Source organism: Pseudophryne corroboree, chromosome 7 (genome assembly GCF_028390025.1).
Source record: "Pseudophryne corroboree isolate aPseCor3 chromosome 7, aPseCor3.hap2, whole genome shotgun sequence".
Lineage (NCBI taxonomy): Eukaryota > Metazoa > Chordata > Amphibia > Anura > Myobatrachidae > Pseudophryne > Pseudophryne corroboree.
Window position 1 is genome coordinate 412,342,138 of NC_086450.1, and position 576,716 is coordinate 412,918,853.

The 576,716-nt window shown below is 45.4% G+C and overlaps 3 protein-coding genes and 1 pseudogene across 12 annotated transcripts; 3 read left to right on the forward strand and 1 right to left on the reverse strand.

The window, feature by feature from the left end:
• Window positions 1-42,184: 42,184 nt before the first annotated feature.
• ZDHHC4 (zinc finger DHHC-type palmitoyltransferase 4) lies at window positions 42,185-150,670 on the reverse strand. 2 transcript variants are annotated; one of them, XM_063934729.1, is made up of 7 exons: window positions 150,245-150,670; window positions 58,174-58,297; window positions 56,355-56,416; window positions 53,494-53,672; window positions 44,597-44,722; window positions 43,493-43,737; window positions 42,185-42,676 (listed from the first exon to the last, which is right to left on the reverse strand). In XM_063934729.1, the coding sequence occupies exons 2-7, from the start codon at window positions 58,294-58,296 to the stop codon at window positions 42,422-42,424; spliced, it is 990 nt and encodes a 329-aa protein (XP_063790799.1). In that variant the 5' UTR covers window position 58,297; window positions 150,245-150,670; the 3' UTR covers window positions 42,185-42,421. The 2 variants fall into 2 exon arrangements, with proteins under 2 accessions (XP_063790799.1, XP_063790798.1); XM_063934728.1 differs by lacking the exon at window positions 150,245-150,670 and adding an exon at window positions 58,624-58,773.
• GRID2IP (Grid2 interacting protein) lies at window positions 55,114-371,939 on the forward strand. 9 transcript variants are annotated; one of them, XM_063934719.1, is made up of 23 exons: window positions 55,114-55,252; window positions 145,504-146,087; window positions 192,804-192,958; window positions 272,623-272,874; window positions 282,296-282,381; window positions 284,765-284,834; window positions 285,328-285,422; window positions 299,361-299,541; window positions 300,806-300,954; window positions 301,850-301,954; window positions 309,023-309,123; window positions 311,250-311,355; window positions 311,442-311,731; window positions 319,013-319,432; window positions 319,748-319,835; window positions 320,587-320,664; window positions 320,874-321,070; window positions 321,621-321,776; window positions 360,165-360,251; window positions 361,843-361,972; window positions 363,507-363,625; window positions 370,327-370,491; window positions 371,250-371,939. In XM_063934719.1, exons 2-23 carry the CDS (start codon window positions 145,512-145,514, stop codon window positions 371,319-371,321), a joined length of 3,678 nt encoding a protein of 1,225 aa, XP_063790789.1. In that variant the 5' UTR covers window positions 55,114-55,252; window positions 145,504-145,511; the 3' UTR covers window positions 371,322-371,939. The 9 variants fall into 9 exon arrangements, with proteins under 9 accessions (XP_063790789.1, XP_063790792.1, XP_063790791.1 ...); XM_063934722.1 differs by having other exon boundaries at window positions 309,026-309,123; XM_063934721.1 differs by having other exon boundaries at window positions 55,114-55,216.
• On the forward strand, window positions 62,815-62,932 carry LOC134947169 (5S ribosomal RNA; annotated as a pseudogene).
• Window positions 371,940-389,016: 17,077 nt separating the features above from the next.
• SLC5A11 (solute carrier family 5 member 11) lies at window positions 389,017-450,634 on the forward strand. The gene is made up of 15 exons (XM_063932426.1): window positions 389,017-389,191; window positions 391,368-391,439; window positions 392,770-392,874; window positions 397,477-397,536; window positions 397,639-397,743; window positions 399,988-400,093; window positions 402,593-402,673; window positions 417,012-417,217; window positions 417,960-418,095; window positions 420,117-420,224; window positions 421,417-421,567; window positions 421,646-421,814; window positions 422,303-422,518; window positions 448,539-448,680; window positions 449,999-450,634. The coding sequence occupies exons 1-15, from the start codon at window positions 389,060-389,062 to the stop codon at window positions 450,208-450,210; spliced, it is 2,001 nt and encodes a 666-aa protein (XP_063788496.1). The 5' UTR covers window positions 389,017-389,059; the 3' UTR covers window positions 450,211-450,634.
• The last annotated feature ends 126,082 nt before the right edge of the window (window positions 450,635-576,716 follow it).

Consider the following 576,716-nt stretch of genomic DNA (forward strand, 5'->3'; position numbering starts at 1 on the left):
AATGCATGTCTACCATAAGTGGTTGACCTATTGACTGTAGACCTTTTTAGTGTAGATCTATGAACCGGATACAGAGCTGGAAAAGACTCCATTCACATCAATCCACAGTCATGCTGAATATATAGCATAAAGAGTAACTGATCAATTCTGGAACATGCTGTGAAGGCCTCCAAACGTGTGCAGAGCAGAGTCCACATAAGCCACTATTCCAGCTGCAGCTTATGCTAGTAGTGACTGACTGAGCACCTGTAACAGAACAGGCTATTAGATGTTTACTAGCCACTGAAGAGGTCTGTTGTGTGTCCACCTCTGGTCCTAAGGTTATATTTTCAAGATCTATTTTATTATACACAAGTCATTTAGTACTTAATCGATTGAACTGGATCAATTCAGAGGGAAATGCTAAAATCACCACCAGTTTGGAGTACCATGTTAAGCTTTTCGGTTAACTCGCTCTGTATAATATGCAGTGTAACTATGCCTTTTTCTTGAACCAAGGACCATAGAGCCAATTTATACAGATTATATTCTTGTCCAGTGTGGCAGCAGGCCAGTTTTCTGCTCTGTGCTAGCCCCGCCAGCTGAGTATGTGACATCAGTCACCTTGAGGGGTAGGGCCACTGGTCCAGGAAGGCTCTACTTTGGCGGTCCAGGCAGCAAGGGTGTCACCAGAACATCCTAAGAGTACTCCAGGCAGCAGTACTACAGGTTGCTGTGCCAGGCATTACAAGTGCCACAGGGCAGTAGTGTTACTTCCCAGCGAGCCATGCACACACCCCTAGACCCTGCTCTTGTTTGCAACAGAACACAAACTGCAATAACCAGGATCCAGGGAATGGAAACTGCATTCTACACAGCTGAAGGTGAGGAAGCAACAATACATGGCTATCAAAGAACGGATATATGTTTATTAGCGTCTGGGTGGAGATAATGATTAAAAACAGATCCTTACCGATATGTTTTACAATATGAATACACCCGAAATTATGCAAAAAATACAATTTTAATTACCTACTGGTAAATCCTTTTCTCTTAGTCTGTAGAGGATACTGGGGTTCCATTTAGTACCATGGGGTATAGACAGGTCCACTAGGAGCCATGGACACTTGTAAGAATTTGATAGTGTGGGCTGGCTTCTCCCTCTATACCCCTCCTACCAGACTCAGTCAAGGAAACTGTGCCCGAGGAGACGGACATACTTTGAGAGAAGGAAAGCTATGCTAACCCAACTTTCAACAGGAACAGCAACCGCTGAACCAACAATACTTAACCAAGTAACAGTGCAGGAAGAACGAAGCACCGGGCGGGCGCCCAGTATCCTCTACGGACTACGAGAAAAGGATTTACCAGTAGGTAATTAAAATCCTATTTCCTCTTACGTCCTAGAGGATACTGGGGTTCCATTTAGTACCATGGGGATGTACCAAAGCTCCCAAACCGGGTGGGAGAATGCTGAGGTTCCTACAGAACTGATTGGCCTCTGAGGACCTTCAGTTTGGTCAAAGTATCGAACTTGTAGAACTTAGCAAACGTGTTCGAACCAGACCAGGTAGCCGCGCGGCAGAGCTGTAAAGTTGAGACACCCCGGGCAGCCACCCAGGAAGAACTCACCGACCTAGTAGAGTGGGCCTACTTACTTGCCTCTTGTGAAGCTGGTAAGCCTGATTTGAAGAATCTGTGAGGTGGGAGCTCTTGGAAATCCAGTCTGTAATAAGATCTATTACCCAGGGATCCCAACACGAACTTGACCAGATGTGACTGAAGAATTGTAGTCGGGTTCCCACCTGACAGATCTCCAGGCCTCGCGGTCCACCGTCATGCTGAAGTCTTTGAGGAAACAGAGCCTGAGCTCTGTTCCTGAACCCCTGCAGTTGCTGGTTTACCTCTTGCGCCTCTGGAGGCTGTAAAGCACCTCAGGATTTTCCATTAAACTTGGCTGTCCAAAAGGACTGTAAATTTGAAGGTGAATAAGCTTTCCTGGCTGGGGGAGCTGCGTACGGAAGATACGTAGACTTACCCGCAGTAGCTTTGGAGATCCATTTGTCTAGTTCGTCTCCAAACAAGGCCTCTCCTGTGAATGGTAGGCCTTCAACGCCTTTCCCGGAGTCCACATCAGCAATCCACTGGCGTAGGCACAAGCCCCTGCGTGCTGACACTGCCATAGCAGTGGTGCGTGCATTAAGCAAACCAATCTCTTTTATGGCTTCCACCATAAAGTTCGCAGAGTCCTGTATATGCTGCAGGAGTAAAACAACATTCCCTTTAGACCAGGAATCTAACCCCTCAATTAGGTTACCTGATCATTTAGCAACGGCTTTTGTGATCCACGCACATGCAATAGTGGGTCTTTAGGCCACCCCAGCAGCTGTGTACAATGATTCGAGTGTAGTCTCAATTTTACGATCAGCCGTGTCTTTTAGGGAGGCTGCACCAGGGACAGGCAATACAATTTTCCGTGACCGCCTAGAGACTGATGCGACCACTATCGGTGGATTTTCCCATTTTTTCCTATCTTCCAGAGGAAAAGGAAATGATGAGAGCAACCTTTTAGGGATTTGAAATTTCTTATCAGGATTAACCAACGGTTCTTCAAACAGGGTATTCAATTCCTTTGATGCAGGAAAAGTGACTGAAGACTTATTTTTTACATTAAAATAAGATTCCTCACACTCCTCTGACACCTCATCAGGAATTTGCAGAACATCACTGATAGCCTCTATAAGAACCTCTATTCCCTGTGACAGAGTAGCATCCCCCCCTCCTTCATGTCTGACCTGTCAAGAGTCAGACTGCAGGATACGGGCCAGAGATCGTTTTTGCGGACAAATGGGAGGGGATTGAGACGCTGGTTGGGGGACTGAGTCTCTATTCATCAACTCATCCACAGTCTGTATTAAGTATTGCGTCTCTTTCTCATTGCGGGATCGCTTTGTAGAAATATTTGAGATCATTCCCTTAATGGAATTAACCCATTCCGGTTCAGCACCGCTTTTCTGGGAAGGTGCACTGCCCTGAGTACCCAGTAGTGAGCCCCCTGGTGAAGAGGAACACTCCGCTGTACAAGAAACACACTCTTTGCCTGACATAATGTAAGTGTGACAGCACACACACACAAACACAGGAAAAGGTTAAGCACAATTAACCCACAAAGAGCCTTTCAGGGAGACACAGAGTAATTTGGAGTCAGCCCCCACTGCGCCCTTATCGCTAATGCCAAGCTTAGCCGGGTCGCAGACTAAGTTCCCTGATAGGGGACTTAGTACACTAATAGTCACTCTCCCCCCTGCTATGACCCCCTGGTCCCGCTGAGGTAATCTGGAGCCACACTGGAGGAGCTGCGCGTCCCTGTCAGTCAGCATCTGTGTCCACTGCAGAGAGAAAAATAGGATTTTAATTACCTACCGGTAAATCCTTTTTCTCGTAGTTCGTAGAGGATACTGGAGTCCACATCAGTACCATGGGGTATAGACGGGTCCACTAGGAGCCATGGGGACTTTAAGAAATTAATAGTGTGAGCTGGCTCCTCCCTCTATGCCCCTCCTACCAGGCTCAGTCTAGAAAGTGTTCCTGAGGAGACGGACATACTTCGAGAGAAGGATTTAACTGAACAGTGGTGAAATTCGAACCAGCACACACAAACGAGGAAAGCCAAGCTAACCCAGCTTGAATCGGAACAGCAACGGCAAAACCAATAACAATACTTAACCAAGTAACAGTGCAGAAACTAAGCACCGGGCGGGCGCCCAGTATCCTCTACGGACTACGAGAAAAGGATTTACCGGTAGGTAATTAAAATCCTATTTTCTCTTACGTCCTAGAGGATACTGGGGTCCACATTAGTACCATGGGGATGTACGAAAGCTCCCAAACCGGGTGGGAGAGTGCTGAGGTTTCTGCAGAACTGATTACCAAACTGAAGGTCCTCAGAGGCCAAAGTATCGAACTTGTAAAACTTAGCAAACGTGTTCGAACCTGACCAAGTAGCTGCTTACCAGAGCTGTAAAGCAGACACACCCCGGGCAGCCGCCCAGGAAGAACCCACCGACCTAGTAGAGTGGGCCTGAACTTCAGGAACTGGCAATCCTGCCGATGAATAAGCCTGCGGGATAGTAAGCCTGATCCAGCGAGCAGTAGACTGCTTTGAAGCAGGACACACAATTTTCTTAGGATCATAGAGAACAAACAGCGAGTCAGTGACGAGCCGTCCTCTTCATGTAGATCCTCAAAGCCCTCACCACATCCAGGGATTTATAGGTAGCAGAGGGGTCCATAAACACCGGAACCACAGTAGGTTGGTTGATATGAAACGCAGACACCACCTTAGGAAGAAATTGCTAACAAGTTCTGAGTTCTGCTCTATCTTCATGAAAAATCAAATAGGGGCTTTTGTGAGACAACGCCCCCAGTTCTGACACACGCCTTGCGGAAGCCAAGGCCAACAGTGTAACAGTCTTCCACGTAAGAAACTTAACGTCAACCTCCTGTAAAAGGTTCAAACCATTCTGATTACAGAAAATGCAACATCACATTAAGATCCCAAGGTGCCGTGGGAGGCACAAAGGGTGGTTGGATGTGTAGAACACCCTTCAAGAACTTCTGAACCTCAGGAAGGGAAGCCAATTGTTTCTGGAGGAAAATGGACAAGGCTGAAATCTGGACTTTCAAGGAGCCCAAACGTAGGCCCACATCCACACCTGACTAGAAAAAGGAGAAAACGTCCCAGTTGAAATTCCAGAGCAGGAAAGTTTTCACACCACGAGACATATTTTTTACAAATACGGTGGTAATGTTTAGATGTTACCCCTTTCCTAGCATGGATCAGGGTCGGAATAACCTTGTTCGGAATGCCCTTCCTGGCTAAAATCTGACGCTCAACTTCCATGCCGTCAAACGTAGCCGCAGTAAGTCTTGATAGACTAACAGCCCCTGTTGCAGAAGATCCTCTCGCAGAGGTAGAGGCCATGGGTCCTCCAGGAGCAACCCCAGTAGATCCACGTACCAGGTCCTTCTCGGACAATCTGGAGCAATGAGAATTGCATGAACCTTTTCCCTTTTTATTCTTTTGAGAATTCTTGGGTTCAGTGGCAGAGGTGGGAACACGTAAACCATCTGGAAGAGCCATGGAGTCACCAGAGCATCCACTGCCACAGCTTGTGGGTCCCTCTACCTGGAACAATAGCGATTTAGCTTCTTGTTGAGACAAGAGGCCATCAGGTCTATCTGCGGAATTCCCCACCGACGTGTTAAGGACTCGAACACCTGTGGGTGAAGGCCCCACTCTCCTGGGTGGAGGTCGTGCCCTCTGAGGAAGTCCGCTTCCCAGTTGTATACTCCCGGAATGAAGATTGCCAACAACGCCACCGCGTGTCTTTCTACCCAGAGGAGAATTTTTGTTACCTCTGACATCGCAGCTCTGCTCTTCGTTCCTCCCTGTCGGTTTATGTACGTTACAGCCATCACGTTGTCCGACTGAACCTAAATGGCTTGATCTTGAAGAAGATGTGACGCCTGAAGAAGGGCGTTGTATATGGCCCTTAGCTCCAGAATGTTGATCGGAAGAATGGCCTCCTGACTTGACCATTTTCCTTGGAACTGTTCCCCCTGGGTGACTGCTCTCCAACCTCTGAGGCTTGCGTCGGTAGTTAGTAGAATCCAATTTTGAATCCCGAACCTCCGGACTTCGGTCAGGTGAGATGTCTGAAGCCACCACAGAAGTGAGAATCTGGCTTTTGGCGACAGATGTATCCGGACCACTTGTCCAATAGATCCAGCTGGAAGGGCCTTGCGTAAAACCTTCCTTACTGTAATGCCTCGTAAGAGGCCACCATCTTTCCTAGGAGGCGAATGCAAAGATGTACAGATATCTGGGACGGTTTTAGGACGTCCCGCACCATGGACTGGGTCACCAATGCCTTTTCCATCGGAAGGAATACCTTCTGTGCCTCCGTATCCAGAATCATCCCCAAAAACGGAAGCCTCCGAGTTGGTTCCAGGTGAGATTTCGGCAGGTTCAGAATCCACCCGTGATCCTGGAGTAAACGAGTCAACAGGGCAATGCTGTGTAACAGCTTCTCTCTGGACGGCACCTTGATCAGCATGCCGTCCAGGTACGGTATTATGTTCACTCCCTGCATGCGGAGGAGAAACATCATTTCTGCCATTACCTTGGTGAAAACTCTCGGTGACAGCACTGTAACGCAAACCGTAGATAAGCCCGGTGAGGTGGCCAGATTGGAACATGAAGGTACGCATCCTTGACGTCCAGAGACATCAGGAACTCCTCTTCCTCCAGACCTGAGATCACCTCTCAGAGACTCCATCTTGAATTTGAAAACCCGTAAGTACGGGTTCAGTGAGTTGAGATTTAAAATGGGCCATACCGAACCGTACGGTTTCGGTACTACAAATAGGGTAGAATAATAACCCTTGTTGTGTAGGTGAAGAGGAACTGGAACAATGACTTGAGTCTGTACCAGTTTTTGAATTGCTGCCTGTAAGGTCAAACTTGCTTCTGGAGAAGCTGGTAATTCTGATTTGGGAGGTGGGAGTTCCTGAAATTCCAGTCAGTATCCTGTGCGATAAGATCTTTTACCCGCGGATCTTGGCAGGAAGCTGCCCATATGTGACTGAAATAAATCAACCGGGCTCCCACCTGCCCGTCTTCCAGGCAGTGTGCGCCACCGTCATGCTAAGGGTTTGGAGGAAGCAGCCTGATCCTGAGAACCTGCAGTGGTGGGTTTTCTGGATTTACCTCTATTCCCTTTGAAGGTGGTAGCAGACCCCTTGGATTTGCCTTTAAACTTCGCTGTACGAAAGGACTGTAGTGTTGGGGTCGAGTAAGTTTTCCTAGCTGGTGCTGCTGCGGAAGGAAGAAACGTAGACTTACCCGCCGTAACTTTGGATATCCACGTATCCAGTTCATCACCAAACAGAGCCTCACCCGTGAACGGCAGGCCTTCCACGCTCCGTCTGGAATCTGCATCCGAAGTCCACTGGCGCAGCCACAGGCCCCTGCGTGCAGATACTGCCATGGCAGTGGTGCGTGCATTGAGTAGACCAATGTCCTTAATGGCTTCAACCATAAAGTTAGCAGAATCCTGGATATGCTGTAGTAGTAAAACAACATCATCCCTTGGTAAGGAATCTAAATCATCAATCAGAATACCTGACCACTTGGCAATAGCCTTAGTGATCCATGTGCAAGCAATAGTGGGTCTCTGAGGCACTCCAGCCGAAGTGTACAAAGATTTGAGAGTGGTCTCAATCTTGCGGTCAGCCGAGTCTTTCAAAGACGCCGCCCCAGGAACCGGTAAGACTACCATACGTGATAAACTGAATACAGACGCATCCACTATCAGCAGGTTTTCCCACTCCTTCCTATCCTTTGCTGGAAAAGGAAAGGAAGATATCAATCTCTTAGTGATTTGAAACTTCTTATCAGGGTTTACTCATGTTTTTTCAAAGAGTACATTTAATTCTTTTGAAGCGGGGGACGTATTAGAGGATTTTTTCTTTGTATTAAAGTAAGATTCCCCCTCAGCCTTGTCAGGGATGTGTAACACGGTTCTGACAGCCTCAATGAGGGCCTGAATTCCCTGTGACAGGGCGGCATCACCCCCACTCGCATCTCTCTCATCCTCCTCATGATCGGACGTATCAGGATCAGTGTCGCCCTGCATGATTTGGGCAAGGGTACGTTTTAGTGGGCAAATGGCAGGAGTTTGGGGTGCAGGTACGGGAGCTGAATCTCTATGCATCAGGTCATCCATGGATTGCCTCAAGAATTGTGTTTCCTTTTCATTATTTGACAGCTTTGTGGAAATATTTTAAATCATCCTTTTAATAGAAGCTAACCACGGGGGTTCAGCCCCACTGGACTGGGAGTGCACACTATCCTGAGTACAGGGTAGTGAGTTCCCAGGAGATGATAGACATTCAGCTGTGGTAGAAACGCAGTCCCTGGACATGGTAAGGGACACCCACACACACCACAATGGGGAACACAGTATATGTAGGCAAAGTCTCAGAGAGATACACAGCGTCCCTATCAGCAGTAGCAAAACTAAGCTGGGGCGCGATATATATATTATATAGTGTAGTGTAAAAATACCCAAACTGCCCCCCTCCCCCCTTCACTAAGACCCCCTGGTACCACAGTGGAGTGTAGGGTCTTGTCAGAGAAGCTGTGCACCTTCAGCAGTGCTGTGTCACCCAGAGCTGCAGAGGAAATAGCGCCGGAGAACCGCTGGAACCGCTCAGTGGGAATCCCCGCCCCCTAAAATAGCATGCGGCTTCCCGCACTTCAGAGATTATACTGACCCTGAGGAATCGTTTTACAGCGCTGACTAGATGCCTGGACACCGTAAGCACTGTGTGTGAGCCAGTGTGGGTAACATAGGAGATTCCGATCGCCCCTCACAGCAGGACCGCGCCGCAGCATGTGTCCATCTGAATCACCCCGGAGCGCAGCTTGCTGAGAGCTGTGCTCCTACCCTAGTGCCACCATTCCTTACTTACCACTCTTACTTACTTCAGGCTCTGTTAGGTGGTGGCGGCGTTGCTGCGGGAGGGTACGCTGCACCATGGTGTGGCTTGCAAATGACTCCCTCAGGAGCTCAGAGTCCTGCCAGCATGAGAAACAGGACCATTAACTGGAAGGGTCGTTGGGCCGTTCTCCCCCCTAAGTCCCACGAAGCAGTCAGGCTGGTGTCTAAACAGCCCTGACTGAAAATAACAAAAAAGAAAATTAATGTAGAACCCTCTTCAGGAGCTCTCCAAAGCATGACCGACTCCTCCGGGCACATTTTCTAAACGGAGTCTAGTAGGACGGGCATAGAGGGAGGAGCCAGCCCACACTATTAATTTCTTAAAGTGCCCATGGCTCCTAGTGGACCCGTCTATATCCCATGGTACTAATATGAACCCCAGTATTCTCTGGGACGTAAGAGAAATGGCGCTGGTGAGCTACTGGATCCTCTCATAGTGAAGCTCCGCCCCTTCAATGGCGCATGGTCTTCCCGCTTTTTTATACTGGCTGAGGTAATTTGTTGCTTATAATGGAGAGAAAACCGTTTTAGCCAGTGTGGGTACTGTGTACAGTGTACTGAGACGCAGCTGTGTACTGTGTCTGGAGACGCAATTCGCTCCGGTTAGAAGCAGTGCGTCTCCGTACCCTCATGCCGCCATAATGGCCAGCGACCCGCTAGTCAGGACTCCGGCTTAGTACTCACCACTCTGTAGTCTTCTGGCTCTGTTAGGGGTGGCGGCGTGCTGTGGGAATGTGCGCTCACCGTGGTGGGGCTTGCGAATATTCCCTCAGGAGCTCAGTGTCCAGTCCGCGTGGAACGGGACCATTAACCCTTCAAGAGGTTGCCCCCTCCCCCCCCTCAAGCACGCCGTACAACATGGCATTCAATATAACGCAAGTCAACGGCATGAACAACGTCGGCAACAGGCTGACTAAAAACGTAACAGTACATGTGATGAAACGTAACAAAAAACTGCAGATACAGTACGCACTAGGACGGGCGCCCAGCATCCTCTACGGACTAAGAGAAAAGGATTTACCGGTAGGTATTAAAATCCTATTTTCTCATACGTCCTAGAGGATGCTGGGGTCACATCAAGAACCATGGGGTTATACCAAAGCTCTAGAAAGGGCGGGAGAGTGCGGATGACTCTGCAGCACCGATTGACCAAACATGAGGTCCTCATCAGCCAGGGTATCAAACTTGTAGAACTTCGCAAAGGTGTTTGAACCCGACCAAGTAGCCGCTCGGCAAAGTTGTAATGCCAAGACCCCCCGGGTAGCTGCCTAGGACGAGCCCACCTTTCTGGTAGAATGGGCCTTCACCGATTTCGGTAACGGCAATCCAGCCGTAGAATGAGCATGCTGAATCGTATGACAGATCCAGCGCGCAATAGTCTGCTTGGAAGCAGGAGTCCCAATCTTGTTGTGAGCATACAGGACAAACAGAGCCTCCGTTTTCCTAAACTGAGCCGTTCTGGCGACATAAATTTTCAAAGCTCTGACTACATCGAGAAACGTCGATTCCAGCAAGGCATCAGTGGCCACTGGCACCACAATAGGTTGCATACAAAAAGGATGTGAATTGCGCTCCCCAATTAAGGTATATATCACCCAGAATAATGTCCGTGAAATTCTGCAAGGAGCAATCCTGCGATCACTTTTCCAGTGTCTGGTATCTTCTCTTATGTCCGTTTTTGATACCTCAAATACAATTAGAAAAAAACGCCTTTCATAGCGTAAAACAATTTTTACATTTATTCTAAAACTTTAAAATTCATAAAACAACAATCAATGAATTATCCACCACCATACGGAATGACTGCGTACCAGAATGGGCCTATGCAAGGCATATGTTTCGCATGAAAGGGTTAGTCCCGGGTATAACTCCTCCACGGTTCAGATGTTCAGCCCTTTAAGGTTCCACGCTGTACCAGTCTCCGCCTGTATCCACCAACGCGTTTCAACAATAAGTCTTTTTCAAGGTGTCTTGGACACCTTGAAAACGCGTTGGTGGATACAGGCTGAACATCTGAACCGTGGAGGAGTTATACCCGGGACTAACCCTTTCATGCGAAACATATGCCTTGCATAGGCCCATTCTGGTACGCAGTCATTCCGTATGGTGGTGGATAATTCATTGATTGTTGTTTTATGAATTTTAAAGTTTTAGAATAAATGTAAAAATTGTTTTACGCTATGAAAGGCGTTTTTTTCTAATTGTATTTGAGGTATCAAAAACGGACATAAGAGAAGATACCAGACACTGGAAAAGTGATCGCAGGATTGCTCCTTGCAGAATTTCACGGACATTATTCTGGGTGATATATACCTTAATTGGGGAGCGCAATTCACATCCTTTTTGTATGCACGTGTATTTAGGTCTGTGGTGACCTGGTGATTAGCTGCACCCCTTCAATCTTTGCGCAGAGAATATACATTTTTTGTTTGACATTACCACAATAGGTTGGTTCAAGTGGAACGACGAAATCACTTTCGGCAGAAATTGCTGACGAGTCCTCAACTCTGCTCTATCTTCATGGAAGATCAAATAAGGGCTCTTGTGAGACAAGGCCACTAATTCAGACACCCGCCTTGCGGATGCCAAGGCCAACAGCATGACCACTTTCCAAGTGAGGAATTTCAACTCTACCTTCTGTAAAGGTTCAAACCAATGAGATTGAAGGAATTGCAACACCACATTAAGATCCCACGGTGCCACTGGGGGCACAAAGGGAGGTTGGATGTGTAACACGCCTTTCACAAAAGTCTGAACTTCTGGAAGGGAGGCCAATTGTTTTTGGAAGAAAACCGATAAGGCTGAAATTGGTACTTTAATTGAGCCCAACTTTAGGCCCGCATCCACACCAGCTTGTAGAAAATGGAGAAAACGTCCTAACTGAAATTCTTCCGTAGGAGCCTTCCTGGATTCACTCCAAGATACGTATTTCCTCCAAATACGGAGGTAATGTTTAGACGTTACTCCTTTCCTGGCATGAATAAGAGTGGGGATGACTTCCTTGGGAATACCCTTTCGGGCTAGGATTCGGCGTTCAACCGCCAAACGAAGTCGCGGTAAGTCTTGGAACACGCACGGCCCCTGCTGTAACATCCTCCCTCAGAGGAAGAGGCCAGGGATCTCCTATAAGTAATTCCTGAAGATCTGGATACCAAGCCCTCCTTGGCCAGTCTGGAATAATGAGGATGAACCTTTGTTCTCCTTATGATCTTTATTACTTTTGGAACGAGTGGAAGCGGAGGAAACACATACACCGACTGAAACACCCACGGTGTCACTAGGGCGTCCACTGCTATTGCTTGAGGGTCTCTCGACCTGGAACAATATCTCTGAAGTTTCTTGTTGAGGCGAGACGCCATCCTGTCTATTTGAGGAATTCCCCAAAGACCTCTTGATGAAGACCCCACTCTCCTGGATGGAGATCGTGTCTGCTGAGGAAGCCTGCTTCCCAGTTGTCCACTCCTGGAATGAAGAACCTTTGTGGCCTCTGCCATTGCTGCTCTGCTCTTTGTTCCGCCCTGGCGGTTTATGTACGCTACTGCTGTTATGTTGTCCGACTGAATCAAGACGGGCCGATTGCGAAGATGTTCCGCTTGCAGAAGGCCGTTGTAAATGGCCCTTAGCTCCAGAACGTTTATGTGTAGACAAATTTCCTGGCTTGACCATCTTCTATGGAAGTTTTCCCCCTGTGTGACTGCTCCCCAGCCTCGGAGACTCGCATCCGTGGTCACTAAGATCCAGTCCTGGATCCCGAACCTGCGTCCCTCTAGGAGGTGAGAGCTGTGCAGCCACCACAGGAGATTCTAGTCTTGGAAGACAGGATTATCCTTCGGTGCATGTGCAGATGGGACCCGGACCACTTGTCCAACAGGTCCCACTGAAACACTCTGGCATGGAATCTGCCAAACTGAATGGCCTCGTAGGCCGCCACCATCTTCCCCAGCAACCGAGTGCATTGATGGATCGATACTTTTGCTGGTTTCAGAATTTGTTTGACCAGGTTCTGAATTTCCAGAGCCTTTTCCACTGGAAGAAAAACTCTCTGTAATTCTGTGTCCAGAATCATTCCCAAAAACGACAGCCGTATCGTCGGAATCAACTGTGATTTTGGCAAGTTTAGGAGCCAACCATGTTGCTGCAGAATTGTCAGGGAGAGCGTAATGTTCTGCAGTAATTGGTTCTTGGATCTCGCCTTTATCAGGAGATCGTCCAAGTACGGGATAATTGTGACTCCTTGCTTGCGCAGGAGAACCATCATTTCGGCCATTACTTTGGTGAAAATCCTCGGAGCCGTGGACAGACCAAACGGCAATGTCTGAAATTGGTAATGACAATCCTGAACTGCAAAACTCAGGTAAGCCTGATGTGGAGGATAAATGGGAACATGTAAGTAGGCATCCTTTATGTCTACAGACACCAAAAAATGCCCCTCCTCCAGACTGGAGATCACTGCCCGGAGAGATTCCATCTTGAATTTGAATTTACTTAGGTAGAAATTTAGGGATTTGAGGTTCAGTATTGGTCTGACTGAGCCGTCTGGCTTCGGGACCACGAACAGGCTCAAATAAAAGCCTTCTCCCTGTTACGACGAGGGAACCCTGACAATGACTTGATTGTGACAATTTTTGTATTGCTGCGCATCCCTGTCCGGAAGAGAAGCTGGTAAGGCCGATTTGAAAAATCAGTGAGGGGGAACGTCTTGAAACTCCAGTTTGTACCCCTGGGACACTATTTCTAAAACCCATGGGTCCAGGGCCGAACGAGCCCAGAACTGACTGAAGAGCTTGAGACGTGCCCCCACCGGTGCGGACTCCCGCAGAGGAGCCCCAGCGTCATGCGGTGGATTTGGCAGAAGCTGGGGAGGACTTCTGCTCCTGGGAACCGGCCACGGGCGGTGATCGTTTACCTTTTCCCTTTCCTCTAGTAGCAAGAAAGGAAGACCCTCTGCCTTTTCTGTATTTATTGGGCCGAAAGGACTGCATCTGATAGTGGTGTGCTTTCTTTTGTGGTGCAGGCACATAAGGTAAAAATGATGACTTACCCGCGGTAGCCGTAGATACCAAATTAGCGAGGCCGTCACCAAACAACACAACACCTTTATACGGTAGAGACTCCATAGCTTTCTTAGAGTCAGCATCAGCATTCCATTGCTGAATCCACAATGCTCTCCTAGCTGAGACTGCCATGGCATTGGCCCTTGATCCCAAGAGGCCAATATCCCTCGCAGCTTCTTTTAGGTAGACTGCAGCGTCCCTGATATAACCTAGTGTCAAAAGAATGCTATCCCTATCCAGGGTATCTATTTCAGATGACAAGTTATCTGCCCATTTTTCGATAGCGCTACTCACCCACGCAGATGCAGTGGCTGGTCTGAGTAGCGTACCCGTGGTGACATAAATGGATTTTAATGTATTTTCCTGCCTACGATCAGCAGGATCCTTTAGGGCTGCCGTGTCAGGGAACGGAAGAGCCACCGTTTTGGACAGCCGTGATAGAGCTTTGTCCACAATGGGGGGTGACTCCCATTTTCCCCTATCCCCAAAGAGAAACGGTTACGCCACTGGAATCCTTTTGGGAATCTGAAACTTTTTGTCAGGATTTTCCCCAAACCTTTTCACAAAGCGTGTTCAGTTCATGAGAGGGAGGAAACGTTACCTCAGGTTTCTTTCCTTTATACATACAGACCCTAGTATCAGGAACAGCAGGGTCCTCAGTGATATGTAATATGTCTTTTATTGCCACAATCACGTACTGAATGCTCTTTGCCCGTTTTGGATCTAATCTGGCATCACTATAGTCGACACTTGAGTCAGTGTCCGTGTCGGTATCCGTGTCTGCCAGCTGGGCAAATTAACGGTTTTGTGACCCCGAGGGAGTCTGGACTTGTAACAACACATCCTCTACGGATTTCTTCCATGCCTGGTTTTGTGGTTTTGAGACTCAGATTTATCCAATCTCTTATTTATCAGAGCCACATTAGCATTCAAAGCACCCAAAACATTCACCCAATCAGGTATCGGCAGTGCCGACAAGGTCACTCCCACAGCCGTTTGTGTCCCTAACATAGTCTCCTCCTGGGAAGAGCACTCTGCCTCAGACATGCCAACACACGTGCACCCAACACACACAGACACACTGGGCCTATAGGGGACAGACCCAAAGCCTGTCAGAGGGACACAGAGGGAGTTATTGCCAGCTCACACCCCAGCGCTCAATCCCGGTCTGAAACACCACTGAAAATGCACCAGACCTGCAGCGCTTTATAATTAACATATAATTCACCAAAATAACTGTGCCCCCCCCCCCCCCCCGTTTTTCACCCCGATACTTATGCAGCAGAGTGATGAAGGACCAGCGTCTCTGCAGCCTTGTGTAGAGAAAATGGCGCCGGGCTGTGTGCTGTGAGGGCTAAGCTCCGCCCCCGTAATGGCGCGCTTCAGACCCGCTCTTTTCAAATACATTTTTATACTGGCGGGGGTCTGGACAGTGCCCTGGCACTATGTCCGCTCTTGCCAGTTACTTATAGAGGTCATATATGCTGCCCAGGGCATGCCCCCCCCCCCCCCCCCCCCCGTAGTGCCGCTGTGTGTGGGAGCATGGCGCGCAGCGTGCGAGCACTGCGGTACCTCAGAAGCCGTCACTGAAGTATTCTTTTCTACTTCTACTCACCTGTCTTCTGACTTCTGGCTCAGCAAGGGGGGTGACTGCGGGCTCTGGGAACGAGCATCTAGGCGTACCTAGCGATCAGACCCTCAGGAGCTAATGGTGTCCTGTAGCCAAAGAAGCAGAGCCTTTAAACTCACAGAAGTAGGTCTGACTTCTCTACCCGAAGTCCCACAAGCAGGGAGACTGTTGCCAGCAGTACTCCCTGAAAATAAAAAACCTAACATACTTTAAGTCTTTTTCAGAGAAACTCAGTAGAGCTCCTCAGAGTGCATCCAGTCTCACTGAGCACAGATTCTAAACTGGAGTCTGGAGGAGAGGCATAGAGGGAGGAGCCAGTTCACACCCTTTAAAAAAGTCTTAAAGTGCCCATGTCTCCTGCGGATCCAGTCTATACCCCATGGTTCTTGATGTGACCCCAGCATCCTCTAGGACGTATGAGAAAATTAGATTTTAAACCTATAGGTAAATCTTTTTCTCCTAGTCCGTAGAGGATGCTGGGGACTCCGTAAGGACCATGGGGTATAGACAGCTCCGCAGGAGACATGGGCACTGTAAAGACTTTAGAATGGGTGTGCACTGGCTCCTCCCTCTATGCCCCTCCTCCAGACCTCAGTTAGGACTGTGCCCAATGGAGACTGACAGTACGAGGAAAGGATTTTTGTTAATCTAAGGGCAAGATACATACCAGCCCACACCATACACACCGTACAACATGGAATGAACCAAACCAGTTAACAGTATGAACAAAACAGTATCAGCCAACGACTGATCTCAACTGTAACATAACCCTTATGTCAGCAACAACTATATACAAGCCTTGCAGAATTTGTCCACACCGGGACAGGCGCCCAGCATCCTCTACGGACTATGAGAAAAAGATTTACCGGTAGGTTTAAAATCTTATTTTCTCATACGTCCTAGAGGATGCTGGGGACTCCGTAAGGACCATGGGGATTATACCAAAGCTCCAGACCGGGCGGGAGAGTGCGAATGACTCTGCAACACCGATTGAGCAACCATGAGGTCCTCATCAGCCAGGGTATCAAACTTGTAGAATTTTGCACAGGTGTTTGAACCCGACAAAGTAGCTGCTCGGCTGTAATGCCGAGACACCTCGGGCTGCTGCCCAAGAAGAGCCCACCTTCCTAGTGGAATGCGCCTTTATCGAATTTGGTAACGGCAATCCAGCCGTAGCACGAGCCTGCTGAATCGTATTACAGATCCAGCGAGCAATAGTCTGCCTTGAAGCAGGAGCGCCAACCTCGTTGGCTGCATATAGGACAAACAGAGCCTCTGTTTTCCTAACTCTAGCCGTCCTGGCTACATAAATTTTTTAAGGCCCTGACTACCTCAAGGGACTTGGAATCCTCCAAGTCACCCGTAGCCACAGGCACCACAATAGGTTGGTTCATATGAAACGACGAAACCACCTAAGGTAGAAACTGAGGGCGAGTTCTTAACTCCGCCCGATCCACATGGAAAATCAGATAGGGGCTCTTGTGAGACAAAGCCGCCAATTCGGACACCTGCCTTGCAGATGCCAAGGCCAACAACATAACTACTTTCCAAGTGAGAAATTTTAAGTCAACTGTTTGAAGAGGTTCAAACCAGTGTGATTTAAGGAACTGTAACACCACGTTAAGGTCCCACGGTGCCACTGGGGGCACAAAAGGTGGCTGCATGTGCAGCACTCCCTTTACAGAAGTCTGGACTTCTGGGAGAGAAGCCAATTCCTTCTGAAAGAAAATAGATAAGGCCGAAATCTGCACCTTGATGGAGCCTAACTTGAGGCCCATATCCACTCCTGTCTGCAGGAAGTGGAGAAAACGACCCAGCTGAAAATCCTCGGTAGGAGCATTCTTGGCTTCACACCAATATACATATTTTCCCAGATACGGTGATGCTTCGCCGTTACTTCCTTCCTAGCCTTGATCAGAGTAGGGATGACTTCCCCCGGAATACCTTTCCTAGCTAGGATTTGGTGTTCAACCGCCATGCCGTCAAATACAACTGCGGTAAGTCTTGGAACACACAGGGCCCCTGTTGCAACAGGTTCTCCCTGGGAGGAAGAGGCCACGGATCTTCTGAGCATTTCCTGAAGATCTGAATACCAGGCCCTTCGAGGCCAATCTGGGACAATGAGAATTGTCTGCATTCTTGTTTTTCTCATGATTCTCAATACTTTTGAGATGAGTGGAAGTGGGGGAAACACATAGACCGACTGAAACACCCACGGTGTCACTAGGGCGTCCACCGCCACTGCCTGAGGGTCTCTCGACCTGGAACAATACGTCCGAAGCTTCTTCTTGAGGCGTGACGCCATCATGTCTATTTGAGGAAGTCCCCAACGACTTGTTACCTCTGCAAAGACCTCTTGATGAAGCCCTTACTCTCCTGGATGGAGATCGTGTCTGCTGAGGAAGTCTGCTTCCCAGTTGTCTACTGCCGGAAAGAAGACTGCTGACAGAGCACTTACATGATTTTCCGCCCAGCGAAGAATCCTGGTGGCTTCTGCCATTGCTCATCTGCACCTTATCCCGCCCTGGCGGTTTGCATGCGCCACGGCTGTGACGTTGTCTGACTGAATCAGAACGGGTCAGTTGCGAAGAAAATTCCCCGCTAGTAGTAGGCCGTTGACAATGCCTATTCTATACCTTGTATAAAACACTCTAAAAGGTTAAAGAACACAGTACGCAATTGGCGTATGGAATACCGTAAGAGTACGCACGTAGCGTAGCGAACGCTTAGCCGTGGATGAGACGCACGAGCGGCACGTTCGCTCACGGCTTAGAGCGTAAAGGCAAGCACGCTATAGGCTGCCGACTAACGTAATGATACGCTATCAGCGTAGCGGATGCTCGAGACCACGAGGAGATCACAAGCGGCGCTGACGCTCACAGAGTTAAACCTTTATAACTATACCATAAACAATGTACTTATACTGTAAACCCTTGTGGAGTGATAAGGTGTAAATGCAACACAGTGTAACCTTGTTAGTTTAAAAGCTGTATGAGCGTATGTGACGCTCAGAGAACCCCTTAGCAATATAATAAACACTCAAATACCGGTCTAAGGGTCTAACGCCTTTTAAGGAAATGAATGAACGTTCAATTGCAAAAGAATAATACAAGTTATACACTACCAAGATAACATAAAATACCTAACCGAATCACTACACATAAAATACAATAAAGATACAATTACATTTAAGGGGGAAGGAGAGAGAGAATGGTTTATAACATTAAAATAAGAGACAATATGGTTGCAGAGAACTTACACACCAGGGGAAACAATCGCAAGCGCCTTTCTGGATATCCAGCTCCCGATTATCAGCAATGAGAACCGTTGGAGAGTAGAGAGCTGGCCCAGATCGGCTTGTCCTTTTATACACTACACACAATACAGTACAATGGTCCCTACATTCTTATTGTTCATTGGACACAGGAATTCGTCTTCGCATTATAACAAAAGGTCATAGGTTGGTTCATACAGGTGGGCTGTGACTATTCCTAACTGCTCAGGTGGGTGGGAAACTGGGTTTCCCGCCGCATGGGTAATAAAGTGCAAATATAGTAAATGTCCATAAACTTCTTATGTCCATAACTATACGCACGAGCGATTAATCCGCTTCAAACCAACTCCGGAATATTGCTAATTATATTCTCTTCCGATGGATACTAAACATCACTGTGTAACCCCTGTCTGACCCTTCGTATCATACAAAGAGGGATCTCTTTGTCTCTGAACATACTACATTAACTAAACTTTCAGATTCTATCAAAGGGACCATAATCTACAAAATACATTATATGAATAAAATATGTTACGATTGAGTCACCCGCTAGACGAACACAAACTCTACCGTAAATGCGCATACCGCGCGTCCGCGAGTGCACGCGACCGCGAGTATACGCACGTGCAGCGGGCACACGCATGAGGTGCATATATGGCAGTGTGCAGCGTGATATTTTTCTGACTTTGACAGTCCACCCTTTGGCAGTCACCAATAACTGCCACTTCCTAAAACAGTTCAAAAAGAGAAAAATATATGTCATGTATAATACATTTCTATGATTGGGTAGGGAAGGAGAGGAGAAGGTAGGAAAAAGGGTATGACCTAGTGAGATAGCAGAAGCATGTGTGTATGAATCCATGTTTGGGGGGTCATGTATCATCGTGCCGTACGTGTTTTAAATCAAGCTTCGAGGTATTGCGAAGTATACATTTGAATTCCTTCTTATCCCATGGTACGGGTCTGTGGATGGGCTGTCAAACTTTACCGAGCTCTTTTCGGCTTTTGGTTGCGACAAAATGGGGGAGCACATTTTAGTTGATGATACATGAATGGGGGAATATGTGAGTGCTGATATCTGTGCCTATATTCCCTATCGACTATGTGTGTTATTACCTGAAGGTTGTAGAGATGAAGATAAAGAACAATTATGGTAAATGCAGTGATAAACTATGTGAGTTTACTATACATTTGCCGATTGAGGTCTTGTCTTGTCTTGTCTCGATGTACATGTTGACTGTAGTCTCCTTGGGCTTTTGCCAAAGTGCGAGCAAAAGCTTTCTCAATGTCCATAGACTTACAAAAAGTGTTGGGCTAGCGTAAAATTAAAGGTACTAGGGATATGGGGGGTCTATGGCATAGTCCATCAGTTGTCTGTGTAAAAGGTTGTCAAATTCTTCCCAGCGGCTTTGTACCTTGGAGGAAAACAAAGGAGAAACGGGTGAAAGAAACGGACCGTGGAATCACATTTTCATCACAACATTGTCTCCATCATTGGGTCATAAACCAAATCAGTCGTTGTTATTACAGTATCTTCACTTCTTAAACTCATCACTCGGGCGCTACGTTTACACTTTGTTAAAACCCGAACGCATCTAAATATCAGACCGACCAATATGATGACACCCAGAGTACACAAAAGAAATTTCCCTACATCCATGATAATTCCTTGAGTCCATTCTCCTAAACCAGAGAACCAATTTCGTGGGTTCAACCATGACACCCAACTGGTCAGCTCATTACCCACAGCGGCAAGGGTGAGATTGTGTTTCCTTCGGAACTCCCATTTTAATTGCAAAATGTCATCCATCTTTTGGTCTATGACCTCGGCCGGGTCCTCGGTGCTGTTTGTAATATATGTGCAGCACTTTATTCCATACTGAGTCGCTAGGGTAACACAATACCCGCCTGTCACAGCTGTGAGATAATTGAGAATCATCCTATGCTGAACCAGTTCTGTTTTATAAGCTTGGAGCTCCCTTCCGGTATACCCGAATGTGTCATCATACATTTCAGTGATATTGTCTAATAAATTTGCAAGCGCAGATATATATTTATAATTTATCACTCCTCTGGCGGTACGAGTGATATCTAACGCGATTAGGAATTGAATCCCGGTGGATTCATTGATCAGGTCAGAGGCCGGATGCTCTGTTCTTTCTATTAGGTGCCGTTTAACGATGTGTTCGTAATGAGTGTGAGTATAAGGAGCTTGGGCACTGCGGTGAATATCCTTCATTTTAGTGTGGGATACGGTCATTACCTCAGGCAGTACTTTTCCAATATAACATAACCCTTCTGAGTTTGGGGCAAGCCACTTATACGCCTTCCTCCCGCATATGAAATATGCATCATCGGGGAGAACATATGGGACGGAGTAGGATATTACCATATTACACATTTTCCATATGAAATCTCCTAACCCTAATTCTCCCATCTGTTTAGTACACGTATCAGTTTGTACGATATGTGCACAGTATCCTGGTGATACTTCTCCAACTCTCATGATCCTACTTCCTAGGGTATACCTATATCGGAAATATTTCCCACTACCGGCTATGTGGCGTATAAGTTCTGTATCTGTAGGCATTCTATCGGCTCTGTATGAAAAGGTCATGGTTTGGTTATTCCATGACACTTCCCAATTTCCCGGCTTTCGGGGATTGGAAATGTTAAAACATACTAGGGATCTATCCACATGATATTGGTGGAGCTTCAAACTAGGAGGACTGGAGATATTAAACCTCCTGTCCACCGGCCTCCCACCACTTAGCTCAAGTACCTCCCCTATAGTTAAAGGGAAGGGCACTAATCCTGATTTGCTATGGCCTTGAGGTACTTGAGAGCATACCCAACAATCTGTCTGATTTAACACTTTACCCACTAAGGAGTGATAGTCACTCAATGGATGCCGGTCCATGTGGATATTAAAACTGGATTGGCATTTCTTTTTTTTTTATCTGAAGAAATTTTATTAAAGAAGATTTTCAATACAGGGCATACACAACGATTTGAATACAAATAAAGCCAATAACACAGTGGTAGCCCGTCTGCAAACCATAATACATGGTAGTAAAGTAATAATACTAAAAAATGTGAAGATCAGAAACAAAAAGAGAATAGAGGAAAGGAGGAAAATAGGAGATAGAGAGAGAGAGAGAAACACAAAATAGGGGAGATGCTGACCGTCAGTATTTCAGGTAAAATGTAGAGACCTGCGCATAAATATGTACATTCTGAACTAAATAGTAGGCAGATATTGAGGGAAAACATTAAAGGCTCATGTGCATGGTCTATCCTTCGACAGTTAGCCCTACTCGGGCTATGTCAGGAGGGCTCGATCTCAGTATTTCATCCGTTCCTGACGACAGATAAGTTAAATAGTCACACATTACGAGACAAGGCAGTTCGGAGGGCAACACAGGAGGAATAATAATCAAACCAAGGCAACCATTTCAGTAAGGGGGATTGAGGAGCTAGGGAGTATTTAACGTTCATAGTTTCCATTTCAAAATTGCGCTGTATTGACGCTATAATTTTGGACAAGCGCGGTGGATCTGTTCTTTTCCAATATTGTGCAATGGCGGCCCTAGTAGCTATGAGAATATGACCTATAACATAAGAGTGTTCAGAGGGTACATAGGGAGGGAAATAATGCAAGAGCACAATCTCAGGACGGTGAGGGAGGATTACCTTTGTGACCTTTTCAATTAGTCCAAAAACCTCCGTCCAAAGCGGCCTAATAACCGGACATGACCAGAATATGTGTATTAAAGTACCCTCTATCCCACAATTTCTCCAACAGAATTTAGAGGAATCAGGCCAAATCCTATGAAGTTTGTCTGGTGTGTGATAAAGGCCATGGATTAGTTTGAACATCATTTCAGTGTGGTTGATGCACCGAGACATTTTAAAAATATTCATGAAAATATTTTCCCATTCCTGATCTGTCAGAGTGATACTAAATTCTGTCTCCCATCGCTCTTGAATATGTAATTTCATATCGTTGTATGGAGAGAGGAGTGTAACATACCACTGAGATATACCGCCTTTGTGATGTATAGAGGAGAGGTTACTCAAGATATGCGGAGGGGGGGTAGGGGAGGAGAGAGGATCAGGTATATTCGCCATTATCCAATGTCGGATCCGTAGATACTTATAGAAGTCCTTTGACGGTATCAAATATTGGGATTGTAACTGCAGGAAAGTTTTAAGCCCTGTATTATCGTATAAATCCCTGACCAGCTGAACGCCAAGCTCCCGCCAGTTCCGCAAAGAGAGGTCTGGGAGCAGTTTAGCAATCGCTAAAATGGATAGGTGTGAGGAGGGCAGCGGGCAGTCACCCAGATTAGTAACTAGTCTGTCCCACACTTTAAGAGAACTAACTACACTTCTCATAAGTTTAGTAGAAGGTGGTCTATGAGAAGGTTTGACCCAGATTAGGTCTGGAAGAGGAAAATCAGAGCACATATGTTTTTCAATTTCTACCCAGGGTTTTACGGACCCTGTCCGGAGCCAGTCCCCCAACTGATCAAGGAGACACGCATGCTGGTAAAGTTCAAGGTTAGGGAAAGCAAGACCTCCGCTACTTTTAGATCTAAACAAGCGAGTTCTAGCTATCCTAGGTTTTTTACCCTTCCAAATAAAAGTAGACATGACAGTATAGAATTTATTAAGGAGAGCAAGCGAGACTAAGTAAGGTATGGCTCTAAACAGGTAAAGAATTTTAGGGAGGAGCATCATTTTAATTGATGAAAGTCGTCCCAACCAAGAAATTTCGTAATTCGTCCACTGTTTAGTGAGGACTTTGAAATGGTCTAGGAGAGGAAGGTAGTTACAGTCCACCGCGGAATGGGATCTGGAGGGGATCCTGATCCCAAGGTATTGAAGGGAGGAGTCTTGCCAGGCATAGGGATATGTAGATTGTAGGGATTGGAGTGGGATCGGTTCGATGTCAAAAGCTAATGCCTCTGTTTTAGCCTTATTCATTTTATAGTAGGAGACGTTGGAGTAAGCCTGAAGTATATCTTGGATAGCTGGGAGAGAGGATTCAGGTTTAGTTACAAATAACAGAACGTCATCTGCAAACAGGCAGATCTTGTGTTGCGTGGGACCTATATAAACTCCGCTAACATGGGTAGACGACCTAATTTTCTCTGCCAGAGGTTCTATAGCTAGAATGAAAATTAAGGGTGAGAGTGGGCATCCCTGGCGAGTGCCGTTGGTGATGGGGAAAGGATCGGATAAAAACCCATTGCTAAAAACGCGCGCTGAGGGATGTGTGTATAGGCGTAGGACATTTTGTAAAAACTGTCCCACAAACCCAAATCTGGCAAGAACTTCGGACATGTATGACCAATGAATCCTATCGAAAGCTTTCTCCGCATCAAGAGAGAGCAGTAATAGGGGCTCCCGAAGTGTGGCGTGTGCTTCTAGAAGGGAGAAGACTCTCCTGGTGTTATCAGGAGCTTGGCGACCGATAGTGAAACCCACTTGATCTTGATGTATCAAAGTGGGGATCAATGGATTCAATCTATTTGCAAGCAGTTTGGCATACAACTTAATATCTGTATTCAAAAGTGCTATGGGTCTATAGTTTGCGCAGAGAGATGGGTTCTTGCCAGGTTTGAGAATCGTTATCACCTGTGCCTCCAACATTTCTCCAGGGAAAGGGTTAGAGGAGGCGTCATTGTACAAATTAAGAAGAAGTGGGGAGAGTGTATCTTGAAAGGTAATGTAAAAGAGATTAATAAACCCATCTGGGCCGGGTGCCTTGTCCTTTTTGAGGGCTTTTAGAGCGGTCTGGATTTCTCTCTCAGTCCAGGGTGTGCAGAGTGTGGAAGCATCATCGGGGGAAATGGAAGGCAGATTAATGGAATCTAGGAAGGACCGTATAAGCTGCAAGGAAGGTTGTGGGGTGCGGTAGTCATGTTTAAGGTTGTATAGTTTCCTATAGTAAGAAGCAAATTGGTTTGCAATATCTTTGGGGTTCAGGGACTGCGAGCCATCTGGGTTAGTCAAATATTTAATTCTGTTGATGAGATTTTTCCCTCTAAGTTTCCGCGCCAATAGTTTACCAGCCCTATTGCCTAACATATAATATTTTTGGTTTAGGTTGGAGAGTGCTCTTTGTACGTGTAGAAGGTACAGATTGTTCAATTTCCTCTTCGCTTCAGTCAAAGACGCGAGAGTGAGATCGTCGGTAGGGGACTGTTTATGTTTAGTTTCTAACGTCGTCACCTCTAGCTCATAGGCTAACTGAACTTCCTGGTCACGGCGCGCTATATGAGCTGAAGCATGGATAGCTGCACCTCTCAGGACTGCCTTAAGGGCACACCAGTGATTAGAAATAGAGGTATCAGCGGGGTTATTAGTGGCCAGATAAGAAGACAAGGCCTCACGTAATATAGAGACTCCGTCCTCATCTTTCAAAATGTAATCCCGCAACCTCCAAGAGCGTGGAGGGGGGGTAGGCGGGTTGCATGACCAAGACCAAATTAAAGGTGCATGATCTGACCATGAAATCGGCAAAATTTTAACGGTAGGGATCGATTGTAATGTCCATTTATCCGTCAGGAGCAAATCGATCCTAGAATAGGATCTGTGCACTGCCGAATAAAATGTGTAGTCTCTGGCGCCAATATTCCTAACCCTCCAAGCGTCATATAGATCGAATTCGGTTAGTAAGTGTGAGAAGGAGGAGGCCAGGGATTTAGCCGCGTTGGCAGATTGTTTATCAAGTTTCGAGGATTTGTCTAAATTAGGGTCCGGAGCCAAATTAAAGTCACCCATAAGAAAAGTCGCACCTTTCCTAACCCTATACAACTTTTGAAGAAAGGATTTCAGAAACCGGGGTTGATTGGAATTAGGGGCGTAGAGGGAAACCAGAGTAACATATCTATTCCGCAATTTCCCCACTAGGATCAGATATCTGCCATTGCCATCTACCCACTTACCCTCCAATTGGAAAGAGCACGATTTATGGAAGAGTATAGCGACACCATTTCTTTTAAACGGCCCACAAGAGACATAATGAACTGGGTAATTGGTATTGGAAAACTGTGGGGGAGAGTGGAGTGGGAAGTGAGATTCCTGTATAGCTACTACGTCTGCTCTGTTATCAGCAAAGTATTTCAGAGCCAAACGCCTCTTATGGGGTGAATTGAGCCCTTTGACATTAAGACTTAAAAAGGTGGCCATGTGGGGAGGTACGACAGAGTGATACATAAAACAGCAAAAAGCATCAGTAACAATCGCGTCAAAATGCAATACACAACGGCATAGCCCTCTAAGAGGAAAGAAGCAAAGTCAGCATCAGTAAAGAAAAGAACATGGAAAGAGAAAATAAAACAAAAAATAAAACAGGGGAGAAAAACAGAAATAGCATCCATAAAGGAGCTAGAGGTCCCGTCACATGGGTATCGTGACGAGCAAAGACGGGTGGGTGGCGTGTCAGCCAAAAATACCCACCGTCGCTTCCAAACCAGAGCATACTTAGCAGGTAATTATCATTCGCAAAAATAAAGTAAGGTAAGCAAGGTCATCCTAAAATAAGAAGAAACGGACATTTGCTATATAATTAAATCAAGAACAGTTCTATCTCAACCTAAGAGTAACGGAAACAATGGAACATCAGGCAAATAGCATAGCCTATAGTGTAATAAACACATAAACACAGATAAACCTGTAAGAAAGAAGGTTAAATAATAGTTATCTTATTGTTAGTCCAAGTCAGGCTTCAGCCCGGAGCTAATGTCCAGTCTTGGGCAATTCGTTTCGGTGACGTAGCGGAGGGAGGAGGTTGTATATCGAGTAGGATGTCCCAATTTTTCAGAATTTTAGGCCCATCCTCAGGGTTGTTGATAACAGTGGTAGTACCATTACGTAGCACTATTAGCTTCGTGGGGAATCCCCACTTATATTGGATTGTAGCTTTCCGTAAGGCTGACGTAATCGCGGAGAATGATCGCCTTTTAGCCATAGTCGCTGGGGATAGATCCTGAAAAAGTTGTAGAGAGTCCAGACAGGTCGCCGTAGGTGAAGAAGGCATTGCAGCACGCAAGATCTTTTCCTTAATGTGGAAAAAGTGGACCCTGAGAAGTGTGTCTCGAGAGGCTTGGGCAGGAGCCTGCCTAGACTTTGGGAGTCTATGTATTCTGTCGATCAGAAGATCAGGTAGTAAAGCATCCGGTAACAATTTATGGAAAAGAGCAGTGGCGTAGTCATATAGGTCAGCATTAGAAACATCCTCAGGGATGCCTCTTATTTTGATGTTATTCCTACGCGAGCGGTCCTCTAAATCCGTAGTTTTGTCTCGAATGTGGGAGACTTCCTCTAAGAGAGAGTCGTGTGCGGTGATCAAATCATTGTGTGATGCGACCAGTTCCTCCATCTTATGCTCAATGTGGTCCGTCCTGTCACCAATTTCAGAGATATCAGAACGAAGAGCTTGTATGTTAGATCTAAGCTCGGCCGAAATGTCAGACTTGAAAGAGGCTAACAAGGAATGAATAGAACGTAGCGTGACCGGACCATCTAGAGAATCCATATCAGCTTGTGCAGCGTTAGCCGGGTTGTTTAACTTTGATGAAGTTGTTTGAGATGGTTGAGCCAGAGTCGGTGAGGGAAGGGATGTGCGGGCCTTGTTACCGGAGGAGGAGGACCCAAAGAAATTCACTTGCGGAGCAGATTTAGATCCCTTCGACTTCTTTGGCGGCATGTCGGGATGTCCCGAGGGGGATTAGTAGATCATAGAGATAAAGAGAGGATGACCGTAGCGAATGGTTATTCAGGCAGGAAGCGACGGTGTGGTAGACATGGTGTTAGAAAGACATGTCCTCCCAGTGGAGACGCACCATGTATATTGTAGTTGTTGGCAATAGGTGCAAGACTGCGGGATCCAGAAAGCACGGATTACACGTACGGGAGGACAAAGCGGGGGTACCGGTCATATGCTCTCTCTCCAGCTCCGTATCACAAAGCTCCCAGTTTGGCCCAGCTCGGGTCGACAGGGTGGTGTAGGGGCTTGCAAATAACAAGGGAGACACCGTGGTGTGAATCGGCTGGATTATATTTGGTGTACAGCAGCATTAGCAGCAGCTAGCTCCCCTCTGCCACCTCCAATATGGCCGCCGCTGTTGATCCGTGGGATATGGTGCTAGCACAGGGGTCCCCACCTCTGGAAGCCACTGCTGATCCCCCCAGCTAGACCCCAGTCCCCCCCGCGAGGCGTGCAGGCAAAGAGGTCGTCCGCGGGAGCGCTTTATCCGCGCGCCGGTCCGTGCCTCCACCAAGATGGCCGCCGCCACCGGACGATCGCGGGTGCTTCCGCGGCCCTTCACAGCTCCCGGCGCCCGGCCACAGGGACACGGGCGCTGCTGCTCGGCTCCCGGCTTAGGTGGGTAGAGGGTGAAAGCAGTGGTGGCGGGGGCCGATCACGATTACCCGGCTCCCGGAGGCTTCGGATGTCCGGCCGGGAGGAAACCAAATCTAGGCCCCGGCTTCAGTACAAGAGGTAGGCCGCAACCTGCAAGAGCAGGATATACCTGCTCCCCGGCTCCGCAGCTGTCCCTCTGCAATCAATAAGGCTCAGGGTAATATTATAGAGCCTCTGAGTGTGTAAATACTCCGGGTGGGCTGCCAATAAGGGTTTTATTGTGAGTTATCTGCACGAGCTCCCCTGGGACTCAACCAGTCAGTCAGGCAGCAGGCCACACCCCGATTGGCATTTCTTGATACACCCATCCTCAACTACACTGTCACAGAGTCTACAGATACAGTTCTCTTCAGCTAACAATCCTTCACAATTTCTTCTATTGTCAATGCTACCAGATCGTTTTCTGATACTCGCCTTTACTCGGTGATTATGTTGTTCTTGGAAATCTACGCCTCCATCTCTGTCATCAGAACCCATTCCAGAACCTCTCTCGACCTCCATGGTACTCTCGCCGGAACAGACTGCTCTGGTCAACATCATGGTCAACAGGAAAATCCGGATCACAGTCTCTTGGGGCAAGGCCATCTTATAGGAGGAAATGGAGAAGAATGAGAAGGGGGAAAGAAACAATTGAGGGAGATGGGATGGGGAGTGGAGAAAAACAATAAAAAGGGAACAGGGAATCGACAACTGCCTCCGATCTTATTATTCTCAATGCTCAGGTGCCACCTCAGTCCTCCTGAAACAGACACTCCAGTGATACAACTTCCTCTACCGTCTGTTCCTTATCACGGGACCTCTCTGGATCAGCAACCTTCTTACAATGGGACGAATGAACCCAAGTCTCTCTCTCTGCAACCTTCAATGCTGTCGTGCTAATCAATAAGACTTGGTATGGTCCTTCCCATCTGTCAATAAGGCAACCTGAGCGTAGAAAATTCCGTATAATTACATAATCCCCAGGCTCAATGTCATGACAATTACTATCTGGCAGATCAGGAATCACTAACTTCAAATTATCATTCTGATTCTTTAGCTGTTTACTCATCTTAACCAAATAATTTACAGTCACTTCATTGTTACACTTCAAATCATCCTGAGGGTTAATCATGACATGCGTTGTCGACCAAACAGAATTTCAAAAGGGGACTGATTAAGAGGGGACCTGGGAGTGGTTCTGATGCTGTATAATACAAGGGGCAAAGCTTCTGGCCATGTCAATCCTGTTTCCGCCATAACTTTGCTCAATTTATTTTTAATAGTGCCGTTCACTCTTTCTACCTTCGCACTCGCCTGGGGGCGGTACGGAGTGTGCAGCTTACTATCAATTCCCATCAACTTACACATTCCTTGAAAGACATCACCTGTAAAATGGGTACCCCTATCACTTTCAATTATTCTAGGGATACCGTATCTACACACAAATTCCTGTACAATTTTCTTAGCAGTAAACATTGCGGTATTTGTGGCCGCAGGAAATGCTTCGACCCAATTTGAAAACACATCTATACAAACTAGTACATACTTCAAATTTCGACAAGGGGGTAATTGTATGAAATCAATCTGTATTACCTGAAAAGGACCGCCTGTAGGTGGGATATGAGATGGTTCTGTTGGTATTGCCTTTCCGATATTCTTCCTCAAGCAGGTGAGGCATGACATTGCTCTCTTTCCCGCATGGGAAGAAAATCCTGGGGCGCACCAATATGCTCTTACCAACTTGCACATCCCTTCCTTGCCTAGATGAGTCAGCCCATGTGCTGCTTCAGCCAAACTTGGAAGGTATGCTCTGGGTGCCACTGGTTTACCCTGTCCATCTGTCCAGAGTCCTGAGGACTCCTGGCCATATCCCTTTGCCCTCCAAACTGCCTTTTCCTGTGTGGAACACAAATTTTGCATTTCACACAATTTCTGTGTGTTGACGGTATTAAATACCATCAGTTGTGTGGTGTCTGTCTGTCTGGGGGTACCAGCTGCTAACTTAGCAGCTTCGTCTGCTCGGCTGTTACCAAGTGATACTGGGTCTTGGCTATATGTATGTGCTTTACACTTGATAACAGCCACTCTGTCGGGTTCCTGTATCGCTGTTAGAAGCCTTTTGATGTGAGCTGCATGCGCTACCGGTGTACCAGCTGCAGTCATGAAATTTCTGAGGCGCCATAGGGCTCCGAAATCATGGACTACCCCGAAGGCGTATCTAGAGTCGGTATAGATATTGGCTGTTTTGCCCTTAGCCAATTCACATGCTCTGGTTAGGGCAACCAGTTCAGCAACCTGGGCTGAGTGAGGTGGGCCTAGCGGTTCTGCTTCTATGGTGCCTTGGTCATCTACGACTGCGTATCCATTACACAAGTCTCCCGAGTCCGTCTGTCTGTGACAACTACCATCAGTGTAGAAAGTAAGATCTACATCTTCCAGTGGGTTGTCACTGATGTCAGGCCTTGCCGTGAAATTTTGGGTCAAATACTCCATACAATCATGCATGTCATCTCCTGTATTAAATCCTCCTTCACCATCACTCTCATCCTCCACCCTTTGTGCCTGTCCAGGCACACCTGGGAGATACGTTGCAGGATTTAATGCACTGCATCTCTTTATGGTGATGTTTACGGGGGCCATTAATGCCAATTCCCATCTTGTAAACCGCGCTGAGACGTGCCTGGTTTGGGCAGAATTCAGCAAGGCTGACACTGCATGCGGTGTATGGATTGTGAGGTTGTGTCCTAGCACTACATCTTCGCTTTTTGTAACTAGCAATGCTATCGCTGCAACACTTCGCAAGCATGTGGGGAGGGATCGCGCTACCGTATCTAGCTGAGCGCTGTAGTATGCTACCGGCCTGCTGGCATCACCGTGCTTTTGGGTTAGGATGCCTGCCGCGCAACCAGCACTTTCTGTTCCGTACAGCTCAAAGGGTTTCCCATAGTCTGGCATACCTAATGCTGGTGCCTGCGTTAGGCACTGTTTAAGTCTCTCAAATGCCATCTCGGATTCGTCTGTATGCGAAATCCGATCAGGTTTGTTTGATGAGACCATCTCCTGCAAAGGTAATGCTAGAATGGAAAAACCTGGGATCCAGTTACGGCAATACCCACACATTCCTAGAAATGTTCTGATCTGTTGCTGGGTTTGTGGCAGAGTCATGTCTCGAATTGCTTGAATTCTATCAGCGGTCAGGTGTCTCAGTCCTTGTGTCAGACAGTGTCCCAGATATTTTACTTTAGTCTGGCATAATTGCAACTTGTCTTTGGAAACCTTGTGTCCTGTGTCTGAAAGATGAAACAGGAGCTGTTTCGTATCTTTCAGGGACGCTTCCAGTGAATCTGAACATAGTAGTAAATCATCCACATATTGGATCAATACTGATCCACTCTCTGGTTGGAAAGACTGTAAACAATCATGCAAAGCCTCTGAAAATATACTTGGGCTGTCTATGAAACCTTGTGGTAATCGAGTCCATGTGTATTGGACTCCTCTGTATGTGAATGCAAACAAATATTGGCTGTCAGGGTGCAGAGGTACCGAGAAGAAGGCGGAGCAGAGGTCAATAACAGTGAAAAATTTCGCAGTGGGAGGGATTTGCATTAGGATGACAACTGGATTTGGCACTATGGGGAACTGACTCTCAACTATTTTATTAATCCCCCTTAGATCCTGCACTAGCCTGTAACCCCTCCCCCCACTCTTTTTCACAGGGAAGATGGGACTATTGGCAGTGCTGGATGTTCTTACCAGAATGCCCTGTTGTAGCAAGCGCTCTATTACGGGGTATACTCCTAACTCCACCTCTGGCTTCAGAGGGTATTGTGGGATTTTTGGAGCTATCCTACCATCTTTTACTTGCACAACTACTGGAGCTACGTTTGCCATTAATCCAGTGTCTTGTCCATCTTTAGTCCAAAGTGACTCTGGTATTTGGGATGTCATTTCTTCTACCTGGGATGAACTCCTATTTATCATAACGGTCTGTGACATTAATTTTGATGGGGAGTCTAGCATGTCTCGTACTTCCTGAGCGTGATTCTCAGGTATGTCTAAGAATACACCTTCAGGAGTACAATAAATGACACACCCCATTTTACACAATAAATCTCTTCCCAGGAGATTAGTCGGTGCTGATGCAGCCAGCAAAAAGGAATGCTTGGTATGCAAAGGCCCTATTGTAATCTCTGCTGGTTTGCTAACAGGGTAGTGCTGTACTAAATACAATTATATAGACACCGGAATGCACCGGACCCACTTTATTTGTGGACCCGCCTGCGTCCGTGTGTAAATACAAATTCAGGCGCAGTTATATATTCACATGCAGTATTAAAAAATAGCTATTCACCACCACTTAAAATCTGAGTGCAGCTCCCACTAAGTATCCTGAAGTGTATACCAATATCAAAACTAGAAAAGAATTCACTTATGTGAGAGAGCGCAAAAAGATTTTAAACAATTTTATTTTATATTAAAAAATCATTATAAAATTATTATAACATCATTATATGCATATGTTACTAAATGCCTTTGAAACATATAATTACTAGTTCTACACAATAAAACTACCATAGATCAAAAACATATATCTGTCAATAGTGGATTATTTAACACCAGCTGCCACTGATTTACAGAGTTAACCACCCCATTCCTTTTAACCACTTAGTGGCTAGAATACAGTCCAATGTCCCGCATCAACAGATTCTAGAATTTTTCCTCCACAAATGTGTTATATGGATATTGGTAGAACTTCATAAATTGTGTCTGATATTCATGAATTTATTGTGGCAGAAAGTTCCAAAGTTATATTCAGATGGTATTAATTAGGTTATATTTGTAGATGGACAGACTTAAATTCGCATACCGGGATTGTACCTCTTATCCCTTGACACCTAGATGATATTGTGTCTGGTAGTACAGGGATATTTAACAAATTTTAGAGGGTATGTCTCACCTCACCATTCACAGATGTTGCTGTTATCGCTCTGTGGATAGCCGTGACCGGTCACCATGGAGTTTTCCTTGTTGCTATTATCCACATGCAACTTGTTGTAAGCATCCGTGCAGTCACCAGCCGCAGCGGTAAATCACGGAGATGTTCCCTGTTGAAGCCGCCCGGTTTTCCCCTTTGTTGGAGCCTGTGGATCTTACTGCGGGGGTATACTTAGGTCATGCGGCACTCAGCTCACGGCAGCATGCCGCTGGATTTTCCCTTTCTGCTGGCGCCGTCTGACTTCTCCTTACCCAAGCAGTTGAGGCTTTGTAGTATAAAGTGGGTCCTCCAGACGCACGGCCGGGATGTCTGTCTCACAATTCAATTGACGATTGTTCCAAAGGCACCTAGCAGAGTGCCCTTAACGCGTTTCTCCGTTATAATATTGTAACGGTTTCATCAGAAGGTGATGAAACCGTTACAATATTATAACGGAGAAACGCGTTAAGGGCACTCTGCTAGGTGCCTTTGGAACAATCGTCAATTGAATTGTGAGACAGACATCCCGGCCGTGCGTCTGGAGGACCCACTTTATACTACAAAGCCTCAACTGCTTGGGTAAGGAGAAGTCAGACGGCGCCAGCAGAAAGGGAAAATCCAGCGGCATGCTGCCGTGAGCTGAGTGCCGCATGACCTAAGTATACCCCGCAGTAAGATCCACAGGCTCCAACAAAGGGGAAAACCGGGCGGCTTCAACAGGGAACATCTCCGTGATTTACCGCTGCGGCTGGTGACTGCACGGATGCTTACAACAAGTTGCATGTGGATAATAGCAACAAGGAAAACTCCATGGTGACCGGTCACGGCTATCCACAGAGCGATAACAGCAACATCTGTGAATGGTGAGGTGAGACATACCCTCTAAAATTTGTTAAATATCCCTGTACTACCAGACACAATATCATCTAGGTGTCAAGGGATAAGAGGTACAATCCCGGTATGCGAATTTAAGTCTGTCCATCTACAAATATAACCTAATTAATACCATCTGAATATAACTTTGGAACTTTCTGCCACAATAAATTCATGAATATCAGACACAATTTATGAAGTTCTACCAATATCCATATAACACATTTGTGGAGGAAAAATTCTAGAATCTGTTGATGCGGGACATTGGACTGTATTCTAGCCACTAAGTGGTTAAAAGGAATGGGGTGGTTAACTCTGTAAATCAGTGGCAGCTGGTGTTAAATAATCCACTATTGACAGATATATGTTTTTGATCTATGGTAGTTTTATTGTGTAGAACTAGTAATTATATGTTTCAAAGGCATTTAGTAACATATGCATATAATGATGTTATAATAATTTTATAATGATTTTTTAATATAAAATAAAATTGTTTAAAATCTTTTTGCGCTCTCTCACATAAGTGAATTCTTTTCTAGTGCTGTACTACTCCCGTTACTCCCATGGCTGGAATTGTTTTACCAGTGGTTCTCATGCCCACTGTCAAATTTATCACTGATTTGGCCGCCCCCGTATCTACAAGGAAATTTAATGATTTACCAGCTACATCAATTGTGATCTCGGGTTCACTTCCAAGACTTGCAATCAATTTCACTGGCTGCAGATTACAGGTGTGGCCACACCCCTATTGGGTATGGTGACCTCCCTGAATCGCGCTGGCAGCAATTACTTGTGGTGGGGGTAGATGGGAACTATCAGAGATTTGCCAGTCTCTTCTTGGGGGATACCTTTTTGTTTCCCCTGCATGTGGCTCATAGCTCCGCCCTTTCGGTCCTTGATCCCAATGTCTCGTGTCAGGTCGTTGTCTAGGGGATTGATATGAATTTTGCCTTTGTTTTGTTTTACAATCACGTGCTATGTGTCCCTCTCTGTGGCAATAATAACATTTTATACCTGTTGACTTACCCACAGGGGTCACAGTTCTGGGCTGAGGTGGCCGGGTAGTGAGGGCCTGTATGCTTACAGCCATTAATTTATCACTCTGTGACTCCCTGTGTCTGATGATATTCTGATCATGCCCAGCAGCCGCCTCTCCCAATGCATCCACCGACATACCTCTCCAATCAGGCCTAGTGGTTTGTATTCTATTCCTTAAAACCTCTTTTAGACCGTCCATTAATACTGAAACAGCTACTTCCCTGTGGTGTACATTTGTTTTAATGTCATCTATACCAGTGTACCTAGCCATATCCTGCAGAGCCCGGTGAAAATACTCTGGTGTGGATTCACCTTCTTTTTGTTTTATTGTAAAGATTTTATTCCACTTTACTACTGCAGGAAAATATACCCCTAACTGTAAGTTGATTCTCTTTACATTATCCTGATTATACTCGTCTGTTAGTGGTACTTCCTCATCTAACTTGCAATCAGCGATAAACTTTAACGGATCAACACTGGGGGGTAAACATGCCCTTAAAACTGTCCTCCAATCTTTGTTATTTGGCTCTGCAGAATTTCCTAGCTCCCTAATATACTTTTGACATGCAATTAAGTCTTTCCTAGGATCAGGGAATTCAGACATCATTGATCTTAATTCTGCTCGGGAAAAGGGACAGTGCATGGCGATGTTCCTGACAGGAGTTGCCCCTGAAGTGTCAGTTTTCCCATTTGGCACTGCTATTACCCTAACAGGATTAAGTCCAACAACATCATTCTGAGTAGATTCTACAACATGTGGTGAAATGGTTTCAGCATAGTGTATGGTGCCGTACTTACCAGTCGATACGACCTCACCTGTCCCTCCGCTAGGGGCCTTTGCTACTAATCTTACGGGTTGAGTCGTGCCTACTGCTGTTTCTGATATGGTGGCTGCTAGGGAGAGTGCTGATATTGTTGTGGGCTCATCCTCTTGGTCACAATCCTGGGGAAAGTTCAAAACAGGGTACAACTTGCACGGATTAGTGTTAGCATTAATTACTTTGGTTACATTATCCTTAGCTTCTACACATTTAACATGACCCTGAGTGCCATTCTCTGCAACCAATTTCTCTCCAGGTATGTATGGTGGTGGGGGAGCAGTGGCTATCAGTTTCCTGATAGGGTTAGATCCAGTGGCTTGCGCCAACCCCCTTTGTATTTCACCTTCCTGTTGCCACAATGTTAAATAATCATAATGTTTAATACGCCTTTTTGAAGATTTAATCAGGCACACTCTTCTCCTTAAATTCTGTAACACTTCTGGGTTAAAACTACCTACCCGGGGAAACTTTTCCCCGTCATGCACAGTCATCCTTTCCCATTCATTGCACAACATTTCTGTGTGATGACCATATTTCTCACATGATATACCTTGCCGACCCGATTGGTCGGTTTACCAAATCAACCTGAACCTGGGTTGATCGCCCCTTACCTGAACAAGTGGCCCCCATCTCTGCAGGCGTTGCTTTCACTACCTCTGACTTCCAATCAGTGTCTCCGGCAACCCTCACAGAAAACCAAAATGTCCGGGGTAAGGCTGCGGTGGGGGTTTTGCCTCGAGGTCCACCCACTTAACTCCGCCCAGGCTGGCCAATACGGCGACCAAAGTTCCCAGAGGTTCCGTACCCAACCTAGGGCACCTAAGTACGTCTACTTGCTCGGGCGTGTGGGAGTGTCTTACCCTCCCCAGCAAGTGTCAGTCGCTGGAATGTCCCTTAGTGATCAGGCTACTTCCCTTAAAATAAAAAAATTACACAAATCACGTTAACAATGTGCAAGTAGCGTTCTTCTGAATTCAAGACACGCCAATGCACACAATCACATGCGGTACAATCGTATCTGCACACAAGCAACTAATCTTATGTGCGGAACGATCAGTGGAATTGAAAATTTCTGCTGCAAATTCCTTCAGCGATGAGCTTCTTTGGCCTATATGGGTCTCGCACCAACCCTCTTCGGTTGTGCTCTCTACTTCTAGTCTGCTGTACCTGAACCTCTTGTTCCGTGACCTCCTGGTCCGTGACCTCCTGGTCTGTTATGTACAGCAGACTCTACTGCTCATTAATGTGTCGAGTCTAACAAGGGACGCCTCCCAAGCCACCCCACGATATCACTCTCGCTGGTGTATCTCTTTCTACTGGCCTATGGTTCCCACTTCCGTAATAAAAGAGAAATCTTATATATACACACACACTCTTACCACATGTACACTTTAATTTTTATTTCTGCGCAGAAATCCTTTCATTCGGTATTAGCCTAACCCAGAAGAATTGCAACAGAGAAAGTCTTTTTCTTTTAACTTTTAAACTTTTGGATTTGAGATAGATTTGTGTTATTTTCGCGTTATTTCCTTATCGCTTACTAAACAATACTATCGTGCGGTTTGTATCATGTGGGCGTATCCGTACGCTCCGTTGCGTAATACACGCTCCGTGCGTCGACCCTTGCTGCGTACGCCCTGCCCTTGTAAGGCCACGTGTACACAGACCAAGTACGTCCACAGTTACACACTACACGTTTATCAATGTGAATGATTTTTAACAGTAATCCTTCACTGACCACCACTCAAATCTCCCTTGTATTCTAGGCGAGATTGTGTGCGTGCCTTTTACAATTATTCCCTTAAATATTACTTTTAACTATTAATAACAACAAATGTCTCAACACGTTTATCACTAGTATGTGGCAATCAGGAGAATGAGGCACGAAAACAATACTAAACAAGAAATACAGATGTGTATGCTTATTGCTTACGTTCGCAAAACAGAAACTAAACAGGTTTTAAAAGACAATAACGTACTGTTCCTACCTTTTGGTTCCGGATTCCTTCAGCACTCCTTACTAAGCGAAGCAGACGCTTATCTGGTCAGCACTACGAGGAATATTACCTCCCGCCTTTTGCTGACCGATAATGTCTGCTGGAATTACCTAGTGCAGATATGTGAAGAGCGGGCGAGTACCCAATTGACAATGCCTATTCTATACCTTGTATAAAACACTCTAAAAGGTTAAAGAACACAGTACGCAATTGGCGTATGGAATACCGTAAGAGTACGCACGTAGCGTAGCGAACGCTTAGCCGTGGATGAGACGCACGAGCGGCACGTTCGCTCACGGCTTAGAGCGTAAAGGCAAGCACGCTATAGGCTGCCGACTAACGTAATGATACGCTATCAGCGTAGCGGACGCTCGAGACCACGAGGAGATCACAAGCGGCGCTGACGCTCACAGAGTTAAACCTTTATAACTATACCATAAACAATGTACTTATACTGTAAACCCTTGTGGAGTGATAAGGTGTAAATGCAACACAGTGTAACCTTGTTAGTTTAAAAGCTGTATGAGCGTATGTGATGCTCAGAGAACCCCTTAGCAATATAATAAACACTCAAATACCGGTCTAAGGGTCTAACGCCTTTTAAGGAAATGAATGAACGTTCAATTGCAAAAGAATAATACAATACAAGTTATACACTACCAAGATAACATAAAATACCTAACCGAATCACTACACATAAAATACAATAAAGATACAATTACATTTAAGGGGGAAGGAGAGAGAGAATGGTTTATAACATTAAAATAAGAGACAATATGGTTGCAGAGAACTTACACACCAGGGGAAACAATCGCAAGCGCCTTTCTGGATATCCAGCTCCCGATTATCAGCAATGAGAACCGTTGAAGAGAGTAGAGAGCTGGCCCAGATCGGCTTGTCCTTTTATACACTACACACAATACAGTACAATGGTCCCTACATTCTTATTGTTCATTGGACACAGGAATTCGTCTTCGCATTATAACAAAAGGTCATAGGTTGGTTCATACAGGTGGGCTGTGACTATTCCTAACTGCTCAGGTGGGTGGGAAACTGGGTTTCCCGCCGCATGGGTAATAAAGTGCAAATATAGTAAATGTCCATAAACTTCTAATGTCCATAACTATACGCACGAGCGATTAATCCGCTTCAAACCAACACCGGAATATTGCTAATTATATTCTCTTCCGATGGATACTAAACACCACTGTGTAACCCCTGTCTGACCCTTCGTATCATACAAAGAGGGATCTCTTTGTCTCTGAACATACTACATTAACTAAACTTTCAGATTCTATCAAAGGGACCATAATCTACAAAATACATTATATGAATAAAATATGTTACGATTGAGTCGCCCGCTAGACGAACACAAACTCTACCGTAAATGCGCATACCGCGCGTCCGCGAGTGCACGCGACCGCGAGTATACGCACGCACGGGAGGGCTCATGCACGTGCAGCGGGCACACGCATGAGGTGCATATATGGCAGTGTGCAGCGTGATATTTTTCTGACTTTGACACCGTATATGGCCCTCAACTCCAGCACATTTATCTGGAGCCACCACAAGAGAGATACCCTGGCCCTGGGGGACAGGCTTATACTCTGATGCATTTGTAGATGGGACCCTGACCACTTGTCCAAAAGGTCCCACTGAAAAGTTCTCGCATGGAACCTGCGGAACGGAACGGCCTCGTAGGCCGCCACCATCTTTCCCAATACTCGAGTGCATTGATGATACTCTTTTTGGTTTTAACAGGTCCTTGACCATGTTCTGGAGTTCCTGGGCTTTTTCCACTGGGAGAAAAACACTCTTTTTTTTTCGTGTCCAGAACCATGCCCAAAAATGACAGCCGAGTTGTCGGAACCAACTGCGACTTTGGTAGATTTAGAATCCAGCCGTGTTGTTGTAGTACTCTCAGGGAGAGAGCCACGCTTTTTAGCAACTGATCTCTTGATCTTGCCTTTATCAGGAGATCGCCCAAGTATGGGATAATTGTGAATCCTTGCTTGCGCAGGAGCACCATCATTTCTGCCATTACCTTGGTGAAAATTCTCGGGGCCGTGGAAAGCCCAAACGGCAACGTCTGAAACGGGTAATGACAATCCTGTACAGCGAATCTCAGGTACGCCTGATGAGGCGGATATATGGGGACATGAAGGTATGCATCCTTTATGTCTAGTGACACCATAAAATCCCCTCCTTCCAGGCTGGAGATCATTGCCCGGAGAGATTCCATCTTGAAGTTGAACCTTTTCCAATATAGGTTCAGGGATTTTAGATCCAGAATTGGTCTGACCGAACCATCCGGCTTCGGGACCACAAATAGGGTTGAATAAAACCCTTTCCCCTGTTGCACTAGGTGAACCTTGATAATCACCTGCTGTTGACACAGCTTTTGTATGGCAGCTGAAACTATTTCCCTCTCTGGGGGGGAAGCTGGCCAGGCCGATTTGAAAAATCGGCGTGGAGGCACATCTTCGAACTCCGACTGAACCCAGACTTGGCTGAAGAGCCGAAGACGTGCCCCCACCGGTGCGGACTCCTGCAGCGGAGCCCCAGCGTCATGCGGTGGATTTTGTAGAGGCCGGGGAGGACTTTTGTTCCTGGGAACTAGCCGTAGCTGGAGTTCTTTTCCCTCTACCTCTGGCGAGGAGGGAAGAGCCCCGACCCTTTTTGAACTTATGCGCCCGAAAGGACTGCATCTGGTATTGAGGTGTTTTCTTTTGCAGTGGGGGAACTTAAGGCAAAAAAGAAGACTTACCCGCGGTAGCCGTGGAAACCAGATCCGCAAGGCCGTCCCCAAATAACACTTCACCTTTGTAAGGCAAAGCCTCCATATGTCTCTTTGAATCCGCATCACCTGTCCATTGACGGGTCCACAGGGACCTTCTAGCAGAAACTGCCATGGCATTGGCTCTTGAACCCCACAGCCCAATATCTCTCGCAGCCTCTCTCATATATAAGGCTGTGTCCTTAATGTGACCCAAGGTCAACAAAATACTATCTTTATCTAGGGTGTCTATGTCAGATGACAAGTTATCTGCCCCCGCTGCAATAGCGGTACCCACCCATGCTGACGCCACTGCTGGTCTGAGCAGGGCACCCGTAGTCGCATGAATTGATTTTAAGGTAGTTTTCTGTCTGCAATCCGCAGGATCCTTGAGGGCTGCCGCGTCCGGGGACGGTAGTGCAACCTTCTTGGACAAGCGCGTCAAGGCCTTGTCCACCATGGGCGAGGATTTCCACCGTAACCGGTCCTTCGCGGGAAAAGGATACGCTATAATAATTCTCTTGGGAACCTGCATGTCAGGAGTTTCCCAAGCCTTTTCAAATAAAGCGTTCAGCTCATGAGATGGGGGAAACGTTACCTCAGGTTTCTTTTCCTTAAACATGCAGACCCTCGTGTCTGGGACAGAGGGGTCCTCCGTGATATGCAAAACATCTTTTATTGCAATAATCATACATTGAATACTCTTGGCCACTCTTGGGTGCAACCATGCATCATCATAGTCGACACTGGAGTCGGAATCTGTGTCGGTAACCGTGTCTGCTATCGGGGAAAGGGGACGTTTATGTGACCATGATGGGTCTTGTGACACAGTCAAAGCCATGGATTGACTCCCTGCTCTGTCTCTGGACACTGCTTCGTCCAATCTCTTATGTAATAAATTCACATTAGCATTTAAACATTCCACATGTCCATCCAATCCGGTGTCGGCTGTGCCGACGGAGACACGATCACCATCTGCTCTGCATCCTCCCTAAACAAGCCTTCCGCTTCAGACATGTCGACACACACGTACTGTGTCCGGGAGCAGGTTCTCTGCAGCATGCTGTGGAGAAAATGGCGCTGGTTAGTGCTGGAGGATCAAGCCCCGCCCCCTCGACGGCGGGCTTCGGTCCCGCTCATATCTTTATACTGGCGGGGGTTTTATAACATACTGCCCCTGCAGTATCTAAACTTGCTGCCAGATGAAATTGAGGTGTTTATTGCTGCCCAGGGCGCCCCCCCTGCGCCCATGCTGTGCCTGTGTGTGTTTGTGGGAGCAATGGCGCGCAGCGTTACCTCAGTGAAGATCTGAAGTCTTCTGCCGCCTTTGAAGTCTTCTTTCTTCTTATACTCACCCAGGTTCTATCTTCCGGCTCTGCGAGGAGGACGGCGGCGTGGCTCCGAGATGAACGGCGAGGGTGAGACCTGCGTTCCGACCCTCTGGAGCTAATGGTGTCCAGTAGCCTAAGAAGCAGAGCCTATCAGTTAAGTAGGTCTGCTTCTCTCCCCTCAGTCCCACAAAGCAGGGAGCCTGTTGCCAGCAGTGCTCCCTGAAAATAAAAAACCTAACAAAAGTCTTTTCAGAGAAACTCAGGAGAGCTCCCCTGTAGTGCACCCAGTCTCCTCTGGGCACAGGATCTAACTGAGGTCTGGAGGAGGGGCATAGAGGGAGGAGCCAGTGCACACCCATTCTAAAGTCTTTACAGTGCCCATGTCTCCTGCGGAGCCGTCTATACCCCATGGTCCTTACGGAGTCCCCAGCATCCTCTAAGACGTAAGAGAAAGTATTTTTACACTTTTTATTAAAATATAGCAATAATACTGTACAACAGCTTATATACACAAAACAAATCTTGTCTGGGTGATTACAGGTTCCTTGTGTCCGATTGTAAAAGCCGTTTGTGTCTGTATATCCGCGTTGTACCATATCCCTGTGTAACGCCTGATATGGAGAAGTGATGTAATAATCTGCGCCATAGTTCCGTGGTTTGCTTCCTTGTACAAAAGCTGCACAGTTACCGCTCATCTCTGCTTCTTATAGCAGGTGAGAGGCTGGAATATCTCTTGCATGTTAGTCAGGACACCTCTGGAATAACCTTTAGGAGACCCCAATGCCGACATAGAGCTCTGCCACCTCCTTGACTTGTACCACTCATTGGTGGTCTGGTTGGTGATGCAAAGGTACCAGAGGAAGCAGGTGTATCCGCCCAACAGGAGAATTAAGATGAACAGAAAGCCTAGTGTGAAGACGATCCTCGGGAAAGTCAGGAAGAGGTGCTGGGGAAACAATGACATGAATAAGGGAGATGTAAGTCTCACAGAAGACCACTGCTTAGAGTGCCACGTCACTGTACCCGGCACCAGCCTGAGCTGAGCGTGGCAGCGCTTTATGGAGGAGCTGCTGACCAATTTCTGTTCTGCATTATACATACATTTCCTGTTACTCCCCCTACTTACAGTAACTAAGCAACTGCGCAATTAGGTACACACACTGGTGTGGCAGGCTAGTCTGTGACTAAGAGATACGCCTGCAGTCTAACCAAGCCACTGTAACCAACAGGCCACGGCAGGGAGATTGTGGCAGTGCTGGTGAGTGGTAATAGTCTACAACTATATTAAACATCTGGTTGCCAGACAAAACTGCATTTTCATTTTTGGTGGATTTATCCTTACATACATCTGTGAATTATATCAAATATATTTTCAGATTGGATCAACTTTTATTTCCCCATCTGCCATAGTCGCTCACAGTCGATGGATTATGTTCCACTGCCAGCGAGGCAATCTTTCTTTATCGCCAGTGCCCTCGTTTCCTGGAGGTCACTGTATTTACATTGCCATCTGGCCCCTCTTATAGTTCTTATGGGAGGAATCTGCTGTCTCATATCTGCTCATGTCTTTGTGGCTCTTTCCTAGGGCATAGGACATTTTACTCTAGGGACCTGCCTCCTAGAGAGGTGGAATGTAACCTACTGCCGTGTCCTCTAACCCTAATGGATAAAGGATTTAAAGGTAAGTTAAATAAGCCCACAGCTCAAGCTTCTAAGTATTATTACTGTCAATGAAACATATGTAATATCTTATGCAACCTACCTGAATAATAAAGACTATACCAGCCATCTCTTCATGTCCCTCACTGTCCACATACGATGCAGTCATCATGTGTGAGAGCAGCACCACCTGCAGGAGAAATCCTGTAATCACCACGGCCAAGGAGATGGCAGTGAAAGTCAAACTCAGAAGGTAGAGCAAGAAGTATCTGATATTCAGGGCTCCAATGCAGTTATTGACCCATACACAGTGATGGTCCAAACGCTGTATACAGCTCCCACATACACCTACAAGTAAAGGGGTAAGATTAGTTCATAGCCAGGACTTCCTAGATATTACTAATTTGTAGTAGAACGAAAATTAGTTTCAGATATTTATGCCATCCAACAGTGTTTCCCAAATTCACAAAACACTCCAGGTTTTAAGGATTTCCATGCATAAGCAGAGGTGACTTAAGTAGTACCTCACTCAGTTTGAGTTCAGCATCTGTGCTCAAACACGGAAATCCTTAAAACCTGGACTGTTAGGGTTCCCCAAAGGACTGAGGGGGTAATTCAGATCTGATCGCTGGGCTGCGTTTTTTGCTAACCTACGATCAGATAGTCGCTGCCTACAGTGGGAGGGTATAAGGTCTGTGCAGGTGTGCGTTCGCCTTTGTAGCAGAGCTGCACAAACATCAGTTTGTGCATTCTCTGCGCAGCCCAGGACTTACTCAGCCGCTGCGATTGTTTCCTGCTGATCGGGGCCGGAGCTGACGCCAGACACCCTCCCGGAAAACGCCTGATCCTGCCTGTGTTTTTCCGGACACTCCTGTAAAACGGTCAGTTGCCACCCACAAACGGCCTCTTCCTGTCAATCACCTTGCGAACACCCCCATGCGTTCCGATTTTTCACCCCATCCCGTCTCTAGGCGCCAAAGCCTGTCACTGTTGTGCAACGTGCCGGCGCATTACGGCTCACACGCATGCACAGTTCAGATCTGATCGCACGCTGTGTGAAAACGCACAGCAGTGATCAGAGCTGAATTACCCCGAGTTTGGGAAACACCACCACACATTATAACCAGCCTAGCAGCTTCTAGAGGGGAGGCTGCCGAGACTGTGCTCATCTCTGCCTGCCCACTATAAATACATGAGACTTTCTCACCACAATGCTTAGATCGCGCTGGTTTCAGCAGTTGACAGGTGGGACACTTCTTGCCATGGAGGAATAGAACCTCATCATACTCATATACCTGAGTACAAAGTGCTTCATTCTGTTTGGTCACCGTTCCTGGAACACAGATGGAATAGATCACTTCATATGCTCCTCTCATCTTCAGTGTCGGAATCTACTTATCATCATCATGTCAGCCATGTGTGTCATATAGGTTTAGGGTCATTTAAATTCTAAATCTTTCTCCCCTGCTAGTAGTTCATCCGCAGTGTAGATGAAAGGGAGAAAGCAGGGCCTGTATTCATTACAAGGATTTAAAACTAATGTTGGGGCCTGCAATGAGAGGAGAAGTCTAAAATGGTAACAATTTCTAGTCTATACTGTACATCTAAAGGAGGAACCCATAATTAAATGTTTCTAGTTCTCTGTTGGATGGTATTCGGATGGTAGGTCGACAGTCAAAAGGTTGACCACTATTGGTCGATGGGAAAAAGGTTGACACAGTGAAAGATCAACATGAGTTTTTTTACAATTTTTTTTCTGATTTTTTACTTTTTCATACTTAACCATCCACGTGGACTACGATTGGGAATAGTAATCCGTACAAGCCATGTAAGGGGATGCGGTGCACTAATTGGGGTTCCTGGTTATGTTACAGAGGAAACACCAAAAACCATTTTAAAAAACGCATGTCTACCTGTCCTGTGTTGATTTTTTTCCACTGTTTTGACCTTTTCTCCATGTCGACCAATAGTGGTCGACCCATTAATCCAGAACCCTTTTGGGAGGTATCCGGTCAAATATATGCCGCTCTCCAAGCAGCAAGCCAAAAAGAGTGCTACCCTTGTTTCCTAATGGTCTAAAAGTTAAGGACCATAGAAATGTGGCAAGTAATTACACCTGTATTGCTTGCAGGGAGACAAATGCGTGTATTTGCCCATAGGCGGAGGTGTATTATTCTTTATTACCAGTTATTTATATAGCGCACACATATTCTGCAGCGCTTTACAGAGAATATTTGGCCATTCGCATCAGTCCCTGCCCCAGTGGAGCTTACAATCTATGGGGCAGACGTATTAACCTGGAGAAGGCATAAGGAAGTGATAAACCAGTGATATGTGCAAGGTGATAAAGGCAGCAGCCAATCAGATCCTGTTAATTTACATATTGGAGCTGATTGGCTTGCACATATCACTGGTTTATCACTTCCTTATGCCTTCTCCAGGTTAATACATCTGCCCCTATATTCCCTACCACATGTGCACGCACACACATTCACATTAGGGTTAATTTTGTTGGGAGCCAATTAACCTACCTGTATATTTTTGGATTGTGGGAGGAAACCCACGCAAGTACGGGGAGAAGATACACTGCTCAAAAAAATAAAGGGAACACTAAAATAACACATCCTAGATCTGAATGAATGAAATATTCTTATTAAATACTTTGTTCTTTACATAGTTGAATGTGCTGACAACAAAATCACACAAAAAATAAGAATTTACTTACCGATAATTCTATTTCTCATAGTCTGTAGTGGATGCTGGGGACTCCGAAAGGACCATGGGGAATAGCGGCTCCGCAGGAGACTGGGCACAAAAGTAAAAAGCTTTAGGACTACCTGGTGTGCACTGGCTCCTCCCCCTATGACCCTCCTCCAAGCCTCAGTTAGGATACTGTGCCCGGACGAGCGTACACAATAAGGAAGGATTTTGAATCCCGGGTAAGACTCATACCAGCCACACCAATCACACCGTACAACTTGTGATTTGAACCCAGTTAACAGCATGATAACAGAGGAGCCTCTGAAAAGATGGCTCACAACAATAATAACCCGATTTTTGTAACAATAACTATGTACAAGTATTGCAGACTATCCGCACTTGGGATGGGCGCCCAGCATCCACTACGGACTATGAGAAATAGAATTATCGGTAAGTAAATTCTTATTTTCTCTAACGTCCTAGTGGATGCTGGGGACTCCGAAAGGACCATGGGGATTATACCAAAGCTCCCAAACGGGCGGGAGAGTGCGGATGACTCTGCAGCACCGAATGAGAGAACTCCAGGTCCTCCTCAGCCAGGGTATCAAATTTGTAGAATTTTGCAAACGTATTTGCCCCTGACCAAGTAGCTGCTCGGCAAAGTTGTAAAGCCGAGACCCCTCGGGCAGCCGCCCAAGATGAGCCCACTTTCCGTGTGGAATGGGCTTTTACAGATTTTGGCTGTGGCAGGCCTGCCACAGAATGTGCAAGCTGATTTGTACTACAAATCCAACGAGCAATCGTCTGCTTAGAAGCAGGGGCACCCAGCTTGTTGGGTGCATACAGGATAAACAGCGAGTCAGATTTTCTGACTCCAGCCGTCCTGGAAACATATATTTTCAGGGCCCTGACTACGTCCAGCAACTTGGAATCCTCCAAGTCCCTAGTAGCCGCAGGCACCACAATAGGCTGGTTTAAGTGAAATGCTGAAACCTTAGGGAGAAATTGAGGACGAGTCCTCAATTCTGCCCTGTCCGTATGAAAAATCAGGTAAGGGCTTTTATAGGATAAAGCCGCCAATTCTGAGACACGCCTGGCTGAAGCCAGGGCTAACAGCATTACCACTTTCCATGTGAGATATTTTAAGTCCACAGTGGTGAGTGGTTCAAACCAATGTGATTTTAGGAATCCCAAAACTACATTGAGATCCCAAGGTGCCACTGGAGGCACAAAAGGAGGCTGTATATGCAGTACCCCCTTGACAAACGTCTGAACTTCAGGAACTGAAGCTAGTTCTTTTTGGAAGAATATTGACAGGGCCGAAATTTGAACCTTAATGGACCCTAATTTGAGGCCCATAGACAGTCCTGTTTGCAGGAAATGCAGGAATCGACCCAGTTGAAATTCCTCTGTAGGGGCCTTCCTGGCCTCACACCACGCAACATATTTACGCCAAATACGGTGATAATGTTGCACAGTTACATCCTTCCTGGCTTTGATCAGTGTAGGGATAACTTCATCCGGAATGCCTTTTTCCTTCAGGATCCGGCGTTCAACCGCCATGCCGTCAAACGCAGCCGCGGTAAGTCTTGGAACAGACATGGTCCCTGCTGGAGCAGGACCTTTCTTAGAGGTAGAGGCCACGGGTCTTCCGTGAGCATCTCTTGAATTTCCGGGTACCAAGTCCTTCTTGGCCAATCCGGAGCCACGAGTATAGTCTTTACACCTCTCCTTCTTATGATTCTCAGTACCTTGGGTATGAGAGGCAGAGGAGGGAACACATATACTGACTGGTACACCCACGGTGTTACCAGAGCGTCCACAGCTATTGCCTGAGGGTCCCTTGACCTGGCGCAATATCTGTCCAGTTTTTTGTTGAGGCGGGACGCCATCATGTCCACCTTTGGTTTTTCCCAACGGTTCACAATCATGTGGAAGACTTCTGGGTGAAGTCCCCACTCCCCCAGGTGAAGATCGTGTCTGCTGAGGAAGTCTGCTTCCCAGTTGTCCATTCCCGGAATGAACACTGCTGACAGTGCTATCACATGATTTTCCGCCCAGCGAAGAATCCTTGCAACTTCCGTCATTGCCCTCCTGCTTCTTGTGCCGCCCTGTCTGTTTACGTGGGCGACTGCCGTGATGTTGTCCGACTGGATCAACACCAGCTGACCCTGAAGCAGAGGCCTTGCCTGACTTAGGGCATTGTAAATGGCCCTAAGTTCCAGGATATTTATGTGAAGTGACGTTTCCATGCTTGACCACAAGCCCTGGAAATTTTTTCCCTGTGTGACTGCTCCCCAGCCTCTCAGGCTGGCATCCGTGGTCACCAGGACCCAATCCTGAATGCCGAATCTGCGGCCCACCACAGGAGAGACACCCTTGTCCTTGGAGATAGGGTTATCCGCTGATGCATCTGAAGATGCGATCCGGACCACTTGTCCAGCAGATCCCACTGAAAAGTTCTTGCGTGGAATCTTCCGAATGGAATCGCTTCGTAAGAAGCCACCATCTTTCCCAGGACCCTTGTGCATTGATGCACTGACACTTGTCCTGGTTTTAGGAGGTTCCTGACTAGCTCGGATAACTCCCTGGCCTTCTCCTCCGGGAGAAACACCTTTTTCTGGACTGTGTCCAGAATTATCCCTAGGAACAGTAGACGTGTTGTTGGAATCAGCTGCGATTTTGGAATATTTAGAATCCACCCGTGCTGACGTAGCACTACCTGAGATAGTGCTACTCCAACCTCTAACTGTTCCCTGGACCTTGCCCTTATCAGGAGATCGTCCAAGTAAGGGATAATTAAGACGCCTTTTCTTCGAAGAAGAATCATCATTTCGGCCATTACCTTGGTAAAGACCCGGGGTGCCGTGGACAATGCAAACGGCAGCGTCTGAAACTGATAATGACAGTTTTGTACCACAAACCTGAGGTACCCTTGTGAGAAGGGTAGATTGGGACATGGAGATAAGCATCTTTGATGTCCAGAGATACCATATAGTCCCCTTCTTCCAGGTTCGCTATCACTGCTCTGAGTGACTCCATCTTGAATTTGAACCTTTTTATGTAAGTGTTCAAGGATTTTAGATTTAAAATTGGTCTCACCGAGCCGTCCGGCTTCGGTACCACAAACAGCGTGGAATAATACCCCTTTCCCTGTTGTAGGAGGGGTACCTTGATTATCACCTGCTGGGAATACAGCTTGTGAATAGCTTCCAATACTGCCTCCCTATCGGAGGGAGACGTTGGTAGAGCAGACTTCAGGAACCGGCGAGGGGGAGACGTCTCGAATTCCAATTTGTACCCCTGTGATACTACCTGCAGGATCCAGGGGTCCACTTGCGAGTGAGCCCACTGCGCGTTGAAATTTTTGAGACGGGCCCCCACCGTGCCTGAGTCCGCTTGTAAAGCCCCAGCGTCATGCTGAAGACTTGGCAGAAGCGGGGGAGGGCTTCTGCTCCTGGGAAGAGCCTGGTGCAGTCTTTTTCCCCTTCCTCTGCCCCGGGGCAGAAATGAGTGGCCTTTTGCCCGCTTGCCCTTATGGGGACGAAAGGACTGAGTTTGAAAAGACGGTGTCTTTTTCTGCTGAGAGGTGACCTGGGGTAAAAAGGTGGATTTTCCAGCCGTTGCCACCAGGTCCGATAGACCGACCCCAAATAACTCCTCCCCTTTATACGGCAATACTTCCATATGTCGTTTGGAATCCGCATCACCTGACCACTGTCGCGTCCATAACCCTCTTCTGGCAGAAATGGACATCGCACTTACTCTTGATGCCAGGGTGCAAATATCCCTCTGTGCATCTCGCATATATAGTAATGCATCCTTTAAATGCTCTATAGTTAATAATATACTGTCCCTATCCAGGGTATCAATATTTTCAGTCAGGGAATCCGACCAAGCCACTCCAGCGCTGCACATCCAGGCTGAGGCGATTGCTGGTCACAGTATAACACCAGTATGTGTGTATATACCTTTTAGGATATTTTCCTGCCTTCTATCAGCTGGTTCCTTGAGGGCGGCCGTATCAGGAGACGGTAACGCCACTTGTTTTGATAAGCGTGTGAGCGCCTTATCTACCCTAGGGGGTGTTTCCCAACGCGCCCTAACCTCTGGCGGGAAAGGGTATAGTGCCAATAATTTATTAGAAATCAGCAGTTTTTTATCGGGGGAAACCCACGCTTTATCACACACCTCATTCAATTCATCGGATTCAGGAAAAACTACGGGTAGTTTTTTCACACCCCACATAATACCCTTTTTTGTGGTACATGTAGTGTCAGAAATGTTCAACGCCTCCTTCATTGCCGTGATCATGTAACGTGTGGCCCTACTGGACATTACGTTTGTCTCCTCACCGTCGACACTGGAGTCAGTATCCTTGTCTGGGTCTGTGTCGACCACCTGAGGTAACAGGCGCTTTAGAGCCCCTGACGGTGTTTGAGACGCCTGGACAGGCACTAACTGATTCGCCGGCTGTCTCATGTCGTCAACAGTTTTTTGCAAAGTGCTGACATTGTCACGTAATTACTTAAATACGACCATCCAGTCAGGTGTCGACTCCCTAGGGGGTGACATCACTAAAACAGGCAATTGCTCCACTTCCACATAATTTTCCTCCTCATACATGTCGACACAATCGTACCGACACCCAGCACACACACAGGGAATGCTCTGATAGAGGACAGGACCCCACGAGCCCTTTGGGGAGACAGAGGGAGAGTTTGCCAGCACACACCAGAGCGCTATATCTGTATAGGGATAACCTTATATAAGTGTTTCTCCCTTTTATAGCTGCTGTATTTATATTAACTGCCAAATAGTGCCCCCCTCTCTTGTTTTACCCTGTTTCTGTAGTGCAGGACTGCAGGGGAGAGTCAGGGAGCCGTCCTTCCAGCGGAGCTGTGAGGGAAAATGGCGCTTGTGTGCTGAGGAGATAGGCTCCGCCCCCTTCACGGCGGCCTTTTCTCCCGCTTTTTTTAGGAAAACTGGCAGGGGTTAAATGCATCCATATAGCCCAGGAGCTATATGTGATGCATTTCTTTAGCCATATAAGGTTTAAACCGTGTTTTATTGCGTCTCAGGGCGCTCCCCCCCAGCGCCCTGCACCCTCAGTGACCGGAGTGTGAAGTGTGCTGAGAGCAATGGCGCACAGCTGCGGTGCTGTGCGCTACCTTATTTGAAGACAGGAACGTCTTCTGCCGCCAATTTTTCCGGACCTCTTCGCTCTTCTGGCTCTGTAAGGGGGGCGGCGGCGCGGCTCCGGGACCCATCCAGGCTGAACCTGTGATCGTCCCTCTGGAGCTAATGTCCAGTAGCCAAGAAGCCCAATCCACTCTGCACGCAGGTGAGTTCGCTTCTTCTCCCCTTAGTCCCACGATGCAGTGAGCCTGTTGCCAGCAGTACTCACTGAAAATAAAAAAACCTATTTAAACTTTTACTCTAAGCAGCTCAGGAGAGCCACCTAGCATGCACCCTTCTCGTTCGGGCACAAAAATCTAACTGAGGCTTGGAGGAGGGTCATAGGGGGAGGAGCCAGTGCACACCAGGTAGTCCTAAAGCTTTTTACTTTTGTGCCCAGTCTCCTGCGGAGCCGCTATTCCCCATGGTCCTTTCGGAGTCCCCAGCATCCACTAGGACGTTAGAGAAATTATCAATGGAAATCAAATTTATTAACCCATGGAGGTCTGGATTTGGAGTCACACTCAAAATTAAAGTGGAAAAACACACTACAGGCTGATCCAACTTTGATGTAATGTCCTTAAAACAAGTCAAAATGAGGCTCAGTAGTGTGTGTGGCCTCCACGTGCCTGTATGACCTCCCTACAATGCCTGGGCATGCTCCTGATGAGGTGGCGGATGGTCTCCTGAGGGATCTCCTCCCAGACCTGGACTAAAGCATCCGCCAACTCCTGGACATTCTGTGGTGCAACTTGGTGTTGGTGGATGGAGCGAGACATGATGTCCCAGATGTGCTCAATTGGATTCAGGTCTGGGGAACGGACGGGCCAGTCCATAGTATCAATGCCTTCGTCTTGCAGGAACTGCTGACACACTCCAGCCACATGAGGTCTAGCATTGTCTTGCATTAGGAGGAACCCAGGGCCAACCGCACCAGCATATGGTCTCACAAGGGGTATGAGGATCTCATCTCGGTACCTAATGGCAGTCAGGCTACCTCTGGCGAGCACATGGAGGGCTGTGCGGCCCCCCCCAAAGAAATGCCACCCCACACCATTACTGACCCACTGCCAAACCGGTCATGCTGGAGGATGTTGCAGGCAGCAGAACGTTCTCCTTGGCGCCTCCAGACTCTGTCACGTCTGTCACATGTGCTCAGTGAGAACCTGCTTTCATCTGTGAAGCGCACAGGGTGCCAGTGGCGAATTTGCCAATCTTGGTGTTCTCTGGCAAATGCCGAACGTCCTGCACGGTGTTGGGCTGTAAGCACAACCCCCACCTGTGGACGTCGGGCCCTCATACCACCCTCATGGAGTCTGTTTCTGATCGTTTGAGTAGACACATGCACATTTGTGGCTTGCTGGAGGTCATTTTGCAGGGCTCTGGCAGTGCTCCTCCTGTTCCTCCCTGCACAAAGGCGGAGGTAGCGGTCCTGCTGCTGGGTTGTTGCCCTCCTACGGCCTACTTCCCGTCTCCTGATGTACTGGCCTGTCTCTTGGTAGCGCCTCCATGCTCCGGACACTACGCTGACAGACACAGCAAACCTTCTTGCCACAGCTCGCATTGATGTGCCATCCTGGATGAGCTGCACTACCTGAGCCACTTGTGTGGGTTGTAGGGAGGTCATACAGGCACGTGGAGGCCACACACACTACTGAGCCTCATTTTGACTTGTTTTAAAGGACATTACATCAAAGTTGGATCAGCCTGTAGTGTGTTTTTCCACTTTAATTTTGAGGGTGACTCCAAATCCAGACCTCCATGGGTTAATAAATTTGATTTCCATTGATATTTTTTGTGTGATTATGTTGTCAGCACATTCAACTATGTAAAGAACAAAGTATTTAATAAGAATATTTCATTCATTCAGATCTAGGATGTGTTATTTTAGTGTTCCCTTTATTTTTTTGAGCAGTGTACAAACTCCACATAGTTAGGGCCATGGTGGGAAATTAATCCATGACCTCAGTGCTGTGAGGCAGTAATGCTTAACTATTACACTGTCCTTACTGCATGTGTATGCATTGCTGTGGTCGGATTGCTCCATCCATATGGTTACGCTTGCTGCAGCCCTTTTGTACTATTGTGGTTCTAGTGTGAACCAGTGGCCATATTTAAAGGGAAGAACTTGTTAGCTTTTGATTACTAAATACAGTAGGTAGTGTTACTAAGAACCCAAACGCCAGAAAATGTCGGCTACAAGCCAGTAAATTAGATTCTTATTACCTGGATCTACTGTGCAGCATTTGTAGAAGAGGTAAAGATTCACGGATATTAAAACATATGGCAGAAAAACCAGCATCCAGTTCATCTCCAGCTCTAAACTATAGTCGAGCACCTCCCACGTGTATTCCGCAAACACCAGCGCATCCAGTATCAAGTGCAGGACTACAAAAGCCACGCTCCTACAAGTAAATGCATTATTATAATACAATCTGATCAAATGTCTGGGAAAATAAAATCCAAAAATAAGTTTTGTTGAGCAGGTCCTTTTTAACCCCCTAAATATAAAGTGACATTTCCGTGCACCAATCTCCCGACTGTGAGTTCCTAGACACAGGGCCCGATGTAATGACTCCCGAGTTCTGCCGCTGTGCGAGATGCCAGCCGAACTCGAGACGTATTTTAAGGGGCAATAGCTTAAAAGGAACGGTTTTGCCTTGTAAGTGATTGGTCCTTTAAAAAAACGTCCGAGTCGTGTTGCAGCATGCCACATCGCAGTAAGATGAGCATGGTTACATCTGCATGTCTTGAATTTTTTTCTTCCTTTAGAGCACAGGTTCTCAAACTCGGTCCTCAGGACCCCACACGGTGCATGTTTTGCAGGTCTCCTCACAGAATCACAAGTGACATAATTAGCTCCACCTGTGGACCTTTTAAAATGTGTCCGTGACTAATTAATACACCTGTCAGGGGCAAACGCAGGATTTGTAAAGGGGGGTTTCCACTCCAGATAGAGTATGTGAGATATATATATATATATACACACACACACACACACACACACACACACACACACACACACGTATGTATATATATATATATATATACAGTCATACACACACACATGCGTATGTATGTATGTATGTATGTATGTATGTATGTATGTGTGTGTGTGTGTGTGTGTGTGTGTGTGTGTGTATATATATATATATGTATATATGTAATATAGGTATGTGTTTTGGGATGGTACTGGGATGACGGCAGTCATGATCCCGACACCTGCGAGTTAAGTATCCTGACCCCCTAACCCTCCTTTGATGCATCCTGACCCTAACCCACAATCCCCCAAACCCCGCAGCATAACCCTAACCCTCCCCAGTGGCGCCCAACCCTAACCCCCCTCCTTGCAGCCTACTACTATATATACATATATATATATATCCAATTGAGTCCACACTCACTGCTACAGTCCACAACATAGGCGGTGCTCCATAAAGGGCTCCAGAGAAGTCCGAAATATATCCAGAAAAAGTACAGGCACTCACCACTTCCTTGAGAATAGAAAATTTATTGCCACTCACAGGTATGTCTCACATGGAGACGGTCAGCATGTCAGCATATCGTGTCGACGTTTCGGCTCCAATCGACCACACACAAATCCGGCATCGCGGCAATTTGCCGCGATTAGCCGCTGATAGAGTTATTTCTTCACTATTTTTCGTTTACTTATGGCAAATTCATTTGCATCGATATGATCATTGGCTGTTCAGTTCCAGAGGCTATTTTTTTAGTACATTTGATCAGTATGGCCATTTCTTGTTTGCTAATTGAGGGGCGGGATTTGTGTGTGGTCTTTGCTACATAAGCAATCCAGGGTGCAGTGTGTGGTATGGGCTGCTGGGTATACACCTGTTGTTATTTTCTCTGTCTTGACAAAGGCTCGATTGGAGCCGAAACGTCGACACGATATGCTGACATGCTGACCGTCTCCATGTGAGACATACCTGTGAGTGGCAATACATTTTCTATTCTCAAGGAAGTGGTGAGTGCCTGTACTTTTTCTGGACATATATATACATACATACATACACACACACACATGTGTGTATATATATATATATATATATATATATATATATATATATATATATATATATATATATATATATATATATATACATACACACACATATATATATATATATATATATATATATATATATATATATACACATACACACATTACTGGCAGCCCTCCCAGGACTTTTCAGTCAGTACTTGTTGATACACTTTAGCGACAGCTTACTTACTCACTCTCTCTCTCTCTCTATATATATATATATATATATATATATATATATATATATATATATATATATATATATATATATATATATATATATATATATATATATATATATATATATATATATATATATATATATATATATATATATATATATATATATATAATATGAGACATACTCACTGCGCTTCCACCGCTGCCAGTGCCTGCCTTCTCCACCACCTTCCCCCCACGTTCCCCACCGCCTGCTGCTGCTGCTGCTGAGGACCCGCAACTCCCGCTGCTCCTGGTGCCTGCCTCCCATGTCGCTGCCTTCACTGCTGCGGTTGGTCCTGCTGCTGGCGCCTGCTTTCCCCCGCCAATGTCGGGACTGACGAAATCCTGCTGCCGCTGCTAAATATCCGTCTCTCCTGCAAGCAAAGTGCCTGCAGCTTCCAAGTGCCCGCCGCTGGTGAGTGCCTCCAGCTCCTCTCACCAGAGAAGCAGCCCACGGCAGTGTGTGAAGAGCTCTGCTGCCCACTAAAAAAAAAAACTTGGTCCGTCAGGGGGGGTTTCTGGGTACTCGGAAACCCCCCCTGCGTGCGCCACTGCCTGTGCACCTGCTGGGTTACCTGCAAAACATGCACTGTGTGGGGTCCTGAGGACCAAGTTTGAGAACCACTGCTTTAGAGAATATACATGGGAACAATGAGATATTATTAAGAAGTAATTTTGGCAAAACCATGAAAATGGTCCTGGTTCTAGAGCTGTAAGTGGCCACTAATCTTGAAATGGTTATTGAATAACGTGACGTCCCAGCCCAGTAAATATACAGTAACACGGTGAAGTCCTGACACACCTGGTCTGGAAGCAGCTGCTCAGGTATCCCTGCAGACATGTCGGGAGTACAAAGGAAAGTACCTGCAATATAAACAGATTCACATAGAAAGAATAACTAATGACCCTGCTCTACTGCAACTATCTAATTGAAAATTGTATATCTCTTCTCCTCTGAAAGGAAAACTACAATGAGGGAGATGGATCATAGCTTGGAGAGCTAAAGTACCAACCAATCAGCTTCCGTCAGTTTACAGGCTGTGGGGGAGATGTATGAAGCAGTGAAAAGAGTAGAGAAGTTACCCATGGCAACAAGTCCGCCGTTACCTATAATTTTATAGAATGCACTTGATAAATGTTACCTCAAAGCTTATTGGTTGGTACTTTATTTCTCTCCACGATTTAATACATCTCACCCTAAAAGTGAAACGGTTAACATAAATTTATACGGATAACTGTACGACACATGGGAGGGACATTTACATACATTGAAGTATGATGGCCGTGATGCACAGGACTCTCTCATGCAGAGTTATATTAATTCCAGAAGGAACGGTTTACTGTAGGGCAGGCATTCCCAACCGCGGTCCTCAAGGCACACCAGCAGTGCAGGTTTTAGTGATATCCAGGCTGCAGCACAGATGGTTAAATCAAAATAACTGAGCTACTAATTAAGTCACCTGTGTTCAAGCCTGGATATCACTAAAACCAGGACTGTTAGTGTGCCTTGAGGACCGTGGTTGGGAAACACTGCTGTAGGGAATCGTTTTTCTGCTGTATATTTTCTACCTACTTCTACCCAAGTACTTGTAAGACTTGGACACCAGAAAACAAAAAATATTTGTGGTATAGAAACAGCTCACGTACTTGAATGAATGTAAATGTCCCGTGTGCCACAAAGAGAACCAGCCCTATGAGCAATTTAAGGAGGCCCTTGCTGTCAATATTAACACCAAGGCAATATTAATTCCTTTTATTGGTGAATCAATATAGTATTGGCGTCGGAGTGTTTCCAGAAGATGTGGGAGGAGTGTTAGTTGCATATGCAAATGAAAATGCCCTGTGGCGGGAACTAAAATTGGCTTATCGTATTATAGAAGAGTTTGATAGCCAAGATTGCTAGAATATTTTAAGAACAAAATAGAAAATGTAAGGAAAATTAATTGTCAACACGTTTTTGCCAATACGCACCTGAATGTGTTTGGGAATTATTTTGAATTTAGAAACTATTTTTCATACTTGCCTTTAGCAATTTAGCATGGTACAAAGTATAATAAAAATACATAGAAAAAAAAATAACACAATTAATAATACATGATAAATCTTGAATATAAGGCATCCATGCGGATATCTAGAGATCTATCTTAGGAATTACAGATATTTTACTCTTTATTCTACTGTAAATGACAGGCAAACAGTATTATATATTTATTTTTTATTTATTTATTTATTTTAAATTATTTTATTTTTTATTCATGTATGTAGGTCAATGTTTTCTTACACGCCTGTTTTGTATGTTGAACTTTTATTTAGAATGTCTTTGCTTCCTTGACTGTTATGTACTATTCTACATGATGTAATGTATGCATTGTTTAATAAACTATGTTTAAAAAAAAAAAAAAACCATGTATGGAGGGAACAGAGGGAAGATGTTATCTCGTTATCACTCCCGCTGAGCCTGTACATATGGAAGTGAATTATGCATTAGGCTGTTATGGTAACATGGGTATTCCAACATCACAGACGGTGTAGCTGCTGAGAAATCCTGCCAATTAGTCTTCTGCAAGTTTTGTATTAATTTAAACTAAACTTTATGATTACTGGAAGAAGATATATCTCACCTTTTCTGCTCTATGAAATATGGCATCCAAGCCGCTACTGGATCTTCCTCGCAGGAAGCAGAAAACAGAGACACAAAGGATCAGGAAACCCACATAGAAGAGGAAAAGCCACAGAAAGTCCATTCTGGGAATAGAATAAAACACAATAACACATTAGAGTCTGATGCAGTGCACTGTATACAACACCTCATGGCAGTGGCTGATACTCTCCAGCTCTAGAGCAGCAGTTACTAAAGCATGCTGAGAGTTGTAGTTCCACAACAGCTAATGAGCCACAGGATGTCTAATCCAGTCCATCAGCAAAGTTCCCCTACTTATTATACTCTAAGGTTGCCTCTTAAGAAAATATCTGTTTGCACTCTGCAGATATTATAGATCTATTGCTTAAACCTACAACAAATCCCATAAGTAATCTTTAACCCCTATCGAACAATGTGACTAACCACTTACATGATTTAACTGTAAATCGACTTAATGTGATTGAACCACCAGTTAATATGCGATTTGAGAGCACCACAGCTGAGTACTGGCCGCAGCCATCTTGGTAAACCCGGAAGACGGCTCGTTCCTTTCATTTGATGGTGAGTATACCAAGACATTCAGCTCACATAGTAGAGAGCCGAGTTTTTCAGACTTACTCATCGAGCGCCGAATTCATAACAGAAGAAGACTGCCAGTCAGGCATAGGCAGACTGAGCGTTGATGGGTTAATGGAGGACATATAATAATGTCACTGAGAAACTGGTTTGTAACACTTCAGTATAAGTTATACAGTATACAGGTACCAAAGGTTTGTTTATAGTGTATAAGGGGCAGTAACCATAAGTGAGCTTATATAGTATGTTTGTGGCACTTTATTGCTGTTATTAGTGTACCTATGGATCATCATTTCTGGTAGTAATGTGGTTCTCACATGTTAGTTGCTGTCATCTTCTTTTCTTTTTTATGTTCCTCCTTTTTTCATGCCAGTGGCACTTTATGTAAATGAGAGGGAGGGGCCAGAGCAGTAGCGCTGAATGTGTAAATCAAGAAATGTCCCAGCAGCCAAATAATGTTTTCAGTTTCTAAGGAAATAGCGGGGCTACATTAAGTGCAGAAACCAGTTTTGTGCAGAAACCAGTTATTCAGTCTCAGGCTGACCCAGAGTCAGATAACAACCCCGTGGGGCACTGGGCAGGATGCTGGTTAGGGCCCTCTCACTTCTCCATCCATTTGTCAATAAAGTCTCACGTCACATTCCAATGTAACCTGGGCCCCCAGGAACAGACTCCAGCATGGCCCTGTAGTCTGGCACAAGGGGGTGTATTTAGCAAGAGTTGCGATATTGCTCAATATATTGCCTGCCAATAGCAATGCGACTATTCTCATTTTTTCAGGAAAAATCCTGTCGGGGAAAACACGCCGTTCCTGCAAAGTCCCCATAGAGGGAGGAGGGCCCTGCTAGCAAGCTTACAATCTATGGTATAATATACTGTATATGCACTCTCATCATCTCATCACATTACTTGCTGGGGTGCTCCTCGGAGATCCACTGGGGGTCTCCCGCACATTACTTATTGTAGAAAGAGGGTACTCTCCAGATTCTTTTTCTATTTTATTTTTTATTGTCATAACATCATGCCGTCCTGCTGACGTTTCATTCTGTGTGAATCTTTAGCAAGGCTTTATTACAGGCAACGTCATAGGTACAGTATACTGAAAGCCCAACAGCTTTATCCTGGCATGGCACCATTGGTCAGAGTGCCCGGTAAGTGTGTCCGAGCTTTCTGCCACTTCGTCTTTTTTTCTGCCACCTGACTCAAGAATTACCATGGACATGGCACTGTCAGGACCTCCATTTATTCGCTGAGATAACTCCTGCTCTGCCGCTGTATTGGGCTCATACGCTACTGATGTCCTTCTGCTGTTGTCTGACTTTGACACTGCAACAACTAGCAATTCATACTGAAGCCCCTGACACTTTCTGTTTGAGTGTACACCTTTCTGTAAGGGAGAGGGACAGACAATTTGGGTGATTCAGACCTGATCGCTGGGCTGCTAGCTTTGCTGTCATACGATCAGATAGTCGCTGCCCCCAGGGGGGAGTGTTAATTCGCTGTGCAAGTGTGCGATCACATGTGTACGCCAATCTGCTAAAATTCAGTGTGTGCAGTCTCTGCGCAGCCCAGGACTTACTCCTCCAGTGCGATCAGAAGAGGCTAATCGGGGCCAGAGCAGACGTCAGACACCCTCCCTGAAAAGGCTTGGGCACGCCTGCGTTTTCCCTGACACTCCCAGTAAATGGCCAGTTACCGCCCACAAACGGTCTCTTCTTGTCAATCACTTTGCGAACGCCCGTGCGATCGGAATTTTCGCACCATCCTGTCGTTGACCGGTGATCCCTGTTGTTGTTGTCCCACGCGTGTGCGCATTGCGGTGCGTTCGCATGCGCAGTTATGACCTGATCGCCCGCTGGGCGAAAATGCATATCAGCGACCAGGTCTGAATCACCCCCTATGTTTCCACATTATTGCAAGGTAGCTCTGTACATGGAGTCAGTATGGGATCCCCCCCCCCTCCCTGTACATTGCTGACTGGATTGGTCCCAAACCCAACTTTAGCATCCGTGCAGATCAGAATCAGGGCCCTCATTCCGAGTTGTTCGCTCGCTAGCTGCTTTTAGCAGCATTGCACACGCTAAGCCGCCGCCCTCTGGGAGTGTATCTTAGCTTAGCAGAATTGCGAACGAAAGATTAGCAGAATTGCGAATAGAAAATTCTTAGCAGTTTCTGAGTAGCTCCAGACTTACTCTGCCACTGCGATCAGTTCAGTCAGTTTCGTTCCTGGTTTGACGTCACAAACACTCCCAGCATTCGCCCAGACACTCCCCCGTTTCTTCAGACACTCCCGCGTTTTTCCCAGAAACGCCAGCGTTTTTTCGCACACGCCCAGAAAACGGCCAGTTTCAATCACACTCCGATCACCAGAATGATGAAAAATCCTCGTTATGCCGTGAGTAAAATACCTAACTTTTGTGTAAAATAACTAAGCGCATGCGCTCTGCGAACCTTGCGCATGCGCAGTAAGCGACTAATCGCAATATAGCGAAAATCGTCAACGAGCGAACAACTCGGAATGACCACCCATGAGTGCTCACCCTCTGCACGCCCTCTGTCTTCTCTATGCATAATTTATACAATTTTTAGTCAGAGGGAGAGAAAGAAAAATGAGGGAGAAAGAGGAGGAGAGAGAGACACTTGCATGCTTGCGGCCTGACAGATGATCGGTCCAAAATACTAGTAGGAAATAAGGCCAGCCTCATTTTCCAGGTATCCGGACTCCAGGTCGACAACAAAAAGGTCGACACACCTTAGGTCGACGCCAATTGGTCGACACACCTTAGGTCGACATGGACAAAAGGTCGACATGGACAAAAGGTCGACATGAGTTTTTCACAATTTTTTTCTTTTTTGGAACCTTTTCATACTTAATGATCCACGTGGACTATGATTGGAACGGTAATCTGTGCCGAGCGGAGCAAAGGCACCATGCCCGAAGCATGGCGAGCGAAGCGGTGCACTAATTGGGGTTCCCGGTCACTCTACGAAGAAAACGACACCAAAAAAACATAAAAAACTCACGTCGACCTTTTTCCATGTCGACCTTGTTCCTGTTGACATTTTGTCCATGTCGACCTAAGGTGTGTTGACCAATTGGCGGCGACCTAAGGTGTGTCGACCTTTTTGTTGTCGACCTGGAGTCCCAGACCCCATTTTCCACCCCTGTACCTGCTGCTTTGTAAAAGGAAGACACAGACATACGTTTACACTTAAACTCATTGCCCTGTATACCTTCTGCTATATACCCATAGGCAAATTCCGAGAGCCAATGGTAACCAGAAATCCGGAGATCCCGGAAGTGAACAAGCCCAACGGGCGAAACGCGTTTTCCACGGATCCCAGCAGAAGATTCTTCCATGGAGGATTTCTGGTTACCATTGGCTCTCGGAATTTGACACTATGACACCATGAGTATCATTTTCAATATTTCAATCTTTACGGTGACATGTGTATATTGCATAAGATATACCAGTGATTTTAACTTGTGGATTTTTCCATCTATATCACAATTTATCAATCCTTATGTACACAGGTTATTTGACCTGTTGCACATTCCGTCACCTGAATAGTGTATTGCACTGTTCTCATATCAATAGTGAATCTCTACCACTGCACTCATAGGTGCCCATGCACTAAACATATCTGTTATCTTCATTGTGATTCACAATTTTACCTGACGTTTTTTCTTATGTTATTCATTTTTTGCTATATATAGATATTTGTTCCCTCTCTTTGGGATAATCATCTCATGCTTATCAACATAAACTGATTGTCATATATTTATATATTTTTTTCAACACTTTACACACCTTTTCTTTCCCTTCCTTTTTCTCTTTCTTTTCCTTCCCATCTTCACTGGCCTACCCCCTTTTTTCAGTGGACTCTCATCCATGATCCAGGGTGTGTCACGTCACCATGTGGTGACTGATTCACCTTGCCTAACGTGGAAAGCAGATCCACACATTAACCAGACCGCATCCCTTTCTATCATCTTCTTCTCTCACCTTTCCTACATAGGTGCACTCTCATTGGTAGATAGCCTCTCTACTATCATACCACGCCGTTAATGCCCGATCTCGTCCGATCTTGGAAGCCAAACAGCGGTGGGCCAGGTCAGTACCTGAGAGGAGACTCCCTGGGAATACCTGGTGTTGTAGAGAAGGATACTATTCCCCTTCACTTGAAGGGTGGACACCAACAGCAGTATCACCATCATTCACTCCTTCCCTTCCCCTTTCTTTATACCCTCAGGGTTTTTCTCTGTCCCATTGCCTTTCTTCTTTTCTCTTTTTTTCCCTCCCTATTTCACGTCTACCATCAAACGTTCATGAATGTGTAAGATATGTTGACAAATTGTGCCATATGTACAACAGGTGACCAGTAATCTGTCCAGTATTGACCCCTTCAGTGGTCTTTCAAAGACATAAAATTGGATCTCCCTGCTTGGTCTTATTAACACAGAATTTCTGTGCTGGTCAGGAGAAACGGCTGTCAAACTATCAGGTGTCTGCAACCTTTCTTATCCGTCTTGTGTGACTATTTAGACCAGAACATTACCTATTTTTCGTATATTTTCCCTTATTTGATATAACTAAAAAAATATAAAATCCTGTTTCTTTGGATCTCAGTGGGATACTATTAACTTTTTAATCAATTGATAAATAAACATATGTTTTAAAATATCTTTTCGACCTATATTCGTAGAATTTTCTTTACTTTCTTTTTCAAGAGTGCGCCCACACAAGAGCTTTCTTTCTCTCCAGTTTTCTAGTACATGTACTTTCTAGCTCTGGGCGCACCACCAATAGGGACTGTTAATTGAAAGGTTTTCCTCTCCAACAATTGTCCACATTTGGTTTCTCTCACTTTATTACAATTTATACCAGTGCCAGGTCATCTTTCTCTTCCGTAAAGCACCCTTGATTAACCCAGGCATCCGGTCAGTAATGCAGTCCTGACAGGGTGCAGCGCAGAGGGGACAGTAATCAGCCTGCTCGGCGATCGCTGCATCAGGCATGTGAGATGGGAGTGCCAGACATTAGGGGTTGCCTGTGCGCACCAGGCACCCCCCCTGCGCACACCTATGGATATACCTAATACTATAATATAGTTTTGTATTAGGCCTTGGGCATAGTGCATTACTGGTCACTGCGATTAAATTGCCTCTTAATGAATAGCAACACTTGGTACCCGCTCTGTAAGTGTCAGTTACTTATCTCAGAGTGACATCTTCAGCCTCTCACGTTACCTATGGCTGCAGGAGTACTCCTGGTTATAGACACAGGAAAACAATATGTCTCCCCTGTCACTTAGTTTCCAGTGTAACAAAACATTTCAACAAACATCACCAGTCAAGCGCTGTTATGTAGGGCTTTGCAATTACTGCGTCCAGACTGTGCCTTGCACAGAATGCGGATGACTTACAACCAGTGACAAAGCAACACTGCTAATTTGTGCTTGCTGTATTAACCCCTGCAAATATGGGCTGATGCCAACAATATATTTTAAGATTACCTTTAAAGGCTAAATAATATAATTGTATTTTCTATCACATATCCTGCAGAATTATACATGTGACACAAAACAATGACATTATAAATGAATGTATCTTCAGACACAATGAAATTATCATATTCTCAAGAACTTCACATGAGAATGGTGCTGATTAGTTGCAAAATGAAACATATAAACTGCTTAGATTAGCATAATTGTATATAATGGTTTTATTGTTAGACACCTGCACAGTGTTTTGCCAAGTTGTTTAATGCCTAATTACATACATTCATTTAGCAAATATAACAGGTTTAAATATCAGCCATGGGGTACAGTGCAGTGCATGCTGGGAAATGTATATTGTAAATACAGATAGTGCATGCATGGTAATCTGCCAGGTTAGTAACAGAAATGTATTATAATATAACGTGTTTAATGTATAATTAAAGTGCACAGTCTGGATCCTGATCCCTAGAGCAGGGGGTGGGCTCTCAGGCAGGTTTCCCCTGTACCCTTGTGGGCTAGTGTGACCCTTGACCTATCTACTTTTAAAAGTGCATATACCTTGGGTCTAGGCATCCTATTGTATTTAATTGTTATTTACTGCTTTCCTGGTCATGCTTGCAGTGGTCAGGAATAGAATAACCTGCAGAGATAGATATTTAGAATGGTCACAGCAGCAGGAAGCACGTATGAGTGGCAGAGACCTGTGTGATTTTGGTCAAGGCTGTAATTAAGGGGGCCTCCAGCTGAAGAGGCCCATTCTCCCTGCCAGAGCCCTATGTGTACATGTGAGCTATTCAGCATTGGGACATGGGGCTAATACAAATGTGTTATTACACCTCTGATTATTTTAGCCCTGTAAGCATTAAAGGAGATGGGGGGGGGGGGGGCACACCTGAGCAGGAGGGCTGATATTATGCAAGATAGGCGGGGTGGGGCTGCTGCACTTGTAAGGTGAGAGAGTAAGCGGGGCGTAACTATTCATAGGTTCGGGGGGAAAGAGGGGGGGATGGGGGTGCAGCCATCTTCCCGATTAATGTTCCAAGCTTTCACCTCATTTAAGCTTGATTATAAGTTACTTTCAAGATCAAGAGGGTAATTAAGACCTGGCTGCTAATGCGGCCCACAGCGCAGTTTTCCGTTGGCGGCAAACTGCACATGTGCAGCGTGGACACACACATCGCGGTATGATTGACAGCAGTGGGCGTTCTCGGGCGGCGACGCGGCATTGGTGGGTGGGGCAGGGCAAATGGGAACAGGCCGGGGCCGTTTTCGAGGCGGCTACGTGACATCACATGTAGCCACTCCAATAAAAAAAGTCAGCTGACCGCCTGACGGTCCAATGCACTGGCAGCTAGATTGCAGACGCATCGGGAGGCGGCCTCACACATGCTGGGCGGCCTTGCCCTGTGCTGGGCGGCCCTCAGCATGTACAGAGATGAACGCAGATCTGGCCCATCTACATTCATCTTTGAATAACCCCTCAAATCAATATTAATTTGATCTGTTGTCGCGGGCCCCTAAAAGGTGTGGGGCCCATAGGCCGGTGCCTACTCTACCAGTATTCCGACTCTGGGGGAACGTGTCCTGAACGCCGGATTTGAGGGAACACGTCTGTAACAGCAGCTTTCTCCCTGTAGTAAATCTCTGTCTCTCTCTGGAGACACCTGTTTGGGCTGCTCCCTCCCCCTGCCCTCTCTTCACCCTGCAGTCACATCCTGCAGTCTCTGTCTCTCTCCCGCTGCTGCCTCCGGGGTCTCTTACCGGAATACCCACACCGGGATCCCGACCGGCACAATCCCAACATATTCTCTCTCTGTGGGTGTCCACGACACCCATAGAGGGAGAATAAATGAGTGTGCCGAGCGTAGTGAGGTGAGCCCGCAAGGGGCAGTGTTGCACTCGCCCCCCTGTCGGGATTGTGCCAGTCGGATCCCGGTGTCAGTATTCCGACCGCCGGGATTCCGTCCGGTGGTATCGCGTACTGATCCCGTTGGGAGGGCCTCCATGGACTGTCTCTGAGGAAAGGGCCTCCTTCTCTGTCTATGTAATGGGCTATAGGGCGATGTCTCACTGGCTATACATAGAGCTCTTCTGTGCTAGCTAGCTCCTTTGCTAATGCACTCTGGTAGTTGTACTAGGAGTTTATAGTCTGTGTGTGAGAGATTTGCATCTATCGCACAGCTCACCTGCGGAGCCTCTCTTTTCAGGACCTGGGACAGCTGCCTGTTAGAGCCTTCCCTTCTCAGTCTGTTTAAGCTGGGGGCTTAGCTGTGCCCACTGCTGGCTGTCGGCCTCTAGTCTGCTCTCCGCACAGAAAGTCCTGGCTCTCACTTCTTATATACTGGCCATATGGCTTCCTCTGTGCTGTATCCAGGTTGGCTGTCCGATGGCTGTAGTAGGGAGCCAGTAACGCTCTGCTTCCAGTGTTCTCTTCACAGGGGGCTTGGCGGGGGAGGTTTCGGTGGCTGGATCCAACGTGTGGGTGACTGGTTCATGGGTTTAGCCAAGTGGATTCCAAATTTGTCCCTCAAGGACATCCAACAGTTCAAGTTTTTCAGGTCTCCTCACAGAATCATAAGTGAAATAATTATCTCCACCTTTTGGATTTTTTTTAAATGTGTCAGTGAGTAACGACACCTGTGCACCTCTGGGTGACCTGGAAAATGTGAACTGTTTTGGAGTCCTTGTGGAGTGAGTTTGGGAACCACGGGTTTAGCCAGTCACACTTGATAATGAAACGGGCAGGATGGATAGTGTAATGCCAGGAGGTCTGCATGTGACAGGAGAAGTGACGTTATGTGATGATGGGAAGCAGAGGCGGATTTTGCCTATGCAGCCCCCCAGGTAAAATCCACCACCTCAGCACAGAGTCTGTGAAGCCAGATGCAGTCCGTGAGATTGCACTGGCTTCACTATGACTGGCAGTGACTTCTTATTGGAAGTCCTACCTATTTGCCAGTCAGAGACACTACAGGCAGTCCCATTAGGAGGTGTTTCCTCCCTCCAGGACTGCCAGACCGGGCTGCAATTAGCAGAGAGCTTGCTTCCTGTAGGAAGCCACTCTCTGCCTTTCGTGTACCCCTAACTGGCTTCTACGGGCTACAGCTGATGCAGCCCATAGAAGCCGAGGGTTTGCGCATGCGCAGTACCGTCACCACAACTGCACATGCGCAGATCCCGGCATCTGTGAAGAATATTGTACAGATGCCGGGACCCAGCCGGTGGCATGGACAAGGGACCCGGACAAGGGAGGAGGTACCCAGCAGCATGTCCAGTGGCAGCCCCCCTCCTCCACCGAGGTAGGAGCCTCTGCTGATGGGAAGTTATATGATGGAAGCAGCAGGATCTTTAGTATCAAAAAGTATATTAGGAGATGAGTGCTGTGTTAGTTAGAACAGGGCTGGTGTGACAGGGGCAATATGATGAGTGTCAACTAGCCAATGGCAGCTTGACATGATGTGAGGAGGGGAATGTTGGCAGCAGGAAGCCACAGACAGAGAGTTACAGTATATAATGGATGGAGTAGGATCACCCAGCAGCACAGAGTATATCAGCAGATGAGTAATGTGACAGTGGCAGTGACATGATGTGAGATGGGGAATGATGGCAGCAGGAAGCTACAGAGAGTTATATAGTGAAAGGAGAGCAGCCCCCCAGCAGCACAGAGTATATAAGCAGATGAGTGATGTGACAGTGGCAGTGACATGATGTGAGATGGGGAATCACGGCAGCAGGAAGCTACAGAGAGTTATATAGTGAAAGGAGAGCAGGGCCCCCAGCAGCACAGAGTATATCAGCAGATGAGTGATGTGGCAGTGACATGATGTGAGATGGGGAATGATGGCAGCAGGAAGCTACAGAGTTATATAGTGAAAGGAGAGCAGCCCCCCAGCAGCACAGAGTATATCAGCAGATGAGTGATGTGACAGTGGCAGTGGCATGATGTGAGATGGGGAATGATGGCAGCAGGAAGCTACAGAGAGTTATATAGTGAAAGGAGAGCAGCCCCCCAGCAGCACAGAGTATATCAGCAGATTAGTGGTGTGTTAGTGAGGATCATGCTGTATGTGACACAGGCAGTGACAGGATATAAAGAGAGCAATGCAGGCAGCAGGAAGCCACAGTCTGAGAATAAGATGTTGGAAAGTACAGCGCAGCCTGTGTATGAAGCATACAGTATATAGAGTTCACGTTGTGCTAAGAATTATTGTACACCCAACATGCTCCTGTGCATTTGCTCAGCTCTCCTATATTATGTTGCTGTTACTGTAAGGTTTGGTTTTTAAGAAGCCATTTAAATGAAAAAAAGTTAAAATGAACATAAAACTACGTCTATGCTGAGCCATAAGCAGGACTGGCTTAGCCTAAATGTACACCCAGTCCTGTTCTAGCCCCCCTCTGGCAATGCAACACATCCTGTCAGCAAGATATCACTCATGCTGCCTTCTTAATGAATGGCTGATTAGGTTTCAAGGCAACCAGACCGCCTGTTATAGAAACACCCTTCTCTCTGCCTGCCGCTGGGGAGTAATTGATACAAAGCCTGGCAGATCTTGTAAGGCCTGGCACTGAGCGTCTGCTTTCCCCCTGGTCCTGGAGCACTGCAGGTAAGACATGGATCACATACGGGGAGAGATCATTGTAGTGCTGCTAAGGTCTTACATGGATGCTACCTGCTTGGTTACTGAGCAATAGTCTGCTGGCTGCTGGAGAAGGACCAGAACTCTCTGTACAAGTTCAGACGTTCTCCACTCACTGTGCATTTGGTAGTATCGAGTCTCCAAATGTAGGCTACACATGGCATGTCAATTACTGCTGAGCTGTTATAGCAGGTAGCTAATGGAAAACTGCAGCCACAAACATTCAGCGGGGCAGTTTATTCAGCTAGTAGGCATCAGCTTTCGCTGTGCAATGCTCTGACTGTTCCTGTATACAAGTGATCATTTACAGTTGTCTACGGCAGTGGTTCTCAAACTGTGTGCCGTGGCACCCTGGGGGCCTCATGACACTTTCAGGGGTGCCCTGTATTGGTGGTCCAGGACCAATTAAAATTATTTAAGGTCAATGTGATAGGCAATACCAGTGCTGGTGGCTGCCAGTCATAAAATATGTGGACAAATAGAAGCAAATCTTGTCCCTCACCACACAATAGAATCTAAGGATGACATATAAACACAACTTACGTAATTTAATATTTCTTTCTAAATTTCTTAATAAGAAATATTTGGCCTTGGGGCACCGTGAAAAAAATTCAGATACTTTAGTGCGCCGTGATTCAAAAAACGTTTGGGAACCACTGGTCTACGGTCTTGACGGACATTCTGGGGCCAAATGTAATAGAGTGAGAGTTTCAGAAAGTGAGAGATTTGGTAAGGGTTTTCATTTTTTTAAAGTGGCAATCATTTACACTGCAAAACCAGACTGATCTGGCTGTGTAAATGATTGCCACTTTAAATAAACTGCAAAACCTTACCAAATCTCTCACTTTTTGAAACTCTCACTCTATTACATTTCGCCCTCTGGATTTTTCAGATATGCGCCTGGAATGTTTTTGATTATGTTCGTGTTTTACTATTGTACCATTTTATATACTGCTCTGTGAGTAGAATATACTGTAGGTTCATTCTTCTGTACAGTGGGTGTAAATGTCAGTGCCTGTACTTAAGGGTGTATTTTCTTAAGGTCGATTTTGATCCATTTACATGGATGTATAGTAAATCGATGTTGTGTTTCGGTGGCTAAAATACACATTAAAAATCAATATAAAACATTGGAACTAATTCAGACCTGACCGTAGATGTGCTAATTTTAGCATATTTACGATCAGTCACACTGACATGCGGGGGTACGCCCAGCACAGGGCTAGTCCGCCCCGCATGTCAGGCCCGACCCCCCTCCCCGCAAAAGTTTGAAAGCATCGCACAGCGGCGATGCTTTTGTACTTGAATACTAACTCCCTACCAGCGCAGCTCCTGTGCGCTAGCAGGAGCTGCTCATCGCTGTGAGGGTCGTAGCGGCTGCGTGTGATGTCACAGCCGCCTTGGCGCGCCTCCCCCCAACAGTCCGGGCACGCCTGTGTTGCCCGCATTGCGCCCCCTAAACAGTGGCCAAATGCCACCGGCCCGCCCCCTCCCGCCCAGCGACCGCCTCTGCCTGTCAATCAGGCAGAGGCGATCGCAGGGCTGAGACAGCCGTCGGCTGTCTAGCATGCGCCGGCGCACTGCGGCGCATGCGCAGTTCAGACCTGGTCTGAATTAGGCCCTCTGTGTGTTAGTAAATGTGTCTCTTAGCCCCAGAAACACAACATCGATTTAGATAGATTCAAATCTACTTGTTATTCTGTACAATGGGTATAATTATCACTATTTATTCCGTACAGAGGTTGTGTTTCTCAGTATCTGTACTTAGGGCTTGATTCTTGTTTGTACCCAAACCCAATGGTTTGAATACAAATATGTTGTTATGTGGTCTGCTTGTAATTCTCAGTGTCTGCACCTATTCTATACAGTGAATGTAATTGTAAATTAAATTCATTCTTAGTATCTGTACAATGGGCCTAATTCAAGGTGGATTGCAAAACATTTGCTCCCTGACGTTGACAGATTTTCTTTCCAATCAGCCAGATTGGACAGATAATCTTTAAGTGTGTAGGGCCCTTTAGATTTGGGTGGGGTGTGTTCAAACTGAAATCTAAATTGCAGTGTAAAAATAAAGCAGCCAGTATTTACCCTGCACAGAAACAAAATAACCCACCCAAATCTTAAGGGGGGTACACACAGCGAGATGCTTAAAAATTAAGCACTGATCTCTCCGTGTGTATGCCCCATAGCGATGCGATGAGTGTAATTCTCAGTATCTGTACTTATTCTGTACAATGAGTGTAATTCTCAGTATCTGTGCTTATTCTGCACTATGAATGTAATTATCAGTATCTGTACTTATTCTGTACAATGAGTGTAATTCTCAGTATCTGTACTTATTCTGCACTATGAATGTAATTATCAGTATCTGTACTTATTCTGTACAATGAGTGTAATTCTCAGTATCTGTACTTATTCTGTACAATGAGTGTAATTCTAAGTATCTGCACTTATTCTGTACAATGAGTGTAATTCTCAGTATCTGTACTTATTCTGCACTATGAATGTAATTATCAGTATCTGTACTTATTCTGTACAATGAGTGTAATTATCAGTATCTGTAATTATTCTGTACAATGAGTGTAATTATCAGTATCTGTACTTATTCTGTACAATGAGTGTAATTCTCAGTATCTGTACTTATTCTGTACAATGAGTGTAATTCTCAGTATCTGTACTTATTCTGTACAATGAGTGTAATTCTCAGTATCTGTACTTATTCTGTACAATGAGTGTCATTCTCAGTATCTGTAATTATACTGTACTATGAATGTAATTATCAGTATCTGTACTTATTCTGTACTATGAGTGTAATTCTCAGTATCTGTACTTATTCTGTATAATGAGTGTAATTATTAGTGATGAGCACCGGAAATTTTTCGGGTTTTGTGTTTTGGTTTTGGGTTCGGTTCCGCGGCCGTGTTTTGGGTTCGAACGCGTTTTGGCAAAACCTCACCGAATTTTTTTTGTCGGATTCGGGTGTGTTTTGGATTCGGGTGTTTTTTTCAAAAAACCCTAAAAAACAGCTTAAATCATAGAATTTGGGGGTCATTTTGATCCCAAAGTATTATTAACCTCAATAACCATAATTTCCACTCATTTTCAGTCTATTCTGAACACCTCACAATATTATTTTTAGTCCTTAAATTTGCACCGAGGTCGCTGGATGACTAAGCTCAACGACCCAAGTGGCCGACACAAACACCTGGCCCATCTAGGAGTGGCACTGCAGTGTCACGCAGGATGGCCCTTCAAAAAACTACTCCCCAAACAGCACATGACGCAAAGAAGAAAAAAAAGAGGCGCAATGAGGTAGCTGTGTGAGTAAGCTAAGCGACCCTAGTGGCCGACACAAACACCTGGCCCATCTAGGAGTGGCACTGCAGTGTCACGCAGGATGGCCCTTCCAAAAAACACCCCCCAAACAGCACATGACGCAAAGAAAAAAAGAGGCGCAATGAGGTAGCTGTGTGACTAAGCTAAGCGACCCTAGTGGCCGATACAAACACCTGGCCCATCTAGGAGTGGCACTGCAGTGTCACGCAGGATGGCCCTTCAAAAAACTACTCCCCAAACAGCACATGACGCAAAGAAGAAAAAAAAGATGCGCAATGAGGTAGCTGTGTGACTAAGATAAGCGACCCTAGTGGCCGACACAAACACCTGGCCCATCTAGGAGTGGCACTGCAGTGTCACGCAGGATGGCCCTTCCAAAAAACACCCCCCAAACAGCACATGACGCAAAGAAAAAAAGAGGCGCAATGAGGTAGCTGTGTGACTAAGATAAGCGACCCAAGTGGCCGACACAAACACCTGGCCCATCTAGGAGTGGCACTGCAGTGTCACGCAGGATGGCCCTTCCAAAAAACACCCCCCAAACAGCACATGACGCAAAGAAAAAAAGAGGCGCAATGAGGTAGCTGTGTGACTAAGATAAGCGACCCAAGTGGCCGACACAAACACCTGGCCCATCTAGGAGTGGCACTGCAGTGTCACGCAGGATGGCCCTTCCAAAAAACACCCCCCAAACAGCACAGGACGCAAAGAAAAAAAGAGGCGCAATGAGGTAGTTGTGTGACTAAGATAAGCGACCCAAGTGGCCGACACAAACACCTGGCCCATCTAGGAGTGGCACTGCAGTGTCACGCAGGATGGCCCTTCCAAAGACTACTCCCCAAACAGCACATGACGCAAAGAAAAATGAAAGAAAAAAGAGGTGCAAGATGGAATTGTCCTTGGGCCCTCCCACCCACCCTTATGTTGTATAAACAGGACATGCACACTTTAACCAACCCATCATTTCAGTGACAGGGTCTGCCACACGACTGTGACTGAAATGACGGGTTGGTTTGGACCCCCACCAAAAAAGAAGCAATTAATCTCTCCTTGCACAAACTGGCTCTACAGAGGCAAGATGTCCACCTCATCATCATCCTCCGATATATCACCGTGTACATCCCCCTCCTCACAGATTATCAATTCGTCCCTACTGGAATCCACCATCTCAGCTCCCTGTGTACTTTGTGGAGGCAATTGCTGCTGGTGAATGTCTCCACGGAGGAATTGATTATAATTCATTTTAATGAACATCATCTTCTCCACATTTTCTGGATGTAACCTCGTACGCCGATTGCTGACAAGGTGAGCGGCGGCACTAAACACTCTTTCGGAGTACACACTTGTGGGAGGGCAACTTAGGTAGAATAAAGCCAGTTTGTGCAAGGGCCTCCAAATTGCCTCTTTTTCCTGCCAGTATAAGTACGGACTGTCTGACGTGCCTACTTGGATGCGGTCACTCATATAATCCTCCACCATTCTTTCAATGGGGAGAGAATCATATGCAGTGACAGTAGACGACATGTCCGTAATCGTTGTCAGGTCCTTCAGTCCGGACCAGATGTCAGCATCAGCAGTCGCTCCAGACTGCCCTGCATCACCGCCAGCGGGTGGACTCGGAATTCTGAGCCTTTTCCTCGCACCCCCAGTTGCGGGAGAATGTGAAGGAGGAGATGTTGACAGGTCGCGTTCCGCTTGACTTGACAATTTTCTCACCAGCAGTTCTTAGAACCCCTGCAGACTTGTGTCTGCCGGAAAGAGAGATCCAAGGTAGGTTTTAAATCTAGGATCGAGCACGGTGGCCAAAATGTAGCGCTCTGATTTCAACAGATTGACCACCCGTGAATCCTTGTTAAGCGAATTAAGGGCTCCATCCACAAGTCCCACATGCCTAGCGGAATCGCTCTGTGTTAGCTCCTCCTTCAATGTCTCCAGCTTCTTCTGCAAAAGCCTGATGAGGGGAATGACCTGACTCAGGCTGGCAGTGTCTGAACTGACTTCACGTGTGGCAAGTTCAAAAGGTTGCAGAACCTTGCACAACGTTGAAATCATTCTCCACTGCGCTTGAGACAGGTGCATTCCACCTCCTATATCGTGCTCAGTTGTATAGGCTTGAATGGCCTTTTGCTGCTCCTCCAACCTCTGAAGCATATAGAGGGTTGAATTCCACCTCGTTACCACTTCTTGCTTCAGATGATGGCAGGGCAGGTTCAGGCGTTTTTGGTGGTGCTCCAGTCTTCTGTACGTGGTGCCTGTACGCCGAAAGTGTCCCGCAATTCTTCTGGCCACCGACAGCATCTCTTGCACGCCCCTGTCGTTTTTTAAATAATTCTGCACCACCAAATTCAAGGTATGTGCAAAACATGGGACGTGCTGGAATTTGCCCAGATTTAATGCACACACAATATTGCTGGCGTTGTCCGATGCCACAAATCCACAGGAGAGTCCAATTGGGGTAAGCCATTCCGCGATGATCTTCCTCAGTTGCCGTAAGAGGTTTTCAGCTGTGTGCGTATTCTGGAAAGCGGTGATACAAAGAGTAGCCTGCCTAGGAAAGAGTTGGCGTTTGCGAGATGCTGCTACTGGTGCCGCCGCTGCTGTTCTTGCGGCGGGAGTCCCAGTGGGCTGTCACAGTCATATAGTCCTGAGCCTGCCCTGCTCCACTTGTCCACATGTCCGTGGTTAAGTGGACATTGGGTACAACTGCATTTTTTAGGACACTGGTGAGTCTTTTTCTGAGGTCTGTGTACATTTTCGGTATCGCCTGCCTAGAGAAATGGAACCTAGATGGTATTTGGTACCGGGGACACAGTACCTCCAACAAGTCTCTAGTTGGCTCTGCAGTAATGATGGATACCGGAACCATGTTTCTCACCGCCCAGGATGCCAAGGCCTCAGTTATCCGCTTTGCAGCAGGATGACTGCTGTGATATTTCATCTTCCTCGCAAAGGACTGTTGGACAGTCAATTGCTTGGTGGAAGTAGTAAAAGTGGTCTTACGACTTCCCCTCTGGGATGACCATCGACTCCCAGCAGCAACAACAGCAGCGCCAGCAGCAGTAGGCGTTACACGCAAGGATGCATCGGAGGAATCCCAGGCAGGAGAGGACTCGTCAGAATTGCCAGTGACATGGCCTGCAGGACTATTGGCATTCCTGGGGAAGGAGGAAATTGACACTGAGGGAGTTGGTGGGGTGGTTTGCGTGAGCTTGGTTACAAGAGGAAGGGATTTACTGGTCAGTGGACTGCTTCCGCTGTCGCCCAAAGTTTTTGAACTTGTCACTGACTTATGATGAATGCGCTGCAGGTGACGTATAAGGGAGGATGTTCCGAGGTGGTTAACGTCCTTACCCCTACTTATTACAGCTTGACAAAGGCAACACACGGCTTGACAAATGTTGTCCGCATTTCTGTTGAAATACTTCCACACCGAAGAGCTGATTTTTTTGGTATTTTCACCAGGCATGTCAATGGCCATATTCCTCCCACGGACAACAGGTGTCTCCCCGGGTGCCTGACTTAAACAAACCACCTCACCATCAGAATCCTCCTGGTCAATTTCCTCCCCAGCGCCAGCAACACCCATATCCTCCTCATCCTGGTGTACTTCAACACTGACATCTTCAATCTGACTATCAGGAACTGGACTGCGGGTGCTCCTTCCAGCACTTGCAGGGGGCGTGCAAATGGTGGAAGGCGCATGCTCTTCACGTCCAGTGTTGGGAAGGTCAGGCATCGCAAACGACACAATTGGACTCTCCTTGTGGATTTGTGATTTCGAAGAACGCACAGTTCTTTGCTGTGCTTTTGCCAGCTTGAGTCTTTTCATTTTTCTAGCGAGAGGCTGAGTGCTTCCATCCTCATGTGAAGCTGAACCACTAGCCATGAACATAGGCCAGGGCCTCAGCCGTTCCTTGCTACTCCGTGTGGTAAATTGCATATTGGCAAGTTTACGCTTCTCCTCCGACAATTTTATTTTAGATTTTTGAGTCCTTTTTTTACTGATATTTGGTGTTTTGGATTTTACATGCTCTGTACTATGACATTGGGCATCGGCCTTGGCAGACGACGTTGATGGCATTTCATCGTCTCAGCCATGACTAGTGGCACCAGCTTCAGCACGAGGTGGAAGTCGATCTTGATCTTTCCCTATTTTTGGAACCTCAACATTTTTGTTCTCCATATTTTAATAGGCACAACTAAAAGGCACCTCAGGTAAACAATGGAGATGGATGGATACTAGTATACTTATGGATGACGAGCGACTGCCGACACAGAGGTAGCTACAGCCGTGGACTACCGTACTGCGTCTGCTGCTAGTATAGACTGGATGATAATGATATAAAAAATATATATATATATATATATATATCACTACTGCAGGACAGGTATATATTATATAATGACGGACCTGCTGGACACTGTCAGCACTGCAGACTCCTAAAGTAAACTACTAGTATGAAGAAGATAGAAAAAAAAAAAACACCACAGGTAGGTATACAATTATGGATGGACGAGCGACTGCCGACACAGAGGTAGCTACAGCCGTGGACTACCGTACTGCGTCTGCTTCTAGTATAGACTGGATGATAATGATATAAAAAAAATATATATATCACTACTGCAGGACAGGTATATATTATATAATGACGGACCTGCTGGACACTGTCAGCACTGCAGACTCCTAAAGTAAATTACTAGTATGAAGAAGATAGAAAAAAAAAAAACACCACAGGTACGTATACAATTATGGATGGACGAGCGACTGCCGACACAGAGGTAGCTACAGCCGTGGACTACCGTACTGCGTCTGCTGCTAGTATAGACTGGATGATAATGATATAAAAAATATATATATATCACTACTGCAGGACAGGTATATATTATATAATGACGGACCTGCTGGACACTGTCAGCACTGCAGACTCCTAAAGTAAACTACTAGTATGAAGAAGATAGAAAACAAAAAAAAAAACACCACAGGTAGGTATACAATTATGGATGGACGAGCGACTGCCGACACAGAGGTAGCTACAGCCGTGGACTACCGTACTGCGTCTGCTGCTAGTATAGACTGGATGATAATGATATAAAAAATATATATATATCACTACTGCAGGACAGGTATATATTATATAATGACGGACCTGCTGGACACTGTCAGCACTGCAGACTCCTAAAGTAAACTACTAGTATGAAGAAGATAGAAAAAAAAAAAAAACACCACAGGTAGGTATACAATTATGTATGGACGAGCGACTGCCGACACAGAGGTAGCTACAGCCGTGGACTACCGTACTGCGTCTGCTGCTAGTATAGACTGGATGATAATGATATAAAAAATATATATATCACTACTGCAGGACAGGTATATATTATATAATGACGGACCTGCTGGACACTGTCAGCACTGCAGACTCCTAAAGTAAACTACTAGTATGAAGAAGATAGAAAAAAAAAAAACACCACAGGTAGGTATACAATTATGGATGGACGAGCGACTGCCGACACGGAGGTAGCTACAGCCGTGGACTACCGTACTGCGTCTGCTGCTAGTATAGACTGGATGATAATGATATAAAAAATATATATATATCACTACTGCAGGACAGGTATATATTATATAATGACGGACCTGCTGGACACTGTCAGCAGAATGCGTTTATAGAATAAAAACACCACACGACGAGTGTTTAACTTTTTCAGGCAGACAATCACAATATACTGGTGGTCAGTAGTCACTGGTCAGTCACACTGGCAGTGGCACTCTGGCAGCAAAAGTGTGCACTGTTAAATATGTACTCCTGCTATAACTGCTCCCCAGTCTCCCCCACAATTAAGCTGTGTGAGCAGTGAGCACTCAGCACAGTCAGATATACATAGATGATGCAGCACACTGAGGCTGAGCACAGATATGGTATGTGACTGTGTATCATTTTTTTTCAGGCAGAGAACGGATTATATTAAATAATAAAAATAAATAAAACTGCACTGGTGGTCAGTCACTAGTATAACTATCAGCAAAACTCTGCACTCTCTGAGTACTCCTCCTAATGCTCCAGTAAATCAAGTGTCTCACTGTCTATCCATTCTAAACGGAGAGGACGCCAGCCACGTCCTCTCCCTATCAATCTCAATGCACGTGTGAAAATGGCGGCGACGCGCGGCTCCTTATATAGAATCCGAGTCTTGCGATAGAATCCGAGCCTCGCGAGAATCCGACAGCGGGATGATGACGTTCGGGCGCGCTCGGGTTAACCGAGCAAGGCGGGAGGATCCGAGTCGCTCGGACCCGTGTAAAAAAAGGTGAAGTTCGGGCGGGTTCGGATTCCGAGGAACCGAACCCGCTCATCACTACTAATTATCAGTATCTGTACTTATTCTATATGAGTGTAATTCTCAGTATCTGTACTTATTCTGTATAATGAGTGTAATTATCAGTATCTGTACTTATTCTGTACAATGAGTGTAATTCTCAGTATCTGTACTTATTCTGTACTATGAATGTAATTATCAGTATCTGTACTTATTCTGTACTATGAATGTGATTCTCAGTATCTGTACTTATTCTGTACAATGAGTGTAATTCTCAGTATCTGTACTTATTCTGTACAATGAGTGGAATTATCAGTATCTGTACTTATTCTGTATAATGAGTGTAATTCTCAGTATCTGTACTTATTCTGTACTATGAATGTAATTATCAGTATCTGTACTTATTCTGTACAATGAGTGTAATTCTCAGTATCTGTACTTATTTTGTACAATGAGTGTAATTCTCAGTATCTGTACTTATTCTGTACTATGAATGTAATTCTCAGTATCTGTACTTATTCTGTACAATGAGTGTAATTCTAAGTATCTGTACTTATTCTGTACAATGAGTGTAATTCTCAGTATCTGTACTTATTCTGTACAACGAGTGTAATTCTCAGTATCTGTACTTATTCTGTACAATGAGTGTAATTCTCAGTATCTGTGCTTATTCTGCACTATGAATGTAATTATCAGTATCTGTACTTATTCTGTACAATGAGTGTAATTCTCAGTATCTGTACTTATTCTGCACTATGAATGTAATTATCAGTATCTGTACTTATTCTGTACAATGAGTGTAATTCTCAGTATCTGTACTTATTCTGTACAATGAGTGTAATTCTCAGTATCTGCACTTATTCTGTACAATGAGTGTAATTCTCAGTATCTGTACTTATTCTGCACTATGAATGTAATTATCAGTATCTGTACTTATTCTGTACAATGAGTGTAATTCTCAGTATCTGTACTTATTCTGTACAATGAGTGTAATTCTCAGTATCTGTAATTATTCTGTACAATGAGTGTAATTCTCAGTATCTGTACTTATTCTGTACAATGAGTGTAATTCTCAGTATCTGTACTTATTCTGCACTATGAATGTAATGATCAGTATCTGTACTTATTTTGCACAATGAGTGTAATTCTCAGTATCTGTACTTATTCTGTACAATGAGTGTAATTCTCAGTATCTGTACTTATTCTGTACAATGAGTGTAATTCTCAGTATCTGTACTTATTTTGTACAATGAGTGTAATTCTCAGTATCTGTACTTATTCTGTACAATGAGTGTAATTCTCAGTATCTGTACTTATTCTGCACTATGAATGTAATTATCAGTATCTGTAATTATTCTGTACAATGAGTGTAATTCTCAGTATCTGTACTTATTTTGTACAATGAGTGTAATTCTCAGTATCTGTACTTATTCTGTACAATGAGTGTAATTCTCAGTATCTGTACTTATTTTGTACAATGAGTGTAATTCTCAGTATCTGTACTTATTCTGTACAATGAGTGTAATTCTCAGTATCTGTACTTATTCTGTACAATGAGTGTAATTCTCAGTATCTGTACTTATTCTGTACAATGAGTGTAATTCTCAGTATCTGTACTTATTTTGCACAATGAGTGTAATTCTCAGTATCTGTACTTATTCTGTACAATGAGTGTAATTCTCAGTATCTGTACTTATTCTGTACAATGAGTGTAATTCTCAGTATCTGTACTTATTCTGTACAATGAGTGTAATTCTCAGTATCTGTACTTATTTTGTACAATGAGTGTAATTCTCAGTATCTGTACTTATTCTGTACAATGAGTGTAATTATCAGTATCTGTACTTATTCTGTACAATGAGTGTAATTATCAGTATCTGTACTTATTCTGTACAATGAGTGTAATTATCAGTATCTGTACTTATTCTGTACTATGAATGTAATTCTCAGTATCTGTACTTATTCTGCACTATGAATGTAATTCTCAGGATCTGTAATTATTCTGTACAATGAGTGTAATTCTCAGGATCTGTAATTATTCTGTACAATGAGTGTAATTCTCAGTATCTGTACTTATTCTGTACAATGAGTGTAATTCTCAGTATCTGTACTTATTCTGTACAATGAGTGTAATTCTCAGTATCTGTACTTATTCTGTACAATGAGTGTAATTCTCAGTATCTGTAATTATTCTGTACAATGAGTGGAATTATCAGTATCTGTACTTATTCTGTACAATGAGTGGAATTATCAGTATCTGTACTTATTCTTTACAATGAGTGTAATTCTCAGTATCTACTTATTCTGTACAATGAGTGTAATTCTCAGTATCTGTAATTATTCTGTACAATGGGGGTCATTCCGAGTTGTTCGCTCGGTATTTTTTTCCGCATCGCAGCTTAGTGCGCTTGCGCAATGTCCGCAGTGCGACTGCGCCAAGTAAATTTGCTATGCAGTTAGGAATTTTACTCACGGCTTTTTCATCGTTCTGGTGATCGTAGTGTGATTGACAGGAAGTGGGTGTTACTGGGCGGAAACTTACCGTTTTATGGGTGTGAGCGGAAAAACGCTACCGTTTCTGGGAAAAACGCGGGAGTGGCTGGAGAAACGGAGGAGTGTCTGGGCGAACGCTGGGTGTGTTTGTGACGTCAAACCAGGAACGACAAGCACTGAACTGATCGCAGATGCCGAGTAAGTCTGGAGCTACTCAGAAACTGCTAAGAGAGGTGTAATCGCAATATTGCGAATACGTCGTTCGCAATTTTAAGAAGCTAAGATTCACTCCCAGTAGGCGGCGGATTAGCGTGAGTAAATCTGCTAAAAGCAGCTTGCGAGCGAACAACTCGGAATGAGGGCCAATGAGTGTAATTCTCAGTATCTGTACTTATTCTGTACAATGAGTGTAATTCTCAGTATCTGTACTTATTCTGTACAATGAGTGTAATTCTCAGTAGCTGTACTTATTCTGCACTATGAATGTAATTATCAGTATCTGTAATTATTCTGTACAATGAGTGTAATTCTCAGTATCTGTACTTATTCTGCACTATGAATGTAATTATCAGTATCTGTAATTATTCTGTACAATGAGTGTAATTCTCAGTATCTGTACTTATTCTGCACTATGAATGTAATTCTCAGTATCTGTAATTATTCTGTACAATGAGTGTAATTCTCAGTATCTGTAATTATTCTGTACAATGAGTGTAATTTTCAGTACCTGTACTTATTCTGTACAATGAGTGTAATTATCAGTATCTGTACTTATTCTGCACTATGAATGTACTTATCAGTATCTGTAATTATTCTGTACAATGAGTGTAATTCTCAGTATCTGTACTTATTTTGTACAATGAGTGTCATTCTCAGTATCTGTACTTATTCTGTACAATGAGTGTAATTCTCAGTATCTGTACTTATTTTGTACAATGAGAGTAATTCTCAGTATCTGTACTTATTCTGTACAATGAGTGTAATTCTCAGTAGCTGTACTTATTCTGCACTATGAATGTAATTATCAGTATCTGCAATTATTCTGTACAATGAGTGTAATTCTCAGTATCTGTACTTATTCTGCACTATGAATGTAATTCTCAGTATCTGTAATTATTCTGTACAATGAGTGTAATTCTCAGTATCTGTACTTATTCTGTACAATGAGTGTAATTCTCAGTATCTGTACTTATTCTGCACTATGAATGTAATTCTCAGTATCTGTAATTATTCTGTACTATGAATGTAATTCTCAGTATCTTTACTTATTCTGTACAATGAGTGTAATTCTCAGTATCTGTACTTATTCTGTACAATGAGTGTAATTATCAGTATCTGTAATTATTCTGTACTATGAATGTAATTCTCAGTATCTGTACTTATTCTGCACTATGAATGTAATTCTCAGTATCTGTACTTATTCTGTACTATGAATGTAATTCTCAGTATCTTTACTTATTCTGTACAATGAGTGTAATTCTCAGTATCTGTACTTATTCTGTACAATGAGTGTAATTATCAGTATCTGTAATTATTCTGTACTATGAATGTAATTCTCAGTATCTGTACTTATTCTGCACTATGAATGTAATTCTCAGTATCTGTAATTATTCTGTACAATGAGTGTAATTCTCAGTATCTGTAATTATTCTGTACAATGAGTGTAATTCTCAGTATCTGTACTTATTCTGTACAATGAGTGTAATTCTCAGTATCTGTACTTATTCTGTACAATGAGTGTAATTCTCAGTATCTGTACTTATTCTGTACAATGAGTGTGATTCTCAGTATCTGTACTTATTCTGCACTATGAATGTAATTATCAGTATCTGTACTTATTCTGTACAATGAGTGTAATTCTCAGTATCTGTAATTATTCTGTACAATGAATGTAATTCTCAGTATCTGTAATTATTCTGTACTATGAATGTAATTCTCAGTATCTGTACTTATTCTGTGCAATGAGTGTAATTCTCAGTATCTGTACTTATTCTGTACTATGAATGTAATTATCAGTATCTGTACTTATTCTGTACAGTGAGTGTAATTCTCAGTATCTGTACTTATTCTGTACAATGAGTGTAATTCTCAGTATCTGTACTTATTCTGTACAATGAGTGTAATTCTCAGTATCTGTAATTTCTCTGACGTCCTAGTGGATGCTGGGTACTCCGTAAGGACCATGGGGTGTAGACGGGCTCCGCAGGAGACTGGGCACTCTTAAAATAAAGATTAGGTACTATATCTGGTGTGCACTGGCTCCTCCCTCTATGCCCCTCCTCCAGACCTCAGTTAGTATCTGTGCCCGGCCAGAGCTGGGTGCTCCTAGTGGGCTCTCCTGAGCTTCCTAGAAAAGAAAGTATTTGTTAGGTTTTTTATTTTCAGTGAGATCTGCTGGCAACAGACTCACTGCTACGTGGGACTGAGGGGAGAGAAGCGAACCTACCTGCTTGCAGCTAGCTTGGGCTTCTAAGGCTACTGGACACCATTAGCTCCAGAGGGATCGAACACAGGCTCAGTCCCCGGTCGTCCGGTCCGGGAGCCGCGCCGCCGTCCCCCTTGCAGAGCCAGAAGGACGAAGAGAAGTTGAAAATCGGCGGCTGAAGACTCCGGTCTTCATTAAGGTAGCGCACAGCACTGCAGCTGTGCGCCATTGCTCCCTTAGCACACCACACACTCCGGTCACTGATGGGTGCAGGGCGCTGGGGGGGGCGCGCCCTGGGCAGAAATTAGATTACCTTACTTGGCGAAAAGCACATAATACAGTCTGATAAACTGTATATGTGCATTAACCCCTGCCATTAAAGTACATAAAAGGACAGAAGCCCGCCGCTGAGGGGGCCGGGCCTTCTTCCTCAGCACACCGGCGCCATTTTCTCTTCACAGCTCAGCTGGAAGGAAGCTCCCCAGGCTCTCCCCTGCAGTATCCTGGTACACAAAGGGTAAAAAAGAGAGTGGGGGCACATAAATTTAGGCGAAAAACTGTGTATATAAGCTGCTATAGGGGAAAAATCACTCAGTATAGTGTACATCCCTGTATTATATAGCGCTGTGGTGTGTGCTGGCATACTCTCTCTCTGTCTCTCCAAAGGGCCTGGTGGGGGAACTGTCTTCAAATAGAGCATCCCCTGTGTGTGTGGTGTGTCGGTACGCGTGTGTCGACATGTCTGAGGTAAAAGGCTCCTCTAAGGAGGTGATAGAGCGGATAAGTGTGTGGGAGGGTGTCTCCGTCAACAACGCCGACACCTGTTTGGATATGTGTAAGTGCTGAGGTAAAATTATTGCACAAAAGGTTAGGGAACAGAAAGGAAATCTACCCTGGTCTGTCCAGAGCCGGCCCTAATCAATATGATGCCCTAGGCAAGATTTTGGCTGGTGCCCCTTAGCACCACCGCTGGTTCCGCCTCTGACCTTGCACCTCTTTCCCAGCACCATCACCCTTCACCCATAGCAGTCCTTATTTTGGTGTTTGTACCCCCTATAGTTTAAATAGGAACAGTTCGCACATTTGGCGCACAGCCCAAAAAGGGGTGTGTTTTTGCTGGCAAGGGGCATGACCATACAATAGTAACCCCAATTACGCCACACAGTACTGCAACTTCATTCACATTTGATCATGCAATAGTGTCCATAATTCATATTACATCCCACAGTAGTATCACTTTACCTTATAAACGTTACTCCTCACAGTAGAGCCCCTTATTCACATTACATCACACTGAATTGCTCCTTATTCACATTACACCACACCCTATTGCTCTTTATTCACATTAGACGACACAGTAGTGCCCTTTCTACATGCAATGCCACATAGTAGAGCACCATATACACATAATGCCACACATTAGTAATGAATTTATACACAATTCCACACAGTAATGCCCCTTACACATGAGACACATTAATGTCCTTATAAACATAATGCGCCTTACACATTATGACAACCTTTATTAATGCCCTTTTACACATAATGTCCCTTACACATAAGCCGCACATTATTAATACCCTTATACACATAATGACACACAAAGTGCCCCCCTACACATTTGCTGCACATTATTAGTGCCCCTATACACATAATGACACACATACAGTAGTACCCTGTTACACATATGCCACACATTATTAATGCCCTTATACACATGACACGCATAGTGCCCCTTACACATGTTGCACATTATTAATGCATTTTACATGACACACATAATGCTCCTTACACATATTCCGAACACTACTGCACAACCAACCCACTCACATGCACACAGCACTCACACTGCCACTAACACTGTGACCTCTGCCTCTGCTTGGATACAGATGTGTCCTCACAAATCTTGCATCAATGCTAACGTCGGGCACCTTTTTTAAAATGAAAATGCATCTTATTTGCATTGCTATGTGGCTAGGATGCACAAGCAGCTTCTGCTGATTAAACTGATATGCAGCATGCCTATATACTGTGTGAGACTGTGGCTGTATCTGCATATGAAATGCTACATACAGAATATAGGCATGCCGCATATCATTTTAATCAGCAGAAGCTGCTGATGCCCCTAGGCATATCAAATGCCCTAGGCAATTGCCTAGTTTTCCTATGCCTATGGCTGGCTCTGGGTCTGTCCCTATGTCACAGAGTCCTTCAGAGTCTCTCTATGTTCACTATCCAAAATAACAAAGTATCGACACGGAGTTTAACTCCACTGTCGACTACGATAATGCAAAGTTACAGCCAAGAGGGCTAAAAGATATTCAATATATGATTATTGGAATAAAAGATGATTTGCATATCACTGATGACTCATCTGTCCCTGACACGAGAGTACACATGTTAAGGGGAAGAATGCTGAGGTAAATTTCCCTCCTCTCATGAGGAAAAAGAGTGTGAATCTCCAGACAAGAGACGACCGCTTCCCACAAGAGAATTCTCAGGCTGTATCCTTTCCCCACTAGGGCCAGGATGTGTTGAGAATCTTCCCCTTGGGTGTCCTGTTTGCACTAGCTATTCTCAGGGATCCTGCAGATAGCGTGCACATTCTAGTATATTACCCAGACCGGCGATTGTGTCGGCATGGGTTTATAGCGCTGTGGCAGCGTGGACAGGTACCTTATCAGCAGAGATTGAGACCCTAGTATGCATATAAATATTTTAAGATGCTGTCTTAAGTGATAGATATATAATTATAAAGCATGCCCAAAGGGACATGAGTATACTGGGTCCTAGAGACAAAAGCTATGTCGATTTCTGCTTGACGTGTCCTGTAGAATATACATTGGACAGATGATGCCGACTTAAGAGGCATATGGAAGGCTGAGGATTGTGTGGAGAAAGGTTCTCGGGCCTGGTCTCCACAGTTATAGCTGGTAATTCTGATATTTTGCCTTATATTCCTGCACAGCCTAGGAAAGCACGACATTATTAAATGCAGCTTTTCGAATAAAGAAACAAGAAAGTCTGAGGTGCGTCCTTTCTTGTCAGAGACGGGGGCAGAGGAAAGAAGCTGTACAACACAGCTAGTCCCCAGGAACAGAAGTCCTCCCCGGCCTCTACAAAAATCCACCGCATGTCGCTGGGACTCCACAGGCGGAGCTAGGCCCGGTGGGGACACGCCTTCGTAAGTTCAGCCACAAGTGGGTTCACTCCCTGTTAGATCCCTGGGCAATAGAAATTGTATCGCAGGGATACAGGCTGGACTGTGAGAAGATGCCCCCTCACCGAGGACCCGGCGGGCTTCCCCCCAAGAGAGGGAGCCAGTGTTAACTGCAATTCGTAAATTGTATCTTCAACAGGTGGTGGTCAAGGGTCCCCTCCTTCAACAAGAGGGTGTTATTATTCGACCATGTTATAATCCCGAAACCAGACGGTTCGGTTAGACCCATATTGAATTAAAATCCCTGAACATATACCTGAAAAGGTTCAGGTTCAAGATGGAATCGCTAAGAGCGGTCATTGCATGCCTGAAATGAATCGGGACATAAGGGATGCATACCTTCATGTCCACATTTATCCACCTCATCAAGCGTACCTCAGAATTGCGGTACGGGATTGTCATTACCAATTTCACCAAGGTAATGGCGGATATGATGGTGCTCCTGCGGAAGCAAGGTGTCACTATTATCACATACTTGGATGATCTCCTCATAAAAGCGAGATCAAGAGAGCAGTTGCTGGACAGCATATCACCTTCTCTGGAAGTGAAACGGCAACACGACTGGATTCTATATATTCCAAAGTCGCAGTTGGTTCCTACAGCTCATCTGCCTCGCCTATGCATGATCCTAGACACAGACCAGAAGAGGGTTTATCTCCCGATAGAGAGAGCTCAGGAGCTCATGACACTGGTCAGGAATCCATTGAAAACCAAAACAGGTGTCAGTGCATCACTGCACTCGAGTGCTGGGAAGGATGATGGCATCATACGAGGCCATCCCCTTCGGCTGGTTCCATGCAAGGACAATGGAACTTACTGGACAAGTGGTCCGGATCACATCTTCAGATGCATCGGTTAATCACCCTATCCCCCAGGGCCAGGGTGTCTCTCCTGTGGTGGCTGCGGAGTGCTCACCTTCTCGAGGGCCGCAGATTCGGCATTCAGGACTGGGTCCTGGTGACCACGGATGCAAGCCTCCGAGGGTGGGTGGCAGTTACACAGGGAAGAAAATTCCAAGGTTTGTGGTCAAGCCAACAGACTTGCCTTCACATCAATATCCTGGAACTAAGGGCCATATACAACGCCCTAAGTCAAGCGGAGTTCCTGCTTTGCGACCAACCGGTTCTGATCCAGTCAGACCGCAGGGGCTCATGTAAACCGCTAGGGCGGCACAAGGAGCAGGGTGGCGAGGGTAGAAGCCACAAGAATTCTTCGCTGGGCGGAGAATCAAGTAAGTGCACTGTCAGCAGTGTTTATTCCGGGAGTGGACACGACCTCCACCCGGGAAAGTGGTGACTTCATCAGGAAGTCTTCACGCAGTTTTGCAAATTGATGGAAACTGCCTCAGGTGGACTACATGGCGTCCCACCTCAATAAAAAGATAAAAAAGGTTTTACGCTGGGTCAAGGGACTCTCAGGCAATAGCTGTGGTCGCACTAGTAACACCGTGGGTGTTCCAGTCGGTCTATATATTCCCTCCTCTTCCTCTCAGACCCAAGGGCTGAGAATTGTAATAAACGGAGGAGTGTGAACAATATTCTTTGCTCCGGATTGGCCAAGAAGGACTCGGTACCCGAAACTGCAAGAAATGCTCTCAGAGGACCCATGGCCTCTGCCTCTCAGTCAGGACATGTTGCAACAGGGACCCTGTCTGATCCAAGACTTACCGCGGCTGCGTTGGACGGCATGGTGGTTGAACGCCGGATCCTAGCGGAATAGGGCATTCCGGATGCAGTTATTCCTACGCTGATAAAGGCTAGGAAAGACGTGACAGCAAGACTTTTTCACTGTATATGGCGAAAATAGGTTGCTTGGTGTGTGGCCGGGAAGGCCCTATGGAGGAATTCCAGGGGGGTCGATTCCTGCACTTCCTACAGTCAGGAGTGACTATGGGCCTAAAATTAGGATCCATAAAGGCCAAGATTTCGGCCCTATCCCTTTTTCTCTCAAAAAGAACTGGCTTCACTGCCTGAAGTTCGGACGTTGTTACAGGGGTGCTGCATATTCAGCCCCTTTTGTGCCTCCAGTGGCACCTTGGGATCTTAACGTGTGTTGGATTCCTAAAATCCCACTGGTTTGAGCCACTTAAGACCGTGGAGCTAAAATATCTCACGTGGAAAGTGGTCATGCTTTTGGCCTTAGCTTGGACTAGGCGTGTGTCAGAATTGGCGGCTTTGTCATGTAAAAGCCCATATCTGATCTTCCATATGGAAAGGGCAGAATGGAGGACTCGTCCCCAATTTCTCCCTAAGGTGGTATCATCGTTTCATTTGAACCAACCTATTGTGGTGCCTGCGGCTACTAGGGACTTGGAGGATTCCAAGTTGCTGGACGTAGTCCGTGCCCTGAAATTTTGTTTCCAGGACGGCTAGAGTCAGAAAAACTGACTCGCTATTTATCCTGCATGCACCCAATAAGCTGGGTGCTCCTGCTTCAAAGCAGACTATTGCTCGCTGGATCTGTAGCACCATTCAGCTTGCACATTCTGCGGCTGGACTGCCGCATCCTAAATCAGTAAAAGCCCATTCCACGCAGGGCCGGATTAACAATGGGGCGGATGGAGCTGCAGCTCCAGGCCCTCCATTGAAAATAGGTCCACAGCCTGCCACAGTGAAGGGGCCGATAAACGCTGGCATTAGAATGAGTCACACTGACTCATTGTATATCGTCACCAGCACTACAACCACAGCGACATAGTGCCCCTGCCCCAGGCCAGTCCGTGCATTCAAGTCCCGGCTGCCGGAGTAGGAGGGTCCGCTCTCCTCTCTTCTCTCAGGCACCTCCTCCCCCCGGACTACTAGTGGTGGTGTGATGTGCTGAGTGACATGCGGGGGGAGGAGCAATTCTCCCCTCTACTCTCAGCTCCTCCCCCCCAGTGCTAATGATGAGGACTTCCCGGCTGGAGGAGGAGGCAGCACAGTGCACCGCGTGGCTTCTGCGGGGGTTGGTGGAGGGCAGGCTAACCAGCTGTATCTGGTATCCCACACGACAGTACAGCATAGCAACAAAGCGGACTTCTGACCAATAGGAAGCCCAATCAGACTTGCCTGGAGGCTCCCGTAATTTGCCAGAGTCCCCCGCTACCCAGCAAACTGAAGTGTTTCTCACGGATTCCCACTGCACGTGCCCTCCAGCCCCCCCTCCTTCCTTACCAGAATTACAGCATGCTTTTAGACAGCCCTCCGGCACCTGTCAGATTCCTGCACTGCAGTTTGGAGGAGTTTCTGTGCGATCTCCTCCAGTCACCAGTCCCCTGCATCCACTCAGCTGCTAGCCCAGGACCACAGTCATTGACAAGAACCAGAACCACTGCGGTCCAATCATCCAACCAGTTGTAAGACCCGCGAATCGCGGCATTTTGGGGGCGGAGCCTAATAGAATGGTGCCTTGTCCTGGACACAGCTGATCACCCGTGCTTGGTGAGTGGGGAGGTGGGTGTTTTATATGTGCATGCATGAACTATATATATATATATATATATATATATATATATATATATATATATATATATATATATATATATATATATATGGACCCCCCCTTCCTCGAATAAAAATACTGTATTTGCCACTGGGGTACCCATGAGAGAATCTGTATTACTGCCCCTATTACAGGCTGCTCCCATGTCAGTGAGTAGCTTTTTTCCTTAAGCCTACTCTTTGTCCCCTCACAGCTCCAACCCCCCCCATCTGCAGCACCCCCAGTATCCCACACAGATTCCCCTCTCCAGCTCACACTCTCCCCTCATAGCTCCAACCCCTCCCCACCCCCCCTTCACCATCCACTTCAAAACAATGTGAGAGCATTAAACTTTAAAGTAGTAGTTACCACCAAAGCTGGATTAATGTTTGTCACACGTGTATGTATGCAACATATACTGTATGTGTATAATTATGTAGGTGTGATGTCGCCGTGGTGCCCTGCTGTGTAACGTAGGTGTGATGTCGGCGTGTAGCCCTACTGTGTAACGTAGGTGTGATGTCGCCGTGGTGCCCTGCTGTGTAACGTAGGTGTGATGTCGCCGTGGTGCCCTGCTGTGTAACGTAGGTGTGATGTCGCCGTGGTGCCCTGCTGTGTAATGTAGGTGTGATGTCGCCGTGGTGCCCTGCTGTGTAACGTAGGTGTGATGTCGCCGTGGTGCCCTGCTGTGTAATGTAGGTGTGATGTCGCCGTGGTGCCCTGCTGTGTAACGTAGGTGTGATGTCGCCGTGGTGCCCTGCTGTGTAACGTAGGTGTGATGTCGCCGTGGTGCCCTGCTGTGTAATGTAGGTGTGATGTCGCCGTGGTGCCCTGCTGTGTAACGTAGGTGTGATGTCGCCGTGGTGCCCTGCTGTGTAACGTAGGTGTGATGTCGCCGTGGTGCCCTGCTGTGTAACGTAGGTGTGATGTCGCCGTGGTGCCCTGCTGTGTAATGTAGGTGTGATGTCGCCGTGGTGCCCTGCTGTGTAACGTAGGTGTGATGTCGCCGTGGTGCCCTGCTGTGTAACGTAGGTGTGATGTCGCCGTGGTGCCCTGCTGTGTAATGTAGGTGTGATGTCGCCGTGGTGCCCTGCTGTGTAACGTAGGTGTGATGTCGGTGTGGTGCCCTGCTGTGTAACGTAGGTGTGATGTCGCCGTGGTGCCCTGCTGTGTAACGTAGGTGTGATGTCGCCGTGGTGCCCTGCTGTGTAATGTAGGTGTGATGTCGCCGTGGTGCCCTGCTGTGTAACGTAGGTGTGATGTCGCCGTGGTGCCCTGCTGTGTAATGTAGGTGTGATGTCGCCGTGGTGCCCTGCTGTGTAACGTAGGTGTGATGTCGCCGTGGTGCCCTGCTGTGTAACGTAGGTGTGATGTCGCCGTGGTGCCCTGCTGTGTAATGTAGGTGTGATGTCGCCGTGGTGCCCTGCTGTGTAACGTAGGTGTGATGTCGCCGTGGTGCCCTGCTGTGTAACGTAGGTGTGATGTCGCCGTGGTGCCCTGCTGTGTAACGTAGGTGTGATGTCGCCGTGGTGCCCTGCTGTGTAATGTAGGTGTGATGTCGCCGTAGTGCCCTGCTGTGTAACGTAGGTGTGATGTCGGTGTGGTGCCCTGCTGTGTAACGTAGGTGTGATGTCAGTGTGGTGCCCTGCTGTGTAACGTAGGTGTGATGTCGCCGTGGTGCCCTGCTGTGTAACGTAGGTGTGATGTCGCCGTGGTGCCCTGCTGTGTAATGTAGGTGTGATGTCGCCGTGGTGCCCTGCTGTGTAACGTAGGTGTGATGTCGGTGTGGTGCCCTGCTGTGTAACGTAGGTGTGATGTCAGTGTGGTGCCCTGCTGTGTAACGTAGGTGTGATGTCGCCGTGGTGCCCTGCTGTGTAACGTAGGTGTGATGTCGCCGTGGTACCCTGCTGTGTAACGTAGGTGTGATGTCGGTGTGGTGCCCTGCTGTGTAACGTGGGTGTGATGTCGCCGTGGTACCCTGCTGTGTAACGTAGGTGTGATGTCGGTGTGGTGCCCTGCTGTGTAACGTAGGTGTGATGTCGGTGTGGTACCCTGCTGTGTAATGTAGGTGTGATGTCGCCGTGGTGCCCTGCTGTGTAACGTAGGTGTGATGTCGCCGTGGTACCCTGCTGTGTAACGTAGGTGTGATGTCGGTGTGGTGCCCTGCTGTGTAACGTAGGTGTGATGTCAGTGTGGTGCCCTGCTGTGTAACGTAGGTGTGATGTCGGTGTGGTGCCCTGCTGTGTAACGTAGGTGTGATGTCGGTGTGGTGCCCTGCTGTGTAACGTAGGTGTGATGTCAGTGTGGTGCCCTGCTGTGTAACGTAGGTGTGATGTCGGCGTGGTGCCCTGCTGTGTAACGTAGTTGTGATGTCGGTGTGTAGCCCTGATGTGTAATGTACATGTGTACATAGTATATGTATATAGACATGCTGTGTAACGTAGGTGTGATGTCGGAGTGTAGCCAGTTCTGCGCTTTGTACTTTTAGTTTTCACCTGCCACTGCAGGACACACCCCTGTGTGACAATAGACACGCCCATAGGTGGATATAAACATGTCCCTTGGGTGGAATATGACACACCCTCAGCGGTGTTCCACACAGCGCATTAGAGTGCAATATATAATCTCCTTGAAACTACTTTTCAAAAGTAGGCAAGTATGCCATAAGTGCGGGGTGAGTGACTTCTGCACTGTCTGTACAGACAGCACAGTGGCAGTGTAGATACGGGCTTCTCTTTTTCAATAATATAAGAGATAAGTGAAGTCCCTTCCGTCCCCGTCCCCCCCACCCCTCCTTCCCTAGCAGGACACATAAAACACTCTGTGACAAGGTATGTTAAACATGCAACTAAATGACTGTATCTTTCTGCATGAACAATTCAGCTTCATTTGGAGCCATCAACAAATTAACTCATGCTTATACATTGGCAGTAAAAGATTATTTTTAGTAATATCCTCAGGGGCCGGCAACAGAAATCTTTGGGCCCAGTATACGTGTTTGTGGGGCCGCCATCCCTCCCCAGTAGTTAGAGGTCGGTCGGCTATTGGCTCACTGCGTCACTGTCATCCTTCACTCACCTATATCACTTCAGCCTCATCCTTTCCTGTGTCACTAAGCACCATTCTGTGTCCCCAGCCTCACGATGCAATATGGGCGTGTTATTGCAGTAACATGGGCCCTCATTCCGAGTTGATCGCTCGCAAGGCGAATTTAGCAGAGTTGCTCACGCTAAGCCTACGCCTACTGGGAGTGTATCTTAGCTTCTTAAAATTGCGACCGATGTATTCGCAATATTGCGATTACAAACTACTTAGCAGTGTCAGAGTAGCTTCAGACTTACTCGGTATCTGCGATCAGTTCAGTGCTTGTCGTTCCTGGTTTGACGTCATAAACACACCCAGCGTTCGCCCAGACACTCCCCCGTTTCTCCGGCCACTCCTGCGTTTTTTCCGGAAACGGTAGCGTTTTTATCCACACGCCCCTAAAACGCCGTGTTTCCGCCCAGTAACACCCATTTCCTGTCAATCACACTACGATCGCCGGAGCGAAGAAAAAGCCGTGAGTAAAAATACTATCTTCATGGTAAAATTACTTGGCGCAGTCGCAGTGCGATTATTGCGCATGCGTACTAAGCGGAATTTCACTGCGATGCGATGAAAATTACCGAGCGAACGACTCGGAATGAGGGCCATGGTTGTGTTGGTGAAAGTGACTGCGTACAGAGACACCAAATTGCTCACATTGGAGCCAATACTGAGACGGATGATCAGCACATCGCATATGGCTGGTGAAAGTGGCATTGGTGACTAACGATGCACTAAGCATGATTGCGGCATCTGTAGACACTGACAGTGGGCGTGTCAGCCCTTTCATAGTCACGTGCACAGATGTACACCAGAGAAGGGCTGTGTAACTGCATTAGCATTAAGGGGTCTATTCATGAAGCAGTGAAAAGTGTGGAGAAGTGAGCCAGTGGAGAAGCTGCCCATGGCAACCAATCAGCTGCTACGTATAATTTTATAGAATGCATTTTCTAAATGTTACCTTAACACTGATTGGTTGCCATGGGCAACTTCTCCACTGGCTCACTTCTCCACACTTTTCACTGCTTCATGAATAGACCCCTAAGTCACAGATGCAAAAGTGGCAAGTAAGGCTGCAACAGTGTCCAACTCAGAATAAGGCCCATGAGGAGTGAGTATCCTGCCCCCCTCCCTCCCCTCGACAGACCCCACCACCTCAAAAGACCCCACCCCTATCAGGGCTGCTTTTCCATCCCAATCCGCCCCTGAGCTGAGCTGCTGAAAGGTCCAAGCGATGAGAGCAGGTTAACACCTAAGGACCAGACTACAAATTTTAGGGAAAGTCAAGACACTTAATGTACAAAATGAGGAGCTACAATAATGCACATACAGTACAGACTAGGAGGAGAGTGGAGAACACTACAGCATATACAGGGATCACTATGAGATCCCAGCGGACAGGAGACCGATGCCAGGATCCCAACAGCCGGGATCCCGGTGGCGAGCACAGTGTGTCCCCTCTCGGGCTCGCTGCGCTAGCCACACTTTGAGCCTGGTGGCAACCTTTGGTCGCCACAGGATTCTATTCCCTTCTCGGGTGGTGGAATGGACCACCACCCAAGTGGAGAATCCACTCGAAGGTCGGAACTCTGGCCGCCGGTATTTGAGCGTCGGTATCTTGAATGCTGGGATCCCAACTGGCAGTCAGTTGACTGCCTCCCCATAAACAGACTAGGAGGGGAGGGAGGGGGCACACTGACGTATATACAGACAAGTAGGGGACGGAGGGGACACACTAATACAAAATACAGACTAGGGGGGGCACACTAATACATATACACAGTAAGAGGGGATGGAGGGCACACTAATACATATACACAGTAGTAGGCGAGGAGGAGGGCACACTGACGCATATACAGACCTAAGAGGGGTGAGGGGCAACTGACGCATATACAGACCTAAGAGGGGAGAGGGGCAACTGACACACATACAGACCTAAGAGGGGAGAGGGGCAACTGACACACATACAGGCTAAGAGGGGAGAGGGGCACACTGACACACATACAGGCTAAGAGGGGAGAGGGGCACACTGACACACATACAGACCTAAGAGGGGAGAGGGGCAACTGACACACATACAGGCTAAGAGGGGAGAGGGGCACACTGACACACATACAGACCTAAGAGGGGAGAGGGGCAACTGACACACATACAGACCTAAGAGGGGAGAGGGGCAACTGACACGCATACAGGCTAAGAGGGGAGAGGGGCACACTGACACACATACAGGCTAAGAGGGGAGAGGGGCACACTGACACACATACAGGCTAAGAGGGGAGAGGGGCACACTAATACACATAGAGACTAGGAGGGGAGAGGGGCACACTGACACACATACAGGCTAAGAGGGGAGAGGGGCAACTGACACACATACAGGCTAAGAGGGGAGAGGGGCACACTGACACACATACAGACCTAAGAGGGGAGAGGGGCAACTGACACACATACAGACCTAAGAGGGGAGAGGGGCAACTGACACGCATACAGGCTAAGAGGGGAGAGGGGCACACTGACACACATACAGGCTAAGAGGGGAGAGGGGCACACTGACACACATACAGGCTAAGAGGGGAGAGGGGCACACTAATACACATAGAGACTAGGAGGGGAGAGGGGCACACTGACACACATACAGGCTAAGAGGGGAGAGGGGCACACTAATACACATAGAGACTAGGAGGGGAGAGGGGCACACTGACACACATACAGACCTAAGAGGGGAGAGGGGCAACTGACACACATACAGGCTAAGAGGGGAGAGAGGCAACTGACACACATAAAGGCTAAGAGGGGAGAGGGGCAACTGACACACATAAAGGCTAAGAGGGGAGAGGGGCAACTGACACACATACAGGCTGAGAGGGGAGAGGGGCAACTGACACACATAAAGGCTAAGAGGGGAGAGGGGCAACTGACACACATAAAGGCTAAGAGGGGAGAGGGGCAACTGACACACATACAGGCTAAGAGGGGAAAGGGGCAACTGACACACATAAAGGCTAAGAGGGGAGAGGGGCAGCTGACACACATACAGACCTAAGAGGGGAGAGGGGCAGCTGACACACATACAGACCTAAGAGGGGAGAGGGGCAACTGACACACATAAAGGCTAAGAGGGGAGAGGGGCAACTGACACACATACAGACCTAAGAGGGGAGAGGGGCAACTGACACACATACACGCTAAGAGGGGCACACTGACACACATACAGGCTAAGAGGGGAGAGGGGCAACTGACACACATACAGGCTGAGAGGGGAGAGGGGCAACTGACACACATAAAGGCTAAGAGGGGAGAGGGGCAACTGACACACATAAAGGCTAAGAGGGGAGAGGGGCAACTGACACACATACAGACCTAAGAGGGGAGAGGGGCAACTGACACACATACAGACCTAAGAGGGGAGAGGGGCAACTGACACATAAAGGCTAAGAGGGGAGGGGGGCAACTGACACACATACAGACCTAAGAGGGGAGAGGGGCAACTGACACACATACACGCTAAGAGGGGAGAGGGGCAACTGACACACATAAAGGCTAAGAGGGGAGAGGGGCAACTGACACGCATACAGGCTAAGAGGGGAGAGGGGCACACTGACACACATACAGGCTAAGAGGGGAGAGGGGCACACTAATACACATAGAGACTAGGGGGGGAGAGGGGCACACTGACACACATACAGGCTAAGAGGGGAGAGGGGCACACTGACACACATACAGGCTAAGAGGGAAGAGGGGCAACTGACACACATACAGACCTAAGAGGGGAGAGGGGCAACTGACACACATACAGGCTAAGAGGGGAGAGAGGCAACTGACACACATACAAGCTGAGAGGGGAGAGGGGCAACTGACACACATAAAGGCTAAGAGGGGAGAGGGGCAACTGACACACATAAAGGCTAAGAGGGGAGAGGGGCAACTGACACACATACAGGCTAAGAGGGGAAAGGGGCAACTGACACACATAAAGGCTAAGAGGGGAGAGGGGCAGCTGACACACATACAGACCTAAGAGGGGAGAGGGGCAACTGACACACATAAAGGCTAAGAGGGGAGAGGGGCAACTGACACACATACAGACCTAAGAGGGGAGAGGGGCAACTGACACACATACACGCTAAGAGGGGCACACTGACACACATACAGGCTAAGAGGGGAGAGGGGCAACTGACACACATACAGACCTAAGAGGGGAGAGGGGCAACTGACACACATAAAGGCTAAGAGGGGAGAGGGGCAACTGACACACATACAGACCTAAGAGGGGAGAGGGGCACACTGACACACATAAAGGCTAAGAGGGGAGAGGGGCAACTGACACACATACAGACCTAAGAGGGGAGAGGGGCACACTGACACACATACACGCTAAGAGGGGAGAGGGGCAACTGACACACATAAAGGCTAAGAGGGGAGAGGGGCAACTGACACACATACAGGCTAAGAGGGGAGAGGGACACACTGACACACATACAGGCTAAGAGAGGCACACTGACACACATACAGGCTAAGAGGGGAGAGGGGCACACTGACACACATACAGACTAAGAGGGGAGAGGGGCACACTAATACACATAGAGACTAGGAGGGGAGAGGGGCACACTGACACACATACAGGCTAAGAGGGGAGAGGGGCACACTGACACACATACACGCTAAGAGGGGAGAGGGGCACACTGACACACATACAAGCTAAGAGGGGAGAGGGGCACACTAATACACATAGAGACTAGGAGGGGAGAGGGGCACACTGACAAACATACAGACTAGGAGGGGAGGGAGGCACACTGACACACATACAGACTAGGAAGGGAGGGGGGCACACACTAATGGGTAGCGCCTAGATCCCCTTTGCCGAGAGGACCTTTCCTATAATGCACTGGGTCAATGTCACCATCTATTGGGAATAGTAACCTGTGGCGAGCAAAGTGAGACTTCAGGCCTGTTGTATGGCAAGCAAAGCAAGGCCGCGAGGGTACAGTTAAACCAATCAAGAACAGAAAATAACTTTTCTCTGACGTCCTAAGTGGATGCTGGGGACTCCGTCAGGACCATGGGGAATAGCGGCTCCGCAGGAGACAGGGCACAAAAGTAAAAGCTTTAGGATCAGGTGGTGTGCACTGGCTCCTCCCCCTATGACCCTCCTCCAAGCCTCAGTTAGGTTTTTGTGCCCGGCCGAGAAGGGTGCAATCTAGGTGGCTCTCCTAAAGAGCTGCTTAGAGTAAAAGTTTTATTAGGTTTTTTATTTTCAGTGAGTCCTGCTGGCAACAGGCTCACTGCAACGAGGGACTTAGGGGAGAAGAAGTGAACTCACCTGCGTGCAGGATGGATTGGCTTCTTAGGCTACTGGACACTAGCTCCAGAGGGACGATCACAGGTACAGCCTGGATGGGTCACCGGAGCCGCGCCGCCGACCCCCTTGCAGATGCTGAAGAGAGAAGAGGTCCAGAAATCGGCGGCTGAAGACTTCTCAGTCTTCATGAGGTAGCGCACAGCACTGCAGCTGTGCGCCATTGCTCTCAGCACACTTCACACCAACGGTCACTGAGGGTGCAGGGCGCTGGGGGGGGCGCCCTGGGCAGCAATGAAAGTACCTATACTGGCTAAAAATACATCACATATAGCCTCTGGGGCTATATGGATGTATTTAACCCCTGCCAGGTTGTCAGAAAAACGGGAGAAGAAGCCCGCCGAAAAGGGGGCGGGGCCTATTCTCCTCAGCACACAGCGCCATTTTCCCTCACAGAACTGCTGGTGGGAAGGCTCCCAGGCTCTCCCCTGCACTGCACTACAGAAACAAGGTTAAAACAGAGAGGGGGGGCACTTATTTGGCGATATGATTATATATTAAGATGCTATAAGGGAAAACACTTATATAAAGGTTGTCCCTGTATAATTATAGCGTTTTGGTGTGTGCTGGCAAACTCTCCCTCTGTCTCCCCAAAGGGCTAGTGGGGTCCTGTCCTCTATCAGAGCATTCCCTGTGTGTGTGCTGTGTGTCGGTACGTGTGTGTCGACATGTATGAGGACGATGTTGGTGAGGAGACGGAGCAATTGCCTGTAATGGTGATGTCACTCTCTAGGGAGTCGACACCGGAATGGATGGCTTATTTAGGGAATTACGTGATAATGTCAACACGCTGCAAGGTCGGTTGACGACATGAGACGGCCGGCAAACAAATTAGTACCTGTCCAGGCATCTCAAACACCGTCAGGGGCTTTAAAACGCCCATTTACCTCAGTCGGTCGACACAGACACAGACACGGACACTGACTCCAGTGTCGACGGTGAAGAAACAAACGTATTTTCCTTTAGGGCCACACGTTACATGTTAAGGGCAATGAAGGAGGTGTTACATATTTCTGATACTACAAGTACCACAAAAAAGGGTATTATGTGGGGTGTGAAAAAACTACCTGTAGTTTTTCCTGAATCAGATAAATTAAACACCCCTTAGGGTGGATAAGGCGCTCACACGCTTATCACAAGTGGCGTTACCGTCTCCAGATACGGCCGCCCTCAAGGAGCCAGCTGATAGGAGGCTGAAAAAATATCCTAAAAAGTATATACACACATACTGGTGTTATACTGCGACCAGCGATCGCCTCAGCCTGGATGTGCAGCGCTGGGGTGGCTTGGTCGGATTCCCTGACTGAAAATATTGATACCCTTGACAGGGACAGTATTTTATTGACTATAGAGCATTTAAAGGATGCATTTCTATATATGCGAGATGCACAGAGGGATATTTGCACTCTGGCATCAAGAGTAAGTGCGATGTCCATATCTGCCAGAAGATGTTTATGGACACGACAGTGGTCAGGTGATGCAGATTCCAAACGGCACATGGAAGTATTGCCGTATAAAGGGGAGGAGTTATTTGGGGTCGGTCCATCGGACCTGGTGGCCACGGCAACAGCTGGAAAATCCACCTTTTTTACCCCAAGTCACATCTCAGCAGAAAAAGACACCGTCTTTTCAGCCTCAGTCCTTTCGTCCCCATAAGGGCAAGCGGGCAAAAGGCCAGTCATATCTGCCCAGGGATAGAGGAAAGGGAAGAAGACTGCAGCAGGCAGCCCATTCCCAGGAACAGAAGCCCTCCACCGCTTCTACCAAGTCCTCAGCATGACGCTGGGGCCGTACAAGCGGACTCAGGTGCGGTGGGGGGTCGTCTCAAGAGTTTCAGCACGCAGTGGGCTCACTCGCAAGTGGACCCCTGGAGCCTACAAGTAGTATCCCAGGGGTACAGATTGGAAATTCGAGACGTCTCCCCCTCGCAGGTTCCTGAAGTCTGCTTTACCAACGTCTCCCTCCGACAGGGAGGCAGTATTGGAAACAATTCACAAGCTGTATTCCCAGCAGGTGATAATCAAAGTACCCCTCCTACAACAAGGAAAGGGGTATTATTCCACACTATATTGTGGTACTGAAGCCAGACGGCTCGGTGAGACCTATTCTAAATCTGAAATATTTGAACACTTACATACAAAGGTTCAAATCAAGATGGAGTCACTCAGAGCAGTGATAGCGAACCAGGAAGAAGGGGACTATATGGTGTCCCTGGACATCAGGGATGCTTACCTCCATGTCCCAATTTGCCCTTCTCACCAAGGGTACCTCAGGTTCGTGGTACAGAACTGTCACTATCAGTTTCAGACGCTGCCGTTTGGATTGTCCACGGCACCCCGGGTCTTTACCAAGGTAATGGCCGAAATGATGATTCTTCTTCAAAGAAAATGGACGATCTCCTGATAAGGACAAGGTCCAGAGAACAGTTGGAGGTCGGAGTAGCACTATCTCAAGTAGTTCTACGACAGCACGGGTGGATTCTAAATATTCCAAAATCGCAGCTGTTTCCGACGACACGTCTGCTGTTCCTAGGGATGATTCTGGACACAGTCCAGAAAAGGGTGTTTCTCCCGGAGAAGAAAGCCAGGGAGTTATCCGAGCTAGTCAGGAACCTCCTAAAACCAGGAAAAGTGTCAGTGCATCATTGCACAAGGGTCCTGGGAAAAATGGTGGCTTCTTACGAAGCGATTCCATTTGGCAGATTTCACGCAAGAACTTTTCAGTGGGATCTGCTGGAAAAATGGTCCGGATCGCATCTTCAGATGCATCAGCGGATAACCCTGTCTCCAAGGACAAGGGTGTTTCTTCTGCGGTGGCTGCAGAGTGCTCATCTATTAAAGGGCCGCAGATTAGGCATTCAGGACTGGGTCCTGGTGACCACGGATGCCAGCCTGAGAGGCTGAGGAGCAGTCACACAGTGAAAAAATTTCCAGGGAGTGTGATCAAGTCTGGAGACTTCTCTCCACATAAATATACTGGAGCTAAGGGCAATTTACAATGCTCTAAGCTTAGCAAGACCTCTGCTTCAAGGTCAGCCGGTATTGATCCAGTGGGACAACATCACGGCAGTCGCCCACGTAAACAGACAGGGCGGCACAAGAAGCAGGAGGGCAATGGCAGAAACTGCAAGGATTCTTCGCTGGGCGGAAAATCATGTGATAACACTGTCAGCAGTGTTCATTCCGGGAGTGGACAACTGGGAAGCAGACTTCCTCAGCAGGCACGACCTCCACCCGGGAGAGTGGGGACTTCATCGGGAAGTCTTCCACATGATTGTGAACCGTTGGGAAAGACCAAAGGTGGACATGATGGCGTCCCGCCTGAACAAAAAACTGGACAGGTATTGCGCCAGGTCAAGAGACCCTCAGGCAATAGCTGTGGACGTTCTGGTAACACCGTGGGTGTACCAGTCGGTGTATGTGTTCCCTCCTCTGCTTCTCATACCCAAGGTACTGAGAATTATAAGATGTAGAGGAGTAAGAACTATACTCGTGGCTCCGGATTGGCCAAGAAGGACTTGGTACCCGGAACTTCAAGAAATGCTCACAGAGGACTCATGGCCTCTGCCGCTAAGAAGGGACTTGCTTCAGCAAGTACCATGTCGGTTCCAAGACTTACCGCGGCTGCGTTTGACGGCATGGCGGTGGAACGCCGGATCCTAAGGGAAAAAGGCATTCCGGAAGAGGTCATTCCTACCCTGGTCAAAGCCAGGAAGGAGGTGACCGCACAACATTATCACCACATGTGGCGAAAATATGTTGCGTGGTGTGAGGCCAGGAAGGCCCCACGAAGAAATTTCAACTCGGTCGATTCCTGCATTTCCTGCAAACAGGAGTGTCTATGGGTCTCAAATTGGGGTCCATTAAGGTTCAAATTTCGGCCCTGTCAATTTTCTTCCAGAAAAAATTGGCTTCAGTTCCTGAAGTCCAGAAGTTTGTCAAGGGAGTATTGCATATACAACCCCCTTTTGTGCCTCCAGTGGCACTGTGGGATCTCAACGTAGTTCTGGGATTCCTCAAATCACATTGGTTTAAACCGCTCAAATCTGTGGATTTGAAATATCTCACATGGAAAGTGACCATGCTGTTGGCCCTGGCCTCGGCCAGGCGAGTGTCAGAATTGGCGGCTTTGTCTCACAAAGCCCATATCTGATTGTCCATTCGGACCGGGCAGAGCTGCGGACTCGTCCCCAGTTTCTCCCTAAGGTGGTGTCAGCGTTTCACCTGCACCAGCTTATTGTGGTACCTGCGGCTACTAGGGACTTGGAGGACTCCAAGTTGCTAGATGTTGTCAGGGCCCTGAAAATATAGGTTTCCAGGACGGCTGGAGTCAGGAAAACTGACTTGCTGTTATCCTGTAGGCACCCAAAAAACTGGGTGCTCTTGCTTCTAAGCAGACGATTGCTAGTTGGATGTGTAGTACAATTCAGCTTGCACATTCTGTGGCAGGCCTGCCACAGCCAAAATATGTAAATGCCCATTCCACAAGGAAGGTGGGCTCATCTTGGGCGGCTGCCCGAGGGGTCTCGGCTTTACAACTTTGCCGAGCTGCTACTTGCTCAGGGGCACACCCTGGCTGAGGAGGACCTGGAGTACTCTCATTCGGTGCTGCAGAGTCATCCGCACTCTCCCGCCCGTTTGGGAGCTTTGGTATAATCCCCATGGTCCTGACGGAGTCCCCAGCATCCACTTAGGACGTCAGAGAAAATAAGAATTTACTTACCGATAATTCTATTTCTCGTAGTCCGTAGTGGATGCTGGGCGCCTATCCCAAGTGCGGATTGTCTGCAATACTTGTACATAGTTATTGTTACAAAAATCGGGTTATTATTGTTGTGAGCCATCTTTTCAGAGGCTCCGCTGTTATCATGCTGTTAACTGGGTTCAGATCACAGGTTGTACAGTGTGATTGGTGTGGCTGGTATGAGTCTTACCCGGGATTCAAAATCCTTCCTTATTGTGTACGCTCGTCCGGGCACAGTATCCTAACTGAGGCTTGGAGGAGGGTCATAGGGGGAGGAGCCAGTGCACACCACCTGATCCTAAAGCTTTTACTTTTGTGCCCTGTCTCCTGCGGAGCCGCTATTCCCCATGGTCCTGACGGAGTCCCCAGCATCCACTACGGACTACGAGAAATAGAATTATCGGTAAGTAAATTCTTATTATAACAAATCTAGATTGGAGAAAAAATAAAAATGCTTTAATGGCATAATACAACTTCTGCCCTCACCTGATGTCACATCCGGGTCCTTAAGGCGATGGGGATGTTGACTCTACCCACACTAGTGTATATACAGGCAAGGAGAGGAGAGGACACAATGATGCTCATACAGACCAGGAAGGGGCATACTAATGCATATACCTTTAAGGACACACTCCTTTTCAGTGGCCATGCCCCCTTTTTTGGCGCATGCAACAGTACTCGTGTTTAATTTCCCATACACGCACTAAACACTTTAATGACCACTGTATGTATGTGTGTATGTATGTGTGTGTATGGGTCGGTTGCTCTGTTCCTCTATTAAGTGGTTGAAGGTAGGCACTAGTTATGACCTCCATGGAGAAAGCCACACCCATGGCATGGGCCACACCCCCTATTTAGACCACCCCCACCACAGCGCTTGTCACACCTTCTGCCAAGGCACAAAATAGGCCCTTCATAAATTTCAGCTCCAGGCCCATGTGGACCTTAATCTGGTACTGATTCCACGAGGAAGGTGGGCTCTTCTTGGGCGGCTGCCCGAGGGGTCTCGGCTTTACAACTTTGCCGAGCTGCTACTTGGTCGGGTTCAAACACTTTTGCAAAATTCTACAAGTTTGATACCCTGGCTGAGGAGGACCTTGAGTTTGCTCATTCAGTGCTGCAGAGTCATCCGCACTCTCCCGCCCGTTTGGGAGCTTTGGTATAATCCCCATGGTCCTTACGGAGTAATCAGCATCCACTAGGACGTCAGAGAAAATAAGAATTTACTCACCGGTAATTCTATTTCTCGTAGTCCGTAGTGGATGCTGGGAGCCCGTCCCAAGTGCGGACTCTCTGCAATACATGTATATAGTTATTGCTTAACTAAAGGGTTATTGTTATGAGCCATCTGTTGAGAGAGGCTCAGTTATTGTTCATACTGTTAACTGGGTATAGTTATCACGAGTTGTACAGTGTGATTGGTGTGGCTGGTATGAGTCTTACCCTGGATTCCAAATCCTTTCCTAGTAATGTCAGCTCTTCCGGGCACAGTTTCCCTAACTGAGGTCTGGAGGAGGGGCATAGAGGGAGGAGCCAGTGCACACCAGATATAGTACCTAATCTTTCTTTTAAGAGTGCCCAGTCTCCTGCGGAGCCCGTCTATACCCCATGGTCCTTACGGAGTACCCAGCATCCACTACGGACTACGAGAAATAGAATTACCGGTGAGTAAATTCTTATTTATTCTGTACAATGAGTGTAATTCTCAGTATCTGTAATTATTCTGTACAATGAGTGTAATTCTCAGTATCTGTACTTATTCTGTACAATGAGTGGAATTATCAGTATCTGTACTTATTCTGTACAATGAGTGGAATTCTCAGTATCTGTACTTATTCTGTACAATGAGTGTAATTCTCAGTATCTGTACTTATTCTGTACAATGAGTGTAATTCTCAGTATCTGTACTTATTCTGTACAATGAGTGTAATTCTCAGTATCTGTAATTATTCTGTACAATGAGTGTAATTCTCAGTATCTGTACTTATTCTGTACAATGAGTGTAATTCTCAGTATCTGTACTTATTCTGTACAATGAGTGTAATTCTCAGTATCTGTACTTATTCTGTACAATGAGTGTAATTCTCAGTATCTGTACTTATTCTGTACAATGAGTGTAATTCTCAGTATCTGTACTTATTCTGTACAATGAGTGTAATTCTCAGTATCTGTACTTATTCTGTACAATGAGTGTAATTCTCAGTATCTGTACTTATTCTGTACAATGAGTGTAATTATCAGTATCTGTACTTATTCTGTACAATGAGTGTAATTATCAGTATCTGTAATTATTCTGTACAATGAGTGTAATTCTCAGTATCTGTACTTATTCTGTACTATGAATGTAATTCTCAGTATCTGTACTTATTCTGTACAATGAGTGTAATTCCCATATCTGTACTTATTCTGTACAATGAGTGTAATTCTCAGTATCTGTACTTATTCTGTACAATGAGTGTAATTCTCAGTATCTGTAATTATTCTGTACAATGAGTGTAATTCTCAGTATCTGTACTTATTCTGTACAATGAGTGTAATTCTCAGTATCTGTACTTATTTTGTACAATGAGTGTAATCAGAGCCTGCCCTAACCAATATGATGCCCTAGGCAAGATTTTGGATGGTGCCCCCTAGCACCACCGCTGGTCCCGCCTCTGACCTTACACCTCTTTCCCAGCACCATCACCCGTAGCAGTCCTTATTTTGGTGTTTGTACCCCCTATATTTAAATAGGAACAGTTCGCACATTTGGTGCACAGCCCAAAAAGGGGTGTGTTTTTGCTGGCAAGAGGCATGGCCACACAATAGTAACCCCAATTCCAATTACGCCACATAATACTGCAACTTTATTCACATTTGATCATGTGATAGTGTCTATAATTCATATTACATCCCACAGTAGTATCACTTTACCTTAAACGTTACTCCTCACAGTAGAGCCCCTTATTCACATTACATCACACTGAATTGCTCCTTATTCACATTACACCACACCATATTGCTCTTTATTCACATTAGATGACACAGTAGTGCCCTTTCTATACGCAACGCCACATAGTAGAGCAGCTTATACACATAATGCCACACATTAGTAATGCATTTATACACATAATTCCACACAGTAATACACCTTACACATATGAGACACATTATTAATTTCCTTATAAACATTATGCGCCTTACACATTATGACCTTTATTTATGCTCTTTTACACATAATGTCCCTTACACATATGCCGTACATTATTAATGCCCTTATTCACATAATGACACACATAGTGCCCCCTACACATTTGCTGCACATTATTAGTGCCCCTATACACATAATGACACACATACAGTAGTACCCTGTTACACATTTGCTACACATTATTAATACCCTTATACACATAATGACACACATAGTGCCCCCTACACATATGTTGCACATTATTAATGCATTTTTACATTACACACTTAATGCTTCTTACACATATTCCAAACACGTTGAGGTTTCAAAAGGAAAAGAAAGACTCTCTCATCCACTGTCCGCTATATTAGTACATGACAGTGGACAGCAGAAGACTGGTCCCAAACCTATACTTTCTTATGTATCCACCCTTTTCCGGCACCCTCTCATCCATATGCCAGCCCAATATCTCTCTGCAATGCTCCCAGTAACAGAGAATTTGTGCATCTATATTGGACAGCAGAATTGCCTTTCTTTGGGTGGGCGTCATTAACCAAACACTCTCTCATTCACTACTCTTGGGATATTACTGTCATATATCACCGGTCACGCCCAATCTCGCCTGATCTTGGAAGCTAAGCAGTGAGAGCTCCATTAGTACCTAGAAGGGAGACCACTAGGGAATATTGGGTGCAGTAATATAACACTCCCAAATCAGTGTGGACAGCAGAAGTGGTGGAGCAACATTTGACCCCCACCTTCTTCATTCATATTTACTTTCTTATGATAAGCAATTTGACAGAGATCTGTATACAACATTTAAATTTGATGGTCATAGCTCTTTAAATGGCCAATTAATCCTTACCAGGAGATACTAGCACAGTTGTCATTCAAAAACTGACAAAATTTTTGTCTTATTTTCCTCATTATATGCCACTGTGTTACATATCTGAATTTTCAGTCATTTGCAATCTTGAATTTGTGATATTTTCACCTTGGTGCCACTAACACCTAAAATGTTTGGAGAATGTATTTCTCCCAGTTTTTGATATTTTAGAATCTGCAATTTGTCTTCCCAAATTTGGGTTATAGATTCATGATATCATATGAGGAAGGCTTAACCCATAACCTCCCTCAGTGTATTATATGTGTGTCTGTTTGTGTATTTCTAATTTTCTCTGACGTCCTAGTGGATGCTGGGAACTCCGTAAGGACCATGGGGAATAGCGGGCTCCGAAGGAGGCTGGGCACTCTAGAAAGATTTATGACTACCTGGTGTGCACTGGCTCCTCCCACTATGACCCTCCTCCAAGCCTCAGTTAGATTTTGTGCCCGGCCGAGGTTGGATGCACACTAGGGGCTCTCCTGAGCCTTTAGAAAGAATGTATAGAAATTAGGTTTTTTATTTTCAGTGAGTCCTGCTGGCAACAGGCTCACTGCAGCGAGGGACTAAGGGGAGAAGAAGCGAACCTGCCTGCTTGCAGCCAGCTTGGGCTTCTTAGGCTACTGGACACCATTAGCTCCAGAGGGATCGACCGCAGGCCCAGTCCTTGGTGTTCGGTCCCGGAGCCGCGCCGCCGTCCCCCTTACAGAGCCAGAAGCAAGAAGAGGTCCGGAAAATCGGCGGCAGAAGACATCAGTCTTCACCAAGGTAGCGCACAGCACTGCAGCTGTGCGCCATTGCTCCTCACACACACTTCACACTCCGGTCACTGAGGGTGCAGGGCGCTGGGGGGGGGGGCGCCCTGAGAAGCAATAATAACACCTTGGCTGGCAAAAATACCACAATATATAGCCCCAGAGGCTATATATGTGGAAAATACCCCTGCCAGAATATAGGAAAAAGCGGGAGAATAGTCAGCGGAAAAGGGGCGGAGCTATCTCCTTCAGCACACTGGCGCCATTTTCCCTCACAGCTCCGCTGGAAGGAAGCTCCCTGGCTCTCCCCTGCAGTCTACACTACAGAAAAGGGTAAAAAAGAGAGGGGGGGCACTAAATTTAGGCGCAGTATACATTTATATAGAAAAGCAGCTATAGGGGCCATAACTCAGTTAGTCCCTGCATTATATAGCGCTCTAGTGTGTGCTGGCATACTCTCACTCTGTCCCCCCAAAGGGCTTTTGTGGGTCCTGTCCTCTGTAGAGCATTCCCTGTGTGTGTGCGGTGTGTCGGTATGGCGGTGTCGACATGTTTGATGAGGATAATGATGTGGAGACGGAGCAGATGCCTTTAGAAGGGATGTCACCCCCTGCGGGGCAGACACCTGAGTGGATGAGCTTATGGAAAGAAATGAGTGCACGTATAGACTCCTTGCATAAGAAATTTGACGACATGCCAAATGTGGGACAGCCGACTTCTCAGCTCGTGCCTGTCCAGGCGTCTCAAAGGTCATCAGGGGCTCTGAAACGCCCGCTACCTCAGATCGCAGACGCAGATGTCGACACTGATACTGACATCAGTGTCGACGACGATGAGTCTAACCTGATGCCCACTAAGGCCATTCACTGCATGATTGAGGCAATGAAAGAGGTGTTACACATTTCTGATATAAATACAGGTACCACTAAAAAGGGTATTATGTTTGGGGAGAAAAAACTACCCGTAGTTTTTCCCCCATCAGATGAATTAAATGAAGTGTGTGAAGAAACGTGGGCTTTCCCTGATAAAAAAATTGGTAATTCCTAAGAAGGTACTAATGGCGTTCCCTTTCCCGCCAGAGGATAGGTCACGTTGGGAAACACCTCCCAGGGTGGATAAAGCGCTCACACGTTTGTCTAAAAAGGTGGCACTACCGTCTCCGGATACGGCCGCCCTCAAGGAACCTGCTAATAGAAAGCAGGAGGCGATCCTGAAGTCTGTATACACACACTCAGGCATTATACTTAGGCCAGCTATTGCGTCAGCATGGATGTGCAGTGCTGCCGCTGCGTGGTCAGATAAACTGTCAGAAAATATTGACACACTAGACAGAGACACGATTCTGCTAACCATAGACCATATCAAAGACTCAGTCTTATATATGAGAGATGCACAGAGGGAAATCTGCCGGCTGGCATCTAAAGTAAGTGCATTGTCCATTTCTGCTAGGAGAGGCTTATGGACTCGCCAGTGGACAGGAGATGCAGATTCTAAAAGGCACATGGAAGTTTTGCCTTACAAGGGTGAGGAATAATTTGGGGATGGTCTCTCGGACCTAGTTTCCACAGCAACGTCTGGGAAGTCAGCATTTTTACCCCATGTCCCCTCACAGCCTAAGAAGGCGCCGTTTTATCAGGTTCAGTCCTTTCGGACCCAGAAAAACAAGCGTGGAAAAGGCGGGTCTTTTCTGTCCAGAGGCAGAGGTAGGGGAAAAAGGCTGCAACAAACAGCAGGTTCCCAGGAGCAAAAGTCCTCCCCCGCTTCTTCTTCCAAGTCCACCGCATGACGGTGGGGCTCCACAGGCGGAGCCAGGTACGGTGGGGGGCCGCCTCAAGGATTTCAGCGATCAGTGGGCTCGCTCACAGGTAGATCCCTGGATCCTTCAAATAGTATCTCAGGGGTACAAACTGGAATTCGAGGCGTCTCCACCCCACCGGTTCCTAAAATCTGCCTTGCCGATTGCTCCCTCAGACAGGGAGGCGGTGCTAGCGGCAATTCACAAGCTGTATTCCCAGCAGGTGATAATCAAGGTACCCCTACTTCAACAAGGCCGGGGTTACTATTCCACACTATTTGTGGTGCCGAAACCGGACGGTTCGGTGAGACCCATTTTAAATTTGAAATCCTTGAACACATACATAAAAAAATTCAAGTTCAAGATGGAATCGCTCAGGGCGGTTATTGCAAGCCTGGACGAGGGGGATTACATGGTATCCCTGGACATCAAGGATGCTTACTTGCATGTCCCCATTTACCATCCTCACCAGGAGTACCTCAGATTTGTGGTACAGGATTGCCATTACCAATTCCAGACGCTGCCGTTTGGACTGTCCACGGCACCGAGGGTATTTACCAAGGTTATGGCGGAAATGATGATACTCCTTCGAAAAAAGGGTGTTTTAATTATCCCGTACTTGGACGATCTCCTAATAAAGGCGAGGTCCAAGGAACAGTTGTTGGTGGGAGTAGCACTATCTCAGGAAGTGCTGCACCAGCACGGCTGGATTCTGAATATCCCAAAGTCACAGCTGGTTCCGACGACACGTCTACTGTTCCTGGGTATGATTCTGGATACAGTCCAGAAAAAAGTGTTTCTCCCGGAGGAGAAAGCCAGGGAGTTGTCATCTCTAGTCAGAGACCTCCTGAAACCAAAACAGGTATCGGTGCATCACTGCACGCGGGTCCTGGGAAAGATGGTAGCTTCTTACGAAGCAATTCCCTTCGGCAGGTTCCATGCCAGAATCTTTCAGTGGGACCTGTTGGACAAATGGTCCGGATCGCATCTTCAGATGCATCGCTTAATAACCCTGTCTCCAAGAACCAGGGTGTCTCTACTGTGGTGGCTGCAGAGTGCCCATCTTCTAGAGGGCCGCAGGTTCGGCATACAGGACTGGGTCCTGGTGACCACGGATGCCAGCCTTCGAGGCTGGGGGGCAGTCACACGGGGAAGAAACTTCCAAGGAATATTCTGGAACTAAGGGCCATTTACAATGCCCTAAGTCAAGCAAAATCCCTGCTCCTACACCAGCCGGTGCTGATCCAGTCAGACAACATCACGGCAGTCGCCCATGTAAATCGACAGGGCGGCACAAGAAGCAGGATGGCAATGGCAGAAGCCACAAGAATTCTCCAATGGGCGGAGAATCATGTACTAGCACTGTCAGCAGTGTTCATTCCGGGAGTGGACAACTGGGAAGCAGACTTCCTCAGCAGACACGACCTCCACCCGGGAGAGTGGGGACTTCATCCAGAAGTCTTCCAGATGCTGGTAAACCGTTGGGAAAAACCACAGGTGGACATGATGGCGTCCCGCCTCAACAAAAAGTTAAAAAGATATTGCGCCAGGTCAAGGCGATAGCTGTGGACGCTCTAGTGACACCGTGGGTGTACCAGTCGGTTTATGTGTTCCCTCCTCTGCCTCTCATACCAAAGGTATTGAGAATAATAAGAAAGCGAGGAGTAAACACAATTCTCGTGGTTCCGGATTGGCCAAGACGAGCGTGGTACCCGGAACTTCAAGAGATGATCTCAGAGGACCCGTGGCCTCTGCCGCTCAGACAAGACCTGCTACAGCAGGGGCCCTGTCTGTTCCAAGACTTACCGCGGCTGCGTTTGACGGCATGGCGGTTGAACGCCGGATCCTGAAGGAAAAGGGTATTCCGGAGGAAGTCATTCCTACGCTTATTAAAGCCAGGAAAGATGTTACGGCAAATCATTATCACCGCATATGGCGGAAATATGTTGCATGGTGCGAGGCCGAAAAGGCCCCAGCAGAGGAATTTCAACTAGGTCGATTTCTGCATTTCCTGCAAGCAGGAGTGAATATGGGCCTAAAACTAGGCTCCATTAAAGTACAGATCTCGGCTCTGTCGATTTTCTTTAAAAAAGAACTAGCTTCAGTACCTGAAGTTCAGACATTTGTGAAAGGAGTGCTGCATATTCAGCCCCCGTTTGTGCCTCCTGTGGCACCTTGGGATCTCAACGTGGTGTTGAGTTTCTTAAAATCACATTGGTTTGAGCCACTAAAAACCGTGGATCTGAAATATCTCACGTGGAAAGTGGTCATGTTATTGGCCTTGGCTTCAGCCAGGCGAGTGTCAGAATTGGCGGCTTTATCATGTAAAAGCCCTTATCTGATTTTCCATATGGATAGGACAGAATTGAGGACTCGTCCCCAGTTTCTCCCTAAGGTGGTGTCAGCGTTTCACCTGAACCAGCCTATTGTGGTGCCTGCGGCTACTAGGGACTTGGAGGACTCCAAGTTGCTAGACGTTGTCAGGGCCCTGAAAATATATGTTTCCAGGACGGCTGGAGTCAGAAAATCTGACTCGCTGTTTATCCTGTATGCACCCAACAAGCTGGGTGCTCCTGCTTCTAAGTAGACTATTGCTCGCTGGATTTGTAGTACAATTCAGCTTGCACATTCTGTGGCAGGCCTGTCACAGCCAAAATCTGTAAATGCCCATTCCACAAGGAAGGTGGGCTCATCTTGGGCGGCTGCCCGAGGGGTCTCGGCTTTACAACTTTGCCGAGCAGCTACTTGGTCAGGGGCAAACACGTTTGCAAAATTCTACAAATTTGATACCCTGGCTGAGGAGGACCTGGAGTTCTCTCATTCGGTGCTGCAGAGTCATCCGCACTCTCCCGCCCGTTTGGGAGCTTTGGTATAATCCCCATGGTCCTTACGGAGTTCCCAGCATCCACTAGGACGTCAGAGAAAATAAGAATTTACTCACCGGTAATTCTATTTCTCGTAGTCCGTAGTGGATGCTGGGCGCCCATCCCAAGTGCGGATTGTCTGCAATTCTTGTAAATAGTTATTGCTAACTAATGGGTTATTGTTGAGCCATCTGTTGAGAGGCTCAGTTGTTTTCATACTGTCAAACTGGATATAGTATCACGAGTTGTACGGTGTGATTGGTGTGGCTGGTATGAGTCTTACCCGGGATTCAAAATCCTTCCTTATTATGTCAGCTCGTCCGGGCACAGTGTCCTAACTGAGGCTTGGAGGAGGGTCATAGTGGGAGGAGCCAGTGCACACCAGGTAGTCATAAATCTTTCTAGAGTGCCCAGCCTCCTTCGGAGCCTGCTATTCCCCATGGTCCTTACGGAGTTCCCAGCATCCACTACGGACTACGAGAAATAGAATTACCGGTGAGTAAATTCTTATTTTAACGCATACTAATTAAAAGTTAAGTTTTATTTTAAAGAGTGCCCCAACACAGAGTCTTTCTTTTCCTTTTGAAACCTCGACATGCATCACTGACTCTGGGTGCACCACCAACTACACTAATTCCTTGGATACCTATTTCAGACGTGTCCTCATAAATCTTGCCTCAATGCTAACGTCAGGCACCTTTTTTTATGAAAATGCATCTTATTTGCATTGCTATGTGGCTAGGATGCACAAGCAGCTTCTGCTGATTAAAATGATATACAGCATGCCTATGTATTGTGTGAGACTGTGATTGTATCTGCATATGAAATGCTACACACAGAATATAGGCATGCCGCATATCATTTTAATCAGCAGAAGCTTCTGATGCCCCTAGGCATATCAAATGCCCTAGGCAATTGCCTAGTTTGCCTATGCCTATGGCCAGCTCTGAGTGTAATTCTCAGTATCTGTAATTATTCTGTACTATGAATGTAATTCTCAGTATCTGTACTTATTCTGTACTATGAATGTAATTCTCAGTATCTGTACTTATTCTGTACAATGAGTGTAATTCTCAGTATCTGTACTTATTCTGTACAATGAGTGTAATTCTCAGTATCTGTACTTATTCTGTACAATGAGTGTAATTCTCAGTATCTGTACTTATTCTGTACAATGAGTGTAATTCTCAGTATCTGTACTTATTCTGTACAATGAGTGTAATTCTCAGTATCTGTACTTATTCTGTACAATGAGTGTAATTCTCAGTATCTGTACTTATTCTGTACAATAAGTGTAATTCTCAGTATCTGTACTTATTCTGTACAATGAGTGTAATTCTCAGTATCTGTACTTATTCTGTACAATGAGTGTAATTCTCAGTATCTGTACTTATTCTGTACTATGAGTGTAATTCTCAGTATCTGTACTTATTCTGTACAATGAGTGTAATTCTCAGTTTCTCTAACGTCCTAGTGGATGCTGGGGACTCCGTCAGGACCATGGGGAATAGCGGCTCCGCAGGAGACAGGGCACAAAAGCAAGCTTTTAGGATCACATGGTGTGTACTGGCTCCTCCCCCTATGACCCTCCTCCAAGCCTCAGTTAGGTTTTTGTGCCCGTCCGAGCAGGGTGCAATCTAGGTGGCTCTCCTAAAGAGCTGCTTAGAAAAAGTTTTTAGGTTTATTATTTTCAGTGAGTCCTGCTGGCAACAGGCTCACTGCATCGAGGGACTTAGGGGAGAGATTTTCAACTCACCTGCGTGCAGGATGGATTGGAGTCTTAGGCTACTGGACATAGCTTCAGAGGGAGTCGGAACACAGGTCACCCTGGGGTTCGTCCCGGAGCCGCGCCGCCGATCCCCCTTACAGATGCTGAAGATCGAGGGTCCGGAAACAGGCGGCAGAAGGCTCTTCAGCCTTCATGAAGGTAGCGCACAGCACTGCAGCTGTGCGCCATTGTTGCTACACACTTCACACTGAACGGTCACGGAGGGTGCAGGGCGCTGCTGGGGGCGCCCTGGGCAGCAATATTTAATACCTTTGATGGCAAAGAATACATCACATATAGCCATTGAGGCTATATGTATGTATTTAACCCAGGCCAGATATCTCAAAACCCGGGAGAAAAGCCCGCCGAAAAGGGGGCGGGGCTTATTCTCCTCAGCACACAGCGCCATTTTCCTGCTCAGCTCCGCTGTGAGGAAGGCTCCCAGGACTCTCCCCTGCACTGCACTACAGAAACAGGGTAACAAAGAGAAGGGGGGCATATTTTGGCGATATTTATATATTTAAAGCGCATATAACAAAAACAACACCTTTTAGGGTTGTTTATATACATTTTATAGCGCTTTTGGTGTGTGCTGGCAAACTCTCCCTCTGTCTCCCCAAAGGGCTAGTGGGGTCCTGTCTTCGATAAGAGCATTCCCTGTGTGTCTGCTGTGTGTCGGTACGTGTGTGTCGACATGTATGAGGACGATGTTGGTGTGGAGGCGGAGCAATTGCCGGTAATGGTGATGTCACCCCCTAGGGAGTCGACACCGGAATGGATGGCTTTAATTATGGAATTACGTGATAATGTTAGTACATTACAAAAGTCAGTTGACGAAATGAGACGGCCGGAAAACCAGTTAGTACCTGCTCAGGCGTCTCAGACACCGTCAGGGGCTGTAAAACGTCCCTTACCTCAGTCAGTCGACACAGGTACCGACACAGATGAATCTAGTGTCGACGGTGAAGAAACAAACGTATTTTCCAATAGGGCCACACGTTATATGATCACGGCAATGAAGGAGGCTTTGCAGATCTCTGATACTGCAGGTACCTCAAAAAGGGGTATTATGTGGGGGGTGAAAAAACTACCTGTAGCTTTTCCAGAATCAGAGGAATTGAATGACGTGTGTGATGAAGCGTGGGTTAACCCAGATAGAAAACTGCTAATTTCTAAGAAGTTATTGGCATTATACCCTTTCCCACCAGAGGTTAGGGCGCGCTGGGAAACACCCCCTAGGGTGGATAAAGCGCTCACACGTTTATCAAAACAAGTGGCGTTGCCGTCTCCAGATACGGCCGCCCTCAAGGATCCAGCAGATAGGAGGCTGGAAACTACCCTGAAGAGTATATACACGCATACTGGTGTTATACTCCGACCAGCAATAGCCTCAGCCTGGATGTGCAGTGCTGGGGTAGTGTGGTTGGATTCCCTGACTGAAAATATTGATACCCTGGATAGGGACAGTATTTTATTGACTCTAGAGCAATTAAAGGATGCGTTTCTTTATATGCGAGATGCTCAGAGGGATGTTTGCACTCTGGCATCGAGAGTAAGTGCGATGTCCATATCTGCCAGAAGAAGTTTATGGACGCGACAGTGGTCAGGTGATGCGGATTCCAAAAGGCATATGGAAGTATTGCCATATAAAGGAGAGGAATTATTTGGGGTTGGTCTATCGGATCTGGTGGCCACGGCAACTGCCGGCAAATCCACTTTTTTACCTCAGACCCCCTCCCAACAGAAAAAGACACCGTCTTTTCAGCCGCAGTCCTTTCGCTCCTATAAAAGCAAGCGGGCAAAAGGACAGTCTTATCTGCCACGAGGCAGAGGAAAGGGTAAGAGAGGGCAGCAAGCAGCCCCTGCCCAGGACCAGAAGCCCGCCCCGGGTTCTACAAAGCCATCAGCATGACGCTGGGGCTTTACAAGCGGACTCAGGAGCGGTGGGGGGTCGACTAAAGATTTCAGCAATCAGTGGGCTCGCTCACAGGTGGACCCGTGGATCCTGCAGATAGTATCTCAGGGTTACATGTTGGAATTCGAAAGATCTCCCCCTCGCTGTTTCCTAAAGTCTGCTTTACCAACGTCTCCCTCAGAAAGGGCGACGGTATTGGAAGCCATTCACAAGCTGTATTCTCAGCAGGTGATAGTCAAGGTACCCCTCCTACAACAGGGAAAGGGGTATTATTCCACACTATTTGTGGTACCGAAGCCGGACGGTTCGGTAAGACCTATTCTAAATCTGAAATCCTTGAACCTGTACATACAGAAATTCAAGTTCAAGATGGAGTCACTAAGAGCAGTGATAGCGAATCTGGAAGAAGGGGACTTCATGGTGTCCCTGGACATAAAAGATGCTTATCTGCATGTCCCAATTTACCCCTCACACCAAGGGTATCTCAGGTTCGTGATACAAGACTGTCATTATCAGTTTCAAACGCTGCCGTTTGGGTTGTCCACGGCACCTCGGGTCTTTACCAAGGTAATGACCGAAATGATGGTTCTTCTACGAAGAAAAGGCGTATTAATTATCCCTTACTTGAACGATCTCCTGATAAGGGCAAAGTCCAGAGAACAGCTGGAAGTCGGTGTAGCACTAACCCAAGTAGTGCTTCAACAACACGGGTGGATTCTGAATCTTCCAAAATCTCAATTGTCCCCGACAACACGTCTGCTGTTCCTGGGAATGATTCTGGACACGGTTCAGAAAAAGGTGTTTCTCCCGGAGGAGAAAGCAAGGGAGTTATCCGAACTTGTCAGGAACCTCCTAAAACCAGGAAATGTGTCAGTACATCAATGCACAAGAGTCCTGGGAAAGATGGTGGCTTCTTACGAAGCAATTCCATTCGGCAGATTCCATGCACGAATATTTCAGTGGGATCTGCTGGACAAATGGTCCGGATCGCATCTGCACATGCATCAGCGGATAACACTGTCACCAAGGACAAGGTTGTCTCTCCTGTGGTGGTTGCAGAGTGCCCATCTGTTAGAGGGCCGCAGGTTCGGCATACAGGACTGGGTCCTGGTGACTACGGATGCCAGCCTACGGGGCTGGGGAGCAGTCACACAGGGAAGAAACTTCCAGGGTGTATGGTCAAACCTGGAGACGTCTCTTCACATAAATATACTAGAGCTAAGAGCAATCTACAATGCTCTAAGCTTGGCGAAACCGCTGCTTCAGGGTCAGCCGGTGTTGATCCAGTCGGACAACATCACGGCAGTCGCCCACGTAAACAGACAAGGCGGCACGAGAAGCAGAAGAGCAATGACAGAAGCTGCAAGGATTCTTCGCTGGGCGGAAAATCATGTCATAGCACTGTCAGCAGTGTTCATCCCGGGAGTGGACAACTGGGAAGCAGACTTCCTCAGCAGACACGACCTTCACCCGGGAGAGTGGGGACTTCATCCGGAAGTTTTCCACATGATTGTGAACCATTGGGAAAAACCAAAGGTGGACATGATGGCGTCTCGCCTCAACAAAAAACTGGACAGATATTGCGCCAGGTCAAGAGACCCTCAGGCAATAGCTGTGGACGCTCTGGTAACACCGTGGGTGTACCAGTCAGTGTATGTGTTTCCTCCTCTGCCTCTCATACCAAAGGTACTGAGAATTATACGGAAAAGGGGAGTAAGAACAATACTAGTGGCTCCGGATTGGCCAAGAAGAACTTGGTATCCGGAACTTCAAGAGATGCTCACGGAAGATCCGTGGCCTCTACCTCTAAGAAGGGATCTGCTTCAGCAGGGACCTTGTATGTTCCAAGACTTACCGCGACTGCGTTTGACGGCATGGCGGTTGAACGCCGGATTCTAAAAGAAAAGGGCATTCCAGAGGAAGTTATTCCTACCTTGATTAAAGCTAGGAAGGAAGTGACCGCACAACATTATCACCGCATTTGGAGAAAATATGTTGCGTGGTGTGAGGCCAAGAAGGCCCCAACGGAAGAATTTCAATTGGGTCGATTCCTACATTTCCTGCAGGCAGGATTGTCTATGGGCCTCAAATTGGGGTCTATTAAAGTTCAAATTTCGGCCTTATCAATCTTCTTCCAGAAAGAATTGGCTTCAGTGCCTGAAGTACAAACTTTTGTCAAGGGTGTACTACATATACAACCCCCAATTGTGCCTCCAGTGGCACCGTGGGATCTAAACGTAGTTTTGGAATTTCTCAAATCTCATTGGTTTGAGCCTCTCAAATCGGTAGATTTGAAGTATCTTACATGGAAAGTAACCATGCTATTGGCCCTGGCTTCAGCCAGGAGAGTTTCAGAGTTGGCGGCTTTATCGTACAAAAGCCCATATCTGATTTTCCATTCGGACAGGGCAGAACTGCGGACACGTCCTCATTTTCTCCCTAAGGTGGTTTCGGCTTTTCACTTGAACCAGCCTATTGTGGTGCCTGCGGCTACTAGCGACTTGGAGGACTCCAAGTTACTGGACGTTGTCAGAGCATTGAAAATATATATTTCAAGGACAGCTGGAGTCAGAAAATCTGACTCGTTGTTTATCTTGTATGCACCCAACAAGATGGGTGCTCCTGCGTCTAAGCAGACGATTGCTCGTTGGATCTGTAGCACAATTCAACTTGCACATTCTGTGGCAGGCCTGCCACAGCCTAAAACTGTAAAAGCCCACTCCACAAGGAAGGTGGGCTCATCTTGGACGGCTGCCCGAGGGGTCTCGGCATTACAACTTTGCCGAGCAGCTACGTGGTCAGGGGAGAACACGTTTGTAAAATTTTACAAATTTGATACTCTGGCTAAAGAGGACTTGGAGTTCTCTCATTCGGTGCTGCAGAGTCATCCGCACTCTCCCGCCCGTTTGGGAGCTTTGGTATAATCCCCATGGTCCTGACGGAGTCCCCAGCATCCACTAGGACGTTAGAGAAAATAAGAATTTACTTACCGATAATTCTATTTCTCGTAGTCCGTAGTGGATGCTGGGCGCCCATCCCAAGTGCGGATTGTCTGCATTACTTGTACATAGTTATTGTTACAAAAATCGGGTTATTATTGTTGTGAGCCATCTTTTTTAAGAGGCTACTTCTTTGTTATCATACTGTTAACTGGGTTCAGATCACAAGTTGTACGGTGTGATTGGTGTGGCTGGTATGAGTCTTACCCGGGATTCAAGATCCTTCCTTATTGTGTACGCTCGTCCGGGCACAGTACCTAACTGAGGCTTGGAGGAGGGTCATAGGGGGAGGAGCCAGTACACACCATGTGATCCTAAAAGCTTGCTTTTGTGCCCTGTCTCCTGCGGAGCCGCTATTCCCCATGGTCCTGACGGAGTCCCCAGCATCCACTACGGACTACGAGAAATAGAATTATCGGTAAGTAAATTCTTATTATCTGTACTTATTCTGTACTATGAGTGTAATTCTCAGTATCTGTAATTATTCTGTACAATGAGTGTAATTCTCAGTATCTGTACTTATTTTGTACAATGAGTGTAATTCTCAGTATCTGTACGTATTCTGTACAATGAGTGTAATTCTCAGTATCTGTAATTATTCTGTACGAGTGTAATTCTCAGTATCTGTACTTATTCTGTGCAATGAGTGTAATTCTCAGTTTCTCTGACGTCCTAAGTGGATGCTGGGACTCCGTAAGGACCATGGGAAATAGCGGCTCCGCAGGAGACTGGGCACAACTAAAGAAAGCTTTAGGACTACCTGGTGTGCACTGGCTCCTCCCACTATGACCCTCCTCCAGACCCCAGTTAGAATCTTGTGCCCGGCTGAGCTGGATGCACACTAGGGGCTCTCCTGAGCTCCTATAAAGAAAGTATATTTTAGGTTTTTTATTTTACAGTGAGATCTGCTGGCAACAGACTCACTGCAGCGAGGGACTAAGGGGAGAAGAAGCGAACCTATCTGACTGGAGATAGTTTGGGCTTCTTAGGCTACTGGACACCATTAGCTCCAGAGGGATCGAACACAGGACCCGACCTCGATCGTTCGGTCCCGGAGCCGCGCCGCCGTCCCCCTTACAGAGCCAGAAGCAAGAAGTGGTCCGGAAAATCGGCGGCAGAAGACCTCGGTCTTCAACAAGGTAGCGCACAGCACTGCAGCTGTGCGCCATTGCTCCTCATGCACACCTCACACTCCGGTCACTGATGGGTGCAGGGCGCTGGGGGGGAGGCGCCCTGAGCAGCAATATAAACACCTTGGCTGGCAAATTATTACAATATATAGTCCCAGGGCTATATATGTGATAAATTACCCCTGCCAGAATTCCTGAAAAAAGCGGGAGAAAAGTCTGCCAAAAAAGGGGCGGGGCTAACTCCCTCAGCACACTGGCGCCATTTTTTCTTCACAGTGCAGCTGGAAGACAGCTCCCCAGGCTCTCCCCTGTAGTTTTCAGGCTCAAAGGGTTAAAAAGAGAGGGGGGGCACTAAATTTAGGCGCAATATGTGTATACAAGCAGCTATTGGGGGAAAAATCACTCAGTTATAGTGTTAATCCCTGCATTATATAGCGCTCTGGTGTGTGCTGGCATACTCTCTCTCTGTCTCCCCAAAGGACTTTGTGGGGTCCTGTCCTCAGTCAGAGCATTCCCTGTGTGTGTGCGGTGTGTCGGTACGGCTGTGTCGACATGTTGGATGAGGAAGGTTACGTGGAGGCGGAGCAGAGGCCGATAAATGGGATGTCGCCCCCTGTGGGGCCGACATCAGAGTGGATGGATAGGTGGAAGGTATTAACCGACAATGTCAACTCCTTACATAAAAGGCTGGATGACGTAACAGCTGTGGGACAGCCGGCTTCTCAGCCCGCGCCTGCCCAGGCGTCTCAAAGGCCATCAGGGGCTCAAAAAACGCCCGTTACCTCAGATGGCAGACACATATGTCGACACGGAGTTTGACTCCAGTGTCGACGAGATTGAGACATATACACAATCCACTAGGAACATCCGTTGCATGATCTCGGCAATGGAAAATGTGTTACACATTTCTGACATGAACCCAAGTACCACATAAAAGGGGTTTTATGTTTGGGGAGAAAAAGCAGCCAGTGTTTTGTTCCCCCATCAGATGAGTGAATGAAGTGTGTAAAGAAGCGTGGGTTCCCCCGATAAGAAACTGGTAATTTCTAAAAAGTTACTGATGGCGTACCCTTTCCCGCCAGAGGATAGGTCACGTTGGGAGATATCCCCTAGGGTGGATAAGGCGCTCACACGTTTGTCAAAAAAGGTGGCACTGCCGTCTTAGGATACGGCCACTTTGAAGGAGCCTGCTGATAAAAAGCAGGAGGCTATCCTGAAGTCTGTATATACACACTCAGGTACTATACTGAGACCTGCAATTGCCTCAGCATGAATAGTGCTGCTGCAGCGTGGTCTGATACCCTGTCAATATTAATACCCTAGACAGAGATAATATTTTGCTAACATAGAGCATACTAAAGACGTCTTATATATGAGGGATGCACAGAGGGATATTTGCCGGCTGGCATCCAGAATTAAGGCAATGTCCATTCTGCCAGGAGGGTATTAGAGACCCGGCAGTGGACAGGTGATGCTGACTTTAAAAAGATTCTGCCTTATAAGGGTGAGGAATTGTTTGGGGATGGTCTCTGGGACCTCGTATCCACAGCAACAGCTGGGAAGAAATTTTTTTTACCTCAGGTTTCCTTACAGCCTAAGAAAGCACCGTATTTTCAGGTACAGTCCTTTCGGCTTCAGAAAAGCAAGCGGGTCAAAGGCGCTTCCTTTCTGCACAGAGACAAGGGAAGAAGGAAAAAGCTGCACCAGACAGCCAGTTCCCAGGATCAAAAATCTTCCCCCGCTTCCTCTGAGTCCACCGCATGACGCTGGTGTTCCACAGGTGGAGACAGGTGCGGAGGGGGCGCGTCTCGGGAACTTCAGGGACCAGTGGGCTTGCCCACAGGTGGATCCCTAGGTTCTGCAAGTAGTATCACAGGGATACAAGCTGGAGTTCGAGGCGACTCCCCCTCGCCGTTACCTCACATCAGCCTTGCCTGCTGCCCTCGGAGAAAGGGAGGTAGTACTGGCGGCAATTCACTAGCTGTACTTTCAGCAGGTGAAATCAAGGTACCCCTCCTTCAACAAGGCCGGGGTTACTATTCCAAAATGTTTGTGGTACCGAAACCAGACGGTTCGGTGAGACCCATTCTAAAATTGAACTCCTTGAACACTTATATACGAAGGTTCAAGTTCAAAATGGAATCGCTCAGGGCGATTATTGCAAGCCTGGAGAATTTCATGGTATCACTGGACATCAAGGATGCTTACCTGCATGTCCCTATTTACCCTCCTCACCAGGAGTACCTCAAAATTGTGGTACAGGTTTGTCATTACCAATTCCAGACGTTGCCGTTGGTCTGTCCCCGGCACCGAGGGTATTTACCAAGGTAATGGCCGAAATAATTATCCCGTACTTGGACGATCTCCTTATAAAGGCGAGGTCCAGGGAGCAGTTGTTCGTCGGAGTAGCACTATCTCGGGAAGTGCTACAACAGCACGGCTGGATTCTGAATATTCCAAAGTCGCAGCTGGTTCCTACGACGCGTCTACTGTTCCTGGGTATGGTTCTGGACACAGAACAAGAAAAAAGGGTTTCTCCCGGAGGAGAAGTCCAAGGAGTTGTCGTCTCTAGACAGAGACCTCCTAATACAAATACAGGTGTCGGTGCATCAATGCACGCGAGCCCTGGGAAAGATGGTAGCTTCTTACGAAGAAATTCCATTCGGCAGGTTCCATGCAAGGATCTTCCAGTGGGATCTGTTGGACAAGTGGTCCGGGTCGCATCTTCAGATGCATCGGCGGATAACCCTGTCTCCAAGGGCCAGGGTGTCGCTGTTGTGGTGGCTGCAGAGTGCTCATCTTCTAGAGGGCCGCAGATTCGGCATACAGGACTGGGTCCTGGTGACCACGGATGCCAGCCTTCGAGGCTGGGGGGCAGTCACACAGGGAAGAAACTTCCAAGGACTATGGACAAGTCAGGAGACTTCCCTACACATAAATATTCTGGAACTAAGGGCCATTTACAATGCCCTAAGTCAGGCTAGACCCTGCTTAAACACCGGCCGGTGCTGATCCAGTCAGACAACATCACGGCGGTCGCTCATGTAAACCGACAGGGCGGCACAAGAAGCAGGATGGCGATGGCAGAAGCCACAAGGATTCTCCGATGGGCGGAAAATCATGTGTTAGCACTGTCAGCAGTGTTCATTCCCGGAGTGGACAACTGGGAAGCAGACTTTCTCAGCAGACACGACCTCCACCCGGGAGAGTGGGGACTTCATCCAGAAGTCTTCCAAATGATTGTACACCGTTGGGAAAGGCCACAGGTGGACATGATGGCGTCCCACCTCAACAAAAAGCTAAAAAGATATTGCGCCAGGTCAAGGGACCCTCAGGCGATATCTGTGGACGCTCTGGTAACACCGTGGGTGTACCAGTCGGTGTATGTGTTCCCTTCTCTTCCTCTCATACCCAGGGTAATGAGAATAATAAGAAGGAGAGGAGTAAGAACTATACTCATTGTTCCGGATTGGCCAAGAAGAGCTTGGTACCCAGAACTCCAAGAAATTATCTCAGAGGACCCATGGCCTCTGCCGCTCAGACAGGACCTGCTGCAGCAGGGGGCCTGTCTGTTCCAAGACGTACCGCGGCTGCGTTTGACGGCATGGCGGTTGAACGCCGGATCCTGAAGGAAAAGGGCATTCCGGAGGAAGTTATCCCTACGCTAATTAAGCTAGGAAAGAAGTGAGCGCAAACCATTATCACCGCATATGGCGGAAATATGTTGCGTGCTGTGAGGCCAGGAAGGCCCCAACGGAGGAATTTCAGCTAGGTCGATTTCTGCACTTCCTACAGTCAGGGGTGACTATGGGCCTAAAATTGGGTTCCATTAAGGTCCAGATTTCGGCTCTATCGATTTTCTTCCAAAATAGAACTGGCTTCACTGCCTGAAGTTCAGACTTTTGTTAAGGGAGTGCTGCATAGTCAGCCCCCGTTTGTGCCTCCAGTGGCACCGTGGGATCTCAATGTGGTGTTGGATTTCCTGAAGTCGCATTGGGTTGAGCCACTTAAATCCGTGGAGCTAAAATACCTCACGTGGAAAGTGGTCATGCTGTTGGCCTTGGCGTCGGCCAGGCGTGTATCAGAATTGGCGGTTTTATCATGCAAAAGCCCTTATCTGATTTTTTTATATGGATAGGGCGGAATTGAGGACTCGTTCCCAATTCCTTCCTAAGGTGGTATCAGTGTTTCATGTGAACCAACCTATTGGGGTGCCTGCGGCTACTTGGGACTTGGAGGATTCCAAGTTACTGGACGTAGTCAGGGCCCTGAAAAATATATGTTTCCAGGCGGCTGGAGTCAGGAAAACTGACTCGCTATTTATCCTATATGCACCCAACAAGCTGGGTGCTCCTGCTTCTAAGCAGACTATTGCTCGCTGGATCTGTAGCACGATTCAACTTGTACATTCTGCGGCTGGACTGCCGCACCCTAAATCTGTAAAAGCCCATTCCACGAGGAAAGGGGCTCTTCTTGGGCGGCTGCCCGAGGGGTCTCGGCTTTTCAATTTTGCCGAGCTGTTACTTGGTCGGGTTCAAACACTTTTGCAAGAGTCTACAAGTTTGATACCCTGGCTGAGGAGGACCTAGAGTTTGCTCATTCTGTGCTGCAGAGTCATCCGCACTCTCCCGCCCGTTTGGGAGCTTTGGTATAATCCCCATGGTCCTTACGGAGTCCCAGCATCCACTTAGGACGTCAGAGAAAATAAGATTTTACTCACCGGTAAATATATTTCTCGTAGTCCGTAGTGGATGCTGGGCGCCCATCCCAAGTGCGGATTGTCTGCAATACTTGTATATAGTTATTGCCTAACTAAAGGGTTATTGTTGAGCCATCTGTGGAGAGGCTCAGTTATATTTCATACTGTTAACTGGGTATAGTATCACGAGTTATACGGTGTGATTGGTGTGGCTGGTATGAGTCTTACCCGGGATTCAAAATCCTTCCTTATTGTGTCAGCTCTTCCGGGCACAGTATCCTAACTGAGATCTGGAGGAGGGTCATAGTGGGAGGAGCCAGTGCACACCAGGTAGTCCTAAAGCTTTCTTTAGTTGTGCCCAGTCTCCTGCGGAGCCGCTATTCCCCATGGTCTTTACGGAGTCCCAGCATCCACTACGGACTACGAGAAATAGATTTACCGGTGAGTAAAATCTTATTTTCTCTATCGTCCTAGTGGATGCTGGGGTTCCTGAAAGGACCATGGGGAATAGCGGCTCCGCAGGAGACAGGGCACAAAAAGTAAAGCTTTAGGATCAGGTGGTGTGCACTGGCTCCTCCCCCTATGACCCTCCTCCAAGCCAGTTAGATTTTGTGCCCGGCCGAGAAGGGTGCAATCTAGGTGGCTCTCCTAAAGAGCTGCTTAGGAAAGTTTAGCTTAGGTTTTTTATTTTACAGTGAGTCCTGCTGGCAACAGGATCACTGCAACGAGGGACTTAGGGGAGAAGAAGTGAACTCACCTGCGTGCAGGATGGATTGGCTTCTTGGCTACTGGACATCAGCTCCAGAGGGACGATCACAGGTACAGCCTGGATGGTCACCGGAGCCTTGCCGCCGGCCCCCTTGCAGATGCTGAAGTAAGAAGAGGTCCAGAATCGGCGGCAGAAGACTCCTCAGTCTTCTAAAGGTAGCGCACAGCACTGCAGCTGTGCGCCATTTTCCTCTCAGCACACTTCACACGGCAGTCACTGAGGGTGCAGGGCGCTGGGAGGGGGGCGCCCTGGGAGGCAAATGAATACCTATTTTGGCTAAAAATACCTCACATATAGCCTCCGGAGGCTATATGGAGATATTTAACCCCTGCCAGAATCCGTTAAGAGCGGGAGACGAGGCCGCCGAAAAAGGGGCGGGGCCTATCTCCTCAGCACACAGCGCCATTTTCCCTCACAGAAAGGCTGGAGGGAAGGCTCCCAGGCTCTCCCCTGCACTGCACTACAGAAACAGGGTTAAAACAGAGAGGGGGGGCACTAATTTGGCGATATGCTTATATATATATTAAGATGCTATAAGGGAAAACACTTATATAAGGTTGTCCCTATATAATTATAGCGTTTTTGGTGTGTGCTGGCAAACTCTCCCTCTGTCTCTCCAAAGGGCTAGTGGGTCCTGTCCTCTATCAGAGCATTCCCTGTGTGTGTGCTGTGTGTCGGTACGTGTGTGTCGACAGGTAGGAGGACGATGTTGGTGAGGAGGCGGAGCAATTGCCTGTAATGGTGATGTCACTCTCTAGGGAGTCGACACCGGAATGGATGGCTTATTTAGGAAATTACGTGATAATGTCAACACGCTGCAAGGTCGGTTGACGACATGAGACGGCCGACAAACAATTAGTACGGTCCAGACGTCTCAAAAACACCGTCAAGGGTTTTAAAACGCCCGTTTACTTTAGTCGGTCGACACAGACACAGACAGGGACACTGAATCCAGTGTCGACGGTGAATAAACAAACGTATTCCTTATTAGGGCCACACGTTAAAGGCAATGAAGGAGGTGTTACGTATTTCTGATACTACAAGTACCACAAAAGAGGGTATTATGTGGGATGTGAAAAAACTACCATAGTTTTTCCTGAATCAGATAAATTAAATAAAGTGTGTGATGATGCGTGGGTTCCCCCCGATAGAAAATTATGGGCGGTATACCCTTTCCCGCCAGAAGTTAGGGCGCGTTGGGAAACACCCCTTAAGGTGGATAAGGCGCTCACACGCTTATCAAAACAAGTGGCGGTACCGTCTATAGATAGGGCCGTCCTCAAGGACCAGCTGACAAGGCTGGAAAATATAATAAAAAGTATATACACACATACTGGTGTTATACTGCGGCCAGCGATCGCCTCAGCCTGGATGTGCAGAGCTAGGGTGGCTTGGTCGGATTCCCTGACTAAAAATATTGATACCCTTGACAGGGACAGTATTTTATTGACTATAGAGCATTTCTATATATGCGAGATGCACAGAGGGATATTTGCACTCTGGCATCATGAATAAACGCGATGTCCATAACTGCCAGAAGATGTTATGGACACGACAGTGGTCAGGTGATGCAGATTCCAAACGGCACAGTATGGCCGTATAAAGGAAGAGGACTTGTTTGGGGTCGGTCCATCGGACCTGGTGGTCACGGCAACTGCTGGAAAATCCACCGTTTTTTACCCTAAGTCACATCTCTGCAGAAAAAGACACCGTCTTTTCAGCCTCAGTCCTCTCGTCCCTATTAGATCATATCTGCCCAGGGATAGAGGAAAGGGAAGAAGACTGCAACAGGCAGCCTATTCCCAGGAACAGAAGCGTTCCACCGCGTCTGACAAGTTCTCAGCATGGCGCTGAGACCGTACAGGACCCCTGGATCCTACAAGTAGTATCCCGGGGGTACAGATGGGAATGTCGAGACGTTTCCCCTTCGCAGGCTCCTGAAGTCTGCTTTACCAAGTCTCCCTCCGACAAGGAGGTAGTATGGAAAAAAATTCACAAGCTGTGTTCCCAGCAGGTGACAATTAAATTACCCCTCCTACTACAGAAAAGGGGTATTATTCCACACTATATTGTGGTACTGAAGCCAGAAGGCTAGGTGAGACTTATTCTAAAAAAAAAAAAAAAAAAAAAAATTTTTTTTGAACACTTACAAAGGTTCAAATTAAGATGAAGTCACTCAGAGCAGTGATAACGAACCAGGAAGAAGGGGACTATATAGTGTCCCGGGACATCAGGGATGCTTACCTCTATGTCCCAAATTTGCCCTTCTCACTAAGGGTACCTCAGGTTCGTGGTGCAGAACTGTCACTATCAGTTTCAGACGCTGCCGTTTGGATTGTCCACGGCACCCCGGGGTCTTTACCAAGGTAATGGCCGAATTGATGATTCTTCTTCGAAGAAAAGGCGTCTTAATTATCCCTTACTTGGACGATCTCCTGATAGGGGCATAGTCCAGGGAACAGTTGGAGGTCGGAGTAGCACTATCTCGGATACTGCTACAATCAGCACGGGTGGATTCTAAATATTCCAAAATCGCAGCTGATCCCGACGACACGTCTGCTGTGCCTAGGGATGATTCTGGACACAGTCCAGAAAAAGGTGTTTCTCCCGGAAGAGAAAGCCAGGGAGTTATCCGAGCAAGTCAGGAACCTCCTAAAAACAGTGCATCATTGCACAAGGGTCCTGGTAAAAATGGTGGCTTCCTACGAAGCAATTCCATTCGGCAGATTTCACGTAAGAACTTTTCAGTGGGATCTGCTGGACAAATGGGCCGGATCGCATCTTCAGATGCATCAGCGGATAACCCAATATCCAAGGACAAGGGTGTCTCTCCTGTGGTGGTTATAGAGTGCTCATCTTCTAGAGGGCCGCAGATTCGGCATTCAGGATTGGATGCTGGTAACCACGGAGCCCAGCCTGAGAGGCTGGGGAGCAGTCACACAAGGGAAAAATTTCCAGGGAGTGTGATCAAGTATGGAGACTTTTCTCCACATAAATATACTGGAGCTAAGGGTAAATTTATAATGCTCTAAGCTTAGCAAGACCTCTGCTTCAAGGTCAGCCGGTATTGATCCAGTGGGAAAAACATCACGGCAGTCGCCCACGTAAACAGACAGGGCGACACAAGAAGCAGGAGGGCAATGGCAGAAACTGCAAGGACTTTTCGCTGGGCGGAAAATCATGTGATAACACTGTCAGCAGTTTTTCATCCCGGGAATGGAAACTGGGAAGCAGACTTCCTCAGCACGACCTCCACCCGGGAGAGTGGAAACTTCATTGAGAAGTTTTTTCCACATGATTGTAAACCGTTGGGAAATACCAAAGGTGGACATGATGGCGTCCCGTCTGAACAAAAAACGGGACAGGTATTGCGCCAGGTAAAGGGACCCTCAGGCAATAGATGTGGACGTTCTGGTAACACCGTGGGTGTACCAGTCGGTGTATGTGTTCCCTCCTCTGCTTCTCATACCTAAGGTGCTGAGAATTATAAGACGTAGAGGAGTAAGAACTATACTCATGGCTCCGGATTGGCCAAGAAGGACTTGGTACCCGGAACTTCAAGAGATGCTTACAGAGGTCTTATGGCCTCTGCCGCTAAGAAGGGACTTGCTTCAGCAAGTACCATGTCTGTTCCAAGACTTACCGCAGCTGCGTTTGTCGGCATGGCGATGGAAAGCCGGATCCTAAGGGAAAAAAGGCATTCCGGAAGAGGTCATTCCTACCCTGGTCAAAGCCAGAAAGGAGGTGACCGCACAACATTATCACCACGTGTGGCGAAAATTTGTTGCGTGGTGTGAGGCCAGGAAGGCCCCACAAAGAAATTTCAACTCGGTCGTTTCCTGCATTTCCTGCAAACAGGAGTGTCTATGGGCCTCAAATTGGGGTCCATTAAGGTTCAAATTCGGCCCTGTAAATTTTCTTCCAGAAAGAATTGGCTTCAGTTCCTGAAGTCCAGAAGTTTGTCAAGGGAGTATTGCATATACAAACCCCTTTTTTGTGCCTCCAGTGGCACTGTGGGATCTCAACGTAGTTCTGGGATTTCTCAAATCACATTGGTTTAAAACCAGTCAAATATGTGGATTTGCAGCATCTCACATAAAAAGTGACCATGCTCTTGGCCCTGGCCTGGACCAGGCGAGTGTCAAATTGGTGGTTTTTTCTCAAAAAAGCCCATATCTGTTTGTCCATTCGGACAGGGCAGAGCTGCGGACTCGTCCCCAGTTCTCTCCCTAAGGTGGTGTCAGTGTTTCACCTGAACCAGCTTATTGTGGTGCCTTGCACCTACTAGGGACTTGGAGGACTCCAAGTTGCTAGAAGTTGTCAGGGCCCTGAAAATATATTCCAGGACAGCTGGAGTCAGAAAATCTGACTCGCTGTTTATACTGTATGCACCCAACAAGTTGGGTGCGCCTGCTTCTAAGCAGTCGATTGCTCGTTGGATTTGTAACACAATTCAACTTGCACATTCTGAGGCAGGCCTGCCACAGTCTAAATCGGTTAAGGCCCATTCCACAAGGAAGGTGGGCTCATCTTGGGCGGCTGCCCGAGAGGTCTCGGCATTACAACTCTGCCGAGCAGCTACGTGGTCAGGGGAGAACACGTTTGTAAAATTCTACAAATTTGATATCCTGGCAAAAGAGGACCTGGAGTTCTCTCATTCGGTGCTGCAGAGTCATCCGCACTCTCCCGCCCGTTTGGGAGCTTTGGTATAATCCCCATGGTCCTTTCAGGAACCCCAGCATCCACTAGGACGATAGAGAAAATAAGAATTTACTTACCGATAATTCTATTTCTCGGAGTCCGTAGTGGATGCTGGGCGCCCATCCCAAGTGCGGATTATCTGCAATACTTGTACATAGTTACAAAAATCGGGTTATTATTGTTGTGAGCCATCTTTTCAGAGGCTCCGCTGTTATCATACTGTTAACTGGGTTTAGATCACAAGTTGTACGGTGTGATTGGTGTGGCTGGTATGAGTCTTACCCGGGATTCAAAATTCCTCCCTTATTGTGTACGCTCGTCCGGGCACAGTACCTAACTGGCTTGGAGGAGGGTCATAGGGGGAGGAGCCAGTGCACACCACCTGATCCTAAAGCTTTACTTTTTGTGCCCTGTCTCCTGCGGAGCCGCTATTCCCCATGGTCCTTTCAGGAACCCCAGCATCCACTACGGACTCGGAGAAATAGAATTATCGGTAAGTAAATTCTTATTATCTGTACTTATTCTGTGCAATGAGTGCAATTCTCAGTATCTTTACTTATTCTGTACAATGAGTGTAATTCTCAGTATCTGTACTTATTCTGTACAATGAGTGTAATTATCAGTATTTGTAATTATTCTGTATAATGAGTGGAATTATCAGTATCTGTAGTTATTCTGTACAATGAGTGTGATTCTCAGTATCTGTAATTATTCTGTACTATGAATGTAATTATCAGTATCTGTACTTATTCTGTACAATGAGTGTAATTCTCAGTATCTGTACTTATTCTGTATAGTGAGTGGAATTCTGAGTTTTTCACATTTTCATTCTTTACGATACACGTGGACTACGATTGGAAATAGTAACCTTGAGCGAGCCATGCGAGGGGACACTGTGCACTAATTGGAGATCCTGGTCACTGTGCGGAGAAAACGACACCAAAAAAAGTGCAAAAACTTACCTAGAGTCCCTGTCGACCTACTTACTGTCGACCAATAGTGGTCAACCTAGACACTGTCGACGTTGCATACCACACCCCTCCACAGTATGTGTCCTAGACTTACATAGGTACTGATTCAGAGATGTTGGATGCAGTAGAGCGATTGCCACTGCACATGTGATGGAGTCGGTGGTCACAGTGATGATTTATGTTTGCAAAGTGATTGACACTGTTTGGGGGCGCTAACTGCCGGTGGCTACTAAAATACAGGTGTGTGCCGACCATTTTACTGGCATATGTGTCGGTGTCTACGATCCCGTAGTCAGTCAAAAGGACTCCAGCGTTTTAGTCCTATTGGCCAGTTTGTGCATCCTTAGGGTTACTGAGAAGGCCCATGATCAACCGATGTTCCCCTGATGGTTGCATCTTCGTGCTCAGTGCTTAGACTCTTCCAGTAGGTGTCTCACTACAAATCCCGGCGGCTGCGACATTTGCACATGTAGTGTTCATTCTAGCACCCTGCACCTCTCACAACCCATGAGTTTCTCTTTCCTGTCTGAGGTGTCACTCTCTGCTCTGGTGCTTCTAGCACACTCTGGTCTGTATATCAGCACCAGGGGCGGATTGGGATGGAAAACCAGCCTGGGAAATGCATGGAATCAGCTCTAATGGGGGGGGGGAGTTTGATGAGGGGGTTGGATCTGTTGAGGGGGCGGGATCCCTCCTCATAGGGCCTGATTGTGCGCAATTGCAGCTTTCATTGCATCTTTTGTTGCAGACCAGGGGCGGATTGGGAACTAAAAGTGGCCCTGTAAAATGGGCAGCACAAGAGGTATAACATACCATGCAGCCATGGCAGCATCACTGGATTGTACTTGTAGAGGTTCTGTACTGTAGATATGGAGTAACAGAATGAATTAGAACAATGCAGTGTACTGAGTGCAGTGGGATGCCTGTGATGTGGGGGGTGGGGCCACATGGCAATACACATAACAGGCCCCACAGACACGTTGGCCTACCAGGAATTTTCCTGGTGAGCCCTATGGTCAATCCGCCCCTGCTCAGCACTGAGATATCTCAGCTAGAAGCACCACAGCAGAGAGTGACACCCCAGGCAGAATAAAGGAACTGCATGGATTGTGACAGGTGCAGGGTGTTAGAATCAACATAAATATTTTCACACAGCCGCTGTGTGCAGGATCGCAACTGCAAAGGCATGCGCGTCCATCTATGAATCGGACCCATAGATTCATAGGCGCTGATTCAGAGCTACATGCAAGTTCATTTTGCAGATTGGTCCTTCTCGGCCGAGAATGCACAACTTGGTTGCACATGTCAGCAACATCTCCACTTACGGTTGACTCACTGGGTGGTAAATGTACATTCACACCGCGTGTGTCGTGGGTGTGTAGACGGAATTGCAGGCAATGCAGAGGTAAGCGTTAACAGAGATTCATATAATTTCAGATAGATCTGGTGCTGGAGCAAATGCGCCCTGATCATGATGGATAGATAAGGACAGTGTAGCCACATACTGTAGATGTGTGCAACTCGTAATATGGGCACAGATCCTCATTCATTTCCAAGCAAGCAGAGCGACCAACTCTCATGCAACACTGAGTCACCATCATAGCGCCTAACATTAGTAAGCCTGCCTCTGTCGCTGCACTCCGTGACCCTGACAACGACTACCTGATGCTTCCCCGTATAGCTGATGCAGTGCTTGGTGGTATCCGGGCTCTAGGTCGACCATGAAAAGGTTGACAGTCATTAGGTCGACCACTAATGGTTGACGTGGTCAATAGGTCAACAGTGCTTATGGTCGACAGGTACAAATGGTCAACACACTTATGGTCGACACTTTATATTTTTGAGGGTGGGTTTAACATTTTGTTCAACTTTTTTATAATAACTTCACCATCCACGTGGACTGCGATTGGGAAGGTGACACTAATTGGAGTTCCACGTGCTTTGATTGTGAAAACGACACAACCCCCCCCCCCCCCCCCAAAATAAAAATAAAAATGGTGTCTCAACCTTTTGAAGTGTTGGCTTTTTGACCCTGTCGACCTTTCCTACGGTCTACCTTTTGTCATGTCATCCTTTTCAAGTGTCAACCTTTTGACCGTGTGAACCGTTAGTGGTCAACCTAAGGACTGTAGACCTTTTTCATATAGATCTGCTGATCCATACCATGCCAGGTCTAGGGCAAGGAAATCGCCTTAATCCACAAGCTGTTAAATTCACCAAATTAAAATATTAATGGTTTTAAAATGGTGATCTCCCAATGTATTATACGTGAGACAGTAAAGGATACATTGTATGCAGCTTGCTAACGCCCACCTCTATAGCATGAGCTGGCAGGCACGGCAAGAGGAAAACTCACCACCTGGACTTTTCTATAATAAAAAGGGATTAAAGTATTTGAGTTGTAGGTCTTCCTTTGGTTTTGTTCATTTTTTGTTCTTGATTGGTGGAAAGGGTGGGGTCTTGCTGTCACCTAAGGGGCTGATTCAGAGATATACACAAACCTGATGGTTTACATACATGTCCCATGTTTGTAGTATTTCACATGTGCAGAATGAGTCTTTCGTTATTGACCTCTAAGCCGCAGCATAATTGACAAACTGCAGCCATTGGGGGCGGGAAGGGGGCTGCAATGGAGACCGATTTACAAAAACCAGTGTGTGCCATCCCCATTTTGCAGCCGAAATAGAGGGCCTGATTCAGATGCGGTCGCAAGGCGGCTGTTGGACGCAAGTCAGCTGATGCTTTCTCACTGCGCATGCGTCTGAGTCTGCAATGAGTGAATTGTGATTGCGGTCGCACAGAGGAAATAGTCGCAGGATGAGTGACAGGGAGAGCAGATCAGCCTGCGCATCTACAGAGGCTCTCAGACTCCGCAACATGACATGATTTGCGATGATGGTACCGATGTATCAGCAACTATACACTGTTGGACAGAAATGAGGCTACAGCAGTGGGCATCCCTATGCTCAGGTTAGTCCTGCCCATATTAGCATATAATGGCAATAGCGTACAGCAAAAACAACAACCACACCTGAATCAGGCCCAGAGATGGCCTGTCTTATGGGAATGTCGGTGAAAGTGTCTGCGTACAGGACACAGATGCTCAATGCTCACATAGGAGGCCGTACACAGGGGATAATTCAGACCTGTTTGCTCGCTATGTTTTTTTTGCAGTCCTGCGTTCGCATAGTCGCCGCCCATAGCGGAGTGTATTTTCGCTTTGCAAGTGTGCGATCGCATGTGTAGCAGAGCTGTACAAATAGATCTTGTGCAGTCTCTGCGCAGCCCAGGACTTACTCAGCCGCTGCAATCACATCAGCCTGTCCGGGACCGGTATTGACGTCAGGAACCCTCCCTGTAAACGCATGGACACGCCTGCATTTTTCCAACCACTCCCAGAAAACGGTCAGCTGACACCCACAAACGGCTTCTTCCTGTCAATCTCCTTTGCGAATGCCCGTGCAAATGGATTCTTCGCACAAATTCATCGCTGAGCGGCGATCCGCTTTGTACCCGTGTAGTGCGCCTGCGCATTGCGGTGCATATGCATGTGCAGTTTAGACCTGATCGCCCTCTGTACAAAAACGCAGCCTAGCGATCAGGTCTGAATTAGGCCCACAGATGGCGATACTACACCTGCCATAGACCTGGTGAAATTTCAGTGGTGTGACTGATGGTGGTGTCTAAGGACGCAGCAATCGGTATTACTGTGTATACAGACGATGACAGTGGCCGTCTCAATCCTTGCACATTTGGACGTGTGGATGAACTCCAGGGAAGGCCTGTGTAGAGGCATTTGCATACAGTTGCAGACAGGCGTCCGCCAGTGGTCATAACTGCGGGTGCTTCAGTTTCTGCCTTCGGATCTTTGCGTGGTTACCCCTTGTCCATGTTTACAGGCCGTCAGTCACGTCCTTTTTAATTAAGTTATTTCCTATGCAGATTAAGTAGCCTAGATGCTAATCCCCACCTAATCTCTGCATCCTGAGCTAAAAACTGACCGTGGTCACACTTCATTTCTACCTATGCAGCCATTACCCTTGCTGTGCCTGTCTGTTCCTGTCTTCTGACCACTCAGCATAGTATCGCAGCAATTATACGGAGCACTGACTGTACTCTCCTGTCTGTGGCTGATGCCCCTGCTGAAACAGACGTGCGGAGTCACTGTGTGGGGGGGTCTCGCTGCTCCAAGGGACCTTGCTGTGCAGTTCTGTAAGTGACCTTTCTGTATGCAGCATCTGTTTGTTTTACGTATGTATGGGCATCTGCTCAGTACCACTTCTCTTATTCTCTGTGCGAAATACAATTCCAATCATCTGTTCTTATGTATGTATGGGCATGTGCTCAGTACCACTTCTCGTATTCTCTGGGCTAAATACAGTTTCTAGCATCTGTTCTTATGTATGTATGTATGTATGTATGTATGTATGTATGTATGTATGTATGGGCAGCTGCTCAGTGTAACTTCTCTTATTCTCTGTGCTAAATACAGTTCCTAGCATCTGTTCTTATGTATGTATGGGCATTTGCTCAGTACCACTTCTCGTACTCTCTGGGCTAAATACAGTTCCTAGCATCTGTTCTTATGTATGTATGTATGTATGTATGTATGTATGTATGTATGGGCAGCTGCTCAGTGTAACTTCTCTTATTCTCTGTGCTAAATACAATTCCCATCATCTGTTCTTATGTATGTATGTATGTATGTATGTATGTATGTATGTATGGATGGGCATTTGCTCAGTACCACTTCTCGTATTCTCTGGGCTAAATACAGTTCCTAGCATCTGTTCTTATGTATGTATGTATGTATGTAGGTATGGGCAGCTGCTCAGTGTAACTTCTCTTGTTCTCTGTGCTACTTATAAGTCCCAGCATTTATTCTTATTATAAATATATGGGCAACTGCTCAGTACCACTTCTGTTATTAGGAACGTTATATCTATTTGTCAATGTATGGTCTCAATTCAATTCAGCAGGGATTGAACAGCGCCGAGAATTAGCTCCCGTTGCTATTCAATTCAGTGCAATGTGACGCCCAACAATGGGATTTTTTCTCGCACTGATTTCCGCCCTTAGCGTGGCGGAAACAGCATCGCATCAGACTTTTTAAGTGGAGAATGCCGGTTCTCGCAACATAACACTTTGTATAGCCTGCGAGAACCGGCCTTCTCCAACATAACAGCTTGCTGAATTGAATAGCACCGGGAGCTAATTCTCTGTGCTATTCAATCTGTGTTGAATTGAATCGAGCCCTATGTTTGGGGAATGGCACAGTACTATTTCTCATACGTCCTAGAGGATGCTGGGGATGCTTCAAGAACCATGGGGTATAGACGGGATCCGCAGGAGACATGGCCACACTATAAGACTTTGAATGGCTGTGAACTGGCTCCTCCCTCTATGCCCCTCCTCCAGACTCCAGTTAGATTCTGTGCCCAGTGAGACTGGAGGCACACTGAGGAGCTCTCCTGAGTTTCTCAGAAAAATACTTTATTTAGGTTTTTTATTATCAGGGAGACCTGCTGGCTACAGGCTCCCTGCAGCGTGGGAGTGAGGGGAGAGAAGCAGACCTACTTCTTTAGAGTTCAAGGGCTCTGCTTCTTAGGCTACTGGACACCATTAGCTCCAGAGGGTTCGATCACTATGGTATGCCTAGCTGCTTGTTCCCGGAGCCGCGCCGTCACCCCCCTCACAAGGCCTGAAGATAGAATCCGGGTGAGTATGTGAAGATCAGAAGACTTCAGTGACGGCAGAAGACGGCTTGAGGTACCGCGCTGCGCGCCATGCTCCCACACAGTTCACGGCACTACAGGGCGCAGGGGGGGCTCCCTGGGCAGCATGGGGGGGCCGCAAATACACTGGCAATCAATATAACAGTGCCGCAGGCACTTGTTAGGGACCCCCGCCAGTATAAAGATTTTTGAGCGGGACCTACGCGCGCCATGTCGGGAGGCGGGGCTTAGCCGCATAGCTCTCACCAGCGCCATTTTTTCTCTTCACAGAAGGCTGCAGAGACGCTGGCCCTGATCCTCCACACTGCTGTGCAAGTAACAGGGTGCAAAACGGGGGGGGGCACACATAATTGGTGAATTATATATATTGATAAAAGCGCTGGCAGGTCTGGGCAGTATTGTTACTGACTTCAGAACCGGGACAGGCGCTGGGTGTGAGCTGGCAGAACTCTCTCTGTGTCTCTCTAACAGGCTCTGCTGCTGATCTGTCCCCTATAGCCCAGTGTGTTTGTGGCTGTCGGTACGTGTGTGTGTGTGTGTGTGTGTGTGTGTGTGTGTGTGTGTCGACATGTCTGAGGCTGAATGCTCTTCCCAGGAGGAGGCTGGTGTGGGGACTGACAGTTCTGTGAGAGTGACAGTGTCAGCACCGCCGACGGATGATTGGGTCAATATGCTGAGTGTTTTAAATACGAATGTGACTAAGTTGGCTAAGAGGTTTGATAAATCTGAGTCTAAGAACCAGACACGGAGGAAATCCATGGAGGATGCTTTGTCACAGGTCCAGACATGATTGTGGCGATTAAAAGACGTATTACATATCACTGAGGACCCTGCTGTTCCTGATACGAGGGTCTGTATGTTTAAAGGCAAGAAACCTACGGTAACGTTTCCTCCCTCTCATGAAATGAAGGCACTTTTTGAAAAAGCTTGGGAAAATCCCGACAAAAGGATACATGTTCCCAAAAGAATTCCAATGGCTTATCCGTTTCCCTCTGGGGACAGGGACAGCTGGGAGTCAATCCCCACGGTAGATAAAGCTTTGTCGCGTTTATCCAAAAAGGTAGCGCTTCCGTCCCCTGACACGGCAGCCCTGAAGGATCCTGCGGATCGTAAGCAGGAAAATACCCTGAAGTCCATTTATGTCACCACAGGGTCGCTACTCAGACCCGCTGTTGCTGCGGCATGGGTGAGTAGAGCTATTGAAAAGTGGGCGGATAACTTGTCATCGGAGGTAGATTCCCTAGACAGGGATAGTGTGCTTTTGACCTTGGGTCATATCAAGGACGCTGCAGCGTATTTAAAAGAAGCAGTAAGGCATATTGGCCTTTTGAGATCAAGGGCCAATGCCATGGCAGTCTCTGCTAGGAGAGCATTGTGTATTCATCAATGGAATGCTGATGAAGGCGATGGAGTCTTTACCGTTTAACGGTAAGGTCTTGTTTGGTGACGGACTCACTGACCTGGTCTCTACGGCTACAGCGGGTAAGTCATCTTTTTTACCTTATGTTACTGCACAGCAGAAGAAATCGCCTCACTATCAGATGCAGTCCTTTCGGCCCAACAAATTCAAAAAAGGACGTGGGTCCTCCTTCCTTGCTGCGAGGGGGAGAGGAAGAGGAAAAACGTCACTTGCTGTGGCAAGTTCCCAGGAGCAGAAGTCCTCTTCGGCTTCTACCAAATCCACCGCATGACGCTGGGGCAGTGGGGGCACGTCTCAGGCTCTTCAGTCAGGTCTGGGTGCACTTGGACCTGTATCCTTGGATAGTAGACATAGTATCCCAAGGGTACAAGTTAGAGTTTCAAGACGTGCCCCCTCACCGATTTTTCAAATCGGCCTTACCAGCTTCTCTTCCGGACAGGGAGATAGTAAGCGCTGTGATACTAAAGTTGTGTCAAAATCAAGTAATTGTCATGGTACCCCTGTCTCAGCAGGGGGAAGGGTTTTATTCGAGCCTGTTCATGGTCCCGAAGCCGGATGGCTCAGTCAGACCGATTCTAAACCTAAAATCCCTCAATTTCTTTCTGAAAAAATTCAAGTTCAAGATGGAGTCACTACGAGCAGTGATTTCCAGTCTGGAGGAGGGGGATTTTATGGTGTCGGTCTACATAAAAGATGCCTACTTACATGTCCCTATATATCCTCCACATCAGGCTTACCTGAGATTTGCTATGCAGGATTGTCATTACCAATTTCAGACGTTGCCGTTTGGTCTGTCCACGGCTCCGAGGATTTTCACCAAAGTAATGGCGGAAATGATGGTTCTCCTGCGCAAGCAGGGAATCACAATTATCCTGTACTTGGACGATCTCCTCATAAAAGGCGAGGTCCAAGGAGCAATTGTTGAAGAATGTTGCCCTTTCTCTGACGATTCTGCAACAACACGGTTGGCTCCTAAATCTGCCAAAATCACAGTTGTCGTTCCTGGGTATGATTCTGGATGCAGAATTACAGAGAGGTTTTCTTCCAGTGGAAAAAGCTTTGGAAATACAGAACATGGTAAAACAGATTCTGAAACCGGCAAGGGTGTCCGTTCTTCACTGCACCCGGTTGCTGGGGAAGATGGTGGCGGCCTACGAGGCCATTCCGTATGGCAGGTTCCATGCCATGGTGTTTCAGTGGAACCTGCTGGACCAGTGGTCCGGGTCTCACCTGGACATTCACCGGAAAATAATTATATCTCCCAGGACCAGAATTTCCCTTCTGTGGTGGCTGCACAGTTCTCACCTTCTGGAGGGACGCAGATTCGGGATTCAGGATTGGATCCTGGTGACCACGGATGCAAGCCTCCGAGGCTGGGGAGCAGTCACACAGGGAAGAAACTTTCAGGGAAAGTGGTCAAGTCAGGAAGCTTGTCTACACATAAACATTCTGGAATTAAGAGCCATCCACAACGGCATACTGCAAGCAGAACATCTTCTTCGAGGTCTGCCGGTCTTGATTCAGTCAGACAACGTGACAGCAGTGGCGTACATAAACCGCCAGGGCGGAACAAAGAGCAGAGCGGCAATGGCCGAGGCCACGAAGATTCTTCGCTGGGCGGAAAGACATGCCAGCGCTCTGGCAGCGGTCTTCATTCCAGGAGTGGACAACTGGGAAGCAGACTTCCTCAGGAGACACGATCTCCATCCAGGAGAGTGGGGTCTTCATCAAGAGGTCTTTGCAGAAGTGACAAGTCATTGGAGAGTTCCTCAAGTGGACATGATGGCATCCCGCCTCAACAAGAAACTTCAGAAATATTGTTCCAGGTCAAGGGACCCTCAGGCGATAGCGGTGGACGCCCTAGTGACACCGTGGGTGTTTCAGTCGGTCTATGTGTTCCCTCCACTTCCACTCATTCCGAAGGTGCTAAAAATTATAAGAAGAACAAGGGTTCAGGCGATCCTCATTGTTCCAGATTGGCCAAAAAGGGCCTGGTATCCAGATCTTCAGGAGTTACTCATAGAAGATCCCTGGCCTTTTCCTCTTCGCGAGGACCTGTAACAACAGGGGCCATGCGTGTATCAGGATTTACCGCGGCTGCGTTTGACGGCGTGGCGGTTGAGCGCCAAATCCTAGCCCGAAAGGGTATTCCCAGTGACGTCATTCCTTCACTTCTTCAGGCTAGGAAAGAAGTAACGGCAAAGCTTTACCATCGTATTTGGAGAAAATATGTGTCTTGGTGTGAATCCAAGAAGGCTCCTACGGAAGAATTTCACCTGGGGAGGTTGCTCCATTTTCTACAAGCAGGTGTGGATGCGGGCCTAAAGTTAGGCTCTATTAAAGTACAGATTTTGGCCTTATTGATCTTTAAAAAAAAAAAAGAATTGGCCTCCCTTCCAGAAGTTCAGACCTTCGTGAAGGGCGACCTGCACATCCAACCTCCCTTTGTGCCCCCAGTGGCACCATGGGACCTTAATGTGGTGTTGCAATTCTTGCAATCACATTGGTTTGAACCTTTGCGCAAGGTTGAGTTAAAATTCCTTACTTGGATAGTGGTCATGTTGTTGGCCTTGGCGTCTGCAAGGCGAGTGTCTGAGTTGGCGGCTTTGTCTCTCAAAAGCCCCTATTTGATTTTCCATGCTGATAGAGCGGAGTTGAGAACTCGTCAGCAATTTCTGCCAAAAGTGGTTTCATCATTTCATGTTAACCAGCCAATTGTGGTGCCAGTGGCTACTGACGCCTTGGCGAAGTCTAAAGTCTCTCGATGTGGTCAGAGCTTTGAATATCTATGTCGCCAGAATGGCGCAGATTATGAAAACGGAGGCTCTGTTTGTCCTGTGGGCTCCCAACAAGATTGGGGCTCCTGCTTCTAAGCAGACTATTGCGCGCTGGATTTGTAATACGATTCAGCAGGCTCATTCTACGGCAGGATTGCCGTTACCAAAATCGGTGAAAGCCCATTCTACCAGGAAAGTGGGCTCATCCTGGGCAGCTGCCCGCGGAGTGTCGGCATTACAGCTTTGCCGAACTGCTACTTGGTCGGGTTCAAACACCTTTGCGAAGTTTTACAAGTTTGATACCCTGGCTGAGGAGGACCTCTTTTTTGGTCAATCGGTGCTGCAGAGTCATCCGCACTCTTCCGCCCGTTCTTGAGCTTTGGTATAAATCCCATGGTTCTTGAAGCATCCCCAGCATCCTCTAGAACGTATGAGAAAATAGGATTTTAATACCTACCGGTAAATCCTTTTCTCTTAGTCCGTAGAGTGCGGGCTGTATCTGCAGTTTGCTTATAGTTACACTCATGTTGCGTTGAGTTTAGTCACTCTGTGACTGTTGTTGGTCATGCCGTTGCATGCGTTGTTGTTGAATGCCATGTTGTACGGCGTGTTAGTGGTGTAAGCTGGTATTTATCTCACCTTAGTTTAAAATACTTACATAAATCCTTTTCCTCGAAATGTCCGTCTCCCTGGGCACAGTTCCTATAACTGGAGTCTGGAGGAGGGGCATAGAGGGAGGAGCCAGTTCACACCCATTCAAAGTCTTATAGTGTGCCCATGTCTCCTGCGGATACCGTCTATACCCCATGGTTCTTGAAGCATCCCCAGTATCCTCTACGGACTAAGAGAAAAGGATTTACCAGTAGGTATTAAAATCCTATTTTTTCTGTGCCACTGGTGTTATCTTAGTATCTGACTTTATTCTGCATACACTACAAATACTCTCCGTACCGGTGTCCTTATTCTGTATGCTCAGACAATAGTATGGCAGCACTTCTGCATATCCTGTATGCCAATATAAGTGGCTGTTTCTAGTCAGTGTCAGTAGACATACCACCACTGGAATCAGTATGTTTTACCGGCAGACGGGATGCTGGCTGTCAGTATACCGATAGCGGCATCCTGTCATTCGGGAACCCCACGCGGGCTCGCGCTCACCACGCTTTGGGCCGGGTGGCTCGCTTCGCTTGCCACAGGTTATATTCCCACTCGGTTGGTGGCGTGGACCCACCGACAGAGTGGGAACACCCTGCGGAGGTTGGGATTCCCTCCGGCGGTATTTAACTGTCTGTCTGTATTCTGGCGTCGGTACTTGAATGCCGGGATCCCCGCAGCCGGTATTTTAATGGCATCCCACACCACTAGCTCTGTAAGCGTACAGCCACATGTATACTCTCATCTTATTCAAGGAATTATGGGGCTAATTCAGACATGATCGCACAGCAGCGATCAGGTCTGAACTGTACATGCGCCTGCGCATGCCAGATAGCGTACAGCCTTCTCAGCCCTGCGATCGCCTCTGCCTGATTGACATGCAGAGGCGGTCGCAGGGCGGGAGGGTGCGAGAGGCGGGGTTTGGCCATCATTTAGGGGGCACGGTCCGGAACAACGCAGGCGTGCTCGAACCATTGGGGGGTGGGGGAGGGCGGGCCGCGGCGGCTGCGTGTTGTCACATGCAGCCGCTGCGACCCGGGCAGCGACGAGTAGCTCCCTGCCAATGCGCTGGCTGGGAGCTACTCTTCTAGTACTTTTGTACTTAGGCCCGACCCCCCTCCCCGCACGACATGCGGGGCGGACTAGCCCTGTGCTGGGCGTCCCCCCGCATGTCTGTGTGACTGATCTGGCTGAAAGCTGCATGGATGTGACAATAAATCCCTAGTGTCATATGTGCCACAGCCCAGACATGTCCCTGTTATGTGCGACTCACACTTTGTGTATGCTGTGTATACATACTATAAATAATGTGTGACTGTTCAATCACTGTGTAGTTTCCTGGGCTGCCCCTTGGCATACAGCAAGTACATGGGAAGAAACATTCAGAGGTGCACACAATGGCGATTTGTACGCAGCTGGCCGATGGTTTATACCGCGCATGAGTCGCACTGTGCATGTCACAGATGGGATTAAGATGCCTTACCTGATCCCGACAGCATTAAATCCATGATAGGCTACAGGCGGCCCTAGGGCCACATTATAATATAAAGCTAAATAACGTAGGTTTAACATTGGTACCTGATTGGAAATGATAAGACATCCCAATGTAACTACAGACTCTCTTAGCTCTCACGGTCTGCCTAGATTGTACTTTATTGTTATATTAAAGCTGACCATAGCACTCAGGATTATTAGCTGTCACCCTGAGTCTGGAATGACAGTACCACACAGTGGGCCTTGTTCAGAGTTGTTAGGAAACCAAAAAAGCTCACTAATAGGCAAAACCATGCTACATGGGGCAGATGTAACAGGTGCACAGAGAGAGTTAGATTTGGGTGGGGTGTGTTCAAGGTGAAATCTAAATTGCAATGTAAAAATAAAGCAGCCAGTATTTACCCCGCACAGAAACAATATAACCCACCCAAATCTAACTCTCTCTGCACATGTTACATCTGCCCCACCTGCAGTGCACATGGTTTTGGCCATTAGTGTGCTTTTTTAGTTTGCTCTCAACTCTGAATAACTCCCAGTATGTCTTATTTAATAAAATGTACGGCTTGTTTCCCATAGGAGCGACAACATTTTTTTTCCTCCAGCACACTGCAATGGGCCAGCAAAAGAGACCTACATCCTACATGATAATAGTAATGCAGAGATCTCTGTTACACACATATGGTAAGCCACCAGGGGTTGGTATCGATATACCGGCGCCCGTCATCCTGACGGTCAGAATCCTGACCACTGAATGCCGGCAACGGGGCAAGCGCAAAAGAGCCCTTTGCGGGCTTGCTACGCTCACCACGCTACGGGCACGGTGGCGCGCTACACATGCCATGCTATTTAGTCTCCCTTCAGTGATGTCGTGGACACCCCAAAAGGGAGAATAGGTGTCGGGATCCTGGCGCCGGTATGCTGAGCCACGGGATCCTGACAGCCGGGATATTGAATGCATCCCAGCCACCAGCCATGGCAAGATGTTTCTGCTCTGGTGATCCTATGTCACATGATAATTACACCACTTTGGGTCATACATTTATGTCTTTCTAAAATGATTATACAGGTATATGACCTGTAGGCACCCCAGGATCCTCCAATGTGGCACTACAAAGATCAGTATACCCAGCTACTGATCCAATGTATGCCTCTCAGAACAGTAATACACAGACTGGAAGTTACTCAATCAATTTATTGACCTATCACAGGTACCCAATCCCCATACTCCACCCCCTGCCTCGCCCACCACAAGATCCGCCTGGTTCCTCCTCACTACTCTTACCCATTCCCGGCGCAGTCAGTGGTCCTCCCCCCGATGCAGTGATCTGTCACGTTCTGTTGCTGCAGTGGGAGCTGTCTGTGTATGAGTGGGGGGTCACTGGCTCAATTGCACATGTTGGAGACTGGACAGAACTCAGCCAATCATTATATAGAGATGCTTTTTATAGCTTGTAACACTTGTGTGAAATGCTTGCTGGTATGTTATTACAGATGGGAGTCTCTTAGTTTCAGGTAGCTCCTGCGGTGCCTCATGCGGTGCCTCATGTGTATCACTGACATAACACCGTTTTGGAATACTTCTTATTCATAACCGTTTGTCTTCAGGTCGCAGAGACAGATGTACATTTTTGCCTATGCTAAAATACACTGTTTTCTATCTTTGCAGTTACATTGATGCCAGTCACCAATGAAGCATGGCCAGAGGCATTTGGCTTTGGGTTGGGTGGCTCAGGCCCCTGTTACATTCTATGGGTGGAAGCTGGAAGCAGTGCACACGCGGCAGGATTGCAGCCTGGTGACCAGATACTGGAAGTAGAGGGAAGGCCGGTCTCTTCCCTGACAGCTGACACCCTGATAACACTGGGTCGGAAGTGTCTTAATGTGCCCCCGAGTATTGGGGTGATATCACGGGTGCAACAAGTGGAAATAACAAGGAAAGGCCAGGAGGAGATTGGCCTCACAGTGGCCGATGGGAGACCTCTGCATGTAGATAGTGTTACCCCTGGGTCTCCTGCATCCTATGCTGGGGTAAGAGTTGGAGACTTTCTTCTTGAAGTCAATGGTCTGCCTGTGACGGATATATCGGAGGCGACCACACTGATTTCTTCCAGCGGAGAGGATGTACTCCGACTGGGCCTCCTATGTGTGGGTCGGAGGCAGAGGCACAGCAGGGCGTACAGTGCTAGCGGAAGAGGACTGGAGACCGCAAGCCAAGCGCAGAAACTCAAAGCTCAGGAATTTCACCGAAAAGTAAGTTGTGCAAAATGTACATTATATGGATGTTCACAAATAAATATAGAAGTGTTCCGGTTACAGCAGTTTTTCTCTAACGGTTTTTAATCACTGCGCCCTTGAGTATCACCATTTATTCCATGATGCCCTTAGGCAAAAAGTTGCTTATTGAGAGACTCGGCAAAAATGATTAAATTAAGTCAATTGTGCTTTTAATTTATGTCTTTCTTAGGTTCAGTTCAGTTGTAAGGTGGTGGACAAGGTTGCGATTCTTTTTGTCTACATATTTTATGATTGGCAGCCACCAGCACTGGTTTTCATTCGGTACTGGGCAACACGTCGTGGCACCCCTGCAAGTGCCCTGCAGTACCCAGTTTGAGAAGCACTGCTATAAGGCATATGTTTGAAAAAGATGCGATCTATTAAGAAAGACAATTTTAAGGGATTGCCCAGCAACCTGTGTGTGCGAGGAATTCTCCCGTATAGGCCTACTCGCTGCAATTCCCCGTACATCTCCCTTTCTGTTGCCTCATTCTGGTTATGGAACTCTCTGACTGTTGAAGGCAGTTTTTAGTGAAATGTTCTTGACCACAACAGCTGAAAGGGAACCGCAGTGAAGTAGTGTGGGCATTACCTAGCACTCTAAGTCGCACTTTAATCACACATTAGCGGTAGTGTCGGATAAAATCAATGAAAGGCCATGTCTCAGCCTGTGAGAGAGTAAAGTATTCAGATCAACATGATGTTGTGTAATACTGTGCAATGTAGACTTGTAGCTTGTTGACACTGCTATAATGTAAACATATAACTCTAATGTCCACATTTTCTCTGTCAAATGTTGACATTTTAATCATGCCAACATCATATCCTTATGTCGGCATTATGAATGTATATCATAACTGATGACGTTACTAGCTCACATATTACTACAATACAGGTTGAGTATCCCTTATCCAAAATGTTTGGGACCAGAGGTATTTTCGATATCGGATTTTTCCGTATTTTGGAATAATTGCATACCATAATAAGATATCATGGCGATGGGACCCAAGTCTAAGCACAGAATGCATTTATGTTTCATATACACCTTATACACACAGCCTGAAGGTCATTTAATACAATATTTTTAATAACTTTGTGTATTAAACAAAGTTTGTGTACATTGAGCCATCAGAAAACAAAGGTTTCACTATCTCACTCTCGCTCAAAAAAGTCCGTATTTTGGAATATTCCGTATTTCGGAATATTTGGATATGGGATACTCAACCTGTATACACACGGGTGTAGTATGGTATGCCGACGGCCGGGCTCCCGGTGACCAGCATACCGGCGCCGGGAGCCCGACCGCCGGCATATCGACAGCATGGCAAGCGCAAATGAGCCCCTTGCGGGCTCGCTGCGCTCGCCATGCTGCGGGCACGGTGGCGCTACGCTACGCGCGCCACACTATTTTATTCTCCCTCCAGGGGGGTCGTGGACCCCCACGAGGGAGAAAAGGTGTCGGTATGCCGGCTGTCGGGATTCCGGCGCCGGTATACTGTGCGCCGGGATCCCGACAGTCGGCATACTGAAGACCACCCATACACACAAGCTATGTAAACATACAGCTGATGGGAAAATGTCATTCCAAGTAAATTGGTGCAGAGTAATTAACAACTTTTTAATGACTCTATGAACATTGAGTTTATGAACACCGTGACTGTATGGTCGAAAATGCAAAGCATGCTGACTTGCTGCATGTCAACAGTTCAACGCTCACGTTATGCTGATGACCAGTTATACCACACCTGTGTTACCCACGTGATTTATGTATCACTATAATTTGGCAAAAGCAGAACATAGGAATGATCACTGCTGTCTCCTGCGTTCTGCTAAGTAACACTGGATTCCACCGTCCGACATGTTTTTTTGTTACAGTGGCTGCTGTAGTATTCTCCAGCTTGTCAAGCGCAAGCTTTTCAGAGCTAGATCCCCCTGAGAGCTAATGCTTTATCAAGATGGGGTTGTCCATTGTAGCCTGTGAGCTAGAATTGTGAATTTTATTTTGGAGTGGGATCTTCCGATTCGTTCTGGAACCCCACACTGGCACATGTGCCTATATGTATTGCTGAAACTCCACTTAGGAGCGTGATTTTTTTCCAGGGCACCAAGAGGAACCTCGGATTGATAAATAGGGTGCTAAAAACATTCCAGGATGCCATGATATGCAGCAATAAGGAGTGCCACTTTAGGCAGCAATAACAAGACTTAATACCGTATATACTCAAGTATAAGCCGAGTTTTTCAGCACATTTTTTGTGCTGAAAAACCCCCCCTCGGCTTATACTCGAGTGGTGCTTCAGGACCACAATGCTTCCGGGTGAGCGGCGCCCGCAAACCCCCGCCCTCCCCTGTGGAGCCATTTGCATCTGCTTTCGGGTGAGCTAGGTCAGCGGCGCCCATAGCACAGCGCGATGCAAAGCCGTCCACAAAGCTGCTCATCTGCAGGTAATACCCTGGCACTGCGCACCACAGTAAGAAGATGGATGTGAGCTTGCAGTATATTTTTCCTTTCGTCATTTTTACAAGCTTAGCAGTTACTGAAATCCCATACAGCAGTGTATATGTGAGCGAGCGGTACCCTCATACCATTTTGACTGTTTGCATAGTCATAGTCCTGTTATATGCATAGCAATCTCCCTTATTTCAACTAGCCCACATTACACTGTAGCTGCTGCATTTCCCACCCTAGGCTTATACTCGAGTCAATAAGTTTTCCCAGTTTTTTGTGGTAAAATTAGGTGCCTCGGCTTATATTTGGGTCGACTTATACTCAAGTATATACGGTAAATACAGAAATAGTTCCGTTGGCTGAGATACTTGCTCTTTTAGGAAGTGTAATGGTGAGCTGCTTGTCCTGATCAGGGCACCACAGTGCCCCTGTAGTAAAACTGTGTCTATGGTTAGACGTGGCACCTCTGTACTGGTTCCATTGGGTGGTAGGAAGAGAATATAGGCGGTAATTCCAAGTTGATCGCAGCAGGAATTTTGTTAGCAGTTGGGCAAAACCATGGGGGTAATTCTGAGTTGTTCGCAGCAGCAAGTTTGTTAGCAATTGGGCAAAACCATGTGCACTGCAGGGGGGGGCAGATATAACATTTGCAGAGAGAGTTAGATTTGGGTGGGTTATATTGTTTCTGTGCAGGGTAAATACTGGCTGCTTTATTTTTACACTGCAAATTAGATTGCAGATTGAACACACCACACCCAAATCTAACTCTCTCTGCACATGTTATATCTGCCCCCCCCTGCAGTGCACATGGTTTTGCCCAACTGCTAAAAACTTTCCTGCTGCGATCAACTTGGAATTACCCCCCATGTGCACTGCAGGGGAGGCAGATTTAACATGTGCGGAGAGAGTTAGATTTGGGTGTGGTGTGTTCAATCTGCAATCTAATTTGCAGTGTAAAAATAAAGCAGCCAGTAATTTACCCTGCACAGAAATAAAATAACCCACCCAAATCTAACTCTTTCTGCACATGTTAGATCTGCCTCCCCTGCAGTGCACATGGTTTTGCCCAACTGCTAACAAAATTCCTGCTGCGATCAACTTGGAATTACCCCCATAGTCAGAATGTGTGTGATCTCACTTCCTGCTGATAGCATCCTGGTTTATACAGAAAAGAACATTATGTATGCTCTAGTGCAGTGTTTCCCAAGCTCTGCCCTCCAGTCATCCTAATAGTCCAGGTTTTTTTTTAAGGCTATCCATGCTTGAGCACAGAAGGTTAACTCAAAATAACTGAGGTACTAATTAAGTCACCTGTGCTCAAGTATGACTGTTCTTAAAACCTGGACTGTTAATATGCCGTGAGGACTGAATTTATGAAAGACTGTGATTGAGGGTTATTTCAGCTACTTCACGATGTCTAGCTCAGTAAACTACTGGCAACACTGAGGCCCGTTGACAGCAGGTTGCTGCTCACTGAGCAGGTGCTGGTTGTTTTTTTGTGGAATGAAAGCGCTATTTGTTAAAACATGAAATTGGGAATATAAGGAAAAGGGAGGGGGAACTTATATAAATGACTATGAGCGGTACCTGTAAAAAATAAAAAAATATTAGTAATGTTTACACTCTTTTGAGTGAGTTTGTAAGGAGTAACCCGTGCAGTTACTGGGAGTCCCGGTTATCCTACCTGTCCCTGCACTAGTTCTTCCGGACCTGCTGGAGAGCACTGCGGCTCTGATCTCGATTGCAGTGGAAGGTCACGCCAAGTCCCGCTGCGTCCAGCGGGGCTGTGCGTACGCTGATGTCCTCCGGCTCCCGTGACTGCTGACTGCGGGTGGTATTGCGGCCGATGTCCTGGCCGTGTGGCGGGGTTGTATTCTCCTTGCTGAACAGTCTCCAACGCGTTTCATGCATTCGCAGGTGCGGAGGAATTGTATCTCATCCTATTTCAGCTACTTCACGATGTCTAGCTCAGTAAACTACTGGCAACACTGAGGCCCGTTGACAGCAGGTTGCTGCTCACTGAGCAGGTGCTGGTTGTGGTGTCGGTGTTGCTGCTCACTGAGCAGGGGCTGATTGTGGGGTCAGTGTTGCTGCTCACTGAACAGGTGCTGGTTGTGGGGTAGCATCAGAGGGGAACTGTGGGTAACATTACAAGACCTGTTCTGCACATGCACAGAACAGACCTTATGCAGCCGCAGAGTCCCGATAATTGGGAATCTGCGTGCTGCAGCGGACCTGCGCTGAACTCTGAATCGGGCCCTATGTCATCTAAACTTTGCTCCAGTGTGAAATCTGTTGCACAGATTTGCTGACCTGTATAAGGAGATGCTTATAAATATACTTTGAATGTCTTTGAACTGATATAAGCCATTTTTAATGTTAACTGGCTGTTTCCCTTTTTTTCTTTCCCATATCTTTTATGATCATTGAAGACAAATCATACGACAATATTTGATTATTTACTTACTGTGCTTTCTGCATCTATCTTTTATATTGTTATCCACGACTTTATATTTCATGAGCATGACTGTTCTGCATAATATTTGCTGCGAAGCTTACTGGACCCTCTTTTGATTGACGTCTTATATTACTTATGAATTGTCAAATACTATTTCATTGAATCTTGCAATAATACACATTGCTTCAATAAAGTTGATTAAACATGTCAGTAGAGGATGCAATGTATGGTAACAAGTGCTTAGTGTCTCCCAAATAAGATAGGTGAGCTAAGACTAATTATTTTTAAAGAAAGTTATTATATAGTGGGCATAACGTTATCCTGCTTGGATGAAGCACACGGCAGACCAGTACATTTGGATGGATATAGGGCCTAATTCAGACCTGATCGCTAGGCTGCGTTTTTGTACAGCCTGCGAACACGCAATGCGCAGGCGCGGCGGAGATCAGCGGGCAGCGACGGGATGTGCGAGAAAAGCGAACGCACAGGTGATCGCAAGGTGACTGACAGCGAGAGGCCGTTTGTGGGTGGCAACTGACCGTTTTAAAGGAGTGTCCGGAGAAACGCAGGAGGGACCAGGCGTTTGGAGGGAGGGTTCCTGTTGTTAGCTCCGGCCCTGATCATCGCACTGGAAGAGAAAGTCCTGGGCTGTGCAGAGACTGCACAAACTTTTCTTTGTACAGCTCTCCTGCACATGTGATCGCACCCCTGCACAGCGATTTCCCTCCACCTGTAGGCGGCGACTATCTGATCGCAGGGATGCAAAAAATGCACCCTAGCGCTCAGGTCTGAATTAGGCCCATAGTATGTTTAGGAAAACTATAGGAGGGGTTTATCTTTATATAAATATCGTATTGAAGATTTGCCCTGCGAGATGATGTCTGTGAAGGAAAGGAAATGTCCTTAAAGAAATATACAGTATAGTATTGTGCAGCCAGGGGGTGATTCAGATGAGGACGGAGTTCAGGCGTCGGTCGCAAAGTACCTATTATCAGTACTTTGCGCATGCGCAGGACATGTTCTGCGCATGCACAAACAGGTCCTGCAATGACAGATGTAAATGTGGGCAGGGAAGGGGCGGCGACAGCGTCACCACCGTTGCAGGGGAGAGAAGAGGCCGGAAGCTCCGTCAAAGAACAAAGGTTCCCTGGTCTCTAGTAGCAGCTGCTGCAGCCGGTTTGCACGACCTCATGGGTCACGCAGCCGGCCGATGGTGCCGGAGAAGATCTGATGCTTTGTCCTAGGATGCCGTCGGGATCAGCAATGCAGCAGGAGGCGTGACGCCCCGTGCTGCATTACCATATTAGTGCTATCGCCGCTGTTTCTGAGTAAGCAGCAGTGATAGCACCTCTGTCCACATCGGTATGAGGGCCCTAGGCAATCACTAAAAGAAACGGAAATGATAAGCACAATTCACTTTATCAGGGATTTTTTTCCCAGACATAGGAGCATATTCAATTAGCCATGGTGCTTACTGCGGTCTTGTAGCATTGCTGGGGGGTATTCAGCTGCAACCCACGGTAAGCTTGCAGGTTCTATTTACTGCAGACTACTTTTTGCACGCTCTTGAGGTGCAGACAGAAATGTGCGGTGAGTATGGCTTTTGCCTTTACTGTGGCTACTGTGCTCGCGTTAACCCATAGCTCCGGACACTTAACCGGGAATCTATGAGTTTTTATAACAGGACTTGTTACTACTAAGTAAACTAATATATTAAATATACAATAGTAGTGTATATATGCCAGGCTGATGCCAGGCATAATTGCCTACTTGCGGGAGACTCCCGATTTTTCAGGCACTTCCCTGCACTGATGAAAGAGTGGCCGAATCTCCCGCATCTCGCTGGCTTCCTAGAAGTGCAGGCAGGACGAGGAGATTATACAGGGAACTTGAATCACAGAGGGAACGGGGCTAAATAATGCGAATCTACACCATTTAGCCACGCCCCTCCACACGACCCTCGTATCACAGCAGTTTGTGGGCGGGACCTAGTGAACTGACAGCCCGGTCCTGCCACCCGAGGCAGGCGGTGTTTCCTCTCTGGGCTTCTCACAGAGAGGAGACTTTAAATTTAGGCAAGTATGGTGCTAGGATAAATGGTAGTGCAAATGCCTGGTTTACCCCAGGAGACAAGGTTACACAGAGTGTCATATATATAAAGGTCATATATATAAAGGTAAGGGTACACAATTGCGCCTGAATATGTGGTGGTAATGGTTGTAATACTAAATGACAAGTATACACTGTATATATGAAGAATTAGTGTATTTATTCTAAAACAAAATGACAGAAAGAGAATAAATGGAAAAAGATGTGAAAAAATAGAAAATTAATACATTAATGAAAGAGTGTATATATATATATATATGTATATGAAAGAATTCTATACATATGTATACTTTGGTCCGCAGTCCAGTACAATAGAGTGTGGCGTCCCACCTCGTTTAATTGTGCTCAAACTTCTACCACAATGTGTGGAGGGGTATATACAACACAGTCCCAGAGGAGCTCGTTCAGTAATATATGGGGGTCACGGTCAAAGAGTCTGTTGCAGCAGCTTGATCCTGTCTTGAGAGGGAGGGGGGGTGAGGTGATCTTCTGACGGTGCTAGCAAATGAAGGGGTACCCCAGGTGGCTATGCGGGAGGGATGAGTTGCAGGAGATGGGTAATTATTGGCTCTGGACTCGCCGCTCTCTGACTCGGTCTGTGGCTGCGGAAGGTGCCCGTGTAGACAGGCGTCTGCCGCCGGCCAGATCCGAGGAGTGCGGTCGTGTCTCTGGGGGGGAAAGTGTCACTGACTTCGAGACCCGGAGCGGGACTGTCCGCAGTGCACCTCCCCACTTACAGAGCCCTTACCTTGTTCTTCTGTGCTCGATTCCCAACTTCCGCTGTCACCTTGCTTCCTTGTCAGTCTTGCAGCTTTTCGTCCGGTTTCACTTTCACTTTCCTGTACCTCGCGGTCACGTGACCTGTTCCTGTTCCTCAGCAGTCTTCAGCGCCGTGGGTGATGAATGTGTCCAGAAATAGAGAGCTCTGCTGTGTTGAATATGATTAAGGCAGTCTGTTTGAAACGGTGTCCTGTTAGCTCCTACGCGTGTCGACCTTTCTAGGTCTTCCTCAGGGAGTCTATGAGTGCCATATTCAGTGTGGGCTATTTATGCCCATACTTGCTTATGTCATAGAAAAGGGGGCGTGTTTCTCGAATTATAATGGGGATTTGTTATATAACGACTATACAGACAATCATACAATAAAAAGAATATACAAGGAAAGAATGGGATATAGAAAAACAATAATAATAGTAATAGTAAACAAAACAAGCAAAAATGATATATGTAAAAGGTATAACGACCATAAAGAATGATTTTTGAGACTGAATCATTAGTGAATATTGGGAAATGATGAGAGTTCGTTTCTGGTGAATTTATTAGTTGTGTGAGAATTTTCTGTTACTACATTTGGAGGTAGTGACAGTCTGTGGTTTGTGGGTTAAAAGTTGATAAATGGGGTTATGGACAATCCGAAGATTATGAATAAAACCTAATTGGGATAAAAAGTGAAAAATTTTGTTATGTAAACACAATATGTTAATATATTATTAATTATTAACCCATTAGTAAAACTTATTGTATGCGGAAAAATTATCTGTGTTTTGGTATATTTCACTGCAAAATTGGTTACATGGTGTAAAATTAAATTTGCTAGGCTCTAATGACTTGACCCACCAAAATGTACGCTAATAGGGCTTGATGGCTTAGCAAATATGAAGCAAATCCATGTACGATATTAGTTCATGATTACTGATCTCACCTCATTGTCTAGATTGAGGCCCCGTGGTTTCAGCGTTTTTAGGGTGTAGATCCACCTCAACTCTTCTTTATTAATTTGTTTAATAAAATCCCCTCCCCTCCAATTGGGTGACACTAGTTTGATCCCCAAGATTTTCATCCCCGCCGGGTTCCTCTCATGTGTTTCTTTGAAGTGATTGGACAAGTTGTGTGTTTCTAGTCCCTTCCTTACATTCCTAATGTGTTCGGATATCCTAGTTTTCAGTGGTCTTACAGTTCTGCCTACATACTGTAGTCGGCATGGGCATTCAATGAGGTATATCACTCCCTTGCTTTGGCACGAGATGTGTTCTTGTATTTCAAACCTTTCTCCAGTTATGTTAGATTCAAAGCTAATGGTTTTCTTGGTGCTAACTTCGTGTGTTTTACAGTAACTGCAAGAGCCACAATGAAAAAAACCCTTGCTTAGTTTTTGTCCTGTTAAAGTAGTCTGTACCACTTCTGTCTTACTGAGATGACTATGTGAGAGTTTGGATTTTAAATCTGGTGCTCTTCTATAGACTACTTTTGGCCTAGAGGACAGGGTGTCAGCTAAAAGGTTATCTTCTAGGAGGATGTGCCAATGTTTGGACAGGATTTTTTCAAGTTGTCTATTATTGGTACTGAATTGTGTCAGGAAGACTGTCTTAAAGTCTTCACTTGATGTCTCTTTGTGTTTGTAAGTCAGGAGGGTGTCTCTTTCGACTTTTGTGGCTATTTGTAGATCTTTTTCAAGTATCTCCCTCTTGTAGCCTTTCTCTATAAACTGGTTTTTCATTTCCCCTGCTTGTCGCTCAAAATCTTCAAGTTTAGTACAGTTTCTCCTCAGTCTTTTAAATTGGCCTAGTGGGATGCTTCGTAACCAATTGGGATGATGTCCACTAGTATTCAGAATATAACTGTTGACATCTACGCTCTTCTGATATGTCTTTGTGTATATTGTGGAATTCTCCACAAATACATTGATGTCCAGGAAGTTTACTGTGGATCGACTATAGTTTGTGGTAAATACTAAATTATTGTCGTTTGTATTGATGTATGTCAGGAATTCTAGTAATTTTTCTTCTGTGCCTTGCCAAATGAAAATGATGTCGTCTATATATCTTCGCCAGAGGACTAGGTTTGCTCCAAATTCATGACCACACCAGATATTGGTGTCCTCCCACCTACTCATGAACAAGTTGGCATAACTTGGAGCAAACCTAGTCCCCATAGCTGTGCCTGTAGTCTGTCTGTAATGGATGTCATTAAACCAAAAGTTATTGTGTTGTAGAATGAATTGTATGCATTCCAAGATGAAGATGGTTTGTCTTGAGTCCAAAGTCGAGTCCAATGAAAGAAAGTGATTCACTGCATCTAGACCCTGTTTCTGATCTATGATGGTATATAGAGAGGTAACATCACTTGTGCAGATCCAAAAATCTTCTGACCAAGTGATGTTGCCCAAAGTCTTGATGATGTCTGTTGTATCTTGTATATATGATTTCTGTGTTTTGACGTATGGCTGTAGGTATGAATCGATATACTGAGACAAATTTGATGTGAGTGAACCTATTCCTGATATAATTGGGCGGCCGGGTGGGTTGGATATGTTTTTATGTACTTTTGGTAGGTAATAAAATACAGGGAGTATGGGATTGTCAATTTGGATAAAAGCATGTTCTTTTTTAGTCAATATGCCTAGTTCTAATCCCTCTTTTAATAATTTGTCTAAGCATTTCTTATATTCGCCTGTAGGGTCTTGGGTCAATGTTTCATATGTACTTTTATCATTAAGAATTCTGAGTGACTCTGTTGTGTAGTCCTTCTTGTCCAACAAGACTATTCCCCCCCCTTTGTCCGCAGGTTTAATTACTAGGTCTCTGTTGTTACCTAGATCCTTGAGTGCGTTCCTTTCTGTTGTTGTTATATTTATGTTCCTTGGTTTGGTTTCTAGTCTATCTATGTCACGTGTTACCAACTGTTCAAATGTATCAATGAAGGAACCCCTCATGTGTTGCGGATAGAAGTTGGATTTCGGTTTCAGATCTGAATGTTTGTATGTTTTGTCTGGTTCCTTATGTTCTGTGTATGCGACAGATCCTTTGTTGTAATACTTGGCGAGGGTTAGTTTTCTTGTAAATTTGTGCAAGTCTAGATATGTTTCAAATTTATTCAGCTGTTTAGTTGGTGCGAACTTGAGCCCCTTGTTCAACAGTGATATGTGCTCATCTTTTAATGTAACTGTGCTCAAATTAAAAATTCCTTTGGTTCCTATTTCTGGTAATTGTTTCTCTTGTGTCTTCCTATTCCTACCTCCTCTACATCCTCGTCTAGGTCCTCCAACTTTCGTTTGTTTGGTGTTACCTGATTCATGTCGCAGGACAGGATTCCTGCCCTTTTTACTAAAAAATGGTCTGCACATGTCTCGTTATATGTCTGCTCAATGGTCTGTGTTTCTAAATTCTCATTCAGAGGTATGTCTTCCAAATTTATTGAAACTTGGAAGCCTTTTTCTAATGACACTCTGGCTAGTCTTTCATATTCAAGGTCCTCTTCAATACTGTAAGTTGAAAAGTCAGTATCTAAAGTGCTCTCTAAAATTGAGTTGTCTAGACTCTCATTGCTTGTTTTATGATAAGTGATTTTTTTTTTGGGGCCTGAAGCTTTCTTGTGTAGTTTTGTCATGTACTCTTGGTAGGTGAGATTCAATCTTTTATAGATGGGTGTAATTTTGGGTATCCTTTCACGTTTGTGTGTCTTAGTCTTTGTTGGTGTATTGAGTAAGGCCGGGATTGATTTCTGTTTATTGTTGGGTTTCTTGTCTGGTTTAGTTTTCCCTATTTTATCCCTCAGGATCTTGGATTTTTTTGTAGCTATGGTTTCTTCCTCTACCCTTTTCAGTCTGTTTTTTGAAATTGCTTCTAATTGTTGGAAATCCTTATCGTGTTTGTGTTCATCCAAAGCTGTCTGTAGTGACTCTATTTCTGTGCCTAATTTTATTAGTTCAGTCTCATGTGTGTTCACAATCAATTTCATTAGCTGTGTGGAGCAGTCATGCAGGATGTTGTTCCATTTTTCCATGAATTGTGGGTCCTCTCTACTATGTGTCGGGGCTTTCTTAATTTTCAGGCCTTTTGGTATAATTCGTTGTGATAGATACCATTGCAATGTTTTATTGTCCCACCAAATTTTGGATTCTCTCGTTGCTAATCTCTCTACCCTTAGAAAGATATCACAGAACTTGTTCAAACTGTTATGTGTTGCAGTGGTGTGTTCTAAATTAGTGAAAATGATATCTGCCCTAGTGGCTCTGTCTTTTCTAAGTTCTAGAATACCCATACAAGGTGCTGCTGGATACTGGGTTTGAGAAATGAATTATGAACAAATTGTATCCAGCGCTCTACTTGTGTGGATAAACGCTGTGGCAGCAAAATTGTGGTGGAGGTTAAACCCAATACCTCTTTAAAGATCTATAACATAAGGGTACACAATTGCGCCTGAATATGTGGTGGTAATGGTTGTAATACTAAATGACAAGTATACACTGTATATATGAAGAATTAGTGTATTTATTCTAAAACAAAATGACAGAAAGAGAATAAATGGAAAAAGATGTGAAAAAATAGAAAATTAATACATTAATGAAAGAGTGTATATATATATATATATATGTATATGAAAGAATTCTATACATATGTATACTTTGGTCCGCAGTCCAGTACAATAGAGTGTGGCGTCCCACCTCGTTTAATTGTGCTCAAACTTCTACCACAATGTGTGGAGGGGTATATACAACACAGTCCCAGAGGAGCTCGTTCAGTAATATATGGGGGTCACGGTCAAAGAGTCTGTTGCAGCAGCTTGATCCTGTCTTGAGAGGGAGGGGGGGTGAGGTGATCTTCTGACGGTGCTAGCAAATGAAGGGGTACCCCAGGTGGCTATGCGGGAGGGATGAGTTGCAGGAGATGGGTAATTATTGGCTCTGGACTCGCCGCTCTCTGACTCGGTCTGTGGCTGCGGAAGGTGCCCGTGTAGACAGGCGTCTGCCGCCGGCCAGATCCGAGGAGTGCGGTCGTGTCTCTGGGGGGGAAAGTGTCACTGACTTCGAGACCCGGAGCGGGACTGTCCGCAGTGCACCTCCCCACTTACAGAGCCCTTACCTTGTTCTTCTGTGCTCGATTCCCAACTTCCGCTGTCACCTTGCTTCCTTGTCAGTCTTGCAGCTTTTCGTCCGGTTTCACTTTCACTTTCCTGTACCTCGCGGTCACGTGACCTGTTCCTGTTCCTCAGCAGTCTTCAGCGCCGTGGGTGATGAATGTGTCCAGAAATAGAGAGCTCTGCTGTGTTGAATATGATTAAGGCAGTCTGTTTGAAACGGTGTCCTGTTAGCTCCTACGCGTGTCGACCTTTCTAGGTCTTCCTCAGGGAGTCTATGAGTGCCATATTCAGTGTGGGCTATTTATGCCCATACTTGCTTATGTCATAGAAAAGGGGGCGTGTTTCTCGAATTATAATGGGGATTTGTTATATAACGACTATACAGACAATCATACAATAAAAAGAATATACAAGGAAAGAATGGGATATAGAAAAACAATAATAATAGTAATAGTAAACAAAACAAGCAAAAATGATATATGTAAAAGGTATAACGACCATAAAGAATGATTTTTGAGACTGAATCATTAGTGAATATTGGGAAATGATGAGAGTTCGTTTCTGGTGAATTTATTAGTTGTGTGAGAATTTTCTGTTACTACATTTGGAGGTAGTGACAGTCTGTGGTTTGTGGGTTAAAAGTTGATAAATGGGGTTATGGACAATCCGAAGATTATGAATAAAACCTAATTGGGATAAAAAGTGAAAAATTTTGTTATGTAAACACAATATGTTAATATATTATTAATTATTAACCCATTAGTAAAACTTATTGTATGCGGAAAAATTATCTGTGTTTTGGTATATTTCACTGCAAAATTGGTTACATGGTGTAAAATTAAATTTGCTAGGCTCTAATGACTTGACCCACCAAAATGTACGCTAATAGGGCTTGATGGCTTAGCAAATATGAAGCAAATCCATGTACGATATTAGTTCATGATTACTGATCTCACCTCATTGTCTAGATTGAGGCCCCGTGGTTTCAGCGTTTTTAGGGTGTAGATCCACCTCAACTCTTCTTTATTAATTTGTTTAATAAAATCCCCTCCCCTCCAATTGGGTGACACTAGTTTGATCCCCAAGATTTTCATCCCCGCCGGGTTCCTCTCATGTGTTTCTTTGAAGTGATTGGACAAGTTGTGTGTTTCTAGTCCCTTCCTTACATTCCTAATGTGTTCGGATATCCTAGTTTTCAGTGGTCTTACAGTTCTGCCTACATACTGTAGTCGGCATGGGCATTCAATGAGGTATATCACTCCCTTGCTTTGGCACGAGATGTGTTCTTGTATTTCAAACCTTTCTCCAGTTATGTTAGATTCAAAGCTAATGGTTTTCTTGGTGCTAACTTCGTGTGTTTTACAGTAACTGCAAGAGCCACAATGAAAAAAACCCTTGCTTAGTTTTTGTCCTGTTAAAGTAGTCTGTACCACTTCTGTCTTACTGAGATGACTATGTGAGAGTTTGGATTTTAAATCTGGTGCTCTTCTATAGACTACTTTTGGCCTAGAGGACAGGGTGTCAGCTAAAAGGTTATCTTCTAGGAGGATGTGCCAATGTTTGGACAGGATTTTTTCAAGTTGTCTATTATTGGTACTGAATTGTGTCAGGAAGACTGTCTTAAAGTCTTCACTTGATGTCTCTTTGTGTTTGTAAGTCAGGAGGGTGTCTCTTTCGACTTTTGTGGCTATTTGTAGATCTTTTTCAAGTATCTCCCTCTTGTAGCCTTTCTCTATAAACTGGTTTTTCATTTCCCCTGCTTGTCGCTCAAAATCTTCAAGTTTAGTACAGTTTCTCCTCAGTCTTTTAAATTGGCCTAGTGGGATGCTTCGTAACCAATTGGGATGATGTCCACTAGTATTCAGAATATAACTGTTGACATCTACGCTCTTCTGATATGTCTTTGTGTATATTGTGGAATTCTCCACAAATACATTGATGTCCAGGAAGTTTACTGTGGATCGACTATAGTTTGTGGTAAATACTAAATTATTGTCGTTTGTATTGATGTATGTCAGGAATTCTAGTAATTTTTCTTCTGTGCCTTGCCAAATGAAAATGATGTTGTCTATATATCTTCGCCAGAGGACTAGGTTTGCTCCAAATTCATGACCACACCAGATATTGGTGTCCTCCCACCTACTCATGAACAAGTTGGCATAACTTGGAGCAAACCTAGTCCCCATAGCTGTGCCTGTAGTCTGTCTGTAATGGATGTCATTAAACCAAAAGTTATTGTGTTGTAGAATGAATTGTATGCATTCCAAGATGAAGATGGTTTGTCTTGAGTCCAAAGTCGAGTCCAATGAAAGAAAGTGATTCACTGCATCTAGACCCTGTTTCTGATCTATGATGGTATATAGAGAGGTAACATCACTTGTGCAGATCCAAAAATCTTCTGACCAAGTGATGTTGCCCAAAGTCTTGATGATGTCTGTTGTATCTTGTATATATGATTTCTGTGTTTTGACGTATGGCTGTAGGTATGAATCGATATACTGAGACAAATTTGATGTGAGTGAACCTATTCCTGATATAATTGGGCGGCCGGGTGGGTTGGATATGTTTTTATGTACTTTTGGTAGGTAATAAAATACAGGGAGTATGGGATTGTCAATTTGGATAAAAGCATGTTCTTTTTTAGTCAATATGCCTAGTTCTAATCCCTCTTTTAATAATTTGTCTAAGCATTTCTTATATTCGCCTGTAGGGTCTTGGGTCAATGTTTCATATGTACTTTTATCATTAAGAATTCTGAGTGACTCTGTTGTGTAGTCCTTCTTGTCCAACAAGACTATTCCCCCCCCTTTGTCCGCAGGTTTAATTACTAGGTCTCTGTTGTTACCTAGATCCTTGAGTGCGTTCCTTTCTGTTGTTGTTATATTTATGTTCCTTGGTTTGGTTTCTAGTCTATCTATGTCACGTGTTACCAACTGTTCAAATGTATCAATGAAGGAACCCCTCATGTGTTGCGGATAGAAGTTGGATTTCGGTTTCAGATCTGAATGTTTGTATGTTTTGTCTGGTTCCTTATGTTCTGTGTATGCGACAGATCCTTTGTTGTAATACTTGGCGAGGGTTAGTTTTCTTGTAAATTTGTGCAAGTCTAGATATGTTTCAAATTTATTCAGCTGTTTAGTTGGTGCGAACTTGAGCCCCTTGTTCAACAGTGATATGTGCTCATCTTTTAATGTAACTGTGCTCAAATTAAAAATTCCTTTGGTTCCTATTTCTGGTAATTGTTTCTCTTGTGTCTTCCTATTCCTACCTCCTCTACATCCTCGTCTAGGTCCTCCAACTTTCGTTTGTTTGGTGTTACCTGATTCATGTCGCAGGACAGGATTCCTGCCCTTTTTACTAAAAAATGGTCTGCACATGTCTCGTTATATGTCTGCTCAATGGTCTGTGTTTCTAAATTCTCATTCAGAGGTATGTCTTCCAAATTTATTGAAACTTGGAAGCCTTTTTCTAATGACACTCTGGCTAGTCTTTCATATTCAAGGTCCTCTTCAATACTGTAAGTTGAAAAGTCAGTATCTAAAGTGCTCTCTAAAATTGAGTTGTCTAGACTCTCATTGCTTGTTTTATGATAAGTGATTTCTTTTTTGGGGCCTGAAGCTTTCTTGTGTAGTTTTGTCATGTACTCTTGGTAGGTGAGATTCAATCTTTTATAGATGGGTGTAATTTTGGGTATCCTTTCACGTTTGTGTGTCTTAGTCTTTGTTGGTGTATTGAGTAAGGCCGGGATTGATTTCTGTTTATTGTTGGGTTTCTTGTCTGGTTTAGTTTTCCCTATTTTATCCCTCAGGATCTTGGATTTTTTTGTAGCTATGGTTTCTTCCTCTACCCTTTTCAGTCTGTTTTTTGAAATTGCTTCTAATTGTTGGAAATCCTTATCGTGTTTGTGTTCATCCAAAGCTGTCTGTAGTGACTCTATTTCTGTGCCTAATTTTATTAGTTCAGTCTCATGTGTGTTCACAATCAATTTCATTAGCTGTGTGGAGCAGTCATGCAGGATGTTGTTCCATTTTTCCATGAATTGTGGGTCCTCTCTACTATGTGTCGGGGCTTTCTTAATTTTCAGGCCTTTTGGTATAATTCGTTGTGATAGATACCATTGCAATGTTTTATTGTCCCACCAAATTTTGGATTCTCTCGTTGCTAATCTCTCTACCCTTAGAAAGATATCACAGAACTTGTTCAAACTGTTATGTGTTGCAGTGGTGTGTTCTAAATTAGTGAAAATGATATCTGCCCTAGTGGCTCTGTCTTTTCTAAGTTCTAGAATACCCATACAAGGTGCTGCTGGATACTGGGTTTGAGAAATGAATTATGAACAAATTGTATCCAGCGCTCTACTTGTGTGGATAAACGCTGTGGCAGCAAAATTGTGGTGGAGGTTAAACCCAATACCTCTTTAAAGATATATAACATAAGGGTACACAATTGCGCCTGAATATGTGGTGGTAATGGTTGTAATACTAAATGACAAGTATACACTGTATATATGAAGAATTAGTGTATTTATTCTAAAACAAAATGACAGAAAGAGAATAAATGGAAAAAGATGTGAAAAAATAGAAAATTAATACATTAATGAAAGAGTGTATATATATATATATATGTATATGAAAGAATTCTATACATATGTATACTTTGGTCCGCAGTCCAGTACAATAGAGTGTGGCGTCCCACCTCGTTTAATTGTGCTCAAACTTCTACCACAATGTGTGGAGGGGTATATACAACACAGTCCCAGAGGAGCTCGTTCAGTAATATATGGGGGTCACGGTCAAAGAGTCTGTTGCAGCAGCTTGATCCTGTCTTGAGAGGGAGGGGGGGTGAGGTGATCTTCTGACGGTGCTAGCAAATGAAGGGGTACCCCAGGTGGCTATGCGGGAGGGATGAGTTGCAGGAGATGGGTAATTATTGGCTCTGGACTCGCCGCTCTCTGACTCGGTCTGTGGCTGCGGAAGGTGCCCGTGTAGACAGGCGTCTGCCGCCGGCCAGATCCGAGGAGTGCGGTCGTGTCTCTGGGGGGGAAAGTGTCACTGACTTCGAGACCCGGAGCGGGACTGTCCGCAGTGCACCTCCCCACTTACAGAGCCCTTACCTTGTTCTTCTGTGCTCGATTCCCAACTTCCGCTGTCACCTTGCTTCCTTGTCAGTCTTGCAGCTTTTCGTCCGGTTTCACTTTCACTTTCCTGTACCTCGCGGTCACGTGACCTGTTCCTGTTCCTCAGCAGTCTTCAGCGCCGTGGGTGATGAATGTGTCCAGAAATAGAGAGCTCTGCTGTGTTGAATATGATTAAGGCAGTCTGTTTGAAACGGTGTCCTGTTAGCTCCTACGCGTGTCGACCTTTCTAGGTCTTCCTCAGGGAGTCTATGAGTGCCATATTCAGTGTGGGCTATTTATGCCCATACTTGCTTATGTCATAGAAAAGGGGGCGTGTTTCTCGAATTATAATGGGGATTTGTTATATAACGACTATACAGACAATCATACAATAAAAAGAATATACAAGGAAAGAATGGGATATAGAAAAACAATAATAATAGTAATAGTAAACAAAACAAGCAAAAATGATATATGTAAAAGGTATAACGACCATAAAGAATGATTTTTGAGACTGAATCATTAGTGAATATTGGGAAATGATGAGAGTTCGTTTCTGGTGAATTTATTAGTTGTGTGAGAATTTTCTGTTACTACATTTGGAGGTAGTGACAGTCTGTGGTTTGTGGGTTAAAAGTTGATAAATGGGGTTATGGACAATCCGAAGATTATGAATAAAACCTAATTGGGATAAAAAGTGAAAAATTTTGTTATGTAAACACAATATGTTAATATATTATTAATTATTAACCCATTAGTAAAACTTATTGTATGCGGAAAAATTATCTGTGTTTTGGTATATTTCACTGCAAAATTGGTTACATGGTGTAAAATTAAATTTGCTAGGCTCTAATGACTTGACCCACCAAAATGTACGCTAATAGGGCTTGATGGCTTAGCAAATATGAAGCAAATCCATGTACGATATTAGTTCATGATTACTGATCTCACCTCATTGTCTAGATTGAGGCCCCGTGGTTTCAGCGTTTTTAGGGTGTAGATCCACCTCAACTCTTCTTTATTAATTTGTTTAATAAAATCCCCTCCCCTCCAATTGGGTGACACTAGTTTGATCCCCAAGATTTTCATCCCCGCCGGGTTCCTCTCATGTGTTTCTTTGAAGTGATTGGACAAGTTGTGTGTTTCTAGTCCCTTCCTTACATTCCTAATGTGTTCGGATATCCTAGTTTTCAGTGGTCTTACAGTTCTGCCTACATACTGTAGTCGGCATGGGCATTCAATGAGGTATATCACTCCCTTGCTTTGGCACGAGATGTGTTCTTGTATTTCAAACCTTTCTCCAGTTATGTTAGATTCAAAGCTAATGGTTTTCTTGGTGCTAACTTCGTGTGTTTTACAGTAACTGCAAGAGCCACAATGAAAAAAACCCTTGCTTAGTTTTTGTCCTGTTAAAGTAGTCTGTACCACTTCTGTCTTACTGACTAGTAGTACAGACTACTTTAACAGGACAAAAACTAAGCAAGGGTTTTTTTCATTGTGGCTCTTGCAGTTACTGTAAAACACACGAAGTTAGCACCAAGAAAACCATTAGCTTTGAATCTAACATAACTGGAGAAAGGTTTGAAATACAAGAACACATCTCGTGCCAAAGCAAGGGAGTGATATACCTCATTGAATGCCCATGCCGACTACAGTATGTAGGCAGAACTGTAAGACCACTGAAAACTAGGATATCCGAACACATTAGGAATGTAAGGAAGGGACTAGAAACACACAACTTGTCCAATCACTTCAAAGAAACACATGAGAGGAACCCGGCGGGGATGAAAATCTTGGGGATCAAACTAGTGTCACCCAATTGGAGGGGAGGGGATTTTATTAAACAAATTAATAAAGAAGAGTTGAGGTGGATCTACACCCTAAAAACGCTGAAACCACGGGGCCTCAATCTAGACAATGAGGTGAGATCAGTAATCATGAACTAATATCGTACATGGATTTGCTTCATATTTGCTAAGCCATCAAGCCCTATTAGCGTACATTTTGGTGGGTCAAGTCATTAGAGCCTAGCAAATTTAATTTTACACCATGTAACCAATTTTGCAGTGAAATATACCAAAACACAGATAATTTTTCCGCATACAATAAGTTTTACTAATGGGTTAATAATTAATAATATATTAACATATTGTGTTTACATAACAAAATTTTTCACTTTTTATCCCAATTAGGTTTTATTCATAATCTTCGGATTGTCCATAACCCCATTTATCAACTTTTAACCCACAAACCACAGACTGTCACTACCTCCAAATGTAGTAACAGAAAATTCTCACACAACTAATAAATTCACCAGAAACGAACTCTCATCATTTCCCAATATTCACTAATGATTCAGTCTCAAAAATCATTCTTTATGGTCGTTATACCTTTTACATATATCATTTTTGCTTGTTTTGTTTACTATTACTATTATTATTGTTTTTCTATATCCCATTCTTTCCTTGTATATTCTTTTTATTGTATGATTGTCTGTATAGTCGTTATATAACAAATCCCCATTATAATTCGAGAAACACGCCCCCTTTTCTATGACATAAGCAAGTATGGGCATAAATAGCCCACACTGAATATGGCACTCATAGACTCCCTGAGGAAGACCTAGAAAGGTCGACACGCGTAGGAGCTAACAGGACACCGTTTCAAACAGACTGCCTTAATCATATTCAACACAGCAGAGCTCTCTATTTCTGGACACATTCATCACCCACGGCGCTGAAGACTGCTGAGGAACAGGAACAGGTCACGTGACCGCGAGGTACAGGAAAGTGAAAGTGAAACCGGACGAAAAGCTGCAAGACTGACAAGGAAGCAAGGTGACAGCGGAAGTTGGGAATCGAGCACAGAAGAACAAGGTAAGGGCTCTGTAAGTGGGGAGGTGCACTGCGGACAGTCCCGCTCCGGGTCTCGAAGTCAGTGACACTTTCCCCCCCAGAGACACGACCGCACTCCTCGGATCTGGCCGGCGGCAGACGCCTGTCTACACGGGCACCTTCCGCAGCCACAGACCGAGTCAGAGAGCGGCGAGTCCAGAGCCAATAATTACCCATCTCCTGCAACTCATCCCTCCCGCATAGCCACCTGGGGTACCCCTTCATTTGCTAGCACCGTCAGAAGATCACCTCACCCCCCCTCCCTCTCAAGACAGGATCAAGCTGCTGCAACAGACTCTTTGACCGTGACCCCCATATATTACTGAACGAGCTCCTCTGGGACTGTGTTGTATATACCCCTCCACACATTGTGGTAGAAGTTTGAGCACAATTAAACGAGGTGGGACGCCACACTCTATTGTACTGGACTGCGGACCAAAGTATACATATGTATAGAATTCTTTCATATACATATATATATATATATATACACTCTTTCATTAATGTATTAATTTTCTATTTTTTCACATCTTTTTCCATTTATTCTCTTTCTGTCATTTTGTTTTAGAATAAATACACTAATTCTTCATATATACAGTGTATACTTGTCATTTAGTATTACAACCATTACCACCACATATTCAGGCGCAATTGTGTACCCTTATGTTATATATCTTTAAAGAGGTATTGGGTTTAACCTCCACCACAATTTTGCTGCCACAGCGTTTATCCACACAAGTAGAGCGCTGGATACAATTTGTTCATAATTCATTTCTCAAACCCAGTATCCAGCAGCACCTTGTATGGGTATTCTAGAACTTAGAAAAGACAGAGCCACTAGGGCAGATATCATTTTCACTAATTTAGAACACACCACTGCAACACATAACAGTTTGAACAAGTTCTGTGATATCTTTCTAAGGGTAGAGAGATTAGCAACGAGAGAATCCAAAATTTGGTGGGACAATAAAACATTGCAATGGTATCTATCACAACGAATTATACCAAAAGGCCTGAAAATTAAGAAAGCCCCGACACATAGTAGAGAGGACCCACAATTCATGGAAAAATGGAACAACATCCTGCATGACTGCTCCACACAGCTAATGAAATTGATTGTGAACACACATGAGACTGAACTAATAAAATTAGGCACAGAAATAGAGTCACTACAGACAGCTTTGGATGAACACAAACACGATAAGGATTTCCAACAATTAGAAGCAATTTCAAAAAACAGACTGAAAAGGGTAGAGGAAGAAACCATAGCTACAAAAAAATCCAAGATCCTGAGGGATAAAATAGGGAAAACTAAACCAGACAAGAAACCCAACAATAAACAGAAATCAATCCCGGCCTTACTCAATACACCAACAAAGACTAAGACACACAAACGTGAAAGGATACCCAAAATTACACCCATCTATAAAAGATTGAATCTCACCTACCAAGAGTACATGACAAAACTACACAAGAAAGCTTCAGGCCCCAAAAAAGAAATCACTTATCATAAAACAAGCAATGAGAGTCTAGACAACTCAATTTTAGAGAGCACTTTAGATACTGACTTTTCAACTTACAGTATTGAAGAGGACCTTGAATATGAAAGACTAGCCAGAGTGTCATTAGAAAAAGGCTTCCAAGTTTCAATAAATTTGGAAGACATACCTCTGAATGAGAATTTAGAAACACAGACCATTGAGCAGACATATAACGAGACATGTGCAGACCATTTTTTAGTAAAAAGGGCAGGAATCCTGTCCTGCGACATGAATCAGGTAACACCAAACAAACGAAAGTTGGAGGACCTAGACGAGGATGTAGAGGAGGTAGGAATAGGAAGACACAAGAGAAACAATTACCAGAAATAGGAACCAAAGGAATTTTTAATTTGAGCACAGTTACATTAAAAGATGAGCACATATCACTGTTGAACAAGGGGCTCACGTTCGCACCAACTAAACAGCTGAATAAATTTGAAACATATCTAGACTTGCACAAATTTACAAGAAAACTAACCCTCGCCAAGTATTACAACAAAGGATCTGTCGCATACACAGAACATAAGGAACCAGACAAAACATACAAACATTCAGATCTGAAACCGAAATCCAACTTCTATCCGCAACACATGAGGGGTTCCTTCATTGATACATTTGAACAGTTGGTAACACGTGACATAGATAGACTAGAAACCAAACCAAGGAACATAAATATAACAACAACAGAAAGGAACGCACTCAAGGATCTAGGTAACAACAGAGACCTAGTAATTAAACCTGCGGACAAAGGGGGGGGAATAGTCTTGTTGGACAAGAAGGACTACACAACAGAGTCACTCAGAATTCTTAATGATAAAAGTACATATGAAACATTGACCCAAGACCCTACAGGCGAATATAAGAAATGCTTAGACAAATTATTAAAAGAGGGATTAGAACTAGGCATATTGACTAAAAAAGAACATGCTTTTATCCAAATTGACAATCCCATACTCCCTGTATTTTATTACCTACCAAAAGTACATAAAAACATATCCAACCCACCCGGCCGCCCAATTATATCAGGAATAGGTTCACTCACATCAAATTTGTCTCAGTATATCGATTCATACCTACAGCCATACGTCAAAACACAGAAATCATATATACAAGATACAACAGACATCATCAAGACTTTGGGCAACATCACTTGGTCAGAAGATTTTTGGATCTGCACAAGTGATGTTACCTCTCTATATACCATCATAGATCAGAAACAGGGTCTAGATGCAGTGAATCACTTTCTTTCATTGGACTCGACTTTGGACTCAAGACAAACCATCTTCATCTTGGAATGCATACAATTCATTCTACAACACAATAACTTTTGGTTTAATGACATCCATTACAGACAGACTACAGGCACAGCTATGGGGACTAGGTTTGCTCCAAGTTATGCCAACTTGTTCATGAGTAGGTGGGAGGACACCAATATCTGGTGTGGTCATGAATTTGGAGCAAACCTAGTCCTCTGGCGAAGATATATAGACGACATCATTTTCATTTGGCAAGGCACAGAAGAAAAATTACTAGAATTCCTGACATACATCAATACAAACGACAATAATTTAGTATTTACCACAAACTATAGTCGATCCACAGTAAACTTCCTGGACATCAATGTATTTGTGGAGAATTCCACAATATACACAAAGACATATCAGAAGAGCGTAGATGTCAACAGTTATATTCTGAATACTAGTGGACATCATCCCAATTGGTTACGAAGCATCCCACTAGGCCAATTTAAAAGACTGAGGAGAAACTGTACTAAACTTGAAGATTTTGAGCGACAAGCAGGGGAAATGAAAAACCAGTTTATAGAGAAAGGCTACAAGAGGGAGATACTTGAAAAAGATCTACAAATAGCCACAAAAGTCGAAAGAGACACCCTCCTGACTTACAAACACAAAGAGACATCAAGTGAAGACTTTAAGACAGTCTTCCTGACACAATTCAGTACCAATAATAGACAACTTGAAAAAATCCTGTCCAAACATTGGCACATCCTCCTAGAAGATAACCTTTTAGCTGACACCCTGTCCTCTAGGCCAAAAGTAGTCTATAGAAGAGCACCAGATTTAAAATCCAAACTCTCACATAGTCATCTCAGTAAGACAGAAGTGGTACAGACTACTTTAACAGGACAAAAACTAAGCAAGGGTTTTTTTCATTGTGGCTCTTGCAGTTACTGTAAAACACACGAAGTTAGCACCAAGAAAACCATTAGCTTTGAATCTAACATAACTGGAGAAAGGTTTGAAATACAAGAACACATCTCGTGCCAAAGCAAGGGAGTGATATACCTCATTGAATGCCCATGCCGACTACAGTATGTAGGCAGAACTGTAAGACCACTGAAAACTAGGATATCCGAACACATTAGGAATGTAAGGAAGGGACTAGAAACACACAACTTGTCCAATCACTTCAAAGAAACACATGAGAGGAACCCGGCGGGGATGAAAATCTTGGGGATCAAACTAGTGTCACCCAATTGGAGGGGAGGGGATTTTATTAAACAAATTAATAAAGAAGAGTTGAGGTGGATCTACACCCTAAAAACGCTGAAACCACGGGGCCTCAATCTAGACAATGAGGTGAGATCAGTAATCATGAACTAATATCGTACATGGATTTGCTTCATATTTGCTAAGCCATCAAGCCCTATTAGCGTACATTTTGGTGGGTCAAGTCATTAGAGCCTAGCAAATTTAATTTTACACCATGTAACCAATTTTGCAGTGAAATATACCAAAACACAGATAATTTTTCCGCATACAATAAGTTTTACTAATGGGTTAATAATTAATAATATATTAACATATTGTGTTTACATAACAAAATTTTTCACTTTTTATCCCAATTAGGTTTTATTCATAATCTTCGGATTGTCCATAACCCCATTTATCAACTTTTAACCCACAAACCACAGACTGTCACTACCTCCAAATGTAGTAACAGAAAATTCTCACACAACTAATAAATTCACCAGAAACGAACTCTCATCATTTCCCAATATTCACTAATGATTCAGTCTCAAAAATCATTCTTTATGGTCGTTATACCTTTTACATATATCATTTTTGCTTGTTTTGTTTACTATTACTATTATTATTGTTTTTCTATATCCCATTCTTTCCTTGTATATTCTTTTTATTGTATGATTGTCTGTATAGTCGTTATATAACAAATCCCCATTATAATTCGAGAAACACGCCCCCTTTTCTATGACATAAGCAAGTATGGGCATAAATAGCCCACACTGAATATGGCACTCATAGACTCCCTGAGGAAGACCTAGAAAGGTCGACACGCGTAGGAGCTAACAGGACACCGTTTCAAACAGACTGCCTTAATCATATTCAACACAGCAGAGCTCTCTATTTCTGGACACATTCATCACCCACGGCGCTGAAGACTGCTGAGGAACAGGAACAGGTCACGTGACCGCGAGGTACAGGAAAGTGAAAGTGAAACCGGACGAAAAGCTGCAAGACTGACAAGGAAGCAAGGTGACAGCGGAAGTTGGGAATCGAGCACAGAAGAACAAGGTAAGGGCTCTGTAAGTGGGGAGGTGCACTGCGGACAGTCCCGCTCCGGGTCTCGAAGTCAGTGACACTTTCCCCCCCAGAGACACGACCGCACTCCTCGGATCTGGCCGGCGGCAGACGCCTGTCTACACGGGCACCTTCCGCAGCCACAGACCGAGTCAGAGAGCGGCGAGTCCAGAGCCAATAATTACCCATCTCCTGCAACTCATCCCTCCCGCATAGCCACCTGGGGTACCCCTTCATTTGCTAGCACCGTCAGAAGATCACCTCACCCCCCCTCCCTCTCAAGACAGGATCAAGCTGCTGCAACAGACTCTTTGACCGTGACCCCCATATATTACTGAACGAGCTCCTCTGGGACTGTGTTGTATATACCCCTCCACACATTGTGGTAGAAGTTTGAGCACAATTAAACGAGGTGGGACGCCACACTCTATTGTACTGGACTGCGGACCAAAGTATACATATGTATAGAATTCTTTCATATACATATATATATATATATACACTCTTTCATTAATGTATTAATTTTCTATTTTTTCACATCTTTTTCCATTTATTCTCTTTCTGTCATTTTGTTTTAGAATAAATACACTAATTCTTCATATATACAGTGTATACTTGTCATTTAGTATTACAACCATTACCACCACATATTCAGGCGCAATTGTGTACCCTTATGTTATATATCTTTAAAGAGGTATTGGGTTTAACCTCCACCACAATTTTGCTGCCACAGCGTTTATCCACACAAGTAGAGCGCTGGATACAATTTGTTCATAATTCATTTCTCAAACCCAGTATCCAGCAGCACCTTGTATGGGTATTCTAGAACTTAGAAAAGACAGAGCCACTAGGGCAGATATCATTTTCACTAATTTAGAACACACCACTGCAACACATAACAGTTTGAACAAGTTCTGTGATATCTTTCTAAGGGTAGAGAGATTAGCAACGAGAGAATCCAAAATTTGGTGGGACAATAAAACATTGCAATGGTATCTATCACAACGAATTATACCAAAAGGCCTGAAAATTAAGAAAGCCCCGACACATAGTAGAGAGGACCCACAATTCATGGAAAAATGGAACAACATCCTGCATGACTGCTCCACACAGCTAATGAAATTGATTGTGAACACACATGAGACTGAACTAATAAAATTAGGCACAGAAATAGAGTCACTACAGACAGCTTTGGATGAACACAAACACGATAAGGATTTCCAACAATTAGAAGCAATTTCAAAAAACAGACTGAAAAGGGTAGAGGAAGAAACCATAGCTACAAAAAAATCCAAGATCCTGAGGGATAAAATAGGGAAAACTAAACCAGACAAGAAACCCAACAATAAACAGAAATCAATCCCGGCCTTACTCAATACACCAACAAAGACTAAGACACACAAACGTGAAAGGATACCCAAAATTACACCCATCTATAAAAGATTGAATCTCACCTACCAAGAGTACATGACAAAACTACACAAGAAAGCTTCAGGCCCCAAAAAAGAAATCACTTATCATAAAACAAGCAATGAGAGTCTAGACAACTCAATTTTAGAGAGCACTTTAGATACTGACTTTTCAACTTACAGTATTGAAGAGGACCTTGAATATGAAAGACTAGCCAGAGTGTCATTAGAAAAAGGCTTCCAAGTTTCAATAAATTTGGAAGACATACCTCTGAATGAGAATTTAGAAACACAGACCATTGAGCAGACATATAACGAGACATGTGCAGACCATTTTTTAGTAAAAAGGGCAGGAATCCTGTCCTGCGACATGAATCAGGTAACACCAAACAAACGAAAGTTGGAGGACCTAGACGAGGATGTAGAGGAGGTAGGAATAGGAAGACACAAGAGAAACAATTACCAGAAATAGGAACCAAAGGAATTTTTAATTTGAGCACAGTTACATTAAAAGATGAGCACATATCACTGTTGAACAAGGGGCTCAAGTTCGCACCAACTAAACAGCTGAATAAATTTGAAACATATCTAGACTTGCACAAATTTACAAGAAAACTAACCCTCGCCAAGTATTACAACAAAGGATCTGTCGCATACACAGAACATAAGGAACCAGACAAAACATACAAACATTCAGATCTGAAACCGAAATCCAACTTCTATCCGCAACACATGAGGGGTTCCTTCATTGATACATTTGAACAGTTGGTAACACGTGACATAGATAGACTAGAAACCAAACCAAGGAACATAAATATAACAACAACAGAAAGGAACGCACTCAAGGATCTAGGTAACAACAGAGACCTAGTAATTAAACCTGCGGACAAAGGGGGGGGGAATAGTCTTGTTGGACAAGAAGGACTACACAACAGAGTCACTCAGAATTCTTAATGATAAAAGTACATATGAAACATTGACCCAAGACCCTACAGGCGAATATAAGAAATGCTTAGACAAATTATTAAAAGAGGGATTAGAACTAGGCATATTGACTAAAAAAGAACATGCTTTTATCCAAATTGACAATCCCATACTCCCTGTATTTTATTACCTACCAAAAGTACATAAAAACATATCCAACCCACCCGGCCGCCCAATTATATCAGGAATAGGTTCACTCACATCAAATTTGTCTCAGTATATCGATTCATACCTACAGCCATACGTCAAAACACAGAAATCATATATACAAGATACAACAGACATCATCAAGACTTTGGGCAACATCACTTGGTCAGAAGATTTTTGGATCTGCACAAGTGATGTTACCTCTCTATATACCATCATAGATCAGAAACAGGGTCTAGATGCAGTGAATCACTTTCTTTCATTGGACTCGACTTTGGACTCAAGACAAACCATCTTCATCTTGGAATGCATACAATTCATTCTACAACACAATAACTTTTGGTTTAATGACATCCATTACAGACAGACTACAGGCACAGCTATGGGGACTAGGTTTGCTCCAAGTTATGCCAACTTGTTCATGAGTAGGTGGGAGGACACCAATATCTGGTGTGGTCATGAATTTGGAGCAAACCTAGTCCTCTGGCGAAGATATATAGACGACATCATTTTCATTTGGCAAGGCACAGAAGAAAAATTACTAGAATTCCTGACATACATCAATACAAACGACAATAATTTAGTATTTACCATAAACTATAGTCGATCCACAGTAAACTTCCTGGACATCAATGTATTTGTGGAGAATTCCACAATATACACAAAGACATATCAGAAGAGCGTAGATGTCAACAGTTATATTCTGAATACTAGTGGACATCATCCCAATTGGTTACGAAGCATCCCACTAGGCCAATTTAAAAGACTGAGGAGAAACTGTACTAAACTTGAAGATTTTGAGCGACAAGCAGGGGAAATGAAAAACCAGTTTATAGAGAAAGGCTACAAGAGGGAGATACTTGAAAAAGATCTACAAATAGCCACAAAAGTCGAAAGAGACACCCTCCTGACTTACAAACACAAAGAGACATCAAGTGAAGACTTTAAGACAGTCTTCCTGACACAATTCAGTACCAATAATAGACAACTTGAAAAAATCCTGTCCAAACATTGGCACATCCTCCTAGAAGATAACCTTTTAGCTGACACCCTGTCCTCTAGGCCAAAAGTAGTCTATAGAAGAGCACCAGATTTAAAATCCAAACTCTCACATAGTCATCTCAGTAAGACAGAAGTGGTACAGACTACTTTAACAGGACAAAAACTAAGCAAGGGTTTTTTTCATTGTGGCTCTTGCAGTTACTGTAAAACACACGAAGTTAGCACCAAGAAAACCATTAGCTTTGAATCTAACATAACTGGAGAAAGGTTTGAAATACAAGAACACATCTCGTGCCAAAGCAAGGGAGTGATATACCTCATTGAATGCCCATGCCGACTACAGTATGTAGGCAGAACTGTAAGACCACTGAAAACTAGGATATCCGAACACATTAGGAATGTAAGGAAGGGACTAGAAACACACAACTTGTCCAATCACTTCAAAGAAACACATGAGAGGAACCCGGCGGGGATGAAAATCTTGGGGATCAAACTAGTGTCACCCAATTGGAGGGGAGGGGATTTTATTAAACAAATTAATAAAGAAGAGTTGAGGTGGATCTACACCCTAAAAACGCTGAAACCACGGGGCCTCAATCTAGACAATGAGGTGAGATCAGTAATCATGAACTAATATCGTACATGGATTTGCTTCATATTTGCTAAGCCATCAAGCCCTATTAGCGTACATTTTGGTGGGTCAAGTCATTAGAGCCTAGCAAATTTAATTTTACACCATGTAACCAATTTTGCAGTGAAATATACCAAAACACAGATAATTTTTCCGCATACAATAAGTTTTACTAATGGGTTAATAATTAATAATATATTAACATATTGTGTTTACATAACAAAATTTTTCACTTTTTATCCCAATTAGGTTTTATTCATAATCTTCGGATTGTCCATAACCCCATTTATCAACTTTTAACCCACAAACCACAGACTGTCACTACCTCCAAATGTAGTAACAGAAAATTCTCACACAACTAATAAATTCACCAGAAACGAACTCTCATCATTTCCCAATATTCACTAATGATTCAGTCTCAAAAATCATTCTTTATGGTCGTTATACCTTTTACATATATCATTTTTGCTTGTTTTGTTTACTATTACTATTATTATTGTTTTTCTATATCCCATTCTTTCCTTGTATATTCTTTTTATTGTATGATTGTCTGTATAGTCGTTATATAACAAATCCCCATTATAATTCGAGAAACACGCCCCCCTTTTCTATGACATAAGCAAGTATGGGCATAAATAGCCCACACTGAATATGGCACTCATAGACTCCCTGAGGAAGACCTAGAAAGGTCGACACGCGTAGGAGCTAACAGGACACCGTTTCAAACAGACTGCCTTAATCATATTCAACACAGCAGAGCTCTCTATTTCTGGACACATTCATCACCCACGGCGCTGAAGACTGCTGAGGAACAGGAACAGGTCACGTGACCGCGAGGTACAGGAAAGTGAAAGTGAAACCGGACGAAAAGCTGCAAGACTGACAAGGAAGCAAGGTGACAGCGGAAGTTGGGAATCGAGCACAGAAGAACAAGGTAAGGGCTCTGTAAGTGGGGAGGTGCACTGCGGACAGTCCCGCTCCGGGTCTCGAAGTCAGTGACACTTTCCCCCCCAGAGACACGACCGCACTCCTCGGATCTGGCCGGCGGCAGACGCCTGTCTACACGGGCACCTTCCGCAGCCACAGACCGAGTCAGAGAGCGGCGAGTCCAGAGCCAATAATTACCCATCTCCTGCAACTCATCCCTCCCGCATAGCCACCTGGGGTACCCCTTCATTTGCTAGCACCGTCAGAAGATCACCTCACCCCCCCTCCCTCTCAAGACAGGATCAAGCTGCTGCAACAGACTCTTTGACCGTGACCCCCATATATTACTGAACGAGCTCCTCTGGGACTGTGTTGTATATACCCCTCCACACATTGTGGTAGAAGTTTGAGCACAATTAAACGAGGTGGGACGCCACACTCTATTGTACTGGACTGCGGACCAAAGTATACATATGTATAGAATTCTTTCATATACATATATATATATATATACACTCTTTCATTAATGTATTAATTTTCTATTTTTTCACATCTTTTTCCATTTATTCTCTTTCTGTCATTTTGTTTTAGAATAAATACACTAATTCTTCATATATACAGTGTATACTTGTCATTTAGTATTACAACCATTACCACCACATATTCAGGCGCAATTGTGTACCCTTATGTTATATATCTTTAAAGAGGTATTGGGTTTAACCTCCACCACAATTTTGCTGCCACAGCGTTTATCCACACAAGTAGAGCGCTGGATACAATTTGTTCATATATATAAAGGTGCCCATACACTTATGCTACTTCTCCGAGGGAGAAGTTGCATAAGATTTCCCTTGAACCTGATAAAGCTAATTATTTATCTTATAACATTCACTATATATTGGTAAGAGACTCAGTACGCAATGGGCGTACGGGGTACCGTAAGGGTACGCACTTAGCGTAGCAGACGCTAGGCCGTGGTCGAGACGCACGAGCGGCACGTTCGCTCACGGCTTACGCTGGGTATCGAGCACGCTATAGCGTAGCGGACGCTGTGCCCACAAGAGCAACACGAGCGGCGCAGACGCTCACAGAATGACACACAGTAAACCTTGTATGCAACACAATGAAAGGCTGACCCTATACTGTAAACCTTTGGTCTTGTAATGTTAACACAATGTAACGCTAATTAACCTCTATTATATAAAAGCCGCTTGAGCGATTGAGACGCTCCGAATACCCTTAGCAATGTAATGATAAACACACAATACCTTGTAAGGTTCCAAAACCTTTATCTAGATGATTTTAGTATGTAAAAGGGGAAAACAGTTACAGCTTATACACTACAGCACTAACATGAAACACCTAAACAAAATAACTGAACTTATACAATATACAACAGCGTAACAATAACAGAGAGAGAGAGTATGGCAAATACAAACAGAGAACAAGTTGGTTACAGAGCAAAACTTACACACTGGGGAATGATCGCTGCGCAGTCCTGGTACCAGCTCTCTAGTTAGTCAATGATGAAAACCGTTGTGGAGAGTAGACTGAGCTGGCCCTGGCTGGCTGTTCTTATATACACTACATACAGTACACTACAAAGGGGCCTACAATCTCATTGTTCATTGGACACAGGAATCTGTCTTCACATTATAACAAAAGGTCATAGGTTGATTCAAACAGGTGGGCTGTGACTATTTCATACTGCTCAGGTGGGAGGGAATCTCAGGATTCCCGCCGCATGGATAATGAATTGCAAATACAGTAAATGTCCATAAACTTCTTATAACCATAACTATTCGCAGGAGCGATTAATCTCTTTCAAACCAACACCGGAATGTTACTAATAATATACTCTACCGTTGCATGCTAAACACCACTGCTCAAAACCTGTCTGACCCTTCGTATCATGTAAAGAGGGATCTCTCTGTCCATGAACCAGTTACACTAAACAAACTTACTGATATTATTAAGGAGACCATAACCTATAAAATACACTATTTGGATTAATTATGTAACGATCGAGTCGCCCGCCAGACGCACACAAACTCTACCGTAAATGCACATACCACGCGCCTGAGCGCATGACCGTGGAGGCGCCGTCACGCAACTGCGAATATGCGCACGCACGGGAGAGAATGTGCACGTGCAGCGGGCAAGCGCATGGGGTTAGTACAAGGCATGAGAATAACGATATTTTTCGACTTTGACAGTCCACCCTTTGGCAGTCACCAATAACTGCCACTTCCTAAACAAAACAGAAAAATATATGTCATCATGTAAATACCTTTTTATGATTGGGTAAAGGGAGGAGAGGAGAAGGTTAGAAAGATATGACCTAGTGAGACAGTAAAAGCATGTGTGTATGAAATCCATGTTTGAGGGGTCATGTATCATCGTGCCGTACGTGTTCTAAATCAAGCTTCGAGGTATTGCGAAGTATACATTTGAATCCTTCTTATCCCGTATCAAGGGTCTGTGGATGGGCTGTCAAACTCTACCGAGCTCTTTTCGGCATTTGGTTGCAACAAATGGGGGAGCACATTTAGTTGATGATACATGAAGGGGGGTCCATGTGAATGCTAATATGTGAGAATCACCTGTCGACTACGTGAGATACTACCTGGAGGTTGTAGAGATGAAGATAAGAAACAATCGTTATAAATGCAGTCGTAAACTATGTGAGTTTAAATAAACAGTCACCGATTGAGGTCTTGTCTGATGTACATGTTGTCTGATGTCTCTCGGTGCTTTTGCTATAAATAGCGAGCAAAAGCTGTTCCATTGTCCATAAAATTACAGTCTCTAAAGTATTGGGCTTTCGTAAAAGTTAAAGTCACTAGGGATATTGGGGGTCTGTGGCATAGTTCATCAATGGTCTGTATAAAAGAGGTTGTCAAATTCTTCTTCCAAGCGGATGTCTTTGTACCTTGGAGGAAAACAAAGGAGAAACGGGTGAAAGAAACGGACCGTGGAATCACATTTTCATCACAACATTGTCTCTATCGTTGAGTCATAAATCAAATTAGTTGTTGTTATTACAGTGTACTCGCTCCTCAGACTCATCACTCTAGTACTACCTTTACACTTCGTTAAAGCCCGAACGCATCTAAATATTAGACCAACCAATATGACGACTCCCAGAATACACAAGAGAAATTTCCCTACGTCCATTATAATACCTTGGGCCCATTCTCCTAAACCAGACTGGTCAGCTCATTACCCACAGCAGCGAGTGTGAGATTGTGTTTCCTTCGAAACTCCCACTTTAATTGCAAAATGTCATCCATCTTTTGGTCTATGACCTCGGCCGGGTCCTCAGTGCTGTTTGTAATATACGTGCAGCACTTTACTCCATATTGAGTTGCTAGGGTAACACAATACCCGCCTGTCACTGCTGTGAGATAATTGTGAATCATCCTATGCTGAACCAGCTCTGTTTTGTAGGCTTGTAACTCTTTCCCAGTGTACCTGAACGTGTCGTCATACATTTCGGTGATATTGTCTAACAAGTTTGCTAGCGCAGATATATATCTATAATTTATCACTCCTCTGGCGGTACGAGTGATATCTAACGCGAGTAGGAATTGAATCCCGGTGGATTCATGGATCAGATCAGAGGCCGGATGCTCTGTCCTCTCTATCAGGTGCCGTTTAACGACGTGCTCGTAATGAGTGTGAGTATAAGGAGCTTGGGCACCGCGGATAATGTCGTTCATTTTGATATGGGATACAGTCATTACTTCAGGCAGTACCTTTCCAATGTAACACAATCCCTCTGAGTTTGGGGCAAGCCACTTATACGCCTTTCTCCCGCATATGAAATACGCATCATCGGGGAGAACATATGGGACGGAGTATGACATAACCATGTTACAAATTTTCCATGTGAAATCTCCTAACCCTAACTCTCCCATCTGTCTAGTACACGTATCAGGTTGTACGATATGTGCACAGTATCCTGGTGATACTTCTCCAACTCGCATGGTCCTACTTCCTAGAGTGTACCTATACCGGAAATATTTTCCACTGTTGGCTATCTGGCGTATAAGCTCTGTGTCTATGGGCATTCTATCGGCTCTGTATGAAAAGGTCATGGTTTGATTACTCCATGACACTTCCCAATTTCCCTGCTTTCGGGGATTGGAAATGTTAAAGCATACTAACGACCTATCCACATGATACTGGTGGAGCTTCAAACTAGGAGGACTAGAGATATTAAACCTCTTGTCCACCGGCCTCCCACCACTTAGCTCAAGTACCTCTCCTACAGTTAAAGGGAATGGTACTAGTCCTGATTTGCTATGACCTTGAGGTACTTGAGAGCACACCCAGCAGTCTGTCTGATTTAACACTTTACCCACTAAGGAGTGATAGTCACCCAATGGATGCCGGTCCATGTGGACATTAAAACTGGACTGAGATTTCTTGATGCACCCATCCTCAACTATATTGTCACAATGCCTACAGATGCAGTTCTCTTCAGCTAACAATCCTTCACAATTCCTTCTATTGTCAATGCTACCAGATCGTTTTCTGATACTCGCCTTTACTCGGTGATTATGTTGCTCTTGGAAAACTACGCCTCCATCCTGGTCATCAGAACCCATTCCAGATCCTTTCTCGACCTCCATGGTACTCTCACCGAAACAGACTGCTCTGGTCAACAGGAAAATCCGGATCACAGTCTCTTGGGGCAAGTCCATCTTATAGGAGGAAAAGGAGAAAAATAAGAAGAGGGGAGGAGAATAGGAGGGAGATGGGAACTGGAGAAAATAACAAAATGGAAAAAGAAATCTGGCTCGACAAACGCCTCCGGTCTTATTATTCTCAGCGCTCAGGTGTCGTCTCAACCTTCCCGGAACAGACACTCTAGTGATACAACCTCTACCGTCTGTTCTTTATCACGGGACCTCTCTGGGTCAGCAACCTTTTTACAATGAGACGAATGGACCCAAGTCTCTCTCTCGGCAACCTTCAATGCTGTCGTGCTGGTCAATAAGACTTGATATGGTCCTTCCCATCTGTCAATAAGGCAACCTGTCCCTCCACTAGGGGCCTTTGATACTGCTCTTACTGGTTGGGCCGTGCCCACTGTTGTTTCTGCTATGGTGGCTGCTAGAGAGAGTGCCGATATTGTTGTGGGCTCATCCTCTTGGTCACAATCCTGGGGAAAGTTTAAAACAGGGTACAGTTTGCACGAGTTAGTATTAGCATCAACAATCTTAGTTACATTATTCTTAACATCTATACAGTTACTAAGTGCATGTTTATCATACACCAGTGTGCCATTCTCTGTAACCACTTTCTCTCCCGTTATGTATGGTGGTGGTGGTGCGGTGGCTATCAGTTTCCTGATAGGGTTAGATCCAGCCACTTGAGCCAATCCTCTTTGTATTTCACCTTCCTGTTGCCATAATTGTAAATAATCATAATGTTTGATCCGTCTCTTTGCAGATTTAATGAGACATATCCTTCTCCTTAGATTTTGTAACACCTCGGGGCTAAAACTGCCTACCCGTGGGAACTTTTCCCCGTCATGCACAGTCATTCTTTCCCATTCATCGCACAAAACCTCTGTGTGTGAACCGTATTTCTCACACATGATATACCTTGCCGACCCTATTGGCCGGTTTACTAAATCAACCTGAACCAGGGTTGATCGCCCCCTACCTGAACAACTGGCCCCCATCTTTGCAGGTGTTGCTTTCACTACCTCTGACCTTCAAATCAGGGTCTTCAGCGAACCCTTACAAAAACCAAGATGTCCGGGGTAGGCCGACGGTGAAAGTTTACCGAGTACCTTCACTCACTCGCCCACGTCGAGCAATACGCCCACACACTGCCTTAGCGCTGGCGTACTCAACCTAGGGCCCCTGCAACCTGAACCTCTATTTACTGGAACGTGTGGGTGTGATCCGAAGAGCACTTACCCTTCCCAGTAAATATCAGTTGCTGGAGAATTCCTGAGTGACCAGCGAACCTCCCTTAAAATAAAAGAATGTACACAAATCACGTTAGAATGTACAAATAGCGTTTATGACCCCTCTAGCGTACGCAAATGGTACTGGGTCAAGTTACAAACTAATGCACACAATTACATGCGGTACAATCGTTCTGCACATAAGCAACTAATCTTATGTGCGGAACGACCAGTGGAATCGAAAATTGTGGCTGCTAATTCCTTCAGCCAGAGCTTAATGGCCTATATGTGTATTGCACCAACCCTCCTGGGGTTGTGCTTCTTGACTCTATCTATAGCGGACTTCCTAGTCCGCTGTACCTAGGCCTCCTGGTCTGTCTCTGGACCTCCTGGTCTGCTATACTCTAATGCTCTTTTCTCTGACGTCCTAAGTGGATGCTGGGACTCCGTAAGGACCATGGGGAATAGCGGCTCCGCAGGAGACTGGGCACAACTATAAAGAAAGCTTTAGACTACTGGTGTGCACTGGCTCCTCCCACTATGACCCTCCTCCAGACTTCAGTTAGAATCTTGTGCCCGGCTGAGCTGGATGCACACTAGGGGCTCTCCTGAGCTCCTAGAAAGAAAGTATATTTAGGTTTTTTATTTTACAGTGAGATCTGCTGGCAACAGACTCACTGCAGCGAGGGACTAAGGGGAGAAGAAGCGAACCTACCTAACTGGTGGTAGTTTGGGCTTCTTAGGCTACTGGACACCATTAGCTCCAGAGGGATCGACCGCAGGACCCGACCTTGGTGTTCATTCCCGGAGCCGCGCCGCAGGCCCCCTTACAGAGCCAGAAGCAAGAAGTGTTCCGGAAAATCGGCGGCAGAAGACTTCAGTCTTCAACAAGGTAGCGCACAACACTGCAGCTGTGCGCCATTGCTCCTCATGCACACCTCACACTCCGGTCACTGATGGGTGCAGGGCGCTGGGGGGGGGGCGCCCTGAGGGCAACATAAGACACCTTGGCTGGCAATTCTGCATCATATATAGTCCTAGAGGCTATATAGATGTAAAAATACCCCTGCCAGAATTCCAGAAAAAGCGGGAGAAGTCCGCCGGAAAAGGGGCGCGGCCATCTCCCTCAGCACACTGGCGCCATTTTTCCCTCACAGCTCCGCTGGAAGGAAGCTCCCTGGCTCTCCCCTGCAGTCTGCAAGCTACAGAAGGGTAAAAAAGAGAGGGGGGGCACTAAATTTAGGCGCAGTGTATATATATATATATATATATATATATAAAAAGCAGCTATAAGGGAAAACACTCATTTATAGTGGGATCCCTGTGTTATATAGCGCTCTGGTGTGTGCTGGCATACTCTCTCTCTGTCTCCCCAAAGGGCTTTGTTGTCAGAGCATTCCCTGTGTGTATGCGGTGTGTCGGTACGGCTGTGTCGACATGTTTGATGAGGATGCTTATGTGGAGGCGGAGCAGATGCCTGTAAATGTGATGTCACCCCCTGCGGGGTCGACACCTGAGTGGATGGTGCTGTGGAAGGAATTACGCGACAGTGTCGACTCCTTGCATAAAAGGTTTGACGACATACCAAATGTGGGACAGCCGGCTTCTCAGCCTGTGCCTGCCCAGGCGTCTCAAAAGCCATCAGGGGCTCTAAAACGCCCGCTTCCTCAGATGGCAGACACAGATGTCGACACGGATACTGACTCCAGTGTCGACGACGATGAGACTAATGTAACTTCCAGTAGGGCCACACGTTACATGATTGAGGCAATGAAAAATGTGTTGCACATTTCTGATGTTACCCCCGGTACCACAAAAAAGGGTATTATGTTTGGAGAGAAAAAACTACCAGTAGCTTTTCCTTCATCTGAGGAGTTAAATGAAGTGTGTGAAGAAGCGTGGGCTTCCCCTGATAAGAAACTGGTAATTTCTAAGAGGTTACTAATGGCGTACCCTTTCCCGCTAGAGGATAGGGCACGTTGGGAAACATCCCCTAGAGTGAATAAAGCGCTCACACGCTTATCAAAGAAGGTGGCACTACCGTCTCCGGATACGGCCGCCCTGAAGGAATCTGCTGATAGAAAGCAGGAGGCTATCCTGAAGTCTATATATACACACACAGGTGTTATACTGAGACCAGCTATTGCTTCAGCATGGATGTGCAGTGCTGCAGCTGCATGGTCAGATTCCCTGTCGGAAAATATTGATACCCTAGACAGGGACACTATATTGCTAACCGTAGAGCATATTAAAGACGCACTTTTATACATGAGGGATGCACAGAGGGATATTTGCCGACTGGCATCCAAAATTAGTGCAATGTCCATTTCTGCCAGGAGAGGGTTATGGACTCGGCAGTGGACAGGAGATGCAGATTCCAAAAGGCACATGGAAGTTCTGCCTTATAAGGGTGAGGAGTTGTTCGGGGATGGTCTCTCGGACCTCGTTTCCACAGCAACAGCTGGGAAGTCTACCTTTTTACCCCATGTTCCCTCACAGCCAAAGAAAGCACCGTATTATCAGGTACAGTCCTTTCGGCCCAATAGGGGCAAGCGGGTTAAGGGCGCGTCCTTTCTGCCCAGAGGCAGAGGTAGGGGAAAAAAGCTGCAGCATACAGCCAGTTCCCAGGAGCAAAAGTCCTCCCCCGCTTCCTCTAAGTCCACAGCATGACGCTGGGGCTCCACAGGCGGAGCCAGGTACGGTGGGGGCCCGTCTCAAATATTTCAGCAATCAGTGGGCTCGCTCACAGGTGGATCCCTGGATCTTTCAAATAGTATCTCAGGGGTACAAGCTGGAATTCGAGATGTCTCCCCCCCGCCGTTTCCTCAAATCTGCCTTACCAACCACTCCCTCAGGCAGGGAGGCAGTGTTACAGGCAATTCACAAGCTGTATTCACAACAGGTGATAGTAAAGGTACCCCTACTTCAACAAGGACGGGGTTACTATTCCACAATGTTTGTGGTACCGAAACCGGACGGTTCGGTGAGACCCATTTTAAATTTGAAATCCTTGAACACATATATAAAAAAATTCAAGTTCAAGATGGAATCGCTCAGGGCGGTTATTGCAAGCCTGGACGAGGGGGATTACATGGTATCACTGGACATCAAGGATGCTTACCTGCATGTCCCCATTTACCATCCTCACCAGGAGTACTTCAGATTTGTGGTACAGGATTGTCATTACCAATTCCAGACGTTGCCGTTCGGTCTATCCACGGCTCCGAGGGTCTTTACCAAGGTAATGGCCGAAATGATGATACTCCTTCGAAAGAAGGGAGTTTTAATTATCCCGTACTTGGACGATCTCCTGATAAAGGCGAGGTCCAGGGAGCAGTTGTTGGTCGGGGTAGCACTATCTCGGGAGGTGCTACAACAGCACGGCTGGATTCTAAACATTCCAAAGTCACAGCTGGTTCCTACGACACGTCTACTGTTCCTGGGGATGCTACTGGACACAGAACAGAAAAAAGTGTTTCTCCCGGAGGAGAAGGCCAAGGAGCTGTCATCTCTAGTCAGAGGCCTCCTAAAACCAAAACAGGTGTCGGCGCATCACTTCACGCGGATCCTGGGAAAGATGGTAGCTTCCTACGAAGCGATTCCATTCGGCAGGTTTCATGCAAGAACCTTTCAGTGGGACCTGTTGGACAAGTGGTCCGGATCGCATCTTCAGATGCATCGGCTGATAACCCTGTCTCCAAGGACAAGGGTGTCTCTGCTGTGGTGGCTGCAGAGTGCTCATCTTCAAGAGGGCCGCAGATTCGGCATACAGGACTGGGTCCTGGTGACCACGGATGCCAGCCTTCGAGGCTGGGGTGCAGTCACACAGGGAAGAAACTTCCAAGGACTATGGTCAAGTCAGGAGACTTCCCTGCACATAAATATTCTGGAACTAAGGGCCATTTACAATGCCCTAAGTCAGGCAAAACCCCTGCTTCAAAACCAGCCGGTACTGATCCAGTCAGACAACATCACGGCGGTCGCCCATGTAAACCGACAGGGCGGCACGAGAAGCAGGACGGCAATGGCAGAAGCCACAAGGATTCTCCGATGGGCGGAAAATCACATGTTAGCACTGTCAGCAGTGTTCATTCCGGGAGTGGACAACTGGGAAGCAGACTTCCTCAGCAGGCACGACCTCCACCCGGGAGAGTGGGGACTTCATCCAGAAGTCTTTCAAATGATTGTAAACCGTTGGGAAAGGCCACAGGTGGACATGATGGCGTCCCGCCTAAACAAAAAGCTAGAAAAGTATTGCGCCAGGTCAAGAGACCCACAGGCGATAGCTGTGGACGCTCTAGTGACACCGTGGGTGTACCGGTCGGTTTATGTGTTCCCTCCTCTTCCTCTCATACCAAAGGTACTCAGGATAATAAGGAGAAGAGAAGTAAGAACTATACTCATTGTTCCGGATTGGCCAAGAAGAGCTTGGTACCCGGAACTTCAAGAAATGATCTCAGAGGACCCATGGCCTCTACCGCTCAGACAAGACCTGCTGCAGCAGGGGCCCTGTCTGTTCCAAGACTTACCGCGGCTGCGTTTGACGGCATGGCGGTTGAACACCGGAACCTGAAGGAAAAGGGCATTCCGGAGGAAGTCATTCCTACGCTGATTAAAGCTAGGAAAGAAGTAACCGCAAACCATTATCACCGCATATGGCGAAAATATGTTGCGTGGTGTGAGGCCAGGAAGGCCCCAACGGAGGAATTTCAGCTGGGCCGTTTCCTGCACTTCCTACAGTCAGGAGTGACTATGGGCCTTAAATTGGGTTCCATTAAGGTCCAGATTTCGGCTCTATCGATTTTCTTCCAGAGAGAACTGGCTTCACTACCTGAAGTTCAGACTTTTGTTAAGGGAGTGCTGCATATTCAGCCCCCTTTTGTGCCTCCAGTGGCACCTTGGGATCTCAACGTGGTGTTGGATTTCCTAAAGTCACATTGGTTTGAGCCACTGAAAACCGTGGATTTGAAATATCTCACGTGGAAAGTGGTCATGTTGTTGGCCTTGGCTTCGGCCAGGCGTGTGTTAGAATTGGCGGCTTTGTCATGTAAAAGCCCTTATCTGATTTTCCATATGGATATGGCAGAATTGAGGACTCGTCCCCAGTTTCTCCCTAAAGTGGTATCAGCTTTTCATCTGAACCAACCTATCGTGGTGCCTGCGGCTACAAAAGACTTGGAGGCTTCCAAGTTGTTGGACGTAGTCATGGCCCTGAAAATCTATGTTTCCAGGACAGCTGGAGTCAGAAAGACTGACTCGCTCTTTATCCTGTATGCGCCCAACAAGTTGGGTGCACCTGCTTCAAAGCAGTCTATTGCTCGCTGGATCTGTAGTACGATTCAGCTTGCACATTCTGCGGCTGGACTGCCGCATCCTAAATCAGTGAAAGCCCATTCCACGAGGAAGGTGGGCTCTTCTTGGGCGGCTGCCCGAGGGGTCTCGGCTCTTCAACTTTGCCGAGCAGCTACTTGGTCGGGGTCAAACACGTTTGCTAAGTTCTACAAGTTTGACACCCTGGCTGAGGAGGACCTAGAGTTTGCCCATTCGGTGCTGCAGAGTCATCCGCACTCTCCCGCCCGTTTGGGAGCTTTGGTATAATCCCCATGGTCCTTACGGAGTCCCAGCATCCACTTAGGACGTCAGAGAAAATAAGAATTTACTCACCGGTAATTCTATTTCTCGTAGTCCGTAGTGGATGCTGGGCGCCCATCCCAAGTGCGGATTGTCTGCAATACTTGTATATTGTTATTGTTTCACTAAAGGGTTATTGTTGAGCCATCTGTTGAGAGGCTCAGTTGTTATCATACTGTTAACTGGGTATTGTATCACGAGTTATACGGTGTGATTGGTGTGGCTGGTATGAGTCTTACCCGGGATTCAAAATCCTTCCTTATTGTGTCAGCTCTTCCGGGCACAGTATCCTAACTGAAGTCTGGAGGAGGGTCATAGTGGGAGGAGCCAGTGCACACCAGTAGTCTAAAGCTTTCTTTATAGTTGTGCCCAGTCTCCTGCGGAGCCGCTATTCCCCATGGTCCTTACGGAGTCCCAGCATCCACTACGGACTACGAGAAATAGAATTACCGGTGAGTAAATTCTTATTATTTTAATATGTTTAACAAGGGATGCCTCCCAAGCCACCGCGCTGTCACTTTCACGAATGTACCTCACGAGAACTCGATTTCCTGTGGTTCCACCCAAAAATGAGAAACTTATATATATATATATACACACTCTTTCACCTCATATACTCTTTACTTTCGTTTCTGCGCAGAAATCCCTTTCATTCAGTATCGCAGTCTAGTCCCGAAAGGAGTTACAACTAGAGAAGGATTATTTACGCTAAAATTTAGGACACTGAGATTGACTTGCGCTATTATCGCGTTTCTTTCGTATCGCCTACTAAAACAATACTATTGTGTGATTTGTATTACGTGGGCGTACCCATACGCTCCGTTGCGTAATATACGCTACGTGTGTAAGCCCTTGCGTCGCGTACGCTTGTCCCGCCCTTTGCTAGGGACACGTGTACACAGGCCAGACACGTCCACAGTAACACAAGTAACACGTTTCTATCAATGCAAATGATATTTAACTGTAATCATTTACTGAACACCACACAGATTTCCCTTGTATCTTAGGCAAAGCCGTGTGCGTGTTTTACAAATTACTCCCTTACGTATTAATTTTACTTTTAACTCCCAAATCTTTCTCAGCACGTTATCAATGATAAATGGCAAACAGGAAAGCGAGATGTGAAATTACACAAATGACAAATGCAGGTGTGTGCGTGTGTTGCGTACGCAATGTGTATCAAACAGGAATAAAACAGTTTTGAAAGACAATAGCGTACTGTTCTTACCTTCCGGTTCCGGATTCCACCAGCACTCCTACAGCGTAGCGATGCAGACGCTTATCTAGTCAGCACTGCCGTATCCCTCACCACCAACACGGATACGAAGGGATACGCCTTCCCGCCCTTTGCTGACAGATAAAGTCTGCTTGTGTTCGCTAGAGCGGATATGTGGAGGACGGACGAGCCGCCAATTGATAAAGCTAATTATTTATCTTATAACATTCACTATATATTGGTAAGAGACTCAGTACGCAATGGGCGTACGGGGTACCGTAAGGGTACGCACTTAGCGTAGCAGACGCTAGGCCGTGGTCGAGACGCACGAGCGGCACGTTCGCTCACGGCTTACGCTGGGTATCGAGCACGCTATAGGCAGTCCGAGTACCGTAATGCTACGCTACTAGCGTAGCGGACGCTGTGCCCACAAGAGGAACACGAGCGGCGCAGACGCTCACAGAATGACACACAGTAAATCTTGTATGCAACACAATGAAAGGCTGACCCTATACTGTAAACCTTTGGTCTTGTAATGTTAACACAATGTAACACTAATTAACCTCTATTATATAAAAGCCGCTTGAGCGATTGAGACGCTCCGAATACCCTTAGCAATGTAATGATAAACACACAATACCTTGTAAGGTTCCAAAACCTTTATCTAGATGATTTTAGTATGTAAAAGGGGAAAACAGTTACAGCTTATACACTACAGCACTAACATGAAACACCTAAACAAAATAACTGAACTTATACAATATACAACAGCGTAACAATAACAGAGAGAGAGAGTATGGCAAATACAAACAGAGAACAAGTTGGTTACAGAGCAAAACTTACACACTGGGGAATGATCGCTGCGCAGTCCTGGTACCAGCTCTCTAGTTAGTCAATGATGAAAACCGTTGTGGAGAGTAGACTGAGCTGGCCCTGGCTGGCTGTTCTTATATACACTACATACAGTACACTACAAAGGGGCCTACAATCTCATTGTTCATTGGACACAGGAATCTGTCTTCACATTATAACAAAAGGTCATAGGTTGATTCAAACAGGTGGGCTGTGACTATTTCATACTGCTCACGTGGGAGGGAATCTCAGGATTCCCGCCGCATGGATAATGAATTGCAAATACAGTAAATGTCCATAAACTTCTTATAACCATAACTATTCGCAGGAGCGATTAATCTCTTTCAAACCAACACCGGAATGTTACTAATAATATACTCTACCGTTGCATACTAAACACCACTGCCCAAAACCTGTCTGACCCTTCGTATCATGTAAAGAGGGATCTCTCTGTCCATGAACCAGTTACACTAAACAAACTTACTGATATTATTAAGGAGACCATAACCTATAAAATACACTATTTGGATTAATTATGTAACGATCGAGTTGCCCGCCAGACGCACACAAACTCTACCGTAAATGCACATACCACGCGCCTGAGCGCATGACCGTGGAGGCGCCGTCACGCAACTGCGAATATGCGCACGCACGGGAGAGAATGTGCAGCGGGCAAGCGCATGGGGTTAGTACAAGGCATGAGAATAATGATATTTTTCGACTTTGACAAACCGCCCGGCAGCTTCCCGGACGGCAGAATCGCATACAATACATCATATGCTTTCCCTTTTGCATGGGTGGTATTCATGTGACCGCCGGTCAGCTGACCGACAGTCACATGACCTCCTCCACCAGCCCGACGGGTCTCTGTCCCGATGGTCGGCATGCCGACCAACAGGGACTATTTCCACTTGTGGGTGTCCACGACACCCATAGAGTGGGAATAGAACCCGTGGCGAGCACAGGTCGCCACCGAGCCCGCAGCGTGGCGAGCGCAGCGAGCCCGCAAGGGTCTTGCTGCACTCGCCCCTCCCCGCCGGGATCCCGGCGTCGGTATGTTGCCGGGATCCCGGCGTCTGTAAGTTGACCGGCGGTCAGGAGACCGCCGGTCAGCCGTACTACACCCCTTTTGCATACAATGTATCGTATGCAATCCCAGCCATGGCTGCTGGATCCGAGACATGTATAGTGCAGTACTTCCGATCTAGGGGCTCCGATTTGATGCCCACAGGACCGCACATCGGATCAGATCGGAGGTAAAGCACATGCGATTTGCCCGTTTTCATCCGATTTATGGTCCCGAAGCGTCAGATTCGGATTAAATCGGGCAAAATCGCACTAGTGTACGGGCACCTTAAGACAGTCTGTCCACTGGCGTATCTATAATACTATACATTGAAGGGGGCCTCACCTCTTAAAACGCCCCTGAGCCTACCTGTGTCTGGACGGTGTTATTATAAAATACTAAGAGTATTTACCATGTATAATAAATTTAAATATAGATGCAAATACAAAATAAAAGCAGCAATTAAGTTCAATTAAATACAAATAGCCGTTGTCTTCCCCTTTCAAAAAAATGACAGGTGTTTTGGGGGACTGTGCGGTAAATATTTAATGACCAATAGGTACCCTACTGCACATGTGTTCCATAATCTGGCCATATAGAGCTTTGCGTGCGTATTGCAGCTGGGGACCCTAGCACTCAGGTGCATTCACATGTAAATTGACAACAGTAGGTCATCGGGATACCCCATAGGCCCGGTGTATATTTCTGTGTTGATGACAGTGACGTCAGCAGCTTTGCAGTAGAAGTAATGTACAGTAGATTATAATGTCCCTCTATGTCACCTGCCCCTGGTAATGTCAGTAAATTGTACAGTACAAAGTAAATGAGGCATAGATAGAGTCTCAGTCTGACGTCACCTTCAGTTGTGTGCTCTTTCTGATCCTTGTCTCTCTGTCCCCGGGCATTGTCCTACAGCTTGATGAGGTCCTGGGAGATCAGCCCGCTTTGAAGGAGAAGGTGTTTGCTCTGTTGAAGCAGTACGCTCAGGATAGAAAAGTGGATCGCTTGGCATATATGTTACCCATGATACTAACCGAGGAGTCTCAGCACCGTCTGTTTGACAACATCAGGTATCCTACTCTCTAGTGTGTTCTGAATGCTTCATTTCATATCAGTCATGCTATGTAATGTATCTAAGCAGAGGTTGGCTGCAAGACGATGACAGACAGTGTTTGTTACGCCTACATATTTAATTCTCAATTGCTTTAAAGAAAGGGCTAGATGGCAATATAAGTTTGGTGTGTGGGTTCCTGCCAAGTGGAAAGAGTGACCATGGACAGTCTAAAGTCAGAAATGAGGGTGAGTCCCCATATAGAGAGAATGCTGGTCCAGTGACAATGTATATGGCTCATTAGATGGTGCTAACCCATCATGGGCAGACGACACACCATGAGATTACAAAACATAGGGGCAGATTTATTAAGCTCGGTGAAGTGATAAAGTGGAAGGTGATAAAGGACCAGCCAATCAGATCCTAACTGCCATGTCACAGGCTGGGTTTGAAAAATGACAGTTAGGAGCAGACTGGCTGGTGTGTTATCACCTATCACTTCACCGAGCTTAATAAATCTGCCCCAGTGTTCCCCACAGTACCACACAGATTCCTCACCCGAAGCCCCCGCAGCTGGGTCTTTTGGTGGTCACCACTCTGTGACTTTATGCAAATGCCGCTACAGATTCCTTCCCTGGCCCATCCGCACCTCTGAATGTGCAAGGATTGAGATGCCCTCTTCCAGCGTCCCCACGCGCTGTAATTACTTATTGGTGCGTCCTCAGACACCATCATTAGTTGCCCGTTTCTCCGTCCATCCGTTTCTGCTTCCTAGGTGAGTATCTGAGTGTCTGTGTGTACCACCGACATGCCTGCTACACTCCCAGAAGATGGACCGTCTCCGTGCGTGCGCTAACACACCTCCCTGTACGTTGCATTTACGTGGACATCAAGGTATGATTCAGAGTTGTACGTATGTGCATTTGTGTGATGTAAAGCGGTGATTAATGCCCATATTTAGGATTGCACATATCTTGCCCTTGTGGCCCCTGTGAGTCAGATCAGGGCTGTTAGCAGGGAAGTGCAGTACAACAAGGGTATGTAGATGCGCACATGAGTTGCGACTTATATCTGACATGCGTCGGCGGCGAGATGTATATTTTGCAGTTCCATAAACGGAGTACAAGCATGTGAGTTATTGATGACGACTGCCGCCTCTTTGCTGCAGACGTGTCCATCCACTGGATTAAATGTTGCTGATGGCATAATATGCGTGCAGCTCTGAATACTCATGGTGGCACAACTTTGCCTTTATGAGTATACAGGTAAAGAGATGGGTCCTTAGCTGCACAAGTTTGGGGCCCCTGTGGCTGCTGTACATGGGGCCCCATTACAGTTGCATGGCTTTAATTTAGCTTCAGATCTCATTCTCATTCAGTATTTGAGCCATTGGGATCATAGAGACTTGTAACTATTCATTTATTCCTCTGTATATTGGGCCTTATTCAGACCTGATCGCTGTTGTGCGAAATCACAATGCGGTGATTATCGAATGACTGCATGTATACAGATCGTAATGCACAGGCGTGAGGCCAAACGGCAAAAAATCCTGCATCTTTTCTGATCGCTAGGCGTACGCAGGTTGATTGACAGGAAGTGGACATTTGGGGGTGGAAACTGCCTGTTTTCTGGGAGTGTCAGGAAAAACCCAGGCGTTCCCAAGCGTTTTCAGGGAGGGTGTGTGACATCGGCTCTGGCCCGATCAGCCTGTAGGACTAGGTCCTGGGCTACGCGCCGACTGGAAAAATAATTCGATGGTGAGTGAGTTGCGAACGGATTTGCAGCTAACCAGCGTTTGCAAAGCATTTTGCATGGCGTATGCAGACTTGCACAGGCAGATTTTTTTTTACTCTGTCTGGGCGGCGACTATTCGATCGCAAACCTCTGCAAATTCGCACAATAGCAATCAGCTCTGAATTAGGTCCATTGGACTGTAGCTGGTAATGACTCATTCTGTTTCACATTACGCAGCCCAAGATATACATTGTCCATCTTCTGTTTCTTTCCTTTCCCCAGAAGGTAACCTGGTAAAAGCTTGTTTTCTCCTCTCTTTCCTTGTTCTATTTCTGTCTTCTGTTGATCACGAGATTGTAATTCACAAATCCTCAAATAGCAAAAAGCTGAGAGAGGCGCTTTAGGCGCAAACAGCAGAGCAGGATCCTGTTGCTGCGGACAGTCCCAATGTCAGGCATGCTTCTGTGTCACCCTTTCCCTGCAGCATGTCTCACCCCTGTCTCTGTGTAAGGGTTACCTGTGTCTGCTCTGTACAGTGATGATACTGTGTACATTAATAAAATCAACTCTTGTTTTTTTTATTGGTTTCAGCTTACTTTTATTGTTTACTCGAGATTGCTTAGTGAGATGGGGGGAAAGGCTGCTGCTAAATCAGTGCTAAACCGGTCTGCGTAGTGTCACGTGCGCAAATTCACCCTGCGCATTCAGAACAGTGTGTGTACATTATTTACCTACGCAGAATATTGTGTAACTTGCTGATTGTATTTATGTAATTATGTTTTCATCTAGATTTGTAAACTTGTCTAAATTGTCTAATGTACTAATGTCAGTTTATTGATTTATTATATTGTTTATTGATTTATATTTATTGTTTTATTCCCTTTGTTCTGTGCAAAAGAACCCTTGTTGCACCATGTAAACGAAAGATAATAAAACATAATGAACAGTAACTTCCGCTTTCCACCCCCAAACAGAGTTGGGCTGCTGCATATACAATCAAAACAGCATTTACAAATAAATGTACAGTATGAAAAACAAATCATTAACAAAACGTATCAATGGAAGGATGTAGAACTTTTCCCTGTGTTGCCCTAAATGTTTATAATCCTTGTGACATGGATCACTTATCCCATTGTCCAGCTCTGTCTCAGACCACACGGTCAGAAGAGGAACTCTGGGCCCAATTCACAGATGTTCACGTACAGCTCCAATGTATTTTGATCTGCTCTTGCACCAGACCTGTACTGCACGTGGGCAGATCTGCGGATGTGACGATGATCGCAGTGCCCAGAAGCCGTAGTATGATTGACCGGGGGCAGGGTGGTGATGGACTGCTTTCTTAAAAAGCGGGGGCGTCGTCCTGTTTTTGAGGTTTGCCGATACAGTGTCCGCATCTTCCGACGCAGATTTACTGGCTTTGGCAGTGGAAATGAGGTGCCCATTAGGCTTACTCAGATGGCTGATGACTGCGGCCGATGGTTGCGAAGGTGGTCCGATGTTGAGATGCCTGGAGTGGGCGTCTTTTGACTTCAGGCGCCTCCTATGGCATTAGCATATTTGTGCACAGCAGCTGCAACTAAAGACTGATCCTGGTGTAAATAAAGTGTTGTTTTTTTTGTTTGTTTGGGAAAGTCAAAGAAACTGTGTGCCATTCCGCAAAGCAGGGTAAGCATCTATAAAAAGTATAAATGTGCCTTCTCCACCCCCCTTCATCTTATTTCTGTGTTCTTACCCCACAAAATAAAATCTAATTTCTGTCCTGTTCCCTACAAAGTTAAACGCACCAGCGCGCTTACTCATTACTTAGCCAATGCAAACGTCTGCTCCTACGCAAATTCTACCATCTCACTATCGAAATAAATTAACTTTGGCACAGATCTTGGCCAATCAGAACAAAGTTGCATGATGTCACCAAGGAGCATTTTGTGCCTAAATGAGAACTTTTGAGTTTATTTTATTTATTTATGAAAAACTTTTTTATATAACGTAGCAAATTCCGTTGCGCTTTACAATTGGAAACAACAATGAGAAAACAAAACTGGGTGATAACAAACAATAGAGGTAGGAAGGCATTGCTCGCAAGATTTTTCTATAGGGAAATAGGCATGGATACGCAATGATAGGCGCTATCTATTGCATAATTGTTCACCAGATTGCAAAGGTTTTTGATGGGCTGCATGATATGGTCACAGAGCAAAGATGAACCGGGGTCAGGAGGAAGGGAAAATGAAGAAAAGAGAAAATCTGTGAGGATATGTGCGGACTGTACACTGGGGATGTAATTGGATAGGAAAGCTTATGAAGGTTCTGTTATGTTAGGTTGAGTTCTTGAAAACTGCACGTTCTATTTAATTCTACTCATGGAAGTTTCTGTGTGCTGTAGCAAGGTGGGTCGCACGGCGTGGATAGATAATTTTATCCCTGGCTATACTAATAAATATTTCAGAAGATGAAGGTTCGTACAGATAAATATAGCACCGATCCAGTGAAATGGGCTCCCTTGTGGCAGTGCTATAAAAATAGAGAACGCTATCTAAACAGGGCTGTGCATTAATGCTCAGGCAGCCATTCAGCGAGCGCAGGAGAGCAGCTGGTCTCGTAGTAATCTCTGCTGTAACTTCTGAAGCAGGGATGCTGGGGAACGATCCAGGCTCCAAAGGGTTAATGCAAATGCAAGCTAAGCCTGGGAAGAAGATTTACCAGCTAATCTCTGCAAATGAATTGTAGCAGAGTGCTCCAGAGTATTATCAGCCAATGGGTGTGTCCTATCCGATCGCTGAGAAATTGTCACAAAATGATTATTATTATTAATAATAATAATAATAATAATAATAATAAATGAGACAATTCCTATACAAAGTTTTGTGCCTGCTTCATAATGGAAGAGGCTTGTGTATGAATGGCAGAATTATTGAACTTCACCTAATGGCCCTCATTCAAATGTGGCTGGAGGTGTTCTCGCTGCTGCTTACTTAGAAGCAGCAGCCATAGCACTTATATGGTAATGCAGCACGGGACCCGGCGCCACCAGCTGCATTACTGATCCGAGCTGTGTCCTAGAACGCAGTATCGGATCATTTATGACACCTTCGGCCGGCTGCGTGACCCATGGGGTCCTCCTAGCCTCTTTCCTCCCCTGCAACAGTGACGACACACTTACGTTTGGAGAAACGGAGGCCGACGCCGTCCCCTCCCCACTCCAAAACAGCGTCAGACTGTCAATCACTAACAGTCTGATGCCGTAGTGTGCAGTACAGGTCTGGCGCATGCGCAAAGTACCGAACATCTGTACTTTGCTGCATGAGCCGCAACTCCAGCCACAGGCAGGATGTTTTTTTTTTACAGCAGCAAATGTTTACAAGGCATAACTAACCAGGTTTTGCCTTGTAAACATTTGCTGCTTCTAAAAACGTAAGAGTTCGGCCATAGTGTCGGAGTTCCGGCCATCTCGCAAGCTATTACATCTGAATGTGGGCCTATGAGCATTAGTTACCAATACACTGCATGGGGGCAACCATTTTGCTGAATATCAGTACCTCATAAATATCATTATACTTCATGAATATGTGGCCTAAAGCGCCTCAGTTATGTTATTGGTTCCTTGTGAATGTCTTGTCTACCTTCTCGTGGCTATCACTTCACTTACCTGATGCTACATGTTTCATATATGCAAATACAGGTTGAGTATCCCGTATCCAAAATGCTTGGGACCAGAGGTATTTTGGATATCGGATTTTTCCGTATTTTGGAATAATTGCATACCATAATGATATATCGTGGTGATGGGAACCAAGTCTAAGCACAGAATGCTTATATGTTACATATACACCTTATACACACAGTAATCACTTTAGCCAATATTTTTTATAACTTTGTGCATTAAACAAAGTGTGTCTACATTCACACAATTCATTTATGTTTTATATACACCTTATACACACAGCCTGAAGGTCATTTAATAAAATATTTTTTATAACTTTGTGTATTAAACAAGGTTTGTGTACATTGAGCCATCAAAAAACAAAAGTTTCACTATCTCACTCTCACTCAAAAAAGTCCGTATTTCGGAATATTTCGTATTTCGGATATTTGGATATGGGATACTCAACCTGTAGTACATTATTAATGTAGAAAGTAGAAAACCAAGATGTGCAAATGCAAAAATATTGTCTACTGTAGGCCCAAGTCTATGGGATACATTTGCTAAAGCCAGGCACACACTATACAGTTATTGGGTCAATTTGCCAACAATCAGGTGATTGGCCTGTTTTATTGTGTAGTGTGTAGGCATGATCATTTTGCCCAAACACTGATAAAACGATCCAAAAACGGGCAGAAACACTCGGCTTCAATTATCCGATTGTTCAGTCTAATGATATCTGCCAAAAGGTCCCAATATCGTGCAGGTTGTGGCCATTCACATGAATTTGCCCATATTTCCTACGGTTTATCCCGATTACCTCATCCTCCTTGTGGGCGGACATATGCAAATTCATTGAGATGTGGCAGAAAATCGATAACTTATTAAAAATAAAATTGTTTAGTATATGCTGCCGATATCATGCCCTGACACAAAAAATCACCCAATGACTCGAATAGTGTGTAGGTAGCTTAAGTTATACTTTTCAAAGCCACCGATGTTTCAGTTTTAAAGTGGCAGTAATGTAAAATATAAAATTAGTTTTTGTGCAACAAGTGCGCTATTTTTGCATGCCCTTTTCCCCCCTCTAAACTTTACGCCTAATGCGCAGTGGCGTATCTATAATAGGTGCAGTGCACATGGGCCCCTAGGGTCCACAGTGACCCACACAGCACATGCTGCACCCATTTCTTCAGTACTTACCACTCCAGAGTCACGTGTCTGCTCCACAGCACTGCAAAATCACTGGGAAAATGGTGCGGCCACCATTGTCCCATGCGCAGTAGGGAAATAGCCGGGAAAATGGACATTGCATAATTTTCCTGGAGACCTGCGCATGCGCAGTAGACTCTAGCACAGTGCATGTATCTACTAGCGCTCACATAGACTGCTAGCGCTCACACAGTGGTAGAATCACTAGTGCTCACACAGTGCTAAAATAGCGCTCACACAGACTACTAGCGCGCACACAGGGCTAGAATCACTAGTGATCACACAGACTACTAGTGCTCACTCAATGCTAGAATCTAATAGAGCTCACACAGACTACTATCACTCACACAGTGCTAGAATCACTAGCGCTCACACAGACTACTAGTGTTCACACAGTGCTAGAATCACTAGTGTTCACACAGACTACTAGCATTCACACAGTGCTAGAATCTACTAGCGCTCACACAGACTGCTAGTGCTCACACAGTGCTAGAATCAGTAGTGCTCACACAGACTACTATCGCTCACACAGTGCTAGAATCACTAACGCTCACACAGACTACTATCGCTCACACAGTCCTAGAAGCACTACTGCTCACACAGACTACTAGTGCTCACACAGTGCTAGAATCTACTAGTGTTCACACAGACTACTATCGCTCACACAGTGCTAGAATCACTAACGCTCACACAGACTACTATCGCTTACACAGTCCTAGAAGCACTACTGCTCACACGGACTACTAGTGCTCACTCAATGCTAAAATCTAATAGAGCTCACACAGACTACTATCGCTCACACAGTCCTAGAAGCACTACTGCTCACACAGACTACTAGTGCTCACACAGTGCTAGAATCTACTAGTGTTCACACAGACTACTATCGCTCACACAGTGCTAGAATCACTAACGCTCACACAGACTACTATCGCTTACACAGTCCTAGAAGCACTACTGCTCACACGGACTACTAGTGCTCACTCAATGCTAAAATCTAATAGAGCTCACACAGACTACTATCGCTCACACAGTCCTAGAAGCACTACTGCTCACACGGACTACTAGTGCTCACTCAATGCTAGAATCTAATAGAGCTCACACAGACTACTATCACTCACACAGTGCTAGAATCACTAGCGCTCACACAGACTACTAGTGTTCACACAGTGCTAGAATCACTAGTGTTCACACAGACTACTAGCATTCACACAGTGCTAGAATCTACTAGCGCTCACACAGACTGCTAGTGCTCACACAGTGCTAGAATCAGTAGTGCTCACACAGACTACTATCGCTCACACAGTGCTAGAATCACTAACGCTCACACAGACTACTATCGCTCACACAGTCCTAGAAGCACTACTGCTCACACAGACTACTAGTGCTCACACAGTGCTAGAATCTACTAGTGTTCACACAGACTACTATCGCTCACACAGTGCTAGAATCACTAACGCTCACACAGACTACTATCGCTCACACAGTCCTAGAAGCACTACTGCTCACACGGACTACTAGTGCTCACTCAATGCTAGAATCTAATAGAGCTCACACAGACTACTATCACTCACACAGTGCTAGAATCACTAGCGCTCACACAGACTACTAGTGTTCACACAGTGCTAGAATCACTAGTGTTCACACAGACTACTAGCATTCACACAGTGCTAGAATCTACTAGCGCTCACACAGACTGCTAGTGCTCACACAGTGCTAGAATCAGTAGTGCTCACACAGACTACTATCGCTCACACAGTGCTAGAATCACTAACGCTCACACAGACTACTATCGCTCACACAGTCCTAGAAGCACTACTGCTCACACAGACTACTAGTGCTCACACAGTGCTAGAATCTACTAGTGTTCACACAGACTACTATCGCTCACACAGTGCTAGAATCACTAACGCTCACACAGACTACTATCGCTCACACAGTCCTAGAAGCACTACTGCTCACACAGACTACTAGTGCTCACACAGTGCTAGAATCTACTAGTGTTCACACAGACTACTATCGCTCACACAGTGCTAGAATCACTAACGCTCACACAGACTACTATCGCTCACACAGTCCTAGAAGCACTACTGCTCACACAGACTACTAGTGCTCGCACAGTGCTAGAATCACTAGTGTTCACACAGACTACTAGCATTCACACAGTGCTAGAATCTACTAGCGCTAACACAGACTGCTAGTGCTCACACAGTGCTAGAATCAGTAGTGCTCACACAGACTACTATCGCTCACACAGTGCTAGAATCACTAACGCTCACACAGACTACTATCGCTCACACAGTCCTAGAAGCACTACTGCTCACACAGACTACTAGTGCTCACTCAATGCTAGAATCTAATAGAGCTCACACAGACTACTATCACTCACACAGTGCTAGAATCACTAGCGCTCACACAGACTACTAGTGTTCACACAGTGCTAGAATCACTAGTGTTCACACAGACTACTAGCATTCACACAGTGCTAGAATCTACTAGCGCTCACACAGACTGCTAGTGCTCACACAGTGCTAGAATCAGTAGTGCTCACACAGACTACTATCGCTCACACAGTGCTAGAATCACTAGCGCTCACACAGATTACTATCGCTCACACAGTCCTAGAAGCGCTACTGCTCACACAGACTACTAGCGTTCACACAGTGCTAGAATCTACTGGTGCTCACACAGACTGCTAGTGTTCACACAGTGCTAGAATCACTAGTGTTCACACAGACTACTATCGCTCACATAGTGCTAGAATCTACTAGCGCTCACATAGTGCTAGAATCTACTAGCGCTCACACAGACTACTATCGCTCACACAGTCCTAGAAGCACTACTACTCACACATACTACTAGCGCTCACACAGTCCTAGAATCACTAGTGCTCACACAGACTACTAGTGCTCACTCAATGCTAGAATCTAATAGAGCTCACACAGACTACTAGCGTTCACACAGTGCTAGAATCTACTGGCGCTCACACAGACTGCTAGTGTTCACACAGTGCTAGAATCACTAGTGTTCACACAGACTACTATCGCTCACATAGTGCTAGAATCTACTAGCGCTCACACAGACTACTGTCGCTCACACAGTCCTAGAAGCACTACTGCTCACACAGACTACTAGCGCTCACACAGGGTTAGAATCACTAGTGATCACACAGACTACTAGTGCTCACTCAATGCTAGAATCTAATAGAGCTCACACAGACTACTATCACTCACACAGTGCTAAAATCACTAGCACTCACACAGACTACTAGTGTTCACACAGTGCTAGAATCACTAGTGTTCACACAGACTACTAGCATTCACACAGTGCTAGAATCAACTAGCGCTCACACAGACTACTAGTGCTCACACAGTGCTAGAATCAGTAGTGCTCACACAGACTACCGTCGCTCACACAGTGCTAGAATCACTAGTGCTCACACAGACTACTATCGCTCACACAGTGCTAGAATCACTAGTGCTCACACATACTACTAGCGCTCACACAGTCCTAGAATCACTAGTGCTCACACAGACTACTAGCGTTCACACAGTCCTAGAAGCACTACTGCTCACACAGACTACTAGCGCTCACACAGGGCTAGAATCACTAGTGATCACACAGACTACTAGTGCTCACTCAATGCTAGAATCTAATAGAGCTCACACAGACTACTATCGCTCACATAGTGCTAGAATCTACTAGCGCTCACACAGACTACTATCGCTCACACAGTCCTAGAAGCACTACTGCTCACACAGACTACTAGCGCTCACACAGTGCTAGAATCTACTGGTGCTCACACAGACTGCTAGTGCTCACACAGTGCTAGAATCACTAGTGTTCACACAGACTACTATCGCTCACATAGTGCTAGAGTCTACTAGCGCTCACACAGACTACTATCGCTCACACAGTCCTAGAAGCACTACTGCTCACACAGACTACTAGCGCTCACACAGGGCTAGAATCACTAGTGATCACACAGACTACTAGTGCTCACTCAATGCTAGAATCTAATAGAGCTCACACAGACTACTATCACTCACACAGTGCTAGAATCACTAGCACTCACACAGACTACTAGTGTTCACACAGTGCTAGAATCACTAGTGTTCACACAGACTACTAGCATTCACACAGTGCTAGAATCTACTGGCGCTCACACAGACTGCTAGTGCTCACACAGTGCTAGAATCAGTAGTGCTCACACAGACTACCATCGCTCACACAGTGCTAGAATCACTAGTGCTCACACAGACTACTATCGCTCACACAGTGCTAGAATCACTAGTGCTCACACATACTACTAGCGCTCACACAGTCCTAGAATCACTAGTGCTCACACAGACTACTAGCGTTCACACAGTGCTAAAATCTACTGGCGCTCACACAGACTGCTAGTGCTCACACAGTGCTAGAATCAGTAGTGCTCACACAGACTACTATCGCTCACACAGTGCTAGAATCACTAACGCTCACACAGACTACTATCACTCACACAGTCCTAGAAGCACTACTGCTCACACAGACTACTAGTGCTCACTCAATGCTAGAATCTAATAGAGCTCACACAGACTACTATCACTCACACAGTGCTAGAATCACTAGCGCTCACACAGACTACTAGTGTTCACACAGTGCTAGAATCACTAGTGTTCACACAGACTACTAGCATTCACACAGTGCTAGAATCTACTAGCGCTCACACAGACTGCTAGTGCTCACACAGTGCTAGAATCAGTAGTGCTCACACAGACTACTATCGCTCACACAGTGCTAGAATCACTAACGCTCACACAGACTACTATCGCTCACACAGTCCTAGAAGCGCTACTGCTCACACAGACTACTAGCGTTCACACAGTGCTAGAATCTACTGGTGCTCACACAGACTGCTAGTGTTCACACAGTGCTAGAATCACTAGTGTTCACACAGACTACTATCGCTCACATAGTGCTAGAATCTACTAGCGCTCACATAGTGCTAGAATCTACTAGCGCTCACACAGACTACTATCGCTCACACAGTCCTAGAAGCACTACTACTCACACATACTACTAGCGCTCACACAGTCCTAGAATCACTAGTGCTCACACAGACTACTAGTGCTCACTCAATGCTAGAATCTAATAGAGCTCACACAGACTACTATCGCTCACACAGTCCTAGAAGCACTACTGCTCACACAGACTACTAGCGTTCACACAGTGCTAGAATCTACTGGCGCTCACACAGACTGCTAGTGTTCACACAGTGCTAGAATCACTAGTGTTCACACAGACTACTATCGCTCACATAGTGCTAGAATCTACTAGCGCTCACACAGACTACTATCGCTCACACAGTCCTAGAAGCACTACTGCTCACACAGACTACTAGCGCTCACACAGGGTTAGAATCACTAGTGATCACACAGACTACTAGTGCTCACTCAATGCTAGAATCTAATAGAGCTCACACAGACTACTATCACTCACACAGTGCTAAAATCACTAGCACTCACACAGACTACTAGTGTTCACACAGTGCTAGAATCACTAGTGTTCACACAGACTACTAGCATTCACACAGTGCTAGAATCAACTAGCGCTCACACAGACTACTAGCATTCACACAGTGCTAGAATCAGTAGTGCTCACACAGACTACCGTCGCTCACACAGTGCTAGAATCACTAGTGCTCACACAGACTACTATCGCTCACACAGTGCTAGAATCACTAGTGCTCACACATACTACTAGCGCTCACACAGTCCTAGAATCACTAGTGCTCACACAGACTACTAGCGTTCACACAGTGCTAAAATCTACTGGCGCTCACACAGACTGCTAGTGTTCACACAGTGCTAGAATCACTAGTGTTCACACAGACTACTATCGCTCACATAGTGCTAGAATCTACTAGCGCTCACACAGACTACTATCGCTCACACAGTCCTAGAAGCACTACTGCTCACACAGACTACTAGCGCTCACACAGGGCTAGAATCACTAGTGTTTACACAGTGCTAGAATCACTAACGCTCACACAGACTACTATCGCTCACACAGTCCTAGAAGCACTACTGCTCACACAGACTACTAGCGTTCACACAGTGCTAGAATCTACTGGCGCTCACACAGACTGCTAGTGTTCACACAGTGCTAGAATCACTAGTGTTCACACAGACTACTATCGCTCACATAGTGCTAGAATCTACTAGCGCTCACACAGACTACTATCGCTCACACAGTCCTAGAAGCACTACTGCTCACACAGACTACTAGCGCTCACACAGTGCTAGAATCTACTGGCGCTCACACAGACTGCTAGTGCTCACACAGTGCTAGAATCACTAGTGTTCACACAGACTACTATCGCTCACATAGTGCTAGAGTCTACTAGCGCTCACACAGACTACTATCGCTCACACAGTCCTAGAAGCACTACTGCTCACACAGACTACTAGCGCTCACACAGGGCTAGAATCACTAGTGATCACACAGACTACTAGTGCTCACTCAATGCTAGAATCTAATAGAGCTCACACAGACTACTATCACTCACACAGTGCTAGAATCACTAGCACTCACACAGACTACTAGTGTTCACACAGTGCTAGAATCACTAGTGTTCACACAGACTACTAGCATTCACACAGTGCTAGAATCTACTGGCGCTCACACAGACTGCTAGTGCTCACACAGTGCTAGAATCAGTAGTGCTCACACAGACTACTATCGCTCACACAGTGCTAGAATCACTAGTGCTCACACAGACTACTATCGCTCACACAGTGCTCGAATCACTAGTGCTCACACATACTACTAGCGCTCACACAGTCCTAGAATCACTAGTGCTCACACAGACTACTAGCGTTCACACAGTGCTAAAATCCACTGGCGCTCACACAGACTGCTAGTGCTCACACAGTGCTAAAATCAGTAGTGTTCACACAGACTACTATCGCTCACACAGTGCTAGAATCACTAGCACTCACACAGACTACTATCACTCACACAGTCCTAGAATCACTAGTGCTCACACAGACTACTACTGCTCACTCAATGCTAGAATCTACTAGCGCTCCCACAGACTACTAGTGCTCACACAGTGCTAGACTCTACTGGCGCTCACACAGACCACTAGTGCTCACACAGTGCTAAAATATAGTAGTGCTCACACAGACTACTAGCGCTCACACAGTGCTACAGTCACCAGTACTCACACAGTGTGCTATCGCTCACACAGACTACTAGTGCTCACACAGTACTAGAATCACTAGTGCTCTCACAGACTGCTATCGCTCAAACAGTGCTAGAATCACTAGTGGTCACACATACTACTATCGCTGGTGTAATGTGTGAGAGGAGCTGCTGGTGTAATATATTGCGGCACTGCTGCTGGAATCGTGTACAGTTGCTTGTGTAATGCGGCAGTTACAGGGGTGAGAGAAAGATGTCCGTAACTGCTTCCGCATGGGAAACATGAGTATATTCGTCTATATGCAAGTTGTGTGCATCTCTGTGGCCATGCTGCCTCTATCGTTAATGCTTCCTTGTTGCCATAATCTATCCTATCCCTGGTACCAATCCCTGATACTGACAGCAGGCGTTACTACATGTTCCCTGAACATCCCGCTATTCCATCCGCGCGGCCTCTCTGACCTATTTCTACATTCGTGTGCACCGTCACTACCCAGCTACACTCCATAGGCCATACTTAAAGATGCACCTGAGTTGCTTACGTCTCAGCGTTGTCCATAATATGATTAGCGCTATATAAATAACGTATAATAATAAGTATGCCAAAGTCTACGCGTTCTTATGTATTACAGGTAAAAAAAACAGGCTTTCTCTCACTAATAACTAAATGTATATTGCGACGGGTATGGGACTCCAGGTCGACCCTAAAATGGTCAACACACCATAGGTCGACACCAATTTGTCGACACACCTGAAATATGTCGACATGGAAAAAGGTCGACATGAGTTTGTTATGTGTTTTTGGTGTCGTTTTTTTCGTAGAGTGAACGGGAACCCCAATTAGGTGTCTGGACGGAACCGAAACGGGTGTCGGGCCACTGCTCTGCAGGGTGACTGGTTAAACTGTTTTTGATTAAATCCCCCTGACATATACATTTGGATAAGTGTTCCAGTGTATTCTTAATGTATACATCATGTCATACCTCCCTATTTGATATTTTTACATGTGTCATACCAGGGATGTTTTATATTTCACTGGATGATATAATTTTTTTTAATGCATATCTCAAAATGAATCACAGATTGACGACTAACATTGTCTAGCTAACCCCCCACACTGGAGACTGTTTAATTAAGTCTCCAGCATTAACAATGAGCAAAAACCAAAGCAGGAACGATTTACAGGGAGTAGATCTTGCCGTTCCCTGTGGGAATTCACTGACAGGATTAATGTGTTTCCCGGCACCCCGGGGCTAGCCGGCTAAATGTTCAATACTTCATTCTTTGTGCATTTGGTGTAGACATATCCCTGGACTTGGGAATCCAGCACTTTCCATCTTCCATGGCTTGCATTAGTGGCCAGGATTCCAGATCCTTTCCTGCGGGAGCAAACACCCCCTATTAAGATGCCTGGAAACTAAAATCTGAGAAGTGAGCTGGGCTAAATCTTTCCCCCACAGACATCCCGCCCCTCCCTCACCACACACACACACACACACACACACTGGCAGATTCCCCATCTCATCTGGGTTGCAGTCATCTCCTGCAGACGCCAACAGATGCTGTGCTGAGCTGAGATTTTCTGGAGAGAGGGTGGCAGTCCGTGGGTACCACTCGCAGACAGTCTCAGAGTTTTCTGCATGAGAATGCTCATCGCTGGGTCATGATGAGCTGCTGGGGGTAGGTACTTCTTTAACAGCCAGGTGGGAATATTTTCTAATCTATGTTTAATTGCCTTAGTTTACCATGCAGTCATTCCAAATGCAATCACATTTTATCCCGTCCACTTCCATGCACCGAGCCAAGCTTTAGAGTGCTAGCTGTGTAGACAAGACTCTGTAGCTCTGAAAAACAGGGATTTAAATTGACATCACATACTTTTTCTGCGAGCAATATAAAGGCTGTGGTAGCTGCAGAACATGCTGCAAATACAGATTTATGTCCTATATCTGCTCTTAGATATAAGATTGTTTTTGCTAATAGTGATGTTTGTTTGTACAGGGGCGATTTGGGTGCAGAGGGGACATTGCCGGTGACTAATGTCAGCTGCTTTTAGAGTGTGCTAGGCTCAGGTGGAGGCATTGCTAATCTGTGTTTAGGATAATTGCTTCTTATGATCATTTACAGACCTTTAGTTTAATTGCAAAATTCTCAGCGCTGCTTAAAATCTGCACATTCTGTTGTTCTGTGTGTTTTTTTTATAATTTACTAAATTCAGGAATGAATGTGATTGCCTTGTTTGCCAATATGAAGAATAATTAGCTATAAATATAGACAGAGGACAAAGCCCGTTATTTAGATCAGGTATCTGTGAGTAGGAAACTTTTAGTAGAAATAAGCAGCACCTGAAGATTCAGTAAGGACGATGGGTTTGCAGTTATCGGATTCTGGGGCCTAGCTACCTAAGCAGTGCTACTAATGGTGTTGCCATTTCCTGCAGGCAAATTACTGCCCATTAGAGTGAGAGTGCTGCAGGCGTCACGCGGTGCTGGGAGTTGTGGTAGTTGCAGCTATATATCTGCCGTGAACCCTGTGAATTCCATCAGCTCTCTCATTGTGAGAGCAAAGTGTTCACTGAATACAAATACAGACATCAGAGGCTAAGTAATGTAATGTTCTGCAGGTGCCTGAATCCTCTGCTGCCTCCATTTACGTCTCAGCCCGTTGGCTAGCCAGGGGGCATGTAACCCTAAAGAGCAGCTCTTTATATATACATGCATCTGTGTTTTGCCGTCAGTTGCTGGAGACCAGAAGCTTGACAGCTGTGGGCAATTACAAGTTCCAGCAAGCATTGCCAGGTGTGGATCAGCAGGGCATTGTGGAACTATTAGTTCTGCACCAGCTGGAGAGCCGCAAGTTGTCTAAGCTATGTGGAGACCGTCCTTCATTGTGATTGGAAGGAACCACTGCTGAGTTGGGAGCAGCCATCTTGTTCCTCCATTTTCCAGCCTGAAACTTCTCAGAGACACGACAGTTATAAATTAAGGTTAAGGGGTGGACAGACTCTCTTACCCAGGAACCGACAAAACGCCAAGATATGGCAATCTCTCTGAGCCTCCATATATACACATTGCATGATTGTATGGTTGCAGAATTACAATGTTGGGCTTAAATAATATTGGTTTGTGTGTTGTAATTGAAACCAACCTTAGAGGCGCAGGAAATCCTCTTTGCTAATGTGCAGGCTTCTGACTGAAGACAAGGATATACATTGATAAGAGTGTCTTTGGCATTACAGTGTTCTACAGTATATAGTATATTTATTTATTTTGCTTAATATTTCTAAATGCTGCAAAACGTTCTCTTGTTGATACTCTGAAGTAGTAAAAACTGCCATTCATTCCTGGCCCTATGCTGCCTTTTCTAAGTAGGCCTTGTCCCGGCCTTCTTATCAGTAGTACTGGACCCAGCCTGGGAGCCAAACCAATCCTCTGTTTGAGGACACCGTGACTACTGTTGTACACCGTCTAGCTTCTTGGCTGTTCACGCTTATAGAGAGGTTGTCCTGGTACCTATTTGGACCGTCACAAGGTAGGAATTATCTGGAAAGAGGTCCTGTGTTTGCAGGGGCTTAGAACTTGTTTCTACCACTTTTATTGTGTATATTGTTTATGCATAGTAGTGCATTAGTGTTTTAGTCCATTTTCCTCAGATGGAGTGAGAAGGGGAATACACTAGGGGGCGCCAGAATGCACTGGAGAGCAGTCCTCTGTTCATTTCTTGACCAAACTTCTGTAATTTATACTAAGATCTAATACGAGGTGTTGCTGTTAAATAGCGAGACTGTACTTGTAAAAAGCAAACCATACTGCGTGAGTTATAAAGGAGTGAGGGAACATTGACCTTGGACTATACTAAAATGGTTTTGCATGTTTCACCCCTCTGGCACAGCTCTCTGTGAAGCAGTGTTTGGCTGAGAAACAGGTTGCGGTGCTAGAACACCCTCCATACTCGCCAGACTTAGCATTGTGTGACTTCTGTCTTTTCCCTAAAGTCAAATCTGTTCTCAAGGGAATCCGTTTTGCATCAATTACTGAGGCAAAGAAGAAAACGACAGCGCTGTTGATACAGCTGACAGATAATAAAATACAGCACAGCTCTGACCAATGGAAAATAAGAATGCAGCAGTGTGTGGCTGCAGAAGGGGAGTACATAGAAGGGGAACGGAGTTACAATGTACTTAATATAATTAAACATACATGACAGCATCAGTCTAGTTATTTAATAGCCACACCTCACACATCTCGATTTGTACTTTCTTTGCACAAGCATGGATATCCTTAAACCTGGACTGTTAGGGCCTTGAGGACAAAGTTTGGGAAACCCTGTTTAAACACTTGTTATAATGTGCGATAACCACTGTAATAATTAACTATTGGCCTGGCATGCATTTTTGATTTGCGCAGTTAGAACAGATATTAATGCAGATGGTTCTTCTGCAGCAATGGATGTTAAAAACAGCACTGGAAAGTAAAGGTTCACCTGTATCTCTAGGAGTTACTTTGGGTAACAGCAGAAAATGCTGAGTTAGGTGATGTGAAATGCAAGCCTGCCAATGTATTCTCTGCAAACACTTAATGTACATTACCATCCATTCTGCACATACAGTACACAGGGACAGATACTGTGCATTGTTATAAATCATCTCGCCAGCTACAGACTTGCTGCTGGGATTATCTCTGCCCTCCTGTGTTTTGCATCGGGAAGAACAGGTAAATACTAAATACACAAATCCCAAACAAATAATGGACTCTACCTCAGTTTCTAGGAGCTGGATAATATGGAGCGTATGCAGAGGCGTAACTCTGGGAGGCAATGGAGTCGGCTGCCGCCGGGCTCCTGCCCTTAAGGGGGCACCACTCCTCAGGGATGTTGGGGACTGGAGTCCCAACAGGCATTTGTAGCCATGGAGAGATAGAGCCACTGACATACCCGAGTGGTGCAAGCTGTCTCATGTTTCTGTGCTAGTCCACCCCCTTCCCCCGGCAAGTAATACAGTCCCCTGCTGCTGGCCGGCGGCTGCCGCTGTGCAAGGAGGACAGAGGTCTCTGCCGGTGGTTTCTGGCTCCTAAGTCTCCTCTGTGTGTTCTGCTGTGCCTGCCCCCTCCTCAGACCCTGCCCAAAGACACCCCGACGGTGCCCACCACAGACACCCAGACCCCAAAGTACAGGCTGGATGTTACTGTGTGTGTGGGGGGGCTGCAGGCCACATTCTGAGTGTTGCTGTGTTTGTATGTGGCACAGGCTGCGTGTTACTGTGTGTTTCAAGCATAGACTACATGTTACTGTGTGTGCATGTGTCTATCTCTATCTTTCTAAGGGGGGAAAAAACAACATTTATCTTGCCTCCGGGCGCCTTTGACGAACTTAAGCCACTGAGCGTATGTAGGATTCAGTGCAGGGTGACAGCAATTGCTCTGGCATTGCTTGCACAAATACACTATGCAAATTGTTTTTTTATTCTCACTTGCACCAGCCCTATAAATGGTGCATTAAATATGTCTTAAACAAGTGTAATTTTGCATAAGCACACTCTGCATAACCTGCACCAACACATTGTCACTAAACTTAGCCTGCATGCAAATGTCCTTTTACCATAGTTGCTGCCTTTCTTATGAACCCCTCCTCCTCATCGTCCGATTCCTCACCCCTTTCACTGTGTACATCCCCCTCCTCACAGAGTATTAATTCGTCCCCACTGGAATCCACCATCACAGGTCCCTGTGTACTTTCTGGAGGCAGTTGCTGGTAAATGTCTCCACGGAGGAATTGATTATAATTCATTTTGATGAACATCATCTTCTCCACATTTTCTGGAAGTAACCTCCTACGCCGATCGCTGACAAGGTTACCGGCTGCACTAAACACTCTTTCGGAGTACACACTGGAGGGGGGGCAACTTAGGTAAAATAAAGCCAGTTTGTGCAAGGGCCTCCAAATTGCCTTTTTTTCCTGCCAGTATACGTACGGACTGTCTGACATGCCTACTTGAATGCTGTCACTCATATAATCCTCCACCATTCTTTCAATGGTGACAGAATCATATGCAGTGACAGTAGACGACATGTCAGTAATCGTTGGCAGGTCCTTCAGTCCGGACCAGATGTCAGCTATCGCTCCTGACTGCCCTGCATCACCGCCAGCGGGTGGTTTTGGAAATGTTATCCTTTATCCTGGCAGCTCCAGTGACGTGAGAAAATGAAGGAGGAGCTGTTGGCGGGTTACGTTCCGCTTGACTTGGCAATTGTCTCACCAGCAGGTCTTTGAACATCTGCAGACTTGTGTCTGCCGGAAAGAGAAATACAACATAGGCTTTAAACCTAGGATCGAGCACGGTGGCCAAAATGTAGTGCTTTGATTTCAACATATTGACCACCCGTGAATCCTGGTTAAGCGAATGAAGGGCTCCATCCACAAGTCCCACATGCCTAGCGGAATCGCTCCGTTTTAGCTCCTCCTTCAATCTCTCCAGCTGCTTCTGCAAAAGCCTGATGAGGGGAATGACCTGACTCAGGCTGGCAGTATCTAAACTGACTTCACGTGTGGCAAGTTCAAAGGGTTGCAGAACCTTGCACAACGTTGAAATCATTCTCCACTGCGCTTGAGTCAGGTGCATTCCCCCTCCTTTGCCTATATCGTAGGCAGATGTATAGGCTTGAATGGCCTTTTGCTGCTCCTCCATCCTCTGAAGCATATAGAGGGTTGAATTCCACCTCGTTACCACCTCTTGCTTCAGCTGATGGCAGGGCATGTTCAGGAGTGTTTGCTGGTGCTCCAGTCTTCGGCACGCGGTGGCTGAATGCCGAAAGTGGTCCGCAATTCTTCGGGGCCACCAACATCATCTCTTGCACGCCCCTGTCGTTTTAAAAAAAATTCTGCACCACCAAATTCATTGTATGTGCAAAACATGGGACGTGCTGGAATTTGCCAACATGTAATGCACGCACAATATTGGTGGCGTTGTCCGATGTCACAAATCCCCAGGAGAGTCCAATTGGGGTAAGCCATTCTGCGATGATGTTCCTCAGTTTCCGTAAGAGGTTGTCAGCTGTGTGCCTTTTATGGAAAGCGGTGATACAAAGCGTAGCCTGCCTAGGAACGAGTTGGCCTTTGCAAGATGCTGCTACTAGTGCTGCCGCTGCTGTTGTTGCTGCGGGAGGCAATACATCTACCCAGTGGGCTGTCACAGTCATGTAGTCCTTAGTCTGCCCTGCTCCACTTGTCCACATGTCCGTGGTTAAGTGGACATTGGGTACAACTGCATTTTTTAGTGCACTGGTGACTCTTTTTCTGACGTCTGTGTACATTCTCGGTATCGCCTGCCTAGAGAAGTGGAACCTAGATGGTATTTGGTACCGGGGACACACTACCTCAAGCAATTCTCTAAGTCCCTGTGAACTAACGGCGGATACCGGATGCACGTCTAACACCAACATAGTTGTCAAGGCCTGAGTTATCTGCTTTGCAACAGGATGACTGCTGTGATATTTCATCTTCCTCGCAAAGGACTGTTGGACAGTCAATTGCTTACTGGAAGTAGTACAAGTGGTCTTCCGACTTTCCCTCTGGGATGATGATCGACTCCCAGCAGCAACAACAGCAGCACCAGCAGCAGTAGGCATTACACTCAAGGATCCATCGGAGGAATCCCAGTCAGGAGAGCACTCGTCAGACTTGCCAGTGACATGGCCTGCAGGACTATTGGCGTTCCTGTCTAAGGAGGAAATTGACACTGAGGGAGTTGGTGGTGTGGTTTGCAGGAGCTTGGGTACAAGAGGAAGAAGGGATTTAGTTGTCAGTGGACTGCTTCCGCTGTCACCCAAAGTTTTTGAACTTGTCAATGACTTCTGATGAATGCGCTCCAGGTGACGTATAAGGGAGGATGTTCCTAGGTGGTTAACGTCCTTACCCCTACTTATTACAGCTTGACAAAGGCAACACACGGCTTGACACCAGTTCGCATTTCTGTTGAAATAATTCCACACCAAAGAGGTGATTTTTTTGGTATTTTGACCAGGCATGTCAATGGCCTTATTCATCCCACGGACAACAGGTGTCTCCCCGGGTGCCTGACTTAAACAAACCACCTCTCCATCAGAATCCTCCGGGTCAATTTCCCTCTCAGCGCCAGCAACACCCATATCCTCATCCTGGTGTACTTCAACATTGACATCTTCAATTTGAATATCAGGAACTGTACTGTGGATGCTCCTTCCAGCACTTGCAGGGGGCGTGCAAATGGTGGAAGGAACCACCTCTTCCCGTCCAGTGTTGGGAAGGTCAGGCATCGCAACCGACACAATTGGACTCTCCTTGGGGATTTGTGATTTAGAAGAACGCACAGTTCTTTGCTGTGCTTTTGCCAGCTTAACTCTCTTCATTTTTCTAACGGGAGGATGAGTGCTTCCATCCTCATGTGAAGCTGACCCACTAGTCATGAGGAACATAGGAGAGGGCCTTAGCCGTTCCTTGCCACTCCGTGTCGTAAATGGCATATTGGCAAGTTTACGCTTCTCCTCAGACGCTTTTAATTTAGATTTTTGGGTCATTTTACTGAACTTTTGTTTTTTTGATTTTACATGCTCTCTACTATGACATTGGGCATCGGCTTTGGCAGACGACGTTGATGGCATTTCATCGTTTCTGCCATGACTAGTGGCAGCAGCTTCAGCACTAGGTGGAAGTGGATCTTGATCTTTCCCTATTTTACCCTCCACATTTTTGTTCTCCATTTTTTAATGTGTGGAATTATAGGCCAGCTGCAAGATACAGCAATGGACTACTGTACTGTACTACTATATACTTGTGGTCACCACAGTGCAGCACTGTACTACTATATACTGGTCACAACATTGCAGCAGATATTGAGCACTGATCATGATACTAGAACTGAGTCTGACACGTAGCTGCAAGATACAGCAATGGACAACTGTACTGTACTACTATATACTGGTGGTCACCACAATGCAGCACTGTACTACTATATACTGGTCCCCACAATGCAGCACAGATATTGAGCACTGATCAGGAGAATAGAACTGAGTCTGACATGGAGCTGCAAGATACAGCAATGGACAACTGTACTGTACTACTATATACTGGTGGTCACCACAATGCAGCACTGTACTACTATATACTGGTCCCCACAATGCAGCACAGATATTGAGCATTGATCCGGAGAATAGAACTGATTCTGACACGGAGCTGCAAGTTACAGCAATGTACAACTGTACTGTACTACTATATACTGGTGGTCACCACAATGCAGCACTGTACTACTATATACTGGTCCCCACAATGCAGCAAAGATATTGAGCACTGATCCGGAGAATAGAACTGAGTCTGACACGGAGCTGCAAGATACAGCAATGGACAACTGTACTGTACTACTATATACTGGTGGTCACCACAATGCAGCACTGTACTACTATATACTGGTCCCCACAATGCAGCAAAGATATTGAGCACTAATCCGGAGAATAGAACTGAGTCTGACACGGAGCTGCAAGATACAGCAATGGACAACTGTACTATACTACTATATACTGGTTGGTCACCACAATGCAGCACTATACTACTATATACTGGTCCCCACAATGCAGCACACTAAGCACAGTTATTGAGCTTTTCAGGCAGAGAACGTAGCCATGTTCTCTCCGCTCAATCGACAATGCACGAGTGAAAATGGCGGCGACGCGCGGCTCTTTATATGGAATCCGAATCTCACGAGAATCCAACAGCGGGATGATGACGTTTTCCCCCGTTCGGGTTTTGGCTGCCTCGGACCCGTGTAAACCACTTGAAGTTCGGGGGGGTTCGGATCTCGACGAACCGAACCCGCTCATCTCTAGTTAACATGTACATTACAGAAACATGGAAGATACAGATGTGTCCTCATACATCTTTGCCGCAGTTGCGCCAAACAGCCCCTCTTGGCATGCCAGGTCTCATGAGACTCTGCGAGCGTCGGCCATTTTTGTGTGTCTTTTTTGCAGAAAATGCATCTTAGACGCAACGTAATGCGATTAGTTCACAGCAGGAGACTATGCTGATTAATTTGATATGCAACACTTGTCTTTCTGTGTGTGACTGAGTCTCTTAATTTGCATACGAAATGCTGTAATGTAGCATCCGCAGCTTTTTTCTGTACCAAGTTCTGTTGTGTTTTGTATGCAGACTCTTTTTTTCTTTTTTTTTGTGTTATACTATTATTTTTACAGGTCGAGTATCCCATATTCAAAATGCTTAGGACCAGAAGTATTCTGGATATCGGATTTTTCAGTATTTTGGAATAAACGCATACAATAATGTGATATCATAGCGATGGGACCCAAGTCTAAGCACAGAATGCATTTATGTTTCATATACACCTTATACACACAGCCTGAAGGTCATTTAATACAATATTTTTGTGTATTAAACAAAGTTTGTGCACGTTGCAGCATCAGAAAACAAAGGTTTTACTATCTCACTCAAAAAAAATCTGTATTTCAGAATATCTGGATTTGGGATACTCAACCGGTGTCCCAAATGTAATACAATAAAAAGGAAAGGGGGTATGATCAAAGGCGCCCAAAGTTAACAAAAAACGGAGGTTATGAGGAAATCAACATCAAGAAATACCAACATAAGAGGATAAGTGGTGATAAAATTTCAATGATACTTAGGGATTCTTCAAACGGATCTCATTCAGTCGTCCGTCTATGGTGAAAATCCTCAATGAATATGTAAAACAAAACAATAAAAAAAAAACCAATGTGTGATAAATTAAAGGAAAGAGTCTATTTGAAATGGTGTCCAGAAAGTGAAGCCCTGGTGAATGGGGGACTTGATAGTAGAAAAGACAGATTCTCGCCACCAGTTCTTTCAGGGTTAGGGACGTACTAAAACTCACATTGAGGGAAATGGGAGAAAGCACATAAAGGTATCTTTTTCTGGTCGTTAAAAGGTACAGCGTACCTCACTCACATGTCTAGCAGGTGTATTCCACATATAACGGTATCTTTAAAAATGGTCCAGCGAATTCAATTTCAATAAAAGAAAATTTTTTATTTGACAAAAAGCCAATTGAGAATAAAATAAAGCAAGCCAACACAGTGTACAAAACCTTGCTTATGTGGTAACAACGGGGGTGTGGGGAGAAGCTGTTAATAAACTCCAATACAAGAGGGTGGTCCGGAATCCCCTCTGTAAATAACCCCCCCGTGTACCTCACAAATGGTTTAAGGTGGTCAGGCTTGTTTGGATAAAAAAGAAGAAAGTCCTCTCTCAGCATGCACCAACGCCGTTTCAACCATAAGGTCTTTTTTACCACATAAGCAAGGTTTTGTACACTGTGTTGGCTTGCTTTATTTTATTCTCAATTGGCTTTTTGTCAAATAAAAATTTTTCTTTTATTGAAATTGAATTCGCTGGACCATTTTTAAAGATACCGTTATATGTGGAATACACCTGCTAGACATGTGAGTGAGGTACGCTGTACCTTTTAACGACCAGAAAAAGATACCTTTATGTGCTTTCTCCCATTTCCCTCAATGTGAGTTTTGGTACGTCCCTAACCCTGAAAGAATTGGTGGCGAGAATCTGTCTTTTCTGCTATCAAGTCCCCCATTCACCAGGGCTTCACTTTCTGGACACCATTTCAAATAGACTCTTTCCTTTAATTTATCACACATTGTTTTTTTTTTATTGTTTTGTTTTACATATTCATTGAGGATTTTCACCATAGACGGACGACTGAATGAGATCCGTTTGAAGAATCCCTAAGTATCATTGAAATTTTATCACCACTTATCCTCTTATGTTGGTATTTCTTGATGTTGATTTCCTCATAACCTCCGTTTTTTGTTAACTTTGGGCGCCTTTGATCATACCCCCTTTCCTTTTTATTGTATTGCATTTTTACCTGTGTTTGGGCAGGTATAGGGGTTTGATTAGGCAGACCTTTGTGCGCCAGAGTTCACTTTCCCTTTTTTTCTCACAAATGTAATAACTTACTATAAATATAAAAAAAAAATACATGTGAAAAAGGGTAAAAAATCAAAATAACCCTAAATCTATCCGGCCTCCAACCTTCCCTTCCAGCCTGCCAGTCTCACACCTTCTTCTACGGTGTTATTCTATTATGAATATTAAAAGTGTATTAATTTACTGGAAATATTAAAAATATAAATGCGAAAAAGTATTAAAAAAATCTAAATAATCTCTATCTATCTGGCCTCCAACCTCCCCTTCCAGCAGGCCAGTGTCACGCCATCTTGTATGGTGTTACTCTGTTGAATATTAAAAATTTATTAACTTACTATAAATATTGAAAAATAAATGCGAAAAGGGTAAAAAATCTAAATGACCCTAAATATAACAGGTCTCCAACCTCCCCTTCCAGCCTGTCAGTCTCACTTTTTTATTCTTTGGTTTTATTCTGTTGTATATTAAAAATGTATCAACTTACAATAAATATTAAAAATTACATGCAAAAAAATCTAAATAACCCTCAATCTATCCGGCCTCCAACCTCCCCTTCCAGCCGGCCAGTCTCACGCCTTTTTCTATGGTGTTAGTCTGTTATATAAATTACTATTATTACCTATAAGCTATTTACTAACTGCCTACCTACTACAAACTTTTTTAAATATTCAAATCTAAACATAAAACATAAAAAAACTATCTTTAACAATGTTTTTCAAATATAAAAATTAACAAAAATATATAAATATTCTTAAACTCTCTTAACCCCAACACTTCCCGTATGTCCATCTAAACTGATCCAAACCTAACAAAACAAAAACATTTAACGTAACCTGGAGCTTGGAGAAAAACTATTTTTTCTTCTGCTGGGCTCATCATCTTTATTCCCTTCTATTTGTTGCAGAGTCTTCCATTCTGGTATCCGTCAGTGCTGTGGCCTCAGCCGACATTCTTATGGCCGGGTGCCTTTGGGAGGGTTCTCCAGGTGGAGCTCACAAATGAGAACCCTCTGAATCGTCCTTGCTCCTCACCTGCTATTGGTCGCTTACGAGTCTCTGCTACCTCCTTTCTCTCTAGGTGGCTTAGAATTAAGTCAGCATGTATATTACAAGTCTGCAAAACAATACGGTATTAAAGTTTCATTCCACATGGCTCCACTGGTATAGGCTTCACTATATCCTCCTCCCGGCCCTAAGTTAAAATACTGACATCCACATGTCCTCTCTTACCCGATTATGCTTCCCGTTTTTCTTTTTATCCCGAATTGTCAACTTTTCCATTCACCCTATCCCTTTTACCCCTCCCTTCTACTTCTCTTTCCTCTCCGACATTCTCTATGTCTACAATCTTTTTCCAATAACGCATTCAGTCCTTTCTCCAACTGTTTTTTAGGTGTTTTTTTTTTCTATTTCTCTACAAGAGTTATTGTATGATGATAATGTCTCTTTATAGAAGGATTATATTTTCTCTCTGTCCAGAAATTTTATACATGCTGTAGCTGTTCTCTCTGTATTACTTCACAACCAATTTCACTGTTTACTTTGATTTACGTTTGATATTGGTTTATTCCTGTATGATACCTCTATAATTGCTTATTTTCTCAATAAAAACTCTTATGATTCAAAGAATTAAGTCAGAGTGTGGTAAGGATGGTGGCTCAGGGCTGTATGACGGTTTAGTCTCAAGGTCTTTCACTGCGATCCAATCAACTGGCTGGAAGAATGGTTGGTGTCGTATGTTACCACTGACTCTGAGTCGTCTTGTGGGATCTTTCTGGAGGAGCCCTTCAATTATGTCTTTCACAGCAGTGCCAAGTGCATGAAGTCTTGTAGGATGGTAATAAAGATTTCCAGTAATCATTTGGGTCATTATGACACCAAATGAAAACCAGTCAGCACTGGCACTGTACTCCTTACCAGAATGCACCCCAGGAGTAATGTAACCACGTGTTCCAGCAAAGCCAGTTGCCCTCCGGTCTCCAAGGTTGTTCTCGAGTGTGAGACCAAAGTTGGCGATCTTAATATGGCCTGTTCCAGCCACCAGGATGTTCTCTGGCTTGAGGTCACGATGGATTATGCCCTTGGAATAGAGGAATTGTACCCCACATACAAGCTCTGGCAAGTAGAACCTGGCACTAGGGATGGTAAGGTGGCCTTCCCTCTTCAGGAGCTGATGGAAATCTCCACATGCATACTGCATTCCAAGAAGCAAATGCTCCTTGGTCTGCAGAGCAAAGCGTCTATGGATAAGGAAGTCGCTTCCTTGTGCCAGTTCTAACACTGGGGCAGATGTATTAACCTGGAGAAGGCATATGGAAGTGATAAACCAGTGATAAGTGCATGGTGATAAACGCACCAGCCAATCAACTCCAATATGTAAATTGACAGGTGCTTATCACTGGTTTATCACTTTCTTATGCCTTCTCCAGGTTAATACATCTGCCCCACTCTCCTTTCCACAAATACTAGTTCTTCTTTCCCACGGCTAGCAGCTGTCTCTTCTTTATGACTTTTACAGACCCCATATGACGGCTAGACCTTACCAAGGGCACCCCAGCCTAACTGATGGAAAAACGTCAGTCTCTGGATGGTCATCGGGGCAGGATGACGCATCACTGTTGGTCCCCATTCTCTCTGCATCTGCTTGATATTCTTCTTTCTTCATCTTCTTATGTCTGGTCTTCTCTGAGCTGGATGAGAACGTCATACATCTCTTCTTGCTTTCTTCCTAGATGCAGATCTTCGGCTCTTCCTCATCAGAGAGTCAGAACGGGTCCAAATCTTGCCGTCCTGTATGCTCTTCCTCTTCGACTCCGAAGTGGATGAAAACTTGTCCAATCTATTCTAATCTTCTTGATTGGGACCTTTGGCTGTTGCTCCTCAGATAAGTTGGAAATGATAATCCTCTTCCTGCCATGACCGGCCTTGATCTCCTCTTCTGCACTTAGATGATAGATCCCACCTTCTTTTCCTCTGCTTCTTCATGGAGATCTTCTTCTCTTCTGAACTGAATGATACCTCCCTCCTTCTTTTCCTCTCCTTCTTCATAGTATCTTCGTCTCTTGTGTCTCAGCGCAGTTGGAAACAAGCCACCTCTTCAGTATGGTCTTCTTCATGGCTGCTTCCAACTGTAGCTCTACCACCAGCGTAAACAACCTGGTTGCCCTGGTAATGGCTGTAGCTTTCATGCTGCAGTCAAGTGTCATGCTGCAGTCAGTGGCAGTAACTTGCCCATATACCTGTGCTACACACATGGTGTATGCTGGCTGTGTCTGTGTGCATGTGATATTAACTGGGAGGCATGTCTGCAGTTAGCACTGGATTAAACAGGTTTGCAAAATTATGAGGGGGAAATAATTTTATCAATGCAGATTGATCAGATTAAAATTTATCTATATTAAGGTACATTCCGAATTGTTTGTCACTTACTAAAATAACATTTATTTAATATTTGTTAAGTTATTTATATACTGTAGAACACACATAATACACACCGCCCTAGTAGATCTTACAGATGTGCCAGATTAATGTGAGCAGACCATTTTTTCAAACTGACTGAGGTACTAGTTAGGTCACCTGTGCTTAATCATGGATATCCATAAAACGTGGACTGTTAGAATGCTTTGAGGACCACTGGATTAGAATGTAGATACAAAGTGGGCATCTTCCTCAATTTTCTCACCATCCTCTTCATTAGTGTCAGCATATTAGCAAGAGAGAGCACACACACCTCATACATTCCCCCAGCAACACCCCTGTTTGATATAAGGATATGGGACGTTGCACCAGCAGAGACATTCCTTGTTTGATCTTTACACTGAAACTCAGCCTATAATCTTGTTACATTATTTCTTGTGCTGCAGTGCCTTGCTAAAGTATTCACCCCCCTTGGCATTTTTTGTTGCCTCACAACCTGGAATTAAAATGGATTGTTTGAAGGCTTGCATCATTTCATTCACAGAACATGCCTACAACATTGAAGATCTTTTTTTTATTTTTTATTGTGAAACAAACGGCAAATAGGACAAAATAACAGAAAACTCCAGTGTGCATAACTATTCACCTCCCTAAAGTCAGTACTTTGTAGGGCCACCTTTTGCTACAATTACAGCTGCAAGTCGCTTTGGATATGTCTCTATGAGCTTGCCACATCTTGCCACTGGGATTTTTGCCCATTCCTCAAGGCAAAACTGCTCCAGCTCCTTCATGTTGGATGGTTTCCGCTTGTGAACAGCAATCTTCAAGTCTGACCACAGATTCTCAATTGGATTTACACATTTAAATGTTTCCCCTTAAACCACTCGAGTGTTGCTTTAGCAGTATGCTTCAGGTCATTGTCCTGCTGGAAGGTGAATCTCTGTCCCAGTCTAAAATCACAGGCAGACTGAAACAGGTTTTGCTCAGGAATATCCCTGTATTTAGCACCATCCATCTTTTCCTGGACTCAAAACAGTTTCCCAGTCCCTGCTGCTGAAAAACATCCCCACAGCATGATGCTGCCACCACCATGTTTCACTGTGGGGATGGTGTTCTTGGGGTGATGGGATGAGTTGGGTTTGCACCAGACATAGCGTTTTCCTTGGTGGTAGTCTCATCTGACCAGAGCACCTTCCTCCATACATTTGGGGAGTTGTCCACATGCCTTTTGGCAAACTCAAAACGTGCCTTCTTATTGTTAACACTAAGTAATGGCTTTTTTCTGGCCACTCTTCCATAAAGCCCAGCTCTATGGAGTGTACGACTAATTGTGGTCACATGTGCAGATACACCAGTCTCTGCTGTGGAACTCTGCAGCTCCTTCAGGGTTACCTTTGGCCTCTGTGCTGCCACTCTCATTAATGCCCTTATTGCCCGGTCTGTGAGTTTTGGTGGCTAGCCCTCTCTTGGCAGGTTTGTTGTGGTGCCGTGTTCTTTCCATTTGAAGATGATGGATTTGATGGTGCTCCGGGGGATCATCAAAGATTTGGATATATTTTTATAACCCAACCCTGACTTGTTCTTCTCAATAACTGACTTGTTTAGAGAGATCCTTGGTCTTCATGGTGTGATGCCTCTTGCTTAGTGGTGTTGCGGCCTCTGGGGCCTTTCAGAAAAGGTGTGTTTATACTGACAGATCAGATACTTAGATTGCACACAGGTGGACTTCATTTCACTAATTATGTGACTTCTGAAGGTAATTGGTTGCACCAGAACTTTTGAGTGGCTTCATAGCAAAGGGGGTGAATACATGTGCACATGCCAATTTTGAATTTTTTATTTATAAATATTCTTTTTTATATACATTTTTTCTCATTTCACTTCACCAAATTAGACTATTTTGTGCATATCCATCACATAAAATTCAGATTAAAAAAATAAATAAAATTATAGGTTGTAATGTAACAAAATAGGTAAAAAGCCAAGGGGGCTGAATACTTTAGCAAGGCACTGTATGTGTCTCACCTGTGCATGCGTTCCTAATGGTGTTTGTACAGAGCTGCAGTACAGATTCAATCGCACGCACCAAAAAGTATATTAGATATGTGTTGGACGGTTACAGGTGTTGGTTAATTAGACTCTGATGCATCATAGTATGGGCATGTGGCTGTGTAGAGACATTGAATTGCTCACATTGGAGGCCATACTCAGACGGATGATCTGTACCTAGCATAGGGCTGGTGAAAGTTCTGGAACCTGGAATGGTGACTGGACTGGAACCAGATGGTAACCGAATTGGTGACCGGACTGGGGCGAAATGGTGACTGGACTGGAACCGGAATGATGATATCGTGATAGTCTCTGTAGAACCACACTGGAGCTTTAGATTTGTGGTCTGTGATAACAGAAACGGACTAGAACCGCACTGACACAGAGTATCAGGGAGCTCAGTACAGACCTGTAAATTCAGAAGAAGTGACATTGTATTGGTGATTTGGGCTTGACAGGAAGTCCCTTTTATAGCAGTGAATAGATGGTTATTGGTTGCTGCGGTCAGTTAGTCTTGGAGCAGCATCCGGATTGGCTGTGGAATGTCAACTACCTGAATTCAACATGGCTGTGCCCATGGCTGGATTTAGGAGGGAACGTTGGTGTGGACCTAAAACACCAGCAAGGTGAGTAGACACAGAGAGAGCAGAGCACTACAGGGAGTCACATCCTGAGACAACGGCAAGCTGTAGAGATCACTGTGTAACATCACACTCTGGGATAGCAGCAGGCTGCTAGATTTGCCAGGCAGAGTCTGTGTGAGTGGACCTCTGCATCAGCCCAGGGCAATGTGTAGAAACAGCATGAGTGGACCTCAACGCCAGCCAGGACATACACATCAGCGGTAAGAAACTTGTTTTAAAAGTACGGAGCGCGACACCCTCTATTTTATAGAGCATAAGGATACAATACTATAAATTAAGGTGGATGACTTACTTTATGGGTAGGCTTACCATAATGTCCCTTTAAACCGGAACATTCATGAATTACACAGGTTCTGTGGCTGGCTGACATCAAACCTACATTTCACCTGGTATTAATTAGCCACAGAACATGTGTAATCCATGAGCGTCCCGGTTTAAAGGGATAGTATGGTAAGCCTATGTTTGGGGCGATTTAATTCACATTTTTTCCTGCGATGTGCCTTTCCAGATCAGTGCATCGTGATGAGCAACATCGATAGATTTTTCTCACACACCCTTCAGGTGCGAAGTAGAATTATCGATGTTGAACTATTGTAATAGGTAAATGTGCACAGCAAATCATTGCAGGGTGTTTGGTGGCCACATCATGGCTAATTCAATTGCTCAGATTAAATTCAGATGCTGTAATGGGTTCATGTCTCCCATGTGGCCTTCTTTTCCAGTACAGTCCAAGTCTTTCCCATCCACTGTGCAAGCAGATGGCTGCAGCTCGGTGGAGTATTTTAGGGCAGTAGGCAATGAGGTTGTAAGAGGTGAAGTGATTAAATGGTATGATATGGGGAGCGTTGGATGGGGTTGATGAAATGGTATGAACTGGAAAGGATTGGATGGGGGTGATGAAATGGTATGATTGGGTGAAGATTGGATGGGGATGATGAAATGGTATGATTGGGTGAGCATTGGAAGCTGATGATGTATGATTGGGTGAGGATTGGACTGGGATGATGAAATGGTATGATTGGGTGAGGATTGGATGGGGGTGATGAAATGGTATGATTGGGTGAGGATTGGATGGGGGTGATGAAATGGTATGATTGGGTGAGCATTGGATGCAGATGATGTATGATTGAGTGAGGATTGGATTGGGATGATGAAATGGTATGATTGGATGGGGGTGATGAAATGGTATGATTGGGTGAGGATTGGATGGGGATGATGAAATGGTATGATTGGGTGAGGATTGGATGGGGATGATGAAATGGTATGATTGGGTGAGGATTGGATGGGGATGATGAAATGGTATGACTGGGTGAGGATTAGATGAGGATGATGAAATGGTATGATTGGGGGAAGATTGGATGGGGATGGTGAAATGGTATGACTGGGTGAGGATTGGATGGGGATGATAAAATGGTATGATTGGGTGAGGATTAGATGGGGATAATGAAATGGTATGATTGGGTGAGGATTGGATGGAGATGGTGAAATAGTATGACTAGGTGAGGATTGGATGGGGATGATGAAATGGTATGATTGGATGGGGGTGATGAAATGGTATGATTGGGTGATGATTAGATGGGGGTGATGAAATGGTATGATTGGGTGAGGATTAGATGGGGCTGATGAAATGGTATGATTGGATGGGGATGATGAAATGGTATTATTGGATGGGGGTGATGAAATGGTATGATTGGGTGAGGATTAGATGGGAGTGATGAAATGGTATGATTGGGTGAGGATTAGATGGGGGTGATGAAATGGTATGACTGGGTGAGGATTGGATGGGGGTGATGAAATGGTATGATTGGGTGAGGATTAGATGGGGGTGATGAAATGGTATGATTAGGTGAGGATTGGATGGGGATGATAAAATGGTATGATTGGGTGAGGATTAGATGGGGATAATGAAATGGTATGATTGGGTGATGATTGGATGGAGATGGTGAAATAGTATGACTAGGTGAGGATTGGATGGGGATGATGAAATGGTATGATTGGATGGGGGTGATGAAATGGTATGATTGGGTGATGATTAGATGGGGGTGATGAAATGGTATGATTGGGTGAGGATTAGATGGGGCTGATGAAATGGTATGATTGGATGGGGATGATGAAATGGTATTATTGGATGGGGGTGATGAAATGGTATGATTGGGTGAGGATTAGATGGGAGTGATGAAATGGTATGATTGGGTGAGGATTAGATGGGGGTGATGAAATGGTATGACTGTGTGAGGATTGGATGGGGGTGATGAAATGGTATGATTGGGTGAGGATTAGATGGGGGTGATGAAATGGTATGATTGGGTGAGGATTGGATGGGGATGATGAAATGGAATGACTGGGTGAGGATTGGATGGGGATGATAAAATGGTATGATTGGGTGAGAATTAGATGGGTGTGATGAAATGGTATGATTGGGTGAGCATTGGATGCGGATGATGTATGATTGAGTAAGGATTGGATTGGGATGATGAAATGGTATGAATTGGAAAGTAGTGGATGGGGGTGATAAAATGGTATGATTGGGTGAGAATTAGATGGGGATGATGAAATGGTATGACTGGGTGAGGATTGGATGGGGATGATGAAATGTTATGATGGTGTGATGATTGGATGGGGGTGATAAATGGTATGATTGGGTGAGGATTGGATGGGGATGTTAAAATGGTATGATTGGGTGATGATTGGATGGAGATGATGAAATGGTATGATTGGGTGATGATTGGATGGGGGTGATAAATGGTATGATTGGGTGAGGATTGGATGGGGATGATAAAATGGTATGACTGGGTGAGGATTGGATGGTCATACATTTTTTTCCATTAGAAATTTTTAACCGTCAATACTTTACCCACACTTAGCACTACTGTATATTGGGCATAATTCAGGTTGGATCGCAGTGTGCGATCCAACCGGAATTTTTGAGAAAAAGATGCAGGCGTATGCGCAGCACCCGTCCTATGCATGCGCCTGCATTTTCTGCGGGGGGGCCGCAGAAAATGCAATCACCTCTGTCTGTCAATCAGGCAGAGGCGTTCGCACAGTGTGGGGGTGGGGGGGGGGCAACGCTCCATTTCCAGGGAGGAGACTGTGCGATGTGGGGGCGGAGCCGGACAATTGGGGGGGCGGTGCAGCGCAAACGGGGGCATGCCGGAGGCATAATCATGGCAGCTGCATGACGTCACATGCAGCCACCGCAATCAGAAAGATGCCGGAGGGTCTCCTGAGGGGGCAGCTACACTACGCCGGCAGGAGGCTTCCTCTGTTTCTGCTAACAAGCAGATATTGCGATGTGATCACTTTTTCTGCTTGTTGCCTTTACTTTCAAGTTGTGTCTGCAACAAACACTCCTGAAATCTATTACATCTGCTTTTCTGCGTATAATAAGAATAAATAACTGGAGATATTGTGCTGGAGACTCACCAGCCAGCTAGCATTTTAATTAACCTCTGGACAACAGTGAAAGCAACTTGCTAACACAGGAACATTTCTGTGCTCTGATACAATGTGTGTTAATCAGCACGGCTTCTTGCTTTCTTCTATCCAAGCGTAGGCGGATTGATCTATATGATCTTGGGGTGAATTTAACCCCTGCTGCTCCTAAAAGGAAGCACTAGCCACCTGTTACACTGTAGATGAATAAGGAATGAGAAATATCTTTATTTTATCATTTTTAGCTTTTGTAGGTTTTATTTATTGCATATTATTATGCATAACCGATAAAGGGGTATATGCAATTGCGGTCGAATACCGGCTGGAATTCAACCGTTTTTTAATTCGACACAATTCGACAGTCACACACCCTCCCGCCGGGACCCGAATTTGACATATTCAATAAAAAACGGATTCGACAGTCCCACTGTCGAAAAACGGACCAATTGACGATAGTGTGCGTCCTGGATTCGACTTCATGGACGGCACAAAAGTGTTTAAAAAACCCTGAAAAAAATTGTGTGGGGTCCCCCCTCCTAAGCATAACCAGCATCGGGCTCTTTGAGCCGGTCCTGGTTGTAAAAATACAGGGGAAAAAATGACATGGGATCCCCCGTATTTTAACAACCAGCACCGGGCTCTGCGTCCGGTCCTGGTGCCAAATATACGGGGGACAAAACACGTCGGGGTCCCCCCCCGTATTTTTCACACCAGCACCGGGCTCCACTAGTCAGAGAGATAATGCCACAGCCGGGGGACACTTTTATATAGGTCCCTGCGGCCCTGGCATTAAATCACTAACTAGTCACCACTGGCCGGGGTACCCTGGAGGAGTGGGGACCCCTTAAATCAAGGGGTCCCCCCCTCCAGCCACCCAAGGGCCAGGGGTGAAGCCCAAAGCTGTCCCCCCCCCCCCCCATCCAAGGGCAGCGGATGGGAGGCTCATAGCCAAGTGTCAAAAAAAAGAATATTGTTTTTTGTAGCAGAACTACAAGTCCCAGCAAGCCTCCCCCGCAAGCTGGTACTTGGAGAACCACAAGTACCAGCATGTGGGGGGAAACGGGCCCGCTGGTACCTGTAGTTCTACTGCAAAAAAAATACTCAAATAAAAACAGTACACACACACCGTGATAGTACAACTTTATTACATACATGCACACCGACACACACATACTTACCTATGTTGACACGAAGTGTCGGTCCCCTTCTCCACGTAGAATCCACGGGTTACCTGTAAATAAAATTATACTCACAACAATCCTGTGTAGATCTGTCCTCTTCAGAGTTTGTAATTCACGTACTTGGCAAAATAATAAAACGCAAAACACGATCCACGCACTGAAAGGGGTCCCATGTTTACACATGGGACCCCTTTCCCCGACTGCCGGGACCCCCTGTGACTGCTGTCAAAGAGGGTCCCTTCAGCCAATCAGGGAGTGCCACGTCGTGGCACTCTCCTGATTGGCTGTGCGCGTCTGAGCTGTCAGGCGAAGCACTCGAGATACACTGTAGCACATAGGCGCTCCATTGTATCCAATGGTGGGAACTTTGCGTCAGCAGTTGAGGTTACTCGTGGTCAACCGCTGACCGCAAAGTTCCCACTGAATATAATGGAGCACCTATGCGCTATGCGCCGCCTGACAGCTCAGACGCGCACAGCCCGCTGCTGGTTGTTAAAATACGGGGGATCCCCTGTCATTCCCCCCCCCCCCCCCCCCCGTATTTTTACAACCAGGACCGGCTCAAAGAGCCCGAGGATGGTTATGCTTAGGAGGGGGGACCCCACACATTTTTTTCTGGATTTTTAACCCATTCCCACCTCTTCCCACTGAAAAACATGCTCTGATCTCTCCATATTATTTTAGTCAGTAAAAAAAAAAAAAGATATTCTTTTTAAAAATATATTAAATAATACTTGTGGCTCCTAAATAGACAAACCAAGTAGATGATCCCTTCTAATATAAATAGATATACTATTAGCAATAAAAAAAAACACAAAAAAAAATGTTTTTAAAATTTTTTATTAGATCCCGCCAGCAAAATGTGGCGGACTGAAATTGACGAAATGACTGTCGAAAAGCACTGTTGTCGAATCGACATTCTTCAATTGAATATACTTTTGTTGAAAAGCCGCATTTTTACCATTGCAGACATGTCGAATTTGACAAATGTAGAATTGCGGAAAGTCGAATCTGAAATGGCAGGTTTTTTGTCGAAAAGTACTGTATTGCATTGTCGAATCAGTTTTGTTTGTCGAAAAATGCCCCGTTTTTCGACATCTGCGGCAATTCGACCACAATATACCTGATAGCCTGCCTGTTAAAACATGACCGCTAATCTATTGTCCATGTCACAATGTGGCCACTTTTCTAAGAGAACACCAAAACTGTATTTGATTCTGCCCCTCTCCCCTACCCCCCCCCCCCCCCCCTAAAAAAAAAAAAAAAAAAAGAGGGAGGGAGAGAACAGTGAAGAGAGGGATCTAGGCTCGGCAGTCCGATAGAGGAGGGGTAGGTGGGGGAATACATTGAAAAGGACATGTATGTGAAGTTCATGTCCAGCGGCAACCTTTTAATCCTTGTAGATTATTACAGAAAGGGATGTCAGACATTAAAGTACGAGGCGCATGAGTTCTAAAATTTGGAAAAAGCCGGTCTGAACTCTGTGTATGCCATTAGTAACAGCTTGTCTCACAGTAGCCGGAAGCACTTTCTAGCTCGCTGCTGGTTGACAAGTGGTAGCTGTAAAAGTAATTTGTTCTGGTGACAGGGTACGGATGGGACAATTGTTAGGTAGAGAAGGGCACATCTGTATGTAGTACTGTAGCTATAAGATCTTTGATGCCTTGCCAGGTGGCTGAGAGAGCAGATATGTAGGGATGAACCTAGGGCGGACCAGCTTCTCCAGCGTCTGTCAGCAACATCTGGGGTAATCCTATTGAGTCTCGCAGGTTTATAATACCAGCGGTAGAGCAGGTTGTAAATGTTCTCTGTAATTAGTGCACAAATAATGCTTGCTGCTGTGTTATCTCATATTTCCTCCCAGTCACCATTATCTATCATCTTCCCCTGATCTGTTTCTGCACTAGTCCAGGAGGATCTTACCAAAGTTGTACACTAATGCATTCACAGCTGCGATCCCGTACGCAGCGGATATAGGAAAATATACTAATGCACTTGCCTGGAAATGGATGAGACGCCCACCAGCGGCCTCGCAGATCCCATCATCTGCATATAATCACGCAGCGGTGGTTGCAGATCCTCCAATAACCGTCCATCTGAGTTACTCTGTGATCGCGCAGTATGGGCGCGGTAATTGAGACACTGGCGCCATGTTTTCTCTACATGAGATCGCAGGATGTGTAGGCAGAGACACCTTTAAAACAGTTTTGCCGACACTCCCTATAACCGCACCAGAACGGTTGCTGACTGTCAATCACTTTGCAGATAAATACTCACTGCGAGCGGTATTGCTAAGGTGCCTCGACACATGCGCAGTATGACCGCAATGCATGTGCATCCTGACAATTATGGCTCGGCCTCATAAACATCTCTGAATAAGGCCCTGAGTGTGCATCGGGCCCCTTGATGAAGCCCATTGTAAAACCCAAAAATCAAAGATTGCTAAGGGCCTGTGGATTATATAGTCTTTAACAGTGAAAATGTCTTACGTGATAAAATGTCCTAAGTGATCAGAGATACTGTATCTCCTAGTGTTAGGCAACGTAACATTACAGACTGCAGTTTTCTGCCATGATTCTCATTGGGCAGTGTGGTCTGGACAATTTGCTGTGCTGTGAAAGCTAAGCTTTTTAACATTTGGCCCATCTTCAGATGCCGTTAGCCAATCTGACCATGGGGTGAGAGTATCAACTTCTGCCAACCTCCTTGCTGTTCCAGCAAGATTTTTATTTTTATAAATTGCCACTAAAGTCCTCATTGCTGCAATATACAGTGCATCCGGAAAGTATTCACAGCACTTCACTTTTTCCACATTTTGTTATGTTACAGCCTTATTCCAAAATGGAATAAATTAATTTTTTCCCCTCAAAATTCTACACACAATACCCCATAATGTACATAAGTATTCACAGCCTTTGTCATGAAGCTCAAAATTTAGCTCAGGTGCATCCTGTTTCCACTGATCATCCTTGAGATGTTCCTACAGCTTAATTGAAGTCCACCTGTGGTAAATTCAGTTAATTGGACATGATTTGGAAGGTCCCACACTTGACAGTGCATGTCTGAGCGCAAACCAAGCATGAAGTCAAAGAAATTGTCTGTAGACCTCTGATACAGGATTGTCTCAAGGCACAAATCGGGAGAAGGGTACAGAAAAATATCTGCTGCTTTGAAGGTCCCAATGAGCACAGTGGCCTTTATCATTCGTAAATGGAAGAAGTTCGGAAACCACCAGGACGCTTCCTAGAGCTGGCCGGCCATCTGAACTGAGCGATCGGGGGAGAAGGGCCCTAGTCAGTAAGGTGACCAAGAACCCGATGGTCAATCTGTCAGAGCTACAGCATTCCTTTGTGGAGAGAGCAGAACCTTCTAGAAGCACAACCATCTCTGCAGCAATCCACCAATAAGGCCTGTATGGTAGAGTGGCCATACGGAAGCCACTCCTTAGTAAAAAGCGAATTGGCAACCCGCCTGGAGTTTGCCAAAATGCACCTGAAGGACTCTCAGACCATGAGAAACAAAATTCTCTAGTCTGATGAGACAAAGATTGAACTCTTTGGAGTGAATGCCAGGTGTTAAATTTGGAGGAAAAACAGGCACCGCTCATCACCAGGCCAATACCATCCCTTCAGTGAAGCATGGTGGTGGCAGCTGTGGGGATGTTTTTCAGCGGCAGGAACTGGGAGACTAGTGAGGATAGATGGAAAGATGAATGCAGCAATGTACAGAGACATCCTGAATGAAAAGCTGCTCCAGAGCGCTCTTAACCTCAGACTGGGTCAACGGTTCATCTTTCAGCAGGACAATCACCCTAAGCACACAGCCAAGATATCAAATGAGTGGCTTCCGGACAACTCTGTGAATGTTCTTCAATGGCCCAGCCAGAGCTCAGACTTCAATCTAATTGAACATCTCTGGAGAGATCTGAAAATGGCTGTGCACATGCGCTTCCCATCCAACCTGATGGAGCTAGAGAGGTGCTGCAAAGAGGAATGGGCGAAACTGCTCAAAGGTGGGCCAAATTTGTGGCATCATATTCAAAAGACTTGAGGCAGTAATTACTGCCAAAGGTGCATCAACAAAGTATTGAGCAAAGGCTGTGAATACTTATGTAGATGTGATTTCTTAGTTTTTTATTTTTAATAAATTTGCAAAAATCTCAAAAAAACTTTTTTCACGTTGTCATTATGGGGTATTGTGTGTTAAATTTTCGAGGGAAAAAATGAAATTATTCCATTTTGGAATAAGTCTGTAACATAAGAAAATTTGGAAAAAGTGAAGCGCTGTGAATACTTTCCGGATGCATTGTACATTGAATAAATTATCGTTTAAGAGGCCCCACTGCCATCAATGATAAATAAATCTCTAAATCCGCTATATTAATTTTAGGGTCTTCTTGCATATTGTTATATTGACAATTTTGTGTTTAATAAGTGCATCAGTTATTGTTATGGCGAACTTGCCACCTACAAACAGGCAGCCATGTTGTTTTGTGAACCAGTATTCTTGAGCATACAGCTTGGATCCCAGTGAATGTATAGACCAGGAATAGCACATCCCAGAATCCCACTGTGGAACTGCACATCCCAGAATGCCCTAACACTCAGACTGTGGTAGGACATGGTAAACTGTGTATTTCCACAGCAGATGGAGTGCCACAGGTTGCCTACTTCTGGTATAGGCTGAATATTGGTTCAGTCCACAAATGCCCCCACTGTCTGCAGCTGACTGGTGACATTACTAAGGTAAAGCCTAATTTGTGTTAAATATGTATTAAGTATAAAATGTGTTTTCCTATAAAGATAAGTTGTGCCTGAAGTGTGAGCATCCCTTAAAGACAGCAGCTGCCTGCAGCTGGTGTCTGCGTGACATCCATTAACACCCTCTGTCTGAGCTTGTTCCTGAGCCACAGGCCTGTTCTACATGATATAATAAACCATAAACGGCTGGGATTTTACAACATTAAAAACAAGCTTCTTAGGCATACATATGCTGTTTATGTCAGCTTCTGCTGAAAGCAGTGCAGGCCATCTGTGGCTCTCCGACTGTGGTGGGACTAGAACTCGCAGCAGTACCCACTTGTGTCATGGAGACTGGATGTCATAATAAGGCTACATGAAATTATGCTGTTAGAAACAAAATAACATCATCTTATTATATAGCTTGCCTGATTCTGAGCCCGAAGAATCTGCTGCACTATGCGCAAAGTACCGATGGTTGGTACTTTGCACATGCGCAGGACCTGTATTACGCACTATGGGGGTCATTCCGACCCGATCGCTCGCTGCAGTTTATTGCAGCGCTGTGATCGGGTCGGATCTGTGCTGGCGTCGCAGTGCGCCGGTGCATGCCGGGCGGCCGTTGTACTGTAGCGATCGCCTCCGTCTGATTGACAGGCAGAGGCGGTCGCTGGGCGGGAAGGGGCTGGATGGCGGCGTTAAGCCGCCGTTTAGGGGGACGCAGTGGCCGGACCATTGGGGGGGGCGGGCCGCGGCTGCTGCTTGACGTCACACGCAGCCGCTGCGACCCGGGCAGCGAGGATGTTCTCCCGGCCAGCCGCAGGAGCTGCGCAGGCCGGGAGTTGCTCCTGAAATGCAACCGCACCGCTGTGCGATGCTTTTGCATTTCTGGAGGGGGGGGGCGTCACCGCATGTCTGAGTACCTTATCGTAGCTGTGCTAAATTTAGCACAGCTACGATCAACTCGGAATGACCCCCTATGTCTGCAGATGTCAGTAGATTGACAGTCTGCAACGATTTCGAAGGTAGAGAGGGTGCGGCACTGGCCTCCATTTTCCAGAACAGAGGCATTTCCAGCCCGGTGTCTCCGTCTGAAGATTTCCTGGCGTCGTGGGTCACACATTCAGATGATGGTGCCGCAGGTAATCTGAGGACGCAACACATGAAGTAGGTGTCTACTTATATCGCCCCCTGCTGCATTACCATATTAGTGCATCGCTGCTTCCAAGTAACAGCAGCCATGCACACTCCAACCACATTTGGATTAGGCCCTGTGTGCAATAAATCTCATAGCTTGCTGAAAAAGGATATCGCATAATTAGATCAGGCCATATTATCTCGAGTGACACAAAACAGCACTATGTATCATGCCGCATAGGCAGCCAGGTTCATTTTAAAGGAACTCTAACCCTCAAAATTGTCTTTGCTTATTTATGGATCGCACAGGGAACTATTTATGTAAGATCCAGTTTTGTGCGAACCCTCTGTGCAGGCCATCAGCAGATTCAGGGGGTTGAGTCTGCTACCTGTCTGCCTCATCTCTTTTATTTTCAGTCCTGTTCAGAAGCTAGCCACGCTGACAGTTATGTCATACCCCGACCATGACACACACATTCCTCAGAACTACATCATTGACTCAAATTCTTTTATGGTGTAGGACCTGTAGGTGCTTTCACTTCTCAATAAGGGGGAGAGTTATCAAAGTACGGAGAGAGAGCGAGAAAGGGATATGTTACAGGCTGTGTTTTTTTGTTTTAATGGCAGGAGCTGATTGGTTGGTACTGTCTTTCTGCTTTATCGTTCTGTAAGGTTTGATAAAGAGACTGGAGAGCTCTGTGTCTGACCATGAAATCACAGGCATACGACACTTAACCTTCTGGGTTCCAGCTTCCCTCTCTGGCTTCTGTTAGACTCTGTTGCTCATCACTGCAAGTGTTGACCCCTAACTGGAGAATATACCATCTGTATCTATATGACTTTGGTAGGAGAGAAAATGATTATTGGGAAGAGAAGGTAAATGATGGAACCTAGGACTTGGTGAGCAGTATCATAGACGTTAAGAGTCATTCATTCCTGCATTAGACAAATACAAAATAAAATGCAAATATATTGGGTTAGTGACAATTGTCCTGGATCCACCAAGAGAGCAGGCCTTACTTATATTGTAATTGTCGATTTACATACAGGACTAAAAGCAACACTTTAAAAACACATTAAATACACTTTAAAATGGAGCCGCTGCGGCCGCTGTGATCAATCCTTAGCCTACGTACTTTTTACACCGTTAGCGTACAGAGCCCCGTATCGTGTACGCACTTTGCGTACAAACGCCGCGCTGTCCGTACAAAGTACACGCAGTGCGTACACACCCAAAGACACGCCGTGAGCACTTTGCAGCTACACGTGTGACTGAAATACACTTATACCCTTAGCAGGGAAAAGATACACGACACCAGATTGTATTTAAGATGCTGGGTTCCGACACACCAACATATAATTGCTGAAAGGGGGTTACAATAACAACTATACAATACAATAGAAAAATAAGGCTACAGTCAATGGTACATACGTTTTGGTTTCGCCTGCGCTTCCTGGCCCTGGCTTTTTATACAATAGTCCAAAACCTAACACAATGGAAACTGTAATCTCATTGTCCATTGGACACATGGATGGTCATGTACAGTACAGGAGAGGTCATAGGTCGGTTTGAATAGGTGGGCGATGTCTGTTCCAGGTGCACTTGTAGATGGTCTCCTCTGGGTTCCCGCCGCATACCAAGTGTACAGTAAATACAGTTAATATTTATATTCTCCTCCTGCGCATAACTATTCGCAGGAGCGTGCGATCTTCTGCAAACCAACACCGGAATATTGCCCTTAATAAACCCTACAGCTGGATACCAAACACCACCTTATAACCCAGTTCTGTCCCCTCCGATCCTGTAAAGGTGAATCCCTTTGTTCTGATACCATTTAAACTAGTGTAATTTGCTGGTGCAGGGAGACTATGTGTACATTGTGCACTATTTGGATTAAATATGTAATGTGTGTTTATGGCTTTTCCATGCGATTACAAACACTACCGTAATTACTCATACCACGCGCTAATACGCAGGACCACGGGAGCGACAATACGCAAATTGCGAATATGCGCACGAACGGAAGAACAAGTACACGCATGGAGGCCATCTGTGTGTAGTTTGTACGTGATGTGTGTACTGCAATATTTTTTGACTTCGACAGTCCACCCTTTGGCACTCATCAATAAGTGCCACTAACTAATCAATAAACAGAAAAATATCTATACAATATATATATATATATATATATATATATATATATAGAAGCTTGGATCATCGGAGGAGAGTTGCAGGTGGGAAATGTATGACCTAGTGAGATAGTTAAAAGCATGTACAGTATGTATGAATCCATGTCTGAGGGGCATGTATCATCGTGCCATATATGTTCTAAATAAACTTCGAGGTATTGCGAAGTATACATTAAATCCTTCTCATCCCGTATTAAGGGTCTGTAAATGGGCAAACAAACACTACTGAGCTCTTTTGGGCTTCTTATTCCAACAAATGGGGTGCACATTTAATTGATGATACATGGGGGGGAATATATGTGAGTGCTAGTATATGTGGATATCACCTGTTGACTATGTGTGCCGTTAACAGGAGGTTGCAGAGATGAAGATAAGACACATATATAAAAATACATTCACATAAACACTTTGGGTAGGGCTGACGTCTTTTCCGGTTGGATGTATCTGGGCAGAGGGGGAGACAAAGAAAAACGGGTGAAAGACACAGGCCATGAAATTGTTATGCACACCAGTGCCAGCAGGAATGTACTGGTGTCTGAACGGTGAGGGATGCAAAACAAATGAACTCACAGACAGACTGGGGAATATGACATTACATACACAGAAGGTGATGGGGTAACAAAATAAACACAAAGTGAACAGAGAAGCCCAAAGGCTAAGAAACTGGGTGTCTCCCTAGTATTAGGAATGCTCAGATGGAAAGAAGCGAGATGTAGTGATTTAATACGTAGAGAACCCGAAATGCTGTTGCTAAGGGCAACAGCAAAACCCTGAAGGGTTACCAACGGGTGTGGCAGTAAACTCCTTGGTCAGAGATGGAATAATAGACACAAGGAGAGTCTCCACAATCCTAGTCCTCACTTGCAGTGCACTGGTTCAGCTTACTGCCACTAAACTGACACCTGAACACCTTGCACAGTGAGAAAGGATTTTGGCAGGCAAGTCTGAGAATACAGCCGCAAACTTGCTAGGTTCACAGAGTAGCAAAAGAACCCCAGCAGGTTAAACGACTGACTCTAGTCTTACTGCTAGGTCTGGATTGGCAGAGTGTAATACCAAATCCCAAGGCCTATTTGCAGTAAGCAACAAACAAATACAAAGTTTACACAGTACTAGCTAGCTTTCAGGAACTGACTAACCAACAAAGATTCAGCAGCATCTGCCTAACCTGAGAAGAGGGTTTATATAGCAAGTGCTGTCCACGCCCCACTCAGACCTCACAGACTGTGAGCACAAAAACCAGCACCGGATCCCCTGCCGTGCACAGAGCCTGTAGCCACTGCACAGCAAAAGACCCGAACCGGAGTATCAGCTACGCTCAGGTTACTCCGCTAGCACTTGTCTCCCGGTTGCCATGACGACGTGGCAGCACAGAGCAGGAGACCCTAACAGAAATTCATTTGCAATCCTTATCATAATGCTGTCTCTATGGATGGATCATAAATTAAATCTGCTGCTGTAACAGCGCCCTCGATCCTTAGACTCATCAAATTTGTGCCGTGCTTGCGCCGCGTTAGAATTAATTATGATGACTCCCAGGATACAAAGGAGAAACTTCCCCACACTCGTAATGACATTTTGAGCCCACTCTCCTAAACCTGAGAACCATTTGCGTGGGTTCAACCATGAGACCCAGCCGGTCAGTTCATTACCCACAGTCACTAAGGTAAGGTTGTGCTTCCTCCTGAACTCCCACTTCAATTGCAAGATCTCGTCCATCTTCTGATCGATGATCTCCGTTGGGTCGTCAGTGCTGTTCGTAATATATGTACAGCACTTCACACCATATTGAGTTGCCAGAGTAACACAGTACACCCCTGTCACGGCTGTAACATAATTAAGGACCATCCTCTGCTGGATCAGCTCCTTCTTGTAGGCTTGTAACTCCCTTCCCGTATACCTGAAGGTGTCATCATACATTTCAGTGATATTATCTATCAAGTTCGCTAGCGCATGGATGTACCTATAATTTATAGTTCCCCTTGCAGTACGGGTAATATCTAATGCGAGAAGGAATTGAATCCCAGTGGATTAATGGATCACATCCGAGGCTGCGTGCTCTGCCCTATCTATGAGGTGTCTCTTGATGATGTGTTCATAATGAGTATGAGTATAAGGAGTCTGAGCGCTGCGGTGAACGTATTTCATTCTATTGTGGGTTATGGTCATGACCTCTGGTAGTACCCTTCCAATGTAACACAATCCCTCAGAGCTCGGAGTAAGCCACTTATACGCTTTCCTCCCATATATGAAATATGCCTCATCTGGGAGAACATAGGGGACAAAATGTAACATGACCATGTTGCAAACTTTCCAGGTGAAGAAACCAATCCCTAGTTCTCTCATTTGCTCAATACAAGTATCGGGCTGGATGATATGGGCACAATACCCTGACGATACTTCTCCAACCCACATGGTCTTGCTTCCACGAGTATACCTATACCGGAAATACCTCCCACTGTTGGCTATTTGGCGTACAAGTTCAGAGACTATGGGTATCCTATCAGCTCTATGTGAAAAGGTCATTGTCTGGTTATTCCACGTCACTTCCCAATTTCCCGGTTTTCGGTAATTGGAAATATTGAAACATAATAAGGATCTGTCTACATGATACTGGTGGAGCTTCAAACTAGGGGCCTAGAAATATTGAATTTCTTGTCCACCGGTCTCCCACCCCGTAATTCGAGTACCTCATCTATTGCTAAAGGGTATGGTACTAATCCTGACTTGCTCTGTCCTTGAGGTACCTGTGAGCCCACCCAACATTCTGTCTGGTTTAAGACCTTACCCACTAGTGAGTGGTAATCACTCAACGGATGACGGTCCATGTCGATATTAAGGTTGGACTGATATCTCAGGATGCACCCATCCTCAACTATATTCTCACAATTCCTACAAATGCAATATTCATCAGACAATAACCCCTCACAGTGCCTCCGAGCTTCTTGACTACCAGAGCGCTTACTGATGCCAGCCTTTACCAAAATGATGTGCTGATCCTGAGATCCTACAAATTCGTACTTGCCATCAGAACCCATTCCAGATCCCTGCTCGGCCTCTCTGGGACCCTCACCAAAACAAACTGTCCTTATAAAAACCAGAATTACTAACAGAACCCGAAACACACTCTCTTGTGATCGATCCATTTCGTTAGGGGAAAGGAGGAAAATAAGAAGGAGAAAAGAAAGGAAAAATGTAGGTGGAGGTGAAAAAAGAAAGTGGTACGACAACCGTTCTAGCTCTTGTTACTCTCTGTGCTCAGATGCCCTTCAACAGTCCTGCCTCTCAACTTTCCCGGAACAAATACTCTAGTGTCTCTTTGCTTTGCTCTTTGGACACACAGTTCACTTTGCTCTTTGAACACACAGTTACCAAACCACAAAAACTTGATGAAACTGCACGAGTTCTCTCCGGGTCAGCGACCTGCTTGCAGTGGGACGAGTGTATCCACATCTCTCTTTCGGCGACCTTCAATGCTGTTGTGCTGGTTAACAAGACTTGATATGGTCCTTCCCACCTGTCTATGAGGCAACCTGAGCGTAAGAAATTTCGAAACATCACATAATTCCCAGGTTCAATGACATGACAATTACTGTTCGGTAGGTCAGGAATCACCAGCTTTAAATTTCTCTGTTGATTTTTCAGCTGCTGGCTCATCCCAACCAAATATTTCACAGTCACTTCATTATTACATTTCAAATCATCCTGGGGGTCTATCATTACATGAGGTTGTCGACCAAAAAGGATTTCAAAGGGTGATAGGTTAAGGGGAGACCTGGGAGTGGTTCTGATGCTGTACAACACTAGTGGCAAAGCTTCTGGCCACGACAATCCAGTTTCAACCATTAATTTGCTCAGCTTGTTCTTAATAGTGCTATTCACTCTCTCCACCTTTGCACTCGCCTGTGGACGGTACGGAGTATGCAGCTTGCTATTAATTCCCATCAGTTTGCACATGACCTGAAAGACTTCACCTGTAAAATGGGTACCCCTATCACTTTCAATTATTCTAGGGATACCATGTCTACACATAAATTCCTGCACAATTTTCTTTGCAGTAAACGTAGCAGTATTTGTGGCAGCAGGGAACGCTTCTACCCCATTTGAAAATACGTCAATACAAACTAACACATATTTTAAATAACTACAGGGTGGTAACTGTATGAAATCGATTTGTATTACCTGAAAAGGACCGTCTGTCGGAGGGATATGGGATGGCTCTGTTGGTATTGACTTTCCAATATTCTTCCTCAAGCAAGTAAAACATGTCATTGCTCTCTTACGTGCATGAGAAAAGAATCCTGGCGCACACCAGTAGGCTCTCACCAGCTTACACATACCCTCTTTACCCAGATGAGTCAGACCGTGTGCCGCCTCAGCTAAGCTTGGAAGATATGCTCTGGGGGCTACTGGCTTACCTTGTCCACCTGTCCACAGTCAAGAGGATTCCTGGCCATATCCCTTTGACCTCCAGACTGCCCTTTCCTGTAATGAACACAAATCTTGCATTTCGATGTGTTTAACTGTTGTGTATTATCAGTTGTTTGAAGTAAACCGTCTGTGGAAAGTGAAAAGAGAGGGGAAATAATAAAAAGAAATTTTGTCAGATTTGCGTTCACCATCAGGCTGTCACACCATCATGCATATCGGTGTCTATGCACAGTCTCCCTTCACCAGTATTCTCATTCTCCACCCTTTGTGCATGACCAGGCACACTGCGTAAATACTGGTGTCCCTATGCTGGTGAGATATACTGGATTTGGGCAGAGCTCTGAAAGACCGAGTAGGCATGTGGCGTTTGAACTATAATCCTGTCAGTGAACGTAAGAGAGGAAGAGGAAACTTTGAAGACAAATCACATAGAGTTTAGTAACAGATAAGTTTGTAGAGGCAAAGAATATTTTACTAAATTTGACATCTGGATTGGGCACTACGGGGGAATGATTCTCTACTCTGTCTGCTCCCCTAAAAGAAATTCTATGTGTGTTATATCTCTACTGGGACTATCCCAGCCATCAATCCAGTGTCCTGTCCATTCTAAGTTCATAGGGAACCCGGTATCTTTGAGATAATTTCCTCTACCTGTGATGGACATGCATCTAGAACAGTGAAATGCAACATTGGTCTTCGTGGGTATCCAACATATTTTGTGCTTCCTGGGTGGGAGCACTCTATATGTATACCATCTCTAACAAAACTCCTGTTAAGTTACTTAGAGGTCACTTCTGCTAGAGAGAGAAGCAGAAGTTTAGAGACCTCCTCCTAACCCCAGTAAGTTCTGTCAAAATAGTAAAGTTGCATTTATTCCATTCTTCCCATTAACCAAATCTGTGTTGTTGTTTTTTATATGTCTCGTGATTCCTTACTATATGTCCCTTGATCCCGTCTATGTGTTTAATAACGTGGCTTGTTTTCTCTGTCTAGGGGTCTATATTGGCTATGTGTTCTACTACTCCTACAATCTCTGGCAACATGCCCTTCCTTTTTACAACTGTAACATATTCTCGGTCTTTTCCAAACAGCAAGGGTCTGGGGTTTAGGCTGATGAGACTTTGGTGTAAGAGCCTGTATACTTTCAATCCTCAGCCTCTCCTCCTGTTGTTTTCTACGCCTAACAATATTCTTGTGGTGTACAATTGCGCACTCTCTAAGACAAGCTACTGTGACCCCTTTCCAATTAGGCAAAGATGTTTGTACACTGTCCCTTACTGTCTTATTGAGTCCGTCCATTAGCACAGAAACAGCCACTTCCCTATAATTCGCATCGTTCCCTATATCTGATACCCCAATGTATCTATCCATTCTTTGCAGGGCCCGATGGAAATATTCAGATGTCATTTCATTTTCCCTCTGTTTTATGGAGAAAATTCTTCTCCACTCAATGGGGAAACACAGCTCTAGTTACCTATTAATTTGTTCTATATTTTCCTGATTGTTTCTGTCATTCATAAGACTATCCGACTCTAATCTACAATCAGTGATAAATTTTTGGGTGTCAATATTATTGGGTAGGCACGCTTTCAAAACTATCCGCCAGTGTGTGTTTGTCGGTTCATACGCATTACCCAGATCTCTGATAAATTTCTGACATCTGGCTAAATGCTTCCGAGGGTCGGGGAATTCTGAAATGATTGATCGCAGCTCATCTCTGGGCCACGGGCAATACATTGCATTATTCCTGGTGAGGATTACTCCCTGACTATCGGTTCCCCCATTGGGAGTTACTATTTCCAAGACAGGGTGTGATTCTACCATTCCGTTCCTAATCTGTTTACTGTGAGGTGTTGTTGTCTCTGTGCAATGAACTGTCTCATACTTACCGGTAGCTGTGACCTCACTAGTTCTTTCATTGGGGAATATTGTTACTGCTCTACCTGGTTGGGCAGGCCCCACCTGAGTGTCCTGCAAAGTGACTGCTTGGAGGAGAGCTGGAATTTGGCTGGATCCTTCATCTTCCTGTGACCTATAACCTTGAAAAGACTTCAAAACAGGATACATCATGCAAAAATTAGGGTTAATACATTGTTTTTGCATACTACTATCATTTACGGATATACCATTGACTGTAGCCATCTCTTCCCCTTTGACCTGTGTCGACACTGGTGTGTTTGTGTTCTCATTCCCGCTAGGTTTTGAACCTGTTTTGCGAATTTGTTCTCTTTGCATGTCCCCCTCCTGTTGCCATAATTTTAAACAATCATTATGTCTAATCCTTTGTTTTCTGGATTTAAGAAGACATATTCTACTGCTTACATTCTGCAGTACCTGGTTCAAAGTTGCCCACCCTAGGGAATAGTTACCTATCATTGTTAGTCATACATACCCACTCATTGCATAAAACTTCTGTGTGTGAACCATATTTTTCACACATGATAAACCTTGCTGAGCCTTTTGGCCACAATTCTACCTGAACCCTGTCTAACGTCTCTTGAGCAACTGGCTCCCATATTTGTGGGTCTCTTCTAATAATTTTAAAAAATTCCCACAAACACCAAAATACTCAATATAAGTAGACGGTGGAAGTAAACCCGAGCGCCTTCCACTCGCTCTCGCCCAGGCTGGCAAGTACAACGATACACTGTTGGTAGCGGATCGCAATGTACCCAACTTAGGGCTCCTATCAGACCTTACACCGTAATTTCTTTCGGTGGAAGTTCTGTTTGGAATATTTTCCTGAGAGAGGCAGTGAAAATTTCCTTTTCGGTATCTTTCAACTGGAATTGTTTGTAGGGTGAAAAACAGAGAAATTGGATAACTATCTTTCACCCTTTCCAGTGAAGCCCACCAGGGAGATTTCCCGAAGTTATCAAAGAAAAACCCCTTTGTCTATACAATCACGTCTGCGTATGCTCTTCCACAGTGCATATGACACAATAATATCACGTTGCGCTGTGCAGAACAAACGGACATGTGATGCAATAGCACAGCCTATAGATACTAGTTATCTATATGCCCTACGATTGCTGTAGACCACCTAGCCTAGACCACTTCAGACCACTAAGAGTTGTATGGGATACCACTCAGTCCACTAAGACCACCTAGTTAATAACGCAGGGTTGTGAACCCTACGCCACTGGGCCTCTACTAACCCAGTGTGTCCACCTAGACCACCTAGCTTAGACCACCTAGACCACTTCAGTTCTTGGGTTCAGTATCCACTCACTCCTGCATTCGCTCACTCAAATACACTTTATTTTTCTGTACAGAAAATTAGGATTCATTCAAGTTGGCAGCTTTACCCCCAGAGGCAATTTAAAAAAAATTATTTATACTAAATTTTGTTTTTATACTAAATTTCTTTAGAAACCGGGTGGTTTGGTGTTATTGTAGCGTGGCTACTGTCCCACCTTTAAACTAAACGAACCTATCGTGTGGTTTTATTATGCGCGCACAACCCTACGCAAGCTTGCGTAATTACGCAACCGTGCGTACCTCTATGCCACGTGTGCGGCCTTGCGCTACGTGCACATTTTTGTACGCTGTCCTCACGTTCTGTACCACGTATACCAATGTGCGTACGCAATAAAACAGATCACACAAGTTCTTTAATAATATAATAATAATAATAATTTAATAATAATAATTTTATTTATATAGCGCTCTTTCTCCAACAGGACTCAAGGCGCTTTACAGACATCAAAAACAATGCACATGATACAGAGGATTTGAGTAATACAGCAATAGATAAGCCACACAGACATAAAAGAAAACCTTAAGCACACAGAAAGCATAATGCTGGATTGGTGTAGGCATTTTGGGTAATAACTTCCAAGGGTTGTGTATTCCACCCTCACAAGGTACCAAGTACGGCAGCCATCTTGGGCGCTCAGCGTAGGATTACCCAAGGTGGAATAGTCCACCCCTAGAAGAGATGACACAAAATGGGGGTGATTTCAGAGTCCTACAGTTTAGAGTAGGGGTCCATGTATTTTTCATCCCATCCACAAGTGTACCATATGGGGCAGCCATGTTGGGCGCACTTTGAAGGTTACACGGTGGGAGGTGAGCCATACAAGGGCCAAGTTCATATATGGGAAAACTGATGCTTATGTAGTAGTATGATGTACCCTGCATGTAGGGCACAATGGCAAGGTGTGCAATCAGTGGAGGTTAACATTACAGGAAAAACACATCGTGGGGTGAAGCGAGCAATGGAACAAAACAAAAAAAATGTGAGCAATAAAACTACTATTGCCCACTAAACACAACACAGTTTCTTTCTGTATAAACCTTTACAACTAGGCCAGACTGTGTTTGTGCTTTACGCTTACTTCCTTAAATATTTTTTTTTTAACTATATAGCAACAAATATCTCCGGTTTCACACAAGTGTTAATGAATCTAGCAATCTGAATGTTATGGCAACAATGTGAGAGAGTATGCAAAGAGTATGGGTGCTGTGTACGGTTTTGGCGCCAAAAAGAAATTCACAGATTTTAAATAGCTTTTTTCTTGTTTACCTTACGGGTTCTACCAGCATCTCTACAAACCATACAGAGCAGACGCCATCTAATCAGCAATCAAGCAGGGTTTTCAGCATCCATCGACCAAGAAAAGGATACGTAGGATACTTTCTGTCCACCCTTTTGCTGATAGATTGAGTCTGCTGTGACCTGTTAGGTAGTAAGTATGTGGAAAACCAGAGAGCCCCCAATTGATAATGCTGAAATATCCTTAGGAAAGAAAGCTATACCTTAAACACACCTTAAATATACTTTACCATGGAGCCGCTGCGGCCGCTGTACTTAACACACACTCTGCGCACTTTGTACGCTATTAGCGTACAAAGTCCCGTACTGCGTACGGACTTCGCGTACAAACGCCGCGCTGACGGTACAAAGTACTCACAGCGCGTACACACCCAGAGATACACCACAAACCCTGAACAGTTATGCAATGCAATGAAAATACGCTTTAAACCTTAGCAGGGCAATGAAGATACGACACCAATTGTGATTTTACCGCTGGGTTCCGACACCACAGTGGATTATTGCTAAAAGGGGGGTTACAATACAAACAATACAATATAATATAACAGAGTAAATGGCTACATTCAATGGTACCTACGTGAGTCGATTCGCTTGCGCATCCCGGCCCGGTCCTCGGTCATCTGATAGATAACTTTGTGAGTCTTGTCTCAGACCAGGCCTGCAGCAGCTCTCTTTATACAATTCTTCCAAAAAGCAATACAATAGATACTGTAATCTCTTTGTCCATTGGACACAGGAATGCACATTTACAGTACAGGAGAGGTCATAGGTCGGTTTGAATAGGTAGGCGATGTCTTTCCCAACTGCTCTTGTGGGTGGTCTCCTCTGGATTCCCGCCGCATACATAATGTACAGTAAATACAGTTTATATCTATATTCTGCTCCTGCACATAACTATCCGCAGGAACATGCGATCTTTCTCAAACCAACACCGGAATGTTACACTTAAAATACCCTTCAGATGGATACCAAACACCACCTTATGACCTTGTTCTGTCCCCTCCTATTCTGTAAGGGTGAATCCCTTTGTTCTGTTACCATTTAAACTGTTGTTACTTTCTGATGTGGTGCAGGGGGACTATGTGTACATTGTGCACTATTTGGATTAAATATGTAATGTGTTTTGATAGCCTTCCGTGCGTTCACAAACTCTACCGTAAATACTCAGACCACGCGCTAATGCGCAGGACCGCGGGAGCGACCATACGCAAATTGCGGATATGCGCACGCACGACAGAACAAGTGCATGCAGGGAGGCCATCTGTGTGTAGTTTGTACGTGATGTGTGTACTGCAATATTTTTAGACTTTGACAGTGGGTTAACCTCATTGTGTGGAGAAACCTTATGAGGCACCCCGGCAGTTATATGTGGTTGGGTGAGAATGCATATATATGTTGGGCAAAGGCTGTGCCTGGCTGCAGAGGTCCGAGGCACCCACGGCCCCCCTCTCCCCCCGCCAGCTCCTTATCGCTAGGGCTGCCAGGTCATGCTGCAGCTGCGCCCCCCTCTCCCGCTGGCTCCTTATTGCCAGGGCTGCCAGGTCACACTGCAGCCGCAGACTCCCACTCCCTCGCCGGTTCCTTATTGCCGGGGATGGTAGGTCGCGCTGCTGCCGCTGCCCTGCCCCCACTCCCCCCTGCCAGCTCTTTATTGCCTGGGCTGCCAGAGATTCAGGGGCTGTTTGCCATATCAGGATAGGAACAGGTTCACTGTCAAACCCCGAAAATAAAGCATTTTTGGAGTTTGATGAATGTTAAATGTGCCCCATAGACAGGGCTTGTCATTCCGAGTTGTTCGCTCTGTGATTTTCTTCGCATCGCAGCGATTTTCCGCTAACTGCGCATGCGCAATGTTTGCACTGCGACTGCGCCAAGTAAATTTGCTATGCAGTTAGGTATTTTACTCACGGCATTACAAGGTTTTTTCTTCGTTCTGGTGATCGTAATGTGATTGACAGGAAGTGGGTGTTTCTGGGCGGAAACTGGCCGTTTTATGGGAGTGTTTGAAAAAACGCTACCGTTTCTGGGAAAAACGCGGGAGTGGCTGGAGAAACGGAGGAGTGTCTGGCCGAACGCTGGGTGTGTTTGTGACGTCAAACCAGGAACGACAAGCACTGAACTGATCGCACTGGCAGAGTAAGTCTCGAGCTACTCAGAAACTGCACAGAGATGTCTTTTCGCAATATTGCGAATCTTTCGTTCGCAATTTTGATAAGCTAAGATTCACTCCCAGTAGGCGGCGGCTTAGCGTGTGCACTGTTGCTAAAAGCAGCTTGCGAGCGAACAACTCGGAATGAGTCCCATGGTACAGAATCCAGGTAGTCAGTATCCTGACGGTCAGGATGCACACAGTGGTATCCTGACAGTCAAAATCCCGACTGATCCCAGTAAGTATATAAACCCTACCCCTTACCTTAACACACCCCTCCCACAGCCTAACCCAAACACACCCCTCCCGAGGCCTAACCCAAACTGCCCCCCCTGCAGTCTTACCCTACCTATGCCCCCCACAGCCTAACCTTAACATCCCCCACCCCCCGCAGCCTAGACCTAACTGCCCCCGAGCCTAACCCTAACTATCCTCCCCGCAGCCTAACCCTAATATACCCCACCCTCTGCAGCCTAGCCCTGACCCTCCCACTAGTGCCTGACCCTAATCCCCCGTACTTACCAGCAGCATCCGTTGGGATTCTGACCGTCGGGTTCTCGCTGTCCGTATTCTGACTGTTGGGATCCTGACCACATCCCATGGCTATCTAACTACAGTAACTTTATTTATTTGGTTTCCACGCAGTAAACTGCTTTATCTGATGGTGCTTTTGAGTAACACTTGGTTTTAGGCCTTTTCTATCCTAACAAGGACATCTGCTGGATAAAGGGAGAGATGTATTCAACATTTTAAAGATGACAGAGAAGTTGCCTACCGTAATCATGCAGCATCTATCTGTCATATAGTACATTCTATAAAACGATAGCTGGAAACCGAGACATGTTTTGGAAGCAGAATATACGTTATGGTGTACCGTATTTGATCTGCAATAGCCCCAGACATCTATGGGCTCACTCTTAAGAACGTCTGGACCGCTACTGGGTCCCAGGTGATCGGTAAATTAGTTTTACAGCTGCTGCACATTGGCGTTAATTGGTTCTGTTTCTCCTCTGTTCTGTTTTGACAGGTGCACAGAGAGAAATAGAATCTCACATAGGTTAATGCACATGATCACCTTTCCTGTGCGTATATTGGAACAGGATGGGAGGAAGTGAAGCAATTTTGGATCTATCTTGCCCCGCACAAGAATAGGAAGAAATTACTTATTGTATAAATATAGTTTTCGTATTGGTGCTACTGTACGTGCCTGATATTATTATAAATACTGTAGTGTATGTTTTTTGTTACAGGTTGAGTATCCCATATCCAAAATACTTGGGACCAGAAGTATTCTGGATATCGGATTTTTCCATATTTTGGAATAGTTGCATACCATAATGAGATATCATGGCGATGGGACACAAGTCTAAGCACAGAATGCATTTATGTTTCATATACACCTTATACACACAGCCTGAAGGTCATTTTAGACAATATTTTTACTAAGTCTGTGCATTAAACAAAGTTTATGTACATACACGCAATTCATTTATGTTTCATATACAGCTTATACACACAGCCTGAAGGTCATTTAATACAATATTTTTAATAACATTGTGTATTAAACAAAGTTTGTGTACATTAAGCCATCAGAAAACAAAGGGTTCACCATCTCACTCTCACTCAAAAAAATCCGTATTTCGGAATATTTGAATATGGGATACTCAACCTGTACCAGTATGTTTGAGAGAGAATTTTTGTGTGGCACTAGCGGCGCATGTGTGTATAGTATTTTGGGATACTAAGTCCCATATTAATTAGGCATTAGATTGAGGCCGGGAAGGTATTACAGTGACCAAACACATTTATTTAGGGTTATACTGTGCAAGCTTATGTGTTGTAATAAGCAGTGATGAAGCATGGTAGTTCATTTGTTAAAGTGCAGAATTATTGTACTGTAACAAATGAATGTTACATTGCTTCCTGGTGCTAGACAGCGGGGCAGTGGTTCCCAATGTCAGTACTCAAGGCACACTAACAGTTTCGGGGATATATTTACTAAAGGTCGATTTTGTTTGTTTTTGTTGGATTTTAGATCGATGTTAAATTGATTATAATCGATGTTGGGCTTCCAGGGTTAAAACACACATTTACTAACATTTAAAAATGTATATAAAAAAATCATCTGGTAGTAAATGTGTGATTTAACCCTGGAAGCCCAACATCTATTCAAATTGATTTAACATCGATCCAAAATCGAACCCCCCCCAAACAAAATCGACCTTTAGTAAATATACCCCCAGGTTTCTAAGTAAGGGCCTAATTCAGATCTCCGAGTTGATCGCTCGCTAGCAGTTTTTAGCAGCCGTGCAAACGCATTATCGCCGCCCACCGGGGAGTATACTTTCGATTTGCAGAAGTGCGAACACTTGTGTAGCAGAGCGCCTGCAAAATCTTTTTGTGCAAAACAAGACCAGCCCTGTAGTTACTCTTCGTGTGCGTTGATTCTAACGACGGAGGGACGGCTTTTGACGTGACACATCGGCCCAGTGAACGCCCAGCCGCGCCTGCGTTTTTTCAGCCACGCCTGCATTTACCAAGCACTCCCTGAAAACGGTCAGTTGCCACCCAGAAACGCCCACTTCATGTCAATCTTCCTGCGTTCGGCCGTGCGACTGGAATGTTCGTTAGACTCTATGCAAACCCACGATGCTCATTGTACCCGTACGACGCGCCTGCGCATTACGGTGCATACGCAGAAATGCAGATTTTTAGCCTGATCGCTGCATTACGAACAATGGCAGCTAGCGATCAACTCGGAATGACCCCCCCATGTGCAGTGCAGGGGGCGGCAGATATAACCTGTGCAGAGAGAGTTAGATTTGGGTGGGGTGTGTTCAATCTGCAATCTAAATTGCAGTGTAAAAATAAAGCAGCCAGTATTTACCCTGCACAGAAACAAAATAACCCACCCAAATCTAACTCTCTCTGCACATGTTATATCTGCCACACCTGCGGTGCACATGGTTTTGGCCAACTGCTAACAAATTTGCTGCTGCGAGCAGATCTGAATTAGGCCCTAAATCCATGCTTAAGCACAGGTAACTTAATTTGTACCTCAGTCAGTTTGATTATACCATATGTGCACAAGCATGGAAATCCTTGAAACCTGGACTCTTAGGGTGCCTTGAGGACAGTTTGGGAAACCCTGCATTAGATGATACATTTACTAAGAGTCAGATTTGCTCTTGATGCCCATCGGTTTTGAAGCCTCTGTACCTCGGCAAATTCGACAAGACTCCAGCATCTGTCATTGGCGTATTATAAGCACAGGACAGATAACTGTGGTGTGTGCAGGCTTTGCTGTGTAAAAGGTGTAACTATAGATGTGTGCATATACACCTACAGTATCATCAAATCTCCTCATTTGGCGCACCACAGACTTTGTGACTCAGACGCGCCATGCGACTTTTTCTTAAATTATGTGTCTCAGTCTGCGTCTTTATACCAATTCTTTTACAACAAAAATGGTAACCCAAAGTACTTAGTATACTATTAGTGAATTAAGATATAAAATTGGGGGGAAAAGTGCACAAGCATAGGAATCGCTACAAAAAGATAGGTGTACAAGGGTAAGATAAGGGGCAAGTAAATGTAAAGAACCAGCCCTAAACGATACACCCTAAAAAAGTCTGTGCTAGGGATCGAACAATCGATGATCTTTGACCAATGGCACGTGTGGGTTTTTTCATCATTGCTGCACCATTGATGGTGGTGCCCCGATATTGTAGAACATTGGCAGACTGGCCCTGTGTCTGAGGTCTGTGCGTATGCAGCACTCGGCTATCAGTGTCGATCATCGATGGCCACCACTGGTCTGCACCATTAATGACAATGAGTAATGGCCCACACATGCAGGAAGGACTAATTTCAGCTACCTGGCAAGGCATATGTAACCCAGGGTTATTATATATTTTATTTTTTATTATTATTATTATTATTATTATTATATATTTACTGTACATCAAAGATGCTTTTTGTATGCATTTCTCATTCCTTTGCATGCAATCAGTATAATAAGCCTCTGTAAAACAAAAAACGTAACTAGTCTTATTATTGAATACCTTTAATATTGGACAAATGTTTTAGCTATCTCTTTGTCTTGATTACTGACTCAGAACCACATACCAGTTATACATGTAACCGCACCTTTAAGATTGCGCTGAAAGGTTCTGGGAAGCTCAGTATTTGAAAAGAAAATATCCCGATAATTTGTACTTTCAGGTACTGTATTGATTTTCCATGTTCTCATTGAAAAGTTTCCTTGGTCTAGAGTAAGTTAATGGATAATATATCAATCAATACATTATTTTCCAGTGCAGTCTGCTGTAAAAGTTGCAGCCTCATCAATGTGACCTGTGTTATTCTGTGGGGGGTAGTCTTGGAGTCTACACTACAGTTACAGGAGCTTGGCATGTAATTCTCCCCGTACTTGTGTGGGTTTCCTCCGGGTTGTCCGGTTTCCTCCCACAATCCAAAAATATACTGGTAGGTTAATTGGCTTCCAACAAAATTAACCCTAGTGAATGTGTCTGTGTGTACATGTGATAGGAAATCTAGATTGTAAGCTCCACTGGGGCAGGGACTGATGTGAATGGGCAAATATTCTCTGTAAAAGCGCCGCGGAATATGTGGGCGCTATATAAATAACTGGAAATAAATAAATGTATTGCCTCTCCCCTCTGTATAATGCTCCAGGCAGCATGGGTATCCCACATAACCGGGATGCAATCAAAATGCCGGCGGCTGGGATACAGTTATTCAGGAGATCGACACCGGAATCCCGATAGCCGTCATTTTGCCGACGGACGGCATCCAGACACCTGTCCCTAATTCCCACTTGGATGGTGGGTCCATGCCACCAACCGAGTGTGAATAAAACCTGTGGCGAGCGCAGCAAGCCCACAAGGGCACTCACTGCCTCGCTACCGGTATTCTGGCAGAGGGGATGCCGCAGTCTAATAGTGGACGTCTCAGTCATCCAGTGTCTGTTGTCACTGAAATACTGCTTGGTGCGTCTTTTCGGTTGCACCATACAAACTTGCACCTGCAAGGACAGGGGCAGTTTCTCAGTGCAAATATGGCCTCTTATGAGAGTATTTTAGCATTTGTGCACACAACCACTGTCACCTATGACCCTCCCATAACATGCCTTCAAGATGGACTATCTCCCTGCGTGCACTACGCCACCTCCTTGTCACCAGCCAGAAATGGCCACCGCACATTAAAGACATTTGTGAGACTGTGTGCCTCCTGTGCAACTCCGACTCTCTGCGCACGCTGTCTGGACATGGCACAAGATCCACAATCAGGCCTAATATGTCATACACTATGGGGGTTATTCAGATCCCGTAGCATCTGATGTGGAAAGTACCGACTATGGGGGTCATTCCGAGTTGATCGCTAGCTGCCGTTGTTCGCAGTGCAGCAATCAGGCCAAAAATCAGCATTTCTGCGCATGCATATGCACCGCAATGCGCACGCGTGACGTACGGGTACAAAGTCCTTTGTGGTTTTGCACAGGTTCTAGCGACGTTTTCATTCGCACTGGCGGCCGCAAGAAGATTGACAGGAAAGGGGGCATTTCTGGGTGTCAACTGACCGTTTTCAGGGAGTGCTTAGAAAAACGCAGGCGTGCCAGGGAAAACACAGGCGTGGCTGGGCGAACGCTGGGTGGGTGCGTGACGTCAAAAGCCGTCCCTCCAACGTTAGAATCATCGCACACGAAGAGTAAGTTCAGGCCTGGTCTTGTTTTGCACAAAATGTTTTTGCAGGCGCTCTGCTGCACAGGCATTCGCACTTCTGCAAAGCGAAAATACACTCCCCGGTGGGCGGCGACAATGCATTTGCACGGCTGCTAAAAACTGCTAGCGAGCGATCAACTCGGAATGACCTCCTATAGGTGGTTTGCACATGCGCAGGAATCGTTCTTTCCTGCAGCGTAGCACGCATTCCGATGACGTTTGGGGGCAGTGAGGGGGTGACGATGGCCTCCGTTTCTCCAAATGGAGGCATGTCACTGTCGTCTGGGGGAGGGAAGAGGCATTGGCATTTATATAATGGATGCAATCTGTGCGGTACGCACAGGCCACTGGGTCCAGGAGTGCCCACACTGCACCCATGTTTTATTATTCGTCTTTCCGAAGTCCCGCGTCACGTGCTGGAGCCGCTGCAAAAATGCGCAAGCACAGTAAAAATCAAAATAGCCACCGCGCATGCGCAGTAGTGAAATTAGTCTGTGGAACATGGCGGCGCCATGGTATCCGGGAACTTGCGCAAGCACAGTAAACTGGCACGATGCCAGAGTCTACTGTGCCATGGAGAGCAGTGGGCCCACCTGATGTCTGCACATGGGCACCTCCTCTGTTAAAACGTCCCTGGCAGAGGGCAGGGATCTCTGTCACTGGATGGAGATTTCCTGGCTTCTGCAACCTGCGGCTTGCATGTCCCCATGGGTGTCGCAAGCTGCCCAATGGTTCGTGACTGATCCGGTGCATGCGTCCAAGGATGCAGCTCGGATCAATACTGCAGCAGGGGGCGTCTGCATGTAATAGATACCTCCTGCTGCATCACCATACAGCGCTATCACTGCTGCGTGATAGCAACTCCAAGCACATCTGAATCAGGACTAATATTTGTGTGTAATAGTATAAAACACATTTTAAGTTAATATATTATAATTATTTTACCTGTTTATATCTACTTTATTAGTTTTTGGTGTATTGTGCTGGAAGTCCAGTGACAGCCATTGCACATACCTGTTCCGCTGTATGTAACCAAGAAACATATTGAAAGTTTTCCATGATGGAGTACAAAGCACTTACTGAATAAAGCTGAGGTGTACTGTCTGGATATCCAGCCAGTAAAAGATGGTTTTTATATTAAAATTGCTTCAGCTTTGTTCCTAATATATTACATTGATTTAAGTATTATCTGTTTTCTTGATTAATGTATTAACAAGCAGCCAATAGGATTTGATATTGCCAGTATGTGCCATATAAAAGAGGGGATAAGGACACCAAACACCCACCTTTGATAAAGCTGCATGGACGCAGTGAAACGCGTCAGCAGCCAGTGCACACGCTGCTATTTCAGAGACCTGTGTTCCCTCATCTCCGATCGGTAGCTACCTGCGGGAGTTTGGACAGTATACTACCAGGCAATTCATAAGGCTGACCAAGCTATTGTAGACCAAGGATTCTGACATCATTGCATGGAGTTCTATTGCCCTAAGGACCTTCGCTACAGGATCCTAATCTTTGGAACACACAGCCGGTAATTTTACCATCATTGGAAGCGTATACATCAATTTGCCTATCATGAACTGTCCATCAATATAATGGGACACGGTCATTTTTAATCTGCAGCTGAGACTTATTATATTATACTATAGATAAATTCCTCATCTTCAGCTTGTTATCAATTTTAGTTTCCTTATATGACAATCCCTTGTCTTTTTTAATCCATTAAATTGTGATTTTTAACTGATATTTATAGCGCTGTTACCCCTTATTATATTCTGTATTTATTTTGGGGAGACTGACTACCTCCCAATATACAGCAGCTAGAGAAATACCCATCTCAGCGCCTGAAATTATATACTTGGTATATATCCTTTTGCACAATTCAGTGATAAGATGTACCTAAAAACTCTGGAAGGTTGACATTTACAGACATAATGTGGACACCACAATGTCAACAGTTATGATGTGGACATTGTTGACAGGCAATGTGCCAACATTAACAGGGTGTTGACATGTGAGATGTTTACATTGTCAGATTGTCGTCATTTGGCTTAGACTGTGGGCGGATGATATGACAACACCATGTCAAAATTTTCATGCCGACATAATGACATACAGTATCATACCACTCCCAAACACTTCCCTTTTAACTCGTAGTTCTCTTGGGTGGTATGCGCTTCCTTCATGGTCATCAGGGCTGTAATTAGGGCAAGTGCAGCCAGTGTCGTCACACTGAGCATAGGCCCTGGGAACAGACCCATCCACCGCTGCAATATCTATTTGCCCGCCAAGATGTTTGGGGGTGATTCAGACTTGATCACTGGGCTTCTAAATTGAAATGGGTCAATGGTAGGGGAAAATAAAGAGAAGGGGAAACGGGAGTGGGAGAAGATGGAGAAATTATGTGGGAAAAGGATTAGGAGAGGTAGAGGGGAGGAGTGAGTGTCTCTGGTAACAGGTGAGAGAGTAGGCTGTCCGAGCAGGTTGTAGGGCAGGGGGAGTAGTCATTGAGGTATTATGAGAAAAGGGCATATGGTTTTGTGGAGTTGTAGGAGGTACCACAGGAGTCAGAAGGGTAATGAGAGGTCCGTCTCCAAAAAAAGATAGGCAAAGGGTTTCATAGACATCAGATTCCTTAAATCTCAGCAGGTCATACCATGTTGCAGTGACGTTTGTGTTTTTAAACAGGGGGGATGCGGTTAAGTCCTCCATCGTCATGTAAGGATCAATTCTCTTGAACCACTGAGAGATGGAGGGTGGGGAGGTGGATCTCCAAAGTCAGGGGATGACAGCTCTAGGTGCATTCATAACATGTCAAACCAATGACTCTTTAAATTGGGAGATGTGGAAGTCCATTAATTTTAGGAGCCAAAATTCTAGGGTGGAGGGGAATGGAAGTGATAGTTTCTGAAAGCCTCTTTATCGCTTGCCAGAAGCTTGACAATACCGGGCAGTACCACCAAATTTGCAGTTGAGTGCCACAAGCACGACCACATCTACAAAGGTCTGAAAGATTTAGAAACATTTGCTTAAGAACTGTGGGGTTCCTGTACCCTCTTGACAGTACTTTGTACTATGTTTCTAGTATTGGTACGGAACAGGAGGTAGCAATAGTAGATAGAAATATCTGAGACCACTGTTCATCTGAAAGCTCTATGCCTCAGTTCACCTTCCATGCTATTGTATAAGCAGGGAGGGAATGGGATAAACCACAAGTGCAGAGCTGGTATAATTTTGAGATCAAATGTTTGGGGGGGATCCTTGGCCATACATAGGGATTCCAATGGTAAGGGAGAACGGTGAAGTGCAGATTCTCAAGGTAAAGAAAGGATAAAGTGTTGCAGTTGGAAACAATTCCAGAAAGAGTGTGAAGGAAGGTCGAAAGTGTTACGAAGTTCTGTAAATGAACGAACCCCATTAGAATTTATGGCACACCATTGAGGCACAGGAGACCAAGAAATAAGTGGTGTTGGTGGGAGCCTGGGTGAGAAATTTGTGTTGAATACTAGCAGGGTGTGCTGAGACATGCCAGGGGCAGACTGTTCCAGCATACCAATGTTGGGCTATGTTTGTGGTGGTTGACCCTAGGGATCCTGACTTGCCACGGAGGAACGTGGAAGGGAACACCTGCGGTCCCCAATTAGAGGCCATTTACTACCTTACATTATATTTGCACAATTAGTGTAAGGCAGTTGCAGCTACATACACAAATGATGTGAGGAGAACAGACATGTTTTCAAAAGCCAATACTATTTTACTAACAGGCATGTCAATAACCCATAAAGCATCTGCCAGACTCCTAGTTTCTTTGAGAATAAACCCTCAGTCATCCTAATTAGCAATGGCAGTCTGACCTCCCCTAAGTGCCTCTGTGCTATTGGACACAGTAGACTGCATATTGGTAACCGTGGAGGTCCCACTGTTGAGAGTGCAGCTGTTCAGCTAATCAGATGTATGGCTTATATTAAAAACAAACCAAAAATAAAAAGGCACAGGGGTGGGCATCAGGTTTGGTTGACTTGTTAATGACTCTCTATACTTGACTTGTTAATGACTCTCTATACTTAATTACAGCTTGTTGTATGTTTGCCTAGGAGGATAGTTGTTTATGTGTATTCTTAGCTTAGTCTTTGATATCCTTAAACATCTCCTCTGTAAAGGTAATCTATTAGTTATCTGCCTTGTCCCCTGTCACGTGTGTGCTGGAGCCTACAGCTGGAGCCTACAGCCAATGTAACCAGGATGTAATACACAAGTGATACTAATATTCATATCAGGATTTGATATTGTTATATACAAGAGAAAGTGAGTCCGTACTGGTAATAAGGAAACATTTATAATACTTATAATTGTTATACTGTCTTTGTAAATTCAATCATAGGTATGTCATATACTTGGTGTCCAATCTATGCATACAAACAGAAAAATTGGTAAATGGTTTAAAACATAACCTTTAATTTAATCCAAGAAAAAAAAGTATATTTTATTAAATACTCAATTAGTTAAAATGGGGCACATTCGCCCCAGGTTCACACCTGTTAATACTGGTGTTAATATGCCCTCCAAGATGAGTGAAAATATAACATGTTCATCATACAGAGACTCTTTTCTGTTTATCCTAAATCTGTATATGGGGGAGTCTCCACTCCACCAGGCAGCTGACTGCTGCGGTGCGAACGGGTACGGAATGCACATGCGAGGGGGCCGCAGTGTGTGTGCGCGACATTGCCCGGCGACAGGGGTCGCCGGGTTACGTCACGTCTACTGTAGGAAGCGGTCGCAGAGCCGACCACAAAGAAGATTGACAGGAAGAAGGTGTTCCAGGGCGGAACCGGACCGTTGGCTGACGTTTTCGGGGAGTGGTAAGGAAAACGCAGGCGTGTCCAGAAGAACGGAGGGCGGATGTCTGACGTCAGAGGCGGCTTCAGCATCGCAGGGATCGTCGCACAGGGTAAGTAGGTATAGGTCTGGTCAACTTCTGCTTTAAATTTTTTTAGCTTAGCAGGGCTGCACAAGCGATCGCAGTCCTGCTAAGCTAAAATACAATCCCCCATAGGCGTGTACTAGTTGATCGCAGCAGCAGCAAAATGTTGCTGGCTGCGATCAACTTGGAATGACCACCTATGTGTATATGGAAGCACATAATTTATGTAGAGATGCTCAGAATGGATAGAACTCTGAGAGAGAAGAAATAGTTGTGAATCTGCTGTCAGCATTAGACCATATGTTCATCAAATTCAGATGAACCCTACAACACCTGGTATTCCCATGGGGTCCCCTCCATAGTACTGACCAGGCTCATCAATTTATTGCTTCCAAGCTCGGACGGAATTGGGCAAATTCAATGAGGTATGGTTGTAGGATGTGGTCTCCTGGAAGAGACCTTTTTGTCTTTTCTCTCTCCCTTGAATTATGTAGTTAGGATTTGATATTATCTGCATAAAAAGTAGGTTCTTATGTTATCACTGTGTATCAGTCAGCTATGATGTAATCATTCCAGTATTTATTAGGAAACTTTTGCATTATAAAGAATAATGGCCCTCATTCCGAGTTGTTCGCTCGGTATTTTTCATCGCATCGCAATGAAAATCCGCTTAGTACGCATGCGCAATGTTCGCACTGCGACTGCGCCAAGTAACTTTGCTATGTAGAAAGTAATTTTACTCACGGCTTTTTCATCGCTCCGGCGATCGTAATGTGATTGACAGGAAATGGGTGTTACTGGGCGGAAACACGGCGTTTCAGGGGCGTGTGGCTGAAAACGCTACCGTTTCCGGAAAAAACGCAGGAGTGGCCGGAGAAACGGTGGGAGTGCCTGGGCGAACGCTGGGTGTGTTTGTGACGTCAACCAGGAACGACAAGCACTGAACTGATCGCACAGGCAGAGTAAGTCTGAAGCTACTCTGAAACTGCTAAGTAGTTAGTAATCGCAATATTGCGAATACATCGGTCGCAATTTTAAGAAGCTAAGATTCACTCCCAGTAGGCGGCGGCTTAGCGTGTGTAACTCTGCTAAATTCGCCTTGCGACCGATCAACTCGGAATGAGGGCCAATAAACCATCTGCTGTGAATAAATAATCGCCTCAGAGATCTGTGACCATAACAGGCATACCACCAAACTTTCCTGATTTTGGCGGGAAAGTCCCAGTTTGAGGTCTCTCTGTCCCACCTTCCTGATCGGGCCTGCACTGACCTGATTGGCTGAGCAATTCAGGAGGAAAGTCCCATTCGCTGCTGTTCTGCATAGCTGACCAGCGGTGAGCTGACTTTAAAAGGGAAGGAAATTGGGCGAAAGGTGGATGAGCCCCCGCTGGGCACACCCTTCCACGTTGCTGTCTCACCCTGGCTGCTACTCATTGTGTCATGAAGTCATTGTGACTTTATTTGCCCATGGAAACCTCAGTAACACAATTGACACAATTCAACATTTTATCACCATATAAAGTCAAATGGTATCATTATATTTGTTGAGATGTGTGAATGCCGGCCATCATGTGTGGTCATCTACAAGTCTGGGCGTAACATTGTGTGCTTGTGATTTTTTTGTTTGTTTAGCATGGTGGTGCAGTGGTTAGCATTACTGCCTCTTGTGTGTGATTGTATGTTAGGGAATGTAGGAGGAAATGTATCAAGGCCCTCATTCCGAGTCGTTCGCTCGGTAATTTTCTTCGCATCGCAGTGAAATTCCGCTTAGTACGCATGCGCAATATTCGCACTGCGACTGCGCCAAGTAATTTTACAATGAAGATAGTATTTTTACTCACGGCTTTTTCTTCGCTCTGGCGAACGTAGTGTGATTGACAGGAAATGGGTGTTACTGGGCGGAAACAGGCCGTTTTATGGGCGTGTGGATAAAAACGCTACCGTTTCCGGAAAAAACGCAGGAGTGGCCGGAGAAACGGGGGAGTGTCTGGGCGAACGCTGGGTGTGTTTATGACGTCAAACCAGGAACGACAAGCACTGAACTGAACGCAGATGCCGAGTAAGTCTGAAGCTACTCTGAAACTGCTAAGTAGTTTGTAATCGCAATATTGCGAATACATCGGTCGCAATTTTAAGAAGCTAAGATACACTCCCAGTAGGCGTAGGCTTAGCGTGAGCAACTCTGCTAAATTCGCCTTGCGAGCGATCAACTCGGAATGAGGGCCCAAAGCTTGGATATAGATAAAGTACCAACCAATCAGCTCCTATCATTTTGCACACACAGCCTGTAACATGACAGTTAGGAGCTGATTGGGTGGAACTTTATCTCTCTCTCTACTTTAGCTCTCTCCCAGCTATGGTAAATCTCCCCCTTTGCCTGTAAGCGTCAGTGGGTCAGGGACTAATATGAATGTCAAATATTCCCTGTACAGCTCTGTTTTAATTAGTGGTGCTATATAACTAAACTCCAATGATAATAATAATAATGATAAAAGATATGTCTTTTGTCAGAAATATATTTAAGGGCAGCATGTGTCTTTCTAAGACTAACTCTAGAATTCCTTCTCAGTCTGTCTCCTCAGTCTTGCTTATAAATGACATGTGTGAACGATGAGTTAAAGCTTGGTTGGGTGGGATCTGAGAATATCTCTCATTGATTCAGCTGGGAGGGCGACATAGATACTCATCCTGATTGTGTCTGGATCTCAGATCTGGGATGGTGTCCAGGTTTTGTTTTACGCTGGTATAATCTCTCCAGAGGAGCTGAGTTAGAAGTAGAATTGAGGTCAGGCAGGAGAGCTTGTTATTTTTAGGTAACAAGTTGTTTTTTTTCACAGTTTTCCGTTAATATTCTTCCTCTCAGCCCTGTAGAGAAATAAGACTTATGTTCAGTTATCTCCGCTTTGTGGAAATTGTTCACTGAGGTCTACAGTATCTACCAGTAAGTGCAAGCAGGTATTATTAAGTGGACCTGTCACATACATACCGTAGAGATGGCCACTTTGCAGGCTGAACCATCTTCATGAGAATACAGCCTGTTAATTCACTAGGAACCAATGACATCACTGCGACACGTGGCAGCCATTTTATGGGCAGATCCAGTGTGCAGCAAGTCACTATTCAATATGGCTGCTTCCTTTGTGTGTAGATAATAGTTACACATTAACATCACTATACAGTAAATGCCATGGACTTTCTCAACAAATAGATGTCAGTTTACCTACTGCAAAATGTCCGATGCAGAGTTCAAACTCCGTTTACACATTACCATGTGCGTCAGTTTGTGCAAGCACTCCTAGATTTCTGCGATAGTTTTTTGAAGCATGATGGCGGAAGTCGTGCTGGAGCAGACGTTTGTACAGGCTGAGTGGAAAAGTTGGTTGGAATAAGGGCCTTCTATGTTATTTAGAATAGGTGACCCTAATAAAGCAGCAATAAAATAAAGGGGTGTAAGAAGGAACAGTTTAGGGCCATTAATTACTGTGCAGAGAAGTGCATGACTTTTTTTTTTTTTCACCAGCTGCGTGCAGCTCTGGGTCTTATACTAAACTTTTAATGGAACGCATTTTGCACTACCATGTTTCCCTTTGGTGTACTCCTAGCAATGCAATAAAAAGCGTCATGCAGTCAAAGCAGCAATTTGTATGAGCAACAGTTCCTATGTTCCCACATACTTGTGATTACTTTAAGCCATACATGAGGCCAAACTGAGCAGTATTTAAGTTGAAGTACTAAATAATTTAAAGTGGAGGCAGTAGTTTGGAGATTTTATGTGACACTATTGCACAGTGCGTCTCTTCAGATTTTGGGGGTCATTCCGAGTTGATAGCTTGCTAGCTACTTTTTGCAGCCGTGCAAACGCATAGTCGCCGCCCACTGGGGAGTGTATATTTGCTGTGCAAGGATGCGATCACATGTGCAGCCGAGCGGTACAAAAATAGTTTGTGCAGTTTCTGAGTAGCTCAAAACTTACTCGGCCCTTTGCGATCACTTCAGCCTGTCCGGTCCCGGAATTGACTTCAGACACCCGCCCAGCAAACGCTTGGACACGCCTGCATTTTTCCAAACACTCCCAGAAAATGGTCAGATGACACCCACAAACGCCCTCTTCCTGTCAATCTCCTTGCGATCGGCTGTGCGAATGGATTCTTCGTTAAATCCATCACCCAGCAACGATCCGCTTTGTACCCGTATGACGCGCCTGCGCATTGCGGTGCATACGCATGTGCAGTAGTGATCTGATCGCTGCGCAGCGAAAAACGTCAGCGTGCGATCAGGTCGGAATGACCCCCATTATCCCTTTCCACACATCCAGCCACACTTCTAGTTTGCAGAGTGGTCTCCTCACAGTGGAGCGTAGGCATTCTTCCCAACTGCAAGACAATTGAAAGCCAAGCCATTGCGGCGCAGTCTGTTGTGAGTAGTCATCGCTACCTCTTTACTCCTCTGGAAGCTTGCCACTTTTCCACTACTGTATCACCAATCCTAGATGAACGTTGCTCTCACTGGACTATTTATTTTTTCTATTATCTATCTAAATGGGACATGAGTTTGTCTATTATTAATTTATACTCAAATGCAGTGTTTTTCTGGAAGTTGTTAGTGAATGGGTGTGGTGTGTGTGTGTGTGTGTGTGTGTGTGTGTGTGTCTGTGTGTGCGTGTGTGTGTGTTGCGTGGTGTGGAGGGGTCAAATCATGGGCCACATGGGCATTGGCCTGAAAATGAGAGAAGGGCAGGAGCTGTGACCAGTGCTGTACTGGTATGCACATCCTCTTCACCAGGCATGTCAAACTCATGGCCCTCCAGCTATTGTGAAACTACAAGTCCCAGCATGCTTTGCCAGCATACCTTCCACTGATCAGCTGGCAAAGCATGCTGGGACGTGTAGTTTCACAACAGCTGGATGACCATGAGTTTGACATGCCTACTCTACACTATCAGCCTCAAGACTTCCCTAAACATGTAAAAGTAGAAAAACTGCATACGTTTAAAAGGAAAATACAGTTTTTATACTTATGATTTATGGCTGACAGTGAGGCCAGCTGGGAGGCTGTCATGAAGATGGGCCTATTTTTATGTGGAGGCCTGTAGCTCCATCTGCCCCATTGTTAATTTGGCCCTGTGGGCAAGGAGTGACAAATGAAGACAAAAGTTCCTGTTCCAAGATATATTACTTATTGGGGAATATAGTTCAGGTTGGTATGGTGGGAATAACGTCAACGTGAAATCTTTTACCAAATACTGTATATCAAAAGTCATTTAAAGGTGATCTCTTAAAAACCAGTTATATAAGAAATCATTTGAAAGCCTCTGAGGCTGTAAGGCCCCTTTATCTGGCGGATTACCAGACAAATGGTTCTTAAAGCCTTTAAGGTTTGTATTTCAATATAGTTCTTAAGTGTTACCTCTAAATCATATTATTTGCTAAAGTTCTTTCCCAGCCTCTGTCTACAGTACAGTACAGAAGATGCACCTAATATTAATATCATGTCAAACTAATCACTAATTGTAATTGTTCTCCCATGGCTACTGTAATCGGGGACACTGCCCCTTGTTACAATGGCAGATCGCTATATCAGAAAGTCCTTGGCTTTGTAAGGTTGTTGCCTGTAAGTTTGGATACACTGAAGAAAAAGAGATGGGTTAATAAGAGCTGTCTTCTCTGACTGTGTAAACTCCCTCTCTACTTCCCACCATTTATTGGAATGACTTAGCTGGGTTCCTGTGGGCATTCATCCTGATTGAGGTTTCACAGCCAGCTCATTAACAGCTGCTTCCCATGGGTTTTCAGCAACAATGAAGGAGGGGCAGGGCCCCTGGGACAGATAAGATATCAGCTCTGAGGAAGGAGCTGTAGGTTCAGTACCAGGGACAGCAGCAGAGGCAGTAGGAGTGACAGCAAAGTGGTAGCTTGGAAAATGATCTAGTGACCTTGACGCTGGCCAGCTGGAGCCTAACACTTGTCCACCAACTGACCTCTAATGAAAGACTGAAACACCTCTAACCAAGGACTACAGGATAATGGGCAAGCATCGCGGCTTTTCCAGACATTTTAGGTTTGTTTTCCTTTTTCCCCATAACAAGTAAATTATGCATTATTGAAATGGACAGGATTGTGTTTATAGTAATGGAGCGCTCTTAGCAATTGTAGATGTTAAAAGGATAAAGAAAGTCCATTCTTGCTTGGCTTTTAACTATAAATTGCTCTGTAGAATGTTTTTGGTATTAGAGGAAGGTCAATGGTCTTCGGCTCTTAGTGAGATTGATGAAGTACAGTCATAGTTACCAGGATTTGGATATATACAGTAGGATAGGTTCTTCTCTCAGGACTTACGTTTGCACCTTGCCCACTTTTCATTAACTAGCTCTGCTGTATGTACTGTATGATTATGTTTTATGTATGATTTGTTATACGATATGTCCTGCAGAGTTTCATGGTGTTCCTACAAGTAAACATGATGAACGATCCAAGCTGTACGTCTATTATGTTTAGTTTCAAGCGACAAAAATGAACTTGCAGTTTATATGATATTGTTATTCAGGCATAAAAGTTAAAGTGTTATTATGACACTTGGGCTTTGGGAAGTAAAGCTATTAAACTATGCATAAGAAATTATATGTTTGTTCTTTGGTATTGTACCCACTGTAAGAGAGGAGCTTCTATTATCTCAGTGGCGCTCCAGTTCTTCTGGCTTGCCACCTCCTGCCTAATAATGACTTGTGAATGCTGCTCATTAACTGAAGGAGAGAGGTGATAATATTCCTACAATACTGCATCTGCATGAATGGAAAATGTCACATTCGTCATACTTCTGAAATGGGAATATATGTTCAGTTACCAGGCATCCAGCAGCTGTACACTTGTAATGCAATCCGTCAATTAGTAATGAGTGGAAGTGTTTAATGGGAGCTTAATGATTAGTGGAAGACGCCAAATGTGCCCTGGGATAGAGATCTGATTAGGATTCTACCCTGATGGAATGTGAGCTGTGTAGACCATGGAAAGGAAATAAAAAAAAAGCTTAAAACATCAAATAAAGCTCTTTCCTGTTTTGTTTTGTAAAGCAGATTTGAGGTTATGTTAAAATGACGACTTGTCAAAAACAAATCACAAGACACTGCCAGCCTTGTACTCTGCATGAACCTTGCAGTATCCGGGAGAGACAGATTCTTTTATCCTTTGATCTGAAAATACCAAGGTGGCAGACACAGTAGATGCTGCCTGAGTGATGGCATGTGTATGCTTGCAAGCTGGCTTTTATCTCGCTGCTGGGATAATTATACGATGAGACTCGCTCTGCCAAATCTTCTGAGCGGTCCTCCTGCTCCCTGTGGAAATGTCGGCACCGCTGGGAGGAGAGGAAAGCGGAAGAGATGAGTGCAAATTAAATGCTTGGGAGTTAAATGGTGTAGCAGAGCCTGATTGAGGTGAAACAGGACATGAGATGAAGAAAGTCATTGAAATAAACTCAGGCAGGCCAAATAACACTATGTAATACTGTATCACTACATACTATGGGGCTGATAGATGGACGCAAAGTGGCTGCTTTTTCGGGTAGTCGCAGAAGCTTGATTTACGAATTTATATTAATTTGAGATTCACTACAACTAATGCAGAATCCGTGTGACTGCAAGCGGGAAGCCGCGTTGCCCACTTATTTTACGGCAACCGCTGCAACCATCATCTCTTGCACCAGCCCTTATGCTATGTGCAAGAGACTGACCAAGGGGTCTATGTACTAAGACTTGGAGAGAGATAAAGTACCAACCCACCAGCTCCTGTAATTTTTCAAACCCAGCCTGTAACATGGCATTTAGGAGCTGATTGGCTGGTGCCTTATGTCCGTCGGCTTTATCTCTCTTAGGGGCATATTCATTATCACTTAAATGTCACAATTTCTACACTCCGCAGGAGATGTAGAAATTGCTACATTCATCAAACTCCGGAAAAGCATTTTTGAAGAAGAGTTTGACTCTGAAACTGTTCACCATCCTGAGATGGCGAACAGCTTCCAAACCTCTGCAGAAGCTGCCGTATACACGGCAGCTTGTGCAGCAGAGGGGAAGGGAAGACTGGAGGAAGTGTTTAAACGCATGTGTATCAGAGCTGTACAAACAGATTTTGTGCAGTCTCTGCGCAGCCCATGACTTACTCAGCTGCTGCGATCACTTCAGCCAGTCCGGGACCGGAATTGACGTCAGGAATCCTCCCTGCAAACGCATAGACATGTCTGTGTTTTTCCAGACACTCCCTAAAAATGGTCAGTTGACACCCACAAACGCCTTCTTTCTGTCAATCTCCATGCGATCGCCCGTGCGAACGGATCCGTTGCACAAACCCATCGCTGAGCGGTGATCTGCTTTGTACCCGTGCGACACCTACGCATTGCGGTGCATGAATTACCCCCATTAACCAGACAGTGCTGCGTTCATACAAGCCGGGCTGCCCAGTACAGTGCCGACAGGGGAATCAGTACTCTGGCGGTGGCTTGCGCATGTGCAGTATGAGGAAGGCCTTATGGACTCCTCAGCTGCAGGGGAAAAATATAATTTTTCCAAAAACTTGCTTCTCAAAATTAGCAGTTTTTCAGAAATTATGTATTTCTTAGAGAGGAATGATGAGTAGTGAAAAAAATTGTGAAATAAAAGGGTGAGGATTGAAAACTAAAACTTCTCATTTCACAATTTTTTCATGATGAATATGCCCCTTAGGCTTAGTATATAGACTTCTAAGTTCATTCGGACTTGCACATGAATATATTTACATATGAGCGCGTGTTGTTTTGCTAAACTTCACCATTTGCGTCCGTACACGTAGACACCTTCGAATGACAACCAGCCACAATATACAATATACTGTATCTGCGATGTAGCTAGTATATTTATAAAGGGATACATTGATTATGGGAATCTCCTATATAATAGCCCAGATCTATCACTCTGTGACTGTGTGGATAACGCTGGGCGTGGCTAGGAGCTCTCATCAGGTTAGCAGCAGGTCTATCACACTCAGTCCACAGCTGATTGGGCGAGAAACGCCCTCCCACAAAGGTTACATCCAATGGGAGGCTCTGCCATTTGGCTGCTGTGTGTTGTTCTCAGAGCAGGATTAACAATGGGGCTGATGGAGTTGTAGCTCCAGGTCCACACCCCAAAATGGGCCCACTGCATCTGCAGCAACATACCCACCAATAATTTACACATAAAAATCGCTACAAATATGAAAAGGGGGCATGGCCAAGGGTACAGTGGCGTGGCCACGCCCCTTTCCCTATACTTTCAATGGAGGTTTGGAGAGCCAAAAATCGGTACAGATCATAAAAAAAGGTACTGTACCTGCCAAAAAGGTACAGCTGGAGGGTATGCCACTGCATCTGCAGCAAGTCTCTGCGCTGTAGATAGGGGGGGGAAAAATCCTTTTACTGCAGCGTCCTATGTCCTGCTGCCAGTCCACCTGCCCCCTCCGGCATCAACAATCCCCACTCCCTAGCTGCGGCACAGGTGGAACAAAAGCTGCTGCGGCCAATGGCATAGATGTGTATGAAAGCGGCGCAGCAGAATGCTTTCATAGCCCTCCCTGCGCCGCATACACTCTGAGCCCCGGAGCCTCCTCTGCGCGTGATGTCACAGAAGTGCCTCCCAGCCACAGCCGCGCCCAGATCCCCAGAGGCCCTGACTCCGCAACACAGCACCTGGGCTGCCGGCCTGGAAGCCCCGAGATGGCTAATGTAACAGATAGAGTGGGTGATATCCAATGTAAATCAATGTGTAAGGTGACAGTGCTGTGCTGTGCTGTGCAGTGGGTGTGCAGTGTCACTGACACTGCACAGCACTCTCACCTTTTAAATTGATTCAGCAAGCCACTCAGTTCTGCCAGCCAGTCACTATTGTTAGTGCCGGTGTCCCAACGTGCCGCATTACAGGGAAGTAGACGCACTAAATAAACTACAGCTCCCAGCAGCTCTTAGTGCAGAAGCATTCTGGCACTAAGGGCTGCTGGGAGCTGTAGTTTATTGAGCGCATCTTCTTCCCTGTAATATGGCGCGTTGGGACACCGGCGCTAACAAAAGTGACTGGCTGCTGTGCGAGTCTCCGCGAGAGCCACTGCCAAAGGGAGGACAGCAGCTTAGCTACTTCCAGGAGGAGAAGCAGGAGAAGCATTACCCACCCCTCCCCCACTCGCAATACCTCCGGGTCCCATTTGCGGCACCCCCACATACTCCCCCCCCACTCCACCACCCGCGTTGGCTCCGGACCCCTTCCCCACAGGCAGCACCCCCGCCCCTCCCCCACCCGCGGTGGCTCCGGACCCCCACCTGCGGCACCACTGCCCCATCCGCGGCACCCCCGGACCCCCTCCCCCATCCACGTCTCCCCCGCATCCGCCACTCTCCCAACCACAGCACCTATTAGGTTATTCATCAGGCCCTGCGTGCGCTGTTCACACCATTGCAAGGGGCTACGACCCCTTAACCATCGCACGCCCTTTGCCCCTGCAATATTTTACCACTCACACAATTAAAATTATTGGAGGTAATACTCCATATAATATAAATATTGCACGCCACAAGGGCGTGCAAGGGTTAAGGGGGCGTAGTCCCTGGCGCGATTAATCACCTAGTTGTAACTAAATTAGCTGAGTACTGAAAGAGGCAAGTACAAAGAAGTGAATGTGGGCATATTGGTTAATTGCCTCTAGAAATATGGATGGCATGGGTTATTAAAGAAATGTATGTGATTGCATGTGGATAACATAAGCTGTATATTAGTTGGGAATATGTTATAATGCAACTACTTGCTTTAAAAAGAGGGCAAATAGTGAATAACCAAGGTTGAGTTGAAAGATGCTTAGGACAGGAGGGTTTTATAAAATCGTGGTGAGAGAGCGTATCTTGTGCACTATTTTCTGCATGCCTCTGTATTTTTAATTGTTTAATGTTTGAATGTCCCTTATACATGTTTGTGTACTAATAAACTGGGTCTATAGTATTTTTTGAAATGATATTATAAACAGTAAGAATTGCGTTGTTTATTCATGAAAATACCTAATTTATTTTTTGAACAATTCTTTACTATCTAAACAAAACAAGTTTTAAGTTTAAGTTAGCGTTAAATACATAGCATGCTCCCAAATAAGTATTTTATTATAAATTGCAAACCTCATAGGCTAAGCAATGTCTCATACATAGCATGCATATATCATTAAATCGGAATATACATAGGCCCTTACCTCAAGCTCACTTGTCAGGGTCATACAGTACTTGCAGTATTTGGCACAAAATGAGTAGAAGGCCTAGGTAGCCCCCCTTATAGACATAGACTCTGTGCTACCATCAGAAATGGCCATAGTGTAATCTGCCACCACTAGGATTAGAGGATGTCTGTTGGATGGAGGACAAGGAGATGTCTTGGAGTGAGACGTGCTTGTTGGATAGGTAAAGGAACTAGATAGAAGTAGTCAGGGGATGAGTGTACTGGTACAAGTTAGGATAGAGGATGAGGAAATGGATAGATTAGAGGTTGGTGGAGGGGAGAAGTAGCATATTGTTTGGTAGGGGATGAGGATATGGATAGATTAGCAGTTGGGGGAGGGGAAAAGTAGCATATTGCTGGATAGTGGGATGGGGAAATGGATAGATAAGTAGTTTGGGTAGGGGAGAAGTGGTATATTGCTGGGTAAAGGATGAGGAAATGGATAGATTAGTTGGTGGGGGAGGGGAGAAGAAAAATATTGCTGGGGAGAGGATGAGGAAATGGATAGATTAGTTGTTGGGAAAGGGGAGAAGTGGTATATTGCTGGGTAAAGGACGAGGAAATGGATAGATTAGTTGGTGGAGGATGGAATAATTAGTATATTGTTGTGTAGAGGATGAGGAAATGGATAGATTAGTAGTTGGTGTGGGGAGAAGTAGCATAGAGCACTGGGTAGAGGATGAGGAAATGGAAAGATTAGTAGTTCGTGGAAGGGGAAGTAGTATATTTTTGGATAGGTGATGGGGAAATGGATAGAGTAGCAGTTGGGGGAGGGGAATAGTAGCATATTGTTGGATAGGCGATGAGAAAATGGATAGATAAGTAGACAGGAATAAGGGAAGTTGAAGAGTGTCCACACAGATATTCTAGTGTCGCATGTCACATTAATCAGTGCAGTCTCCTGGTGTGTTCTGGTGGTATCACATTGCGACTAAAACGAATTTTCAGCAAAACAGACACAAAAAAGATGACCATCCCTAGCTGAGTCTCCCGGGATATGATGCATGATCAGGGCACATCTGAGATAGATTAGCAGTCCTGGGATGAGAGTAGTGGTAGATGACTGGATAGGAGATGGGTAATAGAGAGAGCAGTAGTTGAGGGAAGGGAGAAGTAAATTCTATGCAACTTGATCCTGCCATTTTTAGCACTGTGCGTACTCCAGAGCTGAGCGTACACATCTTCATTACATCTCCAATTGTGGCTGAATGGGCATAACTGGTTGGTAACTGGGAATTTGCACATAGGCTAAACTTAGTGAGGGTGTACAGTGTAGATGTAATTGTGTGTATGCAGAGATCCTTCTGTTCTCTGATGCATTGTTTGCACCATGGATATGACTGGTGCAAATGTGCGCTGGTATTGATGACAGCTGTGCGGTCAAATAGATGCGCACAATACGGCAGACTGGGGAATATACGCATTTAGCGCCTTATTCTCAATGCATCTTTTGGAGGTTGCACGTCTGCAAACACCACAACAAAGCACTTTGCTGGCGTACAGCCATACGTCTGAATGCGCAGGACTGAGACTCCCACTTTCTACGTCCCTAGATGCTGAAATACAACATGGTGCGTCTTTAGATGCACTGTGAAAACAAGTACCATGGCAGGTGCAGATTATCCATCTGACCATGGCCTCCTATGTGAGCAGATTCTGCATCTATGACCACAGCCACTGTTAGCGACACACCACGATATGCCTGCAATACTCCCGTACCTGCAATACTCCCGTAAGTTGCAACATCTCCGAGCATCTCTTTAGCCACCCCCTGTTACCTCCCAGCCACTGCCCAGGAACGCCTTATACATTTATGTACCGTGTGTCAAACTTTGTACTATGACTCTCTGCAAACAAAATCGTTACACATGAGCAGACGAATACATTGCACCACTGCGTCTGACATCGCCAGTGCATCCAAATCAGAATCAGGCCTGTCGTTCCAGTGTAATTGCAGCTGACTTGCATGTAACTCTGAGTCTGCTTGTTGCTATAAGAATGTCTGGATGTGCATCATTCCAAAATGTTCTCCATTATTTAATGGGTAAGCAGAACCTCACTAATGCCTGTTTCTCTAAATTGTTCTTCCTGCAGAATATTTATCCCCAAGAAGCACCGGCAGCGTTTTGACCATGTCGTGTCCCAGAGTCTCATCAGTAAGATCTGCCGATCCAGGAGTGAGCGCAGCAATCGCCTGCGGAGGAGTCGGAGTGAAGACCACCATGAACGGCTACTGGTGTCTACAAAGGCTGCTTCCATGCCGCACTGCCAGGACGAGCTGGGCAGAGGACTGAAAAAGAGCAGTTCTCTCATTGCTGGCAGCGGGGGCACTGGCAAGCCACATAGGTGAGCCTCTCAAAGTTGTCAATTAAGCACAGTGGTGGAGGCCATTTTGTGGGCTCAACCAGTATTTTTGAGATCAAAGACTGTTAATCAAACCTTCTAAATAGGACAAGTGGAGATGTTGTCCATAGTAAGCAATCACATTCTACCATTTATCTAGTATAAAATTATAGCTATCATTTGATTGGTTGTGATGGGCAAAGCCTCCACTTAGCCTATTACTTTAGTACTTCCTAGTGATTTTATAGACTGAATATTACTTCAGACCACAAAATGGCTGCATCCAGTATGCGTAACTGAGGGTTGCACTGTATACAGTATATCTATGTTGGGGGAAGTCTACAACATCCCTGACCTCATGTCAAATGTTGATTCTAGGTTCCTGTTGTGGCTGGTTCTGTGGTGCAGTGTCTAGATCAGGCATTCCCAACCGCGGTCCTCAAGGCACACCAACAGTGCAGGTTTTAGTGATATCCAGGCTTAAACACAGGTAACTAAATTAGTACCTTAGTTATTTTGATTTAACCATCTGTGCTGAAGCCTGGATATCTCTAAAACCTTCACTGTTGGTGTGCCCTGAGGACCGTGGTTGGGAATGCCTGGTCTAGATGCTTAATCAGGGTCCACACACAGCTTTCCAGGCAAATAAATGCAAATAATGTTTTGCTGACAGCGTAGATGAGACAGAAAATAAACAACCTATACCTCACTCAAGGCACAATATCACTTCTTCGCCCCTCCATAAATTGGACAACTAGTATGCATTACAAAGTTTCTCTTAAAAGTCCCAATCCTGGACTTCCGGGGGCGGGGCCAGCTAGCATGGCCGCTTTTTAATGTGGCTCCTCCAAGCTCCATGAGGAATCCCTCACAATCCTTCCCTTCTGCGGGACCCACTGAAGGGAAACTTGTACCATCTGGCAGCTGAGCTTTCCCTGACCAGAGGGATGCCAATATTGTGCGGGAGACCTGTATATTACCCCGGAGTCAAGCCATCGGATCTGATGGCCGGCATGACCCCCAGCGTGTTGATGGCGCGAACTGGCCTCCACCTGTAACCTGTGGACACTAACCGGAACCCGACCCCTGACTCCGTACCTGACCTGGTCTCTGTGCTGCCGCGGGGAACCCTCATCGGAGCGGGACGCGTGGAGACGCGGGCGCACATCCGCTCTTGCCTGTGACCCCTGCTGGGACTGGGAGCGCGCTATCCACAGCGTCCGGCTGACCGCCGCTCACCACTCCCGCTTCCGCAACTGTCTACAAGCGGCAGCGGGGCACTGCTGCCGCTCTCAGTGAGGTGCCTGGAACCTGCATCCCTTGGCACTTGTGAGACGGGAGACTCGGCGCGGATGACCCGTGAGGGGAAAGGCGCCTCTACGCTGGTGTCCGGATCTATTCTGGTGCAGTCTGGGGTCCTGCTGCTGCACAGCCGCTAGCCACGCTCCTTCTACCGCGGTGAGCCTGCTCCTGCCGGGATTGCACATTAGGCTGACCGATGCGAGGTCCCTAGAACCATCTCCACCCTGTGACTTCTACGGCCTCCTTGGCGACACTGACGGGGATCCTGCTTGCCTGCACTGGATGGCGTGCTCCTTCTCCCCCAGGTACTAATATTGTGTGTCTACCCCACTTCCTTTCTTTCTCCTTTACTAACAGACCCTGGTCTCTTCTCCCCCTTCATCTTTGTTCCGTTCCCCCCTATTGTGTTTTCCAACTCCCCAGCATCATCCTTCCTAGCCCACTCCATCTTCCCCTCTGCTTTGATTTTCACTCTTCCCCTGCTCATACCTACACCCATACTTTCCTGGCACTGGGGAATTATTGTGCTCTCACCTACAATTACTACTCGGACGGGTGAGGTTGCGGTTCTACATCTAGCTGCAAGACCTCTCCCTGAACAGTTGTTCTTGCGATTGCAGGGGACTGCTAGGTGGCTGCCATTGAGAAGAGTGCAAACTGACTTTAACCGGACCTTGCTTATTTATCCAACTCCCCCGGCACTTCCCCAAGGCGAAGAGGTCATTTGCCTTTATTGCGGTGACTTTTTGTGTTTATTTACCCTGGTTTTCTACTGGACTTCCTTTACTCGCATACTCTGAATTCTGTCATAACCATTATTATTTTTCGACTACCAGTTCCTCTCTCTTCTTATTCAGGAGTCCAGAAATTTTACTATATACAGCAACAATGCCACCTTGTGGTTGGATAGTATAATTTTTCCTATTGTTATACTGCAGCCTTATCTTACTTTGACTCACCTATTTCTTTTACTCTTAATTGTGTGGGGTTCTGGAATTAGGGGTGTATGACCTAACTGCAACCGCTTTTTGGGTCTCAAGATTTGGATTTCAGTTATTACTCAAATTATTATACCATTGTCCTTGTACGCATTCTGTGGCATTATGCCTCGGGTAATTCTCATTCTAGTATTTACTGTTTGACCTCTAGGATGTAAATCTGTAGACTCCCTGGAGAGCGGCCTCTTCTCTACTTGTTATATCACTCCCGGGCTGGAACTACCTTACCCCTTGATACTCTGACGCTTGGATTATTTATCTTCTGGCCTGGTGTATGGACAAGTTTCTTAACAAGTCACTGTCCTCACTCCCGCCCAGAACCACTCGTACTATGGTTAGCCCCAAAAAACACCAGCGAAGCCTGGCCCCTCCCCACCTTCACCACAAGGTGGTTCCTCCCCCGTACATTCCACTGGGGAGAGGGGGAGACCTCCTACACCGTCTCCAGACGTGGCATCGGCGTTACTCGATGTATTGATGCCGAAAATTGAGGAGAAATTTGAATTGCTCATGCCTATGATAGATGAGAAACTTCAGAGTTTCCTCCCCAAATTTGAGGTTAAATTTGACCAGCTCATGCCCAATATTGACAAACGGTTAGACAAATTACAAACATCTCTAGATTCAGCCTTGACTTCATTGTCTGATCATTCTAATAGGCTGGGTACACTGGAACAACGGGTTAGTGACGTTGAAGACGACTTACAAGCCATACAGTCGTCCAACACATCCACTATGGCCTCCTATCAAGCGCTTGCCGACAAAGTAGATGACTTAGAAAATAGTCACAAGCGAAATAATCTTCGCTTTGTAGGTATCCCTGAACAGGTTAGACGGTCGGCCCTGATAGATTTTATTAGTATACAACTGGTCGAGGCGCTCAACCTCCATAGCGACATGGACGTTCCACGTATTGAGCGAGCTCATAGGTTAGGCCTGAAACGTGAGGGTCCTGATAGGAGACCCCGCCCAGTGATTGCTAAATTCCTGGACTACCGCGACAAGGAGAAGATCTTGGCTGCTTTTAAACGGAACCGTGACTTGGTTATTGAGGATCATCGTATTCTCATTTTCCAGGACTTCTCGGTCGCGGTGGCCCAGAAACGTAAAGAGTTCTCCCCGCTCTGTAAGTTCTTGGTTGATCATAACAAGCGCTTTGCATTGTTGTACCCGGCTAAATTAAAAATCACCAAAAATGGGCAGACATTTATTTTTGATAATCCGACTGAGGCCCGGGCTCACTTACAGCCGACTCGTCAGTCTGGGGACTCCCCTACCCGGTCACATTAATGAACCTTTCTGGCTTTTTTGGAAACTGAGATGGTACGCTCTCCTGTATTTGTGTTAATTAACACACTTGGTTATATCATTTGTATGTTATTTTAACAACTGTTATGATGTTTATTTTCTATGTTTGGTTATGCTTATGTTTATGCTTGCTACCTCCTGAAATGAACTTCAGGGGCTGGCGCCTTGTTTGTTTGGAAGGGAAAAATTGTGAAAATTTTCTGTTGAAGCTGACTATTTCTTGGTTATACCCATTGTATACGGTCTTACTTTAGGTATTGGGCCCGGATCCATGCCTTCTATGCACCCTTGGGGTTCACCCTGCTTGCTGGGACAGGGGTGACCCCGCGCTTGTTAGATATACCCACGTTTGTACGCATCCACTGACTGGTATAGGATGACGACTTATGGTCCTGGGCCACGTGGCTCTCTCCAACAACTGCCCTGTTCCATCACGATCACCTCATGGAATGTGGGGGGTCTTAACACCCCAATAAAACGCAAAAAAGTGACCTCCGCCCTTAAAAAAACCTCAAGCCTGATATTGTCTATATTCAGGAGACGCATTGGAAGAGGGGGGAAGATTCCACACTACGTGATGGGTGGGTGACTGTATCTCTGCGCCATACCGCACCAAATCACGTGGAGTGGCGATAGTTTTTGCCCGACGCCTTCCCTACACTATCTTGCACACGGACCTAGACCCGGAGGGCCGTTATATTCTCATGGACGTTCAAATATATGACGCTAAGTTCACTCTGCTCAATCTGTATGCTCCCAATACTGAACAACCGGCTTTTTACCAACGTGTTTCGCAACTTCTTCATAGTAGAAGCAATCACGAACTTATTATAGGCGGTGATTTCAATACAATCTCGGACCCTTCGGTTAATAAATGCCCGACTCCAATTAACCGAATGGCCCCCCAGTGGGGTCAGATTTCTCGATTACTAGCGGATCACTCCTTAGTTGATCCATGGAGGTTGTTTAATCCCACTGACAGGTCTTACTCGTTTCACTCGGCGGTCCATGGGTCCTTCTCCCGCATAGATTATATACTGCTGTCCACGCCTCTGCTCTCGCACACTATGGATGCCCGGGTGGGAGACATTGCTGTTTCTGACCACGCACCGGTGTCAGTTACGCTTAGCGCTCGCTCCATGGGCTCACGCCCTCTCTTCTGGTGATTCCCCTCATACCTTTATCACTCGGAACAGTTCAAACGGTTTCTCAAGTTGAAATGGGCGGAGTTTTTGGATGATAATCTGGAACACTGGGACAACCCTGTCTTGTTTTGGGAAACGTCCAAAGCGGTGATGCAGGGGCACATTATGTCATATGTAGCGAACAGAAATCGGGTAAATAAGGCGCAGCATGATGACCTGTTACACACGATGCAGTCACACTTAGCAGAGTATATCGCAAATCCTAACTCCCTCACTCACAACGCCTATATTGACTCTCATCGCCTGTATGACAGTTTTTTAGTAGCACAAGCTCAGCAGAAACTTGACTACACTACACAAAAATATTTTCGCTGGGGAAACAAAACGGGGACTTTACTAGCAAACATGACCAAAAGCTTTAAGCGACGTGGCCACATTTCTATGATACGTGACAATCGCACTGATGTCTTACACACTCAAAATGCGGACGTTGTGCGGATGTTCCAGGACTATTTTCGTCAGCTTTACACACCGACCTCACATGATCCGGCTTTGTCGGCCAAACTGCTAGACGAGGCAAATCTCCCTTGTATAACACCCCTACAGCGGGAAGATTTAGAGAGGGCGATCACAGAGGAGGAAATTGCTAAAGCCATCTCCTCTATGCACCTAAACAAGGCGCCAGGACCGGATGGCTATTCTGTTGAATATTATAAACTCTTGCATCACGATGCAGTCCCGGCATTACATGCCTTATACAGACATATTCAATTAGAGTCTCCTTTATACCCCACTTTCAACCAGGCTTTTACAACTCTTATACCAAAACCCAATAAAGATCATTCCCTACCATCCTCTTACCGACCCATCACACTTTTGAACGTTGACTTCAAAATTTTGGCTAAGATAATGGCGGACAGACTCCAATCCTTTTTAGCGTCTATGCTCACGGACCATCAACTGGGTTTCACCAAGGGCAGACATTCAGTGAAGGGGATTCGCACCGCCATAGCTGCGTTTGTGGCGGCGAGCCTCCAGAATGACACTCCGAATATGCTTCTGAGCCTAGATGCGACTAAAGCATTTGATATGGTCTCTTGGCCCTATCTCTACGACATATTAGAAAGAAGGGGCTTTGGACGGACATTTCAATCCTTAATAAAAAATTTCTATACCCAACCGTACACTTCATTATTAATTAATGGGACTAAGGGGGACAACATTGAGCTCACCAGAGGGACAAGACAGGGTTGCCTACTTTCGCCTTTGCTTTTCAATTTAGCGTTGGATCCCATGTTGCGGGTCCTCCAGAGTTCATCCCAATTCAGGGGCATCAGCATTGGCGTGGCAGAGGTAAAGATATCGGCATTTGCTGACGACGTCCTCTTATTTTTGTCAGAACCAAGGAGGGCCCTGGGACCGCTGATGGAACGTATCAGAGAATTTGGGCAGGTGTTGAGGTTCGAAGCCAACTTTGAAAAGTCCACGGCCCTGTATTTAAAGCCGGGTTATGCGCACCCGGCTTGGTTCCGGGAGACCCCAGTTAGTTGGGCAACCAAAGCAATTACTTATCTAGGGGTACAGATCCCAAAAACTTTGAACAACTTGTACAGTCTTAATCTGAAACAAATTGTGTGCAGTATGAGGGAGGATACAGAACGCTGGAAACATCTTAAAATTTCATATCTGGGCAGAGTGAACTTGGTAAAAATGATTTTATTCCCTAGACTTTTATACCCACTACAATCCCTTCCTATTTTACTGTCTAGGAGTACTACGACAGAAATTAATAAAATAATGCGCACTTTCATTTGGAACGGTAAACGAGCGCGTATTAGTTTGGTGAAACTGCAGCAGCGTAGACACAATGTAGGTGTAAATCTACCCAATGTATTGGAATATAGTTATGCCTCCCACTTACGTTACTTGAGAGATTGGCTACATGGTGGAAATCTGTACTCCAATACGGCCCTGGAGACTGCCTTCTTAAATGGTGGTAGTATTATTTATTTTCTGCATTTACATGAAGGAGAGATACCCACTCCGGTTTGCGCGAACCCACTGCTAATGTCCACTCGGAGAGTTTGGCACTCCTTATGGCGCAAATGCTCCTTAAACCCACATGTGTCCCTTTTCCTTCCCCTAGTCCGCAACCCCGGTTTCCAGGACAGAAACGCAGGCCATCCTTTCACTCTCTGGGAAAAGCACGGTATTACGTCCATACGTCAAATTACACATAGCGAGTTGCGAAAACCGCTTACGTTTGCACAGGCAGCGACACTCTTTCCGATATTGAATAGGTTTCCCTTAGCGTACTTACAAGCTCAACATTATGTGGCTGTTACTTCTAGGCTGCTATCCCCGCAGGACTATGACAACCCATTCGATAAATTATTATTAGATGGGAACCCCTCTTCCAGGGCAATCTCTATTCATTATTCATTCTTGCACACGCCTCTACAATATGATGACGTGACGACGGGACTGGCACAGTGGAGAGACTATTTCCCGTCTTTTACTATGACAAAACTGTTGAGGTCCTTTGAGCTATCCATTAAATTAATACCTGCTGCGTCCTATGTCGAACTCTTCTTGAATGTCTGGCATAGAACGTACCTGTCACCACACCGTAGACACCTAATGGGATTGTTAGAAGACTCTTCATGCCCTAGATGTGGTACACAACGGGCTGAGCTGTTTCACTGCCTGTGGGGATGCCCCATAATCCGGAGATTCTGGGTCCAGATATGGAGATACACTACCCAACACTTAGTTAACTATTTACCGCTTACCCCTGAGTGGGCAATATTTGGTATACTACCGGAGGGTCTTAGGATGGCACAAGGTGTTAAAAAATTGTTAATGATAATTTCCGCAGCAGCTAAAAAATGTATCTTACAGATGTGGTTACAGCCCTCGGCCCCGTCAATATCCCTTTTCTCAGGGACGATTTTTCATATTTTCAGAATAGAGTGGCTGGAAGCCTCTTTACAAAAGGAACGGTTTACCATGACATTTTTTGAGACATGGGAAAGTTACATAGAAACTCTATCTCGCCCATTAAAGGAACAGGTGTGGAGATGTTTTCACAACACTTTATGGTACGAAACTAGAGTTCATGGACAGGACCCCCCAATTTCATTTGGTACTGATTAGTTTTTGTTTCACCAAACCCATTTGGGAGGGGTCATACTGCTTTGCACTGGGAGGGAGTGGATGCGGATGTTGGTGTGGGCGTGGATCCGGGCTCAAGCAATCTATTTTCATTACCTGAAGGAATCTTTTCTGTGACTATGCTCTATATATATATATATATATATATATATATATATTGGTTCCTATATTGATTCACACTGTTGCCTTATCTCCATTGTTTGATGAACGGACATTTCTGCTATACCCTCAAATGATTGTATACTTTGATGTACTTTAATGTGAGATTCTCTTTATTATGCTTCAACTGAAATAAAAAAAAATGTTTAAAAAAAAAAAAAAGTCCAAATCCTGTCTCTCACAGGTACAGTAAGGCACCCCCTGGCCTTCTCAAAGTCCTCCCTGCCTCTTGCAGCTTCAGACACGGCCTTCTGGCCTACGCACACTGAAGGCCCACTGGCCTGGACTTTTCTCAGAAACATAAGCACAGTCACAGACATTGGTGGTCTTCCCTGCCTCCTGCAGGTTTAGATGCTGTCCTCCAATAGCCCTCACTGGCTACCTTGCACACTGGGCTCTTTGACTTCCACTGCAGCCTGCCTGGCTTTTACAACCCCACCTGGACCGGATACACAGGCAGCAGCCTGACCTTACTGCAGCAGTCACACCTGCCTTTTCTTCCGTGTGGGTAGATCCCTCCTGCCTCACACAGAATCCATAGCTCGCTGCTGCCATTTACCTTTATACTACAACACTACATATATTTGAAACCACAGTGAATTATTATCATTCTCATTATAAACAGTTACTTTGTGTCATAACTTTAGATAACAGTGTTTTTTCAGACAATATGAACAAAGGGCCTAATTCAAGGTTGATTGCAAAACAACATTTTCCTCTATTGGGCAAAACCATGTGTTTTGCAGGTGGGGCAGATGTAACATGTGCAGAAATAGTTAGATTTGGGTGGGGTGTGTTCAATCTGAAATTTAAATTGCAGTGTTAAAATAAAGCAGCCAGTATTTACCCTGCACAGAAACAATATAACCCACCCAAATCTAACTCTCTCTGCACATGTTACATCTGCCCCACCTGCAGTGCACATGGTTTTGCCTATTAGAGGAAGATGTTATTTTGCAATCAACTTTGCATTAGGCCCAAAATCTCTTGATTGCAAATAGTGCCTGGTGACTTTTATGTGTATTATACAGAAGACAAATAACAAGAGATATGTCATACTGGGGGAGATGTATCATAACTTTGAGAGAGATGAAGTACCAACCAATCAGCTTCTACCATCAGATTCTGATTGGTTTGTACTTTATCTCTCCATTTTATCTCTGTCCAAGGTTGGATACATCTGCCCCCACGAATATTGTAAATTGAAGTTGTGGTTACTCAGGTAACGCTGAGTTTCTAACATTACATTAGTACTTCCCTCCTTTAATTATTATCCTTCCTACTAGCCAGTCACTGAGTTGTATCTGTGTTTCTCTGACGGCCTCTCTTGCTTCGCAGGACAGTGCGGGTGTGTAAGGGCAGTAGCAGTTTTGGGTTCACGTTACGGGGTAATGCCCCAGTGTGGATTGAGTCTGTTCTCCCAGGTACAGTATTCTGCCATCATTATGTAACTGGAATGTGATAAAGTGTCTCAGAATTGTAAAACAGAATGAAAGTCAAAAACAGCTACTCCCATTGTTAAGACAGCCATCCTTGCAAATTTATATTGCAGAATACCAAAACAATGGAAACGGAATGGCCAGATTTATCAAAGCCTTGGAAAGAGATACAGTGCACGGTGATAAAGTAGCAACCAATCACTTCCTAACTGTCATTTTTCAAACACTCTCCTGTAACATGCCGCTTTTTGGTTGGTACTTTATCACCATGCAATTGACCACTCTCCAAGGCTTGAAAAATCTGGGCTAAAATTCCGTACTTACGGCCTAATTCGGCACCCCTGGAGCCCAGTGAGATGCTAACAGCATCTCAGGGCTGCGTTCTCCTCTGCCTGATTGACAGGCGGTGGCGGGGCGGGAGCCGTTGGTGGGGCGCGGTCTGGACAACGCAGACGCGTCCTGACCGTTGCGGGGGCGGGCCGCGGCGGATCCATGATGTCACAAGCAGCCACTGCGACCGAGGACGCGGCGGGTAGCCGTCTGCCAGCGCAGTTCGGCTGCACAGGCAGGGAGCTACTCGGTGGGGGCAAAAGCATTGCTGCCGTGAGATGCTTTCGTACCCATGCGGAGGGGAACAGGGCCTGACATGCGGGGCGGACTAGCCCTGTGCTGGGCGTCCCCCCGCATGTCTGAGTAACTGATCGTAGATGTGCTAAATTTAGCACATCTATGATCAGATCTGAATCACCCCCTTAGACAGAAGTTATGACGCTATTTCGGGTCACCCAGAAGGGTGTATTGATCTTTTGACTCTTGTAGAATGGAACTTACTAAGTTGGAGTTTGATATTGATAGTTGTAAAAATGTGAGAAAGTTGAGTATAATCACATTCTTCCCTAACACTGTGTTGCTAAGTGACCGTGGCTGTGGTAGAGGAGATCTGACAACCATTAATAATATAATGTGATATTAGACTTAAGGCTGAGCAAATAGTATTTTCCGTTACCATTATGAATCCACTGATCTGGTGCTGAGAGACAGTCTAGAAGAGGACAGAAGCTGTCAGGAAGCACCCACAGAGCTATATCCTATACCCTGGTATATCACTAGTCCCCCCTCTCCCTCCAGTGGCTCAGGCCCCGAGCATGAGCCCAATTTGCTGTGTGTGGAATTTTTTTATCCACTTTCATGGTATCGCTGGTTTTCTTAGTGCATTCTATGGTGAAGTAGATCATTGACTCACCCCCATATATGAAGATATTAATATTTGTGCAACTTACGACACATGCAGCTTGTTATGCCCCTGTGTGCTTGTGTTTATGCAGCTATGTATTTCTGACAGTGCACCACACTTTAAGCCTCTAGGGTTGCTGTAGATTTGGATGTATTTTGTACTAAGAACACAGGTGTAAAATGCGCTGGTTAAAAAAAATGACGCATTTTGCTTAATTAGCTAAATTTGATTCATTTAAAGAGACATCCGGCTCTTCAAGGGTAAATAAAAGTACAAGGTAAGCTTCAAATAGTTAAAACTCTCCAGCTTGGATTTCTCTACCTTTCTATGCAAGGCCAGATAGCTCAATGAATAGATTCTCCTACTGCAATGTCATAGGCGATGGGTTTGAATCCTGGCCACATCAGCATCCCGAAATGTAATAAAGGACAGTGTGACTGAACAGCAAAGAGCTCTCAAGTCAAGTCCATGAATGCTGTATAGGTATTAGTGATAAAAGGGGTGGGGCTAGGAGACATGGGCGGCCAGGAGATGCTGGGCTTCAAAAAGGAGGGAAGCTGCAAGTGAAAGTAATTAGATAATTCATAATTGACAAGTGCTGTCCACAGCGCCCCCTACCCTGCAGTGCTATGTGCAGAGCACACTCCGCACACACCTAGTTATGGCCCTGTCAGTTACCATCCCTTGTAAACAAAAAAACAAATGGTAAATTACTTTTGTGCGGCAGTCTGGCTGTAAATATGAAATAAATAATGCAAATAGATCACTGCAGCCTCTGTAATAATAGGGTATGTTACACCAGGATGTTATAGGCCTCCTGATAGGATCTTATGTGTCTTGGCCGTGGTTCACATTAGATGAACTTTCATGTCTACACGGCCAACAGTAGCACGTCCCCTCCATCGTCTTGTCCACCTCACTAAGTGTAAGGAGTCTTACGTATAGGATGTGACCAAATCTGCTTAAGGATGGATGTGTAGGGATTTTTTGAGCTGTACTAAAAATGCACTGACAGCCAAGTCTACATCAACCCCACTCAGAACATGTTTAATGCAATTCTTTTCCTCCTGTATAACTACTATATAACACTAGCCAGACTGTGTAATGTGTCAGAGTATGACATCTCTCTTCCAGGCAGCCCTGCAGAAGTGGCCGGGCTCCAAGCTGGAGACAGAATCTTGTTCTTAAATGGTTTGGACATGAGGTGAGGAGGCTAACACTTTCTTAATGACACTCGCTAGGCTCTAGTAGCACTGAGGCCTGAGGTACGCATGAATTGGAGGATGCTCAGTCTCTTTGAATGACAGATACTGTCTGATTTCAGAAAACTGCTTTAATCCCCTGACTTCAGGCCTCATTAGAGACCATAGAATCAGCTCCTCTGTTTAGTTTGACACGTGACTTGTTCTTTTGCAACCCTTGATGTTCAGGCAAGAACCGTTAAGACCTGCTCTAGTGAAGTCTCCTAATATGATCATGTTGGCCTTGGCTGTCTGTGTTTGTGATGTCCAAACCAATCTCTCTGATAATAAGGTTCCAGAGACAGGTCATAATTTCAGTGCTGACTGTGCTCAGGCTTTAGATGCTCAGAACGTAGCTGCTAGGGGCCATGTATGGAACCTGCTGCAACAGTTTGTTTGGATAGTTGCGTCCTACTGTTATATTCTGTATTTGTAACCCCATCTTGTCACTGTCAGAAACTGCTGTCATGAAAAGGTGGTCTGCATGCTGCAGGGCAGTGGCGCCATGCCTACGCTAGTGGTGGAAGATGGCAACGTGTCCTACTGCGCAGGTGAGATTCAGCTCTTACATTCAGTTTATGGTCCTTGCATTATGCATTCTTTCAGACAAAATCACTTTTTAGTTTTTTTCACTGTGTTAAGATATATAACATTGTTGAATGATTAGTCTTCTGGCCTCCCACCCTCTGTGTCCATAGAGAATCTTAAATGCATAACTATATATATATATATATATATAGTGACTCATCACGGGCGCTCTTCACACCGTCGCAAGGGGCTACGCACCATTAACCCCTTCACCCCTTTCTGGCGTTCAATATTATATGGAGTATTACCTGCATTCCTAGTTTTGTTAGTGGTTACATATTGCACGACGAAAGGGCGTCCGATGGTGAAGGGGGCGTAGCCCCTTGTGAAAAGGGGAGGGGGCGGGGAAGTGGGGGCCGCGGATGTGGGAGGAGGTCTGGAGGTGCCACTGCTGGGGGAGGGGCAGGTGCGGGGCTGTTGCTTGTGGGAAGGGGCGGGGGTGCCGTGGGTGGTGTAGGGGGTCCAGAGGCGCCATGGGTGGGGGAGGGGTGGGGGTTTTGCGGGTAGGGGAAGGGCATGTGCGGCGGATGAGGTCCGGAGGAGCTGCGGGTGGTGGAGAGGTGGGTGCGGGGGTGCCGCGGTTGGGGTAGGGGGTCCGGAGGCGACGGGGGTGGGGGAGAGGTGGGTGCGGGAGTGCCACGGATGGGGGAGGGGGTTCAGGGGTGCTGCGGGTGGGGGAGGGGGTCCGTGGGTGCTGCGGGTCATTTTCTAATGCTGGGCGGAGGCACAATGCTGGCCGGAGTCAGAGTGAATGAGTCACAGATTCACAGATCTGAATGCATATAGGAAAAACACACACAGCCGCACAGTATAATGTATATAGGGCCTTAGTGCATGTTATGGGTGCAGCTGCAATGGGGAAAAGTGGGGACAGAACTTTATAACATCGGGACAGCTGCCAGCTGTGATGCATATGGCAGGGTATAGGGGCTGCAGGGGAGCACTGGGCGCCTGTGTACCCCGGGTATATGTGTGACCTGCGGGAGCCGTTACCTGGGGAGGTGTCCATGGATTTGCAGCAACCTCAGACTCTCCTCAAAATGCAAAGTAAATGAACAGAAGGAAAATATAAATCAAATCAATATTTGGTGTAACCACCCTTTGCCTTCAAAACCACAGCAATTCTTCTAGGTACACTTGCACGCAGTTTCTGAAGGCTCTCGGCAGGGAGGTTGTTCAGACGCCTCCCTGATGGTATTGCATGATGGATATGTACCTGCCTGTATTTCTCAACACTGAGGACACCATTAACTCCATTTGCTATAATACAGCCACAAACTTGCAAGGAACTTTCACCATGCTTCGCTGTTGCCTGCAGACACTCATTATTGTACCACTCTCCAGCCCTCCGGCTAGCCAGCTGCCTTTTGTTCAGCTGAGGGACACTTACTAGTGACATCTGACGTAAGCTGGGTACACACCTGACAGATCAGTGGAATGATTCACAACTTTTGTTGTATTTTTTTTTTTTTTATAGCTGAAACGATCCAGAGAACGATTTCCTTTATACACACTGCACAATCATTGTTCTATAGAAACAATAAATGTATCTAAAGATCATTGAGTTGATGTTTTATATGCAGTTTTTCCGATGATGTCTGTACACACTGCTTTTGCTGCATGACATCTACTTATCGGGGCTGACGAATTTCGCTCAGTACTCCCGATGTTGGAGCCCATCTGTCAGTTTTAGGAACGACGTTCGCTCAGTGTGCTGCGTACATACTCGTGCATATGGAGAATTGGCTGGTTCGCCCGGTTATTGTAGATTGTGTGTGTGTGTGTATATATATATATATATATATATACAATGGTGCCGTTCTTATAGAGAGGGGTATGCATCCATCCACTCCCAATATGTAAAGAACAGGCGGCACTCCCGGGTCTTGGTGCAAAAATCAATGTATTGAAAAAAATCAGTGAAGTAAGTGGCACATTGCGCCTTTTTGTTTTGCAGTATTTGCACACAGCCTTGACAAAAGCGCCCTGCGCGGCGCTGAAACGTTGGCGCAATGTGCCACTTACTTCACTGATTTTTTTCAATACATTGATTTTTGCACCAAGACCCGGGAGTGCCGCCTGTTCTTTACATATTGGGAGTGGATGGATGCATACCCCTCTCTATAAGAACGGCACCATTATACATTGGATTCTAGGATGGCACCAGGGCAGCTGTCGATTTAAGGGAGTGCCGACCTTACCAGTTCTGTATATATATATATATATATATATATATATATATATATATAAAATCACTGTTGACACTGGATCACCATACTCTAAATCTAACCCAGTTTAAATTCATGATAAATTGCACACTGCCATCTTGTGTCAGATATTTAGCACTGCAGACTTATCAGATAGTTTACTAATGCTGTCTCAGTCATCAATCCAACCTACCAGTTGATCTGACATTGGTAGAGTGTGTAAACTCACCCAACCTCTGGTTTTAATTATTCTCGGTTGTCCGGTCATGTCAAAATATTTTTAAACTTGCTGAGAAATAAGGAGCCCCCATTGTCAAATTATTCTCCCTATTCACCCTTCCAGCAGTGTATGAGTGGCAGCCGGCATGCCAAAAATTGGAAGAGTGTGTACGGTAATACAATTCTTTCAGATCTGCAGCAAAATTGCACAGGTGTGTAACATAGATTGAGTGGTGATCTATGTCTCCAGTAGGATTGCATCGACAGTCTGGTCAGGAGTTGGATCTCTGAAGGATTGGATAAGTGTGTACCCGGCTTAACAGATGTGCTTTATTACAAGTATATTTAACCAAACATATTGTCCATTCTCGATTGTGGACAGTAATGATTACACTGTACAACAAAGAAACGCTTTTAATTTGTTTCCTTTCCGAAATAGTTATGTTGTACTTCAATACTAATTTGAGGTCAAGAAAAACGAATATACTGTAACCTCAGAATGTTTTTATTAGCGCTAGTTATTGAGCTACACTGTTTGCGGTACATGTACTTCAGTGATATAGTCACAGTGAAAAGCAATTTTAAAATAATCTGATATTTTCCTGATACAAAATAAATAACAGTTGTTTCAATTCAATCAGTCGCAAATAACACAAAACTAAACATACAGCAACCGAAAGAACTCTCTGAAATAGTGGTCTATTAATAAGAGTGCTTTCTCTCTGCTTGTCGCTTGTCCTCCTCTCCTGGGGTATCTCTGGTCACTGACCAACAGTAGCCGGCAAGCATACAAGTGTTCCAACTACCCTGATATCTTCCTTCCATTGCTGAAACGTCTTGGTGGAATCACTCACTGTGCTCGTCAATCACTGCACCTCAGCTGTCAGGGAAGTCCATATGAGAGTATGAGTTACATGTTGCAGCCTAATTGATGATACTTTTACATCCCGGAGGGATGCGGCCGCAAGGTGATTGGCAGTGCTGGGCGTTGGGCGGTGGCACTTCGGCGTTTTGCAGGCGTGGCGGCCAAAACACAAGCGTTTTTGGGGCAATTCAGAGATGGGCGCAGCCGCAAGTCTGTATGCAGCAGCCACTTCCATCTGGTCTGTGCATGCGCACCGGCTGCAGTGCCCGTGCGCAACCCTTCTCCTTGCGGCTGCATCCTGGAGGGATGCGGCCACAAGGTTGATAAAGTCAAATATTACCTTTGAACATAAGCTATATACTTATTATGGACTAAGTACGCAATTGGCGCACGGAGTACCGTAAGGGTACGCACTTAGCGTAGCAGACGCTAGGCCGTGGGCGCGACGCACGAGCGGCACGTACGCTCACGGGCTTACGCTTAGTATCGAGCACGCTATAGGCGGCCCGAGTACCGTACTGCTACGCTGTTGGCGTAGCGGACGCTGTGCCGTGAGAGTGAGACACGAGCGGCGCTGACGCTCACTGAATGACACACAGTAAACCTTGTTAACAACACACTGTAAGGGTATGCTTATACTGTAAACCTTAGTACTGTAATATTACCACAATGTAACGCTTATTGACCTTGATAATATGAAAGCTGTTTGAGCGATTGAGACGCTCAGAAACCCTTTACAATAACTGGTGAAACACACAAGACCTGGTAAGGTTCCAACACCTTCGTAGAAGATTCTTTAGTATAAAAAGGGGAAAAACAGTTACAGCTTATACACTACAGACCTAACATCAATATCTAAACAGAATAACAAGAAATAAATGTGAACAATAGCGAACGATCATAAACAGAACAAACACAAAGAGAATAAAATGGCAAACACTTAAAAGATAACAAAATGAGAACGAATGGCGTACATAAAGAATAACAAAATGGCTACAGAGAAACGTACACACGTGGGAATGATTCGCAAGCGCGTCCTGGACCAACCCTCAGCCTTCAGTGTGAAAACCTTTGTAGAGAGAGTGAGTGCTGGTCCAGCAATGGTGGCCTTTATATACACAGCATACAGTACGATACAATGGTCCCTACAATCTCATTGTTCATTGGACACAGGAATGTGTCTCTGCATTATAACAAAAGGTCATAGGTGGATTCGAACAGGTGGGCTGTGTCTATTTCCAACTGCTCAGGTGGGAGGTATACTCAGGATTCCCGCCGCATGGATAATGAACCGCAAATATAGTAAATGTCTAAAAATTACTTTTAAACATAACTATACGCAGGAGCGAACAATCTTTTCCTAACCAACACTGAAATGTTACTATTAAAATACTCTACAGCTGGATACTAAACACCACCGTTCAACCTTTGTCTGACCCTTCATATCATGCAAAGAGGGATCCCCATGTCCACGAACCCTTTACACTAAACATACTTGCTGACATTGTTAAGGGAAATACTATCTATAAAACACACTATTTAGGTTAAATATGTTGCGATCGAGTCGCTCGCTAGACGCTCACAAACTGCGCCGTAAATACACATCTCCATGCGCAGGAGACGTCGGAGCGTCCCTTACGCAACCTGAGGGGATGCGTACGCACAGGGGAGTGGGTGCACGAGCAGCGGGCATGTGCATTGGGGTTAGTACAAGGCATTGTGAATCACGATATTTTTCCACTTTGACAGTCCACCCCTTTCTAAACAATTCAAGCAGAAAAAATATATATGTTATCATGAAATACCTCATTATGATTGGGAGTAGGGAGGAGAGGAGGAGGTGGGAAATGTATGACCTAGTGGGATAGTAAAAGCATGTGTGTATGAAATCCATGTCTGAGGGGTCATGTATCATCGTGCCGTACGTGTTCTAGACCAAGCTTCGAGGTATTGCGAAGTATACATTGAATCCTTCTCATCCCGTATTAAGGGTCTGTAAATGGGCTAACAAACTCTACCGAGCTCTTTTCGTCTATTAGTTCCAACAAATGGGGGTGCACATTAGTTGATGATACATGAAGGGGGAGAATATGTGAGTGCTAATATATGTTCCTATATTACCTGTCGACTATGTGTGTCACTACCTGAAGATAGTAGAGATGAAGATAAGAAACATGCGTTATAAATGCAGTCGTATGAATATATATGTGTGGTCGTCCTTGGGCGTCTGTTGGAGTCTCGTTGATGTCTTGTCGAAGTCTTGTCCGGATAACTGTATCTTTGCTGTGTGGCAAGCAAAGCTCTTCAAGTGTCCATAAAAAATTACAGTCTCTAAAAGCTCATTAGGTGTCTGTGACACAGTTCATCAGTGGTCTGTATAAAGGGTCATCAAATTCTTCTTCCAGGTGGATGTCTTTGTACTTTGGAGAAAACCAAAGGAGAAACGGGTGAAAGAAACGGACCGTGGAATCACATTTTATCACAACATTGTCTCGATTGATGGGTCATAAATTAAACTAGTTGTTGTTACAATGCCCTCGCTCCTCAAATTCATCAATTTGGTACTACGCTTGCAATTCATTAAAATCCGAACACATCCGAATATCAGACCAATCATTATGACAACTCCTAGGATACATAAGAGGAACTTCCCTACAGTAACGATAACATTCTGAGCCCATTCTCCTAAACCTGAGAACCAATTACGTGGGTTCAACCATGATACCCAGCCGGTTAGTTCATTACCCACAGAAGCAAGGGTAAGGTTGTGCCTCCTTCGGAACTCCCACTTCAATTGCAAGATATCATCCATCTTTTGATCTATGACCTCTGTTGGGTCATCAGTGCTGTTTGTGATATATGTACAACACTTCACTCCATACTGAGTTGCTAGGGTGACACACTACCCTCCTGTCACTGCTGTGAGGTAATTTAGAACCATCCTGTGCTGGACCAGTTCCGTTTTGTAAGCTTGCAATTCTCTCCCAGTATACCTGAAGGTGTCATCATACATCTCGGTGATATTGTCTATCAGGTTCGCTATTACGGTAATATACCTAAAATTTATAACTCCTCTGGCGGTACGGGTGATATCTAGCGCGAGCAGGAGTTGAACCCCGGTGGATTTGTCGATCAAATCAGAGGCTGCATGCTCTGTCCTATCTATAAGGTGTCTTTTTACAATGTGTTCGTAATGGGTGTGAGTGTAAGGAGCTTGGACATTGCGGTGAACGTCTTTCATTCTATCATGGGTAATGGTCATTACTTCCGGTAACACTCTACCAATGTAACACAATCCCTCTGAGTTTGGGGCAAGCCACTTATACGCCTTCCTCCCACATATGAAATATGCATCATCGGGGAGGACATATGGGACAGAATATGACATCACCTTATTACAAACCTTCCAGGTGAAAAATCCTATCCCTAATTCTCTCATCTGACTAGTACACGTATCAGGTTGTATGATATGCGCACAGTATCCTGGTGATACTTCTCCAACTCGCATGGGCCTACTTCCTAGGGTGTACCTATATTGGAAATATCTTCCACTGTTGGCTATTTGGCGTATAAGCTCTGAGTCGATGGGCATTCTATCGGCTCTGTGTGAGAATGTCATGGTTCGGTTGTTCCATGTCACTTCCCAATTTCCCGGCTTTCGGGGATTGGAAATGTTAAAACATATAAGGGACCTATCTACATGGTATTTGTGGAGCTTCAAACTAGGAGGGAAAGAAATATTAAATTTCTTGTCCACCGGTCTCACACCCCTTAACTCAAGTACCTCATCTATCGTTAAAGAGTATGGCACTAGTCCTGACTTTCTATGACCTTGAGGTACTTGTGAGCACACCCAGCATTCCGTTTGGTTTAAAACCTTCCCCACTAATGAGTGATAGTCACTCAACGGATGACGGTCCATATCGATATTAATGCTGGACTGACATCTCTGGATGCACCCGTCCTCAACTATGTTTTCACAATTCCTACAGATACAGTTCTCTTCAGCTAACAATCCTTCACAATGTCTACTAGTGTCATGACTGCCAGATCGTTTTCTGATACTCGCCTTTACTCGGTGATTGTGTTGCTCTTGGAATTCTACGAATCCATCCTGATCATCAGAACCCATTCCAGATCATTTCTCGACTTTACTGGTACTCTCACCGAAACAGACTGCTCTGGTCAACAACAGGGTCAACAGGAAAACACGGACTGCAGTCTCTTGGGGCGAGTCCATCTTACAAGAGGAGAAAGAGAAAGTTGTAATGGGGGTACAGAAAACAATTGAAGGGAAAAAAAAACTTGTTACGATAATTTGTCCTCTAGTCTTGTTGTTCTTCTTGCTCAGTTGTCATCTCAAAGGTGCTGTCTCACAGTCTTCCCCAAAACGAACACTCCGGTGATACAATATTCTTTTCCAAATCAGCGATCTTTCTGTAAGGAGCATAAATCTGGTATTACCATTTGTCTAACTTTTGTGTGACATACCATCCGTAAAACATGAAAGAACAAAAGAGAGAGAACAATTAGAAAAGAAAAACATTGTCGGATTTCCGTTCACCATTAGGCTTTTTACACCAACATGTCCATCGGTATCTCTGCACAGTTTCCCCCACCAGTATTTCCACTCTCCACCCTTTGTGCCTGGCCAAACACAATGATGCTGGTAAGATATACTGGGGTTGGGTAGACCTCTGAAAAGACCAAGTAGTCATGTGACGTTTGAGTTCTGCTGATGAACGTTATAGATGAGAAGGAAACATTTAAAGATAAATTTCAAAAGTTTACCCGGCCGTCCCTGTGTCTACAAGGAACTGACCTCCCAATTTCATTGACTATAACCTCAGGCTTACTATCAAGGCTAATGATCAACTTTACTGGCTGCAAATTACAGGTGCGGCCCAAAATTCTTCATATGTGATCTCTGATTATAATTACGTGTGTTATGTCGTTGTCTAGGGGGTTTATATACCTTATGTGGGTCTCTAAACATACAATTCCGTGCATAATGCCCTTCCCTCTGGCAGTTATAACATTTTATCACATTTGACTTACCCACAGGGGTCTGGGGCTTTGACTGAGGTAGTTTACTTATTGTCATCAGCTTACCCCCCTGTGACTCCCTGTGTTTGCTGACGTTCCGATCGTGCCCAACAGCGGACTTTCTTAATGCAGCCACCGAGATACTTCTCCAGTTAGGTTGAGCGGTCTGTACCCTTGTTCTCAACACTTTTGTTAAACCTTCCATTAATACATAAACCGCTATTCCTCTATGATGTACATTTTCCTCAATGTCCGCGATCCCAGTGTGTCTAGCCATTACTTGCAGTGCTCGATTGAAATAATTAGAAGCAGTTTCACCTTCTTTTTGTCTTATGGAGAAGATTTTGTTCCACTTGACAACAGTTGGGAAGTATACTCCTAATTGCATGTTGTTCTGCTTAACATTTTCCTGATTGTATGCATCAGTGAGAGGTCTCTCTTCGTCTAACTTACAATCAGAAATTAATTTCAAAGGGTCAATAGTGGAGGGCAAACATGCCCGCAGTACGGTCTGCCAATCCTTATTAGTGGGTTCAGTGGCGTTACCTAGTTCTCTAATGAACCTTTGGCATGCGGCTAGATCTTTCCTGGGATCGGGAAATTCAGACATAATTGTTCTTAATTCTGTCCGGGACCAGGTGCAGTGCATTGCAATGTTCCTGGCGGGAGTGATTCCCAGAGCGTCAGTCTGTCCATTTGGGACTGCAATCACCCTGACAGGATTAAGTTCAGCTACATCATCTTGTGATGACTCTACAATATGAGGTGCATTTGTCTGTGTATAATATACAATACCGTACTTACCTGTGGACACAACCTCACCTGACCCTCCGTAAGGGGGCTTGACTACTGCCTTTACCGATTGGGTCGTGCCCACCTGGGTGTCTCGTATGATGGCTGCTGGAAAAAGTGCCAACATCGTGCTGGGCTCACTTTCTTGCTTGTAATCCTGAGGGGAGTTTAACATGGGGTGCAACTTGCACGGGTTAGAATTTGTACATTTATCAGTTTCCTTCTATCATTATTACATTTATTACATTTACTACTATCATTATTAATACAGTTACTAAGTGCATTATTATCATCATATCCCAGTATGCCATTCTCTGTAGCCATTGTTTCTCCAGTTGCCATGTGTTTCCTGCTAAGGTGGGAACAAGCTGTGTAAGCTAATTCCCTTTGTATCTCACTTTCCTGTTGCCATAAATGTAAACAATTATAATGTCTATTCCGTTGCTTTCCGGATTTTATGAGACCTATCCTTCTCCTTAAATTTTGCAACACCTCAGGATTAAAACTGCCTACCCTGGGGAACTGTTCTCCATCGTTCACAGTCATACGTTCCCACTCATTGCATAAAACCTCTGCGTGTGATCCATATTTTTCACACATTATATACCTGGCCGACCCAACTGGTCGTGGTACTAAATCAACCTGAACCTTGGTTGATCGTCCCTTACTTGAGCAACTGGCCCCCATTAAACCAAGTTCCCAGAGGTAAGGCAACGGTGAAAGTTCAGCGAGTGCCTTTACTCACTCTCGCCCACATTGACCAATACACCAAAACACTGCTTTAGCGCTGGCGTACTCAACCCAGGGCCCCTGTGTAACTTCTATTTACTGGGGCGTGTGGGAGTATGCTACCCTCCCCAGTAAGTATCAGTTGCTGGAGAATTGCTGAGTGAACAGCGAACCTCCCTTAAAATAAAATAAAACCTACACAAATCACGTTAGAATGTACAAATAGCGTTTATGATCCCGCAAAGCGTACGCAAATTGCGTAATGGGTATCAAGGTAACCAACTAATGCACACAATTACGTGCGGTACAGTCGCACTGCGTATAAGTAACTACAGGTTGAGTATCCCATATCCAAATATTCCGAAATACGGAATATTCCGAAATACAGATTTTTTTGAGCGAGAGTGAGATAATGAAACCTTTGTTTTCTGATGGCTCAATGTACACAAACTTTGTTTAATACACAAGTTATTAAAAAATATTGTATTCAATGATCTTCAGGCTGTGTGTATAAGGTGTATATGAAACATAAATGAATTGTGTGAATTTACACACACTTTGTTTAATACACAAAGCTATTAAAAATATTGGCTAAAATGACCTTCAGGCTGTGTGTATAAGGTGTATATGAAACATAAATGCATTCTGTGCTTAGACTTGGGTCCCATCACCATGATATCTTATTATGCTATGCAATTATTCCAAAATACGGAAAAATCCGATATCCAAAATACTTCTGGTCCCAAGCATTTTGGATAAGGGATACTCAACCTGTATTACTTATCCGCAGAACGACCAGCGGAATCGGTTGTTTAGGCTGCGAAACCTTCAGCCGGAGCGTATTCTCAAAACGGGCCTATATGGGTACTGCGCCAACCCCCCTGGGTTGCGCTCACTACCTCTGACCTTTCTTAAGTCAGGGTCTTCAGAGCTTCGTATAGGTACTTTTAACGGATTTCTGATTTTAGCGGACCTTCTGGTCTGCTGTAACACTAATTGCTCCTTTTACCTTATTCACTGTTAACGTGAGATGGCCTTCTCCCACGCCACCACGTGTTCACTTCACGGGTATCCTTCTACGAGATCTCGATTTTTCTCAAGGTTCACACCAAAAAAAAAAAAAAAAACTTTACTTGCATACACACGCTCTTTCACTTCATATATACTTTGATTTTTCTGTACAGAAAATTTCTTTCATTCAGGTAACACAGGTTAATCCCAGAGGAGATGCAGCAAGAGAAGGATCTTTTTAAACTAGTTTTAGGAAACTGAAAGAAATTGTGCTATTATCTCGTGGCTTCTGTCTCGCCTTACTAAAACAATGCTATCGTGTGATTTGTATCTAGTGGGCGTATCTGTACGCACGTTGCGTAATTTACGCCACGTGTGTAGGCCTTTGCGTTGCGTACGCTGTCTCGCACTCGGTCAGAGACACGTGTACACAGGCCGGATACTCCACAGTGATACAAATAACACGCTTCTATAAATGTAAACGATGTTTAACTATAATCGCTCACTTAACACTACACACAGTTTCCTCTGTATCAACCTTTACAACTAGGCCAGGCTGTGTGCGTGCTTTACAATTACTCCCTTAAGTATTACTCTTTACTTTTAACTAAAATAGCAACAAATTTTCTCAGCACGTTATCAATGCAAATGGCAAACAGGAAGGTAGATATGTGAAAATACACAAATTAAAATACAGGTGTGTGTGTGTGTGTTGCGTATGCAATTTGCACCAAACAGAAATTAAAACAGTTTAAAAAAACCCCAAAAAACAATAGCTTAACGTTCTTACCTTTCGGTTCCGGATCCCACCAGCATCCCTACAAACCAAGCGAAGCAGACGCTTATCTGATCAGCACTACCGTATCCCCAAACATAAACACGGATACAGGGGATACTACCTTCCCGCCCTTTGCTGATGGATAAAAGTCTGCCTGGTTCCGCTTGGCTGCGGATATGAGGAGGCCCGGACGATGCCCCCAATTGATAAAGTCAAATATTACCTTTGAACATAAGCTATATACTTATTATGGACTAAGTATGCAATTAGCGCACGGAGTACCGTAAGGGTACGCACTTAGCGTATCAGACGCTATGCCGTGGGCGCGACGCACGAGCGGCACGTACGCTCACGGGCTTATGCTTAGTATCGAGCACGCTATAGGCGGCCACAGTACCGTACTGCTACGCTGTTGGCGTAGCGGACGCTGTGCCGTGAGAGTGAGACACGAGCGGCGCTGACGCTCACTGAATGACACACAGTAAACCTTGTTAACAACACACTGTAAGGGTATGCTTATACTGTAAACCTTAGTACTGTAATATTACCACAATGTAACGCTTATTGACCTTGATAATATGAAAGCTGTTTGAGCGATTGAGACGCTCAGAAACCCTTTACAATAACTGGTGAAACACACAAGACCTGGTAAGGTTCCAACACCTTTGTAGAAGATTCTTTAGTATAAAAAGGGGAAAAACAGTTACAGCTTATACACTACAGACCTAACATCAATATCTAAACAGAATAACAAGAAATAAATGTGAACAATAGCGAACGATCATAAACAGAACAAACACAAAGAGAATAAAATGGCAAACACTTAAAGGATAACAAAATGAGAACGAAAGGCGTACATAAAGAATAACAAAATTGCTACAGAGAAACTTACACACGTGGGAATGATTCGCAAGCGCGTCCTGGACCAGCCCTCAGCCTTCAGTGTGAAAACCTTTGTAGAGAGAGTGAGTGCTGGTCCAGCAATGGTGGCCTTTATATACACAGCATACAGTACGATACAATGGTCCCTACAATCTCATTGTTCATTGGACACAGGAATGTGTCTCTGCATTATAACAAAAGGTCATAGGTGGATTCGAACAGGTGGGCTGTGTCTATTTCCAACTGCTCAGGTGGGAGGTATACTCAGGATTCCCGCCGCATGGATAATGAACCGCAAATATAGTAAATGTCTAAAAATTACTTTTAAACATAACTATACGCAGGAGCGAACAATCTCTTCCTAACCAACACTGAAATGTTACTATTAAAATACTCTACAGCGGGATACTAAACACCACCGTTCAACCTTTGTCTGACCCTTCATATCATGCAAAGAGGGATCCCCATGTCCACGAACCCTTTACACTAAACATACTTGCTGACATTGTTAAGGGAAATACTATCTATAAAACACACTATTTAGGTTAAATATGTTGCGATCGAGTCGCTCGCTAGACGCTCACAAACTCCGCCGTAAATACACATCTCCATGCGCAGGAGACGTCGGAGCGTCCCTTACGCAACCTGAGGGGATGCGTACGCACGGGGGAGTGGGTGCACGAGCAGCGGGCATGTGCATTGGGGTTAGTACAAGGCATTGTGAATCACGATATTTTTCGACTTTGACAAGGTAGTTGACAGCGGAATTTCGTGGGTGTATCGTCCAAAACGGGGGTGATGTCACACCCAGCCGCTCCGTTAAAAAAATGGCAGTGGACCCCCTGCCAACACAGCCAGGGGTCGACCTTAAATCAATGCACCTACAATTAAATTGCAGACACATCGGGAGGCGGCGCCACACATGTTGGGCGGCCTTGCCCTGTGCTGGGCGGCCCCCAGTATGTGAGGAGATGGACGCAGATCATTGCTGTGGATGCAGTGATCTTTGTCTATCTCTGAATAACCCCCTGTGTCTCGGAACTGAGAGCTGAGAGATTCAAATGTCAATTGTTCTGCGCGTGCTGAAAACAATTAGAATGAGCTATTTTCATGTCTGAAAGATTGTCACTGTTGCACAATGTCATCAAGGTTTAGGACACTGTACTGATTTAAAACCTGGTGTGTATCTTGAGTATATGGTACTCCCATAGCTAGGAGACTATTTATGGATAAAGTAAAATGTTATTTACTTTTATGTTTTATTGTATATATAAATATATATAAATAATAATAATAATGCTTATTATTTAAAGGCTAACTCTGGAAGTACAGTACATTAGTCACTGATATTTTTTTCCTGCTTGTGTCTTAGATTCAGATTCGGATACCACAATCCCCACATCTGCTCTCACCTCCCTTCAGTGGGTCGCAGAAATCCTTCCCTCCAATATTCGCATCCAAGGACGGAGCTTTAGCCAACAGCTGGAACATCTGCTCACGCCCACTGAGCGATATACAGTCTGCAAAGCTCTAGAGAGCTTCTTTCAGCACAGGTACTGGCCACCATCTGACACGTCTGCATGTACAGAGACTGTGGGGGTAATTCAGAGTTGATCGTACTCTGACATGCAGGGGGATGCCCAACACAGGGCTAGTCCGCCCGGAAGTCAGGCCCTACCCCACCGCACAAGTACAAAAGCATCACACAGCAGTGGTCAGGTCTGAATTAGCCCCAGTGTGACAGTATTCCCCAGTATTGCCCAGACCAGTGGTTCTCAACCATCAAGTTTTCCCAGCAGGTGAAGTGTTGACAAATTTTTGTATGTGGAAGAAGGTGTTATAATTACTCACCCAGCAACATAGACCAACTCACCTATGCATGATTAAAGGACCGGAGACAGCAAAGGCATAATCATCTAGCATGGACATATATACACACCATGCCTGAATCATATAAACTATCTTACATACACTCACTTACAAAGCCCTCACCCACTCCTCTCCCATCTACATCTCTGACCTTATCTCCCTTTACACTCCCACCCGTCCTCTTCGCTCTGCTAATGCGCGCCGCCTCTCCTGCCTGCTGATTACTTCCTCCCACTACTACCTCCAAGAATTTTCACGTGCTGCTCCATTTCTCTGGAATTCCCTACCTCTCCCCCTCAGACTCTCTACCTCTCTACAAAACTTCAAATGGGCTCTCAAGACTCACTTCTTCACCAAACCCAGCCAAATCTCATCCTAACCCTCTGTTTCACACTCTCTATGTACCCCATCTGTCTCACCCCTGTCTGTCTACCCCTCCCCTTTAGAATGTAAGCTCTCGCGAGCAGGGCCCTCTTCCCTCATGTGCTTATTATTTTTCTTACTTTAATAATCTTCAACTGCATCAACTCCAGCAGTCTTCTGCCACCTGATACTTATTCCAGTGTCATCTGCAGATGTAACTATGTTTATTTACCCTGTACTTGTCCTATGCTGTCATCAACTGTAAGTTGCTGTTTTCCTGTTTTGGTTATTTGTTTATGTACTCTGTAATTGGGCACTGCGGAACCTTTGTGACGCCATATAAATAAAGGATATGCATTACTGTGCGGGAACAGCAGGTAACATACGTCACCTAATTTTGCTTACCGTAATAAGCGGAAGTGCGCGCAGCCACACATAGTTTGAGGCTCCAGTGGGAGCTCGCTCATGAAGTCCACCCATATGTAGTAATTCCTGAAATGAGAAGAGGTTACAGAATAAGTGCAGGACATATTCTGACACCTGCGTTATCCCTGATCTCATCTGTGACGCTCTTTGTGTCCACAGGAACATCGACACTCTGATAGTGGACATATATCCTGTGCTGGACACTCCGGCCAAGCAGATCATCTGGCAATTCATCTTCCAGCTGCTGACATATGAGGAACAGGAGCACTGCCAACACAAGATCGCTCGCTTCCTGGGGTACAAGGCAGGTCAGAGAGCTCCATAACCGAGCGCTCATCTCATTGTGCCCCATCACCCACCTCTGCCAGTAACCACCATGCCACAGGAGTCATTTGTCTTACACTGTATACTGTGCTGTAGCACCATATGCTGCCATGTGATGTCACCATATACTGCTGTGTATCATACATATCGGATGGGGGCAGAGATTAACAACTTTGCCCCAGTGCCACAACATGAAATGAACAGCAAAGTTATGATTAATGAGATATCTGTGGCCTATCAAATTGTGACCGCGCACCTGTTTCAGGGCAGCCATTTTGTCTGCTGAACCAATAATATTGAGTGTGCCGACATGACCTGTTTGAAGCATTTCAATTGTGTGGTGCTATATAAATAAATGCTTATATGTATATATGAATTAAAAGATGAATTGTGCAACTGACATGCTTTTTTCTTTTTGTAAAAATGACATGCTTTTATCATCTGCTCTTCTCTGTTACTATGACAACTAGACATCACTTGTGGAGTTTTGCACCATAGATAATATTAGTTTGTCACATGACCTCACTTTCTCATTTCTTGGGGCTCTGTGGCCTATATAACAGCATTAATCCTTTAGCCGTTTAACAAAACTCTTTTGGTGATTACTAATATCCATTATAGCGATATTACTGAGCCGTATAAAATAAGCTTTTAATTCTTTTCTTTGCTGGTATATAGCCAAGCTGCAGACCTCCAAAAATTGATGATTCACAGTTTATTGCAATTTAAGACACACATTATGCATTACCCTCACCACTGAGTAGAACAGGTGGTGTCGGTGGACTACCTAAAATATGTGCGGTAGTATGAATGACACTGGCACTTTTTATGATGGCTGTTAGAACTGTTATATTGGTTTTGACTGGTGATTCTATTCAGCTGCCATGGATGCGGAAACTGGGGCTCCTCATCGAGGGTCTGTCCATGGACAAGGAATGTATCAGGGGAGCATCCGTACCCCTGGCATGGAGGAAGGGAAGACAGGTGACTAATTTGGACACACGTTTTACTCATGATGGTTATTATTTGCATCTGTGCAGATAAAGGTCTGTTTTTTTTCTGCATGTGAACATAAACTCATGTGTATATGTTATGAGATGTAAGTTTAATTAGAAGGGGGAGGGGAGTGTTGGCACTATATTATTGTGTTTCCCAAGTTGTTAAAAATAATGGAGACAATCTCAAATTTAGGCCTTTACAGTAGACAGTTGCCAGACATACATTTCTCTATCGTCCTAAGTGGATGCTGGGGTTCCTGAAAGGACCATGGGGAATAGCGGCTCCGCAGGAGACAGGGCACAAAAGTAAAGCTTTTACAGGTCAGGTGGTGTGTACTGGCTCCTCCCCCTATGACCCTCCTCCAGACTCCAGTTAGATTTTTGTGCCCGGCCGAGAAGGGTGCAATTCTAGGTGGCTCTCATAAAGAGCTGCTTAGAGAGTTTAGCTTAGGTTTTTTATTTTACAGTGATTCCTGCTGGCAACAGGATCACTGCAACGAGGGACAGAGGGGAGAAGAAGTGAACTCACCTGCGTGCAGGATGGATTGGCTTCTTGGCTACTGGACATGAAGCTCCAGAGGGACGATCACAGGTACAGCCTGGATGGTCACCGGAGCCACGCCGCCGGCCCCCTCACAGATGCTGAAGCAAGAAGAGGTCCAGAATCGGCGGCTGAAGACTCCTGCAGTCTTCTTAAGGTAGCGCACAGCACTGCAGCTGTGCGCCATTTTCCTCTCAGCACACTTCACACGGCAGTCACTGAGGGTGCAGGGCGCTGGGAGGGGGGCGCCCTGGGAGGCAAATGAAAACCTTTAAAAAGGCTAAAAATACCTCACATATAGCCCCAGAGGCTATATGGAGATATTTACCCCTGCCTAAATGTACTAAATAGCGGGAGACGAGCCCGCCGAAAAAGGGGCGGGGCCTATCTCCTCAGCACACGGCGCCATTTTCTGTCACAGCTCCGCTGGTCAGGAAGGCTCCCAGGTCTCTCCCCTGCACTGCACTACAGAAACAGGGTATAACAGAGAGGGGGGGCAAAATAAATGGCAATATATATTAATATAAAAGCAGCTATAAGGGAGCACTTAATCATAAGGCTATCCCTGTCATATATAGCGCTTTTTTGGTGTGTGCTGGCAGACTCTCCCTCTGTCTCCCCAAAGGGCTAGTGGGTCCTGTCTTCGTATAGAGCATTCCCTGTGTGTCTGCTGTGTGTCGGTACGTGTGTGTCGACATGTATGAGGACGTTATTGGTGTGGAGGCGGAGCAATTGCCAAATATAAGGATGTCACCTCCTAGGGGGTCGACACCAGAATGGATGCCTTTATTTGTGGAATTACGGGATAGCGTCAACTCGCTTAAGCAGTCGTTTGCCGACATGAGGCGGCCGGACACTCAATTAGTGCCTGTCCAGGCGCCTCAAACACCGTCAGGGGCTGTAAAACGCCCCTTGCCTCAGTCGGTCGACACAGACCCAGACACAGGCACTGATTCCGGTGGTGAAGGTGACGAATCAACCGTATTTTCCAGTAGGGCCACACGTTATATGATTTTGGCAATAAAGGAGATGTTACATTTAGCTGATACTACAGGTACCACTAAACAGGGTATTATGTGGGGTGTGAAAAAACTACCAGTAGTTTTTACCGAATCAGAAGAATTAAATGACGTGTGTGATGAAGCGTGGGGTGCCCCGATAAAAAACTGCTAATTTCAAAGAAGTTATTGGCTTTATACCCTTTCCCGCCAGAGGTTAGGGAGCGCTGGGAAACACCTCCTAGGGTGGACAAAGCGCTAACACGCTTATCAAAACAAGTGGCGTTACCCTCTCCTGAGACGGCCGCACTTAAAGATCCATCAGATAGGAGGATGGAAAATATCCAAAAAGGTATATACACACATGCAGGTGTTATACTACGACCAGCTATTGCGACTGCCTGGATGTGCAGTGCTGGGGTAGTTTGGTCAGAGTCCCTGATCGAAAATATTGATACCCTGGACAGGGACAATATTTTACTGTCGTTAGAACAAATAAAGGATGCATTTCTTTATATGCGTGATGCACAGGGAGATATCTGCACACTGGCATCACGGGTAAGTGCTATGTCCATTTCGGCCAGAAGAGCTTTATGGACACGACAGTGGACAGGCGATGCGTAGAGGAGTTATTTGGGGTCGGTCTATCGGATTTGGTGGCCACGGCTACGGCCGGGAAATCCACCTTTCTACCTCAAGTCACTCCCCAACAGAAAAAGGCACCGACCTTTCAACCGCAGCCCTTTCGTTCCTTTAAAAATAAGAGAGCAAAGGGCTATTCATATCTGCCACGAGGCAGAGGACGAGGGAAGAGACAGCAACAGGCAGCTCCTTCCCAGGAACAGAAGCCCTCCCCGGCTTCTACAAAAGCCTCAGCATGACGCTGGGGCTTCGCAAGCGGACTCGGGGGCGGTAGGCGGTCGTCTCAAGAATTACAGCGCGCAGTGGGCTCACTCGCAGGTAAATCCCTGGATCCTGCAGATAATATCTCAGGGGTACAGGTTGAAATTAGAGACAGAGCCACCTCGCCGTTTCCTGAAGTCTGCTTTACCAACGTCCCCCTCAGAAAGGGAGACGGTTTTGGAAGCCATTCACAAGCTGTATTCTCAGCAGGTGATAGTCAAGGTACCTCTTCTACAACAAGGGAAGGGGTATTATTCCACTCTTTTTGTGGTACCGAAGCCGGATGGCTCGGTAAGGCCTATTCTAAATCTGAAGTCCTTGAACCTGTACATAAAGAAGTTCAAGTTCAAGATGGAGTCACTCAGAGCAGTGATAGCGAACCTGGAAGAAGGGGACTTTATGGTATCCTTGGACATCAAGGATGCGTATCTCCACGTTCCAATTACCCTTCACACCAGGGGTACCTCAGGTTCGTTGTACAAAACTGTCACTATCAGTTTCAGACGCTGCCGTTTGGTTTGTCCACGGCACCTCGGGTCTTTACAAAGGTAATGGCCGAGATAATATTTCTTCTTCGAAGAAAAGGCGTATTAATTATCCCATACTTGGACGATCTCCTAATAAGGGCAAGGTCCAGAGAACAGCTAGAGATGGGTTTAGCACTATCTCAAGAGGTGCTAAAGCAGCACGGATGGATTCTGAATATTCCAAAATCCCAATTAATGCCGACAACTCGTCTGCTGTTCCTGGGGATGATTCTGGACACAGTTCAGAAAAAGGTTTTTCTTCCCGAAGAAAAAGCCAAGGAGTTATCTGACCTGGTCAGGAACCTCCTAAAACCAGGAAAGGTGTCTGTACATCAATGCACAAGAGTCCTGGGAAAAAAAAAATAAAAAAATGGTAGCTTCTTACGAAGAAATCCCTTTCGGCAGATTCCATGCAAAGGGATCTGTTGGACAAATGGTCAGGGTCGCATCTTCAGATGCACCTGCGGATAACCCTGTCGCCGAGGACAAGGGTATCCCTTCTGTGGTGGTTGCAGGAGGCTCATCTATTGGAGGGCCGCAGATTCGGCATGCAGGATTGGATCCTGGTGACCACGGATGCCAGCCTGAGAGGCTGGGGAGCAGTCACACAGGGAAGAAATTTCCAGGGAGTGTGGTCGAGCCTGAAAAAGTCTCTTCACATAAGCATTCTGGAACTAAGAGCAATCTACAATGCTCTAAGCCAGGCGGAACCTCTGCTTCAAGGAAGACCGGTGTTGATCCAGTCGGACAACATCACGGCAGTCGCCCATGTAAACAGACAGGGCGGCACAAGAAGCAGGAGGGCAATGGCAGAAGCTGCCAGGATCCTTCGCTGGGCGGAGAATCACGTGATAGCACTGTCAGCAGTATTCATCCCGGGCGTGGACAACTGGGAAGCAGACTTCCTCAGCAGACACGACCTTCACCCGGGAGAGTGGGGACTTCATCCAGAAGTTTTCCACATGCTATTAAACCGTTGGGTAAAACCAATGGTGGACATGATGGCGTCTCGCCTCAACAAAACACTGGACAGATATTGCGCCAGGTCAAGAGATCCGCAGGCAATAGCTGTGGACGCGCTGGTAACACCTTGGGTGTACCAGTCGGTATATGTGTTTCCTCCTCTGCCTCTCATACCAAAGGTATTGAGGATTATACGGCAAAGAGGAGTAAGACTAGTGGCTCCGGATTGGCCAAGAAGGACTTGGTACCCGGAACTTCAAGAGATGGTCACGGACGATCCGTGGCCTCTACTTCTGAGAAGGGACCTGCTTCAGCAGGGTCCTTGTCTTTTTCAAGACTTACCGCGGCTGCGTTTGACGGCATGGCGTTTGAATGCCAGATCCTAAAAGGAAAAGGCATTCCGGAAGAAGTCATTCCTACCTTGATAAAGGCAAGGAAGGAAGTCACCGCGAAGCATTATCGCCGTATTTGGCGAAAATATGTTGCGTGGTGCGAGCAGCGGAGTGCTCCGATGGAGGAATTTCAACTGGGTCGTTTTCCTACATTTCCTGCAATCAGGATTGTCTATGGGTCTCAAATTGGGATCTATTAAGGTTCAAATTTCGGCCATATCAATATTCTTCCAAAAAGAATTGGCCTCAGTCCCTGAGGTCCAGATTTTTATCAAAGGAGTACTGCATATACAGCCTCCTGTGGTGCCTAAGGTGGCACCGTGGGATCTAAATGTAGTTTTAGATTTCCTCAAATCCAATTGGTTTGAACCACTAAAGAATGTGGATTTGAAATATCTCACATGGAAAGTGACTATGTTACTGGCCCTGGCTTCGGCCGGGAGAGTATCTGAACTGGCGGCTTTGTTTTATAAAAGCCCTTATTTAATTTTCCATTCGACATAGGGCAGAGCGGCGGACGCGTCCGCATTTTCTCCCTAAGGTGGTATCAGCGTTTCACCTGAACCAGCCTATTGTAGTGCCTGCGGCTACAGACGACTTGAAGGACTCCAAGTTGTTGGACGTTGTCAGAGCCTTAAAAATATACATTTAAAGGACGGCTAGAGTCAGAAAATCTGACTCGCTGTTTATACTGTATGCACCCAACAAGTTGGGTGCACCTGCTTCTAAGCAGTCGATTGCTCGTTGGATTTGTAACAAAATTCAACTTGTACATTCTGTGGCAGGCCTGCCACAGCCTAAATCTGTTAAGGCCCATTCCGCAAGGAAGGTGGGCTCATCTTGGGCGCCTGCCCGAGGGGTCTCGGCATTACAACTCTGCCGAGCAGCTACGTGGTCAGGGGAGAACACGTTTGTAAATTTTTACAAATTTGATACCCTGGCAAAGGAGGACCTGGAGTTCTCTCATTCGGTGCTGCAGAGTCATCCGCACTCTCCCGCCCGTTTGGGAGCTTTGGTATAATCCCCATGGTCCTTTCAGGAACCCCAGCATCCACTTAGGACGATAGAGAAAATAAGAATTTACTTACCGATAATTCTATTTCTCGGAGTCCGTAGTGGATGCTGGGCGCCCATCCCAAGTGCGGATTATCTGCAATACTTGTACATAGTTATTGTTAACTAATTCGGGTTATTGTTTAGGAAGCCATCTTTCAGAGGCTCCTCTGTTATCATACTGTTAACTGGGTTTAGATCACAAGTTGTACGGTGTGATTGGTGTGGCTGGTATGAGTCTTACCCGGGATTCAAAATCCTCCCTTATTGTGTACGCTCGTCCGGGCACAGTACCTAACTGGAGTCTGGAGGAGGGTCATAGGGGGAGGAGCCAGTACACACCACCTGACCTGTAAAAGCTTTACTTTTGTGCCCTGTCTCCTGCGGAGCCGCTATTCCCCATGGTCCTTTCAGGAACCCCAGCATCCACTACGGACTCCGAGAAATAGAATTATCGGTAAGTAAATTCTTATTTTTTATTTTACCAGAGAATCAAAATCTAGACAAAAAAGCCCCACTGGTAATGCACCCAAACCCCGCTCCTGAGCAGGCAAACTCTGCCCCCGAACAGGCAAACCCTGCCCCTGACCCACCGGGACAACGACATATACAAATCTCCAAAAAGCCACACTCGCGTTCTAAAACAAATGTTGTAGACATACCAAATACATAAATATATATTACACTGTGTATGTTTAATTAACATGATTTTATATTATGTGATACTCACCTGCTATGATAAGATCAAGAATAGGTAGCAAAGGTGAACCTGCTGTAGCGTGTTCTTCCTAGCATTCCAATAATACAAATCCATACAGCAATTATGGTTCATTTTCCATTTTACTTCTGTTCAAAACAAGTAAAATACTGTTGTGATAATCACATACGAGTAGCGATTCCAAAGTATCACTTTGCTTACACCCACTTTCTAGAGTGATGCTTCCTTTTTTCTTTTTCTTTTTTGAGGGGGGGGGGTTGAGATTCAGGATGGTTACACGAAAATCAGGACTATTAGCAGATATGTTTAATGTTGAGTGTAACACTAAATTCAGCTGTGTTGCTGATAACGAGCGCTGTGGTTGGAATGTTGGTATGGTATATATGTAGTGCCTACAAGAAAGCATATACATTTAAAGACAGCAAATGTTTAAATCCCTTTTGGACATGTGGTTGATGCAGAAATGTTAGGATCGCATGTGTTCTGGTCCGATTGTAATAGTAACTATCCCTATCTTATTCTATACTGTGGTTGCAAGTCTGGCCACAGTTTTTGGTCTCCTCCGGTGGTTTGAGTCGCTTGTAATTCAGGCTTGCCGGGATCGCCGGAAGTTACTTCCGATGGTATCGGGTGCCAGCTTCCTGTGTTCGTAGCGGGCATGAGGCAACAGGCTTCTCACTCTTACCGAGATAATCTGCTTGTACTCAAAACGGTTTCACGTCTCCAGGACACTTTTTCAAGGATCTTGAAAAAGCATCCTGGAGACATGAAACGCATCCTGGAGACATGAAACGCATTGGAGTACAATCAGCTCCTGTCATTTTTCAAACACAGCCTGTAACATGGCAGTTAGGAGATAGTTGGTTGGTACTTTATCTCTTTCCAAGGCTTAGTACATGTGCTCCACAATAAGCTGTTCCTATTTATGTGCAATAAGATAACTTCTGTGTCTCACTCAGTAGCTCACTGTGACCCAATGGACGTCGCGCCTCGCCTGACTTCAGGAGAAAGACAAGCGGGAGATGGAACATCATTACCCGAAACCCCGAATCCTAAAATGGTCTGAATCTCATTATGTGCTTGTTATTATGTGGTTAATGTGAAAAGAGTAAAGACATGGACCAGTGGGGAAGTTTCCCATAGAAACCAATCTGCTTTGAGGAAGCATTTATCAAGTACATTCTATAAAATGATTGGGAGATGCTGTTTGGTTGCCATGGGCAACTTCTCCACTGCTCCACTTTTTTTCACTGCTATGTTCTCTGAATGCTTCTTTAGTTGCCTCTAATGTGTGAATTACATTATTTACTTCTTTTTTTTTATTGATCAGTGTTTTATAGTTTGTAGGTTCATACCGCTATTTTGTTTCATGCAGCCATTAGTGATGTTACATGTGGTCCAGCAGGAATGTAATTTTGTATTTAATAAAATTATTTATACCAGGGTTCCAAATCTAAATAGAGGAATGTGGGAACCACCCAAAAAATGTATTCCTGTATAAGAAGCCCCCTGACCAGCAGTGATTAGATTATACCAAAACTTTCTACTTTAAGATGGGTGTGGTATATTTTGTAGACCTTCACTGCATCAACATGAGAATGTCCACATGCTTGTCATGCCGACATTGACCATGTCGACATTCATGATGTCAATACTGATGAAATGTCAACATGATTAGAATGTCGCCAAGACATCCCTTGTAGACTTGTGGGGACTTACCTGGCACTGTGGATCCAGTGATGTCTTTCAGGTGTGGCAGTGACATTCTGATGACTTCTGGCACTTCTGGCTTTAAGTATGACTAACCCTGACCCCTAACCCTCCCCTCCCACAGCCTAACTCTTGTCATAGTGCCTAACCCTATCCTCCCGTCCTGTAGCCAAACCCTAACCTTTCATCCTGTAGCCTAATGCTCCACCTAGTGCTTAACCCTAACCTCTCCCCCTGTAGCCAAACCCTAACTTCCCCTCCTGTAGCCAAACCCTAACTTCCCCTCCTGTAGCCAAACCCTAACCTCCCCTCCTGTAGCCAAACCCTAACTTCCCCTCCTGTAGCCAAACCCTAACCTCTCCTCCTGTAGCCAAACCCTAACTTCCCCTCCTGTAGCCAAACCCTAACTTCCCCTCCTGTAGCCAAACCCTAACTTCCCCTCCTGTAGCCAAACCCTAACTTCCCCTCCTGTAGCCAAACCATAACCTCCCCTCCTGTAGCCAAACCATAACCTCCCCTCCTGTAGCCAAACCCTAACTTCCCCTCCTGTAGCCATACCCTAACCTCCCGTCCCTTCGCCTAGTGCTTATCCCTAACCACCCCTCCTGTAGCCTAACCCTTACCTCCCGTCCCTCCGCCTAACCCTCCGCCTAGTGCCTTACCCTAACCTCCCCTCCTGTAGCCTAACTCTACTCGTAGAGCCTAACCCTAACATCCCCTCTTGTAGCCTAACCTTCTGTCCCGTAGTCTAACCCTCCCCCTAGAGCCTAACCCTAACCTCCCGTACCATAGTTTAACCCTCCGCCGAGTGCCTAACGCTAACCTCCCCTCCTGTAGTCTAATCCTCCCCGTATAGCCTAACCTTAACCTCCCCTCCTGTTGCCTAGCCCTAATCTCCCATAGACTAACCCTCCGCCTAGTGCCTAACCTTTATCTTCCTTCATGTAGCTTAACCCTCCGCCGAATGCCTAACCCTAACCTTCCCTCCAGTAATCTAACCCTTCCCCTAGAGCCTAATCCTAACCTCCCCTCCTGTTGCCTAACCCTAACCTCCCATATCCTAACCCTCCGCCTAGTGCCTAACCTTATCTCCATTCATGTAGCTTAACCCTCTGCCCAGTGCCTCACCCTAACTTCGCCTCCTGTAGCCTAACCATAACCTCCCGCTGCCGGCCCAGGCAGAATCTCACCATTTCACTTGTTGACATTGCACATGTTGACATTTTGTAGGTGACGACATGTTCCCTGCTGATATTGCTTAAATCATAACTGTCGGCATTGTGGTGTTGACATTTATTCATGTTGACGACTTTGTAATTGGTGGCACTATAACTATATGCCCTTTAAGATACCTCTCTTTGGATTTTCCATGTGATTATTTCACATTTTGGCAGTTTCATAGCTTTGTACTTACTGTAAATCTGCAATGTTCTTATTGTTACTTGTGTCCTTTATCGGCTCCTCTTCCCTCTGTAGATGTCAGCTGTTTATGCTGAGTTAGAGAATCGCTTTATCAACAGTTTCCCAGGAAAAGTTAGCAGTATGAGATCCCGTGGGTCGTGTAACCTCTACCATTCAACAGGTACCAGTCTTTCCTGCCCCTGTGTGACACTTGCACTATACGTCAGTCTTGTGAGACAGAATGTCTAAACTCTTGTCTGGCATTAGGAGAACGTAAACTGGCAAAGGGCACTCACTGGCAAAATTCTGCACCGCCCTCGGACCCATGTCCCCCACGTCCACCCAGTGCCCCATCACCCAGCAGTTCCGAGTCTAATCCCTATGTCAGCTTGGATGGCAGCCTGCCTCCTTCGCCAACTCATAGGAAGATTTTCACCTTCTCACGGCCGAGTCGCTCCCGAGATACTGACCGATTCCTGGATGTGCTCAGCCGGCAACTGGGGCAAAATCTAACCATCACTGACCAGTTTCTTACCCCTGAGAATGACTATGAAGAGGTAAAGGGGCTGAATGTGTTTGGGTAGATTTTTCATTTGGAATTCGGTTTCTTACACACATTTGCATTTTCTCTATCGTCCTAGTGGATGCTGGGGTTCCTGAAAGGACCATGGGGAATAGCGGCTCCGCAGGAGACAGGGCACAAAAGTAAAGCTTTACGATCAGGTGGTGTGTACTGGCTCCTCCCCCTATGACCCTCCTCCAAGCCTCAGTTAGATTTTTGTGCCCGGCCGAGAAGGGTGCAATCTAGGTGGCTCTCCTAAAGAGCTGCTTAGAAAAGTTTAGCTTAGGTTTTTTATTTTACAGTGAGTCCTGCTGGCAACAGGATCACTGCAACGAGGGACTTAGGGGAGAAGAAGTGAACTCACCTGCGTGCAGGATGGATTGGCTTCTTGGCTACTGGACATTAGCTCCAGAGGGACGATCACAGGTACAGCCTGGATGGTCACCGGAGCCTCGCCGCCGGCCCCCTTGCAGATGCTGAAACGAGAAGAGGTCCAGAATCGGCGGCAGAAGACTCCTCAGTCTTCTTAAGGTAGCGCACAGCACTGCAGCTGTGCGCCATTTTCCTCTCAGCACACTTCACACGGCAGTCACTGAGGGTGCAGGGCGCTGGGAGGGGGGCGCCCTGGGAGGCAAATGAAAACCTTTTTTGGCTAAAAATACCTCACATATAGCCTCCGGGGGCTATATGGAGATATTTAACCCCTGCCAGAATCCACTAAAGAGCGGGAGACGAGCCCGCCGAAAAAGGGGCGGGGCCTATCTCCTCAGCACACAGCGCCATTTTCCTCACACAGCTCCGCTGGTCAGGAAGGCTCCCAGGCTCTCCCCTGCACTGCACTACAGAAACAGGGTAAAACAAGAGAGGGGGGGCAAAATTGTGGCAAAACTATATTATTAAAGCAGCTGTACAGGGAGCACTTATTATAAGGCTATCCCTGTCATATATAGCGCTTTTGGTGTGTGCTGGCAAACTCTCCCTCTGTCTCCCCAAAGGGCTAGTGGGGTCCTGTCTTCGTTAAGAGCATTCCCTGTGTGTCTGCTGTGTGTCGGTACGTGTGTGTCGACATGTATGTGGACGATATTGGTGTGGAGGCGGAGCAATTGCCAAATATGGGGATGTCACCTCCTAGGGGGTCGACACCAGAATGGATGCCTTTATTTATGGAATTACGGGATAGTGTCAACACGCTAAAGCAGTCGTTTGACGACATGAGACGGCCGGACAATCAATTAGTGCCTGTCCAGGCGCCTCAAACACCGTCAGGGGCTGTAAAACGCCCTTTGCCTCAGTCGGTCGACACAGACCCAGACACAGGCACTGATTCCAGTGGCGACGGTGACGAATCAACCGTATTTTCTAGTAGGGCCACACGTTATATGATTTTGGCAATGAAGGAGGCGTTACATATTGCTGATACTACAGGTACCACAAAACAGGGTATCATGTGGGGTGTGAAAAAACTACCTATAGTTTTTCCTGAATCAGATGAATTAAATGAGGTGTGTGATGAAGCGTGGGTTGCCCCCGATAAAAAAATGCTAATTTCAAAGAAGTTATTGGCTTTATACCCTTTCCCGCCAGAGGTTAGGGCGCGCTGGGAAACACCTCCTAGGGTGGACAAGGCGCTCACACGCTTATCAAAACAAGTGGCGTTACCCTCTCCTGAGACGGCCGCACTTAAAGATCCATCAGATAGGAGGATGGAAAATATCCAAAAAAGTATATACACACATACAGGTGTTATACTACGACCAGCTATAGCGACAGCCTGGATGTGCAGTGCTGGGGTAGCTTGGTCAGAGTCCCTGATTGAAAATATTGATACCCTGGATAGGGACAATGTTTTATTGTCTTTAGAGCAAATAAAGGATGCATTTCTTTATATGCGTGATGCACAGAGGGATATCTGCACACTGGCATCACGGGTAAGTGCTATGTCCATTTCGGCCAGAAGAAGTTTATGGACGCGACAGTGGTCAGGCGATGCGGACTCAAAACGGCATATGGAAGTTTTGCCGTATAAAGGGGAGGAGTTATTTGGTGTCGGTCTATCGGATTTGGTGGCCACGGCTACAGCCGGGAAATCCACCTTTTTACCTCAAGTCACTCCCCAACAGAAAAAGACACCGACTTTTCAACCGCAGCCCTTTCGTTCCTTTAAAAACAAGAGAGCAAAGGGATATTCATATCTGCCACGAGGCAGAGGAAGGGGGAAGAGACAGCAACAGGCAGCTCCTTCCCAGGAACAGAAGCCCTCCCCCGCTTCTACAAAAGCCTCAGCATGACGCTGGGGCTTCTCAAGCGGACTCGGGGGCGGTGGGGGGTCGTCTCAAGAATTTCAGCGCGCAGTGGGCTCACTCGCAGGTAGATCCCTGGATCCTGCAGATAATATCTCAGGGGTACAGGTTGGAACTAGAGACGGATCCACCTCGCCGTTTCCTGAAGTCTGCTTTACCAACGTCCCCCTCCGACAGGGTGACGGTCTTGGAAGCCATTCACAAGCTGTACTCTCAGCAGGTGATAGTCAAGGTACCCCTTTTACAACAAGGAAAGGGGTATTATTCCACTCTATTTGTGGTACCGAAGCCGGATGGCTCGGTAAGACCTATTCTAAATCTGAAATCCTTGAACCTGTACATAAAGAAGTTCAAGTTCAAGATGGAGTCACTCAGAGCAGTGATAGCGAACCTGGAAGAAGGGGACTTTATGGTATCCTTGGACATCAAGGATGCGTATCTCCACGTTCCAATTTACCCCTCACACCAGGGGTACCTCAGGTTCGTCGTACAGAACTGTCACTATCAGTTTCAGACGCTGCCGTTCGGATTGTCCACGGCACCTCGGGTCTTTACCAAGGTAATGGCCGAGATGATGATTCTTCTTCGAAGAAAAGGCGTATTAATTATCCCATACTTGGACTATCTCCTAATAAGGGCAAGGTCCAGAGAACAGCTAGAGATGGGATTAGCACTGTCTCAAGAAGTGCTAAAACAGCACGGGTGGATTCTGAATATTCCAAAATCCCAGTTAATTCCGACAACACGTCTGCTGTTCCTAGGGATGATTCTGGACACGGTTCAGAAAAAGGTTTTTCTCCCGGAGGAAAAAGCCAAGGAGTTATCCGAGCTTGTCAGGAACCTCCTAAAACCAGGAAAGGTGTCTGTACATCAATGCACAAGAGTCCTGGGAAAAATGGTGGCTTCTTACGAAGCAATTCCATTCGGCAGATTCCACGCAAGAATTTTCCAGAGGGATCTGTTGGACAAATGGTCAGGGTCGCATCTTCAGATGCACCAGCGGATAACCCTGTCTCCAAGGACAAGGGTATCTCTTCTGTGGTGGTTGCAGAGTGCTCATCTATTGGAGGGCCGCAGATTCGGCATACAGGATTGGATCCTGGTGACCACGGACGCCAGCCTGAGAGGCTGGGGAGCAGTCACACAAGGAAGAAACTTCCAGGGCGTGTGGTCGAGCCTGGAAACGTCTCTTCACATAAACATTCTGGAACTAAGAGCAATCTACAATGCTCTAAGCCAGGCAGAACCTCTGCTTCAAGGAAAACCGGTGTTGATCCAGTCGGACAACATCACGGCAGTCGCCCATGTGAACAGACAGGGCGGCACAAGAAGCAGGAGTGCAATGGCAGAAGCTGCAAGGATTCTTCGCTGGGCAGAGAATCATGTGATAGCACTGTCAGCAGTGTTCATCCCGGGAGTGGACAACTGGGAAGCAGACTTCCTCAGCAGACACGACCTTCACCCGGGAGAGTGGGGACTTCATCCAGAAGTTTTCCACATGCTGGTAACCCGTTGGGAAAGACCAATGGTGGACATGATGGCGTCTCGCCTCAACAAAAAACTGGACAGGTATTGCGCCAGGTCAAGAGATCCGCAGGCAATAGCTGTGGACGCGCTGGTAACGCCTTGGGTGTACCAGTCGGTGTATGTGTTTCCTCCTCTGCCTCTCATACCAAAAGTATTGAGAATTATACGGCAAAGAGGCGTAAGAACGATACTAGTGGTTCCGGATTGGCCAAGAAGGACTTGGTACCCGGAACTTCAAGAGATGATCACGGAAGATCCGTGGCCTCTACCTCTGAGAAGGGACTTGCTTCAGCAGGGTCCCTGTCTGTTTCAAGACTTACCGCGGCTGCGTTTGACGGCATGGCGGTTGAACGCCGGATCCTAAAGGAAAAAGGCATGCCGGAAGAAGTCATTCCTACTTTGATTAAAGCAAGGAAGGAAGTAACCGCGCAACATTATCACCGCATTTGGCGAAAATATGTTGCGTGGTGCGAGGATCGGAGTGCTCCGACGGAGGAATTTCAACTGGGTCGATTCCTACATTTCCTGCAATCAGGATTGTCTATGGGTCTCAAATTGGGATCTATTAAGGTTCAAATTTCGGCCCTGTCGATTTTCTTCCAAAAAGAATTGGCTTCAGTTCCTGAAGTCCAGACTTTTGTTAAGGGAGTGCTGCATATACAGCCCCCTGTGGTGCCTCCAGTGGCACCGTGGGATCTCAATGTTGTTTTGGACTTTCTCAAATCTCATTGGTTTGAACCACTAAAAACTGTGGATTTGAAATATCTCACATGGAAAGTGACCATGCTACTAGCCCTGGCTTCGGCCAGGAGAGTGTCAGAACTGGCAGCTTTATCTTACAAAAGCCCATATCTGATTTTCCATTCGGACAGGGCAGAACTGCGGACTCGTCCGCATTTTCTCCCTAAGGTGGTGTCAGCATTTCATCTGAACCAACCTATTGTAGTGCCTGCGGCTACAAGCGACTTGGAGGACTCCAAGTTGTTGGACGTTGTCAGAGCTTTAAAAATATACATTTCAAGGACAGCTGGAGTCAGGAAATCTGACTCGCTGTTTATACTATATGCTCCCAACAAGTTGGGCGCTCCTGCGTCTAAGCAGACTATTGCTCGCTGGATTTGTAGTACGATTCAGCTTGCACATTCTGTGGCAGGCCTGCCACAGCCAAAATCGGTAAAAGCCCACTCCACAAGGAAGGTGGGTTCTTCTTGGGCGGCTGCCCGAGGGGTCTCGGCATTACAACTCTGCCGAGCGGCTACGTGGTCGGGGGAGAACACGTTTGTAAAATTCTACAAATTTGATACCCTGGCTAAGGAGGACCTGGAGTTCTCTCATTCGGTGCTGCAGAGTCATCCGCACTCTCCCGCCCGTTTGGGAGCTTTGGTATAATCCCCATGGTCCTTTCAGGAACCCCAGCATCCACTAGGACGATAGAGAAAATAAGAATTTACTTACCGATAATTCTATTTCTCGGAGTCCGTAGTGGATGCTGGGCGCCCATCCCAAGTGCGGATTATCTGCATTACTTGTACATAGTTACAAAAATCGGGTTATTATTGTTGTGAGCCATCTTTTCAGAGGCTCCGCTGTTATCATACTGTTAACTGGGTTTAGATCACAGGTTGTACGGTGTGATTGGTGTGGCTGGTATGAGTCTTACCCGGGATTCATAAATCCTTCCTTATTGTGTACGCTCGTCCGGGCACAGTACCTAACTGAGGCTTGGAGGAGGGTCATAGGGGGAGGAGCCAGTACACACCACCTGATCGTAAAGCTTTACTTTTGTGCCCTGTCTCCTGCGGAGCCGCTATTCCCCATGGTCCTTTCAGGAACCCCAGCATCCACTACGGACTCCGAGAAATAGAATTATCGGTAAGTAAATTCTTATTTTTATGTGAGTGATTGTTTATTAAAGGGATTTTCTTGTCTTGAAAGATTTAAACAATGGTCTTAATGTGTGGCCCCGACCCAGTGCACGTTCTAAGCTGGGCCTCCTTCCCTTCTTTCTCCTGTCCCTACACCGTGTGCACATACAGTATTGCTGTATTCCAGAATGTAGACTATGACAAACACAACGATCCAGTGTTATTTTTATATCTGAAAAGCACTATATTTCCAACAAGGCAACAGCCCTGTGCTTTTGCGCTATACTGTTGCTATACTGTTACTGAAAGCTGGAGGTGGGTTTCATCTTTGTGTTATGGACCCCAAAGCAATTTGGTCAGTTACTCCACTGCTTGCTCATAGACAGGAGTGTTTTATCAGCGGAGGGATCCTGTGCGCAAACTCTGTTGTGCAGCAGTGTTTGCCCCTTTGACCCAGGGGGGCCATGTACACTGCACACCTTGCACTGAGTATAAATATGGCCTCTGCCCATAAGGTTTTACTAAACACATTGCTTGGTCTTTCTGGGCACATTTATTTACATATGGGGGGTAATTCAGACCTGATCGCTAGGGTGCGGTTTTTGCAGCCCTGCGATCAGGTAGTCGCCACCTACAGGGGGAGGGTATGGAGTGTCTGTAGGTGTGCATTCGCATTTGTAACAGAGCTGCACAAACATCAGTTTGTGTAGTCCCTGCTCAGCCCAGGACTTACTCTGCCGCTGCGATGGATTGCTGGTGATCGGGGCCGGAGCTGACGTCAGACACCCTCCCTCCAAACTCCTGGTTCCTCCTGCGTTTTCCCGGACACTCCTAGAAAACGGTCAGTTGCCACCCACAAATGGCCTCTTCCTGTCAGTCACCTTGCGACCGCCCGTGCGATTGCTTTTTTCGCACCATCCCGTCGCTATGCCCGGTGCAGTCGTCCGACGCGCCGGCGTAATGTGGTGCATACGCATGCACAGTTCAGACCTGATCGCCCGCTGTGCAAATACGCACAGCAGCGATCAGGTCTGAATTTCCCCCATGATTCCTTTGGATATGAGCTTTGGTTTGCATTGTATTCAAGTGATTCCAGAGAGCTTCTCTTATTCAAGGGCAAATAAAATAAGCAATTGTGCCGGGTCATACTCTGTAACAGAAAGAGAAGGTAGAAAGTAGTATAATTTGCAGGGTGGCACATAACTATTGTATAAGCCAGAGAGTCTCAACGTGGTCGTCAAGGCACCACAACAGTCCAGGTTTTAAGTTTATTCATGCTTGGCCACAGGTGACTTAATTTGCACCTCAGTCAATTTGATTTAACCATCTGTGCTGAGCCATGGCTATACCTAAAACCTGGAGCGTTGGTGTGCCTTGAGGACTGCGTTTGAGAACCTCTGGTATAAGCCAGTACAGTTAAGTACCTGGAATATTAGAAAATGTATTTATTTTTCCTTTCTGTTGCATATTACTGGAATAAAGGTAGAATATTGATCAAGTGGACATGAGTATGATTCTGCAATGTTGTACAATAGTAAAAGGCCGGCTTTCATTCTATTGTGTTGTCTCTTCCCTCTTCTTCAGATGACTTTTCAGGATGAGCAGCTGAGCTGTGCACCACCTGATGTTAGCACCACCAGCGAATCAGCGGGCAGCAGTGAGGATGGCAGCTCTCTCACCTATTCTTCAGTGTCCGACCACATTCCCCCACCACCTCACAGCCCCCCTCCGCCACCTCCTCCGCAACTTTCCAGAGGAGAGCCAGCAAAAATGAAGGAGAGCCGTAAAGCAGCGTCCATGCCCTTCTCTCGGAGTCTGGGGAGCTGCATACCCCCGTTACCTCCAGCTCCTCCTCCTCTCCCAATACTGCCTGTTCCTCCTGCGCCACCTCTGTTGCCCCTGGCACACCGCAGCATGCACCGGCGCAGTGAATCCAGCCACATGAGTGTGAAGAGGCTGCGCTGGGAACAGGTGGAGAATTCAGAAGGAACGATATGGGGGCAGGTGAGTATCAGAGGATATTCATGAAGCAGTGAAAAGAGTGGAGAAGTGAGACTGTGGGAAGTAGCTCATGGCAACCAATCAGCTGCTCCGTACAATTGCGTAGTATGCAAATTATAAATATTATTTAAATGCTGATTGGTTGTCATGGGCAACTTCTCCACTGACTCACTTCGCCACACTTTTCACTGCTTCATGAATAGACCCCATAGAGTTGTGTGAATTTGTCATTCGATTCCTCTGCTGAGGTCTTTATTGGCTCCAGCCTTGTTACTGCTCGCTAGTGTGTGACAGTCATTATCTCCCTCCTTTCTGCAGCTGGGAGAGGACTCGGACTATGAGAAATTGAGTGATATGGTGAAGTACCTGGATTTGGAGCTTCATTTCGGGACCCAGAAACCAACACGTAAGCAGATCCAGACCCTTTGGTGTTACAATCCCCAGTCTCCTCTCTGTGGAAATGTCCTCTTACACTATGTAGTGTATTTACAATGGGATTGTCTTGTGGAACCCCACAAATAAAGAATAATAATAATACAATGGCATTTTGTGCCCATTATATTACACTATAGAAATGTTGCATAAATATTGATGTATTCTACCTATTGGCTACAAAGCATGGAAGCAGCTAAGGGGGGTATTCAATTTGTTTTGGAATTTTCGACAGGACGGAAAGACGGCACTTTCCGCTGCTAATCAGCACTTTTTGACACTTCAATATTCAATTGAAGTGTCCGCCCTGTTGAAAATTCCGAAATGTCGATAAACACATGGATGAGCGGAATCTCTACTCATCCATGTGTTTTCAACCCCGCCTCGGTCAAAAATGGACCCGTTTTTGCACGTGGCAGGGTCGAAAACACATGGATGAGCAGAGGGTGAAAATGAATGGTTGGAATCAGGCGGGAGGAAACAGCCCGCAATAGAATACTGAGGTGTCGGATCCTCAGTGTCGGAGAGGATCTGACACTAATTGAATACTCCCCAAATTCTACACAGTCTATAACCACTTTGTCGTATGCCCCAGTGATGTCACTAGTTTCCAGTGAGTTGATTGGCTGCCGGCTTATGGATATTAGTTCAGCTTATAAATGGCTGCATAGAGACAATAAATACATCTGAATCCCCAACTCAGCCTTCACTCTCTCCTCTTACAGTCCTCCCGGTGTTGCCGGAATCCATGAAGAAAAAAGGTGCTGTTGAAATTCTGTCTCACAAAAAGGCCTACAACACAGGTACGAGGACACCTCAGGCTGCAGCTTTAAACAAGGTGGGGAGGTGAGGGGGTGGGGTCTGGCTGTAAAACGTATTGGTCCTTGATACTCAGTATATTTTGGTATTACATTGTAAATCTTGTCCCAAAAGAGAAGCTTGGGCCTTATTGCAGATGGCCTCTGACCGGCTCTGGTCACATGTCTGTGGTACAATTTATCATCTATTTCAGCTATCCTGATTGCGCACTTGAAGCTCACACACCAGGAGTTGAGCCACACCCTGATGACCATGGAGAATGAGAGGCTGGAGCCCTCACATATTAAGCAGCTCCTTCTCTTTGCGCCCAGCGAGGAGGAGAGGAAACACTTTCAGGCCTATGCAGGGAGCCCCAGCAAGTTGAGCGAGCCTGACCAGTTTGCTTTAAAGGTACGGCAGAGGTTGGGTTCCCAACATGCTATGTAGGTTTATATCTGTGAATGGAGTGAGAACAGTGCAGGTAGACCAGTAACGAAGGGTTCACATCAGATGGAAGTGGCACCAATACATATTGTCTCTCATTCAGATGTGGCTGGAGGTGCTATTGCTGCAGGGGGCGCCGCACCTCCTGCGTGCAATACTGATCTGCATCCTAGTATCGGATCATCTCCAATACCCATGGGGTCGCACAAGCCGGCCGCTGCAGGAGCTACCAAAAGGCCAGGAAATCTCCTTCCTCTTATGGAGACTCTGGCCTCGTCCCTCCCCTGCAATGGTGGCGACATGCCTCCACTTTGAAGAAAAGGAGGCCGTCACCACCCCCAAATGGCATCATACTATCAATCACTGACATTCTGATGCCGATCTGCTTCGGAAATCGCAGCTCCTCCAACCACATCTGAATGAGGGCCATTGTGTGCGATAGCTGTGCATTGTGTGGTTATAAGCTGTCCCTATGCCGGGGTTTCGCTAATGTGATACTTTTCCGGATTGTCTGCAGATGATGTCCGTTCCAGAATACAAGTTGCGTCTGAGAAGTCTCCTGTTTAAAAGCACCTTGCAGGAGAAGACGGAAGAGATCCGGGCCAGCTGTGACTGTGTCCTCAAGGCCTCCGCTGAGCTCAGAAATAGCAAAAAACTGGCCAAAATCCTGGAGGTGAGCTGGCTGAGGGATGTCTTACCCTGGGCCACATTGGGCAGGGTCCGGTTTACATCTAGACACATCATCCACATGGTACTTATAGAATCTAGAAGACAGAGAATAAATGGGTCGGGCATTGTCAAAGCTTGTTTAATTATAATTAATAGGGCAAAACTGAAACATTAATATTAGATGACACCACTAGGTCACCATGTGGTGTAACTAAACATCAAGGGTTTGAATAAACAGATTTGTCTTAGGCCAGATCTTAATCCCCGTACACACTGGGCGACAACACAGGACGATATGTACGATAACGATTTTTGAAAGATCTATCGTTCATATCGTCCAGTGCGTGGTTGAAGGATGCACGCACCCACGGGTCGTTCTCGTTCATCTATGTTCTACCAAACATACAGCTCAATGTTAACTATTTTGTTGAGCTACATGTTTGGAGAGTGCGGAGGATGACGTCACTGAACAATGGGGGTCATTCCGAGTTGTTCGCTCGTTGCCGATTTTCGCTATGCTGTGATTTGTTGCTAAATGCGCATGCCCAGGGCACGCAGGGCGCATGTGCTTAGTTATTTAACTAAAAACTTAGCAGATTTGCTGTGGATCCTGCGGCGCTTTTCAGTCGCACTGCTGATCAGTGAATGATTGACAGGAAAGGGGCGTTTCTGGGTGGTAACTGAGCGTTTTCCGGGAGTGTGCTAAAAAACGCAGGCGTGTCAGGGAAAAACGCGGGAGTGTCTGGAGAAACGGGGGAGTGGCTGGCCGAATGCAGGGCGTGTTTGTGACGTCAAACCAGGAACTAAACAGACTGAGCTGATCGCAATCTGTGAGTAGGTCTGGAGCTACTCAGAAACTGCAAGAAAATATTTAGTAGCAGTTCTGCTAATCTTTCGTTCGCTATTCTGCTAAGCTAAGATACACTCCCAGAGGGCGGCGGCCTAGCGTGTGCAATGCTGCTAAAAGCAGCTAGCGAGCGAACAACTCGGAATGAGGACCCATATCGTTCATCGATATCGTTCAGTGTGTATGCACTGGCGATCTCCCCTAATAAGTAATCAGCGATATAGCGCTGACTTCTAACTAGGGGAGGTGGCCTAGTGTGTACACGGCTTCAGTGCTGAGAACTGGTGCCCTAAATAGGGGGAATGCAGATGTAAGCAGGAAGGTGTGGGCACATACTCCCATGCCAAACACATAAAACTGCAACAGTGGCAAAGCCTAACACAGGACTTCATCTCGTACTGACGTTACATGCATTTGAACACAGGACTAGCACGGCTATGGCTGCCACACACTGGCTGCGCTGGTCCAGAAAGTTACTGTACATATTGTTACATTTAGTGAATCTGAATTCTCAAGAATATTTCCTCTGCTTCCTCTGGATGTTGGTGACTGATGCACTTTACTGTGACTTGTAGTATGGACCTGCTGCACCCATTTAGCATGGCGAAGCAGGTCTGGACATCAGAGGCATGTATTGCCAAAGAGGGATTGTGTTCTGCGCACTTCACTCTCCTTCTTTTGGCGTTATTGAAAAATAAAACTCTGTTGTGTTTTTTCAGTGCACAATCTCTGGCTGTCGGAGCCACCAGCCAGGGACAGTGCTGTACATGCAGCAATGACACCTGCAGCTGTCAAAATCGCTAGCTGCAGCTGTCGGAACGACCAGTGCCCCTGACAGTTCCTACGTTTGTATGCACAGCGCGCCCTGCATTATACAGATACCGGTGCATTCATACTTACATACAGGGAAGCGGTATCTGCGTCGCATAACGTGCGCAGATACCGCTATACCCCGTAAAGGCTGTTCATACATCTTCCCCTGTGTGTGCACTATTTAACTATCAATAAACTCAGCTGTGATAACCATTTTACCTAATGGGGAAACATTATTATTATTATTATTATTATTATTATAATATAAACATTTATTTCTATAGTGCCAGCATATTCTGTTGTGCTTCATATGCAGCAAAAACAAAGTACCACATTCTTTGCAAATAAACAGTAATATAATCTCCAGAAATACATTTACATTTTATACCGTTCAAAGCGCTATTAGCTGCTCTTTTTACCTTGTGTAGAAAGTCCTTTCTTGCTTTTAATTGATAGGGTTAATGGTGCTTTTGTATCACTGGCTGAAGTTCATAAAGAAGCCATTAATTGGCATTTTCTGCATTACTCTATAAAAGAATATTGATTTTGAGAGGCCAAGGAAAAGTTGCTACATTTGCACTGCGGGCAATTAGAGCCGGCAAAAAGCAGGAGTGTTCCAGGGGAAGAGAGCATTGCTGTAACAGCTGGCTGCGGCACTTACTTACATCGCACATTGTAGTCGGAGAAACACTCAGTTACTGACCCAGCAGTATTATCCGGTAGTATAAATCTGCTGGGCTCTCAGATAATTAATAGAAACACATGCTTAGAATACGTGCAAAAAATGCTTATGTTTTTCTCCTGCAAATAATGCTTACAGTACATGTAATACTTGCATGCTGGCTATACACTGGCTGCACACTAGGGGGCAAATTTACTGAAGTTTTAGTAAATTTACCCTTAGCTGCTCACAGCGACCCCTGTCAGAGGAACAACCATCATCTATAATGATAGCTACACACCGTGGAATAAACAGGCCAATCAGCCAATTCCCCGCTGGTCAGTCCGATTGTTGCACGATGGTGTGCAGAGCACATTGAGTCGACTGTCGTTCATAAAGCTGACAGATCGGTTCCTGACATTGGGAGTACTGCACAAAATGTGTCAGTATCGATGAGCAGATGCAGGGAATGCAGTGTGTTCAGGCATCATCTGACAAACTGCATGCAAACAACATCAATTTAACGTGATTTAGAGAATGTATCGTTCAATGATTTTATAGTATGTATACAGAATATCGGATGTTGTCTGGATCGTTCCAACTGTAAATAAATAAATACATAAAATGTAAATTGTTTTGCTGATCAGTCAGGTGTGCACCCATCTTATGTCCGATGTTGCTGGCAACAAGTGTCCCTCAGCTTATGCTGCCTTGTACCTTGTACCCAGCATCTAGCTCGTTACTGCTCTTGCTGGGCAGAAGCTTGCTTAAAAAAAACCCCAAGGTGATTATAAATGATGAGGGGTAGATGGCAAATAGGAAGGATGCCAGTGCAGCTGCATATGGGGTAGCTGTACCCCAGTATGAATGATTGAATTCCTTGTGTGCTGATTAAAATGAAAAAATGAAAATACACATATATATATATATATATATATATATATATAGAGTAGAGTAGAGTAAAGATACACTCGGCACTCCGCCAAATAAATGTAGACATCTTGCCCGGTGCCTTCCTTCTGAGTTTGATATAAGTATGGTATGTAGGCGGCACTCGTGGACTTAATTCAAATAAGAAACCCGGACACTCCTGGGTTGAATACAACGTTTCGGATTTATTATCCTTCGTCAGGTATATAACAAATGTAGTAATGTCCGTTTGTACAATGTATCATTGTAACCATGGTAACGGTTTTTACTTTCACTTTCATTTTCACCTTGTCCCAGTCACTGCTCAGGCGCCGTCTATTGGTGATGACGTCAGCAGCAGCAGCATGGGGAGTGTTTTTGCACTTACTTTCACTTTCACTTGGTGTTTCTTAACTGCATAAAGGTAAGCTTGATTTCTTGCATTTGTTATATACCTGACGAAGGATAATAAATCCGAAACGTTGTATTCAACCCAGGAGTGTCCGGGTTTCTTATTTGAATTAAGTCCACGAGTGCCGCCTACATACCATACTTATATATATATATATATATATATATATATATATATATATATATATATATAGGGGTGGGGGTGGGAAGGGGGTGACATGAAAAAGTTTTCGGCATAACTCTGGAATGCATGGAGCAATTTACACAGAGGCACACATGAGTAGGGGCAGAGGCATCCACGTGTAAGGGCAGAGACACACACGGGTAGGGGCAGAGGCACACACGGGTAGGGGCAGAGGCACACACGGTAGAAGCAGAGGCACCTACAGGCAGGGGCAGAGGCACACGCGGGTGGGAGGGCAGAGGCATATTTTAGTTTCTAAGCTAAGCAAGGAGACCTAGGGCCCTTTGACATAGACAAATAGATATTCCAAGTGGCGCTTAATAATACATATAAAATATGTTTAAAAACATTTTTCTGTATTTATTTTTAGTAAAAAGTTATTATACAATGATATCACAAAACTCCTGGGAGTCAATAATCATATAACAAACAATATGCACTTCAATAAAAATGTATATATTAATAAAACTGAGCAACCTTAATATCCATACCACATCAATGAGCCTAATTAGGACTCAATATATCATATACTGGCTGTACTTTTGGTAAGTAGATGCAGTCATGCACTGAGCATCGCAACTGATGTTTGATAAATGGTGCAGACGTTCATCACGGATTTAAAATGAAGCACAGAAATTAAAATTAAAATAGGAGGTTCTAAATGTTAAATTCACTCATATATGTGGGCTCCTTGGTTCCCAGATGATGGTGCAGCACAGCGTGTATAGCACCTGGGATGGATGGTAATAGGAGCCGTACACTGGTGTAGGGCTTGGTGTCTGGAGCCCCGTGTCTCGCAGCCAGCGGGACCGGGATGTGCAGTGTTGGTACGTTGGTCACTGAATGTGACTTGCTGTGGGCGCCCCAGTGGTGTACCCCTGGTGTGCCAGCGGAGGCAATGAGTGATCACGGCTGCTGGGTGCGCTCAGAGATGGTGAGCCTGTATGGTGTCTGTGACGCTGCTGTGAGCGCTGATCCACGTGTTGGGAGCGCTCAGGTGGAAAAGCCGGCTCCGTTGTGTCACGATCCAGGTAATTCCTTATCAGTATTTACCTTCCAAATGTCTCCTGAGACTGTCCCAGTGTTCCAAGCCTGGATTCCATCTGCACTGTCTGTGTGCAGGACGCCGCATCTCATTGTCTCTAATCTCCTTACTGTGATTCTGGCAGCATCAGGGTTAAGTTTCACATGCAAGTTACAAACAATCTTTCCCTCCAAAAGCTAGCATGGGCGCAGCCATGTTTTCCTAATCACGTGATACCTTTCAGCCTATCAGCTGCACTCTGCTCTCAGCCTGATTACCCAGCAGCTGCACTCTGGTCTCTGGTTAATCAGCCAGCCAATCCCTGTTTCCCAGCTGGTATAAATATCTTGTTCCTGGGCTGGAAAGGGAGTCAGTGCTTCAATTGTCTACAGTGATTCCAGTGTGCAGTTCTTCCATGGACTTTCTCTGCTGTACAGCCTGACTCTGCAGTGTCTACATTGCTCCCTGTGACTGGCAGTTACCTGAGACCGGCTTCCAGCTTCTAGCTTCCAGCGGTGCTCTGCCCTGCCAGTAACCATCGGTGTTCCGCCATCGATCCCCAGTAACCATCGGTGTTCCGCCATCGATCCCCAGTAACCATCGGTGTTTTGCCATCGATCCCAAGTCTCCATCGGTGTTTCGCCATCGATCCCAAGTCACCATCGGTGTTCCGCCATCGATCCCCAGTCACCATCGGTGCTCCGCCATCGATCCCAAGTCTCCATCGGTGCTCCGCCATCGATCCCAAGTCTCCATCGGTGCTCCGCCATCGATCCCAAGTCTCCATCGGTGCTCCGCCATCGATCCCAAGTCTCCATCGGTGCTCCGCCATCGATCCCAAGTCTCCATCGGTGCTCCGCCATCGATCCCAAGTCTCCATCGGTGCTCCGCCATCGATCCCAAGTCTCCATCGGTGCTCCGCCATCGATCCCAAGTCTCCATCGGTGCTCCGCCATCGATCCCAAGTCTCCATCGGTGCTCCGCCATCGATCCCAAGTCTCCATCGGTGCACCGTCATCGATCCCAAGTCTCCATCGGTGCACCGCCATCGATCCCAAGTATTTCTCTGAACTGTGATTCCTGTTACCTGTACCAAGTCATCCGTATTCCTCTGAACTGTGTTTAATAAACCTTTGAACTTTCCTTCGTTGTCTTGGTCACACCTTCGGGCATCCTTGCTACTGTCTTTACGCATGTCCAGGAGTCCCATCGCTCCTCCAACATTCAGGTACCCGTCAACCCCTACAACTGAGGCTCCCAGTCACGGTCTCCAGCCCTCAGTTGTGACAGTAAGCACTGACCACTAATGGATCCGTCCGGAGACCAGGTCCAAGCGACCAGGCCGATGCAAGAACTTGCAGCCTGCCTTGAACGTCAGGAGACTGCACAGGGCCATGTGATTCGCTGTCTCCAGGATCTCTCCTCTCGGCTGGATGGAATACAAGTAACCCTCCGTGGTTCAGGGGCGTCCAGTGTGCCGACTGCAGTACCTTTGGTGGTATCCCCACCCACCATTCCTGTTTCTGCTCTATGTCTCCATTTACCGACACCTGCCAAGTTTGATGGTTCCCCAGAAGCCTGTCGGGGTTTCCTAAATCAGTGTGAGATATATTTCGAGTTACAGCCTGGCAGTTTCCCAACTGACCGCACCAAGGTTGCTTACATCATCTCCCTCCTCAGTGGCTCCGCCCTCGATTGGGCATCACCTCTATGGGAGAAGTCTGATGTCCTGCTCTCTTCATACACAGATTTCGTGGCAACCTTCAGGCGCATGTTTGATGAACCAGGTCGTGTGACCTCTGCCTCCTCTGATATCCTCCGGCTACGTCAGGGGACACAAACAGTCGGTAAATATCTGGTACTGTACCAGATCCTAGTGTCCGAACTTTCCTCAGCCCTAGAAGGGGCGTCTGTGTCTACAGCCCAAGAAGGGGCGTCTGTGTCTACAGCCCAAGTTGGGGCGTTCGTTTCTGCAACCCCAGGAGGGGTATCCAATGTTCAAGCTCTAGTAGGGGCATATGAGTCTTCTCAAAAAGGAGTTTCTGATCTGTCAGCCCCAGGAGGGGTGCTGGAGAAAACAACCCTGAGAGAGGTGTCTGATTCGTCAACCCCAGGAGGGGTCACCAAAGTTTCAGCCCCAAGGGAAGTATCCAGAGCCAAGTTCCCAGATGGAAATTTTTGTGCTACAGATGCAGTTATGAACTCCTGTTTGCCGTCTTCAGAGAGCACCACCCTGTTGGCATCCAGCATGGACCAGGTCCAGGATGGTCTAACTGAACACTCAGATACCACTCATTCCGGTTCTAACCGGATTCTGACTCTTTCAGTTCCAGCTGATTCTACAGTCTCCAAACTCAATCCTGTCCTATCCGTCGGCCCAAAGTCTCCGCCGGTCTCAGCCGGTTCAAGTTTGTCTGGACTCAATCTGGTCTCGTCCATAGGTCCAGTACAGTCTCATCTGGTTCCAGCCAGTTCAAGTTCATCAGGATTCAATCTAGATTCTTCCGTTTGTTCAGGTAAACAATTTATAAGAAGTGTCCTGGGGCCACTCCTAAAGGAGGGGGTGCTGTCACGATCCAGGTAATTCCTTATCAGTATTTACCTTCCAAATGTCTCCTGAGACTGTCCCAGTGTTCCAAGCCTGGATTCCATCTGCACTGTCTGTGTGCAGGACGCTGCATCTCATTGTCTCTAATCTCCTTACTGTGATTCTGGCAGCATCAGGGTTAAGTTTCACATGCAAGTTACAAACAATCTTTCCCTCCAAAAGCTAGCATGGGCGCAGCCATGTTTTCCTAATCACGTGATACTTTTCAGCCTATCAGCTGCACTCTGCTCTCAGCCTGATTACCCAGCAGCTGCACTCTGGTCTCTGGTTAATCAGCCAGCCAATCCCTGTTTCCCAGCTGGTATAAATATCTTGTTCCTGGGCTGGAAAGGGAGTCAGTGCTTCAATTGTCTACAGTGATTCCAGTGTGCAGTTCTTCCATGGACTTTCTCTGCTGTACAGCCTGACTCTGCAGTGTCTACATTGCTCCCTGTGACTGGCAGTTACCTGAGACCGGCTTCCGGCTTCTAGCTTCCAGCGGTGCTCTGCCCTGCCAGTAACCATCGGTGTTCCGCCATCGATCCCCAGTAACCATCGGTGTTTTGCCATCGATCCCAAGTCTCCATCGGTGTTTCGCCATCGATCCCAAGTCACCATCGGTGTTCCGCCATCGATCCCCAGTCTCCATCGGTGCTCCGCCATCGATCCCAAGTCTCCATCGGTGCTCCGCCATCGATCCCAAGTCTCCATCGGTGCTCCGCCATCGATCCCAAGTCTCCATCGGTGCTCCGCCATCGATCCCAAATCTCCATCGGTGCTCCGCCATCGATCCCAAGTCTCCATCGGTGCTCCGCCATCGATCCCAAGTCTCCATCGGTGCTCCGCCATCGATCCCAAGTCTCCATTGGTGCTCCGCCATCGATCCCAAGTCTCCATTGGTGCTCCGCCATCGATCCCAAGTCTCCATCGGTGCTCCGCCATCGATCCCAAGTCTCCATCGGTGCTCCGCCATCGATCCCAAGTATTTCTCTGAACTGTGATTCCTGTTACCTGTACCAAGTCATCCGTATTCCTCTGAACTGTGTTTAATAAACCTTTGAACTTTCCTTCGTTGTCTTGGTCACACCTTCGGGCATTTGTTCTAAAGGTTCCCTGCTTGTCTAAGAACCCTGTACTGCCTCCCAGGTACACATATACCTCAGCCCCTACAACTGAGGCTCCCCCTGGTCAGCACCAGCCCTCAGTTGTGACACGTTGGTTGCAGCTCATGCCCCTTTGACATAGAGTCAGCCTGCAAACCTAACATATTTAACAAACAGCGGCTGGAGCTTGGCCTGTCGTCCCAGCATTTACAGCACTGAGCAGGGCAGCATCAGAGGCGGGACGAGGCAGAGATGGAGGCGGATCATTCTCCTCAGCACCAGCACTTTGACAGCATCAATCCGGGGAAGCCCAGAGGTGCGGCCTGACAAAGATTACCACTATCCTTTAAATTCCGTAGCAAAACACGGGTATTCAGCTAGTGTGTATATATATATATATATATACACACACACACACACACACACACACACACACACACACACACACATATATTACTGGTTTGCATCTTCTCCCCTTTTAATTTCCAACCACATTTCTCAGGGCTCACTAACATTCCAGGTTTTAGTGATATCCATGGTTGAGCACAGGGGACTTAATTAGTAGCTCAGTTATTTTGATGTAACCATCTGTGCTGAAGCCTGGATATCACTAATACCCATACTGTTAGTGTGCCTTGAGGACCGAGGTTGGGAATGCCTGCCGTACTTCCTTTACCAATGTATGAGGGGCATGATGACTGGCAGGCGAGGTAGAGGTACTGGGAAGTACTGGTATGCTTTGGTAGATATAGATACAACCTAGTAAAAAGTGTCCTAATATTTTACCTTCTGAGACAAGGGGCTTACCTTGCTCAATGGTGAAATCTGCCCTTCTGCCATAGGCACAGATACATATTGGCTAACTTAGACAGAGCAAGAACCGTTACCCCACCGTCTTTAACAGTGAGGTGTATGTGTGAGCCAGACAGTGGGGTATATTCAATTAGAGTCGTAAACTGCCGACTCTTTCGGGTTTGGCCCGGCATTGAATAGAAAGCTGTCGGGTCCTTTCTGTCGGAAAGGACCCGACAGCAATTGAATATACCCCAGTGTCAGGGTTGTGTGTGTGGGAGAGATACTGACTGATTCCAGCCTAGCAGGCTCTGCCTTTGTCTGCGGATGACAAATGCCAGCAGTGAGCATGCAGCCCCTCACTGTGCTGTGAGGCAGCTGCATTTTGTCATGTGTTATTAAAGCACACTATTATTACCAGTCAGAAGGAGAACAGAAAAAGGGTCGTCAGCAATTTAGGCATGTGCAAATACACTAATCTCATAGTTCAGTCAGTGAACAGCCGGATGGCAGAGCAGAACTGCCTGATGCACGTCTACACGCATTGTGCAGGTGATGGTTCCTCCCTGGATCGCACTCTGTCTGATTAAGCACAATCATCAGATTTTGTTTATGTGGCGCAATCCCTGTTGAGTCCACACATGGCACATAGCCAACTAATTACTATGGAGCCCACACATGACCAACTAATCACTGTGTAGTCCACACATGGCACATGGCCAACCAATCACTGTGTAGTCCACACATGGCACATGACCAACCAATTACTATGGAGCCCACACATGGCACATGGCCAACTAATCATTGTGTAGTCCACACATGGCCGGCCAACCAATCACTGTGGAGCCCATACATGGCACATGGTCAGCCAATTACTATGGAGCCCACACATGGCACATGGTGAACCAATTACTATGGAGCCACACATGGAACATGGCCAACCAATCACTGTGGAGTCCACACATGGCACATAGCCAACCAATTACTATGGAGCCCACACATGGCACATGGCCAACCAATCACCGTGGAGCCCGCACATGGTCAACCAATCTAGTCACTGGGGCAAATTGATTAACCACGTTTTTCCACGTGTGAGTAGTTTACAGATCTGTACTAAACAAAACTCTACAGATGCACAGTGGCCTTGGTACAGAAATATAAATGCTGGAATGTTGCATGATAAAGTATATATTTGCATTATGGGGGTCATTCCGAGTTGTTCGCTCGCAAGCGGATTTTAGCAGATTTGCTCATGCTAAGCCGCCGCCTACTGGGAGTGAATCTTAGCATCTTAAAATTGCGAACGATGTATTCGCAATATTGCGATTACACACCTCGTAGCAGTTTCTGAGTAGCTCCAGACTTTTAGTCAAATCATCATGCATAGGACACCACAAATAGGTTGAAGTCGATGGACAATTGTCTTTTTTAAACCTCAGATACTATGTTACTATGTTACTATGTATGTGACTTACTCGGCATCTGCGATCATTTCAGTGCTTGTCGTTCCTGGTTTGACGTCACACACACCCAGCGTTCGCCCAGACACTCCCCCGTTCCTCCGGCCACTCCTGCGTTTTTTCCGGAAACGGTAGCGTTTTTACCCACACGCCCATAAAACGGCCTGTTTCCGCCCAGTAACACCCATTTCCTGTCAATCTGTTACAAGTTGTTGCTACAACTTGTGTTTTTTTTTTCTTTTTCTTTTTTTTTTCTTGTCTGTTAGACCAGTGTGTCAGGTTTTTTTTTTTGTATCCCTTGTTCTGGATAGTCTGAATTTTGGGGTCTTTTGACCCCTCCTCAAGGGGGGGGTGATGTTATGAGCCACGGCTGTGGCTCATTCCTGTTTTGCAGTTTTGTTCTGTATTTCATGTTATACTTCTGTTTATGTTCCCCGTAGGTGTCATGGGGTGCTCGGAGCTCACCCTTAAGGAGGGGATACTGTTATGAACCACAGGTAGTGGTTCATTCCTATTTTATGTTTATAAAGTTGTCTTGCATGCCTGGATTTCCTGTTGCTCTGTTTTAGAATACTCTTGTCTACTGCCGCTGGTGAGTCTGTGTAATTGCAGCTTGTTCCCTTGTGTTCAGCCTCACCTGGCTGCTAATTGCATCTGGTCAGTTTGGAATCATGCAACAAGGCAGCTGCATGGGATTATTAATTAGGCCTCTCTGTTATATGCTGGCTGTTTGCAATTCACAGATGCTGGTGATATTCCTGGGTTTTCAGTCTGCTTGAGTTCTGAGCTTGGTTCCTGCTAGTTCCTGAGCTTCCTGTGTCGATTCCTGTGTCAGTCCCTGTGTCGATTCCTATGTCTGATCCCGTGTCCTGCCGTGAGGCGTTCCTGTCCTGAGGTCCAGTACCTTTGCCTGTGCAAGTTTCTGGCTTCTTGGTGTACACCGGTCTGTCGTTTGGGATTCTGCCTGTCCTCCAGTTCTGAGAGTCTGTGTCAGCAGCATTGGGAGTTCCTGTCCGTTTGCCAGTATTCGTACCGGTTCCGTGAGTAGCGGCACGGCCGCGTCCATTGGCTTAGGCCGCTGTATTCCCTTATTATTTCTGTCACTGGTGTTTTGCAGAGGGTTCTGCTTATGCTGTCACCGCCGGTACACAAAAGTATTGTGTCGGTGTGTGGTCAGCATTTCCTTTGTTGTTCTTTTCCTTTGGCGGCAAGCCGCACATACTTTGGTTTTAGGTTTGTTAGTAGCCCCTGGCTTTGTTGTTTAGTCAGAGGGCCCCTTGTTATCACCCTGTCTCGGTTCACTCTTTGTCTCTCATTAAGACCTGAGGGGGCATCGAAGTTGGGCAGACGTAATCCGCCCTTCAAACGCGGCTGCCATGGGCTCAAGCAACCATAGTCTCGCAAGAGTGTACTGACAGCACGGGTGAGACAACGGAGATAGGGCGCCAGGGGCTATTCCTTTTCCATTCCCCTTTCCCAGCATTACGTCCTGGTGCTCTGGACTCGCTTCATAACATCTCCCTTGTTCTGAGCACCAGGAACCTAACACAATCACATTACGATCGCCAGAACGAAGAAAAAGCCGTGAGTAAAAATCCTAACTGCATAGCAAATTTACTTGGCGCAGTCGCAGTGCGGACATTGCGCATGCGCATTAAGCGGAAAATCGCTGCGATGCGAAGATTTTTACCGAGCGAACAACTCGGAATGACCCCCTATGATCAGTGTGCATTTGTAATGTTCAGTACATGTTCAGCTTAGGGTGATGCCATTGGCCCCTGACATAGTAGCACCCGGTTACTCATCATTTATACATGGGGTGCCCACCAAACTTTGGGGTCTATTTACTAAGCCTTGGGTGGAGATAAAGTGGCCGGAGATAAGGCACCAGCCAATCAGCTCCTAATTGTCATTTTTCAAACACAGCTTGTGACATGGCAGTTAGGAAGTGATTGGCTGGTGCCTTATCTCTGTCCACTTTATCTCCCTCCAGAACTGTATTCAGTATTTGGGATCCCCATCATTCACACGATACTCACCGCCGTCTCCAGATCCATGGTCAGTTCTCCAGGATGAAAAGAAATTGCAACACTCTGCAACCTCAGTGCCAAGAGACTGAATGATTGGCTGTATACTGCCATCCAATCAGAGCTTTATAAAAATAGTGCTGGTGAGCTGAAATCCTAAATGACCCTTCCTCTACCGGCAAGATAAATGACGCTGGAAAGTGAGGTGTGGGAGGGTGAGAGAACACTGCTGGGCTGCACACACAAGTCTAGGACCCAGGACTGCAACTAGGGTGGTGCGATTTGTGCCACGTCACAAAGCGCCGCAAGGCTGGGGGCACTGTTTGGCAGCGCCTGTCAATATACTGCTTTAATCATTCTCACTTGTAGCTTCCTCCTCTTTGATCCCTATCCCACCCCTATCTCGTCAATGACCGATTCCCTCTACCCTTTCATCCCTGACCACCTTCAGTCACATCCTCCTTTATTTAGCGCACACATTGGAAAATACTTTCATAAATGGGTCTGGAACCCATCACCTCAGGGCTCGTTGGAACCTTGTGGTGGGAAGATCTGTCTCTTACATGTATGCAGCCATGCAATTTCTGATAGTAGCTTTGAACACTGCCACCGATTCCTGACCCAGGTGGTGCCAGCACATCTCGAATACCCTTGCCTGTGAGTTCAGGGTACATCCGTGCAGAGTATTTGCCAGTGACACCTGGATAACAGTGGTACAAAGGGGTTGGTACCCGTTCACCATCGTATGGGGCAAATGAGATTTGCCATGCCCCTTCCCCACAATGCCATGCTCCATTTTCAGGTGCGCACCTTATGTCCCTATTTTAGAACTGAAGGCGGGGGGGTGGGCTCACCAATGCTTTTTCTAGCCCAGGGCTAGTCTAGCTATGGCTCTAGGACCTTATTCCTCTTGGAGGGTAGGAGAAGGGCAGGTGTGTCCTGTCAGGCAGGCAGCCAGTGAGAACTATTAGGTTGTTAGGGGAGCGAGAGGATGGGGCCTCCTTCCAGCTCATAGCTTATTCACTGTCACCACGAGGAAGGGGGCATGTGTGCTGTGTCTAGCGTGCATGTGCCAGACTGACACCGTACTGTGTTATATAATAGATTTATAAACACTACACAGAGCCTAATATTGAAGTTTGGCAAGCATACTGTAAATGCTTTCACTCAGCTACACAGCAAAATAAAAATCATTATCAACCTAGGAAAACAGCCAGCAACTGCATAGCAATGAACTGAAGTATTCCATGTGTGGTTTCAGCTGGCCGTTTAATAAACAGTGTTCTGACGAGAGCCCCACAGTGCAGAAAAATAGGTTTCAGTGCACAAACGTCATGTCTCGCAGTGTGTGATTGGAGGTATAAATAGCACAGGTAACCGAGCAAGATGACATGGTCAGATGAATCATCCTTCAGTATGTTCTTCACAATTGGACGCATGGCTCCAAACTAAAGATGCTACAGCCTTAAGGGCCTTGTTTTTCACAGTGAAGGGTCCTGTTGATTCTTTTATGTTAAGCGACACATTTTCCTGACATGGCCTGGTGCAGTAATTACTTATGTAGCAAGGTCAGTGCAAGTTATTGCTTCTGGTTTTGGGATGATCTCTGTGTTCTGAGATTCCCAAACTCTAAGGGTGCGGGAGCAGCTGGTACTGGAGGTGTCCTGCCTCCTATAGTTGCAGATACAGGTTGAGTATCCCATATCCAAATATTCCGAAATACGGACTTTTTTGAGTGAGAGTGAGATAGTGAAACCTTTGTTTTTTCATGACTCAATGTACACAAACTTTGTTTAATACACAAAGTTATTAAAAATATTGTATTAAATGACCTTCAGGCTGTGTGTATAAGGTGTATATGAAAAATAAATTAATTGTGTGAATGTAGACACACTTTGTTTAATGTACAAAGTTATAAAAAATATTGGCTAAAATAACCTTCAGGCTGTGTGTATAAGGTGTATATGTAACATAAATGCATTCTGTGCTTAGATTTAGGTCCCATCACCATGATATCTCATTATGGTATGCAATTATTCCAAAATACGGAAAAATCCCATATCCAAAATACCTCTGGTCCCAAGCATTTTGGATAAGGGATACGCAACCTGTATATACAATATATAAATAAGGGGGTTTGTGCCCTTGCATTGCCACTGACTAAGAGTAGATGACTTGAGATGTCTAATGGTGTGAGTGACTCAGATGGGCGTAATGTCTGTGTTGTACGCAGTGGAGTGATTTATTACCACTGCGCGTGCATCTAAGTCGCACTTGTGACGGCAGTCAGTGACAGACAGGGGGCATTTGTGGGAGGTTACGGGGGGGAGGGGGTGTCACAGCTTATGACTGCGAACGCGTATGCGCTTACAGTGGCATGGGCATCTTTCTCCTCCAGGTGGCGTCTCAGTACAAATCCCGGCAGCTGCCACATTTTTACATATTTTTCGCCCAGCTGCCACATACTATATCGCAGCTGCGACGGCATTTCCGTCCATGGCCAGTATTTACTAAAAATCCGAGTTTTGCCGATTTGTGTTTTTTTTTCTAAGTCCCAATCCGGGAATTCACTAAGCAGAAAACTCGTCAGTGTCTGGTCTATTTGTAATGGTTTGATTGGCAAAGTTCAGAAATACGAATGAATAGACCATTGGTCAAACGCGGCTGTTATTTCATACAATACGGGCATTCACTATTCATTCGTATTTGGGTGTTAGTCTCTGAGTGCTCAAGTGCGGGTCTGTTTTTTTTCGATTCGTTAAAAAAAGCAGCAAAAAAATAGACCTGCTTTTTCCAGTCGAGTTTGGATAACCATGCACGGATCAGTGAGATCTGTGCATGGTTATCTATGGGAAAGGGTCTGTTTAGTGTAAAAACAGAAAAAAAAATTGCGTGGGGTCCCCCCTCCTAAGCATAACCAGCCTCGGGCTCTTTGAGCCGGTCCTGGTTGACAAAATATGGGGGGAAAAATGACAGGGGTTCCCCCATATTTCATCAACCAGCACCGGGCTCTGCGCCTGGTCCTGGTTCCAAAAATACGGGGGACAAAAAGCGTAGGGGTCCCCCGTATTTTTGAAACCAGCACCGGGCTCCACTAGCCAGGTACATAATGCCACAGCCGGGGGACACTTTTATACTGGTCCCTGCGGCCCTGGCATTACATACCCAATTAGTCACCCCTGGCCGGGGTACCCTGGAGGAGTGGGAACCCCTTAAATCAATGGGAACTTTGCGGTCAGCGGTTGACCGAAAGTAACCTCACCGCTGACCGCAAAGTTCCCACCTTTGGCTACAATGGAGCGCATAGGCGCAACATTGTATCTCTGCCGTGTGCTGCCTCACAGACACTACAGGAGCACACAGCCAATCAGGAGAGTGCCACGACGTGGCGCTCCCTGATTGGCTGAAGGGACCCTCTTTGACGGGAGTCAGGGGGGGTCCTGGCAGTCGGGGAAAGGGGTCCCATGTGTAAACATGGGACCCCTTTCAGTGCGTGGTCGGGTTTCCGTTTTTTTGTTTTGCCAAGTACGTGGATTATACTTTGGACACAATCTACACTGGATTATGTGAGTATAATTATTTTCACAGGTCCCCCAAGGATTCTACATGGAGAAGAGGACCGAGCCTCGTGTGAACATAGGTAAGTATGTATGTTTGGAGGTGTGCATGTATGTAATAAACTTATACTTTCACGGTGTGTGTGTCCTGTTTTTTGGGGGGTATTTTTATAGTAGTAGTACTACAGGTACCAGCGGGCCAGGTTTTCCACCGCATGCTGGTACTTGTGGTTCTCCAAGTACCAGCTTGCGGGGAGGCTTGCTGGGACTTGTAGTACTGCTACTAAAAACAATATTCACATTTTTTACACATGGCTATCAGCCCCCCATCCGCCGCCCTTGGATGGGGGGGACAGCCTCGGGCTTCACCCCTGGCCCTTGTGTGGCTGGAGGGGGGGACCCCTTGATTTAAGGGGTTCCCACTCCTCCAGGGTACCCCGGCCAGGGGTGACTAGTTGGGTATGTAATGCCAGGGCCGCAGGGACCAGTATAAAAGTGTCCCCGGGCTGTAGCATTATGTACCTGGCTAGTGGAGCCCGGTGCTGGTTTCAAAAATACGGGGGACCCCTACGCTTTTTGTCCCCCGTATTTTTGGAACCAGGACCAGGCGCAAAGCCCGGTGCTGGTTGATGAAATATGGGGGAACCCCTGTCATTTTTTTCCCCATATTTTGTCAACCAGGACCGGCTCAAAGAGCCCGAGGCTGGTTGTGCTTAGGAGGGGGGACCCCACGCAATTTTTTTCTGATTTTTAACGACTTTAAACACCTTTTTAAGGTACACAATGAAGCCCTGCACGAGTCTCGCAGATCCGGCCGGGATTCCTTGTGTTTTGTCAGGCAGTGTTTTACTCATCACTCCCGTAAAACACTGCCTAACATTACGAATCACATCGACATCGGAAAAAACGATTGTGCAAAACTCGGCAGCTTAGTGAATGATCGTATCAGGATTCAAAAAGTTGCAGTAAAATGCACCCGATACCATTCGAGTTCAAACACCCTTCAAAACGGCAAAAACACGAATCTTTGTAAATATACCCCCCATCTCTGTATCTGACCCTGTGTAAAGAAGCACATGATTGCTCTCAGGTCTCATCATTGGAGTCACCGTGCTCCAGTATCAAAAGTCACTTCTTAGGTGTAAAAAGAGATTCTCAATCAGTTGCAATATACAGTAGCAGCCTTAGAAAACAATAGTTTCATAGTTCCAGTCTCCTGACATATATCCTATCTGCTCATTTTGCCTGATACAGATTTGTAAGTATAAAAAAAAAAAAGAACTTTGAACCCTATTCAGACCTGATCCCTGATGACTGCGCATGCGTACGCACTGCAATGCGCAGTCGTGAGGCCAAACAGTGACAAAATGGTGAGAAAATTTTGATTGCTAGGTGTTCACAAGGTGATTGACAGGAAGACGTTTGTGGGTGGTAACTGGCCGTTCTCTGAGAGTGTCAGGAAAAATGCAGGCGTGCCCAAGGGTGTTCAGGGCGGGTGTGTGACGTCAGCTCTGGACCCGATCAGCCTGTTTGTATCGCACTGTAGGCAGGGTCGGACTGGCCCACAGGGGTACCAGGGAAACCACCGGTAGGCCCCACTCCTTCCTCTAGGGATCAGGTACCAGACTGTGCCCTTGTATTGTACATGGTAGATATGTTGCATTACACTGCACTAAACTATTGTGTATTTCAAGCATCTGTGGGGGCTGGCCACACACCCTTTGTAGGCTGGCCACACCCCTAAGTATGGGCCCCTATCACTGCATTCCCCTGGTAGGCCCTTAATGCCCCAGTCCGACACTGACTGTAGGAGTAAGTCCTGGGCTACGCACAGACTGCACAGAATGGAAAAATCATTTGATGGTGAGTGAGGTGCGAACGGATTTTCATATGTCCGCTGTCTGGCAAAGTTTTCGCACGGCGTACGCATGCATTCGCACACTTGCACGGGGCGAGTTTTCACTCTCAATGGGCGGCGACGATCTGGTCACAGCCCTCTGCAAAAACGCACAGCAGCGATCAGGTCTGCTTTAGGCCCTTTGTGTCTGGAGCAAACCATGCTGCCATGCAAGGGGAGCAAATACATTTATATTTTCTCTTACGTCCTAGAGGATGCTGGGGACTCCAAAAGGACCATGGGGTATAGACGGGATCCACAGGAGACATGGACACACCAAAAGACTTTGACTGGGTGTGAACTGGCTACTCCCTCTATGCCCCTCCTCCAGACCTCAGTTAGATTCTGTGCCCAGGAGTGACTGGACACACACTAGGGGAGCTCTACTGAGTTTCTCTGAAAAGACTTTATGTTAGGCTTTTTTATTTTCAGGGAGACCTGCTGGCTACAGGCTCCCTGCATCGTGGGACTGAGGGGAGAGAAGTCAGACCTACTTCTTCTGAGTTAAGGGCTCTGCTTCTTAGGCTACTGGACACCATTAGCTCCAGAGGGTTCGATCACTTGGTGCGCCTAGCTGCTTGTTCCCGGAGCCACGCCGTCACCCCCCTCACAGAAGCCAGAAGTAAGAAGCCGGGTGAGTATTAGAAGAACAGAAGACTTCAGTGACTGCAGAAGACTTCAGTAACGGAGGTACAGCGCAGCGGTCGCGCTGCGCTCCATGCTCCCACACACCAACGGCACTCACAGGGTGCAGGGTGCTTGGGGGGAGCGCCCTGGGCAGCAAGTTACTGAGGGACTTTCAACAGGCAAAAGAGGCATATTCGGTGCCCGGGCACCGTGTACAATACCCCCGCCAGTATAAAAAATGTCAAATTTAAGCGGGGCTACAGTGCGCCGGGAAGGGGCGGGGCTTAGCCGCACAGCTTACCAGCACCATTTATTTCTTCACAGCCGCTGCAGAGACGCTGGCCTGGACCTCCACTCTCCTTTCAAGTACAAGGGAGCAAAACGGTGGGGGGGGGGGGGGGGGGAGCAGGCCATTTGGTGTTTTATATATGTGAATATATTTACAGCGCAGCCATAATATATTATTTATTTAGTAGTATATGGGCGCTGGGGTGTGAGTTGGCATACTCCCTCTATGTTCTCTCTACAGGCTTCCCTGTGGGTCTGTCCCCTTTTGGCCGGTGTGAGTGTGTCGGTACTGCATGTTGACATGCCTGAGGCTGATTGTTCCTCCCCGGAGGAGGTTACTGGGGGTGCGGAGAAAGATTTGGGAATGACTGTGTCGGCACAGCCGGCTGCTGATTGGGTAAATATGTTGAGTACGTTGAATGCAAATGTGGCGTTATTGTCTAAGAGGCTAGATAAATCTGATTCTCAGACACAAACATGGAGGAAATCCATGGAGGGCGCTTTGTCTCAGGTACAGACCCCCTCAGGGTCAAAAAAACGTTAATTTGCTCAGATGGCAGATACAGATACCGACACAGACTCTGATTCAATGAGGCCAGTTTACATCCGAAAGTGGTTAAGAGTATTCAGTACATGATTGTGGCTATTAAAGATGTTTTACATATTTCTGAAGAGCCTCCTGTTCCAGATAAGAGGGTTTGTTTGTTTGTATAAGGGAAAAAAGCCTGGGGTGACTTTTACGCCCTCTCATGAACTGAACGCTCTTTGTGAAAAGGCTTGGGAGTCGCCTGACAAAAGGTGGCAGATTCCCAAGAGAATTTTTATGGCATATCCTTTCCCCTCTGACGACAGGGAGAAATGGGAGTCGTCATCAAACGTGGACAAGGCTGTGTTCCGACTGTCCAAAAAGGTGGCGCTTCCGTCTCCTGACACGGCTGCCCTCAAGGATCCGGCGGATCGCAAGCAGGAGACGACATTGAAGGCCATTTTCGTTACTACTGGTGCACTACTCAGGTCTGCTGTGGCGTCGGCGTGGGTGAGTAGTGCTATTGCTAAGTGGGCTGATAATTTAGCTTCTGATATGGATACCCTTGATAAGGATAACATTCTTTTGACTCTTGGTTATATCAAGGACGCTGCAGATTACCTAAAGGATGCAGCAAGGGATATTGGCCTCTTGGGATCAATGCCATGGCGGTCTTGGCCAGGAGGGCACTGTGGATTCATCAATGGAATGCTGATGCCGACTCCCAAGAAAGCTATGGAAGCTCTCCCTTTTAAAGGTAGTGTCTTGTTTGGTGACGGCCTTGCTGACCTGGTGTCTACCGCTACTGCGGGTAAGTCATCTTTTCTTCCTTATGTTCCCACACAACAGAAAAAGGCGCCCCAATATCAGATGCAGTCCTTTCGGCCTAATAAATACAAGAAAGGAAAGGGCTCGTCCTTCCTCGCTTCAAAAGGTAGAGGAAGGGGAAAAAGGTTGTCTGCTGTGTCTGGCGCCCAGGACCAAAAGTCCTCCCCTGTCTCTACCAAGTCCACCGCATGACGAAGGGGCTCCCCTGCGGGAGTCCGTGCCGGTGGGGGGCCGTCTCTGAATCTTCAGTCAGGTCTGGTTTCAATCGGCCCTGGATCCTTGGGTCTTAGACATAGTGTCCCAAGGGTACAAACTGGAGTTTCAGGAGATGCCCCCCCCCTCGCCGCTTTTTCAAATCGGCCTTGCCAGTTTCTCTTCCAGAAAGAAAAGTGGTAAATGCTGCGATACAAAAGCTATGTCAACAGAGGGTCATTGTCCCGTTTCCCCTCCGCCCCAACGGGCGGAAGGGTTCTATTCGAGCCTCTTTGTCGTGCCGAAGCCGGATGGCTCGGTCAGACCGATTCTGAACCTAAAATCCCTCAATCCGTACTTGAAAACTTTCAAGTTCAAGATGGAATCTCTTCGAGCTGTGATCTCCAGCCTAGAAGGGGGGTATTTTATGGCGTCAGTCGACATAAAGAATGCCTACTTACACGTCTCGATATATCCTCCTCATCAGGCCTTCCTAAGATTTGCGGTGCAGGATTGACATTACCAATTTCAGACGTTGCCGTTTGGGCTTTCCACGGCCCCGAGGGTCTTCACCAAGGTGATGGCGGAGATGATGGTACGCCTTCGCAAGCAGGGGGTCACAATTATCCCGTACTTGGACGATCTCCTGATAAAGGCGAGATCAAAAGAGCAGTTGCTAAGAAATGTGGAACTCTCCCTGACGGTTCTGCAACATCATGGTTGGATTCTCAATTTGCCAAAGTCTCACTTGATTCCGACAAATCGGCTGCCCTTCTTGGGCATGATTCTAGACACAGAACTACGTAGGGTGTTTCTTCCGGCGGAAAAAGCTCTGGAAATCCAGACCATGGTCAAGGAGATTCTGAGACCGGCAAGAGTGTCGATTCATCAATGCACTCGAGTGCTAGGGAAGATAGTTGCGGCTTACGAAGCCATTCCGTTTGGCAGGTTTCATGCTCGGGTGTTTCAGTGGGATCTGCTAAACAAATGGTCCGGGTCTCACCTGCACATGCACCGGAAAATAAGTCTATCTTCCAGGACCAGATTTTCTCTCCTGTTGTGGCTGCAAGGTTCTCACCTTCTAGAGGGACGCTGATTCGGAATCCAGGATTGGGTCCTACTGACCACAGATGCAAGTCTCCGAGGCTGGAGTGCAGTCACACAAGGAAGAAGTTTCCAGGGAAAATGGTCAAACCAGGAATCTTGTCTCCACATAAATGTTCTCGAGTTAAGAGCCATTTACAACGGCCTCCTGCAAGCAAAGAACCTTCTTCAAGGTCTCCCTGTCCTGATCCAGTCGGACAACATAACAGCGGTGGCGTACGTAAACCGCCAGGGCAGAACAAGGAGCAGGACGGCAATGGCGGAGGCCACAAGAGTTCTCCGCTGGGCGGAACAGCACGTGAGCACTCTGTCAGCAGTCTTCCTTCCGGGCGTGGACAACTGGGAAGCAGACTTTCTCAGCAGACACGATCTCCATCCAGGAGAGTGGGCCCTTCATCAAGAGGTATTTGAAGAAGTGGCAAGGCGTTGGGGAATTCCTCAAATAGACATGATGGCGTCTCGCCTCAACAAGAAGCTTCCGAGGTATTGTTCCAGGTTGAGGGACCCCCAAGCCAGTGCAGTGGACGCCCTGGTAACTCTGTGGGTGTTTCAGTCGGTATATGTGTTCCCTCCACTTCCTCTCATTCCAAGAGTGTTGAGGATTATAAGACGAACAAGGGTTCAGGCAATACTCGTCGTTCCAGATTGGCCACGGAGGGCCTGGTATCCGGATCTTCAGGAATTACTCGTAGAAGATCCTTGGCTGCTTCCTCTAAGAGAGGACCTGTTACTGCAGAGGCCATGCGTGTTTCTGGACTTGCTGCGTTTAACGGCGTGGAGGTTGAACGCCAAATCCTAGCTCGGAAAGGTATTCCCGGGGAAGTCATCCCCACTCTCCTTAAGGCTAGAAAGGAGGTCACGGCAAAACATTATCACCGTATTTGGAGAAAATATGTGTCGTGGTGTGAAACCAAAGCAGCTCCTGCGGAGGAGATTCACTTGGGTCGGTTCCTCCATTTTTTGCAGGCAGGCGTGGATGCAGGTCTGAAATTAGGTTCCATCAAAGTGCAGATTTCGGCTTTATTTATTTTCTTTCAGAAAGAATTGCCCGCCCTTCCTGAAGTTCAAACTTTCGTGAAGGGAGTGCTGCATATCCATCCTCCGTTTGTGCCACCCATGGCCCTGTGGGATCTTGAAGTGGTGTTACAGTTTCTTATGTCTCACTGGTTTGAACCTTTGCGAAAGATTGAGTTGAAATTTCTCACTTGGAAAGTGGTCATGCTTTTGGCCTTCGCGTCTGCCAGACGAGTGTCTGAATTGGTGGCTTTGACTCACAAGAGCCCATATTTGATTTTTCATGTGGATAGAGCGGAATTGAGGACTCGTCAACAATTTCTGCCGAAGGTGGTTTCTTTGTTTCACATAAATCAACCTATTGTGGTGGCTGTGGCTACGGAATCTGTTGCAGTCCCAAAGCCTCTTGATGTCGTAAGAGCTTTAAAAATTTATGTCACCAGGACGACTCTTGTTAGGAAAACGGAAACACTGTTTGTCCTGTATGCGTTCAACAAGATTGGTAATCCTGCTTCCAAGCAGACTATTGCACGCTGGATTTGTAATACGATTCAGCACGCTCATTCTTTGGCTGGGTTACCATTGCCGAAGTCAGTAAAGGCCTATTCTACCAGGAAGGTGGGCTCATCTTGGGCGGCTGCCCGAGGGGTCTCGGCACTTCAACTTTGCCGAGCAGCTACGTGGTCGGGTTCAAACACTTTTGCTAAGTTCTGTAAGTTTGATACCCTGGCTGAGGAGGACCTCATGTTTTCTCAATCGGTGCTGCAGAGTCGTCCGCACTCTCCCGCCCGGTCTGGAGCTTTGGTATAGACCCCATGGTCCTTTTGGAGTCCCCAGCATCCTCTAGGACGTAAGAGAAAATAGGATTTTAATACCTACCGGTAAATCCTTTTCTCCTAGTCCGTAGAGGATGCTGGGCGCCCATCCCAGTGCGTACTGTTACAGTTGTATTATTGGTTGTTGTTTTCGGTTACACGGTAGTTGTGTATCGGTTACGTTCAGCTTGTTGCTGTTTTTTTTCATTCATACTGTTATCTGGTATTCTTGCTAATCCAGTTGTACGTTGTGTTGGTGGTGTGAGCTGGTTTGTTTTCACCCTTAGTTTAACAAAAATCCTTTTCCTCGAAATGTCCGTCTCCCCTGGGCACAGTTCCTATAACTGAGGTCTGGAGGAGGGGCATAGAGGGAGGAGCCAGTTCACACCCAGTCAAAGTCTTTTGGTGTGCCCATGTCTCCTGCGGATCCCGTCTATACCCCATGGTCCTTTTGGAGTCCCCAGCATCCTCTACGGACTAGGAGAAAAGGATTTACCGGTAGGTATTAAAATCCTATTTTTTCTGTGCAGGGTAAATACCGGCTGTATTTGCATGTAGCCCACAAATGTTAGACAGCTTTATTTTTACACTGCTGCAATTTAGATTTGAGATTGAACACACCCCACCCAAATCTAACTCTCTGCACATGTTACATCTGCCCCACCTGCAGTGCAGCATGGTTTTGCCCAGTTACTGGCTTTGCTTGCAAATCAGAATCAGGCCAAATGTTTCATTGTTTAAGATCATTAGTCTAAAACGCTACATCCGTACCCTGTGTTATGAAATAGATTTTATCTTCCTTTTTTGTTCTGTTGTTCCTTTTAATGTAATATTCATTTATGTTTATTTTGGCTGTATCTGTGAATGCGTTTCTGTCAGTGTTTTTCCGTCTGAATTGTTGTTCTTTCCTGGTATTATGTAATGTTGTATTCTTAAGCAATTTCTCTTAAGTCTTTTAATGATGAAATATTGGAAAGCCAGTGGTGACGGTGACCCCTAGTGGGAAGAATGTGACTATGTATGTCAACTGTTTTCTTAAATGTTCCAATGTGTATCTAGTGCGTTCTATTAAAAACAACCTATATTGTTGTCCTGAAATGAGTGCTGAATTTAGGGTCGTTGTTGTTTTTGTCGATGTGATCTATGTATCTTTGTGTTGTGTCTTATGCTCCTTTCCATGAGAGTAATTTGATGCCTATTCATTAACACGTTCCCACCCCTCTAAGTATCCAACACAACACGAGTTGCAGCATTGGATAGCAAAGTACCGGAGCAATTCAGCAATGCTCCGTTGCCAGGACGGCTGCTTCCAAAAGCATTTGTCCCACGATCCCTAGCACTGCCTCTTTCGCTGCTGATAAGTAGCTGTGAACTTTTACACTGACAGGCAGTGTAAGTGCGAATGCGCAAACTGACCGCCTTCCTATAGGGCATCAGTTCCCGCAGTCAAGATCCGCTTGATGAATATGCAGCGGCCACATTAGGGCACTAATGATGATTTGGGCCAGTTCATGTTAATAAATAGGCTCTTCTATCTCTCCGCCATAGGTCAGGGGGGTAGGGTGTATGATACTGGCACTGATCGTGGGGGTATAAGTCTTCCTGCTGTGCCTCTTTACCGAGGTGAAGCAGGAGGCACTAGCATGGAGCTGTATCACCATCATGTTTGCCAGAGCATGGGAATGAAAACTCCCCCTCTGGCGATCCCTGCCAGTGCCACACAGCGCATCAGCCTAATGCTGCTGCGCTGGGTCTCCCTGACCGGTTCCTGTGTGCATACGCGAGATCTTGCTACTATTGCGTGATCTCTCGTGCGCTGCCCGGAGCCAGCAGCCACAACAGTGGCTGTCAATGGGGTAACGACACCTGCAGCTGTTGAAATCGATAGCTGCAGGTGTTAGAGCCGTCAGGGTTGCTGACTGTTCTTACATTGACCTGCACATCGGCGTGCTGTCTTAAAGATAGCTGTGCTGATAAAGACAGGGGCGCCCCAGTCACTTGCCACACGCCGCCGCAGTCATACATGGGGGAGAAGTGGTATCAATGCACATAACATGCGCTGATACCATTTCTTCTTCATAATGAAGGATCATACAGTACATCTGGGCCAAGGCTCTTCCCAAACCTATGCCGGGTCCAGATGTTATCTTATGCACACTTACTCATGAACAAATTGAGTTGCGTTCTAGGTCTTCATGGGGGCTCACCCATGGTCCTCAGGCCCCCAATGTGTGATCCCCCGTTATGGGGAGAAGTGGTATCAGCGCACGTTATGTGCACTGATACTGCTTCTCCCCTTTGTATGACTGCGGCGGTGTGTGGCAAGTCCGCACCTGTCATTATTGGCGCTGCTATTTGTAAGATAGTGTGCCGATGTGCGGGGCTGTCGATTTCCACAGCCGCAAGTGTAGTTGCCCCATTGGCTGCTGCCACTCCAGTCAATGTGTTATGCACACCAGTGCCTGCAGGAATGTACTGGTGTCTGAACAGAGAGGGATGCAAAACAAATGAACTCACAGACAGACTGGGAAATATGACATTACGTACACAGAAGGTGATAGGGTAACAAAACCAACACAAAGTGAACAGAGAAGCCCAGAGGCTAAGAAACTGGGTGTCTCCCTAGTATTAGAAATGCTCGGATGGAAAAAGCAAGATGTTGTGTTTTAATACGTAGAGAACCCGAAATGCTGTTGCTAAGGGCAACAGCAAAACCCTAAAGGGTTACCAACGGGTGTGGCAGTAAACTCCTTGGTCAGAGATGGAATAATAGACACAAGGAGAGTCTCCACAATCCTAATTCTCACTTGCAGGGCACAGGTTCAGCTTACTGCCACTAAACTGACACATGGACGCCCTGCACAGTGAGAGAGGATTAAGCACGCAGGTCTGAAAGTACAGCCACAAACCTGCTGGGTTCACAGAATAGCAAAAGAACCTCAGCAGGCTAAACGACTGACTCCAGTCTTACTGCTAGGTCTGAATTGGCAGAGTGTAGTACCAAATCCCCAGGCCTATTTGCAGTAAGCAACAACAAATACAAAGCTACACAGTACTGGCTAACTTTCAGGAACTGACTAACCAACAAAGATTCAGCAGCATCTGCTTAACCTGAGAAGAGGCCTTATAAAGCAGGTGCTGTCCACGCCCCACTCAGACCTCACAGACTGTGAGCACAAAATCCAGCACCGGATCCCCTGCCTGTAACCACTGCACAGCAAAAGACCCGAACCGGAGTATCAGCTGCGCTCAGGTTACTCCGCTAGCACTTGTCTCCCGGTTGCCATGACGACGTGGCAGCACAGGGCAGGAGACCCTAACAGTACCCCCCCTCTGACGAGGGGTCAAAGAACCCCTACCACCGGGTTTATCGGGGAACTGCGAGAAGAAAGAGCGTATCAGTCTGGGGGCATGAAGATCACAACTGCGCACCCACGACCGCTCCTCCGGGCCATACCCCTTCCAGTGCACCAAAAATGACAGCCGACCCCGAACCATCTTGGAGTCAAGAATCCTTTCAACAACAAACTCCCTCTGGCCACGTATCAGAAGAGGGGAAGGTCTTCCTCTGGAAGAAGGATTACTAATCGCCCGTTTTAAAAGGGAACAATGAAATGTTTTATTGATACCCAAAGAACGGGGCAGATCTAACTGAAATGCCACCGGATTGATAACCCTGGTGATCTTATAAGGGCCGATGAACCGGGGGCCTAACTTATGAGATGGCTGTCTCAACTTCAAATTCTTGGTAGACAACCAGACGAAGTCTCCTAATTTGAAGCTGCAGGGTCTTTTCCGCTTATCAAAAACCCTTTTGGTCACTAATGACACAGACACAAGGGCTTTCTTCACTTTCCTCCAAATACCTCTAAGGACCGAAACGACAGAGGAACCACCAGGCGTGGAGTCCAGGGGGTCAAAAGAATTGACCTTAGGATGATGCCCATACACACAAAGGAAGGGAGAGATCCCTGTAGCAGAGTGAGCCGCGTTGTTATAGGCAAACTCCGCCATGGACAGATGAGCAACCCAGTCAGTCTGACACTTGGAGACATAACACCTGAGGAACTGCTCCAAGGACTGGTTCACCCTTTCAGTCTGCCCATTAGACTGCGGATGGTAGCCTGACGACAAGCTGACAGAAATCTGGAGATCGGAACAAAATGCCCTCCAGAATTTGGCCACAAACTGGGATCCGCGGTCAGAGACCACATCAAGTGGCAACCCGTGGAGACGCACAACATGCAGCATAAATAATTCAGACAGGCGTCTGGCCGATGGCAGCCCAACCAGTGGAACGAAGTGCGCCATCTTCGAAAACCTGTCAACAACAACCCAGATGGCTGTCATCCCCGAGGATTTGGGCAAGTCCACCACAAAATCCATTGAAATGTGGGTCCATGGCTTAGATGGAATAGAGAGTGGATGTAATGGGCCAACAGGAACCCCTCTAGGAGTCTTATTTCGGGCACAGATGTCACATGCCCGAACCCACTGATCCACATCCTTAGCCACCGAGGGCCACCACACCGCCCTAGATAGCAACTCCCGAGTTCTGGCAATACCCTGGTGACCTGCCGACTTCTTGGCATGGAATTCCAGGAACACTCGCTGTCTTAACCTAGGAGGCACAAACAAAAGACCTACCGGAAGGTCTGGAGGAGCCTGCTCCTGTGCTCTAAGGACTAATGACAAGAGGTCCTGGGTAATGCCCACTTTAATACATGATGGGGACACAATGGGCAACGGCTCCTCGGTGGTCTCCTGGATTGGAGCAAAACTCAGCGAGAGCGCATCAGCCTTGATGTTTTTTGACCCAGGGCGATATGTTATCAAAAAATTAAAGCGAGCAAAAAACAAAGCCCATCGTGCCTGCCTGGCATTGAGACGCTTCGCTGACTCTAAATATGCCAAATTCTTATGGTCGGTGAGAATTGAGACCACAAACTTAGCCCCCTCAAGCCAGTGTCTCCACTCCTCGAGTGCATCCTTAATAGCCAACAATTCCCGGTTACCCACGTCATAATTCATCTCGGCAGGCGAAAATTTACGGGAAAAGTAAGCACAGGGATGAAGGCGATTATCAGACACTCCCATCTGAGAGAGCACTGCCCCAATACCCATCTCAGAGGCATCCACCTCCACCACAAAAGGACGCTCTGGATCTGGGTGTCGCAGCACCTTGGCCGAGACAAATGCCCTTTTGAGACGGGCAAAAGCCGCTTTGGCCTCACGAGACCAGTGAGCAACATCCGCCCCTTTCTTAGTGAGTGCCACCAAGGGCGCCACTATAGACGAAAATCCAGCGATAAATCGTCTATAAAAATTTGCAAAGCCCAGGAAACGCTGAAGCGCCTTCAAACTAGTGGGCTGCACCCAATCCAGGACTGCCTGTACCTTGGAACCCTCCATTTGGAAACCTTCTGGGGAGATAATATATCCTAGAAATGCGATTTGCTGAACTTCAAATTCGCACTTCTCCAGCTTCGCCCCAAGCCGGTGGTCTCTGAGTTTCTGAAGGACTAAGCGTACATGCTTCCGATGTTCCTCCAGGGAATGGGAGAAGATTAGGATGTCATCTAAGTATACAACTAAGAATCTATCCAAATATTCCCTGAGCACATCGTTCATGAAATCCTGGAAGACTGCCGGGGCATTACAGAGCCCAAAAGGCATCACCAAATATTCATAATGCCCTGAGTGGGTATTAAAGGCAGTCTTCCATTCATCCCCCTCTCTTATTCGGATTAGATTGTACGCACCGCGTAGGTCAATCTTAGAAAAAATGGTGGCAGTACGAAGCTGGTCAAACAAGACCGAAATGAGAGGCAGTGGGTATGAGTTTTTAATCGTGATACGGTTCAATTCCCTGAAGTCGATGCAGGGTCGCAATGAACCGTCCTTTTTACCCACGAAGAAGAACCCCGACCCAACTGGAGACTGTGAAGGTCTGATAAATCCTTTAGCCAAGTTCTCCTGAATGTACTCTGCCATAGCCTGAGTCTCAGGACGTGACAGGGAGTACAACCTGCTCTTGGGAAGCTTAGCATTTGGCAACAAATCAATGGCACAGTCATAGGGGCGATGGGGAGGTAGTACCTCTGCAACTTTTGGAGAACACGTCCGCAAAATCTGCATAACACCCTGGCAATCCTGGCAAACTTAGCTGCGAGAGCCTGACTGGAAGGCTCAAGCAACTTCTGAAACAATCAGTACCCCAACTAAGAATCTCCCCAGAGACCCAGTCAAATTGAGGATTGTGGGCCCTTAACCAGGGTAACCCCAACACCAATGGGGCAAAAGTACAGACAGTCACATAAAAGGACAATTTTTCAGAGTGTGTGGCTCCAATAAACAAAGAAATCTGGCTAGTGCAAGAGGTAATTTTACCCTGGGATAATGGTTCCCCGTTTAACCCACAAATCTCAATTTCCGACGCCAAGGGTACTAAGGAAACAGAATGTTTCAGGGCGAATTGGCGGTCCATAAAAACCCCGTCGGCCCCACTGTCCACAAAGGCCTCAGTCTTGACAGTTTGACCGAGGATCTTCAAGGTCACCGGAATGATAAAAGTCTTCTTGGGAAATTCTGACTTCTGGCCTGACAGGATATTTCCCATCACCCTCAGGCCCTGAAGTTTTCCGGCTTTTCTGGGCATGATACTACCACATGACCCTTATTCCCACAGTACAAACACAACCCCTGCTGTCTCCTCCGCGTCTTCTCACGCGAGGAGAGGCGGGTAGCCCCAATCTGCATAGGCTCCTCGGAAAATTCCTCAGAGTCTGAGGTTCCCTTGGGAAGGAAGGAAACCTCGGTCTCCCTTTCAAGCCTACGCTCTCTCAGCCGTCTATCCACCCGGATGGATAACTGCATGAGCTGATCCAAGCTATCAGGCAAGGGATATTGTACCAGTTGGTCTTTTATCTGGTTAGAAAGACCTCTTCGGTACTGGTGTCTCAGGGCTGGGTCATTCCACTGGGTATCATGGGCCAACCTCCGAAACTCCGTACAGTAAACCTCAACTGGCCTTCGCCCTTGCTTAAGGATCGAAATCTGAGCCTCGGCTGAGGCCGTCTTGTCAGGGTCATCATACAACATGCCCAGTGCCGTAAAAAAAGCATCAACACTTTTAAGCGACGGACAGTCAGGCTGCAACCCATATGCCCAGACCTGTGGGTCTCCTTGTAGCAAGGAAATCACTATGCCCACCCGCTGAATCTCTGACCCAGAAGACTGAGGCCTAAGCTGGAAATATAGCTTGCAGCTCTCCTTGAAACAAAAGAACTGCGAGCGATCTCCAGAAAAACGATCCGGAAGATTTACTTTCGGCTCCTTAACCCCTGAAGGTGCTGCTGCTGCGGGAGTTCCGCCAGCGGCCTGGGAGGTGTGCATTTTAATGGACAAATCATTAAATTGTCGAGTCAGGACCTGCACCTGATCGACCACCTGTTGCAACGTATTTTGAGGGGTATGCTCCATATTCCCACAAAATTTCAACAGGAGTATTGGGCTGCTGAATATGTTATGCACACCAGTGCCTGCAGGAATGTACTGGTGTTTGAACTGTTATGCACACCAGTGCCTGCAGGAATGTACTGGTGTCTGAACAGAGAGGGATGCAAAACAAATGAACTCACAGACAGACTGGGAAATATGACATTACGTACACAGAAGGTGATAGGGTAACAAAACCAACACAAAGTGAACAGAGAAGCCCAGAGGCTAAGAAACTGGGTGTCTCCCTAGTATTAGAAATGCTCAGATGGAAAAAGCAAGATGTTGTGTTTTAATACGTAGAGAACCCGAAATGCTGTTGCTAAGGGCAACAGCAAAACCCTAAAGGGTTACCAACGGGTGTGGCAGTAAACTCCTTGGTCAGAGATGGAATAATAGACACAAGGAGAGTCTCCACAATCCTAATTCTCACTTGCAGGGCACAGGTTCAGCTTACTGCCACTAAACTGACACATGGACGCCCTGCACAGTGAGAGAGGATTAAGCACGCAGGTCTGAAAGTACAGCCACAAACCTGCTGGGTTCACAGAATAGCAAAAGAACCTCAGCAGGCTAAACGACTGACTCCAGTCTTACTGCTAGGTCTGGATTGGCAGAGTGTAGTACCAAATCCCCAGGCCTATTTGCAGTAAGCAACAACAAATACAAAGCTACACAGTACTGGCTAACTTTCAGGAACTGACTAACCAACAAAGATTCAGCAGCATCTGCTTAACCTGAGAAGAGGCCTTATAAAGCAGGTGCTGTCCACGCCCCACTCAGACCTCACAGACTGTGAGCACAAAAACCAGCACCGGATCCCCTGCCTGTAACCACTGCACAGCAAAAGACCCGAACCGGAGTATCAGCTGCGCTCAGGTTACTCCGCTAGCACTTGTCTCCCGGTTGCCATGACGACGTGGCAGCACAGGGCAGGAGACCCTAACACAATGGTAGCAAGATCTCGCGCGTGCGCACATGAGCTGGCAGGGCAGGGAGACACAGAGCATCAGCACTAGGCTGATACGCTGTGGGACACTGGCAGGGATTGCCACTCCCCCGCTCCGGCAAACGAGATGACCAAACATCTCGTCGCTAGTGCTTCCTGCTCGCCTCGGTAATGAGACGAGGCAGGAAGACTTATACTGGCACGATCAGTGGCGGTATCATACAGCCCCCCCAAAGTGCTCAACAATACAAAAAGCTCTACACTGTACAGGGCTATTAGATCCACAGATTAAATGCACCGATCTGCACCGGTCTTAATGGAGGACTGTACGAGCAACTCTGAGATATTCAACTAAATCATTAGTATCTCTTAAAAGTTTATATACTTTTATCGGGGGAGAATCAGGACAGTATCTGTTCTAAAGTGAGGTTTCTCTGCATTTTGTGGCACTCTGGATCTTGAGCACCATACACTAGAGGAGAAAGTGAAAGATCTCCCTCAGAAGGGCCGATCTGAGCGAGATCTTTTACAATCTCGTCCAGTGTGTACACTCAGTGTCACTAACGATGCTCGCTTCCGCTCATTGTTAACGACCCCCTCCCTCATCTGAACATGTACAGACGAGGGAGGTCCTCGTTAGCGTCAGCCATGCTGCGCCGTCGTTCCCCCCGCCGCCCCCATCGCCTAGTGCAGGCTTTCCCAACCACGGTCCTCAAGGCACACCAACAGTGCTGGTTTTAGTGATATCCAGGCTGCAGCACAGATGGTTAAATCAAAATAACTGAGCTACTAATTAAGTCACCTGTGCTGAAGCCTGGATATCACTAAAACATGCACTGTTAGTGTGCCTTGATGACCGTGGTTGGGAAAGCCTGGCCTAGTGTGTACTGGGCTTTAGTAAATCGGTGGGCTGTGAGCCTGCCTGAAAAATGCTGCTCTCCTATGCAACTCGTGTATATTGATTATCACTTGCTGCATATTACATACTGCTATGTGTTTCTAAAAGCATACCTGCTGTTGTCTCCAAACAGTGTAGGCTAGGGAGGCCAATCCCGGGATCGGGATCGGCGGGATCCCGGGATTTAGGCCCAAAAATGCCGGGATTTGAATTCACGGGATTGCATTGCGCATGTGCAACACAGCAGCGAGGGAGGGTTGGTGTAAGTAACTTACTATTAGGCGGGCGGCAGTATTAGGCGGGCGGCAGCCATGTACACAGACCGCGGCGGCATTTCAAATGTAGCGCCGGCCGCCAGCCAATCACAGCTGGTGGACCGGCGGCCAATCAGGGAAGCGGCCGCAGCGGCTCATGATTGGCTGCCGGACTGCCCGTTCTGACTGGCTGACGGCCAGCACTACAATTTGAAAGGCCTCCGGCGCGCTCAGCGCGTCTTGTCCATGGCTGCCGCCTGCCGCCCGTCTAATAGTAAGTGTAGTTTTACTGACACCAACCCTCCCTCACTGTGGTGCTCGCTTCAGCCTCCCTCCCGCTCCGCTTCCTACGCCCACCAGCGCTGCTCCCTAGTCCCTTCACTACACCCACCCTCCAGCACTGCTCCCTATAGCCTCCGTGCTCTCTACACTCTTTTCCACTGCCTTCCACTCCTACTCTCCCTGCTCCCTACTGCAATCCCGGGAATCCCGGGATTGAGCATTTTTCAATCCCGAATCCCGGGATTGAAAAAACGGCCCGGGATTGGCCTCCCTAGTGTAGGCAGCCATACTAGGGAAGCCAATCCCGGGCCATTTTTTCAATCCCGGGTATCGGGATTGAAAAATGGTCAATCCCGGGATTCCCGGGATACCCGGGATTGGATTTCAACTGTTTCCGGCCATCCCCCACACCCCTCCCCGCCCCTCCCCACCTGCCCCGCAGACATTTAAAAAAGTACAAACCTGCACAGCCGGTGAGGAGGAGGTGGCGGGGGAGTGCAGGGGAGCCGGTGGTTGAGTGCAGGGAAGCCGGGAGGAGGCTTCAGGTAAGTGCAGGAGGAGCCGGGAGGAGGCGGCGGGTAAGTGTAGGGGGAGCCTTGAGGAGGCGGCGGGTGAATACCGCCGTACCTTCCTGCTCTGCGGCTGCTGACAGCGCAGCGTGACCTCACAGGCACAGGTCACGCTGCACAGGGGGAGCCGAAAGGAGGGAGCCATGCAGTGTCTGAGCATCCTGAGGACGCTCAACGCTAATCCCTCAATCCCCGGGATTGGAGCTTCCAATCCCGGGATTGAATCCCGGCCATTTTTGGGCCTAAATCCCGGGATCCCGCCGATCCCGGGATTGGCCTCCCTAAGCCATACTGTATAGCTGACTGAACCCATATTCCTGGGATTGCAGCCTGTTCATACACTAGGGACTAGCAACATCACAGAGGTATGAACAGGGGCGACTTTAGGAATCAGGCCGACATATTGGTCACGCTCATCCAGGAGCATATTTAGGGGTCAGTTCACCCCCAGGCACAACATTAGTGGCCCCACACCAATCTTACTATTCTCATTGTTTGGTTGTAAGCACTTGTTTGGTGATTGATAGTTTAATATAATAGAATAATAAAACAAGCTATGAGCTATGACATTTTCTTTTATGTGTAATTATATATGCCTATTTACTAATTAGGACAGTTTACAGAGGCAGTCTGCACATGTCCTACTTGTCCGCACCCCAAGTAAGTGGCGCCCCTAGGCACGTGCCTCATGTACCTAGTGGGAAATCCACCATTGAGCTGAGTCAGATGCCTCTGCCGTGTGTACAGTCACAGGTCCATTTTAATCAGTCTGCTACAGTGGCATTTGCGCCTTTACTCCTTGTATTAGTAAAGGTGTTAATGTTTAGTAACAAGCCACATTGTGCCCATTGTATGCCACGCTGCGGGCAGTCTCCTCGTCACCATCTGGGCTCTCAGCCACAGCTTTCGCACTGCTCTGTGGAACCATTCATAGCATACAGGAATCTTGCTGAGCACACACTACAAGACCAGGGCAGGTAACAATTAACTTGGAGTGTGTGCAGGGAGGAGGGAGAGCTGATGGAAAAGTTCCTGTTTAATGAGTCTTGTTCCTGAAGTCAGCATTTTCCCAGTGAGAGCCAGTAGCTCCTCCTATCACCTGTCATGATGCGGGAAAACTGTAGCTCCTGTACACAGGGCTCCACACCTTCACCGTGGCATCACAAGGGGAAGAAAGGGTTTATTCAGGAGTAATGGTCTTTAAACAATAAAATTATATGATGTGTTAGAAATCTCTATTATGTTACATTCTGTATGACACTTGGGGCCAAATGTAATAGAGTGAGAGTTTCAGAAAGTGAAAGATTTGGTAAGGTTTTGCAGCTTTTTTTAAAGTGGCAATCATTTACACAGCAAGATCAACCTGGTTTTACAGTGTAAATGATTGACACTTTAACAAAAACTGAAAAACCTTACCGAAACTCTCACTTTCTGAAACTCTCACTCTATTACATTTGGCCCTTGGTTGTGATCAGTAGAATGTTGTGCTGATCATTTCAACTCTGCCCACTTGTAAAACTTATAATTGCTATCATAACTCAGACTGAGGTAGTGGCAGGGAAGCTAAAGGGGCATACCAACGGGGCAATTTTTTCCTCTTTTCTAAGTGATCTGTCTAAATCGCTTAGAAATTAAGCACAAATCGCTCTGTATGTACACCCCATAGCGATGGCGATGTGCGGTTCCGCGCGTCGCCATCGCAGGCTCAGATTTTGTGTGCATGCAGTCAAAATCTATTCAGATCGCTTAGTGAGTTCAAATCGCTCCGTGTTTATAGAATAAGCCAGTGGTTTCCAAACTTTTTTGAATCACGGCGCCCTAGAACATCAGAATTTTTTTCACGGCACCTCTAGGCCAAAAATTTCTTATTGAGGAATTTAGAAAGAAATATTACATTAAGTAGATCGCGTTTATATGTCATCCTTAGGGTCAGTTATGTGGTGAGGGACGAGATTTGCTTCTGTTTGGCCACATATTTTATGACTGGCAGCCACCAGCACTGGTTTTGTCTATTATATGGACCATGAATAATTTGAATTGGTCCTGGACCACCAACCCAGGGCACCCCTGCAAGTGTCCCGAGGCACCCCAGGGAGCCATGGCACACACAGTTTGGGAACCTCTGGAATAAGCGATAGCGTTCGCGATCTACGTCACCCAAACCACTATTTAAAATTACTTTTTTTTTTTTTTTGCTTGGCACAAATCGCTTAGCACACATCGCTGTGTGTCTGTGGGCGATCTAGACACCAGGAAGTTCAAGGGAAATCGCCTAGTCTAAATTGCTTAGCACAAAAGCACAAATCTCAACGGGTGTATGCCCCATAAGGGTGATTTTTCAATTTTGTTTGTACATGCAAATACATAGTCAAATATATAGACCGTAATGATCGGTCACCCACGTATGGCAGTCACTTTACTTACTGAGATGGGATATTTTACAAATCACTTTCTACAGTTTTTTTCTCCTTTGAACATTACTGGGATTTCTAAAGCAACCAATAAGTTGGTGGACGGATAGTATTCTGTAAAAGCTGTTATCTTGGTTCCCTCATATATATTAGAGGTTAGTGTTGAACGTGCATCTTTTTATCTAGGTTATGCATTTGCACAATGAGAAAGAAGCATGTGGAGGGGTGTATACATATATAAATGGTTTTAAAGGAAGAGGTCATAATCATGGCAGACTTTTTTCTACCTGATGTAAATTGGAAGGGTTTTTTGCAAGTTCAACTACGAGTGGCAAATTTGTAAATTCCTTACAGGGAGTATCTCTCAAGCAGTTAGTGAGGAAGCCTCTTGCAAAGACGCAATATTAGATTTAATACTCACTAATGGTGACAGGATATCAGACGTAAATGTGAATGAGAACCTAGGATCCAGTGACCATTAAGCAGTATGGTTTAGTATAAAGACAGGGTCCAACTCTTGTCACTCAAAAACAAAGGTGTTGGATTTTAGCAAAGGCTGACGGTACAAAAATGGGGATATGTCTAAGTGATTCATTTGGTGGCTTGGAGGAACTTGAAATGAGTGCATGAGAGGTGGGATAAATGAAAAAGTGCAATTCTAAAAGCAACAGACCTCTGTCTCAAAAGGGTTGGGAAAGGTCAGCATTCCGATGCCGGGATCCCGGTGGGGAGGGGCGAGCGCAGCAAGACTCTTGCGGGCTCGCTGCGCTCGCCACACTGCAGGCTCGGTTCTATGGGTGACGTGGACACCCACGAGTGGAAATAGCCCCTGTTGGTCGGCATGCCGACCGTCGGGATAGTGAGGAGGCGGGATTTTGGGGAGGTCATGTGACCGCCGGTCACATGAATACCACCCGTAGTAAATGCATTGCATTCTGTGGAGGGAAATGTTACCAGTGGAGTACCCCGGGGATCTGTACTTGGACCAGTGCTCTTTAATATCTTTGTTGTTGACATTGCAAATGTTATTGAAGGGAAAGTATGCCTTTTTGCAGATGACACAAACATATGCAAAAGGATAGACACACCTGGAGGGGGTAAAACAAATGATTGAGGATCTAGGTAGACTAGAGGAATGGTCAAGAACATGGCAACTACAGTCTAATGCTAAAAAATACTAAATCATGCTTTTGAGTCTCAAAAACCCAAAAGCTAAATGGGGAGATGAATCCGTAGCAGAAAAAAATAAGTAATAATGCCACTGTATAGGTCATTGGTACGGCCTCATCTGGAATACTGTGTCCAGTTCTGGAGGCCATATCTCCAGAAGGACATAAATATATTAGAGAGCGTACAAAGAAGGGCAAGTACAATCGTGCATGAAACTACATCACAAAACATACCCAGAAAGACTAAAAGATCTTAACATGTATACTTTGGAGGAGAGAAGGGAAAGGGGGGACATGATAGAAACTTTCAAATATACCAAGGGTTTTATCGAAGTACAGGTGGGAAACATTCTTCAAATGAATAGAAATATTAGAACATGACTACATACACTGAGACTGGAGGGAGGTAGGTTCAGGGAAATTGTAACGAAAAATTACTTCACAGAAAGGGTAGTGGATAAGTGGCATAGCTCCCATAAGAAGTGGTAGAGAAATTTAAACATGCTTGGTATAGGCATATGAATATCCTTATAAAGAGCTAAGGATCAAATAGGGTTGAGGAGGTTACCTAAAGGATAAAAGAAAAGGGGCAGATTTGATGGGCCAAGTGGTTCTTATCTTCTGTCAAGTCATGTGCTTATATATACTGTACATTGGGAGAAGGAACCAGGGATGTGATACCTGTCTCTCTGTGCAGTTTGTTTTAGCCATGGGGAACTATCTGAATGATGGACAGCCCAAAACTAACAGGACAACTGGATTCAAGATCAATTTTCTCACGGAGGTATGTCCCAAACCGTATGTCTCGTAACACACGGGGGTTAATGTATTCGGCAGATAATTTGCCCATCGCTTCTAATAAGCTAACAGGTAGCAATGATCAGGTACACTCTATAAAAGATAGGTAGCAGCTGATTAGTTGCTTCTCCACCGGTCCACTTCTCCACTATTTCTCTGCTTGACACATCAACCCCATGGTCTCTTCTGATTATGGAAACTTTTGTTCCATACTAAATACAAAACCTTTGCAAGTAAATGATAGTCCTGCTAATATAGGTCTGTCGGGCCTGTGTCAGGGGAATTAAAGACTGATATCAACACTTTAGTGAGGCCAGTTTATTATCCTTCCACACAAAGTAGAATTAGACTTACTCGGAAATGTTACAGTGAATAACCATAGAAAAGAAACTATAGGTGGTATGATTACCATAGAGCAATATAGAAATGATTCATATAAACCACCTGGGGAACTATTCTCGCTATGTGCACAGATTACGTTGGGCTGTTCTTTGAGACTAGAAGACAGTAGGTTATTTTGTGTTATGTGAGGTGTGTACATGGGTGTGTAACACGATGCCGGCAGTCAGCATACCGTCGTCTGGATCCTGGCCGCCAGAATGCCGGTAGGGGGGTGAGCGCAACGAAGCCCCTAGCGGGCTCGGTGGCTCGCCACAGGTTCTATTCCCACTATATGGGTGTTGGGGACACTCACGAGTGGGAATAACCCTCTGCCCCCTTCCGGCGTTCTGGTGACCGGGATCCCGGCGTCGGCATGCTGACCGCCGGGATCCTGGGTGCCGGGATCATAACTACATCCCGTGTACACATCTTTGCAAACTTCTGATCCATCTCTGTGGCTGCTAAATGGGCATTTCCGGGTGGCAATTGGGCAATAACAGTGCGATCGCCTAGATGTGTATGACTCAGACCATGTGTATAATTACATTAGCATTCCCTTCTCAGTATGGCAGTGTTGCATTTACAGTACACATAACTCATAGGCCCATAGTGTCACATGTAACTTGCCATAGGCTTTAATTGGATAGTCTTTCATTTTCACACACACAAGAAGCTACTTTAAAAGTCTATGCTCTTCCACACAGATCAAGGAGGTCTTATTCAGGAGGGGCATGAGGCCACGTGTTTTTACGGGTGTAGTATGGTATGCCGGCGGTCGGGCTCCCGACGACCAGCATACTGACGGCTTACCGACCGCCGGCTTACCGACAGTGTGGCGAGCGCAAATGAGCCCCTTGCGGGCTCGCTGCGCCCGCCAGGTTGCGGGCACGGTGGCGCGCCACGCTATTTTATTCTCCCTCCAGGGGGGTCGTGGACCCCCACGAGGGAGAATAAGTGTCAGTATGCCGGCTGTCGGGATTCCGGCGCCGGTATACTGTGCGCCGGGATCCCGACAGCCGGCATACTGAAGACCACCCGTTTTTACAGTATACCGATCATTAATAACATTTGCTGCCGTCACAAATTCCCAGGGGGCAGCGCTGGACCTGGGTGGGATTCAGTGGAGTCTAGATGACTTAAATTACAAGTGATATTTTCTTGTCCTTTCTCCCCTGCTAAACTGATTTATTTTACAGCTCAATACCACAAAGACGGTGGACGGGAAATTCACATTTTTGCACATACTCGCCAAATCCCTCAGCCAGCATTTCCCTGAGCTGCTAAGCTTTGCCAAGGATCTCCCCACTGTGCCTCTCGCTGCCAAAGGTAATCTGTCCTCTGCATTATATTGTATTATATTTCTGGTGCTTTACTCCCACCACGGCATAGCTGCCAACATGCGTCTGATTTCCAGGAACGGTTCCAGGTTTTAAAGATTTGTCCCGGAAATGTCCCTATGTTTTAATGTAGATCATCTATCAGTTTTAAATAGCGGCAGCTATGTCCCAGGGAATTTCAGCAGACACACACAGTATCCCCAGCGGGAGATGTACTAAAGCCTTTGAGAGAGATAAAGAGGAGATAGAATAAGCACCAGCTAATCAACTTTTTAGCCGCCATGTTACAGGCACAGGAGCAGTTGTATTAACTTGGAGAAGACATAAGGAAGTGATAAACCAGTGATAAGTAGAAGGTGATAAATGCACCAGCCAATCAACTCCTAACTGTTAATTTACATATTGGAGCTGATTGGCTAGTGCATTTATCACCTTGCACTTATCACTGGTTTATCAGTTCCTTATGTCTTCTCCAGGTTAAGACATCTGCCCCTGTGTTTGAAAAATGACAGGAGCTGGTTGGTTGGTGATTTATCTCTCTCCACTATGGGGCTTATTTACTAAGCCTTGGAGAGAGAGAAAGTGGAGAGAGATAAAGTACCAAACCAACCAGCTTCTGTTATTTTTCAAACACAGCCTGTAACATGGCAGTTAGGAGCTGATTGGCTTGTCCTTTATCTCTCTCTCTAAGGCTTCATAAATAGACCCCTATATCTCTCTCCAAGGCTTCATGTATCTCCCACAGAGAGTGTTCCCTCTTGTGGGAACAATGGGCTGGTTTACGTACAAATCCTATGGTGGGGGAACTGCATGTGTAGAGTGGGTCCTGTGTCGTTGCTAGTAGCTCTTCCTTAGCCACAGTATGATTAACATGCTTCAGTGTTTGGGGGGCAGAGCTGAGGGCTGCTGGGACTGTTCTACAAAATAGAGGCGTGTTGCCCCTGTTTTATAGTCGGGTGGAAGGGATGCAGACTTCCTGGACCCAGCAGACATAGAAGACCGTACAATTCACAAATTATATTTTGCATCTTGTCATCACCTCCCCCCCCACCTGCAATGTTACTTGGTTTCTCAACGATGCAAACTTGTACCTTGTAGCTGACTCCTAAAAGAGGGACAAAGTATGGTTCCCGCAAGTCTATGCTGCATTCCTCACTCCTCCATCTTAATTACTGGCACTAGAAATTACACACTGCCCACAATTCACCCAGAGGTGGGTGTAACAAATATAGTCACCACTCTTATAGTGACCCTTGCAATGGCCACATTTTAACCCGCCGACCGTGTTGGAGATGTCACAGTAGTCTCTTGCACAGATCTACTTCGATGGCAGCTTTTACTTCTATTATAGCAGTCTGAAAGCTTTTATACGTATCCCAGAAATCCCAGATGACGTGTAATGTTCATTCTCATTTGTAGTAGTTGGTTCCTTATAATAAACATGCATTTCTAGCTGCCTGCCCATTATGGTGTCTGGACCAGCCACCTGTCTGATGTATGTACAACTTCTCTTTCCTCTCCAGTAAATCAGAGGTCGCTCACTGCTGACCTGAGCGACCTACATGTGACCATTCAGGAGATAAAAAACGCCTGCAGCCGGATGAGCAGCTCCCCCCAGGACAAGTTCCCGCTCACCATGAGTGTATCCTCTGCCGCTGTACACAGACATTGCGTAAGGGATAGTGCGCAGTGCTGACCCGCAGTTTCTGTGTCTCTCACAACTAAGAGTGTGTATCAGCGAGCTGCCATGCCAGCAGACAGAAGTGCTGGAACTACATATCACATGTCAGACCATGCAGTCCTCAGCTGAGACCCTGTGATGCCGCTTTTTCAGGTGTCTGTGCCCTTTCGCATAATACTGCTAGTTTGATGCCATGATGTAACAGTCCTCTAGTTACCAGTTATAAGTCACTGAGTTATTGGTCCAAACACACTGACATCAATGGGAGGAAAGGGCCTCATTTATAAAGCACGCTGGGTGAGCGCTGCAAGGCACTGTGGTTTTGTACCGGCACACCTAGCTGCCCCACCCTGCGCACATTAAGACGCACACTTAGGGTCTGATTCAGAGGTGGGTGCTAATCGTGTTGCTGCCGCGTCTTTGTACACAGCGGATCTGAGATGTGCAAATGTCTGTTCTATAGCCCACCGCCAGCTTGTCATGTGCCACTTGTGTACAAAGATGCAGCATCGAATCTCTGAGCACTCCTGTATTTGCTCAGAATGTCCGTCGCAAATAAGCCGCCGGGGCCAGTGATACTGCGTCCGAAGTTGCAGTCGCTGAGCGACACGCCTGCGTTTTATTCACCTCCCTCAAACGTCACTGTCCGCCAATCACTCTGTGTACTCATCCACACTAGGACCACCATGACAAGACCATCGCAGCACTTGTGCAGTGTGGCGCTGATGCATTCGCAGTAGATAAAAACAGCCAACTGCTCAAACATGGGGATCGCATCCACACCCCTGAATCAGGCATTTTCTCTCTGCTTTCTCTAACTGTGTGCCCCTCCACAGAGGAAGGAATGCACCGAATAATACATCCCCCTCACCCCCCCTCCACCACCATCTCCTTTCCTTACCACATTTCAGTAGAAGGAGACTCACCTGCCCTGTGCTACAAATGCCCTCACTCTGCCCAAGTCCTAACATCAGGCTGGGTAAACCTTCCCTTCTCTGTAAGACGTTTATTCATTTATTGCGATTGTACCTTAAGAACACTTTAAGCTATCTTATCAACTAAGAATAATAACACGGACACAACTGCATTGGATTGAAGGGTCATTAATATATATATTAATTGGAATGACTATTCGTAGAGAAAAGGCAAGGAAGGCGCTACATTAACCAGCTCCCGTCAACTAGATCTTATAAAATGGCGGCGACTGAAACGCCCGATCTATAAATAGCCATAACCTGTGCTGAGAAGGTCTCACCACCCTTAATAATAATAATACTTTATTGTCATCAATGGTCCAAGAAAATTTATGTGCCCTTCCTCTCTTTTTACCCTCTTCTACCGTGTTTCTGCAGGGGAGAGCCTGGGGAGCTTCCTCTCAGCGGAGCTGTGGAGAGAAAATGGCGCTGGCTTCTGTCCCGCGTTTCAGTGTAAAAATATGGCGGGGGCCCATGCATATATGCAGTGCCCAACTGTATATATGCCCACTTTTGCCAAGAGGTCTCTAATTGCTGCCCAGGGCGCCCCCCCCCCCCTGCGCCCTGCACCCTACAGTGACCGGAGTATGTGGGTGTAGTGTGGGAGCAATGGCGCACAGCTGCAGTGCTGTGCGCTACCTCAGTATGAAGACTAGAGTCTTCTGCCGCCGATTTCGAAGTCTTCTTGCTTCTTTCACCGGCTTCTGTCTTCCGGCTCTGCGAGGCGGACGGCGGCGCGGCTCCGGGATCGGACGACAAAGGGTGAGATCCTGTGTACGATCCCTCTGGAGCTAATGGTGTCCAGTAGCCTAAGAAGCAGGACCTATCTTCAGGGAGTAGGGCTGCTTCTCTCCCCTCAGTCCCACGTAGCAGAGAGTCTGTTGCCAGCAGATCTCTCTGAAAATAAAAAAAAAACCTAACAAAATACTTTCTTTTATAGCAAGCTCAGGAGAGCTCACTAAGTAGCACCCAGCTCGTCCGGGCACAGATTCAAACTGAGGTCTGGAGGAGGGACATAGAGGGAGGAGCCAGAGCACACCAGTATCCAAATTCTTTCTTAAAGTGCCCTGTCTCCTGCGGAGCCCGTCTATTCCCCATGGTCCTTACGGAGTCCCCAGCATCCACTAGGACGTTAGAGAAAATAAGATTTTACTTACCGGTAAATCTATTTCTCGTAGTCCGTAGTGGATGCTGGGCGCCCGTCCCAAGTGCGGACTTCTTCTGCAATGCTTGTATATAGTTATTGCTTACATAAGGGTTATGTTATAGTTGCATCAGGGTTGATCTGATGCTCTATTGTTGTTCATACTGTTAACTGGGTAAGTTTATCACAAGTTATACGGAGTGATTGGTGTGGCTGGTATGAGTCTTGCCCTGGATTCCAAAATCCTTTCCTTGTACTGTCAGCTCTTCCGGGCACAGTTTCTCTAACTGAGGTCTGGAGGAGGGACATGGTCCTTACGGAGTCCCCAGCATCCACTACGGACTATGAGAAATAGATTTACCGGTAAGTAAAATCTTATTGTCATCAATGGTTCAAGAAAAAAACATGAACAATCAATAAAATAAAAAGCAAGCATATACAAAAACCATAGAGACAGAAAGAGCACTTCTCAGACCAAAACACTTCCAATTATCTTCATTTTGTCCTGTTTAACATATTTATTGCTGTTGGGTAAAAACGACCCCTTAACCGGTTAGTCCGACAAAGAATAGAACCATAACGCCTATTAGATGGCAGCACAGAAAACGTCCCCACATTTGGATGGCACATGTGCAGACGCTCCCGCAGAGAAGTGCCCATTGTCCCCCCCCGCAGGGGCAGGACACACCCACCGTCCTTCAAAAGGGTAAGTGCCCCACAATGACCACTTATCCCACATGTATCCGCTGGCCAGTAGCGCCTTCCCGCCCACTGAGTTTGAATTGAGATTCAAGTTTCTGAACAAATTAGCAAGCCGAATGGTATAGAGTTAAACGATGTTGCGGTGGGTGGGTGCACTTCCAAACCAAACAAGAGGAATACTAATATTCAGATTCCCTTTATATACCCTAACAAAGAAAACCGCCGCTATATTCCCTGATAGGCTAATCCTAGCTAACCACAAACCATAAAGAGGACTTGATCTGCCTAGCAACAAACAGACCTAAACTAACCAATCACAAAAATATAAGACTCTTAAATAGTTTTGTGCCTATGCAGCCCTCGCCTAATCTAAATGCTGCCGTCTCTGAGAGAGTGGAGTCCAGTGACCATTGGTTGGTGAGGCTTAATATACAGGCAACAGTAAAGCAGAACCGCACCAAAACAAAAGCTCTAATACTAACAGTTATTAATCATTTATGTGACTCTTGACAGGGTGGGAAGTGTTGGGAAGAATGCAGGAACACTGGCTGCAATATACTAAATGCATTAATTTATGCCTTTCCAACACTTTTCCTGCAGAAAGTAATCGCCTTTAGTGGCGCACATTAATGCCAGGTCTGGTTCTTAATGCCTTGTAGGGATAGGTGGCTGCTTGGTGCCAGGAATCTTATTATGGTGGTCATTCCGAGTTGATCGCTCGCTAGCTGTTTTTAGCAGCCGTGCAAACGCTATGCCGCCTCCCACTGGGAGTGTATTTTAGCTTAGCAGAAGTGCGAACGAAAGGATCGCAGAGCGGCTACAAAGTTTTTTTGTGCAGTTTTAGAGTAGCTCAAAACCTACTCAGCGCTTGCGAGCACTTCAGACTGTTCAGTTCCTGTTTTGACGTCACAAACACGCCCTGCGTTCGCCCAGCCACGCCTGCGTTTTTCCTGGCACGCTTGCATTTTTTTCAACACTCCCTGAAAACGGTCAGTTGCCACCCAGAAACGCCCACTTCATGTCAATCACTCTGCGTCCAGCAGTGCGACTGAAAAGCTTGGCTAGACCCAGTGTGAAACTACATCGTTCGTTGTAATAGTACGTCGCGCAGAAGTGCCGATTTTTTGCCTCATCGCTGCACAGCGAACGAATGTAGCTAGCGATCAACTCGGTATGACCACCTATGTGCGACCGTGAATAGGAGGTAAATAATGCAGAATCATTCCCATGATACAATGATAGAGTTTTTTTTAGCATTCGGTGTCCAGAGAACTTGTGCGTCGTTCTTTATATTCTATTTCTGGTTTTCGTTTGTCAGAGGTTTAACATGTCCTGGTTATTCAGTGTTGGATTATATCTAGTCATAAGAGCTAACCATCAATGATTCTCTTTCATTCTTTGCATTCTTTGGGTTATTTGACCTACAGACCTTAGTACTTTTCTGTTAACTCTCTATGTACAGTGTTCTTTTCGATAACACTGATCAACACTCATGTTATTGCCAATCATATTAGAGCGATGTTGGGGTAACTTTGCGGATTTACGAATATGACATCAAGTTTTGCTAGATTGGCTCTAATTTTTGAGATACGGATGATAAACAAGAAACACACAATAGACAGCGTGAACCGCTCAACTGACAGTGGACGATCCCTTATATACAGAGGGAAGGAGGAATATTCTAAAACATATAGACTATTCACCTGTCCTACCTCCTAGAATCTTGCAGTATATTCCATACCCTCCAACTGTACCTTTTTGGCAGGTACAGTACCTTTTTCTTTATGGTCTGTACCGATTTTTGGCTCTCCATACTTCTCCAAAGTATAGGAAAAGGGGCGTGGCCACACCACTTTACCCGTGGCCATGCCCCCTTTTCGAATTTGTGCCGTTTTTTATGTGTAAATTGTTGGAGAGTATGAAATTCCCATATGCACATGTTAATGCTAAGTTCCCTATTTATTGAGATTATCCATTATCTCAAGAACCAGAGCCAACTCGAAAAAAAAACTATTTTATTTTTGAATTCAGGAATTCACCCCAAAATACCCTAAATTCATTCCAGTATCCTTGGCAACATAACAATTTTTTTTCCCAGTTGGACTGTTATTAGCCCTCAATGTGATGGCTTCTACATATCACATGACCTCAGTCTTGGTACTGGGCAGTGGCGTTCCTACCTTTGAAGACAATCTGGTAGGGGCATAGCCTCGCAGGTAGGGGGTGTGGCCTCGTGGTCCAAGCCCCCATTTTTGTTACTCCGGAGGTCTGGAGATGCTGGGCTGCCCCCGGAGACCTCTCTGTGTGCAGTGCCGGCTCCTACACTGTGACAGGAGCCAGGTGCTGCACGTAATGTTGCAGTGCAGCACCCGGCGCCTGTCAGCGAGCAGAAATCGGCACTTTGGTGTCACCCCTTGGCGGGTGACACCTGGGGTGACACAGAATCTGATTGGTTGCTATGGGCAACACCTCCACTTTTAATTTTTGGAAGCTTTAGTAAATATTCCCCTTAGTCTGAAGGTGGGTACACACTAGGCTCGGTGAGTGACATGGCCTAGTGTTTCCCCTCCTGGGATACAATGACGTCATGCTGCGGCCGGCCGAAGCATGCAGCTTTGGACGATGAGTCCAAATTGAGCTGCATGCACGGCCGAGACCAAAGGTCATTAACGACCCGCGATTCGCTCGTCGTCGGCTGCATACACACTGGGCGATATAGTAAACTATATCACTCAGGAGGGAAAAATGAGCGCTATAGTTTACTAGTGTGCACAAGTGTGTATGCACCTTAAGTTCTGTGTGACTTACAGACCTTCAGCGGCTTATTCCCGCCTTATAATTATCCCGTCCTCATCTCTGCTCCATGCCCCCCCAGTCTCAGCTCTCTTATATGGCCCTTATGCTTCACCCATAGCCCCAGCTTTTCTTATTGTGTTGGTAAGCTTCAACTTTCTAGGAAAGTGGTTAGGGGCATTATGGGGTAAATGGGGTTGGTTGGGTGAGTAGACACTGTGAAGGGTATGTGGGTTGTTGTGGTACGTGGTGACTAAGGGGCTGGGTGAGAGGGAGACAGGGATGGATATGCTAATGCAGAAAGAGTGTTAGATCGGGTACACACTTGGACGATTTACTGTATCGGAATGACAAGTCGTCTACATTGTCCAGTGTGTAACCGCGATTGCGCGCTCCCGTTCACTAACAATATCCTTTGATTAGCTAATGATGCCATGCTGCTAAAGGAAGCATGGCATGTTAGATAAATCGTGCCACTGCATTGTGCTTGGGGATGGGTGGTACGATATGTCGGCCAGCATAACAGCCGGGAACACATCACTCTGATGTGTACCTGGCCTTAGTCTTGTGCTAATAGACACCTCCTGCCGGTTTCTGTGATCTGCTGCTGCTTCATAAGATGCAACCATCAGATCACCTGCATGAACATCATCCATCTGAGTAACCTGCAGGTTACATAGGATGGCCAGACTGTTCAGGCTTGTGGCATTGGCACACCTACAGAACGGGGGCGAAATGCCCCTGTGTTGTATAATGGCAGCTTTGGGGCACTGCATGCGAGAATACAGAGAGAGATGGGAGAAGCACAGTATAGATCTGCGCATGCACCGTTCAGGAATGATCAGAGTTGTGCGTAAACTGTCGGGTTTCCGTACATCTCTGAACTAGGCCATCAATGTATTGTCTTATCTTTATTAATGCATCTGGTTGTCCCATCACTGGTCTGGATGTCCTCAGGCTCCTCGGCTTTCAGTAAAATGGGTGTTGTCTGGATAGATATATATAAAACAATGTATCAGAAAAAGTTGCAACCTTAACCCGTTCCTCAGACGTTCCTAGAGAACACCTTCCCCGCCATTCAGAGCCTGGATACACTGCAGCATCGGGCCACAGAGGACTTCTTCAAAGTCTGCTCCTACTTTGGAGAAGACCCCAAGGGCTCCAGCACGGAGGCGTTCTTTGGGATATTTGCTGAGTTTATCAGCAAGTTTGAGGTAAGAAACCGCTGCGATCTCCGTGAGAGCGACATTGCTCATAGGCATTTTACTAAACATTGACAGTTATTATGAGTACTTTGTATACCTTTGTATACATATGGAGGTATTTATGAAGCATTCATTAATATAAGTCGCTATATTGAAGGCAAAATTGACCAAAACATTTTATTTTCAAACGCTCAAATCGCAATCCCATTTTTTTTTAAATATAAATTGCAATAAGCTATGAATTAAAAAATCACAGGCAAAGAAGCAGAAATAAATATCTAAACAATACAGGTTCCCTTCAGGAGTGGGCAATAAGCGGCCCTCCAGCTGCCATTGAACTACACATCCCAGCATGCCCTGCCACAATTTTAGCATGCCCTGAAAGCCAAACTGTGGCAGGGCATGCTAGGCTGTGTAGTCCCGCAACATGTGGAGTATCACTTATTGCCCAATCAGAGTCTGGCTGGTGAATTGGCTCAAACTGCATGCATGCTCTCGGCCCAGCCAGGAAATACAGATTTAATTCCACACTTGTGGACTGCAAGTTCCAGCACACATGTGAACCCATGGTCGCCGCAAGGAGCGGATGGACCACTTGATCAAAGCCCTAAAATGGTAAATACATTGAGAATTATGATTTAGTATTTAATGGAAAGGATTGCAGGCTCAGAAGTGGGAATAGAGACTAATTATGAGAGGTATTTGTGAATGTGATTGTAGAAATATAGCTCTTCATACATTCCATTTATGTCATCTTCTCATTCCAGAAAGCCTTCAGTGACCTTCAGACAGGTGACACTCCGCTGCCACCAGGGAACCCATCCCCACCAGTGTGGTAAGGAAGTTACTTGCAGGCCAGATGGGACAGTGATTCGCCTTGAGCACCAATAACCATGCAGGAACTTACGCCTTGGACCTAACGTCTGAAGCCTGCAATAAGGGAGAGGTGCTAGGAAGAAGGTAGACATGTTCCAGATGTGTGATGCAAGAAAATCCAATGGGCAGACACCAATGTCAGAAACCATCAACACGACTAGGATGGAATATATGATATATACACAAGTCGAAGAAGTCTGTAGAATTTGGGGGAAATCATTGTCCAGGAACCATACTAGAACAATCAAAATGTTATTTATTCAGTTATCTCCTGTGTTTATTTGACCACAATGCCTATTCTTTGTGACTTTTATAAAACCATCTCGCATCTCGTCAGCCACATAAGTTGCACTGACATTCGCTTCCTGGCCATGCTTCTTTGTTTACAGAAATTTGCCACAGCTGAATCTAGATTATTAACACGCCTGTCACGGATCATACATGATTAACACACATCCAGGAAAAAAAATTAAAAATATATATATATGATATAAATACATTGCGTAATTTTACACCAAAATTCTTCAATGCTTTCTTGTAAGCTGCAAAAATAAAGAGATGTGTATTTATTATATTTAGAATTCTGTTTTGTCATTTGTTTTTTTCTTTACATGTTTAAATCTTTGTTGCAGATTATGTCATCTGCAAAATTGGTCCGGCACATGACGCCCACTATAGGTAGTTAGAGTGTACTGCATACAAATATTGGTCCCAATAATTTCATTATTGTCTAAACATGCAAACATAGGACTCAGGAGGTGATTCAGATCTGATCACTGGGCTGCTAATTTAGTTGTCCTGTTATCAGATAGTCGCTGCCTTCAGGGGGAGTGTAAATTTGCTGTGCAATTGTGCGAACGCATGGGTATGCCGAGCTGCGAAAATCCACTGTGTGCAGTCTCTGCGCAACCCAGGACTTACTCTTCCAGTGCGATGAGAACAGGCTGATCGGGGCCGGAGCTGACGTCACACACCCTCCCTGAAAATTCTTGGGCACGCCTGCATTTTCCCTGACACTCCCAGTAAACGGTCAGTTGCCACCCACAAACGGCGTCTTCCTGTCAATCACCTTGTGATCGCCTGTGCGATCAGTGTTTTCGCACCATCCCATCGCTGACCGGCGATGCCCGTTGTTGTTCGATGCGCGTGCGCATTGCAGTGCATATGCATGCGCAGTTAGGACCTGATCGCCCACTGTGCGAAAAAGCACAGCAGTGATCAAATCGGTAGGGTTCATATTTTATACTAAGAAAAAGTGCACAATTGTATTGCTAGTCATTCTGTTCATTTGAAGGTCCTCACTGACAGCATGGAATTTCCACTGGATTCTTTACAGTAAGAGCTATGGAACTGTATAACATGTAAAGAGAGGATTGGACATTCTCCCAAAATACCATAATACACACGGCTACTGGCATTAATCACACAATATAAAATGTTGGCCCAGAAAATTGTCCAGTTGCCTTCCTCTGGATCAATTTGGTTTCTGTGCATGAAAGTTGAATAGCAATGATGGACGTGTGTCTTGTTTTCATATTCAGCAACTATGATACTGGGGTCTGATTCTGATTGGCACGCATCAGCGTCTATTGCGAGTTTATGCAAATGACCTACAGACATCTTCCCTTGTTCACACCTGTGCAGCTCTGTGTGCAAATGTGAGGTGTGAGGTCAAAATTTACTGGAAATTAATGTTATTGAGGTTAATAATACTGTAGGAACAAAAATACCCCCAAATTCTGTTATTTTTGCTGTTTTGATGACTTTTTGGAAAAAATCCAGATCCAAAACCCGAAAGGGTGGTTTTGGAAAACAAATCCAGATCCAAAACACGAACAGAGATCCAGATCCAAAACCAAAATCCAAAAAGTGTCCGCCCCACATCTCTAATATTGGGGGTCATTCCGAGTTGTTCGCTCGTTATTTTTTTGTCGCAACGGAGCGATTAGTCGCTAATTGCGCATGCGCAATGTCCGCAGTGCGACTGCGCCAAGTAAATTTGCTATGCAGTTAGGTATTTTACTCACGGCATTACGAGGTTTTTTCTTCGTTCTGGTGATCGTAATGTGATTGACAGGAAGTGGGTGTTTCTGGGCGGAAACTGGCCGTTTTATGGGTGTGTGTGAAAAAACGCTACCGTTTCTGGGAAAAACGCGGGAGTGGCTGGAGAAACGGGGGAGTGTCTGGGCGAAAGCTGGGTGTGTTTGTGACGTCAAACCAGGAACGAAACTGACTGAACTGATCGCAGATGCTGAGTAAGTCTCGAGTTACTCAGAAACTGCACAGAGATGTCTTATCGCAATATTGCGAATCTTTCGTTCGCAATTTTAAGAAGCTAAGATTCACTCCCAGTAGGCGGCGGCTTAGCGTGTGCAAAGCTGCTAAAAGCAGCTTGCGAGCGAACAACTCGGAATGAGGGCCTTTGTTCACCAACATAGACCAAAGCCTGGCTGGCTAAACTAAGCAACAGAGCAGTGGCACAAACACGGCAGTTATTTCTGTTTAAAAATATTTTACAAATTAGTACTGTATTAGCAATAACCAATCACTCACTAGTATTATCAATAGAAAACAATCCAACACAGAAATTTCCTGAGAATCGTGTGTAGAATATCACTGCTCTAAAGTAGTTACCAAACAGCAAAGAAAAAACCCCCAAACCATGTGTAAAATAGCAACAGCAGACATTGATGCCCCCTACACAAGTGCACATGCTCCCAGCACATGCCTATTCTCAGTGCCCAGTCTGTACCTCCATCCTGGGGGCCCTGGGTCACTGATGACTGGCACTCTGTGCCCATGTAAAGCCCCAATCAATCAGCCATTTTGTTGAGCAGCTCCCCAAATTCTCCCCAATCACAAAAAAAAGCGTTCCGTACCTGCGTAGTACAGTGCGGAATACTTTGGGACACACAGTTAAATATTGACCAAGTTACAGTGCTGGTCGGATACAGTGCAGGTAAGACACAGTGCATGTTACAGTGCAGGTTGGACACAAAACGGGTTGGATCCAATGCTGGTTACAGTGTGGGTCAGATACAGTGCAGGTGGATAGAAGGCAGGTCGGATACAGTGTATCTGGAATTCATTGCGGGTCGGATACAGTGCTGGTCGGAGTGTGGGTTGGATATAGTGCGCTTTGGCTACAGCACAAGGTCAGATACAGTTCAGGTCGAATACAGTGCAGGTCAGATACAGTGCAGGTTAGATACACCAATAGTGCACTTACTGTGACAGAGGATCCTCAGTGCAGGGTTGTCAGCGGTGTCTTCAGTGTGGTGGTGCCAGCAGTCTTGGCAGTGCAGTGGTGCCAGAGGTGTCCTTAGAGCGGTAGTGTCGGCAGTGAAGGGGTGTCTGCAGTGTCCTCAGTGCTGTGATGCCGGCAGTGTCGGCAGTGCAGGTGCCAGCGGTGTCCTCAATGCTGTGGTGCCAGCAGTGTCGGTAGTGCAGGGTTGCCGGCAGTGTCCTCAGTGCGGTGGTGCCAACAGTGTCAGCAGTGCAATGGTGCCAGCGGTGTCCTCAGTGCGGTGGTGACGGCAGTGCAGGGTTGCCGGCAGTGTCCTCAGTGCGGTGGTGCGGACAGTGTCAGCAGTGCAAGGGTGCCAGCGGTGTCCTCAATGCGGTGGTGACGGCAGTGCAGGCGTGCCAGCTGTGTCTGCAGTGCAGTGTTGCCAGCAGTGTAGGGGTGCCAGCAGTGTCAGCAATTGCAAGAGTGCCGGAGGTGTCCTCAGTGCAGGGGTGTCGGCAATGCGGAATTGCCGGAGGTGTCCTCAGTGCAGGAGTGCTGGCAGAGTCCTCAGTGCAGGAGTGCCAGAGATGTCCTCAGTGCAGGGGTGCCTGGAGTGTCGGTAATGCGGGAGTGCCGAAGGTGTCCTCTGTGCAGGGGTGCCGGCAGTGTTGGCAATGCAGGAGTGTCGGAGGTGTCCTCAGTGCAGGAGTGCCGGCAGTGTCCTCAGTGCAGGGGTGTCGGCATTGCGGGAGTGCCGGAGGTGTCCTCAGTGCAGGAGTGCCGGAGGTGTCCTCAGTGCAGGGGTGCCGGCAGTGTCGGCAATGTGGGAGTGCCAGAGGTGTCCTCTGTGCAGCGGTGTCAGCAGTGTGTCGGAGGTGTCCTCAGTGCAGGAGTGCCGGCAGTGTACTCAATGCAGGGGTGCCGGCAGTGTCGGCAATGCAGTAGTGTCAATGGTGTCCTCAGTGCAGGAGTGCCGGCAGTGTACTCGATGCAGGGGTGCCGGCAGTGTTGGCAATTGCGGGAGTGCCGGAGGTGTCCTCGTTGCAGTAGTGCCGGAGGTGTGCTCAGTGCAGTGGTGTCGGCAATGCGGGAGTGCCGGAGGTGTACTCTGTGCAGGGGTGCATGCAGTGTTGGCAATGCGGGAGTGTCTGAGGCATCCTCAGTGCAGCAGTGCTGGCAGAGTCCTCAGTGCAGGGGTGCCGGCAATGTGGAAGTGTTGGAGGTGTCCTCATTGCAGGGCTGCTGGCAGAGTCCTCAGTGCAGGGGTGCCGGCAGTGTCGGCAAGTGTGGGAGTGCCAGAAGTGTCCTCAGTGCAGGGGTGCTGGCAGTGTTGGCAGTGCGGTAAGTGTCCTCAGTGCAGGAGTGCTGGCATTGTACCCAGTGCAGGGTGCCAGCAGTGTCGGCAGTGCAGGGGTCCCGACAGTGAGGGAGTGTAGGCAGTGCGGGTGGTGGTGTCGGCAGTGTGGGCAGTGGCACTATTAGCGCTGTGGGGGCATCCATCTTGGGGCCATTGTAGCCTATGGGGACACGCTGATTGGCTGAGAGCCGTGACAGACATTTCTCTCAGCCAATCAGCGGTCTTCCATAGGTTACTATGGAGACTGGCGTCCGAGGCAAAACCTCAGGATCCAACAGCAGGATCCTGAGGTTTTGCCTCGATTGTGTATCCAGGGCAGGCAGGGAGATCTGAGCTGTGGCTCGGATCGCCCCGGATCCCCTAGGTTCGGGGGGTTTGGTTCTCTGAGAACCAAAACCGCTCATCCCTATGTGCAAGGACTAAGACGCCCACTTTTAGCATCTGTGCACACTGTAATACCGATTGTTGCATCCTTATTCCTTCAGTACCACCATTGAAATTTGCATCAGCTCTATGGCAAGTGCAGTGTCTCTGTCTGGCCAAATCCTGTGCCTGGGCGTTTGTGAATGCAGCTGCTTGCATCGACACTACCGAGGCACTTCCATGACACACTCACTGAACAGACCAATTGTTGTATGCACTAGTAGAAACCTCCCAGTCACCACCCAGGAATGCTTGCCACTATTCCGCCAGATACCGTCTGATGTGTTTGCAACAACACAATCTTGTGTACACTCTGTGTAATGCATGCGCCTTATGTGTTTACAGAAATTTTTGTTTATGTGCAGCTGCAAATAATCAACTAAATGAACATCGGCCTTCGTGCATCTCTGAATCAGGCCCTGTATACTGTATTTTTTTTAAATGTTATTTTGTATTTGGTTCAGCAATTGACAGAATGCTTATTTAAGGACAGCGATTGTTAACAGTATTTTGCTTCTATATAAACTTCCTGGTGTGGTCAGACAAGAGAGAAAGCCCAACTTTCTCCCGGCGTAGATCATTTACGTTTCCTTTGGCACTTGTTAAGGCTTTTGATGTCTGATTCTTTTTCCAGTGGTAATGTATTTGTTGTGTAATTCATTGTGGAATGAGAATGTTATACCTATCAATTAAGCAATGTTTATGTAGAGCATTACTTTCTGTAGTATATCTGTTGTTGCTACACATGTGACGTGAGAAACCCCAATAACTTACAAAACTGGAATTGTGAGCTCCAACCGGTATCCGGACTCCAGGTCGACAACAAAAAGGTCGACACACCTTAGGTCGACGTCAATTGGTCGACATACCTTAGGTCGACATGGACAAAAGGTCGACAGGAACAAGGTCGACCTGGAAAAAGGTCGACATTAGTTTTTCACAATTTTTTCCTTTTTTGGAACTTTTTCATACTTAACGATCCATGTGGACTACGATTGGAACGGTAATCTGTGCCGAGCGAAGCGGAGCGGAGCGAAGGCACCATGCCCGAAGCATGGCGAGCGAAGCGAGCCATGCGAGGGGACGCGGTGCACTAATTGGGGTTCCCGGTCACTCTACGAAGAAAACTACACCAAAAAAACATAAAAAACTCATGTCGACTTTTTTTTACCTTTTTGTTACCGACCTTTTTGTTGTCGACCTGGAGTCCCAGACACCTTCAACCTAGTCTCCTATAGAATAAGTGGAAGGGCGGCTTAACCAAGTCTGACTTCTTTCATAAATGTCCTGTCTAATGGATGTTACACGTGTAAAGGGGGGTACACACGGAGAGATCCGTGCTTAAATTCTAAGCAATTTGACTAGATTGCTTAGAAGTTAAGCACGGATCTCTCCGTGTGTATGCCACATAGCGATGCGCGGCCCCGCGCGTCGCTATCACCGGTGTTAGATTGGCCTGCATGCAGGCACAATCTAGCACATCGCTCATTTCACCGCTGGGTGAAATGAGCGCCCCCCCCTGTCACCCCACCCTTGCTCATCACACATTGCGCTGTGTGCTGAGCGGGGGAGAGATGTGTACTGAGCGTTCGTACCAGATTGCTCAGCACACACCTCTGGGAGAAATTTCCCTGTGTGTACTGGGCTTAAGGCATAAATGTGTAATGACCCCCTTTGCAATCATTTATTGGTTTTATAATGCACATATACAGTAGCGTGTATGTGAGAGAAAATAGGATTTTAGTACCTACCGGTAAATCCTTTTCTCTTAGTCTGTAGAGGATGCTGGGGACTCCAAAAGGACCATGGGGTATAGACGGATCCGCAGGAGCTTGGGCACACTATAAAGACTTAAACTGGCTGTGAACTGGCTCCTCCCTCTATGCCCCTCCTCCAGACCTCAGTTAGAAAACTGTGCCCAGGAGAGATGGACAATTTTCGAGGAAAGAATTTATTCTTATAACACGGTGAGTGTCATACCAGCTCACACCTCAAACACACCGTAGAACAAGGCATTCAGTAGAATACCAGCCAACGGCATGAACAAAACACAGCCACATGCTGAAAGAATATGTAACACAACCCGTGTTTCCACATAAACAAAAATGAAGACCCGCATGCTATGTCATGAACAACGGTAGCAACAGCCAGACAGAAAATACACCCCACCAGGGTGTAACCAAAAGCCATAACTGCAGACACAGTACGCACTGGGATGGGCGCCCAGCATCCTCTACGGACTAAGAGAAAAGGATTTACCGGTAGGTACTAAAATCCTATTTTCTCATACGTCCTAGAGGATGCTGGGGACTCCAAAAGGACCATGGGGTTTATACCAGCGCTAGATCTAATAAAAGTAGTGATTGAAATGGTTATGGATAAATATAAATATAAAAGAGCGGTACCTGTAGGGAAAATAGAAGGGTATTAATAAGATAATGTTTACACTCTTTTGAGTGAATTGATAAGGAGTGGCCCACACACTGTTGTTAATAGTCCCGGTTTGCCAATTGGTAATTTCCTACCTGTCCCTGCACTTAGTTGTCCCGGAGCCACTGGTGAGCGCTGCGGCTCTGATCTTGAGTGCGGCGGATGGCGTGGCTGGCGGCGCTGAGTCCCGCTGCGTCCAGCGGGCTGTGCGCGCAAATGGTGTTCTCCCGGCTCCTGTCACCGCTGGTATCAGCAAGTCGTGTCGCGGCCGATGTCCTGGCCGTTCAGTGGGCTTTCTTCTCCTTAGAATACGGTCTCCACCGCGTTTCATGCAGTTGCACTTTTTCGAGGAGCCAACAAAGGCTACAGACAGTGCCTCTAAATAGGGCCTTATCAATGTGTGTTATACCAAAGCTCCAAAACGGGCGGGAGAGTGCGGACGACTCTGCAGCACCGAATGAGCAAACATAAGGTCCCCAAAAATCAGGGTATCAAACTTGTAAAGCATAGCAAAAGCGTTTGATCCCGACCAAGAATCCGCTCGGCAAAGCTGAACCGCCGAGACTCCTCGGGCATCCGCCCAGGAAAAGCCCATCTTCCCAAAAGAGTGAACTTCCACCGACTTTGGTGACAGCAAATCAGCCGTAGAACGACCATGCCAAATCGCATCACAGATTCAGCACGTAACAAACTGCATAACGCAGTCTCCCAAACCAAGCTGGGAACATACCAGACAAACAGAGTCTCTGTTTCTCCAAACTGAGCCAAATTGACGACCTACATACTCAAATCACTGGCTAGATCAAGGGAATTTGAATCAGCTAATGCCTAAGTAACCACCGGCATCAAAATAGACCGATTTCTGCGAAACCCAGAAACCACTCTTGGTAGAACTACCAACCGAGTACTCAATTCCTCTCTATCCATCTGAAAGATCAAACAAGGCTCTTGTGAGACAAAACCACCACTTCCAACACCTGCCTTGCGGACATCAAAGCCAATAGCCTGACCACTTTCCAAGAGAGAAATTCTGTAAAGAAACTTATTAGGCTTGCCTCCACACCAGCTTGTAAAGCATGGATAAGCACAACCTAGCTGAAAGTCCTGCATAGGAGCCTTCCTGGATACACACCGAGACACATAATTACTCCAACAATGGTGGTAACGCTGTGCCGTTAGTTCTTTCCTAGCCTGAAGAATTGAGGAAACGACTTCACTGGGAACTCCCGATCGGCGTAGGATATGGCATTCAACCGCCCCGCCATCAGACGCAGCCGCGGTAAGTCCTGATACACGCCCTGATCTTGTTGTAACCTTACCTCACGTAAAGGAAGAGGGCAGTGATTTTCTATGAGTAAACCATGAAAAACTGGATACCCAACCCTCGCTGGCTAGACCGGATTTAAGAGGATCACGGAACCTTTGATCATCTTACGCTTACCACTGTCAGAAAAGTGAAAGCGGAGAGGCCACATAAACCGACTAAAACATCCACGGTGTCACGAGGATTTCCACTGCTATATCTTGAGTGTCCCTTGACCTGGAACAATCTCCTTGAGGCCTCTCGTTGAGGCGAGACGCCAACATGTCCAATTGCGACACTCCTCAAAGACTTGTCACGTCTGGGAAAGCTTCTCGATGATGACTGAATTTTTCACGGCAGGATATCGTGTCAGCAGAGGCAATCCATTTCTCCTTCGTTTACCTCCGGAACGAAGACTGCTAATATAGCGTTTACCAGACTTCCCACTCAACTGCAAACTGTCTCTTCTGCCATTACCGCTTTGCTCCTTGTTCCGCCATAGCGGCGTACTTACGCCATTGCTGACAAGTCGTCTGGCAGAATTAACACGGGCAGAACACGAAAAATAAGTTCGTCTAAAATAGCTCTTAATTCAAGAAAGCTTACAGCAGACAAATTTCCCAACTTGACCTCATCCTCTGGAAATACGTCCCTTGCAAAGGACTGCTCCCCAGCTTCGAAAATCTGTATGCACGGACACCCGGATCTAAACCTGGATCCCTAACCTTCATTCCTCTAGAAGGAAAAAACCGAGCAGACACCACAGGAGCGATGTCCTGGCCGTTTTGATTATATTCCGGTGCATGCGCAGGTGAGAACCCGGACCACATTTCCAACTGGTCCCATGAAAACTACTCTGGTATTAGACCTGCTCACCGAAAAAAAAACCTCTTAGGCCGCACCGATCTGTCTTAATAACGGAAAATATTGATGAGGTGTCACCTCAAATCCGATCCAACTCTGGATCCTCAGAACTCTTTCCACAGGAAAAACACAGAACCTTAACCGGTCAGTATCTACTCTGAAACCCACTTCTGACAACTGCGTCGTTGGGAACAACAGCCAATCCCTGCGCCGAAGAACAGTCAGAGAGAAACAACGATATGCACCCTTATACAGGGACAACCAGACTATGTCCTGAACGTGACGCACCTCTGTATGGCGTCGCGTACTACGTCCCCTTCCATAGGGAAAAGGCAAGAACTAATAGAAAAAACAGTAAGGGGAAACAACCGTAACTCAGAATGTCCCCCTTTTGCTACTATAAATAACTCACAAGTCCTAGTCTATTCCTGGACTAACTGAAAATTAGTAGACAAGTGGTCACCGGAGTGGGGACCATCCAGATAGACTCAGCGACAAGTGGTGTATGTAGTGGAAACAGAAAACTACGTCCACTTCTGCGAACCTAACAAGGCTGCAGAACACTTACCTTTTCACCCTCCACTGTCTACACAGAAAAGGAAAAAAGAACGGTATCGAACCAGTTAAAACGACTCCATCCCACAAAACAATGCGTCACCAACCGTTGTGAAGGAGGCTAACTCCCGAATTCAGACTTACCAGCGGAAACCGCCGAGATTGACTGAACAGAGGCCACACCAAACAGCTGTATACCTCCCACCAGCTTCTCCCGGAAACCTCCTCCGCATTTTTCCGGTCACACCTCCTGCTGTCACGTGTCAGCCTGCTGTAATGTTATAAGGAAAAATAAACATAGGCAAGCCTACCCACTCTGGGTAGGATAATTCTATCGGATGCTTACCCGACTACCACACTCCCTCAAGTGCATACAGTGCAAATAAGGTCAAAGTATAGAAATAAAATTTCACTTAGCTGCCTGTGTATGATCCTTTGCGACCGTGCTCTGCGTCGACCAGGAGTTGACTGTCATAATTTTTTCTCCACGTTGTAAAGAGAATAATATTCGGACTCCTTGAGAGGATCGAAACCAACTCGTCACGGCCAATCTAGAGCTTAATCAACAGAGCGACCAGCACATGATAAGAATACCATTATTTCAGCATTCATGAATATACATCATGTAATACACAATAAAACACATATATCCTCACCATGCATATATAACCTATATCTACATATATACACATATAGATATAACCCATACGCAAGTGGATCGTCCAGATCTGTCAGGTCCCTAGTGACAGTAATGTGTTGCGAATGTGTATGACCATGTACTGACATGCCCCCGATGTGGATCTACCAGGAACGTTATGGTCGACGGAAACTTAATAAATGTCGACAGCAAGGAATAGTAAGTGGGCAAAAAATAATAATAATAATCACGGAACCCCGAGGGGTCTGAGGGAAGTAATACAAATACAATTTTGATAACACTCCCTCCCCCCCCCCTATATACATATATATACAGGTACAAGGCCAGAACAGCCTGATAATTCTTTACCCAGGAAATACCGTTGATGCCGACTGGGCATCCATAAACAATTGTATCTCCCCTATCGTGTTTACTGTTTAAGTACACAAACACCCATTTGCTAATACTTAATTTTCCGAATCAAGTACCGACATACGCCGGCGAAGCCGACAGTTATCCCCACAGCAGCTTATGACAAAGCCCTCACACCTGCCGACATAAGTCGACTAACCAATAGTGGGTACAAACAGGGAAACAGGGAATTTATGTAATATAAGAGTGATTACGCGTCCATTATAAAACATAATGCTATACGACAACCACATAGCATTAAAACACTGTGCCCCCCCCCCCCCCCCTGGCGGGGATCTGAGGAAATTGGCGCTGACTCTATGAGGGCTATGCTCCGCCCCTTCCCGGCGCGCTTACCCTCTCAAACATATATACATATATAACTTTAAATTGAACAGGGGGCTTATATACAGGGATTAACCCCCTGTATATACCCCTATATGTACAAAAACGCAGCCCAGGGCGCCCCCCCGCGCCCCGCACCCACAGAAATCGTTGGTGTGTGGGAGCGACGGAGCGCAGCGTGCACGCTGCGGTGCCCTGGCTGGGTCCGGGTATGTTCCCCCGCCCGGGATGATTTAACAAATGCTGCCCAGGGCGCTCCCACTCAGCGCCCTACACCCCTGATACATAACAAATAACTAATTGTTGGGACAGCCCTAGTTCCTGGCTCTTCCTTTTAATGGTGCAGAGCTTGTTCCTGGCTCCCGGCAGTTTTTTATGGTACAGCATTAGTACCTGGCTCAGGGCAATCGGAGATCACAGGCATTCTTATAGTTCCGGACTCTGGGCAATTGGTTACAGGCATTGTGCTAGTTCCTGGCGCCAGGCACTTGGTGGTTACAGGCATTGTGCTAGTTCCTGGTGCCAGGCACTTGGTGGTTACAGGCATTGTGCTAGTTCCTGGTGCCAGGCACTTGGTGGTTACAGGCATTGTGCTAGTTCCTGGTGCCAGGCACTTGGTGGTTACAGGCATTGTGCTAGTTCCTGGCGCCAGGCACTTGGTGATTACAGGAGTTGTGCTAGTTCCTGGCGCCAGGCACTTGGTGGTTACAGGCATTGTGCTAGTTCCTGGTGCCAGGCACTTGGTGATTACAGGAGTTGTGCTAGTTCCTGGCGCCAGGCACTTGGTGGTTACAGGCATTGTGCTAGTTCCTGGCGCCAGGCACTTGGTGATTACAGGAGTTGTGCTAGTTCCTGGCGCCAGGCACTTGGTGATTACAGGCATTGTGCTAGTTCCTGGCGCCAGGCACTTGATGATTACAGAAGTTGTGCTAGTTCCTGACGCCAGGCACTTGGTGATTACAAGAGTTGTGCTAGTTTATTTATTTATGTATTGTGTTTATTAAATTAGTTTGTCTTCAAGCTTGTTGTACTTCATATCGTTTTGCTATGAGATTTGAGCTATTGCCAAAACGTACCATATACACAGGTTGGACTGGCTCTTCGGACTGACCACTGAGCAATAGAGTCTCTGCCAGACCATATATGAGGCAGCACTGTAGTGGTCAGTGTGATGACTGCATACAAGGTTAGATGGCGTTCAGTTTTTTTACATTTTGGGATTGTTTTGTTAAATGACATTTGTAGTGGAAATGTGGAAAGGTTCAAACCTTCCCCATGAAGTATTCACCTTGTCCTGCTTCTCAGTGACATCCTGCGCATTTCTTGCATCAAAATGCTTAGTGTTTTCCATACAAACCACACAGTCTAATGAGTGACTGCTCTTGTCACAGACTATAAATATATAAGAAAATGTAAATTTTAAAAACCAAGTCAGAACACCGTTCCGCAGAACGGTGAAAAAACAGCGTAAGAAATTCGTCCCACTGCAAAGTTCACAGCAATTGCTGTCTTCTATAGATGATCATTGGCCGTCACAATTGGCCTATGACCCCTTTCCTCATTGTCTTGGTTTAAGTATATGGTTTACGGTCATTAGGTCGACAGTCATTAGGTCGACCACTATTGGTTGACATGGTCAATAGGTCGACATGGAAAAAGGTCGACATGAGTTTTCACTTTTTCCCCCTTTTTTTTAAACTTTTTTATACTTAACTATCCACGTGGACTACGATTGGGAACGGTAACCTGTGTTGAGCGCAGCTGCGAGGGGCTACACACACATAAAATGTTGGTAAGAGTTCTAAAACAAAATATAAAAAAATAAGTCAATGTGTACTCCTGGATATCCGGTCTCTAGGTCGACCACTATTAGTCGAAAAGGTTGACGAGAGTTTTTTTTTTTTAATTCTTACATTTTTTTTTACTTTTTTGTACTTTACGATCCGTGTGGACTACAATTGGGAATAGTAACCTTGCCCGATGCATGGCAAGTCATGCGAGGGGACACGGTGCACTAATTGGGGTTCCCCATCAGTTTATGAAGAAAACGACACCAAAAACAGTCAAAACACTCATGTCGACCTTTTTCCATGTCAACCTATTGGCCATGTCGACCTGCTGCATTTCGACCAGTAGTGGTCAACCTAATGACTGTTGACCTAAGTGTGGCCGACCTAATGACTCATACCTGAGTATATGACATGAGATTCTTTTAGCTGTTTAGTTTTACCCAAACCCTGTTATTCTAAGCGACCTATTACTCCATATTAAGTAGTTTACTCTAGTTGGCACTTACTTTGGTATCTCAGTAACTGGTTGATTGAAACCACCACCTCCCTCTGTGTTGTGTCACCTCTCTGGTTAGTTGTTGCCAGCACAGGTCTCCACACTCCACTTGCTCATCTGGAACGACCTGAGGATATCCATTTGTGCCTGCCTGTCGCACAGCTCTCACACCTCCATTCTTACACTTTAACCAAGACTCACACTTTGGAGTTTGACCCCGCAGATGCCAAGTGTCTCCGAGCTGGAGGATTCCTGTGTACACTTCTCTCTCTCTTTGCCCGGGACAAGGCATCAGGTAAGCTGTTGTTACAGTCTTCAGGTGTTTAGACAAAGTCTCCTTTATAGTATGTGTACACTATGCATTCCTAGTATGTGATGTGTATACTCTGTACTGCGCGTGTATTAGTGATCAGAGTGAAAGTAAACAAACCACCTTATAATAATATGTTGTATACTGTTACTAATGTGTTAGCATGACCCTTGATTACCCACTTAAGCCTGTATACCTGGTAATTATTTTATAACTACTAATTGTATCTAAACACTTCAGCTTCAGTCGATCTGTCCTGATTTAGACGACACCTGAAAGAGAGTTCAGCTCAAATATATATATATTTTTTTACATGTTGTTTTTCTGTATTGTGCTCCCTTGCACCAGATATCAAATGGCTTTGAGACTGCGAGGGGCATCTGACAGGGGATGCTGGGTAGATTGGGCCAGGATGCATCTCAAATCGTGCCAATGGGAAAAAAAATATTTTTGTGGATAAGTAAATGAGTTCCAAGGGGTGGGTTTTGCACATTTGGTAGGAGGGTCTTTGTTTATACAGTCGTATCCAGTGCACAGTCACGGATTTAGCAAATATTACATGAGTTCAGGTAGTAGCCAATAAATTAAATTTGCCAATAAATTAAAGTGGAACACACCATAAACAATTGTGCTTGGTAACATATAAGTAATTACGTTGCTGACAGACTATTCATTTAAGATTTACTATTTAAGGACCTTCTTTCGAGTGGGTATGAGAGACACTCTGAATATTCTTATATAGCATCATTCAGCAAATCATACTGGTATCAGGGCAGATCAGGGGATATGTATGAGGAGTTTCCCATGCTAACCAAACTGGCATTTCATTTTATTTTCTAAACTGTGCTAAAAAATTATAGTATTCATTAGTGATGAGCGGGTTTGGTTCCTCGGAATCCGAACCCCCCCGATCTTCACCCATTTTACACGGGTCCGAGGCATACTCGGATACTCCAGTATTGCTCGGTTAACCCGAGCGCGCCCGAATGTCATCATCCCGCTGTCGGATTCTCGCGAGATTCAGATTCTATATAAGTAGCCGCGCGTTGCCGCCATTTTTCACTCGTGCATTGGAGATGATAGGGAGAGGACGTGGCTGGCGTCCTCTCAGTTTCTGTGTTCAGTGTGCTGCAAATATCTGTGCTCAGTGTGCTGCAAATATCTGTGCTCAGTGTGCTGCAAATATCTGTGCTCAGTGTGCTGCAGATATCTACGTTCTCTGCCTGAAAAACGCTCCATATCTGTGCTCAGTGTGCTGCATATATCTGTGCTCAGTGTGCTTTATTGTGGGGACTGGGGACCACCAGTATTATATAGGAGGAGTACAGTGCAGAGTTTTGCTGACCAGTGACCACCAGTATTATACGTTCTCTGCCTGAAAAACGCTCCATATCTGTGCTCAGTGTGCTGCAAATATCTATGCTCAGTGTGCTTTATTGTGGGGACTGGGCACCACCAGTATTATATAGGAGGAGTACAGTGCAAAGTTTTGCTGACCAGTGACCACCAGTATTATACGTTCTCTGCCTGAAAAACGCTCCATTTAAGTTGTGCGCAGTATATATATATATATATATATATATATATAGTAGTAGGACAGTGCATAATTTTGCTGACCACCAGTATATAATATATAGCAGTACGGTACAGTAGGCCACTGCTCTACCTACCTCTGTGTCGTCAAGTATACTATCCATCCATACCTGTGGTGCATTTAAGTTTTTGTGCGCAATATATATATATATATATATATATATATATATATATATATAGTAGGCCATTGCTATTGATATATTACTGGCATATAATTCCACACATTAAAAAATGGAGAACAAAAATGTGGAGGGTAAAATAGGGAAAGATCAAGATCCACTTCCACCTCGTGCTGAAGCTGCTGCCACTAGTCATGGCCGAGACGATGAAATGCCATCAACGTCATCTGCCAAGGCCGATGCCCAATGTCATAGTAGAGAGCATGTAAAATCCAAAAAACAAAAGTTCAGTAAAATGACCCAAAAATCAAAATTAAAAGCGCCTGATGAGAAGCGTAAACTTGCCAATATGCCATTTACGACACGGAGTGGCAAGGAACGGCTGAGGCCCTGGCCTATGTTCATGGCTAGTGGTTCAGATTCACATGAGGATGGAAGCACTCATCCTCTCGCTAGAAAACTGCAGTGCCACTCCTAGATGGGCCAGGTGTTTGTGTCGGCCACTAGTGTCGCTTAGCTTAGCCACACAGCTACCTCATTGCACCTCTTTTTTTCTTTGCATCATGTGCTGTTTGGGGACTATTTTTTGAAGTGTCATCCTGTCTGACACTGCAGTGCCACTCCTAGATGGGCCAGGTGTTTGTGTCGGCCACTTGGGTCGCTTAGCTTAGTCACACAGCGACCTTGGTGCACCTCTTTTTTTCTTTGCATCATGTGCTGTTTGGGAACTATTTTTTAAATTGGCCAACCTGTCTGACACTGCAGTGCCACTCCTAGATGGGCCAGGTGTTTGTGTCGGCCACTTGTGTCGCTTCGCTTAGTCATCCAGCGACTTCGGTGCAAATTTTAGGACTAAAAATAATATTGTGAGGTGTGAGGTGTTCAGAGTTAGACTGGAAATGAGTGGAAATTATGGTTATTGAGGTTAATAATACTATGGCATCAAAATGACCCCCAAATTCTATGATTTAAGCTGTTTCTGAGGGTTATTTGTAAAAAAACCACCCGAATCCGACAAAAAAATTTCAGGGAGGTTTTGCCAAAACGCGTCCGAATCCAAAACACGGCCACGGAACCGAATCCAAAACCAAAACACAAAACCCGAAAAATGTCCGGTGCACATCACTAGTATTCATTCGTTTTTACTACTAAAATATTGGTTTATCTCTATTTATATCTTAAATGAATTGTAAGAGCTTGGGGGAATCAATAGTGTCTTTATTACACGTGACTTTTTGTGTTTGAATGGTTTGTCCCATTGGTTGAAGTTATCCTAGAAATGTGCTTGGCTCTAGGACTGTGTGAAACACGTCACACAGTAAGTCCAGCTAGATTTCTGCCACCTTTGTCCAGCTAGACAATTTAAGTCCCCACTTGTGCGCATCTTATTCCTCTCATCCCCACGTATGTATCCACTGCTGTGCCATAGGTACACTTGCACAAAATAGGCACTTGATGTCACAATGCAGTTTTTGCACTGCGCTTTTACATGTTCTTAAATGACCCTTATGGACTCTACATCGATGCATCAAAAACTCAGTTGAAAGAATGTTGTCTCTACTTCAGTATAAAGGGTCATGTTATTATTCCAGGCAATGCTGATTCCCAGTCACACCTAATGACCTACTTTCACCTGATTACAACATTACAAGATTACACCTTTATCTGCTTCTTGTTATTGTCATTCTTTATCTGCAAGTAATAAATAGACACAAGTACTCCTCTCTCTCTCTCTTTCTCTCTCTCTCTCTCTCTCTCTCTCTCTCTTGTAATTTGTTGTTCTGCTTCAGATTATTAAGGGTCAGCATTTTATATAACGGAAAACAAAAGGTGTAGAATATGGACACCACCAGCCAGACTCTACGAAACACCAGCCCAACAGCAAACCCATCTTCCAAGAAGTCCCTGGAAGTTGCAGACATTGTGGTCTTAGTCTTGTACTTTCTGTTTGTCCTGGGAGTTGGTTTGTGGGTAAGTAACAAGAAGTTAAAATTTACTAGTTTCGTTATTGCAGTACCACTACAGGGGGAAGTTCATTGGGGTGGGGGGGGGGGGGGGGGGGGGCATTCCCAATCTGAGGACTCATTCGCTCATGAAGTGTGAATGGGGTGAAGCAAGGGGTGAAACTACAACTTCAGAGAGTTTTTGTTGTTGAGAGACATACTGCCATCCCCCCACCGCTCTGTGCTTCTTGCTGAGAGTTGAAGGGATCTCAGATGTTGGAAATCTTGGAGCCCCAGAATGCAGTGCACACAGTTACCCTCAGATACTTTGGAGGGTTGTCGGACAGTGCTCAGAGGACATGGAAGTGGGGAGCAGTTTTGCAGCAGCACAGGTGGAAGTAACACAGAGCTCTCTTATCTGCCTGGCCTCAGCTGCAACCCCAGTACAACCATCCTGGACACACATATTTATCTATTGTTAGTGGGGTATATTGCTGCATATAATAATGCAGTTGCTGCAATATTTATAATGCTGGGGTTCTTATTGGAGCCCCAGTGAAGACCCTGCTGCTATGCAGAGGCTTTCTCCCCTCTCACCGGCAGCAACTGTTGATGCCTACAAAGGAAAGGGCATCTGCATAAGCATTTAGGGGTCTATTTACAAAGTCTTGGTACCACCCAATCAGCTCCTAACTGCCATGACACAGTCTGGGTTTGAAAAATGACAGGAACTGGTTGGCTGGTACTTTATCTTGTTCCGCTTTATTTCCGTCCAAGGCTTAGTAAATAGACCGTCGATCTGTAGGGGATCCGGGGAAGCCTCTCTGGCTTCGTGGATCCGCAATGGCAGGTATAGGTCATGTAATCCCACGACGGTGTTGCCTAGCAGTGGAAAGTGAAGCCTTGATAGACCTTGCAGTACCCATGATATTGGGCTATGGGGACATGGTAAACTAGAAAAAAAAAAAAAAAAAACTAAATAGGAAGAAAAGGAAAAGGCCAGAGAAAGGGGTTATCATAAATAGACCCCTAAATGCTTCATGTCCATGTTTTTACAATCCAGATTAGTAAAGTGCTGTTAGTACTCACTATTAGGATATATGTCTAATCAACCACTGGCACATTTATAGTCATCCGAGCCATACACATAACATAGAAATATAATTTAGAATGTGATAACAGATAAGGGGGGTCATTCCGAGTTGATCGCTAGCCGCCGTTGTTTGCAGCGCAGCGATCAGGCTAAAAATCTGCATTTCTGCGCATGCGTATGCACCGCAATGAGCACGAGCGACTTACGGGTACAAAGAGCTTTGTGGTTTTGCACAGGTTCTAGCGAAGCTTTCAGTCGCATGGCACAACGCAGGATGATTGACATGAAGTGGGCGTTTCTGGGTGGTAACTGACCGTTTTCAGGGAGTGCTTGGAAAAACGCAGGCGTGCCAGGGAAAACGCAGGCGTGGCTGGGCGAACGCTGGGCGGGTGTGTGACGTCAAAAGCCGTCCCTCCAACGTTAGATTCAACGCACACGAAGAGTAAGTTCAGGGCTGGTCTTGTTTTGCACAAAATGTTTTTGCAGGCGCTCTGCTGCGCAGGCGTTCGCACTTCTGCAAAGCGAAAATACACTCCCCAGTGGGCGGCGGCAATGGGTTTGCACGGCTGCTAAAAACTGCTAGCGAGCGATCAACTCGGAATGACCCCCAAGAACACTTGGTCCATCCAGTCTGCCCATGTACACGCACACATTTACACACTAGGGTTCATTTTTGTTGGGAGCCAATTAACCTACCAGTATATTTTTGGATTGTGGGAGGAAACCGGAGAACCCGGAGTAAATCCACTAAAGTACGGGGAGAATATACAAACGCCACACAGTTAGGACGTTGGTGGTAATTGAACCCATGACCTCAGTGCTGAGGCAGTAATGCTAACCATTACACCATATACACATTGTGTACTCTGAGAGTGGAACCAATGTCATCCCACCCCATTGTCATCTAGATGCAGGTGACTCTGTGCCATCGGCAGGTAGCATCTCTAGAATCATGCGAGAATTGCTTGAGGCACCTCTAAACCATATATGTTTCTGGGAACTGTATAATCCACCACTGTTGTGTTGACTCTTATCGAGGAGGAGGTTCTTGAAGAAAGAATGTAAAAATGAAGGTTCTTAACACTAATGTTAAATCTCATTGTTTTCTCAGTCTATGTGGCGTACAAAGAGGAACACGGTTCAGGGGTATTTCCTGGCGGGAAAGGACATGGTATGGTGGCCTGTAAGTATAAGTATTTTGTGCAGGTACATGTGCTAAATATCCTTCTAGGACAGGGGTCAGCCAACCCCAGCCCACATTCCACAATTGGCGCGCCAGAGGTTATGAAGTTAGTACAATTGTGCAAGTTCCAGAATTACATTCAGGACTCAATATTTGAAGATTAGATAAACAATGTGTTTATTCGGTTACATAATAGCAAACAATACCCATAAGCCTAAAGCCACCAATTTACCAATAAGCTTGGTTAGTGTATTGGTCTTGCACGCTGCCACTAACTCTTTCACTACTTCCCCCACTTCATAGCTGTGTGGTGACTGATTTCAGAACTACTGCTGCCCTTGGCCCGAAAGCTGATAATCCATACCTCCCAACTTTTAATGTCTCTAAAGAGGGACACACGCGCGGCGAAGCTGCACGCGCTCCCGAAAAAGGGGCGTGACCTAAGAAAGGGGGCGTGGCTTCGCAGAGGACTCGCGATTGCGAGCCACGTCCCCGTTTTCGTCACTGAGGGGGCATGCCCAGCGCTCTGTGAGCCACTGGCATGCCCCCTCTCCCTCTGACTCCAGTGAATAGACTCTGTGTGCATGCGCACAGCGTCTGTTCTCTGCTGCTCTGCTAAGCAGGGCAGCGAGAGACAGAGCCTCCCAACTGCCCCCCCACCGCGGGACACTGCGACCCGCGGGTGGGACAGCGGGACAGTCCCCAAAAAACGGGACTGTCCCGCGAAAATCGGGACAGTTGGAAGGTATGGATAATCACCCCTTTTTGCAACTCGGATAAATTGCCCCTTTTACCCATAACAGCAACGAGTGATATGTGTGCAGACGCCTATCACACACCTTATATACCCACCAAGCCAGCCCAAATGTAGGAGGTGGTCATAATAATGTGACTTGACCTTGTATATTGTTTACTCATACCGCCCAACGTCAAAGCCCCAACCCCCCCTCAAACACGCACCATCCAGTCATTATTAGGCCTCTGGGGGGAGATCAGGTAATTATGGGACAGAGGAGTCGGTGATATTATACCATACAGCAAATTCTGAAATTCTGCAAGCAGCATGTGCAGTGAAATTAGGAGATCATCATTATAACCTTAAACAACCCATTTGGTGCCCAGTGTAAGCCCCCTCACCCCATGACATGCGTTGCTGGGTACCAAACTGCCTTCTTTGTCCCAAAATCCACATTCCCCTGATTTGTCTCCATTGTCAGCTCAGACACATATGTGCCAGTAATGCATGGTTACCCTGACCTGTGAAAGTGTATGATGTAAATAGTTGGGCCGCTCCTTCATCCATGTCTGTTCCTCCCATATCTGTCTCCAGGTAGGGGCCTCCTTGTTTGCCAGTAACGTGGGCAGCGGACACTTCATTGGTCTGGCTGGGTCTGGAGCGGCCTCAGGAATTGCGGTCACTGCCTATGAATGGAATGTAAGTGTTTTGCTGGGAACACTGAAGCTGCACCAGGAGATATAAGGAAATGTCACACCACCTGTGAATGCAGCCATTGTCACTACACAGGCCAGCAACGTACGCCTTCAGGGCAGATTCCAGCACGTGATCCCGCATTACCGCACGGCAGGGAGATTCTACCCATGAACTAGAACTGTATTTAGCAATGAGCAGACTGTGCAATCCTTATATAAAGCCACTGCAGTGATTAAACGCTGCTACTAAACTGGAGCCAATAGCTGACCTGTTATATGGGAGGTTGGCTGTAAACTTTGGTTGCAAACTTTTGGAAATCTAATAATTCCCTTCATAATGACACAGTTCAGATTTACAGGTTCAAAATAAGTCTGCAGAGAGTAGCCATGTTCTTACAAATAAGTGGGGTCATAATACCGACCGCGGCATCCCAATGATCAGAATCCTGGCAGGGGAAGGTAATTAATAATCCCGGAACCTTCCCCCACTGGCCGCCTAACCCTGGTGAGCCCCTATTCAGGATGCCAGTGTCTGCATTCCGGCATCTGTATTCTGACTGCCGGGATCCCGACTGGATCCCTTAGTAAACAATAATAAGCAGGGCCGGGAATATTTCCCTCAAAACTTAATGTGATTACTGTCCCCCTTGTTTATGGATCTGGGAGACAGGGACCAGGCAGCACCTCCATAATAAGTGGAAGGAGAATGAGATACTACAAACCAGAAAGTAAAGCACAAGGTCAGCAGCAAGGGCAAAGGTCAGGGTAGGTCATAAACAGGTCACACCGCCAGGTACTAGAGCACAATCCCAGAAAGTGGTCAGATTCCAGACAGAGGTCAGGGCAGGCTGCAGTCATGGCAAGGGTCAGGTCAGGCATATGGGCAGAAGAACAAGCTAAATCAATGTCATATACAAACCTCCATTATGAGGCCTTTGGAAGGAATTTAATCAATGGGATGTAGTTACGCCGGTCACAATACATCCCCCTACATCTCGCCCCCTGCGAATCCAGACAGCCGGCATGCCAACTATCAGGGCTATTCCCACTCGTGATTGTCCACGACACCCATAGAGTGGGAATAGAACCGAGCCGCAGTGTGGCGAGCGCAGTGAGCCTACAAGGGGCTTGTTACGCTCGCCCCCCACCGGCCATCCTGATGGTGGTCACAAATACCCAACCCTAATCAACTATGGGTCAGAAACAATGACACTCTACTGAAAGCTAAAATCTGCATGTGATTTTTGTTACGGGAGCAACCCAATTTTGGACAACCCCCTTCATATGACTTGCTTCATGCCATGTGGCCCCCAGATTACCCTACCCATCCCCCTGCATGAAGGAGACATTTTATTCTGTGGGCTGACGGTGCCTGAATCTGTCCATATGGCGCTGAATAGGGAAGTGCAGGAAGGAGGAGAGGGAGAAGAATGAATGAGGTCGGGTAGATGGAGGGGGACAAATAAGCTGAAAAGAGAGAATGTAAACAAGCAGGGAGAGACGTCAACATTAAGTAATAGTTGGGAATAGAAAAGAAAGATAATTTATGGGACAAAGGTTTGGAAATACAAAGAGCCCCAGCACTCTGTGTGAAGGCACTACTAGTTACAGCCCCCTTTGTTGCTGGCAGGATGAATGACATCACGGCCGCAACTAGGGGGGAGGGGGACAAGGGGGCATGCACCCCGGGTTCAGGATTTGAGGGGGCGACAAGGAGTTACAGAGGAGCAGGATTTAGATTTTTATTTTTTTACGAGCAGCGCTGTGCTGCTCCAGTGAGACAGCAGACAGCTCCTGGGGCAGTATCTCTGACCCACCTGACTGCCCGTAGTTGGCTCCGATGCTGTGTGGGTGAGCTCCAGTACCTGGGATCTCTCCTATGCCGGCTACTGTCTTAAACTATCTTCTTCGCTATGCAGTGCTGCGACTAGCGTGCTGTGCACCGTACAAGCTATAGAAGCGAGCTGTTGGTGCTGTGTTTTTCAGCAGGCTATGATCCCGGCTGCCTGCCCAGCACCAACTGATAACAAGCTGCTGGCTACACATCACTGAGAGGACACATTGCACCAGGCTTTTGCTTGTTAACAGGTGCAGTCACTGATGTTACAGAAATCAAAGGTTCACTTTGCTAGCTATCCACTTGTCAGTGGAAACTACGGGGTAAATTTACTAAGATGGGATGTTGCCCATGTCAACCAATCAGATTTCAGGTATTATCTTCTAGAAGGTGCTGGATAAATGAGAAGTAGAATCTGATTGGTTGCTATGAGCAATATCCCATCTTAAAAAGAACTCCCATCTTAGTAAATTTACCCCTAAGAGCCTGTACAACCTCCAACTCTCACCGAGTATCACTACAGCAGCTTTGTGGTGAGTTTAAAGACAGACTTTATTATCGGCACTGTGCTCCCAGTTAGCAATATCAACCTCTGCTTTGCCTCCCAGATGGGGGTATTTGGTATAGCTTATAGGGCGATGTAGTGTAGTAATGTATAGTGATGTAGTGTAGTGATGTATAGTGTACCATATAGGGTATGTAGTGTAGTAATGTATTGCAGTATATAGGGGCACGTACTGCACTGATGTGGTGTAGTGATGTAGTGTAGCATATAGGGTATGTAGTGCAGTGTATTGTAATGATGTAGTGTAATGATGTATGTAGTATAGTGAATGTAGTAGTATAGTAGTATAGTGCAGTAGTACAGTGGATAGGGGAATGTAGTGCAGTGATGATGTGTTTTCGTGTCCTTTGCTGCAAGGATAGGACTGGTGCAAGTGTGCCCTTATAATAATGACTGGTATCAGCAAGCATTTGGATATTATTATTATTATTATTATTATTATTACATTTTATTTATAAGGCGCCACATGTGTTTCGCAGCGCCGTACAAAGGACAGTACAGGGAGACAAAACATAGCATTACAGTAAATAAATAACAGAAATAGAGTACAGGTAAAATAGAGCACCACACGTTCTCAAGACATAGTACAGCTAAGATGTAAGTATTGATGGAGTGCTCATCGTACTACTAGAGGCTGGTGGCCATAGATGGAGATGAGCCTTTACTAGCAGGACAAAGATGGTCATTGAGTAGGGGAGAGCTGCGAGTGAAATGTGTCGAGACGAGGGCTTAGACAACAAGAGGAAAGAGGGCCCTGCTCTGAAGAGCTAACAATCTAGCGGGGAGGGGCGACAGACAGATGACAAGAGGATCTGTCCACCCATAAAGCTGCGTTCAGTTCTGCATACGGGCAAATGCTATCACCCCTGCATCTGGGCCAAAATGTCTAAGATGAGAAAACTGCCGGTAGATCCACTAAAAAGAACCCTGTTCATTTAACGCATTTCATGACGTCAGTCCCTGATGGGTCAGGCAGTGTGTATGTATGCACAGCAAACTGCCCTATCCGGCTTTAGATATATCAGCAGATCAATTGATCTACAGATATATCTGTAGGTGTGTACCCAGCATTAGAGAGTGGTCAATTTACTAACCCTTGGAGAGAGATAAAGTTGACGGAAATAAAGTACCAGCCAATCAGCTGCTTACTGCCATGTTACAAGCTGTGTTTGAAAAATGACAGGTAGGAGCTGTTGGCTGGTTGGTTCTTTATCTCGGTCCCCTTTATCTTTCTCCTAGGTTTAGTACATAGATCCCAAAGTCTGATATAAGATGACATGTTGGATGCCATTGCTGTACCTGCACTTTATGAAGCACTGAAGAGTGGGGCAGATGTATTAACCTGGAGAAGGCATAAGGAAGTTATAAACCAGTGATAAGTGCAAGGTGATAAACGCACCAACCAATCAGCTCCAATATGTAAATTAACAGTTAGGAGCTGATTGGCTGGTGCGTTTATCACCTTGCATTTATCACTGGTTTATCACTTCCTTATGCCTCCTCCAGGTTAATACATCTGCCCCAAATGTCACCACACACACTTGCACGAGTGGTCCTGTGAATAGTCTTCCTGCTGTCTTCTTTTGTTAGTAACCCTTATTAGGTGCTGCCATCTACTGGTCACTGCATAAAGGACAATTTGCATTTAAGTTGCTGTTTCGCTACAATAGATCAGACAGCTGTATTTATCTAGCACTGTACGCATATATACACGGGCTCCTCCTGGTGTGATTTTTTTTTTTTAAAGACTTTTCTAAAGCATAACATAAATATCTTTATAATACTTGATGCATATTAAAGCATATATGACAAGGAGTCAACCTGAAATAGTTTTCTCAAGTCCTACGAGGAGCTATCTATTTGTTTCTTGGTGCTTTAAAATCCCCTAAATGTATTGAGTGTAGTTATTCTATCATTTTTTTAAAAAAAATGTATTACCTTAATTTCCCTAAACATCCTCCTTTAATACATTGCACTATAATATAAGGGTGTTTTATAATGGGGCAGGGAATATTTGACGTTGCAACATCAAAAGTATTACAATATATTGCTATGTCCTGTTGCAGCTGCACCTATGGAAGAATATAATGTAATTAGGAAACAGTAAATGAATAATCTATTTATTGGGCACAATTTTTGTTCACCTAAACTAAAAAGAATGACTGAGAAATAATTATTAATAACATAACTTAATTCCCATGCAGGGCCTCTTTTGTGTCCTAGTGCTCGCCTGGTTATTTCTGCCAATTTACATATCCGCTGGGGTAAGAAAGCCAACTACTTGTACTTATCGTTAGTTATTATTGTATGACCTGCCTGACCCCAGATGATGTATTACTAATATCACGTACTTCTGTTCCATCCAGGTCACCACGATGCCTGAGTACTTGCAGAAGCGCTTTGGAGGGAAAAGGATCCAAATTTACCTTGCCATTCTGTATCTGTTCATCTACATATTTACTAAAATTTCTGTAAGATTCAATGCATCGACACTCACTTTACTGATTGCCATTCACAGTCACACCTCTCATGTAATTGCAGGTTGTTCAGTATTCAGTATCATAGTGATTGACTTTTCAGGCTACTCCTGAAATTTTGTTGCTCCTTGAAGTCAGGGGTTGGTGAGAATTACTGATCTGAATTAACTGCCATCCACAGAATGCTGATGCAATCATGTCATCATACTGCAATACATACTCTGGTGGCCTAACAGCAGTGTATGCCCCTGGGCAAAGCAATGCACTGGGGCCTCTACCCATTTTCCAGTGGTAGGGGTCGGGAGGTGCTATCAATGGCAGTTTTGATGTTCCGCAGGTGGTAGTGGGTGTTCATCTGCTCAGCATATAGGACCTGGAGCAGGCATTTTTGATAATTACTCCTTTACTGCACAGATGGTGGAAGATGGGACAGGAGGGAAAACACGTATACTCTTATAAGCCCTTATACTCCTGGAATCCTTGGGCAACTGCCCATAGGGAAAGATGGCACTGTCTGCAGGGCCGAAACTAGGATTTTTGGCACCCGGGGCAAGGCAGTAATTTAGCGCCCACCCCATACACACACACACACACACACACACGCACACGCACACACACACACACACTTTAGAACCATGTAAAAAACACAGTAATAAACAGTGGGCAAATTGACAACTAGCACCGTTAGGGTGCATCCAGCACATACTCCCTAGGAAAATGGATAGGAACACAAAAAAACTAACATGCACATTAGATACAGATTGTGGGGGACTCTGAGTGGCCAACTGCTGTAGGACTACAAATCCCAGTATGCCAATCAGGACATAGGACCAATTAAAGAGGAGGAGTATCAACTTTCTGGGGAGGAGACACACACAATGTGGGTTATCCTGGCTGCAGAGAGGAGTCCCTAGGACTGGCTGGTGTTATATACCTGATATAAGCCATGCAATCACTGTATCACACATACTGGGGGGAGGACTCCAACTGGCCAACTGCTGTAGGACTACAAAGCCCTGCATGCAAGTTGGGACCTACAAACACACTTTGAGAGGCAGCAGCTGTCCTGGCGTATAGAGACCTCACCTCAGTGCCCAGACTAATTATCAGCTGCTGCTTCCTTTCACCCTGTCCTCTGCTGGTAGAGCTGCCATGCAGGAAGGGGGAGGCCCTGAGGAACAGGCCGGGGGCAGATATAGTTTACACATGCACAGGAGTGTGTGAACGGCCACCCCTGCCCTATTCATAAGTGTTTTAGTTGCCAGGGGGTTGGTTTCCCAGCAGTCTATATTGGTGGTACTGGGGAGCGGGGACCTGCAGCGAGGGTTCTGGGACCTGGCAGTAGGTAGCCCCTTAAGGTCCTTTCCTCCTCTGGTGGAGCTGTGTGTGGGAATGGGGAGGCATTGTGGAACAGGCCTGGGGGCAGACATCGCTTACACAGGCTCAGGAGTGTGTGAACAGCCATGGACCAGCGCTTGGGAAATAAAAAGGGGCAGCTGTAGAGTCCTTGGTCACCGCCCTTGCCCCATTCAATAGCATTCTAGTTGCCGGGGAGAGGGGAGTTTCATTGATGGTGAAGAGCAGAGGGTACCTGCAGTCAGGATTCCTGGACCCGGCAGAAGGTATCCCCTTAGAGCTGAGAGAAAAGAGGGGAGGCAGAGTACCCTTCTTTCAGATTCTGCACCCAGGGCACATGCCCCATTAGCCCCCCTCCCCCCCCCCCCCCAATCCCCCTAGTTACGGCCATGCAGTCTGAGAGGTAGGCCAGGGGCCTATTTAACAAACTTTTTTTTATTTATTGCTTATTCAATTATGTAGAAACAGCAGTTATTGTTGCTATGTGCTACAGCCTGTGACTGCAGGAGATTCCATTGTGGTGCAATCCACAGTACCATGCCCATTCAAAGCTCCACCTGGATCCCCCATCCAGGAAGAATGGGCTGAACCAATATTCAGAAGAATCTAGCCCATTAGTTCAAAGGAACTAGTGAACAAGGCACTGCTGAGGCGCTTCTTAGATCTCCTAATCTCCCCAAAATAATTCTGGAGGAGGTGTATCACTTTATGTCCTGTAAAAGTCCCCGTTTGGTTCATAGACAATTATAAAGCACCATGATAAATAATTACTTAACCATGAGACTGCCTTAACTTTTTATTTAGGATACATCAGTGACCGTCTCCACTGTGTATAGGTGACAGCCGCAGGTCCACACAATGTAATGTATCCTTCATTCACAGGTGGACATGTATGCTGGGGCACTATTTATACAGCAGGCCCTCCAGTGGGATCTCTATGTGGCTGTTACTGGACTACTTGTGATCACTGCAATCTATACAGTAGCTGGTGAGTCTCACTTGGATTATTTGGCTTGTGTTATGTTTGTAAAACACATCAGTTTAATGCTCCCTTAAAGGAGGTTGGTATTAGTGACTGACCTTAATTTTACTGCCCCTAGAACTTGCTGCATGAGACAACTGCCAAATGTAATGCTGGCATGCATAAGGAAAACAATCTTCCCCCCTTTCATTTTATGTATATAATGAAATATTTCTTAGTCATTAATAGGAGAAAGTGAATTAAGGGGGTCATTCCGAGTTGTTCGCTCGGTATTTTTTTCTCGCAACGGAGCGATTAGTCGCTAATGCGCATGCGCAATGTCCGCAGTGCGACTGCGCCAAGTAAATTTGCTATGCAGTTTGGTATTTTACTCACGGCATTACAAGGTTTTTTCTTGGTTCTGGTGATCGTAATGTGATTGACAGGAAGTGGGTGTTTCTGGGCGGAAACTGGCCGTTTTATGGGTGTGTGTGAAAAAACGCTACCGTTTCTGGGAAAAACGCGGGAGTGGCTGAAGAAACGGAGGAGTGTCTGGGCGAACGCTGGGTGTGTTTGTGACGTCAAACCAGGAACGACAAGCACTGAACTGATCGCACTGGCAGAGTAAGTCTCGAGCTACTCAGAAACTGCACAGAGAAGTATTTTCGCAATATTGCGAATCTTTCGTTCGCAATTTTGATAAGCTAAGATTCACTCCCAGTAGGCGGCGGCTTAGCGTGTGCAAAGCTGCTAAAAGCAGCTTGCGAGCGAACAACTCGGAATGACCCCCTAAGTTTTGTACATCATTGGATCCTCTGGTAGCTTTTGTACCCAACCTCCCCTCTGTAGCATCACTGCCCTACTGTAACCTTCTCTGACTGTAGCTCAAACTGCTTTGCTCCCTCTGACCGACCCAGTGCCCTCACCCACAAATCCTATCCCTCTTTCTCTTCAGCCTTTGCTGCTGGTGACAACAGCACCAGTCCAGGGCCCCGCTAAATCCCCACTATTGCATGCTCCCTCCTCCACAAAGTTGGGCACTACCCTAACACCTCCAGCCACATTCTCATCCCCGTTCTCACCCTTCTCCCCCTGGAACACAAGAACCTTCTGCAACAATCTCACATGCTTTTCCTATGTCATTCCTTTACTCTTCTAACCATTATTGAAAACTCCCTTTGACACTGCTTTTCCTGATGCACTTTCCTACTGTGGTCTCTTCTACCTCCACACTCCTCATCCTAGTGACTGCATCTTACTATTTCCTGAGTGAACCTACTGAGGCTTCACCTCTGAGCCCTCCGTCTCTTTCTTTTAAGGTTAATCAATATGGCTCTCCTAACCACAGCACCTTTGCATTGCTGTACCCCTGGTACTGTTCCCAACTTATGGACATCTGGGCAGCTAGGCATTCCCATTTCCTTTTAACGTGCCAACTCCCATTCTTGGGTGTTGCAACAGCCCCACTGACATCTTCCATTGGCACTGTTGCCTTGAGACTGCTCTCACTTACCTCCTTATCATATAAACCTCCTCCATCAGCCAACTTCTTTGATTCAGCCTCCTTCTTCTATAACCACAATCTCCTTTACTTCTTTCACTCTTTTCCTCATGCTTTCCTATTTCCATCAAAAGCCATCCACTCATACTTACAGCATAACAGCGTAGACTCCATCCTCTAATTGGCCTCTCTCAAACTTTTTCCCGCTCCCATTACTTCCCAGTAGTCTTCAAAACACCTCACTCCCAAATGCCCTTGAAGAAGCAGCCCAAACCACCTTGCATCTTCTCTGGCAGTCCAAACCCCAAGCATGCACTTATAGACTCTCTACTGTACATTCCAAAGTGCTCCTGCTCTCCTGAACGCCAAGGGGGAAATCCAGCTCTGATCGTGAATACCTTAATCTGTAAGTAGTCCATCCCTGTGATGTGCTCTGAGTGCTGCTGGGGGTTCTGCACATGCCTATTCCTGCTTACCTAACATATGCGATGGCCATTGCTGGGGAGGGTTCCATAACCTGTGGGGGTTGCGGATGCCAGTGGGAATGGAGGGATCATACCAGCTATCAGAGATATCTGCTGCAAAGACCCGTTACAAGTGTCATTGTCTTAAAGCCAAAGAATATTATGCTTAAGTGAATTTATTATGATATATATATATATATATATATAGCTCCAAGAATGAACGGCACTGAAGGCTGGTTTGTTGCAAAAATATTGTAATTAAAGGCTACAGCTGTTTCAGGGCATCAGCCCTTTCCTCAGGCCAAATACAGATATCTGTATTTGGCCTGAGGAAAGGGCTGATGCCCTGAAACAGCTGTAGCCTTTCAATACAATTTTTTTGCAACAAACCTGCCTTCAGTGCCGTTCATTCTTGGAGCTGCATGTTTTTTTCTGGATCTGGCACGGAGCACGCTGCTTCTAAGAGCCTGGGAGTGCCGACTGTTTTGCAAGGGTATATATATATATATATATATATATATATATAAAATCATTAACACCCAATTGCTATCTGTGCTGTAGGTGGCCTGGCAGCAGTGATCTACACCGACACATTGCAGACAGTTATCATGATCATTGGGGCTCTTATTCTCATGGTATACGGTGAGTATGTGATCCCATTGTCGGTATGTATATGTCACATCTACTGTGTGGCAGCTACGTACTTAACATACAGTACACAACACAACTGAGTTTTGGCAATACTTGTTGAAACCTAGAGAGTGGTACTGTACAGTCTCCATGGTGCTCCTACAGGTTGGCATTAATCCCTTTACCAAGATGGCTGCCGTTTGGTCTTATGTGCATGCGCGACACCATCTTGGCACTGTGTTAGAGCTCCACAGTGGGACACCTAAGCTCAATGAGACCCTGCAATTACTGCTATCAACACCTGCTATTCACCACTTGAATCCTGCACTGCCACTACCTCCATACAGTCACCGGCTGGTGGTCTGTATGATCCACTCCATGCTGAGCTTCTGTTACATGCATAACTATGAGTACGGCTGTACGTCCTTATTACTGCTACTTAAATTACTCCGCTTGTTAAGTACTGGGCTGCCTTCAAATTTGTAAGCTCTGCCGGCATGTACTAGTATTATTCTGCCATTCCCCCACCAACAGTGTACACATATCTCAACAATACTGTATTGACAAATTCTACGTATTTAATGGTAAATACCCTGTCTAAAAATATGACTGAACTTCTGGGGTACATAAGGGTAGTTATATTGGTTTGTCTCAAAATAACTAAAAATGTTTTTATTTTGTTTTTTTCCCCTCATGTATCTGTCACCTACACACAGTGGCGGCAGCCATTTTATAGACTGAACCAATATTCATAGGAGGCAACTAATTTATCGGGCAAGTGATGATGTCATGTTTAAGTAATGACACTAGTAGTGCCCAATGAATATAATACACATCCTCATTTATGTCACTGGTTCTTAGTGAACTGGCAGACTGTGCTCTCATGCTCAGCCCACAAGATGGCCGCCTGCTCGATGCACAGGCAATGGATTCACTTTGGAAAAGTGAGAAAAGAATGTCTATACCTTTTGCATCCCCACTAACCTGACTACTTTGCTGAGTTTTTTCATAATCATCTGAAGTTAAAGGTATATCGTAATATCTGTTTACAAATTCGACCCAGGTTATAACAGCAATCAGAAAATTAGCGTGGAAATGAGATAGCCGATATCTTACTGTGAGAAGGTCATACGCTTTTGTAGGAACTTCTGGGGATTACAGATACATTTACATGGCATTACATCTTTTTGGAATAGAGGGGTCTATGTACTAACCCTTTGAGAGTGATAAAGTGGACGGAGATAAAGTACCAGCCAATCAGCTCCTAACTTCCATGTTACAGGCTGTGTTTGAAAAATAGCAGTTTAGATCCGATTGGTTGGTACTTCATCGTCTTCCACTTTATCTCTCTCCAAGGCTTAGTACATTAAGGGAGATGTATGAAGCAGTGATGAGAATGGAAGTGTGCCAGTAGAGAAATTGCCCATGGCAACCAATCAGCGTTGAAGTAACATTTATCAAGTGCATTCTATAAAATTATATGTAGCAGCTGATTGGTTGCCATGTACAACTTCTCAACTGGCTCACTTCTCCACTCTTCACTGCTTCATACATCTACCCCATAGACCTCTCAGTCTTGGTGGGAGAGGGTCAGCTTGCAGGGAAACCACAGTACAATTAATGTAACAGAGATCTACATGTACAGTCATAAATTGTGTTATCTGCTCTTCGTGTGACATGTTAAAGCCTAATATTTATCTTACTTAAAACCCTCTAAAAGGTGAAAGAACACAGTACGCTATTGGCGTATGGTATACCGTAAGGGTACGCACGTTGTGTAACAATCGTTTAGCCGTAGTCGAGACGCTCGAGCGTCACGTTCGCTTACGGCCAAGAGATCACAGGCAGGCACGCTATAGGCTGTCGACTAACGTAATGGTATGCTACTAGCGTAGCGGACGCTTGGGACCACGAGGAGATCACAAGCGGCGCTGATGCTCACGATGTTAAACCTTTATAACTATACCATAAACAATGTATTTATGCAATAAACCTTGGTGCAGTGATAGGGTGTAAATGTAACACAGTGTAACCTTATTAACTGTACGAGCGTCTCCGACGCTCTGAGAATACTTAGAAATATAATAAATACACAGATACCGGTATTAGGTTCTAACACCAATTATGAACGTTCTATTTGCAAAAGAATAATACATTACAAGTCATACACTACCAAAATAACATTGACCACCTAACCAGAAAACTACACATGAAATACAATAGCAGTACAATAATACTTAAGAGAAAGAGAGAGAAAGAGGAGAAGAGAGAGAGAGAGAGAGATATGGCTCACAATAACAATAAAGGTAATATGGTTGCGGAGAAACTTACGCTCAAGGGAAACAATCGCATGCGCCTCTGGATATCCAGCTCCCGATTATCAGCAATGAGAACCGTTGAAGAGAATAGAGAGCTGGCCCAGAGTGGCTTGTCCTTTTATACCCTACACATAATACAGTACAATGGTCCCTTTATTCTTATTGTTCATTGGACACAGGAATTCCTCTTCGCATTATAACAAAAGGTCATAGGTTGATTCATACAGGTGGGCTGTGACTATTTCCAATTGCTCAGGTGGGTGGGAAACTAGGTTTCCCGCCGCATGGATAATAAAGTGCAAATATAGTAAAAGTCCATAAACCTCTTATGTCCATAACTATTCGCACGAGCGAGTTATCCGCTTCAAACCAACACCGGAATATTGCTAATTAAATATTCTTCCGATGGATACTAAACACCACTGTATAACCCTTGTCTGACCCTTCGTATCAAACAAAGAAGGATCTCTCTGTCCACGAACATGCTACATTAACTAAACTTTCAGATTCTATCAAAGGGACCATGATCTACAAAATACATTATATGGTTAAAATATGTAACGATTGAGTCGCCCGCTAGACGCATACAAACTCTACCGTAAATGCGCATACCGTGCGCCTGCGGGTGCACGCAACAGCAAGTATGCGCACGCACGGGAGAGCTCATGCACACGCAGCGGGGACATGCATGAGGTGCAAATATGGCAGTGTGTAGCGTGATATTTTTCTGACTTTGACAGTCCACCCTTTGGCAGTCACCAATTACTGCCACTTTCTAAAACATTTCAAAAAGAGAAAAATATATGTCATGTATAATACATTTCTATGATTGGGTAGGGGAGGAGAGGAGAAGGCAGGAAAGGGTATGACCTAGTGAGATAGCAGAAGCATGTGTGTATGAATCCATGTTTGGGGGGTCATGTATCATCGTGCCGTACGTGTTTTAAATCAAGCTTCGAGGTATTGCGAAGTATACATTTGAATTCCTTCTTATCCCGTGGTACGGGTCTGTGGATGGGCTATCAAACTTTACCGAGCTCTCTTCGGCTTTTGGTTGCAACAAAATGGGGAAGCACATTTTAGTTGATGATACATGAATGGAGGAATATGTGAGTGCTGATATCTGTGCCTGTATTCCCTATCGACTATGTGTGTCATTACCTGAAGGTTGTAGAGATGAAGATAAAGAACACTTATGGTAAATGCATTGATATTCTATGTGAGGTTAATATACATTTGCCGATTGAGGTCTTGTCTGAAGTCTTGTCTGAAGTACATGTTGACTGTAGACTCTTTGTGCTTTTGCTAATAAACGTAAGCAAAGCTTTATCAATGTCCATAGACTTACAAAAAGTGTTGGGCTAGCGTAAAATTAAAAGTACTAGGGATATGGGGGTCTATGGCATAGTCCATCAGTTGTCTGTGAAAAAGGTTGTCAAACTTCTTCTTTAGTCCATCTGTTGTCTGTATACAAGGCTGTCAAAATCTTCTTCCAAGCGGGTCTTTTTACCTTGGAGAAAAACGAGAAACAGGTGAAAGAAACGGACCGTGGAATCACATTTTCATCACAACATTGTCTCTATCGTTGGGTCATAAATCACATCAGTCGTTGTTATTACAGTATCTTCACTCCTTAGACTCATCACTCGGGCGCTACGTTTACACTTTGTTAAAACCCGAACGCATCTAAATATCAGACCGACTAGTAAGATGACACCCAGGACACACAAAAGGAATTTCCCTACATCCATGATAATACCTTGGGTCCATTCTCCTAAACAAGAGAACCAATTTCGCGGGTTCAACCATGACACCCAACTGGTCAGCTCATTACCCACAGCGGCAAGGGTGAGATTGTGTTTCCTTCGGAACTCCCATTTTAATTGGAGAATGTCGTCCATCTTTTGGTCTATGACCTCGACCGGGTCCTCGGTGCTATTCGTAATATAAGTGCAGCATTTTACGCCGTACTGCGTTGCCAGTGTGACACAATATCCGCCTGTCACTGCTGTGAGATAATTGAGAATCATCCTATGCTGAACCAGTTCTGTTTTATAAGCTTGGAGCTCCCTTCCAGTATACCTGAATGTGTCATCATACATTTCAGTGATATTGTCTAATAAATTTGCAAGCGCAGATATATATTTATAATTTATCACTCCTCTGGCGGTACGAGTGATATCTAACGTGATTAGGAATTGAATCCCGGTGGATTCACTGATCAGGTCAGAGGCCGGATGCTCTGTTCTCTCTATCAGGTGCCGTTTAACGATGTGCTCGTAATGGGTGTGAGTATAAGGAGCTTGGGCACTGCGGTGAATATCTTTCATTTTAGTATGTGATACAGTCATTACCTCAGGCAGTACTTTTCCAATATAACACAATCCTTCAGAGTTTGGGGCAAGCCACTTATACGCCTTCCTCCCGCATATGAAATATGCATCATCGGGGAGAACATATGGGACGGAGTAGGACATAACCATATTACACATTTTCCATATGAAATTTCCTAACCCTAATTCTCCCATCTGTTTACTACACGTATCAGTTTGTATGATATGTGCACAGTATCCTGGTGATACCTCTCCAACTCTCATGGACCTACTTCCTAGGGTATACCTATATCGGAAATATTTTCCACTACCAGCTATGTGGCGTATAAGTTCTGTGTCTGTTGGCATTCTATCGGCTCTGTATGAAAAGGTCATGGTTTGGTTATTCCATGACACTTCCCAATTTCCCGGCTTTCGGGGATTGGAAATGTTAAAACATACTAGGGATCTATCCACATGATATTGGTGGAGCTTCAAACTAGGAGGACTGGAGATATTAAACCTCCTGTCCACCGGCCTCCCACCACTTAGCTCAAGTACCTCCCCTATAGTTAAAGGGAAGGGCACTAATCCTGATTTGCTATGGCCTTGAGGTACTTGAGAGCATACCCAACAATCTGTCTGATTTAACACTTTACCCACTAAGGAGTGATAGTCACTCAATGGATGCCGGTCCATGTGGATATTAAAACTGGATTGGCATTTCTTGATACACCCATCCTCAACTACACTGTCACAGAGCCTACAGATACAGTTCTCTTCAGCTAACAATCCTTCACAATTTCTTCTATTGTCAATGCTACCAGATCGTTTTCTGATACTCGCCTTTACTCGGTGATTATGTTGTTCTTGGAAATCTACGCCTCCATCTCTGTCATCAGAACCCATTCCAGAACCTCTCTCGACCTCCATGGTACTCTCGCCGGAATAGACTGCTCTGGTCAACATCATGGTCAACAGAAAAATCCGGATCACAGTCTCTTGGGGCAAGTCCATCTTATAGGAGGAAATGGAGAAGAATGAGAAGGGGGAAAGAAATACTTGAGGGAGATGGGATGGGAAGTGGAGAAAAACAATAAAAGGGAACAGGGGATCGACAACTGCCTCCGATCTTATTATTTTCAATGCTCAGGTGCCGTCTCAGTTCTCCTGAAACAGACACTCCAGTGATACAACTTCCTCTACCGTCTGTTCTTTATCACGGGACCTCTCTGGATCAGCAACCTTCTTACAATGGGACGAATGAACCCAAGTCTCTCTCTCGGCAACCTTCAATGCTGTCGTGCTAATCAATAAGACTTGGTATGGTCCTTCCCATCTGTCAATAAGGCAACCTGAGCGTAGAAAATTCCGTATCATTACATAATCCCCAGGTTCAATGTCATGACAATTACTGTCTGGCAAATCAGGAATCACTAACTTCAGATTGTCATTTTGATTCCTTAGCTGTTTACTCATGTTAACCAGGTATTTTACAGTCACTTCATTGTTACACTTCAAATCATCCTGAGGGTTAATCATAACATGCGGTTGTCGACCAAACAAGATTTCAAAGGGGGACAGATTAAGAGGGGACCTGGGAGTGGTTCTGATGCTGTATAGTACAATGGGTAAAGCTTCTGGCCATGTTAATCCTGTTTCTGCCATAACTTTGCTCAATTTATTTTTAATTGTGCTGTTCACTCTTTCCACCTTCGCACTCGCCTGGGGGCGATATGGAGTGTGCAGCTTACTATCAATTCCCATCAACTTACACATTCCTTGAAAGACATCACCTGTAAAATGGGTACCCCTATCACTTTCAATTATTCTAGGGATACCATATCTACACACAAATTCCTGCACAATTTTCTTAGCAGTAAACATAGCGGTATTTGTGGCCGCAGGAAATGCTTCGACCCAATTTGAAAACACATCTATACAAACAAGTACATATTTCAAATTTCGACAAGGGGGTAATTGTATAAAATCAATCTGTATTACCTGAAAAGGGCCGCCTGTAGGTGGGATATGAGATGGTTCTGTTGGTATTGCCTTTCCGATGTTCTTCCTCAAACAGGTAAGGCATGACATTGCTCTCTTACCTGCATGGAATGAGAATCCTGGGGCGCACCAATATGCTCTTACCAACTTGCACATTCCCTCCTTGCCCAGATGAGTCAGCCCATGTGCTGCTTCAGCTAAACATGGAAGATATGCTCTGGGGGCCACTGGTTTACCCTGTCCATCTGTCCAGAGTCCTGAGGACTCCTGGCCATATCCTTTTGCCTTCCAGACTGCCTTTTCCTGTGTGGAACACAAATTTTGCATCTCACACAACTTCTGTGTGTTGATGGTATTAAATACCATCAATTGTGTGATGTCTGTCTGTCTGGGGGTACCGGCTGCTAACTTAGCAGCTTCGTCTGCTCGGCTGTTACCAAGTGATACTGGGTCCTGGCTATATGTATGTGCTTTACACTTGATAACAGCCACTCTGTCAGGTTCCTGTATCGCTGTTAGAAGTCTTTTGATGTGAGCTGCATGCGCTATCGGTGTACCAGCTGCCGTCATGAAATTTCTGAGGCGCCATAGGGCTCCGAAATCATGGACTACCCCGAAGGCGTATCTAGAATCGGTGTAGATATTGGCTGACTTGCCCTTAGCCAATTCACATGCTCTGGTTAGGGCAACCAGTTCAGCAACCTGGGCTGAGTGAGGTGGGCCTAGCGGTTCTGCTTCTATGGTGCCTTGGTCATCTACGACTGCGTATCCAGTACACAAGTCTCCCGAGTCTGTCTGTCTGTGACAACTACCGTCAGTGTAGAAAGTAAAATCTACATCTTCCAGTGGGTTGTCACTGATATCAGGCCTTGCCGTGAAATTTTGGGTCAAATATTCCATACAATCATGTGTGTCATCCCTTGTATTAAATCCTCCTTCCCCACCACTCTCATCCTCCACCCTTTGTGCCTGTCCAGGCACACCTGGGAGATATGTTGCAGGATTTAATGCACTGCATCTCCTTATGGTGATGTTTACGGGGGCCATTAATGCCAATTCCCATCTTGTAAACCGTGCTGATGAGACGTGCCTGGTTTGGGCAGAATTCAACAAGGCTGACACTGCATGTGGCGTATGAATTGTGAGGTTGTGTCCTAGCACTACATCTTCGCTTTTTGTAACTAGCAATGCTATTGCAGCGACACTTCGCAAGCATGTGGGGAGGGATCGCGCTACCGTATCTAGCTGAGCGCTGTAGTATGCTACCGGCCTGCTGGCATCACCGTGCTTTTGGGTTAGGACGCCTGCTGCGCAACCAGCACTTTCTGTTCCGTACAGTTCAAAGGGTTTCCCATAGTCTGGCATACCTAATGCTGGTGCCTGCGTTAGGCACTGTTTAAGTCTCTCAAATGCCATCTCGGATTCGTCTGTATGCGAAATCCGATCAGGTTTGTTTGATGAGACCATCTCTTGCAAGGGTAGTGCTAGAATGGAAAAACCTGGGATCCAGTTACGGCAATACCCACACATTCCTAAAAACGTTCTGATCTGTTGCTGGGTTTGTGGCAGAGTCATGTCTCTAATTACTTGAATTCTATCAGCGGTCAGGTGTCTCAGTCCTTGTGTTAGACAGTGTCCCAGATATTTTACTTTAGGCTGGCATAATTGTAGTTTGTCTTTGGAAACCTTGTGTCCTGTGTCTGAAAGATGAAACAGGAGCTGTTTCGTATCCTTCAGGGACGCTTCCAGTGAATCTGAACACAGTAGTAAATCATCCACATACTGTATCAATATTGATCCACTCTCTGGTTGGAAAGACTGTAAACAATCATGCAAAGCCTGTGAAAATATACTTGGACTGTCTATGAAACCTTGCGGTAATCGAGTCCATGTATATTGGACTCCTCTGTATGTAAATGCAAACAAATATTGGCTGTCAGGATGCAGGGGTACCGAAAAGAAGGCGGAGCAGAGGTCAATAACAGTGAAAAATTTCGCAGTGGGAGGGATCTGCATAAGGATGACAGCTGGATTTGGCACTACGGGGAATTGACTCTCAACTATTTTGTTAATCCCCCTTAGATCCTGCACTAGCCTGTAACCCCTCCCCCCACTCTTTTTCACAGGGAAGATGGGACTATTGGCAGTGCTGGATGTTCTTACCTAATGCCCTGCTGTAGCAAGCGCTCTATTACTGGGTAAACTCCTAACTCCACCTCTGGCTTCAGAGGGTATTGTGGGATTTTTGGAGCTATCCTACCATCTTTTACTTGCACAACTACTGGAGCTACGTTTGCCATTAATCCAGTGTCTTGTCCATCTTTAGTCCACAGTGACTCTGGTATTTGGGATGTCATTTCTTCTACCTGGGATGGATTCCTATTTAATATAACTGTGTGGGACATTAATTTTGATGGGGAGTCTAACATGTCTCGCACTTCCTGAGCGTGATTCTCAGGTATGTCTAAGAATACACCTTCAGGAGTACAATAAATGACGCACCCCATTTTACACAATAAATCTCTTCCCAGGAGATTAGTCGGTGCCGATGCCGCCAGCAAAAAGGAATGCTTGGTATGCAAAGGCCCTATTGTAATCTCTGCTGGTTTGCTAACAGGGTAGTGCTGGACTACTCCCGTTACTCCCATGGCTGGAATTGTCTTACCAGTGGTTCTCATGCCCACTGTCGAATTTATCACTGATTTGGCCGCCCCCGTATCTACAAGGAAATTTAATGATTTACCAGCTACATCAATTGTGACCTCGGGTTCACTTCCAAGGCTTGCAAGCAATTTCACTGGCTGCAGATTACAGGTATGGCCACACCCCTATTGGGTATGGTGACCTCCCTGAATCGCGCTGGCAGCAACTACTTGAGAAGGGGGTAAATGGGAACTACCCGAGACCTGCCAGTCTCTTTTTGGGGGATACCTTTTTGTTTCCCCTGCATGTGGCTCATGACTCCGTCTCTGCGGTCCCTGATCCCAATTTCGTGTGTCATGCCGTTGTCTAGGGGGTTGATATGATTTTTGTATGTTTTTCACTTTACGGTCTCGTGCAAAATGTCCCTCTCTATGACAGGAATAACAAGTTACCACATTTGACTTACCCACAGGGTTTGGAGATTTATACAAAGGTTGCCTTGTGGTCAGGGCCTGTATACTTACGGCCATTAACTTATCACTTTGTGACTCCCTGTGTCTGGTGATATTGCGATCATGATCAACAGCAGCCTCTCTCAAAGTAGCCACCGACAGACCTCGCCAACATGGTTGCGTGGTCTGTACTCTTGTCTTTAATGCTTCTTTTAAACCATCCATTAACACAGATACTGCTACTTCTCTATGATTTACATTTGTTTTGATGTCTTCAATGCCTTTGTATTTAGCCATTTCTAGTAATGCCCTGTGCAAATAGTCAGCAGCTGTTTCTGACTCCTTTTGTTTAATGGAGAAAATCTTGTTCCATTTGACAACAGCTGGGAAATACTCTTTTAACTGTAAATTTATTCTCTTTACAATGTCTTGGTTGTACACATCCGTAAGGGGTACATCCTCATCTAATTTACAGTCAGCTAAGAATTGTGCTGAGTCGACATTGGAGGGTAAACATGCCCTCAGCAATATCTGCCAGTCTTTGTTATTGGGCTCTACTGTATTCCCTAGGTCTCTAATGTATTTCTGGCTAGCAACTAGATCTTTTCTAGGGTCAGGGAATTCAGACACTATTGCTCTTAATTCCATTCGGGAAAATGGGCAGTGCATGGCAATGTTTCTGACAGGAGTGATTCCTGAAGTGTCAGTTTTCCCATTTGGCACTGCTATTACCCTAACGGGATTAAGTCTACTTACATCGTTCTGAATAGATTCTACAGCTTGTGGTGAAATGGTTTCAGCAAAGTGTATGGTGCCGTACTTACCCGTTGATACGACCTCACCTGTCCCTCCGCTAGGGGCTTTTGATACTAATCTCGGGGGTTGGGATGTGCCTACTGCTGTTTCTGATATGGTGGCTGCTAGAGAGAGCGCCGATATTGTTGCCGATTCGTCCTCTTGATCACACTCCTGGGGAAAGTTTAAAACAGGGTACAACCTGCACGGGTTAATACTTGCATTACTCATCTTATTCATATTATCCTTAACATTTATGCAGTTACTAAGTGCCTGTTTATTACAAATTAGTGCGTCATTCTCCGCAACCAACTTCTCTCCCGTTATGTAAGGTGGCGGTGGTGCCGTAGCTATCAGTTTCCTGATAGGGTTAGATCCCGCCGCCTGAGCCAATCCTCTCTGTATTTCACCCTCCTGTTGCCATAACTGTAAATAATTCATAATGTTTGATCCGTCTCTTTGTTGATTTAATGAGACATATCCTTCTCCTTAGATTTAGTAACACATCTGGGCTAAAGCTGCCTACTCTTGGGAACTTCTCCCCGTCTTGTACAGTCATTCTTTCCCATTCATCACATAAAACCTCTGTGTGTGAACCGTATTTTTCACACATTACATACCTTGCCGACCCGATTGGCCGGTTTACTGAATCAACCCGAACCGAGGTTGATCGCCCCCTACCTGAACAACTGGCCCCCATAACTTGCAGGTGTTGCTTTCACTACCTCTGACCTTCAATCAGGGTCTTCAGCGAACCCTTACAAAAACCAAGATGTTCAAGATAGGCCGACGGTGGCGGTTTACCGAGTACCCCACTCACTCGCCCACGCCGACCAATACGCCCACACACTGCCTTAGCGCTGGCGTACTCGACCTAGGGCCCCTGCGACCTGAACCGCTATTTACTGGAACATGCGAGGGTGATCCGAAGAGCACTTACTCTTTCCAGTAACTATTGGTTGCTGGATAGTTCCTGAGTGACCAGCGAACCTCCCTTAAAATAAAAAAAATTACACAAATCACGTTAGAATGTACAAATAGCGTTTATGACCCCTTTCGTACGCAAATGGCACTGGGTCAGATTACTAACTAATGCACACAATTACGTGCGGTACAATCGTTCGGCACATAAGCAACTAATCTTATGTGCGGAGCGACCAGTGGAATCGAAAATTGCGGCTGCGAATTCCTTCAGCCAGAGCTTTAATGGCCTATATGGGTTCTGCACCAACCCCCTGGGTTGTGCTCTTTTCTCTATAGCGGACTTCTTAGTCTGCTGTACCTGGACCTCCTGGTCTGTGCTACAGTAGACCTCCTGGTCTGCTATTCTCTAATGCTCAAATTTATGTTTAACAAGGGATGCCTCCCTAGCCACCATGCACGTCACTTACATGTATGTACCTCACGAGAACTCGACTTCTTGTGGTTCAACCCAAAAATTGTAAAAACATATATATGCAAACACTCACTCACCACATGTACACTTTACTTTTGTTTCTATTTCTGCGCAGAAATTTCTTTCCTTTAGACCAGATGAGTCGTAAATTTAGAGAAGGATCTATTAGTTTAAATTTCGGACACTAAAATTGACTTGCGCTATTTATCGCGTTGCCACCTTTTCGCCTGTTTAAAATAACACTATCGTGTGATTTGTTACGTGGGCGTACCCGGACACTCCGTTGCGTAATATACACTGCGTGCGTCGGCCTTTGGGTTGCGTACGCGAGTCTCAGCCTTTTGTTAGAGACACGTGTACGCAAGGCAGATATCCACCGTAACACAATTAACACGTTTATCAATGTAGGTGATCCTCGATCATCTACCGAGCACCACACAGATCTCTCCTTGTATCTTTAGGTAAAGCTGTGTGCGTGCTTTACAAATTACCCCTTAAATGTATTACCTTTACTCTTTAACTACTGATAGCAACAAATCTTTCTTAGCCCGTTAACAATTGTGAAATGGCAAACAGGAGAGTGATATGAAAATACACGAATGAAAAAAGAAATGCAGATATATGCGTGCGTGCGTACGCAAGACAGAAATAAACAGTTTTAAAAGACACTAGCGTATTGTTCTTACCTCCGGTTCCGGATTCCTTCAGCACCCTTTACTAAGCGAAGCAGACGCTTATCCGGTCAGCACGACGAGGAATATGACCTCCCGCCCTTTGCTGATGGATAATGTCTGCTGAAATTACCTAGTGCAGATATGTGAAGGACGGACGAGCCGCCAATTGTTAAAGCCTAATATTTATCTTACTTAAAACCCTCTAAAAGGTGAAAGAACACAGTACGCTATTGGCGTATGGTATACCGTAAGGGTACGCACGTTGTGTAACAATCGTTTAGCCATAGTCGAGACGCTCGAGCGTCACGTTCGCTTACGGCCAAGAGATCACAGGCAGGCACGCTATAGGCTGTCGACTAACGTAATGGTATGCTACTAGCGTAGCGGACGCTTGGGACCACGAGGAGATCACAAGCGGCGCTGATGCTCACGATGTTAAACCTTTATAACTATACCATAAACAATGTATTTATGCAATAAACCTTGGTGCAGTGATAGGGTGTAAATGTAACACAGTGTAACCTTATTAACTGTACGAGCGTCTCCGACGCTCTGAGAATACTTAGAAATATAATAAATACACAGATACCGGTATTAGGTTCTAACACCTTATATGAACGTTCTATTTGCAAAAGAATAATACATTACAAGTCATACACTACCAAAATAACATTGACCACCTAACCAGAAAACTACACATGAAATACAATAGCAGTACAATAATACTTAAGAGAAAGAGAGAGAAAGAGGAGAAGAGAGAGAGAGAGAGAGATATGGCTCACAATAACAATAAAGGTAATATGGTTGCGGAGAAACTTACGCTCAAGGGAAACAATCGCATGCGCCTCTGGATATCCAGCTCCCGATTATCAGCAATGAGAACCGTTGAAGAGAATAGAGAGCTGGCCCAGAGTGGCTTGTCCTTTTATACCCTACACATAATACAGTACAATGGTCCCTATATTCTTATTGTTCATTGGACACAGGAATTCCTCTTTGCATTATAACAAAAGGTCATAGGTTGATTCATACAGGTGGGCTGTGACTATTTCCAACTGCTCAGGTGGGTGGGAAACTAGGTTTCCCGCCGCATGGATAATAAAGTGCAAATATAGTAAAAGTCCATAAACTTCTTATGTCCATAACTATTCGCACGAGCGAGTTATCCGCTTCAAACCAACACCGGAATATTGCTAATTAAATATTCTTCCGATGGATACTAAACACCACTGTATAACCCTTGTCTGACCCTTCGTATCAAACAAAGAAGGATCTCTCTGTCCACGAACATGCTACATTAACTAAACTTTCAGATTCTATCAAAGGGACCATGATCTACAAATGACATTATATGGTTAAAATATGTAACGATTGAGTCGCCCGCTAGACGCATACAAACTCTACCGTAAATGCGCATACCGTGCGCCTGCGGGTGCACGCAACAGCAAGTATGCGCACGCACGGGAGAGCTCATGCACACGCAGCGGGGACATGCATGAGGTGCAAATATGGCAGTGTGTAGCGTGATATTTTTCTGACTTTGACAGACATCATCAGCTTGCGCCATAGTTGGAGGGACCAGGCCCAGAAAAGTTGTACAGACAAATATGTATGAGCTGGTCAAATAGATGTCATTAAAAAGAACTTGTTTGTAAAGTTAAATATCTTATTTTATGTTACTGGCAGCTGTATGTTTTCCCTACATCTGAGCTGTCTCATCGCCACACCACTGATTATTCTCTTCATTCCCATGTAGGTTTCATAAAGATTGGCGGCTATGATGTCTTGCAGGAAAAGTATTTTGCGGCCATCCCAAGTAGCCATACTGGTAACAGCACTTGCGGGATTCCCAGAGAAGACGCCTTTCACATCTTTCGAGACCCAGTCAATTCTGATCTTCCATGGCCTGGTGTGCTGGTGGGAATGACCATTCCATCCCTCTGGTACTGGTGCACTGACCAGGTAGGTATGGAGCAGCTAGTACAGCTATAATTCACTCAGGATAAATGAAGGGTTTAGGTATATTGGGTTATTTGGACCAACAGAGATAGGGACCATTGAGCCACAGGTGCTATGGGGGTCATTCCGACCTGGTCGCACGCAGGCTATTTATTGCACTGCTGCGACCAGGTAATTGCCGCCTACAGGGGAGGGGGTTGGGGCTGTGCAGGGCTGCAATCGCTTGTGCAGTGAGCTGCACAAACAAAAAGTTTGTGCAGTCTCTGCACAGCTCAGGATTTACTCACCCGCTGCGATGATCCGGCTGACGTCAGAAACCCTCCTCTTCAACGGCTGGGCACGCCTGCGTTTTTCCAGACACTCCTCGAAAACGGTGAGTTGCCGCCCAGGTCAGACTTCTGCCTGTCAATCTTCTTGCGTTCGCTGCTGCGAACGGCATCTTCGTAAGGTCCGTTGCTCCGTGGCGATGGCCGTCGCACAACGTGCCTGCGCATTGCTGTCTGCGTGCATACGCAGTTCAGACCCGTTCGCACGGCTGCGACAAATTGCAGCATGCGAACGGGTCGGAATGACCCCCTATGTTCCCCATTTTCATACTTGCACTTTTACAACCACAATATCCATTCCAAGCTAGGAGTGTGTACTGTACATGTTATCTACTGTATTACAGTATGTCACATTTCTGTGAATTTATTTGGTTGCTATATGGAAACCAGGTTGGTTAATGGTCAACTTATGTCCACAGGTGATTGTTCAAAGATCTTTGTCCGCTAAGAACCTTTCTCACGCTAAAGGTGGCTCTCTCTTGGCTGCTTATATGAAGGTCTTCCCATTGTTCATCATGGTACTACCTGGGATGATAAGCCGAGTCCTCTTCACAGGTAAATTCTTGGTGAGAGAGGTGTGACATAGACAGCTGTTCAAATACTGTAAGCTATATTTCCTGCAGGGTGTAGTCAGAAGGTTGACAGTCTCAACCACAGTGTCGACATTGTCAGAATGAGGACAATTGGGTTTGCTTGTCGGCAAAAGGGTTAGGATTAGGCTGCAGAGGGAGATTAGGGTTAGGCTGCTAACGGGAGGATTAGGATTGGTAATAGCAGGGAAATACTCAGCCAATGAGATCCTAACTGCCATGTTACAGGCTGTGTTTTAAAAATGACAGGACCTGGTTGGTTGGTACTTTTCTCTCTCCAAGGCTTTGCTCAAAGACCACCAACTCCAGCTACCCACCCAAAACACACACTGACACACCAACGAAACACATTGAGCACATTCACATTGAAGCTGCCCAGCTGCCACCCATAAACACCTGCATAGCAGAGAGAAGCAGCTGAAATACATAGGGCTCCAAGTAGTGCATACATCATTCATTCAAAAAGTTGCGTTTGCAGCTCAGGGCACATTGGTTGTATGCGTGAAATCACTAGATGTAGCCTCGTTCAAAGTTGCTGTATGTGATGAATGGACAGGTCTGGATTTAGCATTAGGCAGATAACAGACATAGCTCTGCATCTCTTAGCGTGTAACTTTTATCTGTAATCAGCAAAAAAAAAGACTGGGGTTAATTGCGGAGAGCTCTCCCAGGTGGCCAACCGCAGACTCCCCGGGAGTTAGAATTTGGCAGTGGCTGAGCCTGGCGGCGCCCCTCTCAACTGCCCAAACAGTGGTTACAGCTCTGTCCATCAGATATAAAGGCAGAGGCACAACAGAATTAGAATGTTGTTGGCAATGCAGTGTGAAGAAACGCACTGTAATGAATGGCATGACAATGTAGGTGCTATGCTATTAGTCATATGAATACACAACGCCTGGCTTTCTGGTTGTTGTTCTCCCCTTTTTACCACTGGGTTTCTGTTTAAAGGGTTTTTTCTACAAAATAAACGGTTAATCATAAACTATGAACCAGCGGCGGAACTAGCATATGGTGCCCCCCCCTCTCTGTATTGCCAGCAATGTGCCCCCCTAATTAATGTATTGCCAGTGATGTGCCCCCTCCTTGCATTGCCACTAGTGTGTTTCAGTGGCAGAAGATGAGTGCTGATTTCCATCTAAAATACCTGATTTGTAATACAAACATTGGTACCTTCATATACATTTGGAAGTGAAGAGGAAGATGGGAAGATTGTATGATGCCGGTCAGTGGCGTAAGTCGTCCCAGTTGCCCGGAGGCAAGATAAATATTGGTGCCACCCTATTTACTATATTAAGATAAATATATGTATGTAGATATGCATGTATATATATATATATATATATATATACACACACACACGTGTGTGTGTGTGTGTGTGTGTGTGTGTGTGTGTGTGTGTGTGTGTCGAGTGTTCTGAAAAAAATGTATATACTGTATTTATACATTTAATTGTCTTTTATTTTAAATCACATATTTCTTAGCAGTCATACCCAGGATTAGAACCCATGACCTTTTACACTAACAGCAGACACTTTACTGATGGAGTTATTTGCTCCTGTAGAGGAAGCATGATAATTCTAGCTATATGAAGTTACATGTAATTGTCAGAGAAGTATCTTCATATAGTTAAAATTCTCATATTTCCTATACAGGAGCAAACAGCTTCATCAGTAAGGTGTCTGCTTCCAGTGTAAATAGGTTGTGGTTTCTAATACTGGGTGTGACACTTGTAAAATGTGTATATTCGATATAATAAAGAGGGTGTGATTTGTAAGGTGCAGGGACCAGTGAGGAAGTCGGCCACTGAAAAGACAGTGGCAGCTATCAATAAACTTAATTCAATGGTGTCTCAGAATGGGAGGAGAGGTGCCCCCCTTCAGAGCAGGAGCCCGGCGGCAGATGACTCCGTTGCCTCCCAGAGTTCTGCCTCTGATGCCGGTAGCACATGAGGATGGCTGATTAATACTTTCCTCTAACCCCTGACAGATGAAGTGGCCTGTGCAGAACCTGAGAAATGCAAGGCTATCTGTGGAAACCCATCAGGATGCTCAGATATTGCATACCCCAAGATGGTCATTGAGTTACTGCCAACAGGTAAAAAAATATCACCTAATTATACTTTTGCATAATAGGAGGAACCAATCAGCATTAAGCTTTGATAGATCTACCAGAAAGATATCGAAAGCTATATCTGATTGGTTGTTATAAGTTAATGGATATTTGCACTTTGCCATTAAATAACCCTCAGTGAAGAATTGTAGGAAATGTCAGTAAGCTTCCCTGGAGTCTAATGGCTAATGGGTGCAGTGGGTTATACAGTGGGTGTAGTGATATATAATGGACGCAGAGGATTATTCAATGAGCACAGTGGGTTATTCAATGGGTGCAGTGCGTTATACAATAGGTTCAGTGGGTTATAATGTACAATGAGTGCAGTGGGTTATACAATAAGTGCAGAGGGTTATAATGTACAATGGGTGCAGTGGAATTATACAATGGGTGCAGTGGGTTATGCAAACGGTACAGTAGGTTATGCAGTGGGTTATATAATGGGTGCAGTGGGTTATGCAAAGGGTGCAGTGGGTTATGCAATGGGTACAGTAGGTTATGCAATGGGTTATGTAATGGGTGCAGTGGGTTATGCAAAGGGTGCAGTGGGTTATGCAATGGGTGCAGTAGGTTATGCAATGGGTTATGTAATGGGTGCAGTGGGTTATGCAAAGGGTGCAGTGGGTTATGCAATGGGTGCAGTAGGTTATGCAATGGGTTATATAATGGGTGCAGTGGGTTATGAATAGGGTGCAGTGGTTTATGCAATGGGTGCAGTGGATGATGCAAAGGGTGCAGCGGGTTTTACAAAGGGTGCAGCAGGTTATACAAAGGGTGCAGTGGGTTATACAATGGGTGCAGTGGGTTATACAAATGGACTCAACTTTCTCCAGGTTTGATCAATTTTAGTCCATTATCTAAACAAACTGCCAGCCAGATGTATTTTACCTGCTCAGTTAGATCTAACATATCGAAGGAGAGATGTATCAAGCCTTTAAAAGAATGGAGAAGTTGCTCATAGTGACCAGTCTTCCTAACACTTTATAGAATAATGATAAATGCTAGCTAGAAGCTGATAGGTTGTCCACTCTTCTTCATTTGTTCTTTCTTTTGAAAGGGTTAATACTTAATCATTGTCCCACGGTCCCCGGGATGTTTGTTGACTAGATAGGTCAGGTGCTGTCATGCTGGGTGTACGTCTCTAACTCTACGACTCTCCATTTGCCTTTACTTTTAGGGTTAAGAGGTCTTATGATGTCAGTTATGATTGCTGCTCTCATGTCCTCACTGACTTCCATTTTTAATAGTGCAAGCACCATTTTCACCATGGATCTGTGGCGAAACATCCGCCCGCGCTCTACAGAGTGGGAGCTGATGATAGTTGGCAGGTAAGGGACCCACCTTGCCTCTGCTCACTCATTGAGTTCTGTGAGCTCTTCTATGCACTCATGCCATTCTCTTTCCAGGGTCTTTGTCCTCCTGCTGGTGGTTGTGTCTATTCTGTGGATCCCTCTGGTCCAGGCCAGCCAGGGTGGTCAGCTCTTTATCTATATTCAGTCCATCAGCTCTTACTTGCAGCCCCCGGTGGCCGTTGTCTTCATAGCAGGCTGCTTTTGGAAACGTACCAATGAGAAGGTAATGTTTTTGAAGGAGTTGCATATTCCTGAGATTGTTTTAGTTTTTTCAGCCCTAACCTGTCTTTATGCAATTGAGAGAAGTGGTAGCTTTAATCAAAGCTTGAAATAATTGGCACTGTATGTTGGATATTGTCCCAGAGACTACTTACATTCTATTATTCTACTGTCTACTAGACCACTTGGCACACAACTCCATTCTGCAGACGTGTATATTTCATGTTTACATTAATTTATTAATTGAATGCAGTCATTTTAGTAATTTTAGACATTAATTGGGACTGCCCCTCTGTATAATTCCACCAATCCAAATAGTGCATTTGTGAAGAGCAAGCCAGCAACCTTTGTCACTCTTGCTACAGACTCTTTTAAGAGAACATGTGGACATATTTAAGAATATCATAATGCCCAATATTCATTTGACTCCACCTTAAGTTACTTATTTTTAAATATTTTTTAATCACAAATTGCATTTTATGCTTTCATCAGGGTGCATTCTGGGGACTGACCATAGGCTTGGCTGTTGGCGTCATCCGAATGGTGTTGGATTTCATCTACCCCTCCCCATTATGTAATCAGGCAGACACACGTCCCGGAGTCGTGAAATATATTCACTACTTGTACCTGTCAATGATTCTAGCATTTCTGGTCCTCATCGTTGTGGTGGCCGTCAGCCTTTGGACAGAGCCTCCATCTACAGAAATGGTAAATACATCTTCTCCATATTCTATTGTGCTGCAACTAATTTTGCTTGATTTATTATTTTCAACATTTTTAACAGTACTTAGAGGATATGTTTAACATTCATTGGGGGATACTGAATTAACATGGGGGACAGAGTGGAGTAATAAGAACTTGGAAACTTTTAGTTTAAGGTGCCTGGGACCTCAGTTTTTTTTAACATGCTTACATCAGCCGTCTTTACCTTCTTACAGTTTTTTTTATTTATTTTCTCTGCTTTCTACTTCTCTGTCACCAGCATCCCTCAACCACTGCAGGATTGACCTTCCCTTAACAGGTAGATTCATTGCAGTAAGGTACTAGCCGTCAGGGGCACCAAGAGAGGAGAGGATCAGGTACTAATTGCATGGGCCCAGGCCTGTTGGAAGGGTCCAGTGGGGACCCGGGACAGCTACTGAGGGGGACAGCCCAAGGCGCCACTTTGCAGGAGCATGCATAGTGTTTTGCATGCTTTTTAAAGAGGGCATGGCTACACATGCTGTATTTACCCACATTTCCTCAGTATGACCCCCTGCCCCAGATATGTCTCATTAGCCCTGCTAGCTGTTTGTCTCTTCTTTCATTTTCTCTCTCTAAAAAGGGAATTCATCCGTTGCTAATCCTGGAGGAGCAATGGCAAAAAATTTAGCGTTCTTCAGGTGACACCTGTGTGTGGCATGAGAGTCAGATGAATAGCAGCCACATTAAGCTGTGATTACATTCACTGAGATGGCAGAGCGAGCCTGGGCCAAGTCCTTGGCCAATGCTCTTAGGGATCTCAAACAACTCACCTTACACCTTTTAGTGCAAGCAGGGATTCTTCCTCCTCTTTTCCCACCATGGGAGTCATGGGACACGACATAGCTACCCCTGAGCTCTCCAACCAGCCCCCTTTGACTTACACCTCAGTGGCACCTTATAGCCCCGCTTGGTCTCAGAGAATGACACGGTCAGGGCAGGGTGTACTGCAAGTTACCCTTTCCATAGACAATTATGACAGCTGGAACCTCTTTTAGGGCATGAAAGCATTTTCCTCTTTAAAGGACATTTACTACTATCCTGATGAAAATTCCAACAGGAAACTGGGAGTGCAGTTGAAATCAGAGATTACAGATACTTCCCTGTTTAAAAGGAGGACCTACTTTCTGATTGTTACACCTGAGGGTTGGGTTTGGACGGGTGGTATTCATGTGACCGGCGGTCGGGTGACCGACACCATCCCCACCATCCCGACCGCTCACTATCCCGATGGTCGGCATGCCGACCAACAGGGACTATTTCCACTCGTGGGTGTCCATGACACCCATAGAGTGGGAATAGAACTGCGGTCGCCACCGAGCCCGCAAGGGGCTTGCTGCATTCGCCCTCCCCGCCGGGATCCCGGCGTCGGTAAGCTGACCGGCGTTCTCCTGACCGCCGGTCAGCCGTTCTACACCCGGTTTGGACAGGCGTTTGTGGATGGAGCTGACACAGAGGAATTATAAATGAATTGAGCAGGTTTTAACTAGTGATGAGCACCGGAAATTTTTCGGGTTTTGTGTTTTGGTTTTGGGTTCGGTTCCGCGGCCGTGTTTTGGGTTCGAACGCGTTTTGGCAAAACCTCACCGAATTTTTTTTGTCGGATTCGGGTGTGTTTTGGATTCGGGTGTTTTTTTCAAAAAACCCTAAAAAACAGCTTAAATCATAGAATTTGGGGGTCATTTTGATCCCAAAGTATTATTAACCTCAATATCCATAATTTCCACTCATTTTCAGTCTATTCTGAACACCTCACACCTCACAATATTATTTTTAGTCCTAAAATTTGCACGAGGTCGCTGGATGGCTAAGCTAAGCGACCCAAGTGGCCGACACAAACACCTGGCCCATCTAGGAGTGGCACTGCAGTGTCACGCAGGATGGTCCTTCCAAAAAACACTCCCCAAACAGCACATGATGCAAAGAAAAAAAGAGGCGCAATGAGGTAGCTGTGTGAGTAAGCTAAGCGACCCTAGTGGCTGACACAAACACCTGGCCCATCTAGGAGTGGCACTGCAGTGTCACGCAGGATGGCCCTTCCAAAAAACACTCCCCAAACAGCACATGACGCAAAGAAAAAAAGAGGCGCAATGAGGTAGCTGTGTGAGTAAGCTAAGCGACCCTAGTGGCCGACACAAACACCTGGCCCATCTAGGAGTGGCACTGCAGTGTCACGCAGGATGGCCCTTCCAAAAAACACTCCCCAAACAGCACATGACGCAAAGAAAAAAAGAGGCGCAATGAGGTAGCTGTGTGAGTAAGCTAAGCGACCCTAGTGGCCGACACAAACACCTGGCCCATCTAGGAGTGGCACTGCAGTGTCACGCAGGATGGCCCTTCCAAAAAACACCCCCCAAACAGCACATGACGCAAAGAAAAATGAAAGAAAAAAGAGGTGCAAGATGGAATTGTCCTTGGGCCCTCCCACCGACCCTTATGTTGTATAAACAGGACATGCACACTTTAACCAACCCATCATTTCAGTGACAGGGTCTGCCACACGACTGTGACTGAAATGACGGGTTGGTTTGGACCCCCACCAAAAAAGAAGCAATTAATCTCTCCTTGCACAAACTGGCTCTACAGAGGCAAGATGTCCACCTCATCATCATCCTCCGATATATCACCGTGTACATCCCCCTCCTCACAGATTATCAATTCGTCCCCACTGGAATCCACCATCTCAGCTCCCTGTGTACTTTGTGGAGGCAATTGCTGCTGGTCAATGTCTCCACGGAGGAATTGATTATAATTCATTTTAATGAACATCATCTTCTCCACATTTTCTGGATGTAACCTCGTACGCCGATTGCTGACAAGGTGAGCGGCGGCACTAAACACTCTTTCGGAGTACACACTTGTGGGAGGGCAACTTAGGTAGAATAAAGCCAGTTTGTGCAAGGGCCTCCAAATTGCCTCTTTTTCCTGCCAGTATAAGTACGGACTGTCTGACGTGCCTACTTGGATGCGGTCACTCATATAATCCTCCACCATTCTTTCAATGGGGAGAGAATCATATGCAGTGACAGTAGACGACATGTCCGTAATCGTTGTCAGGTCCTTCAGTCCGGACCAGATGTCAGCATCAGCAGTCGCTCCAGACTGCCCTGCATCACCGCCAGCGGGTGGGCTCGGAATTCTGAGCCTTTTCCTCGCACCCCCAGTTGCGGGAGAATGTGAAGGAGGAGATGTTGACAGGTCGCGTTCCGCTTGACTTGACAATTTTGTCACCAGCAGTTCTTTGAACCCCAGCAGACTTGTGTCTGCCGGAAAGAGAGATCCAAGGTAGGTTTTAAATCTAGGATCGAGCACGGTGGCCAAAATGTAGTGCTCTGATTTCAACAGATTGACTACCCGTGAATCCTTGTTAAGCGAATTAAGGGCTCCATCCACAAGTCCCACATGCCTAGCGGAATCGCTCTGTGTTAGCTCCTCCTTCAATGTCTCCAGCTTCTTCTGCAAAAGCCTGATGAGGGGAATGACCTGACTCAGGCTGGCAGTGTCTGAACTGACTTCACGTGTGGCAAGTTCAAAAGGTTGCAGAACCTTGCACAACGTTGAAATCATTCTCCACTGCGCTTGAGACAGGTGCATTCCACCTCCTATATCGTGCTCAGTTGTATAGGCTTGAATGGCCTTTTGCTGCTCCTCCAACCTCTGAAGCATATAGAGGGTTGAATTCCACCTCGTTACCACTTCTTGCTTCAGATGATGGCAGGGCAGGTTCAGGCGTTTTTGGTGGTGCTCCAGTCTTCTGTACGTGGTGCCTGTACGCCGAAAGTGTCCCGCAATTCTTCTGGCCACCGACAGCATCTCTTGCATGCCCCTCTCGTTTTTTAAATAATTCTGCACCACCAAATTCAAGGTATGTGCAAAACATGGGACGTGCTGGAATTTGCCCAGATTTAATGCACACACAATATTGCTGGCGTTGTCCGATGCCACAAATCCACAGGAGAGTCCAATTGGGGTAAGCCATTCTGCGATGATCTTCCTCAGTTGCCGTAAGAGGTTTTTAGCTGTGTGCGTATTCTGGAAAGCGGTGATACAAAGCGTAGCCTGCCTAGGAAAGAGTTGGCGTTTGCGAGATGCTGCTACTGGTGCCGCCGCTGCTGTTCTTGCGGCGGGAGTCCATACATCTACCCAGTGGGCTGTCACAGTCATATAGTCCTGAGTCTGCCCTGCTCCACTTGTCCACATGTCCGTGGTTAAGTGGACATTGGGTACAACTGCATTTTTTAGGACACTGGTGAGTCTTTTTCTGAGGTCTGTGTACATTTTCGGTATCGCCTGCCTAGAGAAATGGAACCTAGATGGTATTTGGTACCGGGGACACAGTACCTCCAACAAGTCTCTAGTTGCCTCTGCAGTAATGATGGATACCGGAACCACGTTTCTCACCGCCCAGGATGCCAAGGCCTCAGTTATCCGCTTTGCAGCAGGATGACTGCTGTGATATTTCATCTTCCTCGCAAAGGACTGTTGGACAGTCAATTGCTTGGTGGAAGTAGTAAAAGTGGTCTTACGAGTACGACTTCCCCTCTGGGATGACCATCGACTCCCAGCAGCAACAACAGCAGCGCCAGCAGCAGTAGGCGTTACACGCAAGGATGCATCGGAGGAATCCCAGGCAGGAGAGGACTCGTCAGAATTGCCAGTGACGTGGCCTGCAGGACTATTGGCATTCCTGGGGAAGGAGGAAATTGACACTGAGGGAGTTGGTGGGGTGGTTTGCGTGAGCTTGGTTACAAGAGGAAGGGATTTACTGGTCAGTGGACTGCTTCCGCTGTCGCCCAAAGTTTTTGAACTTGTCACTGACTTATGATGAATGCGCTGCAGGTGACGTATAAGGGAGGATGTTCCGAGGTGGTTAACGTCCTTACCCCTACTTATTACAGCTTGACAAAGGCAACACACGGCTTGACAAATGTTGTCCGCATTTCTGTTGAAATACTTCCACACCGAAGAGCTGATTTTTTTGGTATTTTCACCAGGCATGTCAATGGCCCTATTCCTCCCACGGACAACAGGTGTCTCCCCGGGTGCCTGACTTAAACAAACCACCTCACCATCAGAATCCTCCTGGTCAATTTCCTCCCCAGCGCCAGCAACACCCATATCCTCCTCATCCTGGTGTACTTTAACACTGACATCTTCAATCTGACTATCAGGAACTGGACTGCGGGTGCTCCTTCCAGCACTTGCAGGGGGCGTGCAAATGGTGGAAGGCGCATGCTCTTCATGTCCAGTGTTGGGAAGGTCAGGCATCGCAAACGACACAATTGGACTCTCCTTGTGGATTTGTGATTTCGAAGAACGCACAGTTCTTTGCTGTGCTTTTGCCAGCTTGAGTCTTTTCATTTTTCTAGCGAGAGGCTGAGTGCTTCCATCCTCATGTGATGCTGAACCACTAGCCATGAACATAGGCCAGGGCCTCAGCCGTTCCTTGCCACTCCGTGTGGTAAATGGCATATTGGCAAGTTTACGCTTCTCCGACGACAATTTTATTTTAGATTTTTGAGTCCTTTTTTTACTGATATTTGGTGTTTTGGATTTTACATGCTCTGTACTATGACATTGGGCATCGGCCTTGGCAGACGACGTTGCTGGCATTTCATCGTCTCGGCCATGACTAGTGGCAGCAGCTTCAGCACGAGGTGGAAGTCGATCTTGATCTTTCCCTATTTTTGGAACCTCAACATTTTTGTTCTCCATATTTTAATAGGCACAACTAAAAGGCACCTCAGGTAAACAATGGAGATGGATGGATACTAGTATACTTATGGATTGACGAGCGACTGCCGACACAGAGGTAGCTACAGCCGTGGACTACCGTACTGCGTCTGCTGCTAATATAGACTGGATGATAATGAGATATAAAATATATATATATCACTACTGCAGCCGGACAGGTATATATTATATAATGACGGACCTGCTGGACACTGTCAGCACTGAAGACTCCTAAAGTAAGCTACTAGTATCAAGAAGATAGAAAAAAAAAAACACCACAGGTAGGTGGTATACAATTATGGATGGACGAGCGACTGCCGACACAGAGGTAGCTACAGCCGTGGACTACCGTACTGCGTCTGCTGCTAATATAGACTGGATGATAATGATATAAAAATATATATATATATATCACTACTGCAGCCGGACAGGTATATATTATATAATGACGGACCTGCTGGACACTGTTAGCTCAGCACTGCAGACTCCTAAAGTAAGCTACTAGTAGTATCAAGAAGATAGAAAAAAAAAAACACCACAGGTAGGTGGTATACAATTATGGATGGACGAGCGACTGCCGACACAGAGGTAGCTACAGCCGTGGACTACCGTACTGCGTCTGCTGCTAATATAGACTGGATGATAATGATATAAAAAATATATATATATCACTACTGCAGCCGGACAGGTATATATTATATAATGACGGACCTGCTGGACACTGTCAGCTCAGCACTGCAGACTCCTAAAGTAAGCTACTAGTAGTATCAAGAAGATAGAAAAAAAAAAAACACCACGGGTAGGTGGTATACAATTATGGATGGACGAGCGACTGCCGACACAGAGGTAGCTACAGCCGTGGACTACCGTACTGCGTCTGCTGCTAATATAGACTGGATGATAATGAGATATAAAATATATATATATATCACTACTGCAGCCGGACAGGTATATATTATATAATGACGGACCTGCTGGACACTGTCAGCTCAGCACTGCAGACTCCTAAAGTAAGCTACTAGTATCAAGAAGATAGAAAAAAAAAAAAACACCACGGGTAGGTGGTATACAATTATGGATGGACGAGTGACTGCCGACACAGAGGTAGCTACAGCCGTGGACTACCGTACTGCGTCTGCTGCTAATATAGACTGGATGATAATGATATAAAAAATATATATATATATCACTACTGCAGCCGGACAGGTATATATTATATAATGACGGACCTGCTGGACACTGTCAGCTCAGCACTGCAGACTCCTAAAGTAAGCTACTAGTAGTATCAAGAAGATAGAAAAAAAAAAAACACCACGGGTAGGTGGTATACAATTATGGATGGACGAGCGACTGCCGACACAGAGGTAGCTACAGCCGTGGACTACCGTACTGCGTCTGCTGCTAATATAGACTGGATGATAATGATATAAAAAATATATATATATATCACTACTGCAGCCGGACAGGTATATATTATATAATGACGGACCTGCTGGACACTGTCAGCTCAGCACTGCAGACTCCTAAAGTAAGCTACTAGTAGTATCAAGAAGATAGAAAAAAAAAAACACCACGGGTAGGTGGTATACAATTATGGATGGACGAGCGACTGCCGACACAGAGGTAGCTACAGCCGTGGACTACCGTACTGCGTCTGCTGCTAATATAGACTGGATGATAATGAGATATAAAATATATATATATATATCACTACTGCAGCCGGACAGGTATATATTATATAATGACGGACCTGCTGGACACTGTCAGCTCAGCACTGCAGACTCCTAAAGTAAGCTACTAGTATCAAGAAGATAGAAAAAAAAAAAAAAACACCACGGGTAGGTGGTATACAATTATGGATGGACGAGCGACTGCCGACACAGAGGTAGCTACAGCCGTGGACTACCGTACTGCGTCTGCTGCTAATATAGACTGGATGATAATGATATACAAAATATATATATATATCACTACTGCAGCCGGACAGGTATATATTATATAATGACGGACCTGCTGGACACTGTCAGCTCAGCACTGCAGACTCCTAAAGTAAGCTACTAGTAGTATCAAGAAGATAGAAAAAAAAAACACCACAGGTAGGTGGTATACAATTATGGATGGACGAGCGACTGCCGACACAGAGGTAGCTACAGCCGTGGACTACCGTACTGCGTCTGCTGCTAATATAGACTGGATGATAATGAAATATAAAATATATATATATCACTACTGCAGCCGGACAGGTATATATTATATAATGACGGACCTGCAGGACACTGTCAGCTCAGCACTGCAGACTCCTAAAGTAAGCTACTAGTATCAAGAAGATAGAAAAAAAAAAAAAAAACACCACGGGTAGGTGGTATACAATTATGGATGGACGAGCGACTGCCGACACAGAGGTAGCTACAGCCGTGGACTACCGTACTGCATCTGCTGCTAATATAGACTGGATGATAATGATATAAAAAAAATATATATATATATATCACTACTGCAGCCGGACAGGTATATATTATATAATGACGGACCTGCTGGACACTGTCAGCTCAGCACTGCAGACTCCTAAAGTAAGCTACTAGTATCAAGAAGATAGAAAAAAAAAAAACACCACGGGTAGGTGGTATACAGTTATGGATGGACGAGCGACTGCCGACACAGAGGTAGCTACAGCCGTGGACTACCGTACTGCGTCTGCTGCAGTGCTAATATAGACTGGATGATAATGATATAAAAAATATATATATATCACTACTGCAGCCGGACAGGTATATATTATATAATGACGGACCTGCTGGACACTGTCAGCAGAATGCGTTTATAGAATAAAAACACCACACGACGAGTGTTTAACTTTTTCAGGCAGACAATCACAATATACTGGTGGTCAGTGGTCACTGGTCAGTCACACTGGCACTGGCAGTGGCACTCTGGCAGCAAAAGTGTGCACTGTTAAAATATGTACTCCTGCTATAACTGCTCCCCAGTCTCCCCCACAATTAAGCTGTGTGAGCAGTGAGCACTCAGCACAGTCAGATATACAGTATTACATAGATGATGCAGCACACTGAGGGCACACTGAGGCTGAGCACAGATATGGTATGTGACTGTGTCACACTGTGTATCGTTTTTTTTGAGGCAGAGAACGGATTAATTAAACTGGTGGTCACTGGTCACACTATCAGCAAGTAGTACTCCTAATATGCTCCTCAAAATTAGTAAATCAAGTGTCTCTACTCTCTACTACTCTCTAGTCTACTCTAAACGGAGAGGACGCCAGCCACGTCCTCTCCCTATCAATCTCAATGCACGTGTGAAAATGGCGGCGACGCGCGGCTCCTTATATAGAATCCGAGTCTCGCGATAGAATACGAGCCTCGCGAGAATCCGACAGCGGGATGATGACGTTCGGGCGCGCTCGGGTTAACCGAGCAAGGCGGGAAGATCCGAGTCTGCCTCGGACCCGTGTAAAAAGCGTGAAGTTCGGGGGGGTTCGGTTTCCGAGAAACCGAACCCGCTCATCACTAGTTTTAACCAGGTATGGTGCATAGACTTGAAAGAATCGTTGATGTTTTAGCAGTGACAAGCCCAGAGGCAATTATAATGAAGAATAAAACTTTTATTAATGAACAACATCCATGATTCACAGTAGTTAATGTATGCTGACAGAAGATACCAGGTTAGCCACAGGAATGATGACGACTGGAATGAAACTGGATTGAACTGTAGAAGACAAAGTTCAAATAACAATAATATCCAAAATGAAACTGGATTGGACTGTAGTGCTGACCAGACTTGATCCGGAATCTTGACACTTGACAGTATTAAAGTAAGATACAGTTCAAATGACAATAGTATCTGGAATTGAACCGGAACGGACTGGAGTGCTCACCGGGCTTGATCCGGAATCTTAACACTGGCAGTATTGCAGAAAGACACAGTTCAAATGACAATAGCATCCGGAATGGAACCAGAATGAACTGGAGTGTTCACCGGGCTTGATCCGGAATCTTAACACTGGCAGTATTGCAGAAAGATACAGTTAAAATGACAATAGCATCCAGAATGGAACCAGAACGGTCTGGAGTGCTCACCGGGCTTGATCCGGACTCTTAACACTGGCAGTATTGCAGAAAGACACAGTTCAAATGACAATAGCATGCGGAATAGAACCAGAACAGACTGGAGTGCTCACCAGGCTTGGTCCGGAATCTTAACACTGGCAATATTGCAGAAAGACACTGAAGAAAGGCAAAGTCCATAAAGCAATGGTAGCCGGAATGGAATCGGAACGGACTGGATCATACAAAGTCACTGGAATGAAGGAGCTCAGCACAGAGTTGTTACTTCCTGGATAGAGACTGTTGTACTGACAAATTGGTAATCCCAGGAAGTTACCTTTATACCTTGCAGTGTGGATTCATTGGATGTTGCAGTCAGCTGTCGAAAGGAGCTCGAGGATTGGACAATGGAGGATCAGCTGATGGAATCCAAGATGACAGCGCCCATGTCTGAATTTGGAGGGAAACTCTGACTAGGTCCAAACACCAGGAAGTTAGCACAATGAGAAATAAACACTGAAACAATGGAAGACAGCTCTGTGAAGTGCTATGCACAGAAGCAGCAGCCGCTGCAGGAGACTTCATGCTGGATCAGCGCTGGTGGACCTTTGGGAGCGATGTGTGGATACAGCGCGCACGGACCTTTGCGCCAACCAGAACAGACATTGCATAGGTAAGAAAGTACTTTTAAAAGTCCGGAGTGTGACACTGATATGTGGACTAAGCCTGATCGAAGATGTCAGGTATCGCAGAGCCTACAGTACCTCTATCATTTCCATAGTGAGGTTTTGGAGAAATGGGAAGCCTCACCTAAACTGAATGCCCCAATAGCTTGCCTCTCTAAGACCAAAGCCATTCTGATACTGGACACTGCTACTGTATGGGATAGCATGGATAGGAAAGTGGAGGCCACCCTTAAGGCGCTTTACACTGTTGCTGGGGAGTGCTTTAGACCCAGTTAAACTTTGGATGTGGTCAATAAGGATGAGGAGCGGTGGTTGGTACAACTAGCTGTGGGGCTGGATTGTAATAGACCCAAATCGGATGTACAAGCATTATTGGTGAGGCCTATCCAGGATTCCATCATCAGCAGTCTTGGCACACCATCCACTCTGGCTTTGTACTTGGGAGTTGGATCCAAGAAGACACTGGAGTCCCTATAATACTCTTTGGATGTCCTGTTCAGTCCTGAACTGGATGAGATTATTTGCCAGGCCACAAGGGCAAAAAGGTCTTTCCTCCCTGACAGCTTCATAAGATAAGCAGGCTTGGACAGCAAGGTGACCAACTCCCAGGACATCTGACAGTTGTCCCACAGCCTGCCCACTCATGTACTCCTCCAAGGCCAGTGATCCAATTCCACCACAGATTCCTGGGCTAGAGACATTGTAAGTCCAGGCATTTTTTCACAGTTGATATTCCTGGAGACAAATATTTTGCTATTTGCCACCTTCTTGTTGTACAAGTAGTTAATCCAGTCCTGAAACAGCAGAAAGGTTTGCATTTCTACTTAAATCTCTTTCTGGTGTAAAGACCTGAAAGTTCCCTTTCAACCTATTCTAAACTTGCTATTCTCTTGGGCGTGGACACGTTCAATATGGAGTTCTTAAAGGCACTCATCAATAGGGATTGGTTTCCATGGACAACAAGGATGCTGTTAAAGCTGATTAACTTATAGGAAGAAAAGCAATACCTTAAATATAATATCTGTTCAGGCCGCTGCGACCACTAAACCCCTAACAGATGCATACACGTTGCGTAAGCACACCGTCACACTGTAAGCACGGAGTAGCTACACGTGAGGCGGAATACACTTTATAACCCCTAGCAGAAAAGGAAAACAACACCAATTGTATTTAAAATGTTGGGATCCGACCCACCAACAGTTATTTACTAAAAAAGGGGGTTACAACAATAATTACAATCATATAAGAGAAGAGGCTACAATTAATGGATACATACGTTTGTTTCGACTGCGCCACACGGTCCCGGTCCTGACTCAGTCTGGGTAGATGACCTTCAGAGAATGTGACTGACTGGCCAGGAGGCTTGGCTTTTGTACAATATTCCAAAGAATGAAACAATAGAAACTGTATGCTCTTCTTCCATTGGTCCGGGGGTGGGACATATCCTGTGCACTGGGGATTATTGGTCAGCTCAAGCGGTGGGCGATGGCTAAGTCGTGAGATGTGATTACTGTTGTTTACATCTGAGTTCCCGCCCCAAGACCAGTTAAACCCACCACATTAATCATACATAAATCCGGTATTACTAATAACTTATTGCTGCAATATGCGACAATATCCTCATACCCACCGGATTACTGCTTATGTGACCCTGAACAATATGATCCCACACATGATATGTTCATCCATTTCCATCCTTGAGATATACATATATATATATATATATACATACACATACATACATATATACATATATATATATATATATATATATATACACACACACATACATACATTCCTGCTATTACAATTTGTTCTGAAATATATATATATTTCCATGAGTTTAGACTATTAATGTTATACCTCTGATATCTAAATGTCTGGTATGTAATTTGTCAGCTACAGTATTTAGTAATTTTGCAAGTTATTGTACAAGCAAGGTTTGTGTTTTGTGTAGGTAATTGTCTTCTTGTTTGCCTGGCTTATAGTAAAACAATGACAGTCCAGTATCTGTTGTCTCAATGTACACTTTAAAACAATGGGGGCAACCAAAGGTATTTACCTTCTTCATAGACCAGGGTACATGTTCCATGATTACAAAGCTTTGCATAAACAAGACAGTCTGATACATTCAAGGCACTGTTTGTGATTGAGTTTCTGGAAGAATCACCTTTCTATGCGTGTGAGTGGTTTGATTAAATTTGTGTGTGCACAGTAACTTGCTATTGATGAATGTACAGACTGTGTGTGAGTTATGCACTATATGGATAAAATATTGAATATGGCTTTTGTGGCTTTTCTGTGCGAATGCGTATGTTACCGTATTTACTCATACCACGTGCTAATACGCAGGGCTTCACAAGCCAATGTACGCAGCATCCGGGTTTGCGCACGCACGGCTGGTACGCAACCGCACAGAGGCCACTCTGAATGGTGTTTGCACGTGATACATGTGGCTATAATATTTTCGACTTCGACAGTCCACCCTTTGGCAGTCAACAATAACTGCCACACTTAACTAATAAAACTGAAAATATTATCTATACAATATATACAAAGTTTGGATGACCGGGAGGGAGTTGTAGGTAGGAAACGTGTAGCCTAGTGGGATAGGAAAAAGCATGTATGTATGAATCAATGTCTGAGGGGCATGTATCATCGTGCCGTATATGTTCTAAGTAAGCTTTGAGGTATTGCGAAGTATACATTAATTCCTTCTTATCCCGTATTAAGGGTCTGTAAATGGGCAAACAAACACTACCAAGCTCTTTCTAGGCAAGGCTGGTAGCCCTCACCTTTCCGGCTTCTTATACCAACAAATGGGGAGCACATTTATCTGATGATACATGGCGGGGAAACGTATGTGTGTGCTACTATATGTAGATAACGTTTATCAACTATGTGTGCCAATAACTGAGGGTTGCAGATATGAAGGTAAGACACATAAAATATACATTCACATAAAGTTTGGGTATGGTTGACGTCTTTTCCGGTTGGATGTTTCTGGGAAGAGGGGGAAACAGAGAGAAAATGGTGAAAGAAACAGGCCATGAAATTCATTTGCAATCCTTATCATAACACTGTTTCTACAGATGGGTCATAAATCAAATCCGCTGCTGTGACAATGCCCTCGCTCCTTAGACTCATTAAATTTGTGCTGTGCTTGCGCCGCGTCAGAATTCTAACACACCTGAATATCAAACCAATAATTATGATGACACCCAGAATACAAAGAAGAAATTTTCCTACAGTCATAATTATACTTTGCGCCCACTCTCCTAACCCTGAGAACTATTTGCGTGGGTTCAACCATGATACCCAGCCGGTCAGTTCATTACCCACAGCCGTCAAGGTAAGGTTGTGTTTCCTCCGGAACTCCCACTTTAACTGCAAGATCTCGTCCATCTTTTGATCGATGATCTCCGTGAGGTTGTCAGTGCTTTTCGTATATACGTACAGCACTTCACACCATATTGAGTTGCCAGAGTGGCACAGTACCCACCTGTCACAGCCGTAACATAATTAAGGACCATCCTGTGCTGGATCAGCTCCTTCTTGTAGGCTTGTAACTCCCTGCCCGTATACCTGTAGGTGTCATCATACATCTTAGTGATATTATCTATCAAGTTTTCTAGCGCATGGATATACCTATAGTTTATAGTTCCTCTGGCAGTACGGGTGATGTCTAATGCGAGAAGGAACTGAATCCCGGTGGATTCATGGATCAAATCGGAGGCTGCGTGCTCTGTCCTATCTATGAGGTGTCTCTTGATGATGTGTTCATAATGGGTATGAGTATAAGGAGTCTCAGCGTTGCGGTGAATGTCTTTCATTTTATCGTGCGTTATGGTCATGACCTCTGGTAGTACTCTCCCAATATAGCACAACCCTTTAGAGCTCGGAGTAAGCCACTTGTACGCTTTCCTCCCACATATGAAATATGCATCATCTGGGAGAACATAAGGGACAAAATGTTACAACACTATATCACATATCTTCCTTATAAAGAAACCAATCCCTAGTTCTCTCATTTGCTCAGTACAAGTTTTGGGCTGGATGATGTGGGCACAATACCCCTGCAATACCTTTCCAGCCCACATGGTTTTAATCCCACGTGTATACCTGTACCGAAAATACCTCCCACTTGTGGCTATCTAACGTACAAGTTCAGAGTTGATGGGAATATTATCAGCTCTGTGTGAAAAGGTCATTGTCAGGTTATTCCATGTCACCTCCCAATTTCCTGGTTTCTGGAAATTGGACACATTAAAACATAATAATGACCTATCTACATGGTACTGGTGGAGCTTCAAGCTAGGGGGCCTAGATATATTGAATTTCTTGTCCACCGGTCTCCCACCCCATAATTCGAGTACCTCATCTATCGTTAACGGATATGGCACTAATCCCGACTTACTCTGTCCTTGAGGTATCTGTGAGCACACCCAGCATTCAGTTTGGTATAAGACCATACCCACTAATGAGTGGTAATCACTCAAAGGATGTTGGCCAATGTCAATATTACTGTTTGACTGACATCTCTGGATGCACCCATCTTCGACTATGTTTTCGCAATTTCTACATATACAATATTCATCAGACAATAATGCTTCACAGTGCCTCCGAGCTCCGTGACTACCAGATCGCTTACTGATACCAGCCTTTACTAGAGTAATGTGCTGCTCCTGAGATCCTACAAATCCGTACTCGCCATCAGAACCCATTCCAGATCCTTGCTCAACATCTCTGGGACCCTCACAAAAACAGATTGTCCTGATCAAAAACAGAATCACCAGAAAAACCCGAAACAGTCTCTTGAGGTAGATCCATTTCGTTAAGGAACAAAAAGAAAAAATAACAAGGGAAATAAAAAGAAAAATGCAGTGGTGGGGGGGGGTGAAAAAAGAAAAATGGTATGACAACCGTCCTTGATTTTTGTTGTTCTCCGCGCTCAGGTTCCGTTCAACAGTCCTGCCTCTCAGCTTTCCCGGAACAAATTCTCTAGTGATACGAGGTTCTCTTCACCTTGCTCTTTGTCACGAGTTTTCTCCAGGTCAGCAACCTTCTTGCAGTGGGACGAGTGGACCCAAGTCTTTCTCTCTCGGCAACCTTTAGCGCTGTCGTGCTGGTCAACAAAACTTGATACAGTCCTTCCAGAGGCAGAACTCTGGGAGGCAATGGAGTCATCTGCCGCCGGGCTCCTGCTCTGAAGGGGGCACCTCTCCTCCCATTCTGTGACACCATTGAATTAAGTTAATTGATTTGATAGCTGCCGCTGTCTTTTCATTGGCCGACTTCCTCACTGGTCCCTGCACCTTACAAATCACACCCTCTTTATTATACTGAATATACACATTTTGGGTATGACTGCTAAGAAATGTGTGATTTCAAATAAAAGACAATTAAATGTATAAATACAGTGTATACATTTTTTATAGAACACTCCACACACACACACACACACACACACACACACACACACACACACACACACACACACACACACACACACACACTTATCTTAATATAGGAAATAGGGGGGCACCAATATACACACACACACACACACACACACACACACACACACACACACACACACACACACACACATTTATCTTAATATAGGAAATAGGGGGGCACCAATATTTATCTTGCCTACGGGCAACTGGGACGAACTTACGCCACTGGGTCCTTCCCACCTGTCTACGAGGCAACCTGAGCGTAAAAAATTTAGAATCATCACATAATCCCCAGGCTCAATGTCATGACAATTGCTGCTTGGTAGGTCAGGAATCGACAGTTTTAGATTCCTTTGCTGATTTCTCAATTGCTGGCTCATGCTAACCAAATATTGCACAGTTATTTCGTTATTGCACTTCAAATCATCCTGGGGGTTTATCATTACATGAGGTTGTCGACCAAAAAGAACTTCGAAGGGTGATAAGTTGGGTGATAAGTTAAGCGGTGACCTGGGAGTGGTTCTGATGCTGTACAACACTAATGGTAAGGCCTCTGGCCACAACAATTCAGTTTCAGCCATCACTTTGCTCAGCTTATTCTTAATAGTGCTGTTCATTCTCTCCACCTTCGCACTTGCCTGTGGCCGGTATGGAGTATGCAGCTTGCTATTAATACCCATCAGTTTGCACATGACCTGAAAAACTTCACCTGTAAAATGGGTACCCCTATCACTTTCAATCATTCTAGGGATACCATATCTGCACACAAATTCCTGCACGATTTACTTTGCAGTGAACACAGCAGTATTTGTGGCAGTGAGGAATGCTTCTACCCAGTTTGAAAAGACATCGGTACAAACTAACACATATTTCAAATTCCTACAGGGTGGTAACTGTATGAAGTCGATTTGTATTACCTGAATAGGTCCGTCTGTAGGAGGGATATGGGATAACTCTGTTGGTATTGCCTTACCAATATTCTTCCTCAAGCTAGTAAGACATGTCATTGCTTTCTTATCTGCATGAGAAGAGAACCCTGGTGCACTCCAGTAGGCTCTTACCAGTTTGCACATACCTTCCTTACCCAGATGAGTCAGACTGTGTGCCGCCTCAGCTAGACTTGGTAGATATGTTCTGGGGGCCACTGGCTTACCGTGTCCATCTGTCCAAAGTCATGAGGACTCCTGACCATATCCCTTCGCCTTCCAGACTGCCTTTTCCTGTAGGGAACACAAATTTTGCATTTCAATTAACTATTGCATGTTATCAGTTGTGTGAAGTAAAATCATCTCTGTATGAGAGAAGGGAAGAGAATGATGATAAAAAAAAAAGAAATTGTCGGGTTTGTGTTCACCAGCAGGCTGTCACACCATCATGCCTATCAGTGTCCGTACACAATCTCCCTTCACCAGTATTCCCATTCTCCACCGTTTGTGCATGACAAGGCACACTGCAGTAATACTGGTGCCAATATGCTGGTGAGATATACTGGATTCAGGCAGCACTCTGAATCTCTGATAAGGTATGTGGTGTATGACTTATAATCGAGTCCATGTATTGTACCCTCCTGTAGGTGAACGCAAGCGGTGAAAAAGAGACTTTGGATAAAAAACACATATGGGTTGATATTAGATAAGTTTTCAGAGGTAAAGAGAATTTTATAAAAATGACAACTGGATTGGGCACTACGGGGAATGACTCTCTACTTGGTCTACTCCCCTTAAAAATCTGTGTTTGTTGTATCACTACTGGGACTATCCGAGCCATCAATCCAGTGTCCTGTCCATCCTAAATTCATAGGGAACCCGATATTCTTGCGAGACAATTTCCTCTACCTGTGACGGGCGTGAATTTAGAACAGTGAAATGCAACTTTAGTCTTTGTGGGTGTCTAACATACTTTATGCTTCCTGGGTGTCTAACATACTTTGTGCTTCCTGAGCGGGAGCACACTATATGTATATCATATTTAACAAAGTTTCTGTTACGTTAGTCAGGGGTCACCTCTGATAAGGAAAGAAATAAAGGTTTAGCATCATAGAGGCCCCATCTTAACCCCAGCAAGTTTTGTGAAAGGGTAACGTTGTATTTATCTCGTTCTTCCCATTAGCCGAATTTGTGTCTTCTATATGGCTTTTGAATCCTTACTATGTGTCCCTTGGTCCCGTCTATGTGTTTAATAATGTAGCTCGTGTTCTGGTCTAGGGGGTCTATATTTACTATGTGTCCTATTACTCCTACAATCCCTTGCAAAATGCCCTTCCCTTTTGCAAAGATAACATTTTGTAGACCGTATCTTACCATCAGGGGTCAGTGGTTTAAGCTGGTGGGACTTCCCTGTAAGAGCCTGCATACTTGCCATCGTTGATATATTCCTTTCCTGCTCACTAGCAGACTCCCTGAGAGTATCTATTGTGACCTCTCTCCAATAAGGCAAATAATTCTGTATCCTGACTTTCAATGCCTTTTTGAGCCCGTCCATTAGCACAGAGACAGCCATCTCCTTGTAATTCGCATTGTTTCTTATGTCCGATACCCCAGTGTATCTAACCATTTCCTGCAGTGCTCTATGGAAATATTCAGATGTCAGTTCATTTTCTCTCTGTTTTATGGAGAAAATTTTATTCCACTGGATGACAATGGGGAAATACAATCCTAGTTGTATGTTAATTCGTTCCACGTTCTCCTGATTGGATTCGTCAGTCAGAAGATCGTCTGACTCTATTTTACACTCCATGATAAATTTGTGGGTGTCAATATTAGGGGGTAGGCACGCTTTCAAGAGTTTCCGCCAATCTTGGTTTGTAGGTTCATGGGCATTACCCAGATCCTTAATATACTTCTGACATCTAGCTAAATGCTTTCAGGGATCAGGGAATTCTGAAATGATTAACTGCATTTCTGATCTGGTCCACGGGCAATACATTGCATTATACCTTTTGAGGGTTACTCCCTGACTATCAGTCCTCCTATTGGGAGTTACTATTTCCAAGACAGGATGTAACCCAACCCTTCCATCCCTAGTTTGCTCACTGTGAGGTGTTATTGTCTCTGTGTAATGAACAGTCTCACACTTACCGGTGGCTGTGATCTCACCAGTCCTTTCAGTAGGAGACACCGTCACTGCTCTTATTAGTTGGGCCGAGCTCACCTCAGTTTCCTTCAAGGTGACAGCCTGGATGAGGGCTGAGAGTAGGGTGGATCCCTCATTTTCCTCTGACCTATGACCTTGGAGAGAACTTAAGACAGGGTACAATATACATGGGTTAGGGTTAATGCATTCTACATGACTATCCCCATCATTTGCCAATGCACCATTGAATGTAGCCATTTTCTCCCCTTCGACATGTGTCGGTAATGGGGTGCTTGTATTCACATTCCTGTCAGGTTTGGAACTGGCTGTGCGAGCCAGTTCCCTTTGCACCTCCCCCTCTTGTTTCCATATGTTTAAACAGTCGTTATGTCTGATCCTCTGTTTTCTAGATTCGATCAGACATATTCTAATACCTACATTCTGCAGTACCTCTGATTCAAAGCTGCTCACCCTAGGGAATGATGCCCTATCTTCAGCAGTCATATGTGCCCATTCATTGCAGAAAGCCTCCGTATGTGGACCATACTTCCCATACACAATAAACAGAGCTGACCCCCTGGGCCGCAATTCTCCAGCCTGAACCCTGGCTACCGAACGCCCCTCGCTTGTGCAATTGGATCCCATCACGGACTTTTTGCTTGCTAACGCAATCTCCAACTGCACAATCAAGGTGGCGGTGAAAGTCTTCCGAGCGTTTTCCACTTACTCCTACTCCGCTGATGCACCATGACTCACTCCAATAGTGAACACCGCATACCCAGTGAGGACCCTAACTGGTTTCTATTCACTGGAAGTTTTAGGATTAACTTACCTTTTCCAGTGAATATCTACCGTTGAAGATTTTCCTGAGAGAGACCAGCGAAAACTTCCCTTTTTGCTATACACAAATTACGCTTGCGTATGCTCTACACGGCGCTAATGATACCACGGTTTACGCAAAAGCTCGCAAAGGGGTATCAAGTTGCACCACGTATCGCACACCCAAATGCGCGGTCCAATCGCACAGCGTATAGGTACTTGTTACCTATCCGCCCTACGACCACTGGAGTCGAATCCACAAGCTGCGCTCCTCAGCCGGAGCGTAACACAAAACCTTTACTTCAATTCACAATTCTAAACTTCACAATGCACAATTCTATATCACGCTCCTCTGCAAATTTCCTCACAATTTGCGTATTTCTCTATTTGTATTAACGTAAGTCAGCCGCCTCACGCCACCGAGCCTCTGCTTAGTCAGTGTCACCACAGGATCCCGACTTCCGGGGTTCGACAACCGTTAACTCCTACTTTCACTCACTCAATTACACAGTGTTTATTCTTTTTCTGTACAGAAAAATATCACTCCCTTTGGTTGGCTACTTTACCCCAGAGTTAGTACAGTTTAAACAAAATATCAAGGTAACCTGCTTTTGAAATCAGATAGTTATGTGCTACAGTATTAAATGTAATCCCACCTTAAATTGAACAGCTATCGTGTAGTTATATCTTGCGCCCGCAACTCTACGCAACCTTGCGTAAACACGTGACTGTGCGTGCCTCTATGCCACGTGTGCGATCCTGCGCCACGTGCACGCTTCCTTATGCTGTCCTCACGTTCCATACCACGTGTACAAACGTGCGTTCGCAATTCACTTAAACCACACAATCTCGATAAATGTGAGCAATAAAACTACTATCGCTCACTAACACAACACACTCGTTCCGTACGCTTGCCGGAAGTCACCCCCAAAGGTGATCCTCTTTTGAGTGTAAACCTAAAATGTTTTAGACCGGAAACTGCGTTTTGTGTTTTACAATTACACCCTTAATACACTATTTCAAATATATACATAGCAAACAAATGTATCCGATTTCACACAGATCTAAAATGACTGTTAACTTATGGCAACAGAGGCCCTCATTCCGAGTTGTTCGCTCGCAATCTGCTTTTAGCAGCATTGCACACGCTAAGCCGCCACCTACTGGGAGTGAATCTTAGCTTAGCAGAATTGCGAACGAAAGATTCTCAAAATTGCGAATAGAAATTTCTTAGCAGTTTCTGAGTAGCTCGACACTTACTCTGCCACTGCGATCAGTTCAGTCAGTTTCGTTCCTGGTTTGACGTCACAAACACACCCAGCATTCGCCCAGACACTCCCCCGTTTCTCCAGCCACTCCCGCGTTTTTCCCAGAAACGGCAGCGTTTTTTCACACACACCCATAAAACGGTCAGTTTCCGCCCAGAAACACCCACTTCCTGTCAATCACACTCCGATCACCAGAACGAAGAAAAAACCTCGTAATGCCGTGAGTAAAATACCAAATTTCTTAGCAAATTTACTTGACGCAGCCATAGTGCGAACATTGCGCATGCGCAGTTAGCGGAAAATCGTACCGATGCGAAGAAAAATAACGAGCAAACAACTCGGAATAAGGGCCAATATGTGAGAGAGTATGCAAAGTATCAGTACGCTTTGTGTACGCTTTTCGCGCCAAAAATGTACACACAAATTTTACATGTTTTTTTTCCTGTGTCCTTCGGATTACAACAACAGCACCTCTAAGACTAGACAGAACAGACGTGATCTAACAGCACAAACTGGTTTTAGCACAATGCAAAGGTTAACATGCGTCTCCACCCTTTGCTGATAGATCAAAGTCTGTTATGGCCTGCAAGTCTGTGAGTGTGTGATGAACCGGAGGAGCCCCCAATTGTTAAAGCTGATTAACTTATAGGAAGAAAAGCAATACCTTAAATATATATCTGTTCATGCCGCTGCGACCACTAAGCGTGTGTGTGTGAAACCCCTAACAGATGCGTACATGTTGCGTAAGCACGCCGTCACGCTGTAAGCACGGAGTAGCTACACGTGAGGCGGAATACACTTTATAACCCCTCACAGGAAAGGAACACGACACCAATTGTATTTAAAATGTTGGGATCCGACCCACCAACAGTTATTTACTAAAAAAGGGGGTTACAATAATAATTACAATCATATAAGAGAAGAGGCTACAATCAATGGATACATACGTTTGTTTCACCTGCCCAACCCGGTCCTGGTCCTCAGTCAATCTGGGTAGATGACCTTCAGAGAATGTGACTGACCGGCCAGAAGGCTTGGCTTTTATACAGTATTCCAAAGAATGAAACAATAGAAAATGTATGCTCTTCCATTGGTCCGGGGGTGGGACATATCCTGTGCACTGGGGATCATTGGTCAGCTCAAGCGGTGGGCGATGGCTAAGTCTTGAGAAGTGATTACTGTTGTTTACATCTGAGTTCCTGCCCCAAGACCAGTTAAACCCACCACATTAATCATTCATAAATCCGGTATTACTAATAACTTATTGCTGCAATATGCGACAATATCCTCATACCCACCGGATTACTGTTTATGTGACCCTGAACAATATGATCCCACACATGATATGTTCATCCATTTCCATCCTTGAGATATACATATATATATACATACATACATACATACACACACACACACATATATATATATATATATATATATATATATATACACATACATACATTCCTGCTATTACAATTTGTTATGAAATATATATATATATTTCCATGAGTTTAGACTATTAATGTTATACCTCTGATATCTAAATGTCTGGTATGTAATTTGTCAGCTACAGTATTAAGTGATTTTGAAAGTTATTGTACAAGCAAGGCTTGTGTTTTGTGTAGGTAATTGTCTTCTTGTTTGTCCTGGCTTATAGTAAAACATTGACAGTCCAGTATCTGTTGTCTCAATGTACACTTTAAAACAATGGGGCAACCAAAGGTATTTACCTTCTTCATAGACCAGGGTCCATGTTCCATGATTACAAAGCTTTGCGTAAACAAGACAGTCTGATACATTCAAGGCACTGTTTGTGATTGAGTTTCTGGAAGAATCACCTTTCTATGCGTATGAGTGGTTTGATTAAATTTGTGTGTGCACTGTAACTTGCTATTGATGAATGTACAGACTGTGTGCGAGTTATACACTATATGGATAAAATATTGAATATGGCTTTTGTGGCTTTTTTGTGCGAATGCGTATGTTACCGTATTTACTCATACCACTTGCTAATACGCAGAGCTTCACGAGCCAATGTATGCAGCATCCAGGTTTGCGCACGCATGGCTGGTACGCAACCGCACAGAGGCCACTCTGAATGGTGTTTGCATGTGATACATGTGGCTATAATATTTTCTACTTCGACAATGCGTACTTATATATTACAATCTGGCAGGAACACCAGTGCCTCATAAGGTTTGCCTTTTAGTTCCATCATATTCGGTTTCAAGTCCTGCACTTTGGCCTAGCCACAATGTAGGGTTCACAAAGATCGTGCCACTGTAGTTACACCTATCATTCCCAGATCTGGGGGTGAAGGCTCTTTCTTACCTGGACTATCTAATGATCAACTCAAACTCTCATAGCTCGGCATTAGCTGCTGAATAGCTACTTTGCATAAAATTGCTGGGTGTTCATAATAATTTGCTCAATCAGTCTCTTATATGCCTGTTTCTGTGTAGCATTAGTCACTATTTCTCAGTCTGCCCTCAGTGCTACATACATCTGTTGCTTCTTTTACGCTGCCATATATTTGTCCCTCTCCCACAGGAGTCTCTCCTGAACATACCCTGGCTAAGTTCTATACCCAATTCACATGACATAAGGGAGACGCATCACCTTTCAAATGGACCATTGGAAGGTAGAACACATCAGTAATATGCCAGGCTTACCTTTGTGCAGGATTGCCCGTACCGGAGAATATAAAGGAGTATTCCATGAGAAAGGGTTGGCATATCCTGGACAGCTCAGCTGAGAATGTTTCCTGGTCTTCACTGCACATATTCATAAAACTTTACAGATTTTGCATCCAAAGATACCATTTTTGCATACCACAAGTCCTGATCATTCTCGCCCATGAGGATGGCTTTAGGACATCCACAATGGATGTTAGAGAAAATAAGATTGTTGTACGTGCGCTAAATCCTTTCTCCCATTCCATTGGGGAACACTGGACGCTTTCCTGTTACATTTCTTCCTTCGTGTCTCATATCTTATTCAGTTTCTTTAAATCTGGAACTGTTCCTGTTCAAGAACTTTGCTTTCTCCTTTACCTCTTATTCTGTACTCCTGTCCTGTCCTTTGATGCTTTGTTAGACAAAATTGAACTTCTCAGGCAGACAATAGGATATAAAGGGACTTGCGCAAATTGCAGATACATTTAAGGTGATCAAGCTCCTGTCCCCACACTCTGTACCCCTTGGTGATCCAGATTCCCTGTGGTCTGTGAGAAAAACGATTTCCCGGAAGTACAAAAATCCAGTTCTTTCTATTTCAGTAAATTCCACTTTTTGGGCAAATGTTTGATTGTGCATCATTTGTTTTCTCATTTTCATGTGTCTTCCTCTTACTATGATAGAGTTCTCTATCGCCTTGTCAGTCACGTCACCCTAACCCCATTTTATAGCATTCTCGTATAATTAATAATATAATATTATAGAAGACTTTTCCTGTATGTGGACGCTACAAATTCCCTCCCCATCTATATCTGCTCTATGGTCCTTCCCTACTTTATAAACTAGTACCTTCGTTTAATTTGAAGATTTTGAAATATGAAAGGTAATATGGTTTTTAAACCAAAATAAAGTTTATTCTATTTGAAAACTCACTGTCATGCACTCAACAAAAAGTTCCCCCCATACTATGATGGAATGTAAAATCATTTTAACACTCTCTTAACCAAACTGTCTTCAGGTAGTTTACTTATGTACTACAGGAACTTAAATTGTTAGATTTATGGGTCTATTTACTAAGCCTTGAATGGGGATAAAGTGGAGAGAGATAAAGTACCAGCCAATCAGCTCCTAACTGCCATGTCACAGGCTGGGTTTGAAAAATGACAGTTTGGCTGGTACTTTATCTCCGTCCACTTTATCTCCATCCAAGGTTTAGTAAATAGACCCCTTAGTGAGGCACAGCAGCAGCAGATTTGATTTATTTTAATTCATTGTTTTTTTAAATCCATTGTTTTGCCAGCTTGTTTCTGCTGGACCGCTATACTTATCTGGTCCAAACTAAAGACAGGGGGTGCTGAACAGAGAATGTGGGCTGTACAATAACTTTTATATTGTATTAAAATTTATCAGAAAAGATAACCACATGATGGAAACGGCATCTAATCCCACAAGCATAGGTGGCCAAACGTAATGTATTTATCAAAGCATTACATTGAAGAGAGATCAAGTACTAACCAATCAGCTCCTAACTGTCCTAACACAGCTAGTAAAATTACAGAAGCAGATTGGTTTGTATTTTATCTCTCTCCAAGCTTTGAGAAATCTCTGCCTTAATTCCAAACGTTTGGATTTATTCCAATCTACCTTGAGCTAAATAGCGTCTGCTAGATTGGGGACTGAGATGGAATGATTTATTTACACACAGCCCATGCTTGACTATGGGAGACTCCCAATTTTTGGGTACACCCACATCCCACTTGCTTCCTTGTGAAGTGGACACAATGGGAGTAAATTACTGGAATTGTGGTGCCGTATCGAAGGGAAGGGCTTAATGACACAAATCACTTAATTTTAATCCCACTTCTCCCTCCCCGGTGGACCTGCCAATCACAGTGCTTTGTCGTTGTGTGGGTGGGGCCTAATTACATGACCATTCAGCTCCGCCCACTGAAGTGACCAGCAGCATTTTGTCTCTGGGCTTCTCGGGGAGGAGACAGAGAAAGCCGGCAACTATAACCCAGTCAGTAGTGCCCATCAGCTTCCATCAATATTATCCAAATGCCCCATAATGAGCCACTGGATACCATTGTCAGCCAATTGCTGCAGTATGGCAGTGATGGGACCAGCACTTAGCACGGTTGAGTCAACCATGAATGGATCTTCAGGAAGGAATGGAGCTAGAAGGAATGATGTCTCCTGTCCTTTTCCTCTAAGGTTAGCCGCCTTACCTGGTTCACACGTTGGGATAAAGGAGATGGAGGCCCTGTGGCAACGACAAGTAATATTACTAATGAGAAGCAAAACAGCACTTTTGCCACGACTGATCCCTCGGATGGAACGGGCAGCAGTTCAATAGGTATGTTATTTATGGCCTAAAATATAAATAACGAATAAGTATATCCCTACTAACATATACAATGAAACATATGTTGAATCGATTGACTTGACACAGGCTATGTGTTTTCCCATAGTGCCCACTCACATTCCCATTTTTTAGGTACTGGTGTACAAACTCCAATGTGCGTGAGCGGCTCAGAACCTGACACACAAAGTTGGTGTCACCGGGGTTTATTTACTAAGCAGCGGCTCATAAAAGCCAGCGCTTCCTTGCATGTTTAAGTCCGAAATGTAAAATTTAAAAGGGCAATATAATTTTAATAGCAAACCTTGGGGTGTTTTGCCATCACCAGCCTTTATGCATACCATTGGGTGTGGTATAGAGGATCTACAGTAATTAGATCGACCCCATATGGTCAACTTGCATGAGGTTGACAGGGTTAAAAGGTTGACAGGGTCAACAGGTCGACATGGAAAAGGTAGACCGTAGAAAAGGTTTACAGGTACAAAAGTGCGACAGGGTCAAAAGGTTAACCAAAAATGTCGACACGATTTTTAAAAGTTTTTGGGTGTTATTTTCTAGATATTTGACCACAACTATTGCAAACGTATATCCCGCCCTCGGGCTGGCTTCACTCGCCATGCTTCAGGCAAGGGGTTCTCGATCCGCTACTGCTGTGCTCGGCACATGTTACTATTCCCAATCATAGTCCATGTGGATGGTAAATCAAGCAAAAGTTTAAAAATATGGGAAACCCCCCCAAAAAACTTGTATCAACCATATGTGTCGACCTTAAGCACTATTGACGTTTTGACCCTGTCGACCTAATGCATATCGACCTGTCGACTTTCTAGCTAGACACTGTCTAGCTTTACATTGAAACCCCATACTATCACAGAACACTTTATATCTGATTCATTATCACAAGCCATCATAACGGGGGATGGCAAATATTCATCCATGGCAAAATATTCCTACACAAAGACCTATTCACAAAGCCAGAAGTAAAGATTTAGTTTGGCCCTGACGATACTCTATGAAGCTGCACACATTGCCCACTTCAAGGTCTGGGTGAGAAATGGAACCATGGTTACATAACTACGTTGTTTGGGTGGGTTCCCGGGGAACCGAACCCGCTCATCCTTAGTTAAGATGAACCGATACTCAGCTCTCATGGCAGGATGTAGATACAGTATTTAGTGAAGATGTTTAGATATGTCAAATGTAACAAAGTAAAGAAACTTGGCGTTCAGGAAACCTTACATGCAACAGCTAATCGTTGTGTTCCTCTAGACCAACGTTCTGTGCTACATATTTACTAATGACTCTCTTACAGATGAAGTGTCCTGTACTGTCCGACTGAAGAAGGCCATACTCTGGTTATGTGGGATGGAAAAGAGAAGCGAAGGGGAAGAGGAACAATGCCCTGTCCCACTACAGTCACCTGATATTCTGCTGTATGAGCGCCCTGTAGTGTCACACATCCTGAACATCAACCTCATCCTGTGCACAAGTGTAGGCATTTTCCTATGGGGTTACTTTGGCTAGGCTTAAATCACGCTATATTTCCTTATGGCACATGTACTTGCTGGACGGGGGACCCCATGACTCTTACATCGCTTAAATTACCTTATTTTGGACAAAAGATTAAAGTTGTCCTGCTGAGCAATGTGTTCAGACAACCTTCCTCTGTTACAGAAAGTTGGGTCAAATGTAAAGTAACTAAATGATGTTCTCTGTAAGGGCCATACGCAGACATGAAGATCCCCTGGGAGTATAAGGCTGGTGATATGGCATGGCCCCTTGTGATTTATCTAACATTGTGTACACGTTACTTTATCTAACACGTGTACTGTACATCTACAGTGTGTTATCAGATTGCTTTAACTAAAACACCCGGTTACTATAAGTCCACATCTGCTGTATTCGTCACCAATTTATGAAAATGGCATTTCCCTTATTTGGAGATTCGAAATACAGTATAAAGTATTAAATTAAAATCTCAAAACTCAATGTCTATTTTATTGCTTATTGTAAAAAAAAGCATATATCTATATACTGTATATATATGTCTGTGTGTGTGTATATATATATATATATATATATATATATATAAAATAAAAAGAAGAAAAGCGCCTCCTAGTGCAATATGCAATTTCTTAAAGTGACTTGTGCTCTGTATTCAGGTGTATAAAAACGTACTGCAATGTGAAGGCAAAAAAACCCTAATATTTACCTGACAGACAAGGAAGCAGGACAGACCAGGAGAGGGATCCTTATTTTAAAGGATTTGAGAAACTAGTGGGATTTCTCTAATTCTTTTTTTTCTGCAAAATCGGCTGAGAAAACAGATTTGGAAAAATAGAGAAATATATCGCAGAGGGCAACCCTTTGGGCAGCCACCTAGCCGAATACAGGATAGGAGGTTGTGAACACTAATCTGGAAAACTAGAACCTTTGAAAAAGAAAAAAACTTTCCTGAGGGAAAATCTACAGGTAGCTACATATTACAGGATAGGCGGTACCAGATAAAGATACTGTCCAGCCACTTACTAATGTGAACAAAAGATTAACCAAGGAGACCACACCATTGACAGTCAACTGACTATTGTCTTGATAGTATATACTAAAGACACCCCTGATGAAGTCATAGATGACGAAACACGATGGATGATATAGTATTTGGATCCTTAAAGGAAAGGAAAAAGTTGTCTATCAAGTACCTACAGAAAAACTCAATTGTATCTATGTATTGTCTTACTGCAATAGGTTTTAGTAGAAATTATTTTACAAATATTTTAAGGAGGAATTTTTAATAAATGTATGTATACTTTGGAAAAGAAAAGACTGATGCCATTTCACTTATCTACTAGATTGGTATAAGAGGTGCATTATTCTACATATAACTGATATAAAGTATAAAGGGCATCAATCTTTAGAAATTTACAAGTATTAGGCGCACCCCAAAGAAACAACCTTTATATATATATATATATATATATATATATATATAAAAGTATAGATAAAAAGCTGCGCATTTAAACACACTTTCCTTTAATATATTCGTCCATTATTAATGTCCTGCATCCCGTTATTTCTGATGTATGCTGCCGCTTCCTCCGTTGTGAATCAGAGCCACTGATTCCAATAAGCATGTAACGAAAGAAAGGTGGAGGGCGCAGGTATAAGTAAAAGGTTTACAATTCCATTTATTAAGAAACAATGCTCACATATATCTCAGCTTTAATTGGTAAACTCAATCCTCCATACAACGGCCAAGCCTCGGAGCCGCTCACTCCCGTACTTGCTCGTACGTTAGATCTCAAGAGTCGCGGGTGCCGCTTGTTGTTTCACCGGGACCCAGACACAGTTCCAGCAATGCGTCTCTCGCTCCACAGGCCACGCCCAACGCGTTTCGTCGATGGACTTCAACAGGGGGTGTGGCTATGGTCCGTCTCACCATTAATTTATACCTCATCAAACACCTGTACTCCATAATCAACTAATACAATCTACATGGATTTAAATCATCACAGCTCTCATATCTATTACAGCTATATCTAAAAATTAAAATAACATAATTTAAGAGACTCATATACAAAATGATCTCTCCAAAATAGCACATATATACAAACACAGATTTAAACAACTTTAAAACTCATTTGTAAACCATACATAGTTACTTAAATAGCTACCACATATCAGTAATTTATAATAGTAACCAATCTTGGTACCTATACACAATGACTACCGCATATTGATCACTATACTGATAGCCAGCATTGGGACTTTTAACACATCATACGTTGATACAATATAACCTGAAAAAATAGAAAGTGCAATAATGAATCATTCAGAGAACGAGAAAGAACCAGAAAGCAGCAATCCTAAAGAGGAATTCCAATTCAAACCCTATTTACATTTAACCCCACATAATCTCAATACCAATATCTGCACCCGTGTTACCCGTAAAAAATCGCACTCTGGTGGGGCAAAGGAATCAATGATCCAACTACAATGCCACACAGAACGGATTCCCCGGGCCGCACCTAATGCAGAAAAGGTGTAATGTCATAATTTTCATTTATCCCTAATGGACTAATTGTTTCTAATGCGTGAATCCAAAAAAACTCCCTTTTACTTAACTGTTTAAGAATATCCCCCCTCTCTCGTCTAACCTAACATGCTCGAGGGCTTTAAAGCTAAATTTACTCAGATCACCTCTGTTACATATTAAAAAATGTCTTGGGACGCTGTGCTCTTCGCATTTCCTTACTATACTCCGTGTGTGTTCTAGCATACAAATTTTTAGCTGACGCTTGGTCTAACCTACGTATCTACCTCCGTATGCGCATTCTACCATATATATCACGCACGTAGTCTGACAGTTTGTCATTTCTTTTATATCCCAGTATTTAGTTTTATCCCTATTCCAAATCCTCTATCTTTCTTTACTCACGAAGGAACACATTTTACATCTACCACAAGGGAAAAAAACAGTTGTTTACTTCAACCAAGAATTTTCCTTTATTTTTGACAAATTACTTGGTGCTAACGAATTTTTTAAACTCCTCGCTTTCCTAAAAATGACTTGGGGTCTTTCTGGTAACAACCCTTTCAACACCGGATCTATTGATAGAACTTCCCAATGTTTCACAAGAATGTTTTTAATTTCTTTATTCTTAGTATTAAAACCTGTGACAAAAGGTATTAAAGTGTTATTTCTTTCACTTTTTTTCTTATAAGAAAGCAGACTTCCTCTATCAACCTTATCAGCCTTCTCTTTACATTTTTCTACTAGTTTCAAAGGATATTTCTTTTCAAGGAATCTTGTTTTATACAGTTCTATTTGTTGTTCATACATTCCTTTTTCCCTGCAGTTACGTTTAACCCTTAAGAATTGCGAATAGGGTATATTCGCAATCCAGTTCTTATAATGGCAACTATTGAAGTGTACATAATTGTTACTATCAACCTTCTTTATATAGGTATAAGTATTTATAGTACTTCCTGGACTCCACTTCCCTGTGTCAATAACCAAGTCAAGAAATTCTATTTTTTCTGTTTGGAAATTCAAAGTGAATTTTAAATTATAATTATTACTATTTAAATAAATCATAAACATACAGATGTAGCCACCTTTATCTTGACCGATTCTCCGCCAAGACGGACGTTTAGTCACGGTAAGGCGATAGCTGAGTTTAATCACAGGCAGGTGCGTTGAGGTGATTCTAGATACTCAGCATGCATTACACATCTCCACCACTGGGTCGCTAATGCTCCACTAATCCAGTACTTTCGATCGTACAGTATAGCGGCGGATTGATCTACAGCTCTGGCAATTGGTCAGTGATGACTGTAATGTGAATACTGTAGGCGTAACGGGAGGCGGTGGAAAAAGATGGTGACCTACAGTATGGAGACGCAACTAATTGTGTAAAAGGAAGAATGTACAGTACAATGTATAAACACCGTGCTTTTAAAATACATGTACAGTAAATGAGCGTCTGAGTTCCTTAAGGCATAATGGGAATGGTGGGCTAGCGGGAGGCGGTGGAAAATACCGTGCTTTACAAATGCGAGCGTCCGAGTCCCCTAAGGCATAAACCAACACCAATGGGGAGGGGGCCGGGCGCTGTTTGCTGTACTTTCACACACGAATTTGGGAATCTCTCATGAGGCGTCGTGGGCTAGCAATGAAGGCTCCCACATCCCATGCTGGGGGTCCAGGGTTCGAGACCTGATGTGCCTTCTTTTTTTTTTTATTGTAATAATATACTGTATTACTTTATTTTCATTGTAAGATAGTCAATGGAAGGGTGCACACAAGTTACATATAAATCAGAGTACATCTGCAGGAGCGATTCTTTACGCTAAATGCAACTACACAGCGGCAATGAGTAGAAATGAGTGTATTCTGACGCAACTAATTGAGCAAAACAGTACTGTACATTTTCGGCGTTTGTGTATTGCACAGGACCTGAATTCCCTCCCTGTCCACTGCATGATCTGTGCAGGCTCCCAGGGGGGAAGGGCGATGGGGGTAGGGGAAGACGATGGAAAATACAGTGCCTTTGAAATGCAATTATATGAGCGTCCGAGTCCCCTACGGCATAAACCAACACCAATGGGAAGGAAGTGCCAACCTTTTTTTTTCTATGTGTTCCCGTGACATTCACTTTAATATTTTTTTTTTCTCTCTCTAATACATCCAATGGAAGGATGCACACAAGTTTCACATAAATCAGAGTAGATCTGCAGGAGCGATTCTTTACGCTAAATGCCACTACACAGCGGTAATGAGTAGAAATGAGTGTATTCTGAGTGAGTAAACCAGTACTGTAGATCTTCGGCGTTTGTGTATTGCACAGGACCTGAATTCCCTCCCTGTCCACTGCATGATCTGTGCAGGCTCCCAGGGGGGAAGGGCGATGGGGGTAGGGGAAGATGATGGAAAATACCGTGCCTTTGAAATGCAATTATATGAGCGTCCGAGTCCCCTATGGCATAAACCAACACCAATGGGAAGGAAGTGCCAACCTTTTTTTTTCTATGTGTTCCCGTGACATTCACTTTAATATTTTTTTTTTTCTCTCTCTAATACATCCAATGGAAGGATGCACACAAGTTTCACATAAATCAGAGTAGATCTGCAGGAGCGATTCTTTACGCTAAATGCCACTACACAGCGGTAATGAGTAGAAATGAGTGTATTCTGAGTGAGTACTGTAGATCTTCGGCGTTTGTGTATTGCACAGGACCTGAATTCCCTCCCTGTCCACTGTATGATCTGTGCAGGCTCCCAGGGGGGGAAGGGCGGTGGGCTAGCCGGAGGCGGTGGAAAATACTGTGCTTTACAAATGCGAGCGTCCGAGTCCCCTAAGGCATAAACCAACACCAATGGGGAGGGGGCCGGGCGCTGTTTGCTGTACTTTTACACACAAATTTGGGAATCTCTCATGAGGCGTCGTGGGCTAGCGATGAAGGCTCCCACCTCCCACGCTGGGGGTCCAGGGTTCGAGACCTGATGTGCCTTTTTTTTTTTTTTATTGTAATAATATACTGTATTACTTTATTTTCATTGTAAGACAGTCAATGGAAGGTTGCACACAAGTTACATATAAATCAGAGTACATCTGCAGGAGCGATTCTTTACGCTAAATGCAATTACACAGCGGCATTGTAGATCTTCGGCGTTTGTGTATTGCACAGGACATGTGCAGGCTCCCAGGAGTGAAGGGCGTAGGGCGAGACAGTGAAAAATACCGTGGTCAAACAAAAACTAAGGGAAACTGTCACACAGTAACAACGCTGAATGCCTGGAACGCACGACGTCTGAGACGCACGACCTCTGAGACGCACGACGTCTGAGACGCACGACGTCTGTGACGCACAGTGCGCATAAGGACGGTGTCATGGCTGACCGTCCTTATGCTCTCGGTGAGCTGCGTCTCCTCGTGCGCTGGCGGGACAGAAGTCTCGCCAGCAACGAGGAGAAGGTGAGGGCCTACAGGAGGGCCAGCAGGGATATCCTCCGGAGATATAACCGGAGAAGATCGGTCAGGTCCTTGCAGAGGAGGTGGAGTGACCTCGTCCGCCGGACTCCAAGGCGCCTGCAGGCCATAAGGGATTGTAAGTACAGTACATTACTGTAGATTACTGTACTTTAAGTTATTGTAGTTACAGGTACAGTACATTATAGCAGGTGGCTGCTGTAGCAGCAGGTATCCGGTCTATACAGCACTGTATCTGTGGTAAACAAATGGTTAAACAAGGCCCAAACATTAACCAGGATCAAAAGGTCAATTTGTTTTTTTTACACTTTTTCAATTTTTCTTACATTTACTATCCATGTCAAAAGTGACACCACCTAGGTCGACACCATGTCGACCTATATCTGGTGTCAACTAATTGGTGTCGACCTAGATGGTGTGGCTTTTGAAATTGGTTGACAACAGTTATACTGTAGGTTGACATGGCCGTTAAGTTGACATGGAAAAAGATCGACATGAGTTTTACAAAAACTATTATTTTTTTTTTTAACTTGTGTGTATATATAGTTCTTTACAATCCACGTGGTCTACGATTGTGCAGTGTATCATGCAGTGTACAGTATATGCAGTGTATCACAGTGTATCGTGCTGCGTAATTGCAGCGTGTCATGCAGTGTACATTCAGTATATGGTATTGTGCAGTGAGTGTAATGCATAGTGAATCACATCGTGCAGTGTACTGTATACACATGTGGTAATTGCAGTGTTTTGTGCAGAGTACATTGTATCATATTTTTCAGGGAAATGTGCAGTGTAATGTGCAGTTTGTTGTATTACGCAGTGCAGTGCATACAGTATGCAGTGTCGTGCAGTGTACCTGCAGCGTATTGTGCAGTGTAATGTGCAGTTTGTCGTATTGTGCAGTGTACTGTATCACATAGTGCAGTGCATATGCAGTGTCGTGCAGTGCATCGTGCAGTGTACCTGCAGCGTATTGTGCAGTGTATCGTACATTATCATTCAGTGTAACGTGCAGCTGTAATTGCAGTCTCCTGCCTCCCACGCTGAGAGTCCCGAGTTTTATTCCCAAAGTTCCAGTCAATTTTTTTTTGGTTATAAAAGAGATTTGTGTTTCAGATAGTACAGTGTTCTAAGGGACGTTACTGTGGCAGAAATTATTCAAAGGGATGTTACAGTGGCCTAATGTGTTCTGACGTGCAGAACACATTATGCATAATGTGTTATAAGGTTCATGACTGTGGCAGATCTCTACTTTGTGACGTAATGTGGATATACTACTGCACTACTGTGACGTACAGTACAGTAACGTGAATAAGGTGCTCTACTGTGTGACACAACGTGAATCAAGGACAGTACTGTGACGTGAATAAACTGCACTACTGTGACATGACGTGAATAAGATGAATTCAGGTGAGTGCTGCATCATCTGTCATGAAATCAATTTATACTGTAATGAACAGTACTGAGATGGTTAAGGGTGGGAGGGCTGCATGCTGATGTGTGTCATAATGTTTATAAGGGCAATGCTAATGGGTGTTACAATGTCTATAAAGGTAGTGTTCTGTCTAATACCCTGGACCTACTGTACTGTAGCGATACTGTAAGTGTACTGTATGTCACATTTAGAAATGTGCCCCTTAAGTTTTGAAGACAGTACAGTACACTATGCCCGCCTGAACAATCCCATTGATAGTGATGTCATAAAGATGCTGTCAATGTTGAATTTCATTGGCTGTACAGTATGCTGCCATTATACTGTATATATATTTTTACAGGGCTGGGAGCACGACGGCACAGAAGGCGGGACAAGCGCCGCCAAGCTGGTGAGTATTGTCAAATACAGTAGTGTACATACTGTAGTGATTTATACAGTCCTACCCCCCTGTCCTGACCAGCACAGATAACTCACTGCAATCCAGATGGGAGGGAGGGTGGGACACTTCCTGTGAGATCTGGTTGCCCGTGATGTTAAGAATGTCTGTTTACAAAACTAAATGTAAATATTAAACACACAGTATAAATAACATTGTAGATATCTGAATACCCGTGCTTCACTATGGGATGAGGATGGTAAATTACAGTGATAGTTGTTTGTTAATTTACGTTTGTTGGCGATCTAGTATACTGTATACTTTCAACATACTGTATCTGGCTTCTCTGATGCAGATTGTGTAGTGGCCGGACCCTTTTTTGGTCCCCTCGCTCTTCCCACTATACAAATCTCAGTCTGTGTCTCCCTGCTTCCCCCATTCCCCTCCTCACATCATGTCACTGCCCCTGTCACATGCAGCCCTGTCCTCACTGACACATCACTCATCTCCTGATATACTCTGTGCTGCTGGGGACCATGCTCCTCCCACTATATAACTCTCAGTCTGTGTCTCCCTGCTTCCCCCATTCCCCTCCTCACATCATGTCACTGCCCCTGTCACATGCAGCCCTGTCCTCACTGACACATCTCTCATCTCCTGATATACTCTGTGCTGCTGGGGACCATGCTCCTCCCACTATATAACTCTCAGTCTGTCTCCCTGCTTCCCCCATTCCCCTCCTCACATCATTTCGGTGCTCCTGTGAAATTATCTTTTTTTTATAGTTTCTTATATAGCGCAGCACATTATCTATCTCCTGATATACTCTGTGCTGCAGGGGACCATGCTACTGTTCTTCCAGTATATAACTCTCAGTGTGTGGTTTGTTCTACCTGCATTCCCCTCGTCACATCATGTCACTGCCCCTGTCACATGCAGCCCTGTCCTCACTGACACATCACTCATCTCCTGATATACTCTGTGCTGCTGGGGACCATGCTCCTCCCACTATATAACTCTCAGTCTGTGTCTACCTGCTTCCCCCATTCCCCTCCTCACATCATGTCACTGCCCCTGTCACATGCAGCCCTGTCCTCACTGACACATCTCTCATCTCCTGATATACTCTGTGCTGCTGGGGATCATGCTCCTCCCACTATATAACTCTCAGTCTGTGTCTCCCTGCTTCCCCCATTCCCCTCCTCACATCATTTCGGTGCTCCTGTGAAATGATCTTTTTTTTTATAGTTTCTTATATAGCGCAGCACATTATCTATCTCCTGATATACTCTGTGCTGCAGGGGACCATGCTACTGTTCTTCCAGTATATAACTCTCAGTGTGTGGTTTGTTCTACCTGCATTCCCCTCGTCACATCATGTCACTGTCCGTGTCACATGCAGCCCTGTTATCACTGACATACTGTATCATGCATGTCCTGATATAGTTAGTGTTATGATTCCAGCACTCTGGTCAGAGAAGATCTTATGGCAAGGACCGGAGCACTGGAACGGAATGCTGGGGAAGGGAGCAGGACAGGAAAATAGCCCCTGGCGCCCTAACTCTGTTGTCTCACCCGTGTTGTCAGAAATCCCCTGCGAGACTATGGTTTCTTGAGCCCTTGGCAGCCGCGTTTGAAGGGCGGATTATGTCTGCCCAACTTCGATGCCCCCCGGTCTTAATGAGAGACAAAGGGAAACCCGAGACAGGGTGATAACAAGAGGCCCTCTAACTAAACAACCAGGCCAGGGGCTAAGCAAACTCAAAACTATAATATGTGCGGAGAAACCGCCAGGGAAAAGGACAACCAAAATATCCACTTGTCCAATTCTCCTACCCGGCACCGCCGAGTACCAGAGAGGACTTGTGGAAGCGGAACCCTCCGCAAATGCTCCAAACACAAAATATAAAAAGGTAAAGCGGCTGAGCCGCAACACACGGCAGAGCCGCAACTCACGAACACCACTGGATATAAAACGGTGATCAGTCAGGACTCCAGGGAACCAAACGACCTCTTGGGATGAGATGACAACTCCCGAATACCGGACTTCTGAGGACTGGAATGACCGGATACAGCAGGACTGGAAACAGACTCTCAGCAAACAAAGGCAGCATGCAGGAAGCTATTACCGGCGTCTGTGAGAAGCCCTGGGAGTGTATTTAACAAGGAGTCCTCCAATCAGCTGCTAAAGGCTGATTAGAAAAAATGCCGTGCTGCTGCCTTGCTGCACGGCCAGAGAGCAGGTGAATATCTTAATTTCCTAAAGAAGCCTAGCAACGGGGAACGCGGTCCGCCAGTGGCGTCCCCGTTGCTAGGGTCCGTGCGGCTCAGCGTGCCCGGCGTCTAGCGTTGCTAGGGAGCCGGCGGCTGTATGCGCACGGCGTCTCTAGTTGCTAGGCGCCGGGCCGCGCAGACAAGCGGACCCCGGCGCCTAACAGTACCCCCCCCTTGAGGAGGGGTCAAGGAACCCCTAAAGCCAGGTTTCTGAGGAAATTCCCGAAAAAATGCTCTCTTGAGCCTCGGGGCATGAAGATCCTTATCCAGGACCCAAGACCTTTCCTCCGGACCATAGCCTTTCCAGTGAACTAGAAAATACAGCCGACCCCGGGACAATTTGGAATCGAGAACCTTCTCTACCAAGAACTCCTGTTGTCCCTGTACATCCACTGGAGATCTACCCTGAGAGATCTTCCGAGGAAATCTACTGGAAGAAACGTATTGTTTCAACAGGGAACAATGAAACATATTTCCAATCCTGAGAGATCTTGGTAAACGTAACCGAAAGGCAACTGGGTTGACTCTTTTAATAATAAGAAATGGCCCAATAAATTTGGGTCCCAGTCTAGCCGAGGATTGTCGAAGCCTGATGTTGCGAGTCGACAACCACACCCTATCTCCCACCTTAAAAGTGCAAGGACGTCGGAGCCTGTCAGAAAATTTCTTCTCTCGAAAGGCCGCTTTTCTGAGAGCAAGGTGCACCTTTTTCCAAATGGCTCTGAGATGGGAGGTTAAGGTTAGCGAGGAGACTGAGGAATGATGAAAAAAAGAATTAGCTCTGGGGTGAAAACCAAAAACTGAAAAGAATGGAGACTCTTTAGTGGAGGAATGACAAGAATTATTGTAAGCAAATTCAGCCAACGGAAGAAACTCGGACCAATCATTCTGGAGTTTGGCTGAATACAAGTGCAAATATTGTTTCAATGATTGGTTAACTCGTTCGGTTTGCCCGTTGGATTGTGGGTGGTAACCGGATGTTAACGACAATTTCATCTTCAATGAGGCACAAAAACATTTCCAGAATTGTGCGATGAATTGTGGACCCCGATCAGAAACAATATCAGTAGGCAACCCATGAAGCCTGAATACATGGCGGAGAAACAAAACTGCCAACCCTTGGGCAGAAGGCAATCGGGGAAGAGCAATAAAATGAGCCATTTTACTAAAACGGTCCACTACCACCCATATGACTCGGAATCCGGCTGAAAGGGGAAGGTCAACCACAAAATCCATGGAAATATGAGACCACGGCCTGAGAGGAACATTTAAGGGCATAAGTTGCCCGATGGGCAAGGAACGGGGAACCTTATGCTGTGCACAAACCTGACACGAATAGACAAATTCCTTGACGTCTTTAGAAAGACCAGGCCACCATACTGAGCGAGAGACTAACTCCAATGTCTTAGAGACTCCTGGATGCCCTGAAACTTTGTTATCATGGAATTCCGTTAAAACAGTAGCTCTCAAAAACTCAGGGACGTAAAGACGACCAGCAGGAGTAATTCTAGGAGCTTGGTGTTGAAGCTGTTTTAACTGGGTAAATAAATCTTGTGTGAGGCCCGCCCAGATGACCGAAGATGGAAGTATGGGGGTAACAGGATTGTTATTGTGAACCGGAAGAAAGCTACGTGACAGGGCATCAGCCTTAGTATTCTTGGAACCAGGCCTGAAAGTGATTATAAATTTGGAATGCGTAAAAAATAATGCCCAACGTGCCTGCCGGGCATTAAGCCGCTTAGCCGATTCAATGTATTGCAGGTTCTTATGGTCAGTCAATACCGAAACAGTATGTTTTGCTCCCTCCAGCCAATGCCTCCACTCCTCGAAAGCCCACTTTACCGCCAGTAACTCCCGATTACCAACGTCATAGTTGGATTCAGCGGAGGAGAATTTCCTGGACATAAAGGCACAAGGATGTAACTCCAGAGACTCCGGATCCTTTTGAGAAAGGATAGCCCCCACTCCAACCTCCGAGGCATCAACCTCCACCACAAAGGGCAATTCCGGATTAGGATGTCTGAGGACTGGAGCCGAGACAAAGGCTTGTTTCAAGGCCCGGAAGGACAACTCAGCTTCACGCGACCAGTTGGTAGGATCCGCTCCTTTCTTTGTCAGAGCTACAATGGGAGCAACCAGGTCAGAAAAAGAATGAATGAACCTCCTATAATAATTCGCAAACCCTAAAAAGCGCTGAATTGCTTTTAAATTGGTGGGTTGCGCCCAACTAAGGATGGCCTGGAGTTTCTTTGGTTCCATGGAAAATCCCTGAGGGGAAATTATGTACCCTAAAAAAGATACTTCCGTGACATGAAACTCACACTTCTCCAGCTTGGCATATAAATGATTCTCACGTAACTTTTGAAGAACCAGACGCACCTGGGTAACATGTTGTTCCATTGATTCAGAAAAAATCAGGATGTCGTCTAAGTAAACGACCACGAATTTCCCTAGGAAGTCACGGAGCACATCGTTAATGAGGTCTTGAAAAACTGCCGGAGCATTGGACAGGCCGAACGGCATCACCAGGTATTCGTAGTGACCCGACTGAGTACTGAAGGCCGTCTTCCACTCATCTCCAGATTTAATTCGGATGAGGTTGTACGCTCCTCTAAGGTCAATTTTAGAAAAAATCACAGCAGAACGTAACTGATCAAAGAGTACAGAAATCAACGGCAAAGGATAGGTGTTTTTAACTGAGATCTTATTCAGGGCTCTAAAGTCAATGCAAGGTCTAAGCGAGCCATCCTTTTTCTCCACAAAGAAGAAGCCTGCACTTAAAGGAAATTTTGATGGTCTAATAAATCCTTTCTCAAGGCTCTCCTTTACATAATCATTCATAGCCGCAGTTTCTGGCCCGGATAATGCATATAATCTTCCCTTTGGCAATGCGGCACCAGGAATTAACTCAATAGCACAATCATAAGGCCGATGGGGAGGCAGAATGTCCGCATTGCCTTTGGAGAAAACATCAGCAAACTCCTGGTATTCCACCGGAATGAGTTCTGGAATGATAGCTGCTACTCTGACTGGAAACGTGATACATTCCTTATCACAAAAAGTACCCCATTGTGAAACCTCCCCCGACCGCCAATCAATGGTGGGATTATGAAAGGCCAGCCAAGGGTGACCCAGAACAACTGGAACTGCTGGGCAATGTGTAAGAAAGAACTCGATTTTCTCGGAATGTAGAGCTCCTACTGTAAGTAGTACAGGGGGTGTATGGAGAGAAATAATCCCATTAGACAGCGGACTCCCATCTAAGCCATGCATGGTGACACACCTACCCAAAGGTAACTGAGGAATGCCTAAGGCCCTAGCCCAAGTTAAATCCATAAAGTTTCCTGCAGCTCCACTGTCAACAAAAGCCGACACCGAAGAACTGAGGCTGCCAAAGGAAACTTTAACTGGGACTAAAAGGGAGTTATTCGAGGAGATAAGCTGCAGACCTAGGTGAACCCCCTCACAATTCACCTGGTCAAAGCGTTTCCCGACTTGTTCGGTGTTAGGCGCCGGGGTCCGCTCGTCGGTGCGGCCCGGCGCCTAGCAACCAGGGACGCCGTGCGCGTACAGCCGCCGGCTCCCTGGCAACGCTAGACGCCGGGCGCACGGAGCCGCACGGACCCTAGCAACGGGGACGTCACTTACGGACTGCGTTTCCCCGTTGCTGGGTTCAATTTAATTAATAGATATCTGTTTTCCTGGCCATGCAGCTTGGCAGCTGTATGGCATCCAATCCAATCAGCCTCCAAACAGCTGATTGGAGGACTCCCTGTTAAATACACTTCCTGGGCTTCTCACAGACGCCGGTAATAGCTTCCTGCATGCTGAATCTGTTTGCTGTGAGTGTTTCCAGTCCTGCTGTATCCGGTCGTTCCTGTTCTCAGTTGTCCTGTACTCGGAAGTCGTCATCTGTTCCTGGAGTCCTGACTGAGCACCTTTTGAACATCCAGTGGTGTTCGTGAGTCACGGCGTAGCCGTGTGTTGCGGCTTGGGCCGCTTTATTATTTGTCATTTATTATTTGTGTTTCGGAGCTTTTGCGGAGGATTCCGCTCCCACAGATCCACTCTGGTATCCAGCGGTGCTGGGTAGGAGTACGGACTAGTGGATTTTGGTTGTCCTTTTCCCTGGCGGGTTACCGCACATACCTCAGGTTTAGTCAGTTAGCTTGTAGCCCCTGGCCTGGTTGTTTAGTCAGAGGGCCCCTTGTTATCACCCTGTCTCGGATTTCCCTTTGTCTCCCATTAAGACCTGAGGGGGCATCGGAGTTGGGCAGACATAATCCGCCCTTCAAACGCGGCTGCCATGGGCTCAAGCAACCATAGTCTCGCAGGGGATTTCTGACAACACGGGCGAGACAACGGAGTTAGGGCGCCAGGGGCTACTTTCTATTCCCGCTCCCTTCCCCAGCATTCCGTTCCAGTGTTCCGGTCAGGGCCGGCGCTACCACTAGGCAGCTTTAGGCAGCTGCCTATGGGCGGCGACCACTGGAGGGCGGCACCGCACAGTCAGTGAATGAGAGAATGCTGTCTATATCATACCTGCCGTCCCCCCACCTCCAGCACTCTGCTGCCGCATCTCGTTACCCGCTACGCCGCGCCGCCCCCCCTCTCGCTTCAGAGTGTTACCTGCTGCCTCCCCCCCTCCTTGCATCTTGTTGCCTCCCCCCCCCCCTTCACATTATCTGCCACAGGGACATCGGGAGAGATCACCGGCCCCAGTCTCCTCTCTTGTCTGGCCGGCTCGCCATGCTGCTGGCCGGCCCGAACACTTACATTCACAAGTCGATTCAGCTGCTGCTTGTCAGAAGTGAGCAGGCTGCAGGGAGAGTGAGGGTGGCAGTTTGTTTTGTAGTGTCCCCTGCACAGCTGTGATGTCCCTGCCGCACTGTGGATCTCTTTCTCGGCCACAGTATTCACAGCTGCATGCAGGGGGCGTGGGGTCATGGAAATCCACGCTAATACACCAACAGCCATAAAAATTCCTCCTAAGGCACGGACTTCTGCTAATGTGAAACGGAAAGTATCTCTCTCCCTGCACTCTCGTTTCTCCCTCTACATGCTACTGCACGGGATCTCTACTGTGCTCAGGGCTTGGTGAGTCAAGTCTCTGTTGTATAAAACAATTGCTCATGCATCCTGGCAATGTATATTTTCAATGTATTATTTTACTACAGTGATATACATTGTGTGTGTGTGTATATGTATGTATATGTATGTATATATATATATATATATATATATATATATATATATACACATATATATACACACACACACACACAGGGTATTAGATCCGGCACACACCCTATTTACTTTAAGCTCCGGTGCCCTCTGGGGGGAATTGACATGAAACCAGTAGAAACATGCAGCGGCACTCAGAGACTCCTCCCAACATGTGAAAATGTAAACGGTGATTTATTGCATCCTGAAAGTGACCAACGTTTCGGGGCCGTGGCGCCCCTTTGGTGATCACCTTGACAAAGGGGCGCCACGGCCCCGAAACGTTGGTCACTTTCAGGATGCAATAAATCACTGTTTACATTTTAACGTGTTGGGAGGAGTCTCTGAGTGCCGCTGCATGTTTCTACTGTTTTTATATATATATATATATATATATATAATCTCGAATTATACAGAGATATGATTTTTTTTTTCTTCCCCCGAATCGATCACTGTCGCTGGCAGTGATCAGGCGGCCTGTGGCACCCGTCCCTCTTCTATCCAGCGGCTGTGGCTTGCACTGTCTCCCTCCGAGTGTGGTATAAAGTGAATTTCGGCTCATTCAGTGTGCTACAATGTGAATTTCGGCTCATTCAGTGTGCTACAAGGTGAATTTCGGCTCATTCAGTGTGCTACAAGGTGAATTTCGGCTCATTCAGTGTATTACAAGGTGAATTTCGGCTCATTCAGTGTGCTACGATGTCAATTTCGGCTCATTCAGTGTGCTATAATGTGAATTTCGGCTCACTCAGTGTGCTATAATGTGAATTTCGGCTCATTCAGTGTGCTATAATGTGAATTTCGGCTCATTCAGTGTCCTATAATGTGAATTTCGGCTCACTCAGTGTGCTATAATGTGAATTTCAGCTCATTCAGTGTGCTATAATGTGAATTTCGGCTCATTCAGTGTGCTATAATGTGAATTTCGGCTCATTCAGTGTGCTACAAGGTGAATTTCGGCTCATTCAGTGTGCTACGATGTCAATTTCGGCTCATTCAGTGTGCTACAATGTGAATTTCGGCTCATTCAGTGTGCTATAATGTGAATTTCGGCTCACTCAGTGTGCTATAATGTGAATTTCGGCTCATTCGGTGTGCTATAATGTGAATTTCGGCTCGTACCATGTGCTTTAATGTGAAAGGCGCCCCAGTACTAGATAGTATAAGGGGTTCTACTACACGGGACACGCCCCCTTTTGGGTGACCATGCCCCCTTTTCCTTGACTTTTGCATACCCCCACTTCAAAATTTCCACTTCGACCACTGTGTATGTGTATATGTATATGTGTATATATATATATATATATATATGTATATATGAGACTACATACACACACATATATGTGGGGGGGGGGGGGCAGCTGACAATTTGCCTAGGGTGCTGAGAAACCTTGCACCGGCCCTGGTTCCGGTCCTTGCAATAGGACCACCTCAGACCAGAGTGCTGGAATCATAACATTATTACCGGCCAAACCAAAACTTAAAATTAAACAGGGTTTGATTTTTTTTCCCTTATTCAGTTTTGTAAGAATTGTCGGCCCCATGAATCCCACTGGTTTAGGGCCAAATCCTGGCCAGCTTCTAGTTAGCCAGATTCAAGAACTTACTCAAATGGTTCAGGATCTTTCCCTTCGGGTGAAGTCGCAGGAAGATCTTTTATGAACTTCCCCAAGGGTAGTCCCTGAACCAAAAATGCACTTGCCTGACCGTTTTTCTGGTGATAGGAAGCAGTTTTTTAATTTTAAAGAGTCCTGTAAACTTTATTTTCGTTTAAGACCAATCTCCTCAGGTACTGAATCTCAGCGGGTCGGAATTATTATTTCTTTGCTCCAGGGGGATCCCCAGACCTGGGCTTTTGGTTTAAAAGCAGAGGATCCGGCATTGTTGTCAGTAGACGCCTTTCTGGGGTCTTTAGGGCTTTTGTATGATGACCCTGATAGGGAGGCATCCGCCGAGAGTCAGTTACGCGCTCTCAGACAAGGTAGAAATCCTGCAGAGGTTTATTGTACAGAGTTTCGCCGTTGGTCGAACGACTGTGGCTGGAATGACCCAGCTCTGCGCAGTCAGTTTCGCCTCGGCTTATCTCAGTCTATAAAAGACAGTCTCCTTCAGTATCCCGCTCCTGAGACGCTCGATAAACTCATGGAGCTTTCTATTAAGATTGATCGTCGTCTCAGAGAGCGGAGGGCTGAAAAAGGAGCACCTGTCAGGTCTACTCCTTGTGTATTTTCCATTCCTGAAGACATAGAGGAGCCCATGCAGATGGGTCTCTCCAGGCTGTCTCCAGAAGAAAGAGCCAGAAGGCAAAACTCTGGTCTTTGTTTGTACTGTGGGGGTAAGGGACATTTTGCCCATAATTGTCCGAACAAGTCGGGAAACGCCTCGACCAAGTGAATTGTGAGGGGGTTCACTTTGGTCTGCAGCTTATCTCCTCGAGTAACTCCCTGTTAGTCCCAGCTAAAGTTTCCTTTGGCAGCCTCAGTTCTTCGGTGTCGGCTTTTGTTGACAGTGGAGCTGCAGGGAACTTTATGGACTTAACGTGGGCCAAGGCCTTAGGTATTCCTCAGTTAACCTTGGGTAGGTGTATCACCATGCATGGTTTAGATGGGAGTCCCTTGTCCAATGGGGTTATTTCCCTCTGTACACCCCCTGTACTACTTACGGTAGGAGCTCTTCATTCCGAAAAGATTGAGTTTTTCCTTACCCATTGCCCAGCAGTTCCAGTGGTTCTGGGTCACCCTTGGCTGGCCTTTCATAATCCCATCATTGATTGGCAGTCGGGGGAGATCTCACAATGGGGTACCATCTGTAATAAGGAATGTATTACGTTTCCCGTCAGAATAGCTGCTGCCATTCCTGAACCCATTCCCGTGGAATACCAGGACTTTGTTGATGTATTTTCCAAGGGCAATGCGGACATTCTGCCTCCCCATCGGCCTTATGATTGTGCTATTGAGCTAATTCCTGGTGCCACATTGCCAAAGGGAAGGTTATATGCATTGTCCGGACCAGAAACTGCGGCCATGAATGAGTATGTTAAGGAGAGCCTAGGGAAAGGATTTATCAGGCCATCTAAATCCCCTTTAAGTGCAGGCTTCTTCTTTGTGGAGAAGAAAGATGGATCACTCAGACCTTGCATTGACTTTAGAGCTCTGAATAAGATCTCAATTAAAAATACTTACCCTCTGCCGCTGATTTCTGTCCTCTTTGATCAGCTGCGTTCGGCTGTGATTTTTTCTAAGATTGACCTGAGGGGAGCGTATAACCTCATCCGAATCAAGTCGGGAGATGAGTGGAAAACGGCGTTCAGTACTCAGTCGGGTCACTACGAGTATCTGGTGATGCCGTTCGGCTTGTCTAACGCTCCGACAGTTTTCCAGGATCTCATTAACGATGTGCTCCGTGATTTTCTTGGAAGATTCGTGGTCGTTTACTTAGACGATATCCTGATCTATTCTGACTCTATAGAACAACATGTTACCCAGGTGCGTCAGGTTCTTCAAAAATTACGTGAAAATCACCTTTATGCCAAGCTGGAGAAGTGTGAGTTTCATGTCACGGAGGTATCCTTTTTAGGGTACATTATTTCCCCTCGGGGATTCTGTATGGAACCAAAGAAGCTCCAAGCCATCCTTAGTTGGGCGCAACCCACCAACTTAAAAGCAATTCAGCGCTTTTTAGGGTTTGCGAATTATTATAGAAGATTTATTCATTCTTTTTCCGACCTGGTTGCTCCCATTGTGGCACTGACTAGGAAGGGAGCGGATCCTACCAACTGGTCACGTGAAGCTGAGTTATCATTTCAGGCCTTGAAACAAGCTTTCGTCTCAGCCCCAGTCCTCAGACATCCCAACCCAGAATTGCCCTTCATTGTTGAGGTTGATGCCTCGGAGGTTGGAGTGGGGGCTATCCTATCTCAGAAGGATCCGGACTCTCTAGAATTACATCCTTGTGCCTTTATGTCCAGGAAATTCTCTTCCGCTGAATCCAACTACGATGTTGGTAACCGGGAGTTACTGGCTATTAAATGGGCTTTCGAGGAGTGGAGGCATTGGCTTGAGGGAGCAACACATACCATTTCAGTATTGACTGACCACAAAAATCTTCAGTACATCGAATCAGCTAAACGGCTGAATGCCCGGCAGGCTCGTTGGGCTTTATTTTTTACTCGTTTCAAGTTTATTATCACCTTCAGGCCAGGTTTCAAGAATACCAAGGCGGATGCCCTGTCACGCAGTTTTCTTCCAGTTCATAATAACAGTCCTGTTACTCCCATACTTCCGTCTTCAGTCATTTGGGCAGGCCTCACACAAGATTTATTTACCCAGTTAAAGCAGCTTCAACATCAAGCTCCTGGAAATACTCCTGCTGGTCGTCTTTATGTCCCTGAGTTTTTGAGAGCTACTGTTTTGACTGAGTTTCATGATAGCAAAGTTGCCGGGCATCCGGGGACCTCTAAGACTTTGGAATTAGTCTCCCGCTCAGTATGGTGGCCTGGTCTTTCTAAAGACATTAAGGAGTTTGTTTTTTCTTGTCAGGTCTGTGCACAGCATAAAGTTCCCCGTTCCTTACCCATCGGGCAACTTATGCCCTTAAATGTTCCTCTCAGGCCATGGTCTCATATTTCCATGGATTTTGTGGTAGACCTCCCTCTGTCAGCCGGATTCCGAGTCATATGGGTGGTAGTGGACCGTTTTAGCAAGATGGCCCATTTCATTGCTCTTCCCCGACTGCCATCTGCCCAGGAATTGGCAGTTTTGTTTCTCCGCCATGTTTTCAGACTTCATGGGTTACCCACTGATATTGTTTCTAAACGGGGTCCACAATTCATTGCACAATTTTGGAAGTCTTTTTGTGCCTCATTAAAGATGAAATTGTCTTTAACGTCCGGCTACCATCCCCAATCCAACGGGCAGACCGAGCGAGTTAATCAATCATTAAAACAGTATTTGCGTTTGTACTCAGCCAAACTCCAGAATGATTGGTCCGAGTTTCTTCCTTTGGCGGAGTTTGCTTACAACAATTCTTGTCATTCCTCCACTAATGTGTCTCCATTCTTTTCAGTTTTTGGTTTTCACCCCAGAGCTAATTCTTTTTTTCAACATTCCTCTGTCTCCTCGCTAACCTTAACCTCTCATCTCAGACTCATTTGGAGAAAAGTGCACCTTGCTCTCAGAAAAGCGGCATTTCGAGAGAAAAAAATTTCTGACAGGCTCCGGCGGCCTTGCACTTTTAAGGTGGGAGATAGGGTATGGTTGTCGACTCGTAACATTAAACTTCGACAAACCTCAGCTAGATTGGGCCCCAAATTTATTGGACCATTTCATATTATTAAAAAAATTAATCCAGTTGCTTTCCGGTTACGTTTACCAAGAGCTCTCCGGATCGGAAATACGTTCCATTGCTCCTTGTTGAAACCATACGTTTCTTCCAGTAGATTTCCTCGGAAGATCTCTCAGGGGAAATCACCAGTAGATGTACAGGGTCATCAGGAGTTCTTGGTGGAGAAGGTTCTCGATTCCAAATTGTCCCGGGGTCGGCTTTATTTTCTGGTGCACTGGAGAGGCTATGGTCCAGAGGAAAGGTCTTGGGTCCTGGATAAGGATCTCCATGCCCCGAGGCTCAAGAGGGCATTTTTTCGGGAATTTCCTCGGAAACCTGGCTTTAGGGGTTCCTTGACCCCTCCTCAAGGGGGGGGTACTGTTAGGCGCCGGGGTCCGCTCGTCGGTGCGGCCCGGCACCTAGCAACCAGGGACGCCGTGCGCGTACAGCCGCTGGCTCCCTGGCAACGCTAGACGCCGGGCGCACGGAGCCGCACGGACCCTAGCAACGGGGACGCCACTTATGGACTGCGTTTCCCCGTTGCTGGGTTCAATTTAATTAATAGATATCTGTTTTCCTGGCCATGCAGCTTGGCAGCTGTATGGCATCCAATCCAATCAGCCTCCAAACAGCTGATTGGAGGACTCCCTGTTAAATACACTTCCTGGGCTTCTCACAGACGCCGGTAATAGCTTCCTGCATGCTGAATCTGTTTGCTGTGAGTGTTTCCAGTCCTGCTGTATCCGGTCGTTCCTGTTCTCAGTTGTCCTGTACTCGGAAGTCGTCATCTGTTCCTGGAGTCCTGACTGAGCACCTTTTGAACATCCAGTGGTGTTCGTGAGTCACGGCATAGCCGTGTGTTGCGGCTTGGGCCGCTTTATTATTTGTCATTTATTATTTGTGTTTCGGAGCTTTTGCGGAGGATTCCGCTCCCACAGATCCACTCTGGTATCCAGCGGTGCTGGGTAGGAGTACGGACTAGTGGATTTTGGTTGTCCTTTTCCCTGGCGGGTTACCGCACATACCTCAGGTTTAGTCAGTTAGCTTGTAGCCCCTGGCCTGGTTGTTTAGTCAGAGGGCCCCTTGTTATCACCCTGTCTCGAAATTCCCTTTGTCTCCCATTAAGACCTGAGGGGGCATCGGAGTTGGGCAGACATAATCCGCCCTTCAAACGCGGCTGCCATGGGCTCAAGCAACCATAGTCTCGCAGGGGATTTCTGACAACACGGGCGAGACAACGGAGTTAGGGCGCCAGGGGCTACTTTCTATTCCCGCTCCCTTCCCCAGCATTCCGTTCCAGTGCTCCGGTCCTTGCAATAGGACCACCTCAGACCAGAGTGCTGGAATCATAACATTCGGACAATTACGAGCAAAATGTCCCTTACCCCCACAGTACAGACAAAGACCAGATTTTTGCCTTCTGGCTCTTTCTTCAGGAGACAGCCGGGAGAGACCCATCTGCATGGGCTCCTCTACGTCTTCAGGAATGGAATATACACACGGACTTGACCTTACAGGTGCTCCTTTTTCAGCCCTCCGCTCTCTGAGACGACGATCAATCTTAATAGAAAGCTCCATGAGTTTATCGAGAGTCTCAGGAGCGGAGTACTGAAGGAGACTGTCTTTTATAGACTCTGATAAGCCGAGGCGAAACTGACTGCGCAGGGCTGGGTCATTCCAGCCACAGTCGTTCGACCAACGGCGAAACTCCGTACAATAAACCTCCGCAGGATTTCTACCCTGTCTGAGAGCGCGCAACTGACTTTCAGCGGACGCCTCTCTATCAGGGTCATCATACAAGAGCCCTAAAGACTCAAAAAAAGCGTCAACTGACAACAATGCCGGATCCTCTGCTCTTAAACCAAATGCCCAGGTCTGAGGATCCCCCTGGAGCAAAGAAATAATAATCCCGACCCGCTGAGATTCAGTACCCGAGGAAGTCGGTCTTAAACGAAAATAAAGTTTACAGGATTCTTTAAAATTAAAAAACTCTTTTCTATCACCAGAAAAACGGTCAGGCAAATGCATCTTTGGTTCAGGGACTACCCTTGGGGAAGCTCGCAAAAGATCTTCCTGCGACTTCACCCGAAGAGAAAGATCCTGAACCATCTGAGTAAGTTCTTGAATCTGGCTGACTAAGAGCTGACTAGGATTTGGCCCTAAACCTGTTGGATTCATGAGGCCGATAAACTCTCACAAAACTGAATGAGAAAAAATTAAACCCCGTTTAATTTTAAGTTTTGGTATGGCCGGTAATAATGTTATGATTCCAGCACTCTGGTCAGAGAAGATCTTATGGCAAGGACCGGAGCACTGGAACGGAATGCTGGGGAAGGGAGCAGGACAGGAAAATAGCCCCTGGCGCCCTAACTTTGTTGTCTCACCCGTGTTGTCAGAAATCCCCTGCGAGACTATGGTTTCTTGAGCCCTTGGCAGCCGCGTTTGAAGGGGCGGATTATGTCTGCCCAACTTCGATGCCCCCCGGTCTTAATGAGAGACAAAGGGAAACCCGAGACAGGGTGATAACAAGAGGCCCTCTAACTAAACAACCAGGCCAGGGGCTAAGCAAACTCAAAACTATAATATGTGCGGAGAAACCGCCAGGGAAAAGGACAACCAAAATATCCACTTGTCCAATTCTCCTACCCGGCACCGCCGAGTACCAGAGAGGACTTGTGGAAGCGGAACCCTCCGCAAATGCTCCAAACACAAAATATAAAAGGTAAAGCGGCTGAGCCGCAACACACGGCAGAGCCGCAACTCACGAACACCACTGGATATAAAACGGTGATCAGTCAGGACTCCAGGGAACCAAACGACCTCTTGGGATGAGATGACAACTCCCGAATACTGGACTTCTGAGGACTGGAATGACCGGATACAGCAGGACTGGAAACAGACTCTCAGCAAACAAAGGCAGCATGCAGGAAGCTATTACCGGCGTCTGTGAGAAGCCCTGGGAGTATATTTAACAAGGAGTCCTCCAATCAGCTGCTAAAGGCTGATTAGAATAAATGCCGTGCAGCTGCCTTGCTGCACGGCCAGAGAGCAGGTGAATATCTTAATTTCCTAAAGCCTAGCAACGGGGAACGCGGTGTCCGCCAGTGGCGTCCCCGTTGCTAGGGTCCGTGCGGCTCAGCGCGCCCGGCGTCTAGCGTTGCTAGGGAGCCGGCGGCTGTACGCGCACGGCGTCTCTAGTTGCTAGGCGCCGGGCCGCGCAGACAAGCGGACCCCGGCGCCTAACAGTTAGGACTGTACATGTGTCCTGAATACTGTATAGTACATGTTACAAACTGACAGCTTCACTTACAGCACTGTTATTTTTTTTTTTACAGTACCACCACCACCACCACCACCACCACCACCACCACCTGCTCCGCCAGGCACCAGTGCAGACGGTAAGCACACTACAGTACTCTCTGATTAGTGCTTTGCTTCCCAATGGTATTGTGTAACGAAAATTCTGGTGCGACTGTCATCGTTACACTACTGTACATGTGTCCTGTATACTGTATAGTACATGTTACAAATTGACAGCTTCACTTACAGCACTGTTATTTTTTTTCTTACAGTACCACCACCACCACCACCACCACCACCACCTGCTCCGCCAGGCACCAGTGCAGACGGTAAGCACACTACAGTACTCTCTGATTAGTGCTTTGCTTCCCAATGGTATTGTGTAAAGTGAATTCTGGTGCGACTGTCATCGTTACACTACTGTACATGTGTCCTGGATACTGTATAGTACATGTTACAAATTGACAGCTTCACTTACAGCACTGTTATTTTTTTTCTCACAGTACCACCAGTTACAGTATGCCACTGACACCATTTTATGTACCACACACAAAATTGCCCCTTATAAATTATGCACCAGTGGAGGGCTGATGGTACTGTTGATAATGCTGATTATGATTATCTTATAACCTTCACTATATGGGTAAGAGACTCAGTACGCAATTGGCGTATGGGGTACCGTAAGGGTACGCGCTTAGCGTAGCATACGCTCGGCCGTGATCGAGACGCACATGCGGCACGCTCGCTCACAACTTACGCTTGGTGTCGAGCACGCTATAGGCGAGCGACTACCGTAATGCTACGCTACCAGCGTAGCGGACGCTCGAGACCACGAGGAGATCACGAGCGGCGCAGACGCTCACAAGATGACAATCAGTAAACCATGAATGTAACACACAGAAAGGATACTCTTATACTGTAAACCTTGTACTGAAACACTGTAGCGATATAACGCTGCTTAACCTTGTTAATACTAAAGCTGTTTGAGCGATCGAGACGCTCCTATTACCCTCTGCAATGTAATGAACACACGATACCGTGCTAAGGATCCAACACCTTTACTAACAAGCTTTTAGTTATATCGAAAAGGGGTAAAACAGTTTACAAGTCATACACTACAAGCTAACATATAATTCTAACAAAATATCTAGACAGAAATATACAATAACGTTACAATCTTATACTAAACAGAGAGAGAGAGAGTGAATGGCCAATACAAACAAAGAGCGAGATGATTACAGAGAATTACTTACACACACTGGAAATGATCGCTGCGCAGCCTGGTACCATCTCCGAGTTAGTCAATATGAAAACCGTTTGTGGAGAGAGTGGGGGAGCTGCCCAGGCTGGCTGATCTTATATACACTGAGTACAGTATACTACAAAGGGACCTATAATCTCATTGTTCATTGGACACAGGAATGTCTCCTCGCATCATAACAAAAGGTCATAGGTTAGCTTGAACAGGTGGGCTGTGACTATTTCAAACAGCTCAGGTGGGTGGGAATCTGAAGATTCCCGCCGCATGGGTAATGAATCGCAAATATATGAAATGTCCAGAATCTACTAATGGCCATAACTATACGCAGGAGCGATTAATCTTTACCTAACCAACACCGGATTGTAGCTATTAAAATACTCTTCGGTTAGGTACCAGACACAACTGTTCTACCTTAAACAGACCCTTTGTATAACAAAAAAAGGGATTCCTATGTCCATGAACAAGTCACATTAAACAAACTTACAGTTATCACTAAGGGGAACATTATCTATAAAACATACTATTTGGTGTTATTATTTAACGATTGAGTCGCCCGCTAGACGCACACAAACTCTACCGTAAATGCACATACCACGTGCTCGAGCGCATGGCCGAGGCGCCATCACGCGGCTGCGAGTATCCGCACGCATGGGAGAGAATGTGCACGTGCAGCAGGCACGCGCATGAGGTGAATATATGGCAACGTGCAGCATGATATTTTTCTGACTTTGACACTGTGTACCACCACCAAATTTCTTAATGGTACTCCATACCACCCTACTGTTCTTTCACAACTGGGTACAGTACTATACAGTACTTAATGAACCATTTTTTGGATTTTTCGCATTTGGAATTTTTGCATTTGGGGTGCCATCATCTGGATACTGAGCGATACTGAGGGAGCGAGTAGGGTTAGGGTTGTGCTGCGGCCATGGGTGGTTAGGTTTAGGCAGCACCAGGGGGGACTTTGGGTTAAGCACCAAGTGGGAGGTTTAGGCTGCTTGAGGGTAGGTTTTTGGTTAGGGGGGGGGATATACTTAACAACCCCCTGTGGGGATTTTCCGATTCTGTATTTTTGCATTCGGGATGCCATCATCGGGATACTGAGCGCCGGCATACTGTATCTTATGATATTTTAGGATTTATTTTTATCCATTATTTACTGTACTGTATTTCATTGTACTGTACAGCAGCTTATGTTACAGTGTGATTTTTCCACAGCAGCACGTGCCCCACCCACCCAGGAGCCTACCTCACCTGACCAGGAGCCGGAGGTAGCGAGCTCCGGAAGTGGTAATCATTATTTTTGTTACAGACACACTAGTTTCCTACAGTATTACTGTAATTTTTTTATTTTACAATACTTGTTATCTTTTACACACAGATCGCCTCATTATTGATACGGAGGAGGAGGAGGAAATGGGGGAGCCCTCAGGCCAGCCTGGTAAGAATTGTAATCTACTGTACAGTACTCTACTGTACTGTATTGTACATTTATTATTTATTGATTTATTAACAGTTTCTTACCGTATATAGTGCAGCATACAGTATTCCGTTGCGCTTTACAATTAGAATAACAGTCATAGAACAAAACTGGGTAAAAACAGACAGACATACAGTAGAGGTAGGAAGGCCCTGCTCGCAAGCTTACAATCTATAGGGAAATAGGTGAGGTTATGTGTTCTGTACAGAGAGGATGCAATTGGATAGGGAAGCATTGAAGGTTATGTGGGTGGGTCTAGAATATGATACAGTAGGCTTGTCTGAAGAGGTGAGTTTTCCAATTGTGTACCAATGGCTTGGGTTCGCGTGACCAGTGGTCAGGATTCCAGCAGTCAAGTGACCAACAGCGGGATCCTGATTGCAGAAATCCCATCAGGTTGAGGTATGGTATCGAAACCCTCCTCCACTACCCCCTAACCCTCCATTTATACTCTGATTCCGGCCTCTTCATTCTGAATGCCGGGGTCCGGACAGCTGGTATTTTAGATGCAGGTACAGTACGTCCCCTACCAATGGACGGTCATTCCACACTCCGGCTAAGAATGTCTCTCTGCCTCTCTACTTTCTGTAGCACTGTACTACTTAAAGTATTGGATAATACTTTAGTACAGTAGTATTGGAAATAACAATGGCAAATTTTACTTTTCTTTTTGGTTTATAATTTTTTTTTTATATTCAACACAGATGTCACTTACGTGGACTCGGGGGAGGAGGAGGAGGAGCCACAGTATAGTAAGTACAGTAGGATTTTCTCAAGCCCATTCTTAAAAGTATTGACCGAGTCCACTTTTATTACTTTTCAGGCAGGGAATTCCAAACGTACAGTATTCCCCTCACTGTGAAGACCCCTTTTCGCCTCTGTATGCGAAATCTCCTCTCCTCCAACACGAGTGACTGTGCACGTGTCCTCTGTGTCGATCTTATCAAAAACAGTTCCTGTGTATTGTCCCCTTACTGTATATATTTATAAAGGTTAATCATGTCCCCTCTTAATCTCCTCTTTTCCAATGTAAACATGCCTAGCCTAGCAAGCCTTTCCTCGTATTCCAGCTTCTCAATCCACTTGATAACTTTGGTCGCCCTCCTCTAAACCTTTTCTAGTTCCACAATATCCATTTTGTAGTATGGTGCCCAAAATTGTGCATCCTACCCACCCTCCACTAGCCTAACCCTCCAATCATACTCTGATTCCGGACTCGGCATTCTGAATGTCAGGATCCAGACAGCAGGTGTTTTAAATACAGGTACAGTACAGTACTGTATGTCCCCTACCACTGGACAGTCATTCTGCTCCTACTGTATTATGAATATCTCTCTGCCTCCTGTAGCACTGTACTACTGTAGACTACTGTTCAATTTTGTAGTAACTGTACTCTACTGTATTTTGTTTATAATCTTTTTTTTATTTTCCACTCAGTAATTATAGACAGTCAGGAGGAAGAGGAGGAAGAGGAAGAGGAGAAGCCCTCTCCCCAACTTGGTAAGTAAACTGCAGTATTGTACTGTACTGTACATTGTGTTAAACCAATGGGTTGGGTTTACGTGACCAGCAGTCAGGATTCCAGCGGTCAGGTGACTGGCAGCGGCATCATTATTGCAGCAATACCAACAGGGTGAGGTACGGTATCCTAAACCTCCTCCACTACCCCCTGATTCTGGCCTCGACATTATCGTCTCTGTGTGCGAAATCTACTCTCCTCCAACCTGACTGAATTTTTGTTATACTGTATTCAACACAGAATACAAAAGTATATTTCATGGAATTTTTGTTTTCACAGGCCCTACACTGTCACAGGCCGTGGCGGAGGAGGAGGAGGACCAGTACCCTCTGTCCCCCACCACACTGCACCCATCAGCACCCATCAAGTAAGTCCAGTCTGGTACATCTTGACTCTGTAGAGCCAGTTTGAGCAAGGAGAGATTGATTGCTTCTCTTTTTGGTGGGGGCCCAAACCAATCAGTCATTTCAGCCACAGTCGTGTGGCAGACCCTGTCGCTGAAATGATGGGTTTGTTAAAGTGTGCATGTCCTGTTTATACAACATGAGGGTGGGAGGGCCCAAGGACAATTCCATCTTGCGCCTCTTTTGAAGATACTGCAAGCAATAGGACATGAGGATGTGCACTGAGACTGGAGGGGGGGAGGTTCAGGGGGAATTTTAAGAAAAATTACTTCACAGAAAGTGCAGTGGACAAGTGGAATAGCCTCCCATCAGAGGTGGTAGAGCCTAAAACAGTAGAGCTACAGTATTTAAACATGCATGGAAGAGACATAAGGATATCCTTACAAAGAAATAAGGATCAAATAAGGTTTGATCTAAAAAAAATGGTAAAAAAAAGAGGCAGATTAGATGGACAAAGTGGTTCTTACAGTATTTGTCGTCAAATTCTATGTTTCTGTCTGCAGACCCTCCAACATGACCCACCCCACTAGGTACAAAATGCTCTGTTTCTGGACTTCCCTCTTAATTTATGATTTCCATCACCTGTGTTGAACTAGTTAAATGATAAGAAAGCTGTTTCTTCACAGGTGATGGCAATAATAAATTAAGAGGGAAGTCCAGAAAGCATTTTGTACCTAGTGGGGCGGGTCATGTTGGAGGGTATGCTGTATGTACAACATTGTGTTGAAAATAGTACAGTAGTGTATTTCCTGGAATGAACCTTTTTTTTCTCACTCATTTTTTTTTCACAGGCCCTACACTGGAACAGGCCGCCGAGGAGGAGGAGGAGGAGGATGATGATGACGCTGCATTTAGTGGTAAGAATTATTTCTGACATTGATCTGATGCCATCAGAGTAGCACTTTTCATCAGATTTTTCTGGCAAATGCGTAGAAATCGGATGAAAATTGCACAAATCAGAATAGTGGATGTTGGACTTTAGATGAGTGTTTTTGTTTGAACTGGTGATGTTGCCCATACAGTAGCAACCGATCACATTCCACATTAACATTTATCTAGCTACACTTACAGACGATAATGCAGTACAGTAGGTAATACTGTATTTGGTTGCTACTGTATGGACAACATCACCTGTTCTAAAAAAAACTCCCATCTTACTAAATTTACCTTTCTCTCTCTCTCTCTCTTCCCTTGTCACTGTCTCTTCATTCATCTCTCTCTCTAGCTACTGTCAGTGATGAATTTCCCATTAGGCACGAGAGGCACGTACTGTATCTAGGGGCGGCATCTGTTTGGGGTCCGCAGTTGGATGCTTACAGTATGCTGATACTGTCATCCCAAAAATTACCAGTACAGTAACTGCTAAATATTTTCAGTGTACTGTACAATATGCCATCATTGCATGGAGTGTAAATAGGTAGAACATACAGTACAGTACTGTACAGTATACATAATTCAAAACAAAAAAAAGTTGCTACCTTAGTCTAGTCATAATCACCGGCATACGGGCCACTCACACATTTTCTGATGGTCTCGGTGAGGCCCCTTGGAATCACCATGCCTGGGTCAAGCATCCCTTTTTTTACCCACCTGTCACTGGGCCTGGACACTAGTGTACTATTACTATACTTTTTACTGTATACTGTATCTTATAATATTCTTCTCTTTTACCCACAGACGATGAGCCAGAATACATTTTTGGTAAATATACTGTACAGTAGCAATAGTTGGTACTGTAATTACAGTATTTTTTCTCCAACATTATTTTAAGTCAAACTGATATGACTAACTGTATTTTATCTTTTTACAGTCCGTCGCCAACCAGTGGAGGAGACACCAGGTAATAGGAGAGAAATACATAATGTACTGTACTGTACTCTAACTTACTGTAACATGTATAACACTGAGCTGATCATCTTCACACCCTCTGACATAACCTTACAGTACATGTAACAGGTCAATCTGGTGAGAATGTGGTTTCAGGTATAGGTGTCGGTGGTCATACCTGGATTCTTCACCCGGGATCGCGTCTTAGACTGGATCAGCTGCTGGAACCCTAGGCAGAGGAACAAGGAACCCCAACCCCAAACACGAGTCACCACACGTTTGGACGGTGACTAAGAATTTATTATGCTAGATCAGGAAGAGTGGTCACCGCTATTAATTTCGACTTAGATATAAAGAGGTAACAACATTCACAATTTCAGTACAGGTTGAGTATCCCTTATCCAAAATGCTTGGGACCAGAGGTATTTTGGATATCGGATTTTTCTGTATTTTGGAATAATTGCATACCATAATGATATATCATGGCGATGGGACCTAAATCTAAGCACAGAATGCATTTATGTTTTATATACACCTTATACACCCAGCCTGAAGGTAATTTTAGCCAATATTTTTTATAACTTTCTGCATTAAACAAAGTTTATCTATATTCACACAATTAATTTATGTTTCATATACACCTTATACACACAGCCTGAAGGTAATTTTAGCCAATATTTTTTATAACTTTCTGCATTAAACAAAGTTTATCTATATTCACACAATTAATTTATGTTTCATATACACCTTATACACACAGCCTGAAGGTCATTTAATACAGTATTTTTAATAACTGTGTGTATTAAACAAAGTTTGTGTACATTGAGCCATCAAAAAACAAAAGTTTCACTATCTCATTCTCACTCAAAAAGTCCGTATTTCGGAATATTCCGTATTTCGGATATTTGGATATGGGATACTCAACCTGTATAAGAAATAAATTCAGTACATAGGTAACATTAGCCAGAGAAATTAACATTTACATGACATTTACCAACTTTTATCCCCAATGGCGCTATAAAGTCTATGTTACCCAGTTTTGCTCTGAGTAAGGCTATTATAATATGAAAGACAGTTCCCTCAGTACAGGTTATACCATATAACAGTTAAGCTTAGAATGGCAATCAGTTAGTTAATTAATCAGCTTTAGCATAGGCTGTATCTAAACTTTGAGTGTCTCTCAAGCAAAGTCAGTGGTGCATAATAAGAACAGGTTACAGTTCAAAGCAAGCAGATTAGTGGGAGTAGTAGGAAACGGGAATGCAGAAATGGATGACAGGAATCCCTTGGCATGCAAGTAGCAGGTGTTAGTTACAGTGCACACGATGACTGATTATATGCCTATATCTTTGCAAAGCAAGCAAATGGAAATGGAAGGATGACGAAAGAGATACATCCCCTCTAGATTCCTGCCATCAGCTGGACTCTTTTATCCTATTTGTCAGTCTAAGCTATATAAGGAAAAGCTTGCTCCTGGCTCACAGTCTTTCCCTGTATAGGGCCGGAGTACACGGAAACAATAACACTTTCCCTCTCTCTCTCCTTTGGAGCTGTAATATGCAATATTTGTAGTGAGAGGTGTAAACAATCTGGATGCTGACTATCTCTGACAGGAAAGGTGAGGAGGGTTGAGGTGAAGAAGTTCCTGAATGCTGCTTTTTCTGACTCTCAGGGTGACCCCACTTTACTTTACCCCTCTTGCTCCCTCAGATCGGCGGGCAGCAATACTGAAGTTGCTTTTAACTAGTTATGTGCGGACGGCAGCTTAGGGCTCCCCAATCACTGGCCTTTTTACAGTCCCATCAGTGCGGCTCCCCTTTGGCGGCAACGCTCACCTCAGCAGCCTCATTTACCCCAGCAGCGGCTCCCACTTCTATGACGGCTCTGTCCCCACAGCGCCCGACAGCTCCCTTCTCTACCTTGCAGCGATGGCTGGCAGGTCTCTTCTGCGGTGGCTCCGTCTCGTTCTGACAGCGACCACTGTGTCTCCTCCGCGGCGGCTGGCGGGGCCCATTTGGCAGCGGCTGGTGGGTTCTCGTTGGTGGCGGCTGGCGTGTCTTCTTTAGCGGCGGCTGGCGGGTCTCGTCGTCAGTCATGGCTCCCGTCTCTCTTCAGCGTCGTCGCCTCTCCTCCTCACAGTGGCGCTTCCGGCAGCAGTGCTCAACCCGGCTCCTCTCCACTCAGCGGCGGCGCGATCCTTCTTCCAGCAGCAGCTCCGTCTCTTCTCCTCAGCGCAGCTCCGTCCCGTTCAGAGGTCTCCTCAGCACAGCACTAACGGCTCCCCGCGGCCCCCCTTAACAACAGTTTTCTCAAATCCCCGGATGCTTCCCGCTCTGAGCAGCAGTGATCGGGAATCCCCAGGTCCTTGTGCCCCCCGTGTTTTGGGGGCTGCAGCTCACATCATCCGAGGACTAGGAAAAAGGGTATTAACCCCTTCTGTGTTACTGAGCTCATTAAGGGCTAATGGAGTGGTATATGTGTATATAGATATATCAGAGTATCACATACATACTGTACATTCTCTCCTTATTCACCCTCTTCACTCCACAAATGCATGCTGCGTATCCTGACTACTGATTTCTTCCTTAAACTTGTTTGTAAGACAGGCTCTCAATGTCCACTTCTTCATCACACCCAGCCATCTTTCATCCTACCCCTCTTTTCCATACTGACAGTCTATCCATTTCTGTCTTTCTGCTCATTGCAGTTAAATTCCGGCTGTCGGGTTAACAGTGACAATGCCGATAGGCGTAATCCCTATGCTACATATGTTCCCACTTGTGGGTGTCCACGACACCCATAGAGTGAGAATAGATCCTGTGTGGAGTTATGCGAGTCACAAGTCTGCTGCGTGGCGAGGGCAACAAGGCTGCAAGGAGACTTGGAGCACTCATCCCTCTGCCGGTGTTCTGGCAGGAGGGATGCAGCTGTTGGTACAGTATATTCAGACCTGATGGCTGCTGGGCATACCGCAATGCTCACACACGCTGCCAAACAACAATAGGCATTGGGGACAGTCTGGTTCAAAAATTACGATCGCACGGGCGTTCGCAAGGCGATTGACAGGAAGAGGCCGTTTGTGGGTGAAAACTGACCATTTACTGGGAGTGTCTGGAAAAACGCATTTGGACACAAGTTATTAGGGAGGGTGTTTGATGTCAGCTCGGTCCCCACTCAGCCTGATCTCATCGCACAGTAGGAGAAAGCCCTGGGCTGTGCACAGACTGCACATACTGGATTTTCACAGCTCTGCATACACATGCATTTGCACGCTTGCAAGGGTGAATATGTGAATGCAGCAGTACAATCAGGTCTGAATTACCCCCAATGTACTGTACTGTACAGTACTATAAGATCTTTTGAGCTGGGACCTCCTATCTGTTGTGCTTTTCCATCTGTTACTTACAGTACAGTCTGAGCCTGCCCTAGGCATAGGCATACTTGGCAAATGCCTAGGGGCACAAGAAGCTTCTGCTGATTAACATGATATGCAGCATGCCTACAGTCAGGGGCGGATCCAGAAGAAAATTAAAGGGGGGGCACCATGATAGGGGAACAGTAATAGTTATATTTACATGCACCTAAGGCACGTGTGCTTCCAGATAAGGGGTGTGGTATCACAGGGGGCGTGGCCTCACAGAATACACCATCAGGTAATGATTGGCTGTAGGAGCACATCCTGGTTTATTGCCAATGTTTCACCCTGATGAAAAGGCTGATTGGGCCTTGAAATGTTGGTCACCTGTTCCATTAGTTATGGGAGCCTGGAAGGCACCTCCCCAGCACAATATAATTATTATAGTTTTTAGTTGGTGGTAGCAGGTGCAGCATTCCTTGTTTTGGGCTCTGCACTGAGACTCAGACTGCAGGACATGAACTGCCCATCTTTGATTAGCAGAAGCAGCCAGCTGGATCTCCATCAAGCAGCATAAGACGTCTGCAGGCCAGCCCTGTCACAATCACACAGGCCGCCTTCTCAAAGCTGAGCTGAGTGTGACTGCACCTACCATGGTGGTAAAGGAAGTGGAGGAGGAAACACTGGGATACTGTGCGGTGCAGTGAGGGTTAATGAAGCCTTCTGTGCCATCATAAGTAACAGTCTCACTGGATGCTGGCATTTGAACCCCACGCCTGGGCTGGACTCTGGATTGCTGGCAGTGGGGGAGGTAGGTAGCGGTGTGAGCATGGGGAGGCTGAAGCTGCAGCTCTAGCCTCCCCATTGGTTACCACAAGGACTTGCTGTTAGAGCCGCGGCGGGTCCTAGTGCCTGCCAGCTCTTCTATCAAATCTGACCGACGGAAATAGCAGTGCTGCTGCTGTTCTCCTTTTGAAAAAAGAAGAAGTCAGAAACGACAGGGGGGAGGGGGGGGGGGCACGGGCCCGAGTACCCCCCCCTGGATCCGCCTATGCCTACAGTATATTCTGTGATAGACTGTGTCTCTATCTGCATACAAAATGCATTACTAATGTGCAGCATTATGTGTATAAGGGGTACTACAGTACTTTGTTGCATAACATATAGCAAGGGCACTCACTACTGTGTGGTCTAATGTGAACAAAGAGCAATATGATGTGATGCAATGTGAATAAGTGGGAATACTTTGAGGAGTAATGTGGTACTATCATATGATGTAACGAGAATAAGAGACACTATTGCATGATATAATGTGAATATAGTTGCAGTACTGTGTGGCGTAATTTCAACTTGGGGAATTACTGTGTGGCCATGCCCCTTCCCAGCAATAACATGCACCGTTTTGGGATGCACACCGAATGTGCACACTGTTCCTATTTTAAATATAGGTTGTAGGAGCACCAAAATGAGGACTGTTATGGTTGAGGGGTGATGGTGCTGGGAAAGGGGTACAGGGTCAGAGGCGGACAATAGCGTCTGTGCAAGGGGGCACCAGACAAAAACGTGTCTAGGGAATCATATTGGTTAGGGCCGGCTCTGAGTACAGTCCACTATTATTTATAGAACCCCTTACAACACCACCTACAGTACTGTAACCCTCTGTTTTTGCCACACTGAAGCTGTCATGAAATGTCATGACTGCTAATGCATAAATGTCTACAGTATTTACCATGATCTGTACTTGTACTGTGGTGTTTTATTCCTTTGATAATTTGTTTATGACCTGTTGAAGCTAAACTCTTGTACAGTACTTTTTATTTTGAATACCAGCAATACAGTATAATACTGTACCTACAGTATACAGTAGTAATTGTATAGTATTGGAATGTGACTAATGTTTTCTTTTCTTCAATATAGTGCCAATGATTTATGGGGGCCCTAGACAGGGGCAAGAAAGGTGGGCTTGCCCAGAAGCGGGCAGGCAGCAGCCCACTTATACAAGAGGTAAACTATAGCAATGCTTAAATTACCTCGACAGCATACAGTAGTGTTCGATTTACTGTAGTGACAATACAGTACTGTACATTGTAAATAACAAGATTGTCTAATATAGAGTACAGTACTGTATTGCCATTACTACACTGTAAAGTATTAAGTATTTGTGTTGTAATACTGTCCTTTTTTCCCACAGAACAGTTGCAGCGTGCCATTCTGCTCCTGCGGGTGGTGGTCCACCTGTTAGTGGGCCACTTTTTAAATTTTCTTTTAAGATCTCTTTAATGTTTTTTTTTTAATGAATTTTTTTTTGTTATATTGTACTCCATTGTATAGTATCTTTTTTCTACTGTATAAGCTAGGCATACTGTACACCATACAATTATCTGGCAGATAATCTGCCAGATCTGGCTGTCTTTAATGAAATTTTGGTAATGGATGAGAGCAAATGACAATCATTCATTACCAGAATTTCATTCCAAACAGCCAATCAATCAATGTATAGGCACTAGGCAGCAGTTGATTGATACTGTATGCACACTTCTCTGTCTTCTTACTGTTTCATACTGTACATCTACCCCAAGTGTGCTTTACAAGGAATGCAGAAAGATGCATCAAGGGACATGGCAGCAGTACAATGCAAGGGACTAGGACACTATCTCACAGTAGATTGAGCATACTGTACATTGTAGCAATAGCATACAGTAAGTGTGACATGTACAGTATAATACAGTGGGTGGCATGTACTGTATCACTGGAAAACTGATTAGGATCAACTGGCAATGTACAGTACCAATGGTGACCTACTGTACTGTATATACAAAGTTGTATGTACTACAAAGTGCTAGTACAGTAACAGTATGACCCTGCCTGGATGAAGCCATCACAAGCCATAGACTCATGCCCAGTAACAGGGGGATAAAATGGGGGACACTTCTACCATGCCCTGAAATGCCCAAGGATTCTGCCCCTCGGCAAGCTTGTACAGTGCATACAGTACAACCCCTTCTCTTGAGTAACAGTGCTCCCCAGGCCGCCATAGACACCAGTGAAACAAGTAGCCTAACCAAGTTGTTTTACAGATACCATTCTTAATTGAATGCCCATCATACAATAGTACTAATTTATACAGTACAGTATATGAGGAAGTTGGGAATAAAAAAATTGGAAACCACGTCATGTTTATTTTAAGAAACACTTTATTTACGGACAAAATCAGTAGGAACATGTAACATCACACATATTGTAATAAGAAAGCCAACATCACACATACTGTACGGTACTTTAATCAAAAGGTAACATCACAAATACAGTAACAATATCAACGTTAACATTTTTTTTTTTTTTTTGGTGGTGCGGGGTAATGGGTTTTTTTTGTGTGTTTTTTTTAAGTTTTTGTTTTTTTGTATTATTTTTAGTTTTTGTCTTTTGATTTTGGAACATGAGCGCATACGGACAGCAGAACGGAGAACGGAAACAGACAACAGCAGCCCCTGGATGGACACAGCACAATGGACTCAGATGCTTGGGGATTGAAACACTTTATTTACAGTATGGACGTGGGACAAAGCCAGTAGGAACATGTAACATCACACATATTGTAATAAGAAAGCCAACATCACACATACTGTACGGTACTTTAATCAAAAGGTAACATCACAAATACAGTAACAATATCAACGTTAACATTTTTTTTTTTTTTTTGGTGGTATGGGGTAATGTTTTTTTTTTTTTTAAGTTTTTGTTTTTTTTGTATTATTTTTAGTTTTTGTCTTTTGATTTTGGAACATGGGCGCATACGGACAGCAGAACGGAGAACGGAAACAGACAACAGCAGCCCCTGGATGGACACAGCACAATGGACTCAGATGCTTGGGGATTGAAACACTTTATTTAGAGCATGGACGTGGGACAAAGCCAGTAGGAACATGTAACATCACACATATTGTAATAAGAAAGCCAACATCACACATACTGTATGGTACTTTAATCAAAAGGTAACATCACAAATACACTACAGTAACAATATCAACTTTAACATTTTTTAATTTGTTTTTTGTGGTGGGCGGTGCGGGGTAATAGTTTTTGTACTTTATTTTTTTATTTTTAGGTTTTGCTTTTTTGTATTATTTTTAGTTTTTGTCTTTTGATTTTTAACACTGTCGCATATGGACACCAGAACAGAGGACGGACAACAGCAGCCCCTGGATGGAAACACAGCACAAGGCCCCAGATGGACACAGCACAATGGACTCGGCTGCTACTGGATAGACACAGCAGCACCAAAAAAATCAACTGGTGCCAGGGGAATAAAAGGGGCAACTTGTACCAGTACCAGGCCCTTACATTACCAGGGCCAGACACTCCCATCAGGAATGTGGTGAGCCAAGTTCATGCACTCCCCTTTGAGTAACCGTGCTGCTTCAAGTGGATTCAGCACAGTGCATGCTGCCCCAGAAAATTTACAGGTCATACAGGTACAGTGCAGTGCCGTTTCTAGCGGCGGGCGAGCCGTGCAACCGCATGGGGCGCCCGCCGCGGCACTTTGTGTGTCCTTATCTCCTCTCCTCCCTCTTCCCGAGCGCTCCTGCTCAGAGGGCGGAGTTTCGCGGAATGACGCGTTTGCGTCGTGACGTCACGACGCAAATGCATCATTCCGCGAAACTCCGCCCCCCCGAGCAGGAGCACTCGGGAAGAGGGAGGAGAGGAGATAAGCCTGGAAGGAGGAGGCGGCCGGCGCGAGGGACGTGAGGTGGCCGGACCCGAAGAGCGGGAAGATGTAAGTATTATCTCTATCTCTCTCTCTCCCCCTTCCTCCCCCCCCCACTTGACACCTGCCTGCCGCACTGTGTAAAATGGGGGCACCTGCCTGCGTACTGTGTAAAATGGGGATATCTGCCTGCCGCGCTGTGTAAAATGGGGGCACCTGCCTGTGTACTGTGTAAAATGGGGATATCTGCCTGCCGCACTGTGTAAAATGGGGGCACCTGCCTGCGTACTGTGTAAAATGAGGATACCTGCCTGCGTACTGTGTAAAATGGGGGCAACTGCCTGCGTACTGTGTAAAATGGGGATACCTGCCTGCGTACAGTGTAAAATGGGGATACCTGCCTGCGTACTGTGTAAAATGGGGATACCTGCCTGCCGCACTGTGTAAAATGGGGATATCTGACACCTGCCTGCCGTGCTGTGTAAAATGGGGACACCTGCCTGCCGCGCCGTGTAAAATGGGGACACCTGCCTGCCGCGCTGTGTAAAATGGGGACACCTGCCTGCCACGCTGTGTAAAATGGGGACACCTGCCTGCCGTGCTGTGTAAAATGGGGGCACGTGCCTGCCACGCTGTGTAAAATGGGGACACCTGCCTGCCGCGCTGTGTAAAATGAGGACACCTGCCTGCCGCACTGTGTAAAATGGGGGCACGTGCCTGTCGCGCTGTGTAAAATGGGGACACCTGCCGCGCTGTGTAAAATGGGGACACCTGCCTGTCGCGCTGTGTAAAATGGGGACACTTGCCTGCTGTAATGTCTAAAATGGGGACTTTTTTATTTTTATTTTTCCCCCTGTGGTGGGCGTGATGATATCAGATGAGGCCACGCCCACTTCAATTAGACCACGCCCATTTTAATCAGGCCACACACCCTTGTCGGTAGCGCGCGCGTGCTTTTTCTTTTTATAGCTATGTGGGGGGGGGGGGGGGGACGTTATTTTTTTTTAGAGCAATGGGGGGGGGGGCGCATTTTGAAATCTCGCACTGGGAGTCAAATTGTCTAGAAACGGCCCTGGTACAGTGCCACAATTTTTTAGCTCCAGCTGTGTCAAGCTGATGTGCTGAAGCTAGGAGGATCGGTAGGTAATGATCTGGTTTCATCAAAGTGGATCTTCCAAGGCATTTTCCTCCTCATTCTCAGCACAGCGTTTATGGTATCCCTGATCTTCCTCTTTTCTGGAGCACCAATCCTCACCATCTCCTCTGTTTCTGCATTTGAAAACTTCTGCTAGCCTCACGTGTTCCAGCTCATTGATACAGTTTCTTCATACAGTATTTGATCGGTAATTCTTTCATTTACTGTTTACAATTATTTATATACGTACATGAATGTCCCTGTACATTGCCCCTTGGCCTGTAAAACGTATGCCATCTCTCACTCCATATCCGAGCGCTGCCACATGCTAGGGGTTCACGGTCGGCGGCCATTTTGTCAGGTTGCCATGCGATCGAGCTCGGTGTACCGTAATGTGCATAGACCTCGCTTATCCCGGTGTATTTCAGCTAGGGGATTGTGACGCTCCTTCAGCATTGCCCCTTGGCCTGTAAAACTTATGCCATCTCTCACTCCATGTCCGAGCGCTGCCACGTGCTGGGGGTTCACGGTCAGCGGCCATTTTGTCAGGTTGCCATGCGATCGAGCTCGGTGTACCGTAATGTGCATAGACCTCGCTTATCCCGGTGTATTTCAGCTAGGGGATTGTGACGCTCCTTCAGCATTGCCCCTTGGCCTGTAAAACGTATGCCATCTCTCACTCCATGTCTGAGCGCTGCCACGTGCTGGGGGTTCACGGTCGGCGGCCATTTTGTCAGGTTGCCATGCGATCGAGCTCGGTGTAACGTAATGTGCATAGACCTCGCTTTTCCCGGTGTATTTCAGCTAGGGGATTGTGACGCTCCTTCAGCATTGCCCCTTGGCCTGTAAAACTTATACCATCTCTCACTCCATATCCGAGCGCTGCCACGTGCTGGGGGTTCATGGTCGGCGGCCATTTTTAATGTGCATAGAACTCGCTTATCCCCATGGGCCCCTGTGTTTTTTAACTACCATATTGAGATGCACATTTCTAGGCCTACAGTATTTAATATACAGTAAGCAGCATTGTTGTTAGGCAATAATTGAAGAATTTACATACAGTACTGACATGTACTGTATGTAATGCTTGTACATCATGTCAGTCGCCCCTTATGCTGTACACTACTGGAAGTCTCACAGGGCCCATGCACTTCCAAGGAGGGTTATTTACTGTATCTGTTTTATACAGGAAACTAATTGCAGTCCATAACACTGATGTGGTATTTTCAGTACTGTACAGTATACAGTACTAAAATTTGAACATCAGGTACTGTATAGTAAACATGCACAGTATTAACTTTTATCATAAAACTCTTACAAATTTTCAGATGTGTAAATTTTAGACTACAGTATTCACAAATGTTTTTTCTCCATACAGGAATTACAGTTGGACAACATGCCAGTAACTATCAACAAAACGATGAGCAAGATAATCGCCAACATGAAAAAAGAAAATAAAACCATCAAAGAGATCCATGCATGCTCAAGGAAAGTGGCATTATAGTCACTTTAGAAACGGTGCGCTATCATGCTTTCGAGAGAACAACGCCCAGATTTGTATTTTCTACAAAATGCACATGGTACATACTGTACACTACTGTAATGTTTAAATGACTTGCTGTATACCATAGACAATTTTTTGGAAATAAAAAAAAACACTTCATCTAACTGATTGTGCTGTTCATTAATTCATATTTTTCAAACTGTATTGTACTGTAGGAGAGTGCAACAAATTGTGGAGGAACTAAAGGGCCCTACTCACTGGCTGACCCGCCGCCGAGCTGCCCGATGGCGGATACGGCCGACGAGCGACCCGGCGGCGGGGGGGCAGTGACGGGGGGAGTGAAGTTTCTTCACTCCCCCCGTCACGCGGCTGCATTGAAGTGCAGGCAAATATGGACGAGATCGTCCATATTGGCCTGCATGCACAGCCGACGGGAGACCAGCGATGAACGAGCGCGGGGCCGCGCATCGTTCATCGCAGGAGTCTCCACACTGAAAGATATGAACGAGTTCTCGTTCATATCTTTCAAAAAAACGGCCAGTGTGTAGGGCCCTTAACTCGTGAGGATGATGAGCGTACTGCTTTGCAAATAAAATGAATTCTCCATTCCAAGTATGACCTGGACATATCGGCCACCAGCGTCAGAAGGATGCGACGGAAAATGGGATGGACCTTTGGCGCAACAAGGTAAAATACTGAAAGCAGTATAAACCATACAGTAAATGCACACTTATTCACTGTTAATAATCCCTTGATAAGTGATATAACAATGACATAAATCATTATACAGAGTGTGTACTTTATACTATATACAGTATGTGTGTGTATGTATGTATGTATGTATGTATGTATATATATATATATATATATATATATATATATAAAAAATCTATCCCAAAAGAGATACCTACTGTATAGGCACTCAGAGACAGCAATGAAGCATTGCCAGCTTATTGTGATGATTACATACTGTATACTGTGTTTGTGTGTGTGTGTGTGTGTGTATGTGTATATATATATATATATTACTCTGTATATACTGTAATGTATGTACAGTTTAATGTATACAGTAGGTATATAATACAGTATACTGCACATACAGTCTACTGTATATACAGTAATCTCTTTCATTACTGTATCTGATTTCATTATTTTTGGCTCTTCACAGGATATCTCCCATGATAAGAGATGTGAATAAAGAAAAGAGAGTGGAACAGGCACGGCGATGGATTGAGAGTGGTGAAACATTTCATGATGTAATTTTCACAGATGAATCGTCTGTTGCCCTTGAGCGGTTCTCCAGAATGTCATTCCGGAAACGTAACCATGTCTCATTAAAACCACGCCCAAAGCATCCATTGAAAGTCCATGTATGGGGAGGCATATCACGATTAGGAGCTGGTCCCCTATTATTTTTCGAAGGTACAGTGCTATACTTTATTCTGTGCCTGTGTTCTTTAAAAATACATGTTGTACTGTAGAGTACATGTAACTGCACAATAAAATGAGTTGCTTATTAATGAACAATTTTTTTTTATTTCTGTAGGGATCATGGATAAGAAATTTTTCCAAGAAACAATAGTAGAGGGATGTATGGTGCCATTTGTGAATAAATATTACCCAACTCACCATAGGATATTCCAAGACAATGATCCTAAACACTCCGCCTCAGCCAAATTTATGGAAGAGAAAGGTATGAATTGGGAACGCACACCACCAGAGTGAGTATTCTTTCAACAGTGTACAAGTGTTAGGTTCCTGGTGCTCAGAACAAGGGAGATGTTATGAAGTGAGTCCAGAGCACCAGGACGTAATGCTGGGAAAGGGGAATGGAAAGGGAATAGCCCCTGGCGCCCTATCTCCGTTGTCTCGCCCGTGCTGTCAGTACACTCTTGCGAGACTATGGTTGCTTGAGCCCATGGCAGCCGCGTTTGAAGGGCGGATTACGTCTGCCCAACTTCGATGCCCCCTCAGGTCTTAATGAGAGACAAAGAGTGAACCGAGACAGGGTGATAACAAGGGGCCCTCTAACTAAACAACAAGGCCAGGGGCTACTAACAAACCTAAAACCAAAGTATGTGCGGCTTGTCGCCAAAGGAAAAGAACAACAAAGGAAATGCTGACCACACGCGACACAATACTTTTGTGTACCGGCGGTGACAGCATAAGCAGAACCCTCTGCAAAACACCAGTGACAGAAATAATAATGGAATACAGCGGCCTAGGCCGACGGACGCGGCAGAGCCGCTACTCACGGAACCGGTACGAATACTGGCAAACGGACAGGAACCCCCAATGCTGCCGACACAGACTCTCAGAACTGGAGGACAGGCAGAATCCCAAACGACAGACCGGTGGACACCAAGAATCCAGAAACTCGACCAGGCATAGGCAAAGCCACAGGACTTCTGGACAGGAACGCTTCACGGCAGGACACGGGATCAGACACAGGAATTGACACAGGGAGTGACACAAGAATCGACACAGGAAGCAGCTCGACAGACACTGCTACACAGGAGCTCAGGAACTGACAGGAACAAGCTCAGAACTCAAGCAGACTGGAAACCTAGAAATATCACCAGCGTCTGTGAATTGCACTGAGCCAGCATATAACAGAGAGGCCTAATTAATAATATCATGCAGCTGCCCTGTTGCATGACTCCAAACTGACAAGATGCAATTAGCAGCCAGGTGAGGCTGAACACATGGGAACAAGCTGCAATTACACAGACTAACCAGCGGCAGCAACCAAGAGTATTCTTAAACAGAGCAACGGGAAATCCTGGCCTGCAAGACTACTTATAAACATAAAATAGGAATGAACCACTACCTGTGGTTCATAACAGTATCCCCTCCTTAAGGGTGAGCTCCGAGCACCCCATGACACCCACGGGGAACATGAACAGAAGAATAACATAAAATACCTAACTGGCAAGAGTCAAAAATTATTTCTTTTTCTTCTTCTTCTTTTTACAAAGCTCTTTAGGTCTGACCAAGGTAATTCCCCAAACATTGTCTGAACTGATGGTACCACCCAGCAAGGCTGCGTTCAAATCAGAGATAGGTTTCTTACCCTTGGGAGCTGAACTTTCAGGCATAGTACTCCTATTAGAAGAAGAAGTCAGAAAAGCACATCCTGCAGTCAAAACAATGGGCTGAGACTCTTGTGCCGAGTTTACAGTATTTGGTGGACTCTCAGCAGACAAGACGGGTGACTTAGAGGAACCTGAACCAATTTCTTTGGAACCATATCTTTTACTAATTGCATCACAGAATGCTGGGGGATCCTGAAGAATGGGATCTTCAGCTTTTATTAGGCTGGTCGCCCAATCAAAAGGCTCTCCTCTAAAAGAATAAATCAGATAGAGCCCAAGGTTCTCTAAAGTGATGCCCAGAAATGGTCTAGACAACATAATAGTGTAATAGTGTTTGAAAAGCGCCAGAAATTGGGCTAAGTCCCCATCAAAGATTATGGATGTTGAGATATCAACAGAGTCAGGATCTGTTTCCTTCCCATCTGACTGACTGGAGTGCTTTGCTAGGACCTGGTCACTATTGACCTTACTCGAGGCTGAGACTCTCTGAACCCCACCCGGGGCAGTGACTTTCTGAACCCCACCCGGGGCAGTGACTTTCTGAACCCCACACGGGGCAGTGACTTTCTGAACCCCACCCGGGGCAGCGACTTTCTGAACCCCACCCGGGGCAGCGACTTTCTGAACCCCACCTGGGGCAGTGACTTTCTGAACCCCACCCGGGGCAGTGGCCTTCAGGAACCCCGCTGGGGCAGTGGCCTCCGGGAACCCCGCTGGGGTCAGCACCTCGGATTCTTTTACTGGGACCGAGCCGTCGGCCTCCCCCACTGGGACCGAGCCATTGACCTCCCTAACTGGGACCGAGCCATCGACTTCCTTCACTGGGACTGAGCCATTGGCCTCCCTCTCTGAGTCGATAATTATCGAAACTTCTCCCGGGACTATGACTTCCGGAACTTTTGCTGAAGCTATAACCTTCAGCACCTCCACTAATGCTACACCTCTTAAGTTCTTTCCTGGGGAAGCGACCTCTAGACCCTTCTTAGAGGCTGCGTCTCTCGAGACCCCACTTGGGGATATTACTTCAAAGATCCCTTCTGGGGTTTTGCTTCTCGAGTTCCCTTCTAGAACTATGGTTTCAGATACCCTTTCTGGGGTTGCGCTCTTCAAGTCCCTACCTGGGGTAACAGCTTCTGAGACCCCTTCTGGTATGGAAACCTGAGCTATAATATTTGATGTCCCTCTATAAGCTAGAGCATCGGGTACCGCTCCAGCACTCTGGGCATCGGGTACCGCACCAGCACTCTGGGCATTGGGTACCGCTCCAGCACTCTGGGCATCGGGTACCGCTCCAGCACTCTGGGCATCGGGTACCGCTCCAGCACTCTGGGCATCGGGTACCGCTCCAGCACTCTGGGCATCGGGTACCGCACCAAGATCCTGAGCATCGGGCACCTCTCCAGGACCCTGGGCAATGGGCACCACTCCAGGACCCTGGGCAATGGGCACCACTCCAGGACCCTGGGCAACGGGCACCACTCCAGGACCCTGGGCAACGGGCACCACTCCAGGAACCTGGGCAACGGGCACCACTCCAGGAACCTGCAACTCTGCTTCAACAGGAACCTCAAGAGAGGAGAGAAACATTCTCTTTTGATTCCTGAATCTATAATGGGGCTTTCTTGCCCAAGGACCCCAATTATAGGACAGAGAGCTTTTTAGTGTGGGTTGTGTGACAAGTTACTCTGCCACAGTAGAGACAGGAGTAGGTCTTGTATCCTGACTCAACTTGGCCAGAGGGCAAGACTCGTCACCACACTTTGGCTTGCGCAACTCACAGGTCTGCAGATAGTGGCCTAAACCCCCACAGTATAGGCATAAGTTTAAGTTTCTGCGACGCAGACGCTCCTCTTCTGAGAGCCTGGGCCGCAGAAAACTTTTAAACCTTTTTCTCTTCAATTAAACCAGAGGATTCTCTTGTCACCATACTGTGAACAAGAGTCTCTTTAGAGATAGATGTACTCTCAATGACTTCTGGCAAGATGAGCAAGATTTTAGTCAGAAGGTTTTGCAGTTGCTTTAAGGATTGCTGCAAAACTTCTAGTCGCTCTGGTCTCAAAGCACTGAAAGCAGAGTTCAGGGCTGAGAGAGATGCCTGCAGGGCTTGCATAGTAGACATAGGAGGATTTAAAACTAGACAAGACTAGACAAGGCAAGACTAAACAAGGCAAGACTGAATTTTAAACTAGACAAAACAAGACTGATTTTTTTTTTATTAAACACCGGACTGGATTCTAAACACCGGACTGGATTCTAAACACCGGACTGGATTCTAAACACCGGACTGGATTCTGCACACTAAATTCTAGACAGGACTGGATTCTAAACACCGGACTGGATTCTAGACTAGACACTGGACTGGGCCAAAAACGAAAAAAGTTTTATTTCTTTTTTGTGGTATGGCTGGTGATAATGTTAGGTTCCTGGTGCTCAGAACAAGGGAGATGTTATGAAGTGAGTCCAGAGCACCAGGACGTAATGCTGGGAAAGGGGAATGGAAAGGGAATAGCCCCTGGCGCCCTATCTCCGTTGTCTCGCCCGTGCTGTCAGTACACTCTTGCGAGACTATGGTTGCTTGAGCCCATGGCAGCCGCGTTTGAAGGGCGGATTACGTCTGCCCAACTTCGATGCCCCCTCAGGTCTTAATGAGAGACAAAGAGTGAACCGAGACAGGGTGATAACAAGGGGCCCTCTAACTAAACAACAAGGCCAGGGGCTACTAACAAACCTAAAACCAAAGTATGTGCGGCTTGCCGCCAAAGGAAAAGAACAACAAAGGAAATGCTGACCACACGCCGACACAATACTTTTGTGTACCGGCGGTGACAGCATAAGCAGAACCCTCTGCAAAACACCAGTGACAGAAATAATAATGGAATACAGCGGCCTAGGCCGACGGATGCGGCAGAGCCGCTACTCATGGAACCGGTACGAATACTGGCAAACGGACAGGAACCCCCAATGCTGCCGACACAGACTCTCAGAACTGGAGGACAGGCAGAATCCCAAACGACAGACCGGTGGACACCAAGAATCCAGAAACTCGACCAGGCATAGGCAAAGCCACAGGACTTCTGGACAGGAACGCTTCACGGCAGGACACGGGATCAGACACAGGAATTGACACAGGGAGTGACACAGGAATCGACACAGGAAGCAGCTCGACAGACACTGCTACACAGGAGCTCAGGAACTGACAGGAACAAGCTCAGAACTCAAGCAGACTGGAAACCTAGAAATATCACCAGCGTCTGTGAATTGCACTGAGCCAGCATATAACAGAGAGGCCTAATTAATAATATCATGTAGCTGCCCTGTTGCATGACTCCAAACTGACAAGATGCAATTAGCAGCCAGGTGAGGCTGAACACATGGGAACAAGCTGCAATTACACAGACTAACCAGCGGCAGCAACCAAGAGTATTCTTAAACAGAGCAACGGGAAATCCTGGCCTGCAAGACTACTTATAAACATAAAATAGGAATGAACCACTACCTGTGGTTCATAACAGTATCCCCTCCTTAAGGGTGAGCTCTGAGCACCCCATGACACCCACGGGGAACATGAACAGAAGAATAACATAAAATACCTAACTGACATGCAAAACAGGAATGAGCCACTGCCGTGGCTCATAACACAAGTATAATTTTGGATAGCACTCTAGTACTGTAAATGTATTTTTTGGTTTAATAAACAGTACAATACCGTATGTTTAATTTTCTCTATTTAATGTCATTAATTGACTAACTTTTTTTCTATACTCTTTTTTTTTTTTTTATAGATCACCAGACATGAATCCAATTGAATTAGTGTGGGCTCAATTGAAGAGGTACATTAGGAGTGTTGCGAAGCCAACAACAAAACAGCAGCTGTTGAATGGGATAAAGAAATTTTGGCTAGAAATACTCACACCTGAACATTGTAATAATTATATAAATCACCTGTATAAAGTATTACCTGTTATAGTCGAAAGAAATGGTCAAGCCACAAATATGTAGTTCTGTACTGTATTTTCTGTTTAAAATTTTAAATTGGTGCATTATTAAAAATGTTTTTAAAATTGCCTTTGTCTGATTATTGCATAAACTAATGTAGAATATTATACAGTAGTAATGTTATTGATGTGTATGAACAGTTATTTTCTGTTTTATAAGTCCTGACTAAGAGTACTGTACATTTTGATCAGTACAGTACATGCAATCGGATGTTGTAATAAATACTTTTTTTTACATTAATATTGATGCTTTTCCAATAAATATTCCATTATACAGTATGGTACAGTACAGTACATGGGGGTAACTGTACAGTATGATGTGCCGTTATGTGGAAGAAATACTGTATCCACTAAATGTACAGTAAAATTATGTTTTTTTCTTATTACAAACACACAAATGCATCCCAGATGGAAATCTGCTATACACAGCAGACAGTTTATGGTGACAGAACTTACCTACTGTATCCCCACCCATAGTCGTGGTATATTTTAGATTGCCTAATGAGACACTCCTGCAGCATTGCCAATGATTCATGTAAAACCTGTGTGCAAACAGTATCTCTATTGAATGCAAAGTACAGTAAGAGTACAGTATACAGTATTATCAGAGCCATACCTGACCAACATGATGCCCTAAGCTAGATTTTGGCTGATGCCCTCTTGCACAGATGCTAGTTCCGCCTCTAACCCTGCACCCCTTTCCCAGCACCATCACCCATTTTGGCGCTCCTACCCCTTATAATTTAAATAGGAACAATGTGCACATTTAGTGCCAGCCCAAAACAGTGCATGTTCTTGCTGGGAAGGGGCATGGTAACACAATAATACCCCCAGATGAAATGACACAACACAGTACTGCAACTTTATTCACATTATATCATGCAGTAGTGTCTCTTATTCTCGTTACATCATATGATAGTACCACATTACTCCTAACAGCCTTTTTCACACCCTTATTCACATTACACCCCACCACATTGATCTTTATTTACATTAGACCACAGGTTCTCAAACTCAGTGCTCAGGACCCCACACAGTGCATGTTTTGCAGGTCTCACAGAATCACAAGTGAAATAATTAGCTCCACCTACTGTATGGACCTTTTAAAATGTGTCAGTGAGTAATTAATACAGTACACCTGTGCACTTGCTGGTTTACCTGCAAAACATGCACTGTGTGGGGTCCTTGTTTTGGGTCTGTATACTGTACATTATACAGTATTTATTATTTAATCATTCTTCGGGACCTCATTGCCTCTGTGTACTGTTATTTTAGCGAGGGGATTGTGACGCTCCTTCAGCATTGCCCCGTAGCCTTCAAGACTACTGCTACTGTATCTCTCACTCCATCTCCGAGTGCTGCCTGCCACGTGGTGGGGGTTCAGGGGCGATGGCCATTTTCACAGTGTGCTATGCGATCAAGTCCGGTGTACCGTAATGTGCATAGACCTCGCTTATTCCTATCGCCCATATGTATTTTAGCGAGGGGTTTGTGACGCTCCTTCAGCATTGCTCCATAGTGCGATCAAGTCAGGTGTACCGTAATGTGCATAGACCTCGCTTATTCCTATCGCCCCTATGTATTTTAGCAAGGGGATTGTGACGCACCTTCAGCACTGCCCCGTTGTCCGCAAAATCTATGTCATCACTCGCTCCATAGCTGAGGGCCTCCATGGGGCAAGGAGTCACAGGCAGTAGCCATTTCGATTGAGTCTGCCCTGCTACAGAATTGTATGTGTACCGTATGGTGCAAAGAACCTTAACAGTACATCTGCTCCTGCAGCTTTGCCCTGGTTTATGTGAATTAAAAAAATTAGAAAGTGTCTGGAAAAAACTAACATGCGTTCGTACTGTACAGTACTTTAGGAATCGAACACGGGACTCTGAGTATAGGAAGCGGAACACTTCACCACTTCACCGCAGACAGATGAATAAATCCATTAGTTTTGATTAAGCCATAATGGCTACGGGATTAGGATGCTAACATACTGTACAATATTCCTAATATCATTAGGCAATAATGAACCTCTAACACGTCCATTTGCGTCAGTGTACACTACTGGTTTTATGTTGCTTTGTCTGCGGGATTCAGCGTAATGAGACGCACTAGTAAAGTAGTCCTTACTATACAGTATACAGTATTTCAGTATTATATTTTATGGGAGCCCACACGCATGCGCAGTGGTGATTGTAAAAAGCGACATCTGGTGGATGATCGCAGGTAGTACACGTAAAGGTAACGCCAAACGCCAAACGTCTGTCTCCGTTCGATTAGATAGCCTCTCTGTGACTAGGCGCGCCTCCCTACGCCCCAGTACGCTGCGTATGCTCGATCCGGACAAATGCCTCAGCCGCTTAAGATAAAGGTGGCTACATCTGTATCAAACTTTTCCCTACTACCCTTCTACACCACCAATATATCATCTATATAGCGATGATATGAGTAGAGGAATTCGAAGAAAGGAGTATTATTATAGATCACTTCATTCTCCCATTTTCCTAAATAAAGGTTCTCAAAACTCGGCGCGTAGGGCGTACCCATCGCGCTACCGCACTGCTGATTATAGAATTGTCCTTGAAATGTTCTTAAGTACAAATTCTATGCACTGAACCAGAAATAACCTCATCTCTTCTGTAAGAGATTCATCAAGACTAAGGAAGTAATAAACTGCTTCAAGTCCCTCTTTATGGTGTATGCTGGTGTACAATGACTCAACATCAATTGTGTACCAGCAATAACCCTCATCGTTACCCTTTTTAATACACATTTTTGCACCTGCAAAGTCTCCGAGTGCCGCAGCTTACTTCTACATGTTATACTCCATTCCACACTGGAGGCACCGGAGCAGTTAACTCATGGTTTACTGCAGTGCTGGTCCATACACCACTGCTATTTATATATATACAGTATATATATATATATATATGCAAAATCAGTAATAATATAGATGTATTCCACAATATATTCATGAGCTTATCTGATTTCCTTTAATTCCAATATAATGAATTCTTATTATCAATGATTTCTTCTGTTTACACTGTACTGTAGTATACCCACACCCTAAAAAGGCACCCACCCAACCGGTGCTGGCAGTAGTGTAGTGTTTTGTGTGTTTTTGGTGACCTAAAAAAAAGCTAGACAATAGCACGCATACTTTCAAAAAAATTTAAACAGCCTATCTGACACAATTGTCCCAAACAAGTTTGTCCACCAGGCCCACTTCATCCGATCTCTGATGTGACCTCCTAGTCCTAGTTCCAATGAGAGTCTAACCAGTATTCCAGATAACAAATAAGACGACAACACAACGCGTTTCATTGTGAACTTTCTCGGGGATGTATGTATGTACTGTATGTAAACTAACCATCTACTGTCTTCACAACAATATAAATGATGGAGCCTGGTACTGGTATAAAAAATGAAGGTACATAGGGAAGACAAATAATTCTTTAGCAATTCTCTTCCTTAGGACAGCTTTCTAAGTCTTAGATATACATTTTCTTTGTAGTTCATATGCTTGAACTAGAGCACATTCTATCTTCCTACACAGACTTGGATTGAGTTAAGCCATAACAGGTTTGATGCGTGAATGTGTGTGGTCTAATCGGTGTGACACTACAGGCCTCCACAGTATTCTGTCCATATCCGTCTTTCTGTGAAATAGGGCGTTCAGTTCATGAACTGGGTGGTGACAGAGCAATGGCACATAGCGACCCAGACTTGCGTGTGTGTCATGGGCATGTACAGTATTTAAATCTCTGATGTGAGTCATGCATATGGAAAATGGAAACCATTGTCTGACGGATCTCTGGTACCTAGGATGGGGCCAGGGCAGGTGCAGATAATAATGATGACAGTTATGGCTGCCGATGTAAACTCAATGGGCGGCACATTTTTCCGCCTGCAGATGACCCCTGCATTAGTTGAACAAATACCAGCATTAGCATATGGTAGTGAATGAGGCTCCTGTGGCTGCAGCAACTCAGAATCAGCTCCTCTGTGGCTTCATGCTGCCTCCATTCCCCTCCTCACATCAAGCCCCTGTCACATGCAGCTGTCCTCACTGACACATCACTCATCTCCTGATATACTCTGTGCTGCTGGGGGACCCTGCTCTCCTTCCATTATATAGCTATGTGCCTGTGGCTTCCTGCTGCCTCCATTCCTCTACTCACATCATGTCACTGCCTGTCACATGCAGCCCTGTCCTCACTGACACATCACTAATCTCCTTATATACTCTGTGCTGCTGGGTACCCTGCTCCTTCCACTATATAAGTCTGCATCTTTGGCTTCTTGCTGTTTGTTTGATATGGATGACACCCAGAGGCGTAACTAAGGGGGGTCGAGCAGGGCACGTGCCCTGGGCGCTGTGGCAGGCCCAACAGAAGGGGGCGCCGCCGGCCAGGGCATCGTACCTGCTCGCCCGCCCCAGCCTCCATTAACATGCTGCTGCCGCTGCCGCCAGGAGCCTGCTGTATGAGAACGAGGAGCAGCAGCAGCTCAGCAGCAGCAGAGAGTAACATGTGACAGTGGGGTCAGAGAAGCATGTGCTGAGCCCAGATTGGTGGAGCCCAGCACATGCTCATCTGACCCAAGCAGGGGGCGGGGCTACATCGGGATCTTCTGCAGCTCTGCTGCTCTTCTCCTGGGGCCTGGCTGGCAGTAGAAGAGGAGGGAGGAGCTGCTGGAGGCTGCAATTCATCAAGGTGAGGGCACCTCAGTGTGTGTGTGTGTCCCTGAGTGTCTCCATGCCCCCCCATCAGCAGTGTGTGTGTCTCCATGTCCCCCTCCCCACACCAGAGTGTCTCCATACCCCCCATCAGCAGTGTGTGTGTGTCTCCATGCCCCCCTCCCCACACCAGAGTGTCTCCATGCCCCCCTACCCCCCATCAGCAGTGTGTGTGTCTCCATGCCCCCTACCCCCCATCAGCAGTGTGTATGTGTCTCCATGTCCCCTACCCCCCATCAGCAGTGTGTGTGTGTCTCCATGCCCCTACCCCCCATCAGCAGTGTGTGTGTCTCCATGCCCCCTGCTCCCCTACCCTCCATCAGCAGTGTGTGTGTGTCTCCATGCCCCCTACCCCCCATCAGCAGTGTGTGTGTGTCTCCATGCCCCCTACCCCCCATCAGCAGTGTGTATGTGTCTCCATGCCCCCCCACCCCCCATCAGCAGTGTGTGTCCATGCCCCCTACCCCCCATCAGCAGTGTGTGTGTCTCCATGCCCCTTACCCCCCATAAGCATTGTGTGTGTCTCTCCATGCCCCCTACCCCCCATCAGCAGTGTGTGTCTCCATGCCCCCTACCCCCCATCAGCAGTGTGTGTGTGTCTCCATGCCCCCTACCCCCCATCAGCAGTGTGTGTGTCTCCATGCCCCCTGCTCCCCTACTCTCCATCAGCAGTGTGTGTGTGTCTCCATGCCCCCTACCCCCCATCAGCAGTGTGTGTGTGTCTCCATGCCCCCTACCCCCCATCAGCAGTGTGTATGTGTCTCCATGCCCCCCCACCCCCCATCAGCAGTGTGTGTGTGTCCATGCCCCCTACCCCCCATCAGCAGTGTGTGTGTGTCTCCATGCCCCCTACCCCCCGTCAGCAGTGTGTATGTGTCTCCATGCCCCCTACCCCCCATCAGCATTGTGTGTGTCTCTCCATGCCCCCTACCCCCCATCAGCAGTGTGTGTGTGTCTCCATGCCCCCTACCCCCCATCAGCAGTGTGTGTGTCTCCATGCCCCCTACCCCCCATCAGCAGTGTGTATGTGTCTCCATGCCCCCCTACCCCCCATCAGCAGTGTGTATGTGTCTCCATGCCCCCTACCCGCCATCAGCAGTGTATATGTGTCTCCATGCCCCCTACCCCCATCAGCAGTGTGTGTGTGTCTCCATGCCCCCTACCCCCCATCAGCAGTGTGTGTGTGTCTCCATGCCCCCCTGCTCCCCTACCCTCCATCAGCAGTGTGTGTCTCCATGCCCCCTACCCCCCATCAGCAGTGTGTGTGTGTCTCCATGCCCCCCTCCCCCATCAGCAGTGTGTGTCTCCATGCCCCCCCCATCAGCAATGTGTGTGTGTATGTGTGTGTCTCCATGCCCCCCCATCAGCAGTGTCTCCATGTCCCCTCCCCCCATCAGCAGTGTGTGTCTCCATGCCCCCCCAACAGCAGTGTGTGTCTACATGCCACCTCCCCGCCAGCAGTGTGTCTCCATGCCCCCTCCCCGCCAGCAGTGTGTCTCCATGCCCCCTCCCCGCCAGCAGTGTGAGTATCTCCATTCAACATCACAGGGGGGTTCGTCTACCGCATTGCGATGTTAATCGCATATGTTAGCATCGCTGCGGTAGGCGGCGATTGGTGGCAATGTATGTCAATACATCCCGCCCTCTCTGTCAGAATACAAGCACAGGGCGCTCAGGTGCGGTGCAGTCTCCCTGAAAGCAGCAGCATGGGCTCCCAGCGCATGGAACACACACAGAGACACAGAGTGCAATAGCGTGTGCTGAATGACGACGCAGTGGGAGGTGATGGTGTGCTGAATGACAACGCAGGGGGAGGTGATGGTGTGCTGAATGATGATGCAGGGGGAGGTGATGGTGTGCTGAATGATGATGCAGGGGGAGGTGATGGTGTGCTGAGTGACGACACAGGGGGAGGTGATGGTGTGCTGAGTGACGACGCAGGGGGAGGTAATGGTGTGCTGAGTGACGACGCAGGGGGAGGTGATTGTGTGCTGAGTGGTGATGCAGGGGGAGGTGATGGTGTGGCTGAGAGATGATGCAGGGGGTGGTGATGGTGTGACTGAGAGATGACACGAGAGGGAGATGATGGTGTGGCTGAGAGATGCAGGGGACAGGATGTAACACAGGGGACAGTATGTGAGTCTTGTTGAACCACTGTTGCATGATACTGACCTTGTTAATATTCCTACACAAACAGGCATCTTCCGGACGATCGGATCTCCTACATGAATAGTGAATACCGACTTAAGACGCCATCTGCCTCAGAGGATACAGTTCTTCAGAGGTTCCATATTGTGAGAAACCATCATACAGGTATGGTGCATGTTTAATTGAAAAGAATGTTCCCAGTGTGACGTGAAACAGGTGGCGTGTCATGTTTTCACGCCCCATTTTCGGTTACCACGCCCCTTCTGGTATGTGACCATGCCCATTTTCCCGCACACAATTTGTCGATTTGTTTCTAAGGCTTTTCTTTCCTTCTTTATTTTTTTTTTTTAGGTGGTCCTTTTTTTTTTTAGGTGGTGTGTGTGTGTGTGTGTGTGTGTGGGGGGGCGCCATTCCTAACCTTGCCCTAGGCTCCAAAAACCCTAGTTACGCCTCTGATGGCACCACCTGTTCTACTACAATTACCTACAGTATATTCATAGGTGTTCCTATAGTAGGCTGAGTACTTATGAAATTGCACTGTACACTATGGGGGTAATTCAGACTTGATAACTAGGGTGCGTTTTTTGCATCCCTGCGATCAGGTAGTTGCCGTCTACAGGGGAGGGGGAATTCACGGTGCACGTAGGCGATCGCATGTGCAGGAGAGCTGCACAAACAGCAGTTTGTTCAGTCCCTGCACAGCCCAGGACTTACTCAGCCGCTGCGATGATCGGGGCCGGAGCTGACATCGCGAATCTTCCCACAAAACACCGGGTCCCTCCTGCGTTTTTCCAGACACTCCCTAGAAATGGTCAGTTACCACCCACAAATGCCTTCTTCCTGTCAATCTTCTTGCTGTTGCCACTGCGATCGGATTTGTCGCACCATCCCGTCGCTAGGCACCGATGCCCAGTGCTGTTGTGCGACGCGCAGGCGCATTGCGGCTCACACGCATGCGCAGTTCAGATCTGATCACACACTGTGCAAAAATGCACAGCAGCGATTGGATCTGAATTACCGCCAGTATATTGATAAATGAAATAATATGGGCACATTTAACTCCAAAAATATAAAAACTTTTAAAAGGAACACAAGACAAACGTATTTTCATTCTGACAACAGAACAAAATTGTATTAAAATATTAATACTTACAGTACCTTCCCATTCAGTCTGACTGCTCTCCGACCATTCTAACTCCTTGTGAGATGAATCCATAGCATCATCTGAAGAAAGCGACATGGATTCAGGCAGAACACGGACGTTATAGAAGCTTGTCGACAAATCAGTGGTATGTTCTAGAAAGGGATCCACAGACCGTACAGGGAGAACTTCTTCGTCATCATCATCTTCCAGAGTGATTTCATTGGGGTTAATCAAGAAGATAGGATAGAAGTGTCCGTGCTGCATTCACTAGTATCTTCCAATGGGATGCGGTTATGTCACAATACCGATGCCGGGATCCCGCACACGCAATAACCCTCTGGCCGGCATGCCAACCAACAGGTACTATTTCCACTCGTGGTTGTCCACGACACCTACAGAGTGGGAATAGAACCTATGGCAAGCACAGTGAGCCTGCTGCGTGGCAAGCGCAGAGTGCCCGCAAGGGTCTTCACGCCTCATTAAAGTTTTCATCTAAATCCATCCAGTGTAACAGACGCTTATTTATTTGTTGTACGTGGTAGGTAAAATGTATTATTGCGCTTACACTGTATATGATGAAACGATTCTAAGTTCTCATGTAGTCAAAGGCATGGAACACTGAGTCATAAGGGGGTAAACCCTTAGGAGATAAAACTATAAAAAAGAGAACACTACAATAGTGCAAATATGCTAGTAAACAAAAAATTTCCTTTAATATTCTGTAGGTTCAACTCACAAACACAGGTTTAAAAGGGCGTATCACAATTGGGATGGTTCACAGGTAGAAGTAGTCGGGCGAACCCCAAATTTCTTTCTTGTGAGAGAAACTAGAATGGAAAAAGTGCAATAGTGCAAAACCGGATGTGCAAATAAAAATAAGATTTTACTTACCGATAAATCTATTTCTCGTAGTCCGTAGTGGATGCTGGGGACTCCGTCAGGACCATGGGGATATAGCGGCTCCGCAGGAGACAGGGCACAATAATAAAAGCTTTAGGATCAGGTGGTGTGCACTGGCTCCTCCCCCTATGACCCTCCTCCAAGCCTCAGTTAGGATACTGTGCCCGGACGAGCGTGCATAATAAGGAAGGATATTGAATCCCGGGTAAGACTCATACCAGCCACACCAATCACACCGTACAACCTGTGATCTGAACCCAGTTAACAGTATGATAACAACGAAGGAGCCTCTGAAAAGATGGCTCATAACAAGAATAACCCGATTTTTGTAACAATAACTATGTACAAGTATTGCAGACAATCCGCACTTGGGATGGGCGCCCAGCATCCACTACGGACTACGAGAAATAGATTTATCGGTAAGTAAAATCTTATTTTCTCTGACGTCCTAGTGGATGCTGGGGACTCCGTCAGGACCATGGGGATTATACCAAAGCTCCCAAACGGGCGGGAGAGTGCGGATGACCCTGCAGCACCGAATGAGAGAACTCCATGTCCTCCTCAGCCAGGGTATCAAATTTGTAGAATTTAGCAAACGTGTTTTCCCCTGACCAAGTAACTGCTCGGCAAAGTTGTAAAGCCGAGACCCCTCGGGCAGTCGCCCAAGATGAGCCCCCTTCCTTTTGGAATGGGCTTTTACCGATTTTGGCTGTGGCAGGCCTGCCACAGAATGTGTAAACTGAATTGTATTACAAATCCAGCGAGCAATCGTCTGCTTAGAAGCAGGAGCACCCATCTTGTTGGGTGCATACAGGCTAAACAGCGAGTCAGATTTTCTGACTCCAGCCTTCCTGGAAACATATTTTTCAGGGCCCTGACAACGTCAAGTAACTTGGAGTCCTCCAAGTCCCTAGTACCCGCAGGTACCACAATAGGTTGGTTCATGTGAAAAACAGAAAACACCTTAAGGAGAAATTGAGGACGAGTCCTCAATTCTGCCCTGTCAGAATGAAAAATTAAGTAAGGGCTTTATATATGATAAAGCCGCCAATTCTGACACACGCCTGGCTGAAGCCAGGGCTAATAAAATATCTCACATGGAAGGTGACGATGCTAAGTCCACAGTGGTGAGTGGTTCAAACCAATGTGACTTTAGGAAACTCAAAACAACATTGAGATCCCAAGGTGCCACTGGGGCACAAAAGGAGGCTGTATATGCAGTACCCCTTTTACAAACATCTGAACGTCAGGCACTAAAGCCAGTTCTTTCTGGAAGAAATTCGACAGGGCCGAAATTTGAACCTTAATGGACCCTAATTTTAGGCCCATAGACAGTCCTGTTTTCAGGAAATGTATGAAACGACCCAGTTGAAATTCCTCTGTAGGGGCCTTCTTGGCCTCACACCACGCAACATATCTTCGCCAAATGCGGTGAAAATGTTTTGCGGTTACATCCTTCCTGTCTTCGACCAGGGTAGGGATGACTTCATCTGGAATGCCCTTTCAGGATCCGGCGTTCAACCGCCATGCCGTCAAACGCGGCCGCGGTAAGTCTTGGAACAGACAAGGCCCCTGCTGGAGCAGGTCCTTTCTTAAAGGTAGAGGCCACGGGTCTTCCGTGAACATCTCTTGAAGTTTCGGGTACCAAGTCCTTCTTGGCCAATCCGGAACCACGAGTATCATTCTTACTCATCTCCCTCTTATGATTCTCAGTACTTTTTGTATGAGAGGCATAGGAGGGAACACATACTCTGACTGGTACATCCACAGTGTTACCAGAGCGTCCACCGCTATTGCCTGAGGGTCCCTTGACCTGGCGCAATATCTAGTTTTTTGTTCAGGCGGGACGCCATCATGTCCACCTTTGGTTTTTCACAACGGTTTACAATCATGTGGAAGACTTCCCGATGAAGTCCCCACTCTCCCGGGTGGAGGTCATGCCTGCTGAGGAAGTCTGCTTCCCAGTTTTCCACTCCCGGAATGAACACTGCTGAGAGTGTTATCACATGATTTTTCGCCCAGCGAAGAATCCTTGCAGTTTCTGCCATTTCCCTCCTGCTTCTTGTGCCGCCCTGTCTGTTTACGTGGGCGACTGCCGTGATGTTGTCCCACTGGATCAATACCGGCTGACCTTGAAGCAGAGGTCTTGCTAAGCTTAGAGCATTGTAAATTGCCCTTAGCTCCAGTATATTTATGTGGAGAGAAGTCTCCAGACTCGATCACACTCTCTGGAAATTTTTTCCTTGTGTGACTGCTCCCCAGCCACTCAGGCTGGCATCCGTGGTCACCAGGACCCAGTCCTGAATGCCGAATCTGCGGCCCTTTCATAGATGAGCACTCTGCAGCCACCGCAGAAGAAACACCCTTGTCCTTGGAGACAGGGTTATCCGCTGATGCATCTGAAGATGCGATCCGGACCATTTTTCCAGCAGATCCCACGTAAAGGTTCTTGCGTGAAATCTACCGAATGGGATCGCTTTGTAAGAAACCACCATTTTTCACAGGATCCTTGTGCAATGATGCACTGATACTTTTCCTGGTTTTAGGAGGTTCCTGACTAGCTCGGATAACTCCCTGGCTTTCTTCTCCGGGAGAAAACATCCTTTTCTGGACTGTGTCCAGAATCATCCCTAGGAACAGTAGACGTGTCGTCGGAAAAAACTGCGATTTTTGAATATTTAGAATCCACTCGTGCTGTCGTAGAACTACTTAAGATAGTGCTACTCCGACCTCCAACTGTTCTCTGGACCTTGCCCTTATCAGGAAAGCGTCCATATTTCTTTTAAGAAGAATCATCATTTCGGCCATTACCTTGGTAAAGACCCGGGGTGCCGTGGACAATCCAAACGGCAGCGTCTGAACTGATAGTGACAGTCCTGTACCACGAACCTGAGGTACCCTTGGTGAGAAGGGCAAATTTGGACATGTAGGTAAGCGTCCCTGATATCCAGTGACACCATATCGTCCCCTTCTTCCTGGTTCGCTATCACTGCTCTGAGTGACTCCATCTTGATTTGAACGCTTGTATGTAAGTGTTCAAATATTTCAGATCTCACCTAGCCGTCTGGCTTCAGTACCACAATATAGTGTGGAATAATACCCCTTCCCTTGTTGTAGAAGGGGTACTCTGATTATCACCTGCTGGGAATACAGCCTGTGAATTGTTCCCAATACTGCCTCCCTGTCGGAGGGAGACGTTGGTAAAGCAGACTTCAGGAACTTGTGAGGGGGAGACGTCTCGAATTTCCAATGTACACCTGGGATACTACGTGTAGGATCCAGGAGTCCACTTGTGAGTGAGCCCACTGCGTGCTGAAACTCTTGAGATGACCCCCTACCGCACCTGAGTCCGCTTGTACGGCCCCCGCGTCATGCTGCGGACTTGGCAGAAGCTGTGGAGGGCTTCTGTTCCTGGGAATGGGCTGCCTGCTGCAGTCTTCTTCCCTTTCCTCTACCCCTGGGCAGATATGACTGGCCCTTTTGCCCGCCTGCCCTTATGGGGACGAAAGGACTGAGACTGAAAAGACTGTGTCCTTTTCTGCTGAGATGTGACTTGGGGTAACAAAAGGTGGATTTTTCAGCTGTTGCCATGGCCACCAGGTCCGATGGACCGCCCCTTTATACGGCAATACTTCCATGTGCCGTCTGGAATCTGCATCACCTGACCACTGTCGTCTGGCAGATATGTACATCACATTTACTCTTGATGCCAGAATGCAAATATCCCTCTGCGCATCTCGCATATATAGAAATGCATCCTTAAAATGCTCTATAGTCAATAAAATCTTGTCCCTGTCAAGGGTATCAATATTTTCAGTCAGGAAATCCGACCAAGCCCCCTCAGCGCTGCACATCCAGGCTGAGGCGATTGCTGGTCGTAGTATAACACCAGTATATGTGTATATACTTTTAGGATTTTTTTTCAGCTTCCTATCAGCTGGCTCCTTGAGGGCTGCCGTATCTGGAGACGGTAACGCCACTTGTTTTTATAAGCGTGTGAGCGCCTTATTCACCCTAAGGTGTGTTTCCCAACTCGCCCTAACTTCTGGCGGGAAAGGGTATACCGCCAATAATTTTCTATCGGAGGAAACCCACGTATCATCACACACTTCATTTAATTTATCTGATTCAGGAAAAACTACAAGTAGTTTATTCACACCCTACATAATACCCTTATTTGTGGTACTTGTAGTATCAGAAATATGTAACACCTCCTTCATTGCCCTTAACATGAAACGTGTGGCCCTAAAGGAAAATACGTTTGTTTCTTCACCGTCGACACTGGAGTCAGTGTCCGTGTCTGTGTCTGTGTCTGTGTCGACCGACTGAGGTAAATGGGCGTTTTTACAAGCCCCTGACGGTGTCTGAGACGCCTGGACAGGTACTAATTTGTTTGCCGGCCGTCTCATGTCGTCAACCGACCTTGCAGCGTGTTGACATTATCACGTAATTCCTAAATAAGCCATCCATTCCAGTGTCGACTCCCTAGAGAGTGACATCACCAATACAGGCAATTTGCTCCGCCTCCTCACCAACATCGTCCTCCTACATGTCGACACACACGTACCGACACACAGCACACACACAGGGAATGCTCTGACAGAGGACAGGACCCCACTAGCCCTTTGGGGAGACAGAGGGAGAGTTTGCCAGCACACACCAAAAACGCTATAATTATACAGGGACAACCCCTTATACAAGTGTTTTCCCTTATAGCATTTTTATATATGTAATCATATCGCCAAATAAGTGCCCCCCCCTCTCTCTGTTTTAACCCTGTTTCTGTAGTGCAGTGCAGGGGAGAGCCTGGGAGCCTTCCTCACAGCAGAGCTGAGCAGGAAAATGGCGCCGTGTGCTGAGGAGAATAGGCCCCGCCCCCTTTTCGGCGGGCTCTTCTCCCGGAGTTTGTGAGATCTGGCAGGGGTTAAATACATCCATATAGTCTCAAGGGCTATATGTGATGTATTTTAGCCATAAAAAGGTATTATACATTGCTGCCCAGGGCGCCCCCCCCAGCGCCCTGCACCCTCAGTGACAGTTGGTGACTGTTGGTGAAGTGTGCTGACAACAATGGCGCACAGCTGCAGTGCTGTGCGCTACCTTATGAAGACTGAAAGTCTTCTGCCGCCTGTTTCTGAACCTCTGGACCTCTTCAACTTCGGCATCTGCAAGGGGGGTCGGCGGCACGGCTCCGGGACGAACCCCAGGGTGAGACCTGTGTTCCGACTCCCTCTGGAGCTAATGGTGTCCAGTAGCCTAAGAAGCAAATCCATCCTGCACGCAGGTGAGTTTTCTTCTCTCCCCTAAGTCCCTCGTAGCAGTGAGCCTGTTGCCAGCAGGACTCACTGAAAATAAAAAACCTAACTTAAACTTTTACTCTAAGCAGCTCAGGAGAGCCACCTAGATTGCACCCTTCTCGTCGGGCACAAAAATCTAACTGAGGCTTGGAGGAGGGTCATAGGGGGAGGAGCCAGTGCACACCACCTGATCCTAAAGCTTTTATTATTGTGCCCTGTCTCCTGCGGAGCCGCTATATCCCCATGGTCCTGACGGAGTCCCCAGCATCCACTAGGACGTCAGAGAAACAAATTTAATTAGCACCAAATGCACTCACAAACATAGATTTAAAAAAGCTTGTAATGAAAGACTGGATGGAAGGAGTCACAAATACTTATCGACAGATAAGTTCCACAAATGTCCCACAGGGTTCCGGATACTCAGGGGGATTTTCCTCAGAGGTGCTCCAATTCCAAACAGTTCCAGAATAGCCACAGCTGCTTAATGCATTTCGAACCAACGGGTTCTTCCTCAGAAGCGTTTAGTGGCTAGATTGATTTAGAGGGCATATATATACCCCCTCTTAGTTTTCTAAACATTTTCAGGTGTTTTCCAAATTAATAACAGGTGTATCTAAACAAAACTTTTCGTCAGTCACATAGACAGGAAGCGGCGACATGCGTTCCACAGCATGATACGTCACTTCCTGTCCGATAAGACAGGGGACGCGGCGTACTGAGGAAACAAGACAGGGAACCACGTGGCGCGCTCAATCACGCGGCGCGTCACTTCCTGTACAGTGTATTAACACTGCCCGAACACGGATGGAAGTTATGCGTTCCATCTAACGGACCTGCGTGTCACGCTCCCCAGCACGGCGCGTCACTTCCTGTGCTTTGTAAAGCACAGTGAAAATGGAAGATATGTATTCCATCATACGTAGCATCACCTCCTATAAATAGAGAAAACAACATAATACAAATAAAAATATACTTTTAAACTCATGTGGTGATGCGTGCCAATAATGTCCATATATCCTGGTTATAAGCGTTCCAGAATGCAGAGAGTGTTCCAAACGGGTAAATGAGCAGCATTTAGGAGATGAAGCCAAATATCTCAAAAATTTGTTGGACAGTCCAGTAAATCCAAATGAATGGTACCCAAAAGAGAAATAAATAACAGTTCTCAGATACAGGGTGGGAAAAACAATCAGTATAATAAAACAGATATAAGAATAAAATATTTCTTTTAAAAAACATATATGATAATTAAGTTAAAAACCACTTCATTTCAAAATCTGTGTTCAAACCTTTTGGTTGTAAGGTGCCTAAATTAAAAATCCATCTCATTTCAGATTTCGCCAGCCTGCTTTCCATATCTCTAGTTTTCCAGGTTGGCTTAATCTGTTGGATGCCTAAGAAATTTTTTATTTGGCATTCTTTTTTATCATGATGATTTTTGAAATGGTTGGAAAGTGAATGAGATTCTAGACCTTTACGAATATTGTATATATGCTCGGCAAGACGTGTTTTTAAATTCCTACTTGTCTTGCCGACATATATAAGGCCACAAGTACACTCAATGATATAGATAATATTTTTAGAGTGACAAGTGATAAAATCTTGAATGTTAAAAGTTTCCCCATTTGCAGTAAAATTAACGAATTTATTTTGTGGACTTTTTACTGTCCGACACATTAGGCACTGGCCACACCTATGAAAACCCTTAGTTCTATTGCTAACTCGGAAGCCATCATCCAGGGTGCTTCTAACTAGTTTGTCTTGCAATGATGGAGCTTTTCTGTATATGAAAGTTGGACCTTCAGGAATTATCTTTCCTAAAATTGGGTCCTTTTTCAAAAGGTGCCAGTTTTTCTTAAATTTTTTTTCAATGTCTTTAAACAAAGGATTAAATTGATTTATAAAAGCCCAGTTAGCCTTATTGTCATCAGCAGTTACTTGTTTAGGCTTCTGTATAAGGAGATCTTCTCTTTTTATGTTACCAACTTTACTTTGTGCCTTTTCAAGTAATTTTTCAGAATAACCTTTAGCTGAGAGTCTCTCTGAGGTTTCTTTTATTTGATTATCACATATCACTGGGTCAGTGCAATTTCTTTTTATTCGCATAAATTGGCTGAAAGGGATACCTTCCAGCCAATTATGATGATGAGAGCTCTCTCTGTCTATGTAACTGTTTGAATCGGTCGTTTTTCTGAACGTCTTTGTTTTAAAAACGCCATTTTCTACATAAATACACAAATCTAGAAAGGAGATTTTTTCGACACTGTTATTAAAAGTCAGACAGATATTATAGTCATTAACATTCAATTGATTTGAGAAGGCAGTAAGGCTTTCTTCACTGCCATTCCATAGGAACATAATATCGTCAATGTATCGATGCCAGGATACCAGACTCGTCCCCAGTTGATGGCCCCCGAAGATTGTGAGATCCTCCCAGTAGGCCATGTAAAGATTGGCATAACTGGGGGCGAATCTGGTACCCATGGCAGTGCCCACCTGCTGGACGTAATATGTTCCGTCAAAATAAAAATAATTATTATCTAAAATAAAAGAAATAGCATCCAAAATGAATTTCTTAGTTACTTCATCATAATTGCTTTTGTTAAGGAAGTAGGACACAGCTTGAATACCCTTTTCCTTACTGATGATCGTATATAATGTACTAACATCAGCACTACATAAAATACTTGAATCAGTATGAGTAAATTTATCGATAATTCTCAAGGCATCACCAGTGTCTTTTAGATATGCAGGAGTTTCTAATACTAGGGGCTGTAGAAAAAAGTCAATTAGTGCTGACAAATTTGAAGTCAGGCTATTACAGCCCGATATAATAGGGCGACCAGGAGGGTGGAGGGGGTCCTTGTGAATTTTAGGCAGAACGTAGATGGTTGGAACAGAGGGTTCTTTTATATTGAGAAAATCATGCTCCTTTTCACTTATTACCCCATCTTGTAATGCTTTGGTGGTCAATACTAATAAAGCATTGCTGATCTTCTGTGTGGGGTCGGATTTAAGTTTCCTATATGTGTTGCCTGATTTTAACTGTTTCATAATTTCGGCTACATAGTCTGATTTATTCATGAGGACCACCCCCCCACCCTTATCTGCCGGTTTTATGATGATATTTTTGTCATCTTTCAAAGCTCTGACTGCCTCATACTCTTTCTTTGATAAATTGCATTTTACCCTTTTTCTTCTTTTTAATAATTTTTCAATTTCATCATTAATAATTTCGTTAAAGCAATTAATAAATTTTCCTCTTTCGAAGGTGGGATTAAAATTAGATTTATTTTTAAATTTGTCCCGACCCGAATGGTGATTAGTATCGGAAGTATTTTCTTTATTTGCAAAAAACTTTTTTAGGGTAACCTTTCTAATATATTTTTGGGTGTCAATATAAAGGTTAAATGGGTCAGTTTGTCCAGTTGGGGCAAATTTTAGTCCCTTTTGAAGTACCCTTGTTTCTATTGGGGTTAAAATTCTACTACTCAGATTGAAAATTTTACCTATACAATCTGACAGTTTGGAGCTATTTTCTTTATTATTTACTTTGGGTTTAACCTGGACTTTCTTTTTGCCTGCTCTTTTTCCACGTTTGGTTTTGGTTTTTGGAATATTAATATTTTGTGTTTGATGATGGTTTATCTTATTCTCATTGGTCTTTGATCCCACTGAAAAGGGGATTGATTACGTGGAGGGGTGATAGGATTAAACGGCTGATACCTATTAAAGGTTCTCAGTGGTTTGATATTTTGCTCGTAGGTTTCATTAATAGGATAACGGTTCGTTCTCCAGTTATCTCTATATTGGGGTCTATTATCATTCCAATAATTGCGTTTAGTCCCTCGATTAGCATTAAATCTGTTGTACTGGAATCTGTTATTATGTTGGTAATTTCTGGGAGTCCTTTCCCATTTTGGACTTGGTTCAGCTCTCATTTTGCCAGCCCTAAAGGGGCGGGTGCTCTGCAGTTTTTTTGGGGGGTTGGTCGATTCCACTTCCTGTATGGTGGATTCTTTCTCATAATCTTTGTTCAAGAGCTTTAAGTCCCTCTGAAATTTTTTATTTTCTTATCACGGAGCTCTTTAGTATTCCTTTTGATTTTATATAATAATTCACTCTCTGCTTTTCTGAAATCATCCAATTCCCGAAAAGGGTGGACGATTGTATGCAAATTGGAGATTTCTATATTAAGGGATTTAAGTGTTTCTCTCCTTTCCCTCAAAACTAGATCTATGAGAGCACAGGAGCAATTGTCCAAGATAGTATCCCAATCTTTCCTAAAAGCATCACTAGACAATGCAAATGATGGTGGTTTAATGATTTTCAATCCCTTAGGTACCATCTTGGACATTTGGTACTGCTCCAAAGTGGATATTTCCCAGAATATCTTATTTTCTTTCAACATAACAATTTCCAATTTTCTAAAAGCAGACTCTAGATTTTCATCGCATATACTAATGTCATTTGTCTGAGAGAAAGTATTTTTGAGGAGTTCTTGTCTGTCCTCCCTATACGTAAACATCTTTGCAGCAGAAACACAATCGGTGATGGTAAAACAGATTAATGGATAAGTATTGTGGTGGCTGCGCAAAACATACAGTATTAAAGCAGCATATACATTTAAAGAAAAAATCACCAAATTTTCAGAAAATACAGTACGTGGTAGGTAAAATGTATTATTGCGCTTACACTGTATATGATGAAACGATTCTAAGTTCTCATGTAGTCAAAGGCATGGAACACTGAGTCATAAGGGGGTAAACCCTTAGGAGATAAAACTATAAAAAAGAGAACACTACAATAGTGCAAATATGCTAGTAAACAAAAAATTTCCTTTAATATTCTGTAGGTTCAACTCACAAACACAGGTTTAAAAGGGCGTATCACAATTGGGATGGTTCACAGGTAGAAGTAGTCGGGCGAACCCCAAATTTCTTTCTTGTGAGAGAAACTAGAATGGAAAAAGTGCAATAGTGCAAAACCGGATGTGCAAATAAAACAAATTTAATTAGCACCAAATGCACTCACAAACATAGATTTAAAAAAGCTTGTAATGAAAGACTGGATGGAAGGAGTCACAAATACTTATCGACAGATAAGTTCCACAAATGTCCCACAGGGTTCCGGATACTCAGGGGGATTTTCCTCAGAGGTGCTCCAATTCCAAACAGTTCCAGAATAGCCACAGCTGCTTAATGCATTTCGAACCAACGGGTTCTTCCTCAGAAGCGTTTAGTGGCTAGATTGATTTAGAGGGCATATATATACCCCCTCTTAGTTTTCTAAACATTTTCAGGTGTTTTCCAAATTAATAACAGGTGTATCTAAACAAAACTTTTCGTCAGTCACATAGACAGGAAGCGGCGACATGCGTTCCACAGCATGATACGTCACTTCCTGTCCGATAAGACCGGGGACGCGGCGTACTGAGGAAACAAGACAGGGAACCACGTGGCGCGCTCATTCACGCGGCGCATCACTTCCTGTACAGTGTATTAACACTGCCCGAACACGGATGGAAGTTATGCGTTCCATCTAACGGACCTGCGTGTCACGCTCCCCAGCACGGCGTGTCACTTCCTGTGCTTTGTAAAGCACAGTGAAAATGGAAGATATGTATTCCATCATACGTAGCATCACCTCCTATAAATAGAGAAAACAACATAATACAAATAAAAATATACTTTTAAACTCATGTGGTGATGCGTGCCAATAATGTCCATATATCCTGGTTATAAGCGTTCCAGAATGCAGAGAGTGTTCCAAACGGGTAAATGAGCAGCATTTAGGAGATGAAGCCAAATATCTCAAAAATTTGTTGGACAGTCCAGTAAATCCAAGTGAATGGTACCCAAAAGAGAAATAAATAACAGTTCTCAGATACAGGGTGGGAAAAACAATCAGTATAATAAAACAGATATAAGAATAAAATATTTCTTTTAAAAAACATATATGATAATTAAGTTAAAAACCACTTCATTTCAAAATCTGTGTTCAAACCTTTTGGTTGTAAGGTGCCTAAATTAAAAATCCATCTCATTTCAGATTTCGCCAGCCTGCTTTCCATATCTCTAGTTTTCCAGGTTGGCTTAATCTGTTGGATGCCTAAGAAATTTTTTATTTGGCATTCTTTTTTATCATGATGATTTTTGAAATGGTTGGAAAGTGAATGAGATTCTAGACCTTTACGAATATTGTATATATGCTCGGCAAGACGTGTTTTTAAATTCCTACTTGTCTTGCCGACATATATAAGGCCACAAGTACACTCAATGATATAGATAATATTTTTAGAGTGACAAGTGATAAAATCTTGAATGTTAAAAGTTTCCCCATTTGCAGTAAAATTAACGAATTTATTTTGTGGACTTTTTACTGTCCGACACATTAGGCACTGGCCACACCTATGAAAACCCTTAGTTCTATTGCTAACTCGGAAGCCATCATCCAGGGTGCTTCTAACTAGTTTGTCTTGCAATGATGGAGCTTTTCTGTATATGAAAGTTGGACCTTCAGGAATTATCTTTCCTAAAATTGGGTCCTTTTTCAAAAGGTGCCAGTTTTTCTTAAACATTTTTTCAATGTCTTTAAACAAAGGATTAAATTGACTTATAAAAGCCCAGTTAGCCTTATTGTCATCAGCAGTTACTTGTTTAGGCTTCTGTATAAGGAGATCTTCTCTTTTTATGTTACCAACTTTACTTTGTGCCTTTTCAAGTAATTTTTCAGAATAACCTTTAGCTGAGAGTCTCTCTGAGGTTTCTTTTATTTGATTATCACATATCACTGGGTCAGTGCAATTTCTTTTTATTCGCATAAATTGGCTGAAAGGGATACCTTCCAGCCAATTATGATGATGAGAGCTCTCTCTTTCTATGTAACTGTTTGAATCGGTCGTTTTTCTGAACGTCTTTGTTTTAAAAACGCCATTTTCTACATAAATACACAAATCTAGAAAGGAGATTTTTTCGACACTGTTATTAAAAGTCAGACAGATATTATAGTCATTAACATTCAATTGATTTGAGAAGGCAGTAAGGCTTTCTTCACTGCCATTCCATAGGAACATAATATCGTCAATGTATCGATGCCAGGATACCAGACTCGTCCCCAGTTGATGGCCCCCGAAGATTGTGAGATCCTCCCAGTAGGCCATGTAAAGATTGGCATAACTGGGGGCGAATCTGGTACCCATGGCAGTGCCCACCTGCTGGACGTAATATGTTCCGTCAAAATAAAAATAATTATTATCTAAAATAAAAGAAATAGCATCCAAAATGAATTTCTTAGTTACTTCATCATAATTGCTTTTGTTAAGGAAGTAGGACACAGCTTGAATACCCTTTTCCTTACTGATGATCGTATATAATGTACTAACATCAGCACTACATAAAATACTTGAATCAGTATGAGTAAATTTATCGATAATTCTCAAGGCATCGCCAGTGTCTTTTAGATATGCAGGAGTTTCTAATACTAGGGGCTGTAGAAAAAAGTCAATTAGTGCTGACAAATTTGAAGTCAGGCTATTACAGCCCGATATAATAGGGCGACCAGGAGGGTGGAGGGGGTCCTTGTGAATTTTAGGCAGAACATAGATGGTTGGAACAGAGGGTTCTTTTATATTGAGAAAATCATGCTCCTTTTCACTTATTACCCCATCTTGTAATGCTTTGGTGGTCAATACTAATAAAGCATTGCTGATCTTCTGTGTGGGGTCGGATTTAAGTTTCCTATATGTGTTGCCTGATTTTAACTGTTTCATAATTTCGGCTACATAGTCTGATTTATTCATGAGGACCACCCCCCCACCCTTATCTGCCGGTTTTATGATGATATTTTTGTCATCTTTCAAAGCTCTGACTGCCTCATACTCTTTCTTTGATAAATTGCATTTTACCCTTTTTCTTCTTTTTAATAATTTTTCAATTTCATCATTAATAATTTCGTTAAAGCAATTAATAAATTTTCCTCTTTCGAAGGTGGGATTAAAATTAGATTTTTTTTTAAATTTGTCCCGACCCGAATGGTGATTAGTATCGGAAGTATTTTCTTTATTTGCAAAAAACTTTTTTAGGGTAACCTTTCTAATATATTTTTGGGTGTCAATATAAAGGTTAAATGGGTCAGTTTGTCCAGTTGGGGCAAATTTTAGTCCCTTTTGAAGTACCCTTGTTTCTATTGGGGTTAAAATTCTACTACTCAGATTGAAAATTTTACCTATACAATCTGACAGTTTGGAGCTATTTTCTTTATTATTTACTTTGGGTTTAACCTGGACTTTCTTTTTGCCTGCTCTTTTTCCACGTTTGGTTTTGGTTTTTGGAATATTAATATTTTGTGTTTGATGATGGTTTATCTTATTCTCATTGGTCTTTGATCCCACTGAAAAGGGGATTGATTACGTGGAGGGGTGATAGGATTAAACGGCTGATACCTATTAAAGGTTCTCAGTGGTTTGATATTTTGCTCGTAGGTTTCATTAATAGGATAACGGTTCGTTCTCCAGTTATCTCTATATTGGGGTCTATTATCATTCCAATAATTGCGTTTAGTCCCTCGATTAGCATTAAATCTGTTGTACTGGAATCTGTTATTATGTTGGTAATTTCTGGGAGTCCTTTCCCATTTTGGACTTGGTTCAGCTCTCATTTTGCCAGCCCTAAAGGGGCGGGTGCTCTGCAGTTTTTTTGGGGGGTTGGTCGATTCCACTTCCTGTATGGTGGATTCTTTCTCATAATCTTTGTTCAAGAGCTTTAAGTCCCTCTGAAATTTTTTACTTTTCTTATCACGGAGCTCTTTAGTATTCCTTTTGATTTTATATAATAATTCACTCTCTGCTTTTCTAAAATCATCCAATTCCCGAAAAGGGTGGACGATTGTATGCAAATTGGAGATTTCTATATTAAGGGATTTAAGTGTTTCTCTCCTTTCCCTCAAAACTAGATCTATGAGAGCACAGGAGCAATTGTCCAAGATAGTATCCCAATCTTTCCTAAAAGCATCACTAGACAATGCAAATGATGGTGGTTTAATGATTTTCAATCCCTTAGGTACCATCTTGGACATTTGGTACTGCTCCAAAGTGGATATTTCCCAGAATATCTTATTTTCTTTCAACATAACAGTTTCCAATTTTCTAAAAGCAGACTCTAGATTTTCATCGCATATACTAATGTCATTTGTCTGAGAGAAAGTATTTTTGAGGAGTTCTTGTCTGTCCTCCCTATACGTAAACATCTTTGCAGCAGAAACACAATCGGTGATGGTAAAACAGATTAATGGATAAGTATTGTGGTGGCTGCGCAAAACATACAGTATTAAAGCAGCATATACATTTAAAGAAAAAATCACCAAATTTTCAGAAAATACAGTACGTGGTAGGTAAAATGTATTATTGCGCTTACACTGTATATGATGAAACGATTCTAAGTTCTCATGTAGTCAAAGGCATGGAACACTGAGTCATAAGGGGGTAAACCCTTAGGAGATAAAACTATAAAAAAGAGAACACTACAATAGTGCAAATATGCTAGTAAACAAAAAATTTCCTTTAATATTCTGTAGGTTCAACTCACAAACACAGGTTTAAAAGGGCGTATCACAATTGGGATGGTTCACAGGTAGAAGTAGTCGGGCGAACCCCAAATTTCTTTCTTGTGAGAGAAACTAGAATGGAAAAAGTGCAATAGTGCAAAACCGGATGTGCAAATAAAACAAATTTAATTAGCACCAAATGCACTCACAAACATAGATTTAAAAAAGCTTGTAATGAAAGACTGGATGGAAGGAGTCACAAATACTTATCGACAGATAAGTTCCACAAATGTCCCACAGGGTTCCGGATACTCAGGGGGATTTTCCTCAGAGGTGCTCCAATTCCAAACAGTTCCAGAATAGCCACAGCTATGCATTTCGAACCAACGGGTTCTTCCTCAGAAGCGTTTAGTGGCTAGATTGATTTAGAGGGCATATCTTAGTTTTCTAAACATTTTCAGGTGTTTTCCAAATTAATAACAGGTGTATCTAAACAAAACTTTTCGTCAGTCACATAGACAGGAAGCGGCGACATGCGTTCCACAGCATGATACGTCACTTCCTGTCCGATAAGACCGGGGACGCGGCGTACTGAGGAAACAAGACAGGGAACCACGTGGCGCGCTCATTCACGCGGCGCGTCACTTCCTGTACAGTGTATTAACACTGCCCGAACACGGATGGAAGTTATGCGTTCCATCTAACGGACCTGCGTGTCACGCTCCCCAGCACGGCGTGTCACTTCCTGTGCTTTGTAAAGCACAGTGAAAATGGAAGATATGTATTCCATCATACGTAGCATCACCTCCTATAAATAGAGAAAACAACATAATACAAATAAAAATATACTTTTAAACTCATGTGGTGATGCGTGCCAATAATGTCCATATATCCTGGTTATAAGCGTTCCAGAATGCAGAGAGTGTTCCAAACGGGTAAATGAGCAGCATTTAGGAGATGAAGCCAAATATCTCAAAAATTTGTTGGACAGTCCAGTAAATCCAAGTGAATGGTACCCAAAAGAGAAATAAATAACAGTTCTCAGATACAGGGTGGGAAAAACAATCAGTATAATAAAACAGATATAAGAATAAAATATTTCTTTTAAAAAACATATATGATAATTAAGTTAAAAACCACTTCATTTCAAAATCTGTGTTCAAACCTTTTGGTTGTAAGGTGCCTAAATTAAAAATCCATCTCATTTCAGATTTCGCCAGCCTGCTTTCCATATCTCTAGTTTTCCAGGTTGGCTTAATCTGTTGGATGCCTAAGAAATTTTTTATTTGGCATTCTTTTTTATCATGATGATTTTTGAAATGGTTGGAAAGTGAATGAGATTCTAGACCTTTACGAATATTGTATATATGCTCGGCAAGACGTGTTTTTAAATTCCTACTTGTCTTGCCGACATATATAAGGCCACAAGTACACTCAATGATATAGATAATATTTTTAGAGTGACAAGTGATAAAATCTTGAAAGTTAAAAGTTTCCCCATTTGCAGTAAAATTAACGAATTTATTTTGTGGAATTTTTACTGTCCGACACATTAGGCACTGGCCACACCTATGAAAACCCTTAGTTCTATTGCTAACTCGGAAGCCATCATCCAGGGTGCTTCTAACTAGTTTGTCTTGCAATGATGGAGCTTTTCTGTATATGAAAGTTGGACCTTCAGGAATTATCTTTCCTAAAATTGGGTCCTTTTTCAAAAGGTGCCAGTTTTTCTTAAACATTTTTTCAATGTCTTTAAACAAAGGATTAAATTGACTTATAAAAGCCCAGTTAGCCTTATTGTCATCAGCAGTTACTTGTTTAGGCTTCTGTATAAGGAGATCTTCTCTTTTTATGTTACCAACTTTACTTTGTGCCTTTTCAAGTAATTTTTCAGAATAACCTTTAGCTGAGAGTCTCTCTGAGGTTTCTTTTATTTGATTATCACATATCACTGGGTCAGTGCAATTTCTTTTTATTCGCATAAATTGGCTGAAAGGGATACCTTCCAGCCAATTATGATGATGAGAGCTCTCTCTTTCTATGTAACTGTTTGAATCGGTCGTTTTTCTGAACGTCTTTGTTTTAAATGATAATAGACCCCAATATAGAGATAACTGGAGATAACTGGAGAACGAACCGTTATCCTATTAATGAAACCTACGAGCAAAATATCAAACCACTGAGAACCTTTAATAGGTATCAGCCGTTTAATCCTATCACCCCTCCACGTAATCAATCCCCTTTTCAGTGGGATCAAAGACCAATGAGAATAAGATAAACCATCATCAAACACAAAATATTAATATTCCAAAAACCAAAACCAAACGTGGAAAAAGAGCAGGCAAAAAAGAAAGTCCAGGTTAAACCCAAAGTAAATAATAAAGAAAATAGCTCCAAACTGTCAGATTGTATAGGTAAAATTTTCAATCTGAGTAGTAGAATTTTAACCCCAATAGAAACAAGGGTACTTCAAAAGGGACTAAAATTTGCCCCAACTGGACAAACTGACCCATTTAACCTTTATATTGACACCCAAAAATATATTAGAAAGGTTACCCTAAAAAAGTTTTTTGCAAATAAAGAAAATACTTCCGATACTAATCACCATTCGGGTCGGGACAAATTTAAAAATAAATCTAATTTTAATCCCACCTTCGAAAGAGGAAAATGTATTAATTGCTTTAACAAAATTATTAATGATGAAATTGAAAAATTATTAAAAAGAAGAAAAAGGGTAAAATGCAATTTATCAAAGAAAGAGTATGAGGCAGTCAGAGCTTTGAAAGATGACAAAAATATCATCATAAAACCGGCAGATAAGGGTGGGGGGGTGGTCCTCATGAATAAATCATACTATGTAGCCGAAATTATGAAACAGTTAAAATCAGGCAACACATATAGGAAACTTAAATCCGACCCCACACAGAAGATCAGCAATGCTTTATTAGTATTGACCACCAAAGCATTACAAGATGGGGTAATAAGTGAAAAGGAGCATGATTTTCTCAATATAAAAGAACCCTCTGTTCCAACCATCTACGTTCTGCCTAAAATTCACAAGGACCCCCTCCACCCTCCTGGTCGCCCTATTATATCGGGCTGTAATAGCCTGACTTCAAATTTGTCAGCACTAATTGACTTTTTTCTACAGCCCCTAGTATTAGAAACTCCTGCATATCTAAAAGACACTGGCGATGCCTTGAGAATTATCGATAAATTTACTCATACTGATTCAAGTATTTTATGTAGTGCTGATGTTAGTACATTATATACGATCATCAGTAAGGAAAAGGGTATTCAAGCTGTGTCCTACTTCCTTAACAAAAGCAATTATGATGAAGTAACTAAGAAATTCATTTTGGATGCTATTTCTTTTATTTTAGATAATAATTATTTTTATTTTGACGGAACATATTACGTCCAGCAGGTGGGCACTGCCATGCGTACCAGATTCGCCCCCAGTTATGCCAATCTTTACATGGCCTACTGGGAGGATCTCACAATCTTCGGGGGCCATCAACTGGGGACGAGTCTGGTATCCTGGCATCGATACATTGACGATATTATGTTCCTATGGAATGGCAGTGAAGAAAGCCTTACTGCCTTCTCAAATCAATTGAATGTTAATGACTATAATATCTGTCTGACTTTTAATAACAGTGTCGAAAAAATCTCCTTTCTAGATTTGTGTATTTATGTAGAAAATGGCGTTTTTAAAACAAAGACGTTCAGAAAAACGACCGATTCAAACAGTTACATAGAAAGAGAGAGCTCTCATCATCATAATTGGCTGGAAGGTATCCCTTTCAGCCAATTTATGCGAATAAAAAGAAATTGCACTGACCCAGTGATATGTGATAATCAAATAAAAGAAACCTCAGAGAGACTCTCAGCTAAAGGTTATTCTGAAAAATTACTTGAAAAGGCACAAAGTAAAGTTGGTAACATAAAAAGAGAAGATCTCCTTATACAGAAGCCTAAACAAGTAACTGCTGATGACAATAAGGCTAACTGGGCTTTTATAAGTCAATTTAATCCTTTGTTTAAAGACATTGAAAAAATTTTTAAGAAAAACTGGCACCTTTTGAAAAAGGACCCAATTTTAGGAAAGATAATTCCTGAAGGTCCAACTTTCATATACAGAAAAGCTCCATAATTGCAAGACAAACTAGTTAGAAGCACCCTGGATGATGGCTTCCGAGTTAGCAATAGAACTAAGGGTTTTCATAGGTGTGGCCAGTGCCTAATGTGTCGGACAGTAAAAAGTCCACAAAATAAATTCGTTAATTTTACTGCAAATGGGGAAACTTTTAACATTCAAGATTTGATCACTTGTCACTCTAAAAATATTATCTATATCATTGAGTGTACTTGTGGCCTTATATATGTCGGCAAGACAAGTAGGAATTTAAAAACACGTCTTGCCGAGCATATATACAATATTCGTAAAGGTCTAGAATCTCATTCACTTTCCAACCATTTCAAAAATCATCATGATAAAAAAGAATGCCAAATAAAAAATTTCTTAGGCATCCAACAGATTAAGCCAACCTGGAAAACTAGAGATATGGAAAGCAGGCTGGCGAAATCTGAAATGAGATGGATTTTTAATTTAGGCACCTTACAACCAAAAGGTTTGAACACAGATTTTGAAATGAAGTGGTTTTTAACTTAATTATCATATATGTTTTTTAAAAGAAATATTTTATTCTTATATCTGTTTTATTATACTGATTGTTTTTCCCACCCTGTATCTGAGAACTGTTATTTATTTCTCTTTTGGGTACCATTCATTTGGATTTACTGGACTGTCCAACAAATTTTTGAGATATTTGGCTTCATCTCCTAAATGCTGCTCATTTACCCGTTTGGAACACTCTCTGCATTCTGGAACGCTTATAACCAGGATATATGGACATTATTGGCACGCATCACCACATGAGTTTAAAAGTATATTTTTATTTGTATTATGTTGTTTTCTCTATTTATAGGAGGTGATGCTACGTATGATGGAATACATATCTTCCATTTTCACTGTGCTTTACAAAGCACAGGAAGTGACGCGCCGTGCTGGGGAGCGTGACACGCAGGTCCGTTAGATGGAACGCATAACTTCCATCCGTGTTCGGGCAGTGTTAATACACTGTACAGGAAGTGATGCGCCGCGTGAATGAGCGCGCCACATGGTTCCCTGTCTTGTTTCCTCAGTACGCCGCGTCCCCGGTCTTATCGGACAGGAAGTGACGTATCATGCTGTGGAACGCATGTCGCCGCTTCCTGTCTATGTGACTGACGAAAAGTTTTGTTTAGATACACCTGTTATTAATTTGGAAAACACCTGAAAATGTTTAGAAAACTAAGAGGGGGTATATATATGCCCTCTAAATCAATCTAGCCACTAAACGCTTCTGAGGAAGAACCCGTTGGTTCGAAATGCATTAAGCAGCTGTGGCTATTCTGGAACTGTTTGGAATTGGAGCACCTCTGAGGAAAATCCCCCTGAGTATCCGGAACCCTGTGGGACATTTGTGGAACTTATCTGTCGATAAGTATTTGTGACTCCTTCCATCCAGTCTTTCATTACAAGCTTTTTTAAATCTATGTTTGTGAGTGCATTTGGTGCTAATTAAATTTGTTTTATTTGCACATCCGGTTTTGCACTATTGCACTTTTTCCATTCTAGTTTCTCTCACAAGAAAGAAATTTGGGGTTCGCCCGACTACTTCTACCTGTGAACCATCCCAATTGTGATACGCCCTTTTAAACCTGTGTTTGTGAGTTGAACCTACAGAATATTAAAGGAATTTTTTTGTTTACTAGCATATTTGCACTATTGTAGTGTTCTCTTTTTTATAGTTTTATCTCCTAAGGGTTTACCCCCTTATGACTCAGTGTTCCATGCCTTTGACTACATGAGAACTTAGAATCGTTTCATCATATACAGTGTAAGCGCAATAATACATTTTACCTACCACGTACTGTATTTTCTGAAAATTTGGTGATTTTTTCTTTAAATGTATATGCTGCTTTAATACTGTATGTTTTGCGCAGCCACCACAATACTTATCCATTAATCTGTTTTACCATCACCGATTGTGTTTCTGCTGCAAAGATGTTTACGTATAGGGAGGACAGACAAGAACTCCTCAAAAATACTTTCTCTCAGACAAATGACATTAGTATATGCGATGAAAATCTAGAGTCTGCTTTTAGAAAATTGGAAACTGTTATGTTGAAAGAAAATAAGATATTCTGGGAAATATCCACTTTGGAGCAGTACCAAATGTCCAAGATGGTACCTAAGGGATTGAAAATCATTAAACCACCATCATTTGCATTGTCTAGTGATGCTTTTAGGAAAGATTGGGATACTATCTTGGACAATTGCTCCTGTGCTCTCATAGATCTAGTTTTGAGGGAAAGGAGAGAAACACTTAAATCCCTTAATATAGAAATCTCCAATTTGCATACAATCGTCCACCCTTTTCGGGAATTGGATGATTTCAGAAAAGCAGAGAGTGAATTATTATATAAAATCAAAAGGAATACTAAAGAGCTCCGTGATAAGAAAATAAAAAATTTCAGAGGGACTTAAAGCTCTTGAACAAAGATTATGAGAAAGAATCCACCATACAGGAAGTGGAATCGACCAACCCCCCAAAAAAACTGCAGAGCACCCGCCCCTTTAGGGCTGGCAAAATGAGAGCTGAACCAAGTCCAAAATGGGAAAGGACTCCCAGAAATTACCAACATAATAACAGATTCCAGTACAACAGATTTAATGCTAATCGAGGGACTAAACGCAATTATTGGAATGATAATAGACCCCAATATAGAGATAACTGGAGAACGAACCGTTATCCTATTAATGAAACCTACGAGCAAAATATCAAACCACTGAGAACCTTTAATAGGTATCAGCCGTTTAATCCTATCACCCCTCCACGTAATCAATCCCCTTTTCAGTGGGATCAAAGACCAATGAGAATAAGATAAACCATCATCAAACACAAAATATTAATATTCCAAAAACCAAAACCAAACGTGGAAAAAGAGCAGGCAAAAAGAAAGTCCAGGTTAAACCCAAAGTAAATAATAAAGAAAATAGCTCCAAACTGTCAGATTGTATAGGTAAAATTTTCAATCTGAGTAGTAGAATTTTAACCCCAATAGAAACAAGGGTACTTCAAAAGGGACTAAAATTTGCCCCAACTGGACAAACTGACCCATTTAACCTTTATATTGACACCCAAAAATATATTAGAAAGGTTACCCTAAAAAAGTTTTTTGCAAATAAAGAAAATACTTCCGATACTAATCACCATTTGGGTCGGGACAAATTTAAAAATAAATCTAATTTTAATCCCACCTTCGAAAGAGGAAAATTTATTAATTGCTTTAACGAAATTATTAATGATGAAATTGAAAAATTATTAAAAAGAAGAAAAAGGGTAAAATGCAATTTATCAAAGAAAGAGTATGAGGCAGTCAGAGCTTTGAAAGATGACAAAAATATCATCATAAAACCGGCAGATAAGGGTGGGGGGGTGGTCCTCATGAATAAATCAGACTATGTAGCCGAAATTATGAAACAGTTAAAATCAGGCAACACATATAGGAAACTTAAATCCGACCCCACACAGAAGATCAGCAATGCTTTATTAGTATTGACCACCAAAGCATTACAAGATGGGGTAATAAGTGAAAAGGAGCATGATTTTCTCAATATAAAAGAACCCTCTGTTCCAACCATCTACGTTCTGCCTAAAATTCACAAGGACCCCCTCCACCCTCCTGGTCGCCCTATTATATCGGGCTGTAATAGCCTGACTTCAAATTTGTCAGCACTAATTGACTTTTTTCTACAGCCCCTAGTATTAGAAACTCCTGCATATCTAAAAGACACTGGCGATGCCTTGAGAATTATCGATAAATTTACTCATACTGATTCAAGTATTTTATGTAGTGCTGATGTTAGTACATTATATACGATCATCAGTAAGGAAAAGGGTATTCAAGCTGTGTCCTACTTCCTTAACAAAAGCAATTATGATGAAGTAACTAAGAAATTCATTTTGGATGCTATTTCTTTTATTTTAGATAATAATTATTTTTATTTTGACGGAACATATTACGTCCAGCAGGTGGGCACTGCCATGGGTACCAGATTCGCCCCCAGTTATGCCAATCTTTACATGGCCTACTGGGAGGATCTCACAATCTTCGGGGGCCATCAACTGGGGACGAGTCTGGTATCCTGGCATCAATACATTGACGATATTATGTTCCTATGGAATGGCAGTGAAGAAAGCCTTACTGCCTTCTCAAATCAATTGAATGTTAATGACTATAATATCTGTCTGACTTTTAATAACAGTGTCGAAAAAATCTCCTTTCTAGATTTGTGTATTTATGTAGAAAATGGCGTTTTTAAAACAAAGACGTTCAGAAAAATGACCGATTCAAACAGTTACATAGAAAGAGAGAGCTCTCATCATCATAATTGGCTGGAAGGTATCCCTTTCAGCCAATTTATGCGAATAAAAAGAAATTGCACTGACCCAGTGATATGTGATAATCAAATAAAAGAAACCTCAGAGAGACTCTCAGCTAAAGGTTATTCTGAAAAATTACTTGAAAAGGCACAAAGTAAAGTTGGTAACATAAAAAGAGAAGATCTCCTTATACAGAAGCCTAAACAAGTAACTGCTGATGACAATAAGGCTAACTGGGCTTTTATAAGTCAATTTAATCCTTTGTTTAAAGACATTGAAAAAATGTTTAAGAAAAACTGGCACCTTTTGAAAAAGGACCCAATTTTAGGAAAGATAATTCCTGAAGGTCCAACTTTCATATACAGAAAAGCTCCATCATTGCAAGACAAACTAGTTAGAAGCACCCTGGATGATGGCTTCCGAGTTAGCAATAGAACTAAGGGTTTTCATAGGTGTGGCCAGTGCCTAATGTGTCGGACAGCAAAAAGTCCACAAAATAAATTCGTTAATTTTACTGCAAATGGGGAAACTTTTAACATTCAAGATTTTATCACTTGTCACTCTAAAAATATTATCTATATCATTGAGTGTACTTGTGGCCTTATATATGTCGGCAAGACAAGTAGGAATTTAAAAACACGTCTTGCCGAGCATATATACAATATTCGTAAAGGTCTAGAATCTCATTCACTTTCCAACCATTTCAAAAATCATCATGATAAAAAAGAATGCCAAATAAAAAATTTCTTAGGCATCCAACAGATTAAGCCAACCTGGAAAACTAGAGATATGGAAAGCAGGCTGGCGAAATCTGAAATGAGATGGATTTTTAATTTAGGCACCTTACAACCAAAAGGTTTGAACACAGATTTTGAAATGAAGTGGTTTTTAACTTAATTATCATATATGTTTTTTAAAAGAAATATTTTATTCTTATATCTGTTTTATTATACTGATTGTTTTTCCCACCCTGTATCTGAGAACTGTTATTTATTTCTCTTTTGGGTACCATTCATTTGGATTTACTGGACTGTCCAACAAATTTTTGAGATATTTGGCTTCATCTCCTAAATGCTGCTCATTTACCCGTTTGGAACACTCTCTGCATTCTGGAACGCTTATAACCAGGATATATGGACATTATTGGCACGCATCACCACATGAGTTTAAAAGTATATTTTTATTTGTATTATGTTGTTTTCTCTATTTACAGGAGGTGATGCTACGTATGATGGAATACATATCTTCCATTTTCACTGTGCTTTACAAAGCACAGGAAGTGACACGCCGTGCTGGGGAGCGTGACACGCAGGTCCGTTAGATGGAACGCATAACTTCCATCCGTGTTCGGGCAGTGTTAATACACTGTACAGGAAGTGACGCGCCGCGTGAATGAGCGCGCCACGTGGTTCCCTGTCTTGTTTCCTCAGTACGCCGCGTCTCCGGTCTTATCGGACAGGAAGTGACGTATCATGCTGTGGAACGCATGTCGCCGCTTCCTGTCTATGTGACTGACGAAAAGTTTTGTTTAGATACACCTGTTATTAATTTGGAAAACACCTGAAAATGTTTAGAAAACTAAGAGGGGGTATATATATGCCCTCTAAATCAATCTAGCCACTAAACGCTTCTGAGGAAGAACCCGTTGGTTCGAAATGCATTAAGCAGCTGTGGCTATTCTGGAACTGTTTGGAATTGGAGCACCTCTGAGGAAAATCCCCCTGAGTATCCGGAACCCTGTGGGACATTTGTGGAACTTATCTGTCGATAAGTATTTGTGACTCCTTCCATCCAGTCTTTCATTACAAGCTTTTTTAAATCTATGTTTGTGAGTGCATTTGGTGCTAATTAAATTTGTTTTATTTGCACATCCGGTTTTGCACTATTGCACTTTTTCCATTCTAGTTTCTCTCACAAGAAAGAAATTTGGGGTTCGCCCGACTACTTCTACCTGTGAACCATCCCAATTGTGATACGCCCTTTTAAACCTGTGTTTGTGAGTTGAACCTACAGAATATTAAAGGAAATTTTTTGTTTACTAGCATATTTGCACTATTGTAGTGTTCTCTTTTTTATAGTTTTATCTCCTAAGGGTTTACCCCCTTATGACTCAGTGTTCCATGCCTTTGACTACATGAGAACTTAGAATCGTTTCATCATATACAGTGTAAGCGCAATAATACATTTTACCTACCACGTACTGTATTTTCTGAAAATTTGGTGATTTTTTCTTTAAATGTATATGCTGCTTTAATACTGTATGTTTTGCGCAGCCACCACAATACTTATCCATTAAGCTTATTTATTTATTGCCTGAACTTTCATTGCAATTTGCTGAGAATGCAGCAAGACATGTGTGTAGTACGTCCCTTGTATTGTGGTCTGGGTGGCTGGCCTGTGATCTGCCTCATTGTTTCCTGAATGCTCTCAGGCAACTACGTAGTAGTGGGCTGTGTATGGTTATTGCTTATATGCCTTGTGTTATGCTCTGCACCCTGTGGTGGATTTGGTATGATTTACCGGCAGCTGGGATGGGAATACAATGGTGGAGAGGGCCCTGCTAGTTTCAGCGCCCAGACCAGGAATATTAGATGCTCAAACTGCAACCTTACCCGGTTTTAGCCTCTTTGCACAGCTAATCCCGAAGCTGCTAGCTGTGTAAAATGTTAATGGATGTCTGATTGGAACAACATTTGAATAGAACAGATAGACGCCCAGCACACACATCTGAATCGGCCCCAAAGAGAGAGCACAGCTGTAACATGCAGAGTTAGCGTTAACAGAGTTAGCTGTAACATGCAGATGAGCCTTAAAGGCAAGCTAAAATGCCCCCGCTATTACATATATGATTGTTAGGTAAATAGTTGCATTCTCATAAATACTAATGTAGCCCACATAATTCCAGATTACAATGTAAGTCTGGTATGTGCAATGACCTACAATGTAAGTCTGTGAGGAACACTGTTCTCGCACCTCTGTGTAGAGAAAAAAGTAGCAAGAATTTCCAGCCCAGACAACTCGCATAGTGTTAGCGCCCCAAGTTCCGATGGAACCTCATGAGATAAACAGTGGCCTGATAACAGAAGCGGAAAAGGGCATTACTTATTTATTTATAGTAAATATTTGGAGCAACCCAGCCACCATAGGGCAGTTCCTGGAGGTAATTTGAAGCCTCGTGATTGCCTCCTATAAATATGGTTAGAATTGGAGTCTTCTTTTCTCCAGAATAATACCTATAAACAACAATCAATAGGTTTATAGAAAATACATAATATCTACAAGGTTTCTCCAGAATCAGACATGCACAGTGGGAGGTGGGGTGTGCCTCCCCCCTCCTTTACAGCCAGCGGTTCCCACATTTTTGCACGGTAATACTATGCTGAGCTCCCGCCTACTCAATATCATGCATACACTCCTTACTTGTGAAAGGTCTGCATCTGGCGGTACTCTGGCAGCACGGCCATGTATTTCATGTCCCCCTCGTTCCTCACAGCCTGGAAGTCTCCGCAGCAGATCCACCTTTGTGTTCTCTTTCTTCTCCATGGACTGGATGGTCTCATAGATCATATCCAGCTCTCCATGGCAGAAGCCTTCCACTGCAATCTTCATGGTGGCTGCTGCTGTGAGGTCACAGTATAGAACTCAGGGGCAGTCTCTGTCCTTACTCTGACATGTGTACACATACAAACATTATAAAGAAAATAATGTAAATATAAAAAATAAAAAAAAACATAGGAAACAATACATTCCCAGCTCGCAACATGATAACAAACACAAACATTTAGGTGTAGACTGTGTAAAACACGCAATGCTCACATATCAGTCTGGTAATGACGTGTTTGCTCTTAGTCATTACCAGTAACACTCCAGATAGAAATAGTGAGAGCTGTCAGTGCTAATCTTCCCTAATCTGCGCTATAGGCATCAACAGGGGACACCACACATGTATGATCACACTACACCAAAGCCCCCGTGCATTGTATGTATTATTATACCCTACACATGTGTTACATTATACTGAACAGGACTATAGTGTATTTTCTCCAGTGCAATGTTGTTTTTACTCTGGTACTGGGGCACAGTGTGTCCACGTGTGTGCAGTGTCTCCAGCTATACAATAATGTGTTAATGTTATATTAATATGAATGGTAGCTTTCAGTGATAGAGAGAAATACAAGGCTGTCCACAAATAGATACCTACACATAACAATAGAGCACTCAGTATCAGAGTTAATATATGTAGCTAGTGCTATATGACAGTGGAGGAAGGAACCCCACAGCACGATAGAGAAATGTATAGGTATAACTGCTAATGGGACAGTCATATCCAGGTTCACTGACCACATTTATTTACACGATTGGATCTGATTTACTATACTTGAATCAGTGGAATAAGTGATAATCAAAACCCTGCTCACAGATCCTTAATTTTGTGTTAACTATCACAGTTACTGAATGTATCATAAAGGTCTCCATAAAATGTGGTTACATTGAAACATGATCAGGAAACCAGGTGGCTGAAATAGGAAATGACACATATGTATCAATGCTGCAGTGAGTGAACTGGCAACATATAAAATCAGACAGCAGCCGAATGAACTGAATACTGTTACAGTAACCACTGGGAGAGTATATGTAGGAGTAAAGGCTGGGAATTATATTACTATTGGACAGATTACTGATAGATATATAGTTATAATGAGAACATACAGTACAACACCATAAAATATATCACTGGGATATTCTCATCAAGAATATCTAGCATCTTTTTACATTAATATCTGTACTATACAGTGGTAACTGAAATATACATGGGGACTTATTCTAAGGTCGTCATATCCTTGAATTTTTTGACATCTCCCAATGAAACTAATAAATGATATTAAGTCTGTATTTGTCCTGATATAGGGAAGTGTGCACTCTAGCAGAACATATTCCTGGTCTATACAGACAAGTACTAAATTATAAGTGGGGTTGCCATACCCCGGAGGGAGACAATATCCTCATATTTTCAGTCTGTTATAATAGGACCAGGAGATATCTGCAATATACGTGGGCAGATAGCTAAAATTGGGATTGCTATACCCCTTAAAGTCCCACATCATCACCATTGGGACTGATATGTCCCCTTAGCAACTTTCCCCTATATGCAACAGGACCAAGTAATTCCCCATTATATGCATGGTCTAATTACCCACTTTGATTTATGTTAGAATTGAGGTGATATCCGTGTTATATAAAAGTCCATTCCTCAACCTACTCCTATTTGGGATTATATACATTAGGAATTTATAGTGGTAACAGTCGGTGACATGAATAATCAAAATAATTCTCAAATCTGAGTAAATTCATATATCTATACCTACCTGTACTCACAGTCCTAAGAGGAGGGAGTTCCCGGGAGATATTTTTGTTGAGTAGGAGGTATATAAATTATAGGAGTGATCATTTAAAGCTGCCAACCTGGATAGGGTGAACTATCAATATTACTTGTGACAGTCGATATATAATCGATTTAAAATAAAATGAGTGACCCTTCTAGGGTAACATTGGAATAGATATAACAACTCAATAACTATTAGACACAGGTCACACACGCGGACATGTGTTTTAACTCTTTATTTGCTCCTTTCTATCTATTAGGATTCACATATATGTTGATTTGTCTGATTTTAACTCTTATGTTTCACTGTTGTCTGGGTCGTATTAACATTATATTTTAATATATTCAATAAAGGTTATGTCTTATGATTGAATTTTTTTCTCAGTGCGTCAACCATACAGATTCTTCTTTTTTCTTCCTCCCAACCTTGACTCTGGTACGTTACCCAGTCTGTACACACTCTAATGATTTGTTAAGCCTCTGCGGTGGCTGGCCACACCCCCTCTGGAGGCTAACCACACCCCTAATGATGGTCCCCTACCACCATATTTCCCAGCGCGCCCGTCAAGCCCCAGTCCGATACTGATGTCTGGGACTTTATCTCTCTCCACAGCTTAGTACATCTAACCTTCAATGAAATATCTTGGAGATGGAACCAGAGTCTAAACACGTAATGCATTTATGTTTCATATACACATAACCTGACGGTCATTTTATACCATATTTTTAATTAAGTCAATTGTGTGCATAAAACAGTTTGCGTACATGGAACCATCAGAAAGCCGAAGGAGTCACTGTCTCAGCCATGGGATTTTGCATTTTGGACGTTTTTATTAGGAATGCTCAACCTGTGCTCAAGTATAAATAGGGAAGGGACATCAAAAGAAAACTTTGTTTAGTCCCAAACATTGGATGTTAACTGATGTTTCTATGGGTTTGTGTTTTGTTCTTTAAGTGAGCTGGCTACTTATGCATAACTTATAATGGCATCAACGTTACCTGCAAAATGGGGGTGCCGTGTCCATAGAATTACAGCAGCGACAAGCAGAACACTCTAACAGCGGTTGTGCCGTTTGTTTGAAAATCCCGCCTCCTCACCCCGTTCCCTGGCAGCTGTCTCCCTTCCTGATCAGCGAATCACGTCACAGTGTCATCACAGAGACTTCTTTGACTGAAGATACAGGAACAGATATACAGGATAACCAAATTACAGACTAACTCTTTCCAACAGCAGCACTGGGAGTTTATGTAATTTATTAAACATTATAACCTCTTTTCACAAATACACTTAAATTCATAATAAAGAATTCAAACATAGTAAAAAGGGGATGCAGTTAATTTGCCGGCAGTCGGGATCCCAGCAGTCAGGATACAGATGCCGGAATCCCGATTGATGACAATACCGACAGCCAGAACCGCGCCTCACAGGGCTATTCCCACTCATTGGTGTCCACAAGGGGATGCATTGCGCTCTTCCCGTTGCCAGCATATTGATGGCCAGGATGCCGCTGTTGTTATACTGACGGCTGGCATCCTGACCATTGGTAAATCATACTGAACCCGTTAAAAGTTATACAACAGTGGCATATTGTGGTGAAAGAGTCTAATTACACTCAGTTTCAGGATTGTTCTACCGTATATATAAATATATATATATATATATATATATATATATATACTGTCCATATGATCCGGCTCTCCTTTAGAATACGGTACTGCACCGGGTGCCCTCGTGATGAATGAAACATACAGGCAATAGACGCGGCACTCCTGGTGTCTGAATCAATAAGAACTCGTTCACCACTACCTGCCTATTACGAGTTCTTATTGATTCAGACACCAGGAGTGCCGCGTCTATTGCCTATATATATATATATATATATATATGTATATATATATATACACTGCTCAAATAAATAAAGGGAACACTTAAACAACACAATGTAACTCCAAGTCAATCACACTTCTGTGAAATCAAACTGTCCACTTAGGAAGCAACACTGATTGACAATTAATTTCACATACTGTTGTGCAAATGGAATAGACAACAGGTGGAAATTATAGGCAATTAGCAAGACACCCCCAATAAAGGAGTTGTTCTGCAGGTGGTGACCACAGACCACTTCTCAGCTCCTATGCTTTCTGGCTGATGTTTTGGTCACTTTTGAAAGCTGGCTGTGCTTTCACTCTAGTGGTAGCATGAGACGGAGTCTACAACCCACACAAGTGGCTCAGGTAGTGCAGCTCATCCAGGATGGCACATCAATGCGAGCTGTGGCAAGGTTTGCTGTATCTGTCAGCGTAGTGTCCAGAGCATGGAGGCGCTACCAGGAGACAGGCCAGTACATCAGGAGATGTGGAGGAGGCCATAGGAGGGCAACAACCCAGCAGCAGGACCGCTACTTCTGCCTTTGTGCAAGGAGGAACAGGAGGAGCACTGCCAGAGCCCTGCAAAATGACCTCCAGCAAGCCACAAATGTGCATGTGTCTACTCAACGATCAGAAACAGACTCCATGAGGGTGGTATGAGGGCACGACGTCCACAGGTGGAGGTTGTGCTTACAGCCCAAGACAGTGCAGGACGTTTGGCATTTGCCAGAGAACACCAAGATTGTCAAATTCGCCACTGGCGCCCTGTGCTCTTCACAGATGAAAGCAGGTTCTCACTGAGCACATGTGACAGAGTCTGGAGATGCCAAGGAGAACGTTCTGCTGCCTGCAACATCCTCCAGCATGACCGGTTTGGCAGTGGGTCAGTAATGGTGTGGGGTGGCATTTCTTTGGGGGGCTGCACAGCCCTCCATGTGCTTGTCAGAGGTAGCCTGACTGCCATTAGGTACCGAGATGAGATCCTAAGACCCCTTGTGAGACCATATGCTGGTGCAGTTGGCCCTGGGTTCCTCCTAATGCAAGACAATGCTAGACCTTATGTGGCTGGAGTGTGTCAGCAGTTCCTGCAAAATGAAGGCATTGATGCTATGGACTGGTCTGCCCGCTCCCCAGACCTGAATCCAATTGAGCACATCTGGGACATCATGTCTCGCTCCATCCACCAACGCCACATTGCACCACAGACTGTCCAGGAGTTGGCGGATGCTTTAGTCCAGGTCTGGGAGGAGATCCCTCAGGAGACCATCCGCCACCTCATCAGGAGCATGCCCAGGCATTGTAGGGAGGCCACACACACTACTGAGCCTCATTTTGACTTGTTTTAAGGACATTACATCAAAGTTGGATCAGCTTGTAGTGTGTTTTTCCACTTTAATTTTGAGTGTGACTCCAAATCCAGACCTCCATGGGTTAATAAATTTGATTTCCATTGATAATTTTTGTGTGATTTTGTTGTCAGCACATTCAACTATGTAAAGAACAAAGTATTTAATAAGAATATTTCATTCATTCAGATCTAGGATGTGTTATTTTAGTGTTCCCTTTATTTTTTTGAGCAGTATATATATATATATATATATATATATATATATATATATAAACAAGAGTAGGTAAGGCACTCCAAAAAGGTGATTCTCACTATAGCTGGTGCAGCAAGAGAAAATGTGGCACTCACGGCATTACACGGCATAACAAACAGATGTCACACACTAAAAGTGGTTTGCAAACCACTTTTAGTGTGTGACATCTGTTTGTTATGCCATAAGTGCCACGTCTTCTCTTGATATATATATATATATATATATATATATATATATATATATATCTATCTATCTATCTATCTATCTATCTATCTATCTATCTATCTATCTCTAGAATGGAAAATGAAGAGAGTGCGCTCATAGTGCAGATCAAATTTTATTTAAAAACACAAATGAAATAAAAACATCAGGTAATTCTACAGGACTCATACCCTGAATAACCCACATTGTGGGCAGGTTAGCAGATGGTATAATACATTCCACAGTGACAAAACTGCATACCGCTGACACATGGACCTGGGACCTTACACCGCGACTGCTGAATATTTTCCAGACCGTACCCGTCAGGACACCGCGTCACGAACTCAGGGAGCCTGTGCAGTGCAAGTGGAGAAGATAAACTGTCTGGCAAGCACAGCATCAACATGTTTCGTAGATTACTTCATCAGGAGGCTGGCTTGTCAGACATGGAATGAGGTTTATATAGAGACTCAATGTTCTCCACAGGTGCCGCTAATTAGAGGCTCATCAGCTACTGCCCAACAGCAGCCCACAGACACCAACATTACAGCATTTTAAAAATACTTTTTCTATATATAATTGTTTTTGACATGAGAAAGATCAATAAAAGCACATACTATATATGAAACATTAAATTGTCATGCATAAAACAGACATTCATATTATTAATACCACATTTCAGGTGATCCTAAAAGAAAAAGAAACTGTGTCTTTAAACAAGCTTTGATCAATCTTTAGACACTGCAGCATAAAAATAAATTCAGGGGTGGGACAACCGGACAGTTTATTATACTGATCCTTACAACAGCAGGTTTTAATACATAAAAATACTATTTAAACTACTATGCTACATCCAGGGCCGGTTCAAGCCCGCTCTGCGCCCCGGGCAGGAAACGGCGCGTGGCTTAATACAGGGGGCGTGGCCAGTTACGCCCCCTGTACATTAGTAGCGCCGCTTGAATGCTGAGCGGTGCACGATGACGTCATCGCGCACCGCACAGCAAAAGGTCCTCTCCACGAAGGGAAACTAGACGCGTAGCGTCTAGTTCCCTTCGTGGAGAGGACCTTTGCTGTGCGGTGCGCGATGACGTCATCGCGCACCATTCAGCAAAGGTACTCTCCACGAAGGGAAACTAGACGCTACGCTTCAATTTCCTTCACAGGAGGCACAGACGGGGGACACAGCGGGCAGCGGAGGGCACAGCAGTGGCAGATCTTGCCATGGTGCGGTGCCCTCCGGATGGCGCCAGCGCCCTCCGGAAGGCGGCGCCCTGGGCAAAAGTACTGCTTGCCCGTGGCAAGATCCGCTACTGGCTACATCATAGATATTCTACCCACTGATTCATACAAGTATATCAACATGTGCATAGGTAAAGTGCTTAGTACTTTCAGATGTTTAGTAGAGATGAGCGCCTGAAATTTTTCGGGTTTTGTGTTTTGGTTTTGGGTTCGGTTCCGCGGCCGTGTTTTGGGTTCGAACGCGTTTTGGCAAAACCTCACCGAATTATTTTTGTCGGATTCGGGTGTGTTTTGGATTCGGGTGTTTTTTTCCAAAAACACTAAAAAACAGCTTAAATCATAGAATTTGGGGGTCATTTTGATCCCAAAGTATTATTAACCTCAAAAACCCATAATTTACACTCATTTTCAGTCTATTCTGAATACCTCACACCTCACAATATTATTTTTAGTCCTAAAATTTGCACCGAGGTCGCTGTGTGAGTAAGATAAGCGACCCTAGTGGCCGACACAAACACCGGGCCCATCTAGGAGTGGCACTGCAGTGTCACGCAGGATGTCCCTTCCAAAAAACCCTCCCCAAACAGCACATGACGCAAAGAAAAAAAGAGGCGCAATGAGGTAGCTGTGTGAGTAAGATTAGCGACCCTAGTGGCCGACACAAACACCGGGCCCATCTAGGAGTGGCACTGCAGTGTCACGCAGGATGGCCCTTCCAAAAAACCCTCCCCAAACAGCACATGACGCAAAGAAAAAAAGAGGCGCAATGAGGTAGCTGTGTGAGTAAGATTAGCGACCCTAGTGGCCGACACAAACACCGGGCCCATCTAGGAGTGGCACTGCAGTGTCACGCAGGATGGCCCTTCCAAAAAACCCTCCCCAAACAGCACATGACGCAAAGAAAAAAAGAGGCGCAATGAGGTAGCTGTGTGAGTAAGATTAGCGACCCTAGTGGCCGACACAAACACCGGGCCCATCTAGGAGTGGCACTGCAGTGTCACGCAGGATGTCCCTTCCAAAAAACCCTCCCCAAACAGCACATGACGCAAAGAAAAAAAGAGGCTTTTTACTGATATTTGGTGTTTTGGATTTGACATGCTCTGTACTATGACATTGGGCATCGGCCTTGGCAGACGACGTTGCTGGCATTTCATCGTCTCGGCCATGACTAGTGGCAGCAGCTTCAGCACGAGGTGGAAGTGGATCTTGATCTTTCCCTAATTTTGGAACCTCAACATTTTTGTTCTCCATATTTTAATAGGCACAACTAAAAGGCACCTCAGGTAAACAATGGAGATGGATGGATTGGATACTAGTATACAATTATGGACGGGCTGCCGAGTGCCGACACAGAGGTAGCCACAGCCGTGAACTACCGCACTGTACTGTGTCTGCTGCTAATATATAGACTGGTTGATAAAGAGATAGTATACTCGTAACTAGTATGTATGTATAAAGAAAGAAAAAAAAACCACGGTTAGGTCACTGGTATATACAATTATGGACGGGCTGCCGAGTGCCGACACAGAGGTAGCCACAGCCGTGAACTACCGCACTGTACTGTGTCTGCTGCTAATATATAGACTGGTTGATAAAGAGATAGTATACTCGTAACTAGTATGTATGTATAAAGAAAGAAAAAAAAACCACGGTTAGGTCACTGGTATATACAATTATGGACGGGCTGCCGAGTGCCGACACAGAGGTAGCCACAGCCGTGAACTACCGCACTGTACTGTGTCTGCTGCTAATATATAGACTGGTTGATAAAGAGATAGTATACTCGTAACTAGTATGTATGTATAAAGAAAGAAAAAAAAACCACGGTTAGGTCACTGGTATATACAATTATGGACGGGCTGCCGAGTGCCGACACAGAGGTAGCCACAGCCGTGAACTACCGCACTGTACTGTGTCTGCTGCTAATATATAGACTGGTTGATAAAGAGATAGTATACTCGTAACTAGTATGTATGTATAAAGAAAGAAAAAAAAACCACGGTTAGGTCACTGGTATATACAATTATGGACGGGCTGCCGAGTGCCGACACAGAGGTAGCCACAGCCGTGAACTACCGCACTGTACTGTGTCTGCTGCTAATATATAGACTGGTTGATAAAGAGATAGTATACTCGTAACTAGTATGTATGTATAAAGAAAGAAAAAAAAACCACGGTTAGGTGGTATATACAATTATGGACGGGCTGCCGAGTGCCGACACAGAGGTAGCCACAGCCGTGAACTACCGCACTGTACTGTGTCTGCTGCTAATATATAGACTGGTTGATAAAGAGATAGTATACTCGTAACTAGTATGTATGTATAAAGAAAGAAAAAAAAACCACGGTTAGGTCACTGGTATATACAATTATGGACGGGCTGCCGAGTGCCGACACAGAGGTAGCCACAGCCGTGAACTACCGCACTGTACTGTGTCTGCTGCTAATATAGACTGGTTGATAAAGAGATAGTATACTACTAATATTATATACTGGTGGTCAGGTCACTGGTCACTAGTCACACTGGCAGTGGCACTCCTGCAGCAAAAGTGTGCACTGTTTAATTTTAATATAATATTATGTACTCCTGGCTCCTGCTATAACCTATAACTGGCACTGCAGTAGTGCTCCCCAGTCTCCCCCACAATTATAAGCTGTGTGATCTGAGCAGTCAGACAGATATATAATATATATAGATGATGCAGCACACTGGCCTGAGCCTGAGCAGTGCACACAGATATGGTATGTATGTGACTGAGTCACTGTGTGCTGTGTATCGCTTTTTTCAGGCAGAGAACGGATTATAAATAAAAGTGGTGGTCACTGGTCACTATCAGCAAAACTCTGCACTGTACACTACTGAGTACTCCTAATGCTCCCCAAAATTAGTAAATCAAATGTCTAAACGGAGAGGACGCCAGCCACGTCCTCTCCCTATCAATCTCAATGCACGTGTGAAAATGGCGGCGACGCGCGGCTCCTTATATAGAATCCGAGTCTCGCGATAGAATCCGAGCCTCGCGAGAATCCGACAGCGTCATGATGACGTTCGGGCGCGCTCGGGTTAACCGAGCAAGGCGGGAAGATCCGAGTCGCTCGGACTCGTGAAAAAAAACATGAAGTTCTGGCGGGTTCGGATTCAGAGAAACCGAACCCGCTCATCTCTAATGTTTAGCAGATATTTTGCTAAAACTTATCTTGTATCTATACCTCTTATAATTAACATCCCATTCAGAAATCTTAAAGGGACAGACAACCAGCATGAATTGTATCTAAAGAGCTAATTTTTAGATATAACTGATTATTAGATTATCTCTTTCTAATGTATGGGGTAATTTCATAATTTTCATTAAGACGAGGGATTAGTGTGTCCAGAGATAATATCCAGAAGGTCTCCCTTCTCAATAATAGCTCTTCCCTATTTCCACCATCTTTATTGAGGGCGACATGTTCAATTCCTGTAAATCTCAATAAAGGAAGGGTCCGCATTATGATGTTCAGCAAAGTGGCGGGGAATGCTGTGATTCAGGATACGATTCCTTATATTACGGGTATGTTCCAAGATTCTGATTTTTAGTATCTTTTTTTTTTTTGGCAGTAGCTGATGATCCTCTAATTAGTGGCATCTGTGGAGAACATTGAGTCTCTATATAACCCTCATTCCATGTCTGACAAGCCAGCCTCCTGATGAAGTAATCTACGAAACATGTTGATGCTGTGCTTGCCAGACGTTTGATCTCCTCCACTTGCACTGCACAGGCTCCCTGAGTTTGTGACGCTGTGTCCTGATGGGTACGGTCTGGAAAATATTCAGCCGGCGCGGTGTAAGGTGCCGGGTCCATGTGTCAGTGGTATGCAGTTTTGTCACTGTGGAATGTGTTATACCATCTGCTAACCTGCCCACGGTGTGGGTTATTCAGGGTACGAGTCCTGTAGAATTACCTGATGTTTTTATTTCATTTGTGTTTTTAAATAAAAATTGATCTGCACTATGAGCGCACTCTCTTCATTTTCCATTATAGCTATTTAATGCTCATAAGAGTCCTGAGCCTTCTAAGGAGAGTTGCTGCGGTGTTGATGTACACCTGTGCTACAGCCCAGAGTGGATTACCTGTGGACTGAGGACTATTACCTTTTAACTACCAGCGCACCTGTACACACTGCTTTTTGGATCTATCTATCTATCTATCTATCTATCTATCTATCTATCTATCTATCTATCTATCTATTCTATCTGAATCTGTCGGCACTCAATGGACTTCACAACAAGTAAAAATGAGCTAATTTTTACTTGTTGTGAAGTCCGTTGAGTGCCACCGTATCAGTTTATATATGCTTTACAATACCGGAAGGCACCCGGCCAGTTGTGTACTTACCCGTTGGAGTGCCGAGTCTGCAAGACATTATATAAGCATACTGTATGTCACTGACCTGGGTTGGGGGTGTTGTGAACTCGGGTTTCTTCCGATGGTCCTGAAGAGGAACCACAGCTGGGTCGGAGCAGAGATGGCCGGATATAGGTTTTCCTCATACAGGACTCTGACAGTTAGAATTGGTGTAAAAATGCTAAAGAACTTTATTATGGGACGGGAGCAATACAGCGACACATAAAAGGGAGAGAAGTTGTGGGTGATGTCCAAGGTTACTGAAGAATTTGTGAGCGATGTCTACAGACACAGATGAATGAAGAACTTGTGAGCAATGGTGGAAGACACTGATGAATGATGAACTTGTGAGCGATGGTGAAAGACACTTGATGAATGAAGAACTTGTGAGCGATGGTGAAAGACACTGACAAATGAAGAACTTGAGAGCGATGGTGAAAGACACTGACAAATGAAGAACTTGAGAGCGATGGTGAAAGACACGTGATGAATGAAGAACTTGTGAGCTATGGTGAAAGACACTTGATGAATGAAGAACTTGTGAGCGATGGTGAAAGACACTTGATGAATGAAGAACTTGTGAGCGATGGTGAAAGACACTTGATGAATGAAGAACTTGTGAGCGATGTTTAAAGACACTGTTGAATGAAGAACTTGTGAGCGATGGTGAAAGACACTTGATGAATGAAGAACTTGTGAGCGATGTTTAAAGACACTGTTGAATGAAGAACTTGTGAGCGATGGTGAAAGAAACTGAATAATTTGTGAGCGATGTTTAAAGACACTGCTGAAGGAAGAACTTGTGAGCGATGGTGAAAGACACTGAAGAATTTGTGAGCGATGTTTAAAGACACTGCTGAAGGAAGAACTTGTGAGCGATGGTGAAAGTCACTGAAGAATGAAGAACTTGGGAGCGATGTTTGGAGACACTGGGGTAAATTTACTAAAGTGGGAGATTTTTAGAACTGGTGATGTTGCCCAAAGCAACCAATCAGATTATATCTATTATCTGCTAGAAGCAGCTAGATAAATGGTACGTAGAATCTGATTGGTTGCCATGGGCAACATCACCAGTTCTAAAAATCTCCCACCTTAGTAAATTTACCCCACTGTTGAAGGAAGAACTGGTGAGCGATGGTGAAAGACACTGATGACTGCACTGCAAAGAAACACGCTGGTTGCTGGGAACTCTGGAAACTTGGCTGCCGAAAGACACCCTGAAACGCTGGAAGCACTGGAGTACAGCTGCAGGGAGACACACAGTGAATAGGAGCACTGGCATCCACTTTAGGGGAAAAGACGATACTCAGGCGCCGGGGCTCTGCCCGGCGTCTGGTTTTGAATTCCCCGCCTTTTCGCGAATGGTGGAGCGGGTAGGTGACGTCAGCCGCTCCCCGCCCCCGTGACGCCGGACGTCATGGTGGCGCCCACGCTCCGGGGAACCGCCGGGAGCTGCGCCAGCCAGAGGCCGGAACCCGAGGACCGCCGGAGGTGAGAGCCGCCAGACCGACCAGCAGACACACAGGGGTAAGCGCGGCCGCCACTGCTCCTGGCGTGTGACAGTACCCCCTCCTCCAGGAGTGGCCCCTGGACACTTCCCGGGCTTAGTTGGATGTCTGGAATGGAAGATCCGCACCAGTCGGGGGGCCGTCACCTCAGTAGCATTGACCCAGCTTCTCTCCACAGGACCATAACCTTTCCATTCTACCAAATACTGTAGATTCTTGTGAAGATAACGAGAGTCAAGAATAGCTTTGATTTCAAATTCCGTTCCAGCTTCAGTCTCTACAGAGGTTGGCCTAGGGGATTCTGAATGGAACTGATTCAGAATGAGGGGACGGAGGAGACAGACATGGAAGGAATTTGGTACCCGAAAGTGGGAAGGCAATCCCAATTTGCAGACAACCGGGTTCAGGACTTGCAACACTGGGTAAGGACCAATGAACCTCGGAGCAAACTTCATAGCGGGCACTCTTAAACGGAGATTGCGGGTAGAGAGCCATACCCTGTCGCCAACTTTGTATTGAGGAGCTGCCCGTCGCTTCCTATCCGCAAAGAATTTGTAGCGACCGGAGATTTTCTTGAGGTTAGCGTGAATCCTACTCCAGATTTGACTGAAGTGTTGGAGAGTAGAGGCTGCAGCAGGAACATCTTCCGGAGGACAGACGGGTAGTTCTGGAATTTGTGGATGGAATCCATAATTAATGAAGAATGGGGACTCGCCAGTGGAAGAGTGGTACAGATGATTATGGGCAAATTTGGCCCAGGGCAACAGTTCCACCCAATCATCTTGCGAAGGAGAGAGATAAACGCGGAGAAAAATCTCTAAATCTTGATTAACGCGTTCAGTTTGCCCATTGGTTTGAGGATGGTAGGCAGATGAAAACTTGAGCTTTATTTGTAAGGCTGAACAGAGGGCCCTCCAGAATCTTGCAGTAAACTGCACCCCCCGATCAGAGACTATTTCCAGAGGTAACCCGTGCAAGCGGAAGTGTTCACGGATAAATAAAAAAGCCAACTTGGGAGCTGACGGTAGTCCGGTCAAAGGAACAAAATGTGCCATCTTAGAAAAGCGGTCAACAATCACCCAGACGGTATTGTGACCCTTGGAGAAGGGCAAATCAGTGACGAAGTCCATAGAAATATGGGTCCAAGGCCTCTTAGGAATGGACAGTGGATGAAGTAACCCCGCTGGAGGCAGCCGAAGAATTTTGTGCTGAGCACATTGAGGACAAGAGTTGACATAATCTTGTATATCCTTCTTCATAGTATCCCACCAGTATGACCTTCGTAGAAACTGCCACATTTTTTGAACTCCAGGATGTCCGGTGAACTTGGAGACATGAGCCCACTGCAGCAACCTTGGTCGAAATTTAGCTGGTACAGACATTCTCCCAGGAGGAGGACCCAGAGCGGTGGGAGCTGCCGAAATAGAAACTGGATTGAGAATCAAAGCCTTTTCAACAGAATTCTCCTCATCCGAAGCCGTTAAGGAACGAGACAGAGCATCAGCCTTAGTGTTAAAAGTCCCGGCCCGGTACTTAATGATGAACGAAAATCGAGTAAAGAAGAGCGCCCATCTAGCCAGTCGGGGATTCAGGCACTGGGCCGTCTTGAGGTACAGCAAGTTCTTATGATCGGTGTAAATTGTAATTAGGTGTTTAGCACCTTCCAATAGGTATCTCCATTCTTCCAGAGCAGATTTTATTGCCAAAAGTTCCTGGTCTCCAATGGTGTAGTTTCGTTCAGCAGGAAAGAACTTGCGAGAATGGAAACCACATGGATGTAACTTCCCGTCAGAGGAGTACTGTGAAAGCACGGCACCGATGCCTACTGAGGAAGCATCGACTTCCAAGAAGAATGGTTTGGAAAAATTCGGTTGCTGGAGTACCGAAGCGGACATAAAGGCTGCTTTCAACTGGGCGAACGCTGCCACAGCTTCGGAAGACCAGTTACTTGGGTCAGACCCCTTCTTGGTTAGGGCAGTAATAGGTGCCACAATGGTAGAGAATCCCTTTATAAATTTCCGGTAGTAGTTTGCGAAACCCAGAAATCTTTGTACCGCTTTCAAGGAAAGAGTCCAGTCCCGTATGGCAGTAAGTTTTTCCGGATCCATGCGAAGCTCCGTACCTGAGATGACATAACCGAGGAATGGAATTGAAGGGACCTCAAAGGTACATTTGGAAATTTTACCGTAGAGATGATTCCTTCATAGATGAAGAAGTACCTCCCTGACCTGTACTCTGTGCTCTGTGAGATTCTTAGAAAATATCAGAATGTCCAAGTATACCACTACACTTAGGTATAACATATCTCGGAAGATTTCATTCACAAATCCCTGGAAGACGGCAGGGGCATTGCTGAGGCCAAACGGCATTACCAAATATTCGTAATGCCCGTCCCTGGTATTGAAGGCCGTCTTCCATTCGTCCCCCTGTTGGATACGTATCAAGTTATAGGCTCCCCTCAAGTCGAGCTTGGTGAAGACATGGGCTCCGCGAACCCTATCAAATAGCTCCGTGATGAGCGGCAAAGGATATTTGTTCTTAATGGTGATATCATTGAGGCCACAATAGTCGATACATGGTCTCAAGCCTCCGTCCTTCTTCTTCACAAAAAAAAAGCCTGCACCCGCCGGGGAGGTAGAGGGACGGATGATTCCTTTCAGCAGATTAGACTTGATATAATCCGACATAGCTTGGGTCTCGGGTAATGATAAGGGATAAGTGCGTCCCCGGGGTGGCATTTTCCCTGGGATGAGCTCAATGGGACAGTCCCAGGGTCTATAGGGTGGCAACTGATTGGCCGCCTGCTCCGAAGAAACGTCTGTGAAATCCCGATAAGCCTCTGGAATGAGCTCCTCATCCGACTTGGAAGATGCACGAAGCAGATAGACAGGAGTGAGACAATTACAATGACAAAATGAACTCCAGGATATTATTTGTGACGACTTTCAGTCGACGTGAGGGTTGTGAGTTTTAAGCCAAGGAATACCAAGAACCAGATCGTGGGGCATCTCCCGAATCACTAGGAACTCCAGATGCTCTTGATGCATAGCTCCAACCTGCAGCTTGATCGGCACTGTGCGACTTGAAATAAGACCATTAGAAATTTGAGTACCATTGATGGCAGTCAACGTAATAGGTCGTTCTTCAGACCGTAACTGTAAACCCAGATTCTGGACACAAAAAAGGGAAACAAAATTCCCCGCAGCCCCAGAGTCCAGCAGAGCCTTAACAGGTTTGGCTATAGACTCAGAAAACAAAGACACGGAGAGTAAACAGTCCACTGTCGGAGAAGATTTAGATGTAACCCCTAACTCGACTCCTCCGGAACCAGCTAGGACTGCCCGTTTCCCGGACGGGACTTGCAAAACTTGAGAAAATGATCTGCGGCTCCACAATAGAGACAGAGTCTACCCTCACGACGGCGCTGTCGTTCTTCCGGGGACAGCCGAGATCGATTGATTTGCATGGGTTCGTCTGGACTTGGGGTAACCATTTGTTTAGACGGGAGAGCCCGGAATCTGGATCGATCTGACCGACTTCGTTCGCCACCTCGTTCCTGCATGCGAAGATCCACCTTCACACAGAGTGAGATCAACTGTTCTAAAGAATCTGGCAAATCCCTAGTGATCAGTTCGTTCTTAAGACGGTCGGACAGCCCGTTCCAGAAAGCGGCCCAGAGAGCATCATTATTCCAGCGCAGTTCAGAGGCTATGGTCTGAAAATGAATCACATACTGTCCCACTGAACGGGAGCCTTGTCGGACTCGGAGCAAATCTGAAGAAGCAGCTGTCGTTCTGCCAGGCTCATCAAAGATCCTTCGGAAATACGCAATGAAATTGGTGTAGCTGGAAACCAAAGGATCAGATCGCTCCGATAACGGAGATACCCATTCCAATGCTGAACCCTCAAGCAAGGAAATAATGTATGCCACCTTGGACCGATCCGTGGGGAAGTTGTGTGAGAGAAGTTCAAACTGTACCTCGCACTGGTTGAGAAAACCACGGCAATTCTTCGGATTCCCGATACAGCGAGAGGGAGTGGGGAGCTGAAGGCGTGACCTGGTTCCGGGCAAGGATTGAACATTACCAGGGACAACTACTGGAGTGGGTACTGGAGCTGGAGCCGGAACTACTGAAGCCAGGGAAGCCTGAATTTGATCCAGCCGGCCGGATAATTCCTGGAGATACTGCATCACCTGGTTCTGTGCCGCCTCTTTACTCTGAACTCGGGAAACCAGGTCCTGGATGGCGCTTGCCTCTGGGTTCCGATCCCCCGGGTCCATGAGGCCTAAGTATGCTGTCACTGACCTGGGTTGGGGGTGTTGTGAACTCGGGGGCTCCTCCGGTGGTCGGGAAGAGGAACCACAGCTGGGTCGGAGCAGAGATGGCCGGATATAGGTTTTCCTCATACAGGACTCTGACAGTTAGAATTGGTGTAAAAATGCTAAAGAACTTTATTATGGGACGGGAGCAATACAGCGACACATAAAAGGGAGAGAAGTTGTGGGTGATGTCCAAGGTTGCTGAAGAATTTGTGAGCGATGACTACAGACACAGATGAATGAAGAACTTGTGAGCGATGGTGAAAGACACTTGATGAATGAAGAACTTGTGAGCGATGGTGAAAGACACTTGATGAATGAAGAACTTGTGAGCGATGGTGAAAGACACTGACAAATGAAGAACTTGAGAGCGATGGTGAAAGACACTGACAAATGAAGAACTTGAGAGCGATGGTGAAAGACACTTGATGAATGAAGAACTTGTGAGCGATGGTGAAAGACACTTGATGAATGAAGATGATCAGATAGAAACTAAGCTTTTTCGTAAAACTACAGCCACTAATACGCTACTCCACCAGACGAGCCATCACTTTCCACCAACTGTGGAGAATATACCAAAAGATGAATTTCTGCGGTTGCGCAGAAACTGTTCTGAAGCCGGCATATTCCAACAACAGAGTGATGAACTCACACGGAGGCTTAGAGAGAGGGGATATAGCCATAACTCTATCAAGAGAGCGAAACACTCCCTAAGAAACATCAATAGGGAAACATTAATTTTTGGGGGAAACAACACTACAGTTAAACACAAAGAGGAAGTGAGATTCATTAGTAACTTTAACAGCGAATGGAGACTAATCAAGAACAGTCTTCAAAAGCATTGGCATGTTCTCTTGGCCGATACGGATCTCTCAGGACAACTCGGACCAACTGTATCTATGAGTTGGCGCAGAGCTCCAAATTTACGTGATCACCTTGTCAGGAGCCATTTTACTCGTACCAAACCTAAAAATCCCACCCTGGTAGGTTCCTTTGCATGTGGATCATGCAAAGCTTGCCAGTTTATGATTGGGAAAAAGGAAATCATGGACAGATATGGCAATAACATCAAAATTAAGGACTATATCAACTGTCGAACAACTGGGGTGGTTTACTGTATTCTATGTGAATGTGGTGCCAAATATGTTGGAATGACCACGAGGATGCTAAAACAACGCATCCTTGAACACATTGGAACAATGAGGAATGCTGTTTCGGATATGAGTAGGGGAAGACAATTGACTACTGTGGCCAGACATTTTCATTTTAAGCATAAGGGTGATCTGAGGACTTTCAAAGCATTTGGCCTAGAGACAGTACACCTTGGCATCAGGGGGGGAGATCTCACTAGAGAGTTACTTAAACGTGAAAGTCGTTGGACATTCGAACTGGATGCTTTAACTCCAGGCGGACTCAATGAACATATCAACTACAGACCTTTTTTGTGATAATATCCACATCAATTATATTACCTAGAATCAACCTTCTCATATCTCCCCCCTGATCTAAAATCAGAAGAAACTGGCTAGACTATATCTCTTTTTCTCTCTCTCTCTCTTTCTCTTGCTTCTCCTCCTCTTCGCTCTCCTCCTCCTCTCCACTAACCAACTGCCTATGAAGCCTTGCCCCCACCTACATGCAGCTCTATCCCCCTATCTGCCCCCAGGTATGTGGGCGCATACCCATGTACGTGCATGTGCATGTACACACACAAGGAGAGACGCATGGGTATGCATATAGTTGCGTATATATGGGTGTACATATGAAAGTTTTCTATACACTCGCTAAAACACATATATTTTTAACCTTCTTTTAGCTTTTTCTTTTCTCTTCCTTTCATTATAATAAATAATAAAAAATAAAAAATAATAATAAAAAACAAAAAACAATAAGATTAAAATTGAATTAATGAAAATAACTAAAATAATAGTATTTCACTTTAATACTTGTTAATACTTGTCATTTTAATATTTCCTATTTTTCCTTTTCTTTTTCAATTTTTCCCCCAAAATGTATAGGTATGTATGTGTACGTGTTTTGTTCATGTATGTGTGCATGTGCATATATATGTGCATACGTGTGTAATTGCATGTATGTGTGCTCATGTATATATGCACAGTCCCCCTGCGGATAAATAAACTTATTAACTCACATGTAATTATTATTGTATTTGTTTATCCTCTACAGGCAGTTCACTCAAATTTGCAATCTATATTGTATGGTGGGTTGCTTGGGGCCAAATAACTATACAGTTGTATATATTATATATTAATGATATGGCCATAAAATAGCAGTCGAGTGTATCAACGTAAACAAAAAATATTTAAATAATATAATTAGCTATCAAATTGTGTGATACACGGGGACTGTTTGAAAATGGATGCAAACGTGCATACGCTTATATGCTTATATTGTTTCTCTTTCGGGATAAAGTAATTTTGTAGTAAGTTTACAGGTGTGACCTTTTGATTTTTTCAAAGGCCCTCGTTTTAGTTTAGTTTTTCTCTTAGTGGCCCACGTATCTGTCAATCTAACTCTCTGTGATTACTGACCATTAAGGATCTGCTATATATAGTTAGTGATAGTGGTGTGCTGTGGATGCTGCATGTGACAGGATGTGAACAAGCTTACGAGTGAAACGCGTTATCCATTCCACAGCTGAATCGGAGCTGATGTCGCTGCCAGTGGGAGGCTTGTGAGCCCACACGCCCGCAATACGGGCTTTTTCTATTTACTCTATTTGTTTTATCTTTCTGATATAGGCACCTATCCACTCGGCCCACTCTCATTCCTGCATTGCGCTGCGGCTGCCTGCAATGTCCCTGGACACCAGGTAGCCGTATGCGCTCTAACGGGAACAGCAGAACGGCTCTTTTCTTCCTTCTCAACCAGCGGATTACCTGGCCACTCTCTCATCTTCCTTCCGCTGATTACCATAGGCGCAGGTAAATCAAAATGGAATGACAACAGAAGTTGCAGGATCATTTCACTGGTCTTCTCTCTCTCGTGCTTGGGGAACTTTTAAACACATATACAGTACATGCTATTATGATTATATAGTTTGACCATATGGTGTGTCTTAAATAGTTTAAACTGTTACCCATATTCATTCAATGTGTGTTTCTCTGTGATTACGTGTAATTGAGGAAACGTAATTAATACACTGTGTCTATTCGATATGTGGAAGTTTGCCTCCCCTAAATGTTACTAATGATTCATACAGGCTCTCACATTTAGTATGGATTAGTCTAATTACCTTATTCCACGTGTCTAATTGTGAGTACGAATGCCTAAACCATATATGACTCAGATGAGGAGGCTAAATTGTCACACTGTGGCTTTCTGATATGAGAAACTTGTATTCTTTAGATGTGATTGAATAATTTTACCGGCGGTTGTAACAACAAAGTCACATTGTATCCTTCTATAGAGCACAGATTTTGTTTTGTTCTCTCTCTAGCCCGGTGCTGTAATATATATTACCTTACAGCCTATGTGTGATTTCTGTACAAGCTTGCAAACATCTTGCTGAACACACAGATTAGGTTGCAACATCTCTAATAGATAAAATGTGGACACTTGGGTTAATCTGCTGACAGCTATATAAATATTTGTATCCTGTAGATGTGATTGAATAATTTATCGGCTTTTGTAACAACAAAGGCACATTGTATCCCTATAGAGCACAGTGTATTTTTGCTGTCTCCCTAGCCTGATGTTGTAATATATTATTCTGCAACCCATGTATGATTTCTGTACGAGCTTGCAAATATTTTTCTGAACACACAGATCAGGTTGCAACATTTCTTATAGATAAAGTGTGGACATCTGGGTTAATCTACTGACAGCTATATCGATAATAACAAAATAATTGATCAATACGGTACAATGTTTAATGTCAGTAATACCACTATGTGTCCTTTTTCATAAATCTGTGGCTGCAACCCAACATAGGACTCCTCTTATGTAAAAAAAGTTGAAACACACCCGTACTATGTCTCGTTGATTAATTACAGTTTACTTTATGATTCCCCAACATGTGACCACTATAGAGATTGAGCTGATCACTACCGGTTTTATACACTAAAAAGATTGATAACCGGGGCAAGAGCTACTAACTTATAGGAAAGGAAGAAACTTTAACAGTCAGCGCTATATGCACTTTGATACTTTAAGATACTGTGTATATGGTATTTTTTAGTGATGAGCGGGTTTGGTTTCTCGGAAACCGAACCCCCCCGAACTTCACCCATTTTACACGGGTCCGAGGCATACTCGGATTCTCCCGTATGGCTCGGTTAACCCGAGCGCACCCGAACATCATCATCCCGCTGTCGGATTCTCACGAGATTCGGATTCTATATAAGCAGCCGCGCGTCGCCGTCATTTTCACTCGTGCATTGGAAATGTTAGGGAGAGGACGTGGCTGGCGTCCTCTCCGTTATTGTTGAACTTGATTGTGCACTATTGCTTAATTGTGGGGAGGGCTGGGGAGCAGCTGTATAATATAGGAGGAGTACAGTGCAGAGTTTTGCTGATCAGTGACCACCAGTTATCCGTTCTCTGCCTGAAAAAAACGCTCCATATCTGTGTTCAGTGTGCTGCATATATCTGTGCTCACACTGCTTAATTGTGGGGACTGGGGAGCAGCTGTATTATATAACAGGAGTACAGTGCAGAGTTTTGCTGACAGTGACCACCAGTATACGTTGTCTGCCTGAAAAACACTCCATATCTGTGCTCAGTGTGCTGCTTTATTGTGGGGACTAGGGACCACCAGTATAATATTATATAGGAGGAGTACAGTGCAGAGTTTTGCTGACCAGTGACCACCAGTATATAATATATAGCATTACGGTACAGTAGGCCACTGCTGTACCCACGTCTGTGTCGTCATTAAGTATACTATCCATCTAGATTCTATACCTGTGGTGCATTTTAGTTTTGCAGTTTGCTGACACAGTGACCACCAGTATACTATATATAGCAGTACGGTACGGAAGGCCACTGCTGTACCTACCTCTGTGTCGTCATTAAGTATACTATCCATCTACATTCTATACCTGTGGTGCATTTCAGTTGTGCAGTTTGCTGACACAGTGACCACCAGTATATATAGCAGTACGGTACGGAAGGCCACTGCTGTACCTACCTCTGTGTCGTCATTAAGTATACTATCCATCTACATTCTATACCTGTGGTGCATTTTAGTTTTGCAGTTTGCTGACACAGTGACCACCAGTATACTATATATAGCAGTACGGAAGGCCACTGCTGTACCTACCTCTGTGTCGTCATTAAGTATACTATCCATCTACATTCTATACCTGTGGTGCATTTTAGTTTTGCAGATTGCTGACAGTGACCACCAGTATATATAGCAGTACGGTACGGAAGGCCACTGCTCTACCTACCTCTGTGTCGTCAAGTGTACTATCCATCCATACCTGTGGTGCATTTCAGTTGTGCGCAGTATATATAGTAGTAGGCCATTGCTATTGATAGTTACTAGAGATGTGCACTTGAAATTTTTCGGGTTTTGTGTTTTGGTTTTGGGTTCGGTTCCGCGGCCGTGTTTTGGGTTCGACCGCGTTTTGGCAAAACCTCACCGAATTTTTTTTGTCGGATTCGGGTGTGTTTTGGATTCGGGTGTTTTTTTTAAAAAACACTAAAAAACAGCTTAAATCATAGAATTTGGGGGTCATTTTGATCCCAAAGTATTATTAACCTCAAAAACCATAATTTCCACTCATTTTCAGTCTATTCTGAATACCTCACACCTCACAATATTATTTTTAGTCCTAAAATTTGCACCTAGGTCGCTGGATGACTAAGCTAAGCGACCCTAGTGGCCGACACAAACACCGTGCCCATCTAGGAGTGGCACTGCAGTGTCACGCAGGATGGCCCTTCCAAAAAACACTCCCCAAACAGCACATGACGCAAAGAAAAAAAGAGGCGCAATGAGGTAGCTGTGTGAGTAAGATAAGCGACCCTAGTGGCCGACACAAACACCGGGCCCATCTAGGAGTGGCACTGCAGTGTCACGCAGGATGGCCCTTCCAAAAAACCCTCCCCAAACAGCACATGACGCAAAGAAAAAAAGAGGCGCAATGAGGTAGCTGTGTGAGTAAGATAAGCGACCCTAGTGGCCGACACAAACACCGGGCCCATCTAGGAGTGGCACTGCAGTGTCACGCAGGATGGCCCTTCCAAAAAACACTCCCCAAACAGCACATGACGCAAAGAAAAAAAGAGGCGCAATGAGGTAGCTGTGTGAGTAAGATAAGCGACCCTAGTGGCCGACACAAACACCGTGCCCATCTAGGAGTGCCACTGCAGTGTCACGCAGGATGGCCCTTCCAAAAAACCCTCCCCAAACAGCACATGACGCAAAGAAAAAAAGAGGCGCAATGAGGTAGCTGTGTGAGTAAGATAAGCGACCCTAGTGGCCGACACAAACACCGGGCCCATCTAGGAGTGGCACTGCAGTGTCACGCAGGATGGCCCTTCCAAAAAACACTCCCCAAACAGCACATGACGCAAAGAAAAAAAGAGGCGCAATGAGGTAGCTGTGTGAGTAAGATAAGCGACCCTAGTGGCCGACACAAACACCGGGCCCATCTAGGAGTGGCACTGCAGTGTCACGCAGGATGGCCCTTCCAAAAAACCCTCCCCAAACAGCACATGACGCAAAGAAAAAAAGAGGCGCAATGAGGTAGCTGTGTGAGTAAGATAAGCGACCCTAGTGGCCGACACAAACACCGGGCCCATCTAGGAGTGGCACTGCAGTGTCACGCAGGATGGCCCTTCCAAAAAACACTCCCCAAACAGCACATGACGCAAAGAAAAAAAGAGGCGCAATGAGGTAGCTGTGTGAGTAAGATAAGCGACCCTAGTGGCCGACACAAACACCGGGCCCATCTAGGAGTGGCACTGCAGTGTCACGCAGGATGGCCCTTCCAAAAAACACTCCCCAAACAGCACATGACGCAAAGAAAAAAAGAGGCGCAATGAGGTAGCTGTGTGAGTAAGATAAGCGACCCTAGTGGCCGACACAAACACCGGGCCCATCTAGGAGTGGCACTGCAGTGTTACGCAGGATGGCCCTTCCAAAAAACACTCCCCAAACAGCACATGACGCAAAGAAAAAAAGAGGCGCAATGAGGTAGCTGTGTGAGCAAGATAAGCGACCCTAGTGGCCGACACAAACACCGTGCCCATCTAGGAGTGGCACTGCAGTGTCACGCAGGATGGCCCTTCCAAAAAACCCTCCCCAAACAGCACATGACGCAAAGAAAAAAAGAGGCGCAATGAGGTAGCTGTGTGAGTAAGATAAGCGACCCTAGTGGCCGACACAAACACCGGGCCCATCTAGGAGTGGCACTGCAGTGTCACGCAGGATGGCCCTTCCAAAAAACATTCCACAAACAGCACATGACGCAAAGAAAAATTAAAGAAAAAAGAGGTGCAAGATGGAATTGTCCTTGGGCCCTCCCACCCACCCTTATGTTGTATAAACAGGACATGCACACTTTAACCAACCCATCATTTCAGTGACAGGGTCTGCCACACGACTGTGACTGAAATGACGGGTTGGTTTGGACCCCCACCAAAAAAGAAGCAATTAATCTCTCCTTGCACAAACTGGCTCTACAGAGGCAAGATGTCCACCTCATCATCATCCTCCGATATATCACCGTGTACATCCCCCTCCTCACAGATTATCAATTCGTCCCCACTGGAATCCACCATCTCAGCTCCCTGTGTACTTTGTGGAGGCAATTGCTGCTGGTCAATGTCTCCACGGAGGAATTGATTATAATTCATTTTAATGAACATCATCTTCTCCACATTTTCTGGATGTAACCTCGTATGCCGATTGCTGACAAGGTGAGCGGCGGCACTAAACACTCTTTCGGAGTACACACTTGTGGGAGGGCAACTTAGGTAGAATAAAGCCAGTTTGTGCAAGGGCCTCCAAATTGCCTCTTTTTCCTGCCAGTATAAGTACGGACTGTGTGACGTGCCTACTTGGATGCGGTCACTCATATAATCCTCCACCATTCTTTCAATGGTGAGAGAATCATATGCAGTGACAGTAGACGACATGTCCGTAATCGTTGTCAGGTCCTTCAGTCCGGACCAGATGTCAGCATCAGCAGTCGCTCCAGACTGCCCTGCATCACCGCCAGCGGGTGGGCTCGGAATTCTGAGCCTTTTCCTCGCACCCCCAGTTGCGGGAGAATGTGAAGGAGGAGATGTTGACAGGTCGCGTTCCGCTTGACTTGACAATTTTCTCACCAGCAGGTCTTTCAACCCCAGCAGACTTGTGTCTGCCGGAAAGAGAGATCCAAGGTAGGCTTTAAATCTAGGATCGAGCACGGTGGCCAAAATGTAGTGCTCTGATTTCAACAGATTGACCACCCGTGAATCCTTGTTAAGCGAATTAAGGGCTCCATCCACAAGTCCCACATGCCTAGCGGAATCGCTCCGTGTTAGCTCCTCCTTCAATGTCTCCAGCTTCTTCTGCAAAAGCCTGATGAGGGGAATGACCTGACTCAGGCTGGCAGTGTCTGAACTGACTTCACGTGTGGCAAGTTCAAAGGGCATCAGAACCTTGCACAACGTTGAAATCATTCTCCACTGCGCTTGAGACAGGTGCATTCCACCTCCTATATCGTGCTCAATTGTATAGGCTTGAATGGCCTTTTGCTGCTCCTCCAACCTCTGAAGCATATAGAGGGTTGAATTCCACCTCGTTACCACTTCTTGCTTCAGATGATGGCAGGGCAGGTTCAGTAGTTTTTGGTGGTGCTCCAGTCTTCTGTACGTGGTGCCTGTACGCCGAAAGTGTCCCGCAATTCTTCTGGCCACCGACAGCATCTCTTGCACGCCCCTGTCGTTTTTTAAAAAATTCTGCACCACCAAATTCAAGGTATGTGCAAAACATGGGACGTGCTGGAATTTGCCCATATTTAATGCACACACAATATTGCTGGCGTTGTCCGATGCCACAAATCCACAGGAGAGTCCAATTGGGGTAAGCCATTCCGCGATGATCTTCCTCAGTTGCCGTAAGAGGTTTTCAGCTGTGTGCGTATTCTGGAAAGCGGTGATACAAAGCGTAGCCTGCCTAGGAAAGAGTTGGCGTTTGCGAGATGCTGCTACTGGTGCCGCCGCTGCTGTTCTTGCGGCGGGAGTCCATACATCTACCCAGTGGGCTGTCACAGTCATATAGTCCTGACCCTGCCCTGCTCCACTTGTCCACATGTCCGTGGTTAAGTGGACATTGGGTACAACTGCATTTTTTAGGACACTGGTGAGTCTTTTTCTGACGTCCGTGTACATTCTCGGTATCGCCTGCCTAGAGAAGTGGAACCTAGATGGTATTTGGTAACGGGGGCACACTGCCTCAATAAATTGTCTAGTTCCCTGTGAACTAACGGCGGATACCGGACGCACGTCTAACACCAACATAGTTGTCAAGGCCTCAGTTATCCGCTTTGCAGCAGGATGACTGCTGTGATATTTAATCTTCCTCGCAAAGGACTGTTGGACAGTCAATTGCTTACTGGAAGTAGTACAAGTGGGCTTACGACTTCCCCTCTGGGATGACGATCGACTCCCAGCAGCAACAACAGCAGCGCCAGCAGCAGTAGGCATTACACTCAAGGATGCATCGGAGGAATCCCAGGCAGGAGAGGACTCGTCAGAATTGCCAGTGACATGGCCTGCAGGACTATTGGCATTCCTGGGTAAGGAGGAAATTGACACTGAGGGAGTTGGTGGGGTGGTTTGCGTGAGCTTGGTTACAAGAGGAAGGGATTTACTGGTCAGTGGACTGCTTCCGCTGTCACCCAAAGTTTTTGAACTTGTCACTGACTTATTATGAATGCGCTGCAGGTGACGTATAAGGGAGGATGTTCCGAGGTGGTTAACGTCCTTACCCCTACTTATTACAGCTTGACAAAGGCAACACACGGCTTGACAAATGTTGTCCGCATTTCTGGTGAAATACTTCCACACCGAAGAGCTGATTTTTTTTTGTATTTTGACCAGGCATGTCAATGGCCCTATTCCTCCCACGGACAACAGGTGTCTCCCCGGGTGCCTGACTTAAACAAACCACCTCACCATCAGAATCCTCCTGGTCAATTTCCTCCCCAGCGCCAGCAACACCCATATCCTCCTCATCCTGGTGTACTTCAACACTGACATCTTCAATCTGACTATCAGGAACTGGACTGCGGGTGCTCCTTCCAGCACTTGCAGGGGGCGTGCAAATGGTGGAAGGCGCATGCTCTTCACGTCCAGTGTTGGGAAGGTCAGGCATCGCAACCGACACAATTGGACTCTCCTTGTGGATTTGGGATTTCGAAGAACGCACAGTTCTTTGCGGTGCTTTTGCCAGCTTGAGTCTTTTCAGTTTTCTAGCGAGAGGCTGAGTGCTTCCATCCTCATGTGAAGCTGAACCACTAGCCATGAACATAGGCCAGGGCCTCAGCCGTTCCTTGCCACTCCGTGTGGTAAATGGCATATTGGCAAGTTTACGCTTCTCCTCCGACAATTTTATTTTAGGTTTTGGAGTCCTTTTTTTACTGATATTTGGTGTTTTGGATTTGACATGCTCTGTACTATGACATTGGGCATCGGCCTTGGCAGACGACGTTGCTGGCATTTCATCGTCTCGGCCATGACTAGTGGCAGCAGCTTCAGCATGAGGTGGAAGTGGATCTTGATCTTTCCCTAATTTTGGAACCTCAACATTTTTGTTCTCCATATTTTAATAGGCACAACTAAAAGGCACCTCAGGTAAACAATGGAGATGGATGGATACTAGTATACTTATGGATGGACTGCCGAGTGCCGACACAGAGGTAGCTACAGCCGTGGACTACCGTACTGTGTCTGCTGCTAATATAGACTGGACGATTGATAATGAGATGAAATCAATATATATATATGTATGTATATATAATATCACTAGTACTGCAGCCGGACAGGTAGATAATATATTTATTAGGTAATGATGACTGATGACGGACCTGCTGGACACTGTCAGCTCAGCAGCACCGCAGACTGCTACAGTAAGCTACTATACTATAGTAGTATGTACAAAGAAGAAAGAAAGAAAAGAAACCACGGGTAGGTGGTATACAATTATGGATGGACTGCCGAGTGCCGACACAGAGGTAGCTACAGCCGTGGACTAACGTACTGTGTCTGCTGCTAATATAGACTGGATGATTGATAATGAGATGAAATCAATATATATATATGTATGTATATATAATATCACTAGTACTGCAGCCGGACAGGTAGATAATATATTTATTAGGTAATGATGACTGATGACGGACCTGCTGGACACTGTCAGCTCAGCAGCACCGCAGACTGCTACAGTAAGCTACTATACTATAGTAGTATGTACAAAGAAGAAAGAAAAAAAAAAAACCACGGGTAGGTGGTATACAATTATGGATGGACTGCCGAGTGCCGACACAGAGGTAGCTACAGCCGTGGACTAACGTACTGTGTCTGCTGCTAATATAGACTGGATGATTGATAATGAGATGAAATCAATATATATATATGTATGTATATATAATATCACTAGTACTGCAGCCGGACAGGTAGATAATATATTTATTAGGTAATGATGACTGATGACGGACCTGCTGGACACTGTCAGCTCAGCAGCACCGCAGACTGCTACAGTAAGCTACTATACTATAGTAGTATGTACAAAGAAGAAAGAAAAAAAAAAACCATGGGTAGGTGGTATACAATTATGGATGGACTGCCGAGTGCCGACACAGAGGTAGCTACAGCCGTGGACTAACGTACTGTGTCTGCTGCTAATATAGACTGGATGATTGATAATGAGATGAAATCAATATATATATGTATGTATATATAATATCACTAGTACTGCAGCCGGACAGGTAGATAATATATTTATTAGGTAATGATGACTGATGACGGACCTGCTGGACACTGTCAGCTCAGCAGCACCGCAGACTGCTACAGTAAGCTACTATACTCTATAGTAGTATGTACAAAGAAGAAAGAAAAAAAAAAAACACGGGTAGGTGGTATACAATTATGGATGGACTGCCGAGTGCCGACACAGAGGTAGCTACAGCCGTGGACTAACGTACTGTGTCTGCTGCTAATATAGACTGGATGATTGATAATGAGATGAAATCAATATATATATATGTATGTATATATAATATCACTAGTACTGCAGCCGGACAGTTAGATAATATATTTATTAGGTAATGATGACTGATGACGGACCTGCTGGACACTGTCAGCTCAGCAGCACCGCAGACTGCTACAGTAAGCTACTATACTATAGTAGTATGTACAAAGAAGAAAAAAAAAAAAAACATGGGTAGGTGGTATACAATTATGGATGGACTGCCGAGTGCCGACACAGAGGTAGCTACAGCCGTGGACTAACGTACTGTGTCTGCTGCTAATATAGACTGGATGATTGATAATGAGATGAAATCAATATATATATATGTATGTATATATAATATCACTAGTACTGCAGCCGGACAGGTAGATAATATATTTATTAGGTAATGATGACTGATGACGGACCTGCTGGACACTGTCAGCTCAGCAGCACCGCAGACTGCTACAGTAAGCTACTATACTCTATAGTAGTATGTACAAAGAAGAAAGAAAAAAAAAAAAACACGGGTAGGTGGTATACAATTATGGATGGACTGCCGAGTGCCGACACAGAGGTAGCTACAGCCGTGGACTAACGTACTGTGTCTGCTGCTAATATAGACTGGATGATTGATAATGAGATGAAATCAATATATATATATATGTATGTATATATAATATCACTAGTACTGCAGCCGGACAGGTAGATAATATATTTATTAGGTAATGATGACTGATGACAGACCTGCTGGACACTGTCAGCTCAGCAGCACCGCAGACTGCTACAGTAAGCTACTATACTATAGTAGTATGTACAAAGAAGAAAAAAAAAAAAAAACATGGGTAGGTGGTATACAATTATGGATGGACTGCCGAGTGCCGACACAGAGGTAGCTACAGCCGTGGACTAACGTGCTGTGTCTGCTGCTAATATAGACTGGATGATTGATAATGAGATGAAATCAATATATATATATGTATGTATATATAATATCACTAGTACTGCAGCCGGACAGGTAGATAATATATTTATTAGGTAATGATGACTGATGACGGACCTGCTGGACACTGTCAGCTCAGCAGCACCGCAGACTGCTACAGTAAGCTACTATACTCTATAGTAGTATGTACAAAGAAGAAAGAAAAAAAAAAAACCACGGGTAGGTGGTATACAATTATGGATGGACTGCCGAGTGCCGACACAGAGGTAGCTACAGCCGTGGACTAACGTACTGTGTCTGCTGCTAATATAGACTGGATGATTGATAATGAGATGAAATCAATATATATATATGTATGTATATATAATATCACTAGTACTGCAGCCGGACAGGTAGATAATATATTTATTAGGTAATGATGACTGATGACGGACCTGCTGGACACTGTCAGCTCAGCAGCACCGCAGACTGCTACAGTAAGCTACTATACTATAGTAGTATGTACAAAGAAGAAAGAAAAAAAAAAAACCACGGGTAGGTGGTATACAATTATGGATGGACTGCCGAGTTCCGACACAGAGGTAGCTACAGCCGTGGACTAACGTACTGTGTCTGCTGCTAATATAGACTGGATGATTGATAATGAGATGAAATCAATATATATATATGTATTTATATATAATATCACTAGTACTGCAGCCGGACAGGTAGATAATAACAAGATTTTACTTACCGATAAATCTATTTCTCATAGTCCGTAGTGGATGCTGGGGACTCCGTCAGGACCATGGGGAATAGCGGCTCCGCAGGAGACAGGGCACAAAAGCAAGCTTTTAGGATCACATGGTGTGTACTGGCTCCTCCCCCTATGACCCTCCTCCAAGCCTCAGTTAGGTACTGTGCCCGGACGAGCGTACACAATAAGGAAGGATCTTGAATCCCGGGTAAGACTCATACCAGCCACACCAATCACACCGTACAACTTGTGATTTTAACCCAGTTAACAGTATGATAACAATGAAGTAGCCTCTAAAAAAGATGGCTCACAACAATAATAACCCGATTTTTTTGTAACAATAACTATGTACAAGTAATGCAGACAATCCGCACTTGGGATGGGCGCCCAGCATCCACTACGGACTATGAGAAATAGATTTATCGGTAAGTAAAATCTTATTTTCTCTAACGTCCTAGTGGATGCTGGGGACTCCGTCAGGACCATGGGGATTATACCAAAGCTCCCAAACGGGCGGGAGAGTGCGGATGACTCTGCAGCACCGAATGAGGGAACTCCAGGTCCTCCTCAGCCAGGGTATCAAATTTGTAGAATTTAGCAAACGTGTTTGCCCCTGACTAAGTAGCTGCTCGGCAAAGTTGTAAAGCCGAGACCCCTCGGGCAGCCGCCCAAGATGAGCCCACCTTCCTTGTGGAATGGGCATTTACAGATTTTGGCTGTGGCAGGCCTGCCACAGAATGTGCAAGCTGAATTGTACTACAAATCCAACGAGCAATAGTCTGCTTAGAAGCAGGAGCACCCAGCTTTTTGGGTGCCTACAATATAAACAGCAAGTCAGACTTTCTGACTCCAGCCGTCCTGGAATTATATATATATATATATTTTCAGGGCCCTGACAACGTCTAGCAACTTGGAGTCCTCCAAGTCCCTAGTAGCCGCAGGCACCACAATAGGTTGTTTCAGGTGAAACGCTGACACCACCTTAGGAAGAAACTGGGGACGAGTCCGCAGTTCTGCCCTGTCCGAATGGAAAATCAAATATGGGCTTTTGTAAGACAAAACCGCCAATTTTGACAATCGCCTGGCCTAGGCCAGGGCCAACAGCATGGTCACTTTCCATGTGAGATATTTCAAATCCACAGATTTGAGTGGTTCAAACCAATATGATTTGAGGAATCCCAACACTACGTTGAGATCCCACGGTGCCACTGGAGGCACACAAGGGCTGTATATGCAATACTCCCTTGACAAACGTCTGGACTTCAGGAACTGAAGCCAATTCTTTCTGGAAGAAAATCTATAGGGCCGAAACTTGAACCTTAATGGACACCAATTTTAGGCTCATAGACACTCCTGTTTGCAGGAAGTGCAGAAATCGACCTAGTTGAAATTTTTTCGTGGGGCCTTCCTGGCCTCACCCACGCAACATATTTTTACCACATGTGGTGATAACGTTGTGCGGTCACCTCCTTCCTGGCTTTGACCAGGGTAGGTATGACCTGTTCCGGAATGCCTTTTCCCTTAGGATCCGGCGTTCAAACCGCCATGCCGTCAAACGCAGTCGCGGTAAGTCTTGGAACAGACAAGGTCCCTGCTGGAGCAGGTCCTTTCTTAAAGGCCGATGCCACGGTTCCTCTTGGAACAGACATGGTACTTGCTGAAAGCAAATCCCTTCTTAGCTCCCGAGGCCATTAGTCCTCTGTGAGCATCTCTTGAAGTTCCGGTTACCAAGTCCCTCTTGGCCAATCCGGAGCCACGAGTATAGTTCTTACTCCTCTATGTCTTATAATTCTCAATACCTTGGTTATGAGAAGCAGAGGAGGGAACACATACACCGACTGTTACACCCACGGTGTTACCAGGACGTCCACAGCTATCGCCTGAAGGTCTCGTGACCTGGCGCAATACCTGTCCCATTTTTTGTTCGGGTGGGACGCCATCATGTCCACCTTTGGTCTTTCCCAACGGTTCACAATCATGCGGAAAACTTCCCGATGAAGTTCCCACTCTCCCGGGTGGAGGTCGTGCCTGCTGAGGAAGTCTGCTTCCCAGTCGTCCACTCCCGGAATGAACACTGCTGACAGTGCTATCACATGATTTTCCGCCTAGCGAAAAATCCTTGCAGTTTTGCCACTGCCCTCCTGCTTCTTGTGCCGCCCTTTCTGTTTACGTGGGCGACTGCCGTGATGTTATCCCACTGGATCAATACCGGCTGACCTTGAAGCAGAGGTCTTGCTAAGCTTAGAGCATTATAAATTTGCTCTTAGCTCCAGTATATTTATGTGGAGAGAATTCTCCAGACTTGATCACACTCCTTGTGTGACTGCTCCCCAGCCTCTCAGGCTGGCCTCCGTGGTCACGAGCATCCAATCCTGAATGCCGAATCTGCGGCCCTCTAGAAGATGAGCACTCTGTAATCGCCACAGGAGAGACACCCTTGTCCTTGGATATAGGGTTATCCGCTGATGCATCTGAAGATGCGATCCGGACCATTTGTCCAGCAGATCCCACTGAAGAGTTCTTGCGTGAAATCTGCCGAATGGAAGCGCTTCGTAATAAGCCACCATTTTTACCAGAACTCTTGTGCAATGATGCACTGACACTTTTCCTGGTTTTAGGAGGATCCCGATTAGCTCGGATAACTCCCTGGCTTTCTCCTCTGGGAGAAACACCTTTTCCTGGACTGTGTCCAGAATCATCCCTAGGACCAGCAGACGTGTCGTCGGAACAACTGCGGTTTTGGAATATTTAGAATCCACCCGTGCTGTCGTAGAACTACTTGAGATAGTGCTACTCCGACCTCCAACTGTTCTCTGGACCTTGTTCTTATCAGGAGGTCGTCCATTTTCTTTGAAGACGAATCCTCCTTTCGGTCATTACCTTGGTAAGGACCCGGGGTGCCTTGGACAATCCAACGGCATCGTCTTGAAACTGATAGTGACAGTTCTGTACCACGAACCTGAGGTACCCTTGGTGAGAAAAGGCAAATTTTAGGACATGGAGGTAAGCATCCCTGATGTCCCGGGACACCATATAGTCCCCTTGTTCTTTGCTATCACTGCTCTGAGTGACTCCATCTGGATTTGAACCCTTGTAAGTGTTCAAATTTTTCAGATTTAGAATAGGTCTCCCCTAGCCTTCAGTACCACCATATAGTGTGGAGTAATACCCCTTTCCTTGTTGTCGGAGGGGTAATTTTATTATCACCTGCTGGGAATACAGCTTGTGAATTGTTTTCAATACTGCCTCCCTGTCGGAGGGAGACATTGGTACAGCAGACTACAGGAAACTGCGAGGGGGGAAACCTCTCGACATTCCAATCTGTACCCCTTGGATACTACTTGTAGGATCCAGGGGTCCTGTACGGTCCCAGCGTCATGCTGAGAACTTGGTAGAAGCGGTGGAAGGCTTCTGTTCCTGGGAATGGGCTGCCTGCTGCAGTCTTCTTCCCTTTCCTCTATCCCTGGGCAGATATGACTCTTATAGGGACGAAAGGACTGAGGCTGAAAAGACGGTGTCTTTTTCTGCAGAGATGTGACTTAGGGTAAAAAACGGTGGATTTTCCAGCAGTTGCCCTGGCCACCAGGTCCCATGGACCGACCCCAAATAACTCCTCCCCTTTATACGGCAATACATCTTTGTGCCGTTTGGAATCTGCATCACCTGACCACTGTCGTGTCCATAAACATCTTCTTGCAGATATGGACATCGCATTTACTCTTGATGCCAGAGTGCAAATATCCCTCTGCGCATCTCGCATATATAGAAATGCATCCTTTAAATGCTCTATAGTCAATAAAATACTGTCCCTGTCAAAGGTATCAATATTTTTAGTCAGGGAATCCGACCAAGCCACCTCAGCTCTGCACATCCAAGCTGAGGCGATCGCTGGTCGCAGTATAACACCAGCATGTGTGTGTATACTTTTTAGGATATTTTTCAGCCTCCTATCAGCTGGCTCCTTAAGTACGGCCCTATCCGTAGATGGTACCGCTACTTGTTCTGCTAAGCGTGTGAGCGCCTTATCCACCCTGAGGGGTGTTTCCCACTGCGCCTTAACTTCAGGCGGGAAAGGGTATACCGCCAATAATTTTCTATCGGGGGAAACCCACGCATCATCACACACTTCATTTAATTTATCTGATTCAGGAAAAACTACAGGTAGTCTTTTCACCTCACACATAATACCCTTTTTTGTGGTACTTGTAGTATCAGAAATATGTAACACCTCCTTCATTGCCCTTAACGTGTGGCCCTAAAGGAAAATACGTTTGTTTCTTCACCGTCGACACTGAAATTTCAGTGTCCGTGTCTGGGTCTGTGTCGACCGACTGAGGTAAATGGGCATTTTACAGCCCCTGACGGTGTTTGAGACGCCTGGACAGATACTAATTTGTTCGCCGGCCCTCTCATGTCGTCAACCGGCTTGCAGCGTGTTGACATTGTCACGTAATTTCCATAAATAAGCCATCCATTCCGGTGTCGACTCCCTAGAGAGTGACATCACCATACAGGCAATTTGCTCCGCCTCCTCACCAATATTTTCCTCATACATGTCGACACACACGTACCGACATACAGCACACACATAGGGAATGCTCTGATAGAGGACAGGACCCACTAGCCCTTTGGGGAGACAGAGGGAGAGTTTGCCAGCACACACCAAAACGCTATAATTATCCAGGGACAACCTTTATATAAGTGTTCCTCCCTTATAGCATTTTAATATATATACATATCGCCAAATCAGTGCCCCCCCTCTCTGTTTTAACCCTGTTTCTGTAGTGCAGTGCAGGGGAGAGCATGGGAGCCTTCCCACCAGCCTTTCTGTGAGGGAAAATGGCGCTGTGTGCTGAGGAGAATAGGCCCCGCCCCCTTTTCGGCGGGCTTCTTCTCCGGAGTTTTAGATATCTGGCAGGGGTTAAATACATCCATATAGCCTCAAGGGCTATATGTGATGTATTTTTCGCCATACAGGTATTATACATTGCTGCCCAGGGCGCCCCCCTCCAGCGCCCTGCACCCTCCGTGACCGCTGTGTGAAGTGTGCTGACAACAATGGCGCACAGCTGCAGTGCTGTGCGCTACCTGATGAAGACTGAGAGTCTTCTGCCGCCTGGTTCCGGACCTCTTCATCTTCAGCGTCTGCAAGGGGGGTCGGCGGCGCGGTTCCGGGACGAACCCCAGGGCGAGCCCTGTGTTCCGACTCCCTCTGGAGCTATGTCCAGTAGCCTAAGAATCCAATCCATCCTGCACGCAGGTGAGTTGAAAATCTCTCCCCTAAGTCCCTCGATGCAGTGAGCCTGTTGCCAGCAGGACTCACTGAAAATAAAGAACCTAAAAACTTTTTCTAAGTAACTCTTTAAGAGAGCCACCTAGATTGCACCCTTCTCGGCCGGGCACAAAAACCTAACTGAGGCTTGGAGGAGGGTCATAGGGGGAGGAGCCAGTACACACCATGTGATCCTAAAAGCTTGCTTTTGTGCCCTGTCTCCTGCGGAGCCGCTATTCCCCATGGTCCTGACGGAGTCCCCAGCATCCACTAGGACGTTAGAGAAATATTTATTAGGTAATGATGACTGATGACGGACCTGCTGGACACTGTCAGCTCAGCAGCACCGCAGACTGCTACAGTAAGCTACTATACTATAGTAGTATGTACAAAGAAGAAAGAAAAAAAAAACCACGGGTAGGTGGTATACAATTATGGATGGACTGCCGAGTGCCGACACAGAGGTAGCTACAGCCGTGGACTAACGTACTGTGTCTGCTGCTAATATAGACTGGATGATTGATAATGAGATGAAATCAATATATATATGTATGTATATATAATATCACTAGTACTGCAGCCGGACAGGTAGATAATATATTTATTAGGTAATGATGACTGATGACGGACCTGCTGGACACTGTCAGCTCAGCAGCACCGCAGACTGCTACAGTAAGCTACTATACTCTATAGTAGTATGTACAAAGAAGAAAGAAGAAAAAAAAACCACGGGTAGGTGGTATACAATTATGGATGGACTGCCGAGTGCCGACACAGAGGTAGCTACAGCCGTGGACTAACGTACTGTGTCTGCTGCTAATATAGAGTCTAGACTGGATGATAAATTATTGATAATGAGATGAAATCAATATAATATCACTAGTACTGCAGCCGGACAGGTACTATATATATTTATTATGTAATGACTGATGACGGACCTGCTGGACACTGTCAGGTCAGCACAGCACCGCAGACTGCTACAGTAAGCTACTATAGTAGTATGTATAAAGAAGAATGAAAAAAAAAAAAACCACGGGTAGGTGGTATACAATATTATATATATATATATTATATACAATTATATATATATATATATATATATATATATTAAACTGGTGGTGATTGATTATTAAACTGGTGGTCACTTCAGGTCACGTTGCAACTTGCAACTAGTACTCCGAGGCCTAAGCAGACAATCACAAAATATATTATTATACTGGTGGTCAGTGTGGTCACAACAATGGCAGTGTGGCACTGACTCTGGCAGCAAAAGTGTGCACTGTACGTTATATGTACTCCTGAGTCCTGCTCTCAGACTCTAACTGCTCCCCACTGTCAGTGTCTCCCCCACAAGTCAGATAATACACTTACAGTCACACTATCTATTATCTAATCTAGTATAAATATCACTTCAGCAAGTAGTATAGTAGTATACAGTATAGTAGTACTCCTCCTAATAATGCTCCCCAAAATACTGTGTCTCTCTCTTCTCTAAACGGAGAGGACGCCAGCCACGTCCTCTCCCTATGACTCTCAATGCACGTGTGAAAATGGCGGCGACGCGCGGCTCCTTATATAGAATCCGAGTCTCGCGAGAATCCGACAGCGTGATGATGACGTTCGGGCGCGCTCGGGTTAGCCGAGCAAGGCGGGAAGATCCGAGCCTGCTCGGATCCGTGTAAAAAACCTGAAGTTCGGGCGGGTTCGGATTCAGAGGAACCGAACCCGCTCATCTCTAATAGTTACTGGCATACAGTGGCGGATTCAGCGGGGGGGGGGGGAGGGGAACCAAGGCACGTGCCCCCCCTGTCATTTAGGAGATCATTCAAATAATGCTCCCCCAGCCGCATCTACCTTGGTGGTCCAGCGGTCTGAGCGGCTGGCTGCTGCCGCGGCTGCGCTCTGACATTCACTGTCAGGACACAGCGCCGCTGCGGGCACCCTCACGGAGCAGTGAGAGGCACTTCTGGAAACTCAGGCGTCTGAGCGGCCACCAGTTTCTCCCGTGCCCGGAGATCACTGCCGCCGCCGCCATCCAACTGTAATCACTCAAGGTGAGATGACCGGGGTGCGGGTGCTGCTGCGCTGGGGGGGTGCACCGGACCAGGGGATAGCAGGGGAGGCCATGTATCTCTTCAATCTGACTGCTGCTCACTCCCCCTTAGTGTGACAGTATATATATATATATACACACACACATATATGTGTATATATATATATATATGTATATCTATCTATCTATCTATCTATCTATCTATCTATCTATCTATCTATCTATCTATCTATCTATATATATGTGTGTGTATATATACACACACACTCATTTTTTTTTTTTTTTTAGCTACAGCACCTGAATGGGGGCACATTCCCTCCTTTACTGGGTTGGGGGTATGTGCTCACTGTGCTGCTCTGGGTGCGGAAATACTTACTGGTCCACTAGTGAGGGGTATATGCTTGCTGCACTCCTTGAAGGGGGGGGGGCAATGTACTGGGGATAGTAATGTGCTCGCTGCATCGGGCAGTTCAGATGGTGTAGTGGTTAGCATTACTGCCTCTGAGCACTTGGGATCCATTCCCTGTGTGGAGCTTGTATATTCTGCCCGTGCTTGCGTGGGTATCCTCTGGTTTTCTCCCACAATCCAAAAATATACTGGTTAATAAATTGGCTTGTGACAAAAATGAACTCTAGTGTATAATAGTGCATGTACAAGGACAGAATAGATGGGCCAAGGGGTTCTTATCTATCCACTGCCTCTCCCTGTCACCCACTGCCTCTATGTCTCTCCCCGTACCCTCACCCTCTGCTTCTCCCCTGAGTCACTATATCCCTGTCAGCCTCTCCTGTCATCCTCTGACTCTGCAAGGCATCACCCTCTCCCCGTCACCCCCTGCTTTACCTTGGTACCCACTGCCTTTCCCTGTCACCCTCTCCCTGTCACTTACTGCCTCTCCCCGTCTCCCACTGTCTTTTGCCGTCACCCTTTCCTATCATCCGCTGCCTATCCATCTCCCACTATTTCTCACTGTCACCTTTCTCTTCTTCCACCCTCTTCCTGTCACCCACTACCTCTCTCCATCATACTCTAAGTCGCCCACTGCCTCTCCGTGTATACAGAAAAGCAGTCTGAGATTAAGGTGAGGAGCTGAGCAGTGGTGGGTGCTGGAAAAGGGGTCAGGAGGTGGAATAGAGGACGGTTACTCAGAGTCTAGAGGCTGGGAAGGGGAGCCTGGCTGTGACTGGTGAGGGGACTGGGTGAGGACTGTGGAGGAAAAGGTAGGCATGAGCTTTGGAACGGATGAGGAAGGGTTAGAAGATGTGATGAAAATGAGGGCATGGCTTGTGGATAGGGCATTGCTTTTGAGGCCATGACCCTTGTTGCGGATCCACACCCACTTTTCCAAGAACGCGTGTGCCTTTGGCGCACATAAAAGAATACCCCAACCCCCTCTTTCCCTGTAATGGTGCCCCCCCTGTCATTATGTTCTGGATCCGCCCCTGCTGGCATATAATTCCACACATTAAAAAATGGAGAACAAAAATGTGGAGGTTAAAATAGGGAAAGATCAAGATCCACTTCCACCTCGTGCTGAAGCTGCTGCCACTAGTCATGGCCGAGACGATGAAATGCCATCAACGTCGTCTGCCAAGGCCGATGCCCAATGTCATAGTAGAGATGTAAAATCCAGAAAACAAAAGTTCAGTAAAATGACCCATAAATCTAAATTAAAAGCGTCTGAGGAGAAGCGTAAACTTGCCAATATGCCATTTACGACACGGAGTGGCAAGGAACGGCTATGGCCCTGGCCTATGTTCATGGCTAGTGGTTCAGCTTCACATGAGGATGGAAGCACTCATCCTCTCGCTAGAAAAATTAAAAGACTTAAGCTGGCAAAAGCACAGCAAAGAACTGTGCGTTCTTCTAAATCACAAATCCCCAAGGAGAGTCCAATTGTGTCGGTTGCGATGCCTGACCTTCCCAACACTGGACGGGAAGAGCTTGCGCCTTCCACCATTTGCACGCCCCCTGCAAGTGCTGGAAGGAGCACCCGCAGTCCAGTTCCTGATAGTCAAATTGAAGATGTCACTGTTGAAGTACACCAGGATGAGGATATGGGTGTTGCTGGCGCTGGGGAGGAAATTGACAAGGAGGATTCTGATGGTGAGGTGGTTTGTTTAAGTCAGGCACCCGGGGGACACCTGTTGTCCGTGGGACGAATATGGCCATTAACATGCCTGGTCAAAATAAAAAAAAAATCAGCTCTTCGGTGTGGAATTATTTCAACACAAATGCGGACAACAGGTGTCAAGCCGTGTGTTGCCTTTGTCAAGATGTAATAAGTAGGGGTAAGGACGTTAACCACCTCGGAACATCCTCCCTTATACGTCACCTGCAGCGCATTCATCATAAGTCAGTGACAAGTTCAAAAACTTTGGGTGACAGCGGAAGCAGTCCACTGACCACTAAATCCCTTCCTCTTGTAACCAAGCTCCTGCAAACCACACCACCAACTCCCTCAGTGTCAATTTCCTCCTTACCCAGGAAAGCCAATAGTCCTACAGGCCATGTCACTGGCAAGTCTGACGAGTCCTCTCCTGCCTGGGATTCCTCCGATGCATCCTTGAGTGTAACGCCTACTGCTGCTGGCGCTGCTGTTGTAGCTGCTGGGAGTCGATCGTCATCCCAAAGGGGAAGTCGGAAGACCACTTGTACTACTTCCAGTAAGCAATTGACTGTCCAACAGTCCTTTGCGAGGAAGATGAAATATCACAGCAGTCATCCTGCTGCAAAGCAGATAACTCATGCCTTGGCAGCCTGGGCGGTGAGAAACGTGGTTCCGGTATCCACCGTTAATTTAGAGCCAACTAGAGACTTGATTGAGGTACTGTGTCCCCGGTACCAAATACCATCTAGGTTCCATTTCTCTAGGCAGGCGATACCGAAAATGTACACAGACCTCAGAAAAAGACTCACCAGTGTCCTAAAAAATGCAGTTGTACCCAATGTCCACTTAACCACGGACATGTGGACAAGTGGAGCAGGGCAGACTCAGGACTATATGACTGTGACAGCCCACTGGGTAGATGTATTGCCTCCCGCAGCAAGAACAGCAGCGGCGGCACCAGTAGCAGCATCTCGCAAACGCCAACTCGTTCCTAGGCAGGCTAAGCTTTGTATCACCGCTTTCCAGAAGAGGCACACAGCTGACAACCTCTTACGGAAACTGAGGAAGATCATCGCAGAATGGCTTACCCCAATTGGACTCTCCTGGGGATTTGTGACATCGGACAACGCCAGCAATATTGTGCGTGCATTACATCTGGGCAAATTCCAGCACGTCCCATGTTTTGCACATACATTGAATTTGGTGGTGCAGAATTATTTAAAAAACGACAGGGGCGTGCAAGAGATGCTGTCGTGGCCCGAAGAATTGTGGGCCACTTTCGGCATTCAGCCACCGCGTACAGAAGACTGGAGCACCACCAAACATTCCTGAACCTGCCCTGCCATCATCTGAAGCAAGAGGTGGTAACGAGGTGGAATTCAACCCTCTATATGCTTCAGAGGATGGAGGAGCAGCAAAAGGCCATTCAAGCCTATACATCTGGCCACGATATAGGCAAAGGAGGGGGAATGCACCTGACTCAAGCGCAGTGGAGAATGATTTCAACGTTGTGCAAGGTTCTGCATCCCTTTGAACTTGCCACACGTGAAGTCAGTTCAGACACTGCCAGCCTGAGTCAGGTCATTCCCCTCATCAGGCTTTTGCAGAAGAAGCTGGAGACATTGAAGGAGGAGCTAAAACAGAGCGATTCCGCTAGGCATGTGGGACTTGTGTATGACCCCCTTAATTCACTTAACCAGGATTCACGGGTGGTCAATCTGTTGAAATCAGAGCACTACATTTTGGCCACCGTGCTCGATCCTAGATTTAAAACCTACGTTGTATCTCTCTTTCCGGCAGACACAAGTCTGCAGAGGTTCAAAGACCTGCTGGTGAGAAAATTGTCAAGTCAAGCGGAACGTGACCCGTCAACATCTCCTCCTTCACATTCTCCCGCAACTGGGGGTGCGAGGAAAAGGCTAAGAATTCCGAGCCCACCCGCTGGCGGTGATGCAGGGCAGTCTGGAGCGAGTGCTGACATCTGGTCCGGACTGAAGGACCTGCCAATGATTACTGACATGTTGTCTACTGTCACTTCATATGATTCTCTCACAATTGAAAGAATGGTGGAGGATTATATGAGTGACCGCATCCAAGTAGGCACGTCAGACAGTCCGTACGTATACTGGCAGGAAAAAGAGGCAATTTGGAGGCCCTTGCACAAACTGGCTTTATTCTACCTAAGTTACCCTCCCTCCAGTGTGTACTCCGAAAGAGTGTTTAGTGCAGCCGCTCACCTTGTCAGCAATCGGCGTA

What these genes read in the sequence shown, in the direction of transcription:
- ZDHHC4 (XM_063934729.1), bottom strand. Translation starts at nt 58,296, where the DNA reads ATGGACTTTCTGTGGCTTTTCCTCTTCTATGTGGGTTTCCTGATCCTT. An exon ending in AGCAGCTGCTTCCAGACCAG is followed by an intron (nt 53,673 to 56,354) that starts GTGTGTCAGGAC and finishes ATTTACTTGTAG; the next exon opens with GAGCGTGGCTTTTGTAGTCC. An exon ending in GTATAGTCTTTATTATTCAG is followed by an intron (nt 42,677 to 43,492) that starts GTAGGTTGCATA and finishes TTGTTTCCCCAG; the next exon opens with CACCTCTTCCTGACTTTCCC.
- SLC5A11 (XM_063932426.1), top strand. Translation starts at nt 389,060, where the DNA reads ATGGACACCACCAGCCAGACTCTACGAAACACCAGCCCAACAGCAAAC. An exon ending in GGTACTGGTGCACTGACCAG is followed by an intron (nt 417,218 to 417,959) that starts GTAGGTATGGAG and finishes TTATGTCCACAG; the next exon opens with GTGATTGTTCAAAGATCTTT. An exon ending in AACGGGCAGCAGTTCAATAG is followed by an intron (nt 448,681 to 449,998) that starts GTATGTTATTTA and finishes ACTCTCTTACAG; the next exon opens with ATGAAGTGTCCTGTACTGTC.
- GRID2IP (XM_063934719.1), top strand. Translation starts at nt 145,512, where the DNA reads ATGCCAGTCACCAATGAAGCATGGCCAGAGGCATTTGGCTTTGGGTTG. An exon ending in AAACCCCGAATCCTAAAATG is followed by an intron (nt 309,124 to 311,249) that starts GTCTGAATCTCA and finishes TTCCCTCTGTAG; the next exon opens with ATGTCAGCTGTTTATGCTGA. An exon ending in AGATCAATTTTCTCACGGAG is followed by an intron (nt 360,252 to 361,842) that starts GTATGTCCCAAA and finishes TTTATTTTACAG; the next exon opens with CTCAATACCACAAAGACGGT.